Source organism: Geotrypetes seraphini, chromosome 15 (assembly GCF_902459505.1).
Source record: "Geotrypetes seraphini chromosome 15, aGeoSer1.1, whole genome shotgun sequence".
NCBI classification, from domain to species: Eukaryota; Metazoa; Chordata; class Amphibia; order Gymnophiona; family Dermophiidae; genus Geotrypetes; species Geotrypetes seraphini.
Genome location: NC_047098.1, coordinates 41010114 through 41507200, shown reverse-complemented (window position 1 = coordinate 41507200; position 497087 = coordinate 41010114). Strand labels below are relative to the sequence as shown.

General features: G+C 43.9%; 1 protein-coding gene across 1 annotated transcript; it reads right to left on the bottom strand.

Moving 5' to 3' along the window:
* Positions 1–17616: 17616 nt before the first annotated feature.
* Positions 17617–469084, bottom strand: DOC2B (double C2 domain beta). Its single transcript, XM_033922682.1, has 9 exons — positions 468772–469084; positions 325290–325369; positions 275374–275448; positions 236517–236626; positions 104243–104369; positions 91142–91299; positions 30765–30846; positions 28837–28933; positions 17617–19133 (listed from the first exon to the last, which is right to left on the bottom strand). Exons 1-9 carry the CDS (start codon positions 469082–469084, stop codon positions 18997–18999), a joined length of 1179 nt encoding a protein of 392 aa, XP_033778573.1. The 3' UTR covers positions 17617–18996.
* Between the last annotated feature and the right edge of the window lie 28003 nt (positions 469085–497087).

The following is a 497087-nucleotide window of genomic DNA, read 5'->3' as shown; positions in this document are numbered from 1 at the left end:
TGGGCACAACCACTGACCCTCAAGCCTTGCATGGAAGAATGCTGGTGTAGAAGGACGGAGGTTGAGATAGACACTAAAGAATGACATGGGATAGTTTCCTGCAGTTATCCGTGAATGGGACGGGAATGGTAATGAATTTTGTCACCGTGTCATTCTCTACCTTGCAGTTAATGTAGATGTTGTTAAGGTGCATTAATTGCAGATAATGCAGAATTCCAAAGGTGTTAAACATAAGGTATGAGCTGCTATTGTATGTTTATCATATGGCTTCCTTCTCTCAAGTGCCAGGAAACCCCCCTTCCAACAATTGTACTGCAGAGGTTTGCAGTTACCACGAGTCAGCTTTCACAAGGTTGTCCAGAAAAACCTAAAATTTGAAGAACTGTGCAAATTGAGGTTTTCCCCATGAATTTGATTGTGCTTGATCAGAAAATATTTTTTTTATTAAAGTCCATCCTGGGGTCCTCAAAGCCGCTGATTACATAACACTCTGTTTTTCTTAAAAATTTGCCATTATTTTGGCTTAACGGAGCAAATTTCTTGGTATTATATGAGAGGATGCTGAAAAGTTCTAAGCCCAACCAACCAACTTCCTAAATTCTGAGCTTTATTTTGCCACTGTAGATGAAAAGTCTTATCTTATTTTGTTACATGCCAATTTGCAGAAACAAAATTCTGTTTTGATATTGTTTCAGTTTATCGATTGAACCATATCCATGTCATTCTCTTCATGGCTTGGCCGAGTGCTTTTCTGCCCTCCCTCATAGCTATAACTTTTATGTTTTCACACTCAGCAATGATATATTGATAAAAAGATATTTTTGATGATTTTTACAAAGCTACAGTAGAGGTTTCTACTGTGGGCCAGTGAGGTAAATGCTCCGAGGCTTATAGAATTCATTTACTAAACTAAACCAAGCCTAAAGTTTTTCTACCGCATCCTCTCCATAAATTTAGAGCTTGGCACAGTTTATAGGAACTTTAATATAAGGAAGGAAAAACATAATAAGAATTAGTGATTATAACGAGGGTAGCGAGATTTACATTTTTGAGAATAGACAAGTTTTCAGATGCTTTTGGAATAATTGGAAGGAGCCCAGATTCCACAACAGGGCAGGAAAGTTATTCCAAAGCTCAGTGATTTTGAAGAAAAGAGATTTCCCTAATTTACCTCACCGTCTCACGGTAGAAACCTTTTCTGTAGCTTTGTAAAAGGAGCCCTTTAGGTCAAGTCTCCAATATGCTTATTATAACAAGTGGGGTTGGATGTCGTAGAACCCCACCAATACAGCATTACAATCACAAAAAAAATAGGAAAACATTCTCCTGCCATCATATAATGATATAACAACATTTTATGAAAAAAAAATCTAGCAGTACTTTATTAAGGTGCGCTGACCGATATAGCACACACTAAATGCTAAGGCGCCCACAGAATATAATTGGTTAACACGCCTTAATAAAAGGACCCCTTAATGAACCTTCAATGTCTGCACTTTATTGAGGAAATTAACAGAAATTTAACATTTCACTAATAGCTAAACACACACACTTTGGTGTCGTCATCTGCCAATGGCGTTCCAACCACTCAGGCATTCAATGTCTTCTTGAAAAAGTCAGGATAAAGCCTGTGATGCTGTTCAACTTGCAACGAGGCCTCATGAAGTACAACAAAATTCATGGGAAAAATTCAATTCACACAGTTTTTCCAACTTCAGTTTTTTCAGGACAACCCTAAGGTAACAGGCATTAACTGCTGAGATAGAATGTGATATAATAAATAGGATCTCTGGTTTTGCATGTTTAATGTAAACATTAACAGTTGAATAATCATGTGTATAAATGATTAGCATAATGGCATGTACATACATGCTGTAATTCTGCCTAAGCACTATTCTGTAAATATGCGCATATCTTAACTTAACACATATTTTATAGGAAGGCACACACAAAGGTGGAATCTGGGCAGAGTGTGGGAGGGACTCACCAGTAGATAACTTATAAAATACTATAAATTACACATGTAACACACATTTATACCAGCTCTATGGCTGGCATTAAGGCCCTGATTTTATAAAAAGCGCCTGCTGTTAGGTGCCTAGATCAGTGTACCCAGCTGATCTAGGTGCTTAACTTAATTTTTTAATTGGTTCAATCAGTGCCGTTAATCGAACAGCGCCACTAAAAAAGACAATTTAATATCTCAGGTACAATTATATCATATGGATTATTGTAATTCGGTCTATCTAAGTCTAACCAAGAAAAGTCTTCAACAGATCCAGAATACTGCAGCTAGGTTGATCTTTGCAAAAAGCAAATATGATCATGTCTCCCCCGCTTTTGTTAAAACTTCACTGGCTCCCAGTAATCTCTAGGGTCTACTTTAAATGTGCCTGCCTAACATTTAAGATCTTGCATGTCACTCTTCTCCTTTTAATTCCTCAATCCTGGAACTCTGCGAGACCTGATATTACCGGATTATCTTTCCCCTCGTTAAAAAGGCATTATCTATATCAGAAAATTAGGGAAATCTCTCTACTTTAAAATTATTGAGCTTTGGAATAACTTTTCTGTCCAGTTGCGTAATTCGGGCTCTTTCCAATTATTTCAAAAACATCTGAAAACGTGGCAATTTTCAAGAATGTAGATGCCGCTGCTCACTATATAACCACTAATTCTTATTATATTTTCCTTTCTTAAACTCTTGTAAACCGTGTCGAGCTCTACCCTTATAGAGAAGATGTGGTATATAAGCTTAAGGTTTAGTTTATATGGGCAGAGTGGTTACCTCCCTATGTCCTAAATGTGGTACACAAATTAACACCTTTGCTCAGGCTGTGTGGTTTTGCTCTACTGTGCAATGTTTCTGGAGACATCTTTTTGACTATCTGGGCGCATTAGTTGGTAGACTTCTAGTCTTTACCCCTACATGTGTTCTCTTTGGGAACTTCAGGCTTCGGGAGTATACATGTCACTTATTTATTCAAAAAGGATGTACTGTGGACCTGAAATGTATATTACATATGTGGGTGCAGGGTGCACCGCCATCTTTCTGGCAATGGAAAAATTTGATGCATTGTTTGATGACACGGGAAGCTAGAGAGGCTTGTTTGACCTTTAAAAGGAAACAATGCTTTTGGTCTGTCTGGCAATATTACATTGATGAGCTACCTTCTAAAACTCATAGTTTAATACTTAAATTGAATCTGTGATTAGATTGGGAGTCTCTTTGAGTTTATTACTTTGTCATCGTTTCTCTTCATCAGATACGTTGTTGGTGAAGACGGGGTGGGTTGGGGGATTTGCTTTTGGGGGGATTAGCAGGGATATATTGTCTTATATACTATATTTTCATTGATTGAAATCCTGTGATGTGGCTTGTATTAAGCTTTCACTTGTATTTGTTTTCTTGTATTTTAAATCAAATAGATTTTGCAAAACCAATTAAAAAAATTAATTTGGGGGTAGGCGTCTAACTCAGTAGGCACCATATAGACGCCTACACTGAGGCGCCTACCCAAAATGTAGGCATGGTTGGAGCAGCATTTGGGTATGGATTGAGTTAGACCAATATACCAGCACCTAACTCAATTCAGGCACCACTAGGCCCAATTCTATAAAGTGCCTAACTTTGGCCCTCCTTTACAAAGCCACGCTAACATTTTTAGCGCCAGCTGTGGCAGTAAGACCTCCGATGCTCATAGAAATCCTATGAGCATCGGCGTTCTTACCACCATGTCCGGTGCTAAAAACACTAGTGCAGCTTTGTAAAGGAGGGGCTTGAATGACATATTGTAGGCGCTGTTTCCATAGGCATCTACTTATTTAGGTGTGGTTTATAGATTCAGGCCCTATGTGCTCAGGCCTAAATTATAGGTGCATATTTTTTTTACCATTAATATTCTTTAAAAAAAATAATAATAATAAGTGCCTACATTCCTTTATAGCAGTGGTTCTCAACTCTTTTTGTGTTGTGACACACCTGACAGGCAATGCTCATGTGTATGACACACACTGAACACTAAGAGGGTTTCTTACAAAGCCACAGTAATGAAGCTGCCGCAGTAAATACACCGAAGTCCATAAGAACTGAGCGTGCTTCGGTGTATTTACCATGGCAGTATCGCTACTGCGATTTTGTAAACGACCCCCTAAAATTCAGAGCTAATGAAGGAAAAAAAAACCCTAAATATTTTATTAAAAATGACATAAAGGAAATATAAAAATATTCTTAAACAGTATTTACTTTGTTTTATAAACTACTGTTAAAATGAAACTTGTTGAATTTCATTTTTTTTTAAAAAAGACGTTTCAATCTTTACTTAATTTATCAGTGAGAAATCTTGGACTGATGTGTTTGCATACAGTTTTTCCATATGGGAGTGTATAGTAGGAAAATTTGCTGCAAACCTACTGCCAATGCCATAAACCTTGTATCCGTTTTACAGTCTGTACAACTTATACACAAAACCTTGAAAATATTCTACTTGGAAACTAAGTAGCAAACAGAACATATGGACAGCAGACCTCACATTTCCATTTTGAGTCTCGTCACAGCAAATTATCATTGGAACTAGCTAAGAAGCAGACATGGGAACCAGTTATGGAGATTTCAAGTCCCTGACTCTCTGGATCTCTGGTCTTCCCAGCTTGCAGGCACAGATGGTTGTTAAGGAAAGTACAGGCTTGCTGTTTTATGCCAGACTTTTGGGGACACGCCGCCCACCTTGGGGGTAGGGGGGGTTATCACACAGGTTGAGAACCATTGCTTTTAGACTAGGCTCCTATCAGGTGCCCTCTTAATGCATAAATTAGCACTAACAGTGTGGCAGTGTCTGACAGACAGTGCTTGCCTGACTGGTCACATGACATTCTATGACACGCGTTAGCCCTGGATTCTATAAATGGCACTCAAATTTGGGCACCAACATTGCATGCAATCTTCAGATCTCCATGCAAGTAAATTAGTTTATGAACCATTATCAATTATTGACATAAATTGGCTGGATTTGTAGGCAGATCTGACTGTGTGCGATGCTATAAAGATCCATGTCCAAATCTTCTCGCGCATGACCCAACTGGAGGCATAGGTGACTCAGAGCCATGCCAAAGAATTATGCACAGTGGTATAGAAACTGGGGGCTGTGTCCCCAAGTTGTGCGCCAGGGTTTACAAAGTTGGGCGAATAATCACTCACATGCTCTGTATGATTTTTGCTTAGCTGCTATGTATATTTTTGCTAAACATTTTGAAAATTAATCTCCTTGCAATTTTAGCATTGTTTTTAATTATTGTTAACCGAGTCGAACTTCCTCTGGTTGATGACCCGGGTATATAAAGCTAAGGGCTCCTTTTATCAAGCTGCACTAACCCCTTTTATCAAGCTGTGCTAACCCCTGCGCTGGCCAAAAACTACCGCCTGCTCAAGAGGAGGCGGTAGCGGCTAGCGCGGACGGCGGTTTAACGTGCGTTAAACCACTAGCACGGCTTGATAAAAGGAGCCCTAAGTTTTAATTTAGTTTAGTTTATTGTAAAATTATGATTATAAACTGTAACCTGTTCTGAGCTCTTTGGGGAGGACGGGATATAAAACCAAATAAATAAAATTTGGGGTTTTTCCCTAATTTTCCACATCACTAACTCCCCCATGAGCGCTGGAGCCATTATGGCCACTGCTGGTGCTAAAAACCATGCTACAGTGTTGTAAAAAAGGAGTAATTTTGCAATCTGTCCAACAAAGCTAAATGTGACAATCCAAGAGGAAAAGCAAAATTTCCTTATGTTCTATTCAGTAAGGGCCCAATTCTGCTAATGACTAGGGCAGGGGTAATTTTGCAATCTGTCCAACAAAGCTAAATGTGACAATCCAAGAGGAAAAGCAAAATTCAGTTCTATTCAGTAAGGACCCAATTCTGCTAATGACTAGGGCAGGGGTAGGGAACTCCAGTCCTCGAGAGCCGTATTCCAGTCGGGTTTTCAGGATTTCCCCAATGAATATGCATTGAAAGCAGTGCATGCAAATAGATCTCATGCATATTCATTGGGGAAATCCTGAAAACCCGACTGGATTGCGGCCCTCAAGGAAGGACTTTGAGATCCTTGATTTAGCTGGAGTATAAGGAATGAGTAATCTATCGATGCTCTATGTAAAAAAAAAAAAAAAAATGCAGGTGTCACTATTCAATCGGGTTTAAGTAGGCAGGAGATCCTCTGGAGCAGGGGTAGGGAACTCCGGTCCTCGAGAGCCGTATTCCAGTCAGGTTTTCAGGATTTTCCCAATGAATATGCATGAGATCTATTTGCATGCACTGCTTTCAATGCATATTCATTGGGGAAATCCTGAAATCCGACTGGAATATGGCTCTCGAGGACCGGAGTTCCCTACCTCTGGACTAGGGTTGCCAAACGTCTGGATTTCCCCAGATGGTTTTTCAAACCCTGGCACTTGGTCCAGGTTTTGAAAAGCTTCCAGGCAGCAGTGACATTGGGACGGCATCTGAGCATGTGTGGCTGCAAGGTGGCGACATCACACAACGCGAGTGACATCATTGTGTCGCACCAGTGCATGCACAGATGCAGATGCCCTCCTGACAAGCAAACAGACTGAGGGGGCAGGGCTGGGGGGTGGAACGGAGCATGACTCGGGCCAGGCAGAACTGGGGGTGGGGCCATGGGTCCAGATTTCCATAGCGGAAAATCTGGTAACCCTACTGATGCCTGCATTTGCAGGCACCTACATCTCTAACAGAATCGTGCTTACATTGTAGATGTCTTTTAACGTAGGCCAAGCTTTACCACGCCTACAATGTAAGAACAGAATAACCTTTCTGGGCCAGACCAATGGTCCATCTAGCCCAGTAGCCTGTCCTCATGGTGGCCAATCCAGGTCACTAGTAACTGTCAAAAAATCCATGTTACCAATCGTAGGTGTCTACAATTTAGGAGAAATTCTGTTAGTGACACTTAGGAGCACCTAACTTTTAAAAAATGCCCTCGATCCACCCCTAACAATGCCTAATGTGACTGACTAATCACATGACATTCCTACAACGCACCCTCTTTACCACTTCTCCTGCCCCAACCATTTCCCATGAAAAATATGAAAGTGCCGAAACTTTTTGAAGAGCCCTAGTAATGTGCTGAACAAGAAAACACATGAGGATAATTTCACAATTGGGTGCCTAGTTGCCCTTTTTGGGGATAATTCTATCACGCACCACCTATATTTAGGCAGCAAGGGCCATGTTCTACTTATGATGCCTAAAAAAATCGGCGGCAAAAAGAATGGTGCATTGCACAATTCTATAAAACACCTCCAAAGTTAGGCGCAGTTTATAGAATCACGCATAGTGCCAACACCTACATTTAAGTTGGGCATGGATCCGGCATATTTACACCTAACTTTTAGGAATGCCCATGACCCACTCCCCCTTTGAGATGTGTATGCTAGAATTTATGCACAGCTCTGTCTAGAATACGCTTAAAAAGTTGCGCATAAATTCTAATTAGTGCCAATTGTTAATTGCCAATTATCGACGCTCATTAAACAATTAAGTTGCATGCACACAGATTTGCACATACAACTTTGGTCACATTATATAGAATTAGACCCCAAGTCCGCATGTAAATGCCAGTATCCTAGATATGGACACATCTGCATGTAAATGAGCATGTTCTGGCTACATGCTATTTTGCAAGTACCTGCTGATATTTGATGCACTTTGTAGGTGGGTATGCACATGGGAGGAGTTGGGTGAAGTAAGGGCAGAGCCCATAGTTACATGAATAGATTATAAAATGCTATAATCTACATGCAAGCTTTCGCAAGTCTATAGCCGATGTAGGTGGCCACATCTAAAATACAGGCTAATTATTGATTTGTTGTGCTAGTATTCTATCAAGAGGAGTAGGCACAATCAATTTTTATAGAGGAGGCTCTACACAGGTGTGCTCTTGGGCAGTGGTGTAGCAAGGAGGGGTGGCACCCCCCTTGCACCCTTCTACTCCTTCCTTGTCAACCCCCCTGCTCCTTCTGCACCCCCACGCCACATTCCCTTCCAACCCCAGTATCTCTTTAAATCTTCGCCAGTGTGAGCAGCTTCTCCGGCCTCCTGCTTGCGCTTGCGTCGGCTTTCCCTCCGATGTCACCTCCTGGCCCCGCAACCCGGAAATGATTTCAGAGGGGATGAGGCCGGCGCGAGCAGCAGACTAGAGCAGTTGCTCGCACTGATGATGATTTTTAAGAGGTACGGGATGGGGAAGGGAGGGCACGAGCATGGCGTGGGAGGATGGAGAGATGCCGGCGCACCAGCCAAGATGGTGCCTGGAGCGGTCCGCTCCCCCACCCCCCTTACTGCGCCACTGCTCTTGGGCAGGAATTCTGAAAATTGTGCCTTAAGTTAGGCACTGGAAGGCACCTAGATCATGCCTATTGATGCCTAACATAATTGTGTTAATTGGCACGGTAATTGACCATGCCATTTAAAACCGATTAAAAAAAAAGTAGGCACCAGACTCACACCATGGCATCTGGTGGTGCCGAAAGCCAAAGTAGGTGTGGTTAGGGGCAGAGATGACCTTAGGCACTGCTATATGTGACTCTCCAGAAAACTTAGATGCCAGAAATATAGGCATTTCAAACCCTGGCCTAGGTTACCAATGTCTAAGTTTTTTCTTAAGTGCCGGTAGCCGCAATTCTATTAACGGTGCTAAAGCGTGATTGACATGCAGCCTGCGCCGTTTTTGTAGGTGCTGGCTGATTTAGACACCATTTACAGAATCTGGGCCTTGGTGCCTAAAAAGAGGCACACTTTGACATTATAAAGATTATATATATATATAAAAAGAAGCCACACGGGTGAAAAAATGATAACAAATACATCTGTGAAAAACCTCACAATAATGTAAAGATAGGACCATCAGAAAAGGATGGAGATTCAAAGTGTACTCTTTGGTTTCACGAATCAGTATGTTTTATATAAATTATATCAAAAATAATAAAAAAAAAATGTTTCAATTGATTTTTCAAAAACAATTTTAAACATTTTATTTTAACTGACAAAAAGTCTGTCATTTCCCAATCTCAATTCAGAAGACTCAAAAGTACACAGAAAGAGAAGGATTGACTTAAAAAAAACTTTAATCCAAAAATTTATTTTTAAAAAATTTATTTTTAGTATTTATATACTGCTTATAACCTAAGCAGTTGACATATAGGTACGCAAGTATTTCTCCCTTTCTGGCTTGATGGGCTCACAATCTAACATACCTGGGGCAACAGAGTGTTAACTGACTTGCCCAGGATCACAAGAAAGTGCAGCCTTAACCACTTGGCCACTCCCACTTCGTGGAATGGCTACCTCTGCCTTGGTTTGATATTTGCTCTGTCATGTGATTAGTCATTCTATTGACTGATTGGTACTTTGTGGATGAGAGCTTGCATTTTAACCTGCTGCCATTTTGGACTGGAATATTGGATAATAATAGTGATTGGGATCTCTACTTTGTATGTTTGTAAACTAAAAATGTTTTGATTAAAGTTTTTTTTCCTCTGGTGATCCTACTCTTTTTTGTGTACTGTTGAGTTTTCTGAATTGGCAGCTATGGATGAAAGTGGATTTTTTGGCAGCAAAATGTTGATTCATGGGACCAATGACTATACTTTGAATCTCCCTCTTAAAATTTAGAAAGGGGCTTTCCTTTTATGATGGTTCTATCTGAACATATTAGACATTATTGTTTTTCACAAGTGTGTTTGTTATTATTTCTTTATAAAGGCAACATAGATGATTATGCGCCTTTTCTAAAACAAATTCTCAGAACTATCCCTAACAGTGAACAAATTCCCTATTACAAATTTTCATCTGCTCCAAAGAAATGTGTGCATGTAGCTTTATGTATTCACATAAACATTTTATAAAATATATGTGTATGTTACAAGCTCTGCCCCAACTGCTCTCAAACTACGTCCTCAAGAAGGCTTAAGTGCAGACCACATACAGGTACACATGCTCTTGTTTGCAAAAGTGCATATATAGTACATGACTATCATTTAAAATGACTGCATGAACAAACCTATTAAGATTCACATAACTAGGAAGTGATCAACCAGAAATGTCATCAAAGATCAATGGTAGTGACAATCCATTGTAGGAAATTACTGTTTGTGATGTTCTTCAGAACCTATCAAGGGGTTAATTTTATGAAGCATTTTCTGAATGAGAAGCGTGGAAAAATTATGTACTTACCTGTTAATTTTCTTTCCTTTAGAAGCAGCAGATGAATCCAGAGACAAGTGGGATAGCTCACATCGACCAGCAGGTGGAGATAGAGAAACTGATTAACAGGTGGTCTTATATACTGGTATTCCTCCTGTCCATTCAGTTATGCTCCTTGCCCAAGCATCCAGATATAGGAGAATGAGCATCCAAAAAACTTCTTTCCAGTAGCGAAATTCAAACATCAAACTAAAGAACACAACTACCAACAATAACCCAACCGAAACTGGCACACAAACCACAGGCATACCGTACACAAAAAGGGTGGGGCTCTGGATTCATCTGCTGCTTCTAAAGGAAAGAAAATTAACAGGTAAGTACATAATTTTTCCTTCCTTAGCATAGCAGCAGATGAATCCAGAGACAAGTGGGATGTAGCAAAGCAAAACTCAAACCGGGTGGGAAGCCAATGCCGCCTCCGCAATAACCGAAGCGCCAAAACTAGCCTCCTCACGGGCTGCCACATCCAATCAGTAATGTTTCGAAAAGGTACTCCCAGAAGACCAAGTAGCTGCGCGGCAAATCTCCTCCAAGGAAAGGCCCCCTGACTCCGCCCAAGATGTGGCCAACGCTCGAGTCGAATGAGCACGCAGCTGCTCCGGCAACTGTTTCCCCGCTATCAAATAAGTTGAAGCAATCGTTTCTTTGACCCAACGAGCAATGGAAGCCTTAGAAGTAGCCATACCCTTGTTCTTGCCCGCGAACAACACGAACAGGTGATCCGACCGACGAAAGTCGTTAGTCACCCCCAAATAATGCAGAACAATCCGGCGGACATCCAGGAAACGCAAAGACGAGAAGCGCTCCCCCCAATCCTCCCGCCAAAAAGCCGGGAGGAACAAACACTGGTTCACATGAAAGGAAGAAACCACCTTAGGCAGAAAGGACGGCACCGTCCGAACAGACACCCCAGCATCCGAAATGCACAAAAAGGGATCCCTGCAAGACACCGTTGAGCTGAAGCCATGGCCACCAAAAACACCGTCTTCAACGTGACATCTTTCAGAGTAGCAGTAGATAAAGGCTCAAAAGGTGCCGCCCGCAATCCCCCAAGGACAAGTTTAAGACTCCACGCGGGACAGGTACATTTCACAGGAGGTCGGATATGGTGAACCCCCTTGAGGAATCGAACCACGTCGGGCTGCGACGCGAGCGCAGAACCAGAGACCCGACCCCTGTAACAAGCAATGGCCGCCACTTGAACCTTCAGGGAATTATAGGCCAACCCTTTAGCAACGCCCTCCTGCAGAAAGGAAAGAATAGCCAACAGAGACGCCTGGAAGGGTGAAATACCCTGCCCCCTACACCAGGACTCAAAAACTCTCCAGACTCTAGCATAGGAGGCAGAGGTAGAAATCTTTTTAGCTTGAAGAAGAGTTGAAATAACCTGTTCCGAATAGCCCCTACGTCTCAGCCGCGACCGTTCAAGAGCCAGGCCGTAAGACCAAAGTGGGACGGATTTTCCATGGATATTGGACCCTGAGTTAGTAAGTCCGGAGTCACTGGGAATGTCAGACGATCGCCCGCCGACAGCTGTATCAGATCCGCGTACCACGGCCGACGCGGCCAATCCGGAGCCACCAGGATCACCCTGCCCTGAAAGCGAGAGATGCGGTGCAACACCCGACCTATCATCGGCCAAGGAGGAAATACATACAGAAGGCAACCCGGAGGCCAAGGGAGGGCTAACGCGTCCACCCCCTCCGACTCCCGTTCCTTGCGTCTGCTGAAGTACCGAGGAAGCTTCGCATTGCGGGACGATGCCATGAGATCCATCTCCAGAAGACCCCACCGTAGGACCAGCAGATCGAACGCTCGAGCGGACAGCTCCCATTCGCCTGGATCGAGAAGATTTCTGCTGAGAAAATCCGCCTGAACGTTTTCGTGACCCGCAATGTGTGTCGCTGAGAGAAGAGGAACATGCACCTCCGCCCATCGAAACAGAACCATCGCCTCTTCGGCCAACTGAGGACTCCGGGTACTCCCCTGGCGATTGATATACGCCACCGCCGTGACGCTGTCCGAAAAAACCCTGGTCGGATGGTCCTGAATCATGGACTGAAACGCCAGAAGCGCAAGCCTGATCGCCCTCAACTCCAGCATATTGATCGACCACTGGGCCTCCTCCGAGGACCAAACACCCTGCGCCGACGCCTGCAGGCACTGTGCTCCCCAGCCCAGAAGGCTGGCATCCGTCGTAATTACGACCCAATCCGGAGTCGCCAGCGGCATGCCCCGGAATAGATTGAATTCGCTGAGCCACCACCGCATGCTGCGGGCCGCCTGAGGACTCCACTGTAGACGCCAATCGTAGTCCTGCGACACCGGGGACCACCGGGAAAGTAGAGACTTCTGCAACGGCCTCATGTGGAACCGGGCCCAGGGGACCACCTCCAGAGCCGCCACCATCGAGCCCAGAACCTGTACATAATCCCAAACCCGAGGCCTGGGCGAACTGAGAAGCAGACGAACTTGAGACTGTAACTTCTCTCCCCGGTCCCGGGGTAGAAACACCTTCCCCAGACAAGTGTCGAACCTCACTCCCAGATGCTCCAACGACTGGGACGGGGACAGAGAGCTCTTGGGAAAGTTGATGATCCACCCCAAAGACTGAAGGAGAGATATCACTCTCTGAGTCACCGACAAACTCTCCCGCCTGGAAGAGGCGCGGATCAACCAGTTGTCCAAGTAAGGGTGCACACGAATTCCTTCTTTGCGCAGAAATGCTGCCACCACCACCATCACCTTTGAAAAGGTGCGGAGCGCCGTTGCAAGACCAAAGGGCATCGCCCGAAATTGATAATGCTGGCCTAGGATCGCAAACCGAAGAAATCGTTGATGCGGAGGCCATATCGGAATGTGGAGGTACGCCTCCTTGAGATCGAGGGACGTGAGGAACTCCCCAGGTTTCATCGCTGCAATCACTGAGCGCACTGTCTCCATACGGAAATGGCGAACCCTGAGAAATTTGTTGACCCTTTTGAGATCCAGCACCGGTCTGAAAGACCCCTCTTTTTTGGGCACAATGAAGTAAATGGAATATCTGCCGAGAAATGGAATATCTGCCGAGAGGCACCGGCACCACCGCCCCCAAATCCAGAAGCACTTGAAGAGTCAGGCGGACCGAGTCTCCCTTGGCTGCCCCATTGCACGGGGACACCAAGAAAGAATCGGCGACGGGAGAGGCGAATTCTAACTTGTAACCTTCTTGAATAATATCCAAAACCCACTGATCCGACGTGATCTTGGCCCACTCCGCCAGAAAGGCAGACAGCCGCCCCCCCAAGGGAATGGCGGAGGGAGCCGAGACCCCGTCATTGTGGGGTGCGACTTGCTGGAGCACGGGCTGGCTGAGCTGATGGGGGTTTCGCCGTACGAAAGGAACTCTTTTGCGGAAACCTAGGTCTCGAGGAAGTGAAGGAACCATAAGCGGGCTGAAAAGAGGGCTTACCAGGTCTATATCTCTTAACATCCCAGAAACGTGGTCTGGCCGCCAAGGATTTTAAAGGGGGCCTAGGCGTGTCTTCCGGTAAGCGCTGCGTTTTGGTATCACCAAAATCCTTCACCAATTTATCCAAATCTTCCCCAAACAACAAACGCCCTTTAAAAGGGAGTTTCACTAGCCGAAGTTTGGAGGCCGCATCCGCCGCCCAATTACGGAGCCATAAAGATCTGCGAGAAATCACCGAAAGAGACATCTGCTTTGCAGAAGCGTGAATAATATCATATAAGGCGTCCGCCAAATACGCTAGACCAGACTCCAAATCAGCCAGTTCCGAGGGAACAGAGCCCCCGGACTCCATCAAATTATCCGCCATCAGCTGAGACCATTGCAGACAAGCCCGCGCCGCATACGAACTGCAAATCGCGGCTTGTAAGGTAACTCCAGCCACTTCAAAGGACATTTTTAGTGAAGATTCAATCTTCCTATCCTGGACATCCTTCAGCGCAACACCTCCTTCAACCGGCAAGGTAGTCTTTTTGGTAACCGCGGCCACCAGCGCGTCGACCCTGGGTAACTTAAATCTCTCTAGTTCGTTCGGGGCCACAGGATACAAGAGCCGCATGGCTTTCGACACCCGTAGACTAGCTTCCGGAGTGTCCCATTGCGTCGCAATAAGCTCTTGCATGGCTTCATGCACTGGAAAGGACCTAGTCGGCTTACGCGTCCCCGCCATAAGGGGGTTTGCGGACCCAGCAACTTGAGTATCCTCCTGCGAGATGTTTAATCCCTGCAACGCCTTAGAAATTAAAGAAGAAAGCTCTTCCCGGTGAAAAAGCCGGAGAGCGGAAAGATCATCCACGTCCCTACCCGGAGGTTCCTCCGCTTCTAAGTTCAGCACCTCACCTTCCTCCAGCGACTCAGGAAGGGTAAGAGAAAAAGGGGAGACGGGGTCATGGTCCCCTTCGTCCACCGCCGCAAGCCTGCGCCTCTTCGCAACCTGAGACTTCACCGGAGGGGAAACAATATTAACAGCAGCAGTACCAGTAAAACTATTAGTAGTAGTAGTAGTAGTGGACGTAGAGGGAACAGGCAGCACAGGAAAATTCACAGGCACCGGTTGAACAGGCTGAGAGCTCTGTAAAACAAAGGCACGGTGCATTAACATTACAAACTCTGGGGAAAACGAGCCTAGCCCGAATCCTGCCGACCCTGTTTGTCCTGTGCAGTAGTTTAGCGGGACCGCGGCTTCCCCCAGCGCTCCCGACGCTGCAACAGCCGCCGAAATTCCCTCAGACGCCGGTGCGCCCTGAATCAAGGCCGACTCGACCGCGAGGGAAGAGGAGCTCGATCGCGCCTCCCCAGCGCGGGAAATTGCCAAGTCGCACGCAGGTTGGAATGAATCCTCTGCCGGTGTCTCTGCGCACCCGGCAGAGCACAGTCCCGACGGTGTCCTGCGCTTCCCACAGCGCGAACACCTCTTAACAGCCTCTGCCGCCATTTTTTTTTTTTAAAACGGAGACAGCCCGCCAAAATCGCCGACGCAGCCCTCCAACAAAACCGGCACCCGGGACCGCACAACACGCATTCAAACCCCAGAAAACCAAAGTTCTTACTCACCCAAACAAACTTCCTAATCACACCACAGCAAGCAAGTAAGGTTATGGCTGGTAATTGTACTGAAAACTGACCAAAAGGTACAGCACAGCATAGGCAGGCTCAGAACTTTTTTTTTTTTTTTTTACTGGAAAGAAGAAAAATACAGAGCCCAAGTCAACCCCTCAATCAACCGGAGGGGAGGGTGGAGAAGGGACCTGGGGGGGCCCAGGTGTAGCTCCCAAAGCCAGCACCGCTCAGCCAGGCACCCCTGTCTCTCTGAAGAGAACGAGTCTCAACAGAAGACTATAAATTCACTCAATACACCGGATACAGCCAAAATCCAGGAGCTAGAGGTATAGCTACGAATCCTGCTGGGAGATAGAGCAAACTGAATGGACAGGAGGAATACTAGTATATAAGACCACCTGTTAATCAGTTTCTCTATCTCCACCTGCTGGTCGATGTGAGCTATCCCACTTGTCTCTGGATTCATCTGCTGCTATGCTAAGGAAATGGAAATTAACTCTTACAAAACTGCTACAGGGTGGGCCACGAAAAAGTAGCCCACCTCCAACGATACAAAAGATGGTAAAAGTGGTCCCCGTTCACGTCTATAGCCCTCCACAATCACTATTCAATGCTCTAGGGAGAACGCCATCTTTCTGGCACCGGTATTAGAGGCGGGCTATTTTTTTGTGGCCCACCCTATACTATTACTACTACTATGAATTATTTCTAGAGCGCTACCAGATGTACGCAGCGCCGTACAGAGTCACAAAGGAGACAGCCCCTGCTTGAATGCGCTCACAATCTATAAATCAAGACAGTTAAACAGGATGCTAGGGTAGGGGTTGCAAATACTGGATACACGCATGTACAACCAGGATAACAGTGCAAACATATTCATACCATACATAAGCATTTTCAGAACTATAGTTTGGGTGAAGCTGGGTTCAATACATGTGTAGCGTAACAGGGGTATAGCCAGACACCCAATTTTGGGCTGGCTTCAGCCCCAAGTGGGTGGGCACAGAAACCCTGCCCCTTCCTGGCATCTCCCCCCAGACAATCCGGCATCTCTTAATTTCATTTCTTCAACCTCCCCGGTACCTTCTAAATCCTTCAGTGCTGGGCTGGCAGTGAGCTGCAACTCATACTAGCTGCTCATGCTGGCCCTGAGCCTTCCCTCTCCTGCAACTTCCTGGTCCCAGAAAAAGGAAGTTACATCAGAGGGAAGGATCAGGGCTGGCGAGAACAGCCAGCATGAGTTTTCTGTTCACTGCTGGCCCAGCCCTGAAGGGCTTAAAAGGGTTGGGGGTTGGGGGAGTAAAGTTGAGATGTCCTCAGGTGGTGGGGCTTAGGGATCCCTGCCAGCCACAAACCAGCTGTGCTGCTGCTGAGTGGGACTGAGCTCACAACATTTACACCTGCTCTGGAGCAGATGAACATTTCTGAAACAGCATTTGTGTACTGTTAAGGATAGTTCTGACAGCCTGGTCTATATATGCATATAGGCATTGATGCGGCCTTTATAAAATATAGACTAGGAATTCCAGCCTACTGACGATTAAACCAAACTACTGAGAATGCAAGATTTAAAATTACATGAAAGTACAAAGTTGCAAGTTATTAGTGGAATTAATCCCAGTCTTACAGATCCAGCTTTTTGTAGCGGTCTACCTTTATAAAATAGCCGTAATATAGGCATGTTTTAGACATTCCACATAGGCGCCCAGTTATGAAATAACCCTGATATATATGTTATGACCAATAAATGCCCCCAATGTAATGGTTGGGGTCCATACTTAATATCTGCAGACTCAGAGTTCCAGAATCACCTGAATGATGCTAATTATGGCTTACTAAGCCATAAAACAAAGCCATATGGCTTACTAAACCATAAAACAAAGACTTGTTATTCTGCTACTTAAATACAATGGGAACTTTCCTTATTGGCAGTTCATGTAGTTATGTTATATACATTCTTATATCCTGCCAAATCTTCACCAGGTGAGTTCGAGGCAGGTTACAATCAGTGGTAAATTCGTTACATAGTAGAGCAGTGGTCTCAAACTCAAACCCTTTGCAGGGACACATTTTGGATTTGAAGGTACTTGGAGGGCCTCAGAAAAAAATAGTTAATGTCTTATTAAAGAAATGACAATTTAGTATGAGGTAAAACTCTTTATAGTTGATAAATCTTTCCCTTTGGCTAACTCTTAATAATAATATTGTAATTTATAGCTAAAGAGACATATGATCAAGAAACTCTTATTTTACTTTTGTGACTATGATAAACATACCAAGGGCCTCAAAATAGTACCTGGTGGGCCGCATGTGTCCCCCCAGGCCGCAAGTTTGAGACCACTGTAGTAGAGGAAGTACAATATAAAAATTGGTAATGGTTCTTCTGCTTCATGGTATATTAATGCCTGTGGCTTATAACTGTTCCAGGACAGTAATAAGACAGCAGCTTTTCAAATTGAGCTGTGAGCCTGTACCTACCTGTGCCTGCCCTCAAACCAGGGGCCCTACCTGAGCCATCTCAAAGACTCAGGTTCAAAGGACAGATCCAATTGAAATAGGGTTACCAGATGTCTGGGAAAACCCGGATGTTTGTCTGGGGTTTGGAAAGCCCCGATCTCCCAGCTGTGTCTGGAGGGCATCTGAGCATGCACAGATGATGTCACATGCATCCATGTGTACTCAGAGGCTCTCCAGACACAGCCTGGAGGTTGGAAAAGAAAGATGAGGCTTTGTGTGTGTGGGGGAGAGGGGGGCGAGGCTGGGGGGGGGGGGGGAACAGAACAGGGCGGGGCCATGAGTCCAGGTTTCTTTGTGGAAAAATCTGGTAACCCTAAACTGAGGACCTAATCAAATCTGTAACTTAGCATGTTTATTGCTTTTTCTTAAAAGACTTAACTTGGAAGAGACATGGTCTTATAATTCAAACTGATTTACAAGCCACCTCCCCCACCCCCCTAAAAAAAATCCTGACTGCTGTGGGCTTCTTAATAGTTTAGTAAGACCTGATTCAAGAGGGTGCAGAGTTCCATGATGCAGGCCACCTACTGAGGTAGTAGCTACAGGGAGCCTACTCATTTGCTGGGTAGACTGGGGGGCTAAAGCAGTACAAAGTTGCTAAGGCAACACATTTCTCTTTAAAAAAAAATATGGAGCTGCTCCTTCTAGGACCTCCCTCACCATAAGCAGCAGAAGACTTGGGAAGTGTCATTGCAGGAGGCTGGAAAACAGGACATGAAGTGTCATGGTGATAACAATCAGTTTGAAAACTGCTGATCTTATTACACACCCCAAACGGCAGTAGGCGACAGATCATGACTGCTGTAGAGACAAGGGGGTGAATCTAGCTAAGAAAACTAGTGAAACAGACATTGGGCTTGTCTGGTTTAGAATTTTCTTGTGGGGGAAAATGAGAAGCAAATGGGATAATCTCCTGCAGAAAAATCCTCCATGACTTGAATAACTCAACAGAGAAAATGTGGCATTTTAAACACAGAAAATATCTTAGGCCTTGTTCTGTAACCACATCCCTCTAGCCAACCTAGCAATACTTTCCCTTTTGATACGTTATACTGTAACATGTAAACCAAAAGTTCCAAGGCATGAATTGTTCTGGGGTCCACTTCCACAGTACGGCTGTACTAGAGCGTCAGGTCAATCACTAAGGATAGATCCTGGGAGCTCATTAGTTAAAGTGTGCCAGCGCTCAATTTTCTTATCCTTGTTTTTTAGACAGTCAAACCAGTGCTTCAGACGTTCTCCTTTTGCATTAATGCCTAGAACCACTCCACCTGTGAAAGCATAAACAGACGATTTATCTATTAACATCATTTATTCTGTATAAGTCCTTATCGAGCCACAAATTATAAGGTCAGTTTTCAGAAATGTTCTTTTTCAGTACATGATTCTGAAAATGCCTGGTGGGGGCAATTTTATGAAGGTAGTTTTGTGTTATAAATAATTTGCATGTAAATGTCTCTTATAAAATTATAATTTTATCCCAAGTATAAAAGTACACATGTGGTGCATACATTTACAAGAAGCAAGAGGTAGGCATGTTTAGGGGTGTGGTTTGCACTGAATGAGGGCGGAGTCACAAGCTATGAATGTCGGTTGTGTAAATATACACAACAGGTTTTGTGAAGTTATTTTATAAAGAGATATATATGGTAACTGAAGTTGTTTTAGATGCATTTCATTGGGTAAATAGCTGCAATTTCATGTATACATCGCATACACATGTAAATTTATTTATTTATTTGTTCATTTTTATAGCCCGTCCTCCCCAGGAGCCCAGAACGGGTTACAATAAAATAAAATTAGGTACTTAGAACTTCTTTATCTGTCCCTAAGGCTCACAATCTAGCTAAAGTACCTGTTATTAAATAGTAAAGATTTAACAAATTTCAATAATAAAAAATATTAATTATAATAATAGAAAATTGTAAGAAAAATAAAAAAGAAATAAAAAGAATAAACTTAAAATAAAACAAAAAACTCAAAGTCCCAAAACAATCCAGCAACCCTCGGCACTAATTGCACAGATTTTTTAAAAAGTATTTATTTGGCCAGGGCTTTACACATGCGATTAAGGAAATAATTCTCCTTAATACCACATTGTTTATTTTGCCCTCCCAAAAAAATAAAAAATAAAACACATCCTACAGCATCATTACTAACTGGGTGGGATTTTATATGTATAACTTTGTAAAATGGGCCAGCTATGTGTGGAAGGGGCACTATTTACACATGGAAGTGGCAAAATGACCGTTTTCATGTGAAAATGCTGGTGCTTCCATGCGGAACTACCGAGTTCATGCTGCTCATTTTTTCCATGTGTCAGAGCAAAAAAAGCACCAAGGGCCATCAGGCTTGGGACAATCAACGAGATGTATCGGTAGACCCGACACAGGCTGTGTTTCAGCATAATATGATTTTGTCAGGGGTCATCCAAGTAAAACAGTGCTAAATGGTCACTCATAATTGTTAGACTGCCATTAAATATAACTGGGACAGCCAATTTACTATGTAATTCAAAGCATAATTCCTGGTATCAGCATCCTCAAAATTATGCCTACACATAGCCCTTGTAGGATTGACCAGTAAATCTTGATTATCCCATACTTTGATAGCTCTTGGTGCTTTTTTGTTCTGATTTTGTGTAGTGTATTTTGATTCTCTTTGCCACTTTTCCAAGTGTACATTTATAAACTAGCTTCTCCTTCCACTGTGGGCTCCTTTTACGAAGATGCGCTAGCGGTTTTAGCGCACGCACAAAATTACCACGCGCTAGCAAAATTATTACCTCCTGCTTAAAAGGAGGCGGTAGCGGCTAGCGCGTGCTATTCCGCGCGTTAAGGCCCTAGCGCACCTTTGTAAAAGGAGCCCTGTATGTGCCCGCAAATACATAGGCACCCCTGCATGCCCTTATATGTATTTTATTAAAGTTTCCGTGTTTGCAGAGCCTTTTATAAAATGCCATCATAAATGAGCACGTCTCAACTTCAATTTCCCCAGTTTTGACCACAATATTTTTATAAAATGAATCATCATATGTCTTTATAAAATAGCCTGATGGAATGCTGCACAAGATATGGAGAGTTGAGACAATACTATATTAATACTATATTAAACAGCACAATTGAAATCTTTTCTTTCCCGGAGAAATAGAGTGAATTGCTCTATAGATAACTTAATTGATTAGTTTGCATGACCATTAATTCAGAAAATAGGAAAACTGGCCATTTTCCAGCCTTGGAATAAATGGTCTTAACTTACAGAAAAGAACTCTGTAAGAGTGCGCTAAGGACACTTTTTACCACTACTGAGTAAATAGACCCCTAAGAAACTTTGTCCACAGCTATGTAATTTTCCCTGAAGGAACAGGGGTTAAGTTTAGGGCAGGTCCCCTAAATTACATGCTGGGATTTAATATTGAAGTCCATGTGCTTATTGTATCCCAAGTGCTCTGCAAAATAGATAAGGTAAAGAATTCTTACCAGCTCACTGTCAGATTTTTAAAGTGATAATTTGTGGTGTGTTTCCCCTTGAAAATAAAGTTGCAAGGGAACTGAAAACCGCACTGCTCCTTGTGACCCTGGGCAAGTCACTTAATCCTCCACTGCTCCAGGCACATTAGACAGATTGTGAGCCCACTGGGACAGATAGGGAAAATGCTTGAAGTACCTGTATGTAAACCACTTTGAGTGTGATTTTATAACTACAAAAAGGTAGTACAGTACTCCCCCGATATTCGCAGGGGTTCCGATCCAGGAATCCCCGTGAATTTTGAAAAACTGCGAATATGGTTTTTTGCCTGTCACAAGGCAGGAGAGGGCAGCTGGAGCACTGGCGAGTGAAGAAAATCACTCACGGTCTGCTCTGACTGCCTCTTCCTGTTACTAAAGTAAGGCTACACCAATCAGGAGCTGCTTTGACACGCAGCTCCTGATTGGCATAGCCTGACTTTAGTACAGGAAAAGGCGGTCGGAGAATACCACAAATTAGTGAGTCTGCGAACCGCGAATTTGCGGGGGAACACTGTAAACAAGTCCCAATCCCTTTCCCTTCCTTCCTTGTTTTTAAAGAGTTAGTTACTTTGATGGAAAGGAGGCCTGTTCATGATGGATCTCTGACCTTTGTTTGAATTATTTACGTGACACAAAAGACATAAAGCTAAAAACAAATTTGCTAAGAATATAATTGTAGCAGTCTTTCTTAGATAGGCATTTTTAGAGAGCCATTCTTCAAGCTTTGCCAGGTCTTTCTTCATGTTATTCACACCATCCAGCATGTCTACTCTATTGCAGATTTTTGAATCATCCGCAAAGAGGCAAATCTTACCCGACAACCCTTCAGCAATACCGTTTAGAGAGGGAAGATATGATAGAGACGTTTAAATACCTATGTAATGTAAATGCACATGAGTCATTTGAAAGGAAACTCTGCAATGAGAGGACATAAGTTGGAGTAATCTAAGGAAATACTTTTTTATCCCAGGACAAGCAGGCAGCATATTCTTGACTGATGGGTGACGGCACCGACGGAGCCCTGGTACGGACAATTTTAGAGTGATTGCACTCTAAGAACTTGGAAAGTTCTGGTAGGCTGCACCGCGCACGCGCGTGTGCCTTCCCGCCCGACAGAGGCGCGCGGTCCCCAGTTTCTTAGTTTCCGCGGAGCTAAGAAGACGCGTTTCTTTCAACGGCTGTTGAAAGTTCTTTTTTCTACTTAATATCGCCTTCCCGCTCGCGTAAACCCTTTTGGAAATTTTATTTCCGTTGTTTCTTTTCTTTTCTTAAAAAAAAACAAAAAAAAAAAACTTAATTTTTTTCTTCAGTTTTCGGTTAGCCCCGGCGGGGCCTATTGCCATCATCGAGGCCTCGGCCTTCGATTTGGCAGAAGCCGTATTCACTTTCATGCCCCCTCAACCCGGGTTTAAAAAGTGCCAGCGGTGCGCTCGACCAATTTCACTGACAGACCCACACAACTGGTGTCTGCAGTGTCTTGGTCCTGACCATCGAGCGTCTACCTGCTCCCGCTGTGCGACTTTAAAGAAGAGAACACTTAAAAACCGCCAGATACAGCAGCAGTTATTGTTCGGCGCCGAGATGTCTGATTCCGCACCACCGGCACCGACGTCGGCTCCATCTCAGTCGGCACCTACTTCGTCGACACCGCACGATACCGCGCCAGCGTCGCACCCCGCAGGTAAGCCGGCTAAGAAGCCTTCCCCGTTGGAGCGTCCTCCGGTCTCAGTAGCAGCGAGTCCAATCCTGCCGACCACGAGGCGCCCACGGAAGCGCTCCGCTCCGATTGAGGTGAGCCCCTCGACATCGGGTTCCTCTTCGGAGTGTAGAGCGGCACCCAAGGTACCGCAGAAGAAAAAAGCGGTACCGGTGCCTTCATTGGACGAGCGCATTGCCGCAGTCCTGCAGGTCCAGCTAAAGGAACAACTCCAACAGCTACTCCCTGCTCTTTTGACTCCGAGCCTTCCAGTCCCGGTCCGGTCTGAGCCGCTGGTACCGACGGTGCAGCAGCCCCCTTTATCGGCATCCACTTTGTCGGTACCGGGGCACATCACTTCTTCGGTATCAATGCCAGTCTTGGCACCGGAACCGAGACACCAGGCTGTTCAAACATCGGCACCGGCACAACCCTTAACATCTCCCGGTACCGGTTCACAGAGGTCTGGTAAGTCAACTCATAAAACTCGGCATCTAGAACCCTCCACACCGGAGTCACGAGACCGCAGTTTTCAGGTGAGGGACCCTGATCTGTGGGGTGATTCAGAAGAGCCTTTCCTCTCTGAGGGAGAGTGTTCATCAGGGGACGAGGATCCTTCTGGTTTTGATCCATCTTCCAAACCTGATGCAACTTCTTTCACCTCTTTTCTTAAAGAGATGTGTGACTCTATCTATTCCCTTGGAGGCTGAATCCAAAAAATCCAAGGCATTTTTAGATGCTCTTGACTTTGACCAGCCTCCAAGGGAATTTCTCAAGCTGCCTCTCCATGACATTTTAAGAGAGACATTTTACAAAAATCTAGAGACACCCTTGACCATTCCAGGAGCTCCCCGTAAACTGGACTCCTTATATAAGGTTATACCAATTCCAGGCTTTGACAAGCCTCAACTCCCCCACGAGTCTTTATTAGTAGAGTCTACTTTAAAGAAATCCACGGGGGCTAGTGTATATGCTTCTGTCCCTCCTGGCAGGGAAGATAAGGCCATGGATAAGTTTGGCAAAAGGCTGTATCAAAATGCAATGCTAGCGAACAGGTCAGGAAACTATGCTTTCCATTTTTCCTTTTATCTTAAGCATCTTATTCAAAGTTTGTCATCTTTTGAGAAATATCTCCCTGACCGTAAGAAATCAGCCTTTCGCCAAACTTCTTCATCGCTCTTGCAACTGCGCAAGTTCATGGTCAGATCAATCTATGACACTTTTGAGCTGACCTCTAGAGCCACGGCTATGTCAGTGGCTATGCGACGACTGGCCTGGCTCAGAGTGTCCGAACTCGATGTCAATCACCAAGATCGACTGGCCAATGCACCTTGCCTAGGGGATGAGCTGTTCGGAGAATCCATGGACTCTACTACTCAGAAACTTTCAGCTCATGAGACTCAATGGGATACTCTCCTTAAGACAAAGAAGAAGACCCCACCTTCTAGGCCTTTTCGTCAACAATCGGCCTACCAACGAAGGTTTGTGGCTCGTCCATTACCTCAAACACAGCAACAACCCAGGCGTCAGAGGCAGCAATAGAGGCAACCTGCTCGACCTGCCCAGCAGCAACAGCAAGTGAAACCTCCTCCTTCTCAAAAGTCAACTCAGCCCTTTTGACTTGGTTCTCCAGGACATAGCCAATCTTCCTCCTTCTACTCATCTTCCACAGCCCATAGGAGGACGCCTTATACATTTCATAAGCCGTTGGGAAATCATCACCTCGGACCTGTGGGTCCTCAACATCATCCGCCACGGCTACTCTCTCAACTTTTAGACACCTCCTGCCCAAAGTCTGCCAAGAGAGTCTGCTTTCAACACTCCTCGGTCTTCCCTCCTTCTTCAAGAGGTTCAATCCCTCCTCCTTCTGAACGCTATAGAGGAAGTTCCTCTAGATCAGAGAGGGCAGGGATTCTACTCCCGTTATTTTCTAGTCCCCAAAAAGACAGGAGATCTAAGACCCATTCTAGATCTTCACGATCTAAACAAATGCTTGGTCAAGGAGAAATTCAAAATGCTTTCTCTGGCCACTCTTTACCCTCTTCTCAATCAAGGCGACTGGCTATGTTCACTCGATCTCAAAGAAGCATACACTCATATACCGGTAAATCTGGCCTCCAGACAGTACCTACGCTTCATGATCAATCGTTGTCATTACCAATACAAGGTGCTGCCCTTCGGTCTTGCCTCCTCTCCAAGAGTGTTCACCAAATGTCTGATTGTGGTGGCTGCCTTTCTACGATCTCACCACCTTCAGGTCTTTCCTTACCTGGATGACTGGTTAATCAAGGCCAATTCATCTCAGACTGTTCTCCTGGCCACCAACCAAACCATCATGTTTCTTCAACTTCTGGGGTTCGAGATCAATCTACCCAAATCTCATCTCATCCCCACTCAGAGACTTCAATTCATCGGAGCTGTCTTGGACACAGTCCTCATGAGAGCGTTCCTGCCATCCAACAGTCTTCAAACGCTTCAATCTCTGTGTCAGCAGGTGCTTCTACAACTTTCCATCTCTGCCAAGCAAATGATGATACTCTTGGGTCACATGGCCTCCACAGTTCATGTCACACCCTTCGCACGTCTTCACCTGCGCACTCCTCAATGGACCCTAGCTACTCAGTGGTCCCAAGCGATGGATCCTTGCTCACGTCACATATCTGTCACATCATCTCTTCGTCAGTCTCTACAATGGTGGTTGATATCCTCAAATCTATCCAGAGGTCTTCTGCTCCATCTACCTCCTCATCAACTAGTCATCACCACCGACGCCTCCCCTTATGCCTGGGGAGCTCATTTGAACGAGTTCCAAACTCAAGGCCTTTGGACAGCCCAGGAAAAGAAGCATCACATCAATTTCCTGGAACTCAGAGCGATGTTTTATGCCCTCAAGGCCTTCCAACATCTTCTCTTCCCTCAAGTTCTCCTGCTGTGCACAGACAATCAAGTTGCGATGTACTACATCAACAAGCAGGGTGGGACGGGCTCTCGCCTCTTGTGCCAGGAAGCCCAGAAGATCTGGACTTGGGCCATAAATCACCATCTATTCCTGAAAGCTATCTACATTCAGGGAGAAAAGAATTCCTTAGCGGACAAGCTCAGCAGAATTCTCAAGCCTCACGAGTGGACACTCGATCCTTTCACTCTACAATCCATCTTCGCTCAATGGGGCACTCCTCAGATAGACCTCTTTGCAGCTCCTCACAATCACCAGCTGCCCCTATTCTGCTCCAGACTCTACTCTCCTCACCATCTGGCAGTGGATGCATTTCTCCTCGACTGGTCCAATCTGTTCCTGTACGCTTTCCCTCCTCTGCCTCTCATGTTGAGAACCTTGTTCAAGCTCAAGAGGGAACGAGCCACCATGATTCTGATTGCTCCGAGGTGGCCCAGGCAACATTGGTTCTCCCTTCTACTTCAACTCAGTTCCAGGGAACCTTTTCTTCTTCCACTGTTTCCTTCTCTGCTTACACAGCATCAGGAGACCCTTCTACATCCCAACCTCCAGTCTCTGCACCTGACAGCTTGGTATCTCTCGGGCTGACTTCTCATGATACTCTTGTCTCAGCCCGTTCGTTCCATTCTAGATGCCTCCAGGAAACCAGCCACTCTGCAATGTTACCATCAGAAGTGGACAAGATTTTCTTCCTGGTGTCTTCTTCACCATCTTGATCCCACTTCCCTGGCAGTGGAGACATTGTTGGATTATTTGCTTTCTTTGTCTGACTCTGGCCTCAAGTCTTCTTCCATCAGAGTCCATCTCAGTGCCATTGCTGCCTTCCATGAGCCGGTTCATGGAAAACTTCTCTCAGCTCATCCCCTGGTGTCCAGGTTCATGCGAGGTCTTTTCAATGTGAAACCACCTCTTAAAGCCCCTCCTGTTATCTGGGATCTCAATGTGGTTCTTTCCGCCTTAATGAAGCCTCCATTTGAACCTTTGGCTACCACTCCTTTCAAGTTTCTCACTTGGAAGGTACTTTTCCTTATTGCTCTTACCTCTGCCAGGAGGGTCAGTGAGCTACATGCACTAGTTGCAGATCCACCTTTTACGGTCTTTCATCATGACAAGGTGGTTCTGCGTACACATCCAAAGTTTCTCCCTAAGGTTGTCTCTGAATTCCATCTCAACCAATCCATTGTTCTGCCTGTCTTCTTTCCGAAACCTCACTCTCATTCTGGGGAACAGGCTCTGCATACTTTGGATTGTAAACGGGCTCTAGCTTACTATCTAGAGCGTACGAAACCCCACAGATCAGTTCCCCAACTCTTTCTATCCTTTGATCCGAATAAATTGGGACGTCCTGTTTCTAAACGTACGTTGTCTAATTGGCTGGCAGCGTGCATTTCATTCTGTTATGCTCAGACCGGACTGACACTGGAAGGTTCTGTCACGGCCCATAGAGTCCGAGCGATGGCAGCATCTGTAGCTTTCCTCCGTTCCACTCCTATTGAGGAAATCTGCAAGGCTGCTACTTGGTCCTCAGTTCATACTTTTACATCTCATTATTGTCTGGATGCATTCTCCAGACGGGATGGACACTTCGGCCAATCTGTTTTGCAAAATTTGTTTTCCTAATGGCCAACCTTCCCTCCATCCCTCTTTTTGTTAGCTTGGAGGTCACCCATCAGTCAAGAATATGCTGCCTGCTTGTCCTGGGATAAAGCACAGTTACTTACCGTAACAGGTGTTATCCAGGGACAGCAGGCAGATATTCTTGCGTCCCTCCCACCTCCCCGGGTTGGCTTCTTAGCTGGCTTATCCTAACTGGGGACCGCGCGCCTCTGTCGGGCGGGAAGGCACTCGCGCGTGCGCGGTGCGGCCTTCCAGAACTTTCCAAGTTCTTAGAGTGCAATCACTCTAAAATTGTCAGTACCGGGGCTCCGTCGGTGCCGTCACCCATCAGTCAAGAATATCTGCCTGCTGTCCCTGAATAACACCTGTTACGGTAAGTAACTGTGCTTTACAGAAAGGGTGGTAGATGCATAGACTAGTATCCCAGAAGAGGTGGTGGAGACAGAGACAGTGTCTGAATTCAAAAGGTCCTGGGATAGGCACGTGGGATCTCTTGGAGAGAGAAAGAGATAATGGTTACTGCGGATGGGCAGACTAGATGGGCCATTTGGCTTTATCTACCATCATGTTTCATTTTTCTATGTTTCGGCTAAACAGCCTGACTCAGGAGTCATAGTCATAAAATGAATCAATTTGAATGTGAAGAAAGATAATGTGAAGCCGGGAAAACCAAAGCTCACGAAGAAAAATCTATTCAAGGCAGGCTGTTTAGCCGAAACACTGCCCGTGTCAAGTTGCATCATTCTTTTGCTTGGTATGACTGAACTGAAGAGTTGAGTCACTCTTTTACTTTGCATGACTGTATTGAATTATGTTTTTGTCCTGTATGGTTGCTATTAAATAGCCTTCGGTTTGAAGACCTGGACTACTCTGCTCCTTTTGGATTGTTCAGTATTTTTTTGCAGAGATTGACAACATCCCTATTGCCAGTGCATAGAGGAGGTGTTGACAGCACACTCTGGTTCAGGTCACTCCTGATTTGTATACAGTGAAGGCATGCAGATTCCTGAAAACCTGACTGGCTAAGTATGCCCCAAGGATTAAGTTGAGAATCCCACACAGAAAATAGGTACAAAACTCCACGAGTGGCAAGCGTATGCATACTTTCTCTTTCAATTTGGTACAAAGACTACAGGCAAAACGGTTTAAGAATTGATTACCTAATATATCCATGCAGAAATTTGTTTGCAACTTACCAATAAAATCATTTGATTTTCCAATATCATAATCCCACACTGTGACTTCTAAGGTCTTTTTTGCCAGATCGCCGTGTTTTATTTCATAGCAAAATTCCTACCGTAACAAAGAAAATAACACAATATAATTATAATTGATAAACTGCATGGGGTCATAAAAGAGGAGCAGCCTAACGGTTAGTGCAATGGCCTGCAAACTAGGGGAATTGGGTTCAGTCCCCACTGTAGTTCCTTGTGACTCAGAGTAAGTCATCATCACAAAAACACCCTAACTCTGTATTGTGACACCATTACTGAAGCTCATGTAAGAAAACCTCACAGAAACACCCTAACTCTATATTGTAACATCTTTACAGAAGCTCAAGTAAACCGCTCTGAATTGTATAGAAGCTTACAATACACAATAGACATAACCCTCCACTGTCCCAGACACAAAATAAGTACTTGTATATTATAAGTAAACTGCTTTGATTGTAACCACAGAAAGGTGATATATCAAGTCCCATCCTCTTTCTCTTTATCTGTTCAAATGTATTTCCCAATCTTTTCCAACATTTTTCTCAATGCATTATGTTAACAAAGGTGAGTATGCCTTACATATTTTGGACTATACAGATGCCCTCTTTAATCTAGAGCGCTTAGTGGCGTAGAAGGGTAGGAGGCACCCGGGGTGATGGCGCCCTCCTCTCCACGCCCCTGCTCCTTCCCGCCCCCAACTCCACACTCGAGCTCTTCCTCTCCCCTCCCCCCTGTACCTCTAAATCTTTGCCAGCACGAGTGGCTTCTCCAGCATGCTCCTCGTGCCAGAGTTGCATTTCCCTCTGATGGCACTTCCTGGCCTCTTGATCCAGAAATGATTCAGAGGGGAACCAGGCTGACATGAGCTATAGGCAGGAGAAATTATTTGCACTAGCGATGTACTGGTTGGGGGGGGAGGGATGGCATGTGCGTGGTGTAGCGGAGAGATGCCGGTGCCCCCACCATGACGCTTGGGGCGGTTCACCCCCCCCCTTTTTCTATGCCGTTGGGTCTGCTTCTTTTTGCCCTAACAGAACTTGCATTGCTATAGTGAAAATACCATGGTTGAGTCAGTGGTTAACCTTCACTGAAGAGCTTTGCAATACTGCAACATGGAGTTTGATCCGCCCAGTTACAGTAGGTTATGTGGAGACAGACTCTTGATACACAATGCTTAGGCAGGTCATTCTTTGGGGTCTATTACAGATCACCGTTTGTTCTCTTACCAGGCTGCTCTCTGGGATGGGGAATTGCCACTTTATGAGTGTTTAACGCTTGTGCCGAGAGAGTGAGTCCGTTGCCCTGACGCAGCTATACAGCGAAATGCAAGCTAATTAATATCGGCAAAAATTGACCAGGGCAGAGACAGCACGAAGTGCAGTGAAGTGCCGCGTTACTATTTGACCAACAGAGCGTCCAGAGCAAGATAAGTTTTGTAATCTCTGGGTCATTTTAAGCATGCACAGAAGGTATAAAAAGTAAATGCCTATACAAGTTTGTTAATGCGCACGATTGCTGAAATTTACACAAACTTGCTTGGACAGGAGGGTTTTTTGAGCCGATGAGGTTGTTTCCTTTTCCAGTATGGTTGCTTAGTTTTGTACTTGCAACATACAGGAATCTGAGGCTCGTTTCCACCTTTAATTGAAGATGAATTATTTTTGAACTAATCAACAGTGAGAGGAAGATTCCTTACATTTTGAAGTTAGTTTATAGACTCTAATCTTTATAAAAGAGATACTAGTGGTGAATATAATTATTTATCTCATTTTTGGACATATAATGGGGAATTAAAACCCCTGTTACTAAGTTCTGAGTCTCATTATCATTTTAGTGAGATTTTTTTTTAAATTACAGAACGGATAAATCAGCTTGTCATTGCGTCATGGGCCTCACTTGACTGATATTACCTCATTGAACTCTGGATTTAACGTTTTCTTTTTCACAGCCGTCTTGTGCTTTGATTTCTTGTCCTCATCTGGTTTTAAGTATCTGCAAAGATGAAATGAATGATGAAGATTAGAAGACTCAGGAAAACATCAATTGTTGTTTATTTTCTTTTCTCTCTTTTTACTGATTGTCTTCTTACATTTTTTTAATGAATATGAATGTTTTATATGCATGCACATCCAGCATACAGGTCTGTCACACTCCTTTTAACCTTTAACACTTGTTTTCATAAAGGGTGTCCATATAGCATCCAATCAGGTTAAAGAGCCTGCCTAGCTGAATATGCCATTTAAATAACTTGAATGCCCCAAGTGTTGAGCACATCCTTTTGGGTGGTGTTAAGTGTACAGAGCATTTTACATGTGATTACGGTAGTGGGATTAAATCTGTAAGATTCATGCCAGTAGACCATATGGGATCGATTTTCAAAGAAAGTTATGGGGTAGATATTAAGACAGCGATGGCCAACATTTGGCTGACTGATGATGGCTTTGTTCCTAGATAATCAATGCCAAGCCAAGTCTGGGCTCTGGCACTGAATATCCAAGCATACACGGCCAGCTTAAACTTAGCTGGTTAGGAACTAAACTCTTTATGTTGTGTGTAAAAAAAAAAAAAAAAAAAATCTGTGCTGATAAAAATTAGCACTAAACACTATTAGAACATAGAATAGCCTTACTGGGTCAGACCAAAGGTCTATCATAAGAACATAAGAATTGCCACTACTGGGTCAGACCAGTGGTCCATTGTGCCCAGCAGTCTGCTCCCGCGGCGGCCCTTAGGTAAAGGACCAGAGCTCTAACTGAGTCTAGCCTTACCTGTGTATATTCTGGTCTAGCAGGAACTTGTCTAACTTTGTCTTGAATCCCTGGAGGGTGTTTTCCCCTATGACAGCTTCCGGAAGAGTTTTCCAGTTTTCCTCCACTCTCTGAGTGAAAAAGAACTTCCTTACATTTGTACAGAATCTTTCCCCTTTTAACTTTAGAGAGTACCCTCTTGTCCTTCCTACCTTGGAGAGGGTGAATAACCTGTCTTTATCTACCAAGTCTATTCCCTTCATTATCTTGAACGTTTCAATCATGTCCCCTCTTAGTCTCCTCTCTTCAAGGGAGAAGAGGCCTAGTTTCTCTAATCTCTCGCTGTACAACAATTCCTCCAGCCCCTTAACCATTTTAGTTGCTTTTTTCTGGACCCTTTCGAGTAGTACCGTGTCCTTCTTCAAGTACGGCGACCAGTGCTGGACGCAGTATTACAGGTGGGGTCGCACCATGGCCCGGCACAGCGATATGATTACCTTCTCCGATCTGTTCATGATCCCCTTCTTAATCATTCCAAGCCCAGTAGCCCATTCTCACAGTGGCCAAAACCCAAAAAGTAGCAAAATTCCAGCATCTCAAAGAATAGCAAGATTCCGGAACCCCAATGAGAGCAACATTTCAGAGCTGAGATTGTGATGTCATAATGTCTCATTCCACAGTGCCTCCGAGTCATCAGTGATGTTACAATGGCTTAATTGTCCTATACTTGGCTCACATAAGAATAGCCATACTGGTTCAGACCAATGGTCCATCTAGCCCAGTAGCCCGTTCTCACGGTGGCCAATCCAGGTCCCTAGTACCTGGCCAAAACCCAAGGAGTAGCAACATTCCACACTACTAATCCAGGGCAAGCAGTGGCTTCCCCCCATGTCTTTCTCAATAACAGGCTATGGACTTTTCCTTCAGGAACTTGTCCAAATCTTTGCTATGCTATCTGCTCTTACCACAACCTCTGGCAACGCATTCCAGAGCTTGTAGTAAGATTTATGGATGACTAATCAGTTACATAAACAAATACATGCCTGTCTTAGTCAGATGCTAGGGAAAACCATATTCTCCTTATCCAGGTTCAGCAAGCTTTGCCTACTTACACGACACATAGACCTAGGCGTTATGAAATACTTTTATTATGAAAATAGAAAAATATAGTTCATAAGCCAGCAGCAATAACTAATTATTGTTCACAAAATATCCGAATACATATATGAAACTCAGTACATAGTTCTCACACCACACTTGCTAGATAAATGAGTAAAACTAATTCTTACACTCTAAATAATTCCTTATAATAATAATTCCTGATTAGCAGCAACTAAAATATAGCTTATCACCACAGGTACTTCATTTCCTTGTCCCAAAGACAATAGAATTCTCTCTAACTCAGCTGAAAAGACAATAGAATTCCTTATTCTCACCACATAGATCAGGCCTCAGCAAAATCGGGGAGAAGGAATCGGTCTCTTTCCTCCGCTTAGCAGATATAGGAATTCTTCTGATTAGGAACAGTCTGTCAGCCACTGGAAAAGCTGTAAATTAGGTTGGCAGCAAAGGTTTCCTATATGTGATGGAATCCCGATCTGTATAAAAGTCCAATTTCTCTCTCTCAAGCAAAGAGTCACAAGAGGTAACTTTTCAGGTCTTAATTATTATAGATGTGCAGAGAACACCTATGATAAGATGCAAGCTTCCTCACATCCTAGCACAGACTAATTAATAATTAGGCACATTCCACTTGGTTCTCGTCAGATGACCTCTCCGGACCAATCCAGAAACAGAACTGAATGAATAGCCTTTCTGTACAGAGTCTCAAACTGTAAAACAGAGGTGCCTTCGTTAGATAAGAACAGCACAGGAGCAATGCCTCCCCAAGATTCACACAGGCTGAGCATGTAGGCATAACTGGATATCCTTGACTAGAATACAGTTCTGGTACATACCCAGAATGCATCAGGTATCATAAACAGCAAAGAGGTTTTCTTCTTTCTCTTCTTGCATGGCTCAGGCTGGAATGATTTCTTGCAGACAATGGTTCAGGCTTTATGATGTCAGAGAGGCCTAACCTTCAGGTGTGAATAAGGAAACACCCCTACAAGCTTAACTATTCTCTGAGTGAAAAAAAATTTCCTCCTATCAGTTTTAAAAGTATTTCCCTGTAACTTCATCGAGTGTCCCCCTAGTCTTTGTAATTTTTGACGGAGTGAAAAATCGATTCACTTGTACCCGTTCTACTCCACTCAGGATTTTGTAGACTAATATAAATGGTGTCAGAGCTGTGCTCCAAATTCTTCTATCTCACATTAAAAAAATGGGAACACGTAACTCCCTACTACCAAAAACTCCACTGGCTGCCCCTTGAAGCAAGAGTGCTGTTCAAATTTGCCTGTCTCTGTTTCAAATCCATTCTTGGTTTGGCCCCCATGTACTTGGTTCCCCATTTTAACTTAGATTGTTCATCCAGACCCACACGCAGAGTCCATCTGTTTAACCATCCAACACTAAAGACCTGCCGTTAGAAAAGATACCTGAACAGAACACTTGCTTTCCAAGCAGGTCAACTGAACGATTGGCTGGGTAATATTATCACACACTCCTCATCCTACCTAAGTTTCAGAAAATTAGTGAAAACAAACTTGTTTAATCGATTTGTAACCTAAGACCTCTTAAGCCTTATCTCTTCCACACTAACCGAATTGTTTCCCATTTTCTCTTATGCCTTACCAGATTCCCGCCCACCCGTATGTTGATTGACTTTACATTGTACCTATATTCGCTGATTGTCCAGCTCTTCTTTATTGTAAACCGCCTCGAACTACTACGGCTTTGGCGGTATATAAGAATAAAATTATTATTATCAGACTTTGTTTTCTAGGAGCCTCACTTTCTCTTCATTTACTGTTGTTTGCATCTCCTGTTCGGTGATCTCTATTTATTTACCCCTTTTCTATACCTTTCTCCCTGGGGAGCTGAGAAGTTTACATGAATTTATTCAGGTACTCAAGCATTTTTCCCTGCCTATCCCAGTGGGCTCACAATCTGTCTAATGTACCTGGGGTAATGGGGGATCAGGCGACCCATCTAGGGTCACAAGGAGCAGTGTGGGCTTCACCCCACAACCTCAGGGTGTTGAGGCTGCAGCTCTAACCACTACGCCACTCTCAGACATAGTATGATAAAAGATAGCTTGGTAAACATTGTCTGACAGTGATGGCAAAACATAATTAACAAAGCATGGTAAAACATGGTATGATGAGACAGCATGGCGAGCATAGATGGCAAAACACAGTATGGTAAATATAATATTATGACACAACTTGGCAAAAATGGGAAGCCAAGTGCACATGACGAAACAAAGCATGGAAGACATGGAATGGCACTTTAAATCTCTATGGGCTTCGGGGCCGTTACCACACGGCTTTGTAGAAGAGGGGACAAGTGTAAAGTAATGGGAAACAGGAACCTGTACTTATAGCTATGTGATGCAGGGTTCCAGGTTAGGAGTCACAGCCCAGAAAAAGGATCTAGGTGTCATCACTGAGGATACTTTGAAACCCTCAACTTGGTGTGCAGCAGCCACTAAGAAAGTAAATAGAATGTTAGGAATTATCTGGAAAGGAATGGAAAACAAAGATGAGAATGTTATAATGCCCTTGTATCATTCCATGGTGCAGTTGTACCTCAAATACTGTGTGCAATTCTGGCTGCCACATCTCAAAAAAAGATAGAGAAGAATTAAAAAAGGTACAAAGAAGGGCAATGAAAATTATAAAAGGGATGAGATAACTTCCCTACGAGGAAAAGCTAACGTGGCTAGGGCTCTTCAGCCTGGATTGCTGATTTAGACGTCCATATTTGGCTTTATAAAAATCAGTGTTTGGACATCCATACAATATAGATGTCTAAATGCAAGCTTTCAGACATCTAAAACATGACTAGAACTTCTAAAATAAGCACCAAAGTATCCAAAACGAATCCCCAGAAGTGAACTGATGCTTTCAGAGGGGTTTCAGAGTTAACAATAATTGGATGAAAAGCAAGGATCTGGAAACCCCAGAGAAACTAGAAGGCATCACAGCAACATGGATTTAAGGCAGTTTATGGAATGTGATCCTGTTACAAATTTTAACCAAGACTGGACTGACCTTGAAATTCAGAGGTCCACTCATTATGGGCTATCAGGAGCTGGATGTCATCACTCTCAGGGACAATTCTATAACTCAATACCTACAACTGAGTACCCAGAGAGTGTGTGGTAGCCCAGTCTATAAAGGAAAGTAGGAGCACACCACAGGTCACCTCCTGTAGAGTTTACCCTATCTATGCATGCTTGAATTCCATCACCATCACTTCCTGCAAGAAGGTATTCCAGGCATCCACCAGCCTCTCCATGAAAAAATTTTTTTTTTCTGATGTTGCTCTCGAGTCTATCACACTGGCACCTCAATTCATGTCCCCTTCTATTGCTTCTCCATCTCTGTAAAACTTTTGTTTGTATATTAATGCATTTAAGAAAGCATGGGACAGGCATGTGGGATCTCTGAGGGGGAGAAGAAAAGAACAGATGATATGGATGGCAGACTGGATGGGCCATATGGCCTTTATCTGCCATCATTTTTATGTTTCTATTTCAAGTATTTAAAGACTTTGACACCATATTGCAAACGTTCTAGTGCATTTGCTACTTGCCTTACCCTAGATTCCCTTTCGTTTGACTCTGTACATTTGTCATCAGAAGTAGATCCATCTTAAAAAAAGGGGGGGGTGTTAGTTTATTGTAAAGTTTGTTTTAAAGCTTTCCATAATTGCTATGAGTATGTACTAATTCGTGTAACTGAAGTATTGAAAATCAATAAAAAGAAAGTGTTGGGTATAAAACAGACGGCTTCCATTTATCTAGTAATATAAATCCAGGATTATACCCTTTGGAGCAGACAGCCCTGCTTTAGTCAATTGCACGTTGACACCTAATTGACTGTCACACTGCCATTGTAGGTTGTAAGACCAATGGCTCCTTCAGCATTGCATTTATGTCTCTCTCATTCTCTTTAATGTTTGTGATGATATAACCAGTGGAGGGGTAACTTAATGGTTAGTGCAATGGGCTGAGACCCTGGGGCAGTGTTTCACAACTCGGTCCTGGAGTACCCTCTTGCCAGTCAGGTTTTCAAGATATCCACAATGAATATGCATGAAAGAAATTTGCATATAATGGAAATTCAATGTGGATATCCTGAAAACCTGACTGGCAAGGGGGTACTCCAGGACCTAGTTGAGAAACACTGCCCTGGGGAACTAAGCTCAATTCCCACTGTGGCTCTTCATGATCCCAAAGAAGTTACCTGTCCTTCCGTTGTCCCAGGTACAAAAGCCCACTAGGGACAAATAAAGTTCCTGTGTATGATAAATATAAACTCCTCTGGTTGTACCACAGAAAGGTGGTGTATCAAATCCATGACCCTTTACCCTCACCCCTGCAAGTGTGAACCTCAATGCAGATTTTGTTTGCTTAACTTTTTCATCTCAATGAGGAAAAAGAGAAAACAGTTTTAGCATCTGTCCCATGATTCCCAAGGCTGCTGCTGGAGAGTAGGTTTATGTTTATTAAAAACTTTAGATACCGTATATATAGCCAAAAAGGATCCAAGCAGTTTACAATATATAATTCAAAACAATTTTGAAAAGAACTCCATTCAAAATTAGAAAAGCAAAGAAAAGAAGAAAAATGTTTTTAAAAAAATTACATAATATTCTGTAACAATGAAATTATCAATAGTAAAAATTAACTAATTAATATAAACTGAAATTTTTTTTTTATTAAAAATAAATAATAAACTACAGATTGCAGTCCCAATATAATTTCTTCAATTTATAAAGCCAGTTGAAAGTGATATACTTTTAATCAGTAAAAATAAATAAATAAATAAATATATATCTAACATAATAAAACGCTAAGCGTGCATGCGCACTCATACCTGCGTGATCCGTGATCTGTAGGTCCCTGGCATACATGAGTGCGCATGCATGCTACTGGCAGAGAAATTGTAAAGCACGGGCTTCCCTACTCTACAGCTCCTCCAGGCATTGAGCGGCAGTCCTCCATTCAGTCCACCGAAGCGGCTCTTCTGTCTGCCCTCCTCTTCACAAAGGTCCATGGCTGGCAACAGTGTGCATGCGTGCTACTGGCAGAGAAATTTTAAAGCGCGGGCCTCCTTGCTCTCCACCTACTCAAGCCATCGAAGCGGAAGTCCTCCATCAAGAAAATACGGCCCTACTGGCCGAACTTTATTTTTAACTGCGCCGTAGCTTCCTCTCACGAGCCGCGGTAGCGCACCGTGGGATGGACGTGGCCAGAGAGCGCTGTGTGCGGTGACTGTGTGCTGCAAAGGGTGTTTGGGGAGGCTTCCTGGTGGCTGAGAGTATCCGACGTGCAGCGGCACTGCACAGTGTGAGCAACGAGAGGGGGAAGAGAACGGCACTCTTCAGTGGAGGTGTTATTGTCAGCTGTGGACTGGGTTTGACGCCAACAAATATTTGTCTGGGTGATAGGAAACGGGCCTACAAGTGTGGACATGATGAAGAGATGGAGGGAGGGGGTTTCAATGGAGCTAGCATGTGGACCTTCGCTGGCCACGTGGAGAGTAGGCTATGGTGGCATGGCTGTGGTGGCTTGACTGAAAGGATCCTAAGGGAAAAAAAGGGGGAGTTGGTAGTGGCAAACGTGTTGATTGTGAGCTGCTGGATTATGGATGCTGTTACTGCTGGACAGAGGGGAGCATGGAAGGGGTGTTGCTGGACAAGGGAATTCAGGGAGGATGGAAAGGGCAGGAGAGAGACAGATGAGGAGACCTGAAATAAAAAGATGGCAAAAGGGGTGGCACAGGGTCAGAGAGAGGTGGTAGAGGGTGTGAAAGGGGGAAAGGGAGCGATGGAAATGGTATGCGGGCCAAAAGGGTACAAAGGACTACGGAAATGGTGAAAGGTGAGACTGGGATCAGTGGGAGGCACAATCCCGGCCATGGTACAGGTGGGGCATGGGTGGTGTCAGGGTATAGGTGGGGCTATTCTAGCACCCGTTACCGTAACAAATGGAACGGGCTTAAACACTAGTGTGTATATATATATATATATATATATATATATATATATATATACACATACACACACTAGTGTTTAAGCCCGTTCCATTTGTTACAGTATATATATACTCAAAGTTGACGTTTGGGACTATTTTTGTGTGTATATATATATACACACAAAAAAATAGTCCCAAACTTGTTTCTTTAAGTTAAAAAAGCCAGTTGAAAGAAATGTGCTTTTAGATGTCTTTTAAAATTTATATATGATTCTTCTTTTCTCAATTCTATAGGCAAATTGTTCCATAACCGTGGAACTAAATAAAAGAATGCCCAATTTCTAGTTGAGGCAAGATGAGCCTAGGCCTAGTTGCTATAGCTGAGGAACAGAGAGGTGATGCTAAAAAGTGCTTCTGTAAGACATTTGTTTCATTATGATTAGAAAATGGCAGACGGTACAGAGGTTAGGTCTGCTGGACTATTGCAACTCCCTATATCTTCCTTGTCCAGCCATTATGATAAAGCAACTCCAGACCATACAAAACACCGCCCTCAGACTGATCTACTCACTTAGAAAATATGATCACATAACAACCGCCTTCTTAGACTCCCACTGGCTACCCATACAAGCACGAATTCAATTCAAATTCCTCTGCCTATTATTCAAAGCAATACAAGGCTCTTCCCCATCCTACCTAAACAATCGCTTAAACCAGATCTCCACCACAAGACAAAGAAGAACCCCAAATCCTTTTGCCTTCCCTCCACTCAAAGGCACACAACGCAAGAAAATGTTTGACAACCTTCTGGCAACACAAGCAGCAAAACTCAACCATTCCATCTCCAACCTGCTGACAACATCGGACGACTTCAAAATATTCCGTAAAGAAATCAAAACCCTGCTTTTTAAAAAATTCATCCAAAAACCTTAAACCACTTCACCTACCTCCAGCTAAGTTCACCTACCTCCAGAAAATTCACCTACCTCGACTGAACTCATCTACCACCAGACAATCCTCCCCCAAGTATCTCACCTAATCACCCTTCATATAAACAGACCATAAAAAGATTGTAATCTTGCCTACTCTAACTGTGTTCCATTTGCTAATATCACACTGCTAGGCACTGTCAGTTTTCTATCCAACCCATAAGATCCCCAAGAAAAAAAAAAAAAAAAAAAAAAAATTTGTATCCTCACAGGAAAATGTCCAGTAAAATCCTCTGTAATGTGATCATCTCTGGAAATGTCCAGTCAAATCTTTTGTAATCCGCCTTGAACTGCAAGGTATAGGCGGAATAGAAATCCGTAATGTAATGTAATGTAATGTAATGTTGCTGGGAGCATTCTCGGTCTCATTACATTACATTACAATGTACTTGTTAACCACATTACCAAAAATTCTATGTGGTTTACATAAAAATTATTAATTATAACATATTACGTATTACATAGAAAGAATGGATTAATTAGTCAAATATTTAAGGAAAAAATAGGTTTTCAACTTCTTCCTAAAATGTTTGTAAGAATCAGCGGAAAGCAGCAATGAATGAAATTCTTTTTCATGAGAAGCTGCCTGGAATGCTAGGATTGAGGAATTTCTTACTTTTACAACCTTTTACGGGAGAGAATTTGAACCAAGTACAGTGGAACCTTGTTTTACGAGCATAATTTCTTCCAAGGGCATGCTCATAAACCAAGTGGGTTTCCCCATAGGAAATAATGGAAACTCGCTTAATACGTTCCCACCCCCCCAAACCTCCCCCAAGAACAGCGGCGCTGCTTCCCCCCCGCTTGCAAAGGGCCCCCTGCGTGAACCGGCACCCCTCCCCCCTGTCCGGGACGTGCGCAAGACTCCAAAATCCAGACGTGCCTTTCTCAGGTGAAAAGCCCTGCTGGTGATTCAATGTCAGCTAATATATAAAGAAAACCAGTTAGCTGAATGTTCAATGAAAAATAGAGCTGCTTTATTTGACAGTAGCGTGGAAACCAACACTGTAGCTACTGTTCTCAAAGTCCACATTCAAAGAATAGCAAGTTCAAAACAAAACCAAAATACAGCTCAAAGAAAATGGCTAATAAGTCAGCCAAGGTCTGAGCAGCCCCTTTCTTCAGGGTATATCACTGCTGGTCTTAATTAGCCTTAGTCCCAGACCATGAAAACCATAATTGATAATTGTAAGTCCATTTGCTTCTTCCAGCATAGCCTGGAATTGTACAGGCTTTCCCCTGCCAGTTCAGGTAAGCTGGCGGGGGTGGGGAGTTGCTGAATCCACTTTACAAAAACTTGCCAGAAAAATGGCCCCACAATCCCAACCCAGGATCTTTTGTGGATTCAATCCCCTCAACTCCCATTAACCTCAATCAATAGCACAATCTTATTTTCACATGAGGAAAAACAAAATCCCCACATTCAAAAATACAGTTCACAGTCCTTCCCTAATTGAAGAGATTTCTTCAGGAGTGGAGCCTTTAACAATGCTTCCCACTCACAAGCAGTTAACACAAGTCCCAAACAAAATGCAGTGCCAAAAACACAAAGAGAAACTTAGCTTTCCTCCATGGGAATTTCCTCAGGCTCCCAGGTAAGGTCCATAGGTTCCTCAGTCTGTAGACCATCAAGCAGAGACGGCTCATCCAGGTCTCTCATCTCAACTTCATTTTCAGTTTGGAACCTGGAAGCACCTGGCCATGAGTCTCCTTCCAGAGCTGGATCCAGACTGACTTTACTCAGCCTGCTCTGCTCTATTTGGCCAGCCTTCAGAGAGCCACGCCCTACTCTGAATGGGGGTTGGGCAGCCTGGTTCTCAGCTTTCAGCTGTCTTTCTATTAGCCTAAGCAGATGGGGGCTGGGCTGGATAGGAGCTTGTCTCCTATGGGAAGTTTTAACAGGAGCAACTCTAGGTTTAGAGAACCTTATGTTCTCCTCTGGTTTCCCCTCCTCCCAGACCTCTTGTTCTAGGGCACCCTTGTCACTGACAGAGCTCCGGGAACTGTTTGTAGGAGGGCTGCTGTACTGGTCTGCTCTCCTAACAGTCAGGGGTTTTTGTCCCTTCTCTGGCACAAACCTAACTCTGGTGCCGGGTTTGTGACACCCCGAACAACTTGAATCTTACCCCCCCCCCCCCGTCTGGCACCGGCACGCAGCCCACAGGACATGCCGGTGCCACTTGAAGAACTTCATGCCTCTGCCGGGCCTTGAGCATACATCTGCGCATGCTCAAGGCCTTCTAATTCTCCCTCTCGTCGAAGGGGGGGTGCCGGTTCGAGCGGGGGGAGCGATGCCAGTTCTTGTGGGTGCTCGCAAATCGAGTCAACACTCGGTTTGCGAGACAAGTTTTGCGAGAATGTTTTGCTCGTCTTGCAAAACACTCGCAAACCGGGTTATTCGCAAACAGAGGTTTGACTGTATGTGTTTTTCTACTATTGTTATGTGTAGCTATAATGAAGCTACACATCAATCAGATATTGGGGCTGAGCCATAAATGATATTACCTCTGTGAAGAGACATTTCTGTGGGCTGTAATATCTCATCGCAGGCAAGGAGATAGGGATACTGCTACTGTTAATACTTGAACCCAAAAATACCAATGGGAGTAATAACTAGAATCACCAGATTTAAAAACTCCTATGTATCTTTAATGAGAGTGCACCGAGAAAGTTCATAGGCAAGGAGAATATTTGATAAGAGAGAATTTCAGTAACATCAGCAACTTCAAGTCGCTAAACGGCAACTTTGAGTCACTCAAAATAGCAGCACGTGGGAGATTCCTGATTCATTAATGCATCAGTTATATCATAATTTTTCTCTCCTAATAATACTATGTCTAAATATCCCTCATCTCAAGGCTCCTTTTACTAAGGTGCGCTAGTGTTTTTAGCACACGCACAAGATTAGCGCAAAAGGAGGCGGTAGCAGCTAGCGCATGTGGCATTTTAGTGCACGCTAAAACCGCTAGCGCATCTTTGTAAAAGGAGCCCTCAGTGTCCGCTTATTAAGAATCAAACAGTGCACTGTGTTAATGTTAGCGAACAGCCAAGACAAACTTCTGCTAAATTCAAGCAAGATAAAGATTGTTTGTTTTGGATGTTCGCTAACATTAGCACAGTGAACTTTTGAATTTTTTCACATGTTTCATTGGGCTCTAAATGCTATTTGATTCTTAATGAGCGGACACTGAGATGAGGGATATTTTATCAATAGTTTGTTTAACAAGCATAGTCTTCGTTTTCTTTGTTGTTTTCTCCAATTTAGACAACTCTTCCTTCTGAAGTTGAGCAGAAGTCTCCAAATGGGTTATCTTAGCAGATAAATTTAAAGTGTTTATGACAAAGTTAGTACATACCGCATGCAGGTTTTCTATTGCGGTCCAAATTGAGTCCAGAGTCACCGCTGACTGCTTCACGAGTGGCTTGAGGGTGGAAAGATCAGCCTGTTGGAATATGGCTTCTGCCGTGCGGCACAGCCCGCGGGTTCCCTCACTCTCACCACCACTCGGTCTCAGTGGGAGCTCTCTCAACTCGCGTCATGCTCGAGCGCCATCTTGCTTTTTCTCCGACGAAAAGTTCTCTCTTATAATTAAATACTCTCATTGCCTATGAACTTTCTCAGTGCACTCATAGGAGTTAAAAAATCTGGTGTTACTTTGAATTATTGCCTATCGTTTCGTAAATATTTTCCTCTAGCTGATTTTCTAGGGGGCTTTCCCCATGATTATAGACTGTTTGTATGCAGTTAATTTATGATTTTTGTTTGATTCATTTACTGTACAGTTTATTTAAAATTATCACTTGCATTCTTAGGATGGTGTGCGGCCAAATAGTGGGTAATACTTGCTCACTGGCTAATTAGGCCTAGTAAAGTATTGGAGCCTTCCCTCATGGGGTTGGGCTTCTTTGAGCTTACTACCTCAGACTAAGGATTCACATTATTACGCAAAAAAATTTCATTATATTGGGAACAAGTTCTGCACTCAAGGAGGAACGCCCTTCAGCAGTTTTTTTATTTTTTGTTTCTTAAGTTACTTCTACTGTGACAGGAACATCAAATTAAATTCCTGAATATAATCCCCAAATCATGCACATCCCAAACTTAATTACCTGATTAAATAAAAAAATGTAATATAAAACCTGTTACTTTTCCTAGTCTTTTGTCAAAAGCACATCAGACCTCTGAAGAAGACAGATAGTAGTGTCACTTTTCCTGAGCTGAAATTTCCACCTCATTGATCCTCCCATAACACTGAAACTTTGGGCTCAGCCTCTGACAGTGATCAAACTATTTCTGACATTAAAATGCTGAAAATTCTAACATATATTCCTCATTAAACGGTGCTAACACAGTTATCCCTTTCACGTATTCATTCAACTTTACACAAAAAAAGGTGTGACTGCCTGATTGCTTAGCAACCAACTGAAAATTCTCCAGCTTCCAAAACTGCAGTTTTGGGAGGCAGCTTAGAGCTGGTACCGCAGTCACGGAGTTTCAGGAAAAATGGAATTATCCAGACCATAAAGGATATCTTTCTAAAACCTTTTACAGATTCCTATTTGCAAGGCTGTGATGCACAAGAGCCAATTGATGGCCCAGGAAATTGAATGAAACTGCTTTGAAGCACAGTGGTAATGTTAGGAAAGCAATAAAAACATACCCCCTGACCAGACCAGCCCCCCTCCCCCCTAGCAGCAGGAGAGATGCCCACACTCTCCTGCTGCACTAACTACTCCCCCCCCAGTGACCCACCCTGACCACTCTTCCCGTCTCCGCTGCCCCCCTCCCCCTTACCTGAACAGATGACCTGGAGGGACGTGTACACCCTCATCCCTGCATGCTGCTGCATCGTCTAAATGGGAATTCCCCTCCCCGGTGCATCTTGGGATGCACCGGAGAAGTGCCCGAGGCTCTGATTGGCCCAGGTTGTTTAAGGCCCCTCCCATAGAAGGACCTTAAACAACCTGGGCCAATCAGAGCCTCAGCCCCCCCCCACCCTCACCCCCGATGCATCGTGAAGGATGCTAAGGCTCTGATTGGCCCGGACACAGATGCTGATATATTTAACATAGATATCAAGTTGATAGGCAATGATGTTTTCTCCAGAGCACTGACCTGGAACCTTTTTGAACTTCCTTCTTTTTCCCATTGTAGCTGGAATAGAAGATGGAACTTGCCCGTCTTCCTCACCTGTCCCAGGCCTGGTATTTATTTATTCATTCTATCCTGCCTCCCCAAAGAGCTCAGGATGGAATACAGTTAATAGGTGCCATAGTTACAGTACAGGTTTTTGGGTTGTTTTTTTCTGGTACAAATTTTTATCCTATTTCGACACATACTAGCGATCTAATACTAATATCTGTAATACACAGTTTACAGGTAAAACATCCTCCCCCCTTTTACAAAACTATAGGAGCGGTTTTTAGCGCCAGCCACAGCAGTAACAGCTTTGACACTTATACGAATTCCATAAGCGTTGAAGCTGTTACCGCCGTGGCTGGCGCTAAAACCAATGCTACGCTTTTGTAAAAGGGAGGTGGGGGGGTGGGAGGGATAAATTTGTCACAGTTACAGTATAAGATTTTACAATATAACTTTTTATCCTAACGCGACACATACCGAGGATCTTGTATCAATATACATTTCTTTGGTCGTAGGAATTAGGTGAACAGGTATGTTTTTATTGCTTTCCTAATGTTACCACTGTGCTTCAAAGCAGTTTCATTCAATTTCCTGGGCCATCAATTGGCTCTTGTGCATCACAGCCTTGCAAATAGGAATCTGTAAAAGGTTTTAGAAAGATATCCTTTATGGTCTTGATAATTCTATTTTTCCTGAAACTCCGTGACTGCGGTACCAGCTCTAAGCTGCCTCCCAAAACTACAGTTTTGGAAGCTGGAGCTTTTTCAGTTGGTTGCACTCAAGAAAAGTGTGTTTTAGGTGCACATAGAGCTAGATTCCATAAATGGCGCCTAAAAAAAAATTTAAAAAAATCAGTGCTAAACAAAATAGCACTTAACGCTATTCTATAAACGGCACTCAAAATTAGATGCCGTTTATAGAATACTGCTTAGTGCCATGAACTGTGCATAACTTTAGACACGGCCATTTACACCAATTGAAATGCGATATAAATCCTCATGCCCAAATTAGATGCAGAGCCTTCCTTATTCTATAGCTGTGCTCGTAAATTGCAGGAACACCGTGATCCGCCCATGACCTTCCAAACCCTTTTTGGAACAGAGCATAAAATGTACATGTGACTCTCACACCTAAATTTATGTATATCAATTTTAGTTAATTCCAATTAGCACCAATAATTGCTTGTTAAGATCCCAATTATCGGCACTAATTGGCTCATTATTCAATTAAATTGCGTGTGCAAATTGGGCACATGCCCAAATTTGCGCACACAATTTTTAGCGCTTTGTATAGAATTTGAGGGATAGTGCACTATTAATAATGTTCATTTCTAATTTTTACAAAACACACAAAAAAAATTTTTTAAAATTCTCTCAGTTCTTAAAACTGAGAGAGGAAACCAGGGGTAGAGTTACAGGCACCTGGACCCCCGGGCAATAGGCTCCTGGGACCCCCCAACCTTCTTTCTGTAGTAGAAGGCAGTGACAGTAGTTCCCTTTAGTTGTCTGCCGCCAAGCTCGTGGCCTGCTCTCTGTTGCACTCTGTCTGTCCTTGCCAAAGTAGGAAGTTATGTAGGACGAGGGCGGGATGAGTTGAAAGCAGGCTGTGAGATCTGTGACAGATAGCGAGCAGGAAGTGCTGGGCCTCCCCCCAACTGCTCTGGGCTCTCAGGCACTGCTCGATTGCCTGTATGGTTAGTCTGCATTTGAAGAAAGCCATGGTGCTAGTCTTATCTAAGGGGACCTTAAGGAGAAAGTTCAGAGCTAATCCTGGAGTTGCCATTGGTCTTACCTTGTGAAGGCAGACAAGAAACAACCCCCAGTGTAGACTGGTGTGAAAGTTAACAACAACAACAACTACTACTACTACTACTACTACTATTAATTATTTCTATAGCACTACCAGACGCACGATCTAAACAGGCAAGACAGACAAACAGGATTGTCATGGATACAGTCAAGGGGAAGTTAACAAAATGGATTTACAGTAAAGAAAATTCCAATTAAAGTACCAGTATAAATAATAGCAAAATGTAAATCCCTATGCATTTATCTCCTTGTGCTCCACTGTGCTGCCCCGGAACAGCCTTTAGAGGCCACTGTTACTTCATTCATTGCATTATACATCCATTTTTATCAGAACTTACTCAAATGAATGTTTACTTATAATTAGACTATCGTAAGGGTCCTTCAGAAAAACTCTGAAAGCTAATGGTCTTTCAGAAAGACTTGAAGGTCTGCATGAAAGAAGCTAGTAAATACAGAAAGCCCTACAAGTGATGCCTTGTTTCTGAAAACCAAGGGTGAGACACAGCAAAAAAGCAATTGAAATGAAAACAGACAATCTATGAATGAACATTTTTCATAATACCATAAATTCGAAATCAACTCTTCACATGACAACAAACATTAGGGGATATCATCTTAACAGCAAAATTCCAGAATGCACCAGTTTGGATTAAACAAAACCTAGAGACAGGAGCAGAAGCTGGGGGGGGGGGGGGGGGTAAGTGATGGGCTTTTGAACAGAATTGTGTTTTACAGCAGTAAATGATATGAAGCCCCGGGTTAAATAGATCATGGAGGGAGGAATCGAGATGTGGAAACTTCTGTACAATACACGTAATGATGTGCATTAATCCCCTATGGGGCCCTAGTCAAATTTTGTGGATGGCCTCCAATCTCCCAACCAGCCCTTTCAGTCCAGCGCATCTTTTCCTTGATCCAGCCAAGCTGCTTCCTGGGTTTGAAAAAAGGTAGCAGAAAGATGCAGAGCCGCTCTGCCAATCACACCCCTTCTGGCATGACTTCCTATTACTGAGGGGTGAGACAAACAGAGCCATCATTGGCATGGACTGACGTTATTCCAAATATTTATGTCCCTCTCCCAGCTGGATTGGGCAAGGAGAATGAAGAGAAGATACATGGGTTTTACCTCCATTGATGATCACTGGCGGGATGAAAGTATGCCCTACCCACACTCCCCCATGGTTACTGACCCCCCTCCCATCCCCCCAAATGTAAATAAAACAGTACATACCAGTCTCTAAGACAGCTGTAGATGTGATGGAACATCCTAGTAGATGGTGTAAGTGTCTGGAGTAGCCTGGTGAGCAGGAGTAGTGAACTATAGCGAGAGGAATCCAAGCCCCTATCCCATGCTACCAATACATGTATGGTGAAAAGTGTAAGCCCACCAAGACCTACTGTACTACCATATTAGGTGGTGGAGAAGACAGAGACTGCGTCTGATTTCAAGAAAGCCTGGGATAGGCACTTGAGATCTCTTAGAGAGAGGAAGAGATAATGATTACTGTGGATGGGCTGACTGGATGGGCCATTTGGCCTTTATCTGCCATCATGTTTCTATGTTAACTGGTTAGAATCCATTTTCGTCTGGTTAAATCACTTTGAATATTGATTCCGATATCTATCTATCTCTCTCTCTCTCTCTCTCTATATATATATATAAATAAATAAAAAATCGGATGTATGTATGTATGTTCCAGCATAACTCCGAAACGCATGGACAGATTTCAACCAAAATTGGTTTACATATCAATTACTATCTGGGAAAAAATAATGTGGGGGTGGGAATGGGGGTGACAAGTAAAGAATCATCAAAAAAGACAGATATTGCTTTAACCAATGGTGTGAAGCTTGGGAAATGATGTCACACAGTCAGAATGATGTCACAGTCAACAGTATATAAGGAAGTGCAGCTGTGGTATGGTGTGGTGAAGCCTAACCAGAAACTGAAAACTGAAAATTTGTGTGATGGTAATCCTCAAGTGAATGTTCCTCAAGTGAATGTAAACCAAAACCCAAGGGAATTTATATCTGGACAATGTTGGGTCATCAGCTAGTCTTTTATATTAGTCAATAAGTTATTGGTTCCTCATATGTTTCATTATTGATTACTGGTGAGCTGGGGGAAAGTGAACATAAATTAGTTACTCCCAGTTTTTGTATCTTGGTTGGTCTCTAAGGTGCCACCTGCCCTAGTCAATTTTATAGCCAGTAAACATACATGTGTATATTTATAACTGAGCGGGAGCAGACACAAATGTATATACATTATACTTTTGCTAACTATGGCATGCATAAGCAATAGTTTTTTTTAAAAGATACATGAACTTAGATTTATAAACTGCTGGTTTTTATAAATACAGTACATACCAGTCACTTTCACATTTGCAGCCAGCCCATAATATTATCTTCCTTTCCTATGTGTATTATTTCTGTATTATCTTATACTGTTAAATTACTAAACATTCTGTAAATAAATCCAGTGATAAATATCAAACGTAAGGAAGCTAGCTAAATTAAAGGTAGACAAAGCAATGGGTCCGGATGGTGTACATTTGAGATTGCTGAAGGAACTTAGGGAAGTTCTGGTGGCTCTGCTGACTGACCTTTTCAATGCTTCTCTAGAGTCGGGAGTGGTACCAGAGGACTGGAGAAGGGCAGATGTGGTCCCTCTACACAAAAGTGGAAGTAATAAAGAAGTTGGGAATTACAGTAAGTTTGAGTTCTGTGGTAAGCAAATTAATGGAAACGCTTTTAAAGCAGAGAATGGTGAAGTTTCTGGAATCCGGTGGACTACAGGACCGAAGGCAAAATGGATTCACTAGAGGTAGGCCTTGTCAAACAAATCTGATCAATTTCTTTGACTGGGTGACCAGAGAATTGGAAAGAGAGAGTGTGCTAGATGTGGTGTATTTAGATTTTAGCAAAGCCTTTGATAGTGTTCCTTACAGATGTCTAATAAATAAACTGAGTGCTCTTGGGATGGGTCTTAAAGTGACGGGCTGTGTCAGGAACTGGTAGAGTGAAAGGCGAAAGAGGGTACTGGTCAATGGAGATTGCTCTGAGGAAAGGGATGTTACCAGCGGTATGCCTCAAGGTTCTGTTCTTGGGCCTGCTCTTTTAACATTTTTATAAGCGATATTGCTGAAGGGCTGTCAGGTAAGATTTGCCTCTTTGCGGATGATACCAAAATCTGCAATAGAGTAGACATCCCAGATGGTGTAAATAACATGAAGAAAGACCTAGCAAAGCTTGAATGGTTTCAAATTTGGCAGCTAAAATTTAAGACTAAGAAATGCAAAGTCATGCATTTGAGCTGTAAAACCCGAAGGAATGGTACAGTTTACGGGGTGAAGAACATGGCCGAAGGCAGGACTTGGGTGTGATTGTATGTGATGATCTTAAGGTGGCCAAACAGGTTGACAAGGTGATGGCGAAAGCTAGAAGGATGCTAGGGTGCATTGGAAGAGGTATGGCCAGTAGGAAAAAGGAGGTATTGATGCCCCTGTATATACCGGTGAGACCTTATTTAGAATATTGTGCACAATTCTGGAAACCACACCTTCAAAAAAATATATAAAAAAGATGGAGTTGGTCCAGAGGAAGGCTACTAAAATGATGCATGGTGTTCATCATAAGATGTATGGGGACAGACTTAAAGATCTCAATATGTATACTTTGGAGAAAAGACAGGAAAGAGGAGATACGATAGAGATGTTTAAATACCTATGTGGCATAAATGCATAAGAATTGAGTCTCTTTCATTTGAAAGGAAGGTCTGGAATGAGAGAGCATAGGATGAAGTTAAGAGGTGATAGGCTCCAGAGTAATCTAAAGAAATACTTTTTTACTGAAAGGGTGGTAGATGCAATAAAATAGTCTCCCAGAAGAGATGGTGGAGACAGAGACTGTGTCTGAATTCAAGAAAGCGTGGGATAGGCATGTGGGATCTCTTGGAGAGAGGATGAGATGATGGCTACTGCAGATGGGCAGACTGGATGGGCAATTTGGCTTGTATCTGCCATCATGTTTCTCTGTTTCTATAAGTTATCAAACATATTCAGTTCCTTCATCTCTACAGTCTGTAAAAGCCTGATAAGAAACAAAGAGAAACAATCTGAGTTGCAATGGCTGACAAGATCAGGCAGACAGTAGTGGGCCAGTTGTTCTTGATAGAAGAAGATCACGTTGTTGTGAGCAGATACAGATTAAACACACTGGAAGGTTCTATTGTGTTCAGAATGTGAAGGATGGGCAGTAGGATGGGGTGATAATGGGTCTTCCCTAAAGAAAAGCTTTCTTCTGATATCTTATTACAAAAGAAACTGTAATTTGCTATGGTACACAAGTAAGGACAAAATAAATATGTTTCTACAATTCCTTTTAAACTAGAAATGCAATCAGTACTCAAGATAATTTCAAAGCCATCTGTCCAGCATGTGCACCAGGTATGCATACATGTTAGACAAATTTTCTAGGGGAAAACAGAGTATACAGTATCTGCTTGTCCTTTGAAAATTACCCCATGGAAAGTAGTATATGCAAACACTTAGACCTTCTCTGTGGAATTCACAAATGTCTACACATAAAGGGCTAAATTTCTGTACATGGCACCCAAAAAAGCACTATTCTACAAGAAACACTTAAAGCTTGACATAAGTGCTATTCTATAAACCACACCTGAGAATCACAACTAAATTTAAGAGTAGCCGTTTGCACCAAGGAAATGTAGTACAAATAAATGCCTGTACCTAAATTTAGGCCTGGAGGCTTGTATTCTATAATAACAAACGTCACTTGCTTGTAGTCCTCAGATAAAATCCTTTTCTCATGAATTATTAAATTGCTCTCATGCCAGAGGAGTAACTTGACATGAAGATCAGCCTAATTCAAAAACTGAGTAAATCAGAAAAGGCAGTGATAAGACAAGCAGAAAATTAGACATGTGATAAAATAATATATAGAAATGAATCACGTTATTTCAGGTGCTGATTGTCAGTGCTGTAGTATTCCAAAGATGTGATGTCAGCGTGTCCATTAAGTAGAATATATCATGGTACTGTTTAAATAGATATGATAACTAGGAAGATGAAGACAATGGAAAGATAAAAGAAGTTATAAAAGAATGAAACTGTTATGAGTTGTGATGTAAACATTAATCAATCAAATCTTGTCTAAAGACATTAGTTAATCCTACACAAAGTTACCGACAGTAAGGTCAAAAGCCTAGAGCATTCTGACGTTTAATATTGTTTGGGATCTGTGAATAAATGTGACCTGCTGAGTGAAAAGATGACAAAAGTGCAGTAAGTTACAAGATAGAGGGATATAAGAACATAAGAACATAAGCAGTGCCTCTGCTGGGTCAGACCAGAGGTCCATCGTGCCCAGCAGTCCGCTCTCGCGGCGGCCCAACAGGTCCAGTACCTGTGCAGTAATCCTCTATCTATACCCCTCTATCCCCTTTTCCAGTAGGTAATTGTCTAATCCTTTCTTAAACCCCATTACTGTACTCTGCCCTATCACGTCCTCTGGAAGCGCATTCCAGGTGTCCACCACACGTTGGGTAAAGAAGAACTTCCTAGCATTCGTTTTGAATCTGTCCCCTTCTATCTTTTCCGAGTGCCCTCTTGTTCTTTTATTTTTTGAAAGTTTGAAGAATCTGTCTCTCTCTACTTTCTCTATGCCCTTTATGATCTTGTAAGTTTCTATCAAATCCCCTCTAAGTCTCCTCTTCTCCAGAGAAAAGAGACCCAATTTCTCCAATCTCTCAGCGTATGAAAGGTTTTCCATACCTTTTATCAGACGTGTCGCTCTCCTCTGGACCCTCTCGAGTAACGCCATATCCTTCTTAAGGTATGGTGACCAAAATTGGACGCAGTACTCCAGATGCGGGCGCACCATCGCCCGATACAACGGCAGAATAACTTCTTTCGTTCTGGTCGCAATACCCTTCTTGATTATACCAAGCATTCTATTTGCTTTCTTAGCGGCCGCTGCACACTGTGCCATCGGCTTCATTGTTGTGTCCACCATTACCCCCAAGTCCCTTTCCTGTATACTCTCCTTCAATAATATCCCTCCCATCGTATAGTTGTACCTCAAGTTTCTGCTTCCCATATGTAATACTTTACATTTCTCAACGTTGAACTTCATCTGCCACCTCGTCGCCCATTCCCCTAGCTTGTTCAAGTCTCTTTGCAATTCTTCGCAGTCTTCTATAGTCCGAGCACCACTAAAAAGTTTGGTGTCGTCTGCAAATTTTATTATCTCACACTTTGTCCCTGTTTCTAGATCATTTATGAATATATTAAATAGCAGTGGCCCGAGCACCGAGCCCTGCGGTACACCACTCGTGACCCTCCTCCAGTCAGAGTAGTGGCCTTTCACTCCTACCCTTTGCTTTCTACCTTCCAACCAGTTTCTGATCCATCTATGTACATCTCCTTCCACCCCATGGTTCTTCAGCTTCTGGAGTAGACGTTCATGGGGCACCTTGTCAAAGGCTTTTTGGAAATCTAGATATATGATGTCTATGGGGTCTCCTCTGTCCATTTGTTTGTTAACTCCCTCGAAGAAGTGCAGTAAGTTCGTTAGGCACGATCTACCCTTGCAGAAACCATGTTGACTGGTTATCAGTAGTTCGTTCCTTTCGAAATGTTCATCGATGTTTTCTTTTATCAGAGCTTCTGCCATTTTTCCCGGAACCGAGGTCAGACTCACTGGTCTGTAATTTCAACTGCATAATCCTACCAAATTTCAGCCTCAGATATGGACCTAATTTAAGGTGACCATACGTCCTGTTTTGAATGGGACCGTCCCGTTTTCAGACCTCCTGTCCCGTTGTCCCCACACACAGCTTCGGGATGCTGAAATGTCCCGTTTTCAGGGACAGCGTCCTGAAGCTGTGCTCGGGGACAACGGGACAGGCGATCACTTCCTGTCCCTACCTGCTGCGCAAAAAAAAAAAAGCCTCCCTCCTTCCTTTCCCACGGCCCGCTGCTCTTATCGCCCTGCTGCTGCTGCTAAAGCCGACAGGAAGTCTTCTTTCAATTCTGACGTCGGAGAGGACATTCTGGGCCAGCCAATCGCTGCCTGGCTGGCCCAGAACATCCTCTCCGATGTCAGAATTGACGTCGGAAAGAATACTTCGTTTCAGCTTTAGCAGTAGCAGCAGCAGGGCGGTAAGATAGCAGCAGACTGGGGGAAAGGAAGGAGGGAGGCTTTTTTTTTTTTGCGGGGCAGGGAGGGAAGGAGGTAGTCAGGCAAGCAGGCTGGCTTTGGCCAAGGAGGGAGGGAGAGAGGTAGACAGGCAGGCAGGCTGGCTTTGGGGGTGGGGTGGGACAAATTGTGGAAGGCGGTGAGAGGGACATAGGAAGGAGGCACTGGGGGCACTAAAGACATGGAAAGGGGGCACTAAGGACATGGAAAGGGGGCACTGGGGGCACTAAGGACATAAGAAGGAGGCAATGGGGCACTAAGGACATGGAAAGGAGGCACTGGGGGCACTAAGGACACAGGACAGAGGCACTGGGGGCACTAAGGACACAGGACAGAGGCACTGGGGCACTAAGGACATGGGAACGAGGCACTAAAGACATAGGAAGGGGCACTAAGGACATGGGAAGGAGACACTGGGGGCAGTAAAGATATGGGAAGGAGGCACTGGGGGCACTAAGGACACAGGACAGAGGCACTGGGGGCACTAAGGACACAGGACAGAGGCACTGGGGCACTAAGGACATGGGAACGAGGCACTAAAGACATAGGAAGGGGCACTAAGGACATGGGAAGGAGACACTGGGGGCAGTAAAGATATGGGAAGGAGGCACTGGGGGCACTAAGGACATAGGAAGGAGGCACTGGGGAACTAAGGAGATGGGAAGGAGGCACTGGGGGCACTAAAGACATGGGAAGGAGGTGGGGCTAGGGTGGGATTGGGGCAGGGCTAGGGCGGGATTGGGGGCGGGAATGACAATTAATAGATGGCCCTTTTTGATTAAAAAAAAATGGTCACGTTAACCTAATTACATCCTTAAAAAATGAGAAACGGTTATCAAAAGTAATTAACCCAAGAAATTACATACCCTACTTTAGATACCTGTAGTTTTTAGGCTGTAGGACAAGATAAACATCAAAGCTGTGAAAAAATTGCACATTTCCATTCTACTATAGTGCACAAAACTTAAAAAAAATGACAGTTGCCCCTCCAAACTTTTATAGACTTTATCTGTTACTTGTAACCCCATTTTTGGTATCTTTTTGCTCAGCAGGTTACATATGTTAGACTCTAAATGGAATTATGAATAGGGTTACCATATTTGTGAAGACAAAAAACAGAACTCATGACCGCACCCATAGCTTCGCCCACATCACTCACATGTCACCCATTTCCTTGTCTCTCTTCCTATCCTAAACTGTACCCTTTTGGTGCTTCTCTCTCTCTCTCTTCCTCCAACCCTCCTCTCCCACAGATTTTTCTCTCTCTCTTTCTCCTTCCTAGCCCCTCTCCTATGGGTGATTCTTTCTCCCTTTCTCCTTCCAACCTCCAACCCCACCCCTGGGTGCCCAACTCCTTCCAAACTCCTCTCCTGCTATTTCTGTCTCTCCCCTCCCATCCAGCACTACCCTACTCCATGCTCTTTTTCTCCAGCACTCTCTCCTTTCCATAATGCTTCTCCAGCCCTCGCTCTCTCCCTCCATGCTGTTTCTTCAGTCCCTCTCAATGCTGTTTCTCCCTTACTCCTTCTATCCATGCTGTTTTCCAACCCCCCTCCTTCCCTTCTTGCTGTTTCTCCATCCCCTTCCACTCCCCTGACTTCTTCTTCCCCTCACGACCTCTCTAGTTCCCGACTCCCCCAACCTACCTACTCCCCAGGCCCTGTCGCTGTATTTGAATCTTTGGGCATCTGGCAGCAGCAACAAAGTGAGCCTGCTACCGCTGGTCGACCTAGAACCAGACACTCGGTAAGTTCTGCCTACATGGGAACATGAAGTCGCTGCAGAGAGGCGGCTTCCGGGGCAGGCCAGCAGCTGCAGGCTCACCTCATTACTGTTACCAGCTGCCTAAAGATTCAATTACAGCGGCCGGGTCTGAGAGGAGATAGGTGGGGACTCAGGAAAGCTGGTTAAAATCCGGACAGACTCCTCCATTTTTTTAAAAAACCATCCAAGCACCCGGACAGTCCTCAAAAAAAGAGGTCATGTCTGGGTTTTCCTGGACATCTGGTAACCCTAATTATGAAGGAAATGAGTGGAGGAACATAAGAACATAAGCAGTGCCTCCGCCGGGTCAGACCATAGGTCCATCTAGCCCAGCAGTCCGCTCCCGCGGCGGCCCAAACAGGTAATGACCTGTCTAAATCATCAGAAGGGGCCCCCATGCCACCTTGGTTTCCTGATGAGTCCTATCTTCCCATCGAAGTCCTAGCCCTCCGGTCTTGCACATGCACGACCTGGTTGGGTTTCTATACTTTCTCAGTATCCCACGATCCCTTTATCCCCCAGGAATCTGTCCAGTCTCTGTTTGAATCCCTGTACCGTACTCTGCCCGATCACTTCCTTCGGTAGCGCATTCCAAGTGTCCACGACCCTTTGGGTGAAGAAAAACTTCCTTGCATTTGTTTTGAACCTATCTCCCTTGAGTTTCTCCGAATGCCCCCTCGTACCTGTTGTCCCCTTCAGCCTGAAGAATCTGTCCCTATCCACCTTCTCTATGCCCCTCATGATCTTGAAGGTCTCTATCATATCACCCCTGAGCCTCCTTTTTTCCAGAGAGAAGAGCCCCAGCTTGTCCAACCTCTCGGCGTATGGGCAGTGTTCCAGCCCTCTTACCAGTTTCGTTGCTCTCCTTTGGACTCTCTCAAGTACCGCCATGTCTTTCTGGAGGTCTGAGAGGTTCTATACATATACTGTGAAATGCCTGGGTAGAACATGAAAATAAGTTTCTCTCACTACAGCTTCTATATGGCACCATTTTTGATGAATAGAGAGCTGAGTACTGAGAGCAATTAGAAGCTTCACATCGCACTTCCAAAGATGAAGATTATCTCCTTAGCATATGAAAGATCACAGTAGAAAGGTGATAAATGTGCAGGAGTTCAAATGAAAATCTCTTTTCAGACAGGAGGCTTAAGTAAAGGGAGTCTGAACTACCTCAACGCCTCTGTAATGGACTTCAGAAACTGCTCTTGAGCGGACAAAGGTCAAAACAGAAGGGCTGAGCTTGTTGTATCCTATTAACACTAATGGCTTAACTGGCAGGATGGAACTTTGGAACACTAATCACTACAGCTCTGAGGAGCATCTGCTGGAGTCTGTGGTGACTGAAACAACAATCATTGCTTGATACGAATAGAGTTTATTGATTCAAATTGATAGGACAAACAAGATGCAACTGCAACACCCTACGCTCTCTCACAATTGCTAAATTGATATACGATAAACATAAATATGACCATGTCACACCTTTACTGAGATCCCTTCACTGGCTTCCTGTCTACTGGAGGATCCAATTTAAATGTGCAACTAATTTTCAAAATCCTATATGGTATTCTTTTCTCCTTTGGTCTTTGTTTCATTTAATTCACAAGAAATCTCTAATTCTAGCAGCTCTCAGAAATACAAATTTGGCCTTTCCACCGTTAAAAGAATTAAAACTATGGCCAATTTTTGTCGATCATTTTCTTTCTTATTCGTAAAAGTTTGGAATCACCTTCCTTCTATAATTAGAGTTCTCTCTCATCTACCCACTTCTCGTAAAGCATTGAAGACACATTTATTTCAGAAATTTACTACTGATTTTTCTTTTTTGAATAATCAACCATATAAGATAAAATCTTGGCGTTAGCGTTTAGCGCACCTTCGTAAAAGAGGACCATAGTTTCTGCTCTAATCTCTTGTATAATCTAATAAAACCCTAAGCGCGCATGCGCACTCTTACCTGCGTGCTTCTGCGATCTCTGATCCTTGATCAGTAGGTCCGTGGCGGCACGAGTGCGTAGGCGCTTACCAGTGCCAGCGGCTGGAAGAGAAATTGCAAAGCGCCGGCCTCCCTGCTCTACAGGTCCTCCATCCAGTCCACCAAAGCAGCCCGAGCAAAATGGCCTGGCAGGACCGGAGCCGGCGCAGGATTTGAATTTCGTTTTGTCAGCCCACGTTGGCACCTTCTCGCCTCCGACTGTGGTTCCTGTTTCCGGTTTGGGGGAAGTGGCTACGCGGCCGGAAGAATGGCCGGTGGGCATGTGCCCTGAATGAAGAATTGTCGCCCTGGAGACTAGGTAGCTCACAAAAAAAAATTAAGAAAAAGCGCTGGTAATTCTGTACTTTTATAGAATCTATCCCCCCCTAATATACTCCAGCAGACCCTGCAAGCATTCAAGACTGTCTGTCTGTACAGCGGGAGCAGGAGAGAGAGAGATGGCCTTGGGGAAGGACAGAGGGGACAGGAAAGGGAAAGATGGCAAAAGGGGTGCAACAGGGTCAGAGAGGGTGTACCGCTGCTGCTCTGGGACACTGAGGGAGGAGGGGTTGGTACTTCAGGACCACCTCGGGTAAGTAATGGGGGTCAAGGAGACAAGATGGAGGGCCACGGGTGGGGTCAGGGTCAGGATATAGGTGATACTATTCTAGCACCCATTACTGTAACAAATGTAACGGGCTAAAACACTAGTTTATTAATATTTTGTTAACTGAGACGAGTCCTCCTGTTGGGATGAATCGGTATATAAAATCAAAGATTAGATTAGATTTTACTGTATCTCAGCGTCTCGCAAACTTTCCGGCTGGTGGCACACTAAAGCTAGTGTCCCGGCCGGAAGGCACCCGGATGTGTGTGGACGTCGACGTGATGGCATCATGCACATGCATGAAATCATCGTGTCATTGGCTGCGACCCACTGGCAGAGGGATCCAGGAGTTGTGGGGAAAGGAAAAGAGTCAGCTATGCCTGCTGACTTCCTACAGGTTGTGCCTCTCGCTGCGAGAGGCATGTTCTGTAAGCAGGCAGCCAGCATGGATGACTCTCCTCCTCGCCAGTGTGTCACGGCACACCAGAGATCTCAGGAGGCACACTGGTGTATTGCAGCGCACAGTTTGCGAGACACTGCTGTATCTGTATTAATACAGTGTCATGTTTGTTACCTTTTTTAAAAATGTAAAGCAATAATGCAACACAGTCTCACAAACTTTCCGAAGACACGGCACACTGAACTGGGAGGGGGGGGGGGGGGCCCGCGATTCGAAGACATCCAGAGAGGTGCTGACGTCAACGTGATGATATCATGCACATGTGTGACATCATTACGTCAACATAAGTGCATGCACAAAGGCCTTCTAGATGTGGTCCTGAGCCACTAGTGGAGGAGGGGGGTTGCTGGAAGAGAAGAGGTGCGGAGAGGCACTGGCTCACTGCCTACAGGATGTGCCTCTCCTCCTCCCCGGCGTCTCATGGCACACCATGGAATCTCACCGTGGCTCAGTAGTGTGCCATGGCACACAGTTTGCGATACACTGATGTAACACACTGAAATGTAACAGAAGAAATCATTGCACAAAATTTAAAAGATATAAGTCACTGGAAAATAACCACCCCCCCACTCCAAACAAACCACCCTTTAATAAAATAAAAAGTCATACAGCAAAAGAACACAGCAACTGCTCTTCTGGGAAAAGACGACAATGAAATACATAGAAACATGATGGCAGATAAAGGCTAAGTGGCCCATGTAGTCAGCCGGTCCGCAGTAACCATTATCTCTTCCTCTCTCTAAGAGATCACATGTGCCTAACCCATGCTTCTGGGAGACGGTTCCACGCATCTATCACTCTTTCTGTAAAAAAAGTATTTCCTTAGGTTACTCCTGAGCCTATCACCTCTTAACTTCATTCTATATCCCCCTCTCATTCCAGCGCTTCCTTTCAAATGAAAGAGACTCAACTTGTGTGCATTTACGCCACGTAGGCATTTAAATATCTCTATCATATTTCCCCTCTCCTGCCTTTCCTCTAAAGTATACACGAGGGATGAAAGAAGCAGTTGCTGAAGCTGGAAAAGTAGAAAGGGTGAGAGGTGAAGAGTGCTTTCAACCTTTTGGCACCTATGGACTGGCGGCAATAAAATAATTATTTTGTGGACCGGAACCGGTCCACAGACCGGCAGTTGAAGAACACTGGGCTAAGTCGTGCCCATCTTCACCCAATCTCTGCTCCAGACCCCGCCCCCATAATAGTACTAATTGTAACACCATTTTCCCATCCATTTCTCTTTTTTTTTTTTTTTTTTTTATATTTATCAAATTTTACATTTTATAAATCAAGTATCCACTTGTACAGAAAGTTGAAGAAAAGCAAGAAAATAATACTCATAGGTAAAATACATAATAATCAAATAAAATACAAAATAAAAATAAATGTTTAGCTTAAATTCAGCTCAAGTCCTCTATATTAGATCCAAGAAGGATGAGGCGGACATATTAACAGATACTAACAAATATCAATTCAAATATTAGGAAAACAAAGTCTCTTAGCTGAGGAAGGATATCATTTATTCAATTACACCTCGCTTGATTTCCCTTCATCCAGTCGAGTTCCTGCCAGAAAAGCTGTCAACTGGAACGGCTCAAAGAATACATATTTCTTCATATGGTACTGTATTACACATTTGCAAGGGTGTCGTAGGAAAAAAGTCCCTCCAAGAGATATAACACCTGGCTTCATCAAAAGAAATTCTCGCCTTCTTCTCTGAGTTTCCCTTGCCAAATCTGGGAACATTAATATTTTATGTCCAAGAAATTCTTTCATTTTATTTCTAAAGTACAATCTAAGCAACCAGTTTTTATCTGGTGCAAGAGCCACCGTAAGAAGCAATGTTGCCGGAGATGCAAGCTCTCTGTCCGAAAGTTCCAAGATTGCTGAAACATCAAGTGGTTGACTATCCTCCTGTTGTTTAAGTGGTAATTTAGTAGTTTTCATTGGTAAGTAATATACTTGAGTAAATGGTGGTAATGTATCCTCTGGAATACCCAAAATCTCTACCAAATAACGTTTCAACATATCTCTAGGTGTCACAGAGGCTATCTTAGGAAAATTAATCAAACGGAGATTATTATTGCGAGAAAAGTTCTCCAAAGTTTCCAATTTTCTGCGCAAACTTGTGTTATCTTTTACCATTACTTCATTAAGCTGTTTTGATGCTTTTAACTCCTGTTGTATATTCACAATTGAGTTCTTAGATTCCTCAATTTCAACTTTTATATTTTTTATATCATTTTCTTGAAGAGTAATTTTATTTTCCAGCTGCAAAAGCTGGGGTTTAACAGACTTGGCTAGGTCAGCAACTAAATCCCAGATTGAGTCCAGTGTTACTTCTCTGGGTTTTTCAATAACATATGAAGGATTGAAAATTTGAATAGTCTCACCGGTTATCAGCTGATTCTGGCAATCCTTCTGCTGGGCTGAAATGATCCCTGATGTTTCCAAATCCTCGGTATTTCTTGGACTCACCTGAAAACTCAGGGAGTCCATCTCCACGCTCCCCTCTCTGTTCTTCATGGCCTCCGAGGGTAGGTGCTTGCCTCCTTCCGGGAGCTCCTCCACTCGTGGGGAGCTGGTAACCTGAGGAGGTGGGGGAGGTGCCCTAGCGTCGGGGCTGAGCGTAGTTTCTAGCCCCAAGGAGATCACCTCATTTCCGCCTCTCTGAGGCGTCTCCAGCGGGGGGGATGCCGACGCTGCCGGGATATCCTGCATCCGACGCAGGATTCCCATCCATTTCTCATATATACACACATACAATATAATCGTATTAACAACACATAATGGTTAACCACAAAATTAAAATATACAAAGCACACTGTATGCTTTTCAACATTCATTCCTACCAGAAAACAGATAACCCCATGCAAATGTAGGACCAAACCCTACGATGCAAGCAGTGGCGTACCTAGGGTATGTGGCACCCGGGGCCCATCATTTTTTGACACCCCCCCCATGTAAAAAAATATTTTTTTGTAATGACCATGAAACGGAATAAATGGTCAGATTAGAAACAGGCAGTGAAAATTTTCTTATATTCCAAACATAACATAACATAAATTATGTCTGAATTGTCATGACATCAGAAGTACATATGGAGTAGTTGCAGGTGATGCTTGGGACAGTTCTGATTGTGTTAGTTCGGTTTTATGTGTTTTTTGAATAGAAGGGTTTTTATTTCTTTTTTGATGGTTTTGTAGTCTGTGGTCGAGGTCAATAGGTTGTAGAGTTGGGGGTCGAGTGTTGCAGCTCGATTGGCTAGGAGGTTGTTGAACAGTTTTTTTCTTTTGACGTTTTTGGTTGGAGGGTGTGTGAATGGTGCGTGAGTTCTCCTATGTCTGGTTGAGGTGGATTGAATTATTTAGCTGAAGAAATTAGTTACCCCCTCATCCCACACACATTAATTCTCTTCCATTTTTGTTCCCATTATAAAAAACACTGATAAGTTCCCAGAAAAAAAATACATTAAAATAAGAAGTGAAAACAAAGGCCCCTACAGATGAGAACATAACATAAGAATAGCCTAACTGGGTCAGACCAATGGTCCATCATGCCCAGTAGCCCATTCTCATGGTAGCCAATCCAGGACACTAATACCTGGTCAAAACCCAAAGAGTAGCAACATTCCATGCTACCGATCCAGGGCAAGCAGACACTTCCCCCATGTCTTAATAACAGATTATGGACTTTTCCTCCAGGAATTTGTCCAAATCTTTCTTAAAACCAGCTACACTATCTGCTTTTACCATAACTTCTGGCCATTTCATTTTTAAGTTTAGATCTTTCCTTTCAAACAGAGACCTTGCTAGATGTCAAATACAGCACAAGGTAACTTCACATGGACTTAGCTGTGCAGGAAATGTGAATCACCTCATACACCCAACCATATAGTGCAAAAATGTGCAAAGGTCTGTTTTTTTCTTTCGATCACTACATAGCCTAATGACACACAAGCAGCGCTGTTACAAACATATTCTGTAGGTCAATGCTAAGGATAACAAAGTTTCCTTCCTTGGACCAGAAGGAGATACTGATAAACCACTGGAAGAGATCCCAAAACAACACCCAAAGACCCACTCAGTGTGTGAACCAGTTGAGTGGAGTGGACTAACTGGGGGGTGGAAATGGGCCCGGAGTTTGCACAGCAGAATTTCCCAGACCACCTCTTCCTCTCAACACATTGACACGCTGCCACCACCACCACTAGGAACACCTCACTGGGTAGGCCAGCTATGCTATAAACTTTATAAAACACATTATTATATTTTCTTATAAAGCACATATTTTAACTGAACTCTCTGACATCCTCAGCCTTTCCATTCACAAAAATGGAAGGAAGAAAAGTTCCCATTTCCTGCTGTCTCATGTCCCCGGCCTATACAATATTTTTTTTCTGCAGACCCTTCAAAAGTCTGACCAAATCCTCGTTTCACTTGCATTATAAAGTACTGAGGATGCCACCTCTCCCCAATCCCAGGTCCTAAAGTCTAAGACAGTAGCGCAAACTAATGCTGCCAGATTCAGGAAAAAAAATTTTGATTCGATTCAGCCTATTGAATTGGTTTTTCAATTCGATTTTCCTGCCCAGTTGGGTGATTTTTTTCAAAACTCCCTTTGGCTTCTCCTAATCACACTGGCGCTGTGGTGTAAATAAAATAAAGAAACAAAAAGGACTTTTCCTCTCTCTGTTAAATCCTAGCTCACGTTTGCAGTCCAACACCAGCTCTGGCAGGATACACATTTCAAATCTGACATATTATAATCACAAAACAGAAAATAAAATTAATTTTTCTACCTTTTGTTGTCTGGTTATATTTCAAATCTTGTTGGTCCAAGGCTCTGGTTTTCTTCTGATAACTTGGGGTCTCCTTCTTTCTTCTTTCTGCATGCTAACCATCCATCTGCCAACTCTGTCCTCCCTTTCCATTTCCCTTCCCTCCCCAGGAAGTCTGGTATCTTTCCTTTTTTTCATCTCCCTCCACAGATCCACCTTTTCTTAACTACCCTTTCATCCGGCATCTCTCCCTCCTTCCCCACCACCCGAGTCCACCATCTCTCCCTTTCTTTTCCCAATTACCCTCCTATCCAGTATCTCTATCCCTCCTCCACACCATCCTTGTGTCCAATTTCTCTCCCTTTCTGTTCCTTCCCTCCCTAAATCCCATGGTCCATCATCTCTCTCCCTCTCCTCTATTTTCAGACCCATTATTTCTTCCTCCCCCCCAAAGTTTGGCATATGCACGTCTCTTTGAACACCCCCTTCCCTCCGTGTACTTCTAAACCAGGGTCCCCCCAAAGGCCTGTCCCCCCTTAAAGGTCTGCCTGTCCCACCTTGAAGGCCTGCACCCCCCTTGAAGGCCTGTCCCACCTCCTTGAAGGCCTGTCCCCCCCCTTGTAGGCCTGCCTGCCTGTCCCCCCCTTGAAGGCCTGCACCCCCCCGAAGGCCTGTCCTCCCCCCTTGTAGGCCTGTCCCCCCCTTGTAGGCCTGCCTTCCTGTCCCCCCCTTGAAGGCCTGTCCCCCCCCTTGAAGGTCTGCACCCCCCCTGAAGGCCTGCACCCCCCTGAAGGCCTACACCCCCTTGAAGGTCTGCACCCCCCCGAAGGCCTGAACCCCCCCGAAGGCCTGTCCTCCCCCCTTGTAGGCCTGTCCCCCCCTTGTAGGCCTGCCTTCCTGTCCCCCCCTTGAAGGCCTGTCCCCCCCTTGAAGGTCTGCACCCCCCTGAAGGCCTGTCCCCCCTTGAAGGCCTGCACCCCCTTGAAGGTCTGCACCCCCCCGAAGGCCTGAACCCCCCCGAAGGCCTGCACCCCCCTGAAGGCCTGTCCCCCCTTGAAGGCCTGCACCCCCTTGAAGGTCTGCACCCCCCCGAAGGCCTGAAACCCCCCGAAGGCCTGCACCCCCCTTGAAGGCCTGTCCCACCCCCTTGTAGGCCTGACCCCCCTTGTAGGCCTGTCCCCCCCTTGAAGGCCTGTCCCCTCCTTGAAGGCCTGCACCCCCCCCGAAGGCCTGCACCCCCCCAAGGCCTGTTCCCCCCTTGAAGGCCTGTCCCACCACCTTGTAGGCTTGTCCCACCCCCTTGTAGACCTGTCCCCCCCTTGAAGGCCTGCCTGCCCCCCCTTGAAGGCCTGTCCCTCCCCCTTGAAGGTCTGCACACACCCCCAAAGGCCTGTCCCCCCCTTGAAGGCCTGTCCCCCCCTTGAAGGCCTTCCTGCCTGTCTGTCACCCCCCTCCTCCTTGAAAGCTTGCCTGCCTGCCCGCCCGCCCCACCCCGAAGGACCGCTCGCCCCTGGCCTCCCCGCACCACTATGAAGCAGCACTACCTATGCTCCCGGCCTTGCCGTTCAGTCCCCCTCCCACCACCTCCGAAGGACCGCTCGCCCCACTGACCTTCCTGCACCACCTATGAAGCAGCCGCAACAGGATCCCGACGTCAGCGATCTATGCGCTGCTTAGGCGCTGCTTCCTGCGCCGCGTTCCCGCCCCTCCTCTGACGTCAGAGGAGGGGCGGGACCGCGGCGCAGGAAGCAGCGCCCAAGCAGCTCAGGTATCGCTGAAGTCGCGATCCTGCTGCGGGCTGCTTCACAGGTGGTGCAGGAAGGTCAGTGGGGCGAGCGGTCCTTCGGGGGTGGGGGGGGATGAACGGCAAGGCCGGGAACACCCCCTCATGGCTGGCACCCGGGGCGGACCGCCCCTCCCGCCCCCCCCTTAGTACGCCACTGGATGCAAGACTCTGCAAGCAGTACAAACCCAGAGAAAAACAAACAAATGCATTTCTTCCTGAACAGACAGCAGATGTAAAATCAATCACTAAATAAAAAAATAAAAGCATTCCCTCTACCGTTGTTGTCTCTCTCTCTGCATGCTGTGTCTTGCCTTCTGGCCTGCCCCCCGGTGTTATTTTTGGGCCGGTCCACAGTGCGATCAACGTGACGTCTTCGGGCTGGCTCCCTGAGTGCTACATTGCACAAAGGTGTGGGCAGCGCACATCTCGCGTCTCATCTGGAAGCCCTCCCTCTGTCAGAGAGAAGGCTTCCGGTTCAGGCGCAGGATACGTGTAGGAGCCTTTTCCCATGGCTTTGTGCACTGCGGCACTCAGGGAGCTGGCCTGAAGACAACGCATTGATCGTACCATGGACTGGTGGTGAAGAACACTGTCTTGGGCCCGATGGATGGGCCAGCCCTGTAGACCGGCAGAAAATTTCTGCGGACCAGCACCAGTCCATGGACCGGCAGTTGAAGAACACTGTTCTAGAGGAAGGTCAGCTACGATGGAAACTTGAACAGAGTGAACAGCGTGTTCAGCAGCTTAGAAGGAGCCAGCCTGCCTTGTTTGTCAATATCAATAATTAGCAGACACATTAATAACAAACCCACACTTTCCATCTTTGTACTGTGAAACCCTAAAATGTAGGCTTTTCAAGAGCTAATCAAAGCATTTCTCAAACAAAAGGAAATGGAAATCAAAGCTGGCAGGGAGCAGGGCAATGAGAGATGTAGAGTAATGCGACTCGCAATAGGAAAAATCGCAGCTGTCGTTTTATGCAAGACATATCTGAATTACACAAATACCTTTAAATAATGTTACACAGGAAACCCAGGTTAATGAATGAGAATGCAAGTAAAGACGATATATTTTCACTAATTGCTATCAACGTGGCAATTACCTGTGGCATAAAAATTTGAATAGTGAGTTTGGCAGCGATGCTAAATTCGGAGTGAAGAATCCTCCAAAAGACTGGTCAGAGTGCAAGAGCTCATTCCTGTCCCCTATTGGCTGGAGGGATGTTGCACTTTAGAAGAGGATATAGCAGGGGGGAATGTTTAAAAACATGCTACAAAGCTAACCAAAAGAAGTTAAAATAGGAAGGACATACCATAGTGTCCCATCATCTGACTTTATCACCCTACACCAAGTACAGAAACTGTTTTCATAGTAATATACATAGTAAATGACGGCAGATAAAAGACCTGAGTGGTCCATCCAGTCTGTCCAACCATACATGCTCCATAAAATAATTAGTTTAAATGGTCCTTTTTCTTAGATATTTCTGGGCCAGAAATCCAGAGCCCTGCCCAGTACTGTGCTTAGGTTCCATCTACTGGAGTCTCCACCAAAGCTCACTCCAGCCCATCTTAACCATCCCCTGCCCTCCCTCGACTGAATGTCCATATACGGGACAGAGGCCGTGCAAGCCTGCCCAGTACTGCCTTTTACCGTAGTTCCTTCAATGTCTACCCACTGTTTTCTGATTTGAGATCTGCTGTGTTCATCCCACGCTTGTTTGAACTCTGTCACTGTTTTCTTCTCCACCATCTCCTTCGGGAGCGCATTCCACGCATTAACCACCCTCTCCGTAAAGAAGAATTTCCTAACATTACTCTTGAATCTACCACCCCGCTACCTCAAATTAAGCCCTCTAGTTTTACCGTTTTCCTTCCTTTAACATCTCCCCTTTTCCCGCTCAGATTGCAGAAGCCAGGCGTGGGAAAAATTCACACTAAACTGTATATTATAGTTACTATTCCATTGAAAACCTATCATAAGACCTTTATTATGCTACTTAAGCCCAGTGGTCTATATTACCATCTAACTATCCTTTATATCTAGGTGGAAAAGTGACCAATATTCTGGTTGCTCTTAATTGTAATCATAGGCGATTTTGTCCACCAACCACCCAAATTAAACTTTTACTTTATTTATATTGTCTTTACTTATTTTATCTTCTTTTTTTAATCATTTTTTTAAAATAAAAGAATAAATATCTTAATTTCATAAAAAACATATCTGTCTCCTAAATGCATTTTTATTTTTTCTTCTCAGGAAAATTTATGTCTTTAATCGGCTTTATTAGCATTCATTCTTCTGGTCAGTTCTTATAATACTCCATACGAGAAACACTTGTTGAAAAATATTTCTTTAAGACTTTATATATCATCCCAAATCATTTGTATTAGTACTTATCTGCCAGTTTCAACAGTTCTAATGGCAACTTCCAGCCTGCTTCCTATTGTATATGAGCCGCTTCATTAAATACCTAGATATAAAGGATAGTTAGATGGTAATAAAGACCACTGGACTTAAGTAACCTAATAAAGGTTTTCCAATGGAATAGTAAATATACTAAACACAAGAAAAAACTGCAGAATGGAATGTACAAGGTAAAGGAATCTTTATTTAAAAAGCATACAAAATTGTAATCCTTAAAAAATGGCTCTCACATACATGGAATACGGACCCAGAACGATCCGTGTTTCGGAGAAACACTCCTTCCTCAGGGGTCCGGGATGTCCAATGTATCACATGTAGAGAATTTCTTGCTTCCGATACAAAAATGATGATGATTTTAACACATTCACTCTCTACATGTGATACATTGGACATCCCGGAACACTGAGGAAGCAGAGAACACCGGCCAGGAAGAAAGTCATCTACGCCTGCTGACCTCCTACAGGTCGTGCCTCTCGCCACGACAAGCATGTCCTATAAGCAGGCAGCCAGCGTGGACGACTCTCCTCTTCGCCAGTGTGTCGCGGCACATAGTTTACGAGACACTGCTGTATCTGTTCATTATATACGTTAAATATTAATACTGTGCAATTTTTGTTACCTTTTCTTTAAATGTAAAGCAACAATGCAACACAGTCTCGCAAACTTTCCGAAGCCACAGCACACTGAACTGGGGGAGGGGAGGGGGGGTGGCTGCAGCTCGAAGGCATCCAGAAAGATGCTGACGTCCACGTAACAGAATCTGGGATTGCAGATGCCATTAGAGAATTAGCACGAGGCATCACCATGTTCAGATTGCGAAGCCTCGTTATAGAACTGGCCCTTTCATGTGCACACACTGTCCTATATATGCAAAAATTTTAATAAAACTTGATTTCTATTGCAGCCATTACAAAGGGTTTTTTAAGCAATTTGTTTTGTTTCTGGCTATGTTGGCATTAACGTGCAACCCCACACTACTTGAATTTACACACACAAAATAAACTTACTAGCGGGAGCTAAATGCTAACGCGTCCATAGGATATAATGGACATGTCAGCATGCATTAGCACGCATTAGCATTTAGCGTGCGCTAAAATGGCTAGCACACCTTAGTAAAAGGACCCCTTAGTTTGCTATTTTTGCTGCAATGTAGGAAAGGACCAGGGTTATAATCAATAATAATAAAATGCTAGAGGCGCATGCGCTCTTGAAAATTCGTGAGCGGTGGCGCCGTGAGGTGTGCTTCTGTGCCAGTCCTCACGGCGCCTGCGTGTGACTGTGCAGAAGACACCAGCGACTCCTCCCTCCCGCTCCTCTTCAAAGCGGCCTGCTGAGGTTTGCCAGCCGCTGTAGCGAATCTCACAAGCCGCTCTCCACCTCCGTGCAGAAGAAGGAGTCGCCGTGTCACCTCCCGCCCTCACTCGCCGCTGCCGCCACTGATCCTCCTCTTCAGAGCAGCCTGCGATCGTGGCCGGCTTTAAAGAACCTCACAGGCCGCTCTCCAGCTTCAGTAGCACGCTCCCTCTGACGCACGGGATCGGGTCAGAGGGAACGTACTACCGAGTTGGAGAGCAGCCTGCGAGGTTCGCTAAAGCCGGCTACCACGATCGCAGGCTGCTTTGGTGAAGAGGAGCAGGCCAGAAGACACCTGGATGTTGGGAGGTTAAGAAGGGAATCAATACCGGATAGGGAGAGGGAAAGGGGGCTGCTTTGGGGGGAGGGGTGTGCTGGTGGGAGACAGAAGGGGCCATGGATAGGGAGAGGGAAAGGGGGCTGCTTTGGGGGGAGGTGTGCTGGGGACAGACAGCTTTGCTCGGGGGGGGGGGGAGAAGACAGAAGAGGGCCATGGAGAGACAATTAGGGAGAGGGAAAGGGGCCTGCTTTGGGGGGGAGGTGTGTCCTGGGGGCAGACAGCTTTGCTCGGGGGGGGGGAAGACAGAAGGATACAGACAGCCGCCAAGGAGAGAGAGAGAGAGAGAGAGAGAAAGAAACACAGACAGACAGACAGACACATCTATTCTAGCACCCGTTAATGTAACGGGCTTAAAGACTAGTAATCTATAAAAAAATTGAGCCTCAAAACTCCAGGTACAGACTTTTAATGTTGTGTGACTCACAATTAGAGACATATTTATTATCATTGGCTCATTTACCCCCCTCCTTTTTAGAAAACCGGGAAAGTCGGCACGCTGAATGCTCTGCTCTGAGTTCGGGTTTTTGATGAACAGTTTTTTCTCTGTATGAAGGACGGAGTTTTTTTGCTGCTCTGTTTTTCCCGATCTCATTAGATGAGCCGATGATAATGTGTCTCTGATCATGAGTCACACCACATTAAAAGCCTGTAGCTGGAGTTTTGAGGCTCAATTTTTTGTAGATTATTATAACCCTGGTCCTTTCCTACATTGTAGCAAAAATAGCAAACTAAGTTTATTTTGTATGTGTAGGCATTAGCGCGCAACCATTAAACAAATTACTGCAAAATCACTTGTACTGCCTCCTACGAGTAGGAAGTGCAAAAGGCTCTTGCATTATGAACGAGCTAAACAGCTAGTATGATGGTAATGTTAGTGTGCTAGTTGATTAGCATATCCACGCCCATTCTCCGCCCTTACATGCCTCCTCCTACAAAAACTAATACCTTTCACACAGGTAGTAAAACTAATGCAGAACGCTTTAGCACAGCCTAGTAAAATGACACCTAAGTAACCCATGGAAGTAAATTTTAATATAGGACTGGATTCAGTAAAAGGTCACTCCAGGTGTAGCACCCAATTCCTGCACACAGATTTTGGTGCCAGAACCTATGCCTGTTGAAACCAGCGGGGGTGGGGGTGTCAATATTCAAAATGGTTTAAAGGGCTAGAAATGGCTCTTGACTGGTTAAATTGCCTGTTCAGGGCAAATTGCTAATTTTCAGCGGCATTTAACTGGTTAATGCCATTGAAAATAGCTGCAGTTAATCGGTTAGCACTAAATTGAAAACTGGCAATTTTGGGAGTGAATTTGGCACTTAACCGGCTGGGTTAACTGCATAAATTTGACTACATAAAAGTCAGTCCTATCTTTATGTGTGTAATGGATTCTGGAGTTTTCACTCTCTAAGACTGCAGTTAGGCTTCTGGACAGAAGGGGGCATTATTTATTTATTCAATTTTCTATACCGTTCTCCCAGGGGAGCTTAGAACGGTTTACATGCATTTATTCAGGTACTCAAGCAGTTTTCCCCTGTCTGTCCTGACGGGCTCACAATCTATCTAATGTACCTGGGCAATGGGAGGATTAAGTGACTTGCCCAGGGTCACAACGAACAGAGTGGGTTTGAATCCACAACCTCAGGATGCTGAGGCTGTAGCTTTAACCACTGTGCCATGTCCCAAAATGCCCTGAGTTTGCAGCAGTGCTGAGTCAGAGGGGCAGGACTCAGGGAGGAGTATTTCTGTCCAGACTTTAGACAATCAGATAGATCCCAGAGGAAGGAGGGAAAGAGGTCCTAGGCAGACACAATGTGGCTGAGGTAAGCCAACTTTTGTTTATAGAGTGTGAGGAAAATGAACTAGAATAAAAGTCTTTTATATGCAATTGTGTGTTTGTGTCTTGACCTCTCTTAAAAACCCAATCCAGCCTGTGGTCACTGCTGATTGCAGGAGTTTGTCGGCTTGACTCCAGTGACCTGAATATTGGCCAGAAAATAATAATAATAATAGCTTTATTTATATCCCGTCATACCTTTTCAGAGATGAGCAAAGAAGCTAGTGAAAAGTATGGAGAACCTGGACTACGAGGAACGACTTAGGAGACTGTGGTTGTTCTCCCTTGAGAAGAGAAGACTGTGAGGGGATCTGATCGAGACTTTCAAAATACTGAAAGGATTCGACAAAATGGAGCAGGGAAAGCAGTTATTTACAATGTCCAGTGTGACACGGACAAGAGGACATAGACTGAAGCTGAGGGGAGACAGGTCTAGGACGAATATCAGGAAGTTCTGTTTCACGCAGCGAGTGGTGGACACCTCGATTGCTCTCCCAGAGGAAGTAATTGCAGAATCCACCGTTCTAGGATTTAAGGGTAAACTAGATGCACATCTCCTTAAGAGTGGCATAGAGTGATGATATGGGTAAGGGTAAATTAGATGCACATCTCCCTTGAGAAGCATACAATGATATGGGGACTAAAACTATGCTAGGATACACCTGGTGGGGCCTCCGTGTGTGCAGATCACCGGACTTAATGGACCCAGGGTCTGATCCGGAGATGGCAATTCTTATGTTATGTTCAAGCCAGTATACAAGAAGTGGAACTGTGAACAGTGAAGTTACATCAGTTAGATTTGGGAGGGATAGATAGATAGGTGGCAGGGAGAAAAGGGGGAAGGGATGTGGAAGGAGCAGCGCTGATGGTGCTCGGCACCAACTGCCAGTTTCACTAGTGGCCAGATCGGGAGCCCTTTCCAGCAGGGCACCTAGCATCATCTACACCCCTCCCCCGTTCCAGCAGGGGAGAGACCTACAGGAGGAGCAGCGCTGACGGTGCTTGGCACCAACTGCTAGTTTCACTAGTGGCCAGATCGGGAGCCCTTTCCAGCAGGGCACCTAGCATCATCTACACCCCTCCCCCGTTCCAGCAGGGGAGAGAACTACAGGAGGAGCAGCACTGACGGTACTCGGCACCAACTGCCAGTTTCACCAGATCGGGAGCCCTTTCCAACAGGGCATCCAGCATCATCTACACCCCTCTCCTGTTCCAGCAGGGGAGAGAACTACAGGAGGAGCAGCGCTGACGGTGCTCGGCAACAACTGCCAGTTTCACTAGTGGCCAGATCGGGAGCCCATTCCAGCAGGGTACCCGACACCATCTTCACTCCTCCCCCATTCCGAAGGGTCTACCTCTGAGGATCTCGCATCATGTGCGGCAGTTGTGGAGATTACCTTGCCAGAGATGTGGCCTGTTCTTGGAGGAAACTCGGGACCCAGATGATAGCCATCGGAACTGGGGTTGACGGCAGTTAAAGAATAGAATGGGAATGGTGGTTGAAGTGAATTGGGGTAGAGATGGAGGTGGGTATGGAGAGGGATAGGGATATGATGTATTCCGGAAAGGCATTTAAGATCTGGTGTTAAATGATCATAATAATTACAAGTCAAAGATCTTGTTGCTTTTTTGGAGTGTGTTTCTGTTTCTCTCTATGCTTATTTTTATCTCTATTTTGTTTACTTTAATTATTATTTTAATTCTATATAATTATTTATTCATTACTTGTTGGAATATTTCATTTCTATCTCTATCTCTACCTCTGTCTTTTTATTTTTATTTTTCATACTGTTTCTTCAGGTACTTTAGTTAGATTGTGAGCCTTTGGGACAGTTAGGGAATTTCCAAGTACCTATCTTATTTATTTAGTTTTTATTTATTGTATCTTTAATGCATCATTTTGGTAAACCGCTTAGAAACCTCATGGTTATTAGTGGTATATAAGGGTTTCAAGGAAGGTTTAGATAGGTTCCTAAAGGATGAGGGGACTGAGGGTTACAGATAGATGTAGAGATAGGTTACAGAAATGGTCAGGAACCACTTCACAGGTCACAGACCTGATGGGCCGCCGCGGGAGCAGACCGCTGGGTGCGATGGACCTCTGGTCTGACCCAGTGGTGGCAACTTCTTATGTTGTTAAATTAAAAATTGTTAAGCAGAATTGAAGGGTCAGATAAATCTGTCGAACAGGTGGGTTTTTAGTGATTTTCTGAATGAATGGTATGTAAGTGAGTTCAGGATGAGGTGTTGCTCCAGATCCCTGCTTGAAAGGAGTGTCCTGTTGAGGAATCTTTTGAATTTGCATCCTTTGGGGGAAGGAAATGTGAACAATAGCATTCTGTGTGAAAAGCGGAGTTTGTTCTGTAGGGTGAGATGTTTTAGGAGATAGGTGGGTGCAGTGCCGAAGAGAGTCTTGAAGCAGAGGCAACCGAATTTGAAGATAATTCTGGCCTCGATAGGTAGCCAGTGAAGTTTCTTGTAGTATGGGGTGATGTCGAATTTTGTAGCATTGAGGGAAGTATGCCTCTTATACCATCATGCATGCGTGAAAATGCTGTTACAAAATTACCCCTTGAAGGTTAAAATGACAGAAGTGGTACAAAACATATGTAACACAGAGTATAATAACTCCAGGGGAAACTGAAATGGTTATGATGATGTTCTCATTTGCATATCTTAATGAGATCAATTAATTTTGAATCTGCCTGTACATACCAAGTTTCCAAGTTTATTAAGTAATTTGATTAATCGCCTTCTCTACATTCAAGGCGATGTACAAAATAATACAAATAATTATAAACATAGGTAAAATATTGTATAAATAAACAATATTACAAAAACAAACACCATTTAAAATAAAAATTAAGTTATTACGTATTATATTGAAACAACGGGAAAGTTCATTAATGGTTACATTCTATATTAAATTCAAAATACAAAATACAAAGGTAAAAACATGGGGGGGGGGAAGAAAGACAGTAAAAAAAGTGGATAAAAAATAATAAAAAATCATTATTCACTAAAAGCATCGTTAAAAAGGAAACCTTTGAGCTTGATCTTAAATTTTTCGAGGTTCTTTTCTTCTCTTATATGTATTGGGAGATCATTCCAGGACTGAGGAGCTGTCACTGAGAAAATAGTGAGCCGTCTAGTATTAATAATTTTTAACGAGGGAATGGTCAATAGATGTTGATCCTGTGATCTCAGTGTTCTAGAAGTGGTATATGGAATTAAGACTCTATGGATAAAAGTGGGAGTTTGAAAAATGAGAGTTTTAAACGTGAGTAGGCATATCTTAAATAAAATGCGGTGTGCTACAGGAAGCCAATGAGATTCTTTAAGTAAGGGTGTGACGTGGTCAAATTTTTTTGCTTTGTGAATTATTTTAATAGCGGCATTCTGCACAATTTGAAGACGTCTAATTTCTTTATGAGATAAACCTTTGAATAAAGCATTACAGTAATCGAGTTTAGAGATGACTAAAGAATGAATCAGAATGTTGAGAGATTTTGTACATAAAAATTTTGTTCATAAAAATTTAGAGACAGAACGAATTTGGTGTAGTCTGAAAAAAGTAGATTTAACAACGTTGCTTATGTGGTCATGGTATGATAATTTATTGTCAAATGCAATACCTAAGATTTTAATATTTTGTTGTAACTGTAATGGGTTACCATTAATCGAAATTGGGGTAATAAATGAACTACTACATACTCAACTGAAAGCACTTAAAAGCAAGAGGGATGTGGATATTGCTTCTGAGAGCATGCTTTGAGCAGTCCACTCTTGGGTAGAGGGAGGTTGTATCCTTCTGAAGGGCTCAATCCAGTTCAGTTCTACTTTTCTACGCTAGAAAGAAAAACTATACAAGTAAACATATTGCAATTTTATTCATCGTCTTCATAGCCAACACACAGTAACCAAATCCCAAGCTGAGACAATATGAAAGTCATTTTTACGTTTACTTAAGAAGAGATTGAATGGCTTTCAAGAAAGCCTGGGACAAGCCTAGAAAATCTTTAGATGTGAAGGGGAAGGTAAATACAAACTGGGATCTTTGGCAATGTAAAGCACAGTTACTTACCGTAACAGGTGTTATCCAGGGACAGCAGGCAGATATTCTTAACGCATGGGTGACGTCACCGACGGAGCCCCGGTACGGACACTTTTAACTAAAAAGTTCTAGTTGGCCACACTGCGCATGCGCGAGTGCCTTCCCGCCCGACGGAGGAGTGCGTGGTCCCCAGTTAAGATAAGCCAGCTAAGAAGCCAACCCGGGGAGGTGGGTGGGACGTAAGAATATCTGCCTGCTGTCCCTGGATAACACCTGTTACGGTAAGTAACTGTGTTTTATCCCAGGACAAGCAGGCAGCATATTCTTAACGCATGGGTGACCTCTAAGCGAACAGAGAGGGAAGGAGGGATGATTGGCCATTAGGAAAATAAATTATGTAACACAGATTGGCCGAAGTGTCCATCCCGTCTGGAGAAGGCATCCAGACAGTAGTGAGTAGTGAACGTGTGAACTGAGGACCAAGTGGCAGCCTTGCAGATTTCCTCGATGGGCTTGAAACGGAGGAAAGCCACAGAAGCAGCCATAGCTCTGACCCTGTGGGCCTTGACAGCACCTTCCAGTGAGAGACCGGCCCGAGCATAACAGAACGCAATGCAGGCAGCAAGCCAGTTGGAAAGCGTCCGTTTAGAGACAGGACGACCTAGACGGTTAGGGTCGAAGGACAGAAAGAGCTGAGGGGATGAGCGGTGAGCCCTGGTACGGTCAAGGTAGTAAGCAAGGGCACGCTTACAGTCCAGCGTGTGCAATGCCTGTTCCCCAGGATGAGAATGGGGCTTAGGGAAAAAGACAGGCAAAACAATGGACTGGTTGAGGTGGAAGTTCAAGACCACCTTGGGAAGGAATTTAGGATGGGTACGCAGAACCACCTTGTCATGGTGAAAAACAGTGAAAGGTGGGTCGGCAACCAGTGCATGCAGCTCACTAACCCTCCTGGCAGAGGTGATGGCAATGAGGAAAAGCACCTTCCACGTAAGAAATTTGACCGAGTTTGTGGCAAGAGGCTCAAAAGGAGGTTTCATGAGGGCTGATAAAACCACATTCAGGTCCCAGACGACTGGAAGAGGCTTCAGAGGTGGTTTGACATTGAAGAGGCCTCTCATGAACCGGGAAACCAGGGGATGAGCCGTGAGAGGTTTTCCGAGGATAGGCTCATGAAACGTAGTGATGGCACTGAGGTGGACTCTGATTGAGGTAGACTTGAGGCCAGCGTCGGACAGAGAGAGCAAATAGTCCAGTACAGTTTCCACCGCCAATGAGGTGGGATCGTGGTGATGTAGTAGACACCAAGAGGAGAACCGGGTCCACTTCTGATGGTAACATTGGAGGGTGGCCGGTTTCCTGGAGGCATCCAAAACACGACGGACAGGCTGAGACAGATTCTCTGGAGAGGTCAGCCCGAGAGAAACCAAGCTGTCAGGTGGTGCGAGGACAGATTGGGATGCAGTAGAGCAGGGGTGTCCAATGTCGGTCCTCGAGGGCCGCAATCCAGTTGGGTTTTCAGGATTTCCCCAATGAATATGCATGAGATCTATTAGCATACAATGAAAGCAGTGCATGCAAATAGACCTCATGTATATTCATTGGGGAAATCCTGAAAATCCGACTGGACTGCGGCCCTCGAGGACCGACATTGGACACCCCTGCAGTAGAGACTGATGCTGCTGTGTAAGTAGAGTAGGAAACACCGGAAGAGGAATGGGTTCTCTGGAGCTTAGCTGGAGCAGGAGGGAGAACCAGTGTTGGCGAGGCCACCGAGGGGCGATGAGAATCATGGTGGCTCGGTCCCTGCGGAGTTTGAATAACATCCGCAACATCAGAGGCAGTGGAGAAAAGGCATAGAGGAACCGATCCGTCCAGTTGAGCAGGAATGCATCCGGGGCCAGACGATGAGGGGAGAAGAGTCTGGAACAGAAAAGGGGCAGCTGATGGTTGTGAGGAGCTGCAAAGAGATCCACCTGAGGAGTGCCCCACCGAGCAAAGATGGAGCGGAGTGTGGGAGGATCCAGAGTCCATTCGTGAGGTTGAAGGATGCGGCTGAGATTGTCGGCCAGGGAGTTCTGTTCGCCCTGGATATTGTCACAATCCTATCCCTAAAGTGCATCTTGCACCAGGGCAGGAGCTAATTAAACCTGTCCCAGGGATTCAGAGGGCCAACCATGGGGATAGGATTGTGACCAAGCCTAAGGAAAAACCTAGCTTGCCCTTTAATTCAGTCGGGGCTGATCTCCAGGGAGGAGAGGAGGAGGTTGAGAACAGCTTACAACAGCCCCAGAGAGATCTCCCTCCCCCTGGCTTCTCCCAGCTGAAGGGAATGATTAGGCTCCCAAAGACAGCTAGGGGAAATTGGCAGAAAGCTCCACCCCCTCCAAGGGCAGGTCAGATTCCCCTGTGTACTTTAGAGACTGCTCTGAAAAGGAGGAAGGCAGTCTATCCGGGGCCAGCCCTGGAAAGGGTCTCTCCTGTTGAAGGTGTTCCTGAGTCTCATGACTGGGAAATGCAGGAGCCTGACACAGACCCTTTGGCCAACCAGTTACCCAGTGAGGAGCCTATGGAGTTTGGAGAAACTTTCAGTCTGCCTGAAGATGTGCAAATGGAAATCAGCTAAGTGGCAGGGCTGGGAGTTGTAAAGTTTATAAACTTCCTGGGTTTGGGTTTGCACTGTGTGGGAAAAGGGTGTTTGATTCCTGTATGCCCTTGAAGGACTTGTGCTGGCTGTGACTGCCCTGCTTGAGGGAAGCAGGAAGAAGAAAAAACAAACAAACGTTTTTCCTTTTTGCAAGTGTAATGGTGTCAGCTATAGTTAAGCTGGCTGGGGCTGTCAGATGATGAAGGTCTTGAGGGAAGGCAGGTGGGGAGAATCCACTGTATATCAGGTTGGGTTAGTGGGGCCATTAGTGACAAGTCTGAATATCAGATTATTTAATTAGTGGATTCGCTGACTTCCTTCCCCTCCCCCAGCAGCTCCTGTTGAGCTGGCTGGGAAACAAGCCAGAAGGAGTTTAAGGCTTGTGCATTGGTTCTTTTGGAGCAACACTGTGCTTATGGACTTTGTGTGCCACTAAAGAGAACTGGTGAATGTTTTTCTTTTTGATTGAAGATTTATTTTGGTGATTACTTACCTGACTAAAGGTCCAGGTTGGCCTCTTTTGTTTTGGGCCACCCTAGCCTGAGTTTTCTGATATAAAGGATTGTGTTATAAGACTGTGAGTGTGTCACTCTATTGGAGAATGCACCTTAATCATGCCACCTAATAAAGGGGAAATTTAAGGATTAAGGAAGTGACTCTTTTTTGTCTTTTCATTTGCTGACAAGACAGTGCATACTATCCAGCAGGACCTCCCTCCGACTAGGGAGGCACGTCGGAGCAGCGCATATGTGAGCGTGGCCGGGCTAGCGTGAAACCACAGGTACCGGCTCTGCTACAATATAGACAGCCTTGAGGAAGAGACTGTGGGTCGTGGCCCAGGTCCAGATGCGAATGGCCTCCTGAGAGAGGAGGGGAGATCCGGTGCCGCCTTGCTTGTTTATGTAGTACATGGCGACTTGGTTGTCTGTGCACAGGAGAAGAACCTGAGGGTAGAGAAGATGCTGGAAGGCCTTGAGAGCATAGAACATGGCCCTGAGTTCCAGGAAATTGATGTGATGTTGACGCTCCTGAGGGGTCCAGAGTCGCTGGGTGCGAAGATCTCCCAGGTGAGCTCCCCATGCATAGGGGGAGGCATCTGTGGTTATGATCATGGAGTGAGGGGGTAGATGAAAGAGTAGACCCCTGGAAAGATTGGAGGAGTTCAGCCACCATTGAAGAGATTGCTGAAGAGACGATGTCACAGAGATGGGATGAGAAAGAGGATCCGTGGTCTGTGACCATTGGTTGGCTAGAGTCCATTGAGATGTCCTGAGGTGGAGTCGTGCCAGAGGAAGCACATGGACCGTCGAGGCCATGTGGCCCAGGAGGACCATCATCTGCCGAGCTGGAATGGAGTGATGAAGGAGCACCTGACAGCAGAGGTGGAGCAGAGTTCGTTGGCGGTCGGAGGGGAGAAACGCCCTCATCAGAGTGGTGTCGAGAACGGCTCCAATGAACTGAAGTCGCTGTGTGGGAAGCAGATGCGACTTGGGGTAGTTGATCTCGAACCCCAGGAGATGGAGGAAGGAGATGGTGTGCTGAGTGGCTTGTAGCACAAGTGGAGACGTAGGTGCTTTCACCAACCAATCGTCCAAGTAGGGGAACACCTGGAGGTTGTGAGACCTGAGAAAGGCCGCCACCACAATAAGGCACTTGGTGAACACCCTGGGCGATGATGCGAGGCCAAAGGGTAGCACTTTGTACTGATAGTGGCGGTGCTGTATCTGAAATCGGAGGTAGTGACGTGAAGTCAGATGAATTGGAATGTGAGTGTAGGCCTCTTTGAGGTCTAGGGAACATAGCCAGTCGTGTTGAGAGAGAAGAGGGTAAAGCGTGGCAAGGGAGAGCATTCTGAACTTTTCCTTGACCAGACACTTGTTGAGGTCCCGGAGATCGAGGATGGGACGGAGGTCTCCTGTTTTCTTGGGAACCAGGAAGTAGCGGGAGTAGAATCCCTGACCCCTTTGGTCTGAGGGTACCTCTTCGATGGCGTTGAGAAGAAGGAGGGAGTGGACCTCCCTCAGGAGGAGGGAGGAATGGGAGGAGTGGAAAGCAGACTCTATGGGAGGACTGTCTGGTGGAAGAGTCTGGAAGTTGAGAGAGTAGCCGTGGCGAATGATGTTGAAGACCCACTGGTCTGATGTGATGACCTCCCAACGGCTGAGGAAAAATTGGAGGCGTCCTCTGATAGGCTGAGGAAGAGGCAATGATGGTGGGAGACTGGCTATGCCCTGGAGAAAGGAGTCAAAAGGGTTGAGATGGTTTTGACGGAGGAAGAGGCTTGGCAGGTTGGTGAGACTGGGAGCGAGCCTGTGTTTGATGCTGGTGACGAGGTCGGCGAGGCTGCTGTTGCGGCGGGTTGAGAGGTCTGGTAGGAAGACTGCTGTCTGTAGGGGCGAGCAGATGGAGTCTTCTTTTTAGGTTTCACCAGAGTATCCCACCTGGTCTCGTGTGCTGAGAGTTTCTGGGTTGTTGAGTCTAGGGACTCCCCGAAGAGTTAATCACCAAGACAAGGTGCGTTAGCCAGGCGGTCTTGATGGTTGATGTCGAGGTCAGAAACCCTCAGCCAGGCCAGACGCCGCATGGCAACAGCCATGGCAGATGCTCAAGAGGTCAGCTCAAACGAGTCATAAATGGAGCGTACCATGAATTTCCGGAGTTGGAGCAGACTGGAAATTTGCTGTTGGAAGAGGGGGACCTTACGTTCAGGGATGTATTTTTGTAAGGCGGAGAGTTGTTGCACCAGATGCTTCATGTAGAAGGAGAAGTGAAAGGTGTAATTATTTGCCCGGTTGGCCAGCATCGCATTCTGGAAAAGGCGCTTGCCAAACTTATCCAAGTTTCAAGTTTCAAGTTTATTAGGTTTTTATATACCGCCTATCAAGATTATCTAAGCGGTTTAACAATCAGGTACTCAAGTATTTTCCCTATCTGTCCCGGTGGGCTCACAATCTATCTAACGTACCTGGGGCTATGGAGGTGACTTGCCCAGGGTCACAAGGAGCAGCGCGGGGTTTGAACCCACAACTCCATAGTCTTCCCCTCTCTGCCAGGAGGGGTGGAGGCATAGACACTGGAGTCCTGAGTTTTCTTCAAGGTGGATTCTACCAGGAGAGATTCATGGGGCAATTGAGGCTTGTCAAACCCTGGGATTGGAATGACCCGGTACAAGCTATCCAGTTTGCGAGGGGCCCCGGGGACAGTGAGAGGGTTCTCCCAATTTTTGTAAAAAGTTTCCCGTAAGATGTCGTGGACGGGTAACTTAAGGAATTCCTTGGGAGGTTGCTCAAAGTCTAGGGCATCGAGAAAAGCCTGGGACTTTTTAGAGTCGGACTCTAAGGGAATGGAAAGAGCCGACATCTCTCTGAGGAATTTGGTGAAAGAGGACTGTTCGGGTTTTGAACCGGTATCAGCCACCGAGGGTTCCTCGTCTGTCGATGAAGCGTCTTCCTCGGTACTGGGTGGGGATTCTTCCCATAAGTCCGGGTCACTGATGTCAGGGTGCGCACGGCGGGACGTCGGTGTGGAGGGCTCGGTATGGCGGGTCTTGGAGAGAGACTTGCCGGAGCGTACCGAGGCGGTACCGGGAGAGGAAGACCGGCGCCGGTCCGGGTGCCGGGAAGGGTCGGTATCAGAGCAGGCCTGCACCGTAGAATGGGAACGGTGTGGTTCAGCCGAGAGTACTGGCATGGAAGTGTTAATCGGTACCGAGGGGGTCGACACCAATGGGACCGTGCGAGGCTCGGACCGGTCGGTGCGGGGCCAACATTGTGGGCAACAGGTGCTGGAGTTGTTGCTGTAGCTGCTGTTGCAATTGGGTTTGGAGTATGGCCGCGATGCGGTCTTCCAGGGGAGGCACCAGTACCGCTTTTTTCTTCTTCGGTACCATAGGTGCCGCTCCACGCTACGGCGATGAGGAGGCCGATGACGAGGCACTCACCGATATCGGAGCGGAGCGTTTGTGGGGTCGGCGCGATGCCGGGAGGACCGGAGTCGCAGCCGTGGCAGGAGGGAAGTGGAAGGCTTCTTAGCCGGCTTACCTGGGGCCAGCAACCCCGAAGAAGGATCCGGCGTCGTCGAAGTAGTCGGTGTCGACTTTTGAGGTGCTGTCGGCAGGTTCCATGGCAGATCCGGTACCGAAAATAATATTTTGCTGGATCTGCCTATTTTTTAATGTGCGCTTTTTAAGAGTGGCACAGCGGGTGCAGATGTCAGCCCGATGATCCGGACCCAAGCACTGCAGGCACCAATTGTGCGGGTCGGTGAGGGAGATCGGGTGTGCACACCGCTGGCACTTCTTAAAGCCCGGCTGAGGGGGCATGAAGGGAAACACAGCCTCTGCAAAATCGAAGACGGAGGCCTGTATGGTGGCAACAGGCCCCGCCGGGGCCGGCCTGAAAAATAAAGAAAAATCGACAATTTTTTTTTTTTTAAAATAAAAAGGGAATTAACCCGAAGGAAAAAAGAGAGAAAGAACGAAAATTTACGCGAGCGGGAAGGCAGGAACTGACTTTTCAACGGCCGTTGAAAACACATGCGTCGTCTTCGCTCCGCGGAAACGAAGAAACTGGGGACCATGCACTCCTCCGTCGGGCGGGAAGGCACTTGCGCATGCGCAGTGCGGCCAACTAGAACTTTCTAGTTAAAAGTGTCCGTACCGGGGCTCCGTCGGTGACATCACCCATGCGTTAAGAATATGCTGCCTGCTTGTCCTGGGATAATAAATATTATCGGGGTAACACAATAAAGAAGATCGTACCACTCGGAAAGGACCTGAGCGACTGGTCCTCAGCAGTCGCTTATTTTGGATTGGTCAGCCCATTCGGTGTTCCTCTTTTTTTGTGTGAATTGCATCCCTGCCTACTTTGCATGCCGTTTCCCCTCATTTGCGTGCACGGATCGAAGTCAGATCGGTATACAAGTTAGTGACTTGATTTAACCTCTCAGGAATCACATAGAAACTTTTAGGGCTCTTTATGCTAGATGGTCTTTATGAGCAGGTAATATTGAGCCCAGTTTTTTGGCCGGAGATCTTTTCTTCCCCAGCTAATGGAGGAGTTTTTTTTTCTTTCTGGCTTGTTTCTGGAGCAGACCTATGATATACTGTAATTTCAAAGTCTTTAGTGAAGTCTTTCGTGAGTTCTATCCTTTTGGATTCTGAAATCTATTTGATCATTTCTGAACTTGGCTCAATTGCCCATCTGTCATTAAGGAGTTTAAAGACACTAGTTTAGATTTTCTGCTTTAATTAAGACATTTGGTTCATGGTTCAGTTTACATGGAGGTGCATTATTATTTTGTCCTACCACGCCATGTATTGGCCATCATATAATATTCTACCATACTAAGTCCACTTCCTCCTAGCACCCTCCCCCCCCCCACCGGTGATATAATATATAGCCTTCACTACTGTGCACAGTCCCACTGTGCTATGTCTGACAGTGCCATGTTTCCTCATACGTTTGCCACACTTTGCCATCCTGTCACCATTCTTGTCATGATATACTACACTATACTATACGTCGTATTTATTATACTGTGTTTCCCATTCTATGTCTACCATGCTACAATTTCTCACGCTGTTTGCCACACATTTGCCGTTCCATGTCTACCATGCTATGTTTTGTCCTGCTACGCTTGCCTTACTATTTTGAAATGTCATGACATACTAGGTTAGCCATGCTATGTTTTGACACACTATGATCATCATGCTATGTCTCACCATGCCACGTTTTGCCATATTGTGCTTTTTACCATGCTTTGTTAATTGTTTTGCTATCTTTGTCAGACAGTGTTCAGCCATGCTATGTTTGCCATCACTTTGTATAAATACGCTTTATTATATATGTAAACTTGTAACCCGTTCTGAGCTCATTTGGGAGGATGGGATATAAAACCAAACAAATAATTAATTAATTAACTAACCACACTACAGTTTTTCCCCTTCAGTTCCACATCTTGTCTGATTGTGCCTCCAGGTGGGCAACTATGAATTGCTTCAGTGGGTATCAAGTTTTGGAATTCTCAACGTATTCTTTACATGCTTGGAACTAGTCAGGCCAGGCTAAACTCTCTGACAGCTTTTAGTCCACATCAGAATTCTGTCAGTACATATGAGGATTATGCAGGGTCTGACTTCACCTAGAATACTTTCTGCATTATGAGGTACAGTTAAATTGTAGGCACAGTGCTACATATAGAAAAAAAAAACCCTGGTTTTAACTGCCTCTACTCTATACAGTACTAGGCTCCATTATGGGAAGATTTGGGGCCAGACCTCTAAAAGTTTCAGAGCTCTTTCCAGATATTAACCAGCTCAGCATGCTCCCAGATAGTCTCACAATGCTACATACCTGCCTATCAACTGTGATAGTCTTTGCTTCTAAGAAAAATCTCAAAAACAGACCTTGATAATGAATAGTATTCCTGATAGTAATCCTCTATTTCCCCATAATATTGCACTCAGGGTAAAAACATAAAAAGTCAGTTTTTCTGTCAGAAGCTCAATTCATCTTCTTGGAGGCTTTCCAATAAACTTTATCAGTTCATTAAATCCCTTATTCTCTCTTTTCCACCAGAGAACAGGGTTAAAAAGATGTTTTCTGCTAAGATCTTCACCATATGCAAATGAATTTTCTGACAATATTCTCAGGGTCTTTCAATCTTGGCTCTAACACAGACTGGGGTATTTCCTTTTAATTAATTAGCTTCTACTCCCATAACACCAACATACACATAAATTCTCTCCAATCTCATCTTCCACTCCCAGCTGAAATTAAAAACAAATGCTTAACTAAAGACTGCGGACCTGTAACCTCCTCAGTATTACTGCACCACTGTACATTAAGGCATCTGGACTCTTTCTATAGTGCCTGCCTATATATTTCTACATTTAGGCTGCAAGCAGTCATTTGGTACCTCTTTATCCAGAGTTCAACCCTGTCAAGTTTCACTTGCTGCTTGCAGAACCTTTTTTCCCTGCAGGCATCTCTTCTTTCATTTGGTATAGGCCACAAACATAACATAACATAACTGTACTCTTGTATAACCGCTACAACCTCGCAGCTCTGTGTGGTTCACAATTAAAGAAGACTGCGCTTATGCAGAGATATAACAATTCAGTTAATAACATTAAAAAAACAAAACATAAGTCCCAACAGTACATCCCTTCTGCCCTCTGCCTCTTTCTTATATGGTGGTTGGGAAGGTTCTGGAACTCACACACCCTGGGACCCACTCATAGCTTTCCCAGCATTCCTTCTACAGGACTTTCCATTGCTGAGGGCTATTGGACCATCCATGGGAGTATAACCCTGAAAGAAACCACCCTGGGGCCAAACCTGGTGGGAATTGTGGTTCTACCTTGAGTGAAAGAGCCTTGCCCTCATGGTCCTCCTGTTAAACAGAAAGACACAGAGTCCCCCCACCATAACTTTCCAAAACATAAGAGGGCATAGTCTTAGGAAGAGTAGGAGATAGTGGATGCTGCGGATGGGCAGACTGGATGAGCCATTTGGCCTTTATCTGCTATTATCCATCTGTGTTTCCATAATAGGCCCTGTACTGGCCACCCAGAGACACAGAACTTCTCCTCTTCTCCCCCCCTCCCCCTTGTGGCTACCACAAACAAGATAGGTCCTTTGCCTGTCAAATATACAAACTCACTCTCCTTACTTTACATAATACTAAGCTCCATATAGGAAAAAACCCCACTTTCCCTAATGCATACAGCACTAGTTGCCATATAAGAAAACCCCAATCTCCCTATCATATACAGTGCTAGGTTCTATATAGGAAAAAAACCTATTCTCCCTACTGTAGATAGTGCTGGGTGCCGTATAGGGCGGAGCTTACAGGAATGGGGCAGGGACAGTGGCAAACCTTATGGGGATGGGATGGAGAAATTGAGTTCCTGCGAGGAAGGGGACAATGTCATTCTCTATCCAGGACTCTCTGAGTATGTTCATTTAACATAAGAACATAAGAATTACCGCTGTTGGGTCAGACCAGTGGTCCACCGTGCCCAGCTGTCCGCTCACGCGGCGGCCCTCCGGTCAAAGACCAGTGCCTTAACTGAGACTAGCCCTACCTGCGTACGTTCTGGTTCAGCAGGAACTTGTCTAACTTTGTCTTGAATCCCTGGAGGGTGTTTTACCCTATGACAGACTCCGGAAGAGCGTTCCAGTTTTCTACCACTCTCTGGGTGAAGAAGAATTTCCTTATATTCGTACGGAATCTATCCCCCTTTCAACTTTAAAGAGTGCCCTCTCGTTCTCCCTACCTTGGAGAGGGGGAATAACCTGTCCTTATCTACTAAGTCTATTCCCTTCAGTACCTTGAATGTTTCAATCATGTCCCTCTCAATCTCCTCTGTTCAAGGGAGAAAAGGCCCAGTTTCTCTAATCTTTCGCTGTACGGCAATTCCTCCAGCCCCTTAACCATATTAGTCGCTCTTCTCTGGACCCTTTCGAGTAGTACGCGTGCGAAAAAGACCTGGCGTCAGCAGTTGGAGGCATACCTCTGATTTCCACATTACATCAGCAACACAAGGGGGAGGTGAGCAGATTGGGCTGGTGGGGCCTCGGCATCCCTGATAGCTATTTAATGGGGTGTTGCAGGTTTGGAAGGGACCTGAACCCATAGTGGGAGGGGCTCAGGCCCCCAAAGCTCCCCCATGGCTATGTCAACCTGAACCATATCTGCCATGAAATTATTTTATATAGGGCCTTTTTTGCATGTAAAACAGCCTTTATACAGGAAAACATTTAAAGAATGACACCCCTCTCCCTCCCCCCATATGTCCTGCAAAAGGGCTGCCCTGACTTATACTGCATGAATAGCGGTTGAAATTGCCAATAGCTGTATGGAAAGTAGCAGTCACCACTTCATATATGTTCCTTGCCGTTCACTATCCAGATAACAGTACTGAATATACAAAATAGCTTTACACATCTTGCCGGTGCTTAAAAATACACCGACTGTGGTGTCTGAATACTGGACTGCCAGATTCTTCATATGTTAGGATATCTTTTACTGAGCCCATGTGAGAATAATCCAAAGACTCCCACAGAGTAATCAAAAGATTCCGTTTGTCAGGAAAGACACAACTCAAACCTGTACAAAGCACACAGAGACAGGGCTCAGATCTCTATCATCTTTCATGAAAAAGAAACATCAAGATTTCATGAAGGCTTTAGAACTGCCTCCCCTTAGTCCTGCTCCCCCAGCTCTTATTAAATGCATCCACAACTCCTCAGCTATAAAAGATTAACACCCCTCCTCCTCTTCAATCTCAGCTTCACATCTCCTGGGGAGGAATGCCTCTGTATACACTTGCAGAGAAATACAAAGAATGGAACCCCTTGTCAGAATAAATGTCAAGGTTTGCCATCTAGTATCAGGGAAATATAAAACCCAAGAGTGACGCTAGCTTTTTTTCAGAAAACAGAAGGCATTCTCAGCATCGTCTAGCGAGCTGTTCTGTACCTAGAGCACTGGAAAAGTGAAGCAAATTGCACAGCTGGTAATAGGAAAATGCCTCACTACAGTAGTACCATGCATGTTTGAAAAAAAAAAAAAAAGGGCTCTCCCAAATGTGTATAAACCAGAAGCTGCAGGGGGAACTGAACACTCAGCTTCAGGGTATTGAAGCAGTTATTCTAACCCAGTGTTTCTCAAACTCTTTTAGCTCTGGTACACTAAAGGGAGCAAATGTTTTTCTGGCACACTAAGGGCCTCTTTTACGAAGCAGTTTAGCACGGGCAGCTGTGGTAACGGCCACGAAGCCCATATAGATTTAAAGGGGTTTGTAAAAGAGGGGGTAAATGGAGCAGCACATTATGGGGTCCTTTTTCTAAGGCGTGCTAACCGATGGTTTTGCCATCTTTGTCAGACAGTGTTCTGCCATGTTATGTTTGCCATCACTTTGTATAAATACGCTTTATTATATATGTAAACTTGTAACCTGTTCTCAGCTCTTTTGGGAGGATGGGATATAAAACCAAACAAATAATTAATTAATTAACTAACCACACTACAGTTTTTCCACTTCAGTTGCACATCTTGTCTGATTGTGCCTCCAGGTGGGCAACTATGAATTGCTTCAGTGGGTAGCCACTTCAGCATATTAAGTGCTCATGCAAAAAAAAAAAAAAAAGTTTTGGGAATTCTCAACAAATTCTAAAGATTAGAGCGCACTAAATCAGTTAATGCCCGTTATATTCTATAGGCACCTTAGCATTTAGCGCGTGCTAAATCGGTTAGCGCGCCTTAGTAAAAGGACCCCTATAATTGAAATTATAAAATAGCAAAACCAATAAAAAAGTAAATTTGAGAGTTATTTATTTAAAGTTCTTTAAGCTATGCATGGGTAATTGTAACAACAGTGAGACTAAAGTAGATAGAATAGAATTGCTAATCAATGCGATGGATGTGCTTGTTTTGGAGTGCAAATTAACTCCAAATGCACCTCGATAGTTGACAAGCAAACATGCATTTCATCATCCACCGTCTGCAGTCATTCTCTTTTTTTTAAATTTAATTTCTGTCATAAGAACATAAGCTGTGCCTCTGCTGAGTCAGACCAGAGGTCCATCGCGCCCAGCAGTCCACTCACGCGGCGGCTCATCAGGTACAGACCCTGTATAATAATCCTCTATCTATCCCCATCTCCTTCAGCAAATCATTTAATCCCTTCTTGAACCCCAATACCGTACTCTGTCATATCACACCCTCTGGAAACGCATTCCAGGTGTCCACCACCCTCTGGGTAAAGAAGAACTTCCTAGCATTGGTTCTGAATCTGTCCCCTTTTAATTTTTCCGAATGCCCTCTTGTTCTTATAGTTTTTGAAAGTTTGAAGAATCTGTCCCTCTCCACTTTCTCTATGCCCTTCATGATTTTGTAAGTCTCTATCATGTTCCCTCTAAGTCTCTGCTTTTCTAGGGAAAAGAGCCCCAGTTTTTCCAATCTTTCAGCGTTTGAAAGGTTTTCCATACCTTTTATCAAGTGCGTCGCTCCTTTCTGAACCCTCTCGAGCATCACCACATCCTTCTTAAGGTACGGCGACCAATAATGGATGCAGTACTCCAGATGCGGGTGCACCATCGCCCGATACAACGGCAGGATAACGTCCTTCGTTCTGGTTTTAATACTTTTCTTGATAATACCTAGAATTCTGTTCGCCTTCTTAGAGGCCGCTGCGCACTGTGCCGATGGCTTCATTGTTTTGTCCACCAGTACCCTTAAGGCCTTCTCTAAGCTACTTTCACCCATTACCAGCCCTCCCATCGTATAGCTGTACATCAGGTTTCTGTTTCCTACAGAGCTGAAAAGTCATGTTCGCAAAGATAAGAAGATCCAAACGGTAGCAAAGCCTCGATTGCTTTGTTGCTCAAGTTAGGATAACCACTGCATTAAAAATAAAACTAAAATGACTTGTCGTTAGTTTTCAAGGACCAATCACGTCAAAGAATGATGCTTGTCTGGGGGTTGTATCCTTACGCACAAGTCTGTCATAACATCGATGGACTTGCATACGCGACGTATGTGTCATGTATACTAGTGCATACTTATGAAGGGAATTTTTTGAAATAAAGTAAAATTCTGGATTCTCTCGTGGCACACAGTTTGAGAGACACTACTCTAGTCACTACACTCCTCCACTAAGAAAGGCATTGCAAGCTGTTCGTTACAGTCAGCCACACTTCTCTTTTGTTCACCCATTGGTTTTTCCTTTTTTTGTGCTCTTTTCTCCATTTGTGCTCTTTTTCCCATTTGTTTGAAGTAAGTCTATATGTCATGTCATGTGTTCTACTAATATACCCTGGTATTGTTTAGTATCTCTAATCTTTTTTTTTTTTTAAATCTTTATTAATTTTCCCAAAACTAATACACAGTGCCATGAATTATACAAACATTAATAATCAACATAAGCACTTAAATTCCATCAATAACATTACAGAAGAAAAATATCCCCCCTTCTCTCCAACAATTTAATCAAGAAATAAACCAAAAAGATATCCCCCCCACCCACCCTCCCCATCCTGGATATGTATAAAAATAAACAGAAAATTAAATAAAGACAATTATGTTGAATTAACAAAGGATGTCAACGGGCCCCACACCAATTTAAATACTTTGCTATGCCCCAACATATCAGAATTCATCTTTTCGGATTTATAACCTAAACATTTATGGTATTTTTTTTATTGTACACCGCCTAGAAGTTTGATTAAGCGGTATAAAAAATTTTAAATAAACTTTAAACTTTCCTTATTTACCACCTCTTTGAAGAAAGTTTGAGAAGTTCTTGCTCTTTTATATGGTAAATGAAGCAGTTGCTCTGAGAAACAGCTCTCATTCAGATGAAGAAATTGAACATTTCTGTGTTTGCACTTACAAAGGGCAAAAAATAAAACGTTGACAGTAAAATCTTGGTGCATTCTGCATTCTATGGCACACACAGGGCAAGGAAATGAAGCCCTGTGTTCTAATTACATTGTACAGCAGACCCTCAATATTCATGGGGGTTAGGTGCAGAGCCGGCCCGCGAATAGGAAAAAATTGCAAATAAGTTTTTGGACCAGCTCTGACCCACCCCCGCCTCCCTCATGCGTCCCCAACCTTACCTGGCGGTCTAGCTGTGACGCAGGGCAGGAGCGATCTTCCCACGCTCCTGCCCCGTGCAGAGCTGTCATCAAAATGAGACTAGAACGGGAACTCACGGCAGCCATTTTGATGACGGCTCTGCACAGGGCAGGAGCGTGGGAAGATCGCTCCTGCCCTACATCACCACTAGACCACCAGGTAAGGTGTGGGGAGGTCCGGGAGCCTTTAAAAACTAGGCAAAAAATCCAGTGCAAAAAATTGCGAATAATTGAATTCGCGAGTGGGGAAATGGCAAATTGGGAGGGGGAGCTGTACAATATTTTACAGGCTTTTAAACAGATGTATAAATAAGAGAATTTCGCAGTCAATGATGTGTCTAATTCCAAATCCAATATGACTTTAATCAGTTCAGCACCGATTTGGCTATAATCTTTTCATTGCTAATTATTTATATGCCATTGTTGGTTTGGTTGTTTTCTTGGCCCAATCTTCCCCAACAGTCAAAACAAGAACTCCTTGTCCATTCAGCTTTGGCTGAGCCCTTGCAGGAATGAAGAAATGGTTTTCTACTGTATTAGTAACTGTTCAAGCCATTTACAAAGCATTTTGCACAGAGCTGAAGTTGCAAACAGTAGCAGCATGGTGCTTTACTCACGTTTTTACGTAAGGGTCTGAATAGCCATTGGCATCCATTGCAGCCAGGTGTGCGCATCTAACTATGCCAACCAGAAGGCCTCCTTTCTGAGAACTGTACTTCAAGGAGATGAGGATACGGCCACGCTCTTCCAGAGATTTGTCTTCTGTTTTATCTATCTGTGAGGTAAAAACATTGTCTTAGAATGCTTGGCCTTTATTATTAATATTGTGGTTGATATTCCAAAACAGTTAACTGGGTTAGAGAGCCTCTTGCCTGGTTAACTGGCACTAAGCGAGCCACAAAGCAATGTTCAACAGAATACACTTGGAAAGTGACACTAAGGGGGGAAATTCTGTATAGGACGTCTGTTTCTGTAGCTGCCTAAGATGCAGCTGAGAATCGCACACCAGCGTCCTATACAGAATTGCCCAACCCTGCCTAATCGGCCCGATTCTCTAACAGGTGCCCATGTCACAGGTGCCAGTTAGAGAATCACAACTGATCCCTTCCCATCAGCTGATCGTAGCAAGGGAATGCCCCTGCCGCGATCAGCTGAGGGGCTGTGGCAGTAAACCCCCGACCCCACTCCCCCGAAATTGCCCAACGCCTCACACCACCACCCCCAAACCCCACCGGCAGGAGGAATGCCCACTCTCTCTAGAACTGATAACTGCTACTAAATCCATTAAACATTTCCCATTTTTCTGACTGAGATCAGATAAGAATATTAACAGTGCTATATGCAACTTCAAAACATCTATAAACCTACATCTCTCTGCAAGAATTTGCCTAAATCTGAACCAGTCTGAGTAAGTTCACTTGAAACACCCCTTTGCCCACAAGGAAATAGAATCTGATTTTAATTTGGGTGAAGTCAGCTGTGATTATCTGAGTAAGTGAGCCAAATTCCTACAAGAGCAGTGTTTTTCATCCTTAAAAGCTCTCTAAAGGCTTTCCAAGAGAAGGCAAGCTTTCTTGTAGGCATAAACCTGTCATTTTAATCTCACTTACTGTTTTCCCTTTATGCACTGTTTTTAGAATGAAGCTTTCTATCATGCAAATAAATTTAGAAAAATTCATTTGCTTTTGTTGAGCAGATGATGCATCTTTTATTCCACTGCTGACAATATTGGGGAAACAGAAACTAAGTAGGATAAGGAGTGGCGACCTACTAGTATTGAAGCTTCTGTGATTGACTGGTAGTTGGGATAGATCACTGCAGTGTAGATAGGAATAAGTAGCCAAGTTGTATGGGCTAATTGCTCTTTTCTGCTTTAATTTGCTACTTTATAATTACTATGTTGAGAGTTAATTTGTAGGTAGAACAACCATATGGAAGGATTAGATTCTTATCTTGATAATCCTCTTTCCTGTAAAACAGCATATGATTCTTTACGGATAGTTTAAGCACCCCAACTTGTAAGTTACATGTAGAAGACATCAATCATTTTCTTCTCTCCACCCCCTTGTCTTTCTGGGCAGTGCTCCCTCTCCTCAGTTCATACCATAGCAAGTGAGAACCCCTAGGAGAGGAAATGCAAACAAGGGGGGAGGGCGGGCTCAGGGAACTCCCTGATCCAGATAATTTTGAACTGCTCTGCAATAGTAAACAGAGCAACAAACAACGGTGGAGAAAGCAACCACCTACCTGTATGCAACCAGCACTAACACTTGCACTGCTAATAGCAAAACTAAATGTGCTGATATTGATCTTGGCACTAAAATACCAGCATTTGAAGGATTCTGTTTCTCTTCCTTGGTTACCTCAAGCTAAGCCGCTGGATACTCTTCCTAGCCTACAAATCAACCCAGGCATAATAGACATCTGACAGGGTGGGGAATAAGGAATTGTCTGCTGTTCTACAGGAAAGAGGATTATCAAGGTAAGAACCTAATCCTTCTTTCTTGTACAAACAGCATATGATTCCTTATGGATGTGAAGTACCAGAGCAGTCCCTTGAGTTAGGACAGGAAAGATGAACCTGTGCCCAGCACAGAGGATTTGAAAGTCCTGTCTGTGAAGTCATGTTCGAGGCAGTTTGAGGCTTTAGCTTTAGACCTTAAAGCTGCAGCTCCCTTTGTGGAGTGGGCCTGCCATAGGATGCTTCACCAGAACCTGGCTGCAGGGTGTAGGAGGGGAGCCCTGCTGTGGCTGGGGCAGACTACATGGAAGACATTATTTATGACATGCTCAGGATCATGAGTCAAGTGTTAGCTTATATAATTTCTGTCCATAGAATGCGATGGATCAGACGGTGGGCGGAAGATTCAGCATCTAAAGCTACCTTGAGCAAGCTCCCTTTCAAGGGTGAGATGCTTTTTAGAAAATGACTGGATGACTTAGCGACCAGTGTGATTTATCATCTTCCTAAGTCCTTGCTGAACAGTAAACCGTGATTCTCTGGGAGTTCCTGCCATGATTCCTTTTGCAGATAAAGAAAACAGCATTATGGATATGTGGGTTCCTCATCATAACGGTCTTTTCAGGACTCTAGATGGAAGTTTTGAGGCTCCAGAAGAGCCCCTGCAGCTGGCTCTTGCTCAGGACCACTCTCCCTTCACTAGGCAGAGAAGTTATATTAGAAACTTGTGCCACCAGAAAATCCACCTTAGGCGGAGGATATAATTGCTGGAAATCAGAAGCCATGGGATAAAATTTCTTCATCACCCTGTACCCCGATAGAGGACCCTCTGGCGAATCCCAATGCTCTGTTATCATCCTGGTAATCTCTGGGTGTGAAGGAAAGCATGTAGACTGAGACTTGGTACTGCTTAGCAGTGAGAGCTGGGCAGAAGGAACTTGCAGGGCTCTAGATCCAACTCCCACAGATCCGCAGATATGAATAGTCTGAGCAGTGTCGGATCCTCTCTCTGGACTAGGGCTACCATTGATCCCTGGTCTCCTGCTCCAGAGACCCCAAACCTTCCAGGGAGGATGCATTCTGGGAGAGCAGAAAGCTCGCATCCGACCCTAAATCATCCCCACCCATTTCTGACTGGACCTTTGGCTCCTGCAGCTCTAAAGGCTGCCACAGAGCCTTTCTCTGAAAAGGAAAAATTAATCTGAGCAGAGTCCGGCTGGCTCACAGATGGAGCTGAGAACCCTTAATGCTTCTGGCAAGCTGCATACATCAAAGACACAAAATCTGGGCCAAAGACCTGACCTGGAACCTCTGGGGACCTCTGTTGGTCTACCACATGTCTCTTTTCAGGGTCAGGGGCCTCTGTACAAAAGCACTGCGATGGCAAGTCACAGTTTAGAGGCTCTAACAGGGCTTTACAACCTAGATCTTGAGCTTTCTGCCCCTCCTGACCCATGGAGTAACCAAAGGGGGTTAAGCCCATGGCTTCCACCTCCCTCACATGCTCCATAGCACGGAGGACATAGATGCTCCTCAGCCAACCATCCAGCATAAAACGGGTTCAAAACCACCTGATAAGTTCGAAATAATTGATTTTCATCAAAATCGAGGCAACTTGAGACAGAAGGAGACAACCTCAGAAATCCTTAGTTTTGATAAAATCAGACCCACCCTGATTTTCCCATAGACAGTAATGAGCTGAACTCATAGACCTGCCTTGTGCTGTACCTGCATCAGCTTCTCACTGCAGTTGGAAATGGAGAAGGGAATTTCTGCCATAGACAAGCAAAGGATGGCTCCAGTGGCCTGTCTCTTTGGGCTGCCTTTTATTCAGGTTCCAAAAACCTGAAAACCTTGACTTCTCACATTCCTACACAATTTTTCCCATGCAGAGATATCCCAGGACTACTGGGAACCTCTTAGCACAGGAAAGCCTTGATAAAAGATCAGATTAGGATGTAAAAAGAAAAAATCTAGTGCAGAACAGATGAAAGATATCTTCTCAATTTGTTTTCAGAGTTAAAACTGAGGAAAGAAGGCGCTGCCCAGAGAGACAAAGGGGCAGAGAGAAGACAATTATTAATGTCTTCTGCAAGCAACTCATAAGTTGGGGTGCTTAACCTATCCGTAAGAAATTGTATGCTTTTGCACAGGAAATATAGCTTCCTATCTAGGGTCTCAAGAAGAATCAGTACTGGTGTTGCCCCATTACATACAGGGAACTATAGTTCTGATTTCACAGTTGAGTTCCCTCAGAAAAGCATGATATATCATGGGTGTGCCCAGCTGCTATTAATAATTAAAACTGGAGAATAAAAGCATACAAGATGATACAAGGAGATTAATGTTGAAATTATTTGGGGTAAATGAGACAGGTGCATTGTGGAACTGTCTGTTTCAGGTTATTTTAAATTGGCTTTGATAGAATCAAACTAAATGAAAATATTAAAGTTTAAGCTGAAATTCACAGAAAAAACATGCTGACATGGATAGAGGAAGCTTATGTTAAGAACTGACAGGGACTAATTTGTGTTTGGTATACGGAGTGATTGTGATTAGAGAATGACACGGTGAAAAATTCATCACCATTCCCGTCCCTGTGGATAACCGCGGGAAACCATCTTCATGCCATTCTTTAAGGAGAGCGGGAAGAATCAGAGTATGAATGGCCACAACCACTGACCCGCAAGCTTTGTTTTCAAGAATGCTGGTATAGAAGGATTGAGATTGAAATAGACACTAGAAAATGACATGGGATTATTTCCCGCGGTTATCCGCAGGGATGGGAACGGTGATGAATTTTGTCACCGTGTCATTCTCTAATTGTGATAATAAGATCCCATTGTAAGATAGGCAGATGTACAGAAATGAAAAGGGCTGGGTATAGGGTTTCTCAGAAGAACAGGAAACTTGGGTTTTACCGAGAGACCTTTACAGAGGCCTTAAAAAGGAAATTTGTTCCTTATAGATTAGAGTTTAACAGCACGAGCGAGGAGGGTGTGGTATGGAGCCTTAACAGAGGGTTGAAGGTAAAACCAAAAATACTTTATTAATATTCAAAAAAAGGTCCCAGCCTGTTCCTTTCACAGGTGTGATAAAATGAAACAAAAAATGTCTTTTGGATTCAAGCATAATCTTCCTGTAGCCTGGCCAAGATGGCCACAGGGTTCATTAGTCTTTGGGCCCAATATTTAGTGGTATTTAGCCATCTGGGAATGGCTCTTGGCTAATTAAATACTACTTAGCTGGCTAGTTGCCGATATTCAGTGGGAGATACCAGGATATTCAACAAGCGATAGCTGGCTCAGTGGATTGGATGGTGACTGGCTATGTCACATGACATAGTCGGTCACCGTCAATATTCAGCGACAAGCCAGCTAAGGCTAGTGCCTAGATAGGCTCTCCTAAAAGCAGGTCTATCTTTCAGTATTTTGCCTTAGCCAGCCAAGTGCTGAATAATGGCTTGGCTAGCTAAGTCTTCGTCAACAAAATTTGACCTGGATATTCAATGCTGGCATTGAATATTCAGGATCGCCACTGACTGTGGGAGACAGATCTCTAACTCCTGCAGTCTGAATACCAAGATACTTATCTTTAGGATAAATCAAAACCCAGCCAGGCTCTGGCCTAGCCACCAGGATTAAAGTTTCCACTAGGTTCCAGGATAAAACTTGGCCTATAAGAATCAAGCTTCTGCTGCATACACATATGTGGGAAAAGCATATGTTGGAAGGTTGCTCTTGTCTTTCCTGGTCCTCCCTAGTACAGCGATGCTTGGGAGTTTTATCCTGCTTGGACCACGCCCTCTCTGCTCTATATTGCAGGATTTAAGTTGACTTTGTGAGAGAGTATTGTTAAGGGGACTGGCTTGGTTTGTCATTCCCCCATCCCTATCTTATACTGTAGTGACTCTATAAAGGACATTTACTATACAAAGCTCGTATAATGCAATATTAACTATGGATAGAAGGACAGTTATCATCTGCTAATGCTTACTAATTACAATCAGACTCAAGTTTTCTGCAGATTGAACTTTGACTACCATCTGTTCTATGAAAAAGTCATAGAAATAATAAACTACCAGAGAAACCAACATTTCAAAATGATTGAGGGTTTTAACAGTGGCACAGTAAGGAGGTGGGGGGGGGGGTTTTTGCCCTGGGCGCCATGTTGGTGGGGGCACTGGTGCCCCTCCTCCTCCTGCCCCCTTCTTCCCACTCCTCCCGTTGCCATGCGCGTGCCCCCCTCCCTTTCCCCAGCTGTTCACTGCCAAGAGCAAGAACTTCAACGTGCTCCTCACAACTGCTTTGTCTCTCCTGCTGACATCACTTCCGGGTGCCATTCATAGGAAGTGACATCAGAGGGAGAGTCGACGGGGTCACAAGGAGAACGTTGACGTTCTTGCTGCTCATGGGGGTGAACAACTAGAGGTATGGGGGAAGGGAAGGGGGCGCTCGCATAGCAGGAGGGATCGTGGAAGGAGTGTTCGGCAGAGATGAGGGCAGGGGAGGGGCTCCACCACTCCGGGCACCTCTCTCCCTCGCTACGCCACTGGGTTCTAAACCCAATGGAAATGACACCTCTCTGGACACAGAGTTTGTTCAACATTATGAGTGCTCTAGTACCTACAGCACCCAAAGAGTTGGTTCCTATGCAAATTACAAAGAAAAAATGTGGGTAATGCGATGTTCATATGAAACTTTGTGTATAAGAATTTAAAAATTCCTTGAAAGTGCTTTGTTAAACAATCATTAACAATCAATTAAGTGAAGTTTCCATCTGAAATTATTATATAATTCTCACTCGGGAACGGAGGTGAGCATATCATAACTTATTGGATGATCAGATCATAGGATCTCCTATGATCTGTATATCATTCCAGGTCCGCATCCTGGATTTGGTGTTAGAATCATTTATGCTCTGACCCTCCTTCCTACTATTTCAATTGATTATCCACAAGTGCTAAAATATATATTTATATATATTAAGTGATCATACAAAAGCCTTTTTTCCTGTGTTTCATATACAGTTTAATTTGGGTAAGATGGAATTTTAGGTCTAATGTTTTTTGATACCTTAGCAGATTTTCCTATGCAAACTACTACAGAATATGAAATACCTTTTGCAACATTATCATTGCAATTGCTACTGCCACAAAAATTCTGCTATACTTTGCATTGAGATTTGAAAAGTCCGAGTTCTGCTTGTAAGGGCCACCAAAATCAGGTGCTACAAATTTTGGGTTTAAAATAGTCTTCTACACCTGTTGACTATTTTCATTCACTTTCCCCCTCTTTTACCAAGGTGCGCTATGCTTTTTAGCGCGCGGTAAATATTAGCGCGTGCTAATCACACGCTAAACGCTAACGTGTGGATGTTATCCTATGGACGTGTTAGCGGTTAGCGCACATGTTGATTTAGTGCACGCTAAACGTACGGTAAATCGCTTAGCACACCTTTGTAAAAGAGGCCTTTGTCTTCTTACAGTACGATATACTGTCATCTAACAGCTTTGCAAAATCCTCCTATACAAAACGGAAAGAAGTAGGACACAGACACGTAAAAAAATATTTGGACCATTCACGGGTTATTGTATTTCTATTTAATGTTTCTCCAGAAAAAGGAGGACGAATTGAGACATCTGGGTTTTACTTCCATTGAAAGCAATGGAAGTAAGGAGGACAGATGAGGCATCTGGGTTTTAATCCCATTGCTTTCAATGGAAGTAAAACCTGAATGTCTCAACTGTCCTCCTTTTTCTAAATAACTATATTCATATCACAATATTAATACATTAAATTAATTAAATTAATTTAAATAGTGCTCAGACCCACAAGGGAGGACATGTGTTCTTTGGCTTCCTGAAATTATTTATAGTATGCACAAGCACTTTATAACACCAAGCTGCCTATCACGTGACCATCGGAGGTGTATCAACCACCATAAAAGATAAGTTAATCTTATAGAAAATGGATTTTAGATTGTTAAATGGTGGTACAGACATAAATAGTGTCATGATGGTCTGACGGCAGCCGGTGTTGTGTGTTTTTACACTTGAACACTAATGGTTGTGGGTCTGAGCATTATTTAAATTAATTTAATTTAATATTGTGATATGAATATAGTTATTTAGTTTATAATCACAATTGGATATTATATTGATCCCTACATTTATTTATTTAATACTCCTTTTTCTAAAGCCATAGGGTAACCCTACTCTTGGTCCTTATTAGGTACTCTATTTGCATGAAAATGAGATATGCTCCTGTTAATTCTTTTGTTCTGTCTACTTATCTCTGAATACAATCATAGTTTCCTTGCTTGTGACATCACAGTTGTTTCCATGGCTACAAGCTCTGATGTCACAAGCAGAGGGTTATAGCTTTAGTAAAGGACAAGTGGCGGCATTCAGACAAATTCCGAAGCAGAAAGAAAGCCTTGTTCTTAGGCAAATATTCATCAACAAGAGCAAAAGAAGGGAATGTATAAAACAGAAGCTAGGACTACATGTTATGCTGGTAGAATTCAGAAAAGAAGCATTTAACTTGTCAAAGGTCCACATCACAGAAACAGAAACTCTTTATGTGAAAATCTAGAAATGTGAGGGAAATACTTTTAAAACCAATAGGAGGAAATTTTTTTTCACTCAGAGAACAGTTAAGCCCTGGAACACGTTGCCAGAGGATGTGGTAAGAGTGGATAGCGTAGCTGGTTTTAAGAAAGGTTTGGACAAGTTCCTGGAGGAAAAGTCCATAGTCTGTTATTGAGAAAGACATGGGGAAGCCACTGCTTAGAATATTGCTACTCCTTGGGTTTTGGCCAGGTACTAGTGACCTGGATTGGCCATCGTGAGAATAGGCTACTGGGCTTGATGGACCATTGGTCTGACCCAGTAAGGCTATTCTTATGTTCTGGGGCAGTCACAATAAGATTATAAATACTGTACTGAACTGTTCTGCTTTTTGTGTCTTGGACACAAGAGACAGATGATTTTCAATCTGCTTCAACAGGTTGCTTCTATAGAGTTCTCACAAAGCAGTGCAAAGCCCTACCTCATGCAGAACCAAACCATTTTCCAAGGTACCCCAACAAGGGATGGAAGAGAGTGAGATTTGGAAAGAACCATGACAGAGCAATTTCTGGTTCTCTAGAGGGCATAAAAAAAACCACCCTGGAATACAGGCAAGTTTCATGCTTCAAATCTGCTAGACTTCAAGATCACAATTCATTCCAGCCTCTCTATTTCAGTGCTTGTCAATTTTTTGTGGCCGAGGCTGGGATCATGATAGGGAACAAGTATACTTATGTGACCCTTCCCCCAAGAGGTAGAAAACAATGATGCACCTATGGAGAATTCACTCAGGGTTGTGATCCCAAATCTCTGTTTGGGACCCCATTTTGGAAGCTCTGATCAGCACTGTTCTAAAATACTGCCGCTACAATGTGTTATTTTAGCAGAGGTCCCATTTTAGGCAATGAGACCTAGATACTAATAACCGGAGTGAGCGATAACATAACACGTAGCCACATTGACAATTTCTCCCTTTATTTTCTGACTTAGCAGCAGCAATTCTTACATTTTTGGTGGCCCAGCAGGGGTGTAGTGACATGCTGAGACTCATTGGCGTCATGTGTAGACCCCTGGCTGGACCTGAGGGGTTGACAAATTGCATTAAGCAAGCTGCAAATCTGTTTCTGAACAAGGGCAGTGAGCTAAAGCACCTTCTTTTAGAACTATAAAACCTTTTCTTAGAGTGGACTCAGGGTTCCTGCTTATACATTTGACATCAATACCACTTAAGCGGAACCATCTCCTTCAGGATTCTTTATAAATATAACCTACTAACTTTTCAGATACTGGATTCAGGTTCTCCTCTATTTTTATTTTCTCATCTGATTCTATACTCTCCTGGAAGGGAGCTGCCTTCCTCCAACCAATCCTTACTGACCGTCCCATCAATTAGGCAGCTTTTTCTAGACATTTACGGAGATTCTAGTTTCTCTGTAATGGCTCCAAAGGTCTGGAATTCCCACTATATCTGCGCACAGAAAAATCTCTTAAACCATTAAAATCACATTTAAAAGCCTATTATTTCAAATTGGCGTTTGACCTTAGTTCTTAACACTTCAGTTTAGTTCTTCCTCCGATTCCTTCTTTTCGCATTTTTTTCTTTTTCTTCTCTATCCTCCTGCTTTTACCTTATTCGTTCTTACCTCTTGATATTGTAAACTTTTCCTGCCCTTGATTGTCATTTTGGGCCTGTTTTACAAAGCCGCGCTAGCGGCTGCAGCGCGGTAATGGCCCCGAAGCCCATAGAGATTTAAAGGGCTTCAGGGCTGTTGCCACACGGCTTTGTAAAACAGGCCCTTTGTGTCTAGTATTGTCAATTGTACAGCATACAATTCCCTGTTGGGTTTATTTTATTGTTGTTTTTTAAAATTATTTCCCTTTGATTTTTATCTATTGTTAACCGCTTTGATTTAACTTTTTTTTTGTTAATAATGGCAATATAGCGAATAAAATAACTGTAATAATAACTGTAATATTTATTTTTCTTTCATTTTTAGGCACAAGGGGGCAAATTCTATAAGAAGCGGCCAAAAGTTAAGCACGATTCAAGCACAATCGAGTGCTGTTCAGTGAATCACGCTGAGCGGCACCTATTTTGGAGGCGCCCAGAAAATAGGCCAGCTCTAGGCACAACTAAAAAGTTAGGCGCCCATGTGAGCGCTTAAGCACGCTGAAGAGCAGTGATTCTGTGAGAAGGCGCCTAACACATAGCCACGCCCACGCCTAACATGCATAGCGCCTATGTTTTTGAAATCCGCCTAAATTTTTAGAGGAGCCTTGTTACAGAATCGCGCTTTCTTGATAGGCGCCTATGTTTCAATCAGTGCTGATTAAAAAGCTTAATTGAGCTTGTTCTTCAATTTGGATAGGCCTTAACTAGTTGGGCGCCTCTGAAATAGATGCCTAACTTTAGGCGCTGGTTACAGAATTTGGGCCAAGATGCTTCAGGTGACAAGGACGTTGGCACATAGAGTGGGATCCTCGGGAATCTAAAGATAGGTGTGAGCATTTTACTATGCTTCCTTTTATACAGAAATTTGCTTTGAAATTGCAGTGCAGCTTTGAAAATGCTCGATGATATTATAATGTGCTTTAATCTCTCTGAGGGGTCCATCTACTAAGCTGTGTTAGGCGCTAACCCCAACCTAATAGAGAAAAAATGGACTAACACGGGGCACACTAAAGCATCATATGTTAGTTTTTGCGTTAACCATATGCTACATTTGTGGGGGGGGGGGAGGGGGATTTCAGGGGCAGGGAAATAGCATTCCTATGCTAACCACAGAAAATGTGGAAGCCCTTCCCACCTACAAAATGGGTGGTGGTAAGAGATTCCACAGTCATTTTAAACATGGTCACCTATTAAAGGCAGCAAAAAGCAAGGAAATTAACAGAGAATGAAGAAGTAGGGATGGAACTGTGCACATCAACCAGGAATAAACAAGTAGATGAATATTTATTTAAAAGTCAATAAAACAGTTTAATATCAAATGCTGAGAACGATCTTAGTTGCGGACCCAACACGGTTCGTGTTTTGGCATTAAAACCTGCCTCGGGATACAAAGACATCTAAAAAATAAACATTGACAAATATTGATAAGGCTAAATACCAAAAAAAAAGTATATATATTGTGCATATTACATTGATGTTTTCTATCCCGCCAAAACCTTTCAGTTCTAGGCGGTTTACAACAAGAAATTAGCCTGGGCATTCCCAGGGAGATTACAAGGTTGATAGCTGTAGTATGCGTCGGGATTTGGGAATGGTCGATACGGTTTGGTTACATATACAGAGTAATAAACTTTTTACAGCCAGAGATATCTGAAGTGAAGTCCGTGAATACACAAACATATACATTTTTGTACAGACAAAATAAATAAGCAAAACATCTTTACAAAGAAATAACCCAAGTGACAGAAGAGAAATTGTGAAACTTATGAATGAAGGTGTATTCGTCTAGATAGAGAATATAACAAACCATCTATTCATAGAAATAACCCCAAAAGGGTGAAAAAGTGAAGCATGTTGTAAATGAAAGGTGTGTTAGTATAATATGAAATGAAAAGGAGTCATAAGTCGATAATTAAGTCGATGAGATGAAGTGATGTGAAAAATAAATGACAATACAGAACCTACCCAGTTGATGGCAGTCATATGTTATAGGTGGTAACTGGATCATAGAGACAATGCAATATGAATTGCATGAGAATTAAAGGCAACATTAATTAGATACATTAGGTATATTAGATAGAATGTGAGCCTGCTGGGACAGATACCTGTATGTAAATAGAGAATGACACAGTGACAAAATTCATCACCGTCCCCGTCCCCGCGGATAACCGCGGGAAATAATCCCATGTCATTTTCTAGTGTCTATTTCAACCTCGGTCCTTCTACACCAGCATTCTTCAAAGCAAAGCTTGCGGGTCAGTGATTGTGGCCATTCATACTCTGATTCTTATGTGAGCCAAGGATAATGAAGCCATTGTGACATCACTGATGTGATTGGCTCTTAGGCACTGGTGGAATGAGGCATTATGACATCACAATATCTGCTCTGGATACCAGAGACTGTCATTCTGTAGTGTCTGTTTCAACCTCAGTCCTTCTAAACCAGCATTCTTCAAAGCAAAGCTTGTGGGTCAGTGGTTGTAGCCATTCATACTCTGATTCTTTCCTATCTCCTTAAAGAATGACATGAAGATGGTTTCCCGCGGGGACGGGGACGGTGATGAATTTTGTCACCGTGTCATTCTCTATATGTAAACCACTTTGAAAGTGGTTGTATAACTACAAAAAAGCAGTATATAAGTCCCAATCCCTTTCCCCCTTAATGCACAGCCATTAATGAAATAAACACATTGATTAGTCATTGGGGATTTACAGACTGGTCTCTGAAAGGCTACTTATAGGTGACTACAGTGACATACTTGGCTGTAACAAAGCCAAGATCCAGCATGAATGATCAGCCACTTGGCTTTTAAGGTCAGGAGATGACACTTACCTAAACCTATCAGATGACATTTATTTGGAAGGGGAAAAAAGGGGAGAAGGTTTCATACAAAACACACCACATGCAGCTCATGCCTCCTTCTATCCCTTGGACTAGTTTCCAGTACTCTCCTTTATCACAGACCAGAATACAGTACAGCATTTCCATGGGCTTCCCCTCCTCCCCCACTCACCGGCAGCTGCTTTTCTAGACAGATGCTGAAGTTTTTCGTTTGGTTCGGTTTGAGTTTTTTCAGGGGAATTCTGGTCTCCCCGATGAACTCGTTATGACGAAATTTGTCTTCATCACAGACAGAAATTCTGCAAAAGAAAAGATATGCCATCCAAAAACTGCATTGATAAAAGGACAATCAGTACAGCTTGGCTTCAGGTTACCAAATGTCTGAAGACGCAAACTTAAGCACTGCACCTTCACAGTCCAAAATGTTTGCATATTTGAATATTTGTTGGCCTTATAAAAACAAATTTTCTCTATGAAGCTTTTTTGCTGCTCCTCCTATAACATATTTAGAAAACAAACAAACCCCAAAACAATCAGTTGAATCCCCAGTCACCACAATGCATGTTGGGAAGGGGTAAAACACGGACCTGATGGACCTCGCATGTCCTTAAAAATATGAGGTCCATGCCACTTAACAGAAAAGTAACCTACAAAGTGCAGGTAACCGTGGAATAGCAACAAAGTAGAACCAGAATACAAAATGGGCTAACCCAGCACCCCACCACTTTTAGTCTCAGCATAGGTTATGGCTCTGACAGACCCTAATGCTTCTCCCTCCCTATGCTGAGACTAAAAGTGGCAAAACTTTTGCCCACTTTTAGCCTCAGCATAGGGAAGGAAAAGCATTAGGGTCTGTCAGAGCTAAATTGTCATAGAGGACTGTCAGAGCCATAACCTATGCTGAGATTAAAAGTGGCATGGACCTCAGATTTTTAAGGACGTGCGGGTTTAGATCCATGAGGTCCCTAAAGGTCTGCGTTTTACCCCTTCTGGTGCTTGTTAAAGCTCATAATTGAAGCCATTTTAAAATAGGCTTCAATTAGGCGCCTCTTATAGAATTTTCCCCACAGTGGCTGAATATTGTTGCCATGTCTATAGTTAGATGGAATACCTTGCTCTGTTCTGGCCCTGTGTAGATAGTGATCAGAAGCTTCAGTGATTAAAGCTAAGTTCCCATTTTAAATCAGTTTATCTTTAAAATTGGACGTTGTGTACTTATACAGTGAGTGGAGGGGGTGGTGAACAGATGATTATAGAGACAACTTATTAAATGGATCAGCATATGCTGTTCTATGGTGAGTTGTAAAGAAAAGGTCCTCCCCTCTACTTTAGATGTTTCACAACTGGTTTGCATTATATGCCTCCCAATTGTTCATCTTAGAGATTTAAAGAAAGAAGTGGAGAAGTGGAGATGTCCAATGGAGACTGGTAAACTTAATCTTTCTTAAAAAATCCTTTATTCATCCAAAAACTCAATGACTGGACATGTACTTTATTTCGGCCAAATCGGCCTTCTTCAGGAGTCTTAAAAGTCTTCAGAATGAAGTAAATGAAAGGACTTCCTAGTCGTTCATATTATATTGTATCCTCTTGTGGAAATCATATGCCAGGTGAGCCATTAAGTTTTTGGACGAGTAAAGGCCTTTTTAAGATTAAGTTCACCAGTCTTCATTGGACATCTCCACTTCTTTCATTACATCTTTGAACTTTGTGGATTTGGTTCAGACTATTGGTGAAGGCATTAGTTTTATCTATTTTAGACTATTGTAACATCATCTATTTAGGAGCACCCAAAAAAAATTCTAAGGAAATTAAAGATAATTCAGAACACAGCTGCTCGATTGATTTTTGGTTTAAAAAAGAACGACCATATTAGTCCATATTATCGCTTACTTCATTGGCTGCCTTTGGAGGCAAGAGTATTATTCAAATTTTCCTGTATCTGCTTTAAGCTGATATCGGGATTGTCTCCAGCTTACCTTTTTCCTCAATTTGTGTTGCATAGACCATCAAGAGAAACTAGAAACTTCTACTTATTTGCTTATCCAAAAATTAATGGATATAAGACCTTCTTAGATAGGACCCTAGCATTTCAAGCTGATAGGAGTACTCTTAGTTAGGCAAATGTATTCAACAAGCTATGTTATCCTATTGCAGTTTTCGGAAATTAAGACCACTTTGTTTGATAAGTTTATTACTTAGTGAGTTTTATTATTGAAATTCAATTTTTACAAATATTTGTATTTTGTACTGTATTATTGTATTTCACTGATCGGCCAGCTCTTTTTAGTGTAAACCGCCTAGAACTTTTGGTTATGTCGATATAAAAGAATAGAGTTATTATTATTATTAGTTCCATCATAGAGATTTAACATAACATTTCTAATATTTTTTGATAGTGAATGTGCTAAACTGAAGAAGAATTATATACCCGCTCCGCTTTTTTTGCATTTATCTTTTTGATTACAGTTTGATGGAGTAGTTTGTCATTTTTTGTTGCCTGTGTGAATAGTGCCAGGGTGTTTGAAGGGAGGTTTTGACAGCGTTAGCAAAACTGAGCTTCACATTGCATTTTATCATTTTCTATATATCGAACCATAGACTTTTCTTTATACTGCTGTGCCCCCTCCTCTGCTAAAAATAAATAAAAGGGATAAAGAATGGGACAGAAAAGAAAAGCCGAAAGGAGACTGCCAGAAATGAATGGTTCTTTCTAATCTGTTCCAGGGGTTCTGAGAAGACAAAAGAACAGCTTCTGTAAAACCTGAATTTGAGCAAAGCTCTATAAGCTATTCTATAGGTATACTTCCAGTGGTTTTATAATGAAAAGTCACATTTAATCAGGACTTGGAGAGAGAGCTCACTTTATCAGTCACGCTTCACAGCTCCCTTTGCTTGCTGCTTCTTCCCTTTTCTCAGTACACTCTCCCCCTCCGCCCCCACAGCGACTTCTCTCCACCCCCAATTGTTTCTTTCCCTCAATTCACTGTGTCCACTTCTGCTGCCTCTGTCTCCTCAGCTGGCAGCACGACTCACTCCTTAGTTTAGTTCCTGCAGTAATTAAGTGTGTTATTGTAAAACATTCGTTTTTTTACAAATAAAGTATGGTTGTTGTACTTTGTAGCATACTGCCTAGTTTGTGTGGCAGGTGTGCATGCAAGTTACACCAGTTTTCAAAGGGAAAGTACATGTGCAGGTTCTCTTTTGAAATTACTGCTCCCTGTTGAGCATGCACAAAAGGCCCGGATCCTCTAAACTGTGCCAATATTTTAGGTGCCAGCAAGCACCCAAGCTCAGTATAAAATGTCATTTAAATGATGTTTTTAAATGAGTTTCAAGGCACCTACTGGTTTCTAAAAAATCAGCACCAGAATTGTGCCTCCGTAGGTGTTTTAGGCTGCCTAACGCCACTGTGGGCGTGGCTAACGCTGAAAAGTGGCGCTAGGCGGTGTTAATGGGCTGAGTGGTCATCACCCGTCACTTCATCACTCCCAGGCTCTTCTGGTCTTCTTTACTGGTATCGTCAGGTTCTTCCGGACACAACTTCTTAAAACACATGACCAGGCTCCTCCAATACTTCCCTGGTCTCTCGGGCCGCCAGGACAAGAACTTCACCCTGTCACAGGCAACCTAAAGCGCCTACAGAGGCATGATTCACATCAAAGGAAGGAGCCAGAAATGCTGACCTGGAAAACCCTGCCCTACATTTCTGGCACCTACCTTTGCCAGGGGCAAGATTCTGTAACTGGCACTGTCGCTTGATTGATGTGCGATCGGTGGCCACTTTTAAAGTGGCTGCCAACAGCACTGGTTAGAGAATCCGGGCCAAAATGTCTGACAAATTTGAAGTGCACACTTTTGAAAACCCAGGAGAAATGCCTCAGAGTACAAACTTTGTCCCAGTTGCTCGCCTGGCAATGCCTCTGGTCATCACGGATAAAACGTATGTGCAAAACGGCATTACATTTATTCTTTTGCCGGCTTGTATTTCAGGCACTTTGTAAAGAAGCCATTTCTGTGCAAAGTCTCTGTTATCTGTGTGAAAATGGCTTCTAAAATTATATTCTGAGGCCCCTAATTCCATAAGTATGATGCTTAAACACAATTCTATAAAAGGAGGACATATCCGGGGAAATCCGGACATCTGGTAACCCTAATAAATAGGCGTCCTAACCTTAGACGCACACTATTTATGCCAAGGTTTTCTTGGCCTACATGAAAAATACACCCAAGATCCTCCCCATAACCACACCTACTTTCTGGTAGGCGTCTTGGACTAGGCCACTACCTCGAAATAGTAGGTACCTACCAAGTTAGGCGCTTACCATTTAATTTAAGTCCAATTTACATCAATTACAAGGTGCTAATTGATAATTATCTGTGCCAATTACGCCTTTTAATTAATTAAGATAGGCGCTTAGAATGGCTAGGCACCTCGATCTAGGTGCCTAACTTGAGGAAAGAGATGTTACCAGTGGTTTACCTCAAGGTTTGGTTCTTGGGCCTGTTCTTCATAACATTTTTGTAAACAATATTGTTGAAGGTTTGCCTTTTTGCAGATGATACCAAATCTGCAAGAGTAAAGCTTGAAGAATGGTCTGAAACTTGGCAGCTAAGATTTAATGCTAAAAAATGCAAGGTCATCCATTTAGGGGGTGAAGAACTTCTATGCATGAATGAAGAACAGGACTTGGGTGTGACAGTTTATAGTTTGTTTATTGGCTTATATCCCGCTTTATTCAAAGCAGGTTCTAAATATACATTCATAATAATACAACATCATACACAATTAAACAAATCAAACAAACAAAACATTTCAGCGACCAGCGCTTACAATTATATTAAAGCTTCAATTCTCATATTTCATCGTGCTGCCAGGATAGGAACTTTTGTTTCATGAGTAAATCAAGGAAAATATTTGGTGTTTACCTGCAATTACATCACTTTCTTTTCCAGAGATAAATAAAAAAATGATTCCAAAAATTTGACATCGATATTTGAACATTTCTTAAGAAAACTGAATATTTAATGGGGTGTCCTAATTTTTTCACATGACTGTACTTGCGCTCGACACTTGCAAACGCAAGTGTTTAACAGGCAGGACAAACAAATAGTATGTGATGATCTTAAGGTTACTAAACAGATTGAAAAGGCGACAGCAAAAGCTAGAAGGATGGTAGGGTACATAGGGAGCGGTATGGCCAGTAGGAAAAAAGAGTAGCAAATCACCTGGACCTAATGGTATACATCCCAGAGTACTTATAGAATTGAAAAATGAACTTGCAGAGCTATTGTTAGTAATGTATAATTTATCTATAAAATCCAGCATGGTACCAGAAGACTAGAGGGTGGCCAAAGTAACACCAATTTTTAACAAGGGTTCCAGAGGTGATCCAAGAAAGACATGGCAATACTTGAGAGGATCCAGAGAAGAGCTACGAAAATGATTAATGGTATGGAGGACTGTTCATACACTGACAGGCTCAACAAGCTGGGGCTCTTCTCCCTGGAAAAGAGGAGGCTTAGGGGAGACATGATAGAAACTTTCAAGATCATGAAGGGCATGGAGAAGGTAGACAAGGATAGATTCTTCAAACTACGGGGAACCACAGGCACAAGAGGGCACTCGGAGAAACTGGAAGGGGACAAGTTTAGAACCAATGCTAGGAGGTTCTTCTTCACGCAGAGGGTTGTGGACACATGGAACGTGCTCCCGGAGGAAGTGGTCGGGCAGAGTACGCTATGGGGATTCAAAGAGGGATTGGATGGATTCCTGAAGGATAGGGGGATTGAGGGATACAGATAAGGGTAGATAAGAGTATGGAAAGAGTATAGATAAAAACAAGGGGGCTATAGGGCTAAATCAAGATAACATGACAGGTCATGGACCTGATGGGCTGCTGCGGGTGCAGACTGCTGGGCATGATGGACCTCTGGTCTGACCCAGCAGAGGCAAATTCTTATGTTCTTATAGACAAAAATAATAAAAGGGATGGGACTACGTCCCTATGAAGAAAGGCTAAAGTAGCTAGGGCTATTCAGCCTTTAGATTAAATGGCTCAGGGAAGATATGATAGAAGTCTATAAAATATTGACTGGAATGGATTGCTTGATTACTCTTTCTAAAAATAGTAGGATTGAGGTACATGTAATGAAGCTACTAAGTAGTAAATTTAAAATAAACCAGAGAAAATATTTCTTCACTGAACGTATAATAAAACTCTGGAATTTGTTGCCAGGGAATGTGGTGAAAGCAGTTAGTATAGCAGGGTTTAAAAAAGGTTTGCATAATTTCTTTAAAAAAAAGTCCATAAGCCATTATTAAAATTGACTTGGGGAAATCTACTGCTTATTCCTAGAATAAGCAGCATAAAATCTGCTTTACTCTTTGGGATCTTGCAATGTACTTGTGAACTGGGTTGGCTACTATTGGAAACAGGATACTGGGCTTGACGGACCTGTGGTCTGACCCATTATGGTAAGTCTTATTTTTTTATGTTCTTATATCGTACATATTTGCAAGGGGGCATACACAGGAGGTGGAGCATGAACAAGACATAGGCAGAACTTCCACTTATGCACATATCTTACAGAATACTATATGGTACACACATCCCTGCCAGTTATATGCCCGCTTTATTCTGGGCATGTAAATGTAAGGTGTTTCAACAGTGTGTTTGCTAGCATTCTATAAAGGTGGATAAATCTTTTCCAGAGAAAAGAAAACGGTAAAACCAGAGGGCATAATTTGAAGTTGAGGGGTGGTAGACTCAAGAGTAATGCTAGGAAATTGTTCTTTAAGGAGAGGGTGGTTGATGCCTGGAATGTGCTCCCACAGAGAGGTGGTGGAGAGGAAAATGGCCACAGAGTTCATAAAAGCATGGGATGAAAACAGAGGGTCTCTAATCAGAAAACAATGGTATATAATGAAGAACTAAGGCCAGTACTGGGCAGATTGCACGGTCTGAGTCCCGTATATGGCCATTCAGTTGGGGATGAGCTGAGGAGGGTTTCGACGGCTGGGATGATTTAGATGGGCTGAAGTGAGCTTTGACGGAGACTCTATTAGATGGAACCTAAGCATAGTACCGGGCAGAGCTCTAGGTTTCTGGCCCAAAAATATCTAAGAAAAAGAACAATTTAAATTAAATCATTAATTTATAGAGAATGTACGGATTGGGCAGAGTGGATGGACCATTTGGGTCTTTATTTGCTGTCATTTACTTTGTTACTATGTTAAAGGTTGATTATTTATACTATTTGGAAGGGGGATATTCCTTGAAACAGCCAAGTTTGGTGAAATGTGATATCATGTTGGAATCCCCAGTCTTTCATGGAAAAATACTAAAATGATGAGTACAATTTCATCTAATAATTGAATATTTAATGCTGCAGTTGTTGAGTATGGATTTATGAAGATATTGGCATACCGAATCTCAGTTTGGATAAATTTGAATCATTGAATGGTAACCACTGAGGTCTGAAAACAAATTTTTTTAAAACTTGTGAGAGTATTTCTTTCATACTGAGTTGTTCCACCTATCCTCTACTGATCTGAATGGAATTTCCTATCTGATTAACAAAACCATAAAATTTTAGGGGTTATCTTGGATCAAAATCTGTCAATGACTATCCATACTGATTTGGTAGCTTGAAAATGTTTTTACACATAATGGAAATTGAGAACTATTAGATCATACTTTGACACAGTCTTTTTTCATATTACTGGTTCAGTCCTTAATCCTAAGGGTTCCTTTTACTAAGGTGCACTAGCGTTTTTAGCGCATGCAGGAAATTACCATGTGCTACACCGCATGCTATGTTTCTAGAATTAACGCCAGTTCAATGCTCAGTGGTTAAAGTACCCTGAAATTGTGGGTTCAAATCCATGCTGCTCCTTGTGACCCTGGGCAAGTCGCTTAATCTCCCCATTGCCCCAGGTACATTGGATAGATTGCGAGCCCACCAGGACAGACAGGGAAAAATGCTTGAGTACCTGAATAAATTCATGTAAACTGTTCTGTGCTCCCTTGGGAGAACAGTATAGAAAAATGAATACATAAATAGTGTGACAAGTTTCAGCCTCTGATAGTCAGAGCTGGTATTATGACATCACAATGCCTCATTCCACCAATGCCTACGAGCCAACCTCATCAGTGATGTCACAATGGCTTCATTGTCCTATGCTTGGCTCACTTTTACTATATTTTGATTTCTAGGGTGGCGCAGTGGTTAAAGCTACATCCTCAGCACCCTGAGGTTGTGGGTTTAAACACAAGATACTCCTTGTGACCCTGGCATCCCCCCATTGCTCCGGGTACATTGGATAGATTGTGAGCCCACCAGAACAGACAGGGAAAAATGCTTGAATAGCTGAATAAATTCATGTAAACTGCTCTGAGCTCCCTTGGGAGAACAGTATAGAAAATTGAATACATAAATAAATTTCCATACTTGGGATGCAACCTTCTTCACTTAGCTGGAAACTGACTTTCCCTTTAACTGCTGGGTTTATAATAGAAGGTGGCTGTTATGCACTGATCGTGATAGACAGAAGCATAAATACTTCACAAAGACCAGGCTGAAGCAGAAGTGATGTACGGACATATATTTCATGCAGGAGAAACCACTAATGTTTGACTGCCAGTGGCTGAAGAAGATCAATGGGAGCCACTTTCAACTTCAATACAGATCAGCAGCTATTTATTGCAAACTAAGAGCTGCTTCATCTCCCTTGGGGATAACAAATGTATTTTTTGGGTTTAACCACATTGTTGCCAATTTATCTCATTTGGAAACCACTAAGCAGTTTCCGAGTAAAGTGAGAAACTGCCACTCACCTGCATTAACACAAACCATTGTCTAAGTGCACTTACGGTTAAAGTTGAGTCATTGGTACTTACAAACCAGGGGCATGACCTGAAGAAGATGGAAGATCTTTTACAGAGAAGTGCACAAATTAATGATGAACACCTGACAGCACGCACAGAAAAAGAGTGAACTGGCAAGAGATGGAAATTCAGGGGCAGTAGAGGGTAACCTGTAATCAGCTGGCTGTACATGTTGACAACAACCATGGGGATGACGCTGGAGAACCTTACCAGACTAGCACAAAACCAATTTCTTTTTAGATCTGTAATTCATCAAGTCGCTAGGACATGAGAAAGAGTTGATAACACCTAAGAAGAAGAAGAAGCTATGTTCGGCAGGCTTAAAGCACTATGTATTCACACTTCAATATAAAGGGTCAGTAGTAAAAAAAAAACCTCACCATATATAGACAACCACTGTATCTTTCACTCTAACCCCATCACTTCATGGAATATCAAAAAAGTATATACCGTATTTGCCGGCGTATAGGACGACTGGGCGTATAAGACGACCCCCCAACTTTTAGTTAAAAAATAGAGTTTTGTGTTATACTCGCCGTATAAGACGACCCCTTCTTCCTTCTCCACCCCTTTGTATTCCCCCATGTGCTTTCAGCGTTCTTCTCCCTCCTCTGTCTTCAAGTGCTTTCAGAGTCCTTCCCCCCCCTCCTGTCTTCACCATGGCATTTCAGCGTCCTTCTCCCCCCCCTCCTTCTCTACCGCCCCGGGTGCAGCACAGCCAGCCAGGTCCCCTTACTTTTGTGGCACTTCCCCGACCGACCGACAACAGCCCGGGTCCGACAAACTTCCCTGCCCTTAACCGCGAATCTAAATTACCTTCTTACAGCTGCTGTAAGAAGGTAATTTAGATTCGCGGCTACAGGGCAGGGAGGATTGTCGGACCCGGGCTGTTATCGGTCGGTCGGGGAAGTGCCACAAAAGTAAGGGGACCTGGCCGGCTGTGCTGCAACCGGGGCGGGGCGGCCGCCCCTCTCTCTTGGTACCGCGAGGCTACTCTCCTTCTCCTTACCTGCCATGCCTGCAGCACAGAGCCGAACGGAAGTCTTCCCGACGTCAGTGCTGACGTCGGAGGGAGGGAGGGCTTTGTTTAAGCTTTGTTTAAGCCCTCCCTCCCCTCCGACGTCAGCGCTGACGTCGGGAAGACTTCCGTTCGGCTCTGTGCTGCAAGCAGAGAAGGTAGGGAGAAGAAGAGCCGCGCGACTGAGTACATCCAGCCCCGCAAGTAAGGGCATGTAAACTGTACCCGGCGTATAAGACGACCCCCGACTTTGGGGAGGATTTTAAGGTACTAAAAAGTCGTCTTATACGCCGGCAAATACGGTATCTTAATCCATCTCACCAGCCTACATCACCTCCAAACTTCAGCAGTACACCACCGCTCACCCCCTCTGCTCTGAAGCAGAAAGGCGGCTATGCCCTCCCCCCCCCGGGAGATCTCTCCAATTGGAAACCGCCCGCAAACGCTCCTATAGCCACTTTGTCCCACGTCTATGGAACCAACTGCCTGCACAGATCAGATCACTGAACTCATTGATGAGCTTCCGAAGAGCAGTAAAAACCTTCCTTTTCATCTGAACTACCTCCAGCAAGCAGCTCCCCTATACTCTCTTCTTCCAATGAACACTGTTATACAATCAACAGGAAATGCCCCCTGTGACTGCTATGAACATCTCTCTACTTCCTGTCATATACTACACTACCATGGCTGCCCTATGTAATCCACATGAATGTCTGTACAGCTATATAACTGTAGCGTACCATGAATGTCTAATATAACGGACTATTATACGTAATCTATTGTGAACGTGCTTTTGTAACCCGTTCTCAGCTCATGGGAGGATGGGATAGAAATCTAAATAAAATAATATTAATTATCAAAAATCTAGGGGTAGAAATAACATCAATTATCAAAAATCTAGGGGTAGAAAAAGCCTCAGAAATACTCAAGGTGCTATTACTCAGTGCTTAATTGCACCCGAATGGCCCTCCTTCTTTCAGTCATAGGCATAAAAACTTCCCCAGTAATTTTAACCTTTATTCCTCATACTCTCAATTCTTTTTTGCCTTTTTCTCAATATATCTTCGTCTGTAAATCTTCAGTATTCAGAAAAACATCAAGTCTAAAACCAATTCATACATGTCTAGCTCTGTGAAAATAATCCATGATTCAGTCTCAAAATTGTTTACAAGTCCACAATCCTTTTCTTCCAAACTTTCATAAAAAGGAAAAAAAAACCCTCCACTTAGTTCATTATTCAACCAATGTGACAACCCATCACGGATCTTCTCTTCAGAACTGCAGTCTACAATACATCCGACCCTGCAGCGTTTCACGGTTCTCAGCCAACCGCTGTGTCAGGGAAAAATCTCATGCGCTACCCTCTTGTGGTGTCCTATTCTCTTGTAAAACAACCTCTTCATACTTCTTTACCATGAAATGATAAGATTAGAGTGAAAGATAGAGTGATTGTCCAGATGTGGATAATTAAAGTATTAACAGCTGGCACCCGTGGCTGCTTCTGGGTTTCCATCCTGTGCAAACTGCAACCTCTAAATTTCTGGCAATTTACTCATAATGATTCATGCTAAAAAGGGGACACAAGAGAGCAAGGGTAAAGGGTTATGGATCGAACCAGCAAAGCAGTTTCACATTCTTATTATATGCAGGTATTTTCTCTGCCACTACAGAGCTCATAGTCTAATTTGTTTGTGCCAGGGACTTGCACAAAAAGTTCTCCCAGTTCTCCATTAAGCTACTCATCCACTCTGCAAGCTCTAAGAAAGTATGAAACAGACAGGAGACTAATGCCACTATTCAAAAAGCTTGTAGGCATTTGTATCCTCATTCTATAATGCAAGCACCTCAATGTGCCCATATTTGAACGCTTAGAATATAGAATACTAGATTCACCTGTAAGTGCTTGTTGGGCGCTGAGCGATATTCTATAATATTAATGCACAACTTACCGAGTGTGCAATGCAAATGGGCGTTCACATGGGTGTATCCACATTTGCATGCATCTGCTACAAAATAGTGCTATTTACTTTATCTGCTGTCATACGCTATACTCCAATCCTAGAAGTCACCTTAGATCAGCAACTGACACTAGAAGCCCATACCAACATCCTAATTAAAAAATGCTTCCACTTACTATGGAAACTACACACCCTAAAACCATACTTCGATTTGATATCATTCAGACTGCTGGACCAGTCCCTGGAATTAAGCTCACTGGACTACTGCAACATAATCTACCTAGGATCTCACACAAAAACCATCAAGAAACTGAGACTTATCCAGAACACAGCCGTTCAACTGATATTTGGCTTGAAAAAATCCAACCGTATCACCCCATACTACGAGAAACGTCACTGGCTACCTATCAAGGCCAGAATTATCTTCAAATTTGGTTGCCTCTGCTTCAAGGCTCTCTTCGGAACCACACCCACCTACCTCCTGAAACACCTCACTCTACAGGACAAACTCCACTTTTCAAGCAGAACACTACTGTTCACATTTTCTTCCCCCAAAGGATGCAAATTCAAAAGATTCCTCAATAGGATAGTCTCCTTTCAAGCAGGGATCTGGAACAATACCCTAAGTGACCTCATCCTGAACTCACTTAATAATAATAATAATTTTATTTTTATATGCCGCCTAACCAAAAAATGGTTCTAGACGGTTTACAACAAATAAGCACAAGTCATACAGTGGAGAGTAATTTTAAAAAGAAAAACCAATACAAAACAAAATACAATAAACAAGAATTGGTCCTACAGTAGAAAATATGATTTAAAAGCAAAATGCAGTTTACAAGAATGGTTCTAAGCAGATTACAACAAATAAGAAGCGACCATACAGTAAAAATACAATTTAAAAGAAGATACATTGCATGATGGAAGCATAGAATTATTAAATGGAACAACCAGTTAGGAACACACTAATTGTCAAATGGAAAAAGTCCTCTAATAGATAAGTACAAATATACAGAAGGACTAACAAATATATCCTCAAGATAGAACTCAATCTCTTCAGCTCTCAGATGCCTGCGTTAGCTAAATCATAGTGTATAAGCCAACTATAGCAGACCAATTGGTATCTTTCATTGAGCTATGAAGAGTTTTTTCATGGATAACTTAAATGTTTACAAGTTTTTCAGTTTTTTTAATTATGCAAGTAAAATATCAAGCATCTTGTTAGGAGTGCATTGAATAGTCAAACAAAAACCGGCACTTAGCTTTTAAGTGATGACTCCGGTATACTCCGTTAGTAATCCCCCAACGGGCCCCGTTTCACCCAAAAAAAGGGCTTCATCAGGGGTCGGATTACTGATCTATAAGACATGAAAATGAACAGTTAAAATATAACTTTCTATCTAGACGATAACTTAAAAATAAGCTAAAAAGCTGTCGGGTACTTACCGAGCAGTTTAAGCTCGTTCCTTTAGATTGTAAAAATGGCGAATGCCATGATACAACGCCACGCATGCGCTTTATACCTCATACTTTACTGCGCATGTGTAGAACAATACAGCCTGACTCAGTTCAAAGAACATACTACTAAATCAAGGAAAACTAAAAGAAAGAACTCCATTCTATGGTGGAATTTAAACCCTGAGGTTTCAACGTATTCAGACGGTAAATCCATCGAGATTCCCGTTGCAAAAGTTTTCTTTTTCTGTCACCCCCTCTTGGATTCATTTCTTCTTTGTCAATACAGAAGAAGCGAAGGTCAGAAAAGTTATGTGATTTTAAATTACAATGTTCTACCAAGGGGGGCGTTTAGTTTTTGACATTTCAGGCTGGATTTGTGTTCTGAGATTCTAATTTTAAAAGGGCGAGATGACATTCCTACGTATAACAAATTGCATGGGCATATGATAATATAGATTATATAGTTTGAATCACAAGTTAGAAAATGTTTGATCTTATATTCTTTGCCCGTTTGAGGATTTTTAAAAGTTTTTTGTGTGATTGTCAAATGGCAAATACTGCAACGTCCACATTTATGAAAACCTTCCGGTAAGATTCTCAACGATTTTGTAGTACTTGTAGTCACTGCTGGTGATAAAAGATCTTTAAAATTACTACCTCTTGCAAATGCTATTAGAAGATCTTGTTCTTGAAACAATGGGTTAGTTTGAACAATTTTCCAATTGTTTCGAAGAATATTGGCTATATCATTCCCATGGGTAGAATAACGAAGAGTACAAGTGAATTTGTCAGAGGTATCATTTTCTTTCTGCTTTTTTTGTAATAACCAATCCCTTTGATAATATTTTGACCTTTTAAATGCTTTCTTCACCACATCTTGTGGATATCCTCTCTCCTCAAGCTTTTTACATAAAACTTTTGCGTGTTTTTTAAACGTTTTATCAGATGAACAGTTTCTCTTTATTCTTAAAAACTGGGAGAAAGGTAGATTTTTCCTCAAACTTAGAGGATGACAGCTTTTGAAATTCAATATTGTATTTCGATCAGTGGGTTTGGTGTGTACCTCGAAATCAAAATACCCATTTTGCTGAATGATTAATAAGTCCAGAAACACTAATTGTTCTTTAGAAAAATTCATTGTGAAGGATAAATTCATATCACAACTATTTAGCCAACCCATAAAATTATTCAAATCTTCTTCAGTGCCCTTCCACAATACCAGGATATCGTCAATATAACGATACCAGCATTGTATTAGAGATTCAAATGGAGAATGTTTAATCCAATTATTTTCAAAATCAGCCATATACAAGTTTGCAATGGAAGGCGCAAACACAGCTCCCATTGCTACTCCTTTCAGTTGTTTATAATACGTATTGTCATAGGTGAAAAAATTCTCTTTCATAGCGATTCTAGCTAATTGCAATAGAAAGGAAGTTGGAATCATATGAGGTCTTTCTCTGGCTTCCAAAATTTTTCTGATAATCAACAGGGCCTCATCCTGGGGGATAGATGTGTATAAAGCTGTCACATCTAGGGTGACTAGCAAATAAGGAAAATCTTTTATTTTGTTGTCCATAAGTTTAGTCATGATGTCTCTTGAATCTTGAATATATGCATCTGTTTTCATTACTTCATATTTTAAAAATTCATCAACGAATTTGGATAATGGTTCTAGTAAGGATCCTTTCGAGGACATGATGGGTCTTCCTGGAGGATTACTTTGGTCTTTGTGAATCTTTGGAAGAGTGTAGAATACTGGAACTGTAGGAGCATGTTTATTTAAAAATTTATGGTCTTTAACAGTCAAGAATCCCTCTTGTCTTCCTTGATTGGTTAATCTTAGAATCTGTCGTTGTAAACGTTTAGAGGGATCTAAGGTAAGTTTCTCATATGTATCTGTGATCTTTAATTGTCTCAAATTTTCGTTATGATAATTCTCAGTCTCCAAAACTATGATTGCACCACCTTTATCAGCTTTTTTTATAACTATAGTGGTGTCATTCTTTAAGTCTTCAATAGCCGATCTTTCCTCTTTGTTCAAATTGTTGAATGATCTCGTATCTGTTTGTTGCCATTTTTTAATGTCCTGTAAGACGCATTTCTTGAAGGCGTATATGGTCGTATCAAGGGGAGTCGGTGGACACCAACTCGATTTTGGGAACACAATGGTGCGGTCATTCCTAGACTCGTTTTCACCAAAAAATGTTTTCAAGTGGAGTTTTCTTATGAACTTTTCAAAATCAATCTGAAACTGAAATTCATCAAACCTAGTTGAAGGCACAAAAGAAAGTCCCAACGATAATACTTTCTGTTCAACTTCACTGAGTGTTCTATTTGATAGATTCACTACCACTGATTTTTGCGAGTTTGAGAACGAGTTGTAGGTCTGGATCGTTGTATCGTTCTGTTTCCTCTCATTCTGCCTCTGCGGCTGTTTTGACCTCCCCGTAAAAAATAAGGGTTATTACCTCCACTTTTACCACTACTTGAAGAGGAAAAAGACGAAATATCAGAATTTGAACCTTTGTCTATATGGTTATCTGTCTGGTCGGTTGAAGACATCCAGGGATACACTTTGTTGTTTAAATAGTCCTGTTCGTCTCTTTTGAATTTTTTTAATTTATTTTTCTTTAACCCTTCTTTAAACTTATCCATACTTTCATTGAGATCTTGTAAATTTTTACTGAAGTCATTCTCTGTTAATTTGGTTTTTAAATCGTTAATGTCTTTATCTAATTGTTCTTTTTGTTGGTTAATGATCTTATTGCTGTTTTCTATGATCAATAACATCAAGTCTAAAGAGCATTTGTTTAGAATTTTATTCCAAGTATCAAGAAACTGGCTATCCTCTTTAAAAATTTGAGGAGCCTTATTGACACGTAATCCCCTGGGTATTCGTTCTTTTTTGCAATATTCTATGAGGATGTGACTGTTAATCTCCATCCCTATCATAGATTTGAAATTTTTACTTATATTCGCCCACAATGAGGTCTCATTATCAGTTGATTGAATCGAGTCAAACTGTGTGGGTACATCTAGAATTCTTCCCACTCGTTCTGTAGTAAAGCTAAAAACGCTTTTCCACCCCTCAGCTGCCATATCAACGCAGTGAAACACACTAATTGTCAAATGGAAAAAGTCCTCTAATAGATAAGTACAAATATACAGAAGGACTAACAAATATATCCTCAAGATAGAACTCAATCTCTTCAGCTCTCAGATGCCTGCGTTAGCTAAATCATAGTGTATAAGCCAACTATAGCAGACCAATTGGTATCTTTCATTGAGCTATTCAAAAGAGACGAACAGGACTATTTAAACAACAAAGTGTATCCCTGGATGTCTTCAACCGACCAGACAGATAACCATATAGACAAAGGTTCAAATTCTGATATTTCGTCTTTTTCCTCTTCAAGTAGTGGTAAAAGTGGAGGTAATAACCCTTATTTTTTACGGGGAGGTCAAAACAGCCGCAGAGGCAGAATGAGAGGAAACAGAACGATACAACGATCCAGACCTACAACTCGTTCTCAAACTCGCAAAAATCAGTGGTAGTGAATCTATCAAATAGAACACTCAGTGAAGTTGAACAGAAAGTATTATCGTTGGGACTTTCTTTTGTGCCTTCAACTAGGTTTGATGAATTTCAGTTTCAGATTGATTTTGAAAAGTTCATAAGAAAACTCCACTTGAAAACATTTTTTGGTGAAAACGAGTCTAGGAATGACCGCACCATTGTGTTCCCAAAATCGAGTTGGTGTCCACCGACTCCCCTTGATACGACCATATACGCCTTCAAGAAATGCGTCTTACAGGACATTAAAAAATGGCAACAAACAGATACGAGATCATTCAACAATTTGAACAAAGAGGAAAGATCGGCTATTGAAGACTTAAAGAATGACACCACTATAGTTATAAAAAAAGCTGATAAAGGTGGTGCAATCATAGTTTTGGAGACTGAGAATTATCATAACGAAAATTTGAGACAATTAAAGATCACAGATACATATGAGAAACTTACCTTAGATCCCTCTAAACGTTTACAACGACAGATTCTAAGATTAACCAATCAAGGAAGACAAGAGGGATTCTTGACTGTTAAAGACCATAAATTTTTAAATAAACATGCTCCTACAGTTCCAGTATTCTACACTCTTCCAAAGATTCACAAAGACCAAAGTAATCCTCCAGGAAGACCCATCATGTCCTCGAAAGGATCCTTACTAGAACCATTATCCAAATTCGTTGATGAATTTTTAAAATATGAAGTAATGAAAACAGATGCATATATTCAAGATTCAAGAGACATCATGACTAAACTTATGGACAACAAAATAAAAGATTTTCCTTATTTGCTAGTCACCCTAGATGTGACAGCTTTATACACATCTATCCCCCAGGATGAGGCCCTGTTGATTATCAGAAAAATTTTGGAAGCCAGAGAAAGACCTCATATGATTCCAACTTCCTTTCTATTGCAATTAGCTAGAATCGCTATGAAAGAGAATTTTTTCACCTATGACAATACGTATTATAAACAACTGAAAGGAGTAGCAATGGGAGCTGTGTTTGCGCCTTCCATTGCAAACTTGTATATGGCTGATTTTGAAAATAATTGGATTAAACATTCTCCATTTGAATCTCTAATACAATGCTGGTATCGTTATATTGACGATATCCTGGTATTGTGGAAGGGCACTGAAGAAGATTTGAATAATTTTATGGGTTGGCTAAATAGTTGTGATATGAATTTATCCTTCACAATGAATTTTTCTAAAGAACAATTAGTGTTTCTGGACTTATTAATCATTCAGCAAAATGGGTATTTTGATTTCGAGGTACACACCAAACCCACTGATCGAAATACAATATTGAATTTCAAAAGCTGTCATCCTCTAAGTTTGAGGAAAAATCTACCTTTCTCCCAGTTTTTAAGAATAAAGAGAAACTGTTCATCTGATAAAACGTTTAAAAAACACGCAAAAGTTTTATGTAAAAAGCTTGAGGAGAGAGGATATCCATAAGATGTGGTGAAGAAAGCATTTAAAAGGTCAAAATATTATCAAAGGGATTGGTTATTACAAAAAAAGCAGAAAGAAAATGATACCTCTGACAAATTCACTTGTACTCTTCGTTATTCTACCCATGGGAATGATATAGCCAATATTCTTCGAAACAATTGGAAAATTGTTCAAACTAACCCATTGTTTCAAGAACAAGATCTTCTAATAGCATTTGCAAGAGGTAGTAATTTTAAAGATCTTTTATCACCAGCAGTGACTACAAGTACTACAAAATCGTTGAGAATCTTACCGGAAGGTTTTCATAAATGTGGACGTTGCAGTATTTGCCATTTGACAATCACACAAAAAACTTTTAAAAATCCTCAAACGGGCAAAGAATATAAGATCAAACATTTTCTAACTTGTGATTCAAACTATATAATCTATATTATCATATGCCCATGCAATTTGTTATACGTAGGAATGTCATCTCGCCCTTTTAAAATTAGAATCTCAGAACACAAATCCAGCCTGAAATGTCAAAAACTAAACGCCCCCTTGGTAGAACATTGTAATTTAAAATCACATAACTTTTCTGACCTTCGCTTCTTCTGTATTGACAAAGAAGAAATGAATCCAAGAGGGGGTGACAGAAAAAGAAAACTTTTGCAACGGGAATCTCGATGGATTTACCGTCTGAATACGTTGAAACCTCAGGGTTTAAATTCCACCATAGAATGGAGTTCTTTCTTTTAGTTTTCCTTGATTTAGTAGTATGTTCTTTGAACTGAGTCAGGCTGTATTGTTCTACACATGCGCAGTAAAGTATGAGGTATAAAGCGCATGCGTGGCGTTGTATCATGGCATTCGCCATTTTTACAATCTAAAGGAACGAGCTTAAACTGCTCGGTAAGTACCCGACAGCTTTTTAGCTTATTTTTAAGTTATCGTCTAGATAGAAAGTTATATTTTAACTGTTCATTTTCATGTCTTATAGATCAGTAATCCGACCCCTGATGAAGCCCTTTTTTTGGGTGAAACGGGGCCCGTTGGGGGATTACTAACGGAGTATACCGGAGTCATCACTTAAAAGCTAAGTGCCGGTTTTTGTTTGACTATTCAATGCACTCCTAACAAGATGCTTGATATTTTACTTGCATAATTAAAAAAACTGAAAAACTTGTAAACATTTAAGTTATCCATGAAAAAACTCTTCATAGCTCAATGAAAGATACCAATTGGTCTGCTATAGTTGGCTTATACACTATGATTTAGCTAACGCAGGCATCTGACAACCAGTTAGGATACAAATTTTTCAAACAGTTGGGTCTTCAATAGTTTTCTAAAATCAAGATAAGAAGAGGATCCTAGCATAATTTTACCAAACCAATCATTCAATTTGGCAGCTTGAAAAGATAGAGTTGCATACCTTTTATTCCAAAAATAACTAAAAACCCACCTGTAACTTTGCTGTCCTTACAATTCAACTTGCTGTATACTGTCTTGAACTGAAAATGTATGATGCGATATAAATAAAGTTATTAATATTATTAAAATTTTGATTAAACGCCAATCATGAATTATAAACATTTTACAGTAATAAAAAGGGGAATATGGGGATATAATATTGACATACGATAGAGCAAGAGGTAAGAGAGGAGAACTACAATATTTAAAAGAAAAGCAAACAGTGACGCCTTTGATGTGGGCACACTAAAGACATGATTCTATAAAAGATGCCTAAATTGGAACGCCTAGCTGATCTAGGCCCCTAACTTATTTAAAAAGCTTAATCAGTACCAGTAACAAGCAATTAGCACCTCATAATTGGCTTAAATTAAAATTAATTGGCTGGTAGATGCCTCACTCAGTAGTCTAAGGTGCCTACCAAAAAGACGGCTTGGTTAGGGGCGGATCATGGATGTGTTTTGCTTATAGGTGCCGGTATTTAGGTCAAGAAAATCCTGGCATAAATAGGGCACGCTTAAGGTTTAGATGCCACTTTAGGTACCATTAGGTGCCTTTCTATAAACCAGTGTCTCTCAAACTGTATGCCACAGCACCCTGGTGTGCCCAGAAGAGATTCTGGGTGTGCCACGAGATATTCCAGAATTTTACTTTATTTTTTAAAACACCCTTCATAAATATACACTAGAAATAGATGACATGTACGTCACATATACAAGAGTCTGTCAATGTTATGAGCGTCTGTGTGCATAAGGATACAACTGCCCAGACAAGCATCATTCTTCGATGTGATCAAGAACATAAGAACATAAGAATTGCTGCTGCTGGGTCAGACCAGTGGTCCATCGTGTCCAGCAGTCCGCTCCCGCGGCGTGCCCTAACTGAGACCAGCCCTACCTGCGTACGTTCCAGTTCAGCAGGAACTTGTCTAACTTGTCTTGAATCCCCTATGACAGACTCCGGAAGAGCGTTCCAGTTTTCTACCACTCTCTGGGTGAAGAAGAACTTCCTTACGTTTGTACGGAATCTATCCCCTTTTAACTTCAGAGAGTGCCCTCTTGTTCTCCCTACCTTGGAGAGGGTGAACAACTTGTCTTTATCTACTAAGTCTATTCCCTTAATTATCTTGAATGTTTCGATCATGTCCCCTCTCAGTCTCCTCTTTTCAAGGGAGAAGAGGCCCAGTTTCTCTAATCTCTCGCAAGTAATTTTATTTTTATTTTTTCTGCAGCTGTTATCCTAACTTGAGCAACAAAGCAATCAAGGCCTTGTTACCGTTTGGATCTTCTTATCTTTGAAAACTTGGATTTTTAGCATTGACAGGAATTAAATAAAAAACAAGAGAACGACTACAGATGGTGAATGATGAAATGCGCATCTGCTTGTCAACAATCGAACCATGTTTTCAGTTAATTTGCACTCAAAAACAAGCACATCCATCGCATTGATTAGCAATTCTATTCTATCTACCTTAGTTTCACCGTTGTTACAATTACCTATACATAGCTTAAAGAACTTTAAATAAATAACTCTCAAATTAATTTTTTTGTTGGTTTAGCAATTTTATAATTTCAATTATAATGTGCCATTAAAAACATTTGCTCCGTTTAGTGTGCCAGAGGTAAAAAAAAAAAAAAAAAAAAAAAAAAAAGTTTGACACTGCTCTGAATGGTGCCTAACTTAAGATTGACATGTGCTTTGCACTACGTTTAGAGAGAAGGGGTCCCCTGCCCATGTCCCATCCTAACTGGTAAATTCTAACTGTAGTGAAAAGTGAGAGTGCCCCAAAACCCACAAAATATCTACTGAACCCACAGAGAAGTGACACCTGCAGGCATGAGAGCTATTGTAGTGGTATACATTTTTTGTTATTTCTGGAGGGCTCACCAAACAATAAAAGTGGGTTATGATGTGACATGTACCTGAGACTTTTTATGTGTAGTTCACTGGAGTGCCCCCAGGCTGCCCCACTGCTCTGCTGGGATGTCTGTGTGGCCAGTCTGATACAACTGCTGGCCCCGGTCATCCCAAAGGCTTGTTTTTGTGCGTTTTTCCCTTGGATGTTTTTTGTTTGAAAATGGCACTTAAAGCACAAAAACAACTAAAATAGGGTGATTTTTGAACCAAAAAAGATAGATGCTTTTCTGGTTCGAAAATGGCTATGTTTGACACTGGATTTTTGGATGTACTCATATTTTGCAAAAATCATCGACTGAGATATACGGAAGCAAGAAAGTTACACAATTATTAACATCAAGCAGTGAAACATAAGTATGATCTTTAACAAGGACTACGGAAGAACGAGACTTGGGAGTAATCATCAGTGCTGACATGAAAGCAGCCACTCAAGTGGAGAAGGCTTCATCTAAAGCACGGCAGATGATAGGTTGTATCAAGAGAAGCTTCGTCAACAGGAAACCTGAAGTCATGATGCCATTGTACAGAGCCATGGTGAGACCTCATCTGGAATACTGTGTGCAATTCTGGAGGCCACATTACCGTAAGGATGTGCTCAGAATTGAATCGGTTCAGCGGATGGCCACCAGGTTGGTCTCGGGGCTAAAGGGTCTCCCGTACGAAGAAAGATTGAGCAAATTGCAGCTCTACACTCTCGAAGAGCGTAGGGAGAGGGGAGACATGATTGAGACTTTTAAGTACATCACGGGACGGGTCGAGGTGGAAGAGGATATCTTTCTTCTCAAGGGACCCTCGACCACAAGAGGACATCCGCTCAAACTCAAGGGAGGGAAGTTTCGTGGAGACGCCAGGAAGTACTTCTTCACGGAGAGAGTGATTGAGCATTGGAACAAGCTTCCAGTACAGGTGGTCGAGGCACGCAGCATCCCAGACTTCAAGAACAAATGGGATACCTATGTGGGATCCCTACGAGGTCATGCCAAGGGATAGGGTCACTAGGACTTGAATTGGCGGGTCAGTAGAATGACAGTATAATTATTGTACTTTAGGGGTCAGTAGACTTAAGAGGGTGGGTAAATGGTGTGGGCAGACTTGATGGGCTATGGCCCTTATCTGCTGTCATCTTTCTATGTTTCTATGTTTCTATCTTTGGTCATGCAGATGGATGAATAATGAGTACCATTAAAAACCTTTGTGGCTAAGTTTGCTGCTGAACAATGAACGAGGAACTAACTGATAGCAAAGTTCGCTGTGAGCAGAAATAAAATTTTTTTTAGTGAATGTAGGTAATGGAGTGAAGACCTATGAATGAAAACTCAGTGTGCAATCCGATTGGCTAACAGCCTACACCGATGGGCAGTTGTTAAATGAATCACAGTTTGAGATGCCACAGCCATTTTGAACTGTAAGAGATATAAGATATGATGGAAAGGATTCTCAGTCTTTGGGTTTTTTAAAAAATTTTTTTTTAATAATAATGAACTGTGAAGCTATGGTGACATTAACTATATTGAATGCACAAAAATTGCCAATGATGAGAAGATTTAATGAATTGTTTTGCCTTGGCACTTCGACTCTGATGAAGTGGGTGAAATGTGATTTCACATCAGGAGATGTGTCGCTGCAATTCAGATATATGCAAGATAAGTTATAGATTGTCATATAAATAGTTGACATCTTAATTGAAAGAAAAGTAAGAAAATTAAGAAAAATGTTTTGATACAATACAATGAATCAATGTAGAGTGTAGCTGTTTGAATAATACACTCTAGTAGCTATCTGAAGATCCTAATAACACCCCAAAAATAAATAAAAATAAAAAATATAAAGAAGTATTAAAGAGATTTATATTTAATATCCTTTGAAGGGCTTCACTGTTGGGTTTACTAATATTGCAAAATCAGAGTTGGACATCATATTGAAAATGCCCCTTCACATGTGAGCAAGTGCAAAGGGATGCAGGTAAGAAACAGGACCCCAAACAGTAGTGATGCAAGGTTCCACGTTTGGAGTCACAGCCCAGAAAAAGAATCTAAATGTCATTGTTGATGATATGTTGAAACCCTATACTCAGTGCACATCAATGGCTATGAAAGCAATTTTCCACTTTTTTTTTGTTCTGTCAGACAAATACGGAACAAAAAAAGTGGGAAGTTGCAAGACTAAGTGTACAGCCCTCAACAGAGACTGCCCCAGCTTCGTTGGTTGGGCTGAGAACTTTTCAATGGCCCCTCATAAGTGCTGGGGAATCCAGGGATTGGGAGATATCATTAGCTTTTGTATCTGCACCTTGACTGTGATCCCATATCTCAAAAGAGAGCTAGCATGGTGCAAAAACTGACAGGGATTTTTTTTCAAATCTAGATGTCTCCTTCTACTCTGCAATGGGGATGACATGTCTATTTTTTATGCATGCCACTCCCCACCACACCCCTATTAACTCTCTCACATGCAAAGAGCAAGTTTCTAAAATAGCTCTTTGCATGTGTATTAGTGCTGCCCGATTCAGGAAAAAAATATTTCGATTCAATTCGATTCAATTCAGCCTACTGAATTGGTTTTTTGATTCGATTCGATTTTCCTTCCCAATTGGGTGTTTTTTTTCAAACATCCTGGTGGGTTTATTTTATAGCCTCTTCACCCCCTTTGCCTTCTCCTAACCACACTGGCGCTTAACCACACTGGCGCTGTGGTGTAAACAAAATCAACAAACAAAAAGGACTTTTCCTCTCACTGTTAAATCCTAGCTCACGTTTGCGGTCTAACACCAGCTCTGGCAGGATACACATTGACAAATTGTAATCACAAAACAGAAAATAAAATAATTTTTCCCACCTTTTGTTGTCTGGTCATTATTCAAATCTTGTTGGTCCCAGGCTCTGGTTGTCTTCTGATAATTTGCTTGCCAGGGTCTCCTTCTTTCTTCTTTCTCTGTGCTAACCATCCACCTGCCATCTCTGTCCTCTGGCATCTTTCCTTTTTTTTCGTCTCCCTCCACAGCTCCACCTTTTCTTAACTACCTTTTCATCCAGCATCTCTCCCTCCTTCCCCACCACCCCAGGGTCCACCATCTCTCCCTTTCTTTTCTCAACTACCCTCCTATCCAGTATCTCTATCCTCCCTCCTCACCATCCCTTGTGTCCAACGTCTCTCCCTTTCTGTTCCTTCCCTCCCTAAATCCCATTGTCCATCATCTTTCTTCTTCTCCTCTATTTTTAGACCCATTATTTCTTCCCCCCAAAGTCCAGCATATGCACGTTTCTTTGAACCCCCCTTCCCTCCCTCCCTCCGTGTACTTCTACACCAGGGCCCCCTCCCTTGAAGGTCTGTTCCCCCTAAAGGTCTGCACCCCACCCCTGAAGGCCTGCCTGTCTCCCCTGAAGGCCTGTTTCCCCCTTGAAGGCCTGTCTCCCCCCTTGAAGACCTGTCCCCTCCCTTGAAGGCCTTTCCTCCCTTGAAGGCCTGTCTCCCCCCGTTGAAGGCTTGTCCCCCCCCTTTAAGGCATGCATCCCATCCCTGAAGGCCTGCCTGTCCCCCCTCTGAAGGCCTACCTGCTTGTCCCCCCTGAAGGCCTGTCCCACCCCCCACACTGAAGGACTGCTCACCCCCCCCCCCGGAAGGCCTGTGAGTTCCCCCTGGCCTCCCACTGGTGTCTGGCTTCCCCCCTGGCCTTCCTGTCCCCGTTTACGTCAGAGGAGGAGCGGGACCGCGGCAGAGGAAACAGCTCCGAAGCTGTTTGCAAACATCACTAACACTGTGATCTTCTGTGCAGGCTGCTCTTCAAAGGTAAACGGGTGCAGGGAAGCCAGACGCCAAGGGGGGGAAGCGGACGCCAGGGGGTGAACCGGACGTCGGGGAGGGGGGAACCAGACAGCAGCACTTTGCGACTGACCCTCCCCCCTCACCATCTAAAGCAGGTGCGGCAGCGGCCGGCCAACAAGAGCAGCGCTGCCGCTCCTGCTTTAGGGGGCGAGGGGAGAGAGTCAGCCGAATTGGGAAGCCGATTTTTTTAAATTTTAAATCGATTCGAATCGATTCACCCGAAGTGAATCAGTGAACCGATTCGAATCGTGAATCGGGCAGCACTAATGTGTATGCAAGCCAAATGTTGCCTTTTACAAGTCTAGAAGCTTTATATTGATACTATGCACAGTAACTCATTTATAAGCTATGGACTGCCGGTAAAATCTAGCTTTTGAGCTCCCACCTCTTCTACCAGAGAATGCCAGCGATACTTGTACACTGTAAATAAGGTTTTAGATCAGGCACTCCCTTCACAGGTCGACAAGGAGATTAGGTAGAAGCACTTGCCACTGTAGTTTCATCTGCTGCCTGGCAATAAGAGGTGAAGGAGGATTTTATTAAAGAGTTTGGGAAAAGTGATTTAGCTCAGAGTTAAATCTGATTTTATTAAATTTTTACTGAGGTTCTGAGGAGGCTGACTGCTATCTTGGTTACCAAGTGACTGCTGTCTAACATGACCCAACATTTTGTTTTTATTAGCGGTTAATGTACAGCACATGATGTTTCTATTTTCCTGCATCTGTAAAGTCCAACTGCACATGTTATAATCATAAATAACTTGTCTTCACATACAAGCAGCATACCTCTGTAGCATTTATCTTAAGGATCTCCTTCATGGCAGGGGCATAGCCAGGTACACAATTTTGGGCGCACCTAAGCCCAAAGTGGGTGGGAATGAAAACCCCACCTGCTGCCTGGCATCTCTCCTTCCCCTCCTCAAGTGATTGAGAGTCTCTTAACTCTACTCCCCCAAACCCCTGTACCTTTTAAATTCGATAGTTCTTCACCAGGAATACTCATGCTGACCTTCAGCCTTCCTTGTGATGCAACTTCTTGGTCCTGCGAACAGAAAGTTGCATCATAGGGAAGGCTTGGAGCTGGCATGAGCAACAGGAATGAAGTGCTGCTTGTTGCCAGTGAAAAACTGAAGGATTTTAAGGGTGCTGAGGGACTGGGGAGTGGCACAAAGAGACTCTCAATCACTTGGGGAGAGAGGAGAGAGATTACGCTAGGCGTCATCAGCTGTCGGGGATCCCCATCAGCCCCATCATAGTTGTGCAACTGCTGGGTGGGCCTGAGTTCAAAGTGGATGGCCCTGAGCCTACCTGGGCCCACCCGTGGTTATGTCACTGCTTCATGAAGGAAATAACTTCTTTTTTAGTTTCAAGGTTTTTATTTATTAAACATTATTCAGTTGCTCCTTTGGGCTTCCAGTTCAATCAGAACAATCCTCTTGGAAAAAATGAGTATATTCTGTCTTGCTGTGCATTAATGAAATGGTGGTATATTAAACCCAAGAAACAATCTAATATAATAAAGCCCTAAGCGCGCATGCGCACTCCCACCTGCATGCTCCCGTTTTCCGTGCGCTGTAGGGCACCGCAGGTAGGAGTGCGCATGCGCGAGAATCCCCTGAGGCGGAAGTTGGCTGCAGCAGCTGTTGGAAGCTGCAGGCCGCAGTGGCTGTCGACGGCTGCAGGCCGCGGCGGCTGTCCGCGGCGGAAGATGGCTGAAGGAGCTGTGAGAGCTCCGCAGAGGCAGGAGGTGAGGAAAGAGAGACAGAGACAGAGGGGATACTAGGGGGACCAGGAGAGATGGTAGGGGATAGGGAGAGATAGATTTCAGGGAGTGTGGAGGGGGCAGGAGAGAGAGATGGTCTTGGGGAAGGACAGAGGGGGGGACAGGAAAGGGAAAGATGGCAAAAGAGGTGAAACAGGGTCAGAGAGAGATGGTAGAGGGTGTGAAAGGGGAAAAGGGAGAGATGGAAACGGTAGGACCACTGCTGCTTTGGGGCACTGAGGGAGGAAAGGTTGGTACGTCAGGACTGCTGCTGCCGCCTCGGGTAAGTAAAGACCCTGTCAGGAGGGCCAAAAGGGTACAAAGGAAATGGTGAAAGGTGAGGGACTGGGATCAGTGGGAGGCAGGGTCCAGGCATGATAGAAGCAGGGCATGGGTGGGGTCAGAGTCAGGGTATAGGTGGGGCTATTCTAGCACCCATTACTGTAACGAATGTAACAGGCTAAAACACTAGTAAACCATATTTTCATACCCTTCCCTAGCTCAGCCATTGTAGTGAAAGCCACCGAGGTGTATTAAGTTCCATAGGTTACTATGGTACTTTGTGTATCTAAGTAGGGTTACCAGATTTTCCAAATGGATCCGTCCCCAGGCCCGCCCAGTTCCACCCATCCCATTATGCTCCATTCCCATCCCCAATCCCATCCTAGCCCGCCCCAGCCCCATCCCCCACTGCCTGCTCTTGTCAGGCAGGAGGGCATCCGCACACACATGGATTTGACGTGATGAAATCACGTGCACTCATGCGCATGTCATCATCGCATGGCATCCGTGCATGTGCGGACGCCCTCCTGCCAGACGGCAATTTTGTTGGAAGCTTTTCAAAACCTGGACAAAGTGCCGGGTTTTGAAAAGCCATCTGGACCACCGGACATGTCCTCAAAAGGAGGACATGTCTAGTAATCCTATATCTAAGTGCTTTGAAAATGAGCCCCATAGTCTATGAATCACAGGCCATGATTCCCTCTGGAACCTGGAACATCTATACCTCCATCCCAAGTTGTCGGTGTTGCTATTGAGCAATGGCAGGTGTTCCTTTCTGTGTAGGGCTATGGGCACTGGCTCTATCATAGCACACCCAGCCCTAGGTGGCTGGTGAAGTGACTGCGTGGCCCAGGAATCAAAACTGTATTTCCGGGTAGCACAGTACAAAATAGTTTTGAGGCTGATTGGGAGACTATTTTTCTAACTGGCTAATTTTCTCTTCTATTGTTTTATCACAAGTTAATGCAAATATATCAGGGCAAGGGCACTATAATTAAAATTAATGATATCATTAGTTATTTCTCTCAGTGATAGCAATGGTTTCCTGTTAAGTTTATTGTGCATCCCTTCAAAAACTGTATAGCACGTTATGCTAATTACCCCAATTAAATAGCACAGGGAAGCACCAATTGGCCTATCCAGCCTGCTCACTTCAGTATTTTAGTTGTGGGTACACTGGAATTTTCCCATGAGAGGTTTTAGGCCTGTGCAATAATTACATTTGCTGAGACCATTTAAAGTGCACCAAGCATAGCATGCAAAGTCCCTAACAAGCATCTTAAACCAGTGTCAAAAAATGTTAATTGGCGAGTGCTAAAAATGTCACTTATCACAGGCAAATGAGGTTGTAAAAGTCCTGGGCTTTAGTAGTGTACGGTAAATAAAATAGCTTGTTCTCCTTCACCCACTATTTACCAGGAACCTGAAGGAGGCTAAAATTTAACTCCTGCCTCAGACCAGTAAAAATATTATTGTAACAGTTGAGCTTACAGAGGGAGATATACAAAAGATGACATTATAAAGGATTCTTCAGCCTGTTCTTTTTAACATTTTTGTACGTGATATTGTCGAAGGGCTATCTTGTAAGATTTGCCTCTCTATGGATAATACCAAAACCTGCAATACAGTAGACACCCCTGATGGTGTGGATAACATGGAGCTAGCGTACCCTGGAGGACAAAGTATTGGATTTTGGAAAAGCCATCTGGATGCCTGGACAGTCCTCTAAAAAAAGGACATGCCCGAGTAAATCCCTTTATAGAATACAGTTCAGCACTGATCTTTTTTCAATGCCAAATTTTGAGCACCATACAGTATACTCCATCCAGCCCGTGATCTCATGTAAATTTCCTCAGGAATTGAATCAATGTATTTTCCTGATACTTTGGAGAATGTACTGCAAAAGCAATCAGCCGGGCATCTTAACTGCTCTGACTGAGGGCGTTCCAGAACTTTCTCAATACATGGCCTATTCTTGTTACTCATATGTTGAATCTGGAAGTCAATACGGGGACAGATTAACCTCATACTGGATTCAACAATCCCTTTGACATATGAGGCAATTATATGTGGATCATTGCTGCATATCAAGCCTCCTATGGATCGTTACGAATGCAGGCTTTTCCTTATTATGACAGGGATAAGGATGCAAATGATAACATGCAATTGGAAAAATTGCGACGCCTCAATTTTTCGTTTTGGTGGGCCAGTTTATGTTTAGAAAAGATGAATGCAGATATGTTGGGGCATAGCAAAGTATTTAAATTGGTGTGGGGCCTGTTGACATCCTTTGTTAATTCAACGTAATTGTCTTCATTTAATTTTCTGTGTATTTTTATACATATCCAGGACGGGACGGGTGGGTGGGGGGGATATCTTTTTGGTTTATTTCTTGATTGAATTGCTGGAAGGAAGGGGAGGGATATTTTTCTTCTGTAATGTTATTGATGGAATTTAAGTGCTTATGTTGTTTATTAATGTTTGTATAATTCATGGCACTTTGTATTAGCTTTGAAAATTAATACAAAGATTTATTTAAAAAAAAAGAAAAAAAATGTTGAATCTTAATAGTTTTTTTTTCTTAAAAGCAATTTGCAAAGTCCTCTGCTGTGGAATTCAAATGCTGACTTGCAGGTGCTGACTGATCATGTACTAACCTCAACAATTCCTTTGAAGAATTTCTGTTATCAATTATTTTGGTAGTGCAACAATTCTTCTTCTGGAGGCATTTTTTATTTTTTTTTAATAAAAATGAATCTGCTGTCTCCATGCTCTCTTCGCTTCCTCAGTAGGTGAAAAATACCCAGCTCTAACTTCCTACATTCTTGTTTTAGTGTCCTTAATTCATTTGAATCCCGTGTGTCTGTTTTAGGGCCTCAAAGGGGCTGAACAGATGTATTCCTACCAATCCAATAAAAAGACTAAGAGCTCCTTTTACTAAGGTGCGTTAGGGCCTTAACGCGCAGAATAGCGCACGCTAGACTTTAATGCCAGCATTGAGCTAGCGTTATTCTAGAAGCGTACCGCACAGTGTAGCATATGGTAATTTCATGCGTGCGCTAAAAACGCTAGCGCTCCATTTACTAAACAGTGCTAGACGTTTTTAGTGTGGGCCAGCAAGGTACATTTGATAAAACCCGGCATAAGAGAGGGATCTATATCGATAGTCATCTGTTTTTCTACTTCTGCCCACAGCTGATCTATGAACTTTAATTTTCCCTTGACAATATTTTTTTTTTCACTTTTCCTAAATCTAGACTGTTCTCATTTCAAATATACCCCTCCTTTTACAAAGCCATGTTAGGCTTTTCTATGGCATTGGCACTAATACCACCATTGAAGGCGATAAAAAAGCCTAACATGGCTTTATAATGTAAATTCCTGAATATAATCTGACCATAGTGATTCAAAGGAGTTCCAGTTGCCTATCATACTATATTGCCCTTCCCCCTTTGATGAAATAATAGCATCTAATGAATGACCAAACACTTAAGTGCATATATATGCACATCACCTCGTAATTCCTGGCAAGTACAATTCTACAAATATGAACTTAATGTACATAAAATGCGTGTGCAAGGAAGGCATACACATAGGTGTGGCTCCCATTCACATGGGTAACTTACAGAATGGGCCGTGCATTTATGCCAGCTCTATTCCTAGTATAGCTGTAGGCAGTGGCATAGCGAGGGCAGGAGGCGCATGGGGCTGTGGCGCCCCCTGCACCCTCCTCTCCACCTCCCCGTTCCCTCTTCTCTGCCCTCCTGTTCCTTCTGCGCCAACCCCCACCCTACTCTCTGCCCCATGCTTCTTCCGTGCCACATTCACACACTCCCTTCCCACCCACGCACCTCTTCAGGTTCAAACAATTTTTATTGATGCAAACAACAACAGAGACAATGCCAGGGCACCCCAAGGGTGCACAGTACAAACAATTTTGCATCTTATACAATAAAATAACAAGCAGGTACAGAAGAAAAGTAACAGCTACCAAATTCCCCCCCCCCCCCCATCCTACTCTACATAGGGCGAGCGAGAATAAAGCGGCTGAAAACACTCCAAGGCCCTGGACTCTTATGAGCCCCGAAGATGCCACACCACCCCTTCCCCCCACCTATACCCACTGATCCCAATCGTAACTAAGTGCCAGAACAGTTCAGTACTCCTCCCCTCCCTTCCCCCCCCTTTAAATCTTTGGCAGTGCAAGCATCTTCTCCGGCCTGCGGCTCATGTTGACTTTCCTTCTGACATCATTTCCTGGCCCTGCAACCCATAAGTGAATTCAGAGGGAGCTAAGCTGCGTGAGCACCAGGCTAGAGTAGTTGCTCGCGCTGGCAAAGATTTTAAGGAGGTATGGTGGTGGGGAAGGGAGGGCACGAGTGTGGCTTAGGCGCCGGAGCCCTCACCAAGATAGCACCTGGGGTGGTCTGCCTACGCCAATGGCTCTAGGTGCCTAAATGTTAGGCACACTGATACCAGGCTATACTAGTATTCTGCAACAGAGCAAGTTTCAAGTTTAATTAATTTTAATATACTGACCATCGACATGCACCTGGCTGGTTTACAATACTAAAAATGAAAGGTTAAAATACATTTTTGTAAAGGGGGGGGGAAATGTGAACATTAAATAGACAAATTACAAATACAAACATGAGCTTGAGGGTAAAGGGGGAGGGGAAAGTTAATAATTACATCATTAAAAACAAATTAATTAAAGGGAAGAGGGGGGAGGATTAAACACCAGGAATGGGGATCGCTTCTTAAAAGCGGTTTGTGTTTATTTTGCAGATTGTTGGAAAGGAAATATTTAGACACTATGGTATGCATCTTGGAATAAGAACGTTTTTAGTTTAGTCTTGAATTTATCGAGTGAATTTTCGAGGCAGAGTTGAGGTGGCATGGCGTTCCATAAAGTTGGAGCTACAACGGAAAAGTTAGTTTTTCTAGTGTAGTAGAATTCTTTGATGGAAGGTATGGTCAGTAAATTCTGATCAGCACAGTCACCTAGGATCCTCTGTAGACAGTGTCCGGAAAAAAAGGGACCCCAGCATTTATCCAAATAACCTAACAACGTCCTACTACAGTAGAAACTTTTGCCTGACTTTCAAGACATTTCTGAATGCTTTATTTTTCAACAGGATGGCGCCTCAGCGCATCAAGCTTGCAAAAAACCATAGCCCTTAATTAATGAAACCCCCAAGACTTTGTGAATGTGTCAATATTGAAGGAGGACACTTTGAACACAAATTTTGAATTAAGAACCCCCCCATTATACTAATGTATTTTCAAAGGTCACACTAAGACCCGGATTCTATAAGCAAAGCCATCGGCAGCCGCCTTAAAAGGGGCTGCCGATCACGTGTCAATCACGTGATGGGATACAGCAAAAACTGACTAATATCAAGTGTGGAACTTGAATTAGTGTTCAAAATCTAAATCCCAAGGCAATCAATGTATGTAGAACACTTAGGCCCCCTTTATTAAACTGCGCTAGCGGTTTTTAGTGCAGGGAGCCACGCTGAATGCCCCGAGCTGCTCCTGACGCTCATAGAGTTTCTATGAGCATCAGGAGTAGCGTGCAGCATTCAACGCGGCTCACGGTGCTAAAAACCGCTAGCGCAGTTTAATAAAAGGGGGCTTAAGTGAAGCTTATGATGTACAGTAACACCCAAATGGAGGAAAAAAGACCTCAAAGAACCTCAGGTGTCCAGTCAATGGAAAGACACCAATTAGGGGTTCTAGGGTACTATCACTGGTCAAAAACCTCCGTTTGACTTTATCGATTTTTAAATTGGTTTTTAATATTATATTAATTTTAAATGTATTATGTTGTTTTATGTTACAAATTTAAACTCATTAATCAATCTTCACTCGATATCAATTTTCTACCATACTCAAGTAATGAACAGAGAGCAAGCAACCAAATTTAAGATCGATCCATTCGTAGAGCTGTGTACGGCATGCTGAACTGAACACAAATCAAGCACTTATCTTTCAGTCCCAATGGAGGCCAAATTTCACACTAAGTGGCTTCTTCAGAGGAAGTGCTAGAATATTATGGTTGCCGATACCAGCTAATGGATTGCTACTCGATCCTATGTAACACGGTTGCCTCTTACTTTCTCTCCGTACACAGCTCTGCTAATGGATCGATCTTAAATTTGGTTGCTTGCTCTCTGTACATTGATTAATGAGTTTGAATTTTTAATATAAAAAAACATGATACATTTAAAATTAATATAATATTTAAAAATAATTTAAACATTGATAAAGTCAAACGGAGGTTTTTGACCAGTGATGGTACCCTAGAACCCCTAATTGGTGTCTTTCCATTGACTGGACGCCTGGGGTTCTTTGAGGTCTTTTTTAACTCCGTTTGGGTGTTACTGTACATCATAAGCGTCACTTAGGGCTCCTTTTACTAAGGTGCGTTAGCGTTTTTAGTGCGCGCTGCATTGCTGCGCGCACTAACCCCGCGCTATGCACCAAGAACTAATGCCAGCTCAGTGCTGGCATTAGCATCTAGCGCGTGCGCTAAAACCATTGCCATGTGTAGAATCGCGCCTTTGAGAAAGGTGGGCACTGGAAAGTTAGGCCAGGATTTTCAAAGCCTACATTTCCGGCGCCTGCCTTTGACATGAATCATGCCAATGGAGGCGTTTTATGGCACCTAATGCCACTTCCAGTGTTAACCACGCCTTCAGTGGCATTAGGCGTCGCAAAGCACTTCTGTAGGTGCGATTCTGGTACCATTCTTTTGAGGCACTGGTAGGCGTCTAGAAATTCATTTTAAAAGTTCTTTTACATGGTGTTTCGCACTTAGGCGTCAGTAGAGTGTCTACTGGTGCTTAAGTTAAGGCACCATTTATAGAACAGAGGCCTAAATATTTAAACAATGGCAAAGTATTTTGAAACTATGGAAGGGGCAGTGACATAGTAAGAGGGGGTCGGGGAGGGGATCGGGGGAAGTCCACCCCGGATGCCATCTTGCATGGGGTGCTGGCAACCCTCCTCTTCTCTGCTCCCCTGCTCCTCCCCTGCCGCATGCCCCTTGCCTTCCCCCGTACATTTTTTACTTCTCTGGTGTGAGCAACATTGCTGCCCACATTGGCACTGATGCGCTCTCTGACGTCACTTCTGGGCCCTGCGCCTAGAAGCAACATCAAAGGGTGAGCCCACACCGATGCGGGCATGCTGCATTGGAGAAGTTAAAAAGGTACGGGGAATGAGAAGGGGGGCGCGCAGCATGGGGGAGGTGCGCCACTGCCCCAGGTGCCTCTTACCCTCCCTAAGCCAGTGGTCAGGGGTCCCACTTTTATCAGACAGCATGGATAATAGGCAGGTCCTCAGGGAGCTTAAAAAGAGATGCCAGATACAGAATGTCCTCCTTATTGAATAACACCAACCCTGTGCGATTTCTGGTGAGAAAGCAAAAGGGATTCAGCGATAGGGAAATGGGTGCAGGAGAAAGAGTGAAAGAGACGGCTTTGATGTATTACTACAGCTCTCCTATGGCAATCTGCACATTAAACAAATAAGAATTCTGCATCTTTGAGTAATAATCTTTTTGTCTGTACTACATTTTAAAGTAATTACACAGAGACAGAGATTACAGAGAAATGAGGCAGTACAGTATAATCTCGTTATAACAGACTCGCTTATAACAGAATATCGTCTTTTAGCGGACAAGGTCCACTGGTCCCGGCCATGCGCCTTTATGAACATGCAGAAACTCACCGCATATAGCGGACTCGCATATAACGGACAACCAATTTGGTCCCCAGAGCCACTTTCAGCTGTAGTTTTGTTCGGCTGTAACGGATATGCAGGCTCCGCCTACAAAGCACATGGCGTGCTGGTGATACAGTATCAAAACGCAGCCCAGAAGAAAATGACAGATTATTTTTCTTTCCAGTACAGTACGATATAATGCTTTAGGACATCTTTTAGTGTTCTGGTTTTGCAATCATTTCATGCTATACCAATGTTTTGTAGAGTTTTGTTATTGATGTTGCTGATATGGCTGTGCAGTGACTGTTGTTCATTGATTGTGCGTTGTTTCAGTTGACCTAGAAATAAAGTTTAAAAAAAATGCAACTCTGGATATAACGGATTCTGGATATAACGGACTGTTTTTCCAGGTCCCTTGAATCCCGTTATAACGAGATTAAACTGTATTGTAAAATATCGGGGTTATATTCAAAGGGATTTAACCAGCCAGAAATATTTCCTGGACAGTTAAATTACTTGTATGGGGCTAAACCAGAGGTGGGGGAACGAGGGCTGCAATCCAGTCGGGTTTTCAGGATTTCCCAAATGAATGCGCATGAGATCTTTTTGCAAACGGTTATAGTCAGTGGCACTTTACCAGTTAGTGCTGCTGAAAAATTAGGGCCCAACCAGATATTTGGGGGGGCCTTCTAGGGATGAAGTAAGCACTTGGCAGTTTAAGTGCCAATATTCAGCACTTAACCAATAAAGATAACCACATAAAAGTCCTGTCTTTATGAGGTCCGGCATTTAATCAGCTTTGGTTTTGTCAGCTCTATAAACCTGCAAATTCAGTGCCAGAGCTCAAACATTGTTCAGCATTGTCTCCAGCGGTAATGCCGGTGGTACCGTGTTTCCCCGATGATAAGGCAGGGCCATCAAATAAGACAGCCCCCCCTTTTTAGAAAAAATTGTAAAATAAGGCACCCCCCCGCAAATAAGCCACCCACCGATACCTGCGCTTACCCGAATCGGGTGGTACGGTGGGTGACTCCGTGTGGTCCCTCCGTCTACCGCGGGGGTCGGCAACCCGCGGCTCCAGAGCCGCATGCGGCTCTTTTCCACCTTTGCCGTGGCTCCGGTAGTGTGTCACGCAGGCATGCAACTTACAAGTCCGGCGTCGCGGCGGGAAATAGCCATGCTGAGCAGTGAGCTCAGCACGTACACAGATGAAAGCCTTGCTTGCTGATTGGTCCGGCGGCACGGCCGCCGGACCAATCAGCAAGCAAGGCTTTCATCTGTGTACGTGCTGAGCTCACTGCTCAGCATGGCTATTTCCCGCCGCGACGCCGGACTTGTAAGATGCACGCCTGAAAAAGAAATCATCCTGGCCGGGGTCGGTGTCATGCTCCGGAGATCTACAGCCTTCCTATCTCCCTCTACCTGCTTCCGGCCACATCCCCTGCTCCGCGGCTCTCTTCGGCAACTCAGCAGCAGCGATCGACACAAGCTTCTGATGTCGGGGCCTACCCTCTGCGAGTCCCGCTTGTTTCAACTTCCTTTTTCCACAAAGGCGAGACTCGTAGAGGGAAGGCCTCGATGTCGGTAGCTTGTCTTGATCACCGCTGCTGACGAGTTGCTGAAGAGAGCCGCGGAGCAGGGGGGTGTTGCCAGGTGCAGGTAGAAGGGAGAGGGCCAGATGCAGGACTCGTGGGTGAGGGAGCAGAAGAGAGAGAGAAAGAGAGAGGGGAGGGAAACAAAAGGAAATATTTCATACTGGGCTGGGCCGGAGTGGAGGGAGGATGGAAAGATTCTAGCTACAGGGTGCAGTAACAAAGGAAAAGGGGGGGAAAGCTGAAAATGGAGATAGTGACACAAAGAAGAGAAAGGGTAAGCAGGACCTACTGAATAAGGATAGAGATACAGAGGGGACATGAAAGGGTAAATAAGGCATCCCCCCGAAAATAAGCCCTAGAGCATATTTTGGCCTTCCAGAAAAAATAAGACAGTGTCTTACCATCGGGGAAACACGGTAGATGGCAAAATGCTGATTACCGCTAGCTGAATATCGAGCCCATTGTCTGCAGAATTGTTTTCAGAATGATTACGGGGCATTTCTATACCATGGTACCCTCCATTTTAATATGCCAATTCTGCACAGTGATGCCCATTCTATAATGGCATCCGGACATTCCATTATCATTATAGAATACAGTAAAACCTTGGTTTGCAAGTGTTTTGCAAGACAAGCAAAACATTTTATTAAATTTTAACTCGATAAACAAGCAAGGTCATGCAATACAAGTACATACAGTATACGTACATCACAACTGAGCTGATGGTTCTTCTATGACACTGCAAGAATGTAGTGACTGTTCTTTTTTTTTTTTTTTTTTTTTTGAGTTCAATAATTTTTATTAAGTATTTTAAAGGATACAAGAATCATTTAAAGTACATAGAAACAAAATAAAGCTTTCTGTATATAAAATATATAAATCTATGTTTAACTGTATAGGAGCAAAGGCTCCAGTTATTAAAAATGTATGTAAGGGATATATAAGATAAAGATGAGAGAGAGCAGTAAAGAAAAAGGAAAGAAGAATGAAAGAGAGAAGAGAGGAGAAGAAAAGGATAACAGGAGTGTCTAAGAAGATGAGCGTACATAGGAGTCTAAGAATGACCATGGAGATTTGTTGTATTTCAAGTTCATGCAGGTTCGGAATGTAACTCTCTTCTCATATGCATAGGATTCAAATCTATGATACATACTCAGAGAGTTCCACCAAAAGGTATAATCTAATAGCGAGGGTGATTTCCAATTTTTTAGAATGTGCATGAGAGCAGTCACCAACATGGTATCAATGAGTTTAGGTGGACAATTTGATTGTGTGAAACATGGGTGTTGAGAGCGAAGGATTACAATGTCTATAGAGATTTCTTCTGAGCAGTTAGTAATAGATTGTATGGTGTTCCAGACATAGGTCCAAAAAGAGCGGACTAGAGTACAATGAAATAACATATGATCAAGAGTTCCTTCCTCTTTCAAGCAGTTCCAGCAAACAGAGTCTTGCTTTAAGTTAGCTTTCCACATGCGAAGTGGGGTCCATATTGCCTGCCACATAAGAAAGTACATTGATTGTGATACTCTAGAAGATAAAAGCGGGCGATTTGTCGATGACCAGAAAAGCTCCCAATCAATGTCAGAAAGCGGAGTGGTAAGTATAACGTCCCAGTGCTTCATAGAGTGAGGTGAAAAAGTGAAGGAGTGATCTCTTAAAATATTGTAGAAGGATGATATCGCCTTGCCTTTTAATAGAGACAGAGAAGACCAGTTGTAAATAGTATTTTTGGAAGTCATATAGTCAAATCGTATATGCAAAGAAGGCAACACTCCAGTGAGAGAACGCCATTGTGAATAAGTAGAAGGAGGCAGCGAGTATGTAGAGCACAGTATATCGAATGGAACTAACGAGTTGAGGGTAGACAATTGATGGACAAACCATATACCTGCCCGCTGCCACCTTTTCCATGATAGAGATTTGTCGTGATTTTGAATTTTGGGATTGTTCCAAAGGGACATGAGTGGACTAACATTAACTGAGATTTCAGTCAATGTATCTATAAGATAAAGAGCATGCTGCGTTGCACCCAATAAAGAGTATCTCTTTAAGTGCCTTGGTATTGACACCGTTAGTAAGCATGAGATGTGTAAAGGCGTACATAAAAAACATTCCATTTCAAACCAGGCAGGAAGATCTTGAGGGGGAAGATTTTGAGTGGAGGAGTTAGTGAGCCAGTAAGCTCCATATTTGGCTAATGAAGCAATATAATAGTGATAGAAATCAGGAAGTGACTGTTCTAAACAAGCAAAGTCTTGCAATACGAATACATACAGTATGCATGCGTCACATCATCACAACTGAGCCGATAGTTCTCTCTCTGATGCTGCGGGAGTTTAGTGACTGTTCTAAATGAGCGAGGTCTTGCAATACAAGTAAGCATAGTATTTTGTATTAAAGCTTTTAGGTTATGGAGCGAATCCTCTGAGTTTCCATTATTTCCTATGGGGAAATTTGCTTTGATAAACGAGTGCTTTGGATTACAAGCATGCTTCTGGAACAAATTAGGCTTGCAAAACCAAGGTTTGACTGTACTAGAATACGCCCACATTAGCATGCCTAAATCTAGGCATGATCATTTATGCCAGGTTTAAATGGCCACGTCTAAGAGCATCATGTGATGCATTTAACCTGCATTATTTCATGCTCTGCTCACATGTGCCCCTGCAATTACATGCTATTGTATAGAATAATCCAGTCTAATCTCTCTAGCATATAAAGTTTTCCCAGCTCATCAATCAAAAATCTTCAAACAATCCACATACTGGGTAATTTCTTAGTTTAGTATATTTTCATATCAGTTAACATACTTTTACTTTTCTACTGGCTTCAGCGGTGTCACTTAGCATTCAAAAAGCTTTCATTACACTAAGATTTAAACAACCACCTTCTCATTAGCCATCATCAAATCTTTTACCTTTCATAAACCACTCTTATTCAGTTCCATAAAATATCTTATCTTATATGTGTATTTAGTCAGTATAGTATTAAACTTTAACTTATCTTAGCAGTTTTGTCCATTGATCAGGGAAGACATATCCAACATGTTTTGCCGATAGCATGGCTTTCTCAAGGACATCCCCACCCATTGTTATAACCCTTGCTTAATTCGCACAGGGGTTGTAATGGTGGATAGAGATGTCCTTGAGAAAGCTGTGCTATTGGCGAAACATGGACATGTCTCCCCTGATTGACGGACAAAATTGCTAAGATAAGTTGACGGACAGACGCCAGAGAGTGGTGGTTAATGGAATTCGTTCGGAGGATGTAAATGTGAGTAGTAATCGGGTGCTGGGGCCAATCCGGTTCAATATGTTTGTGAGCGACATTATCGAAGGGTTAGAAGGAAAAGATTTGTAACACAGTAGACACCGAGGAGGGAGTAGAAAACATGAAAAAGGATCTGCAAAACTTAGAGGAATGGTCTAATATCTGGCAACTAAAATTCAATGCAAAGGCAGAGTAATGCATTTGGGAATTAGAAATCGGAAGGAGCCATATGTGCTGGGAGATGAACGGCTGATATGCATGAATGGGGAGAGGACCCTTGGGGTGATAGTGTCTGAAGATCTACAGGTGAAGAAACTGTGTGACAAAGCGGTGGCTGTTGCCAAAAGGATGCTAGGCTGTATAGAGAAAGGTGTTACCAGTAGAAGAAAGAAGGTGTTTATGCCCCTGTACAGGTCATTAGTGAGGCCCCAATTGGAGTATTGTGTTCAATTTTTGAGACCATATTTGGCAAAGGACATATGAAGACTTGAAACGGCCTAAAATAAGGTGATGAAAATGGTAGGAGGTTTGTGCCAAAAGACATATGAGAAGTGACTGGAGGCCCTGAATATGTATACCCTAGAGCAGGGGTGCCCACACTTTATGGCAGGGTTGCCCAACGTGTCGATCGCGATCGACCAGTAGCTCAGGAAGGCAACTCGAATCGATCGCACTCGTGTTGCCATCCTGATCTACGGGCCGATCAGCATTCCTCTCCAGTGTTCTCCCTAGGGCCTTTTAGCTGGGCGGTCCGCCCAGCTGTCATCTGCCGCTGCTGAACATTAAAAAAAAAACCCAAAAAACCGGTTTGGAGATTTCAGCCCCTAGCGAACTTATGCTCCGGGCTCTAACGTGTGCGTGCCGGCTTCTCTTCCCTCCGAAACCGGAAGTTATGTCCGGGGGGGGAGGAGAAGGGAAGCCGGCACGCACATGTTGAGAGCCCTGAAGCAAGCGTTCGCTACGGGCTAATGCGGGAGACAGGTTAATGAAGCATTTGTTCTTGTTCCTGCCGGATCCTGCCTACTTTCTGTTTCCGCGAAGGCAGGACCCGGCAGCATTTCCCCCAATAGGTTGATCACGATCTTGGGCTGATCAGCCTTCCTCTTCCCGACGGCAGAATTGACGTCGGGGAGAAGAATGCTGGTTGGCCGAAGCAGTGAGAGCTTGGGGCCTGTTATTGGTGGTGTTTGGGTCCTGGTCCCCGATGGTAATGGCAGTGGCAGTGGCTTGGGGGAGGGCAGGGAGAAAGAAAGAAAAAGGGCAGGCAGGGATACAGAAGGAAAGAAGAGAAACAGAAAAAAATGAAAGGGAGGCAGAGAGAAAGAAAGGGCAGGGAAGAGGAAGGAAAAGTTGGGGGGAAGGAATGAGGTCTGGAGGAGAAGAAGCATACAGGCTAAAAGAAGGGAAGAAAGATTGTATGCACAGTCAGAAGAAGAAAGTGCAACCAGAGACTCATGAAATCACCAGACAAGGTAGGGAAAATGATTTTATTTTAAATTTAGTGATCAAAATGTGTCTGAATTTATATCTGCTGTCTATATTTTACACTAAGGTCTCCTTTTACTAAACCGCAATAGAGGTTTTTAGCGCAGGGAGCCTATGAGTGTCGAGAGCAGCGCTGGGCATTCAGCGCAGCTCCCTGCGCTAAAAACTGCTATCGTGGTTTAGTAAAAAGGGAGGGGGTATATTTGTCTATTTTTGTATGGTTGTTACTGAGGTGATAGTGCTTAGAGTCATCTGCTTTGACCTCTTTGAAAAACCTTGGAATAGGAATGATGATTAACATTTTCTATGCATACAGTGTGCTTTGTGTTTTTTTTTAATTTTATTGTTGGTAGATCATTTTGACTTGGTCATTTAAAAAGTAGGTCGCAAGCCCAAAAAGTGTGGGCACCCCTGCTTTATGGGCTTGCGAGCTACTTTTATAATGACTAAGTCAAAATGATCTACCAACAATAAAATTTAAAAAAAAAACACAAAGCACACTGAAAGGCAGAGAAAATGTTAATTATTCATATTCCGGGTTTTTTCAAAGAGGTCACGGCAGATGACTCTATGCAAAGTCACCTCAGTAACAAAATACAAAAATAGACAAATACACCCCCTCCCTTTTTACTAAACCACAATAGTAGGTTTTAGCACAGGGAGTTACGCTGAATGCCTCGTGCTGCTCTCAATGCTCATAGGCTCCCTGCACTAAAAAACGCTATTGCGGTTTAGTAAAAGGGAGCCATAGTGCAAAATATAGACAGCAGATATAAATTCTCAAAACCGACACATTTTGATCACTAGATTGAAAATAAAATCATTTTTCCTACCTTTGCTGTTTGGTGATTTCATGAGTCTCTGGTTGCACTTTCTTCTTCTGACTATGCATCCAATCTTTCTTCCTTTCTTTCAGCCTCCTGTATGTTTCCTCTCCTCCAGACCTCATTCTCTCCCCCAACTTTTTCTTTCTGTCTCCCTGTTCCCCCTTCTTTCTGTCTCCCTGTCTGCCCCCTTTCTTTCTTTCTCCGTGCCCTCTCCCAAGCCACTCGGTTTGCTGCCACCGCCATCGGGGAACAGCCCCCAAGCCACCGCCGTCCCAAGCTTTCCCTGCAGAAGCGTCGCACTGACCAGCATTCCGCTCCCTGACGTCAATTCTGACGTAGGAGAGGAAGTTCCGGGCCAACAAGGCATTTCTCCTCATTCCATCCAGCCTGAGCCCCATCTCTCCTTGATCCAGCATTTCCCTTCTGTGTCTGTCAGAATTACCATTCCACCTATTTTCCAGCATCACCCTTCTTTGTGTCCATCTCATCTATATCCCTATCTCACCACTTTTTCAGAATCTTCATTTGTCTCTGTCCTTGTCTTTACCCCATGTTCACCATTTACCCTTTCAATGTCTTTATCTCCCCCCCACACACTTTTTCAGCATTACTTCTATGTCTCTATTTCACCTCCTCTTCATGTCCCCTCTGTATCTCTATCCTTATTCAGTAGATCTTGCTTACTCTTTCTCTTCTTTGTGTCACTATCTCCATTTTCAGCTTTCCCCCCTTTTCCTTTGTTAATGCACCCTGTAGCCAGAATCTTTCCACCCTCCCTCCACTCCGGCCCAGCCCAGTATGAAATATTTCCTTTTGTTTCTCTCCCCTCTCTCTTTCTCTCTCTCTTCTTCTCCCTCACCCACGAGACCTGCATCTGGCCCTCTCCCTTCTACCTGCACCTGGCAAAACCCCCCTGCTCCGCGGCTCTCTTAAGCAACTCGTCAGCAGCGGTGATCAAGACAAGCTGCCGACATCGAGGCCTTCCCTCTACGAGTCCCGCCTTTGTGGAAAAAGGAAGTTGAAACATGTGGGACTCGCAGAGGGTAGGCCCCGACGTCAGAAGCTTGTGTCGATCGCTGCTGCTGAGTTGCCGAAGAGAGCCGCGGAGCAGGGGGTGTGGCCGGAAGCAGGTAGAAGGGAGAGGGCTGCTGGAAGAGGTAGAAGTTCCGGCATATAACACCGACCCGGGCCAGGATGATTTCTTTTTCAGGCTGTTGCTGCTGCCGCCGCTTCGCCGCCACCACGCCCCCCCCCCCCCCCGAAATGACAAAAACAGCCTAATGCCCGGTGTCGGCGTCTTTGACTTCGGGGAGAGGAAGGCTGATAGGCCCGGTAGATCGGGACGGCAACACGAGTCTATCACAGAGCCCGGGATGGGCTTTGCGATCGACTCATGTTGCCTTCCTGAGCTACCGGTGGATCGCGATCGACGCGTTGGGCACCCCTGCCCTAGAGGAAAGGAGGGACAGACATTCAAATACTTGAAAGGTATTAACGTAGAACAAAATCTTTTCCAGAGAAAGGAAAATGGTATAACCAGATGGCATAATTTGAGATTGAGGGGTGGTAGACTCAAGAGTAATGTTAGGAAATTCTTTAAGGAGAGGGTGGTTGATGCATGGAAGGTGCTCCCAAGGGAGCTGGTGGAGAGGAAAATGGTAACAGAGTTCAACCAAGAGTGGGATGAACACAGAGGATCTCTAATTAGAAAATAATGGGTATATATTGAAGGAACTAAGGCCAGTACTGGGCAGACTTGCACAGTCTGTGTTCCGTATATGGATATTCAGTTGAGGATGGGCTGGGGAGGGCTTCGATGGCTGGGATGGTTAAGATGGGCTAGAGTGAGCTTAGACATAGACACCAGTAGATAGAACCTAAGCACACCTCTGGGCAGAGCTCTGGGTTTCTGGCCCAAAAATATCTAAGAAAAAGGACCATTTAAATTAAATGATTAATTTATGGAGCATGTATGGTTGGGCAGACTGGCTGGACCACTTGGGTCTTTATCTGCCGTCATTTACTATGTTACTATGTTATGCAAGATAAAAGACTTGATAATGGCTAATGAGAAGGTGGGCATTTAAATCTTAGCATAATGAAGGTTTTTTGAACGCCAAGTGGCACCACTGAAGCCGGTAGAAAAGTATGCCAACAGATATAAAAGTATACTAAACTAAGAAATTACCTAGTGTGTAGATTGTTTGAAGATCGTATAGAATAATGCATAGAGTACAAGACATGGAAAACTGCACGTACCCATTTATACAATTGCCTTCCACCCGCTTTGCTTAAACAGTGTTTTAACTTTCTTGTGAAACTGATTAAATCAAAAGCATACCAGAGAACTCAACCTCCTTTGTATTTGGATGAATTTATTATAAATCACTATAAATCCCCTGTAGCCCCTCTCCAGAATTTTCCATCAATATCATTATTTTATTAGCAACTTTCCATCACACAACAAATTCAGAATAAAGAAAAATACAGTGATACCTTGGAATCCAAACTTAATCCGTTCAAGAACCCTGTTCGAGGTCCAAATCACTCGAGTTCCAAGAAAATTTTAAAATAATAGAAACTGGATTAATCCGTTCCTGGATCCCACAAGCTAAAATTTTAACAGTAAATACACTGGATTTTAAGGTACAATATTAACAAATGATAATACAGTACATTGTTTTCCTCACTACACTACACAAAGGCAAAAATCACACAAAATGCTTTCATTACAGCTTCCGACAATGAACTGGACGATGTATGGGTGGCACAAGCGCTGGGGAAATGTACGCACAAACACACACAAACAACGTTCAGGGCATTCAGATTCCAAAGCAGTGTTCAGATTCTGGGGCACAAACACACACAAACAACATGCAGGGTGTTCGGATTCCAAAGCAGAGTTCGGATTCCAGGGCAAAATTTGCTCGAATTTATTGTTAGGATTCCAAGTTGTTCGAGTACTGGGATTCCAAGGTATCACTATAATTTTCACTTCACATCTTTTGTTTTCTTTTTCCTAAGTTATCTAAAATAAACAGGATTACTCTTTTGGAAATATTCATGAATAGTTATTAGCATGGAGGTTGAACATACATATTCATAATGGGCCTCTGAAAACAGGAAGTGTGGTCAACACCCTGTTAAATAAAGTCAAAAACCACATACAAAGCTTGCGATTAAAACACCTGTCCTGCATTGACCAGGCTGCACACAATACAAAAAAAAAAAAGGAAACAGTAAAGGTTTATCAATGATCTACATCCAAATCAAAATAAATAAATACAGACATGCCTATTTCCAAGGGTGAAACACTTTGGGATGATATTAACTCGGATGCAATGTACATGAAGATACAAAAATCATGTTAATATGTCCAGGCTTAGGGTTGCCAGATTTTCCAACAGGAAAAAAGGACCTCCTAGACTCACCCCAGCCCCGCCCCCGCTGCTTGCTCTTGTTGGTCAGGGAGGAAGTCCGCACATGCGCGGTCTTCCTCCCTGCCTGACGTGATTTGCAAAGGCTTTTCAAAACCCGGACAAAGTGCCGGGTTTTGAAAAGCTGTCCGGACCCCCAGACATGTCCAGGGAAATCTGGACGTCTGGTAACCCTATCCAGGCTGGACAGGTTACCTTCCTTACTCTGTCCTACTCTTACAAGAGCCTGCTCAGCTATCAAATATAGCTATCTTATCCACAAGATAAAGACTTACACCTCGTGTTCCAGATGATCAAACACTTTGAAACAAGCATAAAGTGACTTCATAGGAGGAAGGAAATAGCTGAGTAGTTAAAACAATGGGATATGCACCAGTGAAACCCCTTTTAAGCCTGGGCAAGTCACTTTGGAGCTCATTTTCAAAAGAGAAAAATGTCCAAAAAATGGCATAAAGTGGCATTTAGACGTTTTGTTTGCTAAAATGTCCAAATTGCCTTTATCGAAACATATTTTTAGGCGGTTTTCTATGCTGTTTCTCTGCAGTGAATCTAAACTAGAAAATGACGCAGAGACAAATTTGTCCCCGGCCCCACAGGAATTCAATTTCCCTGGCTCTGTGAGTTTTGTCGCTGTCCCTGTCCCGTTCCTGTAAACTCTGCCTTACCTGCACAAGCCTCAAATATGTTATGATTTTAAAGTGTTTGAAGCTTGTGCAGATGAGGACAGAGCTTGCAAGAACGGGGAAGGGGCAGGAAAAGAACTTGCCAGAATGGGAAAAATTTGTTCCCGTGTCATTCTCTAGTCTAAGCCTCAACGTAGCATCTTGGGGTGTGTTTTGATAAGAGCGGACTTATGATCTGGATGTTTTTCAAAGCAAACAAAGAGAAAATTTTGACTTACTGTAGTGATCAGACAACAAAAAAAGGCAAGAGAAATGTCCTAACAACCAAACGATATCAATTCATTCTTTAAAAGCGTTTCGTCCCAACAAAGTTCCAAGTTTCAGCATAAGGATATGCCTTCATCAGGGTTCATGTATCCACTGACGAGGTAATGGGGACAATTCTCTGGCACTCATCTTGCATTTAACTACGGATTCTGAGGAAGAGCACTACAATTTCCCATAGTCCACTGGATTAATTGATCCTTATATTCTGAAAATCTTCATAGTTCAGGGAAAAAGACTCGGAGGAAAAGTTCTACCGAATCCGTGTGCACTTGGCAACCATTATTTGTGCACCCCAGCTATAAATCAAAGTTTCCTTGACAGAGCACAGTGCAATTAACACAAATGTTCTCCTGGTGACAAGCCTACGGGCACAGCCAGTTGGATATTTTTCTGCAATAATGGAACATTGCAGAAAACTTCCAGGGCAAAACTTGGCCATTTGAGACTAGACCTTTTTCAATAATGAATAAGTGCCAAAAAGGTAGCCAAACAGACCAGATGACCACTGGAGGCATGAAGGCATGGCCCACCCTTACTTCTCCAGTGGTCACTGACCCTATCCCTTCCCCCCCAAAAAAATATGTGAATGAAACAGTACATTGCTAGTGGTCGATGCAGTGGACTACAGAGATGGGGACCCAGACCAATATCCCACTTCAACTAGTACCCTTGTAGTGGAATGTGAGCCCACCAAAAACCCACACTGTAACACGGCTTTGTCCCGCCTCTCCAAAGCAGACTTCCTGTCAAGAAAGAGTGGGAGAACTCAGCACTTCCGCACGGGTCTGTACTTATATGGACTGTGCAACAGTGATACTTCTTTAATCTTTCAGCTGGTCTAGAAGGGGGCAGCAGTGGCAGACCCGGCAGCAAAAAGGGAAACAGGGAAGATACTGGACGCAGAGTAGGGTGAGAAGCTTGCCAACCCGGGGAGGAGGGGTGATATACTACTATGGTGGGGGGAGGGAACATAAGTGAAATTTCACCTAGAGAAGGGGTAGGTGATTCCGGTCCTCGAGAGCCACAGGCAGGTCAGGTTTTCAGAATATCCACAATGAATATGTATGAGATGGATTTGCATGCACTGCTTCCTTGAGATGCAAATCTATCTCATGAATATTTATTATGGATATCCTAAAAACCTGACCTGCCTGTGGCTCTCGAGGACTGGAATTGCCTACCCCTGACCTAGAGCAGTGTATTGCAAACTGTTTGCCGCAGCACACTACCGTAGTGTGCCAACCCAGATTTCAGGTGTGCCACAAGACATCAGGGAGGAGGAGAGGCGCTTGCACTGGCCGACTACGTACAAGATGTGCCTCTCATGGTGAGAGGCACATCTTGTGGGCAGTTGCCAGTGCCAGCACCTCTCCTTCTCTTCACGCATCTTACCTTCCTTCACCCACCACTGCCGGCTCAGGGCCTTCGTGTATGTGCGGAACAAGCGATCACAATATGATCAATTTTACCATTGGCATTGGTAAGGGGAAATCAATCAAGACTAAAACCACGACCTTTAACTACAAAAAAGGAAATTATGACAGAATGAGAACTATGGTTAGAAAACGGCTCAGGAAGGGCACAGCAGACATCCAAACAGTTGAACAAGCATGGTCTCTACTGAAAAACACCATCACAGAAGCACAGAATCTACACATTCCGAGGATATCCAAAGGAAGGCATAAAAAGAACAAAGGTGAACCAGCTTGGCTATCCAAAGAGGTAAAAGACGCAGTGAGGGAGAAGAGGAACTCGTTTAAAAAATGGAAACGAGAAAAAACGATGGAAGCCTAGAACTGTCACAAAATAGACCAAAAAAAGTGTCATAAAGTTACCAAAAAAGATGCCAAAAAAGTTTATGAGGAGAAGATAGCGCAGGAAGACAAAACCTTTAAGCCCTTTTTTAGATATATAAAAGGAAAGAAACCAGCAAGAGAGGCAGTGGGCCCTCTCGACGATCATGGAAAGAAAGGGTCAATTAAAGAGGACAAACAGGTTGCCGATAGGTTAAATTCATTCTTTGCCTCAGTCTTCACAAATGAGGACACTTCAATAATGCCAGACACAGGGAAGGTATTCAACGGGGGCACAGAGAAAAGCCTAACAACAGTAAATGTGACGTTGGACATGATTTACTTTCAGATTGACAAACTAAAAAGCGACAAATCCCCTGGACCGGATGGAATTCACCCGAGAGTATTAAAGGAACTTAAGAAGGAAATTGGCGAACTATTACAAACCGTAGCTAACATGTCAATTAGAACTGGGCAAATACCAGAAGACTGGAGGATAGCAAATGTCATCCCAATTTTCAAAAAAGGCTCAAGAGGGGATCCAGGAAACTACCGACCTGTGAGCCTCACATCGGTTCCAGGGAAGATAATTGAAACAATAATTAAAGAGAACATTGTACAACACTTGGAGGACCACAATCTAATAAGGGCTAGTCAACACGGCTTCAGGAAAGGGAAATCATGTTTGACAAATTTACTACAATTCTTTGAGAAAGTAAACAAACAGATAGATAATGGAGAACCAGTGGATATAATTTACTTGGACTTTCAGAAAGCGTTTGACAAAGTCCCTCATGCAAGGCTTATGAAGAAAATACTAAGCCATGGAATAGGAGGAGAAGTACACAGATGGATCGGCAAATGGCTTGAAAACAGAAGGCAAAGGGTTAGCATAAATGGGAAATTCTCGGACTGGGAGAAAGTGACTAGCGGCGTGCCCCAGGGCTCGGTTCTTGGGCCTATCTTGTTCAATATTTTTATAAACGACCTGGAAGAGGAAACAACATGCAATATAATAAAGTTTGCAGATGATACAAAACTATGTCGGGTGGTTGGCTCTCTAAGGGACTGCGAGGACCTCCAGAAAGATCTGAACCAGCTGGAAACGTGGACAATAAAGTGGCAAATGAACTTTAACATAAACAAATGCAAGGTGATACATTTAGGAAAGAAAAACAAGGAACATGAGTACAGGCTGTTGGGGGTGAAGTTAGCAAAATGCGAACAGGAAAGGGACTTGGGGATACTGATTGACAGTACCCTAAAGCCATCGGCACAATGTGCAGCGGCGGCGAAGAAAGCGAGCAGGATGTTGGGCATAATTAAGAAGGGGATTACGAGTAGATCGGAAGATGTCATAATGCCACTTTATAGAACAATGGTCAGACCGCACTTGGAGTACTGTGTCCAACACTGGTCTCCATACCTAAAAAAGGATATAACTCTGCTGGAGAAAGTGCAGAGGCGAGCCACGAAACTTATCAAAGGAATGGAGCATTTGACCTACAAAGATCGACTCAGGAAGCTGGGACTGTTTACCCTTGAGAAGAGAAGACTGAGAGGGGATTTGATAGAGGCTTTTAAAATATTAAAAGGATTTGATAAAATAGACCAAGAGGCAGCATTGCTGAAATATTCAGAGGTGACACGGACAAGAGGTCATAGCCTGAAACTGAGTGGCAGCAGGTTTAGGACAAACGTCATGAAATTCTGTTTCACACAGCGCATGGTGGGTGCTTGGAATGCGCTCCCGGAGGAGGTTGTGGAGGAGACTACTGTACTGGGATTCAAGAGAAAGTTGGATACACACCTTCTTGCATATCATATTGAGGGATACGGTAAATCCGAGTCTCCAAAAAAGAGTACCTAAATGGGCCACCGCGTGTGCGGATCACCGGACAAGATGGATCTCGGTCTGATCCGGTGAGGGCGTTTCTTATGTTCTTATGCATGTGGCATCATCGCATCGACGTACGAACACTTCCAGATGCCTCAAGCCGCGGCCACTACGTTTAGTGTGGCGCGGCCTGACAAAATTTGCGAGACACTGACCTACAGCAATGTTTCTCAATGCAAAATCTGGAGGCCAATGGTGGCCCCTAGAGACCTCTGGGGTGGCATCCATAATTATTTGCTTCTTTTCTTCACTACTCTCTGCCTTTCTTCCCAGGCTTGTGACAGAAAGCAGGAAGTGGATAGGGGAAAAAGCTACATTCTTGAAGGACACGGCCTTTCTCATTAGAGGAAGAGAATTCATTTGGAAATGCCTACCTCCTTGAAAGGTTTGGGCTTGAAGGGCTGGATGTCATTGTTATTTGCTAGTAAGCAGTGTCACAGCTCCATTTGGGAAGATATTTTGTGGCTCTCCTTCAGCTCACCTGGATTCAAAGTGGCCCCAACTTAAAAATTAGTGAAAATTACTGACCTAGAGCATCTGATATCCGGTGGGTGAGTTCCTGCTCCTTAGAAAGAATGACTAGTAATGGAAGTAGCCCCTTCTTGTGCCCAGTTCTGCCAAAACATCTGACCTGTGACCAAAGCATGCGAACAAGACAGTTCTGAATACTGGTAACACTACACCACTGCAATCTCATGTCTAGCTCATTTTTCATTCACTTGAAGAAGGGAGCAAAGCTCTTGAAAGCTACCAACAAATGTATTTCTCCAGGCCAAAGCACACTATCATGGCGACCGCCACATTTTATTCTGAAGCGATAGCAAAGTCAGAAACCTTAAACCATCTCTCGGATATTATTGCCAAAAAAGTCCCAGTGACGTTGCTGGGCATCTCGGGACAATAAACTTCTGTCTGCTGTACATTCAGTCCACTCATAATGTCAGAAAGTACACTTTAAAATTCATTTTTGCTTCCCAAGTTAATGTGTTTGTGTATTCATTTCTAGAATGGTATTCTTAACCATCTAATGAGAGAAATAATGACCTTGGCATTTCAGATTAGTGACTCAGGTCCGCTGTCTGTTGTCGGAGCCAACACTGTACTTTCCTACCTAATGTAATGCAATTATGGAGGTTTGAATTTTATTACAAGGAATTGATTTGGTGAAGTTTTATCCTACATTACAAAGCTGATGTTCTTTATAGTTATATGATTGGACCTCTGTTTGTTAATGGGCATAATGTGGACCTCTTTTTTTGTATGTGCATAATGTGGATGTGATTGTTGTAAACTGTCTAGTAAATAGGATACAGTGGTGTATTAGCTGTATAAAAAATACATAAATAAATTAAAACAAATTTTTAAAATCTGTTTATTGTGAATAGAACAGTGCACAAGAATCAACCAAACTACAAATTGCTATACAATAGTACAGATGTGCACAGTGGCGTAGCGAGGGTAAGTGGTGACTGGGGCGGTGGAACCCCTCCCTCACCCTCTTCTGTGCCCCCCTACTCCTTTCCGACCCCCTCCCCCCCACTGATGCAGACGTGCCCCCTTCCCTTCTGAGGAAAGATTGAGGAAAAAGACCCTCAGGAGAGACATTGTATTAATAGAACATGACTTATAATGAGACCTAGGAGTTGGGCAGAGAATGCATTTCTTTCAGCACAAATGACTTATTTCTGCAGGAGAACTTCATCTTTGCCCTAGACGCTGACAACAGTCTGCTGACTGTGACACTTAATAGTTATACTATTAAGAGAATTTCCAAGAAATGCTTGGGCCACAAGAAAGCCACAATATCAGGTCAAGATGACATGATCAAAATGACATGAACTGTAAATAAAGCTGTTGACAATCTACATGCAATATTAGGAAGGAGGGTGCTCACCCTCAGGGATTACTGACCTTAGCATTAAGAATGCATTGTCAGGGAAAATAGAGAAGTCATATTTGACACCAAGTGGCACCAAGCTTCATTATGACTCAACTGCAATTATGCATATCATCCAATTATTAAATATGATAAAGTGTGAAAATTCAATGGAAATTAAGTATGTAATTAATAGCTATGCAGGACTCTGGACCCCAGGCTCTTAAGCTTGGTTATGTAAGGTCCAGCTTAGTTCCTTAAAAGTAGAATGGACTGGGCAGCACATGACATACCGGTACTCTGTGTTACCACTCCGTTGGCCTAACTACTGTTACTATATCCTATTGGATACATTTCTCCATGTAAGCTGTCTTCTGCTTATTATTATTAAACATATATTATATACAGCAGGGGTGCCCAATGCGTTGATCGCGATCGACCAGTAGCTCAGGAAGGCAACGTGAGTCGATTGCGGAGCCCATCCTAGGCTCCGTGATAGACTCGTGTTGCCGTCCTGATCTACGGGCCGATCAGCCTTCCTCTCCAGTGTTCTCCCTAGGGCCTTTTAGCTGGGCGGTCCGCCCAGCTGTCATCTGCCGCTGCTGAACATTTAAAAAAAAAACCCAAAAACCGGCTTGGAGATTTCAACCCGTAGCGAACTTATGCTCCAGGCTCTAACATGTGCGTGCCGGCTTCTCTTCTCTTCCCTCCGAAACCGGAAGTTATGTCGGGGGGGGGGGGAGGGGGAGAAGGGAAGCCGGCATGCACATGTTGAGAGCCCTGAAGCAAGCGTTCGCTACGGGCTAATGTGGGAGACAGGTTAGTGAAGCATTTGTTCTTCTTCCTGCTGGGTCCTGCCTACTTTCTGTTTCCGCGAAGGCAGGACCCGGCAGCATTTCCCCCAATAGGTTGATTACGATCTTGGGCTGATCAGCTTTCCTCTTCCCGACGGCAGAATTGACGTCGGGGAGAGGAATGCTGGTTGGCCGAAGCAGGGAGAGCTTGGGGCCTGTTATTGGTGGCGTTTGGGTCCTGGTCCCTGATGGCAATGGCAGTGGCAGTGGCTTGGGGGAGGGCAGGGAGAAAGAAAGAAAAAGGGCAGGCAGGGAGACAGAAGGAAAGAAGAGAAACAGAAAAAAAAAGAAAGGGAGGCAGAGAGAAAGAAAGGGCAGGGAAGAGGAAGGAAAAGTTGGGGGAAGGAATGAGGTCTGGAGGAGAGGAAGCATACAGGCTAAAAGAAGGAAAGAAAGATTGTATGCACAGTCAGAAGAAGAAAGTGCAACCAGAGACTCATGAAATCACCAGACAAGGTAGGAAAAATGATTTTATTTTAAATTTAGTGATCAAAATGTGTCTGAATTTATATCTGCTGTCTATATTTTACACTAAGGTCCCCTTTTACTAAACCGCAATAGAGGTTTTTAGCGCAGGGAGCCTATGAGTGTCGAGAGCAGCACTGGGCATTCAGCGCAGCTCCCTGCGCTAAAAACTGCTATCGTGGTTTAGTAAAAAGGGAGGGGGGTATATTTGTCTATTTTTGTATGGTTGTTACTGAGGTGATAGTGCATAGAGTCATCTGCTTTGACCTCTTTGAAAAACCCTGGCATAGGAATGATAATTAACATTTTCTATGCGTACAGTGTGCTTTGTGGTTTTTTTTTATTTTATTGTTGGTAGATCATTTTGACTTGGTCATTAAAAAAGTAGCTCGCAAGCCCAAAAAGTGTGGGCACCCCTGATATACAGCAATTGGGTTGTCGGTGTGAGGTCATTTAAATACATTGAAGATATTGCAGCATCTTCATTTCCCCTGTACCTTTTTCATTTTCCAGGCAAGAGCAACAGTGCGGGGCCCAGAAGTGACGTCGGAGGGAGGCATCACCAACGCGGGCAGCAAGTTGGTGCAGGAAAAATTAAAGAGGTATGAGGGAAGGGAAGGGAAGGGGCACATGTGTGCGGCAGGGGGAGTCAGGAAGGAGGGGAGAAGGGAGGACAGATGCCTGTGCCCTTTGCAAAGACCGTGCCCAGGGCAGACCACCCCCTTTACTACGCCAGGGGATGTGCAACAATAGCAAGGACATATAAACCTAAGTTAGAATAGACACACACTTAAATGCTAAGGAGTAACGAATGAGAACACACAGAAAGGCCAATAATTCAAGATCTTAGAAGTTTAACACAGCACACCGCTAGCACTCTGTCCCCAATTTTTCTACAACCATCCCCCCTTGCCCCACCGGGACCCAGGTACACTGTTGAAAAGTCATCCAACAAGCTAGATATATGCCTGATGCCGTGGATTCCCAGAAAGAGCCCGGCGCATCCTTTCCCAAGATGCCATCTGGGTCATAAAATTCCTGAAATGTTGGTCCGTGGGTCGAGCAGGTCCCACCAATGCTGAAGTATGGACTTCTTTACCAGCCCAAATGCCATCAGTAGGACGTGTCTGTGATGCTCCGCTATACCCAGCTCCAACAGGGGGCTCTCTACTCCCAAGAGCACAGTTTTATAAGACCACTCTGTAACAGTTTTACCCATAGACCTTTGCAGGCATCTTACAGTAGCATCATTACCCAGTTACCACATTACTGAATTTATCTGTCTCAGAGGATGAAAGGCTTAGGAAACCAAGATGGGATCTGGATCCTGGCATCCCAGATCAGGAAACCCATTAACAGTGACCTGGCCTAATGGCTCACTGTGTCTGTGCTGTGAATGCCTGGTTTTAATTCTCATGTTAGGTCTTCTTCTACACAAGCTGGCCACAATGACGGAATGATGCAGAGAATCCAGGAGTGGAGAAGGAAGGAAAATATACAGTCACTGTGCAAAGGCAGCATCTCAATATGTATACTTTGGAAGAAAGGCGGGAGAGGGAAGATATCATACTTTTAAATACCTTGGTTTAAATGCACAAGAGGCACACTTTTCTCAGTTGAAAGGAAGCTCTGGAATTAGGGGGCATAGGATGAAGGTGAAAGGGGATAGACACGGGAGTAAAATGAAGAAATATTTATGGAAAGGGTAGTGAATTCATGGAATGGTCATCCTGTTGATAGTAGTGGAGATGAAGACTGTTTTTGAATTCAAGAAAATATAGTGGTGTATCTGGCGGGGTGGGAACCTAGGGCAGAGCACCCTCCTCCTCCAGGCAGCGGGGAAGGTGCATGGATTAGTCATGGAATTGTGGGCTTCTTGTGTGCGGTCATCAGTTTTGCTGGTCCCCCACCCTGAAACAGGGAGTTGGCATCAGAAGGGAGGAGCCAATAGCCTTGCACAGTCAGACTGCAGCCCCGCAACCACAAGCTCCCTGCACCCAGGGTAGTCTGCCCCTGTCCCACCCTTGGTACGCCACCGAGCAAATATATAGGCTAAGGGAGAGGAAGGGATAGTAGAGAGTATGGATGGGCAGATTGCATAGGCAAAGGGTCTTTATCTGCCTTCATTGTTCTCTGTTTCTAAATTCTAGTTGTGGCTGGATTTAATGTCCATGACTGAAGGGTTTGGCAGGAGGTCTAGGGTCTGACATTCAGCCAGTGTCGATCAGGAGTTTGATGACCACCACTAGTCCTAATCTAGAAATTCAAAGCTGGGCTATGTCCAGTCACCGGCATTGAATTTATGGGTTTGAAGAGTTGGCTAACATGTAGACAGTTAAGTTTGATATTCAGCACTTAACCAGCTATGGGTTAATACATAAAGGTAGCACTGGCTTTTATGCAGTCCTATTAATTTGGTTAACCTAGAAGGTTATTCAGCACTTAATTCGCCAAAAGCTGACTCTGTCCCGGAATACATCCAAAATAGTCGGTTTTGAGTTTGGCACTAACCAATTATTTTCAACTGTGCTAAACTGTTAAGTGCCACTGAAAATGAGCAGTTAGCCTCGCACAAGTGATTTAACTTGCCAGGAGCCATTTCTGACAGGCTAAATCACGTTGAAAATCAATCCCCTAGTGTGTGGTTTCTCATTGAGGATATAACCAACAGGAGAAATCTCAATTGAGAAATCTCAATCTCAATCCAATTGAGCTGAAAGGCTATAAAGCAGAAGAAAATTACTTCCCGCCCCACTCAACCCCCCTCAAACCCCCCCAACCAACCACCATTAAATTTCTTTATTTATTAAGTTTTCTATACCGTTCTCCCAGGGGAGCTCAGAACGGTTTACATGAATTAATTAATGTATTCAAGCATTTTTTAAAGGCATCAATACATTCCCTCAAACCACTATTCTATTGTGGCCTATCCGTTTCGAGGGAAAAGGATTGAAGGTTTTCTAATGGATTCACTTTAGGCAAAGATACATTTGATTAAACCAAGAGTATTCAATGATATCATTTTTTATGATATTAATAGCTCAGGTTTGTGATAAACCTATAAGAATAAAAATTGACCATAAATATCATCATGGTGGGTAGTCTTTCCATAAAAGCGTCAATTACAGATGAACAGTCCAAATTATTACGAATTCTACTTAACTTAGCTATTATAATAATTTTTACTCACTGGAAGGACTTTTCAAATATTGAATACATGGAATGGTGGAATCTAGTAAGTCTAACTGCCAAATATGAGAGTGTTTGCGGAAAAAAGTGTTGCTTGCATATTTTTAAAAAAAATTTGGTATCCTCTCATAAAATATAGCGACATATCACATTTAAAATGAATATTATTATTATTTCTCTAAATAGTAATGTACATCCATGCTGTTAGTTTCTTGTGTTAATACAGGTTGGTTTTAGAGCCAACACTATACATATATTGGGTTTTTTTAATTGTAAAAGATATTGTTTTAAGAACTGTTGTTGTAATCTATTTTGTTTATAATTTGCTGTTATTCATCATTTGTTATTATTTGAAAATTCTAATAAAAATTTATTGAATATAAAAAAACCCAACAAAAACCCATTACAAGTTGAGGATCTTGTTTACTAAAGATATTCTCCCCTTTTGTATCTATAGGGAAAAAAAAGCTCATCAAATAGGTCCCTGAATTAGCAGAAGAGGCCAGGTATAACATTATTAAACTTTTAAAGCTGATATTGCCATGCAGCAAATGCATTTTAAGGGCTAAATTCTATATGTGACACCCAAAAAATCAGCACTGCAAAAAGCACTATTCTATAAGCCACACTTATCCCCTCTGCTACAAAGCCGTGCGAGCAGCTGCCGCACGGCAACAGTTCCGAAGCTCTTTAAATCTCTATGTGCTTCAGGGCCGCACAGCTTTGTAGAAGAGGGGGCTAAAGTTAAACACATTTTATTGAACAGCACTTTTGCCCGGGGATTGCGACTATATTTAGGCACGGCCACTTGCACCAGAGTAAAATGTGATGCAAATGCCTACACCTAGGGTTACCAGACATCCGGGAAAACCCAGACATGTCCTCTTTTTAGAGGACATAGAAACATAGAAATAGACGGCAGATAAGGGCCAAGGCCCATCTAGTCTGCCCACCTTAATGTCCCTCCCCTACCTTCGCCCTATGAATAGATCCCTCCCCTACCTTCGCCCTGTGAATAGATCCCATGTGACGATCCCATTTGGCCTTAAAATCAGGCATGCTGCTGGCCTCGATCACATGCAGTGGAAGACTATTTCAGCGATCAACCACCCTTACTGTGAAAAAGAATTTCCTGGTGTCAGCTCGTAGTTTCCCTCCCCTAATTTTCCACGGATGCCCTCTTGTTGTGGTGGGACCCTTGAAAAGGAAGATATCTTCCTCCGTCTCTATGCGGCCCGAGAGATACTTGAACGTCTCGATCATGTCCCCCCTCTCTCTGCGCTCCTCGAGTGAGTATAGCTGCAATTTGTTTAGTCGTTCCTCGTATGGGAGATCCTTGAGTCCTGAGACCACCGGGTGGCCATTCTCTGAACCGACTCCAGTCTCAGCACATCCTTGCGATAATGCGGCCTCCAGAATTGCACACAGTATTCCAGATGGGGCCTCACCATGGATCTATACAGCGGCATAATGACTTCCGGCTTTCGGCTGACGAAACCCCTGCGTATGCAACCTATGACTTGTCTTGCTTTGGATGAAGCTTGCTCCACTTGATTGGCAGCCTGTCTGGGTGCTGGAACGGACTTTCCAAAATCTGGTGGTCTGCCTGGGTTTTGGAAAGGCCCGACCCCTGGCCGCATCTGGAGGGCCTCTGAGCATGCACGGATGATATCAAACGCATCTGGGCATGCTCAGAGGCCCTCCAGATTCAGCCCGGAGGTCGGAAAAGAAAGACTTGGCTTTGTGGGGGCAGGGCTGGAGGCAGAACAGGATGCGACTGGGGGCGGAACGGGGCAGGGCCATGTGTCCGGGTTTCTCCGTGGAAAAATCAGGTAAATTTAGGCATGGATGCCTGAATTCTATAATTACGTCCGTAACTAAAAGTAACACTGCAATCTTCCCATGACCTACCTATTTCCATGCCCCCTTTTCTTGACTTTTGTGTAACATGTCTAAATTGATACATGTAACTTGCAATTGATTTTGCTTATTATGAAGCCATTTATTGGTGCTAATTAGCTTGTTATTCAATTAAATTGTGCATGCAGTTTTTAGAACTTTTTTATAGAATTTGAGGGTGAATGTACATATAGAGGATTTAAAATAAAATAGCTTTTGTGCATTAAGGGACCCTTTTAATAAAGCTTAGTGTGCGATAACAGACATCAGCATGCACTACATGCCAGGTGGCCCATAGGTATTAAGTATGATGCTTTAGCATGTAGCATACACTAATGTCCGATAACATGCACTAAGCCATCCCTGCCCAACGTATGGCCTGCGGCCCGATACAGCTCTCATTGCGGCCCTTCTGGGCCTTCCTCCTCTGAGTGTTTAGTTACTGGCCAGCTCTTTGCTGCAGTCATTTTACTGGCCGGCTCTTTGCTGCAGTCATTTTTCTGTTCACAGCTGCAGGTGGCGGTTCCTCATGAAATCCGCGCCTACATCCAAAGCCTTCTCTTTGGCCATGTCCCCGAGCTGGCCTCCTCACCGGGGAAAGCCACGGGCGGGCACGGGAAGCTGTTCCGCTGGTTGAGGAAATGCTGCGTACAGCGTGGGCTCTATGTGGACCCGGCCCACGACAACTACCGAAGCATGATGAGCCTGTACAGCTCCATCAGTCCTACGGACTCAGTGAATCTCAGCACCAAGTCCCACGGAGCCGTCTTCAACTTGGAGTACTCCCCGGATGGATCTGTGCTAACTCTTGCTTGTGAAGTCTTGCTATTTTATCCTGTATCTTCAGAGCACATCAAAAAACTCAAAAAAAGGGAGCCACAGAAGGAAGAAAAGGGAGAGGAAGATAAGGGAGAGGATGCCAAGTCCATGGGAGGAAGGGAAAGGAAAAAAGTAAAGGCGATACCAGACCATGGAGGGGGAGGAAAGATGCCAGGGCATGGGACGGGGGAAGGAAGGAGACAGATGCCGGACCAGGGGAAAGGAAGGAAGGAGGGAGGGAGAGAAAGGAAGGAGAGGATATGCCAGATAATGGATGAAGAGGGGGAGTTGGAAGAAGATGAGATACCAGGGCATGGGGGAAGGGAAGGGAAACTAAGGAGACAAATGCCAGAGCATAGGGAAAAGAGGAAGAGGAGGTGCCAGAGCATGGAGGGAGAGGGAGAGAGAGAGAGAGAAATGTTGGTTAGGGTAGGGAAGGAGGACCGGAGGAGAAGCATGCAGGAGGAAGAGAGGGAGAAATGTTGTACCGGTGGAAAGGAGGGAGAAATGTTGGACTGTGAGGGGAGCCAGAAAGGAGAAAGGGAAGGGAGTTGGACTGCAGGGGATGGAAAGGAGGAAAGGAGGAAGGGAGAGAGAAATGTTACACTGGGGGTGGAGGAGAGATGACTAAAGGAAGGGAGAGATACCAGACCAGGGAATGGAAGGGAAGGAAGGGAGTCTGGTAGCACTATACAAATCATAATAATAGTGGTAGTAGTAGTAGAGAGAGGCCAGATTATGGGAAGGAGAGGAGAGAGATGCCAGACTGGGAAGTGGGAAAGGAAGGAGCAAGATGTCGGACTACTGGGGGGGAAGGAGAGAGATGTCAGACCATGAAAATGGGGAGTGAAGGAGAGAGAGAGATAGGAAGGGAAGGTAAGACATGGAAAAGTAGATTTTGAGAAGAAAGCAGAAAAATCGAAAGTTAAATTAATGCCAAAGATGGATGCAAGTGAAGAGGGAGAGAAAAATAGTCAATGGATAAGAAGGCCTTGGAAACATAGTTAAAAGCACAGAAAAATAAAGTCACCAGACAACAAAGGTAGGGAAAATGATTTTCTTTTCAATATAGTGATTGAAATGTGTCAGTTTTGAGAATTTGTATCTGCTGTGTGTATTGTGTGTATATGAAAAATGAAAGGAAAAAATTGCATTACAATTAGTAAAAGGGGGAGGATCTGGTGCAGAGCTTGGGTGGGTTTAGGGTAGAGCTAGGGAAATATGTGGTTAGGGGTACTTAGCTTGAAGTTGGGAAACACTGCTGTAGGCAATCAGCCGGTGCCAGTGCCTCTCCTTTTCTCCTGCCATCTTCCCTGCTGGCACCCTCTACTGGCGTCTCAGGGCCTGTCTGGAAGACCTCTGTGCATGCATGGATGTCAACATGATGATGCCATGCATGTGCGTGATGTCATCACAGCAACATCCGCGCACTTCCAGGTGCCTCGAGCTGTGGCCACTACCTGCGGCCCTCGCTACATTTTTCGACTTCGTTTCGGCCCCGGATCATTTTTGAGTTGTGCAGGCTTGCACTAAGCTTTAGTAAAAGGGCCCTAAGTAACATAGTAACATAGTAAATGAAGGCAGTTAAAGACCCGAATGGTCCATCCAGTCTGCTCATTATAAATTCATGGTTAAATTAACTTGCCTTTTTTTCTTTAATATTTCTGAGCTATAGACTATAAAGTCCACCTGATACTATCCTAGGTTCCAATTACTGGAATTGCAATCCAAACTCACTCCAGCTTCCTGTTATTTGCAGGATACCTACCGTAAAGTCTGGTCAGTAACGTCCTCATGTTCCAAGTTACTGGAGCTCCCATTGATGCCCTCCCAAGCCCATTCTACACCAAATCACCATGTATGGGACACAGACCCTGCAAGTCTGCCCAATACCAGCCTTAGTTCTTTAATTTGTACCATTTATTTTCTAATTAGAGATCTGCTGTGTTTATCCCAAGCCTTTATGAATTCCGTCACCGTTTTCTTCTCCACTAGTTCCCTCGGAAGGGCATTCTAGGCATCCATCACCCTCTCCTTGAAAAAGAATTTCCTAACATTACTCCTAAGTGTTCTTTCCCATAACCTCAATTTAGGCCCTAAATCTTCCTCCCCGTAACCTCAATTTGGGGGGTCTTTTAAAGGCACGCTAACCGATTTAGCATGTGCTAAATGCTAACGCGTCCATAGAATACAATGGGCGCGTTAGCATTTAGTGCGCGCTACGTCGGCTAGTGCGCCTTAGTAAAAGGCCCCCTTAATGCCCTAAATCAGGGGTGTCAAACTCAGTCACATTAAGGGGCCGAAATCCAAAACACAGGCTGTCGCGAGCCAGACCCCCCCCATCTCTGCCCCAGACCCCGCCCCCATAATAGTACTAATCGTAACACCATTTTTTCCATTCATTTTTCATGTATACACACACAATATAATCTTATTAACAACACATAATGGTTAAACTACACAAAGCAGACTGTGCTTCTCAACATTCATTCCTACCAGAACACCTGGCCTTGGTCACACATGCAGAACACAGATAACCCCTATGCAAATACAGAACCACAAACTAAAAGTACTAACATATATAAACGAAACCCTAAGATTCAAGACTCTGCATGCAGTACAACCCCAGAGAAAAAGAAACAAATGCATTTCTTCCTGAACAGTGCAAAATATAGACAGCAGATGAAAATTCTCAAAATTGACACAATTCAATCACTAAATTGAAAATAAAATCATTCCCCCTACCTTTGTTGTTTTCTTCCCTCCCTCAACTAGGTACCTCCCTGCCTTACCTTCTGGCTGGCTCCCACCTTGCTGTTTTATTGCCGCCCCCAGTGTTATCTTCTGGCCGGCTCCCTCCTCTTCACTGCCGCAGTGTGCACAAAGCCATGGATGGCTCATCTGGAAGCATTCCCTCTGATGTTGCAACATCAGAGAGAAGGCTTCCGGTTCAGGTGCAGGACACGCGTAGGAGCCGCAGCCGCTGTCCGTAGCTTTGCAAACACTGCGGCAGAGAGGAGGCGGAAGCCTGCCAGAAGATAACACCAGGGGGTGGCAATGAAAATGCCGCATTGCACTGCGGGCCACATAAAATGGCCAGGTGGGCCAGATTCAGCCCTCAGGCCTTCAGTTTGACACCTGTGCGCTAAATCTTCCTCCCCTGTAACCTCAATTTATGCCCTCTAGTTTTACCAATTACTAGGTATCTTTGCTCACAATTAATTAAAATATACCAAGATTAACATTTCTTGGGATTGAGCTACAGAAACTTTAGATAAAATTAACCGATAAAAGAGTTGGTTCAACAAAATAAAACTTTTGCTGGAGGCAGAGGAAATGGTGATTTAAATAATAATGAAGAAAGAAAGACAGGTTTTAATTACAATTTGCATTGGGCATTTTTTGTAAGACCTGGAAGCAAATCAAAATTAATAAATAAAACATACAGTTGGGATTCTTTTTTTTAAATTGAGGACTAGTTTAATGGCAGCCAACAAGCCATATTGATTCATTAGACAATCAAATCAAATGTAATCTAATCTGGGATTTATGAGTCACACTGTGCCTAAATCAGTTCAAGGTGATTTACAGCACAATTTAAAACATTAACTAAAAGAAGCTATTTGTGTTGTCTCATTCTATTTTAATTCCAAATTAATTACTTTTACATAATTTACCCCCTCTTTTACGAATGAATAGCGTGGGTCTTCGCGCCGGCAGCAGCGGTAACTGCTCATAGAATTCCTCATAGCGTTGGAGCTCATAGAATTCCTATGAGCGTTGGAGCAGTTAATGCTGCTGCCAGCACTAAAACCCGTGCTATGCGTTCGTAAAAGAGGGGGTTAATGTTTAAAATCTCCAATAAATGTGAAAACTTCTTATTTTACAATTGTAAACATATGGAAACCCCCCTTTAAAATTAAATTAATTATACAGTGACCACTATATCAGTACAGTGGTACCTCAGTTTACGAGTGCACCGGTTTGCGAGTGTTTTGCAAGACGAGCAAAACATTTGCAAACTTAGTGCCTCGTAAACCGAGCTTGCCTCGCTCTACGAGCGCCCCCCTCCACGCAATCCGACATCCCCCCAGCAATCCGGCATCCCCCCCCACTCGCGTTGCCCCCCCTCCACTGCGATCCTACTTTCCCCCCCTCAAGCATGTCAATGACACTAACTTTACCCCGTCTTGGCACCTTTGCCGGTGCCCGAAGATCCTCCCTCTTCTGGCGCAGCCTGGGCTGGGCGGTGCATTGGAGATCCTCCCTCTTCTGGTCTGGGCTGGGCTGGACTGGCTTTGAGCATTTGCGCATGCTCAAAGCCTTCTGGTCTCGCTCTCAATCTTGGAGAGAGCGAGACCAGAAGGCTTTGAGCATGCGCAAATGCTCAAAGCCAGTCCAGCCCAGCCCAGACCAGAAGAGGGAGGATCTCCAACACATCGCCCAGCCTAGGCCGCGCCAGAAGAGGGAGGATCTTTGGGCATCAGCACTGGTGCCAAGTCGGGTAAAGGAAGTAACATAAGAACATAAGAAGTTGCCTCCACTGGGTCAGACCAGAGGTCCATCCCGCCCAGTGGTCCGCTCCCGCGGCGGCCCACCAAGTCCTTTGACCTGTGAAGTGATTTGACCATTTTTATATCCTACCTCTGCTTCTATCTGTACCCCTCAATCCCTTTATCCTTTAGGAACCTATCCAAACCTTCCTTGAACCCCTGTACTGTGGTCTGGCCCATCACAACCTCCGGAAGAGCGTTCCATGCGTCCACCACTCTCTGGGTAAAAAAGAACTTCCTAGCATTTGTTCTGAACCTGTCCCCTTTCAATTTCTCCGAGTGACCCCTAGTGCTTGTGGTTCCCCACAGTTTGAAGAATTTGTCCTTGTCCACTTTCTCTATGCCCTTCAGGATTTTGAAGGTTTCTATCATGTCCCCTCTAAGTCTCCTCTTCTCCAGGGAGAACAGCCCCAGCATTTTTAACCTGTCAGCGTATGAAAAATTTTCCATACCTCTTACCAGTTTTGTCGCTCTTCTCTGGACTCCCTCGAGTACTGCCATGTCTTTCTTGAGGTACGGCGACCAGTACTGGACACAGTATTCCAGGTGCGGGTGCACCATTGCACGATACAGTGGCATAATGACTTCTTTCGTCCTGGTTGTGATACCCTTTTTGATGATGCCCAGCATTCTGTTTGCTTTCTTTGAGGCTGTCGCACACTGCGCCGATGGCTTCATTGATGTGCTCGGGGGGGGGGGGGGGGGAGTAGGATTGCAGTGGAGGGGGGTGCAACGCGAGTGGGGGGAGGATGCCGGTTCGCAGGTGGGGGAAGCCGGATCGCGGGGAGGGGTTTGGAACAGCATTGGATTCCTCAAGGGGGGGGGGGGAGAATGGAGCAGCGCCGGTAGCCTCGGGGGGGGAGGAGGTGGAACCAATCAAAGCAGTTTCCCTTACTTCCTATGGGGAAACTTGCTTTGATATATGAGCAATTTGGTTTACGAGCATGCTTCTGGAACGAATTATGCTCGTAAACCAAGGTTCCACTGTACTTGATTAAATGTCCAACATTTCCCGTGTGCTGCTGATTCTCATGTCATTTCTTTATTTGAATCCATTCAGAGTTCCAAATTCAACAATAATCCTCTAGATCTTCAATGTGTGAATTCCATCTTGATCTGATTCCTTTTAACTGAATGAATAACAGTCTAGAGGCCGACACAGAGCTGTGTTTCACTACATACTGTCTTCAGGAGCTAAAACTGGAAGGGGCTTCCAATCTCATCTAAGCATGCACATAAATAGTTTCAATAGAGCTACAATCTTACACATATTCATCATCTTTTAACTATTTATTAATTCTATTATGTCTTAATTCACTTTTCATTAGCAGTTGTCCAGGGTAGGTATTATCTCCCTTTCATACTTCCTTAATTTTCTTCCCCAATAAAGGAAACAATTATAGATGCCAGTTAATTTAAAGAGATATACCCCCCTTTTACTAAATCGTGAAAGCGGTTATTAGCACAGGGAGCAGCGCTGCTCCCGACGTTTAGAGTTCCCATGGGCATCAGGAGCAACATGGAGCATTCAGCACGGCACCCTGTGCTAATAACCGCTATTGCGGTTTAGTAAAAGGGGGGAGGGGAGGATAATTTGGTACAATACAAGGAAGCTACAGGAGATACATTACAAAACAGTTTGAGAGATGGTGCAATACAAGAAGAGAAAACTAGTTCTGTTTAAAGAGTGGTGCTGCAAGGTGGGGGTGTAAGTTATAGTCTCTTATCCAGAGACACAGTGTGTTTAATCAAACATTTATACAAAAAGAATACACACTTAGTTTAATGAGGATATTATTTTTTGAGCTCTCTCCTTTTAGCCAGCCATACAATAACCCACAAACTTAAATATAATACTATAACAGTACTGCAAAAAAAAAAAAAAAAAATGTACTGAGAAGATAATAGTAAACTAAACTAAACTAAACCTTAAGTTTATATAGCGCATCATCTCCATAAAGATAGAGCTCGGCACGGTTTACAGGTAATTCAATAAATGAGGGAAGGACATAATAAGAAATTAGAGGTTATGAAGAGGATAGCTAGCTTTACATTTTAAATAGATAGCTTTACGTTTTGGAGAAGAGCCAGGTTTTGAGATGCTTTCGGAATAATTGGAATGAGCATAGGTTCCGCAGCGGGGCAGGGAGGTTGTTCCAAAGCTCAGTGAATTTGAAGAAAAGGGATTTCCATAATTTACCTGCACACATTACGCCTTTTAACGTGGGAAAGATAGTTTGAGTATGTGAGCGGATCTGATAGTGTCAGGTCTCGAAGAATTCCAGGATAGTGGGATTAGGGGAGGAAGAATGCCATGTAGGATCTTGAAAATTAGGCAGGTACATTTAAAGTGAATCCTAGAAATCACCGGAAGCCAGTGAAGTTTTGATAGAAGTGGGGAAACATGATACTAGAAAAATAATAAGAAGTAGAAAATAATAAGAAGTGGAGAAATGTGGGAGGGATGTGGCGCGGTGGTTGAAGCTACAGCCTCAGCACCCTGGGGTTGTGGGTTCAAACCCCGTGCTGCTCCTTGTGACCCTGGGTAAGTCACTTAATCCTCCATAGCCCCAGGTACGTTAGATAGATTGTGAGCCCGCTGGGACAGATAGGGAAAAATGCTTGAGTACCTGATTGTAAAACCGCTTAGATAACTTTGATAGGCGGTATATAAAATCCTAATAAACTTGAAACTTGAGAAAAAGACCTCAGTAAGGCTAATCAGACCGTACTTTCACCAACACCACTTTGCCTTAATCATACAGCAGATGATCCTACCACAACTGGACTACTGCAACTCCATCTCGCAGAACCCTAAACCGGATGCTACTAAATCTCCCATCCACAAAAGATCTTCACTACAAACGAGTTTTCCACTCTATGCTTACCTTTCTAAGAGTAAAAACTTGGAATGGCCTTACAGAAAGGACCAGAACTGAACCTTGCCACGTTATCTTCCGAAGAAAACTGAAAACCCATCTGTTTGACACCTAATCTCCTTTACCCTTTCCTCTCTCTTACCTACCCATCTCCCCTCTCTCCCTCCTCTCCTCCCTCCCCATCCTCTCCCCTCTTGCATCTCTTTACAGTCGCCTTGAGCCTGTATAGGTATGAGCGACACACAAATAGAAGATTAGATTAGATTAGATTCATAGGTCTAAATAAACTCCACTCCTTTAAAGTATGGCTGACAATTAGGAGAAGACTAAAAAAAAAAAAAAAAACAGCAGCAAAAATAGATCCAGTGGCTTTGAAAACACACTAATTTGCCCCCTAGTGTTTTTAGTGCTGGCTGCCGTGGTAACAGCTCCAATGCTCATAGGAATTCTATGAGCATCCGAGATGTTACCGCAGTGGCCGGTGCTAAAAATGCTAGAGTGGCTTTGTAGAGGAGGGAATTGGATACTTAGCTGCGTCCATAGTCGTCTGAATTCTCCGACGACATCATCAACATACTCACTTTTTCATCTAGACACCACATATAGAACCCAAAAAGGAAAACCCCATTCCGCTGATAGCTGAGTCAGGGGTTATGTCATGTGGATGACAGTGTGCATAGTGTCATAGAGGCTGCAGGGTCAGTTTTCTGACATTTCATCAGACTTAACTTTTGGATAAGTTTAATGACAAAAACTCTTAGAAATGGAATTCAATCAAACTGTTTTTGCCATTTGGGAAGGTTTTTTCACCTGATTACAACAGGGACTAAAACTAATACATGAATACTAACATAGGGAGAATGGTGAAGCGAATGGCTAACTGTCAAATGTACTGCAAATTCAGATCAAGTCATATGAATAGCCTTAAGGGAGTATTTGGTGATGAACAATTCAATGTGGAAGGTATGAATAGATTTAAAATGCATTAGTCAGATTTTGAGCCCAGTGGGACAAATAGGGAGAAATACTTGAGCACCTGAATGTAAACTACTTAGGCTATAAGTGGTCTATAAATACTTAAATATATAAATAAAATGCAATTGTTATTATTGCAATACTACGTATTATAATTCACACACAAAGGAGTTTGCACCATGACTATCAATGTTACATGTGGAATGGCATTTTAGAAAGGATGTCTAACTCAGAATAAGTAGGGTTGCCTCTGCCATGTCACTGTCAGCATCAGTTTTGAGGCTTCGGAGGTATTCAAGGTGGTCAGTGGTAACCCTACCTTTATAGAATCATCCTCTTAGTGCTATTCTTTACGCCTGCAGTTCATCCTGGCACCCAAGTTGAATGCTGAGACCCATTATTCTGTAATACTGTGCGCAAATGTTTGGAGTTGCCGTACAGTGAAAGATTAGAGAAACTGGGCCTCTTCTCCCTCGAGTAGAGGAGATTGAGAGGAGATATGATCAAAACATTCAAGGTACTGAAGGGAATAGACTTAGTAGATAAGGACAGGTTGTTCACCTTCTCCAAGGTAGGGAGAACGAGAGGGCACTCTCTAAAATTGAAAGGGGATAGATTCCGTACGAACGTAAGGAAGTTCTTCTTCACCCATAGAGTGGTAGAAAAACTGGATCACTCTTCCGGAGTCTGTTATAGGGGAAAACACCCTCCAGGGATTCAAGACAAAGTTAGACAAGTTCCTTCTGGACCGGAATGTACTCAGGTAGAGCTAGTCTCAGTTAGGGCACTGGTCTTTGACCAGAGAGCCACCGCGTGAGCGGACTGCTGGGCACGATGGACCACTGGTCTGACCCAGCAGCGGCAATTCTTATGTTCTTATGAGCACCCCTGCACCACCCCATGCACCTCTCATAGCCAGGCCCTTTTGGAGATCCACACAAGACCAATTAGATTCAGCTGGAGGAGAAGCACATGCATTGGTGATAGGCAAATAACCCCCAATTGGTGTTAAGTGCTTGTTAACACTAATAATTGCACCAATTACCCAATAATTGACCCAACTACGCAATTAAGATGTGTGCGTAACTCTTATTTGTGCGCAGATTCCAGTGCCTATCTTTTGATGCCCTATATCAGGGATGATTAATGATATTGTCTTGCTATGTCTGTTATACGTGAGAATCGGAGGGAAACAAGATTCTATGTATGTCATTTGGAAACTGCATAGTTGTATGCAGCATATAAATTTTAAAATAAATATATGGAATTTCGGGGTAGGTTTGCTGTTATAAGCTTTTATTGAAATATTAGTGGACACATATAAAATATAATTAGAAAAGGCACAACAGAATTTGCTATTTCATTTTGTGTAATTTCTAAATAAAATTCAGAGATTAAATCAGTATAACATTGTGTGTGAAGATTTCCAGCCGAGGCCCGAGAGCTTTGTAGGATTCACTCCCTCTGTCACACAGGACACGTCAGAAGTGAGAGGTTGATTTGTGTACACTGCAGCACACTGCATTTTTCCCGGTCCTATTGAGACACTGAATGCAATCATTCCATATTAAATAATTCAGTAATTTGCAGCCTTTTGCTAATAAGCTTTGGGTTCTGTTTATACTGCAATGTTGACAATGTGGAGTGATCTGCTTTGACTTATGATATACAGAAATTCTTTTTAAGCACCTTCTTGCTCATTTCTGCATTTAGCATTATTTAAATAACATTTTTTAAAAAAAGCAGCACAGCTGCCTGATTCTTAGGCCTCAATAATGAGGGACAAGATTATCATAACCAGAAAATAAATTATTATTAGAATCTTATTTCAGCTAGTACATGGCTTGTTGTGGTGACAACCCTGGGATACTACTTGGAAAATAATCTTGCAGGCCTGCCTCAATTTAGAAGGGAGATGAACATGGGGGAAGGACAGAGACACAAAGGAAGATGGAAAAGAAAAGAAAAAAGGTCAGACAGACAGGAGACTGTGGAAAGATAGTTAAGAGAAGACAGAGAAAAGCAGAAACCAGTGACTAGGACCATAGATTAAATAACCTGGTATCAGCCATATTAATTCCCCCCCCCCCCGCCCGATCTAATCTAATCTGGAATTTATGAGTCGCACTATGCCTAAAGAGGTTCAAGGTGACTTACAGAACAATTTGGCAATAAAGTTTAGTACAAAGCAATAAGATAGAAGATGTGCATTATAGAACCTATTGGATTCTATGAAGTGGAAATAGTTAGATTGTGCGGTCAATGAGATAATTTGGTTCTGAGATGTTACAGGAAGTACTTTACACAAGATTACAGAGGGTTATATTATAGAGGGTTACATTACATATAACACAGTGAGAAGGGCCATTAGATTTGATGCAAGATGTCATGAGGTAGACAGAGTCTGCTAAAGTTACAAGCTGGCGGTTGATAGTGTACTTGGTGCTGAATTGGCGATGGGATAAAGAATGGTTACATGAGTCGGTTTCCTTGAGTGTGTTATATCACCATGTTTGGTTCCGACGATTGTGGGCTTTTTTTTGTTAGAGTATCTGGAGTCGAGATCAAGGCCTTTAATTTGAAGAAGCAGAGATTATGTCAGTTATCACCTGAATTGTCTTCTGAATCCTCCCTGGTGCTAGAGCCTAGGCTAAACCATTCTATTACATTAGATCAGTGGTCACTCTCAAACTCAAACCCTTTGCAGGGCCACATTTTGGATTTGTAGATACTTGGAGGGCCTCAGAAAAAACCCCAGTTAATATCTTATTAAAGAAATGATAATTTTATATGAGGTAAAACTATTTATAGTTTATAAATCTTTCCTATTGGCTAAGTCTTAATAATAATGTTGTCATTTATAGCTAAAGAGACATATGATCACAAAACTGTTTTATTTTACTTTTGTGATTATGATAAACATACCAAGGGCCTCAAAATAGTACCTGGCGGGCTGCATGTGGCCCCCGGACCGTGAGTTTGAGACCACTGCATTAGAAGTATTTGAAGAAAAGTATGGCATCAAGAAGAAGCTGTTATATGAGTAGAGAACAAACAAATATGAAGGGAGGCATAACTCTCAAAGAGCAAGTAAAAAGATTTTATTAGTTCAATTAAAAAAAAAAAAAAAGACATCACCTAGAGCTTGCCTGCTGACCATTATTTATTTATTAAGATTTATTAACCACCTTCCTGAAGACATCCAAGGTGGTTCACAGCAGGAGCAGCTTGACATAAAACTTACAATTGTGTTAACAGCATAACAATACAGTAGTAAAAAGACCAAATATAACCATAAATATAATTAAAGGTAAAATTTGTGACAGGCAAATTGAGTACTAATAATAGGAATCACATGAAACAGTGCCAGAAATATATTAAATCAGCACAGTAGGGTACAAATGATACATCATCATAGGCAGCACTCATAAAACAGAGATATAGTATTGACAATGTCAGCAAATACAAATGAAACCCCTTAACAGGGGGTTCAAATAATGTATATATGATGAAACACACAATGTGAGCACAATACAAATGACATACCATAATAGGTGTAAATTAGAGCATTCAAATAACATGGATATGATGTTTATACTGTCATCCCAATACAATGAAACATCTTAATGAAGGGAAAGTGCGGTTGAGATATGTGAGGCATATAAAGACAAGATGGATAGAACAAAGTTGTCAGGATACAGAGATGGGTGGTTACATTGAAGACAAATTATAAGTTCAGTTGAATAAGGTATATAGAACTGGTCTCATTTACAAGCTGGGTGGCAAGCTAGTCCAGATGCTGATTTGACTGGATTGTCAGTTGCCACGTCGGCGAAGAATCAGGCTTTCAGTTGCTTCATGAAGTAGAGATAGGGTTACCAGATGTCCGGGAAAATTTGTAGAGCACTGTCTGGGGTCCCAGATGGACTTTCCAAAACCTGGCAGTTTGTCCGGGTTTTGGAAAGCCCCGACAAGCACCGTCCGCATCTTGAGGGCATCTGAGCATGCGCAGATGACATCACACACATCCGCGCATGCTCTAGGCCCTCCAGATGCGGCCGGAGCTTGTCGGGGAAAAAGAGAGGAGGTTTGTGGGGAGGGGCTGGGGTGAAATGGGATGCAGCCAAAGGCAGAACTGGGTAGGGCTAGGGCAGAACTGGGTGGGGCCGGAGGCGGAACAGGGTGTGGTCATCTGTCTGGGTTTTTGCGGCCTGAAAAATGGTAACCCTAAGTAGAGGTAATCTTGAGTTTGATATAACCCCTCTGGGTGTGCGGAGGCTACTCTTGAAAAGCCTTACCGATAGCATAGAGGAGTAGCTTAGTGGTCAGTACAGTCAGTATGTCAGAGTGAATTCACGGTCAGACAAGGCTGAAGCAGCCTGCTTAGAGTGTTGCCGGCCCGACGCTGCTTAGGGAAGTATGCAGGGCTCGCTAGCCTTCGGCGGGGTTCGAATTGGAGGGAAGGAAGGATGGGGATTTAGCTGTGCAGAGGGGGAAGGGGGGTGCTCGCTCAAGGGTTCTGCTGCACAAAGAATGGGACGGAGGGAAGGGAAGCTGGGCAAGGGTCCTACTGCATGAGGGATGAGAGGGAGGGAAGGAAGGATAGAAGCTGGGCAAGGGTCCTGCTGCACAAGGGATGGGAGGAGGGAAGGATAGAAGCTAGGCAAGGGTCCTGCTGCACGAGGGATGGGAGGGAGGGAAGGAAGGATAGAAACTGGGCAAGGGTCCTTCTGCACGAGGGATGGGAGGGAGGGAAGGATAGAAGCTAGGCAAGGGTCCTGCTGCACATGGGATGGGAGGGTAGAAGCTAGGCAAGGGTCCTGCTGCACGAGGGATGGGAGGGAGGGGAGTAAAGATGCTGCACATATGGGGGAGAGAAAGGAAAGAGGAAGAATTGGTGTGAAGGAGAAGAAGGGAGAGATGATCATGTACATATCCTGAAAATAAGATCTAGTGCGTTTTTTGAGCCCAAAATTAATGTAAGACACTGTCTTATTTTTGGGGAAACACGGTATCATAATTAATATCATATCTAGACAAAAGCTGAAAAACATTTTCTTCAACATCAGTCAATTTTTGCCTGGAGAGACATAATACAATATACAGCAAATTGAACCCCAAAAGGATGCATTCCTAATTTCACATATTAATAGCTCTAACGATGAAGAACTAATGGATTTTAAAAGACAAATTAAAAAAATAATTAAGCAGCCAGAAGTAAACCCAGATTATTCAAAGAAATTCCTGCTTTTGAAGTGTTCTAGCACAGTCCCCAGGGAGAAGGGGAGGTTTTGGAGTAGGCAGAGGGCAAACTGTAGTATTATACGCTCCAGTCAGAAATAATTGTACAGTCAGAAATAATTGCTACATTTCTAACTGAGAGCCTGCAGAAAGGGTTTTCAGCTATGGCTAGCACAAGTGCTAAGGAAGCAGCCATGTGTCCTAGGAGCAGGGTTAACATATGGCTCTAGATGAAAAAGGAGGACGAATTGAGACATCCAGGTTTTACTTCTAATGAAAGCAATGAGCAAGCAATGGAAGTAAAACCCGGATGTCTCAATCCGTCCTCCTTTTTCATCTAGAGCCATATGGTAACCCTACCTAGGAGTGGCCTAGTGGTTAGAGCAGTGGTTCCCAAACCTGTCCTGGGGGACCCCCAGCCAGTCAGGTTTTCAAGATATCCCTAATGAATATGCATGAGAGAGATTTGCATACCTGTCACTTCCATTATATGCAAATCTCTCTCATGCATATTCATTAGGGATATCTTGAAAACCTGACTGGCTGGGGGTCCCCCAGGACAGGTTTGGGAACCACTGGGTTAGAGCATCTCTCTCAGCATCCTGAGGTTGTGAGTTCAATTCCCACTGCAGCTCCTTGTGACTCTGGTATACTGAGTCCCCTCTCCCTTACATCTTCAGTGTCTCTCCAGGGTTTTGTAGCCACTCTGTCTCTGGGAGGTAGCACAACTTCCAACTGGCTCTAGACCATGTGTAATAATTGTGTTTTTAAACATTTTTCCCATCTGAAAGTATTATAGAACTTCTGCTTGTGCCAGACAAAACAAAATTTTTCCTGGCTTCTCCTTCAAATAAGATCAAGGAGGATTCCATAAACTTGATTGGAATAACGTATTCTATTGTACCAGTTATTAAAATATTGGGAATCCACTTTGATCAAAATTTATCATGTGATATTCACATTAACACTTGTTAAAAAATATTATTTTCTGTTATGGAAGCTTTGAACAATTAGGCCATATTTTGACCTTTCCTCCTATAGGCTATTGGTACAGCCACTTATTAATAAGCACTTTAGATTACTCTAACATTCTTTTTAAAAATTTGGGCTTCATATATTCAAAATCTTTCCTCTAAAGCACAAAGTATGATTCTTAATGTTTTATACTGAAGCTTTAAAAACATTCATTGCATTTCAACACATGGTAATTTGTGTCATCTTCCATTCTGGGGGAGGGGAGGGAATATGGTGATTGATAGTAATTTGTTTGGAAATTTTAAAATTTATATTTGTTTAATTCATTTATTATAATGTTATAATTGGAAATAAACACTATGGGAGGAAGGGAAGGGGGAAGGGGAAGGGTACAGGGGGAGTGTATAGAGGTATGAATAGGTAATATGGAAATATATTTTGGAGGAATGATAGAAATATGTATGGAATATTAGAATTTTGAAATTAATTGTAATGAATATTTTATTATATTGTATTATTATATATTTATTTGATTCCTTCAATAAAATGTTTTAAACTAGATTACTGTAACATCCTTTATTTGTCAATCTGTAAGAAAAACATCAAGAGGCTGCACATTATTCAAAATACCACTGTTCGTTTGATATTCAGTCTGAAAAAATTTGACCATGTGACAAAATATTGCCAAAAATTGCACTGGCTGCCAACTGAGGCGAGAATATTGTTTAAGTTTGGTCGTATATGTTTTAAGTCTTTACATGGTCTTTTACCTAATTATTTTCTTGACCACTTTGAATTGTTATTAGAAAACGCCCTACACAAGGTTTGTAGATATTTGACTTTCCATCTATTAAGGGGTGTGTTTACAAATGATTCTTTGGCAGAATTCTATCTTATCAGGCTGGTATATGGGATAAACATCTTGGTAATTTTATATTAAGTTTCACACCTATCTAGCATTTAGAAAATTGTTAAAAACATACTTGGTTGGCAAATTTTTTAACTAATGGATTGTAATTCATTGTGAATGTCCAGTATTTTTACTCTGTAAACTGCACAGAATTGACAGGTAGCTGCAGTATATAAGCATATTATGTTATGTTATGTTATGTTATGTACGAATGTTTATTATTTATTTATTTCTAAAATTTCTTTTTTTAAAAAAATTATTTATTTATAATGTTTTACATTATATTCCAAGCATATCATCTTGTACAGAAAATGTAATCAAGGAAACATAGTATTTAAATTTACTTTCAATCCTGAAAATAAATCAAAATTATAAAAGGAAACTCAACTTAGCTTAATCACACACTAGTCCTCAAACTTTGGATCCAAGACTTGAGGATAAGAGTAATTTAAATTAAACATAACCAGCAAACGAAATCACTCAATCTACTGCTGAAAGAGAGCTAATTATTACTTAGGTGCAGATGTTTCTTCATTCTCAAGGCACTTCAGAGAAAGGAAACTAGTCAAATGAATCGGTTCAACAAACACATATTTTAGGGAACGGTATCTAATAAAAGACCCCTTATCTGAGTCACACCAGGTTTCAACATTAGAAATTCCCTATTTCTAAAATTTCTTAACCGCCTATAACTAAGTAGTTTACAGCGTAAAACATTCACAATGATTCAAAGAATAACATATAACGATATTTTCAGTACATACATTTAACCCACTAAAAATAGCAGGGAACTATGGTAGGATTACATATCATCAATCGTTAATGACTCAAGAGCATTGTTCATAGTTCAGATTCCTCTTTAAGCATTTCCCTTCACATAGCATCATAAGAAGGCATCTACATACAATTGAGTTTTTAACATTCGCTTAAACTGCAATCGATCCGAACAGGTCCTCAGAATGCCAGTGAGGAGATTCCATTGTTTTACTCCTGCCATGGATATCAATGCTATTCTTGTTTTTTCATACCGGACAGAGGAGAGTCGTGAAAAATTGGGGCAGACTTACAGTGCCACTCGTACTTGGAAGTCAGCTGGCAGTAAAATCTAAAAGCAACAAGCATTCCAGCTGTTCAGGAGAAGCCTTGAGCTGACAAGGCAATAAAACGGTCAGAATTGGACTCTCATGGGGTGTTGTGGCATGTGTCTATGTACTGGAATAACAGAGTCATGAGTAAGGTACAGAGAAAGGTTCACACTACAGCTCAAGCAGTTTCACAGCAGGTGCACTCACACTACTGAGGAGAGCTCGGGGTTTCTGGCCCAGAGAGATCTAAGAAAAAGGACCATTTTAAATTAAATGATTAATTTATACAGAGTGTATGGTTGGCCAGACCGGATGGACCATTCATGTCTTTATCTGCTGCCATTTACTATATTACTATGTTACTAAGAGACTGCACCACATTTGCCCTGGTTCTTGCCAATCCCGGCAGCTTGACTAGAGCACACCAAAACTCACCAGATAAATATGAATGACACTGCAAGCTATCTTCAATAATGAAAGATTCATTTCAAGGAACTTTGCTTCAGTCAGTTCCCTCTGTGCACATAATATTAATTAGAACTAATACAGATGTTGACGTTAATGGGTTTGCTCGAGCTTGTATCTCATTACTAGTAAAAAGGTGATTTTGAGCCAGTAGCCTTCATGACTTATTCAGACACAATTAAGACAACTTAGCAACATTCATTACACTAAGGGGCCCTTTTATTAAGCTGGGTTAAGCAGCTAATATGGATTTCACTATGTGGCAGCCATTGATATGCATCCACATCAAAGGTTAAAACCAATCAATGCGCTAAAAAGCCTGCACTAGCTGCTTAACACAAGTTGGCATGGAAACAGCGTGTCGCTGACTGTGACAGCTAGCATGTAGGTCAGGGGTGTCAAAGTCCCTCCTCGAGGGGCCACAACCCAGTCGGGTTTTCAGGATTTCCCCAATGAATATGCATGCGATCTATTAGCACACAATGAAAGCAGTGCATGCAAATAGATCTCATACATATTCATTGGGGAAATCCTGAAAACCCGACTGGATTGCGGCCCTCGAGGAGGGACTTTGACAACCCTGGTGTAGGTTGATGCCACATGCTCCAAGTTTATTAAAAATTGGGTTATCCTGCAGTATGGTAAAAAACCTCCAAAATGGCATAGAATTCTAAAAATCGGGGAGAAGCGAAAGGGTATGTGATTTAAAACGATAACATGAAAGTGAAGATATGGGGTAGAATTACAAATTTGAATAGGAAAGGTGGGGAGGAAAAAACATAAGGTAGAGCTGTGAATTCTCATAAAGTCGTTATTGGAAAAAAAAAAAATCAGAAGGAAGAAATATTCATGTTGTCTTAAAAGAGGGCATTACGTTGTGATGAGCAACTCTGTTTAGAGGTGCCCTCTCTGAAACAGGTTAGACTAGGCTGTCCTCGCCATTCAATGCTTGCAGTTCAAGGCCACTTGAAGCAAAGAGGGCTTCATCTTTATTAAGCTTCAGGAAACTAATTAAAACAGTACTGTTTGAGCATTATTTTATCTTAAGACGAAGCTGATTTTTATGTTGATTTATTGTTTGTTTAGGAATGTTGTTATACTGCAATGTATGTTTTTAATTATGAATGTTCTTTTATAACTCGCACAGAGTTGTAGGATGTTGCGAGTAAGAAATTTTTTTATATAAAATAAATAGATATAGGCATTGGTGAAAACGAATGTTTTGAGTTCTGATTTGAAGTGATCTAGGGAAGTTTGTAATCTTAGTGATGTAGGAAGACAGTTCCAGAGCTGAGCACTGTGTACAGAAAATATTGCTTGTCGGATGTGTTCATGAACTATGACATGTTATGAAGGAACAACAAGTTGATTTTGATTTAATGATCTGAGAGCTCTGGAAGGAATGTAGGGGATGAAGTGTCACACAAGATAAAGTGGTTCTCCTGATGAAAGAACTTTAAAAGTTAGAAGAAGCATTTTAAATGTGATATGATGAGGTATAGGGAGCCAGTGTTCTTTTTTCAGTAAAGGGATAACATGGTCAAACTTGGATGCATTATGAATCAATTAGATAGCAGTATTTTGGATTAATTGTAGTCTAGGTATGTCTTTTTGGCATAATCTGGCATAAAGAGAATTGCAATAGTCGATTTGTTGAATGATGAATGAGTGTACAAGGATATTTATGGCAGAGGGGAAAAGAAGTGAGCGTACAGACCTAATTAAGCGTAATTTGTAGAAAGAGCATCATACAATTTAGCTGACTTGTAAACTGAAGTTGAGTTTGGAGTCTAGAACAACTCTAAGAACATGGACTTATATCTTTTGTAATAGAAGTGGTGAAGGCAGAACAGAATCACCTTGAGGAGAAAAGACCCTTGATTTGTCAGGATTTAATTTTGGTTTACAATGAGTGAGCCAATAAGTTATTTGGATGAAACATAGAAACATAGAAATAGACGGCAGATAAGGGCCCACGGCCCATCTAGTCTGCCCACCTTAATGTCCCTCCCCTACCTTTGCCCTGTGAATAGATCCCATGTGCCGATCCCATTTGGCCTTAAAATCAGGCACGCTGCTGGCCTCAATCACCTGTAGTGGAAGACTATTCCAGCGATCAACCACTCTTGATGAGATTTTTTTTATTAAGCATTAACATTTCTTTGGAGCTAAAGGAATTAAAGGTACAATATCTGGATGTCTTCAGCATAGACGAGCATATTAAATCCAAGTGATTGTTCTAGTGTTAACAGAGGAAAGAGCATTAACAGAGGAGAGAGAAAGACTGAAAAGGAGAGGTGAAAGTATAGAGCCCTGGGGAACTCCAGTGTCAGGGATGAATGGAGTAGAACTAGAGCTTGAAGAGAGAACCATATAAGATCGGATTGAAAGGTAGGACGTGAACCACTAGAGAGAGAGATCTATTATTCCTATTTCTTTTAAGCTTGGCTGCATCTCTTGAAATGGCATTAAGTGCAGCCATGCTCCACTGGACCAACTGTCAATGGCAGAGAAACCTGCAGAGGCAGCACTGTCATCACCCATGGCCCCTCTGTGCCTTTTTCAAATTGGGGCAGCATTGGGGGCTGTGTTACATGCCCCAGCAAATAGTATGGCCTTGTGGGCTAAAAGAGATAGGAGGCAATGTTCAATTGTGGATTAAGAACTGGTTATCAGATAGAAAACAGAGGGTAGGGTTCGTTGGAGGAGAGTAAACAGTGGAGTGCCGCAGGGGTTTGTACTAGTGCTGCCCGATTCAGGAAAAAAAAATTCAATTCGATTCAGCCTTTTGAATCGATTTTTCGATTCGATTTTCTTGCCCAATTGCGTGGTTTTTTTTTTTTTTTTTTCAAACATCCTGGTGGGTTTATTTTATAGCCTCTTTATCCCTTTTATAGCCTCTTCACCCCCTTTGCCCTCTCCTACCCACTCTGGTCCTGTGGTATAAACAAACAAAAAATACTTTTCCTCTCTCTGTTAAATCCTAGCTCACATTCGCGGTCTAACACCAGCTCTGGAAGGATAGACATTTCAAATCTGACATATTGTAATCACAAAACAGAAAATAAAATTATTTTTTCTACCTTTTGTTGTCTGGTCATTCTTCAGATCATGTTGGTCCCAGGCTCTGGTTGACTTCTGATCAGGCTCTCCTTCTTTCTCCGTGCTAACCATCCATCTTCCATCTCTGTCCTCCCCTTCTGTTTCCCTTTCCTCTCCCGGAGGTCTGGCATCTTTCCTTTTTTTCATCTCCATTCCCCTGCAGCTGCAGCGATGGACCCCACCATCTTTCCTTTTCTCAACTACCCTTTCATCCAGCATCTCTCTTCTGTGTCCCTGTCTCTATTCTCCTCTCCAGTAGTGTTCCCCTTGTGTCCCTGTTCCTATGCTCCCTTCATGCCCAGCATCTTATCTCTCCCCCATATCCAGCTTCTTCTTTCTATCTTCCTTACCTCCTGTATCCCCTTCCTCAGGTATAGGCTTTCTCCTACTATTTTTCCTGCAATCCTGCACTCTGCCCACCTACTTTGGAGCATTATCTGTCCCTCTTGTACCCTTCCCCTTGTGGTCTTGCATTTCTTCTCCCTCTCTCCATTAGTCCAGCACCTCTCCTTTGCTTTCCTCCCCCTCTTTTTGGTTTGGTCTCTTTCTTCCCTTCATGTGACCCCCAGGTCTGGCATCTCCCCTCCCCTCTCTTACCCCTTCCTCCTCCTCCCTCTGTACAGGCCTGGCAGGCATCTCTCAATCTTCAACGAGTATAGCTATACTCGAGTATAGCTATACATTTGCTACACTCGGGCTCTTCCATATCAGAGGGATGGCTTTGCCCATGATTTAGGCAACTAGTTGTGCTTACCTGGAGCCTATTCTATAAAGGAAACCGGGTATGTGTGTGTTTAGGTGTGAGCACTTATGTCAGCTGTAGAGTTGGTGTATGTCTAGTTAAGTGCCAATGAATATTAGCCAAATATTAGGTGACCACAAGTGATTTAACTGGACAATAAGCAAACAGTTACTCCTTCAAGTCCTAAAATTTTGTGACATCTGTGCATCTCAGATTCAGCAGTAGGACACTGACCTTGGGAGTGTTGTATAGCAAAGACACAGCAGAGGGACAGTGATCCAGCCAAGTGTCTCTTTTCCAGGTAAGGCATTATCAATCTGTCCTGCTGCTGCTACCAGCTGCTCAAAGAGAATATGCAGAGAAGGTACAAGAACAAAATCTTTGTATTAAACTGCAGCAGGAGCTTAGGAACCACATTTTCTGTCTTTACTGCTCCAGTGAAGCAAGGAAAAACAGAACGAAAAAGTTTAGGGCACAAGCAAGTGAAGATTATAGAAAAGACGAAATGTCTCAGTCCTATAATTTCATGTCAAAACAGTGCGGTCTTGCCTCTGGACGTAGAAAGCCAGGAAGCAGCATGTGAGACAGTGGGAAATATTGATGAAAACCTAGCAAGGGAGGGGATCTGGAGGAGTTCTTTTGCGAATAATCTACGGGTTCCAGAGGGGAAAAAAACACAAAGCAATGGGGTGGGCTGGTGGAAAGCAACGGTGCATTAGAAATAAGCAAGTTTGTGCTACTTCTTTTCAGTGTAAAGATGAATTTGGGTTTGAGGGTTTATGACTGCTATGAAACATGTCTGTTCATACAGCAGTTTAGCTCAGATGCAGCAGGAAGTCGATGCTGCCAGAGCTTAATGGACTGCAGTCACACTAAGAAGTAACATGTCCCCAGGTACTGGCAGCACTTACTTTAGCTATAAAAGACAGCAGCTATAACATAACATTTTATTTTTATATTTTGCAGTATAACTTGCAGCTCAACGTGATTACAAAACAAAAAATGGTCACACACCAGGAATATACAACAAATACACTCCCTTTTACTAAGTCGTAGTAGAGGTTTCTACTAGAGAATGACATGGGGACAAATTTTTCCCCATCCACACAGGAAACGCGAGTTCTGTCACTGTCCCTGCCCCATTCTTGTGAGCTCTGCCTTAACTGCACAAGCCTCGGACACTTATGATTTTAAAGTGTTTGAGGTTTGTGCAGATGAAGACGGAGCTTAGGCATTGGTGGAATGAGGCATTATGACTTCACAATCTGAGCTCTAGAATGTTGCTACTTATGATTTTAAAGTGTTTGAGCCTTGTGCAGATGAGAACAGAGCTTGCAGGAATGGAGCACGGACAGGAAAAGAACTCACGGGGATGGGAAAATGAGTTCCTGCGGGGACGGGGAAAAATTTGTCCCCATGCCATTCTCTAGTTTCCACCATGGCCCAAGATGCTAAATGCTCTGATACACTACTGTGGCTTAGTAAAAGGTGGGGGGGGAGGGGGGAACAATAAATAAAAGAAAATCAGTGCCAAACACAAACTATGTCATCTGCCTGCCACCATTTATACAATATTAAAAGTCATCTAACAAAAAATTCCTGAGCAAACGGGTTCTGACGCATTTCTCATGGAATACTGCCTCAGAGAACCCGTCAAAGAAAAACCAATGCTCTTATCATAGAAACGTCTTTTAAATCCGTTGTGAAGATGTAAAGCAGAGACTATTTCAATGTTTCTATGATAAGAAGATTGGTTGATGGATTCTCTGAGGCAGTATTCCGTGCGGAACGCGTCAGAACCTTGAGAGGAGCGTTCAACATAATAGAACCTTGAGTGGAATGCCAAACATCACCACTTTGTCGACAACAGAACATACAGAATTTTAAAAAACTGCTGAAAAGGCATCTTTTTTGCCAGATGAAATACAGGGTAATAAGACTGTGTGGTTAATGACGAAGAGATGATGATAGTGAGGTGCTGGTTGCCTTTTGTAGTTTATTGTTTGTATTTTTGCTCTGTTTTGTGGGTGTATTTATTGTTGATTTTGTATGTATTTTTGTGTGTAATTTGTAGTTTTGTATGTTAGTTTGTAACCCGCCCTGGTTAAGGCCGGGATATAAATAAATAAACCAAACCAAACTTTGGGTCAAACGTTAAACACCTTTTGAGATAAGTGAAAACTATTTATCTTTTTGAAGTTTTTGAATACTATTTAGTAAATATAAAGGTGCAATGATTGAGAATATGAGATGTTGACTTTTGTCCACATTATAGGGCACCTTTTACAAAGGTGCGTTAGGGCCTTAACGCGCGGAATAGCGCACACTAAAATGCTGCACGCGCTAGCTGCTACTGCCTCCTCTTGAGCAGGCGGTAGTTTTTCAGCTAGTGCGCACTAATCCGGTGCGTGCGCTAAAAACGCTAGTGCACCTTTGTAAAAGGAGCCCATGGTCTCACAATTTCACCATTTTCTCTGAGCACTTTTGCAGTATAATAGCTTTGATATGTGAGAAAACATTTGAGAGATGAACATCTGCTAGCGGCTCTTGTTTAGTCACTGTTTTGTTTTTTTGCTCTAGTTATTTCTCCTGTGTTGATTTGGAAAAGTGGATGCGGGGCAGAAAGTAAAAAAGAGAAAAACATCAAATGGATAAGGTGGCCCTGGAAACACAGTTAAGAGCACAGACAGAAGGAAGTGCAACCAGAGACTGGGAAAAGATGATTAGAAAAATAAAATCACCAGACAACAAAGGTAGGGAAAATGATTTTATTTTCAATTTAGTGATTGAAATGTGTCAGTTCTGAGAATGTATATCTGCTGTTTATATTTTGCATTACATATGCCTATTTTTCTGTAGCAGTTACTGAGGTGACATTGCATATTTTAAAATCATCTGCCTTGACCTCTTTGAACCCCCTCCCCCCAGAATATAAATGATAATTAAAATTTTATTTAGTACAGTCTGCTTTGTGGTAGCCATTATGTATTGTTAATAAAATTATATTGTGTGTATATGAAAAATGAATTGAAAAAATTGCATTACAGTTTGTGCTATTATTATGGGGATGGGGTCAGGGGCGGAGCTTGTGCAGGTCTGGGGTGGAGTTTGGGCGATTGGTGGTAGGGGATACTTGGTTGATATTTGTTGGAGTTAGTAATAATAATAATAATTATTATAACAGTTTATATACCGCAGGACCGTGAAGTTCTATGTAACATAGTAACATAGTAGATGACGGCAGATAAAGACCCGAATGGTCCATCCAGTCTGCCCAACCTGATTCAATTTAAATTTTTTTTTTTTTTCTTCTTAGCTATTTCTGGGCGAGAATCCAAAGCTCTACCCGGTACTGTGCCTGAGTTCCAACTGCCAAAATCTCCGTCAAGACCCACTCCAGCCCATCTACACCCTCCCAGCCATTGAAGTCCTCCCCAGCCCATCCTCCACCAAACGGCCATACACAGACACAGACCGTGCAAGTCTGCCCAGTAACTGGCCTAGTTCAATATTTAATATTATTTTCTGATTCTAAATCCTCTGTGTTCATCCCACGCTTCTTTGAACTCAGTCACAGTTTTACTCTCCACCACCTCTCTCGGGAGCGCATTCCAGGCATCCACCACCCTCTCCGTAAAGTAGAATTTCCTAACATTGCCCCTGAATCTACCACCCCTCAACCTCAAATTATGTCCTCTGGTTTTACCATTTTCCTTTCTCTGGAAAAGATTTTGTTCTACGTTAATACCCTTTAAGTATTTGAACGTCTGAATCATATCTCCCCTGTCTCTCCTTTCCTCTAGGGTATACATATTCAGGTCTTCCAGTCTCTCCTCATACGTCTTCTGGCGCAAGCCTCCTATCATTTTCGTCGCCCTCCTCTGGACCGCCTCAAGTCTTCTTATGTCTTTCGCCAGATACGGTCTCCAAAACTGAACACAATACTCCAAGTGGGGCCTCACCAATGACCTGTACAGGGGCATCAACACCTTCTTCCTTCTACTGACTACGCCTCTCTTTATACAGCCCAGAATCCTTCTGGCAGCAGCCACTGCCTTATCACACTGTTTTTTCGCCTTTAGATCTTCGGACACTATCACCCCAAGGTCCCTCTCTCCGTCCGTGCATATCAGCTTCTCTCCTCCCAGCATATACGGTTCCTTCCTATTATTAATCCCCAAATGCATTACTCTGCATTTCTTTGCATTGAATTTTAGTTGCCAGGCATTAGACCATTCCTCTAACTTTTGCAGATCCTTTTTCATATTTTCCACTCCCTCTTCGGTGTCTACTCTGTTACAAATCTTGGTATCATCTGCAAAAAGGCACACTTTTCCTTCTAGCCCTTCAGCAATGTAACTTACATACATATTGAACAGGATTGGCCCCAGCACCGAACCCTGAGGGACTCCACTAGTCACCTTTCCTTCCTTCGAGCGACTTCCATTAACCACCACCCTCTGGCGTCTGTCCGATAGCCAGTTTCTGACCCAGTTCACCACTTTGGGTCCTAACTTCAGCCCTTCAAGTTTGTTCAACAGCCTCCTATGAGGAACTGTATCAAAGGCTTTGCTGAAATCCAAGTAAATTACATCTAGCATATGTCCTTGATCCAGCTCTCTGGTCACCCAATCAAAAAATTCAATCAGGTTCGTTTGGCACGATTTACCTTTTGTAAAGCCATGTTGCCTCGGATCCTGTAACCCATTAGATTCAAGGAAATACACTATCCTTTCTTTCAGCAACACTTCCATTATTTTTCCAACAACTGAAGTGAGGCTCACCGGCCTGTAGTTTCCTGCTTCATCCCTGTGACCACTTTTATGAATAGGGACCACATCCGCTCTCCTCCAATCCCCAGGAATCACTCCCGTCTCCAGAGATTTGTTGAACAAGTCTTTAATAGGACTCGCCAGAACCTCTCTGAGTTCCCTTAGTATCCTGGGATGGATCCCGTCTGGTCCCATCGCTTTGTCCACCTTCAGTTTTTCAAGTTGCTCATAAACACCCTCCTCCGTGAACGGCGCAGAATCTACTCCATTTTCTCGTGTAACTTTGCCGGACAATCTCGGTCCTTCTCCAGGATTTTCTTCTGTGAACACAGAACAGAAGTATTTGTTTAGCACATTTGCTTTCTCCTCATCACTCTCCACATATTTGTTCCCAGCATCTTTTAGCCTAGCAATTCCATTTTTTATCTTCCTCCTTTCACTAATATATCTGAAAAAATTTTTATCTCCCTTTTTTACATTTTTAGCCATTTGTTCTTCCGCCTGTGCCTTCGCTAAACGTATCTCTCTCTTGGCTTCTTTCAGTTTCACCCTGTAGTCCTTTCTGCTCTCCTCTTCTTGGGTTTTTTTATATTTCATGAACGCCAACTCTTTCGCCTTTATTTTCTCAGCCACTAGGTTGGAGAACCATATCGGCTTCCTTTTTCTCTTGTTTTTATTGATTTTCTTCACATAAAGGTCCGTAGCCATTTTTATCGCTCCTTTCAGCTTAGACCACTGTCTTTCCACTTCTCTTATGTCCTCCCATCCTAACAGCTCTTTCTTCAGGTACTTTCCCATTGCATTAAAGTCCGTACGTTTGAAATCTAGGACTTTAAGTATCGTGCGGCCGCTCTCCACTTTAGCCGTTATATCAAACCAAACCGTTTGATGATCGCTACTACCCAGGTGAGCACCCACTCGAACATTAGATATACTCTCTCCATTTGTGAGGACCAGATCCAATATCGCTTTTTCCCTTGTGGGTTCCGTCACCATTTGTCTGAGCAGAGCCTCTTGAAAGGCATCCACAATCTCCCTACTTCTTTCCGATTCCGCAGTCGGAACATTCCAGTCCGCATCCGGCAGGTTGAAATCTCCCAACAGCAGAACCTCCTCTTTCCTTCCAAACTTTTGGATATCCACAATCAGATCCTTATCAATTTGCTGCGATTGAGTCGGAGGTCTGTAGACTACACCCACGTAGATAGAAGTTCCATCTTCTCTTTTCAGAGCAATCCATATCGCTTCTTCCTCTCCCCAGGTCCCTTGCATTTCGGTCGCTTGGATATTGATCTTTACATAGAGAGCTACTCCTCCACCTTTATGACCATCTCTGTCCTTCCTAAAAAGATTATATCCCGGTATGTTTGCATCCCATCCATGTGATTCACTGAACCATGTCTCTGTGATAGCAACAATATCTAGATATGCCTCTAATATCAGGGCTTGCAGATCATGAACTTTGTTGCTTAGACTGCGAGCATTTGTGGTCATCGCTTTCCAGCTATTTTTCAGCGATAATCTCCTTTTTCGTATGGATTTTTGTGTCGTTTCACTTTCCGCTGCAATACTAAGAAATGAGTTGCTGATATTGCTTTTGTTGCAGCCTTTACTACTATCACATCTTTTCTTTTGCCGGGGGTGGTCTCTACATACACCACCCCCACCTTCTAGTTTAAATGCCTAGAAAAATATTGTCTAAATTTCTCTGCAAGGTTTCTTTTTCCTGCTGTAGTAATATGTAGCCCATCAGTGCAATATAGCTTCTTGTCCTTCAATGTATTTCCCCATCCTCCTATGTACCTGAAGCCTTCTTGATGACACCAGGCTCTGAGCCATCTATTAAAGTCCTCTGTGTTTTTCATTCTTTGCTCTCCTTTTCCATATGCAGGCAGTATTTCAGAAAAAGCTAAAGTCTTTACAAAAGGTTTCACGCCCTCACCAAGCTCCCGAAAAGCTTTCTGTGCTGCAAGTGTGGAGTTGTTGGCCAGGTCATTTGTTCCCAGATGGATAACAACATCAGTGTTAAAATCCTTAGTTTCTTCCTTAATTATAGTCAATATTTGCCTGGAACTCCTGGTAGCTGAGGATCCTGGAAGACATTTCACTATTTTGGACTCCTCGCCCTGTGTTCCAAGGTTAATGCCTCTGATGATGGAATCTCCCAACAGTAATAGTTTTCTGTTTTTGGCTTTTTTATTTGTACTTAGGGTGCTCTTGTTCTCTTGAGTTTCTTTCATTGGTTCCAGTCCCACCTTCCTTCTGTTTTCCTGAGTATCGCAGTGCACTAGTGGAGCGAAGGAATTCTGTAGAGGTAATATTAGTGAAGGTGGATGTTTCTGTGTTACATGTTGCAGTCTTCCTGAGCCTACTGTGACCCATTTGTTCCTGGGTTGTTTTATTCTTTGAGGTAGAGGTGGTAAGTTGGTATGATTTTGTGGAGTGATGGAAGCTGCTTTAATTGTATTCAATTCCTGTTTAAGTTTACAGAGCTCCTCCTTAATACTGGCAAGTTGAAGACAGATGGGGCAAGCCTTAAGCCTCCAAATAGTATGTCTTGGAATTAAAGCACCACAGTGATTGCATAGAATAAAGGTCATCTTGATTGGTTGTGAAGTCCTGATTATATGGGTCTCTATATATGAATAGTGGTCCCTGGGGTTGGTGGGACTATAAGTAAGACTACTAGTAAGGCAGAAATATAGGCTCTATACCACCTAAAACACAGTATTTTAAACAAAACTGCAGGTTCTATCAGTGCTACCCTAAAACACAGGATTTATAACAGGATTTTCCCTACTTTAGTCACCCTGAGCCACAGGCACCAGAAATATAGGCTCTATACCACCTAAAACACAGTATTTTAAACAAAACTGCAGGAAGAGGAAATAAGATTTAACAGAGGAAAGAGAAGGATTTTTTTGTGCTTTTTTTATATTTTTTTAGTAAGAAACAGGGAGGAGAAGAGAAATTAAGCAGATATAATGCTGAAAACCAGTGAAAAGCTGAAATATGAAATGCTGAAATATGAAAATCTGAGTAACTTAGCTTTTAGAAGTTCACAGGGCAGCCTTGTTTCAGCAATGTCCCAAAGATAATGCGGTTTACAATGGTTAAAAGATGTTATAAATTAATTAGAATTAACAAGGTTAGAAGCTAGTTATTAACATCGCTAGAGATCAGTTATTGTGGAGTAGGATTGTACAGGTTAGTTGCCTAAATACTTCAGGAACAGGTTAGGGGGTACTTGGCTTGAAGAAGTTGAGAAACACTGGTTTACACTACCCAAGTGCTAAAAAATAAAACACGCTGGAGGAGTGTTTGGGGAGGAGAGTGGGCATGGCTATGCTAATTGGCTACTATGTGGGCATTGCTGTGCGCTAATTGATTAGCACATGGTTACCAACTAAACAATAGATGTAGTTAAGGGCTCACATGCTCATAGTAAATTAAATCAATTTAGTGTGGATATAATTTTAAGGCACACCAATGAACTGAATGTGGACTAAGGAATGCTCATCTCAAGAGGCTTCTTTCAATACTTGTTTCATTTAAAGACAGCAAAATAAATCATAAAGTAAAGAAATATAACCTTCCCATTCAATTTGTTCTAACTCGGAAGCTCTGGAATAAGAGGGCATAGGATGAAGTTAAGATGGGATAGGCTCAGGAGTAACCTAAGGAAATACTTTTTTACAGAAAGGGTGGTAGATGCGTGGAACAGTCTCCTGGAAGAAGTGCTGGAGACAGAGACTGTGTCTGAATTCAAGAGGGTCTGGGAAAGGCATGTGAGATCTCTTAGAGAGAGGAAGAGATAATGGTTACTTCGGATGGGCAGACTGGATGGGCCTTTTGGCCTTTATCTGCCATCATGTTTCTCTGTTTCTATTGTTAATACTCGTACATACGCTGAGAATTTGCATACACCAACCAAGCAGTAGACAAAGGATGTGGAATGTGAACGGTAGGTATAAACCTCCAGGTCTTCACGGGTTGTGCAGCTGAAACATAAACCCTGCTGATATGGCCCCTTCTGTTCAGTTAACGATGTTTGTTTTGCTTCAGGCTACACTTGTAAAAATGTTTTGCATTTATATCTTGATTTAATTCCACTTGGAGGACCTTACACTCGCAGCGTGTCAGTCATTTCCCAGCATATTGTTTATATTATTAATAGGTTCTCCTAGGGCTCCCTTGTATTGTTTTTATAACATGAGATCTGCAATTTGTATGCCATTGTGATGCAATAAAAGGCATACAATTAAAAGTCTGGGCGTGGAAACCTGCACCTGCAGCTCAGAAATGTCCATTCAGCATGCCAAGCAACAACACTTGCATTGGCAGTTCCGAGACCACGTTAAGCCAAGTCAGCACAGCAAGCCAAAATACTCTGGAAAAAGGACCTAAAGATCCCTAATGTGGATGTTCCGCAAGTACGAATATGGGCACATGAGAATACACAGACCAGCGATGGAGAAGCGGAGAAACCAAAAATCAAAAATTTAAACAATACGTCCCACTGTTATCAAACACGCTCTTATTTTATAATAATAATTTGTGGAAGGAAAAAAACCTCCCGGTGTGCACAACTGAAACTTGCTGACTTAAATGACAGGTTCAAAAAAAACTTTCCCAAAAAAGCAAAACTAGTTCAAAACAAGACTCACTGAAAACAAACAATTGAAATTTAAGGATGGGTGAGCACAGAGTTGAATGAGTGCCTCTTTGAAATTAATGGTCCTTGATTCCTGATACAGGTATTCAGTAAAACAATGGCCACTGTCAGTAGGACCATCATTTAAATTTGAAATTTCATTTGTTTATTGGAGCACAGATAAGTTAAAAATTTATTTCATTGTGCCTTGTTTTGAATTAGTTTGACTTTTTTGGAAGGTATTTTTAGCCGATGAGGTGACGGTCCCTTGTGCACGCTGACTGGGGCTCAGAGGCTTTTTCCTTCCACAAATTATTAGTATTATGAAATAAGAGGGTGTTTGGTTAATTTATAGCGGGGATTTATTGTTTGGATTTACAAAATGAGAATGCAACCTAGAATCTGAGAGATAGTATTTCAGAAAACATGTCAAAAAATACTCAACAAATGAAAGCAATCAAGGAGAATGTCTGACCCAACCAAAACTGCGACAGAAATCAAATCAGTTTGGAACAGCGACAACAAGTAGGAGGACAACTAAACATGGGGAGCCATTAACAGGGTTATTATCACCCAGCCCAAATGTAATGATCCAGTCCTGGTTTTTCCTTATTGAATGCACAGAGCAGTAGTTTCTATAAAAATAAAGAATATTTCTCCATGCAAGCAGTGAGGCAAAACCAGGACTGAATCATATACTGTATATGGATGTAGGTGACTGGGTGAGGTGGCACCTTAGCCAAGAGCCCTTTACTTGTTAACAAGCATGAACAGACTTGACTGCTTTGAAAAATCTCTTTAATGTCGGTAGCTGTGCATATTATTAGCAAATTTGGATGTACAGCACAAAAGCTAGATGGATTTAAAGCTAGTCTTGTAAGAATCATAGAGAATGATGACAAGGCTTACAATAGCCTACTAGTGGCGGGGGTGGGGGGGTGGGGGGGGCTGGAACTTGAACAGATTCTGGGCACACTTGGAACTGATAGAGGGCAGTAGTAGGAAGGGGGTTGAGAGTTTAAGTAAAAGACCTGGGGTGGGAAGCTGATTCTGGCATAAAATTTTATAAAGCACACCAAGAATTGCAACTGGGCAGTCTGCATGAGCCAATTTGGAATTTTCTGCCATCATTTACTATGTTCTCTGTGCATATCACACACTAAGGTGATCTCATGCACCAAAGCAATCTCATGGACACATAATGCAGCTGATGATACATCTCTTACTATTTGAACTGAATTCTAAGGTCCGCAGTCTGGTGGCAGGAAGGATTGATATGTGTAATTATAGAATGACACGAGGACACATTTTCCACCAACCCTGCAGGAACTCAATTTCCCCATCCCATCAGGTTTTGTCGCTGTCCCTGTTCCTGCCCCATTCCTATAAGCTCAACCTTAATCGCACAAACCTCGAACACTTATGATTTTAAAGTGTTTGAGGCTTGTGCAGATGAGGACAGAGCTTGCAGGAATGGAGCAGGGACAGAAAAAGAACTCTCCAGGATGAGACGGGAAAATAAGTTCCCACGGGGACGGGGGAAAATCTGTCCCCGTGTCATTCTCTAGTTGCATGTTGGAATGCAGGCAGAATAAATGTACTATAATCTCTTGTTATAATGTAAACCCACATTTGAATCAGTCTGAAAGCATGCATAATTCCAGCAAACATTTGCCGTGATAGCTGCAAATTCTTCCCAATCTTTATGAAAAATGTTCTGGCGCTTAACTTATTGATCAACCAAGAAAAAGAGAGAAAAAAATTAGTATACAAATAAGAAGGGCAAAAACTAGTCGAATCAAAAATAAGCCCCTCACATTCAATAATGTCAAAATAATATAATAATAAATATGGAAAAGCAAAAAAGTATAAATGTCAGAAATAGACATAAACAATTTACAAAACTTTATTCATTTCAGAAATATTATAATATGAAAAGTATCATTAACTTAATAAGACTATATAAAATCAGTATAAAGATATAAAAAAGACTCAAGCCCCACTAGCAAAAATTGTAAGCTTCATGATCATGAATGAAAAAGGTATCCCAATAGCAAAAGTTTCCACCCTTTGAACACTATTAAATCTAGAAAATATCATCTATATAAACCAAGAAGAGTGCTCAGAAACAAAAGCATCAATAGTAGAATGAATAGATACAATTTTAAATGTATAAAACAAACATGTATGGTAGCATAACAGCTTAAAAGATGCAAAAACGATTACATTCAATAACAGTTACATACAGAGCAAACACAAGCAGAAAAAGCACATGAAAGGGTCACCTAACAATCAAGTGAAAATGTCGTGCAAAAATAAAGAGTTCAATCAGGTAAAAAGTGAAAACAAGTTCAGGCAAAATCCAAACAAAAAAAGTTTAAAGCAAATGTTCTGAAAGCAAAGCAAGTCCAAAAAAAAGAACCAAAGAAAGAAACAAAGTCCTTAGAATCCTAAGACTGAAAATCCTAGGACTGAAAATCCTGTATACCAAAGTCTTTGACGTAAGGTAAGGGACCACCACGAATACACCAGAAGTTCACAGTCAAGAAGCCCACGAGCAAGAGGGGCAGTTCTAAATCAGAGTCATGAACATTCTTCTTAACTCATTCTTCCTCCTTCTTTCTTCCTTGACACAGGCCGTGTTTCAAGCTTTCTTTTTCAAAGCAGGTGGTAGATTTTCGGCTAGCATGCGCTAATTCTGTGCATGCGCTAAAATGCTTAGCGCACCTTCGTAAAAGGAGCCCATAATGTGCAATGATGGTTCCTTGTAAATCATGGTCTTGGTACCAACCCCAGATGTGACCTTAGTGGAGGCACTGAGCACATTATTTAATTATAAAAATTTACTTTAAAGTAGAAATTTTAACACTTTTGAAAAGTGACATTAGAAAAATTAACAATATTATATGAATGCCAATATCCTTCAGCATTTTCCCATTATAGTTGCTAGCATTTGACAACCTTCAAATCTAGACTATGTCAACCATAAATGAAACACTCTCTCGCCCCAGCCCTTTTGTTCTTCCCGTAAATGTTCTCTTTTTCCTTTACGATTGTATTTCATACCCTTCATCCTTGTGTTTCCCGTTAGTCATATGTCCAAATTTAGTATTGTCATTTGTATTGTAAATTAGTATTATCATTATTTTAACCCCAAATCTTTTATTGTAACTCGCTTAGCAACCATGATGAGCAATTTTATCAAATTTTAATGAAAACTTGAAGAGAGTATATCACGGAGTAGGTGGTGATCAACAGTCTCAAAGGCAGCAGACAGATTGAGAAGGATGAGGATAGATTAGAGGCAAGGGCAGTTTTCATAGAATGACAAGGATGAAAGCCCAATTGAAGTGGGTCAAGAATATCTTGAGAAGAAAGGAAGTCCAGGCAAAGGCAGTGAACAGCATGTTCAAATAGCTTGGATAGAAGATGAGGAGAGAGATGAGGGTGATAGTTGAAGGGGGGATGTGGGGGTCTATTGAGGGTGTTTTGAGGAGAGGTGTAACTATGGCATGTTTGAACACATCAAGAATTGTTGCAGTAGAGAGTGACAGGTTGAGGATGTGACAGATGGGAGGGATGACAGTGGGATTGATAGCTCTGAATAGGTGGGTGGGAATTGGATCAGAGGAACAGGTGGTGGGTTTGGAGGAGGAGAGAAGGTGAGCAGTTTCCGCTTCCATAACTTCAAAAAAGGAGGAAAAGGTGGCAGAGTGGACAACTTGAAGTAGTGGTGGGGGAGGTGACGGTTGAGAATTCAAGTGGATCTTGTGAATCTTGTCGTAAAATAACTCTGTCATTGTCTGGGGGGAGGGAGTGAGGAGGGGATAGGAGGTACTTCGAGTAGAGAATTGAGTGTGGCAAAAAGACAGTGAGGGTTGGCACTAAGAGAGTTAATTAAATGGTTGTAGTATTCTTGTTTGGCAAGTGAGAGGGTAGATTGGAAGGACGTCAGCATGAATTTGAAGTGTATGAATGAAGTTGGCATGTGTGCAGGACTTAAGCCAAAGACATTCAAAAGCTCGAGCACAGAAGCACAGGTAACGGATGTTGGGGGTCAGTCAGGGCTGGGGTTTGGCTGTGAAACGGGAGGGGTGATGGTATCAATAGCAGAAGAGAGAATGAAGTTATAGGAGAGGACAGCTCTGTATGATATAGTAGTTGAAAGGAGGGATGAGACAGTGGTGGAGAGCATGTTAGGGTCAATAGCCTGAAAGTTCCTAAATGTATGGGTAGTGATCAGCTGGGTTTGGGGGGGAGGGAGGGTGATGAGTTGTGAAGGTTAGCAGATGATGATCAGAGAAGGGAAGTGATGTCAGCGGGAGGTGAACAACTAGAGGTACTGGGGAAAGGAAGGAAAAGAGGGCGGGCATGCAGCAGGGGGAATTGGGCTAGGAGCGGGGGGGAGGGGGCAGAGATAAGGGTGGGGGAGGTCAGTACCTGGGGCTATGGGGAGCTTAGGTGACTTGCCCAGGGTTACAAGGAACAGCATGCTGAGGCTATAGCTTTAACCACTGTGCCACACTCTCCCCCTTTGCTAATGCTAGCATGCAATCAAATGAGTTGGTGGTTTTGGTCCAGTCTTGGGCACCATTGAGCAGGCTCCCACATGACAGCCTGTGTCAGATCCCTGTAAATTCTGCTGTATATCTTGTTGCAGATGTCAGACAAAAAGAGAGTGAAAGAGAGAGAACACAAACAAAGAAGAGACAAGTGCCCATAATATGACTGATTCTATATGCATGCTTCTCCTTTTCACTCCTAATTTTTAATTAAAGCTTTGGGGAGACAAGCAGAACTGTCCATGCATCGCAATAACAAGGGACCCATCTTCACTTCTGAGCATTTGATTTCAGGATTATACTGACTCTGACCTACAGCGCTTTAAACTCACAGCACACCTCAGAGAGCACAGAGGTAATGCTGCTCTCAGACTGGTGCCTGCTGACAGTTATAGTGGTGTACAGAGACTGAGATGAAGAAAGCAATTAATATACAATTACATCTATCCACTCTATACATAGGCTAGAAAACTCTCAGTGTGATTGCTGTGTGCTGTGCAAAGTCTTCAAAAGCCATAATCAACCAAGGCAGGAATGGATTTCTGGCAAAGCACCACCACCAGCAATTAAGGCACTGGCGGAGTTTCTAAAGTGTGTCTCTCCAAATATCAGACCTTAATTATTCTCCCTTGGGTGGAACTCCCAGGCCCAGCAGTAAAACCATGTTGATCAGTTAACTACACCAGGATTAAGCAGCCATCTGTTTAATTTAAGGAAAAGACCAAATTGGAAGAGAGAAATTTCAGCTTCCACAAATCAGAGCAATTCACTCGCAGGGTTATATGCTGATTAGGTGTGTGTTTCATTAAAATAGCAGCATGTGCCGTATTTTTATGCATATAACATGTTCACACATATAGCAGGTTCAAATTGTGAGTGTATGCATAAATAAACTGGTATAATAAACCCCACCCATGAATATAATGTGCGCTAGGCAATTTAATTTTCTAAGATGCATTAACTGCCAAATTAACACATTAGACCAATCCTAGACATAGCCCACAAATACAGATTCACTCCTTTGCAGATGACATCCAACTATACCTAATGCTAGGAGAAACCCGTGACACCCAGATCACAAAATTCCTAAACTACCTCTCGGAAATAAAAAACTGGATGTCTGTCAACAAATTACAACCAGATGCCTCCAAAACAGAACTTCTTTGGATCTTCAAAGAACACTGCAATTGCATCCATCCCTTGCTACACTGGGACTCAACTACCATAACTGCAAAAGACCTATTGCTTTCCAACCATGTCTCTCAGGTGCTATCTTCCTCATTTTACTACCTGCAAGAACTCTGAAAAATAACTACTTTTTTGAATCCGACTTCAACCAGCTACTCTATGCCTTAGTCCTCTCCTGCATGGACTACTGTACCGTGCTAGTCAATGGCCTCATATAAAACGTCTCCAATGTGTACAAAATGTGGGAATCAGACTTCTAAAAAGTTTTCATGCACACGATCCTGTCACCCAGGCTCTATCGTCGGCTCACTGGCTGCCCGTTGACAAATGTGTCTTCATGGGCCTGATGCTAGCATTCATATCCTTGCACGACATAGCATCAGGCTACATGATGACCAAGCTTCCTCCATATGTGCCAAACAGGCCCCTCTGCTCCCAGGATGAAATATGCCTCAAAACCTAGTTTGCCTAGTTGTGCCTTTCAACTGCAAACCACCAAACGATGTTCCTACTTCCGCTTCATACCAAGCTTGCCCCCACAGATTAGATCCCTTGAAGGACTCCTCAACTTTAGGAAAGCAATAAAAACATAACTATTCACCTAACTTCCCCACCCATGACTGATAGATTACAAAGAAATGTATATTGATACAAGATAAAAACTTGTCTTGAAAAAATCATGCACTGTAACGATGACAAATTTAACCTGTAAACTGTATATTATGTATATTGGTACTAGATCCCTAGTTTGTGTCGAGTTAAGATAAAAACTAGAATTGAAAAACCTTGCACTGTAACTATGTCTAATTTTAACCTGCTAACTGTATATTAGGTATGTTAACCTGTAACCCGTTCTGAGCTCTTTGGGGAGGATGGGATAGAAAATGAATTTATTTAATTAATTAATTAATTAAATATATATATATAATATGCTTTGGTTGTACCAAAGGAGATCCATGAATGCATAACTGAAGATTATGGTGAGTCTACCCCATCATCCTACAAAGTAAAATTTTGGAGCAAGCAGTTTAAGTGAGGTAGAGATTCCGTTGAAGATCACACTCACACTGTGGAAGCAACTTTCAGAGAAATGTGCAAGAAAGTTGTGGATTTAATTTTGTCAGACAGACGAATTATGGTTTCCTGAATAGATGAAAAAATGGGCATCTTAGAAGTACAGTTTGGAAAATAATTCATGAAAAGTTGTGCATGTTCAAGGTTAGTGCAAGATGGGTTCCAAGAATGCTGTCACCATATTAGAAGGCCATGAGGCTCCCATGCTGTCAGGAGAACTTGGAGATGCTCCATGAAGACCAAGTGATTTTTTTTCATTGTTTGGTGACTGGAGATGAAACTTGGGTCTATCACAGAGATCCTGAGTCCAAAATGGAGTCAATGCAGTAGAAGCAGAAATCATCCTCCACCCCCAAAAAATTCAAAACAGAAAAATATACAGGCAAATTATGGCAACTGTCTTCTGGGATGATGAAGGACTTTTGCTTCTGGAGTTCATATCACACAAGATAATCATAATCAGGGAGAGTTACGCCAACACAATGATCACTTTGCAGGAGTCAATCAAAGAGAAAAGATGAGAAAAATTCACAGCAGATGTGCAGCTTTTTTATGACAATCACAGGCTACCATCCAAGAATATGGGTTTCAGCAGTTTATTCATCCACCCTACAGTCCTGACCTGGCTCCTTTCGATTATTTCCTATTCCAAGTTTTGAAGAAATCTCTCTGTGGACACCGGTTTTCAAGTGACGAAGATGTCAAGGAAGCTGTAACATCCTGGTTTGAAGGTCAAACATAAGAATTCTTTTTAAATGGGTTAAAGTCATTGCAGGAAAAGTGGATGAAATGTATAGAGCTATCGAGGGACTATAATAAACAATGAAACAAAAATTTTTTGAAAACTCTTTTCTTTCCTACTGAGGTATATAAATTATTGAACACCCCTCATATCAAAAGTATGCCTAAGCGCTATTCTGTAAATATATGTGTATTTTACAGGTAGACATATGTGATATGCTATGTGTGTGGGTGCTGTTTACAGTTCAACTTTATTTAATGTACCGCAAATAAAATAATTATCCAAGTAGTATAGAAATCAAAAGATAACTGAGTGGAAAGAGAGATGGGGAGAAGAAACAAAAGGGAGCCTAAGTTACAATGAGAGTGACAATAAAAAGAGGAAATAGTCTCTAACCTAATATGGAATAGAAGTGGTAGGGACAGAGCAGGATTAATTCTTCAGTGGGCCCTAGGCCCCCAAGTACACTGGGCCTCCATGGCCCTGTCCCCTCCCTGCTATATCCTCCCTCCTATGTCCCCCCAGCTCCAGAAGTCCAAGTAGCACCATTTCCTGCCTTCTTCATTATTCAGTGCAGCCAAATTTGCAGTCTTCAAAAGGCCACAGGCAGCAGTTCCTACACGTTGCCTACAGCTGACCCAGAAGCCTTCCCTCTAATGCAAATTCCCAGCATCAGAGGAATGGCTTCCGGGTCAGATGCAGATAGTGTGTAGGAACCGCTGCCCTTGGCCTTTTGAAGACTGAGAGTTCAGCTGCACTGAATAATGAAGAAGGTAGGAGGAGGCAATATTTGGATGCCTGAAGCCAGACAAAGAGGCAGGTACACTGACGTCATCAGAGCAGGCAGCATTCTGGGCCCCCCTGAACTCTTTGGGACCGAGGCATGTGCCTACTTGGCCTACCCTTTAATCCTGCCCTGGGTAGGGAGAAATAGTGACGGGAATAGTGTGTGTATCTCAAGAGGGGAGAGAATGATATCTTAAGGTTAAATTAGCAGGTAAAACGTTGGTAGCAACACTGTTGGATTGTTGGTTTAATCATGTATTGTCCAAATGCAGAAAAACACTGTGGGGTGGTCTACATCACCAGGATGGTTCAACCGACCACAGGAATGGACCTAGATACCAGAGAAACTGGGTTGTACAGAAGAACAAAATGTGGAACCAGATCCTGAGTTTAAAATTATAAAGTTTATTGGTATAAAAACATTTAAATTTTTCACAATGTACTAAAAATCAAACTCATTCTAACAATATAAGAACAATGATTGCACTGCATTAATGATGACCAGACCCTTTTGTCTGTTTTTTTGTCCATTTTTTGCATCATCATATTCCTTTAGGACTCTGAGAAAGGCTATATAACGCCGAAACACGACCCGTGTAGGGTCTGGTCATCATTAATGCAGTGCAATCATTGTTCTTATATTGTTAAAATGAGCTTGATTTTTAGTACATTGTGATACATTTTAATTGTTTTATACTCTTGGAAGTCCAGGATCTGGTTCCGCATTTTGTTCTTCTGTTAATCATGTATTGACAATGAATAAGAACATATTGCAGACAAAATATAAAACCCCTCTCCCGAGAATTCATCATAAATAACTTTCTGTGTCTGCAGCGGTCGTGATGGCCGACTGCCATGTTTGTGATGCCAGTGTTTAATTATGAAGGGAATGCAGGGTGTGGTTCTGGCTGCCTTGATGGGCAGATTGGATCTGCCGTTATTAACTATGGAGGTGATATTGAAAGTGATTCACACAACCAGAAATGGTTCCTGGCTGGTTAAATCACCTGTTCAGAGATAATGGTTACTGTGGATGGGCAGACTAGATGGGCCATGTGGCTTTCAACTGCCGTCATGTTTCTATGTAACTGGAGACATTCAGTGGCACTTAAGCAGTTAGTGACACTGAATATCACCACAGATCGCTACAGTGGAAGCAGGCTATTTTGTAGGTGATCCAGGGGCACAGGCCACACTTATGTGATTAAGTGCCGCTATGCAGCACTTAAGCTCCGAAGTTAAATGGCCAAATCCAGTAGCATACAAGTTTACAAGTTTAATAAGTATTTGATTAATCGCTTACTCAAATATCCAAGGGCTGGGCGATGCGGGTGGTCATCTCCTGGTGCAGGGAGTTGGAGATACTGGAATGTTTGCAGGGCTGCGATCTGCCTGTGCGAAGCAGCCCCCTCTGATGTCAACTTCCAGCGCAGACGGGCTGTGGCCCTGAGACTACTGCACGCACTCTCCTACTGCCTGGAGGACAGTGCTCCAGCCAAAGAAGGGGGTGCTTAGCCCCAGCTTCCCGCCCTGCCTGGTACACTGCTGGCCAAATTAGACTGCATAAAAGTCAGCCCTGTCCTTATGTAGTGTTGCTTAGGTGGTTAAGTGCTAAATTTCACACTTAACTGCTTAACAGATAGCTGGCCACATAAATCCAGATTTTTAATGCCGGTGGCCAGACATGGCCCGGCACTGAATATTTGGGAATCATGCGCTGGCAGCTAAAAAAAACACTGACCACCATCAGCTAACTATTTAGCACTATGGGCTAGATTCTACAACAGCCGCTGAAAGTTAGGCGGCAGTAGCTGTTAAAATTGTCTTTAATTATGATCATTGATTGCACCATCTGAAAGCAATTAAACTGTCATTTAAAAAAAAAATAAAATAAAAAAAAGACAGCGCCGGAGCCATGACTACGGAGGTGCCTACTGGCGTTTAAGGGTAAAATAGCCATAGTTAAGACAAGAAGTACCCATAGGCATTGGTATGTGCCTCCGTAGTCGTGATTCTCATCACAGATAGGCGCCAGAAATATAGGCCTTGAAAACCCTATCCTACATTTCCACCACCTATCTGTCGCCATTGCGTGATTTGATACCTGATCAGCGCCGCTTTTGTGGGCAGCTGCCGATCCCGGCGCTGTTTACAGAATCCAGGCCCATGTTACTACTTTAGGACTCATACACATGTAACTTATACACTTCTACAACATACGTACACACATCTCCAGCATTTAGGTACAAGAATTTATTCTAGCTCTGTGGCTGGTATAAGCATTCACACCTAATTTATAGGTGTGTATTTGCTCTTTTTTAAAAAAAATTAATTTATTTGTTACATTTACATAACAAAAACACAGGTATATCCAGTTCAAATATAGCATATAAATGCTCATCAAATAAAGTCAAAGGCAATAATTATCAATGATCAAGTCCACATTAAATGGCCGAGAGTGCCAAAGCTTAAAAGAAAAAGTAAAGTAACAAAGTTTAATATCTTGGCAGGCTAAGAGATGTGGCACATTCTTTAAATCATCAATTACACTCTCCAGCAAACAAAATAATAAAGAAACTATCTGCAAAGATTTATTTCTATGAAAATCTTCTAACTGGACACATATTTGTCACTTGCAAATGAGATAAGGCATTTACAGGGGAATTTTAAGAAGAAGGTCACGCCCACCGCTAAGGCCGTGTGTATTTGCTCTTATTGTGGTATGCGAGGTAGGCCTGCTAGGACTGGCCCTAGTATAAGGCCTATACCTGGAGCAGTTAGTGCCCATTCTGACCAAGCTAGAGAACAATTTCCCTTTTTACCTGCTATTTTCCCTAAGGCCAGCAGAGGGAGCTTGGGGGTTGAGCTTCAGACTTCCCCTCCCCCTCACCTTCCAAAGTCTTGTGACCGGAAATGCTTTGCACCTGGGAAGGTTGGGCGGGGCTGCAAGTTCCTTAATCTCAGGTCTGAGCAGTTGGAAAGGCAGAGGGAGAACTGGAGAGTAGGAGAACAGTCACAAGGAAAGTACTGGCAGCCTAGCTCAGGACTAAGAGCTCTGCAGGACCAACAAACACCAGAATGCATGGAGATTGTTGAAGCTGGGACTGAGATGACTCCTGACCTCTCTGAAGTTCCACAAGCCATGGAATTGGAATTAGAACCAGGCCCAGAGGTTCAAACAGTTCAACCCATGGAAGTGTGTCTCTCCAAGGCAAGTACAAAATCTGCCTAAAGAGTATATAATTTACTTATGCTTTGGACAGTGAACTGTTTTTGTTTTTTTTTTTTCTTTTGAGAATGTGTTTTGCCCTGCTGAAACTGAAGCAGAACAGCACAGAAGTGTGGGACTGTAAAACTGATATGTGATAATCTTTTGGGTTTCACTTTATCCAGCCAGTGTGGTGGGGGATTTAGCCCCAAGTTTTGAGGTGGGATAGAGGGCTCTATTTTTTGTAGCGATATTACAGCACGTGGAGCACACCACCTGGTCAGCATAATTTACATTGCTGAAGGAATGCAGTGCTGTTTCACTGACCATAATCCAAGTGAACTATCAAAGGGAAGAGACTGTTTTCTTTTTGTTAGTTTTTTTTCTTTTTGAAAGAACTTTGAAGCTGAGGCTCTGATATAATACTGAAATTGAGTTTTTCTTTTGTGTTTGAAAACACTGGATTGCTTGGTAAAAATCCTGACAAAAGTTTGTTTTTCATTTTGGTTTTACTGTTATGCAACAAAATAAATCCAGTCCTGGTTTTCAGGAAAACTTACCTAACTTGTGGGCAAAATCCTTATTCTAAAGTGGTTTGCTTTTTCCTTCCTTGTGGAGCCTTCCGCGGCTCACAAGGGCATAATCCTTGTTCCCGCAGTCCTGGACACATTGCCCGGAGCCTGCGGGTTACATTATGCTAGCATTTTATAAAGGAAAGTAGATGCCTCTCTCCATGATAGAACAAGCTCCTACAAGGTGTCCTCTGGGTATTTTTTCAACAGAAGAACACTCTGTTGTTGCAGACCCTTTTGATGGTAGGGTGCAGGTAGGAGGCTGCAGGACGCAGGATTTCTATTCTATTACATTATTATAACTTTTTTATTTTAAACCTAGAAACATGATTGTAGATAAAGGTCAAATGGCCCATCCAGCTGCCCATCTGCAGCATCTACTATCTCCCTATTGGCTAAGGCTCTTTACACCTGCATTGTGATGTCATAGAACTTTATAGTTATAGAAACATTATGGTAGATAAAGGCCAACCAGCCCATCCAGTCTGCCCATCCGCAGTAACCTCTCTCTAAGAGATCCCATATGCCTATCCCACGCTTTCTTGAATTCAGACACAGTCTCTTTCGGGGAAGGGAAAGGAAAGGGGACTTGTATACTGTCTTTTTGTGGCTTTGGCATTCAAAGCCAACATTCAAAATACAGTAGTGGGTACTGGAGGATTAAGTGACTTGCTTAGGGTCACAAGGAACACCACTGGGATTTGATTTCGCATCCTCTGGGTGCAGAGACAGCAGCTCTACCAGTGAGACACACTGTAAACCACCTAGATGACAATTGATAATGGTGTGGTATATCAAATAATAAATCAACTCGAAAACTTGGAGGTCATTATTCAAGTTTATTATAAATTTGACTAATCACTTATTCAAAATTCTAAGCGATGTACAAAACCATAAAATTGCAAATTTCTGAGTAAAACAAAATAAATGACTACGACTAACCTGACAAAACATATTAAACAAAAGGAAAAAATGGGGAAAGAATTACAAGTTGTTGAAAGTAAATAAGACAAGGGGAAAAAACCCCAATAGGAGGGGTGAGAGCAGTGGGCTTCAAATAAGTTGGGAAATAGGATTCAATTGAGGCTCCTAATCTACCTTTCTAGCTGTCAAATGCATCTTTAAAAAGAAAGCATTTTAACTTGCTCTTGAATCTGTCTAGATTGCATTCTTCTCTTAAATAAATAGGTAGGGAATTCCATGTTTGGGGGGCTGTGACAGAAAAGATGAATTGCTGCCGCGTTTTAATGTTTTTGAGTGAGGGAACAATTAATAGATGTTGGTCGTTTGACCTACATAATCTTGTTGAAGTGTGGGGAATCAATAATCTATGAATGAAAGCGGTAGTTTTATAAAGAAGAGATTTGAGAATCAGACTTAATTTATATGTTATGCGGTGAGCAACTGGGAGCCAATGCGCTTTCTTAAGGAGAGGTGTCAAATGGTTGAATTTCTTAGCTTTCATTATGAATTTAACTGAAGCGTTTTGGATAATCTGTAAATGTCTGGTTTCTTTTTGAGCTATTCCCTTAAATAGAGCATTACAAAAATCGATTTTTGAGATTACCAGTGAATGAATTAATGTGCTAAGTGACTTGGGACATAAGAATTTTGAAACTTAACGAATGTGACGTAATCTGAAGAAAGTTGATTTGACAATACTATTAATGTGGTCGTGATAAGTAAGTTTATGATCAAAAATAACCCCTATGATCTTAATGCTACTGATCGACTGTAGAGTGGAACCCTTGATAGTAATTGGAAAATTGAGCTTAGGACCATCTTTCCAGAGAAAGAGCATAAAGCCATTGGTGAATATGTTCGAGTTTCTTATTAATTGCTGTGTAAGCGAATACGTTAAAACCAATGGATTGGCAGAGCATCATCAAGGGTACAAGAAAAATATTAAACAAAAGTGGTGAGAGAATGGATCCTTGGGGAATACCATGTGCTGCTGAGAAATTTTCTGAGGTAGTATTGTTGAAAGACACAATCGAGGATTGATTAGAGAAATAGGATCTAAACCAAGAGAGGGACCTGATCCGTGATGCTAATAGGCTGCAGTCTATCTAAAAGAAGGTTATAGCCAATTGTGTCGAAAGCAGATGAGAGATCAATAGAAATTAGGAGAACAGATTTACGATGATCCAGGAAGTATAGAGGTAGACATGCCAATTAACGAGTGTTCCACAGAGTGGTGCTGCATAAAGCCTGTTTGATTTGGATGTAAAATGGCTAGACAGTTCAAGGCCTGTTGAATTGCTCATTCAGGACAGAGAATGACACGGTGACAAAATTCATCACCGTTCCCGTCCCCACGGATAACCGCGGGAAATAATCCCATGTCATTTTCTAGTGTCTAGTTCAACCTCGGTCCTTCTACCCCAAGATTCTTCAAAGCAAAGCTTATGGGTCAGTGGTTGTGCCCAATTATACTCTGATTCTTCCCTCTCTCCTTAAAGAATGACATGAAGATGGTTTCCCGCGGTTATCCGCGGGGACGGGAACGGTGATGAATTTTGTCACTGTGTCATTCTCTAGGACTAACCAGTCATTTTCAGCAGCACTAAACCACTTAATGCTGCTGAAAATGACCTGTTGGGGAAACTATTTGCCCAGTTCTAAAATTCCCCCCAGATAGCCTTCCCTGACCAAATAAGCCCTGCATCTTCCCTGAACAAATAAGTCTTGCATCTTTACAAGGAGGAGGATACAGCTGTCTATCCACCACATCCATATCCCGGAAAGAAAATGGAAGCCAAATATTTAGGATTATTCTGCATTTCCAAAGGTCACTAATGATGTCATGATTAATAAAAAGAGAAACTCAAACTCTTTCCTTCTTGTCTAATATTCCTACACATAGCTCTGGCATCATTTATTAGAAATGAGTGAAACATTTTTCATAATGAGAACAAGTGACAGTTTGATCTTATTTAATTAGAGTTGTAATTACTACTGAGAAAACAAAGCAACCTATACAAGTGCCACTGCTAAGTGTGACATAAGTGAGAGTAATACAGTCAGCGTTTCGTACGTCTCTAGGTCTGATGCGCCGTGCTCCAATTCAGGGAGGCTTTAATCTGTCAGGCTCTCCCCAGCTCGCCTTTCTCCTTCCACTCTTAACAAACTCACCCTTCTAGATCAGGCAAATTCAACTTACTGAGATCAATAGGCTGACACAAAAATCCAGACAGTAATTTACTGACTCTGAACAACAGGTTTGAGGGGACCTTTTAAAAAAACTAGACAAAATGAAAGTATTTCAGACCTGTGTGGCTGTCTGTGTAATCTGGTGTCTATGCAGCAGGCCAATTTTTTATACTTCTGAGAACAATTCAAGAGGAACTGTTCCCCATCTCTATAGATTAAATTTCATAGTGATCTTCTTCCCCTTGAAAACTAGTTCAGTGCACTGTATTTTGGGGGATTTAGCTCACATGTTTTTTCAGCAATAGCTCAAGGTGTGTTACATTCAGGTGAACTAGGCATTTCCTTGTCCCTGGAGAGCTTACAAATGTGAAAGACAATTTTATAGGTTGAATGAAAAAAAAAAAAAAGAAGGCAGGATGAGCCTTCAAGGACAAGTGAAGATGGAGAGAAAAACAGTCAAAGGACAAGAAGACCCTGGAAACATAGTTAAATGCACAGAAAAATAAAGTCACCAGACAACAAAGGTAGGGAAAATGATTTTATTTTCAATATAGTGATTGAAATGTGTCAGTTTTGAAAAAGGAAAGATATTAAACTTTAAATGTGAGGGCTGCAGAAAAAATAGGGTACTTGGAGGGCCGCAGAAAAAAATAGTTAATGACAATTTTGCATAAAGTAAAACTCTTTATAGTTTATAAATCTTTCCTTTAACTGTTAAAGGAAAGATTTATAAACTATAAAGAGTTTTACCTCATGCAAAGTTGTAATTTCTTTAATAAGACATTAACTATTTTTTTCTGTGGCTCTCCAAGTACTACAAATCCAAAATGTGGCCCCACTAAGGGTTCGAGTTTGAGACCAATGTGCTAGATCCTATAACCTGATAATGAGTTCTGCCAAGGGGATATATTAGAGTCAGAAGCGAGTCATTAACCAGTCATGCCAACTTGTCCTTGAAGACTCATCCTACTTTTTTGGTGTTTGTTTTGGTTCTCTGTATCTTCTACTTGGCCTACATTTAGGTGTTCATAGTGGGCGTAGGTTACAGAATTCTAGCACTGACATGCGATTGGTGCCAGGTGGAGGTAGCCTAGTGATCAGAGCTACTGCCTCGGGACTCTGAGGGTGTGAGCTCGATCCCAGCCTGCTTCTTGTGACTCTGGGCAAGTTACTTAAAACTTCATCACCCCAGGTACCATAGTTAAATTGTGAGCCTGCCAGGACAGATAGGGAAAATACTTAAGAGTACTTAATTGGTCTTCAATGTATTGTAAACTGCTTTGGATGAATCTCTTCATGAAAAAGGCAGTTAATAAATAAGTGTGCTATTCTGTAACCACCATGCATAAGTTGCTTAGTGCACAATTGCAAAGGGTTGGGGGGGGGGGAGAGTGCACATGTGGGTGGAATATGAGCATGTTATTAAACAACTCATGTAACTTCTAGAATTTTATTTAAAATATTTATTACTCACCAAAAATCCTAGGCGATTTACAATAAAAACATCCCAGATATTTAAACAAATGTACACAAAGAATCGTCAACTACATTAATAATAATAGCAAAACTTCTTTAGAACCAGGAAAGTACAGGAATATTCCAAAATGTAGATGGTTATCATTTCAGTGAAATGCCAGAACAAAAAATTAAGGGGTCCTTTTACTAAGGCGTGCTAGCCGTTTTAGCATGCGCTAAACGCTAACGCGTCCATAGACTTTAATGGACGCATTAGTGTTTAGTATGTGCAAAAAGGCTGGTGCGCCTTAGTAAAAGGACCCCTAAGTTTTTTTGTAACTTCCTAAATCTCAGCACATTTTCAGAGAAACGTAGAGGGCCAGAAATACTATTCCACAGGACAGCACCTGCCACTGAAAAAAAGAGGACTTTGCTGTATGCACGTGATGTATTTCCCCTCTTATTCCCACATCCAGCAGCATAAGTTTCTCAGATAGTGCATGCCCTGACTTATATAGTAAAATAGTAGATGACGGCAGATAAAGACCCGAATGGCCCATCCAGTCTGCCCAACCCGATTCAATTTAAATTTATTTTTTTCTTCTTTGCTGTCTCTGGGCAAGAATCCAAAGCTCTACCCGGTACTGCCGAAATCTCCTTTAAAACCTACTCCAGTCCATCTATTCCCTCCCAGCCATTGAAGTCCTCCCCAGCCCATCCTCCACCAAATGGCCATATACAAAATGTCATTGAAATATCTAGACAACTTTCCATAATTCCTTTTAATGTATACAAGATTGTCCTGGAAGCCATCGCTATCCATCGCATGGGGTACATAGGTGTGACATCTTATACTAGTCATTAGTTGGCCTGCCATAGCGGCTTTGCATTAATATTCTGTAATGGCTTAGGTGTGCCCAGAAACCATTATAGGAATGGTGCTACACACATCCCATTGTGGAGTATATATTTTGGCATCAGTTTCTAGATTTGGTCTCTAAGTTTGTACGCAAGGCATATGAGGGTTAAGTGTCTTGCTCGAGAAGCAGCAAGGGGATTTGAGTTGGGTTTCCCTGGTTGTCAGATGCCCTAACCACTAGACTCCTCCCCCACGCCATCATGTTACTGTGCAACCTTCATCTAGCATACCCAGTATTTCCAGATCAAGTCAGCTTTTATTTCCAGTGCAAACAATGTTACTGAGCCCCATTGGGAAGGAGAACAAAAGCCAAGGAGCGGGGAAATAAAAATCAACTCTGAAAAGAAAGAGAAGATAATAAAGGCATGAAGAGAATCTGCCCAGCACCTGCTAAGCTGATCTACAGTATTCTAGGAGCCAAGAAGCATGCAAAGAATTTACAATGGTCTGGTTTAACATCAGGATGGCATCCCATAAACAAGAGAATCCCCTGGAGATTGCTAGTATCAGCCAAGGAGCTTTTCTATAGCAATAAACATTTAGCAACTGAAAACTGAAATATAAAAGACAACATGTCATATTCTGAGATGTGTAGCAATACACAAAATTTGGTGTAGGTGTGTGCAGACGGTTATATAGGAAGTTTCTGCCCCCCCCACACACACATATTTCGACCCTGGAATTTATGCTCCCACACATTTCACCCCCAGGATCTTTCAACCCCCCCCCCCCCCACACACACATACACACTTTTTGCTCCCAGGATCTTTCGCTCCCCCATCCCCACCCCCACATTTTGCTCCCAGGATCTTTTGCCCCAGGATCTTTCAGCACCCCCCCCACACACACACACACATTTTGCTCCCAGGATCTTTCGCCCCCCCAGCCCCACACACACATTTCGCCCCCAGGATCTTTCAGCCCTCCCTCACACAAACACATTTCACTCCCAGGATCTTTCCGCCCCACCCCACACACATTTCGCCCCCAGGATCTTTCAGCCCTCCCTCACACAAACACATTTCACTCCCAGGATCTTTCCGCCCCACCCCACACACATTTTGCTCCCAGGATCTTTCCGCCCCACCCCACACACATTTTGCTCCCAGGATCTTTTGCTCCCCCACTCCCACATTTCGCCCCCAGAATTTTTCACTCCACACACACACATTTCGCCCCCAGGATCTTTCAGCCCCCCCCCACATACATTTCACTCCCAGGATCTTTCCCCCCCCCCACACACATTGCACTCACAAGATCTTTTGCTCCCCCACCCCCACATTCGGCCACAGGACCTTTCAGCCCTCCCTCACACAAACACATTTCACTCCCAGGATCTTTACGCCCCACCCCACACACATTTTGCTCCCAGGATCTTTTGTCCCCAGGATCTTTCAGCTCCCCCCCCACACACACACACACATTTTGCCCCCCCACACACATATCGTCCCCAGGATATTTCTCCCCCCCAAACACACACATTTCGCCTCCAGGATCTTTCAGCCCCCCCCCCCTACACACACACATTTCGCTCCCAGGATCTTTCACCCCCCACACACACATTGTGCTCACAGGATCTTTCGCTCCCCCACCCACACATTTCGCCCCAGGCCCTTTATGCCCTCCCCCCCACATACACACACACATTTTGCTCCCAGGATCTTTCGCCCTCCCCCTCCACACACACATTTCGCTCCCAGGATCTTTAGCCCCACACCCCCACATTTCGCTCCCAGGATCTTTTGCTCCCAACATTCATTGCAGTATTAAATTGCAATATCATAATCATTAAGCATTATCATCATTACCATTTTTCTTGGCCTTGCTCATTTGAATATGCCATTGAATATGCCACTCAAGTAAATTTTTATGGCTATACAGCTTTTTTTCATTATGCACATTTCAAATCTTTTCTATATTGCAGTATTTTTTTTAATCCATTCATAACAAAGGCATCAATGAAATTTTATTTTTCATCAAAAAGTCTAAAATTAAATAATCATTAAAAAATCATAAAAGTAAAAAATACATAGATAACACCTAACAATCAAATAAAAAGTCAAAACATCAAGAGAAGCACACAAATCAAAATGAGCCAGCACTAAAAAATCATATATCTTTGTTCACAGGTTATACTGGCATATTCAAATGAACATTCACTTTCAAATGGGAGGTCGATACTGTTCACTTGACCCAGCATCAACCGCCCATTTGAAATTGTTTGTTCATCTGAATATGCCACCATAACCTGTGTTTACTGACCTAGCATTGATACTCTCATCTGAATATGATGTAGAGTTTAGAATGAAGGGCTGAAAGTGCAATACGAAGGTGATCACAAATTTGCCCGTTGGATCTGCATGATACCAGCTCTTGCCTTTGTCCTGCCTGAGAATGTTGTGCAATCATTTGAAGAATTACAGGAAGATCCCAACTTTCCTTAAGAAGCGGAACCAATAGCAGATTACTTTGAAGATACTCACGCTGCTACATCAGGGCCATTTCTGTTCTGCCTGGTTCCACTTTTCAGTTGCGTGGATTTTTTGCAAAAGCATGAATTTATGAAAGATATGGTGGTTCATACTTTCCCCTGATGTAGCAGCGTGAGCGCTGCGAAACAGGAGTACTTACTGTCGGGAAAAATTTGTCCGTGGCACTTGAAGAAAGAAGTTATTTTCTGCCATGGATCAAGATAAGTATTATTTTCAGTAAATTTCAAACTGGACTGTGATTTACTCAGCTGTAGCTGTTTAGTTTTGTTTTTGAAGTTTTTTTTGCAGTGAAATACAAATATTCATCCTGTTTGGAAGCACACATTTTGAAGATAAAAGCCTATGAATGTATGAGAAACTGATAGTTTATCTATGAACATAAGAACATAAGAAGTTGCCTCCGCTGAGGCAGACCAGAGGTCCATCTCGCCCAGCAGTCCGCTCCCGCGGCGGCCCATCAGGTCCATTGCCTGAGTAGTGGTCCCTGACTAACTCTATAACCTATCTCTACTCCTATCCCTATACTTACCTCTACTCCTATCCCTATAACCTACCTCTACTCCTATCTGTACTCCTCAATCCCTTTGTCTTCTAAGAACCTATCCAAACCTTCTTTAAAGCCCTGTAACGTGCTCCTGTCTACCACAGCCTCCGGAAGCGTGTTCCATGTATCCACCACCCTCTGAGTGAAAAAGAACTTCCTAGCGTTTGTTCTAAACCTGTCCCCTTTCAGTTTCTCCGAGTGTCCCCTTGTACTTGTGGTTCCCCATAATTTGAAAAATCTGTCCCTGTCTACTTTTTCTATGCCCTTCAGGATCTTGAAGGTTTCTATCATGTCTCCTCTAAGTCTCCGCTTCTCCAGGGAGAAAAGCCCTAACTGTTTCAATCTGTCAGTATATGGGAGATTTTCCATACCCTTTATCAGTTTAGTTGCTCTTCTCCAATCTTATGACAATATCAGACAACTTCAAAACATTCAGAAAAGAAATCAAAACCCTGCTTTTCAAAAAATTCATCCAAATATCTTAACCCCTCCTCTTTTACCTCCAGAAGATTCACCTACCTTCAGATAACCTTCCCCCAAATTACCCACCTTAACACCATCCAATTAAACAAATACCATAAATAGATTATAACCTATGTATTTTTCATACAGTTCTTCACTGTCAGTTTAATTTCCATCCTATAAATTCACATAGAATTTTTCTTTTTTCAACCATCTTTATTTTCTCTTCTTTATTAATTTCCAGGAACTTTAGTTAGATTGTGAGCCTTCGGGACAGTAAGGGAATTTTTTAAGTACCTTCTTACTTCTCATTTATAATCTTAATGTATATTTTCTTCAAACCGCTTAGAACCTAACGGATGTAGCGGTATATAAGAAATAAATTACATTACATTACATTCTCTGGACTCCCTCAAGTACTGCCATGTCCTTCTTGAGGTACGGCGACCAGTACTGGACACAGTACTCCAGATGCGGCCGCACCATTGCACAATACAGTGGCAGAATGACTTCCTTCATCCTGGTCGTGATACCCTTCTTAATGATATCCAACATTTTGTTTGCTTTCCTTGAGGCTGTGGCGCACTGCGCCGACGCCTTCAGTGTTGTGTCTACCATCACTCCCAGGTCTCTTTCAAGGTTAGTGATCCCCCCATTTTGTAAGTGAACATCGGGTTCTTTTTCCCCACATGCATGACCTTGCATTTCCCTATGTTGAAGCTCATTTGCCATTTTTTGGCCCACTCTTCCAGTGTCGTTAGATCCTTTTGGAGATCTTCGCAGTCTTCCGTGGTTTTAACCCTGCTGTATAGTTTGGTGTCATCTGCAAATTTAATGACCTCACATTTTGTTCCCGCCTCTAGGCCGTTTATGTAGATATTGAACAGGAGTGGTCCCAGCACCGACCCCTGCGGAACTCCGCTCGTGACCCATTTCCAGTCTGAGTAATGGCCCTTTACACCAACCCTCTGCTTCCTGTTCGCCAGCCAGTTTTTGATCCATCGGTGGACCTCCCCTTGCACCCCGTGGTTCCATATCTTCTTAAGCAGTCTCTCATATGGTACCTTGTCGAAGGCTTTTTGGAAGTCAAGGTAAATGATGTCTATAGATTCCCCTTTATCCACCTGGCTGTTTACCCCCTCAAAGAAGTACAATAAGTTTGTGAGGCATGACCTACCCTTGCAGAAGCCATGCTGACTCGACTTTAGCTGTCCATTGTTTTCGATGTGTTCACAGATGCTGTCCTTAATCAGCGCTTCCATCATCTTTCCCGGGACTGAGGTCAAGCTCACCGGCCTGTAGTTTCCTGGGTCACCCCTTGAACCCCTCTTGAAGATGGGCGTGACATTTGCTATTTTCCAGTCCTCCGGGATTTCTCCAGTTTTTAAGGATAGGTTGCTATTTCGTTCCTTAGTTCCTTGAGTACCCTTGGGTGAATGCCGTCCGGACCTGGCGATTTGTCGCTCTTTAGTCTGTCTATCTGCCTGAGGACATCCTCTTGGCTTACCTCTAATTTGACCAGCTTATCATCTTGGTCTCCATTTACGATTTCCTCGGGTTCCGGAATGTTGGTTGTATCTTCCCTCGTGAAGACTGACGTGTGGAGTTTTTTTTCAGACCAGTCAGTGATGATACAGACTGCTTAGGGTACTATGCAGTCCTGGTGGTCTGCGCATAAGTTCTGTTTTTCTCCACGTTGTTGTGCTTATTACTTTTGATGTGTTATGTGATGACTGGATGATTGTGTGATCCTGCAAGAACAGACCAACAGCACATTTATTTTGTGATTTTGTGGAGGAGTCTATATGGCTGTCTGTCCTGTGTATTGATTGGATGCACCTGACCCACCCATGCATCTCGCAGGTTCACGCCCCCTTGAAGTTGCACGCTCTGGAATTTAAGCCCACAACTTATAGGATAGTGACTAAGGACAGTTACATACATAACTGCTAACTGGCTAAGGCCAATTATAGCCAATAACTAACAGTTAAGGCTAACAGTTAAGGCCAATTATAGCCAATAACTGGCTTTTAGGCCCTGATTCTATAAATGGCGTCTAACTTCTAGACACTGTTTAACGCAATTGTCAATTACCTGCTAAGCGCTGTTTATCAAATCATGCCTAGCGGCACCTAAACTGTCTTAGGGACACTCCCATTTGGGCCAAGGTTTTTTGGCCTCAATGAATGTACCCTAAGTTAGGCGCTTAAGTCAAAACACACCCAAAATTCAAAATTCGCACTTAGTTTCTGGTAGGCACCTCGAGCAGAAGCCTACCGCAAAGTGGTAGGCGCCTTCCAGCTAATAAATTTTAAATCATATTTTTTAATTGGTTTTTAATGGTGCTTTCAATTAATGGTGCCGATTGAGCTAATTCAGAAAATTAAGTTAGACACTAGATCAGCTAGGCACGATGATCTAGGCACTGTTAATAGAATCTGGATTATCGGATGCTAGGGTCCACCTTGGGGGCTCAGCACACAAGCAAAAGATCTGGGTGTCATCATGGACAATATGCTGAAACCTTCCGCCCAATGTGTGGTGGTGGCCAACAAAGTAAACAAGATGCTAGGAATTATTAGAAAAAGGAAGGTAAACAAGGCTAAGAATGTTATAATGCCTCTGTGTCGTTTAATGGTGCAACCTCACCTTGAGTATTGCATTCAGTTCTGATCTCCTTATCTCAAAAAAGATATACACTTCTCTCTCCGAATTTACTGTGATAGGGGATTAAAAGAACCGCAAATACAAAAAAAACGTGAATAACTTTTTCATATGTTATTCGCCGTTTTCTATTAAAAACCATAATGAATATGGTGAAATCGCAAATAACATGGTGGGAGACCTGGCCTATTCCTGAAGGAGAGGCAAAACACAGTGTAGAAAGTGCTGGGAATCAGCGATTTTCTTTGTAAACACTTGGAATCGAGGATTTCTCTATGCAAGCTGATGTAATTTGGGGGGAGGGGCCAGCAAGCTAAAAAATGTGAATAATTGAAACCGCGATTGCTGAAACCGTGAATACGGAGGGAGAAGTGTAGTGGCACTAGAAAAGGTTCAAAGAAGAGCAACCAAGATGATAAAGGAAATACTTGTATGAGGAAATACTAAAAGGTTAGGGTTCTTCAGCTTGGAAAAAAGATGGCTGAGGGGGAGATATGATTGAAGTCTACAAAATCCTGAGTGGTGTAGAGTGGGTACAAGTGGATCGATTTTTTACTGCATCAAGATTTACAAAGACTAGGGGACACTCAATGAAGTTACAGAGTAATAATACTTTTAAAACCAATAGGAAATTTTTTTTTTCACTCAGAGAATAGTTAAGCTCTGGAACGCGTTGTCAGAGGATGCAGTCAGAGTGGTTAATGTAGCTGGTTTAAAAAAAAAAAAGTTTGGACAAATTCCTGGAGGAAAAGTCCATAGTCTGCTCTTGAGGCAGACATGGGGGAAGCCACTGCTTGCCCTGGATCGGTGGCATGGACTGGTGTTACTATTTGGGTTTTTGCCAGGTACTTGTGACTTGGATTGGCTTCCATGAAGACGGAATACTGAGCTAGATGGACCATTGGTCTGACCCAGTAAGGCTGTTCTTATGCTCTTATTGAATGAAATTACATGTGCAACTGACTTTATTTTATAACTTGCATGTGCAAATTTACTAGCTAGTTGTAAATTTAAGCATACAAGTTTATAGAATTAGGAGGTATATGAACTGTATATTCAGTGGTCCTGAAAATATGTCAGCCAGTAGTGGTAAAATTCAGTCCTATGAGAGCAGTTTCAGACAAGGACTCTATTAATCCTGTCAAAATTCAATATTCCCCTCAGCCAGGAAACATGTAATCAGAGAAACCAGATCAAACCAGCCCATCTCCAAGAACCAGAAAGAAACCAATTTTGAACTATTCCTGAATTACGAATGGACACCACTTGACCCCAGCTTCTATAGGCCATAAAAGATGAAGATTTACCTAAGCTCCCCCTTTTTATTTTTGGATTGCTGTTGGACTCTTTCTGAACCTCTTTCACCTTGCTGGACTTCTCCTCTGCACCAAAGTCTCCAGGATCCACTCTCAACCACACTGAAATAGAAAACATCTCTTCCAGCAAGGATTTTTACTTCAACCCATCCTCTGCAGATACAAGACCTCTGTTCACCACATTACGAAGAATGAAAACATCTATCTGTACCTTAATCAAAGTGAGTTCCTTTTAATCCAGCATAATTAATCATTCTGCTTCACTAACAATATTTTATCTTGTGGCAGGTTCACCTTGTATAAAGATCCCTAAATTGAGAGCTAAAATCATTGCATTGCCTGCATAATATTATAAATAAACTTGTTCTCTAAAATAAGATTCTAGTTTATTTATTCAATTTTCTATACCGTTCTCCCAGGAGAATTCAGAATAGTTTACATGAATTTATTCAGGTACTCAAGCATTTTCCCCTGTCTGTCCTGGTGGGCTCACAATTTATCTAATGTACCTGGGGCAATGGGGGGATTAAGTGACTTGCCCAGGGTCATAAGGAGCAGCATGGGTTTGAACCCACAACCTCAGGGTGCTAAGGCTGTAGTTTTAACCACTGTGCCACTCTAGAAATCAAAATGTAGTAGAAGTGAGCCAAGTATAAGACAATCAAGCCATTGTAACATCACTGACGAGGTTGGCTCTTAGGCATTGGTGAAATGAGGCATTATGATGTCACAATACCAGCTCTGGCTGTGCAATAGAGGTTTTGGGGCATGAATTGTAGTGGGTGTTCTATAATGATTTGGGGTCGCTGAATTCAAAACTGACCTTAATTTTTCAGTACAACCCTCTGATATTTGACAAAAGAGCATTATAATGCAAAAATTAACATTTTCACTATATTTTCTAATGCTTGGAGTAAATGTTATAAAAATCTCTGAAATATTAAAACAGTTTGCCTCAAATTAGATTTTTAAGCTAAAGTATTAATTTTAGTGTAAATCATTTTTATTGTTGAACTTCAAAAAACAAACCATAGAACACAAGTAGTAAGATCATACATGAAGGGTCAACAATAACTATAATTTTTCATTTTCTCCCACCATCAACCAAGCTGAACCATCCTACACTCCTTCCCCTGCAACACCCACCCCCCTCCCAGCAAGGAACAAAGCCAAAGCAGATGTTAGAAAGTTGTGTTCTTATACATTCCAACAATTCCTTGACAAGGACTATACCCCCCCTCGCCCCCACTACAGTAAAGCAAACACCAAACTAAGCCGAACCCTCCACCCCCATCCCTCCCAAAACCTCAGTCACACCATTAGCCACTCCAGCCACACATACCATTCCACACTCCATTCACTGGGAAATATTTCCAGAATCCAGAAAGACACACCAAGTTAGAATGAGTTCAAAACTAAACTCCAAGCCTTAGGGGAGAAAGACTGAATGTAGAAGTCCCAAATCTGCAATAAAGCTTTTTTCTGTTTAAAGGAAGGCGGGCATGTCTAACGTATTAATTTTAATGATGTAATAATGTGCTATATAATTAAATTATTCTGGGTGAAGAGGTGGAGCTGGAATATGCAGTTCTCTGTAGGCCTATTGCATCATCAACAATGTGCTGTATTGCATCATCAGCAATTTTCAAGCTTCATCAGCACAATTGAGATTATATCGTCAATTTTGTATCAGGGTTTTGCTTCTTAGTTATCAAATTGTAGCTTTTGAAACATTTTTGTTGTTTTGTTAGTATAATGTCAAGAAAGTATATGAACCACCCTGACATCTTCTGTTACGTTTGTGGGGAGTATATGGTTAAGTCTCAGATGAGAAATATGACTCCACTCATAAGGAAAGCCTATGAACTCTATTTTGGTTGCAAAATTGGAGATCAAGATAAGGTTTGAGCACCTCACATGTGTTGTAAATCTTGTGCCAACAACCTTGGAGCTTGGCTGAAAGGCGTTCGTCCATCGATGCAATTTGCTATTCCAATGGTTTGGAGGAAATAGAAGGACCATTGCACAGATTCTTATTTCTGCTTAACAAAAGTGTCTGGGGATTTTCTTCGAAAACAAAGAGTCAAATTCAATATCCTAATCTTGAATCTGCAATACGACCTGTGCCTCATAATGACAATCTTCCAATTCTGAAACCACCTGGAACTTATACATTGGATTTAGAAGAAAGCTCTGAAGCATGTGCTGATGACTCTATGGAACTAGAATCCGAAAATGATCCCGAGTTCTTGATTTCAAGTTCAGGTGAACCTCATTTAATAACTCAGGCAGCATTAAATGACCTCATTCGAGATCTTACTTAAGAGACAAGCCAAACTTAGGCTTCAGACTTTGTCAGTGGAATCTCTTGGCACCTGAGACCAACATCTCCCTGTTCTGAAATTGTCACAAGGCCCTTGTAGAACATTTCTCTATGACAGACTCATTGACATTTTGTTATGACGTAAATGGATTATTCCAAGTGTTTGGTCAAAGTCATGACCCTAATGAATGGCGCTTGTTCATTGATGTGTCAGTTAGAGAAATGGCAGATGAAGTTTAATGTGGAAAAGTGCAAAGTAATGCATATAGGCAGAAAGAACAAGGAACACGAGTATAGAATGTCAGGTGCAACTCTGGGTAAGAGCGAACAAGAAAAGGACCTGGGTGTACTGATAGATAAGACCCTGAAACCGTCGGCACAATGCGCAGCAATGGCAAAGAAAGCAAATAGAATGTTAGGCATGATAAAGAAAGGAATCACGAGTAGATCGGAGAAAGTTATAATGCCGCTTTATAGGGCAATGGTCAGACCACACTTGGAATACTGTGTCCAACATTGGTCTCCCAACCTAAAGAAGGATATAAAACTGCTGGAGAGAGTGCAGAGATAAGCAACGAAGCTAATAAAAGGTATGGAGAACTTGAAATACGAGGAACAACTTAAGAGACTGGGATTGTTCTCCCTTGAGAAAAGGAGACTCCGAGGAGATATGATCGAGACTTTCAAAATACTGAAAGGAATCGACAAAATAGAGCAGGAAAAAAAATTATTTACAATGTCCAATGTGACACGGACAAGAGGTCATGGACTGAAACTAAGGGGGGGACAAGTCCAGCACAAATATCAGGAAGTTCTGCTTCACGGAACGAGTGGTGGACACCTGGAATGCTCTCCCAGAGGAGGTTATTGCGGGATCCACCGTTCTAGGATTTAAAAGCAAACTAGATGCACATCTCCTTACGAGAGGCATAGAGGGTTATGGTGACTAAAATTACGCCAGGTGTACACCTGGCTGGGCCTTCGCATGTGCGGATCGCCGGATTTGATGGACCGAAGGTCTGATCCGGAGATGGCAGTTCTTATGTTCTTACTTTGATGAAGTCTTGCAAGGACGTGAGAAAAGTGCATGGATAGTATTGATGAATGTAATCAAGAATTTTCTGGGGAATAGGAAGGCACCAGACTATGTCCAAATGGTGGAGATGATGCTTAAAGTATTCTGTGATCTCAAATGCAAAAGTCACTAAAAATTCATTTTCAAGTTTTCTTTATTTTTGATATACCGTTTATCATACAGGTATCTAAATGGTTTACAATAATATGTAGTAAAAGTAAAAAAAAAGAATAAAAACTTGGCAAAACAAAAAAATAAAAAAGGGGAAACATTTATGCATGAATGTACATGATACATTAGGAATGGATGGGAAGGAAAAGGTAATAAATACATCAAGATGAAAATAAAAATAAATGAGGGAAATGGGAGAGGGAGGTACAATTAGGCTGGGGAGGTTGCTTCTAAAAAAAAGTGTTTTGGTTGCCTTAAGAATTCGGTAAAGGATAATTGAATTTCAAAGGAAATAGTATTTACAAGGTAAAGGCATCTTTAAAGAGGAACGTTTTAAGTTTGGACTTGAATTTATCAAAAGAGTTTTCTAAATGAAGATCAGTGGGGAGAACATTCCATAGTGTGGGAGCTGTGACAGAGAAAATGGATTTGCATGTGGTGTCATAAAAGAGTTCTCTTATTGGAGGAATAGTAAGCAGGTTTTGATTACTAGATCGGAGAGTTCTGCAAGATGCATATGGAATTAAAAGTTTATCAATGAAGGCTGGTTGATGTGTGTTTTTTGTTTTGAAAGCAAGAAGTAATATTTTATAGGTAGAATGGTGAGTGATGGGCAGCCAATGAGCTTTGCGAAGAAGGGGAGTAACATGGTCGTATTTTTTCTGCATGGTAGAGAAGTTTAACAGCAGTGTTTTGTATTAGTTGGAGGTGACGGGTTTCTTTCTGGGTTATTCCTTGATAGAGGGCATTACAATAGTCTAGGGTCGAGATGACGAGTGAATGAATCAGTATGTTGATTGAACGGGGGGTCGAGAAGAGAGGAGTTAGAACGGATTAGTCTACCTTATGAAAGCATTTTTGTGTTACAGCACTGATTTGTTGTTGTCCAAGATAATGCCAAGAAGTTTAACTTTACTGTCCATTTGGATGGGAGAGGAAGCAATGCTAATGGGGGTACAAAGATGTTCATCTGTGGAGGTTGGAAAGAGGACGCTTGTAGTTTTGGAAATGTTAAGTGTGAGTTTATTTTGTTGGAGCCAAGAGTTGATTTGATCGAGTTTGAAGTTGATATCACATATTTCTTTGGGGGATGTGGAGTTTAGTGGATGAAGTAGTTGGATATCATCGGCGTAAGTGAAGACTAAAGCCTATAGATTGAGCTAAAGTAAGTAGAGGGGTTAAGAAAATATTAAAGAGTAGGGGCAAAAAAAATCGAGCCCTGGGGAACCCCATAAGTTTGGGAGTTTGAGAAGGAAATGGAATTGTTGAAACTGACACTGTAGTGTCGATCATTCAGATATCAGTGCCTGATATCCCACGGGTTTCTAGTCGATTGAGAAGAAGGGGATGATCAATGGAATCAAAAGTATCTGGATTTTTTCCCCCAATAATCTTGATAGTGTTAGTGATGAGCACAGGGAAAGGTTTCACCAGGACATTGCTAAAATGGAGAAATGATAGTAAGGCTTATAGGAGTCATGAATTTGGCATACTATCTTTCTGAGTTTACATATATGATATGCAGGTACTTTCTCTGTCCTTAGTGAGCTCATAATCTAAGTTTTGTACCTGGGGCAACTTAGGGTTAAGCGACTTGCCCAGTGTCAGAAGCATCTGCAGTAGGAAAAGAACCCAGTTTCTCAGGTTCTCAGACCACTGAATTATACAGACATGTGTACACTATTCTAATGACACATAAAAAAGAGTGGAATTGTCCTAATCAGACTGATGACCACAAACTATTGTAAAAATGTCCTTTTACTAATCCAATGTTCAAATGACTTTATTCATTCATGCAATAACTCAATGACTCGACATGTACATGTTTTGGCCAAACAGGCCTGCTTCAGGAGTCTTGAGAATCTACTAAGTTATAACGGATAGTGTCTTGAATAAATGCATAGGCTCTCATGACAATGCTACAGTGCTGTGATAAAATCTTCTGCTACAGTGCCCGGGACTTTTTGGCTAACACTGTAGCAGAAGATTTTATCACAGCACCGTAGCATTGTCATGAGAGCCTATGCATTTATTTAAGACACTATAACTTAGTAGATTCTCAAGACTCCTGAAGCAGGCTTGTTTGGCCGAAACATGTACATGTCGAGTCATTGAATTATTGGATGAATGAATAAAGTCATTTGAACACTGGATGAGGAAAAGGACATTTTTATAATAGTTTGTGGTCATCAGTCTGATTAGGACAATTCCACTCATGTATTTGAGTTTGTGGATTTGTTTCCCCTGTTTTATTTCTTCACTATTCTAATGACACACACACCTATTCAACACATTTCTCTGTGCATAAATCAAACTTGCTTCCTCAGGTTCTCAGCCCATTGCACTAAGCATTAGGTTACTCCTCTAATCATATTGTGCCACTGAAAATTTCCAGACAGAGGGCTTATATGTTTACAGCCCACAACTAAATGTATAAAACGAGGAGCCGCTGAAAAGTTCTCAGCCCAACCAAGAAGAGAACGATGTGCAGCCATGAAACATATGTTATTCCACATGTTTCTTGACACTTTTTGTTTTCACTTCATATCATTGAAAGGAAAAGTGTCAAAAACGTGTGGAATAACTTGTACGTTTCATGGTTTCACATCATTCTGTTCATGGTTGGGCTGACAATTTTTCAGTGGTCCCTCATATTGTGATGTCATAATACCTCATTCCACCAATGCCGAAGAGCCAACCTCATCGGTGATGTCACAGTGGCTTGGTTCCCCTATACTTGTGCCCATTTGCTAGATGCGTTTGCCTCATTGAAATTAAGTGTCAAGAAAAGTGTGGAATAACTTGTAAGTTTCATGGCTCCACGTCATTCTCTTCTTGGTTGGGCTGAGAACTTTTCAGTGACACCTCGTAAGTCCCTTGAAATGTCTGAGCCACAATTCCCTTTTTAAAATAAAGCTTCCACTTTTGAAAGGACTAGAATCTCACGTTATTGGTCAGGCCATAATGCAATGATTTGACTTGGGGGGTTTTCTTTTTAATTCTACTTCATGATTTACATTTTCTTTAAACACTTTTGAACAAGTTGAGAAGCCAATCAGGAAAAAAATATTGATACTTTAAAAAAGCCCATCAAACTGTGCTGGAGACTGACTACGCTTATGATGGTATAATGAGTCTGAATCCTTTATGAGGCCATTAAAATCTGGGCAGACTATAAATCAAACGCTGGTGTACAGATACAGTGACTGATGCAGGCGGTAAACATATGCAGAGCACTGCCACTATTTGCAATGTTTTTCCTTGATCTGCTGGAAAGAAGAAAATATATCGCAGATGGGTGAGCATATAGATGTTTCTTAGAGGGGATTCTTAGGCCCTGATTCTATATAACGTCCACTTAAAGTTAGGCGTTTCTTCTCTAGGTGCCTACTTTAATTGAGCAATAGGTTTAATCTGTGCTAATACTGGCACTCAACACCTCACAGTCAGCTTTGATGTTTCATGTTTATTAAAAGTTTGTTATACTTCCAAATCAGGTTTCAAGGCAGTGTACATCTAATAATTAAATTTAAAATAAAAAAGGGGTATAACATAAGTTACAATATAACAATAAAAGACTTTAAAACCGAACAGTATTTTGTACATATTAATACAGAGACTAACAACAAGGAAAAAAACCAAACAGAAAATGATGGGGAAAGGGGGAGAACTACATTATATCAAAGTATAGAACGGAAAAGGGAAGATACAAGAGGGAGGGGAAAATGGAAAGTTGCAAGCTGAGAGAATTAAAGGAAAAAAACGTCCTTAAGAGGACAGTTATGGGCCAAAGGCATCTTGAAACAAAAAGATTTTTAGTTCTGACTTAATGTAATTTAGGGCTGTTTCGTCGCTTAGATGGTTTGGGCCCGAATTCCAAAGCGAAGGAGTGGTAGCCGAAAAGTTATTATTGCGCATGGTGTTAATGTGCCTTAAGGATGGTATGGTAAGCAAGTTTTGTGAAACTGAACGGATTTAATTGAAAGTCAGGCACATAACTTGAAAAATTTGATTCTAGAAGATGTAGGCACCTAGCCCAAAGGGCCTACACTAAACGTGGACATGGTTAGGGGTCAGATAATGGGCATGTTTTCGAGTGGGCCATTTGTGAATAGGGTGCCATTAGGCTCTGATTTTGGCACCTAATGTTAGGCATAGAAAACCCTGGCATAAAATTGGATGCCTAAATTTTAGAATGCTGAGCACTGCCTAAGCATGCTTAGGCAAAACTAAGCATGATTCTACAATGGGTGCCTAAATTTTATAGAATAGGGGGCCGATTCTCTAAATGGCGCCTAAATCAGCCGGTGCCTAAAAAAATAAGCACCGGCCGTGTGTCAATCACATTTAGGCGCCGTTTACAGAATCGCACCCAAGGGTTTTGAAGGGCTATATTTCAGGTGCCTAAGTTTTTGGTGAATCACGCTTAGCGGTGTCTAAGTCACACTCTACCTATAAAAACACCCACTTAGACATTAGGCTCCACTAACCCCTTCTTTTATGAAACAGCAATAGCAGTTTCTAGCACGGGGAGCCGCGCTGAATGGCCCGCGCTGCTCCCGACGCTCATAGGAACTCAATGAGCATCAGGAGCAGCACCCGACGCTCATAGGAACTCAATGAGCATTGGGAGCAGCACCCGAAGTTCATAGGAACTCAATGAGCATCAGGAGCAGCACCCGACACTCATAGGAACTCAATGAGCATCAGGAGCAGCACCCGACGTTCATAGGAACTCAATGAGCATCAGGAGCAGCACCCGACGTTCATAGGAACTCAATGAGCATCAGGAGCTGCACCCGAAGCTCATAGGAACTCAATGAGCATCAGGAGCAGCACCCGACGCTCATAGGAACTCAATGAGCATCAGGAGCAGCACCCGACGTTCATAGGAACTCAATGAGCATCAGGAGCAGCACCCGACGTTCATAGGAACTCAATGAGCATCAGGAGCAGCACCCGACGTTCATAGGAACTCAATGAGCATCAGGTGTAGCACCCGAAACTCATAGGAACTCAATGAGCATCAGGAGCAGCACCCGATGCTCATAGGAACTCAATGAGCATCAGGAGCAGCACCCGACGCTCATAGGAACTCAGTGAGCATCAGGAGCAGCACCCGAAACTCATAAGAACATCATTGAGCATCAGGAGCAGCACCCGACGCTCATAGGAACTCAATGAGCATCAGGAGCAGCACCCGACGCTCATAGGAACTCAATGAGCATCAGGAGCAGCACCCGACGTTCATAGGAACTCAATGAGCATCAGGAGCAGCACCCGACGTTCATAGGAACTCAATGAGCATCAGGAGCAGCACCCGACGTTCATAGGAACTCAATGAGCATCAGGAGCAGCACCCGACGTTCATAGGAACTCAATGAGCATCAGGAGCAGCACCCGACGCTCATAGGAACTCAATGAGCATCAGGAGCAGCACCCGACGCTCATAGGAACTCAATGAGCATCAGGAGCAGCACCCGACGCTCATAGGAACTCAATGAGCATCAGGAGCAGCACCCGACGTTCATAGGAACTCAATGAGCTTCAGGAGCAGCACCCGACGTTCATAGGAACTCAATGAGCATCAGGAGCAGCACCCGACGTTCATAGGAACTCAATGAGCATCAGGAGCAGCACCCGACGTTCATAGGAACTCAATGAGCATCAGGAGCAGCACAGGCCATTTAGTGCGGCTCCCCGCGGTAGAAACTGCTATCACAGTTTCGTAAAAGGAGGCCTAAATGCCATGCAATAGGCACCTATCTTTTATAGAATTGGAAAGGTGCCTATCGCACAATTCATTTTTTTCCCCATTTATTGAACCTATTAAAGGTAGGGTTACCAAACGTCTGGATTTCCCTGGACATGTCCTCCCTTTTGAGGACATGTCTAGGGGTTCGGATGACTTTTCAAAACCCGGCACTTTGTCCAGGTTTTGAAAAGCCTCCTCTAAATCATGCTGGGATTTCTTCCTGCCCGAGAACAGGCAGTGGGGGGAGTGGGGGGCTGGGATTGGGGGGGGAGCTTGGGCATAATGGGGCGGTGATGGACAGAACTGGACAGGCCTTGGGGAGGGTCTAGGGGGGTCCGGATTTTACTATAATAAAATCTGGCACCCCTATACTAAGGGTATTTTGTCAATTAAGTTAGGCGCCTAACTTTAGGCACCCTTTAAAGAATTTCCCTGTAGGTTCCTATATCAGCACCTAACTTTAGGTGGACTTTATAGAATCAGGGCCTTAGTGCACAAGACAGCAAGTTTCATACACAACACCACGGACTTTCTGAACAAATTAAATAATATTAAGCAGCTACCATCTGGCGCACTTCTAGTCATAATGGATGTAGAATCACTATACAGCAACATTCCTCATGCAGATGGCATTGCTGCATGTGAAAAATTCACAAAAACATCTACTCTGGACCATCAATACTCACTGGAAGCGATTACAGCATTAATCAAATTCATTCTAACTCACAACTTTTTCCTCTTGAACAGTGTGCCAGATTTTAAGAAAAGATGGGATTGGCATGTGGGATCTCTTCATGGAGGTAGTTAGGGGGTGGGCCATTTGTGTGGGCAGACTAGATGGGCCGTGGCCCTTTTCTGCCGTCATGTTCTATGTTTCTATGTATCTGCAAATAATGGGCACTGCTATGGGCACCAGGATGGCACCACAATATGCAAACCTCTTCAGGGCGTATTGGTGACATTTTTATGATTTGGACTGAGGGAGAAGAGACTCTCAAACAATTTTTCAATTCTTTCAATACACACCATCCTACAATTAAATTCAAAATTAACTACTCCCCAGAAAAAGTCAATTTTCTAGACACCACATTTTCTATCAACAATAATTACATATAGACATCCATACACAAGAAACTACAGACACATGCAGCCTCCTCCACAGCTCCAGCTTCCGCCCCTCACATACAAAACAATACATTGTACACAGCCAAGCTACACAAATACCAATGTATCTGCTCTGACCCAAGAGACAGAGATAAATACCTAAAAACCCCTTACTGAGGACTGGATTCTCAAAACTTACCATGCACTTAATGATGGTCGCTACTGGCCGATTATCAGAACGGCTCAGTGTGATCTTTTCCAAGCTTCCTAGAAGTCTCTGACTCTGCCATGCAAATGTAGTACAATTAGGTCATTAATATTAAAATGGTAGTAAAATGGGCTCATTAATATTTAAACTAGCACTCCGGGCAATTCTCTATCATTGCCAGGTGATTCCCTAACCTCGTTGTGCCACATTTGCAGGCAAAGTTTTCTGGCAGGCTCAGGCACTGACAGGAAAGTAAGGCTTGCCAGCTCAGACCCCTCCCCCCACAAATTACAAAAAATGATACTCAATTCCTCCCTTCCATCAATCTCCCCCAGGGCTGTTCGAAGCCCCAACATTGCTGGTGTTCCTCGTTCCCTGACAACCCCCCTCCCCCGCACCTTTAAATTGAAGGATGGCAGGAGGGATGCCCACTCCCTCCTAACATCAGGGTCACCTGCCCCTCCAACAACCCCCCCCCCCAAATACCTTTAAGACAAAAGCCGGCAGAGGGATGCCTGCTCCCTCCGGCCAGCAGGATCACCTCTTCAAAATGGCAGACCTTCCCCTTCCTGGTACATCCTGGGAAGCACCGAGGAGGGGCCTAAGGCTCTGATTGGCCCAGGTGAGAATACTAAAAGGAAATTTTAGGACAATTCCAAAATGTAAGACCTTTGAAATCAAAATGATGAAATATTTTGATACCCATCAGACAGGAATTAACAAAGACCTTGACTTTCACCCTATAAAGGAATTTAAACTGCTTTTTAACCTCTCTGTCTCCTACCTACCAACCTACCCACCTCTCCCTCTTCCTTTGAGACTGTCACTGGAATGCTTTCATGTTTCCCTTATATATACTGATATTTGTCAACATTGTCTTATTTCTGATCTGAGGAAGAAGGGGTTACCTTCAAAAGCTAATCATAAAATGCTTTAAGTTCGCCCAATAAAAAAGGTATCACCTTATTTCTGTTATGTTTTTGAAAACAGCAGCTATGAGAAAAAGAAGAATCCAAGACAAGAAGAGAAAGCATGAAGGAGAATAGAGAGAAAAGCCTATTTTGTTGATTAGAAAATGTATAGGCAATCTAATACAAATTTACTGAATTTAAAAAGCCAATAAAAAAGCATTTTAAAGTGAATCAAAACCACATCTAGACAAGTGTATTGGTGGGAGCAGTACAGCTAGAACCATCTTGCCATTTTTTCCATTAGATCCTTATTTTCAGAGTTTGGGTAGACATAAAAGGATGTAGCAGATCAATTGTCTTACAGTATGAAAACAGCCCAGCCGTGAAGCTTCAGAAAAAAGAAATATAGTTAGACTTTGAGTAATTAAACTGGTAAAAAGAGAAATATGGAGTTTAATGATCTGAGGTGCTTTGTTTTACACTCCAACAGTTTTGTCATCAAGTGATAAATATCAAACCTGTTATACCATTAGTAGTCAAGACAAATAGCTACTGGTGTTTTATTTAAAAGTGCACAGCCAAGAAAATGGGGGCTGACATCAGGCTATTGAGTATTTCCAGAAAAGACATGTTATATAGGTGCAGAATTGCTGCTTCTGGCTAACATGCTTAAATATGCCTCCTAATACTGTCTGCTCAGAAATCTCTCATCAGTTGGGCTTTCGGATCATCCAACATGAATATGCATGAGATACATATACATACAGTGATGGTAGTATTTGTAAATCTATTTCTTTCATAATCATGGTAGATAACTTAAAAAATGAACCAGCTAGGGGTCTCTGAGGAGAGCTTGAGAAACCATATACCGGGGGTGGGGGGGGGGGGGGACAGGACTCTGACTGGGGTATGTGTTTGTAGTGTGTCTGTTGTATGAATGGTTGGTGCTGTGTGACGTGTATGGCATCTTGGGGAGCTGTTTCGGTTAGGTTATTTGTACTTTCCATAACATTGAAAATATAAGGGGTCGGCTGGATGACCTGGGATGACCTTTATTGTCTAGCCTCTCCATATGGGGGCATTGGGGGCCCTCGGTCTCTATATATTACTGGTGGTTCGGGTGACCTTCCTCTCCTGCTTGTATGGGTCAGCTCTTTTTACGTTTCCGTTTGCTGGGTGGGGGTGGCTTCCCTTTGGGTTTTCTTTTTGTTTGCCATGTTACGCCTGTGCCATTTATGTGTCTACTTGTGGAGAGTGCATTTTCTTGTGTATATGATGCCTCTTTGTATCTGCGCTTTTGATATTCTTGTTGTTCCTGTTCTTCGGTTGTACCCTTTCTAATTAAAATGATTACAAAAACCCCCCCAAAAACAACTCTAAAGCAATGGACTTCACTTACAGTCCTCAAAAGCCCTGAGCAGGTCAGGTTTTTGCTCTCTCTAATGAATATGCATAAAGTAGATTTGCATAGCATAGAGGCAGTATGAATACAAATCTCTTAAATATTTTGTTAAGGGTGTCCTTAAAAACCAACCTGAGCATATCTCTAGGATTTACAGGGAATATTACTGCTCTAAAGCATTAAAACAACAAGCTTGATAGAGCAAGAATAGTCTAGAAGGGACATTTTTATGTACATCTGTTACACTTAGGGGGCCTCCATTAGGTACCTTAAGACTGTTTGGTAAGAGCCTTTTCTATAAAAGATCCTAGAAGACTAGATACCATTATAAAATATTTGCATAATCCTGTAAAGACACACTTAACATTTAGGTCAACCATAGAGCTGGTACAAGTACCCAAGTGTGGCAGGGACCCCAAGTAATTTACAGTATTCTGTAAGTTTTGGGCTTAAGTGGGAGCCCAGCCCATGTCCCACCCAGCTCCTCCCCTGTGAACCCCAGAAAAACAGCTTCAAAATGTTATTAATCTGGATTTGAATATGGCAAGAAAGGGAACCCAACACACTGATTCAGGAAATCTGTTCAAGGCAAACAACGCAGAAAGCTTGAAAGGACAATGGGGCAGATTCACTAACCTGCCTGATTGTGTCCGATCCATGGCAGGCCAAATGATCCACAACGGGTCCTTATTCAAATGAGGGCGATTGCAGGAACGCTCCCCCCCCCTAACACACTGACCACACGGATCGCTGGAGCGCAATCCTGACGCATGTGCAGACCATCTTTTTTGCCTGTAGATGGTCTGCACATGCGCTGGCCCTCCATGCTCAGCAGAGCTGGAAACTTTTTTTTTTTAACTTTGCGAGCCCGTGGTTTTAACCTGTTTTAAACCTGCAGGTTAAAACCACGGGCTCGCACTGCAGGGGCGAGTAGGAGAGTTGGGGCAGAGAGCAAGGCAGCCGAGAAAAGGATAATCAGGGCAGAGAGCGGGGTGGCAGAGAGCAGATTTGGGACAGAGAGCAGCGGGTTTTGCACAAGCGACTGGTCCTCAGCAGTTGCTTGTTTTTTGATCGGGCAGCTCAGTCGGTGTTCCTGAAATTGATTTGTGAATCGCATCCTTCCTACTTTGCATGCTGTTCCCCCTCATTTGCATGTGCAGATCGGATCGAATGCAGATCAGATCAGGAGTAAGGTTAGTGAATTGGGTTGGGGTCGCAAAGTTGTCGCAAACTGGTCGGGACATGATTGATGTCCTTAGTGAATCTAGCCCAATGTCGTGAGTTAGCAGCGGAGGAGATGGGCACAAATAATTGACTTGTCAGATGAATGGAGTTCACCAAGAAAAGCATAGGGGGAAGAAAGCAGAAGTAATGAGGAGTTGCACTGTAAATACATTTGTATATGAGCAATAAAGGCTTGATCTGTATGAGGCGGTGGTTGGGAATAGAGAGTTGCGCGGGGACAGAAATCCCACCCGTCCCCACCCGTCCCCGCCAAAATCCCACCCATCCCCACCCGTCCCCGTGAGGAATCCCTCCGTCCCCACCCGTCCCCGTGAGGAATCCCTCCGTCCCCACCCGTCCCCGCGAGGAATCCCCTCCGTCCCCACCCGTCCCCGCGAGGAATCCCCTCCGTCCCCACCCGTCCCCGCGAGGAATCCCCTCCGTCACCATCCTTCCCTATAAACTTCAGAAATAGTTATTTTATTTAATTATGCTACTGAATTAAAGGCTCTGGTAGAGACCCATTTACAAATAAGCAAAGAGACTATTAATTTGGAAATATTAATTGGGAAGAATACATACTTTGTAAATGGGTTTCTACCAGAACCTCTAATGTAAATATAAAATATAAATACTCAGCTGATGAGAACCCACAAACTGTCAGCTGAGGACTTCCTTTGCAGTTGGCCTGGGGTCCCTTTTGCCAAGCTTGGCAGGCAGCAGTAGCGTCCCTGAGTCACAGATGCTGGCACCTCAGTGGCTCATGGATGCTGCCAGCGACTGCTGCGCTTGGTGGAGGGGAGTTCTGACCATCTCTAGAGGAGGTCCTCTGCTGGCGGTGCTTGGGGATCCCCACCAGTCACAGCAAGGGCCAACAAGTACTTCAACACTGTAGAAATAAAACCAGAAATGCATTTCCTTTTCTTTTGAACACAAAACAAAGATATCTGCCATATACATTTCCCAAGGCAGATGACTCTATGCAATGTCACCTCGGTAACAAAATACAAAAATAGACAAATACACCCCCTCCCTTTTTACTAAACCACAATAGTAGGTTTTAGCACAGGGAGTTACGCTGAATGCCTCGCGCTGCTCTCAATGCTCATAGGCTCCCTGCGCTAAAAAACAATATTGCGGTTTAGTAAAAGGGAGCCATAGTGCAAAATATAGACAGCAGATATAAATTCTCAAAACAGACACATTTTGATCACTAAATTGAAAATAAAATCATTTTTCCTACCTTTGCTGTTTGGTGATTTCATGAGTCTCTGGTTGCACTTTCTTCTTCTGACTGTGCATCCAATCTTTCTTCCTTTCTTTCAGCCTCCTGTATGTTTCCTCTCCTCCAGACCTCATTCTCTCCCCCAACTTTTTCTTTCTGTCTCCCTGTTCCCCCTTCTTTCTGTCTCTCTGTCTGCCCCCTTTCTTTCTTTCTCCGTGCCCTCCCCCAAGCCACTCGGTTTGCTGCCACCGCCATCGGGGAATAGTCCCCAAGCCACCGCTGTCCCAAGCTTTCCCTGCAGAAGCGTCGCGCTGACCAGCATTCCGCTCCCTGACGTCAATTCTGACGTAGGAGAGGAAGTTCCGGGCCAACAAGGCATTTCTCCTCATTCCATCCAGCCTGAGCCCCATCTCTCCTTGATCCAGCATTTCCCTTCTGTGTCTGTCAGAATTACCATTCCACCTATTTTCCAGCATCACCCTTCTTTGTGTCCATCTCACCTATATCCCTATCTCACCACTTTTTCAGAATCTTCATTTGTCTCTGTCCTTGTCTTTACCCCATATTCACCATTTGCCCTTTCAATGTCTTTATCTCCCCCCCCCCACACACACTTTTTCAGCATTACTTCTATGTCTCTATTTCACCTCCTCTTCATGTCCCCTCTGTATCTCTATCCTTATTCAGAAGGTCCTGCTTACCCTTTCTCTTCTTTGTGTCACTATCTCCATTTTCAGCTTTCCCCCTTTTTCCTTTGTTAATGCACCCTGTAGCCAGAATCTTTCCACCCTCTCTCCACTCCTGCCCAGCCCAGTATGAAATATTTCCTTTTGTTTCTCTCCCCTCTCTCTTCTCCTCCCTCACCCACGAGTCCTGCATCTGGCCCTCTCCCTTCTACCTGCACCTGGCAACACCCCCCTGCTCCGCGGCTCTCTTAAGCAACTCGTCAGCAGCGGTGATCAAGACAAGCTGCCGACATCGAGGCCTTCCCTCTACGAGTCCCGCCTTTGTGGAAAAAGGAAGTTGAAACAAGCGGGACTCGCAGAGGGTAGGCCCCGACGCCAGAAGCTTGTGTCGATCGTTGTTGCCGAAGAGAGCCGCAGGTAGAAGGGAGAGGGAGATAGGAAGGCTGTAGAAGCTCCGGAGCATGACACCGAACCCGGCCAGGATGATTTCTTTTTCAGGCTGCTGCTGCCGCTGCCATCCCCCACCCGAAATGACAAAAAACAGCCTAATGCCCGTGTCGGGAAATAGCCATGTTGAGCAGTGAGCTCAGCACGTACACAGATGAAAGCCTTGCTTGCTGATTGGTCCGGCGGCACGGTGGGGCGGGGCCGCCGGACCAATCAGCAAGCAAGGCTTTCATCTGTGTACGTGCTGAGCTCACTGCTCAACATGGCTATTTCCCGACGCGACGCCAGACTTGCATCGCCAGAATTTAGGTAGGTTGTTTTCATCCCCGTGGGAGTCCCGTGGGCAAGGGGGCGTCCCCGTGGGAGTCCCGTGGGTCAGGGGGGCATCCCCGTGGGAGTCCCGTGGGCCAGGGGGCGTCCCCGTGGGAGTCCCGTGGGCCAGGGGGGGAACCCGCGGGATCCCCGCGGGACCCGCGGGATCCCCGCGATCCCCGTTCCCGTGCAGACCTCTAGTTGGGAAGTCATTGTAATGACTTGAAGAGGGTTGTAGCATGGTTATAGCAATACTGAAGGAAGATAAGTCTGGCAGTTGCATTTTGAGAAGATTGCAGTGGAAAAAGTTCCCAAATAAAGATCTCTATAGCATTATTCCTGTTTGATTGTTAACAGTAGGTCAGAAAGTATTTTTTCTCGGTTATAAATCTGGGTCACTACTCACTAGCTTCCCCAACCATGTCGAGGATTCCACTTACCGTAGCGTTTTACGAATCATGTCCTCATCGGTGATTCCATAGTAGGTGAGGGTTTCATTCCAGGTGGGATTCAGAGTGTTCCGCAAGGTTTTTGTTCTTAGTTTATTTGCCTACAAGGAAGAGGAAAGTGAGTCAAAGCAGTGTTCCTGTTAAGCAATTTGATTGGCTGGAAGCACAATAAGAGAATGCTGTTCCCACCAGTTAAAAGAGCTTTGAGACAATTTTTCTGAGTTTCATTAGTGAAATCTGCATATCTGTACCCTGGAGCAGCTTCAAATACCTCTATGCATCAAAGTCACTTGTCTAAATGAATACCTGTATGGGTCACAAAGGGAACTTAGAAATCCAGTGGATTACGAAGGACTCTTAGGGTAAGATTCTTAAATATTGGCGGTAAAATCCGATGGACCACTGTCGTGGCCACTACTGTAACGATTTAAAAAAGGTGAGCCATTCTTTAAAACCATGCATGCAAATGAAGTTCACAGAGAGTCACGAAGGGTCGCTAAATTTGTATGTGCCGATCACTGGTGATAGCGATCAGCACAAGTGCAGAATAATCCCCCCAAAAGACCCCCAAATCAAAGATCAGCAGGAGCACTCTCGCCGCTGACATCAAGCAACCCCACCAGCAGCGAAAGGGATGCCCACTCCCTCCCACCACCGATGTCAAGAAAACCCCCACAGCAGCAGAGGGATGCCCGCTCCCTCCCACTGCCAAGCAGCAGCCCCCACCCCACACCCCTGGGCCTCCAAAAGCCCTCCCTGCCCCCCCTTACCTGTTATGGGGAGAGGCTAAAGCTCTGATTGGCCCAGAGACCTAAGGCCCCTTCCATGGGTGGGGCCTTAAGCAACCTGGGCTAATCAGAGCCTTAGGCTCCTCCGCAGAGTAAAACAGAGCTTATGCTGCTTATCCTAGAAATAAGCAGTGGATTTTCCCAAGTCCATCTTAATAATGACTTATGGACTTTTCTTTTGGAAATTATTCAAACCTTTTTTAAACCCTTCTAGGCTAAGTGCTTTTACCATATTCTCTGGTAAGAAATTCAAGTTTAATTACATGTTGAGTGAAGAAATATTTTCTCTGATTGTTTTAAATGACTAATTAGTAGCTTCAAATCATGTCCCTAGACCTTGTATTTTTGGGAAGAGTAAACAAGCAATGTCTACATGCTCCACTCATTATTTTATATCATATCTCTCCTTGCCTGCCTCTTCTCCAAGCTGAAAAACCTTAACCTCTTAAGGAAGTTGTCCCATCGCCTTTACCATTGTTGCCCTTTTGTATACCTTATCCTTAAGGCCACAAATGTGTCTGGTTTTCAGGATATCTGCAATGAATATCTACAGATATTTGATCCGAGAACCAGGCCAATTTGCAGAGCTTGTTCAATGAGATATCTGAGCCAAGCCCTGAAGGAGCAGAGTTGCATCCTTTGGATGTAAATATATGCTGATGATTTCAGGAAAAACCAGAGCATAGTAAAACTTCTACAGATATCTTCTGAATCATTTCATCAGGGACTCATCTAGCAAGTTTGATAGGGCCATATTCATTTTTTTAAATTTATCTTTGGATTAAGTCTTTTTTAAATGTAGCTCAAAGAGAGTTATATTCAGGTACAGTAGGTGTTTCCCTGTCCCTGGACAACTCACAATCTAAGTTTGTACCTGAGGCTCCCATGAAAATGTCCCAAAACAGGAGTGTGTGTGTGTGTGTGTGTGGGGGGGGGGGGGGGGTCTCTACATGACCAGAAGTGATCAAGTTACCATGTTTGAATTTTGAGTCACCAGTACTGCATTGTCAGTGACTATCATTATCTGAACCCTAAACATATTTGGTACAAGCTCTTGCTTCTATAGAGTAAAATCATGTAGTGAACACTGCACTGCTATATTGTAATGCTTGAAAAAAGATGTTATTTAAAGTGCTGTTTCCTATTGAAAATAGTCTTTTCTTGGTCATTAAGGGCTCCTTTATCAAAGGTGCTGGAAAAAAAATGTCCTTAGCATGCCATTACTGTATTTATTCAATTTTCTATACAGATCTCCAAGAGGAGCTCAGAATGGTTTACATGCATTTATTCAGGTACTCAAGCAGTTTTCTCTGTCTATCCCGGTGGACTCACAATCTATCTAATGTATCTGGGGCAATGGGGGGATTAAGTGACTTGCCCAGGGTCACAAGGAGCAGCATGGGTTTGAACCCACAACCTCAGGGTGCTGAGGCTGTAGCTTTAACCACTGTGCCACACTCTCCCCTCCTTGCCCAGGGTCACAAGGTGTGGGTGTCTTTCCCATATGCCAAAGCCATTTTTACCATGGCCATAAAATGGTCTATTTTCTAATTTTTGCATTAATGGACATGTACTAATGTTGCCATTAGCATGTGGCTATTATTAAAAATTGCTGCAAGAGCACTTACTACCAACCACTTTGTAGGCGGTAACAGGCCGATCAAACAGCACATAACCGGTTGTCCATTGATATTCAGCAGGAGACAGCTGGCTATCTCCTGATGAATATCCTGGCCAGTGGCTAACCTAGTGGCTGGCTATGTTGCTCGCCATAGCCGGTCACTACCAATATTCAGCGAGAAGAATAATCCAAATCATAATTACCAGATGCTAAGGTCCACCTTAGGAGTCGGCACCCAAGAAAAAGATCTACAAGGGGCTGCTGAAAAGTTCTCAGCCCAACCAACAAAGTCTCCGAACTTTTCAGTGGCACCTCGTAGGTGTCATTGTAGACAATATGCCGAAATTTTGTGCCCAGTGTGCGACTGCAGCAAAAAAACAAAAAAACAAACAGGATGCTAGAAATTATTAGGAAAGGGATGGTAAATAAGACTGAGAATATTATAATCCCTCTGTATTGCTCCATGGTGTGTCCTGTTGCTCCATGGTGTTCTGTCACTGTATCTCAAAAAAGATATAACAGAATTAGGGATGGAACTCCTTTTATATGAGGAAAGACTAAAGAGGTTGAGGCTCTTCAGTTTGGAAAAGAAATTGAGAGGAGGGGGAGATATGATTGAGGTCTACAAAATCCTGAGTGGTGTAGAATGGGTAAGAATTAATTGATTTTTCACCAAGGGTGAAAGTACAAAAACCAAGGGACACTCAATACTTTTAAAACACATAGGAGGAAATATTTTGTACTCAAATAGTTAAGCTCTGAAACTCATTGCCAGAGGATGAGGTTACAGCTGTTAGTGTAAGAAAGGTTTGGACAAGTTCCTGGAGGAAAAGTCCATAGTCTGCTATTGAGACAGACATGGGGAAGCCATTGCTTGTCCTCGGTAGCATGGAATGTTGCTACTATTTGGGTTTCTGCCAGATACTGTGACCTGGATTGGCCACTGCTCGAAACAGAAAACTGGGCTAGATGGACCATGGCTCTGACCCACTATGACAGTTCTTAAGTTCTTATATTCAGTGGCCAGATAGGCGTGCCTATAAGGCAGGTTTATCTTTGGCTGCTAGAAGTTATTCATCAGCTGGCTGGCTTTCAGCTTAATTGGCTATGTCTCGGCAGGCCAAATTAAACCTGGAAATTCAATGCTGGTCACCGGATATGGCGCCGACATTGAGTTTCCAGTTTTGCCGCCAATCACAGGAACTGGTCGGCTGTCTCCCGCAGTCTGAATATTGGCCTGTAAGTGTTCACCAGGTATCCCTGCACTAACCAGCTAGTGTGTGGTAATGTAGATGTAATAATTGGTTAGCACAGGAATACCCGCTCCTCACCCCTTTTACTAAGGCACGCTAGCCATTTTAGCGCGTGGTAAACGCTAACGCGTCCATGGACATATAATGGGTGTGTTAGCGTTTAGCGCACACTAAAACGGCTAACGCACCTTAGTCAAAGGACCCCTTTAAAATTTAGCACTCAGCACGCACAGATTTCAAAGTTACCACAGAACACCCGAGCGCATCCCACGGTACTCCATTTTTAACTGTCAGGCGTTTGTTAGCACCTTACACAGCTTAGTAAAAGGATCCCTAAGCGTTTCTAGTCACAGCTCAATACATTTCAATTTGCATCCACCCAGGATGACGGTAACTTTATATTTGCACCATGTTGCAATTCCCAAGTACTTTTAGCAATGTCTTTCTGCTCTTCAGTTGTCACTTAATATGTCTCATATCTTGCTACAATGAGCGCATGTGCTTTCCAGGGACACGTATAATTTTATCCGTTTGACTCATTCTACTGACAGCACCCCTAGTTCCACTTATTGACCCCTTATGACAAAAGAACGGTGTCACAGTTTAAGCATCAAACCCAGGCAATTCTGATGAAATCTCATAGTACACTGATTTAGCGCAGAACATCCTCTCTGTGGACACACAACTCAGCTTGGTTAATTAAGGATCTCTTCAATGATTGTGTGTTTGTGTGTCTCCATAGAGACACACTCAGTTTTAATTAAAGTAGCACTCAAGAGCCACCTTTTTTCAGAAAATGACCATACAAAGCAGTTCACAAAAAAAGCCCTATAAAAATAAGTTCTGTACAATAAATATATGGGCTACGCAAAAATAAAATACACAATGGTTGTAAAAACCGAGGGACTCACCCAACCAGCATGGGTTGGGACAGTGACTGGGCAGAGATTAGGTGTGGAGTGGACTGCACACTGCACTTAGGGCTAGATTCACTAAGGCCACCGATCAAGTCCCGACCACTTAGCGACCCCGACCCGATTCACTAACCTTTCTCCCGCACCCGATCCGTGCCGTGCATGCAAATGAGGGGGAACGGCATGCAAATGTAGGCAGACTGCGATTCACTAAAAAAGAAAAAGAGGAACACCGACTAGGCTGGCCGATCCTAAAACAAAGCGACTGCTGAGGACCAGTCGCACACGTCCCTGCCGACTCTCCAGCTCTATTGCCGCCCTGAAATCCCAGCCAACTTCCACCAGCCCTGCTCTCTGCCCTGCTCCATTTAGCTCTCTGCTCCCTCTGTGCTCTCTGCCGCGATCCTGCTCTGCCAACATCTCTGCTTCCTGTTCAAAAAAACTCTCCTCCCTCCCTGCTCTCTGCCACGATTCTCCTTCTCCTGCTCCTGCTTGCCACCCTTCCCTGCAGTGTGAGCCCGTTGTTTTAACTCGTTTTAAACCCGTGGGTTAAAACCACAGGCTCGCACTGCAGGGAAGGGCGGCAGAGAGCAGGAGTCAGGGCCAGTAAAAAAGAAAATTTAAAAAACAGACAGCAAACACACGCACAGACCATCTACAGGCAAAGTAGATGGTCTGCGCATGCGTCGGGATCACTCTCCAGCGATCCATCTCATCGGTGAGGGGTATGCCTACGATCACCTCATTTACATGCAGAAGGTTGGAGAATTGGTTGGCCTGCCTTGGATCGGTAAGATCGATGGGCTTAGTGAATTTAGGCCTTAGTACCTGATAATTAGTGCACTATCAAATATGCACTAATTGCATTTGACATTAAGGCGCTATAGGGAACTTGTCACTATGGTACCTTTAGAGCAGGGATCTCAAAGTCCCTCCTTGAGGGCCGCAATCCAGTCGGGTTTTCAGGATTTCCCCAATGAATATGCATGAGATCTATGTGCATCCACTGCTTTCAATGCATATTCATTGGGGAAATCCTGAAAACCCGACTGGATTGCGGCCCTCAAGGAGGGACTTTGAGATCCCTGCTTTAGAGGGAATGTTGGACATATCCCAACAGTAACTGCACTTACTACACACCAGGTTTTGCACCTAAAATATAGCAAGTGCAACACCCCCCCAAAAAAACAAACAAACAACCAATCCTACGGTAATTTTAGTAAAAGGACTCCCTGGATGAAATACATCTCTCACCAAGATTTGAAAACCCTCTGCTTTAATTCATCCAGATCTAATTACCCCTATAGCTGCTGTGTTGCCTGGACAAACTCGATTAAACAGTCACTTCACTAAACAATCATGTTTACAAAGCCCCTTGGAATGAGAAATAGCCTGAGACAGATCTGATATTCATGGTTAATGTATTCCACAGGATACAAGCTGCCCCCTGAGAATGATTTCATTCTAGTCTTTGTCCTGCGTCTAGTTTTTACAGAAGGTAAACCAAACAGTGTTCCTGACTGGAAAACATCAATCATGGAGACTGTTGTGTTGTGATATCTTATCCTTTACATATGACAGCTCACAGACAGCTTATGCCATAAAGTAAGAGAATGGATTTGAATATTGCACATGGACGTGCATTTTAGAAAGGACATCTAACTCAAAAAATGGATGTTCATCTCACATACCTGTATATTTTAGAATAGGATATAGCCTTTTATAAAATACATTTAAAGATGGACTTCCACGTATTGGATCCAAACACCATGAACATCCATTTTACAAGTACAAACTGAAATGTCCTAATTATGAATGGTGGAAAACAAGGGATATGGATGTCTGTGTGGAAGTAAAGGAATGTCCATCTAATAAAATGCCCAGATAGCCATTTAGAGCAGAGAGGTAGCCTAATGATTAGAGCAATGGATTGAGAATGGATGGACCCGGTGTCATATCCTACTTCAGCTGTTTGTGATTTTTTTTGTTGTTGTTAATTTTGAGCCCTCCAGGAACAGAAAAATAGCCACTGTACTTAAATGTATACCATTTCAATAGCCTTCAGACTTGCAGGTATCTTATATAGTCAGGTAAAGTAGGTATTTTTCTGTCCCTGGTAGGCTCACAATTTAAAAAAACAAAATAATCACAAAACAGCTGGAGTAGGATTTATGTTTATTTAAGATTTGATATACCGCTCCTGCATTTTACTGACCTAAGCGGTTTACAAAGTATCAAATTAAAATGAAATTACGTACTTGAGAAAAGCTACCCTATCTGTCCTGAAGGCTCACAATCTAGCTAAAGTACCTGATTAAACTAAAAATGTGTAAGAACCACATATAATACATTTCCAAGATCAAAGATCAAAGAAATAGAAAATAGAAATAATGAAAGAAAAGAAAACAAATGTATGAGATAAAAAAGTCTCTGAAGCAGCCTGATAGCAAACAGTCATATTTTACTGCAGGTCTTAATACAACTCCTGGCACAGCACACTTCACACTTCACAGATCCGTCACTGGCAAAGCTTGAGAGCACCAAAGAAATGAACATTTCTAAAACATATCCACTAAAACTGTTATATGAAATAAATAAATCCAAATCAACACGAATCAGTACAAATTAATACAAATTAAGGCAGATTGTAGTCCCCATTCATTATTCAATTCGAGAAAGCCATTTGAAAAAAATGTGCTTTTAGATGTCTCTTGGAATTTTTTCGGAAAGTAAATTTTAACTCCCCTGCCCTCTTGTGTTTTCCTTTCATTGTTTCACTTTCCTATCAAATATTGTATTTCGTCCTCCTTCTTCATACTTGTATGTACTGTATGTCCTTGTCACTGTGATTACCTGAATCATTTTATATTTTTAGTCATTTTAATTATGTACACCACTTAGAAAATATATAAGCAGTATATCAATTTTTTAAAAATATTTATCTTTTTCAAATGAAAATCACAAGAATCCACTTATTACAGTAATACAGAGTATACCATAAAAGAAAAGAAAAGTCCCAAGGTTATAAAGAATTCAAAGCTAAAACTAAGGTAAAACTAATCACAATTTAGGAATCCTTGAGAATTATATATAACAGTTAATCATAATCTTAAACTCTTAATTATTCCTCAAAAAGGTATGGAGAAACAATTTAAGAAAAGACAAGGAGGTCTTAAGAAAAATCATACTTATCAAGAGAAATGGCTTAACGTGCTTTCACGGCCCTAATTTCTGCAACCCTACAGCATTTTCTTAGTGGTCTAAGAAGGTTCAAAGGTGCTCAGGAAGGAAAAAAACATATTTAATTCCAGTGTATCTTACTAGACATTTACAGGGGTAACTTAATACAAAAGTAGCTCCCAGGGTTTTAACTTCTTCTCTCATAAGTAAGAACATAAGAACATAAGAACATAAGCAATGCCTCTGCTGGGTCAGACCTGAGGTCCATCATGCCCAGCAGTCCGCTCACGCGGCGGCCCAACAGGTCCAGGACCTGTGCAGTAATCCTCTATTTATACCCCTCTATCCCCTTTTCCAGCAGGAAATTGTCCAATCCTTTCTTAAACCCCTGTACTGTACTCTGCCCTATTACTCCCTCTGGAAGCGCATTCCAGGTGTCCACCACTCGTTGGGTAAAGAAGAACTTCCTAGCATTCGTTTTAAATCTGTCCCCTTTCAACTTTTCCAAGTGTCCTCTTGTTCTTTTATTTTTCGAAAGTTTGAAGAATCTGTCCTTCTCTACTCTCTCTATGCCCTTCATGATCTTATAAGTCTCTATCATATCCCCTCTAAGTCTCCTCTTCTCCAGGGAAAAGAGACCCAGTTTCTCCAATCTCTCAGCGTATGAGAGGTTTTCCATCCCTTTTATCAAGCGTGTCGCTCTCCTCTGAACCCTCTCGAGTAACGCCATATCCTTCCTAAGGTACGGAGACCAATATTGGACGCAGTATTCCAGATGCGGGCGCACCATCGCCCGATACAATGGCAGGATAACTTCTTTTGTCCTTGTTGTAATACCCTTCTTGATTATGCCTAGCATTCTATTTGCTTTCTTAGCGGCTGTTGCGCACTGTGCCGTCGGCTTCATTGTCATGTCCACCATTACCCCCAAGTCCCTTTCTTGGTTGCTCTCATTCAATAATATCCCTCCCATCGTATAGTTGTACCTCGGGTTTCTGTTTCCAACATGCAATACTTTACATTTCTCAACGTTGAACTTCATCTGCCATCTCGCCGCCCATTCCCCCAATTTGTTCAAGTCCCTTTGCAATTCTTCGCATTCCTCTTTAGTCCCAGCTCCACTAAATAGTTTTGTATCGTCCGCAAATTTTATTATCTCACACTTCGTGCCTGTTTCTAGATCATTTATGAATATATTAAATAGCAGCGGCCCGAGCACTGAGCCCTGCGGAACACCACTCGTGACCCCCATCCAGTCCGAGTAGTGGCCCTTCACCCCTACCCTCTGTTTCCTACCCGCCAACCAGTTTCTGATCCATCTATGTACGTCTCCATCCACTCCATGGTTCTTCAGTTTCCGGAGTAGACGTTCGTGAGGCACCTTGTCAAAGGCTTTTTGGAAATCAAGGTATATGATGTCTATGGGGTCTCCTCTGTCCATCCGTTTGTTAATTCCTTCGAAGAAGTGCAATAAGTTCGTTAGGCACGATCTCCCCCTGCAGAAACCATGTTGGGTTGTTTTCAAAAGTTCGTTTCTTTCCAGATGTTCATCGATGTGTTCTTTAATCAGTGCTTCCGTCAGTTTCCCCGGAACTGAAGTCAAACTCACTGGTCTGTAGTTTCCCGGGTCACCTCTTGATCCCTTTTTAAAGATGGGCGTGACATTGGCTATCTTCCAATCCTCCGGGATCATGCCTGTTTTCAAGGATAGGTTGCAAATTTGCTGCAGTAGTTCCGCTATCTCCTCCTTTAATTCCTTCAGGACCCTGGGATGGATTCCGTCCGGACCCGGGGATTTTGTAGATTTTGTAACGTCAGGGAATATCCAGATTCTCTGACCCAGGAATAAACTCTGAACATGTTGGAAGAATATTTTCAGTATAGCATTAAGATCTTGTTCAAAAACAAATGATATTATCAAAGTACCCCGATATTCTATTTCTTCCTGGGAGTTTTCTAAAATATCAGTTAAGTTATTTAAATCCAAAGGTTTTGATCCAGCAGCCTGTGCATCTTGTAATGAAGAACCAACTTTCTTAGAAAGATAATATATCCTATTTATAGGTAGAATTGAGTCCTGAGGAAGTTTTAAATTTTCAATGAGGTATTTTTTCAAACATGTACAATGGAGAGGTAACTGAAGATTTAGGAAAATTCAAAATTCTAAGATTAAGTCTTCGATTATAAATTTTCAAGTTGTTCAATTTTCCTTTGGAGGAAAAGTCTTTCTTTAATAATTGTTGCAGTAAGATTTTGAAGAGAAGCAATTTCTTTATTAACTTGGTCAAACTTTGTGTTAGTATCAGATTGAATATTACACACAGAAACTGTAAGGTCATCCAATTTACTCACTATCGTTGAGATCTCACTGGCAGTTTTGGTAGAGGCAGCTTCTAATTTCTGGAGCACTTGCCAAATGCCGTCTAAAGTCACCTTTGAGGAGTGGATATCATCCACTCCTGCCGCTGTTGATTCTCCAGCGCTCAAGCCAGCGTGAGGCCCTCCTCTGCGTGGAGCCATCTGACTCGTCAGGTCCTCAGAGCTCTCGCTCTCAACGTCTGCTGACGCCGGGATAGGTGGCAGTCGGGTTGCCAGAGGGGAGAGCGAGATCTCAAGTCCCACAGCTCTGGTGGCTCCTTCCATCGGAGCTATCGCTGGGTTCCTGCCCCCTTCAATATTGGCCGGAGTGCTTGTAAGGAAGTGTTCCATCAACTTCTGTCCCAGTGCGGGAGGGTCCATCCAGACAAAACCTTTACGTTTGGTGTGTGGCATCTTCGGCAGACTTCAGATCTGAGTTAGTAAGGTAATAATTGTAAGGACCGAAGGAGCACAACTTAAAAGCTGTTATCACATTGACGCCATCTTGCCCTCCGCAGTATATCAATTTTTAATAAACTTGAAACTTGACCCAAAGTCTGTCCATTTTCAATCCATGAATGTTGGTTTGATTTAGCTATTATGATTTAGCTATTATTATTTAGCTATTATGTACTGTCAAATGTATCTTTATTGTAAACCGCTTCGAACTTCATGGTATTGTGGTATATAAGAAATAAATTATTATTATTATTTTGCCTCTGATGCAGCTCAGGCGAAACGTAGCCACGTCAGGCACATGTTACATTAAATTTATTTTTGCTCCATATACTCGTTTGGTCTGCTCTTGGTTCTACCCCTGAATCATCGCAGGTCATGTGCTTCTCTTCCGTCCCTTATATATATATATATATATATATATATATATTTTCAAGTACAGTAGGCATTTTTCTGTCCCTGAAGGGCTCACAATTTTTAAAAGAAAAGAAAAAAGAGAGAGAAAGCTACCATGGTAGTTGAACCTGGCTCCCTCAGTTGTCAGACTATTGCACTAAACCATTAGGCTGCTCTTCACATCTACACAGGGTTACCATATGGCTCCAGAAAAAAAGAGGACGGATTGAGATTAGAGAATGACACGGGGACAAATTTTTCCCCGTCCCTGCAGGAACTCAATTTCCCCATTCTGTGCCTGCAAGTTTTGTCGCTGTCTCTGTCCCTGCCCCATTCCTGTAAGCTCTGCCTTAACCACACAAGCCTCGAGCACTTATGATTTTAAAGTGTTTGAGGCTTGTGCAGATGAGGATGGAGCAGGGACAGGAAAAGAACTCACGGGGACGGGACAGGAAAGTCAATTTCCGCGGGGACGGGGAAAAATTTGTCCCCGTGTCATTCTCTAATTGAGATATAGAGGTTTTACTTCCACTGAAAGCAACGGAAGTAAAACCCAGATGTCTCTATCCATCCTCCTTGCTTCCACTGGAAATAAAGCCCGGACATCTTAATCCATCTTCTTTTTTCTGGAGCCATATGGTATCCCTACATCTACATACTGCTTTCTTAAGAATATCTATAATACCTGAAGCCGTCATAGAGCCTGGCATCCCTTGCCCATTTTACTTTGCTGTCCCCCTCCCTCTCCATTTCAGGGGAGAGGGAGGAGGACAGCGATCACTGAGGGATTAAGGAGATTTCCTGTCTTAATCCATCCAGTAAACAGCTGCTCAGTCAAAGCACCTTTTTGTAACCTGGAAGTGACAAATGCAAGGTCTAAGTATGGGCGTCCATCGTTTTAGGCATGGGCGTCCCTTTCCCCTCTGTGATAGGAGTTGGATGTCCATATTTTGGGATCTCCCTAGTCCTGCCTTGAAAAATGCCCATCCCATGCCCTCTTGCCATAAGAACGTACTGCAGTGTTAGACATCCATATCCTGCCTTTGTAAAATTGGGCTTTGGCTGTCCATGCAATGACGTCTAAATGCCAGTTTTCAGATATCTGAAACAAGAATAGTGCTTCTAAAATGCATGTGCAGATGCATTCCAGACCCAGGCCGAAGAGACAAGGTTGGTGTGGGGCTGGGGTTGGGAGGAGGAATGGGGCAGGGCCACGTGTCTTCCTTTATCAGATGCAAAATCTGGTAACCCTAGGAATAGGTGGGTTAGAAATATACGTGTCAATAAATAAAAATGGCTCCTGAGAATAACATCAAGGAATCCCCTCCTGATCCTTTTGCTGAATATTCCAGCCAAGAAGGGCTCCCATTCCAAGAATGTCTCCTAGATTTCATCTTGAACAATTTACACCAGGGGGTCTTCAACCTTTTTCACTTCAAGGGCTGCCAAATGAGAATGAGAAAAGTTCTGAAGGCCGCAGTAGACATCCTCCCATTCTCACCTCTGTTCACCCACCTGCCTCAGCCCTCCAAATCTTCCACAAATTCAGAAATGTTGCTTCTTCAGCCCTTCCGCTCTTCCATGCTCTTTCCTTGCTACTTCTTTAGCCCTTTAAGCTCTTTTACAGAAAGGGTGATAGATGCGTGGAACAGTCTCCAGGAAGAGGTAGTAGAGATGGAGACTGTATCTGAATTCAAGAGAGTATGGGATAGGCATGTGGGATCTCTTGAGAGAGAGGAAGAGATAATGGTTACTACGGATGGGCAGACTGGATGGTCCCTTCGGCCTTCATCTGCCCCATCATGTTTCTACGTTTCTAGACCCAACCGACCTTAATCGGGCTGGGGCCTATGGGAGAAGAAGGAGTGCAATCCTGAGCAGTTCTGCAGAAGCAGCTGTTAATTACAGCAGCACTAGTACAGGCCTTGACAAATTTTCAGTCTTCGTTCACACACACACTCTCTCTCTCAAACCCCCTTAGCCTTCACCTACTCTCTCAAACCCTCTTCAGCTTTCACCCATTCTCTCTCAACCCTCCCTTCAGCCTTCACCCACTCTCTCTCTCTCTCTGCCCTCTTTGAAAGCAATAAGCTAGCGCAGGGCTTCTCTACCATGATTATACGTGGTGCAGGAAGCTCAGGAGTGGAAGCTGTGAGACTCTTGATCTTCTTGCACAATGAAGGATTGTCGGGGCAGCATGTTGGAGACCTCTGGTTTACGCTCATCAGAGTAGAAATCTTCCCCAGAAATACTTCCTGTAAAATCTCCTAAAGGAGTCATCATTGAAGGGACTCTTGATCCTAATTATGTTTGGTTTTCTCTATAAGTTCATTTCTAACCCAATGCCAAGCTCACACAAGGCCCTGGAGTCAGTATTATTGATCCACAGCATACTAATTTATGACTTCTGTGATGCTAGGAGTGCAGTTGACAATACTATTTAATGTGCTCCATTTGTCTACAGACCAGCTTTGCCTTCTCCCATACGTTATGATGCGACTCAACCAGGCTCTTCTGCCATAGATCAAGAAGACATATCACTGGACATTTTCAATAAGGCTCATGAGAAATTCTGCAGCTACAATGGTACGGTAGCTTTATCCCTATTCATTTATTTCAAACTTGCCATACCACGTGGTGTACTATCTGAAAAGTACATTAAAGGAAAATAATTTTAACGACTCGATAGGACAATATCATTTACACCAGCCCACAACAGGGGAAGGGGGAGGGGTGTGGGGTTCAGGAACTGAAGGCAGACGGCAGTGAGAGTCTGCCAAGATTAGCAGTACCACAAGAAAAGTGCTAGGAGTTCCAGGCACCATTTTGAACTCAGAGCCGGAAGGGTAGAAATGACAGGGTTGCTCCTATGCTCTTCCACCGGATCATTAGAGATTACTTCAGGTAAGGTCGGGGGGGGGGGAGGGGGGGAAGGCTATGAGTGGGGGCTTGAATTTAGATTTGGAAAGGTGGGGTGGTTGGAAGACTGGGAGAGGGAGTGCCACTATTTATACAGCTCCCATTAAAATGCAAATCTTTTTAAGATGTATGTTACCAGCTAGATGCTCCCCAGGCAGAAAAAAATAACATGAAGAGTGTTCAATGCAAGCTACATTATTCGATTTGCATAATAATAAATCACTTTTAATGACCATGCATACTTTGCACCTCATTATTATGCAGCCTGTGGGGGATTATACTGAAGAGCGTAGCTAGCAATGTGGACTACTGTTAAGATGTGTTTTTGTACCACTAATATGTGCTGTTTTATGCAATGAGATCTAGTTACTAATAACTGGGGTTCAACAGCCCACATTGATAACTTCCCCCCCTAATGTGCATTATGATAAAATAACTCATGATTTTTCCATTCAACACGTGTTAAGAGGCAAATATCATGCGCTGTTCCCTTAATTCACATCATTAACTACTTCCCAAGTGTTTTGTGTATTTGTGTTTGATCGTTTGTGTCTTGTCATGTAACTAATGTTTATGTAAGTTCTGTTTGAAAGTTGCTTAGAATCAAACATATTTAAAAAATACATACATGCATGCAAATATTTTGTTAGAATAGTGAATGATACATCTTTCCAATCTCCTGCTTTGCACTCTCTGGGCTCTCAGATGCTGTAGTCTTTGGTTTATTATTTTAGGTCTCCGAGGGTGTTTGTGGCTCGGTGATTAGAGCTACAGCCTCAGCACCCTAAAGCTGCAGGTTCAAATCCTGCATTGCTCCTTGTGACCCTGGGTAAGTCATTTAATCCCCTACTGTCCCAGGTACATTAGATGGAGTGGGAGTTCACCAGGACAGATAGGGGAAAATGCTTGAGTACCTGAATGTAAAACCACTTAGACCATAAGTAGTATATAAATGCTTAAAATAAATATAAATGCACCCTCCAAACCCCCCCCCCCAAAAAAAAAAGAGAGAAACAAACTGCTGTAATAACAAAAAAGAGAGAAGAAGATTCAGAAGCTTTCTACCCACTGCAGGACACCTTCATTTAGGCAACCTGATGCCTTGTGGTACGATGCCTATTCTATAATGGCATCTAGGTGCCCAGATTCCATTAAAGAATACCAAGGTACCCTTATATTTATACACACACAGCTACACTAGCCCTAGTACAGTCATGTGCCAGTTACACCCAGTGATGCAGAAAATGAAACGGGGCCAAATTTTTCCCTGTCCCCGCAGGAACTCATTTTCCTGTTCCATCCCCATGAGTTCTTTTCCTGTCCCCGCCCCATTCTGGCAAGCTCTGTCCTCATCTGCACAAGCCTCAAACACTTTAATATCATACGTGTTTGAGGCTTGTGCGGTTAAGGCAGAGCTTACAGAAATGGGCCAGAGACAGCGACAAAACTCGTGGGGAAGGGACAGGGAAATTGAGTTTCTGCGGGGATTGGGACAAATTTTTCCCCGTGTCATTCTCTATAACGGACAGTATTGTTGATGAGTACTTATAGCCCACTCAACCCCTAAATATAGGTTCAAGAAAGGTTAACAGAAAAAGAGAACTGATTCATTAATCAAGAACTAAACAACATTCAAAAAAATAATATACTTCTAAATCATAAAATAGACAAATATAAAAAAAAGATAATGAAAATTTAGAAAACAAATGGCATTTCAACTATTTACAAAACTGAACTTAATTCAAACACATCCAGACATTCACTGGTAAAGCATTCCAGATCGTAACTGATATTTAAAGACTTTTCATATTAAGATAACCTTTTTACATACTTAAGAACAGGATGTTGTAAGATATGATAACTCAGCATTATCCTCATCTAATATAATAAAACGGTAAGCCGCGCATGCGCATTTCCTAAGCGTGCATCCGTTTTCCGTGAGCTGTAGCTAGCAGTAGCTAGCAAGTGCGCATGCGCGGCTCACCCCCTGCCCTCTCCGTCGCCTCCAGCGGCGTGACAGTTTTCAAAGAGGCGCGGGATTGTTTCTTTTTTCTTTTTAAATGTATGTTTATTAGCAGTGAAAGATACACCACCCAACAGGGTGCAACAACAAACAACAATAGGGCAAAAGTTGTCCATAACAAGCGAAAATACAGTAGCAGAGGCGAAGCCTCCCAAACAGATCCCCCCGCATAGATACAGTATGTAACAAGTGTAAAGAAACATCGAGGGCATCGGAAACAAAAGCGATAAAGGACAACAGAAATAGATAAAGCAGGGACGGCGATCTCACACCATTTTTTTTTTTTTTAAGTGTACAAATAACTCATAGAAACCACAAATAACTCGCAATACCATTCACACACTGCACTATCCACGCCGCTCAAACAGAACACATATTCCCCCAATCCCCTCCCTCCTTCCCCCCCACCCTCCCCCCCATCCCTGGGGCACCAAAGCATGAGATAGAGAAGAATTAATGGAGCTTATCAGGGGTTTCGCCGGAGGAACACAAAAGAAAAACTAAACAGGCGCCAATCCCCCGACCCGTTCTTGTGATGGCACCAAGTCCCTCAGTCTCTCCCACAGGCCAACGTAATGCTGCTTAAGCACACTCAGAGACCTAGCATTCAACCGAATTTCAAACTGAGCCACTTCCCGAAGTCTACTCCTCCAGTGGGGTATCGGAGGCGATTCCACCGACATCCAATAAGTCAAAATCAATTTTTTTACTACGAGTATAACATTATAGAAGAATCTACATTGGGGGATAGTGAAACCTTGATCCTGGAGGGATGTCTGCAGACCCAGAAGAAGAAACCCATAGTCCCATTCAACAGTACGTTGCACAGCGCGCTCCAGCAGGGTGAAAGCCTCCTGCCAGATACTCAATTGGGGGCATTCCAGGAAAGAGTGAAGGTACGTACCTATTCGGTTCTTGCATTTAACACAGCAATCACTGTCCCAAAGCCCCAGGCGCGCCCCTCGCTGAGCAGTGAAATAGGCCCGATGGAGAATCTTATACTGGAGTTCTTGGAAGTCAGCGGACTTAGTGTAAGAGTATAAAGTGCTGAAACAAGCTAAAAATTGAGGTTCGGAAATATCCTTTCCCAAATCCCGTTCCCAGGAGGAGCGCACAGGGGTAAGCACTGATAGGGGAAGAGACGATTTAAGGACTCGGTACCAGTGAGCAAGGGAGTTAGCTATGGGCGGGGTAGCCAAGAAAAGAGTATCCAGATGACCCTTAACCCAAACCCCATCACCTCCTCTACGTTCAACATCCCAATAGTGACGCACTTGAAAGTAAGAAAATAAATAACAAGATGGAAGGCCCCATGCGTCCCGTGTTTGCTGGAAGGATGGGAATCCGGCGGGAGATAAATCAAGTAAGTCCTCCATCGTCACACAGCCCCGAACCGCCCATTGCTGAAATACTGAGTTACCCCAACCCGGCTGAAACCGTGAGTTGCCTACCAGACATACAAAAGGAGATACCTCCGTCGACAGCTGCTGTCTGCGCCGCCACCATCGCCACACCAGTCTAAACGGTCGTAAAAAATGAAAGCAAACTAGATATCACCTCCCGGGATTGTCCTGACGATGTAATGTATTCATAAAGTGAAAAGGGAAGCTCCAGCTCGCTAGCCAGCCCCGGAGAGAATAACGATAGCACCCTGTATAATCCTCATGGATCCAGCGAATGAGAGATGCTATATTATAAAGCCGAATATCCGGGACATTAAGTCCCCCCAGGCATTTATCCAAGGTAAGTTTGGACATCGCTATCCGCGGGATTCGGGACCTCCAAATAAAACGAGAAATAGTAGATTTAAAAGCAAGTTCGTCCCGCCTGCTAAGCCAGAGAGGCATGGTCTGCAAGGGATACAGAAGTTTCGGAACCAGAACCATCTTTACCAACGCTACCCGTCCCAAGATACCCAATGGTAGCTCCTGCCAGGCCTGGCACAACTTTCCAATAGCTTCAAGTTGTCGTCGAATATTGGCATTGTAAAGAGTAGGCAGATCCGTACTAAGGTATGTTCCCAAATAGCGCATCGGTTTAGTCGTGGGTGCAATGGGCAACACCGCATGCCAAGGCTGCACCGGGCCCCCTGACAGCAGTAGGAGTTCCGACTTGCTACAGTTAACTTGTAAACCAGACAAGGCTCCAAAGGCTCGAATCACCGCCAAGGCTCTGGGCAGGTGCAGGGGAACCTTGTCCATATAAAGTAGGATGTCGTCAGCAAACAAGCTGATTTTGCATTCCTGCCCTCTCACCACAATGCCCTGGATGGTCTCATCCTGCCAGACCTTAGCTGCTAGGGGTTCGATAGCCAAAAGAAAAAGAAGGGGGGAGAGGGGGCAGCCCTGTCTCGTACCCCTCTGCAGACCAAAATCCCCAGTTAGACCCCCCGTTAATCAGTAAGCGCGCCCTGGGATTATGATATAAAGCCGTCACCCAGGCCATAAATTCACCCTGAAAACCACCCCTGCGTAAGACCCAAAAAAGATAATCCCAGGAGATGCTGTCGAACGCTTTTTCCATATCCAGTCCTGCCACTGCCTCTTGGCCACCCCGACCCACCCTGTCATGAATCGCACCCAAGACCTTCAGCAAATTCATAGAGGCGTAGCGGCCTGGTACAAACCCAACCTGGTCTGGGTGGATGAGGTCAGGGAGGAAGCGATTCAACGCCGCGCCAAAGTCACGGCCAGAAGTTTGATGTCCTGATCTAGAAGGGAAATGGGACGAAACGACCCCACCAGATCCGGGTCCTTGCCCGGCTTTGGAAGCAGAACTATGTGGTCCATATTATCCGGAAAGGAGCCTCCCGTCTCCACTACCACATTATACATTGCACTCAGGGGTTGCGCCACCAGGTCCTCAAGAATACGATAATATTCAGGTCCAAACCCATCCGGACCTGGCGCTTTCGCCAATTTGAGAGACCGAATGGAGACGCGGAGTTCAGCCTCGGATATAGGTAGGCTCAGCGACGCAGCCTGATCCTCCTCCAGGTGTGGTAGAGATAGGCCCCGGAAAAATTCCGCGAAAGCAGTCTCATCCAACGGGCGTTTACCATACAGGGTCTCATAGTACCTGACAAATTGTTCTGCAATTTGGCTCTCCCCCTCATGCCGAGTTCCCGTAGTATCGCGGATTGCAGTGATGAGTTGGCGTTTTTTATACGGTGGCCAGGTTTGCCAGAAGTTTCCCCCCCATCTATGCATATTATACCGTTGAAACGCAAGTGTCTGTTCCGCCCGTTGATGGAGTAAAGTCTCAATGCGTTCTCGAATTTTCTTATAATCCAGTCTATCGGAGTCCGACAGAGAGGAGATATGGGCCCTACGGAATTGGTGTAGCTGACGCGTAAGCGCTAGAAGCTCTGCTCCCCAAGCCCGGTGTTTGGCAGCCGTATATGCAATCACGTGTCCCCTCAGGACTGCCTTGGAGGCGTACCAGAAAGATACCGGCCCTATCTCAGGAGTATCATTAGTGGCCTGGTAATCTACCCAACGCGCCCGCAGGTAGGTCCGGAATTTCTGATCATGGTACAAATGCAGCACCATTTTCCAAGAGGAAGCCTTGTTGCCCGCTGCAAGAGTCAAAGTAAGATCCACGATGGCGTGGTCAGAAACCGTGGATTCCACAATCTCCGATCTAGTGGCCCTGGAGAACAGCCGTTGGTCAAGTAAGATGTAATCCAGTCGGGCGTACACTTTGTGGACATGGGAGTAAAAGGTAAAGTCCGAATCATACGGGTGTAGTGCCCACCAGACGTCCACCAGGCCTAAGTGCTGTGCCAGAAATCCCACCCCCTTGTTGTCATGGTCCCTCAAGCTGTCCCTAGGAGGTTTGCAATCCACCCCTGGGTCTGCAGTGATATTCATATCTCCCCCCAAGATCACCTGGTAATCTGGGTGAGCCGATACCATAGAAAGAACTGTAGAGAAAAATTTATGACAGTAGGAGTTCGGGGCATATAAGTTACAGAACAGCAGCTTTAGACCCCAGACCTCTCCCAGGACAATAACATATCTCCCCTCCCGGTCCGTTAATTGTTTATGCAGGACAAAGGGTAACCGCTTATGTAGCAGAATTGCCACCCCCCGCTGTCAACCCCCAGAAGTGGAAGAGTAAACATCCCCGACCCAATTTCTCCGCAATTTGGAATGTTCAATCTGAGTTAGGTGGGTCTCCTGCAGAAAAGCCACATCCGCTTTCAAATTACGCAAGCTCGTAAGTATGCGAACTGGGGACCTGATGCCATCAACATTAAAGGTAACAACCCTTAAATCAGCCATAGCAGAAAGAGGAAAACAATATACTTCGCAAAAACCCAGAGGGAGACAACCCTCCAAGAACATAGAGATTCATCCATTCTCCACCAGCCATACAGGAACTGCACATGTGCAAGAACAATAGATAGGCGCAGACGAAGCCTCCCAGCTAAGCTTCGCCACCCTTGTTAACCCGGTGCCCCAGAACCCAGCAGACCATACCCCTATACATCCCCCCCCACACACATCCCTGACTCAGACACAAACCCCCACTCACACCCCACCCCACATCCCCCCAACACCCCATCTCCCCCCTCCCCAACCCCCCATGCTGAACCCTCCCAGCCAGCATACATACCCATATGTACCCCCCAGCCTATCCGGAGACCTCCCCCCACCCCCAGTAAACTCCCCTTCTGCATCCCGTAGGACCGCACATCCCCAAAAAATGAAGTAAGAGCCAAATTCACAAGGCTTTAAGCAACAGCATAATAAGTCAGTAACAGATCCCTATCATGTGCTGAACAAGGTCTATAAGTACAGCCAGGGGGCTGCTACAATGGCCAGAAATTCCACCACCGATTCCGTCTCAAGGGATCCACAAGGTGGGACATGGTGCAGAGGTGGTATAAGAATCCCAGCAGACACTGGAAACAAAGGCCCGGCACCCTCCTCCCAAGCAAGTCCTCCGAGGCAGGGTTTAGGCAGGAAAAAAGGTGGTTCCTCCTCTGCAACCGGGGGTCTATCATCCCCGAACCATGTATGTGAAAGTAAGTAGGTAAATGTCAGCCCTACGGGCCGGGCTTCAAGTGCTCACAGCTCACATCTCAGTCTAATAGTAAACGCAGAAAATAGATGGTAAAGGTACTCTCGCCTAGTACGTCAAGCAGGCAGTTTGGCTAGAAATGCCTTGGCTTCCTCTCCGGTGGATATGTTGAGGGTTGTGCCTTCATGCCAGATCCGAATCTTTGCCGGGTAAACCAGGGCGAACTTGATTCCCTTATTGTGGAGGTCCGTGCAGAAGGGCGCCATTGTCCTGCGCTGGGCCGCCACCCGCACAGAGTAGTCATTGAAGAGGAGAATCCGAGAGCCCTTGTAATCCAGGGCCCCTGTCCTGCGAAATGCCCAGAGAATCATCTCCTTTTCCCTCCAGCAGGCGTAGCGGGCTATAGCAGTCCGTGCCCTTCCCCCCTCCGCAGGCCTGGCTCCGATGCGGTGGGCTCTTTCACAGGCGAAGCCCTCGGCGCCCCCTGCCAGGTCCAGGTGCTCAGGTAGCCACTTACTAAAGACGGTGTACAGATCCTGATCGCTTACCGTCTCCAGGAGCCCGACCATCCGCAAGTTGTTCCGGCGGCTTCTGTTCTCCTGTTCCTCCAGGGAAGCCAGCAACTCCCGGGAAGTTTTTTTCAGTTCAGCCACCTGGGCTGTTAGGCCCGCACACGTGTCTTCTTGGTCGGACACTCGCTGTTCCACCTCGGTGAGCCGTCGGCTGTGGGAATCAAATTTCTCGTTCATCTCATCCACAGCCGACTGAATCTTATTGAGCCTGTACGCCAGCGCCGCGGAGACTGACCGCATGATGTCAGCGATCCAGTCTCCGGCGGGTATAGTGAAGTTAGCCGGTTCCGCCGCCATCTTGGAGGGGGTGAGAGAGGGCTTATCCCGGGTGCCTTTTGCCGCTTTTACTGGCATACCCCTCCGATTCGTCCGCTTAAAAGGACCGCCGGAGAGCAGGAAAGAATCCCCGATTGAAAAGTCGTGCAGTCCCCGTCCGGGTGCAGGAGAAGCTGATTTTAGCGCGGTTTGTATGTCCGTGTGGCAGGAGCTCTCCGATCGCACGTCTGCTCAGACAGGCTGCATCACGTGACCCCCGCGCGGAATTGTTTCAACGCGGAACCACCAGCCGTTAAAGCTCCTGGCGCTGACTCCCGACGGTGGAGAAGAGGCAAGGTAGAAGAAGATTTCTGAAGCCCTCCCCCTTCCCTTACCGCGGCCCCAACTGGCGATTTAAGCAGCGTGTCCAGCAGTCTTCACACGCTGCTTCGGGCCCTTCTACTGCCCTGATTTGCTCCAGACGTGCCAGAGTAAATCAGGCCAGTAGAAGGACCCGAAGCAGCGTGTGAAGACTGCTGGACATGCTGCTTGAATCGCCATGTGTAGTCGGACCCGCGGGAAAGGACTTGGGCCCGCGTTTGTAGTCGTGACTGTGGGAAGGGAAAGGGGGTAGAGGAAACAATAATGCTGCTGCACAGGGAACTGGTGTGGGGGGAGGGAAATGTAAGGGGGAGGGAATGCTGCTTTGGACAGACAGACAGAGGGAGGAAGGGAGACAGAAAGACAAGAAGAAAGACACAGGGGCAGGTGCACAGGGAACTGGTGTGGGGGGAGGGAAATGGAGGGGAAGGGAATGCTGCTTTGGACACACAGACAGAGGAAGGAAGGGAGACAGAAAGACAAGAAGAAAGACACAAGGGCAGGTGCACAGGGAACTGGTATGGGGGAGGGAAATGGAGGGGGAGGGAAATGGAGGGGGAGGGAATGCTGCTTTGGACAGACAGACAGAGGGAGAAAGGGAGACAGAAAGACAAGAAGAAAGACACAGGTGCAGGGAGATATACAGAAAGACAAACAGACAAAGGGGGCCAGGGACAGAGACAGACAGAAAGAAAGACAGCGGGAGTCGCGACAGGAGGGGTGCGGGATGCCGCAGAGGGAACTTTTCCAATGGGTGCAACTGGGCGGCTGTCGGGAACCTCTGATCAGGGGCAGAGCAAGGTAACTGTATCATAGGGATAAGAAGGAGGGGGGGATAAAAAGGAAGGGACGCCTACTGCTGGACAGGGGGAGAAGGAAAAAGGTGCTGATGGACAGGGGGTGGGTGAAGAAAAAGGAACGGAGGCCTAATGTTGGACAGGAGGAGAAGGAAGGTGCTGCTGGACAGGGGGGAGGTAAAACAAAGGGAGAAGGGGCTGCTGCTGCATAAGGAGAGCTGTGAAGGGGTGGTGGTGGACACAGGGGAGATAAAAGGAAGGGAGAATGGACAGGGGGAGCAGGCAAGGGGTGGTGATGGACAGCCAAGGAAAAAGAAAGACAGAAAGAAAGAAAGCGGCTAAGGAGAGAAAGAGAGAAAAAGAAATAAAGAGAGACACACACACATATATTCTAGCACCCGTTAATGTAACGGGCTATAAGACTAGTTCAATAATAAGTTCATACAAACTTCAGACGTTCAAATGCTTTCTATAATATATCTCTACCATTCATTCATAATTTTTTTTAACTCTTCTTATTTTTCATTAGGGGAACAGACCTCAGTGGCTACAACTGCACAAGATCAAGTCTGTTAAATGCAGATTTCAAAACGTAGCTGGCCTCCTCATTGGTCATATCCCTACTACTCCTTATTTTAAATATTCTTAATTCATAATTTATACTATAAGTTATTTTTATGCAATAAATTAATTTTTTTAAATTAGTTTTTTAACTTAGCTTTTTCATAGCGCTTAGGCAGTTAAACGGGACTCTGACATGGATCCACGTTTCGCAGGTGCTGTTTCAAGGAGATGCCTCTAAATAAAGAGATATATATATAAGAGAGAATTTGTTAGAGAGCATATATCTTAACCATAGAATATACATCACTATGATTTTTTAAGCATTCTTCTTTATTTACCAATATTCAGAATGCTTAAAAAATCATAGTGATGTATATTCTATGGTTAAGATATATGCGCTCTAACAAATTCTCTCATATATATATCTCTTTATTTAGAGGCATCTCCTTGAAACAGCATCTGCGAAACATGGATCCATGTCAGAGTCCCGTTTAACTGTCTAAGCGCTATGAAAAAGCTAAGTTAAAAAACTAATTTTAAAAAATTAATTTATTGCGTAAAAATAACATATGTGAGTGACATTGCTGAAGGGTTAGAAGGAAAAGTGTGCCTTTTTGCAGATGATACCAAGATTTGCAACAGAGTAGACACCGAAGAGGGAGTGGAAAATTTGAAAAAGGATCTGCAAAAGTTAGAGGAATGGTCTAATGCCTGGCAACTAAAATTCAATGCAAAGAAATGCAGAGTAATGCATTTGGGAATTAATAATCGGAAGGAACTGTATATGCTGGGAGGTGAGAAGCTGATATGCACGGACGGGGAGAGGAACCTTGGGGTGATAGTGTCCGAAGATCTAAAGGTGAAAAAACAGTGTGACAAAGCAGTTGCTGCTGCCAGAAGGGTGCTGGGCTGTATAAAGAGAGGCATAGCCAGTAGAAGGAAGAAGGTGTTGATGCCCCTGTACAGGTCATTGGTAAGGCTCCACTTGGAGTATTGTGTTCAGTTTTGGAGACCGTATCTGGCAAAGGACATAAGAAGACTTGAAGCGGTCCAGAGGAGGGCGACGAAAATGATAGGAGGCTTGCGCCAGAAGATGTATGAGGAGAGACTGGAAGCCCTGAATTTGTATACCCTAGAAGAAAGGAGGGACAGGGGAGATATGATTCAGACGTTCAAATACTTACATAGAAACATAGAAATAGACAGCAGATAAGGGCCACGGCCCATCCAATCTGCCCACCTTAATGACCCACCCCTACCTTTCTCTGTGAAGAGAACCCACGTGACGATCCCATTTTGTCTTAAAATCAGGCACACTGCTGGCCTCAATCACCTGAAGTGGAAGACCATTCCAGCGATCTACCACTCTTTCGGTGAAAAAGTATTTTCTGGTGTCACCGTGCAGCTTCCCTCCTCTGATTTTCCACGGATGCCCTCTTGTAGCCGTGGGACCTTTGAAAAAGAAGATATCTTCTTCCACCTTGATGCGGCCCGTGAGATATTTGAACGTCTCGATCATGTCTCCCCTCTCTCTGCGTTCCTCGAGTGAGTATAGCCGCAACTTATCCAGCCGTTCCTCGTATGGGAGGTCCTTGAGTCCCGAGACCATCCGGGTGGCCATTCGCTGGACCGACTCTAGTCTCAGCACATCTTTGCGGTAATGAGGCCTCCAGAATTGTACACAGTATTCCAGATGGGGTCTCACCATGGATCTATACAATGGCATAATGACTTCAGGCTTATGATTGACGAAACCCCTACGTATACACCCCATGATTTGTCTAGCCTTAGATGAAGCCTGCTCCACTTGATTGGCAGTCTTCATGTCTTCACTGATGATCACCCCTAAGTCCCGTTCTGCTACAGTCCTTGCTAGGATCTCGCCATTAAGGGTGTAACTTCTGCATGGGTTTTGGTTGCCAAGGTGCATGACCTTGCATTTTTTGGTATTGAAACCTAGTTGCCAGATCCTAGACCAGCGCTCCAATAGGAGTAGGTCGTGCGTCATATTGTCGGATATTGAGTTTTTGATCGTTACACTCCTTTCTACTACATTGCATAGTTTGGCGTCATCTGCGAATAACGTTATTTTACCTCGAAGCCCTTCTGCTAAGTCTCTTATAAAGATATTGAACAGGATCGGGCCCAAGACCGATCCCTGCGGCACTCCACTGATCACCTCTGTCATTTCAGAGGGGGTGCCATTCACCACCACTCGCTGAAGTCTGCCTCCAAGCCAGTTCTCAACCCATTTTGTCAAAGTGTCACCCAATCCTATAGAATTCATTTTGTTCAACAGCCTGCGGTGTGGTACGCTATCGAAAGCTTTGCTGAAGTCTAAGTATACGATGTCCAGGGGCTCCCCAACATCCAGCTTCCTCGTCACCCAGTCAAAGAAGCTGATCAGGTTGGATTGGCAGGATCTCCCCATAGTAAATCCATGTTGACGGGGATCCCGTAGATTCTCCTCGTTCATGATCGTATCCAATTGACGTTTGATTAGAGTTTCCATCAGCTTGCTCACTATTGATGTGAGTACTCACTATTGATGTGAGTACTCACTATTGATGTGGTTGATGTGGTTGAAAGGTATTAACATAGAACAAAATCTTTTCCAGAGAAAGGAAAATGGTAAAACCAGAGGACATAATTTGAGGTTGAGGGGTGGTAGATTCAAGAGCAATGTTAGGAAATTCTACTTTACGGAGAGGGTGGTGGATACCTGGAATGCGCTCCCGAGAGAGGTGGTGGAGAGGAAAACAGTGACTGAGTTCAAAGAAGCATGGGATGAACACAGAGGATCTAGAATCAGAAAATAATATTAAATATTGAACTAAGACCAGTATTGGGCAGACTTGCACGGTCTGTGTCTGTATATGGCCATTTGGGGGAGGATGGGCTGGAGAGGGCTTCAATGGCTGGGAGGGTTTAGATGGGATGAGTAGGTTTTAACGGAGATTTCGGCAGTTGGAACCCAAGCACAGTACCGGGTAGAGCTATGGATTCTTGCCCAGAAATAGCTAAGAAGAAAAAATTTAAAACATTTAAATTGAATCAGGTTGGGCAGACTGGATGGACCATTCAGGTCTTTATCTGCTGTCATCTACTATGTTACTATGAATATTTAAAATAAGGAGGAGTAGGGATATGACCGATGAGGAGGCCAGCTACGTTTTGAAATCTGCACTTAACAGACTTGATCTTGTGCAGATGTAGCCACTGAGGTCTGTTCCCCTAATGAAAAACAAGAAGAGTTAAAAAAATGATGAATGAATGGTAGAGATATATTATAGAAAGTATTTGAACATCTGAAGTTTACATGAACCTATTATTGAATGAGGATACTGCTGAGATATACTCTATAAACTGAACCTCATTATAATTGGACTTTAAAATAAATAGCCATTTATAGATGTAAGATAAGATAACTGCAGTTGTTACTATGGGTTCCTAACAGCTGAATTGCAAACATAAGAACATAAGACTTGCCATACCGGGACAGACCAAAGGTCCATCAAGCCCAGTATCCTGTTTTCCAACAGGGGCCAATCCAGGTCACAAGTACTTGGCAAGATCCCAAAAAGAAAAAACAGATTTTATGCTGCTTATTCTAGCAATAAGCCATTTTACTTCTTTTAGGAAATTAGCCAAACCTTTTTTAAACCATGCTAAGCTAACTGCTTTTACCTCATTCTCTGGCAACAAGTTCCAGATTTAAATACACATGCCCTATAGAATCTTAAAAGCTAAGCAACATAACTTGGAAATCATCCGTGCTTTTAAAGAGTCAGTGAAGATCAACAAGTAAAGGGGTTGTGTGATCAAATCTTGACTTATGAGAAATCATTTTAACAGCTGTATTCTGGATCAATTCAACCTAGTTAGCTGAGTTTGAGTGACAAATTATTGTAATCCTGTAAATTACTCAAATAAGAGACAGCCCCACCAATATGTGTATGCTCCTTGCATCTATGTGGCTATGCCACTTACATAACCTAATGGAAGAGCACTTAGGCACTCTGCAGGCACTTTCGTGTACGTGTGTAGGTGGTAGCAATCTATAATTCTGTACACACAAGAGGCACATAAATATGCCTGCCCAGTGGTAGGATGGACACATGTGTATTGTAACTCGCTCCTCAGATTTCATCATGACAATGTCAACAAGAAGCAAGTTTGAATGTCAAAGCACAATTGATCTTGAGGAGGCGACAGCATCTCTCATCATCATTCTTACCAGCGATAATGATGAATTGATCCCACTAAGATCTTGTCTTTTCTTTTAATGCTAAGCAGAAGGGCCGCACCTTTTATCAAGCAGGAGAATGACACTGAGCTGGGGAGAGGGCAAAACAGTGTGCTGATTTAAAGTCAGACTTTCCATTAATTCAACCTTGTGGGAGTAGGCTGGAAGAGCTGCAATTTTCACCATAATTGGGTGGCAAGAGGGAAAGTTCAATTTCTACCATCACCATGTTTTGCCATAACGAGTTTGATGAAATCAATAAGTGTGTTTCAGAGGACTGTTACATCTTTCACCTTCTTATTTAACTATATTTTTCTATGTCTATTTATATATAATTGTTTAATTTCTTTTTATGAAAAGTCCTGTTAAGTGTAACAGGGCCCAAACCAGAAGGAAATGAAAATGATGCTCTATCTCTAAAGGTAAAAGCATCAGTCTCAAGAAAGACCTGGTGAAGCTTCAAGAATGGTCTGAAATTTGGAAGCCAAAATCAAATGCTAAGAAATATAAGGTCATGCATTTGGGCTGCAAAAACCAGAAGGAATGGTACAGTTTAGGGGGTGAAGAACTTATGAGATTAAGCAGCAGATTTCTGCGTCTCAATGGCCACAAATTTGGACTTGGAAGACGAGATGTACGGCATCTATGAGACAAACATGTTTTTTTTTTGTTACATAGATCTTTTTGGACCCCTGTTCGTTTACAGAAAGTAGATAGTTCCAAGTCTAATAGATGCTGGCATTTGTCATCTTCAAGTAGGGACTTTGGATCATTTACTGTTCTATTGTCCTTTGATACTTGGGTTTTGGGATCAAGTGAATAAAATGTTGGAAAATCCAGTGGCATTGTCATACAATACCATGCTATTTGGCAAGTTAATGAAGGCTTAAAAGTCAAATATCTTCCCAGAATAATAAACTTCTCTTTATTATGACAGGGGTTGCCATACAACTTATTATGAGAAACTGGAAAAGTTGGGATCGGTTAAATTATACTTTCTGGTGGGAATCTCTATGCCACAAGTTTAAAATGGAACGTATGATTGCTATACAGTCAAAACTCAAGGAATAGCAATATTCCATGCTACCAATCCAGGGCAAGAAATATATATATATTTTTTGCATGTACTTTGCTTAAGTAATGCATTATTAAATATCTTTTGACCTTAGTATCAAACTGGAGTCCTCTATACCCCCAAAAATAAAGCCCCGTTCACCTATATGCAGACGCCTTCGGCACGCCTAAGTGACGCCTAACATGCACCCACCGAACTCATGCTCAAAAGTAGACTTGCTTTTGCAACGCCTACATTTTAGGTTTTAGGTAGATATGTTAGCACGCTCAGTGGCATGATATTCTGTAAATGAATGTTGATTTTGAAGCCACACCCACGCCTATCCCATTAGGCACAGCTTTTTCCAATGCTGTCCACGAAATTGTGGACGCCTATTTTGTGAATCGTGTCCAGCCTTTGGACGTCTAACTTCCAATTAGTACTTATTAAAGTCGTTAATTGGGCTTATTATCCACTTTATTTGGACGCTTAAGTTGATGAATGTCCACATTGCGGACACCTAAAGTTAGACATCCTTTACAGAATCTGCCCCTAAGTGGTTTACATTCAGATACTGGAATATTTTTCTCTATCTGTCCTGGTGGGCTCATACTTTATCTAATGTACCTGGTGTGGTACTAGGGATGGTTTTCTTGAGATGGCAGCGGTGATTAAGTTACAGGTTGACGAGATCTGTCATACAGGTAGGTTTTTAGTTTATTTTTTCAAAAGCTGAGGTAGTTTAGTCCTGATGGTTATTGGGAGATTGTTCCATGTTCTGATGGCTGTATGGGTGAAAAGTGAGTTATAGATTTATTTGTATGTGACTCCTTTGGATCAAGGAAGCATTAGTAGGTTCAAGTCGTAGATCCTGGATGATAAGTGTGATTTGGAGAAGAGTTGAATTATTTGCTCTGAGGTGTTAGCATACAGGGTATGGCACGTGAATGCATAGGTAACCAGTGATGTTTGTGGTAGTATTCTGATTTAGCATAATTTTTTTTTTTTTAAATCTGAAGATCAGTCTGATTGCTGTGTTTTGAATCATTTGTAGTTTGTGTGGTAGAGAGGCCAGCATATAGCGAGTTGCAGCACAAATCCTACATGATATTTACCTCAATCTGTTTTACATATAATAAGAAGACTATTGGCAAACGACAATGGAAGTCAAATGAGGAAGAAAATAATTTCTGTAGCCTGTCTTCTTAAGCTGCTCTTGCCACAGCCATTTAGTTTTTGCAGTAACTTAGTTGATGTCAGAGGTATGTTGGTCAGACCTGCTGCACTGTATTTCTATTGATGGATCCTTCAGTTCCTATCATACTCAAAGGGTCTGTTTTACCAGCAGCATGACAAGATTAGGAAATTCAAGAATAATATACAGGCAGTCCTCAAGTTACAGACACCCGACTTAAGTACGATGCGTACTTAAGAATGTGGTCATGGCTTCATTTGATTTTACTGACAGTATTTCCAGTGGGGCATAGACTCTTACACTTATCCTGTAACCAGATGCATGGCCACATTAAGAACAGTGTATGGTTGTACATGCTGTACCTTAGAGGGGACACTGGTAGGAACAGTTACATAGAAATACACATGATGGCAGATACAGGCCAAATAGCCCATCTAGTCTGCCCATTGGGACTTATATACTGCCATTTGTAGTTTTTTTTACAACCACACTCAAAGCAGTTTTTATACAGGTACTTCAAGCATTTTCCCTATCCATAGTAACCATTATCTCTTTCTCCGAGAGATCCCACATGCCCTTTTGTCAGCTGAGAGCAGAGGTAAGCAGCAAGAATCTTAAAATCTACAAGCTCTGAGTTATATTCAGACCTGACTTAAGTACAGCTTTAAAAACATAACTCGTTCTTAACCCGGGGACTGCCTCTACATATTACCCACCCTACAAAGGCAGCTCATAATCACAACTTCAGCAGCAAAGAACAGCAGAACAAGTTTACAGAGGCTGCTCAAAGCCATTTGTCTTTTTAATGAGCTGTAAGATTCTGACTCTGTGGAATTTCAAACATTCTCCAGCTCCACTTTAGATTTAGATCAGTCTCTTGTGTAAAGTTACAGGACCAGTGGCACAGATGTGTCAGCAGCAGCTAGACAAGATCTTCTTCAGCTTCTCTATCATGGAAAAGCATCAGCTGTTTAGTTGTAAGGCAAGATGCTTCATTTTGTGCATGCAGTGAAAACATGCGCAGTGGGGGTGACTTTATAATTGTCCACAAGGGTCCACATGTTTGCTCTGTGGAATTTACTGAATAAAATTGAAGGTACATGTATACTCTCACTCTGAAAATCATCAAAGGCAACATACAAAATTGGACAGGAATTGATTTGGAAGAAAAACATATGAATGGTTTCGGTGAAATATTGGATAGTATATAAAATCTTTCTTGCAACATTCAAAGTACTGAGATCAGATGAGCTTTTATATTTAGCATGTTTGCTGACACCTTACATATCAGGTAGAAACTTGAGATATCTAACTAAGCAACTACTTATAAGACCAAACACGTCAGAGATGCAATCTTCATGGTAAACGGTCCTAAATATTGGAATTCATTGCCACGATCATTAAAAAGTGTAACCTCGGCTGATAAGTTTAAAGAAAACTTACCCCCTTCTTTACAAAGCTGTGATAGCGTTTTTAGCACCGGCTGTGGTGGTAACAGCTCGGAAGCTCATAGGAATTCTATGAGCGTTGGACCTGTTACCGCGGCAGCCCGTGCTAAAAATGGAAACACATCTCTGTAAAGGATGGAGTTAAAGACATCTCTTTTCTGATGCCTTTTCTCAGGTATGATGGGTATTGCTGGGGAGGGATCTTGAAAGACAAAGGAAAGAATATTATTATTATTTTTTTAAAAAATTTGGATTGTGCTGTTTTATTGTTTGTATTAAGTGTTGAGTTATTATTTGTACATTGTATATTTTAAATATGTCTTAGACCGTAAGCCGCCTTGAAGGTTTTCCCGAGGGCGGGATAGAAATTTTTTTAATAAACTTGGAATCTTGCTATTTAACTGGCCAAGAACAGCTAAGCTGGCTATCTCCGCTGAATATAAGCGTTTAGTGGCTAAAATGTAGTTGGCTATATCACGCAATCGCACTGACCAGCCAAGTTTAGCAGCCAAATTGGGAGATCCAAATAGCTGGTCTATTTTGGGCCGCTATAACTTAACTGGCCAGCGCTTAAAACTGACCTAGCCAGTTAAGTTTGAGCCAGGCAAAAATAGATGGGATATTCAATGCCAGTTACCAGAAATGGTCCATGATTCAATAAAAGTTAGGCATATTTGTAGAAACGCACTTAATGGCACCTAAAGTGGGCTTAGGTGTTGATAGGCGTCCAAAGCTCACGAGGGGCCGCTGAAAAGATTTCAGCCCAACCAACAAAGTTGGGGCAGTCTCCATCGAAGGCTACACACTTAGTCCAGCGATTTTTCACTTTTTTTTTTGCGCTGTATTTTTCTGATGGAACAAAAGAAGTGGACATGGGAAAATTCAAGAAACGGCACCTAAATTTAGGCACTGTTAGGCACCCTATTGGTACCTAAGTTGATTAACAAACACCATTTAAAATGGCACAAAACTGCAACATCAAAGTGCCTACCGGTGCTTAAATAATACACACTGGAATTGCACCTACTTCCACTACTTATCACTTATATAGCGCTAAAAGGCATAAGCAGCACTGTACATTTTGACATTTATAGACAGTCCCTGCTTGGAAAAGTTTACAATCTAACTTGGACAGACAGACATGACATATAGGGTTGGGGATGCAGAACCCAAGGTGAGAGGAGTTAGGAGTCAAAAGTACTCTCGAAGAGGTGGGCTTTTAACTGGGCCTTGAACATTGCCAGAGATGGAGCCCACCCTAGGGATTCAGGTAGCTTGTTCCAAGCATAAGGTGCAGCAAGGCAGAAGAGACGGAGTCTAGAGTTGGCAGCCGAAGAGAAGTGACTTACCAGTTGAGCAGAGCTCATGGGAGGGATCATAGGGAGAGATAAGTGAAGAGAGATAGTGAGGGGTAGCTGAGTGAGTGCATTTGTAGGTCAGTAAGAGAAGTCTGAATTGTAGTCTGAAATGGATGGGAAGCCAATGAAGAGACTTTAGGTGCCTTAGGCTGCCTAACGTCATTAAGGGATGGCTAACACTGGAAGTGGCATTAGGCAGCCTAAAGCACCTATGTAGGCGCAATTCACGACAAAGATAGGCACCAGCAATTTAGGCCCAGAAACCTTGGCTTATATTACTGACACCTATCTTTCATGGAGTGCAATTCTCTATAAGACACCGTCATGTGATCGATTGGTGGCTACTTTTTAGATCCTATAGAGAATCCAGGCCTAAATATATAGCCCTTGATGGAGACTGCCCCAACTTTGTTGGTTGGGCTGAGAACGTTTCAGCGGCCCATCATAGGTACATCCTATTTACGCCAGAGTTTTCTTGGCCTAAATGAGTTACATTTAAAAAACCACATCTGTTATGACTTGGTCAGGACTAAAAGTTTTAGTGTCCATCCTTATGGAATGCCCCCACCCGCACCCCAATCATACCTTCATCTTCAATGATCCCTAGAAACATTAAAATCTGGCTTAGAGACATTTGGAGCATCAAGATAAAACAGTATATTTCTGCTTCTCAATGGCTACGAATTTGGACTTGGAGGTTAAAATGTAGAGTATCAGCATCTATGAGACAAACTTGGTTTTTGTTGCATAGGATTTTTTGGACCCCAGTTCGTTTACAAAAAATAGACAGTGCCTGATTTTAAGACGAAATGGGATCGGTACATGGGATCTCTTCACAGAGAAAAGTAGGGGAGGGTCATTAGGGTGGGCAGACTGGATGGGCCGTTATCTGCCATCTATTTCTATGTTTCTATGTTAGTTCTAAATCTAATAGATGCTGGCATTGTCATGTTAATACAGGGACTTTGGATCATCTGTTATTCTATTGTCCATTGATACTTAATTTTTGGAAGTCAATTTGGGGACAAATCAATATTGTACTTTGGTCATCGATACCAATGACTTATGAAGCCATAATTTGTAGTACTCTATTACATATTAAACCTTCTTTGGATCGGCATAAAAGCCGGCTTTTCTTAATAATGACAGGAATAGCCATCCAGATGATCGACTTAATTACACATTCTGGTGGACAAACTTATGCTCCAGTTACAAGTATGAAAGAATGAACGCGGAATGTTTGGGATATAGTAACGCATTCAAAATGGTGTGGAGCCCATTGACTACATTTATTGAGTCATAAAAATTGTTATGTACCTTTCCTTTTATTTGACTTCCTTACACATCCAGGGTGGGTGGGGGGAGGGGAATGTTTGCTATACTTGTTTGCTATACTTAATTTATCTATATTATTGAAATTAAATATGTACTTCTATTTTTATGAGTTATGGGGAGGAAGGGGGGGAGAAAATGATTGTTTTTTTTAATTATTTGTGTATTTAAAATGCGCTTTGTAAAGTGTTTATGTTTAAATTCATTGTATTGCACTGTTAATATTTGAAAATTAATAAAGATTTAAAAAATAAAATAAAATAAAATCTGGCTTAAAGACCTTCCTATAATGATACTTCACTGACTGATCCATCTTGTAAACCATTAAGCTGAGAAATGATCTTGGAGCTGTGGCAAGGTTGCTGCCCTAGAATATCTTTAGCTTTCCTCCCCATCTTATTGACAACTGTAGTTCTGATTTCTCTTTGTTCTTCCTTTTCCTCTCTACTATATTTTTATTTATTTAAACTGCTCTGGAAATCCCTCTTAAGGGTGATATGTCAAACAGTAATAAAGCTTGAAAAGTGAAAAAAAAACTTCATGCAATTATTCTCAAGAGGAGCAACTTTGTAGAAGCACTCCTGCCGTCTCTTCCTGACAAATGGTGGATATTTATAAGCTAGATGAGATTTATAAGAAAAAACAGATTTTCCTGCTGGATATAATAAATACTGGTAAAGTTAAGAGCCTGTAAATGTAGCAGAATCAAAAGAGGCTTCAAAGAGATATAAAACCATACAGAAAACCCAAATCAAACAACTACTGGCACTTTCAAATAAAACTTAAAATGTAAATAAATTCAAGAGCAAAACCAGCTGAACAGTTTTTAATGAGAACGACTCTCTGAAGGTAATTTGTTCTGGGGCATATTTGTTAGGAATTTTGAATCTGTAGCTTTGAAGTGTTCAGTCCCCACACATAATACAACATGAAATATGAAAGGCTGAAATTTCCATCTGCTGTTCATCCCAGTCAAAAAAAATCATCAGTTTTAATGAAAAGGCGATAAAAGCTCCAGATTACAAGCCATGCTGATTTACCAGCTTTTACTGAAACTTGAAATGCAGTATAGGAAAACCAACCCTGCTACAGAAATACTCTCTCCACAAGCCGTGAATTCACGCCAATTAACTTTGTCTTATTATCTAAACAATACAGTGCACAAAACCTCTAGTTCAAAACCAGAAAAGAGTCATATTCATTCTATTTCTATAGATTATTTAAATTAATCTCCTTTATCAGTTAAATTGACTTCTTGGTACATTTGGGAAGATATCATTTTCTTAGAATTCTAGTGTTAACATGTGAACTAGAAAGGCAGAGTGCAGAATAGCATTGGTTTGCTTTTGCTGTTAAATCATGTTTTATCATTGAGGCTTGCCCAGGAGGCAGAAAGAAAGGAGCTGTCCTTCAGTACCATGGCACACAGGAGCCCAGATTCTATAAATGGCACTAAACAGTGCCTACATTGGAGGTACTGCTCAGCATGGTTGTCAATCAACCACTAGTCAACATTTATACCAGGGGTGTCCAACCTGCGGCCCCGTGAAGTATTTTGTGTGGCCCCGGTCGAGGGCGATGCAGTGTTTTCCTCTGCTGCCCCCAGGTGTTTACCATCTTGCCGGCTCCCTCCTCTGTCTTGCTGCAGTGTTTGCGCATGTGTGCGGCCCCAGAAAATTTTTTTTCAGCCAATGCGGCCCAGGGAAGCCAAAAGGTTGGACACCCCTTATTTATACAATCCCACCTAGCAGCACCTCAGCAGATTTAGGCACTGCCAGGCATCCTAGACATAGGCACCGCTGTTCACTTGCCTAATTTGACGGCACCTATGTTGGATACCTAACGATGCCTAAGTCAACCACGCCTAATTTGGCGGCACCTGTGTTGGACCCTAACGATGCCTAAGTCAACCACACCTAATTTGGCGGCACCTATGTTGGATACCTAACGATGCCTAAGTCAACCACGCCTAATTTGGCGGCACCTGTGTTGGACCCTAACGATGCCTAAGTCAACCACACCTAATTTGGCGGCACCTATGTTGGATACCTAACGATGCCTAAGTCAACCATACCTATTCTCCACCTTTAACCATGCCTACTGTTTGAGATAGGTGTCCTTAGGCATCCTTAGGCCTGGGAGGGCACCTCCACTTAGGCATTGCTAGGCATCCTAAGAGTTCAGTGCTGAACTCTTATTTAATTTTTTTTTTTTTTTTTGATTTGCTGAAAAACCAGCGTGATCAATTATCGCACCAACTTAGACATCTCTAGGCAGCCACATTTAGGATGCCTAGCAGTGTCTAATATAGGCGTCATTTATAGAATATGGCCCAGGATGTTCAAAATACTATCCTGATAAGCTTTACTACTTCTACTACTAATTTCTATGTGCATGAGGTGCTTTTCCATAAGGTAGTGTCCGAGTGCCACAGTGCTTAACTGCAAGGGGGAGCACAAAGGCAGAGGATGAGTAGGTCCAAAAACAGAGGAACTAAAATACCATAATAAATAGCAATAGAAAAAGCAACAGTGGAGGTGACTCAAAAAGGGCGGTGGATAAAACAATTTATTAACTCTCGTAGTTTCTTATTGACTTGACATTGGCCTGTGTTTTGGTTCAAATGTGCTGAAGAGATGCTGTGTGAATTGAAGATTTGCAACCCATTTTAAATTCTGGTTATGTTCACACTGTAGATATTTGATTTACTCCCATAAAGTATCTTCAGACTCCTGATGCAGGTAATTGAGCCAAAACACAAGCCTGTGTCAAGTCAATAAGAAGCTAAAAGAATTATTAAACTGCTTTATACACCCTCTTTTTTTGAATCCTTTTCAACTGTTGCTTTTTCCAGAGCATGGGTTGGCCTTAGGTGTGTCTTACAGTTACACAAATAATTACAGAATACTATAAGTTACTCGCATCACTTAAGGTGTGCCAACTTATGCCTACCATTGACATGGAGAGCATCAATACCAACTTTAGCTAGTATTCTAAAATGGAATCTTGGCACTGGAACATAACCAATTAATAGCAATATTTAGTCTATTAACTGGCTAAGTTAACAAATGAAGTTAGGACAGCAAAATGGCTACACACTCTTGAATATTCAATAACAGAGCCTGGACATGTCCCAGCATTGAATATACCAGGTTGTTGTGGGTTTTTTTGTTCAAATCATTTTATTAAATTTTCAAAGATTAGGACAAGAAAAACTAATGAAATGAAGGGATTATATATTACATATATCTATGCCAACACAGGAATACAAATACATCAATAACGCAGTTACAATAGCGATAACAAACAGATATGTAATATAACAGGTATGAAAATGTACATACAACTATTAGTAGTAACAGAAAAGTGCGTGTATCTAGTTTATGTGCATACTGTAATATGTATATATTGTATGATCTGTTAAATGTATTCTCTAATGTCAAAGGGTATGTGATAAATTATCAATTACAGTAACTGTGAACAGGTGCCCAAATTTTATTAAAGACAATAAGTGTTTTGTGTTTTTCAGTCAGTGTTCTCTCATATTTAGCTGTCAGGCAAACCATATTCCACCATGTATTTGCTTCCACTTGTGATAAATCTTTCCAGGAGTGTAAAACGTTTTTAATTACTAAAAAAAGGAGAATACAAAGTAATTTTGCCTGGTGTTGAGTATATGGGGTTAATCTGGCCTGCGGAGATCAGTGGATTAAAAACTGTTGACCACTCTGGGCTGAATGTTACAATCATTAAAACGATGATGTTTATTAATGCAAAATTAAAATACAATACACAATGTAATAAAAGCCAACAAATAGCTTCAAATAGTAATGTCACTTACTGTAAACAGATAACCAGACCCTACATGGGCCGTATTTTGGCAGTATTTGCCTTCTTCAGGGGTCCTCAAATACAGCATTAAAAACACAGCAGCTTCACAGAAAACATCCGTGAGAAAGTGATGTGATACTTCTATCGTGCTGGCTGCGACTCAAAGAAATGAACCTGGCGAGTAAAAGGAACACCTTTGTTGGCTTTTATTACATTGTGTATTGAATTTTAGGGCTCCTTTAACTAAGCTGCGGTAGTGGTTTAAGCGCACGCTAGATGCTAACGCCTCCTTCGAGCTGGTGTTAGTTTTTTTGTTTAGTGGGGGTTTGCGTACACTAAAAATGCTACCGCAGCTTAGTAAAAGGATCCCTTAATTTTGCATTAATAAACATCATCATTTTAACTTCTGAGAGTCCAGGGATTGGTTCCACATTGTTTTGCTGAACATATTTGTACTGTCATGGTACCAAGGTCCATTGCTGTGGGAGTATGGACTGTCCTTGTGGCGTCGACCACCCCATGGTGTTGTTTGTTTCTAAGAAGGCTGAATGTTATACTCATATGTCTCTATAAAATAGGCTTGAAATGGTGTCTATTTGGCCTTCCAGCCATAGCAACCTGTTACAAAATTACCTCCAAATAGCCCAGTGAGTTCAGTTTTCAAAAAGTCTTTTTCTAGGGCCCTGCCATTTAAAGGATTTCTTTAGCAACTGCCTTAGATGAATTTCATTTGGCATCCTAGGGTTTTAGGCAATTTGTGACCTAATATGATTTGGTTTAATCACATTAACAGGATTCTATGGAAAAATACATTAACAGCTAGATTGGGCTGAAAAGGTGAAGAGAGACAGTACAATAAGAAACTAGGTGACAACTCACCTTACTAGCTCCTGGGAGTAAGTGCAATTTGACATATGGATCAGCAAGGCCATTATGGTCCATTGGCTTCAGGCCCTTAAGTAAGAAATAGAGAAAAAAAGTGGTTATAATTACAGCACTGACAGCCTGTTGCTGTCAGACTGAAGAGCCTTTCCTTATGACTGATTCCATACTGCAAGCCCACAGAAGAAAGGAAGCATAGCAAGTGAGGTAACCACAGAGAAGGAAGTAAAACCTCCTTCTTATTAAATATAATAGTCCTGATATCAAATTACATCCAAATCTTCTTTATTGTTCACAGGACTGCTACATTTAACCTCCTCTGGACTAGTTACCTCACTTGCTTCCCACATGAGATTGTTTCCTCTACTTCAGGGGTCTCAAAGTCCCTCCTTGAGAGCCGCAATCCAGTCGGGTTTTCAGGATTTCCCCAATGAATATGCATGAGATCTATGTGCATGCGCTGCTTTCAATGCATATTCATTAGGGAAATCCTGAAAACCCGACTGGATTGCGGCCCTCAAGGAGGGACTTTGAGATCCCTGCAAGTCTACTTGCTTCCTATCGACCCACAGAAGAAAGCCATTTGTTGACAAATTACACCGTCTGCACTTGGGAATCTGAAGAATGCTGGCCTCAAGTTCTGTGTCCAGGACAGTAAGCATTCCAGTACCTTCAGTGAGCAGACACGTTCTAATTTTAATTAGAATGGAAAGCCCCATTAGCCTTAGCAAACACTTAGATATGAAAGCATGATACTGATAGGGATACCATGCTAGCTGCTAAGCCTAGATTCAATTAACATTTAATCCAAAATGTAATTAACTGCAGAAGGGCACATCAGTATTTTATTTTTTTTTTTAAAGAAATTAACATATATTTGAAGATGACTACTCATGTACAAACACATTTTGACGCTTTGATATTTCTGAAAGAACACGATACTTGAAAGACAGTCAGGGGATGATATTAAACCTGTGTCGATCAGCATTTTTTAACACGTCAGCCGCTGCAGGTAAAAATAAATAGGATATTCAGAACTGGTATCTAGCTACCAGAATCCAGCACTGACCAATGATGCTATCCAGTTAGCAGTGATATTCAGACTGCTAACCGGATTAAGGTAGGATTGACGTTTTGCTGTTCTAACTTCATCAGGTTAGCTACCATGTTGGTGTTTTAAGCGATCCTTTTACTAGGCTTCTTTATGTGCTAATGTGTGCCTAACATAGGTCTAGATTCACAAAGCAAACCGATCATGCACCGATCGGTTTGTGACCCCTTTGCACCCTGTTTTCCCTCCAATCCACGCATGCAAATGAGAGCAACGGCAAGCAAAGTAGGCAAGGACGCTATTCACAAACCCAAACCCTGCAACACCGACTGGGCTTTCGCCGCTCCCACCAGCTTCTTAGCCATTTTCATGGCTGTGGGGGTGGACCGGCAGCTGGGCTGAAGTGCAGGTCCCAGGAGGACCCGGCTGGCTGTGCACCCCTCTAGGGCGTGCACCTGGGGAGGTCTGCTTCCCCACCTTGGTACAACACTGGTGTTGGGTCCTTTCTACTTTTTAAGTTGTTTTTTTTAAATACACACAGTTCTGAGCAACATCACTTGCAATAGCTCGATTCTACTGGTCATCTCTGCTTCTTTCCTTTATGGGTTTTGCACATGCTAATGGTTATATAAGAACATAGCCATTAATAAAATAAATTCAAAAGCAGGCTTTTTAACGATTGTGGTAAAAATGACCTTAGCACAGAAAAGAGCACTAAGGTCAATTTTTACTGCAGCCTTATAAAAGGACCTCTAAATATTGCCGCTAACTAGATAACTTCATGGGACCAGGAAATGACATCAGAGGGAGCACCAATGCTGGCCCGGGCAGCAAGTTGAAGATGCTGTTTGTGCTGGTGAGTAGCCAGAGGTACAGTGGGGGAGAAGTGAAGGCGTGCGCATGGCAAAGGAGAAGTGGGAAGGAGCCCGGGGGGGGGTGCAGAGAGGTCCACCCCCCACCCCACCCTTACTACACCACTGAGCTCTACCCAAGCTCTGCACTGGCTGCATAGTGCCAGGGTGGTCAGAAGAAATAGCAGCCGTATTCTCAGCGCTGGTGAATGATCCACTGCTGGCGCTCATCTAGTTAGCACACCTGAAAACCAAACAAGTGCCCTTGAATTTCAGCCAGTTATCCTGAGATTCCATATATGGCACCCAAATTTGCCACTGGCAATTTATTGATATTAACAATCAATTATTGCAGTTAATTGGCATTTATTGAGATTTGCCTTTGTCTCTGTCTAGGTGTGGCTCCCCCTTATTCTATGCACATTAATTCTAGGAACACCCTGCTCCGCCCATGACCCTCCCATTTCCACACCCCTTTTTTGACTCATATGTAAAATATAGGCGTGGATCCCAGCACCTGTTATATTACTATATAAATAATATATAAATATATATTTACTTTATTATTTTTGGTTTTTAGAGACCTAGTTCTATATTGCCTATCCAATACATCACACAGTCTATATTGTACATTTTTTAATTTTCTGAAGCAGCCCTAGTGAAACATGGCCCATGTCAGAACCTGGGCAATATGCTGAAGATAATTTTTTTAAAAATTTTAACTATTGTGGTTACAATTTTGAGAGGCATTAGCCTATGGGATCACATAGTGGTCCATGATGGCCTCTTTTTATATGAGCACATATTCAAAAAGTTAAAAATTTACACTCTCACTGTATTTTGAATATTTAGTACCCCAATTTTCGGTTTTCCTATTAAAAAACTGGAACATTTTGTTCTGAGCTGACTTATGGTCCATTCTTTTGGTGATTCCATGACCAAAACTGCCAAAAGGGAGAGTGAAGACGGCTTCCACTGTACAACTGAATATCATTGGTGACGGTTTACATAGCACAGAGCTGCTTCTTGTACACTGCACACTATACCTGTCTCTCTGTAATCTGTAAGATCTACGACATACCAGCAATTTGGGTAATACAAAATCTAAAATATAAGACATCAAATTTGCTTTGATTGATTTTTAACTCAATAGTCTCCGTTTGACATTAGCTGTAATACTTTCAGGGGAATTTGCTTTCTTAAAGGCAGGGGTCCAGGCCATCCTAACAATGCCGATCAATTTGCTACAATGTCAGACACCGACTGATTGAAATCCTCTGGGATTTGAGCCAGGGAACAAGAACACAATATGTTTACAGTCCCATTTTAGATGGGTCATAGCAGTCAGAATTGAGACGTGCATGTTAGTACGTCTCAAATTTCACCAGAATATTAGAACAGAATCTGCTAAACAAAGAAAAATCCAACAAGTCTGCAGTGAAGGGAAAGCACCAAAAACAAAAAGAAACTGCAGAGAGGAATGTACAAGGTACAGGAACTTTTATTAAAAGTCAGCAAAAAGTTATTTTCCGAAGGATGGCTCTCATATACATGGAGACCGGACCCAACACGGTTCGTGTTTCAGAGAAACACGCCTTCTTCAGGGGTCTGAGTTGTCCTGTGCTTCACTAATAGAGAACCATGTAGAACACAATGATGTTGTATAGAATCCTTAAAATTCGTGAGAAACAAGCAATGCTCCTGTGAACACTGAGCGTTAGTTCGACAGGAGCACCTATCCTCCTCTCTGCCCTCCCCTCCCCCCCAACATACCTCTTTAAAAGTTCACCAATGCAAGCAGTATCTTCCACTTGCAGCTCGCACCAGCTTCGGCTCCCTCATGTCCTGGTCGTGGGACCAGGAGGTAATGTCAGAAGGGTGCTGAGGCTGGCGTGACCAGCAGTGGGGGGGTTGAGGTGCTGCTCGTGCCAGTGAACATCTGAAGAGGTACTTGAGGTGGGGGGGGTGCACAGTGCAGCGGGGAAGAGTGGGGAGCGAACAGCGCAGCGATGCTGGGTGCCACCTTCCTAGGCGCCACCCTCCCTCGCTATGCCACTTAGTCACATGAAAGTAGAGTCCATTACAGTAATCCAGCCTTTCTGGATGGACCTTCAGTGCAATTTAACCAGGCAAGAACCTCTCCTGCCCAGTTAAAACACTTTGAATATTGTATCACTAGTTTAATTTACTAATCAATATAATATTCACATCTTTACAGATTTTTACCGTGGACACACAGCCTGAAAAATCTCACCCGCTAGAACTGGTCCCATTTTACATAGGACCTTGAGGGAGGAATTGAAGCACCTAGGTCAGATTGTGCTCAATTCCCTCTAGCACAGTGGTCTCAAACTCAAACCTTTAGTGGGGCCAAATTTTGGATCGGTAGGTACTTGGAGGGCCGCAGAAAAAATAGTTATTGTCTCATTAACTTTTTTCCGCGGTCCATCAAGTACCCTATTTTTTCTGCAGCCCTCACATTTAAAGTTTAATATCTTTCCTTTCTCAAAACTGACACATTTCAATCACTATATTGAAAATAAAATCATTTTCCCTACCTTTGTTGGCTGGTGACTTTATTTTTCTGTGCTTTTAACTATGTTTCCAGGGCCTTCTTGTCCTTTGACTGTTTTTCTTTCCGTCTTCACTTTCTGCCTTGCATCCATCTTTGGCATTAACTTAATATTCAATTTTTCTGTTTTCTTTTCAAAATCTACATTTCCATGTCTTACCTTCCCTTCTATCTCTCTCTTCTTCCGTCCCTATTTCCATGGTCTGACATCTCTTTCTTTCTTTTCTCTCCCTCCCTCCTTCTTTCTTCCTTCCTCTCCCCTGGTCTGGCATCTGTCTCCTTCCCTCCCCCAACTTTTTATTTCTTTCACCCTGCCCCCTTCTTTCTTTCTATCTCTCTCTCCATGCCCCCTTTCTTTCTATATGTCTGCCTTTCTCTCTCTCTGTGCCCTTTCTTTCTTTTTTTCTTTCTCCATGCCCTTTCTTTCTTTCTTTCTCCATGCCCCTTTCTATCTGTGTCCCGTCTCCCTTCTTTTTTTCTTTCTATCTCCCTGTCCCCCCCTTTCTTTATTTCTCCCTGCCCTCCCCCAAGCCACCATCGGAGAACAGGCCGGCACCGAGTTCTTAGTTCTCCCTGCTTATCTTCTCCAGCACGGGGCTGACCAATTCTCGCCACCCGACGTCAATTCTAACATCGGAGAGGAAGTTCCGGGCCAGCCAGGCAGTGATTGGCTGGCCCAGAACTTCCTCTCTGACGTTAGAATTGACGTCGGGTGTTGAGAATTGGTCGGCTCCATGCTGGGGAAGATAAGCAGGGAGAGCTAAGAACTCGGTGCCAGCCTGTTCCCTGATTGCGGCGGTGTTAGCCTATTCCCTGATGGTGGCGGTAGTTGCCTATTCACCAACTGTGGTGGCGGCCTGTTCCCCAATGGCGGTGACTTGGGAGAGGGCAGTGAGAAGGGAAGCATGTTGGGGACTCCTGCTTTAGGCGATCCTCGAGCCGCACTCAAGTGGCTAAAGAGCCGCAGTTTGCCGACCACTGACATAGGCCAATGTGAAGAAACACCACCACAGGAGAAATCATAGGGGGGGGGAATCAAAAAAAATTTCTGTGTGACAGACAATTGTAATAAATCAAAGCCTATGTGAAGAAACACCACCACAGGAGAAATCATAGGGGGTTAAAAAAAATAAATAAATTTCTGTGGGACAGATAATTGCAATTTCCAAAGAAACACATTTTTCACATACTTGCCAAAGGCCTACAGCCACCACAGCCTGGGATGCCTCGTTGCTTGGTTCCGATGCTTGTGGGTGAGCTGGAGGGCAGAGTGAGCTGTGCTGCAGGCCAGAGTGAGCCGTGCGCTCCGGATCCAGGCTGAGAGGGAGCGGAGGGAGGCTGAGATCACGAGATGCACAGCGCAACCCGGAAGCCGCTAATACCACCTAGAGACGCAAGCCAAAGCGGGCAGAGGGAGGTTGAGACTGGGAGAAGCACAGCGCCACCAGGAGGCTGTTTGCTGACATTCCCTCTGACGCAAGTCATTTACAGCACTTGTGGTCTGTATGCGATTGTCCTCTCCAAAATCAGAAAACTTGTGAAGTGGAGAGGACAGATTGTGGGCCGCAAAATTGTCCCTGGGGGGGGGGGGGGCACATGCGGCCTACAGGCCACGAGTTTGAGACTGCTGCTCTAGCAGTAGCAACTCAGATGGTAGATCCCAAGAAAGGCCTGCTATCTGCTACAGGAGTCAGGGTTGGGATCAAGGTCCATCCCCTTCCCCATATCACTGATTGCTCCACCTAGGGTTACCATATGGCTTCAGAGAAAGGAGGACAGATGTCTCAGTCTGTCCTCCTTACTTCCCTTGTTTTCAACGGAAGTAAAACCCAAATGTCTCAATCCGTCCTCCTTTTTTTTGAAGCCCTATGGTAACCCTAGCTCTACCTAGCTTTTGATTTTATTTATAGTACAGGCAGTCCCCGGTTTAAGAATGCGCGACTTACGTCAAACTCATACTTATGAATCGGGGTACTGCCTCTCCCTTCCTATGTCAATGCAGTCCCTCTTCCTCTCTTCATGTCCCAACATGATCCTCCTCCTCCCTTCCATGTCCCAACATACCCCTCATCATCCCCCTCCATTCCATGTCCCAAATTCGTGCCTCCCACGTTTAGCTCTGCTTGCTGGCTCCCTCCTCCCAGCTGCACTTCTGTTGGCAAAGCCACAAGCAGTGGCTGGTCTTCGCAAAACCGCCATTGGTGGCTCCTGCATGTGGCATGTTGACCCAGAAGCATTCCCTCTGATGCAGGTGTCAGATGGAAGGCTTCCGGGTTAGCGGGCCACATGCAGAAACCACCGCTCACGGCTTTGCCAACAGAAGTGTGGCTAGGAGGAGGGAGCCAGCCAGAGGAGATAAATGCAAGAGACATGAATTTGGGACACGGAATTGAAGGGGGGATGATGAAGTGCATGTTGGGACATAGAAGGGAGGAGGAGGATCACATTGAGACAGGAAGGGAGGAAGAGGGACTGCGTTGGCATAGGAAGGGAGAAGCAGGGTTGCGTTGCAACACAGAAGGAAGAGAGGGGGCACAAACTTCAGACAAAGGATAGAAGAAAGGAGCGAGGGAGTATGAACATGGGACACAGAATGGAGTGAGGAAGGGAAGCATGAACTTGGGACATAGAATGGAAGAATGGAGGAAATGAGGGAAAGAGATGCTGAGGTGGGGATGATATAGAAAGGGAGAATTGTTGGACATGGGTATCTGAGTGAGAGGGAAAGAGAGATGGTGCACATGGGGAAAAGAAGAAAGAGGAGAATTGTTGGGCATAGGGAGGGAGAAAGAAATATCGGACATAGTGGTGGGAAAGGCATAAGGTACAGATGCATGGGGAAGAGAGGGAGAAATGTTGGATGTAGTGGTGGAGAGGGACCAGTGATGAAGAACAAAAGTAAGTGTAAATCTGTCTTTTCTTTCTATTTAAACTACAGTACTTTATTTTGAGGACTGTTTCTTTAATGTATAATGTTTTTATAGACTGTGTACCGTAGAAGATCCGAGTAACATACAAATTCAACTTAAAAACGATTTGAAAAATAGAACTCGTTCCTAACCTGGGGACTGCTTGTATCTCAATGAAGTGCATCAAATAAATTTAATTTAATGTGGTGTCTTATATACTGCTAAATCTCCCAAAGGATTCATTTTACAAAACAATTAAATTGACTTGAATAATGGCCAAAAATCTAATCAGGTACTTTGAATTTCCCTCTCTATCCCAACAGGCTCACAATCTAACTATACTACCTATGAAAGAAATAATTACTTACATTTACCTATACAGTATATACATAAATTTATATGTATTAAATAAATAAATACCAAACTTCTGTGCTTTTGCATTTTAGAAAAGTGTTGAAGACTTTACTGTATGAGCATTTTTTTTGGTTCCATCTCTAAGAATGTTCTTTTGTTTTATATTTTGCATATAATGCTATTTTTTTGTGTGTGTGTTTTTTGTTGTTTTTTTTTACCATATTTTATATGTTACTCTGTTCCTCGCCTAGATTTGTGGATAGGTGGGTTATAAATAATTATAAATAAATATTTATTTTAAAAATTTCTAACCCGCTTATCAAGAGGGTAACAATTGATACATACAGTACATAGAAGTAACAAACATTACATATCAAATAACCTCAGTAAGAACCGTCAGCTTTTCTTCATATAATATAGGGATGCTCTATTAGCTACTAGTATCTAATCATTCAAAGAAGGAAGAATCTCACAAACAGAGAGGTCATTAACAGTTTCTTGAAAGGTTTAACATCTGTGCAAATTCTTAATGTCCCTTTCATTGAGTTCCAAAGTCTTGGGGTCCGCCACTGGTACAGCAGCTCTGCTGGTCTTTTTATAGTGCGCTTCCTGATTCCTTTCCTCAATTAGGGCTCCTTTTACTAAGGCGTGCTAGCGTTTTTAACGCATGCAGGAAATTACCACGCGCTACGCTTCTAGAACTAACACCAGGTCAATGCTGGCGTTAAGGTCTAGCGTGCGCAGCAACGTAGCGCGCGCTATTCCGCGCGTTAAAGCCCTAACGCGGCTTAGTAAAAGGAACCCTTAGTCTCAAAGAGAAGGAAGAAGGAAAAGATAATACAATAAATTCAAAAGGCACAACAAAAGTGAAAACTTCAATATCAAATCCCCCCAAAGAAAAATCCTAAAAATAAAAGCAGGAAAAAAACTAGCAAAATTTAAAAAAAGCCCCCCAAATATAAAGCAAACCAAAGTGAAAAATTTAATAAAAATAAACCCCAGTCATTCTCACCTCTCTACAACAAAGATCAAACTGCAAAGTAACAAAAACATTGTATCAACCTCTGTGTTCCTGTTATATGCTTTTAAATACACCATATATGCCCACCTGGTAGTTTCTTACCCAGAGGGTATTGTTGAAGATATATGTTCCCCACTGTATTCTGTAATATTCCCTAATAAAGCATCTGGCATCCACACCCACTATCCTTCCTTTATCTTTCCTCTCCCTCTCCCAATCTTCCTTCTGTTGCTCAAAAAAGGGGAGTGCAATGATACAGGACATTCATTCATCTTCCACCTGACCCTCCTCATTAGTGCACTTCCATAGAAACGTAGACCAGAGACTCTTTTAGGTTTAGAGAGGAACTTATAAGTGCGGAATTCAAGATCTGCTAAACAAGTCATCAAGCTCATCCATACCAAAGAATCTTAGAGTTCAAAACCCAAGTTTTAAAGAGGAACTTATAAGTGAGTAATTTAAGTGTGCTAAATAAGGCAATTCATCCATATCCTAGACCAGGGGTAGGGAATTCCGGTCCTCGAAAGCCGGAGCCAGGTCAGGTTTTCAGGATATCCACAATAAATACGCATGAGATAGATTTGCATCTCAAGGAGGCAGTGCATGCAAATCCATCTCCTACATATTCATTGTGGATATCCTGAAAACCTGACCTGGCTCTGGAGGACCGGAATTGCCTACCCCCATCCTAGACTGTAGGGCAGTATCTTTAATCCATTCTCTCAATATTAATTTCTTGAGCAGCAAAAAGGCATAAAAGAACACATTTCTTTTGTGCTTTAACCAGATATTCAACACCATTTGCTCTCTGGATAGCTGCACTGAATATCCATAAATACATGCACAGCTGGTATTTAAAACACCGACTGCAGTTTAAATATTGATTTGCCAGCATTTAGAGGTCAGCGCGAAGCACAAAGAGAGAATTAATCTATTCTGCATAGTGTTCTTTGGGCTTATATATCGGTCTGAGTCTGTCATTTCTGATGGATCCAGTAGCACAAAAGGAGGCCTTGTCTTGATATATGATGAACCTATTGAAGTACCTTATACAAGTTAATGTACCCACATAAAACATATTCTGCATCTTTATAACATAAAAAGCAGCGAGAGCCTGCAGCAAGGAGATGAGATGGTTTGCAATCAGCCCAGCGGGCTTTTTGTTTTCTTTTATAAAGCAGCTCTGCAGCCCAGCAGACCAAGTGTTAGCAGGGAGTATATAAAAGTGTTTGGTGGAATATGCCCTATGGAAACCAAACAGGCTATGAAATTAAAAGCCATTTCCTTCCTGCTTTGAGTCCTGGCAGTGCATGTGCTCGGCAACTCACTGACACTACCAGCTCTCATCAGGGAGCCATCAAGAAAGCATAGGCCAGCCCTGATGACACCTTGACAGATTTGAGAGCCACAGGAATGAGTAAAGAGGTGGAGGGAAAGAAACCAGAAGTAGAAAAGAATAGGGAAAACAGAACTGTAGAACAGTATGATCCTCCTAATCAGGATATGATTTTATAATGACATGCACAGGTATGTACTTTTCTCTGCTCAGAGCTTTGCTGGCTTTTTAAACTGAATGTATGCCTGTGCATCTGCTTTGAAAATTATAACAGGAATACTATGCATTTACATTTATAACCTGCTAGCTGGGAAACATATTTTGTTGGTTAAATTACATGCATATGATTGAATTTTTAAAACTATGTGCTGTATAAACCCTGTCCTTGGGTGGGGGCTGGCCCTGCCACTAGGCAGATTACTATGCATTAACATAGGGTAACAGTGGTTGGGGGAAGCAGGGGGGCAGCATCTCATCTCCTCCCTTTGCCTTTCCTCCTGTCTCTACTGATATGTCTGAAGGAGCTGATGAAACAAGATTCAGCATCAGTATGGAGCTCTGAAGCACAGCCCCTCCCCCCAGCTCAAGTGTTATCATATCTTGTCCCATCCCCTCTGAGAGAATGTCCTGCATTGGAGGGAAGCAGGATGCAGCTGCGCTTGAGAACGGGCCAATGCTTCAAGGCCCCACACTGGCACTAAATCCACTTACCTCTTTGGCTCGGGGAGGAGGGTGATTGCAATCATTGTCCTGGTACTCATAGACGAAAGTGTATGAAGGAGATACTGAACTCTGATTCCAGGGGAAGGGGAGATGACTATGGGAGAAGGGTAGTGAGCAGGAAAAGAGAATCTACTGGACTGTTGGGAGATAGAGAGGAAAAAGGGAGATGCTGGATTGTTAGGGAAGGAGAGATGGGAAAGGTAGGACTATGTGTGAGGTATGGGAGGTAAATGGAGATTATGGATTATGGGAGAGAGGGAGGGTATAAGATCTTGAGCTGTGTGGTGCAATCTCTTGAAGAATTTGAAGAACCTTATGATAGGTAAAGATTGCTGGAGAGCTGATGTCACAGCCCTTGATAAAGCTAGATGCGAAACAGAGTAGTTGTAGGGCAATTTTGGGAAATGCAAAATGAAGAATAAAGCTAGAATTTGCTTTTCTTCACTTAAGTACTGGTTTATTATAGGGCATAAGCAGCGAAACGCTGTTTCATTTAGAAGGGTCCAGGAGCTCCCGAGTCCCCCACCCACCTCCTCCTGGCGCCGTACAACTTCCACAAGCAGGTCTGCCCCCGGAAGTAGAATTAAGGGTTCCGGGGCAGGCATGCTGTCTGACAGCTGCGCAGTAGACTCTCAACGGGATTTAAACAAGACACCCGGGAGAAGGGTGGGAGGGCAAAAACGGAAGAAGGGAAAAAAAACAACCAACTGAGAATTTTTGGGGAGGCCATGGCCCCTGACATATATGTTGAAGGGGCACCACATGGATTTTAGTTGGACTTTGCTCTTTAAGTTAAGCACTAAGGCCTGGATTCTCGAACTGGCGCTGATATCGGCAACTGCCTTACAAGCGGCCACTGATCGCATGTCAATCACGCATTGGCACCGGTTTAAGAATCGCACCAATGCAAATGAAAAGCACCGGAAATGTAAGCTAGGATTTTCAGGGCCTACATTAGAGAATGACATGGAGACAAATTTTTCCCCGTCCCCATGGGAACTCATTTTCCCGTCCTGTCCCAGCAAGTTTTTTTCCTGTCCCTGCCCCATCCCTGCAAGCTCTGTCCTCATCTGCACTAGCCTCAAACACTTTAAAATCATAAGTAGCAACATTCTAGAGCTCAGATTGTGATGTCATAATGCCTCATTCCACCAATACCTAAGCTCTGTCCTCATCTGCACTAGCCTCAAACACTTTAAAATCATAAGTAGCAACATTCTAGAGCTCAGATTGTGATGTCATAATGCCTCATTCCACCAATGCCTAAGCTCTGTCCTCATCTGCACAAGCCTCAAACACTTTTAAAATCATAAGTGTTCGAGGCTTGTGCGGTTAAGGCAGAGCTTCTAGGAATGGGATAGGGACGACGACGGAACTCGCAGGGACAGGGAAATTGAGTTCCTGTGGGGAGAGGGACGACGATGGAACTCGAAGGGACAGGGAAATTGAGTTCCTGCGGGGAGAGGGACAAATTTGTCCCCCATGTCATTCTCTAGCCTACATTTCCAGAACCTATCTTCACATGAATCGCACTCACAAGAGCACTTGAGGCCACCTAATGCCACTTCTAGTGTTGGCCACACCTACTTTGGCGTTCAGTGGCCCAAAGCGCCTATGTAGGCATGATTCTGGTGCCAATTTTCTAGGCGCTGATATGTGCCCTGAAATCTCAGTTAAAAACGCCATTTGGACTGTGTTTTTAATGAAGGTATGGAAGCGTACTGGTGCCTAGGAAATCGACACCAGTTCATCAATCCAAGCCTAAGGTTTTGTGCACTCCTTAGGAAGTTGGGAATGTATCTAGGAGAACTGGGTTTCAAGACACATTGTTGCAATTTGTCCTGAGAATGCAGCAGAATGTTTTATGTAAAGTGGAGGTTTTTTTGACCAATGACTGGAGTGAGCTCCTTAATATGTATAAGGAGTCTCATGAAGTTGAGACCGATTGGAGCACGGTATCTGAAGTCTTTTTTTCTCCACTATTTGAAATGAGTGCAGTCTGGGTATTTATGATTGCTAATGTGCTTAGCCTGTTCTCTCGTTATGTACTATATATTTAATCACATTTAAATTTACCCAAACATTTTGGAATAGGGCCACTTCTGCATGTAAAGCACTGCTTTATCTGTGGAAATACCTTTGAAAATGACCATCATAAGAGAGAAATTAACAGCCTATCATCATAGGAAAAATGAAATAATGTTTTGGATTCTTTTCCTTCATTCTCAGTACATATGCATTTACAAAGGAAACCAAGGGCCTTTACCAAGAGCTTAAAATCAAGGAAATACACCAATAAGAGTTCAAATATGCCCAGTTAGGCTCCAGTCTCGGTCAGTGCTCTGTAGTGTTACCCGATTCAGGAAAAAAAAATTCAATTCGATTCAGCCTATTGAATCGATTTTTCGATTCGATTTTCCTTCCCAATTGGGTGTTTTTTTTCAAACATCCTAGTGGGTTTATTTTATAGCTTCTTCATACCATTTGCCCTCTCCTACCCACACAGGCACTGTGGTGTAAACAAAATAAACAAAAAAGTTTGTTCTTTTTGCTCATTTTTTTAAAGTTGATGTAGGGAAGCAATCAATCCATGTAAAAAGTGAGGGCAGGAATAACTAAGTACAGGGGGCCAATAATATTTTTTCTGAGGACATTTATGGTGTTAGCAATGCTGTTAGAATTAACAGAAAGGGCATAAAACAGACAGTTGCATTACTATGATAGGGAAAGAGGGAATACATATAGAAACAGCATAAGCCCTATTACTAGCCGAGATGATTATTAATACCCTGGGACTCCTATTAGATCATACTCACAAGAGGCCGGAGCAGGAGGTGCACATGAAGCTTCCGACGGTGATGTCAATTTACGTCACCCCATGATGCTCACACTCAAAGCAGTGACGGCTGGGCAGGCTGGAGCCCAGCTCCTGTACTTGCCGACCCCAGACCTCATCCTGTTCCTTCGCGGGCTTCTTCACCATAACGGCAATGACAGACAACGAGGTGGGGTTGTGGAACCGTTTCTAGACTAAACTTCGCTAGTGTTTTTTGTCGCCGGGAACCGCGCGGAACGCTGCGTGCAGCTCCAGACGCTCAAAGGAATTCTATGAGAGTCAGGAGCAACGCGCAGCATTCAGCATTCGGCTCCCGGCGATACAAACCGCTAGTGCGGTTTAGTAGAAGGGGGCCTAACCTTCACTCGCCCATCGTTTCCCTCACCAGCCGCGAGCCACTATAGGAAGTGGGGGAACTAACCCGCCCGCACAACCGTCCACTAATCACCTACCAGCTGTCTCCCCGAAGCAGAAGGGAGAAGGCGATAGCAACACCCACTCGCACACTTCAGATACAATCCATGCCATGCGTAACCCCACCCCGAAGCAACAGCAGCCACCGAATCGGGGAGGCTGATTTTTTTAAAAAAGGGAATTGATTCAAATCGATTCACCCGAAGTGAATCGGTGAATCGATTCGAATCGGAAATCGGGCAGCATTAGTGTTCTGGCAAGGAGGGGAGGGACTGACTAAAATGTAATTGAATTGTTACACTTAGGAAGCATAATATATGCACACCTCACTTGCTTTTTTTTTGCTGCCAGATTCTCCCTTTCTGCCCTTCACAATTGTACTGCTGACCCCAATTAAACCACTAGAAATCTATGTGCATTTCTGCCACAGCACTGCTGGCAGAAAGAGCAGACAGACTCCACTGGCACTGGGAAGACCTGCACTGAAAAACGATCTGAAATATATATTTTCATTCAGACCAATACTCAAGTGATTTACCCCCTCCCCCTTTTAATAAGCCACGATAGCGGTTATTAGTGGAGGGAGCCATGCTGAAAGTTCTTATGAGCGTCGGGAGCAGCGCGGAGCATTCAATGCGATTCCCTGCGCTAATAACCACTATCGCGGTTTAGTAAATGGGGGGTTAGTCAGGTAGAAATGGCTCCTGGCTGGTTAAATCTCTTGTTCGGGGCTAACCATCATATTCAGTGGTACTTAACCAATTAGTGCTGCTAAAAGTGTCGTTAGCACCCAACGTGAAACCAGGTATTTTAGGGTATTCTGCGGGCAGAGTCAGCACTTGGCTAGTTAAGTACCAATATTTAACACTTAAATGGTCAAGATGACCACATAGAAGTGAGTCCTATCTTTCTGTGGTGCCCCTTAGCCAGTTAAGGGCTCCTTTTACTAAACCTTGGAAGAGCTTCTTACCTCAGGCTGGCAAGGTAAATGCTCCAACGCTCATTCAGTTGCTATGAGCTACTGAGCATTTATCTTGCCTGCCCACTGTAAGAAGCTCTTTCGCAGTTCAGTAAAACCCAGTATAACTGCAGAATATCATACTTAACCAGCTATGATTAGCTGGCTCCAGAAACCTGGAAATTCAATGTCGGAGCCTGAACATGGCTCAGGACTGAATTTTCAAGGATAACGCCAGTGGCAGCCAGGAAAACGCTGAACATTGCTGGCTGAATGTCAACTTCATTAATAATAAAAAAAATATATATATATATAAGCTGGAGTATAATCAACACTTGACCAGTTAAGTGCCAATATTCAGCACTTAACCAGCCAAGTTACCTGCATATATAGGACCACGGAAAAGCCAGTCCTATCTTTATGCAGTAACCCATAGCAGGTTAAGAGATGAATATTGCACTTAACTAGCTATGCATTTGCTGGCACCACAAGCCTGGAAATTCAATGCCTATGCTTGGACATGGCCCAGCATTGAATTTCTCCGTTTAACACGCTGATCACAGCCACCTGAATATTGGGGTCTGTATTTAAAATATATTGTGACAGGCAAGGGGCAGTGTTCATAGGAGGGAGTTCCATGACCACGGAGGGGTGATATCGGGATAAGATATGCCCAGAGTCTACTAGGGGGTGCTCTGTTTCCAGAAGGAGGACTAGGGAAGGCCAGACTTGGGTTTAGTGAGAACTACACTTATCAGGAGGCTTAGGGATTGATCCTTGGGAACATTGGGAATCTAGGGGGAAATCTGGCATGGAATGTCCTGAGGAAGGGAAGTGAGAAATAGAACTTTTTGCTCAGAGAAGAGGAAGGTCCCAGAAGAAGTTTCTTGAAGCAACCAGGGCTGGGTCCCTGGGAGGAGTTGCTCTGGAAATTTCTTAACCCCTAGATAAAAACATGTGGACTTGATGGCAAAGAGAGGATTTGCCTGGAACTTCCTGAACCCACAGACGGAAAAGGAAGTAAAGCCTACCTGGAACAGAGAAAAGGTTTCTGATGATATTTAGTTTGCAAACAGCCTGTAAGTCAGTATATCTCAAACTGTGTGCCAAGGTACACTAGTGTGCTTCCTGAGATTCCAAGTGTGCCGTGGCACACTGAGAAGGAAGAGAGGCGCCTCCCAGCTGACTTTCCTACATGGTACAGCGCCAAATTCGCCGAAAGCCGATTCGCCAAAGGCCTGCATGTTTCCCTCTTCTCTCTAGTGCCCTCCGGCTTCCCCCCTGGCCTCCCGGTCTCACCTTTAAAGCTAATTACAGCAGCCTGCAGAGGATTGCCGGTAGGTAAAATGATTTTATTTTCAATATAGTGATTGAAATGTGTCAATTTTGAGAATTTATATCTGCTGTGTATACTGTGTGTATATGAAAAATGAATGGAAAAAAATTGTATTAGAATTAGTAAAGGGGATGGGATCTTGGGCAGAGCTTGGTGGGCCTAGGGAAGTCTGTGGTTGGGGTACTCAGTTGATATTTGTTAGACTTAGGGAGTACTTAGCTTGAAATAGTTGAGAAACACCGTTGTAGGCAATCAGCTGGCGCCAGTGCCTCTCCTTCTCTCCGGCCCTCTTCCCTGCTGGCAACCCCTACTGGCATCTCAGGGCCCATCTGGAGGGCCTCTGCACATGTGTGGATGTCAACATGATGTCATGCAAACGTGTGATGTCATTACGGTGACATCCATACACTTCTGGGTGCTTCAAGCCGTGGCTACTACTTTTAGTGTGCCCTGGCTCGAGAAAATTTGAGAAACACTGCTGTAAGCCTTGGCAGAACACTGCTGTAAGCCTTGGAACCTAGACAATTTTGGTTAAAGGACTGTTTTGTTAGGAAGAAGTACTTGCCAGCCAAGACAAATGTTAGCAGGGGAGGGCAGTGGGGAAAGAGATAGCAGTAGCCCTTTTTTGATGTTATGAATGATATAAAAGAGTAAAGGGCAGGAGGAAAAGCCCAGTAATGTTAGATTAAATGTTTCCTTTGATTATCAGCCCGAGGTGGAAGATGACATGAAAAGTAAAATTGGTGAGAAGAGCTAATGTCATCTAGGGTGTGGAGGCAGATAATCAAACAGAAACCTTGTTGTCTGCTTAGTGAATGTAAGGCTTGAACCTGAGAAGAAAGTTAAGAAGGTTCATTTGCATATGGTAATGAGACTAAAAGTGGACTATTGTATTCTTATAAAGTCTTGTTCTCCAAGGAAGAAAGGAGAGCAAGTGAGTGATCTGAGCAGGTGGTGTTCAGGAGGAAGCCTCCTATCCAGGGAAAAGGAATTTGTAACAGTATACTGCAATATTCTCACCTGGAATGTAATAGTACCAGAAGATAAAGACCTCTGATAATGCCCCAATAACAACAAGGTCTGTTTCTGCACTTATTTCTTAGAGACAAGGATTCTTATTATAAATGGTTGGCCAGTAACACCAGGAGGTTGCCAGGGGGACAGGCTGAGTTAGTCCCAGATCAGAGAATGTCTTGAAACCCTTCACCCCATTGAGACTGGTGCTAGATCCAGGTGAGGTTCTGTGACAGCTTCTTCCTAACTTTTGGAGGAATGGGTCCAGACCTTACCATAATATGCTGTATCTTCTAATTCCACACATATACACTCACTTATTTCCCACATGTACAACATGCTTTGGAACATGGCAATGATTTTTAAAAAATGACTTTCTATACGTCACCATTGTATAACAACTTCCTCCCTCATGGTCTGTGAACACTACGTGTACCACATTCCTAGCTCTGAGAAACCCAGGAACCAAAGCCACTTCTGGGCCAGCTCGGATGAGTTTCTACCATCCTGGGGCTGGCTGAGGAGAAGGTTAACTAGTAATTTAAGTAGTGCTGAAAGCCTTTTTAATTTTCTTTATACCTTTTAAACTTGATTATGACCTCCCAGTAGGCAATATCGACATCACCACCTATTCATAATGTCTTTCTGAATCTGCTGCTATTTTAAAAAAAACAAAACCCCCAAAGCCCAGCAGCTACTGCTGTCAGTGCAAAGATTATGCAGCTCACAGCCAACAATCACAAAAAAGAAGTATAATATTAAATATATAACCAACAGAAAGGAAGCAGAATAAATTAATGCTACATCAGAGTTACTTGCTTCACACAGCCACAAGGCTGGGGAAATGGGGTCTTTTCTTGGATAGTTTAGATGTCTGTGAGAGGTTTTTAAAATGAAAAGCACCTTTCTGATAAGAGACTATGTTTGAGCTATCAGATCCTGGCATTCTATAACAGACCTTGAAGCTCAGCGGATGGAGGACAGGTCTCCTATGTACCTTTGACCATCATGAATGACACACTGCACATTCTCTGCATTGCCAGTTTTGTTTCAGTAGCTCACCTCTTGATAATAGCGTTTGATTTTATTCTTTACAGCTTGCAACTCTGCTTTCTCTTTTATCTGTATATAAATAAATGAAAAAGATGGATCACTTTGTATGAGCTTCTATGTGAATAGGGGCTGCAAAGCACCTCCCTGCTCTCGCTTTCTCCCAGAGTACAGCTGTGACTAGAGCCTGTCCATGAATACAAATGAAAGCCTTGGAAACCTCTTACAGCAAGGAGAAGCCTATCTGCATTCTCTACAGAGTGTCACTGATTGTTCGTAGGCCCCAGAAGGAGAGGAACACATCTCTATCTACTCACAGCCTGGTAGAGTAGTGCCATAAAGCCATCATTCAGGCAACAGAGGGGGAAAACACGTAATGAAAATGGCATTTTTTACAAAAAGACAAAGACCACTGATTACCATGAATGCGGGTACAGAAACATCCTTTTGTTTCTAAAGCATACTTTGTTCCCATGAGATGCATTATTATGGGATGGCTGAGTCACCGGTTAGAGTATGATGCCTTGCTTAGCTCATTGTGAGTAGGTGTTAGTAAATATTGATTTTTATTTTTATTTTTTACTGCAACAAGATTACAAAGACTAGGGGACACTCAATCAAGTTACAGAGTAAAACTTTTAAAACCAATAGGAGGAAATATTTTTTTTCACTCAGTTAAGCTCTGGAACGCATTGCCAGAGGATGTGATAAGAGCGGTTAATGTAGCTGGTTTTAAAAAAAGGTTTGAACAAGTTCCTGGAGGAAAAGTCCATAAACTGCTGTTGAGACAGACCTGAGGGAAGCCACTGCTTGCCCTGGATCGGTGGCACGGAATGCTGCTACTATTTGGGTTTTTGCCAGGTACTTGTGACTTAGATTGGCCTCTGTGAAGACAGGATACTAGGCTAGATGAACCATTGGTCTAATCCAGTAAGGCTATTCTTATGTTCTATAACTTCAAGACCAGTTGTTATTATCTACAATTTGGGATCTGAAATGATAGCTTTCCTCTTCTACCATATTTTCATGGCCCTCATTTCCCCTAAAATGAATTGTAAATGTATTCTGTAGGAGATTTATGATGTACTACATTTGATTATTTTTTTTAAGCTGCAGGATGAATCCTGCTTTAGCAATGATCTTTAAATTATCATGTCCTCAATGGGGTGAGGTGGTAGGACATCAAAGTTGTTTGCTTCTTCCCCTCCCACATTCCCCTATATTGTACAAATTCTCAATGCCAGCCAAACTTCAGCAACTCATGGATCAGACCGTTCTCTGGGATCTCAACCAAAAAGAGGAGCAACAGTGATAGGAACTCACATCCATCCATCATTTGTACTGTAGGGTTACCATATAGCTCCAGAAAAAGGAGGATGGATTGAGATATTGAGGTTTTAGTTCCATTGAAAGCAATGGAAATAAAACCCAGATGTCTCAATCCGTTCTCCTTTTTCTAGAGCCATATGGTAACCCCAGTGGCGTAACAAGGGGGGGGCGGTCTGCCCCGGGTGCACGCCTTAGGGGGGGTGCACAGCCAGCCAGGTCTGGGTTGTCCGGTGCCGGTCCGCACAGGGCCGGCAAGATCGCATTGGGGTCATCAACGGCGTCTGGGCTGCAACGGCAATGAGCGGCATCGGCGGCCCCCCCCGCGATGCAATTCATGATCAGCAACGCCCCCCCTCCGTGATGACACTTAAGATCGGCAAAGGGGCCTCCTTCTACCCCCAGCATCAACAGCACTTCAGATCGGCAACGTGCTGCTCAGTCAAAAGCTTCCCTCTGACTGAACTGCCTGGGCGGAAACAGGAAGCTGAGTCAGAGGGAAGCTTTGGACTGAGCACCGCGTTGCCGATCTGAAGATCTGTTGATGCCAGGGGCAGAAGGAGGCCCGTTGCCGATCTTAAGTGTCATCGCGGGGGCGGGAGGAGGCATTGCCAATCTTGTTGCCAAAATCGGAAAGGTGAGAGGAAGGGAGAGAAATGGGCCTTTGGTGGATGGAGAGATTGAGAGAAGAGGGCAGATTATGGAAGTGGAGAGAAGGGGGAGAGAGAAGAGGGCAGATGATGGAAGTGGGGAGAGAGAAGAGGGCAGATGATGGAAGTGGGGAGAAGGGAAAGCAAATGCTGAATGGAAGTGGAGAAAGAGAACACATACTGGATGGAAGGAGGGATAAAGAAAAGGGACATATGCTGGATGGGGGAAGATGATAGAGATAGTGGAGGGGTGAAGGAAAGGGGTGGCATGCTGTAGGTAGACACAGTGAAAAGAGGAAAACTGAGGACTGCATAGTAAGAAAGAATTTAATTTAGACGGAGGCAGAAAATAAAGAAGGAAGACCAGAGAAGGAAAGGGAAGGAGAGAGAGAGAGAGAGAGAGAGAGAGATGCCAGAGGACGGAGAAGGAGACAGAGATATCAGATCTGAGCGGAGGAAATAAGAAGAGAGAGATGCTAAAAATCACAGGGGGGAGGGAAAGAGATATGAAAGGAGAAAGATGCCAGACCATGAGGGAACAGAGGAAAGATGATGGATGTCAGACCAAAGGGAGGGGGGGGGGGATCTAGAGGAGAGATGGCAGGGGGACACAGACAGTTTCTGGAAGGGGCAGACAGTGGATGAAAAGGGCAGATGCTGGATTGAAGAGACAGGGCAGACGCTGTAAGGAAAAGAGTGAAAAGAAGATAAAAGCAGAAACCAGAGACAACAAAAGGTAGAAAAAAAATCATTTTATTTCTATTTTGTCATTAAAATATATCAGATTTGAAATATATATCCTGCTAGAGACATAACTGGGGACTGTAAAGCCCGGGCAGTGCTTCTTTAGCTAGATGGTAGAGAAAGAGGGCACATGATGGAAGGAGGGGATAAATAAAAGGAGGGCACACGATGGGGGGAAAAGGAATGAGTTAGGGAAATACTGGAGGGGGTGAGGGAAAGAGGTGGCGAGCTGTAGGTAGACAGTAAAAAAGGAAATTGATGAGAGTGTAGTAAGAACGTAATCTAGATGCAGAAAATAAATTGAAAAGGAAAATGAGGGAAGAAAGGGATTGCAGAAGAGAGGTGTGGGAAAGGGAAGGAGAGAGATGCCAGACCAATGGGGTGAAAAGAGATATGAAAGGGGGAGGCATACAGTTTCTGGAAGGGGCATAGAAGGAGAGAAGATACCATATAGGGGCAGAGAAACGGCAAACAGGGATGGAAGGAAGAGAGTAACAAGAAGATGAGGAAAGCAGAAACCAGAGAAGACAAAGGTAGAACAAAAATTTTCTATTTATTTATTGCTTTACGAGACATGTGTTATTGTTTCTGTGGTGTTGCTTTGTATACAGAATCCAGCTATGTATTTCTATTTTATTCCCCCCTTTTACAAAACTGTGGAGCGTTTTTTAGTGCCAGCCATGGTGGTAGCAGCTCTGATGCTCAGAATTCTATAAGCGTCAGAGCTGTTACCACCGTGGCTAAAATCCACACTATAGTTTTGTAAAAGGGGGAGGGGTTAGTTTGTGATGACATATTCCATACTAGGCGAAGGTGTTTTCTGTGTTCTGTGTGTTCGAAAGACATGGTTTTCTGTTAGGATTGATGGTGTAAGATTGATCTGTACTAGTCTGGCTTGTTTAGTTTTACAATGATGTTGTACTGCTCACTGCAGTATGTAAGATACTGCCTTTTCCTAGGTACTCATGTGTGATGTGTGGCTTGTTACTAAAAATCATGTTTTTGTACAGATGGAGGGGGGTGTCAAAAAATGATGGGCCCCGGGTGTCACATATGCTAGGTACGCCATTGGATAACCCTATATATGGGGGTACAGTACAAATGATGATTGGATGTGACAGAACTGATTTGTTGAGGGGTCAACAATTATAGGTGGGCTCTATGCAGCCCATTTCATTTGTCCCCTCTCCTCTTCCCTCCTTCTCCTCCCACCAATTAATAGGTAGCAGGTATTACAAAGTCTGTAACGATCAAAGCCCCTTTCTGTAACCTGAACGTGCCAAGTATTAGTACGGACATCTATCCCTTTCTGGAGTTGGACACTCATATTTCCCCCCCTCCCTAGACCCACCTAAAGAACACATCCAAACCATCCCCCTTCGTCATAAGGGCATGCTGCATTGTTAGATGTTCATATCCTTGCTTTATAAAATCAAGATTTGGACGACCATGCAATATGGATGTCTAAATGCTGATTTTCAGATATCCAAAGACACTCTGTAGCAGAATCTGAAGGAAAACCCCACGAAACAAAAATCACAAAATGTGAAGCAGGGTTGAACAAAGGACTTCCAAGCAGCTGCAAAGGATTCGATAGTGGAAAGTTTACTAGCAAAATCAAATGGACCCGACAAGGCACTGCATTTCTGCGCTTAAAAGCACCTGCCTCAGGGCTCAATGCACTGTAGAGGAAAGTGAAGATCAAGAACATCAACTGCATTCCTTATAAAGAGCCAAAAGGTGTCCCACATATTAAAAACCTCTACAAATCATGCCACCTTACTCAAAGTATATGGTTCTGTAGCTCCAGCCATTGTAGTAAACTTGCGGGAAAACTGTCAATCAGGCGTGATACCATTATTTGTAGACCTGTGTTGTGATAAAACTGAAAAAATTGAAATGGTCTACAGTACCTCTGAAGGAGTAAGATTGGGTAATGCCTTAATCCACCTTACTCCTCCAGTGGTCAATTACCCCTCCCACCTCCCCACTCCCCAAAGGTTTCATTAGTATTATGCTGACATTGTATTATATCTCTATTACTTGAATGTTCTTTCATGCTGGCTATTATGGTATCATTTGTATTGGACTAACATTTATCAAAGTTTTGTTATTTGATTGTTTTACAGTGCAGAGACATTTCTAAACCAATAATTCAAAATGTAAAGACATTTCTGTTTCTTCAATCTTGCAGCTCATAATTTCAAGTTTCAAGTTTTATTAAAATGTGTTATACCGCCTATAGTAACTTCTAGGTGGTGTAAAATAATACATTTTTTTTTTTAAAGAGAACAAATATTAACACTTACAGGTCGGACAGACAGACATAATATTATTTAATTACTTTTGATTACAAGAGGTTTGAGGGTAGACCTACAATTTTGTATAGAAAAGAAAAACATCTTGTAAACCACACTGAATCCTTGTTGAAGTCTGCGGTATAGAAGAATGTGTATGGTATTTCTGTTACTGTGATGTTTCCTCTGTGCTCTATGGCTTTTATTAATTCACATATAGACTCAACATGTATGTGTTTCGGCCTAACTGGCCTGCATCAGGAGTCTGTGATGCAAAAAATGTATTTTGTGAATATAGCGGGAGCGAACTTGCATAGTGAAGATGTTTGAGCTAACCAAATTCCCTCCCGCTATATTCACAAAAGACATTTTTTGTATCAGAGACTCCTGATGCAGACTGGTTAGGCCGAAATACGTATGTGTCGAGTCTATATGTGAATTAATAAAAGCCATAGAACACAGAGGTCTCCTTCACTATTTCTTTTATCTTTCCGGTGGTGAGAAGGTGTTTTCTCCCAAGTCTGTTTCAATTTCTGTTACTGTGTCATGTTAGTCCAATTAACTTTCAATTTTCCATTTCCAAGTTTACCTCTTCTATTGTACTTATGTTTATATTTGGTCATTTTACTATTGTATGCTATTAACAAAATTGTACATTTTATGTTAAATTGTACCTGTACATTTTATGTTAAATTGTTTTATACTGTTTTATTTATTTATTAAATTTTGTATACCATTCTCCCAGGGGAACTCAGAACGGATTACATATATTTGTTCAGGAATTCAAGCATTTTCCGTCTGTCCCAGTGAGCTCACAGTCTATCTAATGTACCTGGGGCAATGGGGGGGGGGGATTCAGGGCTAGATTCACTAAGCAAACCAATCATGTACCGATTGGTTTGCGATCCGTTTGTGACCCAATTTTCCTCTGACCCGATTCACTAACCTCTGTCCCAATCATCCTCCGATCCACGCATGCAAATGAGGGGGAATGGCATTGAAATGTAGGCAGGCAGCAATTTACAAAAAAATGAAGGACACCGACTGGGCTGACCAATCAAAAATAAGCGACTGCTGAGGACCAATCGCTCAGGTCCTTTCTGACTGCACTGCCTTCTGCTGCCCTGCTCTCTGCCCCGATCTCCTGGTCTCTGCCCTGACTCTCCTGCCCTTCCCCACAGTGCAAGCCCGTGGTTTTAACCCGTGGGTTTAAAGCAGGTTAAAACCACGGGCTCGAAAGTCTAATGCTGATTTTTTTTTTAAGCACAAGAAGCACTTTTTTACTTATCTTGTTCTTGCCATTCGCTTGATGAATTGCTTAGAAAGGCCCAAACTGCATTTTTGCCAAAGTGCTCAGGATCATAGCTTGAATGAGAAGAGCCCTATGCTAAGAAAACCCGATTACAAAACCCTGAAGAAGCTGCTATATGCGGTGAAACGGGATCCGTCAGTGGTACTATCTGTTCTTGTACTTAAAAAAAATCAGCATTATGGTTACAGTGAGACAGTAAGACAGCCATAACCTTTCCCGATGAGAATTAGGGGTTGGTTTAAAAAAAAAAAGAAAATTTTAAAAAAAAGCTTTAAAAGTTTTTTTTAAAAACAACGAAAAGTTTTAAATGAATAAAAAGCTGAAATTAATCAAAAAGAGAGCGATATAATGCTCTCTTTTTGATTAATTTCAGCTTTTTATTTTTCATAGCAGACTTTCCCGGGTTTGTTTACTTTAAGCAATTTGTCAATTGGACCAGCTGGTCCTTTTGGACGTCATGGGTCACATGTTAGGGGGAGTTTCTTTAATAGCTCCACTTTGAACGCCGCGGCCATTTTACAGCCTCGGATTTACTATTAAGGATTAGCGTCTTGCTGTTTTCCGGATATGTCTGGTAAATACATTAATGCTTAGTTATCTCTAGTGCTGTCTTTCTCCGGTTTGCTGAATTAATGGTTTTTTTATTTCTCCAGTTGTTCATGTCCCCGACCCTGAGGAAATATCTGAAACGCGTCGGTGGGGAATGAAGCAGACCCGGTGCAAAAGATAAGTCACTTTAATAGCACGGAATATTTTTATAAATTATCAGTAGTGTATCACTATAAGTTTAAATAACTCAGTTCACATAAGTCACATAAAAAATTCTTCCGGTGAGGATATGCTACCACACTATATACCGGTGTGGCAATCTGAGGAACGTTAGTGACTTCATACTGTGACTGGTGGAGGTATTTACAGCATTGATAGTGAAAGAGGGTCATAAGAACATAAGAAATGCCTGCACCAGATCAGACCGTGGGTCCATCTAGTCTGGTGATCCGCACCCACGGAGGCTCAGCTAGGTGTTCCCCGATGAGGACCTTGGTCGCTTGTATCTCTCAATGTATCTTACAAGAAGATGTGCGTCCAACTTGCCCTTGAATCCTAGAATAGTAGTTTCCGCCACAACTTCTTCCGGGAGTGCGTTCCAGGCGTCCACCACTCGCTGTGTGAAATAGTATTTTCTGACATTTGTCCTGGTCCTGTCTCCCTTCAGTTTCAGTCCATGACCTCTTGTCCGAGTCACATTTGACAACGTGAATAACGTTGTTTCTTGCTCTATTTTGTCGATTCTTTTTAGTATTTTAAAAGTCTCTATCAGATCCCCGCGCATTCTTCTCTTCTCGAGGGTGAACAATCCCAGTTTTCCGAGGCGTTCATTGTAGCTCAAGTTCTCCATATTTTTAACTAGCTTTGTCGCTCTCCTCTGCACCCTCTCCAGTATTGCTATATCCTTCTTTAAGTAGGGAGACCAGTGTTGGACACAGTATTCCAAGTGTGGTCTGACCATTGCTCTATAGAGCGGCATTATGACATCCTCTGATCTACTCGTGATTCCCTTCTTTATCATGCCCAACATCCTGTTTGCCTTCTTAGCCGCCGCTGCGCATTGAGCCAACGGTTTCAGGGTCCTGTCTATTAGTATCCCCAGGTCCTTTTCTTGCTCGCACTTTTCCAATTTTACACCTAACATTTTATATTCGTGCTCCTTGTTTTTTCTGCCCAGGTGCATCACTTTGCATTTCTCTATATTAAACTTCATCTGCAAGTTTTCTGCCCATCTTTCTAGTTGGTTCAAATCTCTCTGGAGCTCTTCGCTGTCCTTTTGTGACCTGATTGCCTGACTTAGCTTGGTGTCATCTGCAAACTTGATGATTTTACTGGTCGTTTCTTCTTCCAGGTCATTTATAAAAATATTAAATAAGATGGGCCCAAGAACTGAGCCCTGTGGCACGCCGCTAGTTACTTTTTCCCAGTCCGATAACTTCCCGTTTATGCACACCCTCTGCATTCTGTTCTCCAGCCATTTGCTTATCCATCTCAGTATATCCCCTTCTATTCTGTGGCTTTGTAATTTTCTGAGAAGTCTTTCGTGTGGAACTTTGTCGAACGCTTTCTGGAAGTCCAAGTATATTATATCCACCGGTTCTCCGCTATCGATATGTTTGTTCACCATCTCAAAGAATTGAAGTAGATTCGTCAAACAGGACTTCCCCTTCCTGAAGCCATGTTGACTGACTCTCATCAGGTCATGAGTATCTAGGTGTTGGACTATGCTATCCTTAATTAGTGCTTCAACCATCTTCCCAGGGACCGATATAAGACTCACAGGTCTATAGTTACCTGGTTCTCCCCTTGATCCTTTTTTGAATATTGGGATGACGTTTGCTATCTTCCAGTCGTCTGGTATCTGTCCAGTTTTAATCGACATGTTAGCCAGGGTTTGTCGAATAGAGTGGTTTTAATTGATTTTCGGAATGATCTGTAGGTCTGTTTGGGTTCATTTTTGCAGTTTCCCAGCCAGGATTGCTATCTGTTCGCTTCGATAGAGTAGTAAATATTGTGGAGGTTGTGCCCATGAAAGAAAACCATCACCATGGAAATTAAGGGTGAAAGCTTATATGATCCCTTTAGTGGTGCTCTGAGACATTATCCTCTACATTTATGAATACTTACATTAATTTGCTTTTTCTGTGAAGCTTATGAGATTTTGGCAAATTGATTTTCCACTTGTATTTTTTGAGGGTTCCACCCAACCCCACCCCATTATGCCCACATCTCGCCCCTAGCCCCACCCCATCAGCCTGTTCAAGGATGCCCCTCCCGACACTTTTCAAAACCCAAAGTGCTGGGTTTTGAAAAGCCATCCAGATGCCTGGACGTGCCCTCTAAAAAGAGGTCATGTCTGGGTAAATCCGGACCCTATCTGTTGGTCTTGTTTTAAATGGAGACTTTTATGTAGATTAAAGGATAGTCTATGATCCTCAGCCATAGACTGACTTCCACTACGTTGCCTGGTCTAGATGGGAAAAGGGATTATAAAAATAAGGAGGAGAGCAAGATATTGGGTGGTTTTGCATGAAGGCTCATGGCACATTAGTCCAAGTGGCTGCAAGCCTTAAAGGAGTGGGAGGAAAACACCAGATGGCAAATACAATTTTTTTTAAAACTGAAAAGGCATGTAGGTGAAAGTCTATTGTCATCTTTGGCTTTGTTGAGAAATTGGTCTATAACAACTTTCTTGAGAATGCAAAAATATCTCTGCGCAGACTTCTCTACAGGTGCCTCTGTTTGGTTCAGATAAACAAACCACTTATCTGCACAGGGGCCAGACTCAGGAGTTCTGTCCCCGTTCAATTCACGGAGTCAAATTATTGCTGCAGTGTTACTGCCTGAAAACCTACTGTTTGCTCATGCTGAGCCAGATGTATGAAAGGGTTTTTCCCATTTTATATGTGCGGGACAGATGCTGAAATTCATGTTGCTCACAGTGAGGAAAGGTGTGTCTATAGGAGAAAATACAGGTCAAGAGTATAGGACATCTCCAGTTAATACTAAATTACTTTTAACCAAAATTTTAAGTGGGTTCTTTTCTCTATTTAGCTTACAGTGGATATATAGGAATAATAGCAGGAAAAATGTTGAATACATGTTACCTACAGTGAGCAAAATTCTGGCCAGTGTTCAGCCGGTGATGGTCAGCATGTGTTAAATACTGACCTCTGCCACTTAAATTAGGCCCTTATATTCAAATGCCTGGCCAAATCCAGACACCAGCACTGAATACTGGCATCTGATAGGATTCATGGAGGCCTTAAAGGCTTATGGGGGTCCTGGCCAATATTCAACCAGGATCTGAAAAAAACAGAATATACATGTGCACATCACCTTCCCAACACAATCTCTGATCTGCCCTCCCACCCCAGCTTATTCTCCAATCCCTCCTTCCCCCAACACAGTCTCTGATCCCCTTTCCCCTTCAAAACAGCCTCTGATTCTCCCTCCTCCAACAGAGTCTACAATCTCCCCTCCCATCCCCAATACAACCTATGGTCTCCCCTTAGCACCCCGGTACAGTTTCCAATCCCTCCTCAACACAGTCGCCAATCAGCTTGTTACAGGATAGAACAAAGCCTGGCCCACACCTCCACTGTAAAAATGGCTCCCTATGCCTGTAAGAGCACATCTCTTGGTATCACAAGAGGTCACGGTGGCCACTTTTGCAATGGAGCTGCAAGGAGCAGAAGCAATTGTGGTTTGCTTTTATCTCCATTACCCCATTGGCCTAGCAGGAACTAAGGTAGGTCCAGGAGGCCTGTTTAAATGGGGGGAGGGGGATCAGAGGTTGTGTTGGGGGTAGGAGGAGGACTATGTTGGAGGGGGTAGAGGAATTAGAGACTGTGTTGGGGAGGGAGAGGAGGGATTGGAAACAATGCCATGGGTGGAAGAGGGGTTTGGAGATTGTATAGTGGGGAAGAAAGATGGAAGAATGGTTGGCGATGGGAGAAGAAATTGGAGACGATTCTGTCAGGGGCCGGGAAGGGGGGGGGTGCATACCTCGCTTATGTGGGTCCTGGTAGATATTCAGCCAGGATCTGGATAAGTGTCTTATATAGGATAAAAGCTTGTATCAAAAAAAACAAAAAACACAACTTGTACCGTAACTATAGCACATTGCAACCTGCTAACTGTGTATTATTATGTATGTTAACCTGTCACCTGTTCTGAGCTCTTTGGAGAGAACAGGATAGAAAATTAAATAAATAAATAATTCTGATCTTCTGCCTATTTAAATCACTTTGAATATCAACCAAAACTGGTAAGTGAAAACAAAAGTGAGTTATGTCTTCTGTGGCTTTTAAAGATGGCATAGTACTGACAAAAGGAAGCCATCCATTTTGGCTATCCTTAATAGTCTCTTTGAACAGCATTATTGGGAAGCACAGCCTAAGGCTGAATGTCACTTCAGTCCAAGAAACTCCTTCATCAAACCCATTTTAAACAGTCCTATGTTAAAATTGATCAGCTTGGAAGATACATTTAAATACATCACGACAGGTCTACCCATTAGTCTTGCAGAGCTATTTATCTTTGCTTCAGTTCCAGCATTTGCTATTGTTTAATGACAAATCGATACGCTTAATTATCAGGCTATTGTGAAAAACCTAAGCTAAAAAAAACGTGATGGGAGTTTATATCTGAGGGGAAGGGGAAGAGATTTTGAATGTACAGTACTCCCCCGAAATTCACGGGGGTTCCGTTCCAAGACCACCTGCGAATTTTGGAAAATCTGCGAATATTGGATGTGGTGCTAAAATGGCTAAATATGCCCTCCAAATCAAATTTAAATAGAGTAGAATGTGTGTTCGCACCAATAGTGATGAAAGTATGGACAAGAAAGCAGCAAAGCAGATGATTTACAGCTCCTCGGGTGGCATCTCTTCTTTGGGCGCATCAGAAGGAGTCGCATCTTCTGATGGGTCTTCTTTTGGTGTGGTTTTGTGCTTGCTTTCCTTCATAAGTTTAAGGAACATTGTGATGGGAAGTTGCTGTCATTGTTTCTTCATGGTGGCAAGGAGGGTCTTGTATATCTGAATGGAAGCATCGATGCCATTATTAACTTTGAGAGCCTGAACCATATAGGGATCCCATGCTTCAATCATCTCTTGCAACTCCCTTGCTGTCCTAATAATCTGGGACAGACATTCTATTGTCAGACCCTGCTCCTCCTCATCCTCAGGATCAGTCGCTCCCCCCTCGTCTTCGCTGGCAGACTTTGTTAACTCCAACAAATCCTCATCTATCAGGGGCTCAGAGTGGGCATCAATGAGAATGTTGAACTCATCTTGAGTGATGTCGTCAAAACCTTCGCCACCTAGTATCCTTGCCAGTCCCACAGCCTTATTGACAGCCTCATGCTGAATTTCTTCTGGTTATAAGCCATTGTAGTCATGGACACACTCTGGCCATAGCTTTTTCCAGCATGTGTTGAGGGTTTCCCTTTTTCATCTCCTTAAGAGCAGCTTGGATGACTAACAGGCACATTGCAATTGTAAAGTTATGCCAGTAACTCTTTAATGTAAAATTATCATCTGTGTCCATTGTATCCACAAAGGCCCTGATTCTCTAAAGTGCATCCCGATTTTAGGCGTCCTACAGCTGTCTAATCAGCCAATCGGGATGCACGTTTTTTAAAAAAAAAATGCTCCCCAGGCAAGCCTGAAGGCACCTCCGGGAGCCTAGGGAGACCCGCAAGATGCCTAAGCTCGTCTAAGGGCCTTAGGCGGGCCTTAGGCTGAACCTAGGCGGCCCTACGCATCTCCCTAGTAGAGGAGAAGCTTAAAATGTAGGCCAGCAAAATGCTGGCCTACATTGTAAGTAGACGCGGCCGCTATACTTATCGCGGCAAGGGATCTCTCTGCCGCGATAAGTATAGCGGGCCGCGGCCCCCCTGACCAGGAGGGTGCCCAAACCCTCTGCCCGAAGACGCACCCCCCCGACACTACCGACCGCCCCCCCCCCGACACTACCGACCGCCCCCCCCGACATTACCGATCCCCCCCCCCGACAATATCGATAGCTGGCAGGAGGGTGCCCAATCCCTCCTGCCCGAAGATGCACCCCCCCCAGCGCTAACCCCCCCCAAACCTCCACTCCACCAAACCTGCTCTTAGAAGGGTCTTGCACGTCTTGAGCCGGCAGGCACGCCTCGTCGAAATGAAGCGAGCCCGCCCCTTCCCGGCCCATCCCGCCGAAGCCTAAGGCCTGATTGGCCCAGGCTCTAGAAGCCTGGACCAATCAGGCCTTAGGCATAGCAGGTCCGCCCATCCCCACTTAATCTAAGGCCTGATTGGCCAATCAGACCTTAGACTTAGTGGGGATGGGCCTACAGCTGCCTAAAATCGGGACGCATTTTTAGAGAATCAGGCCCAAAGTGTTGGCGAGAATTTCTTGTATAAAGAGCCTTGAAGGCACGGATCACACCTTGGTCCAGAGGTTGGATTAGGGAGGTGGTGTTGGCAGGGAGGAACTCAATCTGGACTCCTTCATAATACAAATCCAAAGGGTGTCCGCCAGCATTATCCATAATGAGCAACACTTGGAAGTCCATGCCTAAGTCGTGACAGTAATCCTTGGCTTAAGGGATTAAGCACTGGTGAAACCAGTTTGAAGATAGGATTTTGGTAATCCAGACCTTTGGGTTGTGCATCCAGTGGACTGGCAGCAGGTTTTTATTTTTGTTTTTGAGGACTCTAGGGTTCGCTGATTTGTAGATGAGTCCTGGTTTCATCATGTAGCCAGCAGCATTGCCACACATAATGAGCGTCACTCTGTCCTTCTGTGCCTTAAACCCTGGAGCTTTGGCTTCATTCATCATGATGTAAGTTCTGGACGGCATCTTCTTCCAGAACAAGCCTGTCTCATCCATGTTGAAAACTTGTTCTAGCTTATAGCCCTTCTCTATGATGTCCCTGAAGGTCTTGGGGTACTTTTCAGTGGCTTCTTTGTCAGCAGATACTGCCTCTCCATATAGAGAAATACTTTTAATATTGAATCTTTTTTGAAAACGATCAAACCATCCTTTGCTGGTTTGAAAATCTTCAGGCTCTTGTGTTGTAGATGATCCGGGTTGCTGTTCTATGGCATCCGTTGCAAACTGCTGGTACAATTTCCTACCTTTTTCACGGATGATGTTACCATCCAAGGGGATGTTCTTTTTCTTGCAGTCAGTGATTCACAATGCCAAGGCAGATTCCATCCTAACGATAGTCTTATTTCTTACTGTCGTTACCTTTTTGGCAGCATCACAGAAACTTACTGATACGGTGCTCCTGATTGCTGCCTCGTTCTTCTTTATGTACCGTACTGTGCTTTCATTAATGCCATAATGGCGCGCTACTGCAGCATAACTTTTTTGTTCTCGGAGCATATCCAGCAGCTCAACTTTCTCCTGGAGTGTCTCGCACTTCTTCTGGCGTTTTGGTTCATTGCCATAGGCCTTTGAAGGTGCAGGGTGTTTGGGTGGCATCTTAGGGCTATCACCGGTTCGTGAAACAATCGAGATAGCTACACTCTGACTGGCTACTTTCAAACCTCCCGCCAAACCTTTTCAATCATCCTGATTGGCCACTGTGCTTCCAGACATTTTGTATATGTAAATTTAGCTCGCAAGGGATGATTGAAGCATGGGATCCCTAGACAGTATGGTTCGGACTCTCAAAGTTAAGAAAAATGGCATTGATCCTGCAATTCAGACACGTACAGTAAAACCTTCCTTGCCACCATGAAGAAACAACGACCGTGAGGTACATGGGGAAGAACAAGGCAGTGATCGGGGGTATAGTATCAGTAAGTTTCTGTAACGACAATAAGAGATAAGAATTACTGTTCAGTATATGGTTCTAAATTAATTCTCATCAGGAAAATACATGAAAAAACGCGATTGAGTGAGGGAAATTTGTGGATGAAAAAACCGCGAATGACTGGGGAAGCGAAATCTGAAACGTGACTAAGTGGGAGAGTACTGTAATTCAAGGCAAGTTACATCCAGGTACAAAAGGAGCTATTTAGAGGCCTCGGCATCAGGAGTCTGTTGCGAGTCTCCTTCAGACCCCAAAAAATATTTAATCATAACACTATGGGTTATAAAGAAAGGGGGAGAAGAAAGGGGAAGTATTTACATAGCAGTATACTATAGAGAATGACATGGGGATGGGTATCTGTGGCTAACCGCGGGGTGGGGACAGAGAGATAGAACAAGCTCCGATCCCATATAGGGAGGAGCGAGGCCAAATCGGCCGAAGCCGGAGCGAAGAGAAAGGAAGGGGGGGGGGGGAAGGAGGAGAAGGAACCAATCAGCAAGGGAAGGCCGGGGGGGGGGGGGGTTAGGAGAAGAAGGGGAAGCGGAAGGGAAGTCGCCCCTTTTCCAGTCGGAGACCCAGGGCAGGGGGCCAGGCCATGATCTTCACAACAAGGTACCGCTGATGAGGGGACACCTCCTTGAACGGGAAGGGTCCGGCGAGCTGGGGAAGCTTGTACGGCGCCCCACATTGTGCGGAATAGAGAGCCAGATGCTGTGCGCCTGACCATCAGTTCCTTACATGTTGCCTGGTGGTGTACATTGTGTGTTATGCCAGTTTCTGAAGTGCGGTTACAGTGTACAGTTCATCACCGTTCCTGCTTGATTATAATGTTACATTGATAACAGTTTGATAACAGTTATGTAATAGTTCGGTTATGGCTGCGGCCAAATAAATTCCACTTGAGTTGACAAAAGCCTGAGTGTCATCATTGGACCACGATAAACCATGAAAGTAAGAGCAACAGTGCTGAGTGCACGATTTGATGCAAGACACAGGATGACCTACATCCAAAGAAGCTCCCTAGTTTCTTTAAATTGTCTCACAGCATTATGGGAATAAATCACTGCGGGGACTAAAATCTTTAATTTAAGACCACATTAAGAGGCTGCTTTCAGCACTGGCTGATAGAAAATGGAAATGTTAACCTTAAGAAAATGGAACTGAAGAGTTTGGTAATTACATTTAGCAAAGGCAGCAGGAAGTCTGCCTCTTGGAGATACAGGTCAGGGTGTTCCAATATCTGCGAGAGCTTCAGACAGGAAAACTGGTTCCTTATGCTTATTTTCTGCTCAACTGAACTCTTCAGTAAGAGGACAATTTTTAATCATATCTAGTATAGGCAGATGAACAAGGAGGGCCACAGTATCCATAGCCCAACCATTCTTTTTATTTACTCAGTATCAGTAATCAGAGAGCTTGGAGAGCATAGTTGGAGTTTGATTTGTTTGCCCCCTCCCCCACACACCCTGGTATTTAGCTACATTAAAACAGATGGGCCATTTGAAAAGAGCCCAACTTCCAGGCAGGAAAATGTGGCGTTTCACAGCACACACACATTTTAACATACAGAAGAAAGGGGAGACCTAGAAGCAGGGCAGTTGCCAAATTGGAGGAGGGGGAGAGGGGCCATGAAAATTTTTCTAACGTGGAAGGGCATTTTCCAAAAGATGTCCAAGTCAGAATAGTGACGTTCAAGCAGTGACGTAGTAAGGGTGGGGGAGGGGGGCAGTCTACCCCAGGCGCCATGTTGGTGGGGGCACCAGCACCCCTCCTCCCCCTCTGCCTCTTGCCACTCCTCCTCTCAGCACGCGCGTGCCCCCTTCCCCCGTACGTCTAGTTGTTCACAGCCGCAAGCAACAACTTCAATGTGTTCCTCGTGACCGTGTCAACTCTTCTGCTAACTTAACTTCTGGGTGCCACACATAGGAAGTGATGTGAGAGGGAGAGCCACCAGGATTGCAAGGAGCACACTGAAGTTGTTAGTCGTGGAGGTGAACTAGAGGTACGGGGGAAGTGGGGGCGCATGCATGGCAGGGGGAAGCGGGGAGGCGGAGACGAGGGCAAGGGAGGGGTACCTCTCACTCTTGCTACGCCGCTGCGTTCAAGTCAGAACATCCTAAACGGATGTCGACCTTACATGCATTTTTGCACAGGAAATTCATCAATATTTCCTGCTCAAAAATATGCGAGATGGATAACCATATGAAGGTCCATATTCTACAAACGGCATTTTAACATAGACACCAATCAAGTTCGTTTCAATAATGATCTTTCAGGTATTTGGAATAATTCATCTGGCATTCTGCAAAGTTCACCATTGTCCCCATTGCTCTTTAACATTTATATGTCATCATTAGGCGCGGAATTATCCTAGCTGAGGATAAAGCTGTTTAGTTATGCAGATGATTTTACGATCATTATTCCATTTGCTGTTTCTCTTTCTGAAGTTATTCCTAAAGCAACAGAAGTATTAGGTCTAATGGAGCAATGGATGACTGAAGCTTAACTCAGAAAAAACAAAGTTTTTTGTAGCTTTACAGCACCTGTTTGATACTAAAACATCATTGCGTATAAATAAATTCAGCTATCCTATTCAATTCAGGCTTTGGGAATAATACTGGACCAGGGCTTAACTATGAAGAATCAGGTGGACTCTTTGAAGCTTTGGTCCGTTAGGTCGTATTTTGATGTTTCATCATTTAAAGTTTTGGTACAGTCTCTTATACTAAGCCAGCTTGATTACTGCAATATTACTAAGCCAGCTTGATTACTGCAATATTGCCTATTTGGCAATTTCCCAGAAGAATATGCAACGATTGCGAATAGTACAAAATGCGACGGTCAGGCTGATTTTTAGATTGAAGAAATATGATCACGTAACACCCTCCTATTGAGTACTGCATTGGCTGCCAATGGAGGCATGGGTGAAGTTTAAGTTTAGCTGCTTCTGTTTTAAGGCTTTGTTTGGTTTTGCTCCCAAATACATAATTGAGATTTTCTCTTTTGCAACCAACAGACCATAAGTGAAACTCACATCTGAATTTTGTTTTTCCGCCTGTTAGAGGATGTAAACTTTAAAAACGTCATCAAAATATTTTTTCATATCAAGCAGCGTTATGGGGGTAAGGATTTAGAACAATTGTTTTTGCTTATTGACATCTATGGGGAATTTAGGAGACATCTAAAAACATATCTGTTTTCAAAGTATTTAGGCAGCTAATTCGTAAACATTTTTTATGCACTATTTTGATCATTTTAATGTCTGTAATTATTGGCTTTTAACTTTTTTAGTTCTATTTAACTTCTTTTATTGTTTTTTTTTTAACTATTATAAACCGCATAGAACTTTACGGCCTTGCAGTATATAAACTGATTATTATTAAGTTAAGAGCAAAATGCCGTTTAAAAAAAATTCAAGGCACCTACTGGCACCTAAAAAGACGGTACTAGCCTATGGAGGTGCTTTATGATGCTTAACTCCATGGTAGCTATGGCTAATGCCGGAAGTGGCATTAGGCACCGTAAAGTACCTTCATATTCAATAAACAGCGCCATTGCGTGATTGATACATGATTAAGGAGGCGGCCGCCAATGGTGCCGTTTATAGAATCTGGGCTGAAATGCCCAGCATGAACATCCATTTTCCAAACTGCAAGAAGTCTAAGTGCTAAGCACTCCCAAAGCTAGCACATAACATGCCTACAACATGCCCTCTTGAACTTTGGATGCTCAGTGGGGAAAAAAAGTCCATCAAGATGTCCAGAAAGCCAGTTTCGAAAATTGGCACTTGGATGTTTTGGTGAGAAAAACATCCAAGTGCTTATTTATGCTATTTTTTGGATGTCTTTGTGTTTTGAAAATGAGCCCCTTATTATCAATTCATGATTAAACCAATAGTGAATGCAATATAAAATACTTGATCCTGGTCTTTCTTTGCCATTTCTGTGACATAATAAGAGCCAAAGGCCACTGGATGCTCTATCTATGACAGAAATTTGAATCAAAGGGAAAGTCAGACACTCTTGATGGTTGTATACCACCAGTTTCCCCATAGGGGAAAGACAAGGTGGGCATGTTCCATGAAATGGGTGGCCCAGCTCTCAACAAAAATCAGACCTACTTGATACTCACATGAAAGTGTTTGTCATAAACATGCAAGAGGAAGTTCTGTTCAACTTGAGATGCTAAAATAAGGGTTGTGTTTGGGGGACGGGGGAGAGCAGACAATAGTTTAATAAGAATTGTTGGAACTAAAGACCTTTCTCTTTAAGGATGCCTCTGCCAAGTAGATATCAGACCTTAGGAGAAGGAAGAGCAACTCCCCCCTCCCCATGTACTAACCATTTACAGTATGTCTCCCTTTCCTGTTATAGATTGTACTTTTCCCCTTATCATTATGTTTCTATATGTCATTTGTCTCTTGGTTTTAATGCTATCCCCTTGTTTTTTTATAGTTATCACATTGTACACCGCTCAGACAGTTTTTTTAAGCGGTATATCAAATTTTAAATAAAACTTGAAAACTTGATAAGGAGTTACTGTATACCTTCTGAAGATTTATGCACTCTGAAAATCCCTAAGATATATGGTTTTAGATCAACGGGGGAGAAAAAAAATAAGGACTTTTAGAGAAAACATTTCTGCTTTCACCTCAGCCATAAACATGTCAACAGAGCTAAACAAAGTCCATCTTCATGTTCTTGCCCGATTATTTTTAGTTGAGATCCAAGTTATCTTGCATCTATTTTCACGTCGAGAAAGTGAATCATACCAGAGTCTGGACCAGATTTATGCTTTGGACAAAAGAAAAAGAAAAACCTACAAATCAAGTGTCCTTGCAGGAATTTCAAACATTGCATATTTATTGCCCAAAAATATGATTTCCTAGGAAAGGGCAAAAGAAAGAAACTTTTTGTAAAAAGCATTTGTGGAACTTTTACTTGAAAGTGATCAATTTAATAAAGAGAAGTGTTGCAGAAAGTTTTGCTTCCATAATTCCTTTCTTGTGGGAATTTCTCTCTTTCCTACATCTCCAAGAAATCCAGTCCAGATATGCACTACGAAACTGCTTGAATAAACTCTAATTCTCAATAAAAGTTTTTATACTTTGCCTTCCCAATTTCTTTGACTTGAAACTTAAATCTGCCCCTTTGTCTGTTGACACCACAAAACGCCACTCAACAAACATGCAAAGGGCAGTCTATAAACTAGAAGGTCAATATGCAAAATGATTTAACTGGTCAGAAATGGATCCTGACTGGTTATATCACCAGGACCACCACAAATTTTCAGTGGCACTTATCTGAAAATAACCAGTTAGCAACGAGCTGAAAATTGACTATTTTGGGAGCATTTCAGGGGTGCAGCTGGTGCTTGACTGATTAAGTGCCAATATTTGGCATTTAAGTGGCCAGATTAACCTCATAAATACTCGTAGGACTGCATATAAGTCAGTCCTATCTTTATGCATTAATCCATAACTGGTTAAATGTTAAATATTGCACTTAACTGGCTGCGGAGCTCATTTTCAAAACAGATAAATGCCCCCCAAAAAGGCATAAAGTGGCACTTGGATGGTTAAATCGCCAAAATGTTCAAATTGCCATTTTCAAAACCTATTTTCTAGACAGTTTTCTATGCTGTTCACTTAAATTCCAAGGGGCATCTTAGCGGCGTGGTTTGAGCAGGACTTAGGACCTGGACGTTTTGTGGCGATAAACATTTTACAAATAGTCCAGGGCACAGTTTGGATGTTTGGGGCTCAACCTGTTTTGAAAATGAAGAAGTGCCAAAAAGGTTCCCAAACTGACCAGATAACCTTTGGGGAGTTGTAAGCATGCCCCCCCCAACACACACACTCTCCCAGTGGTTACTGACCTCCTCCCACCCCCCAAAGATGTGAAGGAAATAGTAAATTCATGCCTGTAAGACAGCTGCAGATGCTATAGCCAGTCCTATAAGAGCAGCAAGTAGGAGTCTAGAGTAGCCTGGTGGGTCAATGCAGTGGACTCCAAGAAGGGGGCCCATTTCCCACTCTAACTAGTAAACTTGTGGTGGAAAGTGTGATCCCATCAAAACCCTACTGCACTGACATATATGTGATACCTGCAGCCATAAGGGCTAGTAGAGTGGTAGACAGATGGATCCAGTAGGTTTGAGGGGAGTTTTGGAGGGCTCCCCAAACAATGTAATGGGGTTATGGTGAGATACCTGGGACCCCTTTATGTAAAGTTCGCTGCGGTGCTCCCTAGGTTGCCCCACTGCTCTGCTGAGACATCTGTGTGGCCAGTGTACTAAAAATGCCGGTCCCTCCTACCTCCAAATGGCTTATTTTTGCGTTTTTCATTTGGATGTTTTGTTTATCAAAAATGGTCAAAAAAGATAAACGCAATAAAATTTAATACATCTAGAAAGGTCAGTTTCAAAAATGAGCATTTTCTCTACCCAAATTTTGGATGTACTTCATAAAATGTCCAAACTTGGACTTAAGACATCTTATCAAAAATGACCCTCTACATGTAAGCCAGAAATTCAATACTGGTGCTGGGGGTGGGGGGAATCATTGATCATCACTGGCTCAATATTGGGCCCTAGGTGCCTGCATTTACAAACCTCTCACACACATAAATGTCTGGAGCATTAACACTAGAAAAACCCCTCCTCCTGATATTTGGACAGTGGGACATTGCCGATGATCTCCTAAGATCCGCGGTGAACCCAGAAATTCAATACTGGTGCCATATCCATTCACTGGTATCGAATTTCCAGTCTACTTTTGGCTGGCTGAGACATAGTCAGCTAGGTCAATACTCAGCAGTTAGCCAGCTAGGTCTCAATGGCTAAAGATAGATCACCATTTTGGTCGACCCTACCCTGGAGCAATGGCGGACACAAACCAGCTTTCTCTTACATATGGAACAGATTGTGGCCAAGCAGTGAGGTTCCTTTGAGAGATATCACAGAGATTGGGACTTGATCTTTACTCGATGGCCATTTGTGGACTTGTAGGAGTGTATTTGGGTGGGGGTGGGGGGTTAGGGGGTAAACATGTGTCTTGGATGTTGTCTATTGTTCATTATGTATGCTGAGTGGTTCTCTGTTTTATTTTCAATAAAAATTTAATAATTGAAAATGGTAAAAAAAAAAAAAAAAGATAGATCACCGTTTTAGGCAGCTCTATCCGATTGAAAAACTTAGCCAGTGAGTTACTGAATATTGGCAGCAGCGGCAATCTTGTTTTGCTCAAATTCACACATTGTTTCATTTATAGCTTGTGTTACCCTTGGCTGATTTTACCATCAGTAGCTCAAATGTTAGTACCGTATTTTCACGCATATAACGCACGCGTTATACGCGTTTTTACCTACCGCGCATACCCCTCGCGCGTTATATGCGTGAGCGCGGTATACAAAAGTTTTAAAACATAGTTCCCACCCCGCCCGACGCCCGATTCACCCCCCCAGCAGGACCACTCGCACCCCCACCCCGAACGACCACTCGCACGCGCTCCCACCCGCACCCGCATCCACGATCGGAGCAAGAGGGAGCCCAAGCCCTCTTGCCCGGCCGACTCCCCGACGTCCGATACATCCCCCCCCCCCCGGCAGGACCACTCGCACCCCCACCCCGAACGACCGCTCGCACGCGCTCCCACCCGCACCCGCATCCACGATCAGAGCAAGAGGGAGCCCAAGCCCTCTTGCCCGGCCGACTCCCCGACGTCCGATACATCCCCCCCCCCCGGCAGGACCACTCGCACCCCCACCCCGAAGGACCGCCGACTTCCCGACAATATCGGGCCAGAAGGGAGCCCAAACCCTCCTGGCCACGGCGACCCCCTAACCCCACCCCGCACTACATTACGGGCAGGAGGGATCCCAGGCCCTCCTGCCCTCGACGCAAACCCCCCTCCCCCCCAACGACCGCCCCCCCCAAGAACCTCCGACCGCCCCCCCAGCCGACCCGCGACCCCCCTGGCGACCCCCACGACCCCCCCACCCCCCTTCCCCGTACCTTTGGTAGTTGGCCGGACAGACGGGAGCCAAACCCGCCTGTCCGGCAGGCAGCCAACGAAGGAATGAGGCCGGATTGGCCCATCCATCCTAAAGCTCCGCCTACTGGTGGGGCCTAAGGCGCGTGGGCCAATCAGAATAGGCCCTGGAGCCTTAGGTCCCACCTGGGGGCGCGGCCTGAGGCACATGGTCGGGTTGGGCCCATGTGCCTCAGGCCGCGCCCCCAGGTGGGACCTAAGGCTCCAGGGCCTATTCTGATTGGCCCACGCGCCTTAGGCCCCACCAGTAGGCGGAGCTTTAGGATGGATGGGCCAATCCGGCCTCATTCCTTCGTTGGCTGCCTGCCGGACAGGCGGGTTTGGCTCCCGTCTGTCCGGCCAACTACCAAAGGTACGGGGAAGGGGGGTGGGGGGGTCGTGGGGGTCGCCAGGGGGGTCGCGGGTCGGCTGGGGGGGCGGTCGGAGGTTCTTGGGGGGGGCGGTCGTTGGGGGGGAGGGGGGTTTGCGTCGAGGGCAGGAGGGCCTGGGATCCCTCCTGCCCGTAATGTAGTGCGGGGTGGGGTTAGGGGGTCGCCGTGGCCAGGAGGGTTTGGGCTCCCTTCTGGCCCAACTACCAAAGGTACGGGGAAGGGGGGTGGGGGGGTCGTGGGGGTCGCCAGGGTGGTCGCGGGTCGGCTGGGGGGGCGGTCGTTGGGGGGAGGGGGGTTTGCGTCGAGGGCAGGAGGGCCTGGGATCCCTCCTGCCCGTAATGTAGTGCGGGGTGGGGTTAGGGGGTCGCCGTGGCCAGGAGGATTTGGGCTCCCTCCTGGCCCGATATTGTTGGGGAATCGGCGGTCCTTCGGGGGGAGGGATGTATCGGACGTCGGGGGGGGGGCATCAGGCTTTCAGGATGGGGACAGACCTTCAAGGGGGGACAGTGCACGGAAGTCAGGGGGGGTGAACGGAGAGTCGGGACAGCGCACGGAAAGTCAGGGCGGGCGAAAGGAGCGTCGGGCAGCATGCGCGGTATACCCGTGAGCGCGGTATACCAAAGTTTTTGTACATATCATCGTGATTTCTGCGCGCTATACCCGTGTGCGCGTTTTATACGGGTGCGCGTTATTTGCGTGAAAATACGGTACTTTCAAGACTTGATTACTGTAATGCGCTGTATCTAGGTATATCTACTGGCCGAGTCAACACATTGCAAATGCTGCTGCCCATTTAGTGATAGGGACATTGTGATCATCACATATAAATCTAGTTTTATGACAACAGCATTGGCTGCCTGTAAAGTACAGGGTTCAGCAGAAGATATTGTCTATAATCCATCAGGCGTTATATGCTCCAGTATCGTGGTTCTTTAAACAGATTTTGAAGGTGTACCGTCCTGGCAGATCAGAGAATATGATGTTGATATCTCATAATTTGATGGCAAAGGTTCATTATGCCTCTATAAGGGTTTCAATAGTTGCAGTAGCAGGAGTGAGATTATGGAATGAGTTGCCTGGCCTTTTGCATTCATGTACAAGTATTTATTTATTTAATTAGTTTTCTATTCCATTTTCCCCAAAGAGCTCAGAATAGGTTGCATGTTAAACATACATAGTATACAGTTAACAGGTTACAATTTGACATAATTACAGTACAAGTTTACAAGTTTATTCATGGCTTGCTATACCGACCATCACATGTATCTGGGCGGTTTACAATATTAAAAATTAGAAAGGTCTAATATAATTTTTGATTTAGGTGAGATAAAATAAAAAGAGGGTAAACCTAAAACTATGACAAATTAAGACTGATTAGAAACGAGAGGTTTTGGGGATGTTTATGAAAAATTTAATAAAGAAATTTAAAATAAATAAAAACATTTCATACAATAAAACAAAACAAATATCACTGCGCAGTCTTCCCAATCCAGTTACTAATCTAGCCCAATGAATTATACAGCAAAAACGCAGCTGCAAAAAAAATTGAGTTTTAAGCATTCTTTTAAAAGACTATCTACTATCGAGTTAGGATATAACCTTGTATTGTATTCATTAGGGAAATCCTGAAAACCCGATTGGATTCCGGCCTTCGAGGACCGCAGTTGCCCACCCCTGAGCTAGCTCAATGAAAAGTGCTACGTGACGTTTTAGCAGTACTGGTTGATGTTTTCAGAACTGCTTTGTTTTATTTTTACATCAAGATCTCTTTATTGTATTTTATTCATTACCTAAGGGATAGTTTATTATACTTTAGACCCCTAATGAAGGCATTCCACTGAAACACAAACCGTGTAGGGTCTTTTAATAAAATATCATCTTGATACTTCTTTATTCCTGAAGGCCCATTGTCCTTTTGTTTTGCATTTCTGGCTGAGTTTCTGGTGCTGTGGATTCCCTCTCTATGCCTATTATATATATATATATATATATATATATATATATATATATATATATATATATATACTAGTTGTTTAGCCCGTTGCTAGCAGCCCTTCTCCCTTACTTTTACCTCCTCCCTGTCCAGCAGCACCCCCACCCATTCCCTGCTCCCCCTATATAGCAGTAGCCCTTTTCCTTTTATCTCCCCCTGTTCAGCATCACCCCATTTCCAGCTCCCCATATCCAGCAGTAGCTATTCTCCTTTGCAGGAGCCCTTCTCCCTTCCTTTTATCCCCCCCCCTCCCGGTCTAGCAGTACCTCTTCCCTGCTTCCCCTATCCAGCAGTAGGCCTCCCTTCCTGTTACCTCCCCCCCTGTCCAGAATCACATCTTCCCCGCTCCTCCTGTACTGCAGCACCCCCTTACCTGCTCCCCCTGTCCAGTCCGGTGATCTCCAGCCAACAGGATGGCTCCTGCAGGGAGTCTAGTTCCTGTCCGGTACGCGCCAGGCGTGCGAGCCTGCTCCGCCCCCTCCCGACCTGCTGGGAGTATTTGAATTAGACCCGACGGTTCCTGTTGAGGGAAGCACTCCTCACCGGACTCAGCGGTGAACTCCAGCCATCGGGCCGACATCCGCCTTGGTTTTTTGTTTTTTTTTAGTTGAAAGATGCGGCGGTGGCTCCTCTCATGATCCCCGCCTGCGTCGGAAGTCCAACGCAGGCGGGGATCGTGAGATTAGCCACCGCCGCGTCTTTCAAAGAATCGTAAGCCGCGCATGCACACTTCCTATGTGTCAAATGCAGGGCTCACGTGACAGTGGATCGCAGGCACTCCTCTTGCTCTCTGGCTGGTGTTAACGTCTGGGGCATTTTTTATTGTTATGTGTAATCAAGGCAGAGATGAGAAGTGGCTCGAGCCGACGCGCTTCTGCTGGGGACTCGTACAGTCCAGTCCTTCTGGAGAGTGTAGGGCAGTGGGGCCGTAGTAAGAGCGGGGCATGCTGCAGTCTTGGCGGCCACGGACATACGGATCATGGAAGCACGCCGATAAGACTGCGCATGCGCCGCCTACGGTTTTATTATATAGATATATATATATATATATACAGTATTTATATGCCATGCATATTTATTATGCTCCTGACGAGAAGCTGGGATCTCCCGCAGAGTGGCCTCCGTTCCAGTGGCAGCAGAAGATGACATTTTAGGAAGACTTCTCCTGCTGCCACTGACAGCTAGGCTACCATTGGTTCCACTGTGGGAGGGGCTGGGTGTAGTTATGGATGGGACAGGTGGGGTTATGGGCAGAGTGGGGTGGAGTTATTGGCAGAGCGAGGCAGAGCTATGGGCGGAGTAGAAGGTCAGCCTCCTTGGTAGCTCTGTCATTATGTCTATCCTGAAACCACTGGATCTGCTTACAATCCTCATTTCTGTTAGGTCTCTCCAAGATGCATGATCTGGATCCCTTTTTAAACTAAATTTTGGTGTTAGTGTATAAGGCCTTGCACCAAGCTTTACCTAAAGTAGTGGCTACTTTGCTTGCTTTATATGTGTCATCTCGATCCCTGCATTCGCAATCTCAGCAATTTTTGATTGTTCCATCTATATGGAACATAGTTAAGGCAACTATTTGCTCCAGAGTTTTTGCTGTGGTGGGTCCCCAGCTATGGAACGTCCTTCCAGAAAAAGTTTGTCAAATTCCTTTTTTAATTTCCCGTAAATCTTTGAAGGATTACTTCTCTCAGAAGGCTTTTTTAAAAATCTGTGTTGGGGTTTGACATTATTGTTGTTTTCATTTATATGTTTTGATGAATTTATTATTTAGCATATAAGATTGTGTATTTTGAGAAAGTTTAAGTGTGGTATGTTTAGTATTTTAATGTTAGGGTGTGTTTGTTTACTTATTTTGTGTGTGGTTTTTCTGTAACCCCATAGATTTTTGGATATGCGGGATATAAATATTTTAAATAAATAAAGCAAATTGTTTCCTTATCCCCACTGCAGCCAGAAGAAATCCATCACCACCAGTAGGAGAACCATCCAACAGCTGATTTCAGTCTCATTCCCAATCCTAGGGGCGGCTGCCCTTTTTAATCTCTTTCTGAACATCTGTTTCTGTAAAGCGCTCATTTGAAAGGTATACAGAAAGCAGCATTGCCACAGAGTGTACATGCCATGTGGCAATGCAGACAACAGATTCCAGATGCATAATTTTACTGCATGCATTGGTGGTTTTCATCGGTTGGACATGATGAATGTATGCAGAAACTATTTACTACTATTTGTCATTTCTATAGCATTACCAAACGCACGCAGCACGTACATTAACACGCAAGAGACAGTCCTTGCTCGTAAAACCCTCGAAAGACCATTTCAAATCTTCGGCTTCCGGAGGAGTTGTTCTCTTCTATGGTAGTCACAGTTATCGTTCTGTTTCTTTCTCCCCTTTCCCTGCACTGAATAATATAAAACTAGCACATTGTTTAAAGAAGCTGAGAAGAATCTGCCTGTGGTTTCCCAACTGTGCAAAATACACTTATCTAAGTCTGCAGCGAGAGATCCTTTTCGTGACAATCTTTTCAGTCTGAGGCAGCCAGGGTTGCTGGATCTGGGGAGACAGAGGGCTAGATGCACTAAAATCTCTGATCACCTAACAATCGTGGCAAAACCAGTTTGACTGGTTTAGCGACCGATCGTATTTGCCGACCCGATACATAAAACGGCTCACCATGTTGTTTTCTGCGCGAAAACTCATTCTTCGATCCACCCATGCAAATTAGGGGCTAGATGCACTAAAGCCTCCGATTGTCTAACAGTCATCGCTAAACCGATTTGACTGGTTTAGCGACCGATTGTATTTGCTGACCCGATGCTCTAAACAGGCTCACCATGTAGTTTTCCATGTGGTCCTACAGTCTGATTCTGGCAGGCAAATGAGGTCATTAATATTAAAACTAGGCATCTGATCGACGTCCTAACCTTGCATGCCAGAATTGAAAACCTGAGAACTGTTGGTCAGCCTATTTTTTTTCTACGTCACAAATAAACATAAGAACATAAGAAGTTGCCCCCGCTGAGTCAGACCAGAGGTCCATCTTGCTCAGCGGTCCGCACCCACGACGGCCCATCAGGCCTAGTGCCTGAACAGTGGTCCCTGATTAATTTTGTAACTTACCTCTAATCCCATCCCTATAATATGCCTTTACTCTTATCTGTACCCCTCAATCCCTTTGTCTTCCAAGTACCTATCCAAAGCTTCTTTGAACCCCTGTAGCGTGCTCCTGTTTATCACATCCTCTGGTAGCACGTTCCATGTATCCACCACCCTCTGTGTGAAAAAGAACTTCCTGGCGTTTGTTCTAAACCTCTCCCCTTTCAATTTCTCTGAGTGCCCCCTTGTACTTATTGATCCCCTTAATTTGAAAAATCTGTCCCTGTCTATTTTTTCTATGCCCTTCATGATCTTGAAGGTTTCTATCATGTCTCCTCTAAGTCTCCGCTTTTCCAGGGAGAAAAGCCCTAGCTTTTTCAGTCTGTCAGTATATGAGAGGTCCTCCATGCCCTTTATTAGCTTAGTTGCTCTTCTCTGGACCCACTCAAGTACCTCCATGTCCTTCTTGAGGTACTGCGACCAGAACTGAACACAGTACTCCAGGTGCGGGCGCACCATAGCACGATACAGTGGCAGGATGACTTCCTTTGTCCTGGTCGTGATACCCTTCTTAATGATACCCAACATTCTGTTTGCTTTCCTTGAGGCCATGGCACACTGCGCCGACGCCTTCAATGTCGTGTCTACCATCACTCCCAGGTCTCTTTCAAGGTCGCTCACCCCTAGCGCTGATCCCCCCATTTTGTAAGTGAACATCAGGTTTTTTTTCCCTATATGCATGACCTTGCATTTCCCTATGTTGAAATGCCCACACCCTCCTGCCACTGCGACCTCCTCCATCGCCAGCCAAAATCGGCAGGAAGGATGCCCACTCCCTCCTGCCACCATAAACCCCCCTGCACTGACCTCCCCACAAGGTCCCCCCTGAACTGACCCCACCCCCGCTCTTTTCCTACAAACAAAAATCAGCAAGAGGGATGTCCACTCCCTCCTGCCACCGGATGCCCCCAGATCCCCCCCAACCCCGAACTTCCCCCATACCTGGAAATTAAGTGGCAGTAGGACGTATGCCCAGTCCCTCCTGGTCCTCAGGTCCACCATTGCAAAATTGCAGGCCTTCCCCTTCCTGGTGCATCCTGGGATGCATAGGGAGGGGCCTAAGGCAGCGCTTGGCTGGCCCGGAACTTCCTCTCCGATGTCAGAATTGACATCGGTGGGGGGGGGGGAGGCTGTGAGCCCGGTGCTTGTACGCGCCTGGCCTGGCAAGGGGGAAGCAGGGAGAACACAACGCAAAGGCAATGCGAGTCTATCGCACAGCCCTTGCGTTGCCTTTGCAATCTACTGGTCGATCGCGATCGACCTTTTGGGCACCCCTGTGGTATGGTGTGGTATAGTATGGTAGCTTTCAAAGGTAACCCTTCTTCTTCAGATCAGAAATAAGCAAATGTTGACAAATAGCAGTATATATAAGGAAAACATGAAAGCATTTCAGGGATGAGGGAGGGGTGGCTGGGTGGGCAAGAGACAGAGATGTGGCAGAGCACCAATGATTTTATGATAAGAATACTAAAAAGGAACTTTAAGATAATCCAAGAATGAAAAACCGTTGAAATCAAAATGATAAAATATTTTGACACTTACCAGACAGGACTTAACCTGGGCTTCCTTTCCCACTACAAAGACATTTAAAACTGCAGTCACCTCTCTGTCTCCTCCACCCATAAAAGATACATAAAAGATGAGTGGGAATCTTCTACCTACAGTTCTGCCAGTGGGTGGTGATGTTTCACTGACACATGTTCAATAGTGAGGGACAGGCAAGCTCTGCAGCACTCCTGATTAGTGACTGAAAACACAATATTTTGAAGTACTCCCCCTTATCAGCAGTGCAGTTGGAGGGCTCTCAGCTTAGAGGGAACAGTGGTAGGTGCATGAAATGATATTCGCTCTGCACAGAGGCATTCCTGGGGATGTAGTTTGAGCGGAGTGGAGTTGGAATTGCAATCTACATGCATATTTTATAAAATATCTTGGCACACACAGAGTACATGCACACCGTTACACGTCTGTAAAGCAGGGGTAAATGTGTTTGTGGGCACTTGCTTACTATTAAGGCTGATATAAAGGCATATATGATGCCTTTATAAAACAGGCTTTAATAAATGCATTTTTGAACTTCTCACCTGGTTGTCTTGTTATAAAAATTATACCCAGAAAGGACAATTTTCAAAAGGTAAATAAGGTCTGAAAATTGCTGTCCTTTTCTCAAGGTGCAAGTGTGCATGGGGATGAAAAGCACATAGACTTTTTATATTCAAGAGAAAAATAAGGTGGGCTTGTGGTGGAGTTAAGATGGAGAAGCCAAAAATGTATCATTTTGCATTCTGAGACACATTTCATATTACAGAAAAAAAATTCCTGCAGATAAAGTCTGTGAGGGAGTTTATAAAGGAAGAGTAAGCATGTAGAGGTGCAAAACCTATAAGCTGAAATGGCTGCAGATTTTGCACCTACCAGGGCAGTTTTGAAATCCTAATATTTCTTAAATTGCATATAAAACGTACACACCTGCCACCAGTGTCTTACAATTTACTCTTACAAATGCATCTTAAGCCAGATATCATGGGCTAAGTCAGGGGTGTCAAGTCCCGCCTCGAGGGTCACAATCCAGTCAGGTTTTCAGGATTTCCCCAATGAATATGCATGAGATCTATTAGCATACAATGAAAGCAGTGCATGTAAACAGATCTCATGCATATTCCTTGGGGAAATCCTGAAAACCCGACTGGATTGCGGCCCTCGAGGAGGAACTTTGACACCCCTGGGCTAAGTTCAACCAGAGGCAGCCTGTGATTTCTGGGCTCCAGCACTGAATATCTGGGCCAGTCTTGAACCACTTAAGTGCCGATATTCAGCCTTAACTAAAGTTAAGCTGGCCAAAGATAGGGTTCATATTTATGTGGTGCTATTTAGCTAACTAACTTGCCCCCTCCCCCTTTTATATCGTCGCATTAGGATTTTTTATTGCAGGCTACAGCGGTAAAAGCTCTGACGCTCATAAATTCCTACGAGTGTCGGAGCTTTTACCGCTGCAGCCTGTGATAAAAAAATCCTAACGCGGCTTCATAAAAGGGGGTGTTACCCAGTTAAGGGCTGAAATTCAGCACTTAAATGGTTACATGCCAGCTCTGCTCTTGACCACCCTCAGAATAACCAATTTTGTGCCGCTGAATCAACATATAACCCAGCATAGGTGATTTAACAAATTGCTTTGAATATTGACCCTAGTGTTCTTATGCTACGTGAAATGCAGTGCGAACATACCTTGGCCTTGCTGATTGTACAGTGCAAAGCGTTGTTTTCTTGATCATACAGCAAGCTAAAATCTAACGTCCCCAGGGTGGCTGGAAAAAAAAAAAAAAAAAAAAGACCAGAGAGCATCATTAGCTTTAGCTGCCAGGCAACTGTTATTTTGCTTTTAGCAGAACGAATGTAATGGATTTACTGCTGGCAACAACACAGAAGCCTCAAAAGCAATGAGACTGGAAATATGACCCCTTGCTTTAGATACTTGATAAGGTAACAAACAAGCTTGCAGGCAAAGGACGGTGGAACTAGTACAACTACGAAAGGAAACCAATGATTTCGGGGGGGGAGGGGGGAGGGGGGTAAGACACTCCACTGTACTTTGTCCCCCTAATTCTGTAATCTTAGCACCTAAGTGTAAGAAAATAAGCATTGCCATCCTGAGGGTCCATTAAGGTCAGAACAGACTCAGTGTTCCCGCTAAGCTGAGCTGGCCTGCGCTGGCGCACAAAATATTACATCGCAGCGCACAAGTTTCTCTTCACAGCGCACACACGCGTCGCAAAGGTAAGGGGAGGTAAGGTAAGGGGACGCATTGGGGGGATTGCACTTCCCCACAATTGCCATGCTTCGGTTCCTCTTCTTCCTTCCTTCCTCCCCCCCGCGGGACCCTGCGGCACCATCAACTCTTACTCCCTCTAATGTCGGCCCTGCAGCTCCAGACTTCCTCGCACCTTCTCCCCTCCCCCTTTGGATCGCTATTATTTTAAATGTTATAGCCGCGGAGCTGTATCCATCAGTGGAGATGTCTAACCTCGGCCTGCCCCGGAACTCTTACTGCAGCAGCCGCCCGTCTAGGCAGGAACAGGAAGTCACTGTTGCAGTAAGAGTTCCGGGGCAGGCCGAGGTTAGACATCTCCACTGATGGATACAGCTCCGCGGCTATAACATTTAAAATAATAGCGATCCAAAGGGGGAGGGGAGAAGGTGCGAGGAAGTCTGGAGCTGCAGGGCCGACATTAGAGGGAGTAAGAGTTGATGGTGCCGCAGGGTCCCGCGGGGGGGGGGGGGGGAGGAAGGAAGGAAGAAGAGGAACCGAAGCATGGCAATTGTGGGGAAGTGCAGAGCTGCAGGGAAGAGTGTTGCGGTACCCAGCTGGAGGGAGAAGGAAGATGAGGGAGGGAATTAAAGGAGATGCCAGGGCTTGGAGCGTAGGAGGAAGGTATGCCAGTCTAAGGGAAAAGGAAGGGGGAGATGTGAGAGCATGGAGGGGGAGCGAAAGATGGAAGAAAAGGAAAGGAGAGAGATGCCAGAGAATCAGGGAAGGGGAGATACCAGACTATGAGGAGAGGTGTGGGAGAGGGAAGGCGAGGAGAGAGATGCCAGACCAATGGGGTGAAAGGAGAGATGGAAGGGGGAGGCATACAGTTTCTGGAAGGGGCATAGAAGGAGAGAAGATGCCATATAGGGGAAGAGAGACGGCAGACAGTGGATGGAAGGAAGAGAGTTACAAGAAGATGAGGAAAGGAGAAACCACAGAAGACAAAGGTAGAAAAAAATTTCTATTTATTTATTGCTTTAGGAGACATGTGTCACTGTTTCTGTGAAGCATTGTATGCAGAGTCCAGCTTCTTGCTGGTTCAATTTAACCTTTGTCTATGTATTTTTATTTTATCCCCCCTTTTACAAAACTGTGAAGCGTTTTTAGCACCAGCCTTGGTGGTAGCAGCTCTGATGCTCAGAATTTTATGAGCATCAGAGCTGTTACCTCCGTAGCTAAAATCCACACTACAGTTTTGTAAAAGAGGGAGGGGTTAGTTTGTGATTACATATTCCTTACTAGGCGAAGGTGTTTTCTGTGTTCTGTGTGTTCGAAAGACATGGTTTTCTGTTAGGATTGACGGTGTAGGATTGATCTGTGCTGGTCTGGCTTGTTTAGTTTTACAATGGGTGTATTGATGTACTGTTCACTGCAATATGTAAGATGCTGCCTTTTCCTAGGTACTCATGTGTGACGTGTGGCTTGTTACTAAAAATCACGTTTTTCGTACAGATGGGGGGGGGGGTGCCAAAAAATGATGGGCCCCGGATGTTACATATGCTAGGTACGCCACTGTATGTAAAGATACCAGAAAGCTGGCGTAGCAAAAACTTCTAAGTTTTGAGTATTTAACCCTCCCACAATCTCACGGGCACTCGTTTCAAGTTTATTGAGATTTTGATTTAAACGCAATATCAAATATTTTCAATGCGTATAACAAAAATAAATTTGGGGAAATAAATAAAACCATTTGAACCAGTGTTCCCGCTAAGCTGCGCTGGCGTGCGCTGGCGCACAAAATATTACATCGCAGCGCACACGTTTCTCGTCACAGCGCACGATCGGAAGAGGCGTACGGCAGATGGCAGGGCGGCGAGAGGAGAATCGGGCGAGTTGGCTCATAACTTGCTGGCGCCCGATATTTTTGGCTCACGGTGAAAAAAGTTTGCTCACAACACCCGCCCGCTTAGAGGGAACACTAGAAGTACTTGGCAAGATCCCAAAAGAGTAAAATAGATTTTATGCTGCTTATCTTAGAGCAAAAAGTCAGATATCTACAAATAATAATAAATTATTACTTATAATGACTGGGGTTGCCATTCAACAAATTACATATAATTGGAAAAATTGGAATAGATTAAATTATAATTTTTGGTGGAACTCCTTATGTCATATTTATAAAATGGGGAGACATTGCAATACAACAGGGTTGTTTCAGGAAATTTCAAGATATTTGGGAGCCATTAACAAAGTATTGTAATGATTAGAAAAATCTTGTTTCCCTTAAATTTACAAGTTCAATTATGGGGTGGGAGGGAGGGTATATTTATTGTTACATGTTGTATAAGTATAAGTATAAGTATTGATTATATGATAGATAAGGGTGGGGAGGGGGGAGATAAGAGATATGTATCATTGTTGATTATTAAGTGATATATTTATGGTTATTTGTATGGATATGTTATCACACTTATTATAAGTTTAAAAATGAATAAAGATTTATTAAAAAAAAAAAAGAAAGAAGCAGTGGATTTTCCCAAATCTATCTTAATAATGGCTTATGGACTTTTAGGAAATTATCTGAACCTTTTTTAAACCCTGCTAAGCTAACTGCTTTTACCACATTTTCTAGCAATTAATTCCATTTGCACACAAAAAAAAATAAATAAATGGGCTTAAAGTGTACATTTAGCCATTTCAACATGTAGCCATTTCAAAACATTAACATGGGAGAACTACTATTCTAGCCAGTTTACAATAAAACAGTGGCATACTAAGGGAGGGGTAGGGGTGGAATCCACCTCAGGTACAGCCCATAAGGGGGGGCTCCCAGGGTCCAAGAACTTCTTCCCCTTCAGCAGCAGCAGCCTTCACAACTCGCTGCTCTGCCGGCATCAGGCCTTCCTTACTGCTGGGGCCTGCCTTCATGAATAATAATAAACTTTATTTTTATATAACGCAAGTGCCACAAATAGTTCAGAGGAAGAGACAATATACAGACAGCGATAACACAAAAAAACTTTCAAAATTACATTAACATGTTAAGATTAATCGAGTTCATCTGGGAGTGTTTTAGGAATGCGTCAAGGCCGAAGTGCAGTCAGAGAAATTTGTCAAAGAGATAAGTTTTGATGAAAACAGGAAGTAGGCCGGACCATCAGAAAGGAAGGCCTGACACCACTGTTGACGATGAGAGAGAGAGGTGACATCATCATGCTGAACCAGCACATGTACGGATGCCCTTCCAACATGGTCCCGAGGACAAGAATAGGTTTAGGGGGCAGGGCTAGGACGGAATGGGGCATGACATGGGCCGGGGCTCGGTAGAACTGGGCATACCTGGCCTTTAGGGCTCCTTTTACTAAGGTGTATTAGGGCATTAGCGCGCAGAGTAGTGCGTGCTACAAAGCAGTGTGCCCTAGACGCTAATGCTGCCATAGAGCTTGCGTTATTTTCTGCTATTGCACGGTTTTGAGCAGGCTAAAAATGCTAGAGCACCTTAGTAAAAGGAGCCCTTAGTGTTGGGTTATGTATGCTTGTTGTCTGTTAATTACTACTGTGATCTTACCACAGGGCAGGGGTGTCAAAGTCCCTCCTCGAGGGCCGCAATCCAGTCAGGTTTTCAGGATTTCCACAATTAATATGCATGAGATCTATTTGCATGCACTGCTTTCATTGTATGCTAATAGATCTCATGCATATCATTGGGGAAATCCTGAAAACCCGACTGGATTGTGGCCCTCAAGGAGGAACTTTGAAACCCCTGCCATAGGGCCATATTCTATTTATGGCACCTAAAATATCAACAAGCAAAAGGAAGGTGCAAAGCATAATACTATAAAATGTCTCCAAAGTTATGCATAGGGTGACTATATTTGTGAAGTGAAAAAAGAGGACACATGACCATGCCCCCACCCACCCCCAGCTCTGTCCCATCCTGCCTTCACCCTACCCCCAAGCTCTGCCCCCAGCCCTGTCTCAACCTTGGCCCAATCCCATCCCCTACCTATCACCCCTTAGTCCCCCTTCCCATCCTCTGTGCCCTTTTAGTGCTTCTCTCTCCCTCCAACCCCCCTCTCCCAAGTAAGTGTTTCTCTCTCTCTCCCTCTCTCTTCAAAACCCCATGGGTACTCTCTCTCTCTCTCTTACCCTCCCTCTATCCTCCCTCCCCCACAGGTATTTCTCTCTCTCTCCCTTCCTCTCTCCCTCCAACCTTCCTCCCCCAGCAGGATCCGATGGTACGAGCTGTTTCTCCAGCCCGTACCCCAGCTCAGAATCGAGTGCCTCTTCCCTGTCTTCCTGGCATAGTAAAGGGGAGGGGGGGCGGGGGCGGTTATAATGCAGGGGACAACTGCCAGATGATTATGAATGAAGGCTCATAATACAGTAGGAAAACGCAAAGAGGAACACAATTCTCTGGATGTCCAGGAGAAATAATTTATTCAAAACAATCATATTAATATTAAGGTAAAAGCAACCTCAAGGTAAATTAGATACAAGTCGCGTCACTGATGGAACATGCTCACAAAGGTTGTAGTACCTAATGCCTCAGGTTAACTTTGGCGATGAGTTGTGTACGGAGCCAATCTTCCAAATGAAGCTTGGCTCCGTAGTACGGAGTCCGTACACAACTCATTGCCAAAGTTTATCTGAGGCATTAGGTACTACATATTTATGTCCAACAAATTAGGACCCCTGATGAAGGCTGATTACTTGCTGAAACACGGACCGTATAGGGTCTGAGTCTAACCTTTGTGAGCAAGTTCCATCAGTGACACGACTTGTACCTAATTTACCTTGAGGTTGCTTTTACCTTGATTTTAACGCAATTTTGTTTGTGGAACACTGGTCCTTTCTCTTTGCTTGTGTTAGCTCATAATACAGTAGAGTAGCCTAACAGAGGTCAGTTTCAATTGAGCTGAAAGCCCAAAAACAGCAGGTTGAAACTGTCAGATCAAAAATACAAGTACAAGAAACACAGGTAGAAATCCAGGAGGAACAATTTGTAATGGTTTTACTCTCATTGCTCTGTGGGTGCTGACAGAACACAATCCAATACAACAAAATGCGAATAACTACAAATAGGTAGTTTAAACAGTTCGTTCTTTAGCCGACATAAAATGCCAGTGCAAAAACAAAACACACACACACAAATATGTGCACAGAGCAGCAACGCATTTCAATATAGCAGAGGGAAATGTGGCCCAGATTCCATAAGCAGCGCCGTCATTCGCCTAAAAAGCGTCTGCCGATCTCATGTCAATCACGCAACAGTGCCGTATATAGAATCGTGGCTTTGTGAAAGGAAGGCGCCGGAAATGTAGGCCAGTATTTCCACCACCTACCTTTCATGTGAATTGCGGCTATGGAGACGCTTTACGATGCCTAACACCACTTCCGGCATTAGTCACGCTTACAGTGACGTTACACATCATAAAGCGCCTCCATAGCCGTGATGCAGGCATCTTTTTTTTTTTGGCTCCGGTAGGGGCCCAAAACTTTTTTAAAATGCTTTTATTTGGTTTTAAACAGCATTTTTCACTTAAGTTAGGCACCATTTATAGAATATGGGCCTTAGTGCCCATTACAAAATAGCAAAATAACGTTAGTACATCATTAAAAAAGAAAAAAAAAAGTTTTAGCTGAAAACATGCATCCAGCATTTAAAAAGGACAAGTACAATCAATTTAATAGTAAAAACAAACCCACATGGTTAAAGCTGCACACTGTACCACAATAATAAACCATCTATTCTGCTTGAGTTTCAAGCTGGATCTGCAGAAATGTGTGGCTTTTACGTGTCACTCAGGTCAAGAAAACCCTGGTATAAATAGGGTGCACCTAAGGTTAGGACACATATCTACTATTACTACTACTATCAGTGTCATAGCGAGGGTGAGATGCGCCCCCCCCACTCCTCTCCCACTCCTGCCTGCCAAGCATGCCCCCCTCCTTTCGCTTCTCTTCCCCCCCAATTGAAGTTGTTGCTCACGGTGGTTAACAATGTACTCCTCACGAACCCATCGGCTCTCCCTCTGACATCATTTCCTACGCACGGTCACTCAGAAGTGATGTCAGTGGGAGAACCGACGGGGTGGCGAAGACCGCTGTTGACCGCTACAAACCTCTTCAACTAGAGGGAAGGGGGAAAGGAAGGGGTGTGTGTGCGCGTGGAGGGGAGGAATGGGAAGAGGCGGGGGCAGAGAGGAGGAGGGGTGCCGGCACCTCCACCAACATGGTGCCCAGGGCCAGGGCCGCCATCAGAAATTTCTGGGCCCCTTACTGAGCAATCCTATTGGGCCCCCCACGCACCCCTTCCCCCCCGACCCCCCCTTCTTCCATGGGCCGAATACACACATACTTTTCTCTGTCACCGCACTCTTTGACCAAAAGATTTGTAAGCCTGCAACCACGTCAAGGTAGACTCTTTCAGCAGGGCCCTAACCTAACCTAAACTAAACTAATCTATACCTATCTATTCTAAACTAACATATGTCTAGCGTGCACAAACACCTGCTCTACGTGGGAAAAATAACACCAGCTCAATGCTGGCGTTAGCATCTAGTGCGCGTGGCGTACGCTAAAGCCACTATCATAACTTGGTAAAAGGAGCCCTATTTTTATTAGTTAATTATTATTATTATTTTCCAATGCTCAATATGACTTCCTTTTTTAAGGTTTGACACTTGTGCCAGAATATTTTTACTAAATTTAAAAAGTATTTGCCCTCTTTCAAATGGTATAGAAGTTAAAAAAAGGGACAGGCGTTAATGAAGTCATTAGGTTCAATCTAGCCATTTATTTCTGCATGAATTTAAACAACTAAAAAAAAAGATAAATATAGCTCATCCAGTCTTACAAGAAATGGCTCTACAGCAGGGTTGCCCACACTTTTTGGGCTTGCGAGCTACTTTTAAAATGACCAAGTCAAAATGATCTAACAACAATAAAAATTTTTTTAAAACCCACAAAGCAAACTGTATGCAGAGAAAATGTTAATTATCATTTATATTCCGCGGGTTTTCAAAGAGGTCAAGTCAGACGATTCTATGCAATGTCACCTCAGGAACAACTATACAAAAATAGACAAATATACCCTCCCTTTTTACTAAATCGCAATAGCGGTTTTTAGAGCAGGGAGATGCACTGAATGCCCTGTGCTGCTCTCGATGCTCATAGGCTCCCTGCGCTATGGATCACCGGCAGGCCAGTTTCGGCAGAGCCTCCTCTCCACCCCTCCCCCGTGTTACAGGGGAGAGAGCCCAAGAGAGGAGCAGCGCATTCGGCGCTTGGACCACCGGCAGGCCAGTTTCGGCGGCTCTGTCCCGCAGAGCCTCCTCTCCACCCCTCCCCCGTGCTACAGGGGAGAGAGCCCAAAAGAGGAGCAGCGCATTCGGCGCTTGGATCACCGGCAGGCCAGTTTCGGCAGAGCCTCCTCTCCACCCCTCCCCCGTGTTACAGGGGAGAGAGCCCAAGAGAGGAGCAGCGCATTCGGCGCTTGGATCACCAGCGGCCAAGTTCGGTGGCCCTTTTACTGCTGGGCTCCTGGCCTCATCTCTACCATCCCTACGTTTGAGTAGGGGAGAGATCGAAAGAGAATCAGGGCCATCGCCAAACGGAACCAACAGCCACATCGGCGGGTCTCGTACGCCGCTCCGACCTTCCCCTCGACCCAGCAGGGGTAACTTTTTCTTATGTTTAAGCTTAATTTGTGAAACCCTTCACCACTAAGTCTATCCGTGTACCCATCTCACTGTAAACTACACTTCTAGCTACAAAAAAAAAAATTGACATTTCCATTGTACCTCCAGCCATCATCCCCCCCTTTGGCTGGACTGTTCCTTGTCACCCCAATCCTACGTTGGCTGGACAGTGTTTTTTCTCTCCCCAACCACAATCCTCAGCCTCTCTTCCCATTCCTCCTTCAGAAAGATCTGTATCATGGCCTGCCCCAACTCCCAACCATGCCTACCACTATTCCTACTCTATCTGATCTGGCTCAGAATTTACCTTATCAACTCACTCACCCCTATCCCTATCCCTGTCCTTAACCCCACATTCCGTGCGGTCAAAACTAACACCCCTACAATCTCTCACCGCACACTATATGATTACTCTGATGCAGGCCCCTTCCCAATACCAGTTCTACCACCACTACGCAGACCGACCAAACCATACATAAAAAAACAACGATCACTAAAAAAACTGACTTACTCACACATTTGTCCAATTGACCCGGCCAACTACCAGAACCTACATGGCTTTTACTTAAATATAAGATCCCTGAGGAACAAGTCCTTATTTATTAAGGACTGGCTGAAAGAAACCAGTCCCGACTTCGCTCTATTTACAGAAACATGGCTACTATCCGATAACGATATTATTATCCAAGACTGCCTTCCCCCAAGGCTTCAAAATTTTATCACTAGCCAGGACCTGGGGCAGGGGGGGAGGCCTAGCCATAATTTTTAAAGACAACCTACACTGCTCCATTCTAAACTCAAAATCCACTCCCAACCTAGAAATTCTTTCACTCTCACTATCGTCCAAATTCCTAGCGGCAGCGTTAACAACAACCCTGTTTTATGTTCCACCAAAAAAATGGAACCTTGCCAAGGATGACCTCTCCGAAGTTTTACTAACTAACTCTCTATCTTGCCCTTACAACCTACTGTGTGGAGATATCAACATCCACCTGGAAAAAATAGACCAACCCGAAACCACAGAACTCTGGTCACTCATCTCTTCACTAGGGTACCTCATACCTACCCCAGTTAAAACCCACCAAAGAGGCCATCAATTAGATTTAGTTACTTTCTCCTCTAGGGAGCCACTCAACCCCAAAATATTCTGGAAACATGAACACTGGACTGACTCATTATGGTCGGATCACAGTCTTTGCAATTTTGAACTCGATTCCCAACTAAAAACTACAAGCCCAACAAATAATAACCCAAAAACGAGAAATAAAAAATTCCACACTAGCAGGGGTAAAATAAATCCCCTAGAATTTTGGTCTCACTATGAGATCATATCAGATCAAAATGAACAAACCGATCAATTTATGAACTCCTGGATTGATGACAGCACCAATATCCTAAATAAAATGGCTCCCATTAAAACACGCAGAAAGAGACTTAAAAACCTAGAGGGCTGGTTTGACACAGAACTGCTAATGCTAAAGAGAGACCTAAGAAAAACAGAAAGACTCTGGCTAAAATCAGGATCACAAGAGCACAGAATTGCCTGGAGACAAAAATTAAAAATCTACAAAAATCTGACCAAAGAAAAACGCAAAAACTTCTATGCCCTCAAAATCAGCGACATCTCAACCAACAGTAGCAACCTTTTCAAGCTGGTAAATGATCTATACCAGGGGTGCCCAACGCGTCGATCGCGATTGACCAGTAGCTCAGGAAGGCAACTCGAGTCGATCGCACTCGTGTTGCCGTCCTGATCTACAGGCCGATCAGCCTTCCTCTCCAGTGTTCTCTCTAGGGCCTTTTAGCTGGGCGGTCCACCCAGCTGTCATCTGCCGCTGCTGAACATTAAAAAAAAAACCCCAAAAAAACGGCTTGGAGATTTCAGTCCCTAGCGAACTTATGCTCCGGGCTCTAACGTGTGCGTGCAGGCTTCTCTTCTCTTCCCTACGAAACCGGAAGTTATGTCCGGGGAGGGGGGGGGGGAGAAGGGAAGCCTGCACGCACATGTTGAGAGCCCTGAAGCAAGCGTTCGCTACGGGCTAATGCGGGAGACAGGTTAGTGAAGTATTTGTTCTTGTTCCTGCCGGGTCCTGCCTACTTTCTGTTTCCGCGAAGGCAGGACCCGGCAGCATTTCCCCCAATAGGTTGATCACGATCTTGGGCAGATCAGCTTTCCTCTTCCCGACGGCAGAATTGACGTCGGGGAGAGGAATGCTGGTTGGCCGAAGCAGGGAGAGCTTGGGGCCTGTTATTGGTGGCGTTTGGGTCCTGGTCCCCGATGGTAATGGCAGTGGCAGTGGCTTGGGGGAGGGCAGGGAGAAAGAAAGAAAAAGGGCAGGCAGGGAGACAGAAGGAAAGAAGAGAAACAGAAAAAAATGAAAAGGAGGCAGAGAGAAAGAAAGGGCAGGGAAGAGGAAGGAAAAGTTGGGGGGAAGGAATGAGGTCTGGAGGAGAAGAAGCATACAGGCTAAAAGAAGGGAAGAAAGATTGTATGCACAGTCAGAAGAAGAAAGTGCAACCAGAGACTCATGAAATCACCAGACAAGGTAGGGAAAATGATTTTATTTTAAATTTAGTGATCAAAATGTGTCTGAATTTATATCTGCTGTCTATATTTTACACTAAGGTCCCCTTTTACTAAACCGCAATAGAGGTTTTTAGCGCAGGGAGCCTATGAGTGTCGAGAGCAGCGCTGGGCATTCAGCGCAGCTCCCTGCGCTAAAAACTGCTATCGTGGTTTAGTAAAAAGGGAGGGGGTATATTTGTCTATATTTGTATGGTTGTTACTGAGGTGATAGTGCTTAGAGTCATCTGCTTTGACCTCTTTGAAAAACCCTGGAATAGGAATGATGATTAACATTTTCTATGCATACAGTGTGCTTTGTGTTTTTTTTTTAATTTTATTGTTGGTAGATCATTTTGACTTGGTCATTTAAAAAGTAGCTCGCAAGCCCAAAAAGTGTGGGCACCCCTGATCTATACAATATAGAAACATTTATCGACACACCCGAAGAGCCCACTCTAACTGCAAACAGCATGGCTGATATCTTCACCACCAAAATACAAAAACTAAGATCCTCCCTCACCGACCCAACCAAGCCCCACTGGTGTTACCCTATTCTACTAGACTCTGACGATTCCAGAGCCGACCTATTCTGGAATACATTCTCACCCATAGACTGGCAAACTTTTAGCAAACACTACAATAAGTATGCCAATTCCTACTGCAGACTAGATACTTGTCCTCCTAATGTCATGAAATTAGCCCCAATCAATTTTAAGGCCAAAATGATGATTTGGATGAACTCTCTTCTATCCTCTGGGAAGTTCCCAGTAGAACAAGGGCACATTATGATCACACCAATTAAGAAAAATACTAAAGAGCCATCTAACACTGCATCCAACTTTAGACCTATCGCCAATATCCCCCTGACTACCAAAATAGCAGAAGGAATAGTAAACACCAAACTCAACACATACTTAGAAAAACACAATATCTTACATGACAACCAATCTGGTTTCCGGTCAGGTCACAGCACTGAAACAATTTTAGCCTCTCTGCTTGATTACCTTCATCAATTATTCAGCCTAGGCTCAAGCGCTCTAATATTGCAACTCGATCTGAGTAGCGCTTTTGACTTGGTTGACCATGCCACTCTACTAGACTGTCTATCATCTATTGGAATCTCAGGTCACGTTCTCAATTGGTTCCACGAATTCTTGACAACAAGAACCTACAAGGTGTTCAAGGAGGACACTACCTCTTACAGCTGGGACAACCCTTGCGGGGTCCCACAAGGCTCCCCCTTGTCCCCCACCCTATTTAACATCTACCTTGCCTCCCTAGGAAACCTCCTGCAGAATTTAAAGCTCAAATTCTTCATCTACGCGGACGACATCATCATAATCATTCCGCTCTCTTACCTTACCTCAGAGCTTCTAAACTCACTATCTTTCACCCTAAATCAGATCGAACTCTGGATGACAGCGTTTAGACTAAAGCTAAACCCAGAAAAAACTAAATTTTTCTTAGTATCCCCAAACGACAAAATCAAGTAAACTGCGCTACATGTTAACGGTCTAGACTACTGTATTGAACAATCCTTAAAAATACTAGGAGTCACCTTAGACAAGCATCTCACACTGGAGAAACACACTGACCTAGTGTTTAAGAAAAGTATCTCAGTGCTCTGGAAACTCCGCACCATTAAAAAATACTTTGACGACACCTCCTTTTGTCTGCTGGTCCAAGCTTCTATTCTTAGTGTCCTAGACTACTGTAACATCATTTATCTAGGCGCCTTCAAGAAAATCACTAAGAAGCTGAGATTGGTCCAAAATACCGCCATCCGCCTTATCTTTGGCCTGAAGAAATGGGAACACATATCCCCTTTCTACCACAAGTTGCACTTGCTGCCATTCGAATCCAGGGTCCTATTTAAGTTCTCTTGCATCTGCTACAAAACCGTATCTGGTATGTCACCATACTACCTTTACCCACACTTCAACCTAAACTATAATAATAAGAGCTCCCGCAGAATAACTATGTTCGCTTTTCCCTCACTGAAATCGTGTCATCTTAAAAGATTCCTCGAACGAACCTTCTCTTTTCAAGCGGCCAAACTAAATTCATGGCTCGCCCAAATTATACTTGACGCCTCTTCATACCTCCACTTTAGAAAAAAGCTCAAAACTCTACTTTTCAATGGACCAAATCCTTAATGCCCCCCTCTTCCGCATTAATCGTTCCCCCTCACCACACTAGAAAAATAGAAAAACAGATCAAAATCCCTTCTTTGCAACTGAGCAAATCCTTAACCCTCCCCTCCCCCTCCTCAACGCTTCCCACCTTCTCCTTGTTGCCCCCCCTCTCATCTAATATGCTCTGTTCCCCCTTCTCTTAAATCCAGTTGTATTCTCTTATAGTACTTAATGTATATGCTCTGTATTAGCCCTTAACCCCACCCAAATTGTCAATGTAAACAAGTTTTGACCTTTCGATTGCCTTGCTATGTTCCTCCTTGTTCAATCGCACTGTATGTAATTCATCTATTTGTTGTGAACCGCCTAGAACTCCCTGGGTATGGCGGTATACAAAAAAAATAAATTATTATTATTAAATTATTATTAAAATTATTAAAAACCGCTATTGCAGATATAAATTCTCTAAACAGACACATTTTGATCACTAAACTGAAAACAAAATCATTTTTCCTACCTTTTTGTCTGGTGATTTCATGAGTCTCTGTTTGCACTTCCTTCTTCTGACTATAAATCCAATATTTTTTTCTTTCTGTCCCTCTCCTTTTTTTTCTGTCTCTCTTTCTTTCTCTCTCCCCCTGCCCCCCCAAGCCATCGCGCCAATTTCTCCACTTCCCCGATTCTTTCCCTACCCCCTAAGCCACCATGCCAATTTCTCCCTGCTTCCACGAGCCAGGCCAGGAATGTACAAGCGCCGGACTCACAAGACTTCACCTCTGATGTCAATTCTAACGACGGAGAGGAAGTTCCAGGCCAGCCAGGCAGCGATTGGCTGGCCCAGAACTTCCTCTCTGACGTCAGAATTGACGTCGGAAGTGAAGTCTTGTGAGTCTGGCGCTTCTACGCACCTGGCCTGGCTCAGGGAGGCAGCAAGAAAAAAATTGCCAAGGCAACGTGATCGATTCACATTGCCTTTGCAATCTACTGGTCGATCGCGCTCAACCATTTGGGCACTCCTGCTGTTATGGTATCCTGTCCAGACCTGAGGAAAGAGGTTTAATCCCCCCAAAACTGCCTTATTTCCATTTCCTATTTATAAACTTTAATCAATAGATATAATACTACTTGATTCTACGTAAAGCAACAAAACAATTTTTTCTACCTTTTGTCGTTTTTGCTTTAATCATCTTGTCTTCACTCTTCTTTCTAGCCAGCATCTGTCCGCTCTGTCTTCCATACAGCATCAGCCCCTTCCATCCACTGTCCGCCCTCTCCCCGTTCCATATGGCATCTTCCCTCTTTTTATGCTCCTTCAATAAACTGTCTATCCTGTGCCCCTTCTCTTCTCCTTTGTACATGATTGATTTCAGCTCTGCCACCTCTCCATTTTTCTCTCTCTGTCACCACCCTTTCCCCTATGCTCTGGCATCTCTCTCTTCTCCTTTCTTTCCTTCGCACCCCACAGTCTGGTATCTTCCCTTCCCTGATTCTCTAGCATCTCACTCCTTTCCTTTTCTTCCATCTCTCCCTCCCCCTCCATGCTCTGACATCTCCTCCTTCCTTTCCCCCTTCCTTTTCCCTTGGTCTGGCATACTTTCCTCCTTCCCTCCATGCCCTGGCATCTCTTCCTCCCTCCCTTCCCTCCAATCCCTGGCATCTCATTTCATTCCCTCCCTCATCTTCTTTCTCCCTCCAGTTGGGTGCAGCAAGTCTCTCCCCCTCTGCTCCCTTTCCTCCTTCTGTCACCCATGACCTGGCGTCATGAACTTCTTCAGGCAGCAGCATTCACAATTCGCTGCTGTTGCCAGCTTCGGGCCTTCTTCTCTGTCGGGTCCTGCCTTCATGGAAACAGAAGTAGGCAGGACCCGGCAGAGAGGAAGGCCTGAAGCTGGCAACAGCAGTGAATTGTAAATGCTGATGCTAGCCGAAGAAGTTCATGACGCCAGGTCGAACACCCGGGGCAGACTGCTACTCTCCCCCCCCCCCACGACCCTCTTATCTCTCCCTCCTTCCCATCACGAGACTCTAAACAACACTGCTCTACTCTAAGCAGGCTGCTTCAGGGCTTTCTCCTGCCGTGATTCCCTCTGGCACGTCACTGATGAGGGAAGGAGGGAGAGATAGGAGGGTCGGATCGGGTTGGGGGTCGCCCGGGATGATGATGAGGCTGCTGCTGTTGCCAGCGAATCCAGCAAGGGTGAGGCCCCAAAGCACAGCACTGGCAGGCCCCTCTGACTATTTCGGGCCCTAGGCCTGTGCCTACTGGGCCTATACTTTAATCTGGCCCTGCTTCCCCCCCCCCCATATGCCCTGACATCTCTCTCTTCCACTCCATGGTATGGTATCTCCTTTCCCGCCCTCCCATGGTCTTTGCATCTCTTTCCTCATTTTCCTGTTCTTCCTTCTCCCTCCTTCCCTCTCTCTCCCCAAATGGGTGCAGCAGTATTTCTCTTCCCCCTCCCCCCACTGGGTACAGCAGTATCATCAGCATTTCTCTTTCTCCCCCCCAATTGGGTACAGCAGAAGCAGCATTTCTCTTCCCCCTCCCCCCTAATTGGGTGCAACAGCATTACTCCTCCCATTCCACACCCCCCCCGTCTCACACACCCGGCAGATTCGCTACAGACAAAGGCAAGTTGCAAGTTTCCCTTGGTCGCTGACCTATCTCCCAAAGGGCAGCGACAGAGGGAAGTTTACAACTTGCTGCTCTTGCTTACTTCGGGCCTTTCTCGTTGCCGGGTCCTGCCTTCACGGAAACAGAAAGTGGGCAGGGCTGCCATCAGGGCAGTACTACCAGTCCTGCATTCAGGGGCCCGGAGCTGACAGGGGCCCGGGCTTCCCAGTGTTCTCCCCAGCGCTTTTCAGCCGGGCGCAACGCCCAGCAAATTTAGATGCCCGCCCGGCTGTCATCTGCCGAATCCTGCTGCCCCCACTGTTTAATGCGCAGTCTGAAGAGCTGCCGAAAAACCCGCCGGACTTTAAAAAAAAAAAACCTTTACCCCCCTTATTACGCTACTGCCTACTATTTCTTCCTAAACCCTCTGCTCTTCTCCATCTCTGTAAACAATACTGTTTTCATTCCAGTCTCCTCTGCCTCGCAACCTTGGAGTTGTCTACTAGTCCAACCTCTCATTTTCTACGCGCGTCCAACAAACTGCTAAGGCCTGTCACTTTGATCTCTACATCACCACCAAAATTCGCTCCTTCTTTTCTGAGCACACTACCCGGACCCTTGCCAACACTCTCGTAACCTCACGCTTAGATTACTGCAATGTACTAACTGATCTCCCACTGTGCCTCCTTTCCCTACAATCTGTGCATAACTCTGCTGCATGATTCATCTTCTGTCAACCTCGCTGCACTCATGTCACCCCTCGCCTTATATCATTTCACTGGTTTCTTATCCGTCTTTGCATACAGTTCAAGCTCCTAGTGCTGACCTACAAGTGTGTTCATTCTGCTGCCCCTTAATATTTCTCCTCTCTTCTTATACATCTCCAAAAGAACTCCATTCCTCAGATAAGCTGCTCTTAGCTGTACCTGCCTCCTCCACTGCCAATTCCAGAATTTGTTCCTTTCATCTAGCTGCCCCCTATGTCTTGAATAAATTGCCTGAATTTCCCTTGTTTAAAAGCAGACTGAAAACCCGACTTTTTGACAGTGGCGTACCTAGCATATGTGACACCCGGGGCCCATCATTTTTTGACACCCCCCATCTATATGAAAAATATGATTTTTTAGTAATAATCCACATATCGCACAACAAGAGTGTACCTAGGAAAAGGCAGCATCTTGAACACTGCAGTGAGCACTAGAACACCAACACATACATTGTAAAACTAAACAAGCCAGATCCCGCACAGTCAATTGATCCTGTAGTCAATGCCAACTGAAAACAATGTCCTTTTCATACACACAGAACAGAGATACACCCTCGCCCAATATGGAATAATCACAAACTAAAAATAGAAATATGTAGACAAAAGTTAAACTGAACCACCAATAAACCAGACTCTGCATACAATGCAACACCACAACACCACAAAAACAGTAACACATGTCCTCTAATACTGTGCAAAATATAAAGACAGTAGATGTAAATTTGATAAAACTGATACATAACAATCAACACTTTACAAATTAACAAATAAAAATAAAACAAATAATGAGAAATAAGAAAATACCATTTTATTGGACTAATCCATTTTTCAATTAGCTTTCAGAGGCCAAATCTTTCTTCAGAACAGTACTGTTATGGTATCCTGTCCTGACCTGAGGAAAAGGGTTTAGTCTAAAATAAATGCCTTATTTCCATTTCCTATTTGTAAAATTTTATCAATACAGTTACAATACTACTTGATTCTAAGTAAAGCAACAAAAAAATCTTTCTACCGTTTGTCGTTTCTGCTTTAATCATCTTCTCTTTGCTCTCTTCTTTCTATACAGCGTTTGTCCTCTCTCCCTTCCATGCAACATCTGCCCTCTTTTTGCCCCTTCCACCCAGCTTTTGCCCTCTCTTTCTACCCCTTCCATCCACTGTACACCCTCTCTCTGTTCCATATGGCATCCTCCCTCTTTCTATGTCCCTTCAATAAACTGTATATCCTGTGCCCTTTCTCTCCTTTGTACATGATTCATTTTGGCTTCACTCCCTCCCCTATGCTCTGGCATCTCTCTCTTCTCCTTTCCTTCCTTCCTTCCTTCCCACTCTACCCCATGGTCTGGCATCTCTATCTCCTTCCCTTATCTCCCCCCCATGCCCTGGCATCTCCTTCCTACGACACCACCTCTCCTTTCTTTCCCTCTGGTCTGGCATTTTATCTACTTTAGCTTTCCTTCCTTCCCCCCATGCCCTGGCATCTCTCTCCTCTCCTTCCGTCTTCCCCTCCCACTCTATTATCTAGCATCTCTTCTCCTTCCTTTCTCTCCTTCCTTTCACCTGGTCTGGCATCTTCCTCCTCCCCCTCCCCCCTCCATGGTTTGCTAGCTTCTTTCCTTTCCTCCCATGGTCTTGGCATCTTTCCTCTCCCTTCTCTGGTGTCCTTATCCCCTCTCTCTCCCCAATTGGGTGCTACAGCAGAAGCACTTCTCTTCCCCTCCCCCCTCCCCAATTGGGTGCAGTAGCAGCACATCTCTTCCCCTCCCCAATTGAGTGCTGCAGCATTTCTCTTCCCCCTCCCTCCAAAAAATTGGGTGCAGCAACAGAACATTTCTCTTCCCCATTGGGTGCAGCAGCATATCTCTTCCCCCCTCACCCCCTTGGGTGCAGCAGCAGCACTTCTCTCTTGCCCCCTCCCCAATTGGGTGCAGCAGCAGCATCTCTCTTCCCCCTCCCCCCCTTGGGTGCAGCAGCAGCATCTCTCTTCCCTCCCCCTTGGGTGCAGCAACAGCATCTCTCTTGCCCCCTCCCCGGGTGTAACAGCAGCAGCATTTCTCTTCCCATCTCTCCCATCGGCGGAGTCACAAGTTTCCCTCCATCACTGACCTCTTCCTGCTCTTCCTTGCTTCGGGCCTTCCTCGTTGCCGGGTCCTGCATTTGCGGAAACAGAAAGTAGGCAGGAACTGGCAGCCAGGAAGGCCCGTAGCAAGGAAGAGCAGCAAGACAAGTTTTAACTTCCCTCCGTCGCTGACCTTAGCCCTAGCGAACTCATGCTCCGGGTCTCGAACGTGGGCATGCCTTCTCTTCTCCTCCCCCCTCCCCGGAATGTAACTTCCAGTTTCGGAGGGAAAAGAAGGGAAGCTGGCACGCACACCTTAAAGCCTCGAAGCATGAGTTCGCTATGGGCTAAGATGGGAAATCGCCAAGCCAGTGATAGGTGGGGGTTATTTTGGGGTTTTTTTTTTTTTTAATGTTGAGCAGCGGCAGGATTCACGATAGATGGCAACCGGGCGATCATCTAAATTAGTCGGGTGCAGCGCCCGGCTAAAACGCCCTAGGGCAGTGGTAGGCAAACTCATTAGTCAAAAGAGCCAAAATCAGTAATACAACGATTAAGATTTTTTTTGAGAGCCATACCCCATGCCTGCTTGCGCTACGATGGCTACGTCAACCCAACGGACACCCCGCTCGTCCGCACGTAGTCGAAATCGATTCATGGCAGAGCCTAGAGAATGACAGGGGGAAAAATTTATCTCCGTCCCCTCCCCGTAAGCTCGGACCCCATTCCCGCAAACCACCTGATTCCATCCACACAAGTCTTGAATTGTTTTATATTGAACTTATTATATTAAAGTATAAAAAGAAACAATATTCTATACAATTGTCAATTTATAAATCAGCGTCTTCTCCCCACTCTCTCTTCCCCATTTCCCTTCAGCGTCCTCAGCCCACTCTCTCCACTTTCCTTCTGTGCATGCACATAAAAACAAGCAAGTAATTTTATATCATTTTCATTCTATTCATTCATAGAAATTAAAGTCTAAATAATGCCAGTCACATAACAAAAAGCACAGTTACTTACCGTAACAGGTGTTATCCAGGGACAGCAGGCATATATTCTCACATGTGGGTGACGTCATCTACGAAGCCCCAGCGCGGACAGCTTTTCAAGCAAACTTGATTGAAGTTTCAAGTTTGCTACACTGCACCATGCATGTGCATGCCTTCTTGCCCACTAGAGGGCGCATCCCCACCTCGTGGTCCTCAGTTCCATAACTAGCAAAGAAGCCATCCCCGGGGAGGAGGGCGGGTTGTGAGAATATATGCCTGCTGTCCCTGGATAACACCTGTTACGGTAAGTAACTGTGCTTTATCCCAGGACAAGCAGGTATGATATTCTCACATGTGGGTGACCTCCAAGCCAACCAAAAAAGGGCAGGTGGGAGGATGGCAATTTAGGAAAACAGATTACGTAACACCGACTGGCCAAACCGGCCGTCGCTTCTGGACAAAGTATCCAGACAGTAGTGGGAGGTGAACATATGAACCGAAGACCAAGTGGCAGCTTTACATATGTCCTCCACAGGAGTAGACCGGAGGAAAGCAACAGAAGCTGCCATCGCTCGGACCTTATGCCCCGTGACTCGACCATGGAGCGTGAGACCAGCCTGAGTGTAGCAAAAAGAAATACAAGCAGCTAGCCAGTTGGACAAGGTGCGCTTGGAAATAGGATGTCCCAGCCGATTCGGATCAAAGGACAAAAATAATTGAGGAACCTTCCGATGAGACTTGGTACGTTGGAGATAAAAAGCCAACGCCCTCTTACAGTCCAGCGTGTGAAGCGCCGCCTCACCAGGATGAGAGTGGGGCTTCGGGAAGAACACCGGAAGAACAATAGACTGATTGAGGTGGAAATCAGACACAACCTTAGGTAGAAATTTAGGATGGGTGAGAAGAACCACCTTGTCATGATGGAATACAGTAAAGGGCGGGTCCGCAACCAAAGCCTGTAGCTCACTAATCCGAAGAGCAGACGTGAGCGCAAGTAAAAAGACCACCTTCCAAGTGAGAAACTTAAGAAGAGACTTATCAATAGGCTCAAAAGGAGGTTTCATCAGTTGAGCCAAGACCACATTAAGATCCCAAACTACAGGAAGAGGTTTCAGAGGAGGATTAATATTAACTAAACCCCTCATGAAACGAACCACCAGAGGATGAAGAGAGAGAGAATGTCCCTCTAGATGCCGATGGAAAGCAGCAATAGCACTAAGATGTACCCGGATGGAAGTTGTCTTCAACCCAGACTTGGACAAATGCAACAAATATTCCAGCACCGAGGACACCGGAACCAAACTTGGATCCAGATGGTGCGAGGTACACCAGGATGAAAATCTGGTCCACTTCTGGGAATAACAAAGCCGAGTCGAGGCCTTGCGCGAGGCTTCCAACACCTCCCTGACCGCCGAAGTCAGGGGGAAAGGAACCAAGCCGTCAGATGTAATGACTGAAGATTGGGATGCAACAGCGAACCCCGACTCTGAGACAGCAGAGAGGGAAACACCGGCAGAAGTAGAGGCTCCCTGGTACTGAGTTGAAGAAGCAGGGAGAACCAGTGCTGACGAGGCCAACGAGGCGCAATGAGAATCATAGTGGCGCTGGATGACTTGAGGTGAACCAACGTCCTCAAGATCAGAGGAAAAGGAGGAAACGCATAAAGGAATCTCCCTTCCCAGTCGAGAAGGAAGGCGTCTGCCTCGAGACGGTCCTGGGAGAAAATCCGTGAATAGTAGAGGGGCAGTTTGTGAGTCTCCGGAGAGGCAAACAAATCCACCTGAGGCGTTCCCCAGCGGTCGAAGACCTCGCGCAGAACTCGGGAGTTTAGCGACCACTCGTGCGGCTGGAGAAGACGACTGAGTTTGTCGGCCAGACAATTCTTCTCTCCCTGAATGTAAACCGCCCGCAGGAAGATGTTCTGGGAAGTCGCCCATTCCCAAAGGCGCAAGGCCTCCTGGCACAGGGACCAGGAGCCCGTTCCCCCTTGCTTGTTTACATAATACATTGCCACCTGGTTGTCTGTCCGTACCAGGACCACCGCAGCAGATGACCAAACGCCCGAGCTGACAGAAAGATGGCACGAAGCTCCAACACATTGATGTGACACTGACGGTCCTCCGCCGACCATGGCGCTTGGGTCCGCAGACCGTCAAGGTGAGCCCCCCACGCATACTCCGAAGAGTCCGTGGTCAGGACCTTGTGATGTGGAGGGACGAGAAAGAGTAAACCCCCGGAAAGATTGGAAGAGTTGGTCCACCAACGGAGCGATCGACTCAAGGAAGGAGTGACCGCTACAGGGAGGGAGAGCGGGTCTCGATCTTGACGCCACTGGGAGGCCAAGGTCCACTGAGGAATTCTCAGATGCAATCTGGCAAACGGCGTGACATGAACTGTCGAAGCCATGTGGCCGAGTAGAATCATCAGTCTGTGCGCAGAGACGGAGCGCTGCCGCAGAATCTGGCGGGCCAGGCGAAGCAGAGCCTCCAGTCTCGACGAGGGAAGGAACGCACAAAGGCGAACCGTGTCCAGCACGGCCCCGATAAACTGAAGGGATTGAGCCGGGCACAACTGCGACTTGGGAAAATTTATTTCGAACCCCAGACGTTGGAGAAAACTGATAGTCTGTCGGGTCGCTGAGATAACCCCCTCCCAGGACGAAGCCTTGATCAGCCAATCGTCCAGGTAGGGGAAGACCTGCAGTCCCTGAGATCTTAGGGCAGCCGCGACCACCACCATACACTTCGTAAAGACCCGAGGAGACGAGGCCAGCCCGAAGGGAAGGACGCGATACTGGAGGTGCAACTCCCCCACCTGGAACCGTAAGTACTGGCGGAAGGCGGGATGCACCGGAACATGAGTATATGCTTCCTTCAGGTCCAGGGAGCACATCCAGTCCCCCGAATCTAACAGAGGGTACAGGACTGGAAGGGACAACATACGGAACTTCTCCCGGACCAGGAACTTGTTGAGCCTCCGGAGGTCCAGAATGGGGCGGAAGTCCCGTGTCTTCTTCGGGACCAAAAAGTAACGGGAGTAAAACCCCCGTCCCCTTTGGTTCGGGGGCACGGGCTCCACCGCCCGAAGGCTCAACAAGGACCTGGCTTCCGCCAGGAGAATAGGAAGCAGGTGTCGACAGCCAGGAGAAGCCCCCGGCGGATGTTCTGGCGGCATGGCTAAGAAGTTTAGCGAGTAACCCTCGGAGATGATCCGGAGCACCCAAGCGTCCGACGTGATCTCGGTCCAGGCTGGAAGAAAGGCCTGCAATCGGCCCCCGATCGGAAGGGGGTCTTTTGACAGTGCGGAGGGGGCCCGCCCCCAACCGCGCATCACGTCAAAAAGACGGAGCGGGTTTAGACGCTCCTTGCGCTAGAGGCTTTGGTTGGGACGCCCTGCCCTGCTGCTGAGGACGTCGGGGCGGTGGCCTGGAGAAGGCCGGCGTCGACTTCTGCGGGTACCGCCGCGGAGGAGGTCTAAACGGCTTCTGCGGCGGAGCCCGGGGCTTGGGACGGACTAACGAGGCAATAGAGCGCTCGTGTTCAGACAAGTGCTTGGTCGCCGCCTCCAAGGATTCGTCAAACAACTCTGAGCCAACACATGGAAGATTGGCCAGGCGTTCTTGCAAATTCGGGTCCATATCCAGGGTACGGAGCCATGCCAGGCGGCGCATGGCCACCGAGAAAGCGGACACGCGAGAGGCGAGCTCAAATGCGTCATACACAGCATGGAAGAGGTAGAGACGCAGTTGGGACAAATTGGACATAAAAGCCCCAAAATCCTCTTTATGGGAATCCGGCATGACTCCATAATACCTCGGCAACGACTTCACCATCTGTCTCAAATAAGACGAGAAGGTGAATGCGTAATTTAGGACCCTGGTCGCCATCAAAGAGTTGGAATAGAGGCAACGGCCAAACTTGTCCAAGGTCCGTCCCTCCCGTCCGGGGGGAACCGCCGCAGAGACCCTGGAAGGCTGCGACTTCTTCAAAGCCGACTCCACCAGTAGGAACTGGTGGGACAGCTGCGCCTTATCAAAGCCCTTGCACGGAACAGTGTGATACTTGGACTCCATCTTAGAAGGCACCGCTGTGACTGTAAGAGGGGAGTCAAGGTTCCTCAAAAAGGTCTGGTTAAGAACCTTATTAAGAGGGAGCCGAGGCGTCTCTCTGGGGGGAGAGGGTAAATCCTGCTCCTCCAAAAACTCCTTGGTGTACTGTGATCCTGCTCCCAGATCAAGGTCCAAAGCCCTTCCCATATCTAAAATGAATCTAGAGAAAGAGGAGGGCTTCGAAGGTGGAGATGGAGATCGAGACGAGCGCCTCGCCAAGAAGGAAGGAGAAGCCTCGCGTGAGTAACGAGGTTTCCTCCCCGTGCCAGACCCCGAACCCCAAGAAGCCGCCCCGAGCGATCGAGGCGGGGTCGGGGACCGCCCATGCCCCGAGGAACCCCTACGGGAAGTCCCCAGGGTATGGGGCACCGAGGCACGCCCCTTTCGTCTTGGCGAAGAGTCCCTCGAGCACTCAACCTCAGACGAACGGAACAGCCTCGGATTATCGAGGCGCAGTTCGGAGACCCGCAGGGCCTCGGCCCCAGTCGGCGAGGAGCGACCGCGGCGTCGAGGAGAAGCCCGTTGGCATTTGGGCTTCCTCGATCGACGCTTCGCCCGAGGCCGACCCGAGGGCGAGGAACCCCGGGAGGACCCCGACGAGGACAAAGAGGAAGAGATCCTCCGAACTCGCCGCACCTTGTCCCGAGGCCGCACACTCAGCTCAGGCTGGTCCGCTGAGGTCGAGGGCAAGGTCGGGACCGAGGCCGAAACCCCCCCCGGGCCCGAAGTCGAGGGCACCAAGACCGAGGTCACCGACGCCGGAGCAGCCGAGGCCGAAGCCTGCTGAAGTTGCGTGAGGGCCCCGGACAGCTCTGAGGCAATGAGAGCCCGGAGCAAGTCCTGGAAGACGGGTACCCCCATCATAGCCGGCAGATCCGGGGCCGTCAGGTGCTCCCTCGAGGGCGACCTCGGTATCGAGTATTCCCGCGGGGCACCCGACTTCGGCTCTCGGGGCGGGGCCGAGGACGACCCACCCGCCCCCGCCGAGGAACTCGAGGATGGCTTCTTCGAGGCTGAAAGTGAAGAAGGAAGTGAGGACTTACCCTTCGCCGACTTCGGAGTCGAAGACGCCGGCTTCGACGTCGAGGGCTCCCGGGGTGAGGACGAAGGAGTCGAGGCCGAGGTCAAGGCCGGGGCCGAAGCCGAGGCCGACGTCGAGGCCTTCCCCGCCACTGGGTCCACTGCAAAGAGCTCCACCATACGAGCCTGACGGCGGCGGAGAGCTCTCCTTTGAAAAGTGGAGCACCGGGAACAAGTGTCGGTGGGGTGCTCAGGGCCCAGACAACGCAAGCACCACCGGTGAGGATCGGTAATAGAAAGAAGCCGATCGCACCAGGTGCACTTTTTGAAGCCCGTCACAGGACGGGACATGGGCCCAAAAACCGGCCGGGAACAAGCGAGGTCCCGCGGCTGCGGCTACCGGGAGCCCCCGGAGCCGAACGAAAAAGATTTTTTTTTTTTTCGACGAAAACTGAAAGAAATAAAAAGAACAAAAAAGAGAAACACAGCGACCGAGTCAAAAAAGAGACACAGCCGTGGTGACAGAAGGCAAAAACTAAGAGCACAATTTCCACAGGGCTTCTGGCTCCGCGGAAGAGAATGAACTGAGGACCACGAGGTGGGGATGCGCCCTCTAGTAGGCAAGAAGGCATGCACATGCGTGGTGCAGTGTAGCAAACTTGAAACTTCAATCAAGTTTGCTTGAAAAGCTGTCCGCGCTGGGGCTCCGTAGATGACGTCACCCACATGTGAGAATATCATGCCTGCTTGTCCTGGGATAATATGATTTTACAAAAATAATTCCCTGTGTAGAGGCCCTCCAAACGAGCCCTGAACTCGGGACCTTCCAAAACCCAGACAAACTGCCAGGTTTTGTAAATCCCTCCAGGCATCGGACAGTCCTCTAAAAAGAGGATACATTCGGGTTTCTTGGACATCTGGTAACCCTATCTTTGATAGTTCTGGCAATACCTCCTTCACATGGTGCAGCTTCCTACAAACAATGCAGTGCATCAAAAAACCAAATATATATGAATCCAAAACTCAATCCCCCCCCCCCATTTCATTTCTTGATGTACCGTATTTTCACGCATATAACGCGCGCGTTATACGCGTTTTTACCTACCGCGCATACCCCTCGCGCGTTATATGCGTGAGCGCGGTATACAAAAGTTTTAAAACATAGTTCCCACCCCGCCCGACGCCCGATTCACCCTCCCAGCAGGACCACTCGCACCCCCACCCCGAACGACCGCTCGCACGCGCTCCCACCCGCACCCGCATCCACGATCGGAGCAAGAGGGAGCCCAAGCCCTCTTGCCCGGCCGACTCCCCGACGTCCGATACATCCCCCCCCCCGGCAGGACCACTCGCACCCCCACCCCGAAGGACCGCCGACTTCCCGACAATATCGGGCCAGAAGGGAGCCCAAACCCTCCTGGCCACGGCGACCCCCTAACCCCACCCCGCACTACATTACGGGCAGGAGGGATCCCAGGCCCTCCTGCCCTCGACGCAAACCCCCCTCCCCCCCAACGACCGTCCCCCCCCAAGAACCTCCGACCGCCCCCCAGCCGACCCGCGATCCCCCTGGCGACCCCCACGACCCCCCCACCCCCCTTCCCCGTACCTTTGGTAGTTGGCCGGACAGACGGGAGCCAAACCCGCCTGTCCGGCAGGCAGCCAACGAAGGAATGAGGCCGGATTGGCCCATCCATCCTAAAGCTCCGCCTACTGGTGGGGCCTAAGGCGCGTGGGCCAATCAGAATAGGCCCTGGAGCCTTAGGTCCCACCTGGGGGCGCGGCCTGAGGCACATGGGCCCAACCCGACCATGTGCCTCAGGCCGCGCCCCCAGGTGGGACCTAAGGCTCCAGGGCCTATTCTGATTGGCCCACGCGCCTTAGGCCCCACCAGTAGGCGGAGCTTTAGGATGGATGGGCCAATCCGGCCTCATTCCTTCGTTGGCTGCCTGCCGGACAGGCGGGTTTGGCTCCCGTCTGTCCGGCCAACTACCAAAGGTACGGGGAAGGGGGGTGGGGGGGTCGTGGGGGTCGCCAGGGGGGTCGCGGGTCGGCTGGGGGGGCGGTCGGAGGTTCTTGGGGGGGGGCGGTCGTTGGGGGGGAGGGGGGTTTGCGTCGAGGGCAGGAGGGCCTGGGATCCCTCCTGCCCGTAATGTAGTGCGGGGTGGGGTTAGGGGGTCGCCGTGGCCAGGAGGGTTTGGGCTCCCTTCTGGCCCAACTACCAAAGGTACGGGGAAGGGGGGTGGGGGGGTCGTGGGGGTCGCCAGGGTGGTCGCGGGTCGGCTGGGGGGGCGGTCGTTGGGGGGAGGGGGGTTTGCGTCGAGGGCAGGAGGGCCTGGGATCCCTCCTGCCCGTAATGTAGTGCGGGGTGGGGTTAGGGGGTCGCCGTGGCCAGGAGGATTTGGGCTCCCTCCTGGCCCGATATTGTTGGGGAATCGGCGGTCCTTCGGGGGGAGGGATGTATCGGACGTCGGGGGGGGGCATCAGGCTTTCAGGATGGGGACAGACCTTCAAGGGGGGACAGTGCACGGAAGTCAGGGGGGTGAACGGAGAGTCGGGACAGCGCACGGAAAGTCAGGGCAGTGCACGGAAGTCAGGGGGGGGTGAACGGAGAGTCGGGACAGCGCACGGAAAGTCGGGGCAGTGCACGGAAGTCAGGGGGGGGTGAACGGAGAGTCGGGACAGCGCACGGAGAGGCGGGGCAGTGCACGGAAGTCAGGGGGGTGAACGGAGAGTCGGGCAGCATGCGCGGTATAATCGTGAGCGCGTTATACCAAAGTTTTTGTGCTTATCATCGTGATTTCTGCGCGCTATACACGTGTGCGCGTTTTATACGGGTGCGTGTTATTTGCGTGAAAATACGGTAATACTGTCCATTATTTAGTTCAGCAAAGTCAGACAGAGCAGTCTCTTGCAATGCTTTTCAATTTTAAAGATCATGTGGTGTATACCATTGATTTAGAATGACTGTTGATCATATTTATATTCCAAAGAGTGTTCTCTGGCAAAAGTTGTTTGTTGTTTTTTTTTATTGTGGATTATCAACATTTGTGGATTATCAACAGTTCTATTTTTGTATTCTATTGCACATTTAAGAGTGAGCATTTACACCAGCCTTTGAGCTGGTGCTTACATCTAAAGTTAGGTGTGTAAATGCACACTTAAGCCAATATCCTAAAATAGCAATTGCATGTGCAACTGCCGATATAGCATTCACGCTTAGCATGCATCATCCCTGGGCCTAACTTTGGGTGATCTATAGAGAATGTCCCCCAAGTGTGCAGTTATGTTATAGAATAATAACACGTGTATCAGAGATGCAAAAAAATTGGCAGTAATGCGCATAAGTGCGAGGGACTATTGTATAACATATGCACTGAAGTCGCTTAGAAGGGGATTCTATAAATGGCACCCAAGTTTAGGCACCGAAAATATTCAGTGCTAATCATCTAGGACCTGCAGATCAGCAAACTCAAACCAACTTGTGATCTTCGCTTATCGTGAAATACTAATCTAATCTAATCTAATCTAATACTTGGCTTTATATACCGAGTCTTCATTCCAAGAAAGCTCGACCCAGTTTATAATAGTTAACTTAAAAAAATATAAACCCTAAAAGAAAAATTTCGAAAATAATTAATTTCCAAAATGTTTACTGAATAAAGTAGTTTTCAAAAGCTTACAAAAAAATAGAAGGGAACCAGAGCTTCTTATAAGGAACGGAAGATCGTTCCAAAGTTGAGAAAACTTAAAAATCAAAGATTGGCCGAAAAACATTAGTGTTTAGTGCAGATCCCGCGCCTAACTGTTGGATACTAGACTTACACCTATAAAATCCAGTGGCATAGTACGGAGGGTGGGGGTGGGGGGGTGAACCATCCCAAGTGCCGTTTTAGTGGGGGTGCCGGCACCTCTATTCCTCCCCCATGCCATGCTCACACCCTCCCTTTCCCATCCCTATTTAATTATTTGCCAGCGCAAACAAATACTCTAGCTTGCTGCTCACAATGGCCTGGCTCCCTCTAAAATCACTTCCGGGTCGCAGGGCCAGGAAGTGACGGCAGAGGGAAAGCCAGTGTGAGCAGTAGGCTGGAGAAGCTGCTCGCACTGGTGAAGATTTTAAGAGGCATGGGGTTGGGAAAGGAGGGCTTGAGTATGGCACAGAAGGAGTGGGGGGGTGGGGGGGCGGAGAGGAGGGTGCAAGAGGATGCCAGTGTCCCACGTGCCTTCTACCTTCGCTTCTCCACTGTCAGGTGCAATAAGCCTGCATGCAACTTTTCAGAATGCCTCTGACTTGCCCCTGGTCATGTCTCCTTTCAGACCCATGCTCTAAAAGTTAGGCGCTGAACCATATAGGATAGTGTAAAGCTAGTTGTACATGCAAATTTTAATTGATGCCAATCAACTGCAATAATTGGTTGTTGGCACCCAATTATTGCTAGTTAAGGGCTCATTGATTTACTATTACTACTACTACTACTACTACTATTAATTATTTCTAGAGAGCTACCAGGCTGTACAGAGTCATGAAGGAGACAGTCCCTGCTCAAAAGAGCTTACAATCTAGACAGAAAAACAAGATGCCACAGTGGGTAATAAATTAAGTTGTGCACATAACTTGAGCGCACAATCAAATTTTAGGATGCCATATACAGAATCCAGGGGTTAGTGCATAACTGCAAGGGGGAGTACATGTGACAGAACATGGGTGGGGGAAAATTGTAGAATACTAATCATTAGCATGCACTATATTGTGTACTTAGGTGCACCAACTTACACCAGCCATTGGTGGGCACACCTAAGTAGCATGATAGAATTGGCATTAGGTGCCCCATTGTGGTACCAACATTTTGGCACCAAGACAGACTCATCGAAACTAATGGGTGTTGTATTGAGCTTTCTATGTAATTTGTTTCTCATCATTCAGGAGCAAGAATACATTGACCAGGACTGATTACAATCATAGTTTTGTCTCCTAGTTAAATTTAAGAGAGGTGAAACACAATTGTCTATACATCATCTAGATTCCACAAGACTTGCAAGTTGGAATTGTACCAATTTGCAGCATATTTACCAAAGGACTGATGAACATGGAGTCTTAATAGCTATAAAACCATGAGACAAACACATTTAATTAGCAATATATACAGTGAGAACAGCCAATTTAAATAGAACACAATCAAAAAATTGTGGCATTGCTTGAAGCTTTGTACATATAAGGGCTGGCACTTATATAAGAACCAGATTTGCTTAATAAAAAAAAAAAAGGCAGATCTAGGGAAGCCACTGAAAGAGATGAGTTCCAGAATTCAACCATTCTGTTGTTTGAGGCAGCTCTGAATACTATGCAGGGGTGTCCAACCTGCGGCCCCGTGAAGTATTTTGTGCGGCCACAGTCAAAGGCGAAGCAGTGTTTTCCTCTGCTGCCCCTGGGTGTTTACCTGCTGGCTCCCTTCTCTGTCTTGCTGCTGCGTTTGCCTAGCCTCAGAAAAAATTTTTTCGGCCAATGCGGCCCAGAGAAGCGAAAAGGTTGGACCCCCCTGCTATAGAGAGAAGCATTGTTCCTCCTTAAATAAGCCTTCCAGTCCCCAGGACCAAGGGGGCAGTTAGGTGAAAGGTTTTTCGTTTGTACACTTGATCAGTCTGTTTTACTGCTCTGTTATTACACCGTTACATGTGCCTTGGAGCAGGTATAAATGCTCATGGGAAATGTTTTGAAGTATATGTGCTTTTCCACTTCATAACAGGAAACAGATATGTGCTGGCAGATAGTGAACTGTGGTGGACAGCATTTAAGCACAATAGAGTGGATTCAGTAAATGGCACTCAAAATCCGATACCCAAAAATTAGCACTCAATGCCCATTTTATAATGGGCATTCGAATGTCCATTATAGAATAGCATTACGTGTCAATTACGGCGTCCACATTTGTTTTTTGTTGTTTTTAAAAAATATATTTTATTATTTTTAGTGTAATACATTTGATTGAAAGTAACAATATATTACAAAGAATACACTATCTCAAACAATAATATTACAGAATCATAGCTATACCCAGCCCCTTTCCATCAATTATTAATATTGACAATATTAAACATTTTAAATATGAAGAATTAATATCCATATATATCTTTATCATTCCCATTATCATGGAGACAGAAAGGGAGTAAATAGAGGTAGCCGATAGGTTAAACAAGTTCTTCTTGTCAGTCTTCACAAGCGAGGACACATCCAGTGTACCAGAACCCGAAGAGAACGGAGGCCAAGAAGAAAAACTGTTGACAATAGAGGTGAGCCATGAGGATGTCCTCCAACAGATAGATTGATTGAAAAGCGACAAATCACCAGGCCCGGACGGAATCCAACCTAGGGTACTAAAAGAACTAAGAAATGAGATAGTGGAAATACTCCAACGAGTTTGCAACCTATCCTTGAAAACTGGCGAGATCCCGGAGGACTGGAAGATAGCAAATGTTACACCTATCTTTAAAAAGGGTTTGAGAGGAGACCCGGGAAACTACAGTACGGTAAGTTTGACATCAGTTCCGGGCAAGATGGTAGAAGCACTGATAAAGGACAGCATCTGTGAGCACATCGAAAAAAATGGGCTAATGAAAGTGAGCCAACATGGCTTCTGCAAAGGAAGATCGTGCCAAACAAACTTACTGCACTTCTTTGAGGGGGTAAACAGCCAGTTGGACAAAGGGGAACCCATAAACATATTTTACCTTGACTTCCAAAAGGCCTTTGACAAGGTACCCCATGAGCAGCTACTTAGGAAGTTGTGAAACCACGGGGTGGAAGGGGACGTACACAGATGGGTTACACACTGGTTGTCAGGCAGAAGGTAGAGGGTTGGAGTGAAGGGTCACTACTCGGACTGGAGGAGGGTCATGAGCGGAGTTCCGCAGGGGTCGGTACTCGGACCGCTGCTGTTCAATGTATTTATAAATGACCTGGAAACAGGGACGAAGTGTGAAGTTATAAAATTTGCGGATGACACTAAACTCTGTAGCAGGGTTAGCACGGTGGAAGAATGTGAGGCCCTACAAAGGGACCTGAACAAACTGGAGAAGTGGGCTAATAAATGGCAGATGAACTTCAATGTAGGGAAATGCAAAGTCATGCATATAGGGAAAAGGAACCCAATGTTCAGCTACCAAATGGGGGGATTAGTACTAGAGGGAAGTAACATTGAAAGAGACTTGGGTGTACTGGTGGACATAACAATGAAGTCAACGGCACAATGCACAGCAGCCTCGAAGAAGGCAAACAGAATGTTGGGTATTATTAAGAAGGGTATTACAACCAGAACGAAGGAAGTCATCATGCCACTGTACCGCGCGATGGTACGACCACACCTGGAGTACTGTGTCCAATATTGGTCGCCGTACCTAAAGAAGGACATGGAGATACTTGAGAAGGTTCAGAGAAGAGCGACAAAAATGATAAAAGGTAAGGAAAACCTCTCATACGCAGAGAGGCTAGAAAGGCTGGGGCTCTTCACCCTGGAGAAGCGAAGACTCAGAGGAGACATGATAGAAACATAGAAAAATGACAGCAGAAAAGGGCCATAGCCCATCAAGTCTGCCCACTCTACTGACCCACCCCCCTAATTCTACCCTACTAGAGATCCCTGCCCCCATGACCCATCCCTTAACCCATCCCTCCCCTAATGACCCGTCTCCTTAACCCTGCCCTCTTAGAGATCCCACATGGGCATCCCATTTACGCTTAAAATCAGGAACGCCGCTGGCCTCGATTACCTGCACCGGAAGTTCATTCCAATGAGCAACCACTCTTTCAGTGAAGAAATACTTCCTGGTGTCGCCATGAAATCTTCCTTCCTTAAGCTTTAGCGAATGCCCTCTTGTGGCCGAGGGTCGTTTGAGAAAGAAGATATCATCTTCCACCTCGATGCGACTGGTGATATATTTAAAAGTCTCAATCATGTCTCCTCTCTCCCTACGTTCTTCGAGAGAGTATAGCCGCAATATATTCAGCCTCTCCTCGTATGCAAGATCCCTGAGCCCCGAGACCATCCTGGTGGCCATCCGTTGAACCGACTCGATTCTTAGCACATCTTTACGGTAATGTGGCCTCCAGAATTGTACACAGTATTCCAGATGAGGTCTCACCATGGCTCTGTACAATGGCATAATGACCTCGGGCTTCCGGCTGACGAAGCTTCTGCGGATACAACCCAACATTTGTCTTGCTTGGGATGAAGCCTTCTCCACTCGATTGGCAGTTTTCATGTCTTCACTAATGATAACTCCTAAATCTCGTTCTGATGTAGTCCTAGCTAAGGTCTCACCATTCAAGGTGTAAGTTCTGCACAGATTTTTGCTGCCAAGGTGCAAGACCTTACATTTTTTGGCATTGAAGCCCAGCTGCCAGGTCGAGGATCAATGTTCCAACAAAAGCAGGTCCTGTGTCATACTGTCGGACAGATTGTGTTTACTTACTATGTTACATAGTTTGGCGTCATCAGCAAATAGTGTTATTTTACCTTGAAGCCCCTGAGTTAGGTCTCCTATGAATATGTTGAAAAGGATCGGGCCCAAGACCGAACCCTGCGGTACTCCACTGGTCACCTCCGATGTTTTGGAGAGGGTACCATTTACCATCACCCTTTGAAGTCTACCACTCAGCCAATCATTGACCCATGCAGTTAGGGTTTCTCCTAATCCCATCGATTTCATCTTGCTCAATAATCTACGGTGTGGGACGCTATCAAAAGCGTCTTACAAGCATCTTACAAGAGACTTACAAGATCATGAAAGGCATAGAGAAGATGGAAAGGGACAGATTCTTCAGCCTATTGGGAACTACAAGAACAAGGGGGCACTCGGAGAAACTGAAAGGGGACAGGTTTAGAACCAATGCAAGGAAATTTTTCTTCACTCAGAGGGTGGTAGATATCTGTAATGCGCTTCCGGAGGATGTGATAGGACAATGCACATTAAGGGGATTCAAAGAGGGATTGGACAAGTTCCTGAAGGATACTGGGATTGAGGGATATAGATAGAGGTAGAGATAGATAGAAGAAAAATGGGGGATTAAAGGGTTTTTAGACAAAGGATCACTTACAGGTCATGGACCTGATGGGCCGCCGCGGGAGCGGACTGTTGGGCGCGATGGACCCCTGGTCTGACCTAGCAGAGGCAACTTCTCATGTTCTTATGTTCTACCCCACCCCCCCATCCCAACCCAGATGTGTAATGAAAAAAACTCAAAAGGTATTATATAATCTTCTAATGTGAATCAGCAAATAAAGCCAATGGACTCCATATTTTGTTAAATAAAACACTAAACCCTAAACATTCTGCGTTCATTTTCTCATATCTATATGTATTACATACATTTGTCCACCAAAATGTATAATTTAACCTGTCATGATTTTTACAGTCCACATTTGGATGCCAGGACACACTTGCTCAAACAGAACTAATTCCCAACGCCCAATTTGGGTGCACATCTCTTGTATTCTATAACTGCATGCAAGTTTTAGAAATGCCCCCCAACCCACTCATCCACCTCCCGTGGCCACTCCCTCTTTTGGATTGCGCGCTATGGGATTTGGGTGCACATTGTTATAGACTAGCATGCAGCAAGATGTGTGCCCAATTCCAAATTGGTTCCAATTAGCATCCAATTAGTGGCATTAATTGGCTCATTAACCAATTTAATTGGGCGCACATCTTGGATCAGCACCCAAATATTGGCATTCAATTTTGGGCACCCTATACAGAATCCAGAGGAATGCCAGTTAAAATAAAACTGGATATTCAATAGTAGAACCAGGATACTGGCCGTCACAGAGTATCTGTTTTCAGCATCATCCTGGGAGAGCTATCCAGTTAGTGAACAAATTCAGACCACCGACTGGATAAAGTTAAACCAGAAGGTGGCACCCCCCATGCTTTCCTCCCCCCCCACTTCTTCCATACTTTCCCGCTCCCTCCCCACACCACACTTGTGCCCTCCCTTCCCCCTTCCCTCTTTAAATCTTCACCAGCTTGGGCAGCTTCTCCAGCCTGCTGTTTGCGCCAGTGTTGGCTTTCCCTTTGACGCCACTTCCTGATCCTGTGACCTGGAAGTGATTTCAGAGGGGAGCCAGGCCGACTCGAGCAGCATGCTGGAAAAGTTGCTCACACTGGCATAGATTTAAAGGGGAAGGGAGGGTATGACCATGGCATGGGGGAGGGGCAGAGAGGTGCTGGCTTCCCCACCAAGACAGCTCCTGGGGCAGTCTGCCCCCCCCTTACTATGCCACTGTATCAGAGGTCTGGGTATGTGTAAATTAGATGAAGATCCCCTGAATTCCAAAATATTGCGCGCATCATAGGTGAAAGCCCCTGACCTGCCCATGCTTTGCCGTCAGTCACACCCCCTTTTTAATTGCACACTAAAGGATTTGCACATGCTTCATTACATTACATTACATTACATTACATTACAGATTTCTATTCCGCTTGTGCCTTGCGGTTCTAAGCGGATTACAATTTAAGAGACTGGACAAATTCAGGAATATTACAGTACATAGAATCAGGAATGTATCAAGTTACAATTGTTAGTCTGGATGTTTCCAGGAGAAATTTGGAGCACGTAGTAGATAAATCGTAGGTTGATGAAGTGAGTTGTACAATGTTTAGGTATATTTATGGAGGGGTGTTCGTGTGTGTAATTTCTAGTGCTATGTTGAGGTTAAGATGAAGGAAAGTGTTTTTTGAAGAGATGAGTTTTGATTTCTTTTCGGAATTCTTTTATGTCTATTGATTTGATCAGTAGATTGGAAATGGTAGTGTCAATTCTTGCTGCCTGAGTGGCTAAAAGGCTGTCGTATAGTTTCTTACGTCGTGTACCTTTGAGAGGAGGGTAAGTGAATAGGTTTTGAGTTCTTCTTAGTCTGTGTGAGCGATTACGGTGTAGTCTTTTGTTTAGGTAGCTGGGTGCCGTTCCGTGTGTTACTTTGTATAGTAGACAGTAGAATTTGAACTGGGATCTTGCTTTTATTGGTAGCCAGTGTGAGTCAAGGTAAGCATTTGTGATGTGGTCAAATTTGCTGAGGGAGTAGATGAGTCTGAGGGCTGTAATTGTCTGTAATTGTTTTATCATGTAGTTTGGGCATGATAGGTAAAGGCTGTTGCAGTAATCTACTATGCTTAGTACTAGGGATTGAACTACTATCTTGTATTGATCCTTGATGAAGAATTTTCTTATTTTTCGTAGATTACGCATTGTGAAGAATGCTCTTTGGATGATTTTGTGGATTTGGGTCTGCATTGTGCAATTTCTGTCTAGTTGAATTCCTAGGATCTTGAGTGTGCTTTGCATTGGGTACTTGATTGTGTTTAATTCCAGTTCTGTGCATGATGGGTTTTTTTCCTTCTCTAATAGTAGGAATTTAGTTTTTTCCGAGTTCAGTTTCAGTTTATGACTTGACATCCATTTTTCTATCGTTTCCATTATTATTTTCAGGTGGTTTGTTGATAAGGGGTCTTGTATTTTGAAGGGGATGAGAATTGTTATATCATCCGCATAACTGAATGATATTGTGTTTAGGGCGTCTAGGGTAATGCCGAGGGATGCTATGAAAAGGTTGAATAATATAGGAGATAGTGGCGATCCTTGTGGTACTCCACATGGGTTTGACCATGGGTCGGATAGATGCTCTTTTGACTTGACTCTGTATGTTCGAGTTTTAAGGAAGCCTTGGAACCAGTTGTGAACATTACCAGAGATTCCTATTGCGTCTAATGTCTGGAGTAGTGTGGGGTGGTCAACTAGGTCAAATGCGGCAGAGAGATCGAGTTGAATGAGAAGTAGTTTGTTTCCTTTGCTAAGGTGTTGTCGGGCTGTGTCTAATAGTGATATCAGTAGAGTTTCTGTGCTATGGTTAGATCTGAATCCAGATTGGGATGGATGCAGTATGTGATGGTCTTCAAGGAAGCATGTAGCAAGATAACACACAAATCCAAATTGTTACCAAGTAACACCAATAACTGATTGTTAGCAGCCAATTATTGCCACCAATTGGTCCGTTACCCAATTAAATAGTGCAAGCATGCCCAAATTCACATATGCAGTTTTAAGCACTACGTATAGAATCCAAGGGTTGCTTACTTGGTTAACAGACTGACTATTGCTGCTAACTGGGTACACAGGAGCCAGCTCAGTGGGTGTTGTGGGCGCTTGAGAACCCCCAATGTTGAACAAACTCCTTGATTGCGTTCAAGGACAGGTCATTTTCACTGGGCTTAGCACCCCAATAATTTTGGAAAGTTGACTCCTATGACTGGGTAGATTCCAGGTCCATCCCAACTGCATCTCGAGACAGTGCTGCGGCAGTCGGAAGAGATATTCAGCAGCGTTGCCTGGTTAAGGGCCACTGAATATCCCTTCCCAGCCCACTCAGAATGGTTTTTAATCAGTCAGGAGCATCTCCTTTTGAACAGCAGGCCCTGAGGTCAGCGGTGACACTATGGGTAGTTAGTGAAGGGCTGAGAAGCATACATTAAGCAAAAATGAGGGCTTCAGTAATCTCAATGGCAGGGATGCTGCTATGGAATAATCTGACAGGGTCACTTAAGATGCTCTCTGACATTCAGAGATTTAAAAAGGTGTTAAAAATGACTTTATTTATAGATGCCTTTTCTTGAAAGCTTCTTACTTTAATAATATTGTTGGAAAGGGTTTTTTAAAAAAATATTCGTTGTATTGTTTTTAAAAACTGTGTATGTATCTCGTGAACTGCTCAGGTTTAAGCGGGGTTAAGTTTTTAATTCAATCCATAAATAATTGTTTGCTGCCCTACACCAAAGTCTTCCAGAATAAAGGATTTTATTCATAGATGCAATACTCTACTACCTGTCAAAACAAGTCCGATAACTCTGGAAGATATGCCCGTGGATCCTTAAAATAAACAAAATTAGCATAGTTATATTTAGATAGGTAATGAACATAACATAACAAATGCACATGGAACCACCCACTCATGCTGCAAAGTTACCCAGCTGTGGTATCGCTGAAACCTCATAATGCTTCAGGTGTATCTTCCAATATAGCAAACTCTGATTATGGATAAAACGACAGCCCTGTACAGTGATTAACAGACACACAAAAACAGACCGAGCTGGTAAACAAAACCGGATTTCTACAAAAGAGATACAGGGCCAGATTTACATAGAAGCTAGACAAGCTGCACACGTTACAAAGAATGTCAGAAAATGGCATGCAAATATATTAAAACTTATGAAGATGTGCCATAGAATTGCGACAGAATCTCAAAAACTGCCTCAGAGAACTGGGGGCTGTGACTATTACTATATAAAAAGAGTAATACAAATAGAAGAGAAAAGAGGCCAGGTGCCCCTAATAAGGACACAATATCTATAATCAAGATTTGATTAATACACCTGGATGATACGCTGGATATACAAAAAACAAACAGAGAATGTAGAAATACTGAACTGCAGCACAGCAAGACGGAAATATAAACCTCTGTCCCCCAACCTTGAAATTTCCCTTTCCCAGATTTCTCTGGCCTCTGTGGAAGAGACCTTCTTTTGCAAGACTACGCTGAGTTCTGTTTCGGAGCTGTTAAGTTGCAATTTGTTAATGGACATCCAGTTAAGGAGTTTCGTGATCTGGAAGTTGCGGTTTTCTCCCAATGGAATATAAAAACACGTCAAACCTATCCAGCACAACAATCCTAACCCAACATCCAACACTCTATAAACCCTTAGTACTCTCTAATTTTTCTAGTTACCAAACATTATCTAAAACTCATAATTCTCCCTTAAAATTTCATCTCATCGTTTAATCTATTACTTCAAAGTTGAAATGTAATTCTTGTTTTAGTTTGGATGTAATCCGCCTTGAATCGCAAGGTAATGGCGGAATAGAAATCACTAATCTAATGTAATATCATCAACGGAGTGAATCTGGGCTTGATGGACCATTGGTCTGACACAGTAAGGTTATTATTATGTTCTTTTAACCCCGCATAACAGTTTTGTAGCATCACATGGAGCTGAGCATGTCACTATCTGGGATGCTTTTAACATCCTGCCTTCTGCACACTTCTATAATTTTATCTCAGCTCTGCTGCCTCCTGCATACACTGGACCACTGTTTTCCCTAAAGGTCGAACACAAGGGATTAAACCAGACATGGGCAACTCCGGTCCTCAAGGGCCGGAATTCAATTGGGTTTTCAGGATTTCCCCAATGAATATGCATTGAGAGCAGTGCATGCAAACAGATCTTATGCATATTCATTGGGGAAGTCCTCAAGGGCCGGAATCCATTCGGGTTTTCAGGATTTCCCCAATGAATATGCACTGAGAGCAGTGCATGCAAACAGATCTTATGCATATTCATTGGGGAAATCCTGAAAACCCGATTGGATTCCGGCCCTTGAGGACCAACAGAGTTGCCCATGGCTAGACTAAACCGAACCTTAAAACAATGCAAGAACCGAGTACAAGGTTTTCAGTCCAACCAATGATGTGGAGCCATGAAACTTACAAGTTTACACACTTTTCTTTACATTTTTCATTTCATTTCATATCAGTGAAATGAAGAGTGTTAAGAAAAGCATGAAACTTGTAAGTTTCATGGCTCCACATCATTCTCTTCTTGGTTGGGCTGAGAACTTTTCAGTTGTTCCCTTATATTAAGTTTTATTGTTTTTAAGTTTCAAGTTTTATTGTTTTTAATATACTGACCATCAACAAGTATCTAGTCGGTTTACAATGCTATGATAAAATAAGAATTAGAGTAATACTTATAAAAGGGGGGGGGAGGTGAACATTGAAGACGTTGTACAATAACAAACATGAGAGTGGGGCTTGAGAAGAAAATGGGGGGGGGGTAAAGTTACATTGTTAGGAGAAAAAAAAAAAAGATTTTGAGCTAAAGAGAAAAGAGAGGGAGAGGATAAAACATTAGGGATAGGGTCGCTTCTTAAAAGCGGTTGGCAGGCTTAGTAATGAGAGGTTCAAAAGCTATGGAATGCATCTTGAAATAAGAACGTTTTTAGTTTAGTTTAGTTTCCAGAGCTCTGACTCTACGTTAGATAGGCACACTGATCTAAAACATCTCATTCAATGTTTGAATGAGAAGCTCTGCCGAGAAGATCCCGCTCCTGTAAGGTGACAACGAATACACAGGTGTTAATAAAAGCAGCCAGAAGCCACCCCATGCATCAGCAGAAGCAGTCTTCCCTCCTGGAGATGCTACTAACAAAGCATAGTTAGCATCAATAGCAGATCTTGGTGTTTTCCCCAGATAAGTGCTGTAGAGAGAGAATTGTATACGAGATGAATCATGAATCATCAAAAGCACCATAAAAAAGTGAATATAGAGGAATTAGAAAAGGTTCAAAGAAAGGTGACCAAAATGATAAAGAGGATGGAACTCCTCTCATATGAGGAAAGGCTAAAGAGGTTAGGGCTTTTCAGCTTGGAAAAGAGACCACTAAGGGGGAGGGAGTGGGGATTAAAATACCTTAGTAGTATAGAATGAGTAAAAATGAATCAATTTTTCACTCTTTCAAAAAATACAAAGATCAGAGTTCATTCAATGAAATTATATGCAAACACTTTTAAAATGAAAAGGAGGAAATATATTTTTCACACAACACAGAAACATAGAAACATGATGGCAGATAAAGGCCAAATGGTACATTCAGTTGGCCCATCTGCAACATCCACTATCTCTTCCTCTTCCTAAGAAAACTATTTCATATGATGACCTCACCAAGATACTAGACTTTATTTGCCCTTCTGGCTGCATCCTAGATTCCTGCCCAACACACCTACTAGTTGCTGCGGAGGATGCCTTTGTAAGCTTCATCCTTCCTTTATTTGCAATCAGTCCAATCCTAAAAAAACCACATTTGACCCAAACATGCCAAGCAACTTCAGGACTGTCTATAACCTACCCTTTATTTCCAAGATCCTGGAAAACACTGTTCTCAATCAACTACACTCCTTCAGCGGCAAGAAAGGAGCCCTATCCACCTTCCAGTCGGGATTCAGGAAATTCCATAGTACTAAAACCAAACTGCTTGACATCATTGACGACTTCTGGAAACTCATGGATAAGGGAAATGATGTCCTTCTGATGCTACTGGATCTCAGCATAGCCTTTGACACCATTGACAACCCTCTCCTCTCTACACGACTCTCTGAAATCGGCATCCAAGATGTTGCATTCGCTGGTTTACTTCCTTCTTGAGGAATAGATCCCAATGAATACTACTCGACACTGCCCTATCAAAACCAAAATCAATCAAATATGGTGTTCCTCAGGGGACTCTACTATTCCCACTATTTAATCTCTACATTAAACCTGTCCTAGACATAACCCATAAATACCAAATCCAGATTCACTCCTTCGTTGATGATATCTTCCATTGGGAGAAAACCGCAACTTCAGATCACGAAACTCCTTAACTACCTCTCAGAAATCAAAAACTGGATATCCATTAACAAACTGCAACTAAACACCTCCAAAACAGAACTCCTTTGGATCCACAAAGAGCACTGCACCTACACCCATCCATCTCTGGGAATCAACTAGCATAACTACAAAAGACTAAGGTGCTCATAATCAAAAGTTTAAAACATCCAAAAAAACAGCCTAAGTTGGCACTTGGATGTCCTAATAGCAGGAACTTTCAAGTGCCGATAATCAAACCCAACTTTCTGGACATGCAGCACCACTTCTAAGCTGCCGTGCATACAGAGATCAAAGGGGCGTGTTGAGAGGTATGTTATGGGTGGGAATTAGGCGGATGTACTCCATCCATAATCAAAGCTTTCCTAGAGGGAACTTAAGATGCCGGCAGTTAGACCTGTTTGAGTTGTGTCTAAGTTCCACAAAGGTGCCCAAACTGACAAGACAACCATTAGAGGATTTAAGCCATAACCCCCCCCCCCACCTTACTACCCCAGTGGTCACAACCCCCTCCCACTACCCAAAGAGCAAAAAAAAAAAAACCCCAAAACCCATAGGCATTCCATCAGCTGATCGCAGCAGAGGAATCCCCATCAGCTGAGCCAGTTATGGGGATTACTGGTGGCTCAGCTGATGGGGATTCTGGGAGTGGGGCAGAGCCTGAGGTAGAACAGGGCGGGGCTGGAGGTAGAACCGAGTGGGGTTATGTGTCCAGGGTTTTCTTTTTCAAAATATGGTAACCCTAACCCAAATTGATTTACAATATACTAAATAGTAATCAGGTACCTTTTTTTTTTTAAATGGCGGCAGGTTAGGTTGTAAGTTCTGTTGTCCTGCCATTTTTTCAGTTCTTTTTGTTTTATTTTGTTCTTTTTGCATCATTTTACTTCATTTTTTTAAAATTTTAGATGATTTATCCTTATTTTTTACTTTATTCTAAGTTCTTACTCTTATTTAATCCCTTTTCCTCTTCTAACGGAAAAACCCGCTCTTGGCCATTAACGGCTGAATCCTGTGATCCCACTCGCCTTCTGTGTCACTTCGGAGCATAATCCTTTCACTGAGTGGATGATTTGCTGATCTTATGCTTTTGGCTGCATCGGATCGTAGCCATCAATTCCCTACTGTGATCTTACAGTTTCTGCTGCGTCTTCCCTGCTGCTGGTGGTGCTCCTTAGGTACACGGCATCAGGTGTTGGGGCGGAGTCTGATTCGGGCCTCCTATCTTCCTTGGGCCGTCATGCTCCATTTCTGCTGGTGTATATTGGTGAGAGAGGTGGCTACAGCAGATCACAGTTACCGTCGAGCACATTGCTGAAGCAAGGACTCAAGATCACTGCTTCTCCCCTGCTGCTGATCGTGGTGCACTTTGGCTTGGAGCCTGCATGTTGGGTGGACTGCTTGGATAGCCCGTTGGCCTGTCTCTGAGCTGGAGGATTGGGTGTTGGAGTGAGAGGCTATGGAGGTACTTTTGCCCCGAGGTCCCATCATCCATCTGCCCAGCCTATTTCCAGGGTTTATCGCCGAGGATGCGGAGTTCAGGTGGTGCGGGAGCGTAACAGCAGCAAAGAGGGAGCTCCATGTTGGCCTCGACCCCAGCGTTGCCAGTGTACAGCTCGGCGCCTTGTGACTATTGCAGTGCATTTGCCTCCTCCGCCTGTATCCTGCATGCAAGACTTCAGCAGCATTGGTCTAGTCATCACCTGCCTACCCGAGATTTGGAGGACTTCTGCTCTGGTGTCCCACTATCCGTCGGCCCAGGTTGGCACAGAAAATACAGGACAGGAGTACTCTATTTACCCTAGCAACAACGTGTTTAAAGACACTATTTTCATTTTTACTTTATTTTTCTTATCATATTATGAATTTCTTTAACCTTATCTATTGTTTTTAATTCTGCCTTTATTATGTTTTATCTCCTTCATTTAAATTCTCTCCAAAATTCTATTTTCCAACGGTTCTCCCTTTTACATCTATTCCTTTTTTCTCCTCTCTTCCACTACCAAAGTACTATTCAGATCAATGCTGTCTAGTTAAAATGTTTAACATTAATCTTCTTCTTTATTTTTCACTTCTTTATCAACTTTCAGGTGCTTTAGTTAGATTGTGAGCCTCCGGGACAGTAAGGGAATTTATTAAGCACCTTTCTTACTTCTTACTTTCAATTTTAAATATATATTTTCTTAAAACCGCTTAGAACCTAACGGATGTAGCGGTATACAAGAAATAAATTACATTACATTACATTACCTGTCCTGGCAGGCCACAATCTAACAGCTCTACCCACTAGGCTACTCCTACCCTCATACTGTATGTCTTTCAGATTTGTGCACCAAGTTGGGTTTTTCTGTTCCTCCTCCCCCCACCTTAAAGCACCAAATACCCTTTTCTTTAGGACCTCTGATGCCACGCTTAGCCCAGTGAATTGCAAACTATGTGCCACAGCACACTAGCGTGCCGCTGCGAGATTCCAGGTATGCTGCCAGGGATTGAAGGACACATGAGCGTCACTTCCGGCATCGGCATCTCTCCTCCCCCACATGAACCTCATCTTGTTTTCTCGGGACTATGTCTGGAGGGCCTCAGAGCATGCACGGACATCGAATGATGATGTCGCACACATGCACACAACGTCATTGCATCGACATCTGCGCATGCTTGGAGGCCCTTACCAGGCACGGCCCTGAGCTCAGGGAAAACAAGACGAGGTTCGTGTGGGGTGGGGCTGTGGGTGTGCCACAGAAAAACCTTTGCGCCATTATAGTGCCAGAGCAAAAAAAAAAAGTTTGCAGGACAGTGCTTTAGCCCCTCCATGAGAGATCAGCTATATATGCATATGAGCTACAGAGTGAGCATCAAATTGTATAAGGCCAGAAAACTATTTCCAATGAGCATGGGCAAAGAAATCCTCATTCCTTTTACACAACATACCGTAACTCCATTTGTCTACACAGAAAGCATGAATAGAAACCAAGCAATGTTGCAATTAACAGCAGGATATAGTAATGTATCCCTGAATTCATAATTTGCCTTTTCTTCTGGATATTTGTAAAGCGCAGGGCTCCGGCAATGAACATCTCCAGCAGGTGTGCTTCTATTGTAGGTGAATGCTGACATAATGCCAGCAAGTCTTTAATGCTTTCATGATCCTCACCGGTAATTTAACTAACATACAATTGGGCACAGTGCCTACCCACAGAGATAGTAAGCATGGTAAAATTAGTGCCATGAAATGATTCAGCTGTTTCAATGAGGGCAGCTGCACACCGTAGATGCCTTTCTTAGCAACACTGAGGTAATCTATAAATGGCCTCGTCCTTTTAGGCCCGTCAATACTACATGTTAAGAGCCTATTTGATATCAGCAACTTGGCACCTAGATGCCATTATAGAATGCTAGCACAACCCAGTATTGGAGTGCCTAAAATTTAAGGGGTCGATATTCCAAGTGATTTTGCGTGTCAGAAATGGCTCCAGGCCGTTACATCACTTGGGCTAACTGGTCATATTCACTGGCAGTTAACTAGATAGTGCCACTGAAAATGTCCAGTTAGTGGCCAAAGTGAAATCAGCTATTTTAGGGTGTTCTGGGGGCAGAGTCAGCACTTGTCTGGTTAAGTTCTGATATCCAGCCAAAGTAAATAGGACTCCATAAAAGGCTCCATATAAGTGAGTCCTATCTTTATGCGGTTCACCATAGCTGGATATAATGGCCTAATAAGGGGGTGGGCGGTCCACCCCGGGCGCCATCTTGCTTGGGGCGCCGGCACTCCTCCTCCTCTCTGCCCCCTTCCCACTCCTCTCCCTGCCACATGCGCACCCCCTCCCTTTTTTACTTTGCCGCAAGCAGCCATCAGCTTGCTGCCCGCATCGGCTTCGGCGCTCTCTCTGACATCATTTCTGAGACCTGTGCTTAAGAAGTGACGTCAGAGAGAGCGCCGAAGCCGGTAGGGGCAGCAAGTTGGTGGTTGCTCATGCCGGTTAAAAAGGTACAGGGAAGGGGCGCATGCACATGGTAGGGGGGCGGGGGAGGGGCACCACCGCCCTGGGCATCGCTCACCCTCACTCCGTCACTGGCTGGATAAGTGCTGAATAGTGTGCTTAACTGGCTATGGTTTTTCCAGTTCCATATACCCAGAAATTCAATGCTAGAGCCAGACACAGCAGGTATACTTGTAACTCTGGCAGTGGTCAATAAAACGCCGATTGCTATCAGCTGAATATCTGGCCCCAGGTGCCTGCAGTTGCCCAATACATAAAGCTAGTGTATCTGTGGTGTCTAAATGCGGTAAAGATGTGTATAATTAGAGTAGTCTGTAAGAGGTGTGCATAAATGGCAGCCCCGCCCATAACTCCGCCCATGTAAACACCGCTTTGCCTTGTCCCTTACATGCACTCTTACAGAAAGCACTTAACTGTTTTGCTGATATGTGCATAAGCATACACATACCACAAGCGTGCAGATATTCTGTACATTCACGTGTGCAAAGTGAGATGATGTTAATTACCTTCAATATGCCACGTTACCATCAAACTAGTATATTCATGTTTGAAAATACAACTGCAGCTCCTTGGGATTTCGGTTCAAGATCCGCAATGCAGTCAGATATTCAATTTTTCCACAATAAACACAAGTGATCTATTTGCCTACAATGGAAGCAGTACGTGCAGATCGATCTCACTCATATTCATTGTGGAAATCTCAAAAAACCCAACAGGTTGTTGCCCTTGAGGACCGTGGCTCTCCACCACTGTTCTAGGATAACTTACAAAAACCGGAATCTGTGAGAATCTTACGCCGTGGCTATTCTACTGGGCTATGCTTTCCACTTGCCAGTGCCACAAAGCAATTACACAAACACAATCACCAAAATTAAAAGGAAAAAACCACAGGGTCGCAGATTTGCCAGGGTTGCTTCAGTTATCATAAAACCTGTAATACTTCTTAAGCAAAGACGACTCTTGGAAAAAAAAAAAAAAAAAAGAGAGAGAGAGAGAACGTCAGCCAAGAAGGGTCAAGCACCAGCCTCCCTTGTGTGGAAACAAGCAACAGTCTGTGAAAATAGATTTGATAGTTGGCAGAGCCTCATTAGGCTTTCTCCTGTTAGAAAAACAAACCTAATGAGTAATAGAGCTGCCTACGTAAGGCATGTAAAGCACACACACATTGTTCATATCTCTGACATAATGTTATGCCTCAATGGACCAACGCAAAGCAGATAAAAAACACCACATGTGCAGATAATGTGCCCCATGCAGATCTAGGCCAGCTGTTCTACATGATCAGATAGGGTCCTCACTGAGGACATACAGTGCATGCAATGGAAAAATCTTAATCAGCCAATGGAGAGGCTGAATTTAGCCATTACCTCTGCAAAAACATTCTATTTCAGGAGCTAAGCTGGAGTGATCTAAGTAGGACTCCACTACAAAGTCATAAGATGCATAGGGCCAAAAAAGCGCAGAACGAGAAAAAGCTTTTTGTAACGCAGGCCTAGCGTGTGTATTTAGAGGAGATACCCTGACTGGTGGATAGAGATTGGGGCTTGAGAGTCTGCGGTTAATAGGTTCCAAACACAGCTTGGTCACAGATTACAAGCATGGTTCCTGAAATTTTTTCACTTCCTTCGCACAATTATAATTGTGTAACCATGAGGAAAATATTGCAAAGGTGAAATTCAAATTTTAAATTATTACTCTATCAGATGTTACATGCTAAGAACTGAATTGTTGATCATTGTTGAGTCATTGGGGGAGGGAGACATCAATGTGGGCTACCATTAAGAGGGGTTATTTCACCATAACTCCTGCCATTCTAGCACAAGTCCCATTTTATGCAATGAGACCTAGTTAACAATAACCTGGGTTAACAGTATAATAATACATCTTAATGGTAGCCCACATTGATAACTTCCCTCCTTATTGATTCCAAGAAACACCAGCCTGGAAAATCCTGAATGTTTTAGAACTCAGAAGCATGGAGGAGTGGCCTAGTAGTTAGAACCCCTGCCTCAGCACCTGCTCTTTGTGACCCTGGGCAAGTCACTTAACACTCCATTGCCCCAGGTACTGTACTTAGATTGTGAGACCCCCCAGGACAGATAGGGAAAATACTTAACACTTGAATGTAAACTGCTTCGAATAGAAGTAGTATATAAGAAATGTAAAGAAATAAAACTAAGATCAGGCTTGGCTAGTTCAGGAGAGAACAGGCATTGAGGGTTGAAGAAAATGATGGGAATAGTCTGATAAGACTAAATAGATATAAAATTGCCTTTCTAAAATTATCTCCTGTGTGCAAGCCTGAGAAGGGAGAGCATCCTGGAGCCCAAGGAAAATAAAGAATTCCCAGAAGGCAAACAAAGAAGGTACAGTAGTCAAAGAACTGAGAAGAAACCTGGGCTAAAAGCAGTGGCATAGCCAAGGGTGGGTCTGGGTGGGCAGAGGCACAACCAGCTTTGCTTCAGGCTCACCCAGTGGCAATGCACATCATTGGTGTAGCTGATGGGGATCCCCAGGCCCTGCCAGCTGAGGAGTCCTTTCTGGAGTTCTCTGAGAAGTCTCATTCCTGTGGCAATCAGCAGTGTATTTCTGGCTGCTGACACCAGCACTCCCCACTACCTCCCAGGTATATTCAATTCCAATTGGCATGCCCGCTGCTGACTGCCACAGGGTTGAGACTGCTTGGGGGGAAAAGGACTCTTTGGGGGGGGGGGAGAGGGAGGAGCACCAATGAACTGTGTGGGTCATGCTCACCCAGTCCACCTACAGGCTCACCCAAAAATTGAGGCCTGACTATGCTACAAGTTTAGGGGAAGAATAAACTCTCTCAGGGATGATAGTGACAGTTTTTATTAAATACAGCTTTCTCTAAAGCTCTGCAATAGAGTAGACACATCAGATGGTGTGAATTACATGAAGAAAGACCTGGCGAAGCTTGAAGAATGGTGTGAAATTTGGCAGCTAAAATTTAATGCTAAGAAATGCAAGGTCATGAATTTGGACTGCAAAATCCTGAGGGAACGGTACAGTTTAGGAGGTGAAGAACTTATGTGCATGACAGAAGAGCGGGACTTGGGTACGATTGTATGTGCTGATCTTAAGGTGGCCAAACAGGTTGAAAAGGTGACGGCGAAAGCTAGAAGGATGCTAGGTTGCATAGGGTGAAGTATGGCCAGTAGGAAAAAGGAGGTATTGATGCCTCTGTATAAGACTCTGAGACCTCATTTAGAATATTGTGTACAATTCTGGAGGCCGCACCTTCAAAAAGATATAAAAAAGATGGAGTCGGTCCAGAGGAAGGCTACTAAAATGGTATGTGGTCTTCATCATAAGGCATATGGGGACAAACTTAAAGATCTCAATCTGTATACTTTGGAGGAAAGGCGGGAGATATGATAGGGACATTTAAATATCTACGTAATGTAAATGTGCATGAGTCAAGTCTCTTTCATTTGAAAGGAAACTCTGCAATGAGAGGGCATAGGATGAAGTTAAGAGGTGATAGGCTCCGGAGTAATCTAAGGAAATACTTTTTTTTACAGAAAGGGTGGAAGAAGCATGGAACAGTCTCCCAGAAGAGGTAGTGGAGACAGAGACTGTGACTGAATTCAAAAGGGCCTGATAAAGGCACGTGAGATAATGGTTACTGCAGATGGGCAGACTAGATGGGCCATTTGGCCTTTTATCTGCCATCATGTTTCTATGTTTCAAAGGAAACAAAGCCTCATCTTATATAAAAATAATGTGTTTTTCCTTTCCACAGCTGACAAGAACTGTTGCACCAGTTTTTATTTTAAAGTAAACCGAGAGAAAGTTTCCAAGACAACAACTTCATTCTCAACTACTATAAATTCACCTGGGGACAAAAGAGCTTTAATCTTCTTGCTGCTAAGGCCCAGGAATTTTGCTGGCCGGGGTTCACTTCAGCTCAAATTGTTCTCTTTAATCAAATAAGTAACTTGCTTAGCTTGACCAATTTTTTTTCCAAAGGGCTATGACTGAAAATTGAATTTGACCAAGAGGTGACAAATCAATTGAGACTCAAATTACTTTTCATGGTTGGGTGTGCTGCAGTGCCTAACTTCCAGATGTTAAGGAGAAGCTAAAAAAAATGGAAGAATAATTTTATTTTTTTCTAAGTAACATTTCAATGTTTATTTAATAAGCCAGCAAGCTGTAGCAAAAGTTTCGTTTTTTTTCTTGGAAAATTCATAGCATATCTGACCTTCAACTGAACTGCAAAGATAAAACTTTAAAACACATTAAAGGCAATTCTATAAAGGTCACATACATTTAGACACCATGAGGTAAATTTGATATATTGAGTCTAAAAATTTGGTGCCAACCCTTCCCCCACCCCCCACCCACCTAAGAACTATTTTATAGAAGGTGCCATTTATAGAATCAGAAGCAATAAACATCCAAAAAGTTCAAAGAGTATTCATTAGCAGACAGACCTCAACCCAGAGCTTATTATATTTTCATTAGGGATTTTATGCTCCACAGTTCTTCATCAGTCTCCTAAAACTCTATATTTATTAGTGAATGTTAAACATTCTATCCAACTTTTAGGCCCTCTTTTATCAAGCCGCATTAGGGTTTTGGGTGGTAAAAGCTCCGACGCTCAAAGAATTCCCATGAGCATCAGAGCTTTTACCACATTGACTGGCAATAAAATACCCTAATGCAGCTTGATAAAAGGGAGCCTTAGTTAATTTTTAGAATTAGGAAATGTACTTAACTTTTATTTATGTCGGCCAGGGTCCGACCTATTTTGCCATCAGGCTTTTTCAAGGATCTGGCTCCTACAAAATTCTAAAAATAAACATTTCAGTTAAGAGTAGTAGATATATCAAAGATATACCCCATTATTTTAGTTTACCGCTCCTACTTTATTTTAACCAAACTGTGACTTCGACTCCACTTCTATCAAGTCAAAGATGGTGGTGGTTTTTTTTTAACCCTATTTAGCTCATTAATCACATGGCTAAAGGGAACTAATCATAGTGCAAAGTAGATTTTATATAACAAAAGTTCAGATCAAAGACATCCATTCAATTTCTAAATGTAAATCATGCAGTTGAACAGAATTCAACAGGAAAATCCAATTTTGTTCTTTAAAGTTTAACAGGCAATTATAATCCTCATCCTCTCACCTGACTAAAACTTTATCAATAACCCACCATTGTAAATCTCAGACAGCATGATCTTTTTCTATCCAGTGTTGAAATAAAGGCGCTTCTAAATTTTGAGTGGTTATCTGTGACTTATGTTCTATAAGCCATAATTTTATAGGACATCTACTCAATTCAATATAAATCAGAGAACGTAGACACATAATCATATACTGTAAATTACATAAGAGCTTTCAAAAGTAGTTTTCGTATTAGCAAAATATTTGACCCTTGAAGAAAGTGCAAGCCAATGAGCTCCTGAACGTAGAGAAGTTGACCTCGCTCGACAGTTCGTTGGTTTTTTTTTTTTTATATCATTGTGATATAACATATCCGCCAATCGTTTTAGCTCTCTTAAAAACTATCACTGGAAGATCTGTTAACACTGAATGCAATTGAAGAATATACCAGTGTTTTTTAATAGAATATACCAATTTCTTTGCAGGCGATGAAAAAGGTAGGACACAGGTTAGGCAGTCTTCCTTCTCACAAGAATTCTCTTGTAATAATAATTCTCTCTGAGCAAATCACGCTCTCAAAAAGGTGAGGTGATCCAGGTGAGCTATACCTAGCATCTTCTCATCCTGCAGTTAGCTATGGGGCCTCTCCACACAACATGCACTATGAGGTGCCTTAGGGTTATCTGTGAGCAATGGTGAGGCATCCTGCATGAGATTTTGTTAAGAATGCAGCAGGTGGACAGACTCAGAAACAAAATTTGTTCCCACCACAGCTTATTTCCTGTCTCTCAAGTTTTCTTTGACTACAATACTTCTGCTCTGTTCCATTTGGCTACAGTTCGGAGTTGAGTGTTGACTCCCATCCCCCACCTCCACCCCCCAGGCCTATCTTAAATCCACATTAGCAAGTGCACATCTCCAGGCAGAAAGGTTTCTGAGCCAAACAAAAACCCTCTGATACTGAAGAGTACATAGAAAAGTCCTCATGGCTCCTGCATTCATTTCTAGGTAATGAAGTGGGATCCAGAAGCCAAGATCGCACTCTCTTATGATTTTTTTTTTTTTTTTTTTAAATCTCTGTCACTTAGCTCTGGTCACATGAGAGAAAAGCTTCCATTATGAAGAGTATACTCAGAGTCAAAAGAAAAATATACTAGCACCAGAGTTTTGCTTTTCTTTAGGAAGGTAATTTGTTTGAAAATGCTTCTCCATGTAAACAATATGAACTATGAAAGATAAGCATATACGAAGGGCCGCTGAAGTTCTCAGTCCAACCAAGAAGAGAATGATGTGGTGCCATGAAACTTACAAGTTATTCCACACTTTTCTTGACACTTTTTGTTTCATTTCATAGCATTGAAACAAAAAGGGTTAAGAAAAATGTGGAATAACTTGTAAGTTTCATGGCACCACATCATTCTCTTCTTGGTTGAGCTGAGAACTTTTCAGCAGCCCCTCAGATATACACAGAATAGGGCTTAGGTAGAATTTGGCACTTACACCCAATAGTACTGAAATAATTTACCATGAAAAATATCCAGTGATAGTTTGATATATCTGTTTCTACTTAAGAATTCTTATTACACGAATGAGTTCTAAAGGAGAGCACAAGGAATTGTGAAAAAATACTTCTGCCAAGCCAAATGTATTGTCCACAGGCATTCTCATCATTTGCAGCAACAACAGACTCTTATCCTATTAAAAAGATGAAATAATTGTTTAAGCAGTTTCATCCGTTAGGTCTGGCAACACTTATCAGATAGTTTCTGGACACTGAGAAGGCACACTGGTTCAATAATGCAAGAGAGAATGCAAATTGTTCCGTAACCTTTGTTTAATTATGTGATCTCCACAGAAGAAACAGGGCAGCAATAGTGTAACAAGTTGTTCTTTTGCAAACCAAGCTTGCTCATGAAAGACCACACACCATTCAGGGTTCAAAGTTAGGTTTCAGAGTTTTTCTCTTAACAATCAGGGGTGCCACTTAGTTTCTTAAAGACCCTTCCAGAGATGCAGGTCTGAAAGAATGAACAATGTCAGCCATATTAATTAATTTGACATGGAAGCAGAATTCTGTCTCTCCATTCTTCTACACACTTGTATCCCAGGACCCTGTCACTCAAGACGTATAAGCTATGAAAGGGTGTTACAGAGCAGCAGACAAATGCATCAAGATGTAAGATCATAGTGGACAATATCCAGGCAGCAGAGATCAGCTTTTTCTTCTTTTTTTTTTTTCTCTATTTTAGTTTTTCAAGTGATCAGTACAAAAATCATTCATTCAAGAAAACAATAAACTCACACCATGGGACTGAGAGGAGAAATAAAGCAAATAAATACAGGAAATTCAGACTGTTCCATATTTTCCTTAGCAATTTTTTAAGGTGATTTAGGGGTAATAATTAGTATGCACTAACAGCTGGATTCTATAACCGGCACTGATATCGGTGGTCGCCTTAAAAGCAGCTGCCGATCATGCGTCAATCATATATCGGCGCCAGTTTCAAAATTGCACCTACAGGAAAGATAGGCGCCAGATATGTAGGCCAAGGTTTTCTGGGCCTACATTTCCAACATCTGTCTTTGTGTGAATCATGCCTACATAGGTGCTTTAGGCCACCTAATGCTACTTCTGGCATTGGCCATGCCTACGCTCGTTATTTCATGCTTGGATTACAGTAATTTCATGCTTGGATTACAAAGGAACCACTAAGAAAGAAATAAAATGTCTTCAAATTATTCAAAACACTGCCATTAAAATTATTTCAAAAGCAAGTAAATACGATCATGTCACACCAGTGAGCATTGATCAAAAGAGGTGTGACATGATCGTATTTACTTGCTTTTGAAATAATTTTAATGGCAGTGTTTTGAATAATTTGAAGACATTTTATTTCTTTCTTAGTGGTTCCTTTGTAATCCAAGCATGAAATTACTGTAATCCAAGCATGAAATAACGAGCGTAGGCATGGCCAATGCCAGAAGTAGCATTAGGTGGCCTAAAGCACCTATGTAGGCATGATTCACACAAAGACAGAACATGGGTATATGCTTCCTTCAAGTCCAGGGAGCACATCCAATCCCCTTCCTCCAACAGGGGGTACAAAACCGGAAGCGATAACATACGGAACTTCTCCCGGACCAGGAACTTGTTGAGCTTCCGGAGGTCCAAAATGGGGCGCAAATCCCCGGTCTTTTTCGGGACCAAAAAGTAACGGGAGTAAAAACCCCGACCCCGCTGGTCGAGAGGGACAAGCTCCACTGCCCGTAGGCTCAACAAGGCCCTGGCCTCGACCAGAAGAAGGACCAACTGGCTCCGATTGGACGGGCAAGCGCTGGGTGGCATGTCTGGAGGCTGCGCTAAGAAGTTGAGCGAATAGCCCTCGGAGATGGTCCGGAGCACCCATGCGTCAGATGTAATCTCGGTCCAAGCCCCGTAAAAGGACCTGAGTCGACCCCCGATGGGGAGGGGGTCCGGCAGTACTGCGGAGGGGGCCCGCCCCCAACCGCACACCCCGTCAAAAGGACGGTGCCGGCTTGGACGCTCCCTGCGCCGGGGATTTTGACTGACCTCCCCTACCCTGTTGGGGTGGGCGTTGGGGCGGAGGTCTCGAGAAGGCCGGCGTAGATTTTTGCGGGTATCTTCTCGGGGGTTGCCGAAAAGGCTTTTGCGGCGGGGCCTTAGGTTTAGGGCGGACCAGGGAGGCAAGAGAGCGCTCCTGCTCTGACAGACGTTTGGTCGCCGCCTCCAAGGAGTCGTCAAACAACTCAGAATCCACGCAGGGCAAATTCGCCAAACGCTCCTGCAGGTTGGGGTCCATCTCGAGGGTACGGAGCCACGCCAGCCGGCGCATAGCCACCGCACAGGCCGACACCCTCGAGGCGAGTTCAAAGGCGTCGTACACAGCATGGAATAGGTACAGGCGCAGTTGAGAGAGATTTGACATAAAGGTGACAAACCTCTCCCTATGGGAATCAGGTATGATGTCCCGATAACTAGGGAGGTCCTTCACCATGGTACGCAAGTACGAAGAAAATGAAAAGGCGTAATTCAGGACCCTCGTCGCCATCAGAGAGTTAGCGTAGAGGCGACGACCAAATTTGTCGAGGGTCCGCCCTTCCCTCCCAGGCGGGACCGCTGCAGACACCCTGGAAGGTTGCGTCCTCTTGAGCGCCGACTCCACCAGGAGCGATTGGTGAGAGAGTTGTGCCCTCTCGAACCCCTTAGGAGGAATGGTCCGGTATTTCGACTCCATCTTAGACGGCACCACCGTGACCTTAAGAGGGGCTTCCAAATTTCTGAGCAAGGTCTGATGAAGGACCTTATTCAGCGGAAGGCGAGGGGATTCCCTCGGGGGAGTAAGAAGATCCTGCTCCTCCAAAAACTCTTTGGTGTAATGGGAACCTGCCAACAAGTCCAAGCCCAAAGCACCCGCCATATCCTGCACAAACCTGGAGAATGACGAAGGTCTGGCAGGCGGAGAAGGGGTCCGAGATCTCCCCGCCGAGCAGAAGGGGGAGGCCTCACGGGAGTACCTCGGCTCTCTACCCGACCCCGATCCCCATGAGGCTCGTTCCTGGGACCTCGAGGGGGTCGGGGACCGGTCATGCCTGAAGGAACCCTTGGGGGAACCCCCCGGGGTACGAGGTACCGAGGCCCGTCCCTTCCGCCCCGGCGAGGAGACACGGGAACTCTCTCTGACAGGGGAGCGAAAAAGACTAGGGTTATCCAGGCGGAGCTCTGAGACCTGTAAGGTCTCGCCCCCGAGCGGCGACGAGCGACCGTGCCTCCGAGGCGAGGCCCGAGATCGCTTGGCCTTCCTCGGACGGCGCCTCGCCCGAGGCCTGCCCGAAGGCGAGGAGCCTCGCGAGGACCTCGAGGAAGAAGTGGACGAGATCCTCCGCACCCGGCGCATCCTATCACGGGGCCGCACGCTACGCTCAGGTTGGACCACCGATGCCGGGTCCGAGGGCAAAGCCGGGGTCGAGGTAGCACGAGCCTTGGGGCCCGAAGCCACAGTACCCGAGACCGAGGTCGCTAACTGCGGGGCAGCCGAGACCGAAGCAGTCGAGGAAGCCTGCTGCAGGTGCTCAATGGCCCCGGACAGCTCCGAGGCGATCAAAGCCCGGAGCAAGTCCTGGAAAGCCGGGATCCCCATCCCAGGCGGCAGCACCGAGTCCGGTCGATGCTCCTCGGAGGGCGACCTCGGTCTCGAGTATTCCCTCGGGGCAATCGATTTGGACACCTTGGGCTGGGCGGAGGAAGACCCTCCCGCCGTCGAGGGGCCCGAGGATGGCTTCTTGGTCGATCCGGGAGCCGAGGAGGGAAGTGAAGACTTACCCGAAGCAGGCTTGGACGAGGCAACAGGCCTCGATGGGACCGAAGGTGAAGTCGAGGGGCCCGAGACCGAGGTCAAGGCCGGGGCCAAAGCCGAGGCCGAACTCGAGGCCTTCCCGGCCGGGGAATCAACGGCGAAAAGTTCCGCCATGCGGGCCCGGCGGCGTTTGAGAGCCCTTTTCTGAAAAGTTGCACACCGGGAACAAGAGTCAGTCGGGTGCTGAGGGCCCAAGCACCGCAAACAGCACCGGTGAGGGTCTGTGATGGACAAGAGTCGGTCGCACCGACTGCACTTTTTAAAGCCCGTCACAGGACGGGACATGGCCCCAAAAAGCGGCCGGGAACAGACGAGGTCCCACGGCCGCGGCTACCGGGAGCCCCCGGAGCGACGGAAGAAAAACAAAATTTTTTTTTTTTTTTTTTCGACGAAAACTGAAAGAAAACAACAAAAGAACAAGAAAAAACGCAGCGACCGCGTCGAAAACAGGACACAGCCGCGGCGACAGAAGGCAAATTGAAGAGCACAATTTTCCACAGGGCTTCTGGCTCCGCGGATGAAATTGAACTGAGGACCACGAGGTGGAGATGCGCCCTCTAGTGGGCAGGAAGGCTAGCACATGCGTGGTGCAGTGTGCAAACTTGAAACTTCAATCAAGTTTGCTTGAAAAGCTGTCCGCGCTGGGGCTCCGTAGATGACGTCACCCACATGTGAGAATATCATGCCTGCTTGTCCTGGGATAATAGTCCTTTTAAGGACGGTAATGGAAATCTGTTCCTTGCCATCTTTTAATCATTTTAGCTTATTTTACATTATTCTAGACTTTTTATACTTTGTTCCCCTTCCTTTTGTCTTGATCCCTCTTCCCCTCTCTTTCTCTTTATACAAATTGCATTTCTGCCCTTCTCCATCTTGTATCGGTAAGTTAATGTTTGTCAGTGCGGCGGTGAGAGCAATGGCAGGAGGGTGTCCTTCGAGATGCTGCGAGGTGTCCGGCTGCTATTGCTGCACAGAGAAGTGGAGAGGGAGAGGAAAAGGGGGCTGCTTTGGGGGGAGGGGTGTGCTGGGGCAGACAGCAATCTTGGTTTGCTCCGGGAGGGGGGGCAGAGAGAGATAGGCAGGGGACCAGGGAGAGAGACAGACAGAAAGAATGAGGCCCAGAGAGACAGACAGCGGCCAAGGAGCGAGAAAGACAGACAGACAGACATACAGTGGCATACAGGAGACAGAGAGACAGAAAAAAAGACAGCCAGACACATCTATTCTAGCACCCATTAATGTAACGGGCTTAAAGACTAGTATACCATAAACTGTTCCAGACAAACTACTGGTCATGTGGTAGGCAAAGCATGGGTGTACTCAGGCGTGGCATGCCAAGTTTACACTTAAATTTCTGCCAGAAATTGATTTTATTCTCATTTTTATTTAAAGTATTACAGTATTTCTTAGTTTTTTTTCTGGTTGAACAATCAAACCGGTTAAGAAAGCAATTAGCAACATGTGAAGCACGGCAGTCTGACAGTTAATTAATTAATATGACATGACAAGGGCTGCATGTAACATAAGCTATTTACACTTCCTTTCCTTCTAAAATGTCAGAAGATGACACTGAGTGATGTTTACAAGAAGGCTACATGTCACTGTAAAATATCCTTCTGAGCTGGGGGGACCTGTTTGGAGAAACAGCTGAAACAGGCAACATGAAAGTCATTCTGAGTTTCCAATGGCTGCACCATCTTATTAACCCTCAGTGAATGAGGCACTGACCAGTCAGCAGGTGCACTAGGTTATAATACCCTGTACATTACTGGAATCTACACAATTAAAGTGATATATTGGGCTGATCTGCTGATCTTTTTATTCCCATGGGTATGGCAGAAAACAGCTTGATGGACCTAAGTGAATTCAATCCACTCAACTTTGAAATGAGCTCAACCATGCAAATGAAGAGTAGAATCAATACATACTGTATTTGATATCCAGTTTTGTTATGTTTCTCGGGGTGATTATAGCTGATCATTCAAAGCTAACGAAACAGTGCAATGAAACAATGGACTGAGCTGGAGAAATGCCAGAGTGATCAGTGACTCAGATATCTGAGGAGGCTAAAGTGGGGCACGACTGGGGCAAGTTAAAATCTTTAGGTTGAGAGGAAGAAGCGTAGCCAGATTTTGGCATTAGGGGAGCAGATAGACAGACAGTGTGCATGAGTACATTTATAAAATTGCATAGGTGCATTTTTCATTGGAAGTCCGTTTGGGGAAGTGGCCCACCTTGCGCCCCACCTAGCTACGTCTCTGTTGGAGATGACACCTATGTTAGCAGTAAGGAAACAGTAGGAACACTTTTAAACACAACATGGAAGGATCCCTTCATTGCGCTACTCTGCCCCCCTCCTTAGTACATCGGCTATTGATAGCAATATGAACACTGATTACACCTCAATTATCTGCCAACCCTCCCCCTTCAGAATCATGCACCTAAATACGACAATATATTAAAACAGGACATTATTTGTGGTATTCTGAAAATATACCCAGGTATTTTAACATCTGGTTCCCAGTCACCCCTAGTACTCCAGTCCAGCGTCTTTCTGTTAGCCAGGTGAATAGCAATGTTCAGTAGCAATGTAAAAGAATTCCTGCTATTGCTGACAAACATTAAAAATGATTTGCTTATCAATATGTTTGGTATATAGAGTATTAATACCGGCATAATTATACCATAATCAATCATCCTACTTATATGCATATGTTTATACCAAATCATTCATCCTACGTATATTCACATATAGTACTAGGCTTAGTATTGCAGCTAATTACACAATATTTACACACTTTCTAAGGAGGTTGGCCAATTCAACTAAATATAATCTATATACGCACATCTGTATCGTGTTTTATGTTTATCTTTGAAATATTATCTTCCTCAGAGTCTAGTTTTCTGGGCTTCGGGGCTTTGTCTATTTATATTCCTATTGTGTTCATCCTATCATGTTCCTTATTGGGGGAGGGGGAGTTGGAGTACATAGGTAAGACTAGTCTCAGTTAGAGCACTGGTCTTTGACCTGGGGGCCGCCATGTGAGCGGACTGCTGGGCATGATGGACCACTGGTCTGACCCAGCAGCAGCAATTCTTATGTTATGTTCTTATGAGTGAATAATGTTTTGGGGGGGTTTTAATCATGAGCCACAGCCAGATACACATTCCTGAGATGCACTTTTTATAATACCGGCACTCCTGGACAAGCTGGTAATTTCTGGTCATTACAAGCTGGCGCTTTGTCTGGAGAATCACCTGGCGATGATGGAGAATTGCCCAGAGTGCTCATTTAAATATTAATGAGCCCATTTTATTACAATTTTAATAGTAATGACCTTATTGTACTACATTTACATGGCAGATTCGGAAAGCTCAGAAAAGAGCCCGGTGAGCCATTCTGAGAATCAGCAGGTAAAATACTTGCCCGCTAAACTGGCTAGAACCGGTTTAGCGAACATTGTTAAATGCACAGCGAATTTTGACAATCTGGCCCTTAACCCTCTACTGCCTCAAATATAAACTTAGGGGCCCTTTTACAAAGCTACAGTAAGCACAGTAGCTTAGTAAGAGGAATGGGGAGGGGGGGACCAGACCGCCCTGGGCAGCGTGTTCATGTGAGCAGTGGTGTAGTAAGGGGGCGGGGCAGACTGCCCCGGGTCTCATCTTCGTAGGGGCACTGACACCTCTCCTCCTATTTGCCCCTCCCCCCGCTCCTTCCCACTCTTCCCCTGCCACCCGTATGCCTTCACTTCCTCCCACTGTACCTCTAGCTCTTCACCAGCGCAAGCAGCAGCTCCAACCTGCTCCTCGCACCAGCCTCAGCGCTCCTCTTTGACGTTACTTCTGGATTGCACGACTAGAACGTGCAAAGGTCTTAGAACCAGCTGCACTAAACACTCTCATTCACTCTCTCATCATCTCCAGACTGGATTACTGTAACACACCATATAAAAATGTCACCCAGATTCAATTAAAATGCTTAAAGTTAATCCAGAATGCATGTATAAAACTCATCACAAACTTCCAAAAATTTGACAAAATGCACTGGTTGCCAATTTCTCATCGGATTGCATCTAAAATAATTTTGCTTTGTTTAAAAAGCGACAGTCAAACTTACCAGCATTCCATGATAAACTCTTAATCCCTCTTAGGACCTTACGATCTACTGACCAAAATTTGCTAGTAATCCCCTCCTTAAAAATAATTAGGACATGAAGAAATGAAATCTTTATAATTTACGCTCCACAGCTATGGAACACGCTACCCTCCTAGCTCCAAGGAGAACAAAATCTTGATAGCTTCAAGAGCTCCCTGAACTCCTTTTCACGTAGAGACGCTTTTCAAAATTAAATACTAAGGCCCTCTTTTATTAAGGTGTGCTAAGCGTTTTTAACGCGCATTTATCGCACACTAAATCAACACGTGCGCTAAATGCTAACGCGTCCATAAGATAGCATGCACGTGTTAGCATTTAGCGTGCGCTAAAAAGCATAGCGCACCTTGGTAAAATGTAAAGTAAATGTAGATGGTAAATGTAATGTTTCTTCCTAAAGAAACACGAATCTCAGGAGGCTCCAGACATTTTCCCTGCTAGCCCAATTGGTGCTTCCCTTATTTGTTTCTTTCCTATAATTATTGTAGTTCTACCCCTGCCCCTTTTGCCTTTTGCCTTTTGCCCCTGCCCTTTGGTCCTTATTTGATTTGGTATATGTTCTTGAACCTGTAATATTGTAATCCTAATTTTTAAATTGTACATCGCTTAGAAGTATTATAAGCAATACAATCACATTTTAAATCAACCTGAAACCTGATGTCGGTGAGGGCTGCAAGTTGGAGATGCTGATCGCCCCGGGGAATCTAAACAGGTACAGGGAAGGTGGAGCCTGTGCCTGACAGGAGGGATGGAGAAAAGGGTGAGGGGGGGGCCACCACCGCCCCGGGCGCCTCCCACCCTTGATGTACCAGTGTGCAGGGGGTGCCGGCGCCTCTCCTCCTTCCCGCCCCCTGCATACCTCTTGAAATGTTTGCTGGCTCAAGAAGCATCTTCTACTTGCTATTCGCGCTGGTGTCAGCTCCCTTCTGATGTCACGTCATGGTTACGGGACAAGGACATGACATCAGAAGGGAACTGACGCTGGCATGAGCAGCAGGTAGAATATGCTGCTCACTCCAGCAAACATTTCAAGAGATACAGGGGGGGGGAGGTTTGGGGGGGAGATGAATCAGTGGGGAAGAGTTGGGGGGGGTGCGGCGATGCTGAGCGTCATCATCCTGGGTGCCAACATCCCTCATTACGCCACTGGGTAAGCACTAATACGTGCTTAATACAGCAAAAAATAAATAGCTTACCAGGGGACGCACTGATGTGTATTGATGTAATTTTGCCATTTGTGTGCAGTGCAGGGGGCATATCTGGGGAGGGGCACTAACTAATTGGTGCAGGTTTAGCGTATGGGTCCTTACTGCCTACAAAATAGCTGGCAGTAGGGGCTCACACACTACTCGTATGAGGAAAGACTAAAATGGTTAGGGCTCTTCAGCTTGGGAAAGAGACGGCTGAGGGGAGATATGATTCAAGTCTACAAAATCCTGAGTGGAGTAGAACGGGTACAAGTGGATCGATTTTTCACTCTGTCAAAAATTTCAAAGACTAGGGGGACACTCGATGAAGTTACAGGGAAATACTTTTAAAACCAATAGGAGGAAATTTTTTTTCACTCAGAATAGTTAAGCTCTGGAACGCGTTGCCAGAGGATGTGGTAAGTGTGGATAACGTAGCTGTTTTAAGAAAGGTTTGAACAAGTTCCTGGAGGAAAAGTCCATAATCTGTTATTGAGAAAGATACTGCTTGCCCTGGATCGGTAGCATGGAATATTGCTACTCCTTGGGTTTTGGCCAGGTACTGGATTAGCCACCATGAGAACGGGCTACTGGGCTTGATGGACCATTGGTCTGGCCAAGTAAGGCTATTCTTATGTTCTAATGCTAATGGCCCTATGCCAATGGGAACATTCACACATGGCCATTCTTAAAAAAAAAAAAAAAATCTGAAAATTAGCCGTTTTACTACAGCAGTAAAACTGGCCTTAATGCACAGGAATGACTCGCATAAGGGCATGTTAAGGCCTCTTTTTACCACTGTTTAGTAAAAGGGCTCCTTAGACTGCATGCCTCCAGGGACAGAAAAATACCTACAGTACCCAAATGTTAACTCATCTTGAGCTATTACTGAGAAAAGCATGAGTTAAATCCAGAGCCAAAATTCATTACCAGACACACAGTGAATTAATGCAAAACCCTACAAAAGTCACTCAGGAACTTTAAAGCAATTTTTCCACACCACAATTATACTGATTTCCAGGCATCACATAACAAGGGCCTCCTTCACTGCAGTGAGTAGTAGCTCAACACACCTATTGGGAACACTAAAGAAGTCATATTAACACAAATCAGTCCTTATCCAGACATTCAGGGGCTCATAATCGAAAGAGAAAAACGTCGGCACTTGGACGAATATTTCCCAAATATGTCCAAGTGCCGATAATAAAAACGTGTTTTGGATGTATTTCTAAACGACCTAGGCCTTCATAGTGCCGCTGAACGACCAAAGCTAAATGGGGCATTTCAGGAGGAGTGTTGAGGGCGGGAGTTGGGCGGGACATGGGCCGGCTTAGACTTAGTCATACAGCATGTATAACCGAAAGTTATACAGCCCAGGATCAACGGAACTTGGACATTGTGACAGACCATATAAAACATGGTCTAAATCACAAAAAAGCACCTAAAGTCACCAGATAAGCACTGCAAACACATAAAATAGACCCCCACACACTACCCCAGTGATCACCGACCCCCCCCCATAAAAATATTAATCACACCTTTAAAATTCAGCCTCCAGACCATCATCACCTGGCCGCCTGGCATAGGAAAGCCTAGTCGTCCAGCACAGAGACAGCTTAAGTCATCTTGGGGGTGGTTTAGGGACCCATAGAGAGGAGGATCCATGCCCATAAGCCACTGTAATCACTGCATTGATAATAAAACATGTGCACTCCCCTATACACCCCCAAAACCCTTTTCTACTGACATATAAGTGGCTCCTGCAGCCATAAGGGCTATTAGGGTGGTAGATAAGTGGGTCTAGGGGATTCTGGAGGTGGTTTGAGGGGCTCACCATAACCTATAAGGGAGCTGTAGTAAGGAGAAGACATGATACCCTTTTTGTGAAGTTCACAGCAGTGCCTTGTAAGGTACCCCACTATTTAGGTGCTATGTCTGGGTGTTCAGTCCATCACTTTGCTGACCCCTCCCATGTCCAACAGGGCTTGTCCTAGGCGTTTTGGACTTGGATGAAAAGTTAGATGAAAATGTAGTATAAAGATGGACGATTTAGCGACTTGGATGATCAGATCTGCAGGATGTATAATTAGACGATTTTCGAAAGAAAAAAAATTTTGGATGTATTTTTCGAAAATGTGTCCTAGGCTGTTTTTTAACTATGGACGACTTGCGAGTTGGACGCAAACGGACTTAGACGTCCCTTTCGATTATGCTCCTCTCAGTGTTCACAGATTACCTGGCCTTTTTCACAAACACACAATACAGATAGAACCTAAGTTCAGAAACCCCCTGCTTACTCCAGTTTCTCAGTTCTAGGCTTTCCCACCTTGGAAGGCAATTAGGACTCCTTTACCTCTCTCTCCCAATGGGATTCCAGTCGAGGATTCCTCCCCCGCCCCTCCCCCCCCCTCGGAGAAAACCATATGAAAAGTGTGGAATAACTTGTAGGCTTCATGGCTCCACATCATTCTCTTCTTAGATGGGCTGAATATTATTGTGGTCCCTTGTACTTCATTTAGGGCCTCTTTTACAAAGCCATAGTAGCGATGCTGGTGCGGTAAAAGCACCAAAGTCTATAGGAACTGAATGGGCTTTGGCGACTTTGTATAAGGGGCCCTCGTCATTTTACTAATGTTAGGCTATTGACAAAATTCTAAGTTTTATGTACCTGCTGTACATTGCCTTGGGTGAATCTCTTCATAAAAGTGGGTAATAAATATTAATAAATGACTAGACTACTGGCATTTATGCAAGATCTTGCTGCCTATAACTAGGCAACTCCTCAAAGAATTACCTCCTTGGGAGGTTAGGCATCACCGACATGAATTCTTGCTGGGAGTCTAGTCAGAACTCTCATTTATTAAATTTAAATCCTTTTTAAATAACTCTTTTTTTTTAATTGGCCTATGGGATCTCCTTGTGACTAGGAGGAAATTAGCTGTTTTATGGTCACAGAGTCTATGACTATTAAAGTTAGATTTTTATTTTCTGCTTAAAGCGTGAATGATTTCTGTCCTATAATTTTGATGGCTTTCCTGTCAGAATTTTATTTTTGGTCTCAATTGTACACCGCTGTGATCTGCACAACAGGAACAGCAGTGTGTCAAGCTGGAAATAGACCTATACATGTAGTAAAAATACATACACACATCAATAACAAAAATTAAGCAATGGAATGTTCTGTAACATGCATTAACTTATAGAAGGCTATAAGTTACACATATATTTCCTGAATCTAGGTGTGAGAATTTACACCAGCTGTATGGCTGGCATTGATACTTAAACACATAGACACATATATACCTGGTTATGCTAGCATTCTATACAGGAAAGTAGGTGCTTCCTTTTCTTTATAGAATAGACTCTTAATAGGGCCCATTAGATGCCCTTTATAGAGCGGGCCGAAGGCAGAACGAGGCGTGACTGGGGGGGTGGAATGGGGCGGAGCCAGGCATCCAGGATTTTGATGAGAAAAATATGGTAACCCTTGTTCTTGAGCCTGTTCCTTTTAACCTTTTTGTAAGCGATATTGCTGAAGGGCTGTCAGGTGAGATTTACCTCTTTGCAGATGATACCAAAATCTGCAATAGATACCCCTGGTGGTATGGATAACATGAGGAATGGCCCAGTGGTGTAGTGAGGGTGAGAGGCGCCCGGGACAGTGGGGCCCCTCCCCTGCCCTCTTCTCTGCCCCCACCTCCACATGCTCCTTACCCCGCCCCCTCCTGCTGCACACAAGCCACTTCCCTTCCCCCATACCTCTATAACATTTCTGGCGCGAGTAGCAACCCCCAAGCATAAATATGCATGAGGCGAGTTTCTTTCAATTGAAAGGAAATTCCAGAATGAGAGAGTATAGGATGACGTTAAGAGGTGATAGGTTCAGGAGTAATCTAAGGAAATTCTTTTTTACAGAAAGGGTGGTAGATATATGGAATAGTCTCCCTGTAGAGGTGGTGGAGACAAAAACTGTGTCTGAATTCAAGAAAGCATGGGACAGGCACGTGAGAAGATAGTGGATGCTGCAGATGGATAGACTGAATGGACCATTTGGCCTTTATCTGTCATCATGTTTCTATATTAAGGGAAAATGTGTAGATAGTATTGCATGAAGACTTCTGGTGCCAAATCCCAATCTGTTTCTAATTCAGCTTGAGAGAATCAGTGGCATAGCGAGTGTGAGAGGCGCCCAGGGAGGTGGCGTCCTCCTCTTCCCCAATCCCGCCTGCCCCTCACAATCCCCCCTTCCCTTCCCTTGTACTCTAGTTGAAGTTGTTGCTCGTAGCAGTCAACAACGTACTCCTCGCGACCCCGTTGGCTCTCCCTCAGACGTCAGTAGCATCAGCAGGAGAGCCGACGGGGCGCGTAGAGCACATTGTTGACCGCCATGAGCAATAACTTCAACTAGAGGTATGGGGGAAGGGAAGGGGACGTGTGCATAGAGAGGAGGAATGGGAAAAGGAAGAGGTGTGCCGGCGCCCATCAATATGGCGCCCAGGGTGGACCGTCCCCTTCGCCTCCCCCTTACTGGAGAGAATATGGATTGAAAAAAAAAAAAAAGATGAGATGGATTTGCATGCACTGCCTCCTTAAGATGCAAATCTGTCTCAAGCATACAAACCTGACCTGCCTGTATCTCTTGAGGACCGGGACTGCCTACCCCTGATCTAGAGGAATATTTAGGGATGATAGATGATCAATAACAAGACTCCATGTTTGGATGCCTATGTGGTTGACATGGTGGAGACTATCAGTGCTTAAGCATGGGAGGTTGGGGCCTGCATAGAGTGGCAGGAACAGCTAGCTCTGGCCATTTTGTTGAGCAGGCTAGATGGGCCATGTGGGTCTTTATCTGCCATCATTTATTGTGTTAAAAGATGATACCATCTTATTGGACTAAATTAAGCACAGAAATCCCCTTAAATGTGAAGAAGTGAGACTAGAACATGGTAGGTTAGGTGGGCCTTGTAGTCTTTATTAACCATCATTTTCTCTGTTTCTATTGGTCTGTTTCTACATTGGAAGATTCAAAGTTAAAAAATCACAAACTATAGAAATTGGCCTAGAGAGGGAACACACCTCTTGTTAATCTTTTAATCCAAGCCCAAGTGCAATTTTCCATTTCAGGCCTGCAGTTGTGGAATACTTTATCTGGATATGTACATTTCTGTGTATCCTTACAAAAAGTATTGAAGACGTTTATACATGCTTTTCTGTGCTCATGATTTTTTGAGCAAAAGGCTCTTTGAAATGTGCTCAGCAGTGTAGTGGATTTGTGTAAGGGTTTTCAGTAAGATAAATTGTTTCTGTGAGACTTTAGACAAGTTGCTTTTGATTGGATTGTATATTTTATTTTAAGCCACTTTAGTATAAGTGGCATATACAGTAAATGTTGTAAATAAATAAATTATTCTGCATCTGGACATGTGTATTATACCAGTATGCCCATAATCTGGAAAGAATTAAAGAATAGGCAGTGTCTGGAAATCCTGGCATGCATCCATTATAAAAATCGGGCAAGATTCCATAAAGCAAGCCTAATAAAAACAACCTTATAGCACAAACAATAGAACTTGGCTTTCCAGAACTCTGAGTAGCAACAGAAGTGTACACAAGAATTCTATCAATTTTACTAAACACAGCAACCAGCTAAGAAGAATTTATAAAACTAATTAAAAATATCCTCACTGCATAGTCTTATTTTTAATCAGCATTGCTAGCCCCAGGAACTTGCCCGAAGGGGTAGTACCAGTCCCCAGGAACCTGTATCAAAGGGGTAGTATCAGTCCTAGGACTCACAGGAGCCAGTTGTATGGGTGATGTGAGTGCTTGAGCACCCTCAATTCTGAACAAATTCCTTCACTGTGTCTACTAGAGAAAGGTAATTTCCAGTAATTATGCCAGGACTGCTCTTTCTGTACAGGCATCACAAGGTCAGTACACCTTCATGGCCTTCTTTTAACACACGAAGGAAGATGAAAAAAATCACTACAGATCCACAGGGAGACCACCAGCACAAGGAACGGAAGCTGTGGAGATGATGATCTTGATACCAAGCTTTATTAAAGTACTGCACATGAACGTCTTCACATAAAGGTGCTTAAAAACATCCAAGGTGATACACAGAAAGAATTTGTGGGGTGGACCCGACACGGGCCGTGTTTCGGTCAGGGATCCGGTGGCTTGAAAAGACCACAAATGCAGGAAGGATACAAATTGTTGTGCATCGAGTAGCGGAGCTGATTCGGGCGTAGCAACCCCAGAGGAACTTCGTCTAAGATGACCTAAACATGGCCCGTGTCGGATCCACACCACAAATTCTTTCTGTGCATCACCTTGGATGTTTTTAAGCACCTTTATGTGAAGAATTTCATGTGAAGTATTTATGTTCAAATGATTTTTATTGAAGGAAAGAAACTGGACAACACTGAAGAACATATCCAAGATACACAGTAAAGTATAAGAACATCACAAGTAGAGCTACAATTCTGAGAGCTCCACTACTTCAAACAACAGAATCAATATCATTCCTTCAAACAATATATGTATAACAGAACCCAACCCCCTCCCCATCCCATCCCCTCCCCAAAAGGATAGAGGGTGACTCTGGTACCCGGGAAATGGGAAACATTAAAGATACCGCAGGAACTCAACTTAAATCATTGAGAACCAAACTGCGAGCTCTAGGAGAAAGAGGCTGGAGGTATGGGTCCCAAATCTGTAAAAACAGGCGGATACGTTTGAGACCTACGAACCTCCCAGACCTCAAACAACAAAAGTACCCGGTGTAATTGGTTTCTCCAATGCCAAAAACTGGGGGGGAAAGGGAGTTGTCCACCTGCACCCAATATTGCATAATACATTTATGACCCATCATGCAGGCCTTCTGAAATAAGAGGCATTTCCCTATGCCATAACCCCACAAGCAGCTGCTCTACCAAATAATGCCCCCCTCGGGGAACCCACCACCTGAATATCCCACAAAGTACCCAAATGTGAAAAAATAGTAGTTCGAAATACTGGATTAGGGACAGTGCCATAAAGCATGGGAGAACGTGTTAGGACCCTAAGCACAGAAAGAGATACTACCAAACCCGCATGAAAAGCCTGCACTTGTGTGAAATATGTCCTATATAAAACTCAATAGGTGCATTCCCATCACACTGAACCCGTGATAATACTAGGAAGACGGTGAATAGCCTGACTAAAATCAATGTGATGTCCTGGGATCCCCAGCTCAGCACCCCATTTTTAATAAAGCTTGGCATCAAGATCATCATCTCTACAGCTTCTTTTAACACACTGCAGAGTCTGACTGCCTACTCTCTACAGCTTTAATTCCCTCCTTCACTCCAATAACTAATTTTAAAAGTTTTTAAGAGCAGTGAGCAATTTTGTATGCTTAAAGCAGCATGTAGGAATGTCACCAGTGACTGGTCATGAGAAATGGGAATAATTTACTGCAATTTCAATAGTCACATGTGGTTAAAGCAGAAGATGACTCCAGCATTATTTTTTCCTTGCCCAACAAAATTTTATTCCTACATCTAACCATACAAAGTGACCTATAAGTACTAGCTCCCAACCTTTCACAACTAGCCATTTGAGCTCGTCTGATCTAGGTTCCAAGTGAGATGAATTTGGAGAGCTCACAGAAGATGGTGGCCCATATGCATCACAAATGTCTTCCTAACAAGGCATAAGAAAATAAGTCTTTTTTTAAAAGAAAGGTTGAAAACTGGAGATTACAGAAAGGAGGAGGTACAACAGTGTTGCTGTAAGATGATCTGAGCTCTAACTTTATTGAATCTAGGGATAAATGGCTTTTTTAGACTGCGATACCTTTAACTGGCCCATCAAAAGAATTATGCAAATATATTTTTTAGATGAGCTTTCCAGAACTTTAAATCCCCTTTGTCTACACTGCTGCAAAAGTCACCAAGGCAGATCTCGAAAGCCACACACAAGTTCATCTCTTGAATAACCCTTTTGTTGGTCACTTGACCTCCTGCAAAGAGTCAGCTGAACTGGTTCCAGCCCTGCCAATGTCAACTTTCATTTCTGATAACTTTAAACTTTGATGGGAACACATTTGACTTATACAATATGCTCTAGTCTAAGGTAACTCCATAATATGCTCTAAGGTTACTCCACCCCAATGCATAAAATTAATAAGAAGACATGCTGATGGGAGATTTGAATGAATTTGAGATCATGATGCTGACAGCATTAAAGTAGGTAAAGCAGTCCCTCTGCTCTTCCTGCCACTGGCAAGCACTAGCATGGCGCAAGGTGAGCACCAGGTCACAACCTAAGGATTGTCAATAGGACAAAGACTTTTTATGACAATTAATCTTTCCTCCCCTGGGCCTCATTCAAGACAAGTGTTCTTAGTATAGTCCTCAGGACACACCCAGCCAGTCACATTTTCAGGATAACCTTGACAAATACAAATGAGATATATCTGCAAGCACTATCTCAATTGTATGCAAATATATCTCATGAATATTCATTATGGGTTGCCTGAAAATCTGGCTGACCGGGTGTGTCCAATGCTATAAGACTACACCTAACATTGCAGCTCCCCTTCTTCAGGGAGGCAGAAAGAAAATGCTAGAGAAATGGGGAGAAGGAAGAATAGATTCCTAGAGGATGCGACAGGGTTGTCAAGCAATATATAAATACATATTACCAACATTATTGAAAGTTTTACTATGTGCCATATACTCAGGGACATCTGAGTATGTGGCTCCACAGCATCTGCTCCATCCACAGCATCTGCTCTCTGCTGTACCATCAGATCACCAGGAAGGCTCATTCCCCATCTTCTGAGTGAATTTTGAGGAGGGAGGGGGGCTCTCCTTTATTTGGCAGCTTGACCCTTTGGCCATAGTACTGCAAGGCTACTATTAAGAAGCTGAGATGGCTATATGCGTCAGAAAGCCACCAAGGCAGGAATGCCCAAGGATCATTCCTGACCCCTCCCCCCCCCCAATACCCATCAAAAAGTCCTCCAGCAGTACCAGGGAAGGGTGCAAGGAGTTCAAAATGAGAGGTAAATGGGGTTATATTGGAGAAGGGATCAGGAGAGGAGCTTTTATTGAAAGCATCAGCCTCTTTCAGTTGTTCCGCAGGAACACTGGGCATACGTTAGCAGCCTGGTGCTTCCAGGAAGAACACTTCTTGAGGCACTGTTATCTTTCCATGAATAGCACAACTTGCAAGGTTTAATGCTAATTGTGTCATTCATTTGCACAGTAATGAGCTACTTTGCATGTATTTGCATGCTTCACATCTCATTATTACTTTGAGGCTCTGCAGTAAAAAATCTTGTATTACACTACACTGTTGGCAAATAACTTGCTAACAATTAAAGTGCATTATTAATTGGCAAATAATATGTATTATTACTATAATACCGCTTGATAAATAGACCCATCAGATTGTAATTCCTGAATTTGTAAGTTGCCTTCAACTTGGAACTGAAAAAGAAAGTAACCCAGTCCAAACCAATTGCAACCTGCTGCCATACTCAAGATCAGAACCTGCAACTTCCCAGGTTTCTTTGGAGAGATGGGTTGAAAGAGGGCTGGACAGAGGAGCGAGGGGAAGCAGACAGTTAGGAAAGATGTAGCCTCAGGAGGGATTGAAGCCACATCTGTCAGGAATTTATCATATTTATGTAAGAGATTTGGGCACGCTTGCCTTACCATTTTTGCCAAGTCATGTCATACTATATTAATCATGCTTTGTAATATTATGTTTGCCGTATGATACTCTTTAGTAAGATCCCGGTTTTCCATGTCCACCGAGTATTGAGGTTGGTGAATTATTGAGAATTTCAGGCAATTTAAGCGTAGGTTATCTAGATTAATGATTAACCGTCAGTGATATAGATAGAACAGAAGAAATTTTTATTGAGATAATAAAGATTGAGATTGTGTTGTCGTGGTTTGTTTTTAACAGTGTCCCCCCCTGAGGAAGAGTCGAAACTCAAGTCGGGGGACTCGGGACTGGAACATGAAAATTTGGAGTATACAAAACACATTCCAGCACAAGTACTGGTGACAATTCACTATTGGCACTTTTTTGTTTTTTCACCGCTGTGGCTATTGAGACCCAACTTTCTACCAGTTTAAGATAAGAAACTTTATATTATTACTGTGTCTTATAAGGTTGGGCCAGGGACAGTAAAGGCAATGATGGTCCCTGACTAGCCACGGTTCGGTGTTATCACTGAATTTAGGGCTATTGGGCTGAGCACTTTACTAACAATCATTTAAATTATTTGAGCTGTGATATATTGCCGTATGATACTCGCCATGCTATGTCTCACCATATCATGTTTTATCACATTATGTTTTACAATGCTTTGTTAGCTATGTTTGCCATGTTATATTTTACCATACTATGTGAGAATGCAGAAGTGTGGTTGGGTGCTCCTTGTGACCCTGGGCAAGTCACCTGCTCCCCCATTGCCCCAGATACATTAGATAGATTGTGAGCCCGCCAGGACAGGGAAAAATGCTTAAGTACCTCAATAAATTAATGTAAACCATTCTGAACTTTCCTGGGAGAATGGTATAGAAAATTGAATGAATGAATATGCGCCCAGTTTACCTATGCATTAATCTACCTGGAAGTGCTGCCAGAGAAGGTGCTGTCCCCTTCCCCCCTTTTCCTAAACCCTCTTAACTAGTTCTCTTAACTAGTGGCTTGAATGATTTAAATTAGAGGAATGAACATAGAATTTGTGAGGGTTTCAAATCCCAGTCACAGTGGCCTACATGAAATAAGATAGAGTTCTTGGTACAGTTTCAGAGGCCACAGCAAAAGCATTCACCCCAATTTGCTGACTCAGAGCCTGTTTTAAAATACTTGGAGAAATGAATGTTTATATATGGGCTAAATGCCGCATGCACATCCATTTTAGAAAACTGGCCATCTCTGTTTCTGTTTCTTAAATGCTTGGCATGCCAGAGTGGTTTACAAATCTAGAATTAATGCAATGCAAAGAAACTACAAACAGTGGAGTGCCCTCCTCTCCATACCCTCACTTCTTCCACGCCCCCGCTCCTTCTGCACCCGCTGCTCCTCCCTGCCCTCTGCTCCACACTTGTACTCTCCCTTCTAAATCTTCGCAAATGCAAGTGACTTTTCTCCAGCATGCTCCTCATTCCAGCTCTGGATTTCCCTCTGATGCCACTTCCTGGCCCTTTGACCTGGAAGTGATTCTGAGGGAAGCCAGGCTGGTGCGAGCAACAGACAGGAGAAGTTGCTTGTGCTAGCGAAGATCTACAGAGGTATGGGGTGGGGAGAGTGATGTGCAAACACGGCATGGCGGAGAGATTCCGGCATTCCCGCCAACACAGCACCCGGGCAGTCTACCCTCTGCCTCCCTCCTTACTATGCCACTGACTACAAATATGATATAAAAACATGACCCCCTAGTGGTAGTCACATGAAACTACCTCTAGAGGCATCCTGTTGAACTTTAGCACTAGAACAGGGGTGTTAAAGTCCCTCCTCGAGGGCTGCAATCCAGTCGGGTTTTCAGGATTTCCCCAATGAATATGCAAAAGATCTATTAGCATACAATGAAAGCAGTGCATGCAAATAGATCTCATTCATATTCATTGTGGAAATCCTGAAAGCCTGACTGGATTGCGGCCCTCAAGGAGGGACTTTGACACCCCTGCACTAGAAGGACTGGAACGATTGGTGATTGTTCATGCCTGAGGACCTTCTAGACCAGACATGGGCAACTCCGGTCCTCGTGGGCCAGAATCCAATTGGGTTTTCAGGATTGCCCCAATGAATATGCATTGAAAGTAGTGCATGCAAATAGATCTCATGCATATTCATTGGGGCAATCCTGAAAACCCAATTGGATTCCGGCACTTGAGGACCGGAGTTGCCCATGTCTGTTCAAGACCATCAGAGAATCAAGGTATACTCATGGAGAGGATTTGGGGTTTGGGTTTTGTTTTGTTTTAGCAACTGAGAGAACACAGAGCACACTCAGGACCTCAAAGTTTAGGTCTTCTAAGGGCAGAATTGCAAAACTGTTTTGCTGACTAAAAGAAAATTATCAGGTAAGGCATAATTTCTCCTTTCTTAGTGTCAGCTCACCGTTCTGCACAAATGGAATGTACTGAAGCAAATCTAGTGGTAGGGGAAGACAAGCACCTCTCCCCCAATGACAGTCTCAACTAGGCACAGAACAAATCTGTACGCCTAGGAGTGGCCCTGGTGCTGCAAGGTCATGACTATCAAAGCAGGGAGCTAGGCAAGGGACAGAGAGGCACCGAACAGCAACCTAACACCTGCTGAAAGTAGAGAAAAATACTGAAATCTTCAAGGGGACACCACAGATTATCCAGTGATGTCACTGGTAGAACTCAGGGTTTTTTTTCTCTACTTCTCCCAGCTGATAGGAAGGGATAATCCATTTGTGCAGTGATGAGCTGATGCTAAGAAAATGCTGATTTGTGGACATCTAAAACACAAACAGTCATATTCAGACTGCAGGAAATATAAAAAATTATTTATATACCGCAAAACCTTACAGTTCTATGCAGTTAACAGGTAAAGAAGATTGAATAATTACAGTGAAGTACAAACATCGATCTTCCAAAAATTTTACAAACAGATAAGCTGTCAATTTCCTAAAATGTAAATAAGAATTGGAGCTGGCTATTAATCAATGAAAATCAATATCCCAGCTGGCAGCTTGAAATGACAATAATCATTGAAAATATATTTTATATAAGCAACCTTTTACAAATGGAAAAACAAATCAGGCAGAAATATGCAACAAACGTCTAGGATTAGCAAATGTAAAATGATTCACAAGATAACATGGTGCAAGACCATGTGAAACCTCATAACATATACATCCAAATTTTAGAGAGAATGACATGGGGGACAAAATTTTCCCCATCCCCGCAGGAACTCAATTTCCCCATCCCGTCCCTATGAATTTTGTCGCTGTCCCTGCCCCATTCCTGTAAACTCTGCCTTAACTGCACAAGCCTCGAACATTTATGATTTTAAAGTGTTTGAGGCTTGTGCAGATGAGGCAGAGCTTGCAGGAATGGGGCAGGGACAGGAAAAGAACTTGCCGGGATGGAAAAATGAGTTCCCACAGGGAGGGGGAAAAATTTGTCCTCATGTCCTCTGATGGTCATAGAGTTCCTATGAGTGTCAGAGCAACGCAGAACATTCAGCACACCATCTGGCACTAAAAACATTTTCTGTGCTTTTGTAAAAATCGGGGGGGGGGGGGGAGTGGGGGGAGGGGGGAAAGTTAAAAAATACTCTAGCACTATGTATTTCAAACCTTTTTAGTTCCAGCACACTAAACAGAGCAAATGTTTTTTCACAGCACATTATAATTGAAATTATAAAACCAACAAAAAATGAAACTTGAGTTATTTATTTAAATTTCTCTAAGTTATGTATGGGTAACTGTAACAACAGTGAAACTAAAATAAATAGAATAGAACTGCTAATCAATGCAATGGATGTGCTTGTTTTTGAGTGCAAATTAATTCAAAACGCAGCTCGATAGTCGACAAGCAAACACGCATTTCATCATCCACCATCTACGTTAGATAGATTGTGAGCCCACCGGGACAGAGAGGGAAAATGCTTGAGTACCTGATTGTAAAAACCGCTTAGATAACCTTGAAACTTGATCTGCAGTCATTCTCTTTTTTTTTTTTTATTTAATTTTTGTCAGAGCTGAAAATTCAAGTTTGCAAAGATATGAAGATCCAAACAGTAGCAAGCCTTGATTGTTTTGTTGCTCAAATTAGGATAACTATTGCATATAAACTAAAACTAAAATTACTTGCCATTAGTTTTCAAGAACTAATTCCAACAAAAAATGATGCTTGTCTGGGCGATTGTATCCTTACACATACAGACGCTCATAACATTGACAGACTCTTGCGTATGCCAACATGTCATCTATTCTATTATATTCTTATGAAGGGAATTTTTTAAAATAAAATATAATTCTGGAATCTCTCATGGCACTCCTGGAATCTCTTCGTGGCACACTGCTTGAGAGACACTGCTCTAACCGCAACAGGAAACTAGTGTAACCTTCGGTAATACATAAGGTTACACTATGTATAATACATAAGGTTACACTATGTATAATACATAAGGTTACACTATGTATAAGGTGTTTTGTATTATATGTCAATCTCCTGCAGTCTGTAGCTATATGAGAAATTCAATGCTGGCACCTTAACTGGCTGGAATTTCCGGTCTATTGTTGACTGGTCATGACATAGTTGGCTATGCCAATATTCAGCCAGCTAAGTCCCAACAGCCAAAGATATACTTCTCTTTGGCTGCCGATCTTAGCTGGCAAGCTGCTGAATACTGGTGGTGACCAGCTACATCATGTGACATATGCCTCTGTGATATTTAAATGGTTGGGAGCTGTTCCCGGCAGTCTAAATAGCACCGAATATCGTACTCATACAACACTTCTAAAATAAGCACCTTAAGGAATAAACTTGATCATGAAAATACCTTATAAGTTTTAAAGCACTTTAATATGAAGGGCCGCTGAAAATTTCATAGCCCAACCAAGAAGAGAATGATGTGGTACCATGAAACTTACAAGTTATTCTACACTTTTCTTTTCATTTCATATCATTGTAAACAAAGATGTCAAGAAAAGTGTGGAATAACTGGTAAATTTCATGGCCCCACATCATTCTCTTCTTCATTGGGCTGAGAACTTTTTAGCGGCCCCTCATATTGTGATGTCATAATGCCTCATTCCACCAATGCCTAAGAGCCAGCTTTATTGGTGATGTCACAGTGCCTTGGTTCCCCTATACTTGTACCCATTTGCTAGATGTTTTTGCCTCACTGAAACAAAAAGTGTCAAGAAAAGTGTGGAATAACTTGTAAGTTTCATAGCTCCACATCATTCTCTTCTTAGCTGGGCTGAGAACCTTTCAGCGGCCCCTCATATATATCTTCATTCAAGGGGCTAGGGGTTCTCCAGCAAGATGGAAACTTAGCAGGGGTCAAGTTTTGAGACAGGACAATATGTTGCTTACCTGCAGACTAGCAGGTCTCTCAATCCCTCTCAGACTTCAAGGTTTCTCTAAACCTATAAGTGTTTTATTAAACACTTATCTATTCAGAGCTGTTCAAAAATGCAATTATGTTTCACAGTACTAAAAAGGTCCTTTATGTCATGAGCAATTAGACTTTTTAGCACATTTCAATTCACAAATGGCCTTCAACCATCATTTCTATATGATAAACACTGCAATTAAGATAAAGTGTGTATGCTTTAAATAATGACAGATTTCGGAGTAGAGGTTTACACACAGAAAGCCTACTTCAGGGTCCCTGAATACATCTGGTAAAAGTATGTACGTAATGCCATTTCATACACTTTTACCCACAATAAGCAGAGGATTACATGCATACTTTTGGATTTGCACATGCCCTGAACACTAACCAAGTCTGTTTAAAGTAGAGAAGCAAGAATACTCCAGAATTAACCTAAGTTAGGACTAATGGTTTTGCTCAAGGAATCTGCCAGGAGAAATTAAGGATCTTGGGGATCCACCCCGAGCACAAAGGCTATGAAGAATTGGGACTACTGCTGGCTGAACTAACTGTAAAAACTTGTTTCTGGGTGGTTTTCTTAGAAGCTAGGTCTTGCAGGGCTACCTATCTTCCAGATTTTTCTGCAAGTCAGGCAGGAAGACAGCTTCTATATTGTGCTGAGGGCTGCAAACCTTTCCATAATAATTTAAATATGTTTGTGATGGCATTCTCTTCATAGGTTCACCCCCAAGATATCTATGTGTCTTTATAAAATACTAGCTGATGCCCCGGCGTTGCACCGGTATTTAATTATAACAATAACACTGTAAATGGATTAAAATAAAGATACTTTATAGTGGTGAATGAAATTATTTTTTTACAGCTTTATAAAAAGTACAATATTCAAATTATAATGTGAAATATTTGACAAAATGAATACAATACAACTAACGCAAAACGTGATTATAAACAACATTTTTAGTTTCACCTCCAGGAGCAAGAACATATAAATTCTTGGGTGAACCCACCCTTGAGCAAGCAACATAGAGTTGTGGGCCGCGAGACCCCCAGAACATATCACCCCAGGTAGTGAGGGATCTGCATACCAAGTTTCATTCAAATCGGTCAAGCCGTTTTTGAATTACTGTGAGAATGGCAGCTTTTTACATTTTTTCCATTGACATGAATGGGTGAAATCTGATTTTCTGTTTGTAGCTCCGCCCACGTGTGCAGGTGGGCCGCGAGACCCCCAGAACATATCACCCCAGGTAGTGAGGGATCTGCATACCAAGTTTCGTTCAAATCGGTCAAGCCGTTTTTGAATTACTGTGAGAATGGCAGCTTTTTACATTTTTTCCATTGACATGAATGGGTGAAATCTGATTTTCTGTTTGTAGCTCCGCCCACGTGTGCAGGTGGGCCGCGAGACCCCCAGAACATATCACCCCAGGTAGTGAGGGATCTGCATACCAAGTTTCGTTCAAATCGGTCAAGCCGTTTTTGAATTACTGTGAGAATGGCAGCTTTTTACATTTTTTCCATTGACATGAATGGGTGAAATCTGATTTTATGTTTGTAGCTCCGCCCACGTGTGCAGGTGGGCCGCGAGACCCCCAGAACATATCACCCCAGGTAGTGAGGGATCTGCATACCAAGTTTCGTTCAAATCGGTCAAGCTGTTTTTGCGTGATCGCGGCACATACACACACACATACATACACACATACATACCTCCGATTTTATATATATAGATTAAGAGTTAAACCAGCAGAAATCTACACTTGTTTATGGAAAAAAAAGCATAAATGCCACTGCATAAAATATGTGAAGAAAATGTGAAGAAGTAAAAACATCAGACTGTCCACAGGAGGAAAGAGAGTTGGAAAAAAAAATCAAGACAACAAAGCAGTACAGTAAAAAAAAATATATATCTTTAATAATTACAATTACTTCAGAATACATCAGCAAGATTAATCTTTAAGGTGGGCAAATTTTACAGCGCATTTCCCATTTTGAAAAATCCTCACTGGCAGCCAATAAAATCACGAACAGAATTTAAAATAGCTTGCCTGGCTAAAATTCGAAAAGATTTTACACAGTCTCTTAATATTGCTAATAATCAGTTCAATTATTGATGCTTACAGATGTTAAGATTAGGCTATCCTTCTGTAAAATCATTTGGCTGAAACTATTGCTTGAACAATCTTTTTCTTATCAAGGAGTGAAAATTTGGAATAGGCTTCCTTACCGCATTAGACAAAACACTTCCTACTATCTTTTCTAGAAACTTTTAAAAAAACATCTCTTCTCTAAATTTTTTTTTAAGATAATGGGTTCCTTTTACAAAGCAGCACTACTAATTAGCATACATTGAATGTAAAGCTCATGAAAACTGAATGGGCTTTTTTTTTTTTTTTTTTTTGCAATTAATGCAATGCTAATCAGTAGAGCTGCTTTGTACAAGGAGCCCAGTATGCAGTGGCATAGTAAGGGGGGGAGTGAAGGGGTGCAGTCCGCCCCAGATGCAATCTTCTTAAGGGCCTGGCACCCCTCCTCCTCTCCACCCCCCCACTCCTCTCCTTGCCACTCACGTGCATCCCTTTGCCTTCGCCGGTGCGAGGTTGCTGCCTGTGTCGGCATCAGCGTTCTCTCTCTGATGTCACTTCCAGGATCCACGCCTTGTAAATTTGTAAAAGGGGGGACTTTTCTTAAAACAGCCAGAAGGCGAAACATGTCGGAATGACAGGTCCCTTCCCGATGATAGTACAAGACAAGACTGATTTACGGTAAGTCAATTAAGTTATAATAATTTTAAGAATTAAGTTATATGAGACACTAAAGAAAAATAGCACTGAGCACTTTAAATAAGAAAAATGTGAAAAAATATATAATGGGGCTAATGAGGATGCCATTGCCATAAGTTTGTTTGGTGATCATAGAAATGCATGGCACCTAATGGCTAGTCTGAGGCCTAAAAAAAAGTTAAAAAAGTTTAAAAGAAAATTAAAGGAACATCAAGGACATTGAGATGGTTTTGGAATAGTAAGATTTGAGACATATCAGAAATGTACACATTGGGAATCACTTTATTATAACCATTATATGTATTCAGATGTCACGTGAGATAGTAACTTTGAGAAGCACATGAAATATGTAAACAATGAATTACTTTGGCCTAATCCTCACTGTAAATGCATTATGAAATTATAACCTTGTAGAGCTTTAGCTAAGTAATTAATGGGGCTATGATTCTCAATAAAAGGGGGAGAGACCATTCATTTGGAGCGCCTCCTTCCCGAATCTAAGACTGTGTGTGTATGTTTCCTGTGGGGAATTCCTACAAATGGCACCGGGAAACAAGGACTCTCGACGACCCTTGCCCTGCTTGCTCCGTCTGATGATTAGACTTGGTGCACCTCATCCTCCGGGATCCCTTCGAGTAAGTATGGGCAATTCCCTGTCAGATTTACAGCGTGCTCATGTGAAAGAATTGACGTATGTTCTGAGACATACAGATAGAGAAGCCTCTGATTCACAGTTAAACTGTTTAGTGCAAGAGATAGGAGAGCATTGCTCCCAGTATCCGGACAAGGGATTATAAAAATTAGAAGATGGCCTAGAGTTGGGAAAGTTTTGTATGCTGAGCCTATGGCCTAGGCAGCCATATTAATGTTATGGCCTCAGTGCGAGCGTGCCTTGGAAATGGTAGGGACAGAGGTGCCTTCCAAGGTGGCAACGGTTTTGTTAACCATTCCCCCCCCCTGACTATTCAAGTCAGAACACACATCCAAAAATCATACCTGCAGCACAGGTATCCCCAGCTCCTTTAAAGAAAAAAAAGGCAGAAACATTAGCGCAACCTTTAAGTGTGTTTCAAGCACTGATAAAAAAAGGCCAAAGAGGAAGGGCCATGAGCAGCAAAGGACACGAAAGATTTAATTCAAACCTATCCAGTCACATATGCCTAAGATCCTAATGGTCCAGGACAGATAGCTACTTATCAGCCATTATCCTTTGCTATATTGCGAGAAATCCGTAAATCTATTTCGGAGACAGGTTTAAAAAGTGATTTCACAGCCGGGTTATTTGAATCCATGGTTGGAGCGCATATTTTAATATCACAAGATTGGAAAGACATTATGCGCATGGTATTAAACTACGGGTCAATATGTTATGTGGGATAGTGAGTATCAAAGGGAAGCTCAGCGAAGAGCTTTACAGTCTGGAGGGCTTTATACCCCAGATCAGTTAGCCTCAGAAACACCAGTTAAAAGTTATGCAAGCATCAAATAGGGAGCCAAACTTATAAACAGGTTAGGGCGACTGCCTGATACTTGTTGTAGGTGAAGGAATTAGTTTAATAGAACCGAGAAATATTACAATACAGAGTGGATATAGAGACTGCTTCTGTGAGTGAGAAAAATAGGACTGTCTGCCAGCAAGAATGTGTGTTTTTCTTGTCTGCCTGCATGAATGTGTGTGTTTTTTTTTTGTGTGACTGAAAAGAAATTAGCGAAGGAGGAGTTGGTCAAAAGCTTTAGAGAGAGAATGGGGATTTTAACCTCTTATCTTTATAACCTCTTGGTTCAGGAAATAACAACAATAAATTATATTTTTGTAAATCAGTTGAAATACTGGTGACTAAGATGTGGGGTGCTAATTATCCCTCATAAATTGGAGTCACTGTTAAATTTCTAGATTCTCTCTGACATTGTGGCTAGGGTCAATTTCTTCCCCAAACTACCTGACCTTTGCACATCTTATCAAGTTTGTTGACAGACTACAGCCCAGGTCCCTTTGTTTGCAACTCTTCAGTACTGATACCTTTGATATTATCCCAGTTTGTCCAAAATTAGATATGAAGGATGTGTCCTTCCATAGCATTTGTCCACTCTGGGTAAGCCAGTCATCAACTGGATGGCAGGACTCACTCAGAGGTGAATTTAAACTTTTTGACAGGTAATCTCTAAGATGGAACCTGCTATGGTAATATTAATGTTTACATATTAATTAACTTGCAATCTAAGTTTATTACAGAAAAAGTGGGTAAGTGATTACGTCACTGAATGAATTATGCCCCAATATGGAATGCCTTCCAAGATAATTGCAATTACGGTAAGCTATTTCTGAGTCATGTTATTACAAGAATTAATAGCCTCCTCATTGAGTGGGTGAAAATTAAAATTTGGATTTTAATAGTACTTTGGTAATCTGATGGAAGAACGAATTTCTGATTCATAAAGAAAAATGCTGGCTTCTGGAACTCTCCAGTGTTTGTAATAAAAAAATTTTGTAATAAAGAAATTGTTTGTAATAAACAATTTTGCTGCTGCTATTTTTGCACAATTAACTTGTAATTCTTTAGTGATTGTTATTTGCTTGCTAACCTTTCTTAGCCTTCCTTTACCTTCTGCTGGGGAAGCATGGGAGCAAAGAATTCAATATCACATTTGGGACATCTTAGGAAAACCCTCCACATCCAGATAATAGAGCAAACATCTTAATAGCAGCACCACAAATAAAAAACAGAATGGATTTCTGAATTGACCACACATTTAAAACATTACGGGTTGTGCATTGCACCTGAAATAAAATTCAGACGCAGTATTCTTATATTTATTTGGGTCACAAATTACTGCAATCATATGTAGCTCCTACCATTATTACTTTAAAATTTAATTCTACAATCACGAATGTTGAGCTGCAATTGGGTACGCCCCTATTTCAATATCCCTACTGATCTTTTCAGCCCCTTATTTCATCTTTTGACTAAAGGCAAACAACCTTCAGATTTGATATATATCACACCAGACCTTCAAAAGGTGATAGCGATTATTAACCAGCATTTATTAACGCAATGGGTTGATAGGATTCAGGATAATATAACGCTTTCCTTATTAATCCTTCTGCAGAATCGCCAACCTATTGCGGTTTTAGGCCAGCTAACCCCTGATAATCGTTTACATATAATGGAATGGATCTATTTATCACATACGCCCCCTAAGAAAGCAATGTTACTTACCGTAACAGTTGTTATCCAGGGACAGCAGGCAGCTATTCTCACTAGTGGGTGATGTCATCCGACAGAGCCCCGATACGGACGTCTCACAAGCATGTCTTGCTTGAAGAAACTCAGAAGTTTCGAGATGCCCGCACCGCGCATGCGCCAGTGCTTTCCCGCCCGATGGTCCGGGCGTGTCTCCTCAGTTCAGGTAGCTAGCAGAGAAGCCAACCCAGGGAGGTGGGTGGGACGTGAGAATAGCTGCCTGCTGTCCCTGGATAACAACTGTTACGGTAAGTAACATTGCTTTATCCCAGGACAAGCAGGCAGGTATTCTCACTAGTGGGTGACCTCCAAGCTAACCTCAATGGGATGGTGGGAGAGTTGGCAACTTAGGAGAATAAATTTTGTAATACTGTTTGGCCAAACTGTCCATCCCGTCTGGAGAAAGTATCCAGACAATAGTGAGAGGTGAAGGTATGAACCGAGGACCAAGTGGCAGCCTTACAAATCTCCTCAATCGGTGTCGATCTGAGGAAGGCTACAGAGGCTGCCATTGTTCTGACCCTATGGGCTGTGACCCTACAGGGAAGGGGTAATCCAGCCTGGGCATAGCAGAAAGAGATACAAGCTGCCATCCAGTTGGAGACTTGTTCGGATCAAAGGAGACGAATAGTTGAGTAGCAGTTCTGTGTGGTTTGGTACGATCCAAGTAGAAAGCCAAAGCACGTTTACAGTCCAGCGTGTGAAGAGCTGATTCTCCAGGATGAGAATGAGGTTTTGGAAAAAACACTGGAAGCACAATGGATTGGTTGAGATGAAATTCAGAGACCACTTTAGGTAGGAATTTTGGATGAGTGCGGAGGACCACCTTGTCATGATGGAATACTGTGAAAGGTGGGTCCGCCACCAAGGCCTGAAGCTCACCGACCCTGCGAGCAGATGTGAGGGCCACCAGAAAAACCACTTTCCAAGTGAGAAACTTCAGAGAAGCCTTTCTCAGAGGTTCAAAAGGAGGTTTCATAAGCTGAGAAAGAACAACATTGAGATCCCAAACCACCGGAGGCGGTTTGAGAGGAGGATTGACATGAAAAAGTCCCTTCATAAATCTAGAAACCACAGGATGAGCAGAGAGAGGTTTTCCTTGGAGAGGCTGATGGAAAGCCGCAATAGCACTCAGGTGGACTCGTATAGACGTCGACTTGAGACCAGACTGAGACAGGTGTAGAAGATAGTCCAACACAGACGATAGGGAGGCTCGCTGAGGCTCCTTAGAATTGGAAATACACCATGAAGAAAATCTAGTCCATTTTTGGGAGTAGCATTGTCGAGTAGCAGGCTTCCTGGAAGCCTCCAGCACCTCCCTCACCGCCTGGGAAAACTGGTGAGGCGCTACGTTGAGAGGAACCAAGCTGTCAGGTGGAGAGACTGCAGGTTGGGATGAAGTAGAGACCCCTGATGCTGAGTAAGCAGTGAAGGAAATACTGGAAGAAGGAACGGCTCCCTGCTGCTGAGTTGAAGTAGAAGGGAGAATCAAGGCTGTCGGGGCCACCGAGGAGCTATCAGAATCATGGTGGCATGGTCGGACCTCAGCTTGACCAGAGTCTTTTGAATGAGAGGAAATGGAGGAAACGCATACAGAAAGCGATTCCCCCAATCCAGCAGAAAAGCGTCCGCCTCGAGGCGATGAGGAGAGTAGATCCTGGAGCAAAATTGAGGCAGCTTGAAGTTGTGGGGAGCCGCAAAGAGGTCTATCTGAGGCGTTCCCCACTGAGCAAAGACCCGATGAAGGGGTGTGGAATGGAGTGTCCATTCGTGAGGCTGGAGTAGACGACTCAAGTTGTCCGCCAGGACATTGTCCTTCCCCTGAATGTAGACAGCTTTGAGGAAGGCGTTGTGGCGAACCGCCCAATCCCAGTCTCTGAGAGCTTCCTGGCAGAGGGAGGCCAAGCCCGTGCCCCCCTGCTTGTTGACATAATACATGGCGACCTGATTGTCTGTGCGAATGAGGACCACCATGTCGCGAAGCAGATGTTGAAAAGCTTGAAGAGCATTGAAGATGGCTCTGAGCTCCAGAAGATTGATTTGATGGAGTCGGTCCACACTGGTCCAGAATCCCTGAGTGCAAAGACCATTCAGATGCGCTCCCCAGGCATAGGTCGAGGAATCGGTTGTGAGAACCTTCTGGTGGGGAGAAGTGTGAAACAGCAAACCTCTGGATAGATTCGAAGAGGTCATCCACCAAAGAAGAGACTGCCGAAGAGCAGGAGTGACGATGATGTGTCGAGTCAACGGATCCGACACCTGAGTCCATTGAGACGCCAGGGTCCACTGAGGAATTCTGAGATGGAGTCTGGCAAACGGCGTCACATGAACTGTAGAGGCCATGTGGCCCAGGAGGACCATCATGTGTCTCGCTGAGATGGACTGGCGAGAAGACACAGACTGGCAGAGATGAAGAAGAGCATCCAGGCGCTGAGGAGGAAGGAATGCTCTGAGATGAATGGTATCCAGGACCGCCCCGATGAAGGGGAGCGACTGGGTAGGCTGTAGATGAGATTTGGGAAAGTTGATCTCGAAGCCCAAACTTTGCAGGAACAGAATCGTGGACAGGGTCGCTGAGATGACCCCCGAGGCCGAGGGGGCCTTGATGAGCCAGTCGTCGAGCTATGGAAAAACCTGAAGACCCTGGTTCCGGAGTGCAGCAGCCACCACTACCAGACACTTTGTGAAGACTCTGGGAGACGAAGACAGACCGAATGGAAGCACTCGATACTGCAGATGCAGATGTCCCACCCGAAATCTGAGGAATTTGCGAGAGGCCGGACGAATGGGAATGTGAGTGTAGGCCTCCTTGAGATCCAGAGAGCATAACCAGTCGTTCTGCTCGATAAGGGGGTAGAGAGAAGCAAGGGTCAGCATGCGAAATTTCTCTTTGACAAGGAATTTGTTGAGGACCCTGAGATCCAGAATGGGTCGCAGGTCGCCCGTCTTCTTCGGAACAAGGAAGTACCGGGAGTAAAATCCTTGGTTTAGTTGGTCCCCCGGGACCGGCTCGACGGCCCGAAGCCGGAGCAACGCATGAGCTTCCCAAAGAAGAAGGGCGGTCTGAGTCAAGTTGGAAGGATACTCTCTTGGAGGGTGGTCCGGAGGAACCTGATGGAATTGAAGAGAGTACCCCTCCCTGATGATAGTAAGGACCCAGAGGTCGGTGGTTATAGCCTCCCAGCGATGATAAAAAAGATGGAGGCGCCCCCTGATGGGAAAAACAGGGGGCAGAACGAGGCTGGTTATGCCCTCGAAGAGACAGTCAAAAAGGCTGAGGAGCCTTGGGGACAGTAGACGGCTGAGGCTTTTGCTGAGCTTTCTGAGGAGGCTGCCGCTTCGCAGGTTGCCTCGCAGGCGGAGCTTGCCTCAGCTGATAACGCCACTGATAGATTAATGGCGGTCGAGAGGTTCGAGAATGCTGAGGCTTAGGCTTCGGCCGAAGAATGGACTGGAAGGAATTTTGATCAGACAATTTCTTCGTGACCGTCTCGATGGATTCGTCAAAAAGATTCGCCCCAGCACACGGGACATTCGCCAGGCGGTCCTGAAGATTCGGGTCCGCAACCAGGCCAAACGGCGCATCGCCACAGAGCAGGTGCCGCCCGGGCCGAGAGCTCGAAGGCATCATAGGAAGATTGCATCAACTGAAGACGAAGATGGGACAGTGAAGCAACCACCTCCTCAAACTCAAAACGAGCCTGGGCCTCGATGTAGGGCGTGAACTTCCGAAGCACAGGAAGAAAAAATTCCAAACAGGTGGCAAAGTGGAAATTATAATTTAGAACTCGAGACGCCATCATAGAATTCTGATAGATGCGTCGTCCAAACTTATCCATGGTTCTGCCCTCGCGGCCCGGAGGCACCGAAGCATACACCTGTGTCGGATGAGACCGCTTGAGCGAGGATTTGACCAGGAGGGACTGATGTGAAAGCTGAGGTCCCTCGAAGCCCTTATGATGCACCTTGCATCCAATTTTCCAAGGACCGCCGGAATAGAGTAAGGAGACTCAAAACACCTCATGAAGGTCTGATCGAGGAGCTTGTGCAGCGGCAGGCGTAAGGACTCATCTGGGGGACGAGGCAAGTGCATGGTATCGAGGTACTCCTTGGAGTATCGAGAACCAGAATCAAGGGTAATGTCCAGGTCATCCGCCATCTGTCTCAGAAACGAGGAAAAAGACAGTTGGTCCGCCAGCACTGGTCTTCGAGAAGGACTGGAAGAAGTCGAGGCCTCAGGCTCCACCGAGGCCTACAAACAACAGGGCGAGTAAAAGACATCGGGGTCCTCGAACTCCGGTCCCGGAGGAGGAGACCCAGCCGAAGCAGAGTACCCCATACGAGGCAATTTCTTCTGAGGAGAGACGATCGAGTGCCGAGAGGAATGCCTCGAAGAGTGTCTGGATCGATGCCCCTCTCGATGTCTGGATGGGGATCGAGCCCACCTGTGAGAATACTGATCCCCAGAAGCCTCCAAAGAGCAGATAGGACTCGAGGCTGTAAAACATAGAGGCGGAAGATTCGGCGCCTCCCCAGACGCCGCCCAGGCTTGATAGGGGGTCCGGAAGAACTCGTCCTGCTTCCTGCTATGCCCAGGACTGGGAGGCCTCGAAGGTGGACGCCACACTGTGTAATGGGGAGGGGTAATAGGCTCCAAGGGAGGCAAGTCACTAAGGGAAGCCTTCCTTGAGGGAATAGGCTCCAAGGGAGGCATGTCACTAAGGGATGCCTTCCTCGAGGAAATAGGCTCCAAGGGGGGCATGGCACTACCAGAGGCCTTCCTCGAGGAACCGGATGCCGACCGCCGCTCCTCCTCGCCAAGCAACGATGTCGTGCGGCGCGGCGGAGGAGGAGGGGGCGGCCCGCCCCTTGGAATCGGAACTGGGAGGTCACCCTGGATCGAGGCAATCAGCCGGGGCCCCATGGTGTTCATGAGTTCCACAAACTGAGCCTCCAGGAGGGACCGCAACGAAGCCGATATGGAGGGATCCGCACCAAAAGGGGGCCCTTCCACACGGTCTCCGCGCTCCTTCGGTGCCGAGTGCTTTTGCTTTCCAGCCTTCGGCACTTTGAGCACCACCGGAGGAACTATAGGGGTCGGTACCTGTTCCGAGGACACTGAGGAAGGCACCGGCGCTGAGGTCGAGGCTGAAACCGGCGTGAACGATGCCGGTTTCAGAAGGCCCGAAGCAGCTGGGGAGGCAGAGGGCTTCGCAGACGGAGTCGAAGCACCAGTCGACGTCGAAGCTGAAGGATCCAACGCAGCTTCCATCTTGAACATGGACTCCCAGAGAAGACAGCGGCGCTTAAACGCTCGCGCTGTCAGAGTGGAGCAAGGCCGGCATGATTTCGGAAAGTGATCCGGACCCAGACACTGAAGGCAGCGTCGATGCGGGTCCGTGAGCGAAATCGCACGCTGGCACTTGCTACACTTTTGAAAACCGGTGATCGGCCGGGACATAGGCCGGAAAAGCTCTGCCGCAAGGTCGAAGGCGCGGGGCCCAAGCCACGCGGCCGACACGGTGTCGGAAGAAAAATTTTTTTTTTTTTAAAGAAATCAAAGAAAAAAAGAATAAACGCACGGAAAGAGTAAAAAGAACTCAACCCGCGGCGATGCAGAAGGCAAAAAAACAGATTCAATGGACGCAGAATTGAAGTAAACTTCTCAGCTCCGCGGAAGAAAAAGAACTGAGGAGACACGCCCGGACCATCGGGCGGGAAGGCACTGGCGCATGCGCGGTGCGGGCATCTCGAAACTTCTGAGTTTCTTCAAGCAAGACATGCTTGTGAGATGTCCGTATCGGGGCTCTGTCGGATGACATCACCCACTAGTGAGAATACCTGCCTTCTTGTCCTGGGATAATATCAGCTCTCCTCGATCTATTTATAATTCTCTCATAAGTAAAGCAAGAAATCGAGCATTAGCCATTCTGGGACTGGATCTGATATCTATCACCTTTCCCATTTCGTAAGAGCAATGGGAATTTCTTTTTAAATATAATGAGGAATTGCAAATTGCATTAACAAATTACATTTGTCCTCATTATCTTTAAGATAAACGCTTAATTCTAGTGGCAGTAGGCATTTTGGAATTTCATTCTGCACTAAGCTTAACACCTATAATTGACGCGCTCACTGTCTATACAGATGGCAGCAAGACCCGCAGAGTCATGCACTGGACCCAAGAATATGCTTCTCGGGTCTTATTCACTCCCCCGCAACAATCCGCTCAGCGCTCAGATGTAGCCGCTGTTATTCTTGCGCTGCAAAACTTTTCCCACTGTCCATTGAACCTGATTACAGACAGTCTGTATGTTTGTAATTTAGTCTACCAGCTTCCTGGTGCCTACGTCACCCCGTCAATTGATGACAACTTACTATCCTTGTTTCTTGAATTACGCCCGTTATTGTCAACACATAAACACTCCCTTAGCGTGTTTCACATTCTTGGCCATCAAAATCTTCCTGGAGTCATTTTGACAGGAGATAATATTGCAGACGCTGCACAATTTACCACTCTCATAGACAGTCAGGCATTCTTCCACCAAAATGCCAAAGCCCTGGTGAATATGTTTAAAATTCCCTTAAATCAAGCCACAACAATAGTTCAATCCTGCCCTCAATGCTCTAAGCTGCATTCTGCTGCTGAGTATGGGGTAAACCCCAAGTGACTTACAGTGTGGCAATTGGATGTCACACAATATCCCCCTTTCGGAAAATGGAAATATCTGCACATTACTATTGACACCTATTCTGGTTATCTCTGGGTAACAGCACAAACAGGAGAAACAATGAATCAAGTAATTGATCATATGTTACAATGCATTGCTGTTATGGGAAAGCCAAAAAAACTTTAAAAAACAGACTATGGTGCTGCATATTCTTCCAATGATTTTACAATGGGATATCCAGCTGATTCATGGTTTGCCTTATAATTCTACAGGACAAGCCAATATGGAACGTGCCCACCGTACATTAAAATCTTATCTATTAAAACAGAAACCAGTGAAATATGCTGTTCCTAATTTGAGACAGGTTCACATATCTTTATCCCTTTTTTTGTTCACTATTAACCATTTGAACTATTTTTCAGAGTACTGTCTCCTAATCCTGTCTGGCATGCACCTGCTCCCTTCATAACCTGGAGAAAGGGTTATGCCTCTGTCTCAACTCCTACAGGTCCAGTTTGGGTACCGAGCAGACGCGTCCGGCCTGCATGAACAGAAACTACAGAAGAAAATCGAGCTGTCCCTACAGAAGAAAAGCAAGCAGCTGCAGACACCAGTGCAAGAACTACAGAAGATCATGTCATGGCATCAACTCCTGCAGAATCCCATTCCTGAATTCGATTCCATCTTAAGGAAAGCACAACAAAATCCCATCTCACAGCCAGATGACCGGAAAAGAAAGGGTTATTCTAAGACTGATCCCATAACTTGGGAACACCTTAAAAGCTTGGGTAACTAAGCCATTCTCACCTTGAAAAAAAGACTGATAATTTTCATATTAGGTGTGCAACTGTTGTTTTTTCTTTTTTTAATTTAACAAACCTGTCCTATGATTTAATACCTTTCTGCCAAAAAATATACCCCCACACCATGCAAGCTATTTACAGTAGCATTGCAGATCTTCAGAATCTAATAGGCCCATTATGATATTTTGTTAGCTGTTGTATTTTCTTTATTATTGTCTCATGCATTGTTCTCAGAAAATAACTATTTTTTATCCCATATTTTTATGTACTGTAACACCTGTCGCAGGTAATAGGCCTGTCCCACATGTGGCAGTGATTTACATTTTTGATTATTTGCTGACACATCACAAGTTCTTTTTACGATTTACATTTAATTTGAGAACTTGGCCCTTGCACCACACTCAAAGAAGACAAAATCTGTCTTGTGTATATCTATTGTTTGTATCACCTTCACATGAGTTAACTGTACCTATGATGCGTATATTTGGGCTTTTTAGGGTTTGCCCTGGGCATTTCTTCTCCATCTTAATGCATTTAATTCTAGGTTACTATGCCCGGCATTTCTGGGTATAGGGAAAGTACTCTTGAGGTTCTCTTATTTTAGGGACATTTAGGGATTTTTTGATATGCATCACATATCTACTAGGGAACACTTAGGAAGTTATAGGGACTCACAATTTTGATTATATCATATGCACCTTATTAGCAATTATTGAATATGTGATAGATATGCTTTGTGACGTGTTTGGGGCCCCAGACTGTATGTGTGAGCATGTGTTGGATTAGGTGTGTGAATTGTGGATGTGTCGTTATATTTGAAATGTGCATATAATAACAAAAACATTACTACCAACACATTACATTTTGAAACTTCCAGAGGCACTATAGTCAAATATATTTTATTGAGCAAACAAGACTGCAACAAAGCAGACTGCAACAAAACGATACAAGAACAAAAACAGCTCAACAGTGTATAGAATACCCCCCAAAGAACCCCCCACCCCGCCCCTATCCCAACCCAAGTAACCCCCCCCTCTCACCCCCGGGTCCTCCATCCAAATACACAGCAGCAAAGAAAAGAAAAGAAAGTCAATGCACCAATCAAAACAAAAGGAATTACAAAACAAGAATCAACAGTTAAGCACCCGGCTATGAGCCAGAGGAGTCAAGGTGGTCCAAAAAGGTTCTCAAGTACGCTGAAAAATGCAGCCTGGGAGAGAAGAAAGATCTTTCACATCCCTCCTCTCCCACATCAGGAGAGAAATCATTCGGCATCGCCAGAGGGAATAGTCCGGAGCATCAGCCTCAAGCTATTTCAACAAAATGCATTTCAGAGCAATCATGACAGTCCACTTGAGGAAAGCTGCAACTCCCTTCGAGCGAGGAAAGTAATGAGGAACAGTCCCAAATAAAAGCAAAGGGGAGCTGCGAATGGTGATATGCCAAATGCTCTCCACAAAATTAAAGATAGCAGTCCAGAAAAGTTGAACCTTAGGGCAAGACCAAAACAAGTGTTCCAAGCCCGCTTCCGGAGCCTGGCAACGAAGGCAGGCAGCAGTAAGACGAAAGTGAGACAAATAAGCCCTTTTAGGAAAGATTGTATAAACGAAAAATCAATTTAAAATGTTGTTCCCAAAAGGTAGTATATTTACAAAAGGCAGGCAGTTGACGGACAGTCTGCAGGAGTACATCAGAGGGCAATTCAACAGCAAGATCGCGAGACCAAGCATCTCGCAACCGAGAGTGGTCAAACAAAGGGGATTCATCCTTCAAATGGCGATGATGGAATTTAAGGGGGACCGGAAGTTGGGAACCAATGGTAAAAGCCGTGGACAACAGCTCTTGACAGGAGGCTTGCAAAGAACCAGAAGGTAAAGAAGAAATGTAATGGTGTATTTGCATATAAGCAAAATAGTCAGTAGGCGGGAGGTCAAAGTCTTTGCGCAACTGAGCAAAGGATTTAAGGGTTCCATCATCATCGACCAAATGAAATACATATTGAATACCCTTCGTTTCCCACCGAGCAAAACTCAGCCCATCAATCCCAGGCAAGAAAGAACTATTAAAGCGGATAGGCAGGAAGGGAGAGACAAAAGGAGAAAGAGCGTGAAATTTACAGACCCAACGCCAAACCTTCCGCAAGGATCGGTGCAGTAGTTTCACAGAAAAAGAGTCAGATTCAAGAGAAGGAATGGAATGAAGATAGACACTAAAATGAGTAGATTGAAAACAGGAAAGTTCCAAAGAAGTGTTGGTGAATGCTGAAGTACCCCTGAAAAGGTCATTAATATGGCGCATGCCACAACCAACTGTTAAATATCGAAGGTTCAATAATCCCAAGCCACCCAGGTACCAGGGAGTCGCCGCCCGTTTATAAGACAAACGAGGCCTCCTCCCAGTCCAAAGAAATCTCTGAACCAAGCGTTCCAATCGTCGCTCATCATGGGACGTCAAATAAAGAGGAAGGACCTGAAAAACGTAAAGCCAACAGGGGACGAGGAGCATATTATACAGGTGCACTCGACCCAGAAGCGAAAATGGGAGAGTTTCCCAAAAGTGTAATTTATTCTGAAGGGCCTGGAACAGCGGTGCAACGTTTAATCGATACAGACTAGATAAGTCCAGTGGAATGGTAACCCCCAAGTATCGCAAAGTGGAGTCAGCCCAACGAAGGAAAATCACCCCTCCACGTTGCTTGCAACTCTGGCGGAAAAGGCAGGGCCAAGGACTTATCTAAATTGAGGGACAGACCCGAATAAAAGCCAAATTCAGAAATAAGGTCCAATGCCGCCGGAAGAGATTCTTCAGGCCGAATAAGAATCAAAAACATGTCGTCTGCATAAGCCAGGATCTTAAGCTCAAGATCACCAACTGATAGACCCCTGACTTCCGCGAACCCCCGAAGAGTACACAATAAGGATTCCAGAGAAAGAAGGAACAAGAGGGGGGAAAGAGGGCAACCCTGCCAGGTACCACAGAGAATAGGGAAAGAGTCCGACTGGGTTCCATTGACTAGCAGAGAAGCCTGCAGATTAGAATAGAGGGAACGCACGATATCCAAATAGAAACCCCCCAACCCAACATGTTCCAGGGTACGAAACAAAAAGGACCAATGAATGCTATCAAACGCCTTGGAAGCATTTAGGCTAATAAAAAGAGTCGGAATCCGGCGAGATTGACACTGTGCAAGGGCAAGAAGGACCTTTCGGACATTGCTCACAGACTGATGGCCCCGAACAAAACCAACCTGATCCTCATGTATAAGCTGAGGTAGATGAGGAGCAAGACGATCAGCCAACATACGAGCAAAGAGTTTCAGATCCACGTTTATCAAAGAGATGGGGCGGTAAGACCCTGGCAGGTCAGCCTCCTTACCAGGCTTCAATAGTAAAGAAATAAGGGCCTCATTTGTAAAGCGTGGAAAGAAGCCCTGAGCAATATCTGCGTTAAAATATGCCAGCAAAGCTCCGTAAAGAGTAGGAGAAAGAAGCCGGTAAAAGTCACCCGAAAAACTATCTGGGCCCAGAGCCCGATCAGAGTGGAGCGCTTTAATGGTGGACTCCAATTCAGCCGCCCAAAACGGACTATTAAGAGAAGACACCACTTCCGCTGGCAGACGAGGTAGACCAGAAGATTGAAGATAGTCCGTCAACATCTCCGGAGAAGCATCATCCAGAGCTTCGTATAACCGGCGAAAAAGTCAAAGAGGACCCCGGAAAAGTCTGACGTTGTGGACACCACCCCTCCACTCCGAGTCCGGAGAGATAAAATCGGCCTCCTACCAGTTGCAGGCTTGTTCCCATAACGAAGAAAGCGGTGATGATAAAAGGCTCTTCATTATTGGGAACGAGAATGAAGGAGCGAATTCAAGGCCGCCTGAGTAGACAGATAACATTCACGAGTCTCCCGAGAAGGGTGGAGGGAAAAGGACCGCTTCGCCGAACGTAAGGCCCGTTCCAGAGAAACGATCCCTCAGTTAATTTGCCTATTATGAGCACACAGAAAAGAGATGATTTGTCCCCGGATCACCGTCTTCCCAGCCTCCCAATAAAATAGGATCATCCATATGGGGAGCATTATTGGTGGAATAGGCATCCCATTGAGTCTGTAAAAAGGCCCGAAATTCCTCATCCCTGGCAAGATAGAAAGGAAACCGCCAGGACGACATCCGGAGATACATAGCATCCAGGAGAATATCCATCCAAATCGGGGCGTGGTCAGAGATGGACAGAGGACCAATCTCGGCCGACTGAATGGAAGGAAACAGAGACAAAGACAAGAAGATATAATCCAGGTGAGACTAGGTTCCATGGGCACGAGAGAGATGAGTATAGTCACGAACGCCAAGGGTCCACTACTTAAAGAGTATCACAAAAGTCAGAGAGAAGACGACCCTTGGCACCTAAAGAGGAAACTGGGGATCCAGATTTATCCAAATCAGGGCGTATTACCAAATTGAAATCACTCATAAGAAGAAGGGAATCTCCAGGAAAACGAGAACAAAGTTTAAGCAGCCTTTGCACAAAGGCTGATTCTCCCAAATTCGGGTCATAGACAACAAGGAGAAGATAAGACCGGGCTCCCAAGGTAAGTCGTAAAAGCAGAGATCTACCATCAGTCCCTTTATCGAGAACTTGTACCCCAAGAGGTGAAGATTTCCAGACCAACACTGCAATGCCCCCGTGGCGGCCCTGAGAGGAAGCAAAATATACCTCCCCCACCCAAGAACGGCGTAACTTAAGATGTTCCGTGACAGAAGACGAGTCTCCTGTAAATAAGCAATATCCGACCGATAGCGCTGTAAGGCAGCCAAAATTTTGGACCGCTTTATAGGGGACGTGATGCCCCCAACATTCCAAGATGTGAGTCTAAAAGGGGTACTCAGGTCAAGAAATCAAGAAAAGCTGGACTGAAAGAAGAAAGATAAAAGCATGAAAACCACCCCAAGGGCCCAGCCACCCCCAGAGTAGTGACAAAGTAGTAGCAGTAACCAAAAAGAAAACAAAAGGTATGCACAATGTGAAAAAATGCAATAAACATATGGAAGGAGGACCCCCCACCCCCACAAACCCACCCCACCCCATCCCATACCCCACCCCCCCCCAGCACCCAAACCAATCCCACCATAAACCCAAACAGCAAAGAACCCTGTCCCGCAAACGCGGAACAGAGAAAGAGTCACGAGAAGACGTAGACAGGGCCCCAAATCCCCCAACCCCAGCTACATCACACTCTCCCAGATCTCCCACAGCAAGCCCTCCTGTCACACATACATAGCCACCCAGCAAAGCCAGAGGAAAGCGGACCAAGATACAGCAGCTCCCCAGGCATCGGAGAGCATCACAGTTCCCCAACCACGTCACACATAAGAGTCACCAACAGGCTTAGCTGGAGAGCACCCAACCCACTCAGACACAACTCAACCATCCACACAAACACAGATCTAGACAGAAAAATCTACACAATAGGACCCAAGCAAACAGAGAAACAAGCACTCCCCCCTCCCCCTCTGCAATCCGAACCAGTTCAAACACAGCCACTACAGAACACCAAGCAAAATCTGAATCACCACAACAGTCCCCAACCAAGCAGAATATGATAAACACTCAAATCACCAACACCCGGTGGGTCCACACAAGAGGCCAGGCAGCCATCCAGAAAAAGTGCACCAAGAACAGACCCCACCGCAAACAGCCCGGTGAGGATCCAAGCAATGCCCCACTCCCCCGCAGGAAAACGCTTTCACCAAAAATCCCAGCTGGGGGGCCACGTCGTTGCTCCTGCAAAGCAGGGGAATAGTCCTGAAACAAGCGGACTGGAGTTCCCTCGTACATGAGCGTGTTTCGGTTCTTGCGATAGGAGCGCATCAATTCCGCTTTATGGGCTGAATTAAGTATTTTGAGAATAGTGACCCATGCACGGGTTCGATCCTCCGCCCGTCTGCCAAGTCTGTGAGTGCGCTCCAGCCGAAGAGGCCCCATCCCAGCAGGGAGCGGCAGCGTAGTCTGGAGCCAAGACTCCAAAACGGGGAGCAAGTGAGAATCGGAAACCTCTTCTGGTATACTGATCAGGCCCAAATTATCGTGCCTCGAACGGTTCTCCAGATCCTCGATTTTATCTTCCTGTCAACGAAGCTGTGCCTTCAAAGAGGTAAGGTCCGCTGTAGAAGTGGATTGGGCCTCCTCCACATGAGCGACGCGGGTCTCAAGCTCCCCGGTACGGCGGGTGGTGTCAGTCAAGAGGGACTCCATCGAGGTGAGTTGAGCAGAAAGCTGATCAAAACGAGCATTCAAAGCCAGCACCACCGAGGCAGACATTGCCTCGATGTGAGCCGCCGACAAGGGGAGCGCGGAACCTAATTCAGCAGCTGCCACTGCCATCTTTGAATCAGCCCGCGAGGCCCTCACCTCCCGTTCCTTAACAGTGCGGCTCCCCTTTCCACTCATGACCGGGCTTCCAGGCTGGAGATAGCGCTCCATGCAGCGAGCAGTCAAAAATGTCAAAAAAGGAGGGAGATGCAGGGGCAGATAAGGCGCAGAGGGACCCGGGGCCCCGGAGCTCGAGCAGAGCACGTCTTGCTCGGCTCAGCACATCACGTGACTCTCTTCCAGAGGCACTATATGGATATGATTAAGTTAGCGCCAAGGGGAATAAGAAAAATTTCCCTACTAACCAATTTTATGACTGAAGCTGAAGTATCTTGTACCAGGTTTACATCATGGGGAAATATAGCCAGAACATTACCCTGGGATGCCATGACCATTTATACCCCCGCAGGGCTCGGTGCTCGGGCCACTGCTATTTAATATATTCATAAATGATCTAGAAACAGGGACGAAGTGCGAAATAATAAAATTTGCAGACGACACCAAACTATTTAGTGGAGCTCGGACTAAAGAGGACTGCGTTGAATTGCAAAGGGACTTGAACAAACTAGGGGAATGGGCGACGAGATGGCAGATGAAGTTCAACATTGAGAAATGTAAAGTATTACATGTGGGAAACAGAAACCCGAGGTACAACTATACGATGGGAGGGATGTTATTAAAAGAGAGTACCCAAGAAAGGGACTTGGGGATAATGGTGGACATGACAATGAAACCGACGGCACAGTGCGCAGCAGCTGCTAAGAAGGCAAACAGAATGCTAGGCATAATCAAGAAGGGTATTACAACCAGAACGAAAGAAGTTATCCTGCCATTGTATCGGGCGATGGTGCGTCCGCATCTGAAGTACTGCGTCCAATATTGGTCACCGTACCTTAAGAAGGACATGGCGTTACTCGAGAGGGTTCAGAGGAAAGCGACGCGTCTGATAAAGGAGATGGAAAACCTTTCATACGCTGAGAGATTGGAGAAACTGGGTCTCTTTTCCCTGAAGAAGAGGAGACTTAGAGGGGATATGATAGAGACTTATAAGATCATGAAGGGCATAGAGAGAGTAGAGAGGGACAGATTCTTCAAACTTTCGAATAATAAAAGAACAAGAGGGCATTCAGAAAAGTTGAAAGAGGACAGATTCAAAACGAATGCTAAGAAGTTCATAGAAACCATAGAAAGATGACGGCAGAAAAGGGCTATAGCCCATCAAGTCTGCCTACTCTACTGACCCATCCTCTTAAGTCTATGCCCTAATGACCAATTCCTCAGCTCGACCCTCGTAGGGATCCCACATAGGCATCCCATTTATTCTTAAAGTCTAGCACGCTGCTGGCCTCAATCACCTGCACTGGAAGCTTATTCCAATGGTCAACCACTCTTTCCATGAAGAAATACTTCCTGATGTCGCCATGAAATTTCCCGCCCCTGAGTTTGAGCGGATGCCTTCTTTACCCAACGTGTGGTGGACACCTGGAATGCGCTTCCAGAGAGCGTAATAGGGCAGAGTACGGTACTGGGGTTCAAGAAAGGATTGGACAATTTCCTGCTGGAAAAGGGGATAGAGGGGTATAGATAGAGGATTACTGCACAGGTCCTGGACCTATTGGGCCGCCGCATGAGCGGACTGCTGGGCACGATGGACCTCAGGTCTGACTCAGCAGAGGCATTGCTTATGTTCTTATGACAGAAATTAAATTTTAAAAAAAGAGAATGACTGCAGACGGTGGATGATGAAATGCGTGTTTGCTTGTCAACTATCAAGGTGCATTTGGAGTTAATTTGCACTCCAAAACAAGCACATCCATCGCATTGATTAGCAATTCTATTCTATCTACTTTAGTCTCACCTTTGTTACAATTACCCATGTTCATTGTAGCAACTCCTAAAAAATCTGTCATGTGCTAGGGCAGGGGTAGGGAACTCCGGTCCTCGAGAGCCGTATTCCAGTCGGGTTTTCAGGATTTCCCCAATAAATATGCATTGAAAGCAGTGCATGCAAATAGATCTCATGCATATTCATTGGGGAAATCCTGAAAACCTGACTGGAATACAGCTCTCGAGGACTGGAGTTCCCTACCCCTGTGCTAGGGTAAGAATTGTACTAGAAATTGCACTAACAGTGCAATTAGCTTTATGGAACTGTTCGCATTTTGTAAATATTTCCTATATTAATGCTCATCTTGTCCTGCCTGCAGGATATCCCTGCTAATTTAACACACAATACGCAAGGCTGCCTGAGAAGATTAGGGGCAGCCTTGGTAAACACACAGCAATTGATTAATCCCAGAATTCCTAGAGCAAGATGCTCTGTCTCTATACCCTCTGATAGTTATGCTTTAACTGATCAATGTAACTTGCTCTCAAAAGCTCTTTGACAGTCTCTTTGTCAGCTCTTTGACAGTCTCTTTATTTGGTGTACCTGGGTTAGCTTTATAGAATTAATAAACCTTTATCACGATTAGCTTGTGCATTAGCCAAAACTGTCGATCATACCTCACACAGCACTTAGCTTGTTAATTCAAGAACACGATAACTCACCAGAGTGCTGGAATGCTTTATGGGCATAGCTCCCAGTGGATCCAGGTTATTCTGCAATATCTCCTCTTTGAAATAGGTCTCTTGATTTCCCTCAGTTTTGTGCAATGCCTGCCTTCCTTGTTTAAATTGCTCATAAGTCCATTTTATGGTCGTTATCGCAAATTATCCCAAGCAAATTTGCCCTACCTCCGTAAAGCCCTTAAAATAGTAAAATAAGGGGAAATGTAGGGGTGGAGATCTGATAAGTTCTGATCCAGGGCATCAGAACACAGGCAAGGTCAGCACACAGGTGGTTCTGAACCAGGCCAGGTCGGCACACTGACCTAGGCCCTGTGTACGGATCTAGGCCCTGTGTGCGGATCTAGGCCTGTGTTTGGATCTGAGGCCCTGTTTCTCATTACCTCTCCCTCCTGCCATGTATACTTTCTAAGCAAGGACAAGGTTTGCACCTTGTGACAGAATGCTGAGGCATTTCTCCTCCCTTCCTGTCACAAATTAACCTGACACACATTTACCCTTATTTCTTATCTTGTTTAAGCATCCCTTATATGGGCAACAATCATACTTTGCCTGAGCAGGCCTTGACTTAAGGCTAACCAAGAAAGCTTAAGGAGTATGCATTATAACCTTTGGACTGTCACATGCTATAGTAAGATTTGAGACATATTAGAAATGTACACATTGGGAATCACTTTACTATAACCATTATATGTATTCAGATGTTACGTGAGATAGTAACTTTGAGAAGCACATGAAATATGTAAACAATTAATTACTTTGGCCTAATCCTCACTGTAAATGCATTATGAAATTATAATCTTTAGAGCTTCAACTAAGTAATTAATGGAGATACGATTCTCAATAAAAGGGGGAGAGACCATTCATTTGGAGCACCTCCTTCTCGACTCTAAGACTGCGTGTGTGTGTTTCCTGTGTGAAATTCCTACAACTTAGTTGGTTTTTAGACTGTAAGCCACCCAGAAAGCTATGATCCATGGCATGGGCTAGAAAATTTTAATAAAACTTGGAAGCTTGGAAACACTTGAACACTTAGCACCAATTAAAACCAATTACTGGCTGTTAATGCCAATAACCAGTCAATGGCAGATGAAGAAACAAGATAGAAGAGTTAGAATATATTGCATTATATGAAAAGATAGATATAATAGGCATCTCTGAGACCTGGTGGAAGGAAGATAACCAATGGGTCACTATGATACCACTGAGGAAAGGCTAAAGCGGGTAGGACTCTTCAGCTTGGAGAAGAGATGGCTTAGAGGTGATATGATAGAGGTCTATAAAATGAGTGGCGTGAAAAGGGTAGATGTGACTCGCTTGTTCACTCTTTCCAAAAATACTAGGATTAGTGGGCATGCGATGAAGCTAAGTAGTAGTAGATTTAAAACATACCAAAGAAAATATTTCACACAGGGTTATAAAAGTAAGAAATTTCTTGATCATACATTAGCATATCAGGCAGCTTCCCATGATAAAGAATTTCGATTGCTGTTGCTTACAGCTTGTTCTTATAAACACTTTAGAACCCAGTTGAAAACTTTTTTGAAATATTTGGCCAAATAGTTCTATTGTGTTTCTTTTGTTATCTTTATTTATAATCTTTTGTAAACCACGTTGAACTTATGGTTATGTGGTCTAGAAGCATGATGTTATGTGAAATTAGTTAGCTTACAGGGATTTAAAAAGGTTTGGATAATTTCCTGAAAGAGAAATCCATAGGCCATTATTGAGATGGCTTGGGGAAATCGACTGCTTATTCCTAGGATAAGCAGCATAAAATCTGTTTTACTACTTGGGATCTAGTTAGGTACTTGGGAACTGGGTTGGCCACTGTTGGAAACAAGCCATTGTGACATCACTGATGAGGTTGGCTCTTAGGCATTGGTGGAATGAGGCATTATGACATCACAATCTCAGCTCTAGAATGTTGCTACTCTTTGGGTTTCTGCTAGGTACTTGGGATTTGGATTGGCCACTGTTGGAAACAGGATACTGGGCTTGATGGACCTTAGGTCTGTCCCAGTATGGCAATTCTTATGTTCTTATTAAATTAAGTTGCACATGTAACTGATCTTATTCTATAACTTGTGTGCACAACTTTGCTCACAAGGTGTAAAATCATGCATGAAATTTTCTAGAATTAGAATCTCTCATTGTTCAGTAGTGAGCATATGTCAGAAGATACCCCTCCTTACCCCTGTGGCATGTCTCAGAAAAACAGCAACACCTCAGCGTGTTCTGCTTGCATCCATTTGTGCACAGAAGGATTTAAATAAGCCAGAGATGCTGATTAGCAGATGCAAAGCAGTTGGGAGCTAGACTTGACCTTCCCATCTTGTGGCATTGATAAAGGTCGGATCATGGCAGATTTCTATGGTGTGCTGGGTTGCTGGCTTTTAACTGTACACAGCAGCATCCGGCGTTTCTGAGGATTCACTGTGTGGCAGCTCAGCAAACCCCCTAATCAAGCTGACACAAAAACAAGGATGGGGGTGACTGCAAATTGCTCAGAGGCCTTCATCTCATTTCGCCAGGTACTTTGCCTCAGCATGGCTGCATCAGATTGATGGTTTTATCTTTTTATTACTCTGAGGACAACTGAAATTGAAGAACTTAAACAGGCTAAAGTTTTCAGCTCTTAGCAGATACAGATGTATAGAGATCTTAAAAAGAACTTGCTGGAGGAAAGAAGACACAGAGGGGTAACAAACCTCTGTAAAGAAGGGGAAGGTGGAAGATTCCATACAAGAAGGAATTCAGGGATTCATGATGCAAATGCAAAGAGAAAGATGCAGCGGGAAGTTGTGAAAATTATGCTTTTGGGGGGTATTTTATTGGGAGGGTGGTTGATGATGGAAAGAGAATACCACAGAGATAATTGCAATGACTAGCACAAAACCGATTTCTTTTCAGATCTGTAATTCATCTAGTCGCCAGGACTTGAACACAAGTCGATGGCACGAATTGCAATGGAAACTATTAAAGAGTAAATTCAATAAAGAAGGCTATAAAACACCAAAAATTTTGATGCTCAGCTAGTATTCTATAATGGAACATTTGGACACCAAATCTGTTATAAAATACCAGCGTAAGTAACCAGTTAAGCACGCAAATTTAGGTGTGACCATTTATGCCATGTCCATGCCTAGTGCAAATGCACCTAAATGTAGCAGCTGTACGCGTGAATGTGTGAGTTCTATAAAGTGGGTACAAAATAGTGGGAACGCTCATGCTTTGCCCAGGCAGTGGATTAGAAAGGGGGCAGGGGAAGCGGACCATCCTGGGCACAATTTGGTGGGGGTGCCAGCATCTCTCTGTCCCCCCATGCCACACTTGCACCCTCCCTTCCCACCCCGTACCTCTTTAAATCTTCGCCAGCACAAGCAACTACTCTGGCCTGCTGCTCGCGCTGGCCTGGCTCCCTCTGAAATCACTTTGGGGTCATGGGGCCAGGAAGTAATGTCAGAGGGAAAGCCAATGCCGGCGTGAGCAGCAAGCCAGAGCTGCTCACTAATGCTGCCTGATTCAGGAAAAAAAAATTTTTTTTAATTCGATTCAATTCAGCCTATTGAATCGATTTTTTGATTCAATTTGATTTTCCTGCCCAATTGGGTAATTTTTTTCAAACATCTTGGTGGGTTTATTTTATAGCTTCTTCACCCACACCACCTCCTTTACCTTCTCCTACCCACACTGGTGCTGTGGTATAAACAAAATAAACAAACAAAAATAAGACTTTTCCTCTCTCTCTTAAATCCTAGCTCACGTTCGCAGTCTAAAACCAGTTCTGAGAGGATACACATTTCAAATCTGACATATTGTAATCACAAAACAGAAAATAAAATTATTTTTTCTACCTTTTGGTGTCTGGTCATTATTCAAATCATGTTGGTCACAGGCTCTGGGTCAAATGTCTTCTGATAACTCACTTGCCAGGATCTCCTGCCCATTTGTTGTTTTCTTCTTTCTCTGTCCTAACCATCCATCTTCCATCTCTGTCCTCCCCTTCCGTTTCCCTTCCCTCCCCCGGAGGTCTGGCATCTTTCCTTTTTTTCGTCTCCATCTCCGCAGCTGCAGCGATGGACCCCACCATCCCCAGATCCACCATCTCTCCCTCGCTCTTCCCAACTACCCTTCTATCCAATATCTCTATCCTCTCCCCTCTCTTGAGTTCAACTTCTCTCCCTTTCTGTTCCTTCCCTCCCTAAATTCCATTGTCCACCATTGTTCACCCTCTCTTCTGTTTTTAGACCCATTATTTCTTTTCCCCCACCCCAACCCCCTTAGTCCGGCATATGCACGTCTCTTTAGACCTCCCCCTTTGCTCCCTCTGTCCATGTACTTCTACACTAGGGCCCCATCCGCGTACTTCTTCGTGTACTTCTACACCAGTCCCCCCTTCCCCTACGTCAGGGGCGGGATCGCAGCAGAGGGAACGTGCTGTGGAGGACGGCAGCCTGTTAAGATTGCTACAGCACCAGTGATCTTTTTTTTTTTTTTCTTTTTTTTACCTTTTGTGTTGTATTAACTGTCTAGTTTATTCAATGTGTTTTTCTTTTTTACCCCAATTTTATTATTTGTAAAATCGCATTGGATTATGATTTTGTGATTAAATCAAATTTTTAAATAAACTTGAAACGATCGAAACATTCAAGATAATGAAGGGAATAGACTTAGTAGATAAAGACAGGTTGTTCACCCTCTCCAAAGTAGGGTCAACGAGAGGATACTCTCTAAAGTTAAGGGGATAGTTTCCGTACAAACTTAAGGAAATTCTTCTTCACCCAGAGAGTGGTGGAAAACTGGAACGCTCTTCCTGAGGTTGTTATAGGGGAAAACACCCTCCAGGGATTCAAGACAAAGTTAAACAAGTTCCTGCTAAACCAGAACATACGCAGGTAAGGCTAGACTCAGTTAGGGAACTGGTCTTTGACCTTAAGGGCCACCGCGGGTGCAGACTGCTGGGCACGATGGACCACTGGTCTGACCCAGCAGCAGTAATTCTTATGTTCTTATGAATCCGCAAGCCCGAGTTATTTTTAACGAATCGATTCAAATCAATTCACTCAAAGTGAATCGGTGAATTGATTTGAATCGAGCAGCACTACTGCTCACACTAGCAAAGATTTAAACAGGTATGAGGTAGGAAGGGAGGGCACGAGTGTGGCATGTGGGGTGCAGAAAGAGCAGTTATTAGGTTTAATCTTGGATAAAGTAGCATGGTAGCTATTTTTAGATGTTAATAAATAAAACAAAAAGAGTGAAATTCTACTTATGGCGCTAAACACTGGAACCAGACCTGGAATCTGGCACCATCTACCTTTATGCACAACTGCCTGAGGATTTCTTTCCCCCCACCCAACTCACTGAGAGGCCAATGCAAAAAGCCTCATGGTAGACTCATGGCACTAACATGAAATTATTGTTGTTAAACTACCATGGAATGCAATAATCAATAAGTATGTAAATTACTGCCATGTTAAAATCACAGCTATAATCTGTAGCTCATTGCAAAGCATCACTCTTCCTGTCAGTGGCTGAGTGGTGATTGGCTCAGGCACTGACAGGAAGGGTAACAATTAAAAGCATACCAATTTTAACAAGCAAGTTTAATAGGGTTTTTAGCAGATCAAAGAAAATCAAACTACCTTTCCTTATGCTCTTATCTGTTATATTTCTTTTCTTTTTGACGTTGTAGTTCTTCCCCTTACCTATAAGTATGTATGTCCTATCTGTGACATTATATGTATTGGTTTTTGTAAAGTGACATTTCTTTTATAACATTTTATTGAAGGAAACAACTAAATATACAATAATATAAAACAAATAGATATGCATTATGATTAAATTCACAATTATGTTATTTCCATACATATTTCTATCATTCCTCCAAAATATATATCCATATGACCTATTTCAACCCCCTATTCCTTTCCCCATCCCCCTTTCCCCCTTCCCTCCCACCCCCATTCTTTTTATTTTATATTCAATTTATTACATTGTAATACATTTCCATATAAACAATTCTATCCTACTCGTACATCCCCCAGTTCCCTCCCCCCCTGAATGGAAGGTAACACAAAATACCAGGTATTAGAATGCAATGATGGTTTCCAAAGCTTCAAAGTAAAACATTAATAATCATACTTCGTACTCTAGATGAAAGATTTTGAATATAAAGGTTCCAAATTTTCAAAAAGAGAGGAGTCTAGGAAATCTACGAACCTCCCAAACCTCAAATAAAAATAAACGATGGAATTGATTCCTCCAATGCCAAAAACTAGGAGGATCCTTCTGTAACCAATATTGCAAAATACATTTATGACCTATTTATTTTAACTGTATACCGCCTAAAAACTCTATATAGGCGATTTAACAAATTTTAATAAATCTTGGAAACTTGGATCTGCATTGGCACCTGACCCTATTCAACACCCTTTCCCAAACTAAAAAAAATCCCAAAACACCTGGTGTCCACCCACTTACCCAACCTCTCCCCTCTTCTCCCCCCCCCAAAAAAAAAATAACCCCATTCCTCAGTGTCTAGTAGTATTCCCTCTTCCCTCCCCAAGTCAAAAAAATAAATAAATCCCTGGGATCTCCCTGGTGTCTAGTAGCACTCCATTCCTTCCCCACTCAAAAAATATAATCCCTGATATCTAGTAGCAAACATCCACTTACCTAGCTGACCTATCCTCCAACATGCCTTCCTCTATCTTAGGTAAGAAATCAAAATGATACCTACTTGCTTCATGCTCTGCAGCAGCCATAAAGGGAAGTGATATGTTTCTGTGTACAAGGCCTGTCATGTTTGGTACAGCCCACAGAGGGAAGTGACAGAAGGCAAAGCTTTCTTTCACACAGAGTGAGAATATAATTCCAATGAGGCTTAGGACCAGGATGGTTTTCTCCAGGGCTTCAGAAAGGCGGGAGGAAAGTCTGGAGCTGAAATCCCATTGGGAGGGAATAGACAAAGGGTCCCACTAGCCATCAGACAATGGGAAAGCCCAGAGAAAGGTATCATGAATAAGCTGGTGGTGTGTCCCAGAGTAGGTGCATTCTAGAAGCTTCTCAACCACCATATAAAAAGGTGGCCCCCCTAAAGAGTGAAGGTGGATGGAACTGCCTGTGATAGATATTGGCTAAAGAAGTCTGCTTGGATGTGTTAGGCGGCCCCTGGGAAAGGAAGGTTCTGCAAGCAGTGATGGGTCTTAGCAGGACAGGATTCTAAGCAAAGGTTCAAAATGACTGTAGATTAGAGAATTGCCAAGAAAAGAGAGAAAATCAGCTGGGTAGTCTATAAGCCTTAGCAAGGCAGGATATTGGAGAAAGATTCTAGATGCCTTTTTGCATAAGAAATGCAATAATACTGGGAAGGGTAGAAAATGTTAGTGTTTTCTTTTAATTACCAGCTTGGGGTGGAGGACAGTACTGGAAAAAAAGTTAAATAAATATTGGTATCATCCATAGAGTGGAGGCTGTCATTTATTAAAATAAAACACCCCTGAATCACTATGATTGCTGGAACATAAGAACATAAGAACATAAGAAATGCCATCTCCGGATCAGACCTTCGGTCCATCAAGTCCGGCGATCCGCACACGCGGAGGCCCTGCCAGGTGTACACCTGTTGTAATTTATAGTCCACCATATCCTTACATGCCTCTCTTAAGGAGATATGCATCTAGTTTGCTCTTGAAGCCTAGGACGGTCGATTCAGCAATAATCTCATCTGGGAGGGCATTCCAGGTGTCAACCACTCTCTGAGTGAAGCAGAACTTCCTGACATTAGTCCTGAACCTGTCCCCCCTTAGCTTCATTACATGTCCTCTAGTCCGTGTCAAATTGGACAATGTAAATAATCTTCTCTGCTCTATTTTGTCGATTCCTTTCAGTATTTTGAAGGTCTCGATCATATCCCCACGCAGTCTCCTTTTCTCAAGGGAGAATAATCCTAGTGTTATAAGTCTGTCCTCGTATTCCAGTTTTTCCATACCCTTCACCAGTTTTGTTGCTCGTCTCTGCACCCTCTCCAGCAGTTTTATATCCTTCTTTAGGTAGGGAGACCAATGTTGGACGCAGTATTCCAAGTGTGGTCTGACCATTGCCCTATAAAGCGGCATTATAACTTTCTCCGATCTACTCGAGATTCCTTTCTTTATCATGCCCAACATTCTATTTGCCTTCTTTGCCGCTGCCGCGCATTGTGCCGACGGCTTCAGGGTCCTATCTATCAGTACACCCAGGTCCTTTTCTTGTTCACTCTTCCCCAGAGTTGCACCTGACATTGTATACTCGTATTCCTTATTCTTATTGCCTAAATGCATTACCTTGCATTTCTCCACATTGAACTTCATCTGCCATTTCTCCGCCCATGTTTCTAACCGACACAAGTCGCTCTGGAGTTTCTCTCTATCCTCATGCGATCTGATCGCCCGGCATAGTTTTGTATCGTCTGCAAACTTGATGATCTCACTGGATGTTCCTTCCTCCAGATCATTGATATAAATATTAAAAAGGATCGGCCCAAGTACCGAGCCCTGGGGTACTCCACTAGTCACTTTCTCCCAGTCGGAGAACTTCCCATTTATGCCCACTCTCTGCTTTCGGTTTTCCAGCCATTTGCCTATCCCCCTCTATGCCATGGCTTTGTAGTTTCCTGAGAAGTCTTTCGTGTGGAACTTTGTCGAACGCTTTCTGGAAGTCCAAGTATATTATGTCCACCGGCTTCCCACTATCAATTTGCTCGTTCACGGTCTCAAAAATTTGGAGTAAATTCGTCAAACATGATTTCCCTTTCCTGAATCCATGTTGACTGGGTTTCATCAAGTCGTGTGCGTCCAAGTGCCGGACCATGCTATCCTTGATCAGTGCTTCAACCATCTTGCCGGGGACAGACGTAAGACTCACAGGTCTATAGTTGCCCGGTTCACCTCTCGATCCTTTTTTGAAAATTGGGGTGACGTTCGCTATCCTCCAGTCGTCCGGTATCTGTCCAGTTCTGATTGTCAGGTTTGCAAGTTTTTGCAATAACTCTCCGATTTCAACCTTCAATTCCTTTAAGACTCTCGGGTGAATTCCATCCGGTCCAGGGGATTTGTCACTTTTAAGTTTGTCGATCTGATAGTATATCTGGTCTAAGTCCACTTCAACTGTGGTGAGGCTGTCTTCTATTTCTCCTGCAAACACTTTCTCCGCTTCAGGTATTGTTGAGGTGTCCTCCTTCGTAAAGACGGACGCAAAGAAGGAATTTAGTTTGTCTGCGATTTGTTTATCTTCCTTGATGTACCCTTTTCTTCCCTGGTCGTCCAAGGGTCCGACTGCCTCTTTTGCAGGTTTTTTCCCTTTCACATATCTAAAGAAGGGCTTGAAGTTTTTGGCCTCCTGGGCTATTTTTTCCTCATATTCCTGTTTTGCATCCCTCACCGCCTTGTGACATTTCTTCTGATCATCTTTATGTTTGTTCCAGGCTTCGGTTGTCTTTATGTATTTCCATTTTTTGAAAGAGTCCTTCTTTTCTTTTATGGCTTCCTTCACCTGTTTGGTAAGCCATGCCGGTTCTCTTTTGCTCTTTGATCTCCGATCTTTGGAAATCCTTGGAATGTAGAGATCTTGTGCTTCTGTGATAGTATTTTTCAGTAGGGACCATGCCTGATCTACCGTTTCAAGTTTGTCCACCTTCTTTTCGAGTCGTTTTTCTACCATGGCTCTCATGCTATCGTATTTACCCTTTTTAAAGTTCAATGTGGTGGTTAAGGTTTTGGCATGTTTCCCTTTCCCGATGTCCAGTTTAAAGTTAATTACATTGTGATCACTCGTTCCCAGTGGAACCATGACTTCCACTACTGTTATCGGTCCCGTGAGGCCATTTAGGACCAAGTCCAAGGTGGCGTTGCCTCTTGTCGGCTCTTTTACCATTTGTTCCAGGAAGCAATCCCCTAGCACCTCCAGGAACTTGGCCTCCTTGCCGCAGTTGGAGGTTGCTAGTTTCCAGTCTATCCCTGGGAAATTGAAGTCTCCCAATATAATTACATTGCCTGTCTTGCATTCTTGTTTGATTTCCTCCATCATTTCTGAGTCAGTTTCCTCCGCCTGTCCTGGGGGACGATAGTAAAGGCCAATTTTCGTATCTGCTCCAAATTGACCAGGAATCTTGATCCAGAGTGACTCAAGCTTCTCTTTCATTTCTGTTGTAACCATTTCAACAGAATCTATTCCCTCTTTAATATATAGAGCAATACCTCCACCTTTCTGCCCTACTCGATCTCTTCTATACAGCTTGTATCCCTGTAGTACTGTGTCCCATTTGTTTTCTTCATTCCACCATGTTTCTGTTATGCCAATGATATCCAATATGTCATGTCTTGCTATTGTCTCTAGTTCCCCCATTTTGTTACCTAGACTTCTAGCATTCGTATACATACATCTAAGTTCCCTACGTGTTACCTTTTTGGACCTTCTACTCTTGGCCGTCCCTGTAGTTTCAATTACGATATCCTTAACTGCTCCTGTGTTATCACCCTTGTTTGCTGTGTGGTCGTCCCCTCCTGTGTCTGATTTGTCCCTTCCTGCTTTTTCTCCCTTATTTGCCATGAGGTCGTCTTCTCTTGTGTAGGAGTAGTTTTCCTTGGCTTCTTCGTCGGGGCATCCTGCTATCCGTGCCATCGACCGGTGGTCGACTGTCGGCTTTCCCCTATCTTTCAGTTTAAAGCCTTCTCGATTGCCTTCTTCATGTTGCCTGCCAAAACTCTTGCTCCTTCTTTGTTGAGGTGTAGTCCGTCCCTTCTGTAGTACTTGCTTTTTCCCCAGAACGCCGTCCAGTTGCGCACGAAGTCGAAGCCTTCTTCTTCGCACCATCGTCTCATCCAGGCGTTGATTACTTGCAATTCCCCTTGTCTCTTTCCATCCGCTCTTGGTACTGGGAGGATCTCAGAGAAGGCCACCTTCACCTCCCTGATCTTCAGTTTTCTTCCAAGTGAGCGGAGCTGGCCCTTCAGCTCTTCCCTGTCATACTTCCGCCCGCTCACATCATTTGTTCCCACGTGGATAAGCACAGCGGTGTCCTCTCCCCGTGCGCCATCTATGATCCTGGAGATCCTGTTGGTCACATCCTTCACTCTTGCTCCAGGCAGACAGGTGACGACTCTGTCCTCTCTTCCTCCTGCGGTGTGGCTGTCCACATGTCGTATAATGGAGTCGCCTACGATGATCCCCATCTTCTTTATTCGGGGATTCCTTGGGGGGCGTAGGTCCACGTCCTTGGAGTAGGGCCAGTCTTCTTCCTCCAATGATACTCTTGAACTTGTTTCCTGTTCTTTGGGTGGGGCGATGTCTTCCTGTGCTCTCACTATTCCTCCTGATGTGCGGTTGTCTCCTACCTCGTCTTCGGTTTCTTCTGTGTTTGCATGGGTGTCTTCTCTCCTCACATCGGTTTCCTGAGTGCAGTTTTCCAGCCCTGGGATCTCTACGTGGTGCTGATGAGCTTCCTCTATGAACATTTCTAGTTCCTTGACCTCGTCGTTTGGGCTGTACTCCACTAGCATCTTCTCCTGTGCTCGGATTCTGTCTTCGAGTTCCATCACTGTTCCTTCCAATAGTCTTACCTGACATTTCAAGCTATCCATCTCCATGCATCGATTGCAAATGTATGCCTGGATCCCCGAAGGGAGGTAGTCATACATATTGCAGCCGATACAGAAGACCGGAAAGCTCACCTTCTGACTTCCTTGGGATTCCATTTCTTTACTTCCCTTGTGTGTGCTTGTGCGCCGAACGGCTGGGCGCCGTTGGCTCCGCCCCTTTTAAGGGGGAGTCCGGCGCAGCCTCTGACGCGGTGGGGGTGGGCGGAGCGAACTCTCGCCGCTTCCCCGAGCCTACTACTTCGTCTCTCGCCGCTTCCCCTGCTGTGCCTGGCCCGATGCTGCTCCTCTCTTGGCCGGGACAACGGGAACCCTGGCGCTGGTCTCTTCCTCTCCTCTGCTTCTCCTCTGCCGCGTGTGCCGCGCTGGCTCCGCCCCTTTTAAGGGGGAGTCCGGCGCAGCCTCTGACGCGGTGGGGGTGGGCGGAGCGAACTCTCGCCGCTTCCCCGAGCCTACTACTTCGTCTCTCGCCGCTTCCCCTGCTGTGCCTGGCCCGATGCTGCTCCTCTCTTGGCCGGGACAACGGGAACCCTGGCGCTGGTCTCTTCCTCTCCTCTGCTTCTCCTCTGCCGCGTGTGCCGCGCTGGCTCCACCCCTTTTAAGGGGGAGTCCGGCGCAGCCTCTGACGCGGTGGGGGTGGGCGGAGCGAACTCTCGCCGCTTCCCCGAGCCTACTACTTCGTCTCTCGCCGCTTCCCCTGCTGTGCCTGGCCCGATGCTGCTCCTCTCTTGGCCGGGACAACGGGAACCCTGGCGCTGGTCTCTTCCTCTCCTCTGCTTCTCCTCTGCCGCGTGTGCCGCGCTGGCTCCGCCCCTTTTAAGGGGGAGTCCGGCGCAGCCTCTGACGCGGTGGGGGTGGGCGGAGCGAACTCTCGCCGCTTCCCCGAGCCTACTACTTCGTCTCTCGCCGCTTCCCCTGCTGTGCCTGGCCCGATGCTGCTCCTCTCTTGGCCGGGACAACGGGAACCCTGGCGCTGGTCTCTTCCTCTCCTCTGCTTCTCCGCTGCCTGAGAGAGTGCCAGGAAGCTAATTTGCATATGGTTAAACTCTAACAAGACTGTCTTTTTAAACATGTTTTCTTGTTGTGAGATGGATAGCAAAGAAACTAATGAAGAAAGCCTCCAAAGAAGTGGTGGTGACTTTCTATAGAAAAGGGTGGATGTTTGGGATTTCACACCAAGCTTAATAGTGTAGTGAAATATGGACTACTGACAGGACTAATATTGCAAAAGAAGGTCCATCTTTCAGCTTTTGTCTTAGAGGGAAGGGTGCTTGTTGATATATAAGGTTGTTATATTCTGGAGATAACCCTTGGAGGCTAATACCATAAAGAGTTCTTGAAGTCTTCACCCAGACAACCTGTGGGTTGATCCACCATAGAAGAGAACTCCCTAGTACCTCCTTCTTATTTCTGATATATTAGCCTGGGGCGTGTTCTGTACTGCATACATGCTCCTGCAATGCACTAGCTGAGCCCTATCTGCCACAACTGAAGGCAGGAGTAAGTGGGTACTGCTCCTGCCTCTTAAAGTACAATTGGAGGAGAAGGACTGCTACTAGGTATCGGGGATTTTTTTTAGTTGGAAAGATTGAAAGGGGTTGCCCCCAAACATCAAGGAATGGGGTGGGGGTCAGAGGTTGGAAGGACAGGTTATACGACACAAAAATATCTGCAACTTTTACCCACCACATTACGAGTAGGCTCCAGAAAAAAAGAGGATGGATTCAAACATCCGAGTTTTACTTCCATTGCTTTCAATAGAAGTAAAACCCAGATGTCCCTTATCTGTCCTCCTTACCTCCATTGTTTTCAGTGGAAGTAAAACCCAGACATCTCAATCTGGCCTCCTTTTTCTGGAGCCATATGGTAACCCTACTCGTAATGCGGTGGGCAAGAGTTACAGATATTTTTGAGTCTCATAACCAGAAGTTCCTCTCCATAGATCATGAAATTCTTCTCAATCGTCTACAATCACTAGGGGTAGAGGGCCAAGTCTTACAATGGCTAACTTCCTTTTTATCGGATCGTCTCTCTAGAGTTAAATTCAATGAATCCTATTCCGAATTCTTCTCCTCATCTTTTGGAGTTCCACAAGGATCAATACTCTCTCCTCTTCTATTCAACATTTTCCTATCCCCACTTATTACCATGTCACAATCACTAGGATTTACAACCTTTTCTTATGCTGACGACATTCAGCTAATGCACCCTCTCAATCCAGAAAACACTGCAGAAATAAAAATAATCAATGACAAATTAGAAAAAATTAAAAACTGGCTAAAAAATAACAAACTGGCTCTAAACACTCAAAAAACAAAATCCATGCTTTTCACTTGGAAAAGAGATATATTCCAAAAAATACCATTCACACTTGACAATATTCCTATAGAACCGGTACCTAAGCTAAAAATCCTAGGTGTAACAATTGATGTAGATCTATCTTATCATGATCATATCAGTGTAATAGTCAAATCATGCTTTTACAGACTACGGCTTTTACGTTCAATCTCTACATTCTTGGATACTAAATCTCTCAATATTTTAGTTCACTCTCTTATTATTTCCAAACTGGACTACTGCAATTCTCTTCTAATTAATATAACTCAAAAAGAAAATAGACGTCTCCAAATTATCCAAAATACAGCAATCAAACTAATTCATAACGCAAAGAAATTTGACCATGTCACCCCCTTATTAATTAAATCACACTGGCTTCCTATAGCCCATCGAATTACGTTTAAAATTTTATTTCTGGTTTACAAAACTTTAACCTTCAGTGAACCTCAATATATTGCAAAAATGATTGTCCCACACAAAACTTCTCGTTCTCTTAGATCCTCTTCATCACAATTGCTCTCAGTCCCTTCATTAAAAGTCATAGGCACTAGGCGAAATGATATATTTTCTGTAAAAGCCCCTACATTGTGGAACTCCCTTCCAAATTTCATTAAAAACGAAACTGACCTTGTTGCGTTTAAGAAAATTTTAAAAACTTACCTATTTCAAGACGCGTTTGACATATGAAATATCACCTTTTAAGGTCCAATATTCTTCCCATCTCATCCTAACCCATTATTACCCGATGTGCTTTCCCTTTGATGTCAATTTCTAACAAAGAACAACATTGTAACTTTTCCCCTTTCCTCCCACCCCCTCCTGTTCGTCTAATTTTGTCTGTCTTATGAGTGACTACTGTAAATTAAATGTATTACCACATTCTGATGGTTTTTAACACTGTACATCGCTTAGATATTATTATAAGCGATTCATCAAATAAAGGTCAAACTTGAAACTTGAAACTTGAAACTATTAAGTCTTTAAAAAACTTGGCAGTTTTCCATTTGATTGGTGTTTATACATAACTTGTATAATTTTGTTTCTTTAACCCCTAGGGAAAACAGTTTTCACTAAAACATGATACTATGTTGGGTTTCATAAGAGACAATACTGCACCCAGGAAGAAGAGTCATCTTTTTGACCTGCTTTTGGCTTCTTTTGAATATACTTCACAATAGGGGTAATTTCCAAAAATTGCCCACTCTCCCTGAGGATTAAATGATGTGTTTTGAAGGTTCTATGAGTTTGAGTGGTTGCATAACTGCAGCGGAGACTTTCTAAACACAGGAGCTCTGAACCCAATATGCTAAAGACCTAACCTAGGAACTGAACTTCGGCTCTGCATAGCCCTGCCAGGAAGCCACTATAGCAACTTGACCAAACCATTTTTCTTATTTTTGTTACATACACTTGGGGCTCCTTTTACAAAGGCGTGCTAGCCGCTACCGCCTCCTTTTAAGCGGGTGGTAATTTTTTAGCGCGCGCTAATCTTGTGCGTGCACTAAAAACACTAGCGCACCTTAGTAAAAGGAGCCCTTACTGCTATTAACCTAGGCCAGCTGTAGCTTAATTACACAAGAGCAGGCTAGCAATTGTATTCACTGGGCTAGTTCAAAATCTGAATGTATAATTTATGTCTGTGTCATAAAAAGGCAGGAGTAGATTTTTCCACTGTAAATGTACAAGACAAACAATCACATCTGGTCATATAAAACTTATTTGAGAAGCTGCCACCTGTTATGTTTAAGGAATGGTCTTTGCAACTTTAGCCTCAATAAGACAAACACCAGCTGTCCTCTAGAAACCAGTTTAATTGGCTTCACTAATGTCAATTAGAGTTTACACTGGGAATGATAATATTGACCATAATCCTTCTAAAAGGCAATTTAATGTAAATGATGAGTTTGTTTTCTCAACATAAAGTCTATACTCTTCAAAAAGAAAACAGGAAATAGCTACTTAAATTAAATGCTGGAGCACTTTGGTAGGGGATGGTCTGTGTCAGCTGTCTTAAACAATGGGATTATTTTCCCCAGCCAGGAAATGAAATCAAGTACAGTAGGTAATTTGAAAGACAAATACACCAATGCAGCCTATTAGCAGTCAGTTTAGTCTAAAGAGGAAGATTTTAGGCCTAGATTCACTAAAGATAGCGATTCAATCATTATTGGCCAATTCCTGGACGATTTTTAAACAGTGATTATTAATTCACTATCTTTTTTGCATGCAAATGATCTGATCGGACGCACGCCCTATAGTGATCGCTGTAAGAGCGATCGAAGAGCGTGCACAAAATATCCTTGTTGGTTATTGATGCAATTTATACATGCGCTAGCTCTTCGCCCTTTACTATGTAGTTAGTGGACAGGGTTTATTCGCGCACGTCAAGCGAGCTCTAAAGAAAGGGGGAGGGGTGGCTGCAGTTTACTTTGCTGGCCCTACTACTTGAACATTATTAAAAAGAAATGATTTGTGACCGACGCAGTGAATTATTTTTTTTTGTGTAGCCAGACTATGAACATTTATCGAACAGAACACGCTTTAAATCCGTGGATAAAAAACTGCAGGTTAAAACCACGGGCTCGCAATGCACATTTTACAGAATATAAAACAGGAATGAATTCTTACACATGACTGTATTCTTACGCATATGTAAAGTTATTTTACAGTTTTATTTTTTATTTTAATGGTTGTTTTATATGGGGTTGTAACCTCGATACTGATATTTCTGGGCAGGAGAGTCGGCAAGGATAGTAAGCGACTGGTCCTCTGCAGTCACTTCTTTTCAGATTAGCAAACCCAAGTGGTGTTTCTTCTGCTTAGTGAATCGATCGCTTCCAACTTTTGCATGCCATTTCCCCTCATTTGCATGGGTGGAACCGATCAGATAGGAAATTGATCAGGAAGCTGTTTAGTGAATTGGGTCGGGGAACGATCGCTTACAGGATCGGTAAGTTTAGTGAATCTAGCCCTAAGTCTGCTGTTGAGATAGACATGGAGGAAGCCACTGCTTGCCCTGGATCGGCGGCATGGAATGCTGCTACTATATGAGGTTTTTGCCAGGTACTTGCGATTTGGATTGGCCTCTGAAAACGAGATACTGAGCTAGCTGGGCCATTGGTCTGACCCAGGGGTAGGGAACTCCGGTCCTTGAGAACCGTATTCCAGTTGGGTTTTCAGGATTTCCCCAATGAATATGCATTGAAAGCAGTGCATGCAAATAGATCTCATGCATATTCATTGGGGAAATACTGAAAACCCGACTGGAATACGGCTCTCGAGGACCGGAGTTCCCTACCCCTGGTCTGACCCAATAAGGCTATTCTTATGTTCTAAGATTTCAGTAAACTCAGTTGAGATTAGGGCAAGAATGGAAGCAACAGGATGCATTCTCTGCTGTTGATTTGCACTTGCATGTTGATTTTATGTAAATTGTATTGATCTTATATAAATCACCTTGCTCTTGAACTCTGAAAGTCAATATAAAAAAATTACTCTAAACCTTCCTCAATCAGCTCAATATTTGCTGCAGCAACTAGCACAGGATTACATATATACAAATGATATAGTGTATAGTGCTCAGAACATGGCTCCCCCCTAGCTCTTTGTGCTATTTCATATTCAGCAGACAAGACAGCACCATATTCAATCATTGCACATAGTGAAAACAATTTTTACAGGAAAAGAAAATAAAGTGCACCATACTACTTACATTGGCTTCCGGTAGAAGCAAGAATAATTTTTAAACTGGCCTGTATTTGTTATAAAAAATTATATGGTTTTACCATTATACCCTTTAGATCATTTTCAACTTTTGTCTCAAATTCCTACCCTGTTATATTTACTTTATAATTGTATTTAATCCATTTTATTTTTTCCTCGTGTTTGGTTGGTATATACCAGTTGTGTAAATCATTGTCTTAGTAAAATGTTATTCGTTTTTATGTCACCCTAATTTGCAACATTTTTTGTAAATCGCACTGAAGTAAGATTTTGCGATCAAATCAAAATTTTATTAAACCTGAAACTTAAACTTGAAACGTTCACGAAACACAACCTTATTTTTTTTTCCCCTCCATAAAAGATTTCTTAATAGAACCCTATCCTTTGAGGCAGGACTTTGGAACAAAAGTTTTAGGGGTCCTTTTATCAAGCTGCGGTAGGGGTTTAACGCGCGTAATACCACCTGCCGCGCTAGCCGCTAACGCCTGCATTGAGCAGGCGTTAGTTTTTTAGGATCCCGGTTTTGCCAAAAAATGGCTTCCTCGGGGGTAAAATGGCTGCACATTGGCTTTTATTATCTCCACTAGCCTGGCCCGGGATTTGTGAAATGTACTGTTAATGAACCTGGGACTATACGATATAATATTCCCTCTCTTATGTAGAACAGGATTACAGAACCAGGTCTTCAGTTCCCTGGTTCAACCAGAACCAAGGATGCTGAGAGAAAAGAGAGGCCTAGTCATTATGCAACAGATACTTACCCCCTCTTCTACTAAACCGTGCTAGCGGTTTTAGCGCAGGGAGCCACGCTGAATGGCCCGCGCTGCTCCTGACGCTCATAGGAACTCAATGAGTGTCGGGAGCAGCACAGACCATTCAGCACGGTTCCCCGCGCTAAAACTGCTACCACGGTTTAGTAGAAGAGGGGGTAAGTAGTGGAGTTTAAGGCCCATTTCACAGAGTCCGGGAAGGAGCTCCTATGTGTCCCAAACAAGGACTGCTGTTCTAATGCAGTGTCTATCAAACTGGTGTGCCCCAAAGAGATTCCGGGTATGCCACAAGAAATTCCAGAATTTTACTTTAATTTTAAAAATTCCTTTCATAAGTATACACTAGAATAGCTGACATGTATGTCGAGTACACAGGAGTCTGTCAATGTTATGAGTGTCTCTGTGCATAAGGATACAACAGCCCAGACAAGCAGAATTCTTTGATTGGTCCTTGAAACTAATGGCAAGTAATTTTAGTTTTAATTCAGTCGTTATCCTAACTTGAGCAACAAAGCAATCAAGGCTTTGTTACTTTTTGAATCTTCTTATCTTTGCAAACTTGGATTTTCAGCTGACAGAAATTAAATTGAAAAAAAAAAAAAAAAAAAAGAGAATGACTGCAGGTGGTGGATGATGAAATGCATATTTACTTGTCGACTATCAAGCCACGTTTTGAGTTAATTTGCACTCAAAAACAAGCACATCCATCACATTGATTAGCAATTCTATTCAATCTACTTTAGTTTCACCGTTGTTATAATTACCCATACATAGCTTAAAGAACTTTAAATAACTACCTGTCAAATTTAATTTTTTGTTGGTTTTGCCAATTTTATAATTTCAATTATAATGTGCCATGAAAAACATTTGCTCCATTTAGTGTGCCAGAGTGTTGAGAGACACTGTTCTAATGACTAAAATAAGTGAATTTGGAGAGGGATATTAAACAAGGAGCAGTCCCCAAGTGGCTGCAAAAGAAACTTTATGGCAGCAGACCACAGCCCAAGTTCTCACTGAGCTAAGATCCAATGAAGCAGGAACGAGCAAATTGATAGTGGAAAGCCGGTGGACATAATATACTTGGACTTCCAGAAAGCGTTCGACAAAGTTCCACACGAAAGACTTCTCAGGAAACTACAAAGCCATGGCATAGAGGGAGATATACAAAGATGGATAGGCAAATGGCTGGATAACAGGAAGCAGAGAGTGGGCATTAATGTGAAGTTCTCCGACTGGGAGATAGTGACTAGTGGTGTACCCCAGGGCTCAGTACTTGGACCGATCCTTTTTAATATTTATATCAATGACTTGGAAAACGGAACATCCAGTGAGATCATCAAGTTTGCAGATGACACAAAACTCTGCCGGGCAATCAGATCGCAGGAGGATAGTGAGGAACTCCAGAGCGATTTGTGTCGGTTAGAAAAATGGGCGGAGAAATGGCAGATGAAGTTCAACGTGGAGAAATGCAAGGTAATGCATTTAGGCAGTAAGAATAAGGAATACGAGTACAGAATGTCAGGTGCAAGTCTGGGAAAAAGTGTACAAGAAAGGGATCTGGGTGTACTGATAGATAGGACCCTGAAGCCGTCAGCACAATGCGCGGCAGCAGCAAAGAAGGCAAATAGAATGTTGGGCATGATAAAGAAAGGAATCTCGAGTAGATCGGAGAAAGTTATAATGCCGCTTTATAGGGCAATGGTCAGACCCCACTTGGAATACTGCGTCCAACATTGGTCTCCCTACCTAAAGAAGGATATAAAACTGCTGGAGAGGGTGCAGAGACGAGCAACCAAACTAGTGAAGGGTATGGAGAAACTGGTATATGAGGATCGACTTAAAACACTGGGATTGTTCTCCCTTGAGAAAAGGAGACTGCGTGGGGATATGATCGAGACCTTCAAAATACTGAAAGGAATCGACAAAATAGAGCAGAGAAGATTATTTACATTGTCCAATTTGACACGGACAAGAGGACATGAAATGAAGCTAAGGGGGGACAAGTTCAGGACTAATGTCAGAAAGTTCTGCTTCACACAGAGAGTGGTTGGCATCTGGAATACTCTCCCAGGGGAGATTATTGCAGAATCGACAGTCCTAGGCTTCAAAAGCAAACTAGATGCATATCTCCTTGAGAGAGGCATATAAAGTATGGTTGGCTATAAAATAAACCAGGTGTATACCTGGCAGGGCCTCCGCGTGTGCGGATCGCCGGACTTGATGGACCGAAGGTCTGATCCGGAGATGGCGCTTCTTATGTTCTTATGTTATGTTCTTATGAAACAGATGGGCTAAGAAAAATAGCAAATGAACACCAAGAGGTCAATATTCAAAGTGACTTAAACCGGCAGGAAAGCCTCCTGCTCATCAGCCATATCCCGAGTGGAGAAGTCAGGGGCATTACAGAGGGTGGAGCTAAATATGAATAATCAATTTTTGACATGAACAATGAATGAGCCAATATTATAATAATAATAACTTTATTCTTCTATACCGCCATAGTCGAAAGACTTCTAGGCGATTCACATTTGAAGAAGGCTGGACAATCAGCGAATTATAGGATGCAAGAAGAGAGAGGTTACATAAGAACATAAGCATTGCCTCTGCCAGGTCAGTCCAGGGGTCCATCATGCCCAGCAGTCTGCTCCCGCGACGGCCCCACAGGTCCATGACCTGTAAGTGATCCTTTACCTAAATCGTGTATTCCCTATTCATTTAGTATCCTGTATAGTTACCCTCTATCTGTATCCTTCAATCCCCTTCTCCTTCAGGAAGTCATCCAATCCTTTTTGAAACCCAATATTGTACTCTGTCCTATCACCTCTTCTGGGAGCGCATTCCAGGTGTCCACCACCCTCTGAGTGAAGAAGAACTTCCTAGCATTCGTTTTTAATCTGTCTCCTTTCAATTTTTCTGAATGCCCTCTTGTTTTTGTTGTCCACGCTAGTCTGAAGAATCTCTCTCTCCACCTTCTCTATGCCTTTCATGAGGACAGCAAATTACATCAAGGTAGATAGAGGGAAAAATATCATTGTGAGTGGAGAGGCATCTGTTTAGGAGATGAACTTGTCAAACAGAACGGTTTTAATTGATTTTCGGAATGTGCCGTAGGTCAGACTGGCTCTATTTATGTAGTTATCCAGCCAGGATTGCTGTCTGCTTGCTGGGAACATGAAGGTCCTGTCCAAAAAGGATTTATATTTGCAGCCTGTGTTTCGGTTTCTGGTTGGTCGTGTGGAGTTGTGAAATATGAAGTGTGGTAGCAGGTAGGAAGGTGCTAGGCCCCAGACCTGCTTGAAACAAATACAGGCAAATTTGAACAGTATTCGCGCCTCCATTGACATCTAGTGCAACTTTTTGTAGTAAAGGCTAATGTGGTCATTTTTCCTCAATCCGAAGATCAAGCAAACTGCAGTGATTTATACTATTCTTAATTTTTGTACTGGGTTTTTTTTTGATACCTAGATAAACAATGTTGCAGTAGTCCAGTATTGATAGAATCAGAGACTGCACTAGTAGTCTAAAGGATGTGGCGTCAAAGTATTTTTTTAATGGTCCTTAGTTTCCAGAGTGTACAAAAGCATTTCTTCACCACTAAGTTCGTGTGGTCTGGACACACATAGATGTGTGTCCAGTGTGATACCCAGTATTTTTATGGTTTTGAGATTTGGTATTCGTGCCCGTTTAATTGTAGTGATGTTCTGGTAATTTTGTCCTTGGGGCTTGCCAAGAAGACTTTTGTCTTTTCTGTGTTTAGTTTCAGTTTGAAGTCGGTTGTCCATTTTTCGATTTCAGTCATTATGTGAGAAATGTTATCTATTGTTTCGTTTGTTATGTCATTTAAAAGGGATAAGGATGGATATATCATCTGCATATATATAATGGTTTAAGTTCAATATTTTTAATGGCCTAAAGAAGAGATGTAAATGTTGACTAGGGTGGATGATAGTGGGGAGCCTTGGGGAACCCCCGAGGGGTTTTTCCATGGTTTAGAGTAATTTCCTTCGTTAGCTACTCGGTATGATCTATTGGTTAGGAATTCCTGGAACCATTTCTTACTTTCCTGAGAGCCCCATTGTGGAGGTCTTTTTTTACTGACCTTTTAATAAAACAAGCAACATCTGCAGTTTTGCACAGCGTTGCCGAACGGTATTTCGTATATACTCATCAAAAAGTTAACGTTGCAGCAATAGTTACACCTAAATATTTAAATGCTGGAACAACAAGCATATTCTCACCCAGTAAACAAACTGAAGTTATGGGGGGTGCAAGACTCCAATAAATCCAACATACCACTGTCTTCTCCAGACTTAAAGACAAAGACACGGGGCGTGGCCATGCTGTGAGCAGGGAAGCTGTGTTTTTCCTGAGCTCTGTAGCTCTCCCTTCCCTCTGCTTATTTTGACCTATTTCCAGCTTTGATTCGCGACCCGATTTGGAGCAAGTGACCTTGCTTCACTTTATGGACAAGTTTGTCTGAAAAAACGGAGCCGTTATGTCCACCAAAAGTGCTAAGAAGGACGAGACACGTGGGAAGGCCCAGGCATCAGCAGAGGAAAAAATGGCGGGCGGGGCCGAGGACTCAGACCCTGTTACTGAACCACTGGTGTCCAAAATCACAGCGGCAGTGGTCTCAGCGTTGGGCACGAGATTGGACACGGTTACAGAGACTTTAGCGACTTTGTCCACGACAGTGCATGCGTTTAACAGCAGAGTGACGGAGGTGGAACAGCGGGTGAGCTCAGCGGAGGACTCTCTGGACGCAGTGCAATGTGAGCTAGCTACGCTGCGCGCCCAGGTGTCCGCTTGCACGGACAATATTGATGATCTGGAGAACCGTTCACATCGGAACAACTTGCGCCTCGTGGGCATACCTGAAGTGGTGCCTGATGCTACTCTGGCTACTGTCCTGGAGAAGTAGCTCTCGTCTGAGCTCTTGGATACAGCTGCTTTGGGCCCTGTGTGGATTGAGCGGGCCCACCAGCTGGGTAGGAAGGTAGATGGTGCTGCCAGACCACGCATTGTCATCCTGCGCCTGCTTAACTTTCCCATCAAAGACCAGATTATGGAATCCTACCGCAAGAAGAAAGATCTTACGTTCCAGAATCAGAGGATCCTTGTTTTCCAAGATTACTCCATCAAGGTGGAGTCCCTCAGGAGAGGGTTCTCTCCTGTTTGCAAGAAGCTGATGGACAGGGATGTTCGTTTTACTCTACAGTTCCCGGCCAGGCTTCGTGTGCTTTACCAGGGACAGCCGCATGTGTTCGACACGTGTGAAGCGGCTCAGGCACAATTGCTGCAGTGGTTCCCGTCCCCGGATGGCGTGGCCTGAATTGCCCGGCGGACTGTGCCTGTGTGTTCTTCATTTTCGCGGATCTTGCCCTCCTACTGCCTGGGAGTTTCTGTTCCACGGGTGGCACAGGGGGGACTGGAGACTTGTAGGGAACACGAGGCTGGCACATTCCTAGCCTGGGCATTCCTGGACATGGAACATAGGTCTGCCCACTGTTACCCTGTACATTTGCTGTTCTGTTTCTGGTTTTTTCACTGTTCTGTTTTATTTGGTTCCTGGTATGCCGGGTTTGCATATGTGGGGGGGAGGGGGTGCTATTGGCATGGGGGCACCCTCGATCTGTTTGGTATAGTGGATGGTGATTTGACTCAGGGGGGGGATGGGTAGGGGGAGGTTGGGAAGGTTGGGGGTGTGGGGTCTGGGGGGGGGGATGTGGATGTGTTTGATTCTTGGGTGAGTGAGTGTTTGTGGTGTGTCTGCTGGGGTGAGGGCTGGGTGCCCTGCCAGCAGTTTTTGTTTATTCTGCTTGCTAATCCTTTCCGTAGAGGCCCGTGAGAGCCAAGAGGGGACTTCGCTGTGTCTCATGGAATGTTTCCGGGATAAATTCCCCGGTTAAACGAGCAAAGATCCTTCAGTGTCTGGCCCGTCATCAAGCAGACATTACTGGTTTACAGGAGATGAAACTCTCTGCGCTTGAGCATGCTAAACTGAAGCGTTCATGGGTTGGTCAGTGTTATCATGCCTCCTCATCCAAAGCTAAGGCAGGGGTGGCTCTTCTTATTCATAAGTCTATACCTTTTACTATGACTAAGGTCATTTCTGACCCAGAGGGACGCTATGTGGCACAGCGCTCCTATTTCAAAAGGCTTTTGGGTACTCTTCTTCCTTTACAATCTCAGTTCTCTGCTCCCCTGGTTCTTTTGGGGGACTTTAACTCTGTACTTGACTCCAGTCTGGATTGTTCTGGGGAGTCTACACGCACTTCCCCTAGATCTGATAATGGACTGTAGTCTTTTATACAGACCCTGGATCTGGTGGATGTGTGGCATACTCTGCATCCTGGGGACTCTGCATCCTGGGGACCACTCATATTTCTAAGGTACATCACACATCTGCTAGGATTGATTATACTCTCCTTTCCCGTTCTTCTTTTCACTGTGTCTCTGGGGCGTCTATTGGGGCCTTGGCTATTTCGGACCATGCTCCGATATGGCTTGACCTGCTGCTGGGGGGGGGGGGAATCGGGGTGGTGGATATAGATGGAAATTTCCTGCAGCTCTTTATCATGACCCCGATTTTTCCTCCTTTCTGATCAAGTCCTGGAAAGATTTTGTTTCATTCAATGAGGAGCATGTGGAAGATGGGGACCTTTTTTGGAGTACAGCTAAGGCGGTGTTGCGGGGGGCCATTATAGAATATAGCTCCTGTAAGCATAAGATTTTAGCTTCTAAGATTTTGGATTTGGAAAAGAGGGTTAAACTCAGCCATCAGTTGTTTATTCGTTCTCCCACCACACAACATCGGCATTACTTCTATACTGCCCAGACGGCTTTCAATACCTTATTGCATGAGCGGGCACGTTATTCTTTATTTTATTCCAAATATAAATTTCATAGGTTTGGTAATAGGCCTGGTCGAATGCTTGCCAATTTGACTAAGGGGTGGAAAGGTCCTACTTTGATCTCTTCACTGAGCTCTGCTCCGGGACAGCTTGTGACTAAGCAATCGCAGCTGGAGGCCCTTTTTGTTCAATATTACCAAACACTTTACACGGCAGAGGTCGTGGATAAGGCTCAGTTGATTGAGGACTTCCTTGACTCTCTGGCATTACCCATCTTGCCGGATGCCGCTAGTGAGGTTTTGAACCTCCCTATTTCTCGGGAAGAGGTTCTAGGTGTTGTGAAGAGGCTTCCCCTGGGTAAATCTCCGGGACCTGATGGGTTCAGTGGTGAATTTTTCAGGTTTCTTAGTGGCTACATTGTGGACCCCCTTTGTCGCTATTTTAATCAGGCCATTGAACATGGCTCCTTTCCCGAGCTGGAAAATCAGGCTCTTATTACAGTTCTGCCTAAGCTGGGAAAGGACCATAGCCTGGTCGAAACCTACCGCCCTATTTCCCTTATTAATGTGGACTTAAAAATATTGGCCAAATTGTTAGCGGACTGCCTGGCTCCTTATTTGCCCACCTTGATACAGGAGGATCAGGTCGGTTTTGTGCCGGGCAGGCAGGTGGGTCATAATGTATGCAAACTTTTGTTGGCTAGGGCACATTGTGACTACCATCGAATTCCTTCTCTGGTCATTAGTTTTGACTCGGAGAAGGCATTTGATCGGGTTGAATGGGCCTTTCTATTTCCGTTATTGGCTAGATATGGGATCTCGGGGTTCTTCCTGCAGGCTTTACGAACCTTGTATTCTAACCCGGCAGCAGCGGTGCTAGTTAATGGCTGTACCTCCTCAGTATTTCGACTGGAGAGGGGGACTAGGCAGGGTTGCCCGTTGTCCCCACTTTTATACATCTTGTTTTTGAAGCCTTTATTGATCCGGCTTCAGCATCATCCGGATCTCTCAGGGGTGGAGGTGGGCGGCTCGTCGATCCGCTGCATGGCTTTTGCTGATGACATTATGGTTATTCTTACGGACCCGAAGAAGGCTCTAGGTCCTTTATTGGATCTCTTTCATAGTTTTGGGGAGCTCTCTGGATTGAAGCTTAATGTCTCTAAATCGGAGGCTATGGCTTTACATCTTGATATTGATGTGGTGTGGCCTCTTTTCCCACTGAGAGCGACTATGTACCTTCCGCTCTGAATCAGTTGTATGAGGCTAATGTGGGGCCCTTAATTAAAAAAACAGTTGAGCTCCTACGTCTCTGGGGTGCACTCCCTCTCTCTTTGTCTGGGCGTATCTATTTGTATAATATGATGCTGGTGCCTCGATGGTTGTATCTTCTACAGACCTTACCCTTAAGGCTGAAACGTAGGGATTTGGATGTTTTGTATAAAGCGTTGCGGACCTTTCTGTGGGGTGGCAGAAGGCCTCACCTACCACTTCATGTGTTAATGTTACCTCTCTCTATGTGTGGATTTGGTCTGCTTGACCTTCAGCTCTATAATTTGGCCTGTGGGCTGAGGGTTCTCCGTGATTGGTGTCTTGAAAGTTCGGTTGCCTTAACTTATCCACTAGAAAAGGATTTGTTAGGACCGATGGCGGGGTTGTATGTTCTTCATGCTCCTTCTATCCGCTTGCCCCTGCCTATACTGACTCATGTTGTCTGGGCCTATATGCGCTGGGGCTGGAAACTCTTGTGTAGGAAGTTTTCTTTGAACTTTAGTGAGACACCGTTTCTTCCCTTGGTAGGAAATCTGGACTTTACTCCGGGTTCGGAGACTCGCACTTTTAGTATTTGGCATTCCCGGGGCATTAAAAGAGTGGGGGACCTTCTACATGAGCGGGGGCGCCTGCTTACCCCCTCGGAACTTCAGTCCTTATACGACCTCGACATTGTTGATATGTTCGGGTACTTTCAGGTGCGTCATTATATCTCTGGCCTAGATGCATTGGGGATGTCAGCTCACAGTGCTGATCGCTTGGGTAGGTGTCTGGCTTTATGGGAACCGGTGGCCCCTAAGCTGAGCTATTATATCTCGACCTTACTGACCTTGTGTCCTGATACTCAGACTGGTCACTTGGCACGCGCCTGGAGCCAGGACTTGCAGAGTGACATCTCGCCGGATGTGCTTTCCCATGGTTTTGGCAGAAAGCTTTTCGGGAGCTTGGTGAGGGCGTGAAACCTTTTGTAAAGACTTTAGCTTTTTCTGAAATACTGCCTGCATATGGAAAAGGAGAGCAAAGAGTGAAAAACACATAGGACTTTAATAGATGGCTCAGAGCCTGGTGTCATCAAGAAGGCTTCAGGTACATAGGAGGATGGGGAAATACATAGAAGGACAAGAAGCTATATTGCACTGATGGGCTACATATTACTACAGCAGGAAAAAGAAACCTTGCAGAGAAATTTAGACAATATTTTTCTAGGCATTTAAACTAGAAGGTGGGGGTGGTGTATGTACGAAGGACAATTATAGAGACCACCCCCGGCAAAAGAAAAGATGTGATAGTAGTAAAGGCTGCAACATAAGCAATATCAGCAACTCATTTCTTAGTATTGCAACGGAAAGTGAAACGACACAAAAATCCATACGAAAAAGGAGATTATCGCTGAAAAATAGCTGGAAAGCGATGACCACAAATGCTCGCAGTCTAAGCAACAAAGTTCATGATCTGCAAGCCCTGATATTAGAGGCAGATCTAGATATTGTTGCTATCACAGAGACATAGTTCAGTGAATCACATGGATGGGATGCAAACATACCGGGATATAATCTTTTTAGGAAGGACAGAGATGGTCATAAAGGTGGAGGAGTAGCTCTCTATGTAAAGATCAATATCCAAGCGACCGAAATGCAAGGGACCTGGGGAGAGGAAGAAGCGATATGGATTGCTCTGAAAAGAGAAGATGGAACTTCTATCTACGTGGGTGTAGTCTACAGACCTCCGACTCAATCGCAGCAAATTGATAAGGATCTGATTGTGGATATCCAAAAGTTTGGAAGGAAAGAGGAGGTTCTGCTGTTGGGAGATTTCAACCTGCCGGATGTGGACTGGAATGTTCCGTCTGCGGAATCGGAAAGAAGTAGGGAGATTGTGGATGCCTTTCAAGAGGCTCTGCTCAGACAAATGGTGACGGAACCCACAAGGGAAAAAGCGATATTGGATCTGGTCCTCACAAATGGAGAGAGTATCTCTAATGTTCGAGTGGGTGCTCACCTGGGTAGTAGCGATCATCAAACGGTTTGGTTTGATATAATGGCTAAAGTGGAAAGCGGCCGCACGATACTTAAAGTCCTAGATTTCAAACGTACGGACTTTAATGCAATGGGAAAGTACCTGAAGAATGAGCTGTTAGGATGGGAGGACATAAGAGAAGTGGAAAGACAGTGGTCTAAGCTGAAAGGAGCGATAAAAATGGCTACGGACCTTTATGTGAAGAAAATCAATAAAAACAAGAGAAAAAGGAAGCCAATATGGTTCTCCAACCTAGTGGCTGAGAAAATAAAGGCGAAAGAGTTGGCGTTCATGAAATATAAAAAAACCCAAGAAGAGGAGAGCAGAAAGGACTACAGGGTGAAACTGAAAGAAGCCAAGAGAGAGATACGTTTGGCGAAGGCACAGGCGGAAGAACAAATGGCTAAAAATGTAAAAAAGGGAGATAAAAATTTTTTCAGATATATTAGTGAAAGGAGGAAGATAAAAAATGGAATTGCTAGGCTAAAAGATGCTGGGAACAAATATGTGGAGAGTGATGAGGAGAAAGCAAATGTGCTAAACAAATACTTCTGTTCTGTGTTCACAGAAGAAAATCCTGGAGAAGGACCGAGATTGTCTGGCAAAGTTACACGAGAAAATGGAGTAGATTCTGCGCCGTTCACGGAGGAGGGTGTTTATGAGCAACTTGAAAAACTGAAGGTGGACAAAGCGATGGGACCAGACGGGATCCATCCCAGGATACTAAGGGAGCTCAGAGAGGTTCTGGCGAGTCCTATTAAAGACTTGTTCAACAAATCTATGGAGACGGGAGTGATTCCTGGGGATTGGAGGAGAGCGGATGTGGTCCCTATTCATAAAAGTGGTCACAGGGATGAAGCAGGAAACTACAGGCCGGTGAGCCTCACTTCAGTTGTTGGAAAAATAATGGAAGTGTTGCTGAAAGAAAGGATAGTGTATTTCCTTGAATCTAATGGGTTACAGGATCCGAGGCAACATGGCTTTACAAAAGGTAAATCGTGCCAAACGAACCTGATTGAATTTTTTGATTGGGTGACCAGAGAGCTGGATCGAGGACATATGCTAGATGTAATTTACTTGGATTTCAGCAAAGCCTTTGATACAGTTCCTCATAGGAGGCTGTTGAACAAACTTGAAGGGCTGAAGTTAGGACCCAAAGTGGTGAACTGGGTCAGAAACTGGCTGTCGGACAGACGCCAGAGGGTGGTGGTTAATGGAAGTCGCTCGAAGGAAGGAAAGGTGACTAGTGGAGTCCCTCAGGGTTCGGTGCTGGGGCCAATCCTGTTCAATATGTATGTAAGTGACATTGCTGAAGGGTTAGAAGGAAAAGTGTGCCTTTTTGCAGATGATACCAAGATTTGTAACAGAGTAGACACCGAAGAGAGAGTGGAAAATATGAAAAAGGATCTGCAAAAGTTAGAGGAATGGTCTAATGCCTGGCAACTAAAATTCAATGCAAAGAAATGCAGAGTAATGCATTTGGGGATTAATAATAGGAAGGAACCGTATATGCTGGGAGGAGAGAAGCTGATATGCACGGACGGGGAGAGGGACCTTGGGGTGATAGTGTCCGAAGATCTAAAGGCGAAAAAACAGTGTGACAAGGCAGTGGCTGCTGACAGAAGGATTCTGGGCTGTATAAAGAGAGGCGTAGTCAGTAGAAGGAAGAAGGTGTTGATGCCCCTGTACAGGTCATTGGTGAGGCCCCACTTGGAGTATTGTGTTCAGTTTTGGAGACCGTATCTGGCGAAAGACGTAAGAAGACTTGAGGTGGTCCAGAGGAGGGCGACTAAAATGATAGGAGGCTTGCGCCAGAAGACGTATAAGGAGAGACTGGAAGCCCTGAATATGTATACCCTAGAGGAAAGGAGAGACAGGGGAGATATGATTCAGACGTTCAAATACTTAAAGGGTATTAACATAGAACAAAATCTTTTCCAGAGAAAGGAAAATGGTAAAACCAGAGGACATAATTTGAGGTTGAGGGGTGGTAGATTCAGGGGCAATGTTAGGAAATTCTACTTTATGGAGAGGGTGGTGGATGCCTGGAATGCGCTCCCGAGAGAGGTGGTGGAGAGTAAAACTGTGACTGAGTTCAAAGAAGCGTGGGATGAACACAGAAGATTTAGAATCAGAAAATAATATTAAATATTGAACTAGGCCAGTTACTGGGCAGACTTGTACGGTCTGTGTCTGTGTATGGCCGTTTGGTGGAGGATGGGCAGGGGAGGGCTTCAATGGCTGGGAGGGTGTAGATGGGCTGGAGTAAGTCTTAACAGAGATTTCGGCAGTTGGAACCCAAGCATAGTACCGGGTAAAGCTTTGGATTCTCGCCCAGAAATAGCTAAGAAGAAAAAAATTAAAAAAAAAAAAAAAAAAATTTAAATTGAATCAGGTTGGACAGACTGGATGGACCATTCGGGTCTTTATCTTCCGTCATCTACTATGTTACTATGTTTCTTGGAGTATGATTCATCGGGAGCAGGAATATAAGTTCTTGCATAGAGCTTTCATTTCACCAGTCCAAGCTTTTCGAGCGGGTTTCGCTGACAGGGATACTTGCCCTAAATGTGCCTCTCCTGGAGCCACGTTGGGGCATATGTTTTGGACCTGCTCCCATATACAGCGGTTCTGGTCTCGGGTTTGGTCTTATCTTCGCTCTTTTGTGCCGAATTTGCCAGCTTGTTCTCCTTTGATTGTTCTTTTTTATGTTCTGGATGGGATGAGATCTATGTCCGGAGGGCACCGTTTGTTTGTGCAGAAAGCCTTCTTACTGGCCAAACGGGCGATTTTGGTGTGCTGGCGGGAGCAGTCTATCCCAACGGTGGTACAATGGCAATGTTCACTCTTTGAATCGGCCTTGCTGGAGCGCCGGGCTGTGTCTGGTAGGGTTCCCCGTAGTTGGGATCGTTTTCAGGAGATTTGGGAGGCTTATTGGACGGCTTTACCGCATCGTTCTAGGAGTTTACTGCTTAACTCATAGGATATGGGGAACTGCACCTCTTTCTTTTCTGCTCTCTGGCGCTTGTTGCTTGTTTCCTCACTCACTCATACATATATATACCTGTGTTTTCCATATCTGTGTTTCTCTGACATCTTTCTTCTTGTTGTGCCATCCACGTGGGAGGGTGGGGGGGCTGGGTCAGGAGGTTGGGTATCTTTGGGGTGATATTTGTAAAATCATTTCTGAGCACTTGATTCTTTATGATACTGTGTGACTGTTGTATTCTTTGTTGATGCCTTGTACTTAGGGTTTGCCTTGGTGTATTATTGCTCTTTTGGCACGGCTGCCTTTTGTTGTGTTCTGTGTTTTTTCTTGATTTGCTCATTAAAATATATTTCAAAAAAAAAAAAAGACAAAGACACACCAGCTCCAATCCGCCTCCCACCCCACATCACAAGGACTGTCCCCTCCTCCCCCAAGTTAGAGGAGGCCACTTCCGTCCTGCCTTACTCTCTGATGGGGTCAGGAGTGAACACCATTTGCTCCTGCCCCTAGCAACTCCATGGTAGAAATGGCTGCTGCTAGGAGTAGGAATGGGGTTCTCTCCTGCCCCTGTTGCTTTTCTGGACCACTACGGAGTAAGATAGACCTGGGGGAGGGATCCTCCTATAAGTTGGGGGAGAGGGAGTTAGCCCTTGTATGGGGGAGGGTGGCAGGAGGATCAGAACTAGTGCCAGATGGGAGAGAGGGAGGGGGTATGGTCATTGTACCTGTGGGGTTGGGAAGGGGATTGGAGGTGGTACTAGGTGGAAGAGAGGGAAGGGGACTAGAGCTGATGCCAAGTAGAAGAGGAAGTTTGGGAGAGGGGACATGCACTACTGCGGGTCCTGGCTGAATATCGGCTGGAACTCATATAAGAGCTGGCGGCCTGACCATGTCTGATCAGACACCGATATCTGATGGTTGGACCCAGCCCAGCATTGAATATGGGAACCTAATTCTGACCACAGCAGTCAGAATTTTAAAAAAACTACTGTCCACCACCAGCTGAAAGTAAACTGGGTAGGGATAATTTTATTACTTCATGTATGCACAAAATTATGTGAAACTTTTCTGTGTTGAGACTAGGCCAGATTTTTCAAAGTATGCCTAGACTTTCACTTTGAAAATTGCATCTGGAAGCCATGTGCTTACAAACATGTACACTTGTTTGCCACACATAAATGTTCAGGGTTAAATTACATGCATGTACTGGAATTTTCAAAGCTTCTCCCTAACCCCACCCCAGGAAGACCTCCACTCAGTCTGGGTAAACTTACAAGAAGACAGGCTGTAATGTGTATAAGATTACCCACATTCCAGACGGCAAAGGTTCTAAAAACCCATTTCTGTGGATAAAGCCAGTTTAATGTGAAGAAATGCGTTTGAAAATTACACTCCCCAAGTCTGCTAGCATGGTTAAATAATAATGTGAAAGAAGCTTTAACATGCATCTTTAAAAATATGAAAAGCAGATCTTGCTGAGGGAAACAGGAAAAAGCCTAAGCTCTGGCAAATAAGATATGTAAAACATTAATAACGCAGACCGAGAGAATCTCTGCAGAATTTTGGCAAGGAGGTAAGAACTACTGTAACAATAAAATCTCTTTCAAGTCCATCACAAAACAAGAAACCTTTGAGGTAGTCAGTTAAGCCATTAGATGACAAGGGATAAAAAGGGCACTCAAGAAGAATAAGAATACTGTATAGCAGAAAAATGGTCTTCATTGCAGGTGATGTCGGAGATTGATACAAAAACTTTGCAGACTGACATTTGCAAGCTATGATTTTGTGTGTTGTAGCATTAGAAATACGTGGGAATGTATGTGAGGGGGTGGGGGGTTGTAAGGTATGTATGTGGGTTCAGGATATAAGGAGCCAAGTGAGTAGAAATATAAAGATGTCTATGCATGTGATATGTATGAGTATACATATCACGTGTGTGTGTGTGACAGGCGAGTAGGAGCAAGTACACTTGTGAGGGGTGTGATCATATATGGATTAGTTAAAGTACATGGAATTTCTCTGTATGAATGAGTACGTTTTTGTGAGAAATGACTTGGTATTCTCTTGACGCGTGGCTAAAACAGGTGTGTGTGTGTGTGTGTGTGTGTGTGTGTGTGTGCTTAAAGAGTTGCATGGGGACAGAAATTTTACCCGTCCCCAATGGAATCTAACCCATCCCCACCTGTACCCGCTAAGATCCATTCCATCCCCACAGAAATCGATGCTGATATTTACTGTGTTTTTTGAGGGGGATGGTATTCACTATTCAACTAAAAAGTATTCCACTCTTTACTTCAATTGGCCTTCTTAAATTGAAGGAATAAGTCTGGGTCTGCAGTCTGTCTGTATTTTGCTTATTTTTATTAAAATTTTTAATTTGTATTAATTAACTAAATTTTATTATTGTTAAATTGATTGTTTTGAAGATTATGGATTTAGGTGTGGGGGAACTTTTCTTCTTTCCTTTTCTATTTTGAATGAAGTTCTTTTCGAATTTGTTTTCAATTATATATATATATATTGTAAACCGCTTGGGTCCTTTTTTGGCTATATTTAGCGGTATATAAACTTTTAATAAACCAACATAAACTCTGGTGTTCCAGCTGTCCTTCTGGGCTTCCAGGCCTCACTCTGGTGCTCCAAGTGCTTCTCTCAGTGCATGCCAAGCCACATTTTGGAGTCATCAGAGATTTTGACTACACCATGGTAATTCCACAGCAACTTCATCCATACCCTTATCTGCGGGATTCCTACAATCTCCATTTCCATGCAGCTCTCTAGTGTGTGTGTGGTGTGTGTGTGTGTGTATACACATGAGATATGTATATGAAATATAAATGTGTCTGTGAGCAGCATGTAAAAATGAATGGGGTCTTTGTGTGTGTAGACTGTATATTTGAGTGAGGGTGTGGGGGCATGAGTACATTATTGATATGTTTGGGTGGGTGGGTAAGGGGGTGTTGTGGGTGGGTGTGTAAATAGGGGCTACCAGATTTTCGGCAATGAAAATCTGTACCTGTGGCCTCTTTGCTCATCAGGACGGCATCTGCGCATGTGCTGGTGTGATGCAATGATGTCGCAAGCATACACATGACATCACTGCATTGCATCGGCGCATATGCAGATGCCGTCCCGACGTCGCTCATTGCTAGAAGCTTTTCAAAACCCAGACAAAGTGCTGGGTTTTGAAAAGCCGTCCGGACTCCCAGACATGTCCTCAAAAAGGAGGGCATGTCCGGGGGAGAATCTCGGAGAGAGCGTGACCTTGCAGGCCTTGAGCATGTGCAGATGCTCAAGGCCCAGCAAAAAAAGGAGGTTGATCTTCGGGCACTGGCACCAACGCACAGGACATGCCGGTGCCCAGGCCCAGATGATAGTAAGAAGCGGCGGGGAGGAGGGGGTGCCTAATCGCGGCAGAGGGGTGCTCAATCATAGTGGGGAGGGTGCCGGATCAGGGGGGGTGCCAAATTGCAGTAGGGGGGTGCCCAATCACGGCAGGGAGGGTGCTGGATTGCGGGGGAAGGGTGCCAGATCGCGGGGGGCACTGATCCAGCAGGGGAGAACACTTCAAAAGAAACGGTGCCAACGGCTCACCAAGACCAGCAGCAGTATCGGGAGCCCCTCTCCAGCAGGGCACCTGATCACAGTTACACCCCTCCGCCGATCCAGCAGGGGAGAATACTTTAAATATATATTTTTTATTTCTCCTGATACTTATTTTTTATCTCTATTTTTTATTTATTTTACTTATTTATTTTTAATTTTATCTTTAAATTTATTTATTCATTACTTGGTGAAATATTCATTTCTATCTCTATATCTATCTCTGTCTTTATATTTTATCTTTATTTTTCATAAATTGTCTCTTCAGGTACTTTAGTTAGATTGTGAGCCTTTGGGACAGTTAGGGAATTTCCAACTACCTATCTTATTTATTTTTATTTATTGTATCTTTTAATGCATTCATTTTTGTAAACCACTTAGAAACCTCACGGTTATTAGCGGTATATAAGAATTAAATTAAATTAAATTAAATATATATATATATTCATGTGTGTGTGTATGTATATATATATACACACACAGCCATACATGCACTTTATCATACATTTACATATAGGGTTACCAGATGTCCCGATCCCCGGACATGCCCTCCTTTTTGAGGACATGTCCGGGGGTCCAGACGGCTTTTCAAAACCCAGCACTTTGTCTGGGTTTTGAAAAGCTTCTAGCAACGTCGGGATGGCATCATGCGCCGATGCAATGCACTATATATATATATATATATATATATATATATATATATATATATATATATATAAAAATATATATATAACTATATATATGCATATACATATACACACACAGCCATACATGCACTATATACACACACAGCCATACATGCACTTTATCCCACATACATTTACATATAGGGTTACCAGTCGGACATGCCTATATATATATAAGTATAAAGGAAGTGGCTTTGATGCAACTTGTGCTTCAGTTATTTTTCCCTGTTTCTGTCTGCCTGTGCTGCTCTTTGACAAAAATCTGAAATGTGGGATAGGAGGGCTGCTTTTGTAATTTATTTTTTTTTTAAATGTATATACCACTTATATCCTAAGTAGTTTTACATTCAGATACTTTATCATATTTCCCTATCTGTCTGGTGGGCTCAAACTCTTATCTAGTGAAGCACTAAGAACATACGAATAGCTTTACTGGGTCAGACCAATATAATAATAACAATAATAATTTATTTTTATATACCGCCTAACCAGCAGTTCAAAGCAGTTTACACAATAGGTACTCAGCATACAATATAATAATAACATTATACATAATAAGATTCTAAGTAACTAATACAAATAATATTAAAACTAATGAATAAAAAAACAAACAAACCATAATATAAACTAAAATAAGTATAGATAAAACTAATGAATAAAACTAAAATAAGTATAGATAAAAAGATTAAGGGGTCCTTTTATCAAGCTGCAGTAGGGGTTTAACGTGCATAATACCACGTGTTAAACCGTCTGCTGCGCAGGCGTTAGTTTTTTAGCTGGCCGCGGGGGTTTGCGCGTGATGAAATGTCCAACGCGCTAACCCCGCTAGCGCAGCTTGATAAAAGGACCCCTAAAAGTACATTATAACTACATGATAATATGAAAATCAGTAATGTATATTATATTGTTTAAATAAGTGGGTTTTAAGATCTTTTTGAAACTGATAGTAAGTAAGAAATGGAGAAACAAGAAGATTCAAATAATGAATTTCATTAATCCTGCTTGGAATGCTAAGGTCCTATCCAAAACTTTTTGTAATGACATGCATTTGCTGAAGGAAAATAAAACCAACCAGATCTACGAATATTTTTCTTAGAAATAAAAAAACAAAAATGAGAAATAAGGTAAGCCAGCGCTAAGCCAAATAAAACTTTAAAACAAATGCATCCAAATTTAAATAACACTCTAGCCTCAAACGGTAGCCAGTGAAGCTTTTGATAACATACACTGATATGATTGTGTTTTTTTCAGATTAAAAATCAAATGAATAGCTGTATTTTATATGATTTTTAGTCGGCTAGTAGTTATTTTATATGATCCCAGATAAATAACATTACAATAATCCAGGTCACTAGTACCTGGCAAAAACCCAGGGAGTAGCAACATTCCATTCAGAATCCTAAAGAATAGCAAGATTCTGGAATCCCAAAGAGTAACAAAAGATTCCAGAACCCAAAAGAATAGCAACATTCCAGGGCAAGCAGTGACTTTCCCCATGTCTTTCTCAATAACAGACTATGGACTTTTCCTCCAGGAAATTGTCCAAACCATTCTTAAAACCTGCTAAGTTAACTGCTCATACCACATCCTTTTGGAAACGTGTTCCAGAGCTTTCTCTGAGTGAAAAAATATTTCCTCCTATTGGTTTTAAAAGTATTACTCTGTAACTTCATTGAATGTCCCCTAGTCTTTGTAACAGTTTCTAAGAGAAAGCAACAAATTTGATTTTGGAGGCGCGAGTTCCCTGAAAATACTGATCTGATTTCCGTTTTCAAACTCATTCAGGATATTCACATTATCTTCCTGCATGCCAAATTTACACTGGCTTGTACTAAACCAAGGTAGAGCTTCTTAACGCAGGCTGGCAAAGTAAATGCTTCGATGCTCATAGGGACTGAATGAGCATCGGAACATTTACCTCACTGGCCTGTGGCAAAAAGCTCTACTGCAGTTGAGTAAAAGGAGCCCTTAGTGAAGTTGCATACCAACAGTAGGACAGACAGACATCGATCTCTTTTGTATAAATTTTCCAATATACTGTATGCATAGAAAACTGTTCTATTGCAGACAGGTAACTTGTTAAAAAGATAAGAGTTTAGAGAATGAGTGGGACTGAATGGCCAGTTTTTTTCGTGGAAGAAGGTGCCTCAGGGATCTATACTGAGACCAGTGTTGTTTAACATATTCCAAAAAAAGAGCTGAGAACGGAACAATGAGTGATCACATTTGCATACGACTCAAAATTATTCAAAATAGCTAAAATATGAGCAGACTGAGGAATTGTAGGAGGACCTTGCCAGACTCCAAAACTTGCTATCCAAATAGCAGATTAAATTTACTATGAGCAAGTGGAAAGCGATACATGAGGATAAGTAAATGATCAAAACTATCTCCTGGATTCTAAATATGGTGCCCAGAGTTGCACACGCAAATTAATTATTGGTGTTACTTGACAACAAATTGGATATGCGCGTGCATCGTGCTAGAAAAAAATCTTTTAGCGTTTAACTAAAAAGGAGTGTGGACATGTGAGGGGCATGGATGGGGTGGGGCGTTGACTCAAGATGTGCACTGAATTGTCTAATTTCGGGATCTATGCCTAATTTACATACAAGGATTTACACCAGGTTTCAGCTGGTATAAATCCTCTTACCCAGAGTTGAGAGTCGAACCTGGCACTGTATGGCGAGTGCTGTGTTACAGAAAAGCACTCAGAGTACATTTTTTTTCAGCAACCAAATTTGGGTTCTGTTTATTGAGTAGCAGATTCTCTAGGCTCTGACACCATGGTAAAAATATACTGTGATGGGAGCAATTTGTTTTACTGACGATGCTCAGCGCAATAGCTAGTTTTTTTTACTGCCAGTAAAGGGAGGAAAGGAGCTGAATTACTAGCACAACTCCTCCTGCTAAAAAAAAAAAAGCAGCCTCTTCTCTCCCTGCCTGAACCGGCAAGTAGGGGGAGCAAGGGCTGCTTTTTTTTTATGGGTACAGCTGTGGAATGTGCACAGCACACACACAACAGCTGCACCTACAAACCTCCCCCTACCTATGGCTCCCCCTCTACACAAGCCTGGTGGTTTGTGGTCTATCCCTCTCTGACCCACCCAGCAGCAAGCTTCCCCCCCACCTCCGACAGTCCCCCATCATACAAGTCTGGTGGTCTAGTGGACTTTTCCCCCCTCCCCCATGTACCTTATTTAAAAAACCGGCAGGAGGGGTGCTCACTCCCTCCAGTCGGCAGGTCCACCTATTCAAAATGGAAGGCCTTCCCCTTCCCAAGACATCCTGGAATGCACTGGGAGGGGCCTAAGGCCCTGATTGGCCCAAGTGCCTAAGACCCCCTCCTATGGTGTATCCCAGGATGCACCGGGAAAGGGAATGCCTGCCATTTTCAAAACTCAAAGAGTATGGCTTGCTTTATTAATTATTTTAGCTTTGGTCAGTCAATATAGCTGAGGCTACTTCTCAAAGACTGGAGAAAAAAAACAGCTTGTGGACATTATAGCTCAGGTCCTTGATTTGCCATTTTCAAAAGGCAGGTTTGCTGGTGGGAAAGAATGAGCACCCCTCCTGCCAGTCTCCTAAAAAGGTATAGGGGGGATGCAGAGGGGAATGGCCCACTAGACCACTAGACTAGTGTTACGGAGGGCTGTCAGGGGGGAGGTTTGCTTTCGGTGGACTTTTTTCTTTTTTAAATAGGCATAGCTCTTGTGTGTGACTGTGCTATGCCTATTAAAAAAAAGCCATTAAAAAAAGCTTGGGGCAGGAGGGAGAAGGCATCCATCCTGCCAATTTTCCACATGGGGTGTGGTGTGGCCATTGGTGGGGGAAGGGTGGGAGGAAAGCACTAGACTACCAGGCTTTTTTGGTGCATTTATAAGGAATCGGGGCTGGTGGCAGGTCTGAGAGCTGAGTTATTTTCCTGTCAGTGCCTGAGCCAAACAGCACTCAGCCACTGATAGGAAAGTAAGGCTACGACAACTCAGACCCTGCTGGTAAATATCAGTCCCAATTCCTCATAAATGGAGGGGCATTCCTTTTTAAGAATTGCCCGGAGAGCTCATTTTAATATTAATGACCTCATTAGACTACAGTTTTAATATTAATGACTTCATTGTACTACATTTGCATAGTGCAATCAGCAGCTGCTAGAAAACACGGAAAAAAAATCATGGTGAGCTATGTTAATAATCCAGCGATAAAATCTCTGCATTTAAGGCTGGTTTAGCGCCATCGTTAAATGCATGGTGACTTTAGAGAAATCAGCTTACGAATCTAGTCCTATGTGTACAGAATGCTGACTTCCAAATGGAAGTTACAGTACAGGAAAAGGATACTGGGGGGGCCACTGTGGACAACTCTCAAACAATGAGCATATGTGGAAAGTCTGCAGGTACATTTTGCCCACAGATTGCACATCATTTTTCAAGGAGAAAAACTTCCCTTTGCAAAGAAGAAAAGTACTCACACAAGTCTGCACTCCTATTAATGCAGAACTTTTTCTGTGAAAACTTAAATGCGTACTTTTGGGATAATTCAAAAGAAACAGAAAAAAAGGGAACATTATGGTTTGTGCTAGGGGGCAAACCTGACATTTTCCTAATAGGTTCTTTTTAAAAAAAAAAATTATTATTAATATCATATTCTTATTTTAAAGAATTTGCAAAAAAAACAAAACAACAACAACAAAAGCAAAACACCCACCCTTGGAGTGTACACCCTCAGTCAATAGTAACCATTTCATACAGCACAAGGATTAGGGGTCACTGCAAGAAATTAACAGGTAGCAGACAGAAAACTTGTTTAAGAAAATATAGTCAATATACAATTAAGCTTTGAAATTTACAGCATGAGGATGTGATCAAGCTACTGATATAACTGGGTTTACCAACAAAAAAAAAAAGTTTGAATAAGTTTCTGGAAGAGAAATCCATTAGTTGTTAGTCAGATGGACCTGAGGCTTTTCACTTCTAGGAAGGATCAGTGGAAACTAGATGGATGAGTACTTCCAAGTGGAGAATGACACGGGGACAAATTTTTCCCCGTCCCTGCAGGAACTCAATTTCCCCATCCTGTTCCCATGAGTTTTGTCGTTGTCCCTACCCCATTTCTGTAAGCTTTGCCTTAACTGTACAAGCCGCAAACACTTATTTGAGGCTTGTGCAGATGAGGACAGAGCTTACAGGAATGGGGCAGGGACGGGAAAAGAACTCTCTGGGATAGGAAAATGAGTTCCTGTGGGGACGGGGAAAAAATTTGTCCCCATGTCATTCTCTACTTCCAAGTGACCTGGACTGGTTATTGGGCTTCATGGTCCAGCATAAGCCTTCTTTTTTAATGCTATTTACAAATAACAACCAAGCATAAAACTTGAAAAGAAAAAAAAAAGAGAGATAAAGACCAAATCACAAAATCTAAGAACCCCCCCCCCCTCAATTTTAATGTTTACAGTTTACCAAAGTCTGCAAAATCATGGCTTTACCAAAATACAGTATTAGAAGGGCTCCTATATCTTCCAATTAGGGCTTCTGATTTAGGTTTTATCTGATAAACACCACACATGGAAAAGAATAAATTATAAAATACCTAGGTGCTTAATAGATAAACACCAGAAAGCTGCCACTTCTCTCAGCCTCTTAACTTTCTGATAATTTATCCTGTATCCACTCCTCAATTTTTGACTCTTTTCTGCACTGGCAACTTACATATTTGACACTGCCAGTAAAGACATCCATTAATAGTCCACTCTGCCAACCTCCCCTCAACCCCTGACACCTTTTCTCCCTTTTCTGAAATCACTGGGAAGAGGAAACTGTACATATTCTCTCCTCTTCCAAATCCACTATCCGCTCATCTGATTCCACCCACCTACTCGGCACGATCTCTCCCTATCTGTCACATCCTTAACCTATCACTCTCCACTGCAACTGTTCCTGATGTCTTTAAACATGCCGTTGTCACACCTCCTCAAAAAACCCTACATCCCCCTCCAACTATCACCCCATCTCCCTTCTCATCAAACTAACTGAATGTGCTGTTCACTGCCCGTTGCCTGGACTTCCTTTCATCTCAAGCTATTCTTGATCCACTCCATTCCACTGAAACTGCCCTTGCTAAAGTCTCTAAAAACCTGTTCCTGGCCAGATCCAATGGCCTCTGCTCCATCCTCATCTTTCCCAATCTATCTGCTGCTTTCAATACCGTATCTACTCCTCAATACGCTGTTCTTTCTTGGTTTTCTTCTTCTCTCTCCCATCGCACTTTCAGTGTGTGCAATGATGGATCCTCCTCCACTGCTATCCAACCGTCAATCGGTGTACCTCAAGGCTCTGTCTTGGGACCTCTCCTTTTCTCCATATATACCCACTTCTTCAGTGCACTGATCTCCTCCCATGACTTTCAATATCACCTATATGCTGATGACTCCCAGATCTACCTCTCCACACTAGATATCTCTTACAGGAATCTAGGCCCAAATCTCAGCCTGACATTGCCACCTGGATGTCTCACCATCATCTAAAACTGAATATGATTAAGACCAAGCTCCTTATCTTTCCACCTAAAACCACCTCCTCCTTCCCCCGTTCTCTATTTCTGTGGACAACACTCTCCTCTTCCTGTCTCATCAGCCCACAACCTTGGGGTCATCTTTGATTTCTCTCTCCTTCTCTGCTCAGATCCAAAAAAACATTAATGCCTCTTGCTTCTTCCTCTATAATATTACCAAAATCCAACCTCTCCTTTCCAAGCACACTACCAAAACCCTTATCCTCATTCTCTCATCACCTCTCGCTTAGACTACTGCAATTTGCTTCTCTCGGGGTCTTCCGCTCAGCCATATCTCTCCCTTTCAATCCGTTCAAGATTCTGCTGCACGACTTATATTCTGACAGAGCCACCATACTCGCAATACCCCTGTCCTCAAGTCACTTCATTGGCTCCCCATCCATTTCCGTATACAGTTCAAACTCCTCATACTGACTTACAAGTGAATTCACTCTGCAACCCCCAATATCTCTCTTCACTTATCTCCCCCTTTGCCCCCCCCCCCCGTGAACTCCGTTCATTGGGTAAAGTCCTTCTTCTCTGTACCCTTCTTCTGCTCTGCCAACTCTAAATGCCACCCCAGGCACCATCTTGGTGAGGGTGCTAGCACCTCTCCACTTCTCCCACGTCACACTCATGCCCTCCCTTCCTCGCCCCCCCTACCTCTTTAAAATCTTCGGCTCGCACCGGCCTGGCTCCCTCTGAAATCGCTTCTAGATCGCGGGGTGCCAGAAAGTGACATCAGAGGGAAAGCCAGCGTGAGAGGAAGGTTGGAGAAGCTACTCGAGCTGGCCTCCTACCTTTGCTATGCCACTGGCATATGCAGCCTGGAACAGACTGCCTGAGTCAATGTGGCAAGCTCCATCTCTAGTAATATTCAAATCCAAGCTTTTTTCCAAGGCTGCTTTCAACTCCGAACTCCCACTCAGGTCTATCCAATCATTCTCTCTGCAAGAAAGTCCCCAACCCCTGTAGGTCCTGTCTTTTCAAATTATAAGCTCTTCAAGCAGGGACTTTCTATTATATGTTGAATGTACAGTGCTGTGTACACCTTTCAGTGCTACAGAAATAATAAATCGTAGAAGTAGTAATAGTACCTGTGGCATGAGACCATCCATAAATGCTGATTTTTTTTTCTTTCCAATCTCGATAAACTGTGATTAGCTGGACAATAAACATCTACATTCACAATTTATGAATGTCTGAGAAGCCCAGCTTATGACCTATCAATTTTTGGTTAAAAGGGCTAATTTGACAATCTTTGAACACTTTCCTACAGGAATCTGTACCCCTATAGCTGCACGAAGAACTACAGTGCTTTGGGGGAGGATTTACAAAGCAATGGGGGCAACAGGAAAAGCATTCCAATGTTACAGCAATTTAGAACTAACAGGGGGGAAAAAAAGTCTTAAATATAGCTTAAAGATGCGGATATTCTACCAACCCCCCTCCAAAGCCACTGCCTTAGGGCTCCTTTTATGAAGGTGCCTAAGCGTTTTAGCGCACGCACCGGATTAGTGCTGGCTAGCCAAAAAAATCTACCACCTGCTCAAAAGGAGGCCGTAGCGGCTAGCGCACGTGGCAATTTAGCGCGCGCTATTCCGCGCTGTCAAGGCCCTAGTGCGGCTTTGTAAAAAGGAGCCCTTAGTCTCCAATTATTCCACTTACATACAACCATCATTTTCGAAGCAACAAGTTCTTAAGCCATCATTTATTTACAATAGATATTTTCTGAAGGATTTTCTTTAAAAGTTTAACCCTGGGGTCCACAGGGAGTCAACGGTGGAAGGGGTTAAACGCATCCCCCCCCCCCCCCCCAACAAGTCTCACGCCCTCGCCGGTGCTTTACAGCACAGGGGCCGCGGCAGGGCGCTAATTCGATACTTCAGAGTGGGGGAGTCGCAACTTCAGCGTGAAGACGACTCGCTAAAAGGCGACGACGGCACCTCTGGGGGGAGCAGCTCCCTCGGCGCAAGGCTTAATTAGTCTCTGGCTCTGACAGAGCTCTAGGACAATTGAACTCTGACGGATCCTAATGCTTTCCCCTCCCTAGTTCAATTGTCCTAGAGCTCTGTCAGAGCCAGAGACTAACGGTTTTAGATCCGCGAGGTCCGTGTTTTACCCCTTCCCGCTCGTAGATGGCAACAAAGAATTGCGACCTGGCAAGTGGGAGCGCGCACCCGAGTCCAGACTAAGCGCTGTTTTCGTGTTTGTCTCGACTGGTCATTGGGCTTAATAGTTACCACACACACACAAAAAAAAACAAAAGCATAAAAAAATAACAAACACAACATTACCGACAGCAGATCGGGCTTCTTCCTAACGCGAATCTCTTAGACACCGAGCAAAAACAAGTGATGAGGGGAATCCTGCCGACGGTTCAAAGGAAGCAAATGCGCTTTGCAAAGCCAGAAAAGCCCGCCATGTGCCCCCGCTCCAGACCCTGAAGCCGCCTCGGCGCGCGAGCAACAGGTGGCTGCAGCCTGCGCGCGAGCAGCCCGCGCCTCTCTTTCCGCGCCAGGCGAGCTAAGCTTCGTCGCGTCTCCTGAGGACGGCGGTGGGGGGGAGGTCTCCGCGGTTTAGCGGGGAAAGAGCAAAGTTCTCCAGCCACAGAAAAAAATTAAAAAAAAAGACGGGTGGGCTGCGAGATTAGATCCCCCCTCCCCCCCCCCCCCCGAGAATGCAAAAACTCACTGCAATCATCCGAGTCGTAGCCGTCCGCCTCCTCTTCGTGCTTGGCCGCCGCTGCGGCCGCCGCGCCATAAGCCCCGAACAATTTGTCCACGTCCTCCTCCTCCTCCCGAGAAGTATCCGAAGGACTAACCGAGGGCTGGCTCAGGCTGGATCGCAGCGAGTTGTTGCGGCTGACGGCTGCGGGAAGACCACGGGGGAAGCGAGGGAAATAGTCAGAGATCTGCTTGATGGGCTTGATGGGACCCGGACACACATCAATAGCCATGTGCTCCTGGATGCTTATGGGCATTTTTTCTCCTTTCCGGAGTGTCATGCATGCAACTCTTGTCCTTGCAGCCAGCACCGTTGAATTAAGTCAGAGAGGGGGGGGGCAAAGCTCTTCAAGTTTAGCTGCATAAAGAAGCAATGAGCCGGGGGGGGGGGGGAGGAGGAGGAGGGAAGGACTAGGCAGGTTGCATGGACGGCAGCACCTTACGTGGCGCTGACCCTTTGAGTTTCAGGCACCTTATCCATGCTGCCTTCCGTCTTTAGTGCTGCCGAGCCCAGGAAGATGTGCTAGTGATAGGCAGGGGGTGGGCGCTGAGTGATGTCAGCGGCTGCAACCAAGCGAATCTTGGAGAGCCACCAAGGCCGGGACGGGTGCAACCTTGTGAACCTTCGCCCCTGGGTACAGTGCGGCATTCGGGTCCCTAGCCTGTACTCTGAACTCTAACCACACAACCTGGGAGCTGCTCATATTACTGGTGGGCACTGGACAGCCAAGGGTTCCACCTTCTGAAATAGTTGCATGCTTTATTTTAATGTCCTAAGTAGTATTCTGAGTGGTTTTGCTCCTGGCAGGGCTGGACCAGCCATTAGGCAAGTCAGGTCACTAGAGTAGCAATAGGGAAGGGGGTGGGGGTGAGGGGAGATCCTGACAGTCACACACACTCAAAGAACTATCAGTTCATACTTTTTACCTGCATGAAGGGTGGGTAATTTTCAAATACAGTAGGAAACACCCAAAACAATCACAACCCTAACTTATTTGGGTCAATGACAGGATGGCAAGAGAGCTAACAAAGCCAATGATCTAGCTTTGGCTTATCTCATTGACTCCTATTTAAATGCAGCTTGTTGTCTGTTGCTGTATTTCTTACTATTCCTTTTCAAAACCAAATACTAAACAACAGCAATTCTTTTTTTTTTTTTACTTATCCTTTTAATGCAGTGTCTCTAGCATGCCCCGACAGGACCCATTTAGCCCACGAGGGCTTGTTCAAGGGTTCATAAAGGAGCTCTCCTTCAGCGTCCTTCCTCATTTGGGGCATGCTGGAGACACTGCATTAAAAAGATAAGTAAAAAAGAACTGTTGTTTAGTATTTGTTTTTGAAAAGGAATAGTAAGAAATACAGCAACAGGCAGGCAAGCAAGCTGCATTTAAAGAGGAGGCATTTAAATGAGCCAAAGCTGGATCATTGGCTTTGTTAGTTCTCGTGCCATCCTGTCATTGACCCAAATAAGTGAGGATTGTGATTGCTTTGGTTGTTTCCAGTTTGCCTCACTTTTTCATCTTTTACATCCTTCTAATTTTCAAATAGCCCATATACCCGCACACACCAAATTTTAATATTAAAAAACATGATGTCCTGGGGCCTGAAATTTAATCGAGTGAGGGTGGGACATAAGACTGAAAGTTTGCCTAGAATGCCAAATACCGGTTTTGCCCCGGGCCTGGTTAGAAGATGCCCAGAGATAAGACTGATTAAGCTTTTTGATATAGACAGAATTGGGAGAAAGCAGACCCACACAATAAACAGCATTTTTGGGCTCTGAAAAGTAACTCCCAGCACCCCTTCCCCCCAAAAAAAGAAACTCCTATTTGTTCACTTCCTCAGTACAAAAATACACAAGGGCAGCCAAGGTAGAAAGGAAATCTTAAAGGCTCATCATGAGATTTTAAAGGCTCATCATAAGCTCTCACCACTTTTAGTGCTAAGCTAGGGAAATACCTTAAAATAGCAGATAGGGGATTAGGACCTAGGTGCACAGAGGCCCATCTCTCCTTGCAAGCTAACGCCAGCCATTCCTGGGATCAGAGTGGAGGTGGGAAGAGAGTGGTCATCAATGTGAACTGAGCCACAGTCATAAGCATGCACAAATGATTTGTAGGATGGTAGCTGGAGATTAACCTCAGCTTTGTCTATAGAGAAGAGTGATCATTGGGGCTTAGGGCTAGATTCACTAAAGTCAGCGATCGTCGCTAAATCTGTTTCACAATCACTGCTAACCGACCCGATTAACTAAACGGCCCACCACATGTTTCTCCCCTCAATCACCCATTTTCCGATCCAGCCATGCAAATTAGTAAAACCCCATGCGATTGATGTCACTTACATTGCTTGGCTATTTAGCATTGGGTTTTACCGATCTTAAAACCCAATTGCCTGCTTTTTTTTTTTTTTTTTTCAGTGGCACAGATATTTTGCGTGCATTACACATGCAAAATATCTAGCCCATAAAAAAATGAATTATTTTATGACACTACCTGAAAGGCTATCTTCTCAGTCATCACTTTGGAACTCCCTTCCCTTAGACATCAAATCAGAATCTATAGACAAATTCCGATCCAAAGTCAAAAATTCCTTTTTAAAGACACCTTTAAAATCTGAAATCTCTCTTCTTCGCCTGAGCAGCATTAACATTTTAACAGAAAACCACAAACACTTCCCTAGAAGCGACCCCCTGCCCATGCATATTTACCCCTCACCTCCATCTTCCCTTTTACTTTATTTTCATCTCAATGTAATTTTTTACATCTTGGTGGGGGTGCCAGCACCTCTCCGCTCCCCCATGCTATACTCACACCCTCCCTTTCCCCCATTCTCATACCTCTTTACATTTTCACCAGAGTAAGCAACATCTCAAGTCTGCTGTTCGCGCCAGCCTGGCTCCTCTCTTAAATCACTTCTGGGTCACAGGGCCAGGAAGTGACATCAGAGGGACAGACCAAACCAGCGTGAGCAGTAGGTCTGAGAAGCTGCTTGCATTGGTGAAGATTTTTTTTTTTTATAGATTTCAAATAACAAATCAAGATACACTTGTACAGAAAGTGATTACAGCAAAAGAAAGCAAAAAATCTCACTAATTTTATATAAGAACAAAATATTGCATAATCTCTCAAGTCCACTATAAGATCCATGATGTAATATAAACGGAATAACAAGAAAATATTAACTAAAGATACGTGGAAGTGGTTAACTGATATTCAGGCGTCTAATATCTTAAAGCCCTCATTTCTTTCCCTTCTCCAGGGGGGACAAAGAAAGAAAGGCCGTCAGCTGGTTTGGCTCAAAGAAAACATATTTCTGAGAATTATATTGTACTATACATTTGCAGGGATGCCGGAGATAAAAAGTTCCCCCAAGAGCCAAAACTCCAGATTTTAATAATAGAAACTCTTTTCTACGCCTTTGTGTATCTTTTGCCAGATCTGGGAACATTTGTATTTTAAAGTCAAGAAACTTTTTCTCTTTATTTTTGAAGAATAATCTCAGAAGCCAATTTTTATCCAATGTGATAGCCAAGGTCACAATCAATGTTGCAGGTATTGCATTTTCTTTATCGGACAATTCAAGCAAAGCAGATACATCAATTGGTCCTTGGTTTCTTTCCTGGTAATCCTGATTTTTATTTGGTAAATAATAGACCTGAGTGAAAGGAGGCAATGAATCTTCGGGTACTTCCAATATCTCCAACAAATAACGTTTTAACATTTCTCTTGGAGTAACTGTTAAAATTCGGTGAAAATTAATCAATCTAAGACTATTGTTCCTAGAGAAATTTTCAAATGTCTCTATCTTCCTTCTTAAATTGACATTGTCCTTAATTAATGTCTCCTGAAGCAATTTGGAAGACTTAAGTTGATCTTTAATATTCTAAATGTCTAGTTTTGATTCACCCAGGTCTTGTTTTATCTGAAGAACTTCCTTCTCCTGAGATTTTATTTTCCCCTCAATCTGAAAGTAATTAGTGTTTACTGTTCTGACCAAATTGGCAGTCAGATCCCACCAGTGGCGTACCTAGGGTATGTGGCACCCGGGGCCCATCATTTTTTGACACCCCCCCCCATGTAAAAATTTTTTTTTTTTTTTTTTTTTTTTGCAATAACCATGAAATGGAATAAATGGTCAGAATAGAAACAGGCAGTGAAAATTTTCTTTTATTGAACCTCATATATGTAACCATTATTCCAAACATAACATAACATAAATTATGTCTAAATTGTCATGACATTAGAAGTACATATGGAGTAGTTGCAGGTGATGCTTGGGACAGTTCTGATTGTGTTAGTTCGGTTTTATGTGTTTTTTGAATAGAAGGGTTTTTATTTCTTTTTGAAGGTTTTGCAGTCTGTGGTTGATATCAATTGGTTGTAGAGTTGGGGGTCGAGTGTTGCAGCTCGAATGGCTAGGAGGTTGTCGAACAGTTTTTTTCTTTTGACGTTTTTGGTTGGAGGGTGTGTGAATGGTGCACAAGTTCTCCTATGTCTGTTTGAAGTGGATTGAATTATTTAGCTGAAGAAATTAGTTACCCCCCATTCCACACACATTAATTCTCTTCCATTTTTGTTCCCATTATAAAAAACACTGATAAGTTCCCAGAAAAAAAATACATTAAAATAAGAAGTGAAAACAAAGGCCCCTACAGATGAGAACATAACATAAGAATAGCCTAACTGGGTCAGACCAATGGTCCATCATGCCCAGTAGCCCATTCTCATGGTAGCCAATCCAGGACACTAATACCTGGTCAAAACCCAAAGAGTAGCAACATTCCATGCTACCGATCCAGGGCAAGCAGACACTTCCCCCATGTCTTAATAACAGATTATGGACTTTTCCTCCAGGAATTTGTCCAAATCTTTCTTAAAACCAGCTACACTATCTGCTTTTACCATAACTTCTGGCCACTTCATTTTTAAGTTTAGATCTTTCCTTTCAAACAGAGACCTTGCTAGATGTCAAATACAGCACAAGGTAACTTCACATGGACTTAGCTGTGCAGGAAATGTGAATCTCCTCATACACCCACCATATAGTGCAAAAATGTGCAAAGGTCTGTTTTTTTTCTTTCAATCACTACATAGCCTAATGCCACACAAGCAGCGCTGTTACAAACATATTCTGTAGGTCAATGCTAAGGATAACAAAGTTTCCTTCCTTGGACCAGAAGGAGATAAACCACTGGAAGAGATCCCAAAACAACACCCAAAGACCCACTCAGTGTGTGAATCAGTTGAGTGGAGTGGACTAACTGGGGGGTGGAAATGGGCCCGGAGTTTGCTCAGCAGAATTTCCCAGACCACCTCTTCCTCTCAACACATTGACACGCTGCCACCATCACCACTAGGAACACCTCACTGGGTAGGCCAGCTATGCTATAAACTTTATAAAACACATTATTATATTTTCTTATAAAGCACATATTTTAACTGACCTCTCTGACATCCTCAGCCTTTCCATTCACAAAAATAGAAGGAAGAAAAGTTCCCATTTCCTGCTGTCTCATGTCCCCGGCCTATACAATATTTTTTTTCTGCAGACCCTTCAAAAGTCTGACCAAATCCTCGTTTCACTTGCATTATAAAGTACTGAGGATGCCATCTCTCCCCAATCCCAGGTCCTAAAGTCTAAGACAGTAGCGCAAACTAATGCTGCCAGATACAGGAAAAAAAAATTTTGATTCGATTCAGCCCTGTTGAATTGGTTTTTCAATTCGATTTTCCTGCCCAGTTGGGTGATTTTTTTCAAAACTCCTGGTGGGTTTTATAGCTTTTTCACCCCCTTTGGCTTCTCCTAACCACACTGGCGCTGTGGTGTAAATAAAATAAAGAAACAAAAAGGACTTTTCCTCTTTCTGTTAAATCCTAGCTCACGTTTGCAGTCCAACACCAGCTCTGGCAGGATACACATTTCAAATCTGACATGTTATAATCACAAAACAGAAAATAAAATTAATTTTTCTACCTTTTGTTGTCTGGTTATATTTCAAATCTTGTTGGTCCAAGGCTCTGGTTTTCTTCTGATAACTTGCTTGCCAGGGTCTCCTTCTTTCTGCATGCTAACCATCCATCTGCCAACTCTGTCCTCCCTTTCCATTTCCCTTCCCTTCCCAGGAAGTCTGGTATCTTTCCTTTTTTTCATCTCCCTCCACAGATCCACCTTTTCTTAAATACCCTTTCATCCTGTCACCAACCCTCCGCAGAGTAGGGCTGTCGGGTGACAAACACAGGGATTCTGGCGTGTCCCCTCCAACCAGGGGTACCTTCAGGACTTTTCCAGGTGGCCCTGGGCAATTGCCTGGGCCTAAGAGATGCAAGGTAAGTAAAAAGGTTTCACCATATCACCAGCCAAAACAAGGTCTTTAGGAAAGAATAAGTTGTTTATTCTGACCCACAGGTCAAAAGTATGCAACAGAAAACAAACATCACTTTTGCAGGTCATTCAACAAAAATAGTAGATTTGCAAAAATAAAGCTTTACTGCAAATTCAAAATAAATCAAAACTCCTTAGGCAAACATAGCCACAGCAAACTCTGGTAACAGTTCAGCTTTTCTCTCAGCTCACACATGCAGGCAAAATCACACAGCTGAGACAGATAATCTAATTAGCTTCAAGAACGGGAGTCACAGCAGGATTTCTAAAGTTCCAAAAACCAAACTTAACTATGTCAGTTTGAGCTTCAGGTTCATAAACTTGCTTTTAAATCCATTCCTCAGTTTGAAGCAAGTATTATTCTTACTCTCAAAATACTTATAAAGTTCAAACATATCTTAACTTCTGCAGGCATAGTTTGCACAGCAGAAACAAACCAAACATCAGCAAAAGAAAGAAAGAAACACAAACCACTAATGGTTTCTCAGTTGCTGCATTCTTTCATGCAACTTCCATACCTTCCGTCTGGCTTTCTAACATAGGGCCAGCCAGTTCTATCTCCATGCCTTCCACACGATCTAGAACCTGGTAGTTTGAAGTAGGCAGGATTTCCTCCAAATCCTGCATGGAATAATCCAGCACGTTTTCCTCTCCTGCTCTGTTCCACAGCTCTTCACCTGCCTTGAGCTGTGGGAGTGACTCGCCCTGGTCACTCGCTCCTCCTGCTTGACTCAGCCTGCTTTTAAACAGACCAGAGCCAATCCCCTTCAGCCTGTAGCGGGGGATGGGTTTTGGCTCTACAGCAGTTTTTCTCTGCCTAGGTTTTTCTACTGCAGCTACCTTCCTCGTGGCTTCACTAGCTGCTCTAAAGCCAGGAGGCTGTTGTTGCCAATCTGCCTGCCTCTGTTCCAGTTCACTATCTCTTTGGTTATGGGGGCAAGGGAGGTCAGCCTCAAGGTGAGTGCCAGAATCGATCTGGTCTGCTCTTCTGCATCCGATCCTATCAGGGACCGGACTAGTGCTGGTGCTGGGTTTGTCACATTCCCCCACCCTTAAAGGATGACCCTCGCTTGTACCCTGAGGAGTCCCTATATTCTCGGGGATGCGTGACAGAATATCTACATTGGTGTTAAGTTTTCCTGGCCGATGCACCACCTTAAATTTGAACACCTGAAGGGCTAAATACCATCGTGTAAGTCTAGCGTTATTGTTTCGCATGGTATTTAACCATTTCAGGGCTGCGTGGTCCGTCACCAGTGTAAACTCCCTGTCCTGTAAATAATGCTCAAGAGTCTGAACAGCCCATTTTACCGCTAAGCACTCCTGCTCCACCGTTGCATAATTTTGTTCATTAGGATGGAGCTTCCGACTCAGATACATAATGGGATGTTCTAACCCTTGGCTTTCTTGACTTAGGACTGCTCCTAATCCAGTGCCAGAAGCATCAGTTTGTAAGATCAATGGTTGGTCAAAATCAATAGCTTTGAGCACGGGCCTTTCACACAAACTAGCCCTCAATCTTTGAAAAGCCTGTTTACTCACATTGTCCCAACACAGTGTCTCTGGGCTCCCTTTTTTCAACATGTCAGTCAAGGGTCCTGCCTGGGACGAAAAGTGCGGGATAAACCTCCTGTAGTATCCTACCAATCCTAAGAAAGCCCTGAGTTGTTTTTTGTTGTTAGGAGCCGGGTATCCCCGAATGCATTGCACTTTATCCACTATAGGCTTTATCTGCCCCTTTCCCACAATATATCCCAAGTACTTTACTTCTTGTTGACCTATAAAACATTTTTTTGGATTTATTGTGAGGCCGGCTCCCCTCAGAGCTTCCAGGACCGCCTTAAGGTGTTGCACATGCTGTTCCCATGTGCCCGAATGGATCACTATGTCGTCAATGTAAGCGTCCGCGTACCCATGGTGATCCCGTAGCACCTCGCGGACTAGGCGCTGGCATGTAGCCGCCGCCCCATGTAAGCCAAATGGCATGCGCCTAAATTGGAATAGGCCCCGTGGCGTGCTGAATGCAGTTTTAGGCTTAGCCGATTCGGTAAGCGGTATTTGCCAGTAGCCTTTTGTAAGGTCAATGGTAGTTAAAAACTGGGCTGATCCTAATCTATCCAGTAATTCATCTACCCGTGGCATTGGAAATGCATCAAACTGAGACACCTCGTTTACCTGGCGAAAGTCAATACAAAAACGTGGTGTCCCATCAGCTTTAGGAACAATCACAATAGGGCTACACCATGGGCTTTGCGAGGTTTCTATAACCCCTAAAGTCAGCATCTCTTGTACTAACTCCTCCACCAGAGCTTTCTTTTCCTCTGACAGTCTATAGGGGCGTACCCGTACCACCTTCCCTGGTACTGTTATAATATCATGGGATACTACCCCCGTTTTCCCTGGCACCGAAGAGAACACATCCCCAAACTGTCGGACTACTTCCTTCACCTGATGAACTTGTATCTGTGTGAGGGCAGTTCCTACATTAACTTCCCCCTCAGCCTTGAAGTCCGTAACCTGAGGTCCTAGGTCATCTTCCTGCCCTTGTTGTGCCACCAAGGCCAACACCTCCCGATCTTTCCATGGTTTCAATAGGTTGACATGATAGGTCTGCAGTCTCCCTTTATCATCCTTGACCCGATAATCCACCTCACCTATCCTTTCCACAATGGTGGCCGGGCCCTTCCATTGTGCCAAGAATTTGTGCGGATCAGTGGGTACTAATATAAGGACTTGATCACCTATCTGTAATTCACGTTCTTTAGCCCTTCTGTCATAGTAAGTCTTTTGCTGTTTCTGACTCCACTCCAAGTTTTCTTTTCCGAATTCCAGGGACCTCTGCAACCTATCCTTAAGCTGAGCTAAATATGTGATAACATTACTCCCCGATTCCTCGGGAAACACCCACTTCTCTTTCAACATGTCCAGCACCCCCCTAGGTGGTCTCCCAAACAATAATTCGTAAGGACTAAGTCCCAAAGAATTCTGCACCTTCTCACGCGCCGCAAAGAGCGCAAAAGGCATAAACCTATCCCAGTTCTTAGAGTCTCCTTCTATGCCCTTTTTCAGCATTTGCTTAATTGTCTGATTAAAACGTTCCACCATACCATTAGCTTGAGGGTGGTAGGCAGACGTTTTAATATGACGGATGCCAAATCCCTCATAAAACATCCTCATTTCGCTAGATAAAAAATTACTACCCTGGTCCGTAAGAATCTCCCGGGGAAACCCTACCATGCAAAACAATCCTAACAGTTCTTTCATAATAATGGTAGATGTGGCCTTCTTTAATGGAAAAGCCCAAGGGAACCGTGTGGCTACGTCCATGACTACCAAAATGAAATTATTTCCCCTAGGTGTTTTCTCCAAGGGTCCCACAATATCCATGGCCAACCGCCTTAATGGTTCCTCCACCACAGGTACAGGAATGAGGGGTGCCCTGGCCGGTTTCGCCAAAGACAGTTTTTGGCACGTGGAACAGGACTGACAAAAATTTATCACCGCCTGCCTTAATCCCGGCCAGAAAAACCGTCTTTCTATCTGTTTGATAGTGGCTTCTGCTCCTTTATGACCCGATAACGGGTGATCATGGGCTATCCTGAGTATCAGTTTTCTAAACCCTTGGGGAATCAATAACTGTTGTACCATTTCCCCTTCTAGGTCACCCGGGCCTTCTCTATACAACAAGCCCTGTTTCTCGACCCAGCGTTTACCTTCTGTACGCTCCTTTCCTACTCTCTGCCATTCTTCTTTCAGGGTTGGGTCAGTTTTCTGCTCCTCCCGAAATGTAGGAAAAGTATCCATAACATCCTTGGGGAGCCATGGGACTTCTCTAGTTTCACCCGCCCTATTCATGGCTCTACTTCTTCCTTGCTGTTGTCTCTTGTTCTGGGCCCGGGTCCTACGCTCCTGCCTTTGTTCATATTCCTGAAAGGCTTCTCCCGTAAAGGGAAATATCCTGCCTAACCTCCCTTCAGGTTCAGGATTAGAGGATCCCTGTGATCTTGTGTTAACTAAACACTGTTTTTCCTGTAATGCTACAGGGAACCCTTTCCAATCTTTCCCCAGTATCACATCATAAGGTGCCTCCGGCACTAACGCAAAGGAAGTTTGATACACTCTATCTTTATACTTCACTGTGGTAGGCCTCAATGGGTATTGTTTCGTGTCCCCATGAATACACTTGATTCTTACTCTCCCGATAAAATCATGCCCCTTTTCCCTAGGAAATACTGTGTTCCAGCACCGGTGGGCTAACATTGACTGGTCCGCCCCTGTATCAAGTAAGGCCTCCATGTCCTTGCCTCCTATTGATACCACCACCAGATATCTCCCCCCTGGTGTAATCTTACCCTTTTCTAGGTCACAGGTTACCGTAAAACCTTTTCTTTCAACACACTCCCCCTGTCGGTGACCTTTTCCCTCACACCTGAAGCAATAGATGGGAGCTGGATTAAAGGGTTTCTGTATACGATTCTGAGGGTTCCTGGGTGGCATGTTATTATTAGTAGGAGCCTGAAGTGTAGTGTCCCTCTGGAACTGTGTCTGGGGTCTATAACTTGGGCCTGGTTTCTCGGGAAGTCCCTGGGCGTCCAGATAAGCTTCTGCCACAGATAATGTCTGTGTCAGATCCTGGCATCCTTGTTTCTGGGTCCACCCCTTTATGTTCTGGGGCAGAGCTTCTAGGAATTGTTCCCTGACTAACTCAGCGAACATCGCTCGTGGGTCTGCCAAGAAAGGCTGTAACCACCTCTCTGCAGCTTTCGTTAGGCGTTGTAACAGCGCCTTAGGTCTTTCTCTAACCTTTAACTGGAGAGCACGAAAGGTTTGCCTGTAATACTCTCTTGTATATCCCAGAAAATCTAGGATATGTGCTTTCACAGCTGGGTAACTACTGGCCTGATCCACAGCAATGGTCTGAAAAGCCGCAAGGGTCTCGCCAGCCAAACATGGCAGAAGGCGAACCGCCCACTGCTCTGGAGGCCAACCTGCTGCAGCAGCAACTCTCTCAAAAGAGTTTAAAAATTCATCTGGGGCATCCTGTGGTGTTATTTTACTTAAATTCAATAAATTTAGTGAGTTTTGTCCTACCGTAGGTAGAGTACCACCAGTCCCCAATACCGGTATATGTATCTGTCCACCAGCCGTAGGCTTCAATAGTTGCGCCATTAACTGAGACTGCTGCTCCATGGCTCGCATAAAGTCACTGTGATGACGTTCGCTAGCCTCCTGGCTTGCCTGCCATAGTCCGTGACTAGTCTCAAGGACCTTCTTTAAGTCCTCGTTTTGCCGCTGTCGTTCTCCAGCCACCACTGCTAACGCCGCCGGCTCCATGTAGGCTCTGTAGGGAAATCACAAACACACAATCCAAGTGCGATACCACTCAGTTTCTTTCCCCCCAGAACTATTTTCACCAGACCCTCTGTAAAATATGCTTACCAGAGGTACTGATGAATCATCGCCTGCGTGCTCATTACAGGGTGCACCACCCTTCTTCAGAGACCTCTTGGTCCCCCTTTTGTTCCTCGCCAGCTCCGGACGATGGCCTCGTCTCCCGGTCTGCTATCCGCACCTCCTGCAGCCGCCAAACTCAGGACACTGGAACCGATATCCTTGCACTGTTTAAGCCGCTTCCCTTCAACAGCAGTTGTAATCCTGGTTCCGTTGAACCACACAATTGTAGAAAGTAAGTTAAAAAAAAAAAATTTCCACCTTTGCACTCCCTAATCTTCACCTGAAGAGGTACCAGATCCGCACTCCTGATACCAAATTGTCACCAACCCTCCGCAGAGTAGGGCTGTCGGGTGACAAACACAGGGATTCTGGCGTGTCCCCTCCAACCAGGGGTACCTTCAGGACTTTTCCAGGTGGCCCTGGGCAATTGCCTGGGCCTAAGAGATGCAAGGTAAGTAAAAAGGTTTCACCATATCACCAGCCAAAACAAGGTCTTTAGGAAAGAATAAGTTGTTTATTCTGACCCACAGGTCAAAAGTATGCAACAGAAAACAAACATCACTTTTGCAGGTCATTCAACAAAAATAGTAGATTTGCAAAAATAAAGCTTTACTGCAAATTCAAAATAAATCAAAACTCCTTAGGCAAACATAGCCACAGCAAACTCTGGTAACAGTTCAGCTTTTCTCTCAGCTCACACATGCAGGCAAAATCACACAGCTGAGACAGATAATCTAATTAGCTTCAAGAACGGGAGTCACAGCAGGATTTCTAAAGTTCCAAAAACCAAACTTAACTATGTCAGTTTGAGCTTCAGGTTCATAAACTTGCTTTTAAATCCATTCCTCAGTTTGAAGCAAGTATTATTCTTACTCTCAAAATACTTATAAAGTTCAAACATATCTTAACTTCTGCAGGCATAGTTTGCACAGCAGAAACAAACCAAACATCAGCAAAAGAAAGAAAGAAACACAAACCACTAATGGTTTCTCAGTTGCTGCATTCTTTCATGCAACTTCCATACCTTCCGTCTGGCTTTCTAACATAGGGCCAGCCAGTTCTATCTCCATGCCTTCCACACGATCTAGAACCTGGTAGTTTGAAGTAGGCAGGATTTCCTCCAAATCCTGCATGGAATAATCCAGCACGTTTTCCTCTCCTGCTCTGTTCCACAGCTCTTCACCTGCCTTGAGCTGTGGGAGTGACTCGCCCTGGTCACTCGCTCCTCCTGCTTGACTCAGCCTGCTTTTAAACAGACCAGAGCCAATCCCCTTCAGCCTGTAGCGGGGGATGGGTTTTGGCTCTACAGCAGTTTTTCTCTGCCTAGGTTTTTCTACTGCAGCTACCTTCCTCGTGGCTTCACTAGCTGCTCTAAAGCCAGGAGGCTGTTGTTGCCAATCTGCCTGCCTCTGTTCCAGTTCACTATCTCTTTGGTTATGGGGGCAAGGGAGGTCAGCCTCAAGGTGAGTGCCAGAATCGATCTGGTCTGCTCTTCTGCATCCGATCCTATCAGGGACCGGACTAGTGCTGGTGCTGGGTTTGTCACAATCCGGCATCTCTCCCTCCTTCCCCACCATCCCAGAGTCCACCATCTCTCCCTTTCTTTTCCTAATTACCCTCCTATCCAGTATCTCTATCCCTCCTCCACACCATCCCTTGTGTCCAATTTCTCTCCCTTTCTGTTCCTTCCTTCCCTAAATCCCATGGTCCATCATCTCTCTCCCTCTCCTCTATTTTCAGACCCATTATTTCTTCCCCCCCCCCAAAGTTTGGCATATGCATGTCTCTTTGAACACCCCCTTCCCTCCGTGTACTTCTAAATCATGGTGTCCCCCCAAAGGTCTGTCCCCCCTTAAAGGTCTGCCTGTCCCACCTTGAAGGCCTGCACCCCCCTTGAAGGCCTGTCCCTTCCCCTTGTAGGCCTGGCCCCCCCTTGAAGGCCTGCCTGCCTGTCCCCCCCTTGAAGGTCTGCACCCCCCGAAGGCCTGCACCCCCCCGAAGGCCTGTCCCCCACTTGAAGGCCTGTCCCACCCCCTTGTAGCTTCTCCCCCCCCCCCTTGTAGGCCTGTCCCCCCTTGAAGGCCTGCCTGCCTGCCTTTCCCCCCCTTGAAGGCCTGCACCCCCTTGAAGGACTGCACCCCCCCCCCCGAAGGCCTGCACTCCCTTGAAGGTCTGCACCCCCCCGAAGGCCTGTCCCCCCCTTGAAGGCCTGTCCCCCCCTTGAAGGCCTGTCCCACCCCCTTGTAGGCCTGTCCCCCCCCTTGTAGGCCTGTCCCCCCTTTAAGGCCTGCCTGCCTGCCTTTCCCCCCCTTGAAGGCCTGTCTCCCCCTTGAAGGCCTGCACCCCCCTTGAAGGCCTGCACCCCCCCTTGAAGGCCTGTCCCCCCCCCTTGAAGGCCTGTTCCCCCCCTTGAAGGCCTGCACCCCCTTGAAGGTCTGCACCCCCCCAAAGGCCTACACCCCCCCCCGAAGGCCTGCACCCCCCTGAAGGCCTGCCTGCCCCCCTTGAAGGCCTGCACCCCTTGAAGGTCTGCACCCCCCCCGAAGGCCTGTCCCCCCTTGAAGGCCTGCCTGCCTGCCTGTCACCCCCTCCCCCTTGAAAGCCTGCTTGCCTGCCCGCCCGCCCCACCCTGAAGGCCTGATGCCCCGACCCACCCCGAAGGACCGCTCGCCCCCCTGGCCTCCCCGCACCACCTATGAAGCAGCCGCAGCAGGATCGCGAAGTCAGCGTCAGCGATCCCTGCGCTGCTTCCTGCGCCACGGTCCCGCCCCTCCTCTGACGTCAGAGGAGGGGCGGGATCGCGGCGCAGGAAGCAGCGCAGGGATGCTGACGCTGACTTCGCGATCCTGCTGCGGGCTGCTTCACAGGTGGTGCAGGAAGGTCAGTGGGGCGAGCGGTCCTTCGGGGGTGGCGGGGGACTGAACGGCAAGGCCGGGAACACCCCCTTAGGGCTGGCACCCGGGGCGGCCCGCCCCCCCCTAGGTACGCCACTGGATCCCACAAAGCCTCCAATGTGACTTCTTGGGGCTTTACAATATTGAAAGTCTGCAAATCTGATATTGAAAAATTAGGCTCACCAACCAAAGGTCCTTCTCCTCCCCGTTCCTCCTGGGTCGGGACTTACCCCCCAGGGTTGTACCATCTTCGTGAGCATTCAGGCTCTGCTGCAAACTCTGGGAGCCTGAATCGTTTTTTATCTCGCCGTCTCCAGCAACCTCAGGGGGAGACCGCATGCTGACTTCCAACTGCCTCTCCACCACCAGGGAACTGGTGGCACGAGGATTGGAAGGAGGGGCTCTCACGTCGGGGCTCAACGAGATCTCATGAGCCCGAAACGATGCCTCCATTACATCTCCCAGAAGCGTCTCAGGCAGTGGCAAAACCGACGTTCCAATGGCGCCCTGCATCCGCCTCAGCAACTCCTCAATGTTGCCGGAGGAGACTGCACCAGAGCACCGCGAGGTTCCAAAGGCACCCTTTCCTCTCCTCTTCGGCATAATTACAATTAGCAACGGCAAAAAACCGCCGGAAGAAAAGATTTAGAAGGTAAGGTTTGCGGGCAGTTGCTCAGTAAACCACGACCGTGGCCATCTTGGATCCTTGAACAGTCCTGTTTGCACTGGTGAAGATTTAATGAAGTACAGGGGAAGGGAGGGCGCAAATAGGTGTAGCGAGCGAGGGGGGGGGGGGAGGCACCACTTACCCTCGCTACGCCACTGTATAGAATATATTTGTGGCAGGCTGACTGTCTTTAGGAGGCTGGCTTGTATTGCCAGGACAGATCAGCACTCAGCACACATAAACTTTATTATTCACAGTTTTGAGTTTAATAATATTGGCTTACCTCAGCCAAGTCACCAATAGACCAACCAACAATTGTCTCCTCTGGACAGTCATTCTCTTAGTGGGAGCTCTCCTCCTGGAACTCTTCCTCGATAGTCTGTGCTTACCAAGGTTTGTATCAACCTCTAGCTAGGGAAACTTTCTCCCTCTCAAAGACCCCTCTCTCACTAACTCCTGCTATGCTATTTAACCCTCATCTTGGCTGAGCCCCACCCTTCTGACTCAGCAGTATTACATCAGTCTCCCAGAGTGCCTCAGTACTGGGCTGTAGAACTTGGGGCACTCTGAGACTTGTAGTTCACTCTAGTGCCCCCTACTGCCCAATGATATAAATGAGCCCCTACTTTCGAACCTGTATCCGAGCCCCAGATCTCTAAACTCTGCCTGAAACTTAAATCCTGCAAGTGCATCCTAGACCCTTTCCCATCCTACCTCTACGAAAACATCCCAGCGCAGGCCATCTCTTCCCTTACAAACCTTATAAACAAAGCTTTACTATCGGGCCTGTTCTCCTCAGAAATGGGCCACATTGCCTTGTCCCCTCTTCTGAAAAAAGCCGATCTCGACCCTTCCTTACCATCGAACTACCGCCCCATAGCCAACATCCCTCTTTTAACAAAACTTCTGGAGACCATAGTCGCTACCCAGTTCTCCTCTTACCTAGAGAGATTCTCCATCCTCCAACACTACCAATTCGGATTTAGGCCCAACTTCAGCACCGAGTCCCTCCTAGTTTCCCTAATCTCAAAGGTGCAACAACTACACGCCCGAAATAAATTTGCTGTACTCCTACAGTTCGATCTCTCCGCAGCTTTCGACGTCGTGCACCACGACATACTAATCTACCAACTTTCCGAGATAGGAATAGACTCCTTTGTCCTAAAATGGTTCTCAAACTTCCTTCGCGCACGCTCCTACACTGTCAACGCAAACGGCTCCAAATCCACCTCGTGGACACCATCCTGCGGGGTCCCACAGGGCTCTCCCCTATCCCCTATCCTCTTCAACATGTATATGACCTCCCTGAAGCTTCTCAAACTATCCCCCCTTGAAACAATTTACACATATGCAGACGATATCCTTATCCTCCTCGAAACAGACCAGAACCTTACAAACCTCCAAGAGAACATCACCTCATGCATAATGAGACTTCATGCCTGGTCCCTCTCTGTTCAGATGAAATTAAATGAATCAAAGACAAAACTACTCTGGCTCGGCCCAAAGTTAGCACACCTGCCCACCCTCTTCACTCTACCCACAGGTCCCGCTCTTCGCCTTGAATTCTCAAGCAAGGTCCTCGGCATCATTATCGATTCCTCCCTCTCCCTAAACGATCACCTGAACTCCTTGGCAAAATCATGTTTTTTCAGCCTCCACATGCTTAGGAAAGTTAGATCCTATTTCCACCAAAAACACTTTACCGTCCTGGTACAATCCATCATCTTATCCAAAATCGATTACTGTAATGCCATTTACCTGTGCCTAACAAAAAAAAGTCTTCACAGACTCCAGCTCATCCAGAATACTGCGGCCAAATTGATTTTTGCTAAACGCAAATTTGATCACGTCTCCCCCTTACTTACCAAGCTTCACTGGCTCCCTGTACTTTCCAGAATTCACTTCAAATGCTCCTGTCTAGCTTTCAAGATAATTCATGGCATCCTTCCGCCACTAATCCCTCTATCCTTCCTCGCCCAAACGCCTGCTACCACCAGATCCGCCCACAGACATAAACTAGCCTTCCCCTCTCTACGTGGCATCCCCCACGCAGGCAAACTGGGAAGATCCCTCCTCTCCAAAATCACGGGCCTTTGGAACGATCTCACTATCCCGCTGCGAAACCTGGGCTCCCTCCAGCTGTTCCGGAAACAACTGAAAACCTGGCTTTTCTCTAATATATAACATCTCCTTCCTACTTCCCCCTTTTCATATGCCCTTGTAAACTCTCTCTCCCCTCTTCTTGTATTTTTAAGCTTTGTAAACCGTGTCGAGCTCCGCTTGCGTGGAGATGATGCGGTATATAAACTTAAGGCTTAGTTTAGTTTAGTTTAGTTTGCGGGGAAACCCCTGTATCTGTTACAATACTGTATATGAAATATTGATTTGATACATTCCGACTCCTTGAAATATTTAGTTAATTGGTTAGCTCATCCAGAACTACTATCAGTTTCTCATTTTCAAAATGAAAAATAGCTCAAAGTCCTGAAAACGAAAAGCAAACCAGTTGCATCTCTGAAACAAACAAGCACATGTCTTCTTGTGTATGAAGACACTTGCAGACAAAGCTGTAAGGTCTCAGCGTGGAATGGACAAGCACTGTGGAGTTCAGTCTCTTTGTTCTGGCATTAAACATACCATTGTTTTGTGCTCAGACTAAGTTAATGATTTCAGGGACCATGTGATAACTTTAAGGGAAACATTTATAACACACCCCTTGCCTTGATTCCTTTTATTTATTTTTTTTAACACATATGCTGGTTTCTGGTGGCACTAAACAACATGTAATGCTTGGTCCATAGTCTGTTCTTTTTCAGTATTTTTCTGAGGTGTATTGTATGGAAATAGAGAGATTACCTTTTTCATGGAAGCAGCTGTGTTCCCTCTTTTTTTCCCATGGTACGTGCAGCTGTACTGGATACATTTGTGCAGGTGAATGGTTGGGGAGGGGGATAGAGGAGGGGTTCTGTCATGGTACCACCACGGACCCAAGCTCCTTTCATATCTTTCACTTCGCATCCACTCCACTCTATTATCCTCTCCCCTTCCCTATCCTTTTTCTCATCCTTTCATCCAGGGCAGGATTAATTCTTCGAGGGCCCCTAGGCACACAAGTACGCTGGGCCCCGCTCCTGCCCAGCCCCCATTTATCTGTTTTCTTATTTACTTCTTTATTTCCATTTGTATTTCTTCTGTGCCACCCCCAAACATCTCTGAACAAATTCCCCTTCCTTCCCTTCCCACCTATTTACCCAGGACTTTAACTCTGAACCCTTTCCATACGTATATAAAAGTGTTCAAATATATTGTAAAGCAGTAATACTATCCGAAATATGTCTATATTAATAACCAAGTTTACAATGCTTCTCAACTGCCTCACTCTACGTCGACCAACTATAACCCATATGTATGTATAAACAACCAAATCTGTAACTCCTCTAGTACGTTCCACTCCATGTATGTTAACTTGTAACGAAACAACAAGCCAAGCAGTCCACCAAAGAATCCAACATGAAACAAAAGAAGATCGGCAGTCAATAAGGAGATTCAAATCAGGTTTATTCAAGCTGCTCCCAAGAACCATGCCCGATGCATTTCGCCAAACAAGGCTAGTCAACGCTAACAGAAAACCATGTCTTTCATACACACAGAGCACAGATACACCCTCACCCAGTAGATAAAAGTTAAATTGAACCGCCAAGAAGTCAAACTGCATACAGTGAAACACCACAGAAACAATGACACATAGCCCCCTAATACTCTGCAAAATATAAATACAACAGATGCAAATTTTAAGAAACTGACATTTTGATCACTATTGAAAATAAAATCAGGAAGTGACATCAGAGGGAAAGCCAACGCCAGTGTGAGCAATGGGCTAGAGAAGCTGCTCATGCCGGTGAAAATTTAAAGAGGTGTGGGGGTGGAGAGGAGGGTGTGGGGTGCGCCACCTCCCTAGGCGCTATGCTACTGAGAAAGGGAGTGGCTTGAGAACTGTATTTCTTTAGCTAGTTTGCATCCCCACCAGCAAGAATATGTTTGGTGCACAGGGTTGAAGGGAGAGAAAAGAAGGGAAGAATGTGTTACCCCTGAGCACCCCCAAAATATGAGGACTGGCTATGCCCCTTCAGCAGGCCAGATTCATCTCCATTCATCTCAACTTTATCCAGGCACTGGAAAGGGATGAAAAAGACAGAGGGAATGAGGTCAAATTCCGTGCAAATCTTTCTCTCTCCAACCCAAGTCATTCAAAGCAAGTGCTAGAGAGGGAAGCTTTCAAATGGGTATACCCAGGTACATTGCATATCCTGAAATCTTGACCCATTGACAGTCCTCATGGACAAGGGGTGAAGACTAAGGAACTAAAAAGTGACACAATAGCTAGAAATACTCAGATAAGACAGACCATCACCACCATTTCTCTGTTCAGCATTGTTTTACTAAATTTTATGAGCTTACGCTCACTCGCTCTCTTTCATTACATGCCACAGTGTATAAATTGTCACTGTTATTTTAGGGCTTATGTTTCCAGTGTTAATGTCTGCTCTACAGGTTGCTGAAGCATTATGGGGGCAATTTTGCAACAGCCTGCAGAGATGTAAAATCTTGTCATGAGCTTTGCGTTCTTTTCCTAAGTGACAGCTTGTGCAATTCTTTCACTTTGAATATTACATCGGAAAAATTACTCACACACTTTTACACCTACAGTACAGGCATTTTAAAAAAATAAAATAAAATACAAAAGCATAGGAGTAAGTGCCAGCCACTCCCTAGCTCACCTCCCGAGTATGTCTCCTCTCAGGTCCGGTAAGCTTACACGCGGAGAAGCCGAGGTAATAAAGTGCTTAAAATTTTGTGCACAACTTTCGATGCTGCTGCATTTTCGAAAGAACGTCAGAGTCAGAATTAGGATGCCCTGCTCGTATTGTCCATGAAATAAGTTCATCTTGCAACTGAAAATACATGCCAAAGGATGTTCTTGTGCTATAAAAAGCCAAAATAAACATCCATTTTCCAAAATGAAATATCTAAAATATGAACACCAAACAGGCAGACACAAAAACGTCTATCAGGCTTTGTACAAAATAGCCACATAGACGTCCCTGCAGAGCAGAGGGTCAGCCTATTGGTCAGAGCAGTGGACTTTAAACAATGGAACATAGGTACAAATCCCACCTTAATTTCTATATATGTTATTCTGAGCCCTCTAGGAACAGATAAAAACCTACTGTGTCTAAAAGGTACACTATTACAATGGCCATCATGCTTGCAGGTATCGTATCAATTCAGGTACAGTCAGTGGCATACTAAGGGAGGTGCGGGGGGGGGGGGGGAGTCCACCCCAGTCAGTCCTTCCTCAGGGCGCTGACAGCCACACTCCTCACCCTGCCGCGTGCGCAGGCTTGTGCCCCTTCCCCGTACCTTTTTATTTTCGGTGCAAGCAGCGATGACCTTGCTGCCCGTGTCAGCTTTGGCGCTTTCTCTGATGTCACTTCCGACGCAGGCAGCAAGTTTTTCGCTGCTCATGCCGAAATTAAAAAGATTACGGGGAAGGGGTGCAAGTGTGCAGGGAGGGCAGGAGAGGACACCACCGCTCCGGGCACCGGGCACCCTCACTACGCCACTGGGCACACTGTTCCAGGAAGGCTCACATATTTGCACAGAAATAAGAGTGAAAATGAGAGTTATACCTGGATCCTGTTCAAGGTCCTTAATCTTGCTTGTTGCTCTGTTAGGAATGGCCAGAATATCTGAAGCTGTCAAAAAGCCTGGTATCCACTGTCACTTTCATTTCTTGGGGAGGGGAGGTAGTAGAAGGGGGTAAAGGAGATGGAACTCCTCTCGTATGAGGAAAGACTAAAATGGTTAGGGCTCTTCAGCTTGGAAAAGAGACAGCTGAGGGGAGATATGATTGAAGTCTACAAAATCCTGAGTGGAGTAGAACGGGTACAAGTGGATCGATTTTTCACTCCGCCAAAAATGACAAAGACTAAGGGACACTCGATGAAGTTACAGGGAAATACTTTTAAAACCAATAGGAGGAAATTTTTTTTCACTCAGAGAATAGTTAAGCTCTGGAACACGTTGCCAGAGGTTGTGGTATGAGCGAATAGCGTAGCTGGTTTTAAGAAAAATTTGGACAAGTTCCTGGAGGAAAAGTCCATAGTCTTATTGAGAAAGACATGGGGGAAGCCACTGCTTGCCCTGGATCAGTAGCATGGAATGTTGCTACTCCTTGGGTTTTGGGCCAGGTACTAGGGACCTGGATTGGCCACTGTGAGAACGGGCTCCTGGGCTTGATGGATGGTTGGTCTGACCCAGTAAGGTTATTCTTATGTTCTTATCTAATAAAGGAGGGGTCATGTCTTAATCCCTCCAGTAGTCAGCTATTCAATCAGGGCACCTTTGATATAATTGAAACAGGTCTGGATAAAAATGTCCTTTTTTGCCTTGGACATTTCTTCCTGTTCTATTATTACTGAAAGCATCCGAATTTTAGACCCAGCTTAGTCCGTCCCAAAACACACTTCCTTGCTATTTGGAGAAACTGCAGTGTAAAATGTCCCAATTCTGTCTTTTGAAAATCACAATTTGGATGCTGTCAGCAGATGGACTGGTTTTTTGTTTTTTTTTAAGATGTCCATCTACTTTGAAAATGAGGGCCAAGTACTCTGGCATTAAAATGAGTTCTGCGCCTGCGTCAAAAGTGCATAAAGACATCAGCACTTACGCCAAAGCTGGGCACCCAGATTTAGGTGCAGATTCAAGATGTGTGTGGACACTAACTGGGCAATATTCATTGTGAGTTAATTGGCTAGAAATGCCACTGACCAGTTAACTCGCTTGGTCGTGACTTTTGTGGTCATTTTCAGTGGCATTTAACTGGTCATCCTTGCTGTTCTTGGATCAGTTCAGTGGCCCAGGCAACCTGTCCTCCCCCCCCCCCGAAAGATCGCAGCAGGAGGGATGCCCAATCTCTCCTACTGACACCCGACACCCCCTGCAAATTCGCTGGCAGCAGAGATGCCTAGGCCCTTCTGCTAACACCTTCCACCCCCGCAAAGGTTGCCCACCCGGACCTCCCAAGGCCACCCCCACCTGGACCCTCCTGTTTTAAATTGCTGGCTGGATGGCTCCTGCCTGTGTCCAGTTGGCAGGCCCGCCTTCGCTAGAATGCCGTGGTTGCCCCTTCCCATTGCATCTTGGGACGCACCGGGGAGTGGCCTAAGACACTGATTGGACCAGGCGCTTAAGGCCCCTCATGTAGGAGGAGCCTTAGGGACCTGGGCCAACTGGAATCTTAGGCCCATCTCCCAGTGCATTCTGGGATGCACTGGAAGTGGCCTAAGATTCTGATTGGCCAGATCCCATAGACCTCTCATAAAGGAGGGGCCTTAAGTGCCTAGGTCAATCAGGGCCTTCGGCCTCTCCATCATGCCCCATCCCTCCTGCCACAGTGCTTGCGGGGGGGGGGGGGGTCATGGGTGCTGGGCAGGAGGGACTGGGCATCCATCCTGCCATGATCATTTGGGGGGGGGGTTGCGGTGGGTTAAGTGACTTGCCCAGAGTCACAAGGAGCAGGCTGGGATTGAACCTACAACCTCAGGATGCTGAGGCTGCAGCTCTAACCACTAGGCCACACTCCCCTCTATAGTCATCTTTTAAGCCAGTCCAGCTCCTGGAAGAGCTTAGATTTGAGGAATTTCTGTGTTAGAAGTGGGGCTTTTCTCCTCTGCTATGAACTGAACTACTTTGTTGTGCATCAGTGTCTGTCCAGATCACAGATTACTGGTCTATATTAAATCCAGACATTGTCGACCACAACCTAAGTATGGATTAATGTTGGCTATCGCTATAGCCAGAAAAGCGAATGACAGCCAGATACAAAGGAAATGAGGCAGAAGTGAAGGGTAACTGGAAACAACAAGAGGAGAGAAGAAATGAAACAGGTCCTGGGCGTTTACATTAACAGTCTAGGGCTCACTCAATGCTTGTGCCTTTAAAAAATAAAATAAGAGTGGAAACCAGTCTTCGGGTCCTGACACTCCTAATAAAATGTGATGTCAGATGTTGCAGTAAAACCCTGCACATTAATTCAGTGATTTATATGGTATCTCTAGCTTTGTGCACTGAAGGGGGAGGGGGGATTTTAGGCTCTCTTGGTTTTTATTAACTCTTGATCCTGTAGTTCAGTTTCTAATCCTTGGTATTATTACTGAGTACAAATGTGATTTGTTGGAAACAAAACAGAAAAACTGAACCAAATTTCTTACTTCATTTCCTTTTGTTTCCTTCCTCCCACCACATAGAAAAACAACTGCATCAAAAAAATAATAATACCCAGGTCTAGAGTTACCAGATGCCCAGATTTCTCCTTTTGAAGACAAGTCTGAGGATCCGGATGGCACTTTGTCTGGGTTTTGAAAAGTTCCCAACATTGGGGCAGCATCCGCGAATGCGTGGCTGCAACGCGGTGATGTCATGAACACACATGTGATGTCATCGCATCGCATGGGTGCATGCACATGACATTGTCGCATCACATCCACGCGTGAGCAGATGCTGTCCCAACACACGAACAGGTTAAGGGGGGTGAACTGGGGCTGAGATGTGGGCTGAACTGGGCAGGATGTGAGTGGGCCTGTGGCCATGAGTCTGGATTTTCCTTCGGGAAAATCTGCTAACTCTACCCAGGTCCCCAACACTCTTACTTCTCATAACGCTCGCAATCCTGTTCACATACTGCAAAGGGGGCAGGAGTGATCCCCTGTTACTCACTGCCATTGCCAAGGAAATGAAAAACCTAACAAAACAATGCAAAAATTAAACAAAAACTAGCACCAGGAAGTGACTTCAGAGGGAGAGCTGTGGCTGGTGTGAGCAGCTGGTTGGAGATGCTGCTCACACCAACGAAGAGCCAAAGAGGTATGAGGGGAGAAAGAGAGGAGGAGAGGTGCTGACACCACCAGCAAGTCAGCGCCCGGGGGGGGGGGGGGGGAGGTGTCCATCCCTCCACCCCTCTTTACTACACCACTGGTCCCAAGGTCCTCCTGGAATTTCATGAAGGCTGCATGTGATGTTACAACTAGAGAATGACATGGGGACAATTTTTAAAGTGTTTGAAGCTTGTGCAGATGAGGACAGAGTTTAGGCATTGGTTGAATGAGGCTTTTTGACATCACAATCTGAGCTCTAGAATGTTGCTACTTATGATTTTAAAGTGTTTGAGGCTTGTGCAGATGAGGACAGAGCTTGCAGGAACGGGGCAGGGACAGGAAAAGAACTCGCAGGGACGGGATGGGAAAATGAGTTCCCACAGGGATGGTGAAAAATTTGTTCCTGTATCATTCTCTAGTTACAACTTTGAATAATTTTGTGTCATCTGCAAAACTGATTGCCACAGTCATTGTTCCTTTTTCTTCATCATATATAAATATGTTAAAAAGCACTAGTCTTAATACAGCTTAAATCATCTGCTGAATTGAACATGAACTGTAATAGTTTCAAGACAAAAAAAAAATCTAAATAGTTAAAAAGTCTCTGCATGCAGGGCCCAGGGAATACAAAAATAGGTACATCATTAACTATGTTTAATTTTTTTTTGTACATATAGAAAATTTCAACAAGCGTAGAATTAAAATAAGCTGGGCAAATGCGAGTCTCTTCCTTCCATCCGGCCATTCTTATTTTGCATGTCATGAAAGGGCCTGGTGGTCAGGTAATTGATTGAGTACTGCGAGTATAATGATTGTGCACCATTAATAATGATATACTACTGGCATGCAATGCTTTATCAGATCATTACAGAACACTGAGTGCATCTCAAGGTACCATGCTATCACAATAAAGAGGTTTTCCTGTTCAGCAAAAAAATAAACCTTTTCTTTAAAATTAAACTTTATTATGTTTATCCAAACACAAAACGAATGAGCTGATTACATACTGTGACATATCAGAATGTTGCTTCATACAGACACCAATAAAAAAACAACACTTGTTTATTATGATGTAAGTGTGATGTCATACATTGGTCCTATTAGCTAATTAAACTTCAGCTTTAATCTATCAGCATCCATGCAATTTTCATGCAATCTGTGAAATTCCCAGGCCTGGGTTTCCCACTTGGCAATGCAGGCAGCTACCCAGAGGCACCAAGATGAAAGGGGCACATCCTATTCCACCGGCAATTTATGAACATTGGACACCCCTCACTATCACCCCTTCAAATTACAGGAGGCAGTGGTGAATGACATGAAAAATATATTTTAAAAAACCCCCACCACCAATTTGCCTGTGCTCCTTGAAGGATGTAGGTGGGACAGGGATGTCTCGCTGAGGTACAAGACACTGAGATGGAGGAGGACGAGTTGACACTTCTTTCATCAGGGTACATTTTCAGGGCGGAACTTTGTTGAATCTCTTACCTCCTATGAGGGTCCTATAGTGTTGGAGGGAGATATGTCTATTAGTTTGGATAAAAATGCTCTCTCTAAGGGGCTGTAGGAGTCACTTATATGCCAGTGCAAAAGGGTTTTGGGGGTGTATAGGGGAGTGCACATGTTTCAGTATCAAAACAGTGATTACAGGAGCTTATGGGCATGGGTCCTTCTCTCTATGGGTCCCTAACCCACCCCCAAGACGACTTAAGCTGCCTCTGGGCTGGATGTCTAGGCTTTCCTATGCCAGGCGGCCAGGTGATGATGGTCTGGAGGCTGAAATATAAAGTTGTGAATAAAATTTTTATGGGGGGGGGATGGTGATCACTGGGGTAGTGTGTGGGGGTCTGTGTTATGTGTTTGCAGTGCTTATCTAGTGACTTTAGGTGGGTTTTTGTGACTTAGACCATGTTTTACATGGTCTAAGTCACAACGTCCAAGTTCTGTCGATCCTGGGCTCTATAACTTTCGGTTATACATGCTGTACGACTAAGTCTAAGCCAGCCCTCATCCCGCCCAACTCCTGCCCTTGACACGCCTCCCAAAATGCCCTGTTTAGATTTGGACATTGAGCGGCACTATGAGGGCCTAGGTCATTTAGAAATACGTCCAAAACCCGTTTTTATTTTCAGCGCTGGGACGTTTTGAGAAATGTTCATCCAAGTGCCGATTTAGGATGGTTTTTGGACATTTTTCTCTTTCGATTATGAGCCCCTTAGCTCTTTCAGTGGTAGCATTAGTGAGGATTTCATGTCTCTTTACTGCTGTGAGCAGAAGGACCCACAACTTTTTTTTCTGCCTTTCGCGAAGAGCATGGTTTAAAAAAAACTCCGAGCTGAGTGGAGGCATGCTGAAGAAAAAATGCACTCACTCAATTGCATGTACATACAGTATATTCCATGTTAGTGCACATTTTTGGCACTTGACCTATTTTCACTGGCCACTGGGGGAGTAAGAATTTGGCATTACACTTAGGTTAACTGTGGTCTGAGCTTTTAGCTACATTCAGTAGCGAAGTAAAAGGGGTGCGGTGTGGCGGTACATCCCAGGTGCGGTCCTCCTGAGGCGTGGCACCCCTCCTCCTCTCCTTGCCACATGCGAGCACCCCTTGTCGTCCCCCATACTTATTTTTACTTCCCCATTGCGAGGTTGCTGCCCGGATCGGCATCGGCGCTCTTTCTGATGTCACTTCTGGGACCTGTGCCTAAGAAGTGATGTCAAAGGACAAACCAACACTGACATGGGCATGCTACTCATGCAGGAGAAATTAAAAAGGTATGGGGAAAGGGAAGGGGGGATGTGCACATGGCGAGGGGGAGGCAGTGAAGAGGACAGGGGAGAGGCATCGCTGACCCTTACTACGTCACTAGCTGCGTTAACTCCTAAGGACTTTAAAGGCACCCATAGTGCCAGTGCACTGGGTGCACAATGAAAGCCAAAGAGACAAGGGTCGGTGCATAGGACAGGAAATTACCAAAAGTCATTTACCTAGGAAAATTGGCTGTCAGACAAATGCCCCGTTTTTCTCTAGGTAAAACTATGCATGGTTGTCGATAACATGTGCACTTTTACCCAGTAATCTACACACAAAGACACCAATAACATTTGTATCTTTGTCTAATACCTATGTGTCAATAATCCCAAAAAATTTTTTTGAACGTATCAAGGGACTTTTTAGGCCTCTGAATGCCGCTGTGCGCACAGAGCTAAAAGGGGCGTATCTGGAGAAGTGGTTAGGGCGGGATGTGGCCCAACCTAGACTTAGTCAACCTGCAGAGATAATCAAAGGTTTTAAGAGACTTCCTGGACGGAACTTACATTGTGACTTAGACGATATAAAAATAGGTATAAGTGCCCAAAAGATATCCTAAATGACCAGATAACCACTGCAGAGACAAAGTAAAGACCCTCCAAACTCCCCCAGTTTTCGCTGACCCCCCCTTCACGCCCCCAGAAAGATCGGAATAAAAACATACATACCTTTCTCCAGAACATCAACACCTAGTATAGGAAAGTCTAGTAGAGCTGCACACAAGTCTCTTAAATAGCCTAGAGAGTGGGCTAGTGAACCATAGAGAGGAGGACCCAGGCCCATAAGCCACTCTAACCACTACATTTATGGTGGAACATGTGCACCCACCAAAACCCCCCAAAACCCTACTATACTGCCATATAGGTGCCACCTGTAGCCATAAGGGCTATTAGAGTTGTAGACGAGTGGGTAAAGTGGGTTGGGGGGGTGTTCTGGGATCTAAGCATAACTTATAAGGGAGTTCTGGTGAGATGTTTATGAGGCAACCTTTTTGTGAAGTTCTCAGCAGTGCCCTGTAAGGTGCCCCACTGCTCTGTTGCCATGTCTGGGTGGCCAATCTATCACAATGCTGACACCTCCAATGTCCAAATGGTCTTGTTCTGGACATCTGGGACTTGGACAAAATTTTGGCTGAGA

Excerpts from the sequence above, each read along its gene's own strand:
- DOC2B (XM_033922682.1), bottom strand. The coding sequence starts at position 469,084 with ATGACACTCCGGAAAGGAGAAAAAATGCCCATAAGCATCCAGGAGCAC. Across the intron at positions 325,370-468,771 it reads CTACGACTCGGATGATTGCA|CCACCCTGGGGACGTTAGAT; the intron begins GTGAGTTTTTGC and ends TTTTTTTTCCAG. Across the intron at positions 275,449-325,289 it reads GTACAATCAGCAAGGCCAAG|GGCCTGAAGCCAATGGACCA; the intron begins GTATGTTCGCAC and ends TTCTTACTTAAG.